This window comes from Cricetulus griseus, chromosome 3, assembly GCF_003668045.3.
Source record: "Cricetulus griseus strain 17A/GY chromosome 3, alternate assembly CriGri-PICRH-1.0, whole genome shotgun sequence".
Classification (NCBI taxonomy): Eukaryota; Metazoa; Chordata; class Mammalia; order Rodentia; family Cricetidae; genus Cricetulus; species Cricetulus griseus.
In genome coordinates, this window is record NC_048596.1 from 80433613 (window position 1) to 80988368 (window position 554756).

The 554756-nt window shown below is 41.7% G+C and overlaps 13 protein-coding genes and 1 pseudogene across 31 annotated transcripts; 7 read left to right on the forward strand and 7 right to left on the reverse strand.

The window, feature by feature from the left end:
• Window positions 1–14201: 14201 nt before the first annotated feature.
• Crym (crystallin mu) lies at window positions 14202–26507 on the forward strand. The gene is made up of 8 exons (XM_027410216.2): window positions 14202–14371; window positions 14916–15069; window positions 16759–16821; window positions 18207–18308; window positions 19374–19557; window positions 24485–24606; window positions 25254–25338; window positions 26443–26507. Exons 1-8 carry the CDS (start codon window positions 14202–14204, stop codon window positions 26505–26507), a joined length of 945 nt encoding a protein of 314 aa, XP_027266017.1.
• Window positions 26508–29386: 2879 nt separating this feature from the next.
• Window positions 29387–38935, reverse strand: Anks4b (ankyrin repeat and sterile alpha motif domain containing 4B). The gene is made up of 2 exons (XM_027410214.2): window positions 38772–38935; window positions 29387–30467 (listed from the first exon to the last, which is right to left on the reverse strand). Exons 1-2 carry the CDS (start codon window positions 38933–38935, stop codon window positions 29387–29389), a joined length of 1245 nt encoding a protein of 414 aa, XP_027266015.1.
• Window positions 38936–55635: 16700 nt separating this feature from the next.
• Zp2 (zona pellucida glycoprotein 2) lies at window positions 55636–66951 on the forward strand. Its single transcript, XM_027410349.2, is given in 20 exon segments — window positions 55636–55685; window positions 55777–55865; window positions 56791–56874; window positions 57444–57538; window positions 59117–59260; window positions 59989–60033; window positions 60538–60702; window positions 61924–62020; window positions 62117–62301; window positions 63040–63166; window positions 64054–64241; window positions 64316–64407; window positions 64505–64629; window positions 64767–64930; window positions 64932–64956; window positions 65330–65347; window positions 65350–65465; window positions 65542–65638; window positions 65953–66030; window positions 66806–66951. Coding segments are annotated over 20 exon segments (2130 nt in total).
• A 13056-nt stretch (window positions 66952–80007) lies between these two features.
• Window positions 80008–91583, reverse strand: Tmem159 (transmembrane protein 159). Of its 2 annotated transcripts, XM_027410212.2 has the most exons (6): window positions 91435–91582; window positions 90463–90495; window positions 88880–89078; window positions 85509–85677; window positions 84902–85040; window positions 80008–80764 (listed from the first exon to the last, which is right to left on the reverse strand). In XM_027410212.2, exons 3-6 carry the CDS (start codon window positions 89018–89020, stop codon window positions 80683–80685), a joined length of 531 nt encoding a protein of 176 aa, XP_027266013.1. In that variant the 5' UTR covers window positions 89021–89078; window positions 90463–90495; window positions 91435–91582; the 3' UTR covers window positions 80008–80682. The 2 variants fall into 2 exon arrangements, with proteins under 2 accessions (XP_027266013.1, XP_027266012.1); XM_027410211.2 differs by lacking the exon at window positions 90463–90495 and having other exon boundaries at window positions 91435–91583.
• Window positions 91584–96745: 5162 nt separating this feature from the next.
• Window positions 96746–260690, forward strand: Dnah3 (dynein axonemal heavy chain 3). Its single transcript, XM_035441306.1, has 61 exons — window positions 96746–96775; window positions 101302–101406; window positions 101918–102146; window positions 104406–104481; window positions 104996–105170; window positions 106101–106290; window positions 108472–108667; window positions 113513–113638; window positions 114431–114626; window positions 116031–116210; window positions 117870–118006; window positions 122948–123053; window positions 123236–123414; window positions 123798–123982; window positions 125192–125315; window positions 134414–134567; window positions 135313–135457; window positions 138154–138365; window positions 142971–143062; window positions 145968–146082; window positions 148457–148573; window positions 149837–150016; window positions 151433–151569; window positions 154938–155139; window positions 156141–156233; window positions 157678–157788; window positions 161674–161788; window positions 163908–164106; window positions 166437–166545; window positions 166746–166859; window positions 167556–167732; window positions 170815–170906; window positions 172599–172818; window positions 173956–174090; window positions 178360–178471; window positions 180267–180508; window positions 181934–182034; window positions 184188–184293; window positions 186359–186488; window positions 191122–191367; window positions 202550–202653; window positions 204838–205132; window positions 207312–207491; window positions 210566–210689; window positions 210783–210939; window positions 211182–211325; window positions 213304–213970; window positions 215117–215282; window positions 215865–216081; window positions 218968–219150; window positions 227036–227234; window positions 230236–232377; window positions 238566–238791; window positions 241871–242115; window positions 245024–245140; window positions 250048–250202; window positions 252082–252249; window positions 253786–253928; window positions 256453–256657; window positions 258406–258543; window positions 260296–260690. Exons 1-61 carry the CDS (start codon window positions 96746–96748, stop codon window positions 260647–260649), a joined length of 12219 nt encoding a protein of 4072 aa, XP_035297197.1. The 3' UTR covers window positions 260650–260690.
• Window positions 260691–264541: 3851 nt separating this feature from the next.
• Window positions 264542–285048, reverse strand: Lyrm1 (LYR motif containing 1). 9 transcript variants are annotated; one of them, XM_027410205.2, is made up of 5 exons: window positions 284982–285010; window positions 276533–276658; window positions 272856–273025; window positions 268060–268152; window positions 264542–265680 (listed from the first exon to the last, which is right to left on the reverse strand). In XM_027410205.2, exons 3-5 carry the CDS (start codon window positions 273012–273014, stop codon window positions 265564–265566), a joined length of 369 nt encoding a protein of 122 aa, XP_027266006.1. In that variant the 5' UTR covers window positions 273015–273025; window positions 276533–276658; window positions 284982–285010; the 3' UTR covers window positions 264542–265563. The 9 variants fall into 9 exon arrangements, with proteins under 9 accessions (XP_027266006.1, XP_027266004.1, XP_027266008.1 ...); XM_027410203.2 differs by lacking the exon at window positions 284982–285010 and adding an exon at window positions 284628–284758; XM_027410207.2 differs by lacking the exon at window positions 284982–285010 and adding an exon at window positions 284628–284758 and having other exon boundaries at window positions 276506–276658.
• On the forward strand, window positions 284772–326098 carry Dcun1d3 (defective in cullin neddylation 1 domain containing 3). Of its 3 annotated transcripts, none has more exons than XM_035442261.1 (3): window positions 284772–284789; window positions 319022–319557; window positions 321360–326098. In XM_035442261.1, the coding sequence occupies exons 2-3, from the start codon at window positions 319127–319129 to the stop codon at window positions 321841–321843; spliced, it is 915 nt and encodes a 304-aa protein (XP_035298152.1). In that variant the 5' UTR covers window positions 284772–284789; window positions 319022–319126; the 3' UTR covers window positions 321844–326098. The 3 variants fall into 3 exon arrangements, with proteins under 3 accessions (XP_035298152.1, XP_027265998.1, XP_027265999.1); XM_027410197.2 differs by lacking the exon at window positions 284772–284789 and adding an exon at window positions 285122–285314; XM_027410198.2 differs by lacking the exon at window positions 284772–284789 and adding an exon at window positions 285427–285625.
• A 5015-nt stretch (window positions 326099–331113) lies between these two features.
• Window positions 331114–400343, reverse strand: Rexo5 (RNA exonuclease 5). Of its 7 annotated transcripts, none has more exons than XM_027410187.2 (20): window positions 400183–400343; window positions 399847–400023; window positions 395026–395138; window positions 393106–393232; window positions 391946–392042; window positions 388225–388368; window positions 379168–379256; window positions 371895–372010; window positions 361860–361998; window positions 361616–361710; window positions 360317–360419; window positions 351012–351115; window positions 350168–350282; window positions 341145–341249; window positions 339808–339945; window positions 336743–336835; window positions 336024–336240; window positions 335621–335808; window positions 334646–334764; window positions 331114–331366 (listed from the first exon to the last, which is right to left on the reverse strand). In XM_027410187.2, the coding sequence occupies exons 2-20, from the start codon at window positions 399958–399960 to the stop codon at window positions 331288–331290; spliced, it is 2295 nt and encodes a 764-aa protein (XP_027265988.1). In that variant the 5' UTR covers window positions 399961–400023; window positions 400183–400343; the 3' UTR covers window positions 331114–331287. The 7 variants fall into 7 exon arrangements, with proteins under 7 accessions (XP_027265988.1, XP_027265989.1, XP_027265987.1 ...); XM_027410188.2 differs by having other exon boundaries at window positions 399847–399964; window positions 400183–400339; XM_027410186.2 differs by having other exon boundaries at window positions 399847–400339.
• A 25-nt stretch (window positions 400344–400368) lies between these two features.
• Eri2 (ERI1 exoribonuclease family member 2) lies at window positions 400369–409215 on the forward strand. 2 transcript variants are annotated; one of them, XM_027410192.2, is made up of 9 exons: window positions 400369–400441; window positions 401794–401861; window positions 401939–402022; window positions 402919–403046; window positions 403617–403770; window positions 405033–405133; window positions 405393–405474; window positions 406196–406284; window positions 406467–409215. In XM_027410192.2, exons 1-9 carry the CDS (start codon window positions 400419–400421, stop codon window positions 407799–407801), a joined length of 2064 nt encoding a protein of 687 aa, XP_027265993.1. In that variant the 5' UTR covers window positions 400369–400418; the 3' UTR covers window positions 407802–409215. The 2 variants fall into 2 exon arrangements, with proteins under 2 accessions (XP_027265993.1, XP_027265995.1); XM_027410194.2 differs by lacking the exon at window positions 403617–403770 and having other exon boundaries at window positions 400413–400441; window positions 401944–402022.
• Window positions 408674–428925, reverse strand: Acsm3 (acyl-CoA synthetase medium chain family member 3). The gene is made up of 13 exons (XM_035442263.1): window positions 428725–428925; window positions 427968–428178; window positions 422907–423114; window positions 422193–422336; window positions 421876–422032; window positions 421559–421638; window positions 420066–420189; window positions 418929–419009; window positions 417611–417712; window positions 416515–416642; window positions 416320–416419; window positions 409068–409187; window positions 408674–408760 (listed from the first exon to the last, which is right to left on the reverse strand). The coding sequence occupies exons 1-13, from the start codon at window positions 428923–428925 to the stop codon at window positions 408674–408676; spliced, it is 1743 nt and encodes a 580-aa protein (XP_035298154.1).
• Window positions 428926–444494: 15569 nt separating this feature from the next.
• On the forward strand, window positions 444495–450901 carry Thumpd1 (THUMP domain containing 1). The gene is made up of 4 exons (XM_027410184.2): window positions 444495–444764; window positions 446659–446833; window positions 447766–448014; window positions 448795–450901. Exons 1-4 carry the CDS (start codon window positions 444534–444536, stop codon window positions 449217–449219), a joined length of 1080 nt encoding a protein of 359 aa, XP_027265985.1. The 5' UTR covers window positions 444495–444533; the 3' UTR covers window positions 449220–450901.
• A 672-nt stretch (window positions 450902–451573) lies between these two features.
• On the reverse strand, window positions 451574–474384 carry LOC100755056 (acyl-coenzyme A synthetase ACSM4, mitochondrial). The gene is made up of 13 exons (XM_027410185.2): window positions 474184–474384; window positions 473294–473504; window positions 469159–469366; window positions 463478–463621; window positions 461750–461906; window positions 459791–459870; window positions 457341–457464; window positions 455761–455841; window positions 455526–455627; window positions 454776–454903; window positions 454578–454677; window positions 453044–453163; window positions 451574–451660 (listed from the first exon to the last, which is right to left on the reverse strand). Exons 1-13 carry the CDS (start codon window positions 474382–474384, stop codon window positions 451574–451576), a joined length of 1743 nt encoding a protein of 580 aa, XP_027265986.1.
• Window positions 471316–471742, forward strand: LOC103163064 (annotated as a pseudogene).
• A 33006-nt stretch (window positions 474385–507390) lies between the features above and the next one.
• Window positions 507391–532316, reverse strand: LOC100767739 (acyl-coenzyme A synthetase ACSM1, mitochondrial-like). Its single transcript, XM_035441307.1, is given in 13 exon segments — window positions 507391–507477; window positions 509050–509169; window positions 510421–510520; window positions 511961–512088; window positions 514350–514451; window positions 514932–515012; window positions 517644–517767; window positions 519581–519660; window positions 521009–521189; window positions 522233–522355; window positions 523813–524020; window positions 526613–526823; window positions 532125–532316. Coding segments are annotated over 13 exon segments (1737 nt in total).
• Between the last annotated feature and the right edge of the window lie 22440 nt (window positions 532317–554756).

The window sequence follows — 554756 nt, forward strand, 5'->3', positions numbered from 1 at the left end:
CACTGGATCTGAACAAGGATGACACTAACAGATATGCTGACACAGAGGGGGACATCTCATTGTGCCTCAACCCTAGACAAAGAAAGCTCACAAGGTCTTAACTCTAGACCACAGGTAACTAAAAGAATATTGAGATCAGGAGAAATAGTCTTCCCCAGGGAAAGCCCTTAAATTGGTTTATTCAGGCCTCCCTGACCTCTCCTGAGTCCTACTCCTGCCCAAGGTCCCCTTCACCCCAGGATCTCTCTGGGCCTGAGGCTGCAGAGAGTGGTCCCACCTTCATAGAGTGGACCCTCCCAGACAGGAAGGACCGCCTTGAGTCTACCTTTATATGTTACTTGACCTTTTTCCTTTGCTGCTCTTAATACTTTCTCTTTATTCTGTAAGTTTGGTGTTTTGATTATTATGTGGCAAGGGGGGTTCTTTTTGTGGTCCAGTCTATTTGGTGTTCTGTAAGCTTCTTGTACTTTCATAGGCATATCCTTCTGTAGGTTGGGGAAGTTTTCTTCTATGATTCTGTTGAATATGTTTTCTGTATCTTTGAGCTGTATTTCTTCACCTTCTTCTATACCTATTATTCTTAGATTCTGCCTTTTCACGGTGTTCCATATTTCCTGGATATTTTGTGTTAAAGATTAGTTGGACTTGAGATTTTCCTTGGTCAATGACTGTATATCTTCTAGTGAGTCTTCAACAACTGAAATTCTCTCTTCCATCTCTTGTACTCTATTGGTTGTACTCATGCTTAGATCCTGATCATTTATCCAGCCTTTGTATTTCCAGCATCCCCTCATTCTGTGTTTTCTTTATTGTTTCTATTTCAGCTTTCATGCCTTGAACTGTTTCCAGTGCTTCCTTCACTTGTTTGGTTGTTTTTTCTTTAGATTTTTTAAGAGAATTAATTATTTCTTGAATTTTTTATTTGTTTTTTCTTCTATTTATTTAAGAGATTTTCTTGTTTCCTCTTTAAGGGTCTCGAACATCTTCATGAAGTAGATTTTTAGGTCTATCTCTTCTTCCTCTGTGTTGTGCATTTCAGATCTTGATGGTGTGGAATCCCTAGATTCTGGTGATGACATATTGGTCTTTCTGTTGAGTGTGTTCTTATTCTGCCTTCTTCCCATATCTTCTTCCAGTGGGTGCAGGTGGAGTCTCTCTATCTCTTCTTGTCACCCGGTGGTGTGTGGGGGCCAAGACTTCAATGTCTGCAGATACGGATGGTCTTGCCTCTCCTGGTAGTCTCCTCACTCAGGAGAGTTTAGGGCAGCAAATGGGGAAAGGAGAGTGAGGTATTTCCAGACTCAAGGAGGTCCTTCCTGTGTGGGCCGGTCCACTCTATGCAGGCAGGACCACTCTCTGCAGAGAGAGCACGCTAATTAACAAAATTAGAAACGAAAAGGGGGATATAACAACAGACACTGAGGAAATCCAGAGAACCATCAAGTCATACTTTGAAAACCTGTACTCCACAATTTGAAAATCTAAAGGAAATGGACAATTTTCTGGATAGATATCACTCACCAAAATTAAACCAAGAACAGACAAGCAGTTTAAATCAACCTATAACCCCTAATGAAATAGAAGCAGTCATCAAAAGCCTCCCAACCCAAAAAAGCACAGAGCCAGATGGCTTCACTGCAGAATTCTACCAGAAATTCAAACAAGAGCTAATACCAGTACTCCTCAAATTGTTCCACACAATAGAAGCAGAAGGGACATTGCCAAACTCTTTTTATGAGGCTACAGTCACTTTGATACCCAAGCCACACAAAGACACAACTAAGAAAAAGAACTACAGACCAATATCCCTCATGAACTTCGATGCAAAAATTCTCAATAAAATACTGGCAAATCGAATCCAAGAACACATCAGAGAAATCATTCACCACGATCAAGTAGGCTTCATCCCAGGGATGCAAGGATGGTTCAACATATGAAAATCCATCAGTGTAATCCACCATATAAACAAACTGAAAAAGAAAAACTACATGATCATCTTACAAGATGCTGAAAAAGCCTTTGACAAAATCCAATATCCCTTTATGATACAGATCTTGGAGAGAACCGGAATAACAAGAACATATCTAAACATGATAAAAGCAACATACACCAAACCAACAGCCAACATCAAACTAAATGGAGAGAAATTGAAAGTGATTTCTCTAAAATCAGGAACAAGACAAGGCTGTCCACTCTCTCCATATCTCTTCAATATTGTACTTGAAGTTTTAGCTAGAGCAGTAAGACAACAAAAGGAGATCAAAGGGATACAAATTGGAAAGGAGGAAGTCAAACTTCAACTATTTGCAGATGATATGATCATCTACATAAGTGACCCGAAAAACTCTACCAGGGAACTCCAACAGCTGATAAACACCTTCAGCAAAGTAGCTGGATAAAAAATTAACTCAAAAAAAATTAGTAGCCCTACTATATACAGATGATAAAAGTAATGAGAAAGAAATCAGAGAAACGTCACCCTTCACAATATCCACAAGCAACATAAAATATCTTGGGGTAACACTAACCAAAAAAGTGAAAGACCTATACAGTAAGAACTTTGAGTCTTTGAAGAAAGAAATTAAAGAAGATACCAGAAAGTGGAAAGATCTCCCATGCTCTTGGATAGGTAGAATCAACATAGTAAAAATGGCAATCTTGCCAAAAGTAATGTACAGATTCAATGCAATCCTCATCAAAATCCCAGCACAGTTCTTCACAGACCTTGAAAGAACAATTCTCAACTTTATATGGAGAAACAAAAGACCCAGGATAGACAAAACAACTCTGTACAATAAAGGATCTTCTGGAGGCATCACCATCCCTGACTTCAAGCTCTATTACAGAGCTATAGTCCTGAAAACAGCTTGGTATTGGCACAAAAATAGAGAAATAGACCAATGGAATCCAATTGAAAACCCTGATATTAACCCGCACACCTACGAACACCTTATTTTTGACAAAGATGCTAAATCTATACAATGGAAAAAAGATAGCATCTTCAACAAATGGTGCTGTCTCAACTGGATTCGGACATGCAGATGATTGCAGATAGATCCATATCTGTCACTACGCACAAAACTCAAGTGCAAATGGATCAAAGATCTCAACATAAATCCAGCCACACTGAATCTTCTATAAGAGAAAGTGGGAGATACCCTTGAACGAATTGGCACAGGAAATTGCTTCCTGAACATAACACCAGTAGCACAGACAATGAGATGTGCAATGAATAAATGGGACCTCCTGAAACTGAGAAGCTTCTGTAAGGCAAAGGACACAGTAAGACAAAACGCCAGCCCACAGAATGGGAAAAGATCTTCACCAACTGCACATATGACAGAGGGCTGATTTCCAAAATATACAAGAACACAAGAAGCTAGCCACCAAAACACCAAACAATGAAATTAAAAAGTGGGGTGCAGAACTAAATAGAGAATTCTCAACAGAGGAATCTGAAATGGCTGAAAGACACATAAGAAAGTGCTCAAAATCCTTGGCCATCAGAGAAATGCAACTCAAAACAACTCTGAGATACCATCTTACACTGGCCGGAATGGCTAAAATCAAAAACACCAATGACAATCTATGATGGAGAGGATGTGGAGAAAAAGGAACACTCCTCCATTGCCAGTGGGAGTGCAAACTTTAAGAACACTTTGGAAATCAGTATGGCCATTGCTCAGAAAAATGGGAATCAGTCTACCTCAAGATCCAGCAATTCCTCTCTTGGGCATATACCCAAATAATGCACATTCATACAATAAGGACATATGTTCAACCATGTTCATAGCAGCATTGTTTTTCCCTGGTGTAAGAAGGGACTTTGAGAACCCATGCCACGTGAAGTGATGCACTCTTGGCATAGACACATGGAGGATGCACTCTTGGCATGGACACATGGGGGATGCACTCTTGGCATGGACACATGGGGGAGGACCTAGGCCCCACCTAGGATGATGTGGTGGTCTTTGGGGAGCCCGGTGGAGGGCCCTACCCTGCCTGGGGAGTGGACAGGTGGATGGGGTGGGGGGCAGGTTGGGGGTTGGGGTGGAGGGTTGGGGGAGTGAGGGAGAAAGGATTGACATGTGAAGCAAGCTTGTTCCTAATTTAAACTAAAAAAAATTACAAAAAATAAAAAAATTAAATTAAAAAAAAAAATGGCAGGTTGAAAAACCATAGACACTAAAGAAAAGACAGAGACACAGGATAGAATTGAGTGGGTACTGCAGTGAATACTGAAGAAAACAGTCCTTATATACCCCAATCATAAGTGGGGGAAGGGAAAGAGACTTCCTTAACAAGATACAAAAAACAAGCAGCACAATTAACTTCTCAATACCCCAAACATCTAGTAACCACTCCCTAAACTAAGTATCCTGTTGTCAAAGCAAGATAGACAATAGACATATCTTAGACTAAATATTGTATTGTTAACCTTGAACATCAATAGTGGCTTTAAAGTCTCTGATGTTAAGTCATTATAAAGCACAGCCATCTCTATGACAGAGGAGCAAGGTGGGCAATTGGTTGGTTGGTTGGTTTAGCTTTTTATCAATTAATTTTTGGGGAGGCATACATCAGGGTGAGGGATTAATATGGAGAGACTGGAGATGAATGGAATTGGGGTGCATGATGTGATATTTCCAAAGAATCAATAAAGATATGTTTAAAATAAAAAAATGGTTATTCAATACCAAGTGGTCAGTCCTGAAATCATATACATACAAGAAACATTATTATTATACAAACTGAATAGGTTCTCTCTCTCTCTCTCTCTCTCTCTGTGTGTGTGTGTGTGTGTGTGTGTGTGTGTGTGTGTGTGTGTGTGTGTGTGTGTAATTTAATAGAGAACAAAGATTTCAGGGAGAGTAGAGCAGGGCATGGGAAGGGATGGAAGAAGGAAAGGGAAGGGGGATGATACAATTATATTTTGATTTCAAAAATAATAATAAAGAGAAACTCTTAGGGAAAAAACAGAAGAAAAACATTTTTAAGGAAACAAATATTCAGAAAGTAGGAAAGCAGAAATCAGACAGGCTAGAAGATACAACAATTGTGCATGAATTTGTTTTTTGTTTGTCTTGCTATGCAGCCTGGACTAGCCCAGAACTTGTGATCCTCCTGCCTCTTATTCTCAAGTACTGGTGCTACATGAATGTACCACTACTTCTACTAACATTTCTAACTGCTGGGGGATGAAACTGTTAGTCATTGAAAGACCTCAGAAGAGGTACTTTCGTAGAAGGAGACCCGCACCCAGGAATCAGCGAGACCAGGACTTGGATGTAAAACCGCAAGAGGTTTTATTAGAGACGCGGGTACCCGGGGCGACTTAGCTTCTGTGTGGCTAAGCGCGAGTCCTTATATAGCAAAAAGCACAGTGCAGAAGCGAAAACCATAGTTACAGGGATTCTATTGGACAATTTAATGAGGTACAGAGCATTTTCTCAAGGTTTGATAATTAGGCGAAGTGGCCTTGGCTCTATCTCATCTTGGGTACAACAGACTCGGCAGTTCCTCCCTCCGCGTCCAGATGGCTGACCTTGGGACGGAGCGTTCCCATCCGGCGGGAGCGCGGTGCCAGGCAGGGCGGGCCGGGGGCGCGAGCCCCGCTGGGGTGAAGGCTTGGGAGGGAGCCGGTGGCCGAGCGGGGGTCTTTCAAGGGGTGCCCCCCAACATCTGCAATCGCAGCTGCAGCAGAGACAGTGGGATGAGGGGAAGCAGGGCGGCGGGAGTGCCCCGTTTCCTCCTCGGCCAACTCTCCTCCCGCCCCCACCCGATCCCCATCCCCCATCCTTCCCAGCCCATCCCGCCTGCTCCAGAGAGAACACCCAGCACCGGCGCAGGCGGGGAAGACAGAGAGGCAGCAGCGGGCAGGGGACTTGCAGAAGCACGCCGAGCGGGTCTTTCATCATGAAATAGATATTCTCCAAAGAAATCCTTCAGAAATTAAGGTCTGAAATAAAGACATTCACAGATAAAGGAAAAACTAAGAGACTTCACAGCTAGAAGATTTTATCTGAAAGAATTCGTAAAGGAAGCTCTTCAGAGAAAAAAGAAATGGTATCAGAATATAGAAACCATCAGAGATGAAAAAATACCTGGGAAGGGCAAGGATTCCTAGAGCACCCTGGCTAATCATGTCTGTGAACTCTGAGTTTGATTGTAAGACCCTGCCTCAAAGAATAAGGTGAAAGAGCAATTGAAGAAGATCCACATCAACTTTAGTCCTTAACACACATGCAAATATAAACATGTGCCCACACAAAATCGAACACACTTACATAAATACATGCTACACATGAGCACACACCACACAAACATACATGCAAGGAGAAAATAAAAAGGAAACTCAGCAAAAGTGACAGAACTTTTTCTTGACTGATCAAGATAAGGAGATGACTCAAACTATTAAAATCTGGAAGCAATGAGTGTCAGGTCCAAAGGAAACTCTCTTTCCCCAAATTTTTGCAGTTAGACAAAAGCCAGCGTTCCTCAGGGACTGTGAAGCAGGCTCCCTCTACCAAAAGGGGTCATTTTGCTTTAACACTAACTCAAAGGACAAATGGCTACCTGTGGTGGTTATTAGCATACCAAATGTATGATGGCCTCTAGGCTCCCTCAGTATCACAAAGACCTAGCTCTTCCTATCTCCTCCCCTACCCTTAACTTCTCCATCTCATGGCTTCCCTCCCAAAAGCTACCCATTCTCCTTATAACCCTGCTATTTTTGCTATCCTTGCTCTCTTTGTCTTCATCTCTCTGCTTCCCCCTCTGTTCTGTGCTCTCCCTCTCCCTAACTCTCTACTCTGTTACTGCTTTACTTGTGCTCAGGTCCAGTCTGCTATCCATGTTCAGTCTACTTTTTTTCTCTACTCTGGACTCTACCAAATGCCTCTGGCTGCACTCCCCCTCCTATCTAGAATAAAATCTTCTCCTTAACCATACCATGGAGTAGTCATATCATCAGTTCATACAATGAGAAGACATTACCAACCTTTTAGAAATAAAACCAATTGTAAGAAAATAGTATGAAAAATTACAACCCAATAGATTTGACGACTTAGACAAAATTAAATCCTAGAAATACAATGACACATAAATTTCAAGAACAAGTGGAAGATGTGAATAGACCTTTTATAATAGACAAAATGAACAATGTAAACAACTTTCCAGCACAAGAAAAGACAGGATCAGATAATATCTGGAGTGAGAAAGAATTTATGCTGATTCTTGCTTGATTTCCCAAGCAATGACAAAATTTCCAACTAAGTACCCTACAATGAAGCCCAACTCTGGCACTAAGTATGCAGTACTAGCATAGGCTATCTCCCTACGTTAAGACTCAGGCCCACACAAATGCTCAACTCCAGTTGCAGCTACACAATAGGACCTCTGCTTGGGTACCTTCAAGTGACAAGGGATCTACAGTCCTTCTAGCTTCAAATCTCACTAGTGCAGCTTACAGACTGAGGAACTTGTACCCTTACAATTATAGCATAGTGCTGATGAGCAGCATGTGAAAGAGCATGCAGAGCAAGGTGATGGGGGCACAGTGTTTCATCTCCTTCCCAGGGTGACTCCCTGCACAGCAACCTGTTCACCAAAGGCTCTCTTAGTTCTTGAGGCTTTGATCCAGGTTCATTAGGCAATCATGATAGATGAAGTCAACAGTCCCTGGTGATTCAATCAAGCTCCGGCCTCCTTCTCTCTTAGAGATGATGGCCCCAACCCTCTTATCCGAACAGTCTCCCCATCCCCACCCCCCAAACCCCTGGCAACCAGCTCCCATCCTGAGCTGACCTAGAGCCTGATATCAGTAATCTCCATGTCAGGACAAATTCATGGAAAAGTCAAAAGCAACTTGTAGCATGAATAATAAAAACCCAGAGACAGATATTGGGGTTAAAGCTGAAGATGAGAGAAGCGAAGTGGTCAACTACTAGAGAGTTCTCAACTCTACCAATGCTCAGACCAAAAGAGTGATTGATCCTGTCCTCAGACTGCATCTCCAGACTGCATCTGTCTCCACCAAACCTCAGACTACACTATATTCCTCTCTAGTGCTGGGATTAAAGGTGTTGGATCTCAAATGCTGAGATCACCTTTAGTCTGATCAATTTTGTGTAGCTCAGGGTGGTCTTGAACTAACAGATCTGTCTGTCTCTGTCTCTTAGTGCTGGAATTAAAGGTGGATACCACCACTGCCTGGCCTCTATAGCTAACTAGTGTGGCTTCTGGGATTAAATGTGTGTACCACCATTGCCTGGCCTCTATGGCTAACTAATGTGGCTAGCTTTTCACTCTGATCTTCATGCAAGCTTTATTTGTTAGATCATAAACAAAATATCACTAGAGAAACTAGTTATGAATGACAAAAGATACTCCTGTCATCAGGGGTTCAAAGTGTTTGGAGATCTCTGAACCATGAGCCAGAAGCAATGTATATAAACACAGATATAAACATGCATACGACTCCACCAAACAATGGGAAATGGCACACTCTCCAACTCATTCCATTACTTGTACCCAAAACCAGAGCAAAACATCACAATCCAACTACAGACCAATATCATTTAAGAATATAAATTCAAAACCCTTAACAGTACTAGCTAGCTGAATCCAGAAAAATATTTAAGAATTTTTTTTATCAAGTGATAGTTGGATTTATCTCAGTAATGTAGGGTAAAGCAATAATAAGGTCCCTCAATATAACATAATATATGGCCACGTTGAAGTAGAATAAAGTAGAAAAGACCAATTATTAGATTCTGATTTATTGATTTATTTAGTGAACGCACTGCTTATTACCAGACATCACTTCACCTTGTTACCTGGACAGGGGCTAAAGCAATTAAAAAGTTCCAGCCCCGAAGTGAATGTTGCTCTTAGCAACTTGACCACAGACACGTTCATCTGTCAGCTGTAACATATACATTTGAAAAATAAAAGGATAAATGCTGTCTATGAGTAGGATTCTGAAAAGTCCTGCTTGCTTGCATGCTCACTACCCCCCTTTGTGGGTTTAGAGTATAAAATATATGCAAACTGGACTCAGAGCTGAAGGCTTTCAGGAGTTCTGGCTTCAGTCTATGGCTGAATACATCATCTCTCTTCTACTCTCATTGCTGATCATCTCAACTGAAGCAGAAAAGGCAATAGATATGAACACTTGACAAATAAGGAACAGCAGTGCAGTTCTTCAATGTGACAGACACATCATAATCAATAGTGAAAGGCTGAACGATAACCTTCTTGGACTAGAAATAAGACGAGGCTGTCTGACCTCCTACTCAACATAAGCACGAAAGTGCTAACTAGAGTGACTGGGCAGACAAAAAAAAAATAGGTTAAAGAAGAACAAGGGAAGAAAGGAGACAAAAAAGGGGGGAGAAGAATAGGACACAGAAAAGAAAGGAATGAAATCAAAGTCATTGAAATTGTAAAGGAAAACAACAAGCCTTCCTTCAGGAATGGTACAAACAGTATTCCATATACAAGGGTCCCCAGTGAACTCACAAAGTCCTAGATCAAGCTAATAAGCACAGCCAAGTTGAAGGAACCAAGACCAACAAACAAAAACCCTTGTTTCTATACACTAGTAATAAACAATCTTTAAAAATCAATTCCATTCACAAGAATACCAGGAAGTAAAAGCTTAAGAATAAATTAAGCTAACGAAGTATACTTATACATAAAAATTATAAAACATGGCTTAAAAAAAAAGGAAAGAAGGGAAGGAAAGAGAAGAAAGCTAAGGCCTAAGAAACAAAAGAATGCCCTGTATTCGAAGACTGAAAGATCCATGACAGAAACCCCTCCCAAGTTGATTTTCAGCTCAAAACTCAACCACCTTGAACAGGCTGGTCCTAAAGTTCATATGGAATTCTAAGGACTACTGAATACACAAACCATTTTGGGAAGGAATCAAGTTAAAAGTCCCACACTTCATGTTATCAACATTTCTGCAGAATGTCAATCATCAGAACAGAACAGAATTGAGAAAAGCACGAACACAGAAGAGAGAAACACTCCATGCACCATGGCTGACAGACATCATGCTGGGAAAGGCACCATTTTCAACAAATGTGCTTAACTAATGGTCCCAGTGCAAAGCAATGAAACTGGATTTGAATCTCGTGCCATACACAAAATGGTCAGTGACATAATGGTGGTGGCAAAAACAAATGCTTAGAATAAGCAGAAGTCTCAAATCATGATTTAACAATGATGCACTCTGGGGCAAAGAGTGGAGGGAAGCATTGCTAAGTCATATCCTGAACACGCAGAGTAACCCTTACAACAAAACACAACCTAACTAAATAATGCGCAACAAGTCCTAGACATTTCTACAAAGAAACCCTACAGATAGCCAATGAATGTATTAAAATATCCTCACATTATTACTCACAGAAAATGAAAATCACAAGCTCAATGGGTTGCCTCTTCACATACCATGCACTATAGAATGTGTGCCAATAAGGTAGAAGCTGGAACCTTTACTCACTGGTGGGGAACCGGGCAGCCCATACTGGAAAACAAATTGGCAGCTTGATTCTCAAAAATCCAAATGTCCAATTTCTACAGAAGCCCCCAATTTCACCCCTAGCAAACAAACTTATGTCCATACCCTGCCTCCCCCCACCCCCCACCCGTACAGGACCAGTGAGATGGCTTAGCAGGTGAGATGGCTTGCTGTCAAGGTTGGTGATCTGAGTTTGAGCACTGGAACCCACATGGTGGAAGGAGAGAATTTACCCCCACAAGTTGTTCTCTGACCTCGACACAGGTGCACACACACTTAAGTAAACAAATGTAAAAAAAAAAAAAAAGACATGTATACAAATGCTCACAATGTCATCATAACCTCAAAGTTCATTTTGCTAATGAACAAATACATACAGTGTAGTAATTCTCCATAATGGAATATCATTTGCCCATAAAAGGTGAGGAATGGCATATGGTTCCTGTTAAAACAGGCAGGAACCTTGAAAACAGTATGCTAAGCAAAACATACCCAATTCCATTCATATGAAATGTCCAGACTCCACTAACTCAGACAGAAAAAAAGAACAGCAGTTGCCAGGGGCAGCAGGAAATAGGCAATGGAGAGTGACGGCTTAATAAGTGCAGGATTTATTTTGGGAGTGATGAAATATTCTGAAATTATCGAAGACATCATGAGCGTGGTAAAGGGCACTCAAAAGTATGGTTAAGCTTATGTTGTGTTACTGTTATATTTTAAATAAACAAAACCATGTAATTAATTAAACAAAAGAGAAGTCAAGTGACTTGCCTCAAATCAGGTTAAGACTAAAGCTGATCCTGGGTTCCAAATCATTCCCTCTAGCCCCTAAACTGTGAAAACTTCCATGTCAAAAGGGAGTCATGCTAGGTGGATGGTGCATGCTATTAATCACAGCTATGTAGGCTGAGGCAAGAGAACTGCCATGAACCTGAGGTCATCTTCAGCTACATATTGAGTACAAGGCCAGGCAGGTCTAAAGGTCAGCAAGACTCTGAATAATAATAAATAATAATAATAATAATAATAATAATAATAATAATAATAATAATAATAATAATATAATACAGGGAGGGGAAGGGGAGTCGTAAACAAACCAGCAAACTGAGTCAGGGGGTTCAAAGGGAAAGGGTGCTGCATACAATGCACATGAGCCTATATCGTAAAATCTTTTCCCAAGAATGTTTAAGGGCCCTTTTCTTCTGTTTGCTTTTTTGAGACAGGTCTCACTATGTAGCCCTGTTTGTCCTCAAACTTGCTATTCTCCTGCCTCAGCCTCCAGAATGGGTGGATTACTTACTCACTGCTGCTTGCTAGGGAAGTCACCAGGACATCTTGCCCGACAGTCTCCTCTATGAACCGCAGTCAACACCTGAAAATAACCCCTGTCAGCCCAGGCTGTTTCAAAAACCAGCACAACGGACTTCTGCCTTTACAAGTGCCCTGTCTCACTCTCCTTGGAGATGGATGTGCGTTGTGTCCAGAGCATGCACAGCCCAGACTCTCTTTAGACACTCGCTCCTCTCTTTTAGGTTGGCAACACACATACACAGTAAAATTCGTCCCTAAGTCCCTACGGGTGTGTGTGGACCGGCCCAGGTTGGACTCCTGGGGCATCTAAGGGCAGCATCACAACAGGTCCATGACACACACCTCTCAGACCGCAAAACAGCCACCTCCACGGCCACGAGGGGACGCGCGTTGCCCGGGCACCTCTCCTCCTCTCAACGCTCTAACCAACCGCCTGGTGGCGCAGACCGGTAGGAACGACGGGGACGCGCAAAGGGAACGGGGGCGCGCGTCGGAAGAAGCCGCCCGGGTGTCGCCCACGCATGCGTCCTGGAGTCTTTTCCTCTAAGCGAGTTCCGCTCCGGAGCCGGCTCCTCCGCAGCCAGACTCCTAGTAAAGCTAGCAAGATAGTTGAGGCGACGGTAGAACTCAGAAGATCAGATAAATAGTTTCATGCAATATTTTCAATCTTTTTTGAAGTAAAAATAAATATTTAAGGGGCTGTCCTCGAGTCCAAAGCAAAAGATAAACTCCGTTGTTTTGACGTCTATTTAACTTTGATATTTTGTCAATAGTTATTATTTTTTATTTTATTGTTTTATTTAATATTCCTGTTAAGTATTGACTTATTTACTGAGTGTGTCCAATAAATTTTGTTGAGTTAGCATTGCTGCACCCTAGGGACCACTCTGCCCTGCTGTCACTTTTAGCATGTTGGCAGCGGTCTAGGGAGGATCAAGTGACCCACTTCTTTCTAGGTCTGTAGGTGGTCAGCAGAGCGTCTCCCCAGGCAGAGATGAAGCCTCAGGAGAGGGCAGGGGAGAGACATAGCAGCGTCCCCTACGTTACTAGTGAGTTTATTAATAGCCTTTCTCTCAAGTCATTACTACACTCAATAATAGTTGTATTGTTTTAATAGTAATAAAGATGAAAGCTGGCTATGGTGCTGTGCACTTGCTGTCCTAGCTCCTGGGACGTTGAGACAAGAGCATCAAGAGTTCAAAGTCAACCTTGGCTACGCAGGGATTTTGAAGCCAGTCTGGCCTAGGAGAGATGCTGTTTCAGAGCAAAGCAAAATAAACCAAGGAGTAGGAGAGATGACTGCTGTTAAGGGCTCTTGCTGCTCTTTCAGAGGATCTGGGTTCAGTTCTTAGCACCCATGTATGGCGGTGGCTTTCAGCACATATAACCTCCTCTCCCTGATCTGTTGCTCTTTTGTCCTTGGAACCCTGTACACACACACACACACACACACACACACACACACACACACACACACACACACACTCTAAAATATTAAGGCTAACAACAGCACCTCCATAACTCAGCCACTGCTAGTGTAGTCAAATGAGATATGCTGTTGTTGCTATTATTCTTTGGAACCCTTCCTGACACCTTACCTCACGCTCTGGGTTAAAATGGTCCCTTTTCTTTGAATTCCCCGAAGCAGTTTCTCTACCTCTGGTCGAGGGTTAGGCATCACCATCAATGGTGGAAGGTTAGCTGTCACTTCGTGGCTGATTTCCTACCATTTCATCTATATTGTCTGTTCTTCAAATACAACATGAACTTGAAAAAAACGAACTACATTTGACTCTTTATGTGGCCGAATTCATTACCCTTGTCTGAGACTTCAAGGTGAAGGTTGTTTCGTTTAACCTGTGCACTTAAAACAACGGCTAGTGTCTAGGGGTGGTTGTGGGAGAGACATTGTGAATAGAAGAAACTCCAGAAGAAGGCGGACTTAAAAGTATGACATAACCCTCCAATCCCTTTTTCACCTGAGCAAGCACTAAGTGCCCTGTCATCTCTCCTGTCTTTCTTACAATGCCAGACCCAGTGGAGCTGCTGTGCAGGGAAGAAGGTGGAACCCCAGCGTGCCCAGGGATGTGGCGATGGTTAATTACAGGAATGAGAACAGTAGATTCAAGAATTATCACTCCAGCCTGCTGCCTTGATTCCAATCTGGGAGGAAGCCTCTGGGAACCCTAGGAGTTGCAGTGGGCGGTGGGGGCGGGGGCGGGGCCGGGTCTTAGGGGCGGGGCGACGATGCTCCGCCCCGGGAAACCCGCCCAGCGCTACTGCGCTGGAGGTGCACTCATTTAGGGTTGTGATCCGAGAAGGTGGAGTGAGTGACAGCCAGCGTTCGAAGGCAGGTGGCGAGATGAGGCGGGCGCCAGCGTTCCTGAGTGCGGCTGAGGTGCAGGAGCACCTCCGCAGCTCCAGCCTCCTGATCCCGCCTTTGGAGACCGCTCTGGCCAACTTCTCCAGGGGTCCGGATGGAGGGGTCATGCAACCGGTGCGCACCGTGGTGCCGGTGGCCAAGCACCGAGGGTGAGTGAAGAGGGGACCAGAAGGGGATGGGAGAAATGATTTCAAAAGAAAGACGAGGAGGAACACCGAGGGAAGCGGTGGGAGAAGTGAGGTGAAGTCTTGCTTGATCTCTGCTAATGACAGCTGCAGCTAAAGGGGCACTACCCACCGGCACTGTGCCAAGAGGTCGATTTACACGTGCCACCTGCTGTAATTCAACGTGCTGTCCTTACTCAGCAACAGAAGAGTACTGAGGTAGTCACTCTACTAGTTGAAAACTGAGACTTCGGAGAGGTAAAGCGATTTACTGAAGCTTACACAGCTGAGAAGTCACAGGGCTGTGATGGCTTTCTGGTCTAGAGCCGGGTTGTGAGTCCTGTTCCAGAGAAGGACAGAAGGGCAGAGGAATGCGGGCACAGGGAGCAGCGTGCCAGCAGAGCAGTGATGGAGAAAGATGAATGGGCTTCATAGAACACTTAGCACCGACTGGAAGGAGTTTCTCTCTCTCTCTCTCTCTCTCTCTCTCTCTCTCTCTCTCTCTCTCTCTCTCTCTCTCAGCTCTCAGCTTCCTGGGAGTCATGCCAGCCTACAGTGCAGCTGAAGATGCACTCACCACCAAGTTAGTCACCTTCTATGAGGGCCACAGCAACACATCCACCATCCCCTCCCACCAGGCTTCAGTGCTTCTCTTTGAACCCAGCAATGGCTCCCTGCTGGCGGTGAGCAACTTTTTTTTTTCTTGGGGCAGATCGGGTAGAGCAAGTCCCTCCCCCAGTAGAGAGTGTCCTTTAGGCCCCGAATTAAGCCTAGAAGCTAGTTCTCCTTGAGAAGTAACATATGATTGCGAGTGACCAGACATGAGACAGCAAAGATGATCTGTGACAGCGTGTTTCTAGGACCGATTTGAGCCCACAGTGGCTGCAAGCCTGTGGCTGTGGAATAACAGTCCTGTTATTCATGCTTATGTTCTTGCCACACACTCAGATACACCAAATGCACGGCTTGAACTAAAACTGAGCAAACATTTATTCATGGACATCCCACCGCCACCATGGAGCAGAAGACTATGCCCCAGCCTGTGGGTGTCCTTCTGGCATCTGTTTTTAGTATCTAGTAAGGTGTGAAAGGAGCAGTAGCTCACATTTACTGAGTGATTTGTGTGTGAGAGAGAAGGGGGAGCAGTTGTGCTCAATTTAACACCCCCCCACACACTAATCAAGACTGGACTTCAAACCTCTTCAGTCTAAGACAAGGGTGTATCCAGTTCCAGACTATGTTCTACTGCCTTGTCTGTCTGTCTGTATGTTTGCTATGTGTCTCAGGCCAGCCTCACACCCATGATCTTCCTGTCTCAGCCTGCTGAGTGCTGAGTGTGAACAGGGTGCTTCCCCTTTCATTTTTGTGGAGGTCCCTGAGGCTCAGGTTAGTCCACATCCTTGTCTTGAGGTCACACAGCTGGTAAGTGAAGATCACTCCTAGATCATCTGACTAACACTGGTGCTGATACTCTTAGCTCTTAGAGGGCTGCAAGCAGATTCTCAGAACCCACCCGCCTTCTTCTCCTCTGACCATCTGAGAGTCTGGATGGATTCCTACTAAGAATGAACGAGAATCTAGCTCTTCCTAGCCTGTGCTCACCGGTGGCAAAAGCATCTATGCTGCCTACGACAATGGAGTCCCACTTTTGGAGCCTCTGCCTTCACACTGGATGCCGGGGCTTTGGGGTTTTGCTGAATGTTCTGTAGCTATAGGATTCAGCTTCTTGTCTATAAAATGAGAATAGAAAATGATAGCACTTGCCTTTTGAGAGTCAGCTGAGATAAGTGAAAGGGAGGCAGCTATCATTAGCTAGGCAAAATGCTTAGCCCTCCTTGGGCAACAGAACCTCCTGGGGAGCCTTGGAAACCAAGGATAGCTTGATCCCACCCCTTATGCCAGGAATGGGTCCCAAGACCTTGACCACTGAGCTGCATATCCCATGCTAGCCAGTCAGCCTGAGTCATTCTGAAGGTGGCCTCCGGGAATAGTGTCTTTCCTAAGCTCCTGAGATGTGAAATGACAATCATATCCCTGAAGTTTCACCTCAGCTTGGAGATCTGAGAATCCCAGGGCAAGAAAAGAAAATGGGTGATGCTGGAATACTTAGTGTACACAGCAGCTTCACCATATGAAGATGTAGTCAGTGCTCTCAGTGCCCTCTGCACTGTTGGCATCATCTTTGCTTTTACAGGTAAAGGGTCCAGTGTGTAGAGATTAGTCCTCAAAGCCACAAAGCTCAGATCGGAGTGCGACCCTAAGCCCCACATTCGCTGTTGTTCTACAGAGCTGCCTGTAGCTGCCTTCAGAGCTACTCCTCTGGGTTTCAGTCCTATGAGGGCACCTTCTTCACTGTCTTTCCTTCCTCCAAGGTCATGGATGGAAATGTCATAACTGCAAAGAGAACAGCAGCCGTGTCTGCCATTGCCACCAAGGTAAGTCCAGCAGCTATGCTGTGCTAGGCAGGTTAGATCTGGAGAAGCGAGAAATGCGGAACATACTGTCTGCCTTTATTCATAGCTGGAACTCCATGTACCAAACATGAGTTATTAAGTGAACACAGTAACTCACACAGTTGTTGAATGTGTGCCACATGATTCCAAATAGTTCAGAGGCACAATTCCCTGTCTTCCTGTCTCAAAAACTAAAATGGAAAGTGATTGACATTTTTAAAAAATCAAATGGCTCTTTAATGGATTATATACTAATTATTAATAAATGTCACTACATGTTTAACTATTTCATAATTTTTATTAATTAGTAAATAATCTGTAGTATGTTTAGAATTTGCTGAAAAAAATAATACCCTCCCAAACCCACATTGTATGTTAGAAATGTGAAATGAAACAAAATTAAAAACATTGGAAGTGACTTTTTATTTTTTTTAAATGAGGCCTCACTATGTTGCCCATGCTGGACATGAATATTTAGGCTCGGATGGCTCACTTGCCTCAGCCTCCCACAAAGCTAGGTCTACAGGCACACACCCCTATTTGTGACTAAAGAGATGAGATTTCACATGATTCAGAAATGACCTCCCTGATAGGGTGACATTTGAGAGAGGACTGACATCAGTGAGTGGAGCACTGCAGGACCATGCAAAGTAGGAGGCCAGGCAAGTGTTGCTGGTAATGTCCTCAACAGTGCAGAGGCACCCCATGAGAAAGATGGAGAGTTTGTAGAGGATATAGTTAAGGAAAAGAAGTTTAGAATAGGGTATTAACCTGGGATAGCTACAATTCCAGCAGTTGGGAGTAAGGCAGGAGGATCACCGTGAGTTATAAGATAGCCTGTACTATATAATGAGACCATGTCTCAAAAGACATAGTAGAGGAAAACAGGATTCTGTGGGAAAGATTGGAATCTGTTTTTTTTTTTCAGTAATTTAAGTAGGACAAGGACTTGGGATGCTGGTTTTCCTATACATAGCAGAAGTTCCATGGCTCAGGGGAGGGTTGGCATGGCAGATCAGGTGTTTAGATTATTTAGATGGTGGATGGCTCTTGAAAAACAACACGTAAGGTTGACCTCTGTCCTCTACAGGCATGTCCACATGTATACACACACACACACACACACACACACACACACACACACACACACACACAAAGGGTCCACATAAGAATTGAGTACTGGCATATAGTAGGTACTCAAGGAAGGCTCCTTCCTTCTTGCCCCTTTCTACAGAGGGCAAATGGAAACAAAGTGACATCTCCGTGGTACCCACCAGCTCTTAAGGGTAGCTGAAGCCTCCTGGCCACCTGATATTCCACTGTTTTTGTTTTCACCCACTGACTTTTATCACCCTGTTTCCTCTCAGTTTTTGAAACCCCCAGATAGTGACGTGCTGTGCATCCTTGGGGCTGGGGTCCAGGCGTATAGTCATTATGAGATCTTCACAGAACAGTTCTCCTTCAAGGAGGTGAGTGAGGGCGGGGTCTGGGGAGGGGGAGATGGGACAGGGGTCTCCAGGTCCCACCCAACACAGACAAACAGTGGGGTGAGTCCAGTGTAGATCACCCTTACCTTTATGACTTGCCCATGGAGACAAGAACTGAGAGGCCTAACCACCTCTTTTCAGACTCATGGCTCACAGGGCACACACTTGGGGATGCCACCAGCCACCCAAGTGATCCTGTGACAATCCTTGGGTATCAGCTGCACATCTGCCCCTCCCTGTGCTTCCCTTAAAAGACTCTGGGAGGCTTTAAGAATTTAGGGCTTTGGATCCAGAATCAGGGTGAGACCTGGTGAGCAGAATATGTTGAGTCATTTGTCCTTATTGATCAGCTAGGATATAAAACTTATTTTTCTATCTCCCATATTTCGTGATGAGAGTCTTTGCACCTTATTTCTAGGTCAAGGGTGGGAGCGTCAGACCCATTGAATCTTATTAGTAAATTCACAAGAGCTCAACTCACGATGCTGCCAGCACCTTCCGGGATTCTGTGGCTTTCACATTGGTCTTTTATAAGCTATACTATTCACTTGAAAAATATTTGCTTTTTAATCCTTCCTTACACTTCATTGAGCAATCTCTCCCATGACAAAGAACTCTTTTTATGAATCTTGTATTTGCTGAAACTCCAGTATAGGACTTCAAACGTAGACTAAGTTCCACACTGTCTTTGCCCAGTTATATTTCCATTTCACAGATGTGGAAACTGAGACTGAATGAGGGAAATCATTGCAGAAATAATATAAGTAAAGGAAAAGTTTGTGCCAGGCCTGCATGACTCCAGACCCTTCTCTGTAACCATTAAACCATCAAGGCATGTCCTGGCCTAAGACTGGAAAGTGTCCACTTTTTTTAAAAGAGAGGCCATTTTCATTTGTCTGAGCAAATATCCCGTCACCTTAATGCTAAGTCCTTGATCAAATGCCCATTCTTTAAAGACATGGTTGTCACCATCTCAGAGCAGTGTGGATTGGTGTGGCATAAGCAGTGAAGAAATGCATTAATGTCCCTTTTGCTACCCACTATAAGGTGAGAATATGGAACCGCACTAGGGAAAATGCAGAGAAGTTTGCAAGCACAGTGCAAGGAGATGTTCGGGTCTGTTCATCGGTGCAGGAGGCTGTGACAGGTGCTGATGTCATCATCACAGTCACCATGGCAACAGAGCCCATTTTATTTGGTGACTGGGTGAAGCCAGGGGCTCACATCAATGGTAAGTAGAGAGGCTTCAGGCTCGAGCACTGGATCCAGACTCTGTAAAAGTACTTTCTCCATCATACAGAATGCCAATTTTTTTTTTATTTTTCTTTGAGTTAGGGTCTTGCTATGCATCTCGACTAGCTTTAAACTTGCTATCCTCCTGCCTCAGCCTCCTGAGTGCTTAGATTATAGGTGTCTATCCACACTCCTGTCTGTGCGTGCTTTCTTAAGGGTATCAGAAATGTGTGAGCCTGAAGTGCAAGGCAGGAAGATGGAGAATTGAAGGATAGCCTGGGCTACTTACAGAGAACCTGTTTCAAAAAAAAAAAAAAAACCAAAGACAAGGACAGTAAAACTGTCTCAAAATGTGAAAAGAAAAATTAAACATAAATTAAACATGAATATTTTACTAATTAATGCCCTGTGGAATGGAACATTGCCACAAATGGTCAGCCACTGCTTCATTCTTAAATGTGACAACATTCAAATCCTAATGGGAAAACATATAGTGTTTCATTTTGGTTTGTTTGGATTGATTTCTTGAGACAAAGTTGCTCTGTGTGGCCATTGAACTTGTAACCTTCCCTCCTGTGCTTCCCTAGACTTGCATGTCAGACCTGATCCACTGCTCTGGTCTGAATAGTTTGTTCTTAGCATATAAAACTACAAACAATTTCCAAAAATAATGACAGCACAAAGAGGATTTAACATTTAATGTGTGGACTAAGAGGTGGGGTGGGGGGGTATTCTAAACATAAGGACACTTGGGGCCTCTGAAGATCTTCAAATAACTATAGAGAATATGGCAAGAAATGGGCTATATAAAATACTTAACTATTGTAGATACTGTCCTGAATTCTGTACATGTGTGCACGAGTGTGCATGTATACCCATCAGTGTTTGTGGTGTATGCATGTGTGTGTGTCGATGTCAGATGTTTTCCACAATTACTCTCCATCTTGCTTTTGATACATCTCTCACAGCATCCAACACTCACTAATTAGCTAGAGAACTAACTCCAGGGATTGCCTGTTTCTGTCTACTGCCCACCTACCCCACAATGTCACAGATATGAGTACCCATGACAACAGTTTTTACATGCGTTCTAGGTACATAATTCCACAGCAAGTATTTTACTGTTTGATCTATGTTCCCAACCCTTTCAATTATGATATATTAATATTATATATGTACATCTAATGTATATATGCATATTATATGTGTGTATATGTGTTATATATAGTCACTTAATTCTTCTAGCAACCTTTTAAGATAAGAAGCAATAATTATTATATCCCTTAGTTTATTGGTGGGTAACCAAGGTAAGGAGACATTAAGTAACTTTCAAAAGTCAGAGACTCTTGGGGCCAAAGTTGGGTTTGAACTGAGGAAGTCTGTCCTCAGAACCCCGGCTCTGTGCTCTTGAACATGGCAATAAGAAGTCTGGCTTTGATTGCCAGCCAGCCAGGCAATCAGCTAGGCAGCCAGCCCGCCAAGGATTGAGGATAGAAGCAGTGCTCCACCATGTTATGACAAGAACATGGTGTCATCTCAGAAGCTGAGCGCTCTGCCCACATAGGCAGATGAGCAGGCAGGAGTCAAGTCAAGAGATGTGTGTTCATTCATAAATGTTTACTTACTCTGTTCCATGTGTCAGCCATTGTCCTCGCTGCAGGGTGATGCCACAGTAAACAGAGCATCCGAGGTCATGGCTTTTCTCTTGGCTTTATTCTGCTTGTGAGGAGCCTGTGCAGCCAACAGGACACTGAAAGAGCCTGGCAGTGGAAGCAGAAGGGGAAAGTTGAAGTAGATCCTTTTGATCCACTTACCGGAAAAGCTGCCTGGGGAGGTGACTTGGGGCTGTGACCCAAATAACAAGGAAGAGCAAGTCATGTCAAGGACTGAAAAGAGGATGTTCCAGGCAGACAGAAGATTACAAGCAAAGGGGAGTGAACACAACAATTTGAGGACTAAGCCAAAGTGAAGTCAAGGTCTCAGTCTGCAGGGAACTGATGCCATGAAACAGGCCCAGGAAGAAACCAAAAGGTGGCTTAGTTGGCCCGTAAAAGGTAGATCCAGGTGTGCATCTTGGAATCAAAACTGTCTAAAATGACTTGAGAGATCCAGAGGGACAGTTCTTGGTGAAATGTGTTCCCTGGGGCAGAACTGAAGTTGCAGCTGACTGATTTGGTTTTTGTGTTGTTTTTCAAATTTGATACAACACAATGAGAATCCACTCAAGGTTAGGCTGGTCCTCTGCTTAAAGTCTCACAAGCATGAAATCTGTGTTCACTAGACTATAACCTCATATAGTATCAAAGGTCCTCTTCCAGGCTTGTGGGGTGGCAGGGTTCAGCCCCATATGCTATAGACAGAGGGCCTATTTCTGGGGGTTACTCTCATTTCCTAAGGATTTCCCACCACCCCAAAGCCAGCTACAGTGAGTCCTTTACATTCATTCTCTATATCCATCTATCTATCTATCTATCTATCTATCTATCTATCTACCTACCTACTACTTACCTACCTACCTACTTGCCTACCTACCTACTTGCCTACCTACATATCTATTTCTATAGCTATATATTTCTAGAAGGGGATGGCTTGATATGGAGTCAAAATATTTCTTTTTGTGTTCCCTTGACCTAGCCTAGGAACAAAGTTTCTTTACGTGATCACAGAGCCTCAAATATGCTTTGTTAAAGTGTGTTCCAGAGATAACAGTAAAACACTAAGGACAGATTTTAGTTGTTTATTAGGCCTGCTAAAGGGCAGGCAAGTTCTGATCTGTGTCAGACTGCTGACTTGCTGTTTGGTCCACTTGCATCTGCCTGAGTGGCCTCACACAGCCCTTTGAGAATTCATCCTGCTGGAGGCAGTGGCTGTCTGTAAAAAAACAGGGAAGGGGGGTAGCCCCAGAAACTGGAAGCTTTTCCCACCACCTTCTGATTTATTTACAAGCTTCATTAGTAAGTACTTTGTTCTCTAGAATCCCCCAGCAACAGCCTTCAAGATGAGCATTGTTATATGGCTCTCTGGAAATGAGAGCTCAGACAGGAAAGAGAGAACACACAAGGAAATGGACAGCAGCACCGCAAGAAAGCATGTAAATGCTGCCTTGGATTTGGATAAAACATTAATATTTTCAAAGACTAGCCAGCAGACTGCTTTGTTTGGACCACATAGAAATCAAGAAATAACTTATGCAAATAGATTTCCTGCTCCTCTTCATAAACAGTGGGAATGGAGGGCAGTCTGGTAACAGTGAATAAGCACTCATACATAGTAGCCATTAGCTGGGGCTGGATAATGACTATCCTCTGAGGAAGTACATACTCACTTCTGTGTAACCAGGACAGCAACATTTCCAGTCCCTTTGCTGGCTTTGCTCCTGTTCATTTCTTCCTGGCTCTGCAGGCATTTGGTTGCAGCCTGGGCACTATCCTGTGTCCTTGTAAAAGGAGGTGTGATACATTGAATTCATTGCTCCAGTCTCTGAAGAGGGACAAGGCCAATGATCAAGGCCTAATAGCCCATTTGTATTTTGTGGGGTGTTTAGTTTGTATGTTTTTTTTTTTTTGCTTCCTCCACCCCACTCCTCCTTTTCATCCTCCTTATCATCCTCTCTCTGTTCTTTTAAAAATGTGTGTGCATACGCGCATGCCACCACACACATATGGAAGTCAGAGGACAAACTCAGCTATTGGGTCTGGCTCTCATTTAGTTTGAGACAGCATCTCTTGCTGTTCACCTATGTGTTCTCCAAGCTATCTGGCCCAAGAGGTTCCAGACACTCTACTGTTTCTGCCTCCCATTTTATACAGGCCGACTGGGATTATAGATGTGCACTATGGCATTCAGCTTTCTATAGATTCTGGAGATTTCAATTCACATGGTCACATTTGCATATGTACTTTACCCACTAGGTCATTTCCCCATCATCAGGTTTCTTTTGTTAGGGCAATATCAAGTCCAGGCTTCCTTTTTTCTCCCACTTCTGGCAGTACTGGGGATTGAGCTTAAGGGCTCACACATACTGGGCAGGTGCTGTGCCACTGAGCTACAGTTACAGCCTCCCAATTGTCTTTTATTTTGGCTTCTTCGTGGCCTTAACACTGGCTCTTTGTCAAGACTACAGAAAAAACAGTTTCAGGTGAGAAACAGGAATGACTAAGGAGCACACCAACTGAAGATTAAGGAGCAGAGGTTCTCTGTTGTATGGTTTCTGCAATTAACGGTCACTCCTGGCAAGAGGAGACCCTTCAGTGCAAGACTGGGGCTCTCTCTGACCCAGATGACTTGAGTAGCAGGCCCCTTCACTCTGCATAGCTCCAGTGCATGCATCTATAAATGGAACTGGACACTAGATGTGAGGTCCTTAAACTGCATATAAGGAAAATACAACATGGACAGTATTTTCCTTATTAAGTGAATGTTGTGCTTGAGAGATGGCTCAGCAGTTAGGAGTGTATACTGCTCTTGCAGAGGACCTGAGTTCAACTCCTTCCATCCGTGTTGGGTGGCTCACAACTGCCACTGTAGATCCAGTTCTAAGGAGCATCTGGCCTCCTCAGGCACCTGTACTCGAACACACACACCCACATCACACCCACACCCACACCCACATCCACACACACACCCACAAACACACAAACACACACACACACACACACACACACAAACACACACACACACACACACACACACACACACACACACACGAACGCACGCACGCACGCACAAATAATTTTTAAAAGAATAAGAAAAAATGGTAGGCGTTCTTTTTAACAAGTATTCTATCGTACTGATTGGGAAGCGATTGATCTAGGAGATGAGAAGGCATTCTGGTCTAAATATCCTGACTGGTCCCCTGCTCAACTTTTTCTGTTAATGTACCCTAGAATTTTCCTGGGCTCAAAGTCTGTTTTGTTATCTCGTAGCTGTTGGAGCCAGCAGACCTGACTGGCGAGAACTGGATGATGAGCTCATGAAGCAAGCAGTGCTGTATGTGGACTCCCGGGAGGCTGCCCTGAAGGAGTCAGGAGATGTTCTGTTGTCAGGGGTGAGCCTCCCATGGGCAGAACCATTGGCTGTCCCTGGCCTGGTTCCCAGGGCTTCACTGTCTTCCCCCCTGGACCTTGGTCACCTCACCTTCTGGTGAGGGAGACATTCCTAAATATCTTGTAATCTTTTTAATTCCATTCTAGAAAAACATAGCCATATGGCTGTGACATGTGTCTTCTTGTCCTTCTGCTTGGAGGGAGAGTTGATTTTTTTTTTCTGGTTTCCTGTGCAATGAGGCAGTAGGGTGGGAAGTCTGTTGCAGCCTGGAAACCTTTCTGAAATGACAGCACAATTAGACTATGTATCCCCTGGCTGCCTATCCCCACTTACTATCTGGACATGGAGCAAGAAGAGGCTGCCAAAGTGCATGGTCAGATAATAGCACACCAGTTTCTTCCCAGACAGGGACCTGGCAGGCAGACACCCAGACACAATGATCTTGGTGTCCATGGAATCAAAAACACAGGTGCTGCCCCAAAAGGGTATCCGATGGCAGATGTTTCCTAATACCATCCAGTTCGCAAGCGGTCTTTTTAAAAATCACTTATATTCTCGCCTATTTAGGAATGTCCTATACTGGCTTTAGAAGCCAGCCCTGCATGAGATAGCAGCTTTAAGCCTAGTTAGCATGCTTCTGTTTCACAGGCTGACATCTTTGCTGAGCTTGGAGAAGTGGTGTCAGGAGTGAAGCCTGCACACTGTGAGAAGACCACAGTGTTCAAGTCTTTGGGTAAGACCCACAGATTGCTCCCTGGGCACAAATCCAAACAGAGCACAAAGCAGGTGAAAGGGTGAACTGTTGGGAAATCATTGCCGAGTCCATCATTCGAATCAATCATTTACATGTTTGGGTGGAGTAATTATGCCTATGAACTCTGGAGTTGGGCAGTCCTGAGTCAGATTCCTTCTATATCATGCACTGGATATGTGACCTTAGACAAGTGACCCGATGTTTCAGAGCCATAGTTTATTCACCATCTGTTACCTTGAGTTCTTGTGATATCAGTGAGATATACAAGAAAAATTTGCACATAGCCAGTGTTGTACTAAATTGCTTAGGTTAGACATAAATAAATTCAGAAGAACAATTGAGTTGAGGAGCTCACATCAACCTATGTCCATCAACTGTGGTGATATCTTGTTTATACTTGCCTGAAGTTAGCTAGGGCTAGCCACTAGCTAACTGTAGAGGTCTGGAGGTCTGTACAGACAGACAGGAAGTGAGATGGCTGGGCATAGAGAGGAATATAGGCAGGAAGAGTCAGAAATTCCATCTCTCTTCAGTCTGATGATTTCATAGAGGTAAGAGTTCTAGTGGCTATTCTACTTCTCTGGTCCTTCAGCTTTCACCCCCTGACTCTGGGTTTTTATTATTAAGACTATTAGAGCTTTTCTACAGTCAACCACACAGACAGAAGAAAGGGATGGAAGTGGGGTGAATTCAAGTTGTAGTGTCCACAAATAAAATTGTATCAAAACACAGACAGACTCATTTGCTTACCTGTGACCTATGGGCACTTTCCCACTATAAGGGCAGAACTGAATCATTGTAGCAGAGACCATATGACTTAGAGATTAAACTATTAACTGAGCCTCTACTGAAATGTTGCTGACCTCTGAACTAGACCTTGGAGGCTATAAAATGTGGGTATTTTTTGCTTAGTATCATTTTTTTTCTTGACCTGCCCTTTGTATACTGAGTTTGATTGTACCTCTGGGTAGCAGTTACTGTTAGGCCTATGGTTTCAGTAGTATCCCCACTCCGAGTATCAGAAGACAGCCAGGACAAAGTTGTTCTGGAAAAAAATGTGAATCAAATTTCTGTCCATTACAGGGATGGCAGTGGAAGACCTGGTGGCAGCCAAACTAGTGTATGATTCTTGGTCATCTGGCAAGTGAGATGAAGGAGCTGTGCACTGAACTGGACATTACAGCTCAAAGGCCTCATAATGTCCAGAGTAAATGAGGGAGCCAGTCCCTGTGAACTGTAGCGATTTTCATTTTTAAGTGCTGACATCTCTACTCATGTTTGTAGTTGGATAGCTAAACCAGGTAACTGTTTCTTCTGTTACACAGGTGATGTCATCATTACCTACCCTTGATCTCACTAGCTTTGTATGTCTCTGAAATAAAGCATTTCCAGTTCTTCAGTGTGTCCTTTGATAACTTCCTGTGGAGAGGAAATAGGGGTATCAAATGTCCACTCAATACTTAGAGGAGGTGGAATAGTATTTTCTTCATTTTAATTTAGTAGAACTTAGCATAAAACGTGTGTGTGTGTGTGTGTGTGTGTGTGTGTGTGTGTGTGTGTGTGTGTGTGTGTTACCAGACCCAGATACTCACACATGCTAGGAAAACAGACTTCCACTAAGCTACATCTCTAACACAGCTTATGATTTTAAGGTATACAGTTCAATGGGTTTGGGTGAGGTTTGTACAACCAAGCCCAGAATGATCCTATCCCCTGAAGAAACCTGTTTCTCACAGTATCATCACCTGCTTCTTCCCAGCCTCTGGTTTCTATTGCCATAGATTTGCAGTAGAAGAAATGTCACTTACATCCAATCACATGTTATGTAGCTTTGTGTGTCTATTTTAAATGTTTAAAGAAACACAGATAAGGAGGATCCTTTGGTCATGGGTAGTAGAAACCACAAGTTTAGTTCACTTGAATCTAATTGAATACATGGTAAAAAAGCAAACCATTGGCTCTTTAACAAAGAAGCCACAAGGCCCCAAAAGGGGAACATGTCTCATGACCAATATACCGAAAAGAAAAAAAAAAAAAGCATCAGGAGTCTCATAGTTTCATTCCCCCCAGTCTGACTGGTGACCTCTTCTTACTGTGTAAATTGGGGTAGGATATGGAGACAGTGTCTTGGGAAGTTTCTAGGGAACTAGAGGGGATCGAGGCATCTACAATAATGATGTGTGACAGAAGCAGGCTCAGACCACAAAGCCTCTGAATTCCTTCTAACTGCTTTTGTGCACATTATTGAAGCCAAGTACAACTTTAGCTTATTCAACAACAAAGCACAATATATGTAAACAACTATCCCCTCATGTAACATATCCAATAATCCATATGCTTCCTGAATCTACTCACTGGGGAGGAATGTGGGAGTTCAACACCTTTGAGCATCTGTATCCTGCATGGAGCCTTCTGCAGTAACTCAGATGTGAAGGGGAAATCAGCTGGGCACAAATAACTTTTCTAATATTACATGCACAGTCAATGGTAAATTTTACTGGGTGGTAGTTTAGCTATAATATTCTAGTAAAACTTAGCTCTTGGTTAAGGGGTGGTTTCAATTTGAGATTGTCTTTTAAAAACTATGCACATTTTAAAAATGCAAGTTTGAGCCGGGTGTCAGTGGTGCATGCCTTTAATCCCAGCGCTTGGGAGGCAGAGGTAGATGGATCACTGTAAGTTCGAGGCCAGCCTGGTCTACAGAGCAAGTGCCAGGACAGGTTCCAAAACAATACAGAGAAACCCTGTCTCGGAAAAAAAAAATGCAAGAGTTTGGAGATAGGAACTGTGTACATTGCTGGTGGGAAGGTAAACTATGGAAACCAGTGTGGTAGCACTCCAAAACCTGAAAGTAGAGCTATCATGTGACCCAGCTATCCCATTCAACATATCACACAGACCTACACACCCACCAATAGCTCTACAGGCAGATGACCAAGCCATTAGCATATGGGTCTTTGGGCTATATCTAAGATCTAGATTATAACATGCAGTTACCCAGACAGCAGCACCGCTGATTCACACTAACAAAGCGAAGGCACAACTGGTAAGCAGCATGAATGTGTAAAATTTACTTTTGTCATCAATCTTCCTAAAAACTAGACCTTTCCTCTCCCTTTTTAAATCTCAGAAGGCACTTAACCCTCAGAAAGACTGTGAAATGGGACAGGCATTGTTTTCCTGAGTCCTTCTTGCTTTCCCTTCACTATCCTCTTGTTTACACACCACACTTGCCAGCCAAGGCTGCCATAACAAAACACTGCAGACAGAGTGCTCAAACAACAGAAATTTATTTTTCACATCTCAGGAGGCTGAATGACCAAACTATTGTTAAGTTTGATTTTCCCCAGAGGTGGGGGGGGGGCGCAGAGCAGAGGGGGTAGCTCTCATTGGCTGATTAACAGCTGCCTTCCTACTCTTCCTGTGTGAGTACACCCTTGATGTAACTTCCTTTTCTTTTAAGTCACGTGGAGCTATGGAATTAAGAGCCCACCCTTATAACCTCATGTAACCTTAACCACCTCTTTAAAGTACTGTCTCTAAAAACACTCACTTAGGGGTTAGGGCTTCCAGACTTGAACTTTAAAAATTCATCCCACAACAGGCACCCCACATTTTCCTTCTGCCATCCCCCTACCCACTACACTGCCCTGATTCTTAGACGGGAACATTATAAACCCAACCCTGTTGCTTGAAAATATCTGTTAAAAGATTAGATCCATGTAGGTTAGGCTTTGCACTTTAGGCCAATGAGAGCCTTGGTCTCCACAGAATGCAGTCATGAAGAGAAACGCCGTTTTCTTGTTCCAAGGTCTCCTAGCATTTTTTTAAACTGATGGTTTACCTGAATACAGAGTACGTCTCAGAGTCTGGGCCTCTGTTTTGGGTGTCCTCTCTAAAACCCTAACACCTAAACCCAGAGTTCTGTCATTGAACAGAGATCAGGTACAGGGTGCTTCCTGGCATGCTCCCAAGGGAACTCAGCATAACCTCCCATGCTGTTAACCCTGTTAACAAATGGCCTCCATCAGAGGCTGGTGTCCACCAGCTGCCCAGGCTGCCGGAGCACCTGCTTCCTTTTGTCTATGGCATTAAGAACTTTCTTTCTGGGGCCCAGCTGCAAGTGGATATTCTGAAGGTCCTCATCAGAGCAAAGCAGCAGAGCTTCTAGATCCATCTGCTCTCTCATGAAAATGGGAAGGAATTCCTCTAGGTGCTGAGAGCGCAAGAACACTTCCAGCGGGGTGGCATCAGCCATATCCTCCTCCCATTCTACTTCGTCTTCGTCCCAAGGAAGATCACTCGCAGTACCATTGCTTGCCTCTCCCTCTTCATCTTCCTCTTCATCAGTTGCGCCTTGTCTTTGGAACAACTCACTGGGTATTTTAAAGCCCAACTCCCTCTTGCTGTCTGAGATGTCCTGAAGGTCCAGTACTCGGTTCCTTCTAAAAACAATACTCCCTAGCCCTGGACGGTTGAGAATAGACTCGTGCTGTACGTCACTGGCTTTCTCTGCGGAGAAACGGAGCTTCTCTCTGAAGTCCTCTGGGAATGTGTCTTCCTCCTCCTCTCTGAACACTTCCATTACATGCCTCTGCCCGTTTCTGTCTTCCTTCCCCACCTGCTCTGCTGTGTCTTTGTTCTTCTTAAATTTTATCTTAAAGGTATCTTTAATGCCTTTAGACAGTGACCCAAATCCACCAGCAGAAGCATTGGAAAGGGACGACCTGGAGAACGTGCCATGGGAAGAAGAAAGGGTCCCAGAGTCTTCCTTGCTATAGGTGCGGGCCATCCTGTTTTGGTGCTTCTCCTGAAGTCGTTCGCACTCTTTCATCTGCCTCCTGGCATTCCTCAGAGCCTGCTCCTTCAGTCGGGCGACCTTCTTGGGGTTCATGGTGTTCTGTACGGTGGCAGCCTTATCCAGAAGAGCAACACATTCTTTCTGCTCCCTGCTGGCAGCAGCATCCAGTGGAGACTTTAAGTCATTATCTAGGGCAAAGATGTTGGCACCAAAGTTGACCAGGAATGAGATGCAGTGGGTGTGGCCATTGGAGGCTGCATAATGTAGAGGAGTATTTCCCCAGATGTCACATTTATCAGGGTCTCCACTACAGAAGAAAATATGAAAGACGCATGTTAAATCATGTTTTCCACTGAACATGAGGTCTATAAAGAAAAACAAAAACAACCAACAAAATGCATGTTTATCCTGCCTTGGCATATGATAGCTGCCGAGTTTAGCTATGTCAGAGCCAGTTACCAGATGGCCAGAAATAGAGCCATCTCCATGCTATGCCTCCCTTTTAGAAGAAAAAGAAGAAGAAGAAGAAAAAAAAAAAACCTTCCTAACAGAGTTGGGTCACATGACTCAGAGAAAGGAAATAGAGTACTATGCCTAATTCTAATTGAGCTCCATTAGAAGTTTCCCTGAAGCCAAGAATCATATCTTCCAATGGTATACTTGTAAATGATTAACAATGGCCTCATTCATGGAAGAAAAAGACTCAGAGCCCTGATTTATAGCATGTATGATAGTATAAATCTACCCACCATGAAAATTTTCATGTTGCCACATCACTTTACTGGATACAGAGATTGGAAGAGACAAGCAATAGTATGCTTATAGTATGAATATAACCCAGCTTGTCCACTTAACCAGCCACAAGTCTTCTATCCTGAGAATAATAATAATACCTCTGATAGTGTTTTTGTGTAAATTTAAACATATATATATATATATATATATATCATAGAACAGTGCTTGGTAAACTATGCATATATACATTCAATATACATTATTATCATTTCTCTTTTATCCATACTCATATATTTATCTTTTCTCATGGTAAATTTCTACCACTACAACACTCTTGTGGGATTTTTAATTTTTAAATATTTTCAAATATTAAATGTGTTTGTTTTCTGTGTGTCTATGTGTGGGCATGAGAGTCCCACATATGCATATGGAGACCAGAGGGAAACTTACAGTAGTCAGCTCTCTCCTTTCACCATGTGGGACCCGGGGGTCAATCTCAGGTCATCAGGCTCACCTGCAAATGCCAGTACCCATTGAACCGTCTCACCAGCCATTTGTTTGTTTGTTTTTGAGGCAGCATCGTACTCTGTCCCTCAGACAAGCTGGAACTCACTGTCCAAGTTTGCCTCAAACTTGTGGTGATCCTCTTGCAGCAGTTTCCCAAGTACCAGAATTACAAGTGTAAACCACCATCCTGGCCTAGTTCTTGTAGTTACGTATTTATAGGGTTATTTTATTTTTCAAGTAGTTATGCTCTGTTTGCCCAATTAATTTTCCCAAGAGGGAAAAAGCCTGCATTTTTTCTCCTTTTGTCACCTGTAATTTTTAGCAGAAGTTTCAAAATCTGCCCATAGAAGACACACAACTAGTTTCCTCAGCAAAGGCCAAGATATGCTCAAGCTCCTACAAACTGCAATATTATGGCGGCTCTGGCTGAAGAGAAACAGTGTTACCACATCCACTTTTCAAATGAAGGCTGAAATCCAGAATTTCATGGAACTTATTTTAAATGTTGGCTCAATTTTAAAAGAAAAACACAGTGAAATCCAAGAAAAGCCCATTTGTAGACTAGCTTCAGCCATAGGTTGGCCTCCTGTTTCACACAGAGAACAGCATGGGCACAGACAAGGATGGGTGATATCACATGGCATATTTGGGGACCCCAGAGTGTACATCAGTGTGGCAGATAGCATGGAGTTATGGGTAAAGTAATGGGAAAAGAAAGGAAAGAAAATGAAATTGAATCTAAGGAAAGCAAATGTTAAAGAATGCTGTTTTGTTGGGCAGCCTCTGTTAAGAGGGCCATAGCCAGTTAGCCCAATTTAATTATTTTGGATCAAAGGAGACCCCCTTCTAGCCTTGGCACAGTCAAATCTTCAGGGAGCAAAGTTCCTCATCCCCAAACACGTGGTTTCATTTTTTATTTTCTTAACTGAACACCATATTCAAAGAGCCCCTTAAATACCCTAGACATCAAAGCAGGGCTGGAAGACAGCCAAGATGTAACTATGGCATAAACAAAAACACACTGATTAAATTTGCCTGAATTATCCTTGGGTTGGATAAACTAAAGAAGGAAGTACTGGGCAGGGTGAGTTGTAGCAGGAAGTAACCGAGTATTAAGAGTTTGGGTTAGTCCCATATACCTCAGTCAGAATGGAGTGTATTTTCCCATCTCAGTGGGTCTTCAGTGAGAGGATGAACATGAGAAAAGCCTGAGATGGGGCAGAAGTGGGTCTTCTTTAGAGATAATTTCAAGTGCAAAATTCCAAATTTACAAATGAAACTGTCAGGAAGATGAGCCATGGGTTTTCCTAGAGCATCTAAGCCCTAAGGACAGCTTTCCAATTGATATAAAAAAATATTGTCAAGCTTCATGAAGTCTTTCTAAATCTAGTCCTACTCTCCCCAACCTCTGTCTGTCTGTAAGGAGGCTTTATATGTAACTAAGGCTGGCCTCCATCTCCTGATTTCTGGGATTACAGGCATGCATCACCATGCCTGACTCACGTTTCTCTTTGTGTGTGTGTGTGTGTGTGTGTGTGTGTGTGTGTGTGTGTGTACACATGTATGCATGCTCTAGCACATGCACATAGAAGGCAGAGGTTAACATGATTGTCTTTCTCAATTGTTTTTCCATTTTTATTGTTTTTGAAACAGAGTCTCTCACTGAAAGTAGAGCTCACCAATTAGCTAGGCTGACTGGCTGGCAAGCCCCAGAGATGCTCCTGTCCCTGCCTCTCCATCACTGGGACTACAGTGCATGTTGCTAAACCAAATTTTCTGCCTCATAATTGTTAGTAGAGCCAGGCATATACCTGTCCAGCCATCTACAAACCAGCACCTTTTTTTGATGGACTGAATCTAATGCCAATATCCTATGGATTCTTTGGGATAGATTCAATCCAGTGTTGATATTTTTCCCCCAAAGAGAAACTCTCTGAGAAGCAATTTAACATAAGCCATAGTTTGCCCTTAATTTTTAGTAAGCAATAATTTTAATCAAATAATTTTTAAAACAGCTTGTTATTGTTGCTAAGTGGATAATTTGCTTAAATTATAACACTCCACACATCTGCTCCACTCCAATTTCTTTTTTTGAAGTTAATTTTGAATATGTATAAAGCTGTTCTCAGAAAACAGTATTTCTATCAAAAATGTTTTTCCTACATAAGAGGGGATTATTTGGACTTATAATGAAGAAAATGCAAATTAAAATCATACACTGCCAGTATTTGCCTATCCAACAGAAAATGATTGAAAACTATCAGTTGTTTGGTTTTAGAGGGATCACGAGGAGAGGACCATTCTGGGGAAAGCATTATCTGGCTCAGATTGCTTGGCAGGACATACATCAAAAGACTGACACCAGAGCATCTCCAAAATCCACTGTTCTACTTTGAAGAATTTATCCCAAGGAAATGTGAGGCCTTGGACAAAGCTGAATGAACAAGGTTGTTCCTTTCAATTCTACTTATAATAGCCAACAAGACAAAAGGCCAACCTTCTTCACTGGCAAAACAAGAATTGAGAAGGAATTAAGTGTTATGAATGGGCAACTAAATGAATATATTACAGAACCAATTTGCCTCCACCAGTGAATGAAAAAAGTATCTATATAGTGCATATAAATGCATATATATGTATATATGCACAATGGAATATTACTTTGTCTTAAAGAAAAAGACAACCCTGCATTTGGAAACATGGATGAATATGGAAGACATTATGTTCAGTGAAATGAGCTAGGCACAAATTCACTTAAATGTGGAATATAAACTATATGGGACCTATAGAATTCTCTTGAGGAGACAGTTCTTGGAAGTAGGAAGATAAGTGTGGTGATATAGGTTTAAAGATGCAAAATGCCCATTAAGAAGGAAAAGTTCAAGCAATTTACAATGTGGTGATGACATTAAAACAACAATGATTTATATACTTGAACATTGTTAAGAGGATATATTTTAAATATCCTCACCAAAAAATGATGTGTGCAAGGTATCATATAATTAGCATGATCTAGTCATTCCATAATGCAAATATGTTTAAAATACCATATTGTATATCATAAATATATGTATGGTCTTGGAGACAGGGACTTGCTATAAAGTCCAGGCTGGTATCAGTCTCATAATCTTCATGACTCAGGGTGATGGGAATATAGGTGTGTACTACCATTGTGCCTGCCTATGCAATTTTTGATAATTTAAAAAAATGGTAAAACCATACAATAGAATATTATGTAGTCATGAAAAGCAGTGGTATGCATATCAACTTTTAAGTGCAAATTGTTAAAATACATTGGTAATTTATCATTATGTGTGGTGATTTATTAAAGCTTGCCTGAGGATTCAGAAAGCAAAGTCAGCCACAAGCTATAGAGATCAGGCAGTGGTGGCACACACCTATAATCCCAGGACTCAGGAGGCAAACACAGATGGATCTTTCAGAGTTCGAAGGCACCCAGGCTTACACAAGATTGAATTAGTATAAAAAAGTAATAGAGGAGCTCATGCCTTTAATCCCAGTACTCATGAGAGATATTTAAGACAGGGACAGGGTCTCAGGATAAGGGATTCATTCTGCAGCTGCATTGAGGATAGGAAGACACTGAAGTCTCAGGATTCTCCAGCCACGCTGAGGAAAGTTTACAGTCTGAGGTTTGGTGGACCCAGGATTGCCTTTCAGTCTGAGGTAGAGTAAGAGCTAGTGACCAGCTGCTTTGCTTTTCTGATCTTCAGCTTGAAGCTTGAACCCCAATATCTGTCTCTGGGTCTTTTATTTATCATGTTGCAATTATGCTTTAGATGATTGCCTTTTAAAAGAAAACAATACACTTGTGCGTGTGGACAAAAGAAAACATTTGGAAGATCATATTTATCAGCTAATATTTTAGAATGAATGACCTTAAAGTTAAAATTATATTGCAGTGGTTGACCGATTTATGCACTTAAAATATATATTATATATCCATGTATTTAATAAGTATATATAACATATTATATATGCATATATTCATATTTTATTTTTTATTAGAAAAATTATTTTGCATGTCAATCCCAGGTCCCTTTCCATTCCCTCCTCCCTTGCCTCCCTCCAACTAACACCCTACCTATTCCATACCCTTTCTGCTCCCCAGGGATAGTGAGACCTTCCACGGGGGGCTTCAAAGTCTATCATATTCTTTGGGATAGGGCCTAGGCCAATCCCCTTGTGTCTAGGCTCAGAGAGTATCCCTCCATGTGGGATGGGCTCCCAAAGTCCATTCCTTTGCTAGAGATAAGTACTGATCCACTACAAGAGGCCCCATAGATTTCCAAGGTCTCCTCACTGACATCCACATTCAGGGGATCTGGATAAGTCCCATGCTGGTTTCCCAGCTATCAGTCTGAGGACCAAGAGCTCCCCCTTGTTCAGGTCAACTGTTTCTGTGGGTTTCACCAGCCTGCTATGGACCCCTTTGCTCATCAGTCCTTCTCTGCAACTGGATTTCGAGTTCAGTTCAAGTTTTAGCTGTGGGTGTCTGCTTCTACTTCCACCAGCTGCTGGATGAAGACTATAGTATGGCATATGAATTAGTCATCAATCTCATTATCAGGGGAGGGCATTTAAAGTAGCCTGTCCTCTGTTGCTTAGATTGTTAGTTGGTGTCATCTTTGTAGCTCTCCAGACATTTCCCTGGTGCCTGATTTCTCTTTAAGCCTATAATGTCTCCCTCTACTATATTATCTCTAATCTTGCTCTCTTATTTATAAAGTATCAATTGTTAAAATATGAATTATAAATATATGAATGATATGTATTACAAATATTTGATACTATTAACTTTAAAAGCATTTTGAAGGCTGTGGAGATGGGTCAGTGGGTAAATTGCTTGCTACACAAGCATAATGCCCTAGGTTCAGATCCCCAAAATTCACATAAAGCCAGATGCAGAGGCGTCTCTAATGCCAGTGCTCCTCTGGCAAGATGGAAGGCAGGGACAGGAGCCCTTGGAGGCTCATGGGCAGCAAGCCTGTGAGTAACAAGAGACTCACTCTCAAACATGGTGGAAATCGAGGACTGACACAGGAAACTGCCCTCTGACCTCCACATGTGCACTGTGGCATGCTGACACATCACTCATCCTTTACACACACACACACACACACACACACACACACACACACACACACACACACAGTCTTTGAAAATCAATTTTATACATCAATGTTGAAGATCCCATTATAAAAGTAGGTGGGACTACAGATGCACAGTTTACAAAGGTAGAAATACAATGGCTGCTCAGTGTTGGCCTTTTCATTCTTACTAGGAACCCCACCTTTCACTGTGTGAAAGGGATTCATTATCAAGGAAGGGAATTTGCTTTTTCATATTTGTTTGTTTGTGTACTCCTCCTTCTACTATGTGAGGACTCCACCTTTCTCCCCTCCAGAGACTACAGCCATAGGAGCCATCTTAGAAGCGAGACCAGGTCTCTCTAGGCACTGAACTTGGAAACAGAGACAAGGTCTCTCTAGGCACTAAACTTCTTGCCAACTTGATCTTGGACTTGTGTGCTGCCCTTAGAGCTCTAAGTTGTATCCTCTAGAAATTACCTTGCCTGAGGTATTCTGTTATCACAGCACAAGTGGGCTAAGATGTATGCCAGCTAATTCAAAAACCTCAGTTCTGAGAATTCATACTAAAAAAATAATGGACAAAGATTTATGTAAAAAAAATAATCATCAGAACACTGCAAATCACCACACTCTCCCCAACAGGGGAAGAACCCAAGAAATAATTCACTGATTTCTTTATAAATTAAATTAAGGAAGTGGGTTAGATCATTGCTATAACAAAGTAATTGAGGCATTGACTCAAAGGAAGAAAGATTTCACTTGTTTTCAGAAGATTTTGTTAGACTGTGGGCATGCTCTTTCTGACACGTCCCTCAATTCAATGAGGTGTCCATGTCGACAATCTGTTTAATCCAAACATGGGTGTTGACCCTCTTCCCTTTATCTGTCCACATCTAATCACCAGCTCTTCTACATCCAAACTGTCACTCAAAGCTCCCTGTGTCTATCCATACCCACGGTCACTATGTTAGTTCAGTGCACCTTGAATGTCCTTAAACATCCTCTGTGACTATTTTACAACCACCAGAACAATATTTGTAAGCATAAATCTATCATATGGCTTCCTTTGTAACTCCAGGGTGTGGTTTCCTGGCCCTTGGGATGAGATTCAAACCCTTAACAGAACGTTCAAGGCTTTTGTTGTCTGGTTTTATCACTTAGGCTTGCCCTGTCCCTGTACAAGTCATATCCAGCCAGACTCAACATCTTCCATCCCTGAAGTACACAGTGCTGTCTTGGGGGAAAGATGCTTCCTTCAGTCCTTGATCATCTCCTTATCTCTCTAATGTAAGCTTAATTTCCCCCTCTCTGGAACAGGCTTTGTAATGTCTACTGTGAGCCACTTGCTTGTCTTTCCTCTCACATCTGATCGCCGCAACAGAAACCAGGACATTTTGTTGATCAGCATCTTCTAGACAGCGCCAAAATGCAGGAGAAGCAGAATCAGAGGAGGGGGAAGAGGAAAAAAGAGGAAGAGGGGAAGGAGGGGGAGGAGGGGAAGGAGGAAGGGAGGAGTATCTCCTACCAGATGCTAACTATGCACTGTACTGAATATTCACTGGGCTCCCTTACTCCTTCCCTCCCCTCCTCTCCTCTTCCCCGACTCAGTCCCTCAGATTTCTTTCTTGCTCCATGTCTCCCTTTCTTAAGTCACAGCTGCCAACCCTGGCTAGCCCTCTGATAATGAACAGGACAAGCAGAATAAAAAAGTCAGCAATGACTTGAATTAACATTTAAGGGGTGCTCTGTGTGTGTGTGTGTGTGTGTGTGTGTGTGTGTGTGTGTGTGTGTGTGTATGTGTGTGTTGGCCAGAAAGAAAACTAATAAAGTAAAGGTTGGCTGGAGTTCCCTTTTATAACTTGTAAGGCTAGAAATTTCATTCAAGAATCAGGGACTTACACCAAAACTGGGGGCTCATAAAAGGTAGATTTTAATGACACAATTGAAAAAATAAAATAAAAAACATGTCCTAACCGAGGAGGATGACTGAATTGGGGAGAATGGTGACCTCTTTTTAAAGGGTCAACCACTTAAATTGCATGGAAATGATTTCCAATTACAAATACAATACCCACCCACCCCTCTGGCTGAGTGACTGTTCTCACAGGGAAAGAATCCATACCTAGCTTAGTCTTGTCTTTCTCTGAAAGCCAACTACTTAGAGAGCCTAGAAAGAGGCAAAATATCTACTTAGACTTCCCTGACTCTTGCCACCACTGTGGAGCCCTCCAGGTTCCCTGACAGAGATCACTCACCCTCTGCTGCATATTATTTCTAGGGCCTCGAGGTTGCCATGGTAGGCTGCCAGGAGGGTGGGTGTCATGCCATCGTCATCCGAGAGATTCAGATCACGCTTGGTGGCCTCCTTCAGAAGTTCCAGGTAGCTGTCACTCGCTGCTTGGTGATAGCGGGTAGACATTTTTTTTTTCTGACTACCAGGGCTTGACCAGGTGTCTTTGTCTTGCAAGTGCTGGTGGTGCAGCCTTCCAACAGGGCTGGTTAATCAGTAACAGAGAACATCACCCAGGCCAAAGATCATTCCAGCCTCACTCCTTGGAAGGCAGCCAGGAAGGCCTGCAGCCCTGGATTTGGACTTTTCCTTTCAGAACTAGTCATGACAATAAACACAGAGGCCTGTCTTGTCTGTCAGGAATGTGGTGAAGTACATTTAATCTTTACTGTGTCCATTAACAAGTGTCACATGTGATGCTGGCCACCAAGGCACAGAATGCAGAAAATAATCTCAATAAACTCAAAACTGATTACGTTCACTGGTGTGGGAGGAGGGGTGCTTCCACAGACATTTAGAGGTAGACTTTGTACAACTTGAAACTTAGCTATTTGAAGAATAAGCAGAATGATTTCAGTAAATTTACAGCTGTGAAACCTTTACCATAGTCTGCAGAGAGGACAGACCAGAAAATAAACAGGTCACCATCCAGGAACTGCCACAACACAAGCCTGGCTTAGAAAATATCACAAAAAGGAAACAGCACTTTCTGCCTGCAGAATGTTGTAACTGAGTGAAGCCAATCTTAACCAAGTGCAACCTTAACCACAGGTTATAACATGTAAACCCAGTGGCCCTGGAAATAAAAAAAAAAGCCAATCAGGACTGCCCTCATTTGCATGATGGAGATTGCTGTGGGTCACCCTAACCATAGTGGACAGTTTCAACATAGCCCACTCCCATACACCACTATTTTATGTAGGTAATCTTTTTGTTGATGCTGCTATTGTCTGTTGGGTACTTGCAGCACATTTAATAAATTCACTTTCTCTAGTCTTGGCAGGCTTGTAAATTCAAATACTAGCCAATTGCCCTATTACCACTCAAATTTTATAACATTTTCTTCATATTGAGCCTATAATCCTGGAACCATACCACTCAGACTCTCACATTCTTAACAATTAAATGTAAAAACAAAACCTTTAAGAGCTATCTTTTGTGTTTATTAGCAATGAATTCCTACTCCTAACTCTAGGAAGCTGTGGATTGAGTTGCTCTATATGAAATTTCATATCAATGAAATCCTGAACTACATAGTTTTGGGGCCTTTATTTAAAAGGAATATGTTTTGAAGTTCATCCTTTTTATTGCTGAACAATATTCCACTATACTAGCATTTTAACTATCCTTTATCTATTTAATATTTGTACTTGTTGGACATTTAAGTTGCTTCCATTTGGTAATGATAAAAATCATTAGTGAGATTGATGACTAGGTATATGCCATCCTACTGCCTTCATCCAGTAGCTAATGGAAGCAGAGGGAGACACCCACAGCTAAACCCTGAACTGAACTCCTGGAATCCAGTTGCAAAGAGGGAGGAGTGATGAGCAAAGGGGTCAAGACTGAGTTGGTGAAACCCACAGAAACAGCTGACCTGAACAAGGGGGAACTCATGGACTCCAGTCTAATGGCTTGGAGGCCAGCATGGGACTGATCCAGTGCCCCTGAAAATGGATGTCAGTGGGGAGGCCTTGGCAATCTATGGAACCTCTGGTAGTAGACCAGTATTTATCCCTGGCATATGAATGGACTTTGGGAGCCCATTCCATATAGAGGGATGCTTTCTCAGCCTGGACACATGGTGGGGGGCTAGCCCCTGTCCTGGATGATATGACAGACTTTGGCAATCCCTCATGGAGGGCCTCACCCTCCCTGGGTAGCAGAGGGGGTATAGGATGGAGAGTTGGTGGGAGGCAGGGGGAGGAGGGGAGGGAGAGGGAGTTGGGATTGGCATGTGAAGCAGGCTTGTTTCTAATTTAAACAAAAATAAAAAGAACAGTCACATACATATCTCTATGTAAACATATATTTTATGTCTCTTGGGTATATAGAAAGGCATGATATTTCTGAGCTTTATAGAAATTTGTATTTAGATTTAAGGAATTGTCAAATAGAATTTGTAAGAACAGTAAGACAACTATGGTTGATTGATGGGTTCTATATTTCAGAATAGCCAGTGGAGAGGGTTCCACAGAGAAATGATAAATGTCTTAGGTGATAGATATATGATTTGATCATTGTACACATGCAATGCACCATGTTAGAATATGTGTGTGTGTGTGTGTGTGTGTGTGTGTTTGTTGAGACAGGGATTTGGCTTAGCAGGTAAAGTACTTGCCTCACAAACACAAGGATCTGAGTTTGAAACCCCAGAATAAAAGCACATGAAACCCCACATAAAGCACCTGTTTGTAATCCCAGCTCCTACTCCAAGATGGTGGTAGAAACAGGAGAATTCCTGGAAGCTCATAGGCTAGCCTGGAGTATGCAGAAGTGAACACGAGACTCTGCCTCAAGCAAGAAACAAAGACTGACATCTGAGGTTGTTCACTAACTCGATAAATGTGCCCTGACACTTGCATGCTTACACACACACACACACACACACACACACACACACACACACACACACACACACAGTTGCCATTTTCCAAAGTGGCTGGACCTTTTCACATTGCAGGATGGTATTACATAATGGTTCCAATTTCTCCACATCCTTGCCAGCTCTTGCTATAGCTGGTTTTTTCTCATGGCCATCTAGGTGGGTGTGAAGTGACATTATTATGGCTTTAATTTGCATTTTCCAACAAGCACCTTCCATGTGCCTTTTAGCCATTCTTACATCTGGTATTCAAATATTTATCCCATGTTTTAATTCTGTTGTTCTATTGCCAATTGATTGTGAAAATCCTTTACATGTTCTGTATATAAGTTCTCTGTTAACTATTTGGAACAGAATAAAAGGGGAGACAGATCACAAATGTATAAGATGGTAGTTGGAGCAGAGTTTAGGAGAACATTTGTGGGTTTTATAACACCCAAATTGCAAATTTGTCTGTAATCAACCTAAAGCTAAATGAGTCAAATTCTTCAGTTTCAAGACTCAACCATGCTGTATATTAATAGACAAAGCTAAGATATAAAATTATCGAAAGAATGGAAGGAAAAGTTATATCAAGTAAACACCAGTTTTAAAAATGCTATAGATAAACTTGTATCAGACAAAAATGAAGCCACAAAGTTTGTACAGATAGTGAGAGGTAATATTAATGATGGAAAATTAATTTAAAATAATATTTTGGAGCTTTTATACACATAAAGTGATGTTTTGAATGAGATGTCCCTCACGACCTTACAAGTCTCAGGCATTGGAATACTTGGTCCCCATCGGTTGCTCTCTGGGAAGGGTCAGAAGGTATGGACTTGTTGAAGACTGGGATTTCAAAAGACTCATGCCATTTCAAATTAGACTCCTGTTTGTGGTTCAAGATGTGAATTTCTTTCAGAAATTGTCTTGGTGATGGTGTTTTATCACAAAAATAATAAAGTAAGACACTCAGTAACAAAGACCATGGACTTGGGTCAGCAGGGAAAGGCTCTTGCTGCCAAGCCTGAAGACCTAAATTTGATTCCTGGGATCCACAGAATGGAAGGAACTGACTCCTACAAGTTGTCCTCTGATTTCCACACACACAGCATGGCAATACACAAATAAATAAACAAATGTAATAGACATACCTAATAACACAGCCTCCAAATAGCAAGGGGAAATTAAGCAGAATGTAAAGGGAAAAAACAATTATATTACCATAATGAAATTTCTAATGTACTCTAACATGGCAATAAATATTAGTGGTGATATAAAAGAGTTGAATGCAATTATCAAGCTTTATCAAATAATTACATATAGAATCCTATACCCAAAAAGTTTATGAATACACGATCTCTGAAGACACAAGTAGCAACCTAGGCATATATAGTCCCTTGTATATTTTTATAGCATTTTTATTTTAAAATGTATTATTTATCATTTCCTCCTCTTTCACACACTGTATTTTCCCACATTGTTAAAAAAAATAGTCTTCACTAAACTGATGTGAAGAGGCTCTGTTTTTTAAATCAATAATTGTGCATTCTGTTTAACTCTTTGTTCAAGCCTTTTTTTCCAAAAGAATGTGCTTCTTTGCCTATTCTGCAAAAGTGCACAGCTTCCATCTACAAGTTCTTCACAGTAATAATTGCTTGAACGGTCACTAGCATTTGTTCTCTTCTCCAATTTCTTTGTGAACAGCAGTGAAAGGTGTACAAGCTACCTGCAGGGTAGTACTATTCAGCTATAAGAAACAAGCTTTGTTTTAATCACAGAGAGCAAGACAGAGAGGGGTAGGGGGGTGAGGGGAGAACTGGATATTTCAGGGGGAAAAAAAGAAAAGGTCATATTGTTTTTCATAGAGCCTCTTTAATTTAGTCACAATTACATTCATTAGTGCAGTGTAACATAAAAAAAAAATACAACCGGAGAAAAATCTTCTCAAAAATGAATTATTTATGATACAATCTTAAGTGTCAATTTTCTAAGAGTTGGCTGTCACAAGATGATGCTGATGACAATGAAGAGGAAAATAAGAGGATGCAGGTGAGAATGAAGGCAGAGGATGAAGAAGACAGAATGAGGGCTGGTGAAATGGGAAAGGTGCTTGCTACCAAGCCTGATGATCTGGGTTCAAATCCCAGGACCCCAGTGGTGGAAGAAAAGAACTGACTCCCTCAAGTTATCCCCTGACCTCAACAAATACACCACATTATATGCATGCACACACACACAATAAATAATTATCATCAAAAGAGGAGCATGAAGAGAAAGAGGAGAAGGAGAAGGAGGAAGACAAGAGAGTGAGGATGAAGAGTGAGAGGTGGAGGAAAAAGTAGTTATAGAGAAGAGAGGTCAAAAGGTGAGGAGAAGTAGGAGAGATGCTTGGCTTTAGACACCCTTACAACTTGAACTTAAACTCACCTGTGAATGGTAAAACATCTGAACTCATTTTTTAAAAATATTTATTTATTTATTTTTACGTGTGTTAGTGTTTTTACCTGCCTGTATGTATGTCTGGGCAAGGGTGCTAGATCCCCTGGAAATGGAGTTACAGACAGTTGTGAGTCACCATGTAGGTGCTGGGAATTGACCCAAGGTCTTCTGGAAGAGCAGCCAGTTCTCCTAACCACTGAGCCATCTCTCCAGGCCCTGAACTCTTGTTTTAAATGATCAAGATCCTGGTACCCTCTGACATTTCCTTGTCTTTGTGAGGTTGGGTGGGGAAGAAAAAGAACCAGAAACACATGCTGCTGAAGGCAAAGCTGCATCTCATTCCCTTTCCCCAAGGTGAGGCTGAGAAGGAAGACTGAACTCAGTTGGAAGACCTGCTGCTTTAAGATCTGTGGAGCCAGCTCAGTCTCCATTTCCTTGGGAATGAAATTGGAGGCTGCCACTAATAATCATACCACTAGCAAACAACTTCACAGTAGTAAAGACAGAATGAGAATGAACAATCCCTTACAAAATATAAAGTATGGTTTTACATATCATGAGCAGACAAAACTAAGAGAACTATAGTCTAGTGATTAGTGCATTTTCTTATTCCCTGGAGGAAATAAAATAAATGGGAAATAGAAAGTTTTGTAACAAAATTAAGTGGGAAGAAATTAATTTAAATCAACAACAAAAACAAAACAAAAAGCATAGACTTCAGTATCATGAACACATAAGCTCTTGGGAGGCTTTGCAACAGTGAGCAACTGTGGATTCTGGGCACTTTTGACTGTCCTGATCTTGTGGAAATGCAAATCTTTCCTGCCCCAACAGTGAACCTGGGGCTCTGGGAATGTTGAAGAAGAATATTGCTGATACACACAGTAGAGAGATGTGAGGGTCAGATGTGAGTGGCAGTAACTTCAGACACAGCCCTCTTCAACTTTCCCATTGGAGCCACACCCTGCCATACCCCTTTGTACTCTGTTGACACCAGAACGGCTCACCTCAGGGAAGTGTCCTGCCTGCCAGAGTCTTGTGCTACATCACTGCCCTTTATCTCCTTAACACTCTAGGAAAGCAGCCTGTTATCCAGAAGTGAGTAATTTATTTGAAAGACTTTCTACTCAGACACCATTTCATTTTACCAACAACCAGAAGAAACAGGGCTAATACACACCCTGACAGGCAACACCTGAAGAAGTTCTTCTATGTTAAGCACCTGCCCTCACCCTCCTCCCAGAGCAACCATTGGCCACTGGCCACTGCCTTTGTGCTTATGCTTTAGTAGCCTTGCCCAATGCACCAGCAGCTGCCTGACTGTGACAGTGGGTTGTGATGATTGGGTATGCCATCTCCCATGGAGTTCAATACTAGCCAAGAGGAACCAGTACACAGATGGAGAACTTACCTAGCCTTCTGTCCATGAAACAAAGTCCCAGTGTCCTGTGCATGGGAGACAAAAAAAGCGAAGACAAGTGGTACTTCCAATGTATTCATAAGATAAAGCAATGCAAGCAAATGTAAATCAAACATCTTTGTTATTTTAAAAGCCTATTCATGGCTAATTGGGAAAGAAATTAAATGGGCTGTGTGGCCCAGAAACACATATTTTTTCAGTAACAAGTTTGGCCTCTGTATCTAAGAGATCTGGTTTCCAAAGCAGAGTTTGTTCTTTGAGGCTATTCATGATTAATTACTATTCATGACTAATTATTACAGAAGAAATGGGCTTTGGTGGGAAGCACATTCGTGTGAAATAAAGAGGAAGGAAGATGGGAGGAGCATATAGCTTTTAATAAGATTATCCCACCTAATGAGAATCCTATGAATTTTAATGAAAATGAAAACAGTAACAAAAAAAAGGTGATTAGAAGAGATAACAAACCCACTGTTGTTACATGGAAAACCCACAGGAACCCACAAGGGCAAAAGAAGACATCGCCGACAGCTTTGTACACGAACTTGGCTTCTGAGAAATCTTGGGGGAAAGACAGCCTATGCCTTGCCCAGAAAATGGATGGTTTTCTCTACAGGATAGTAATAAAACTGTTTGAACTATTTGGTGTGGGATTCCCTATTCAAAAGAGATTTCAACATCTCTGCCTGGTGTCTAAACACATACATCCCATGCAGTGAAGGGCACTGGTGATGTTTTTCTTATAAACATTGCCTTCAAAAACACAGACATGAGCAACCAAGAGGAAACATTGTCTGTACTTTTGTTCTTTCTTCTCCAAATAAAAACACTGATGAAAATATTTAGGTGGGTAAGTTGCCTATTGAAATTATAATGTCCCTGAAGTATTGATTGGGCTTAATTTAGTCACATAAGTTTCAAGCTACTGAGGCCCCATTTTTCTGCCACAAAAAATAAAGACAGAATTGTTATTGTACCATCTGGTTTACATGAGGAATCTCTTGGCATTTCTTAACAGCACATTTTATAAATGCCAAATCCCAGATGGCATACATTGTAACAGTGGGGAGTTTTATAAAGGCTTCAAAAAACAAATTCTTTAAAATTTGAATACTGGCTAGTCTAAGCAAGGCTTATGAATTTAAATTTTAATGAATGAGCCAGCTTTGTTAGCAGGGCATATTTCCCCCTTTCCCTTCATACTTTTCTCCTTCCCCATTTTGTCACTGGCCCTATGACCTGGAGAATTCTTCCATGAGGGGTCACCTGTATAAATCAGTGACCTGAGTCCCCACTCAAAACCCAAACTCTAAATAAACTGCAAGAATGGTTAAGAAAAACCTATAATAACAGCCAAATTAGTTCAAGATGGCAGAATTTACCACAGCAGAGCTATTCCTACACCCTTTAGCAGACCACCAAATGATATCCAAACCATTGAGCACTCTCACAGCTGTGCTGGGAAAGGCAGGCAAGCTTATGTTGAGCACTGTGCTGAAATAAAGCCAGGCTGGAGCAATGGTCAGGAATGTAGACTCTAAAGTCAGAATCTGATAGACACTGAGGCCCCAGATTGGATTTTACCATGAACTTGAGCATATTCTCTGGGAGCCTCAGTTTCCTTCTTGGTAATGAGAAGAACTTTCCAGCTGTTGTTCACAAGTTTACTGCAAGTAATTACTGAATTAACTTTTTTAAATGATGAGCACTGTGCAGGGTGTGTAGTGAATGCTCATTGGGTATAAATTAGCAAAAGACGTACTTCTCCCCCATTAAGCCAATCACAATCCATAGCATTTGCTACAGCATTTTCTTTCCTCTTCGGTTTTCCTCTCAATAACTAAATACTTCATAAGATATAAATAAATAAATATCTTACAGTTGTAGAGTTAGATTCTCATTTGGGATTTTGTATTCATTTTGCTAGGGCTCACGTAATAAAGTACCAGAGACTGGGGCTGTTTTAACAATAGAAAATAATTTTCTCACAATTCTGGAGGCTCAGATCAACATCAACAGAGTTGGATCCTTCTGAAACAGAGAGGGAGCTGTTCTGTGTCCCTCCCTTTGATTCATAGATTCCCATTCTGTGTTCTATGTACATACCTGGGTCCAAATGCCTTTGTCTCCCAAGGCCACCAGTCATTGGATTTGGGGCTCACTGTAGACTTTGGTTTAATATAGTCACTCCTTTAAAGACTGTATCTCCAAACACAGTAGCATCCAAGATGCTGGAGATAATGACTCTGTCATGAACTTCACAAGGGGAGGCACATTCAGCCCCTACTGGCTTTCTGTGAGCCACCTACCAAACCGGGGGTTTCATCTCAAGGAGCCTTCGGCTCCTATTCTGTTTCCTACCTTGATCATTTGGGTATCAGTGTTGGCACAAGACCCATACATATGTTGTAGGCCTTCAGAAAAAGGCTTGCCTCTCCCTACATTCACAAGCTTTTGTGTTTTCTGAGAATTGTTTACTCCTCTCCAACCCATTGTGTAAGATGGTAGACTCAAATATGGCTCACAAAACTTGCTGGAGACCAGAAGAGAAAGGGCTGGATCATAGAGCTGCTGAAAGGGTCTTCCACAGAGCTCTGATGTTATTTAAAAATCAGAGTAAGTGTGTGTGTGTGTGTGTGTGTGTGTGTGTGTGTGTGTGTGTGTGTGTGTGTAGTTTTAAGAGGGAGGAAAGTAAGAAGCATTGAGATGGAGAGACTGTGTTTCTAAGTGTCTTCAGGTTCTTCCCCCCCCACCCTCCCCGTGTTATAGGGCTTGCAAGCAGTCACAGCATCATGAGCACAGAAACGGAGCTGTTCTGGGTGAAAACAGATCGTCAGGGATTTATTCTCGGGATTAGTTTTACACAATTGCAGCAGTTGCCACTAAAACTGTTTTTTCTTCATCTGGTATTAGACCTGACTGAAGTCAGCCATTAGGAAGGGAAAAGGAACATGAAGCAATGAAAAGAGTGGAGAGCCCCAAACCTAAAACAGCTAGAACCTGAGAGACAATGAAGCCATGCCTGGGTCTCACCTGCGATGCTGGCATGGGATAAGCCTCTGCCTTTTGTGACCCAGCCTTAAGTTTTGAGGCACCTGACTCAAAACTTAGCAAAGCTGAAAGGACCTGGAGGGGCTGCAGCTGCTAACTAGATGAGCTAGTGGCTCAGACAATACACGTGGTCTCCATAGTGCTGGAAATCAAATGCCTTTGGTTGGCGGTATAAATATGGCCCGTAGGTGTGTTTGGCCTGAAGAGTGCAGGATTTTAAAGCTATTATGCAAGTAAAACACTAATCCTTAAATTCAAGAAATTTAATAGACTCTGGGTGTTCGGCTTTAAGATGAAAGGCTGAAGGTCATAGTGATGACCTTTGCTTGAGTGGAGCTTTAAGAACAAACACCTGGGCCTCCCAGCCCCTTCCAGCCTCTACTGCCATGGGCTGTAATCCCGCTCCAGTCATTTCTCAGCACATGGAAGCTGTTGCCTTACACCAAGCCGGCTTCGTATACAGATTCTAGCTGGCATCAGGAAGCATAGTCAGATGCCTTTTTAAAAAGTTATCTTATTTAGGGGATGGAAAGATGGCTCAGTGTTAAAGAGCACTGGGTACTCTCCTAGAGGGCCTGGATTTAATTCCTAACAACCACATGGTAGCTACAACTGTAGGTATTTCCAATTGCAGGGGATTTGACATCCTCCTCTAGCTTCTAAGTGCATCAGGCAAGCCCATGGTGCAGACACACATGCAGGCAAAACACTATCCACATAAAAATAAGTAAGCAAAAATGTAAAGCATTTTAAAATTACTTTGTTATTTGTCGTTATTATGCACGTGTGAGTGCATGCTGGAGTTCAGAGAACACCTTGTAGTAGTCCGTTCTCTCCTTCCACAGTCCCAAGGACTGAACTCAGGTAGCCAGGCCTTCGTGGCAAGCACTTTTGCCCATTTAGTCATCTTGCAACAACATAGTTAGTTGCTTTTGTTTTTCTGGTGGTGCTGAGGTTTGAACCAAGGCCCTGGTGGATGCCAGACAAGTGCTCTGCCATGGTGATACCTCCTAGGACCAGATGACTTGTGCTATTGTTTTGTCTTGGATACTGGCAGCAGGGTGTGTGGGGGGGGTGTCGGGCACATGTTAGTGTGTATACGGAGGCCAAAGATCAACCTTGAGTGTCCTTTCTGAAGAGCCAGCTACCTCATTTTTTTTTTTTTTTGAGACAGGATCTCTCACTGAGACCTGAAAATTGAACTCAGGTCCTTGTGCTTGCAAGGCAAGCACTTTTCTAACTGAGCCATCTCCCCAGCAGCCCCAGATGACTTTTGAATGCTACCCTTCAATACCTCTAACACCAATCACATCCTACCTGGTCTGCATTTCCCTAGGTGCTGGTCTGTCAGTAAATACATGTATATTATGCATTCGAGTGAAAATTCCTGTAGTTATCATTGGCTGCTTTCCCACTCAACTCACAGGCACAATGCTTGTCCTCCAGGGGACAAGATAGTGTTGATACACACAAGACTGGGAGACTTGCATATCCTATAACTGCAGGTAAGTCACTGCATAAGGTGCTGAGCTTGAACTGAAGATTTTTATATCCTTGGGAACATACAAAGCATTAAGCAGGAGGCCCTTGAGCTAATCGCTCACAGACACCCCGGGAAAAGTTTATTTTATAGTCTGTAAACTAAAAGAAAGATGCTGCATTGCTAAGCAAACCTTCCCTCTATTGTTTTGTTAACCATCACTCTAACTACTAACAACAGTGTAGTCAAGGTTAATGTTAATTATATAAGTGATTTTAGTTAACCTTTGTTTATAAATGAGGGTTTTTTTTATGTTAGGGGGTATGCATCCGAACACATACGTGTATGCCAGGGTGTTTCAAGGCACAAGTGTGGTGGTGGGAGAACAATTTGCAGAATTCATTCTCTATCAGATCCAGGGATTGGACTCAGATTTTCAGGCTTGGCTGAAAGTACCTTTATACACCAAGCTCTCTCATTGGCTCTATAATTGAGCTTTTGTAAAGAACAATTAAGCCTTCTCTGGCATCTACTTATAAAAGCTACCCTCCAGTTAATTTAGAGTGTGATCAACCTTTGTCCTGTCTGTTTCTGAATTCACATGGTCAGAAGGTTGATTCAACTTAGACCTACTTAAGGTCCCACATGAACCCTGAATTAACATCCCATTCTAGGCTGCTGGGGGAGCTGCTATAGGATGTGAGAGAACATTCTCACTGACTTTGGCTTATTTTCCAAGTTAAATTCATATTTGATATTTGAAAGCTATTTTAGTCTGTATTAGCATAACTATATTTTTAATTTATCTTTTGCTGCTAAATTTTAATTAATGTCATCTTGTACTTTTAAAACTACATGAACTATAAGAAAAGCACAGAGTTTTAAAACACCCCTCATGTGGAGAGAGAAAGGGAGACAGGGAGAGGGAAAGAGAGGTGGGGAAGACAGACAGACTGAAACTAAAAATGAATGAGAAGGAACCAGGCTTCTCCTGGAGCTCCTTCTGATGCCAGCATGGGTAAATGACCATAGGTAAACCACCAGACTTCTTCAGACTCATTACCTTCATTTTGTGGTAGGCAGCTAGACCTGTTTGAAAGCCTCAAGTCTACAGCCACTCTTGGGCATTAAACCATCTCACTATTGATTAGATAGAAATCAGATTTTAAAGTAAGGATAGCAACAGCGGCAAATGAGTCCATCTGAAAAGAAAAAAAAGTGTGGCGGGCACCACTCTTCAGCAGGCCTCTTCTTATCCCTGGGGGGGGGAAATTTACATATATTTAAAACCTGAAGAGGGCCAGGTGTGGTGGCCATGCATCTGTGAACATCACTTGGAGGCTAAGAGAAGAGGATTGAGAGTTCAAGGAGAGTCTGAGCTACCCAGTGGCCTCCTGCCAACCTGATGCATGCAGCAAGCAAGACCCTGTCTCAAGACAACAACAAAACAAATAAAAATAGTACCATCTCTAAAACCTAGAAAGTGGAGAACACAAAACAAATCAGAGCTGACTGTAGTTGCAAATGCCCCATGAAGCCACACAAGCTGCCTAACCTAACTCCAGTGCTCTTGCTGTCTTCTCCCCGGGTGACACTGTTCACTCTGGCAGACCCTTCTATACTTTTCTGCAAGTACACAGTTGTGTGCCCACAGAGACTCATAGAGAGAGAAACACAGGTCTCCTATTTCCCTTTCATAAAAGCAAATCAGAGAAATGCAGCAAATATGTACCCCCAAAACTCTACTTTGCACATCATTTTTCATGATCCTGATAAATTCATAGAATAACCCTTAGTATCCCCTTCAGGCTGTCTTCAATTAATAATTGATTTCAATTAATAACTCAGTGATTGTAGGTCCGAGGAGAGATTGTAGGCACTGGGGAGATTTCCGGAGATCTACAAGGATGACAATCTAGGCAATGGTGGAGAGGATACCCTAAATTCCCTTCCCCTATAATGACATTGATGACTACTTTTTATGCCATCCTAGAGCCCTCATCCAGTGACTGATGGAAGCAGAGGCAGACACCCACAGATATACACTGAACTGAACTCTGGAACCCAGTTGTAGAGAGGGAGGAATGAAGATCAAAGGGGTTGGGACCAGGCTGGTGAAGCCCACAGAGACAGCTGGCCTAAACAAGGAGGAGCAAATGAACCCCAGATGCTGTCTGGGAGGCTAGCACAGGACTGATCCAGACCCCTGAACATGGATGTCAATGAGGAGGCCTCTGTACTCTATGGGGCCCCTGGTAGTGGATCAGTATTTTGCCCTGGTGTAAGAAGGGACTTTGTGAGCCCATCCCACGTGAAGGGATGCACTCTTGGCATGGACACATGAGGGAGGGCCTAGGCCCGGCCCAGGATGATGTGGTGGACTTTGGGGAGCCCCCGTGGAGGGCCCTACCCTGCCTGGGGACTGGAGGTTGGATAGGGTGAGGGGCAGGTGAGGGATTGGGGGGGGAGGACTGGGGAAGGGGAGGGAGAGGGAGAGGGAGAAGTGATTGACATGTGAAGCAAGCTTGTTCCTAATTTGAACTAATAAAAAAAAATAAAAAAAAAAAGTGTGAAGGAAGAGTCAATACTTAAGAGTTAGAAACTATCACTTATACAAACTATAACAAGGAAGGCTCAGATATGGGAACAATAGAACTAAAGACATCCCACTTGCACAGGACCAACTTAAAACTCCCTCAGGAAAAAATGCCTTGTGACTAAAGAGATGGAGGGTTTGTTATACTCAGATGGAAGCCAAGGCATTCAGAGAAAACTTCATGGGCACGAATAGCAATTTTTAAAAGGCTCGTCTAAAGGAATGGAAAATCCACACTTGAAAGAGACCTCCCTGTTTTGTGAACTATGAGGAACTGGTTTTATAACGACTAGATTGTCTGACCTACAGGAGCATGTACTTACAGTGCTACAGCTATCTCCTCACTCCCAGAGCTGGCTGCACTGAACACGCATGCTCCCTTGTGCACACATGCAAGGCTTTTCCAGAACAAAATCCTGGGCATTGATTCTTGAGCCCCCCCCCCCGGGGGGGGGGGGGAGTGCAGTGTCTTTCACAGGTTGACATAGCATCTGTCTGGGCCAAGTGAGGCAAATGAATTTACTCTCAGTACACTCAGAAGCTTCACAGTAGGCCCTTTCTCAGATCCTCTATACAACCTCTCTCGGAATAGCTCCTATAGCTCCCAGGTGCAGCCTCTTTCTAAGGCAAACCCGCCCCCCCAAGGCTGGAGAAAAACTGCAGTCTTGGGGAAAAGCCCTGGGGTGGTAGAGGAAGCATACTGCCCCTTCACCTCCCTGATTGGCTTCTCCACAGAGCTAAGTCTCAGGTACAGGTTCCTTTCATATGGTTGTCTCAATCACAGTCTTAGCTTTCATGGGACCCAGTCACATTTGTGGGAAAACACGCTCAGAACAGGTTGCTATTGCTATCTGGCGTCTGCTCTTAATCAAAACCCTTTCCCCGTCTCTGCCAGCCTAACCTGATTGTTCTCCACCTAACCTCCTCCACCAGCACATAATCTACTCAATTCATTCCCACACACAGATTAACCACAGCAACTATTCATTTCCATGCTTACCTCCCTCCAGGTATGTTCCTGATTTTTCTAATTATAACGAGTACCTGTGGCATTTGTTGAGATACACCACCCAGCCTCCACCCACCAGGATCTGATTCAGTGACTGTTGGGTGGGCCCCAAGAGTGATGTTAATGAGAAACCTATTTTTTTCTTTCTATCAAAGGCACTGTGATTATAACCTACACTGACACGTCAGATGGACTAGTAGATATTACCCTTAAAGTCACACTGGGAAAGAAACATACACCAGTAATTTCAAATGCCACCCTATCTATGCTTGCCCAGAGTTTGCCCACTATAGTCACCTGATAGGGAACATAAGCTGATTTAGATGTCTCAAAGAACAGTGAGAGATGCCAAAAAGACCCATCAACCAGGTCTCTGGAAATCTGAATTCTCCACTGACATTAAATTATCAAAGCTTGGGCAGGTTGTTTGGCCTGTAAATGCTTAAGTGTTGCAAGATATTCTGTTCTTAGATTACTATACTGTTTGACCCAGGAGATATACTTTTAGGAATTATGCTAAGGATTAGCCAGGCAAATGTAGACAAATAGCCATCATGTTAAACAGTATGGCAGCACACACCTATAATCATGCCATGTGGGAGGTAGGGGGTTGGGCAGGAAGATCACTAGTTCTAAACTAGCCTGGGCTACATAGCAAGGCACTGTCTCAAAAAATGTATTTATCATGTTGTTTAAAACGATGAAAACTGGAAACACATTTAACATCTATCAATAAGGAAGTTAAATAAGTATTTGCTTATCTAGACACTAACTTTATAACCCTTAAAAAATGACTATACTGTGATATGGGAATGAGTATATGTGACACAACCATATAAAAGAGTATATGTTATACATGACTATACAACCCTAAATGGCTATATGAGATACAAGAATGTTGTAAGTGGTAACAGGAGGCTGCAAAACAGTGTTTAAACTTTATCTCTGGGTCTTGTTTTTGTTTAAATTACATATTATGGAGTTTGTGGCCCTTGGGGAAAGACCATAGATGCATTCCAATTATAATGAAAAGGTTTATTGATTAGCTGCCAGTGGGGTAACAGTCTTAAAGCCAAATCTCAGCCATTATGAAGGAGGAAAATTTGAAACGTTTTTTTGGGGGTTTTTTGTTTTTTTTTTTTTAAGAAGAAATCTTCAATTACTACACAAGCAAGCAAAAACTGGCCTATTATGCCAAGTTAAGTGTGTCTGTGTAAGTTTACAGAAGCCCAAAAAGCAATTAGTCATTCATAACAAGTAGATGGTCATAGCTGCACATTTCAGGAGGTGGGGACTGGGGGGGGGTGTCATTGTGTCAGGGTAACTGAGAACTTATCTTCCAGGGACTGGAGTCAGAGACAAATGGCTGGTAGGTTCCAAGATGGATGCCTAACATAAAATGGAGTTTCTTTGGCTACCACATGTGATACTTACAGAAAACGCCTGTGGCATTTCATGATATGTGAACATTATAGGGAGCAAGTTTAAAAGTCACTGTCTCTCTTCTCTCTTTTTGGGAAGGATTGTTTCCAGAGTAGGACCTCGTGGCATAGTTGACCTTCAGCTTGTGGTATAACTGACCTTTAGCTTGTGGCCTTCCGGGATCAGCCTGAGTGCTGGAATTACAGAAGAATTACTCCAGGCTTCTGCACTCTTACATGTCTTTTTCTTTTCAGCAAGCTTAAACTTTTGTGTGGACGTGAGTCCACATCCCTGTTTCTTTAAATCCATTTTTTTAAAGTACTTCATGAGCATTACCCGAGTGACCTCCGGCTTCCACAAGAGTCAGGAAATGGGGCATCTGGGAGCAAAGGTAGGGGTGTAATGGCCTTATTTACTTAAATTTATTCTTTTGTAACTGTCTCTTTCTCCCATGCAGCACCCACAGCAAAGCTTTAGTGGTATGAAAAAAGTGCCACTCTTTTGAACCCAAACATCCTTCACTATACTGGAACTGTAAATATCTTGCTGATAATTCTGAATTCCCCTCACCCAAAATCCTGGGATGGGCCACCAATTTACTCACCTAGGGCCAATTTCAGGGAACCCTGGTTTTACTTCTGTCCTGCAAAAGCTGCTGGAGGCAAGTATAAGGGAGGGCAGGTGGTGCTTTTTTCCCCAAATACCTCCTTCTCAGCTGGGCTGGGTGATCCAGGTGCCCCCAATGGTGAGAGGGTGGGATCACATCCTATCTTCAGCTATAACAGTGAAAGCTGCGCACACAGCCTCGGTGTGGCTTCCAACATGGTTTGGAGGTGGAGGAGAGAGTCTGTAAGTCTTCCATGCTTCAGGAGGTGAGTCATTCTGGGAGTGAGGGTGGAGAATGCAATGGCTTTATTTGTTGAAGTTCACTTTTCCTTAACCCATTCCCTCTCTCTCATCTAGCACCTACAGGTCAATTTTTCTTTTATTTGCCCTTGGGTCTTCAGTAAACTCATTAAGTCTTCCTCAGTGGAAGGATCCTGACTTCCCAGGTATGTCTCTTGGGTGAGAGAACCCTCCTACTGAAGAGAACAGGCTGCAAATGGAATAGTTCATCACCTTGTCCCAACTTTCTTCCCTCTTTTTCTCTCTCCCCATCCTTCTATAACAGGGACTTGCTGTGTAGCCTAGTGTGGCCTCAGTCCAATGTCTCAATCCATCTGCCCAACCTTCTTGATGCTGGCTTTTCTGGTGTGTGCCTAGCTTAATGACTTATCACTCCCTTCTTACGTTAGTTAAGTCACTAAAGAATTTCTCCTTCATATCTGTGGGCTTGCTATGTCAGCTAGATGCAAGAGTTCAAAACAACTTCTGTGCTACTTCCCAACCCCTTGCTGTTTTGCATTTTCTGGTACCTAGCTTAAGCTATATGCTTCATAATCTTCTTCTATGCTCTAAGCTTAAAGCATCAGCATCAGACACAAGGACTCTTCTGAAAAAGTTTAAGACTCTCCCCTGAGTCAGAGGCTTCAGAAAGGCAGGTCTTGGCCAGAGTTTGGTCTTGGGGGGAGAGGGGGAGAATCCTGGGGCTTACCCAGGATTTTCTTCTTAAAGCTTTAATTTGGAAGAGTGTAGGGCAAGTTTCTCCTTCTGAGACCTACTATGCCTGCAGCCGGCAGCTCCCTGTCTAGGTTTCTGGCCTTGACTTATTAACACTAAGCTGGGGTTCTCCTTGGGGAGCCCTGAGTGAATAGGAACATCTTACAGCTCTGACATCTTGCGTTGCATTTGTAAGTATTGATCTGTGAGCTCCCTAAGGGTAAGAATGTCCTTCCTCCCTTTCTTCAACCAGCAGTCATTCTTCCATGCTGTCGAGGAAGACGGTGTTTCCACACTTAGCTGTAGGAATAGTGTCTCCTGTAAGGAATAGTTTCTCCTGTAACTCTAAAGTCTTCCAATACTTCATCTGTTCTCCAGTCACTGTCACTTGCGATGAAAACGAAGTGAGACTTAAGTTTCCAAGCAGTTTTGACATGGAAAAATGGCAACCTTCTGTGGTGGGTATGTAATATGTACTATTTAATCTTTTAAAAAATATTTTAATGATTTTTCCTTTTTTAAATTTTTTATGTGCATTGGTGTTTTGCCTGCATGTATGTCTGTGTGAGAGTATCTTATCCCCTGGAACTGGAGTTACAGTTATGAGTTGCTACATGGGTTCTGGACATTGAACCAGGGTCCTCTAGGAAGCACAGGCCCTGCATTTAACCTCTAAGCATCTTTCCAGCCCCTGTACTATTGAAACTTATTTCCACTTTGTAGAAAGCAGGACCACCTATTTGGGTACACAAGAGTCCAACCCCTATGGCAACTGGCATGTCTCCCCTGGTGTTATGGGTATCCCGATGCCACCTAGAGGGGAACACCCGTCTTTCCTGGGTAGAATGACTTATCTGGGATCCTCTGGGAAACTTCCCCATGTAAGTCACAGCACACAAAGTTGAAATCACATCACCAAACTGGGTCATAAGTGATAGAAGTGCCTTAAGATGTGGATATGAAGTCCTGGCTCAGAACCTTCAGTTGGTTCTGACACTGGAATATATTTCTTGGTTATCTGTATTCTCTAGATACCTCTGGTGATAAAATTTTGAACTGCACTTATGCCCTGGACTCAGAAAAGCTCATCATGAAGTTTCCTTATGAACCCTGTGCTACAAGCGTAGTAAGTGCTTTTGAGGAGTGATTTGGGGAGTAGGAACCTAATCATTTACTGGTATTAAACTTGATGGCTAAGTCTAGTTTGAAATAGAACAGTAGACTCCAATCAGAATGACTTGTTCAATTGGGTTAGTAACATACCCAATACATTGATCACACCTAGAAACATTTTAGAGATAGGATGGACTCTGCTACTGGCATCAGGGTGGGAAAAAGTCAAGGATATTGTCACGTAGCTTATAGTGCCCAGTCGAGGTGAAAGGGTCTGAAATACAGTGTCGAATAAGCCCAGTGCTTGTGCTAGTCCCAGGTTTGACTTCAAGTAAGCTACCTAACCTTGCTAAGACTCTATTTGCTTATTGGAAAATTGGAAAGGCACTGCCATCTCCACAGGGTATAAAGACGAATGATACTATAGAGGTGAAAGCAGGGCACACCACTTAGATAAAGCAAATGTTTGGGCATGGTGCTATTTTAATATAACCCCTGTGTGAGATGGAAGGCTATTTTTGGTGCTAGCAGATAGAGGACTAGCTTAGGAACAGGTGTTAAAAAGCAAACAGTTGCTAAGCAATAAGGGTTTCTCTATTGCCAAGCAACAGGATTGCCCAATTAGGGTCATTAGAAGTAATAAAAACTGCCACATGGCGGAAGTTCTCAAGCTTTCAGTGCAAAGAAACACCTAGGGGTTCTGGGTGTGTTGAAGGGTTCCAGCTAATGTGGGCGTGGGGTGAGTCCTGGGAACCAAATGTCACATCATCTGGCCCTACAGTGTAAGCTTTGTGTATATCCATAGACCCTGATTTCTGAGCAGTCATCTAGTCCACTAAGACCTTCTGTGGTGGCTCAGGAAAGTAATCGCAGATCTTTTATGAAAATCTGTACTGATTTAAACTTCCTGTTCTTATTCTTTGACGTTTCATACATGTATACAGTGTGTGTTTATCACATCCACCCCTCACTCACCCCTTCTAACTTCTCCCAGGACTCCCTATCACATATCCCTTCCAACTGGATGTCCTCCTATGAATACAGGCCTTCCAACTGCAAGAAGCTTAGAATTGCATTCCCCTGGGCCCAGTGTCTAACTGCAAGCTGTGAATGCCAAATCTAATCTCCTAGCCTTAATGTGGTTTGAATTAAGAACGGATTTTAAAGTTAAAATGATACAAATTCCAAGAGTTACTATTCTAACATCTAACAGAAAATTAATAGCAATTCTCTTGCCTTATAAAGTTCCCTGAGGTCAGAGGTAACAGATGGCTTCACCTAGCACAAGGGCTTCTACTTAGTTACAAAGTAGGTATATTTGAATAACCTGTATAAATGTCTGGGACTAGACAATGATTCCCAACGTAAGACAACAGAACATAATAAAAATGTAACAGAAAAGCAGGCTCTATCCCTGATGCTTGAACTCTCTCTCTCAAACTGTGAGTCTTACAAGGATATCTCAAAGAGCTATCTATATAGTCTCCTGGCAAAGGAATAAAGCACCTTCTATGTTCTTCTATATAATGGTCAGACTGATAGTCTTCTAGAATTGCCAATTTCCTCACTTGTGCTATGTTTGTACACACAGTTTGGTGGGTACCAGGTGACCATCAGGGTCCAGGACAACAGTACTGACATAAAATCAGGCATGCATCATTTCTCCTGTCCGTTTATGAAAACGGAGATCCACGAGGTTTCAGAAGTCGTAGTCTGCACAAAGGACTTTGTATCTGTAAGTGAAGTGGGATGACTGCCTCTCCTCCGGCTATAGCAGGGGAAATGGAATGGTGTTGTGGACATAGCTGGGCTTAGTAGCTGGGTGGACCTCGGTTTGATTCTTACTATATTTGCTGTGTGATGGATTTTCTCAACTACGCTGAGACTTTGTTTCTAAGGCTAAAGTGGAAGAACAACAGTCACCTGGCAGGGCAGCTCTAAGAGCTGAGTACACACACAGCATTGAGCATAGCATGCCTAGCAATAGAAAAGGCTCAAGTCTGCAGTCACTGATACTCGTACTATTGCCTGATACCACATGCCAGGCCCTGTCTTCAAACTAAAACATAGTAAATAGACAAACCAGCCTCTTTGCATTTGTGTTTGTACTCAATAGGCTCATGTTGACAATGGACCACTAAGTAGTAATAGTTGTACTTTTGTCATGGCAGCAATGGCTTGATGCTGTACTTGGTTCTGTGCAGATAATAAAGGTTGTGTGTTTCAGAACCTAGCATTTCAACTTGTAATTCAAGTCTACCTTTTGCAATGCCTTTTGATACTGGACACCCAAAGGGGTAAATCCAAGGGCAGGATTGGAAGACACATCTGGCCATGTGCTCTTCCTACTGCATGGCAGCAGCCAGGCTTCTTGGAAGAATGGCATTGATTAATTTTTATGTTAAAATCTGTGTTTTCTGAAAAATAGATGGCAGAGCTTCAGAAACTTTTTTTTCTTTCCAGTTTTCCTTCCCATATGTTTTCTCTAAGCTTGCTGATGATGATCAGGTAAGAGTACAGTGTTGTTTTGTTTGTTTGTTTGTTTTTGTGTGTGTGTGTGTGTGTGTGTGTGTGTGTGTGTGTGTGTGTGTGTGCACCGTGTGTGGGGGGGGGGAGGGTGACTGCCGGGGATAGAAGAGGGGTCAGATCCCTGTAACTGGAGTTAAAGGCAATTGTGAATCATGTAATATGGATTCTGAGAACTGAATTGGATCCTCTGGAGGAGCAGGAAGTATCCACTGAGTCACCTTCCAACCCCAAGAATTCAATTCCTCACTTATAAACTATATAACATTTAAACTCATGTTAAAGCTCATTGTCACTTTAATCGGATAAAATATTAGATTCTGGTTAAGTACCAGTCTTTTTAAATTCTTTGTGTGTGTGTGTGTGTGTGTGTGTGTGTGTGTGTGTGTGTGTGTGTGCACATGCACAGTCATGAGGTGCGCTGTTGGCATGCACATGTAGGTCAAAGGACTACTTGAAATTATCTCCATGTCTTTGGACCTTTAGAAGAATGCATCTGAGACAGGATGGATTGTTAAGCTTGGCAATGGTACAAGAGTCCACACTTTGCCCCTGAAGGATGCCTTAATACAAGGATTTAGTCTTCTGATTGACACCCGGAAGATAACCCTTGATGTGCCAATCAATGCTACTGGAGTCGCTCACTATGTGGTAGGTGATATAAAAGGGTTTTCACACCAAGTAACTGGCCAATGTTCTTAAGCCTCAGCTTGATTTCAACCATGTCTTCAAAAATGGGCTATATTGCCAATTAGAGACATATATTTAGATGGATAGATTGGTATATACTTGTAGTTCTAATACATGGGATGTTAATGCAGGAGGCTTGTGATTTTGAGGACAGCATTGACTACACAGTGAGAATCTGTCACAATCCGTAAGTTCTAATACCAAGTACTCCATTGGATGATAGGAATGCAATGTTGAAGAGACACTGGTCTTAGTATGTGTTCTTCCCTCATTTTTTTTTTTTTTTGAGACAGGGTTTCTCTGTAGCTTTGGAGCCTATCCTGGAGACCAGTCTGGCCTCGAACTCAGAGGTCTGCCTGCCTCTGCCTCCCAAGTACTTGGATTAAAAGCATGCGCCACCAATGCCCAGCTCAGGCTCATTTTATAGACTTACATTCCAAGTATAATGTAGAGAAAGGGGTATTGTGAGTCTTAAGAGTTAAGGTATTCTGTTTGGGTGAAACTGTTTACTTCGTCTTCCAGGTCATCTATGACATGTTAAATTGACATGTTATAATTATGTTCTGCATAATGTTTAGGTCAGTTATGGACCATATGACAGTAGTCATATAATACTGTAGTGGAGCAGAATTAGCCTGTTTATGATAGCTGTAGTAACATAGTACAGTGCCTTGCCCATGTTTATAGCGGTGCTGTATGATACTCTTCTGCCCACTGGATAAAGGTTTCACACATACAATCTCATGTTAGGTGGATAATGGTAAAAGGTTTTGTGTGACTATGCTCTACTGTGCAAGGACAATTGTCTGATGGCGCACTTCTTAGGATCTATCCCACTAAGTCGTGCATGACTGTGCTTAAGACCGGTCCTGGCTAGTACTCGAACATTGGCTACTTTAATAAAGACAGTTTTCATTTCACCTTGAATATAACAGGATTTCTGGGTTCTGTAAGCACCCTGACCAGCATGGTAAGATGATCATTGACCTATGGTCAACTATAGGTCTTCCCCACAGATAGTACTAGACTTCCAAGCAAAGATTAAGAGCAGAGCACTTTGGCAGAAATTGGATAAAATGCCTACATATCTTTTGTGCCAAAGTAATGTCCAATGCTTGAACATATTGGCTCTTATTGGTTACTCAAACTAATGTCTTTAATTCCTGACCCTCTTCCCCCCAGCAAGGGAGCAGTCGTCTCTCTACTGTGGAGCTGCAGCTTTTGTTCTCAATTCCTGGGCAGAAGGTCACCTTCTTCTCACAAGCTGTCTGTGCATCAGGTGAGGCCCAAGAGATCACAGCTGCAGCAGTGAGAAACTGTTCTTGGGGCCTAACCAAGACTGATAATGGGTATTCCGTCAATCATTTGCTTGCAGATCTTTCTGTGGCTTGCAATGCTACACACATGACTCTCACCATACCAGAATTTCCTGGGAAGCTAAAGTCTGTGGACTTTGGAAAAAGCAGCATCCCCGAGATGCAATGGCATGCCAATGGGATTGACAAAGAAGCAACAAATGGCTTGAGACTACATTTCAGAAAAACTCTCCTGAAAACAAAAGTATGTTATTTCCTGAATGTCACAAGAGCCTTCTGAAGTACTCTTGGGATAATATGATATGACTCATGATTTTCCCATAGAGCCTATTTGCTATAATGAATTTAAATGGTGCCAGGCCTCCCTTGATCACTATATGAAAAATTTTAAGGAAAGTTCTCTCTAATACCATTTAACTTCTGCACATGGGTACTTTCCTACACTTTCTCGGTTCATTTGACAAGTACAAACTACCTATCAAACATCCAATGATGAACCTTGCTATGCTGTTATATAATGGGCAACTTGATCTTTTGTTGCTTGAACCTTTTGCTTAAGGGGCTATTATCCCAGGGCTAGTCTTGATGCAGTTGCCAGGGAGAGAGAGAGAGAGAGAGAGAGTGTGTGTGTGTGTGTGTGTGTGTGTGTGTGTGTGTGTGTGTCAATAGCATTTTGTAATATCTGGAGTCCTTTTGAGCCCTTCTTGGGCTTGGTGAGGAACGCCACTACTTTTGGTTTGATTTGTTAATTCAAGCTTTAGTGACCAATAGTAAAAAGAGCATGAATGAAGTACTGGGCACTTTCTGGTGTGAGTTTAAAGCAATGAACTTCCTACCTAGAGAAGCAGCCTGACCTGAGGAAGTGACTGCTCTTTTGTTTTGGCTTAGAAGGAAACTAGATCAGTCTGAAGTGTGTTCTTTAAGTGTTTGAAGACTAATTCCTGCTTCTGGAGATGGCTAGTTGACATTCTCTTATTTTCAGCCCTCTGAAAAATGTCCACCCTATCAGTTCTACTTCTCTTCACTCAAGCTGAATTTTTACCTCCAATCAGACATGGTATCCTTGGTGATTGATCCTGAGTGCCACTGTGAGTCACCAGTCTCTATAGGTAAAGATTTTTTTTAAAATCAAAATTACCGGGGTTTTTTCCTCAATGCATGTGGGAAGATGTAACAGACCAAGATTCTGATTCATGCTTGTGGGTTAAAGAGACTGAAGATGAGCCATGTCAGAAATGGCTATATAAATTCTAGGATGGGGGCCCAAGTGTGCTACCATTCTCAAACATTCATGCAGGGAGGTAAATCATTGTGGAACTGTTGGATTTAACCTGGGTATGCTGGGCTAGATATGAGAGTCTCACCACACCACTATCCAGGGACAAAGGCTTCAAGCTTCTAGTCTAAAAGTGTTTCCTGAGACTCCGTGAACTCTGAAAAGGAATCCTGAGTAGGAGCCTTCTCTAGTGAGCCTCAATTTTCCTTACTCCTCACCTAGACCAGGTCAGGCCAGTAATAAAAGTTCCCTTCCCAGTTCTCAAATTGTCCGGGACTTGTGAGTCCAGGCTGAGTATTCCCTACCAAAGAGCTCAGAACCCCCAGTTTTGGGTCTTGGAGTTCTGTCAGATTGTTTAAATACTGTATAGCTTCCTATATGGGCTTCCCTAGTTTAAAAAAAATCCAAATTCTGAGAAAGGGACACAATGAAGCCTAGCACTTCATAGTCAACCCAGATTGAATCCTTAAGGCACTTGAATCATCTATCAGGGTGTGGCCTCATCCCCTATGGATCCTTCTTCCCATGTCTCCTGGTCTGTATGGTGACAACACTGGTCATGGTAACTTACATTCTTCTTGTAATCCAAGGTCTTTTCAGTGTTGCTCAAAGAGACTTAAGATGACTCAAGCTTAGTTTCTGGATTGCTCTAAGACTTCAAGGCTAACAGGTAATGTCACAGGATAGGCTTATTTTCTCTAACCCTTTAATGCTGTCCAGTTGCAGATGAACTGTGTACACAGGATGGCTTTATGGACTTTGAGGTCTACAGCCACCAAACAAAACCTGCTCTGAACCTGGAGACCCTCCTGGTGGGAAACTCCTCCTGTCAGCCTAACTTCAAATCTCAGTCACAGGGCCTTGTACGGTTCCATATACCTCTGAATGGATGTGGAACGGGACAGAAAGTGAGTAATAGCCAGTGGTAAGAAGTGAAGACTTTTGAAGTAAGTACTTTGTTGACCCACTTTTAACTTTTAAGTTTGAAGGTGATAAAGTCATCTATGAGAATGAAATACATGCTCTCTGGAAAAATCTACCACCAAGCATCATATTCAGGGATAGTGAGTTCAGGTATGATTTAATTTCTACTTGAAGTATTTTAAGCTTTTGTTTAAATTGCAGGGATTTTGTTAACCTAATTCTTCTCTCCCTACCCACAATTTTCCAGAATGACAGTGAGGTGTTATTACACCAAGGGCAGTGTGCCACTAAATGCCAATATCAAAAGTCTTCTTTCTCCAGTGGCCTCTGTAAAGCCAGGTCCACTGATGTTGGTCCTGCAAACCTACCCAGGTGAGGTGTTGCAACTTGAGCTAATGATTAAACACTTAGTGCATTTTAGGGGAAAATCCCTTATCCAATGCTGCCAGCATAATGTATGTTGCAGCCACCCTATAACTCGGTCCTGAAGAGGTTTTCATTAATTGCAGACAAATCCTACCAACAACCTTATAGGAAGGATGAGTATCCTCTAGTGAGATACCTCCGCCAGCCAATCTACATGGAAGTGACTGTCTTGAACAGGAATGATCCCAGTATCAAACTGGTCTTAGATGACTGCTGGGCAACATCTTCTAGGGACCCAGCCTCTGTCCCCCAGTGGCACATTGTCGTGGATGGGTATGTATTCCCTGCACCACAGGGTTGCCCAGATAAAGCATCAAAATTTACTAGTGATTAAAACTAATCCTCCGCCGCTGGGCAGTGGTGGCGCATGCCTTTAATCCCAGCACTGGCAGATCTGAGTTTGAGACCAGCCTGGTCTATAAGAGCTAATTCCAGTAACTCTTATATAGTATAATATAGGTGTTATACATAGGACTTCATGAATATTGATGGCTAGGTCCAGTCAGAAAGATGTAAGTAAAACAAAGGTACTGGTCGGATGTAGACATAGCTGTAGCATGGAGTTGTTACATTTGGCTCACCTTGTCCAAATGTGCATGTGTGGGTTCCTATGACTGATGCCTCCATCCTGGTGCCCGTTTCCTAGCTGTGAATATGAACTGGACAACTACCGCACTACCTTCCATCCAGCTGGCTCCTCTGTGGTCCATCCTACTCACTACCAGAGGTTTGACGTGAAGACCTTTGCCTTTGTATCAGAGGCACAGGGGCTCTCTAGCCTGGTATGTGATCAAAAAGTCACCTGGGGCAGGTTGACCGTGAGTGCATTGGTTCCACCTGACTCTCTCCCTCTTCTAGATCTACTTCCACTGCAGTGCCTTGATCTGCAACCGAGGGTCCCTTGACTCCCCTCTGTGCTCTGTGACTTGCCCTGCACCATTGAGGAGCAAACGAGGTAAAAATCCAATCCTTTCTTGTTGCTCAAAGCAAGCCTCAATTTTCTAGAATTGAGTAAGTTTTAGGATAATAACTTCTCCACCTAGTCCCAAGAAACATCTTCACCCAGTCTTTACCAATGTGGTGAGCCCGAGGTGCACAGGTTCTCATTTAGCCCAATGAATCCATCCTCCGGGAATCTATCCATGACAAAACAGATGGAATTCATACCACTGGATACTCCAGGAACATCTTCTAGGGACTCCATTGATGCCTCTGGCACACTACTCCCAAGGTCAAAATACACCCTTGACTATCTGTCTCCCACCACAGAGGCCATCAAAGAAGATACAATGACAGTTAGCCTTCCAGGACCCATTCTCTTGTTGTCAGATGACTCTTCACTTAAAGGTACAGATTTAAAGTCTGGGGTACTTAGATTTTTTTCCTGTCAACTTTAATATGCTTAAAGTTCCTTTCCAGCAGAGCCTTTAACTGCTTGTATGCTCTCCTGAAAATCTTGACACTAGCCAGATCATGTTTGGTACCTACTGATAGAATTGTGTTTTAGTCTCTGATAGAACCATGTAGGATGCATGGGGGCTCTTAGACATGGTCTTGTTCATGACCCATTGTGTGTGTTCTCACAATTCTACTCTTGTGCTGGATGTCATAATGGGTTCTTAATGCCACACTTGATCTCTAGGAGGATTGCTGCCTACCATACTAAGAAATTTGGCATATATTGCTAGCAGATTGGTAGGTTGGAAAGCATGAATATTGCTTTAACTTCTGCCAAACTGAAATCATAAGGGATTATGATCCTATAATCCTCCCATAGTCTCTCCCAGAGGGCCTCAACTCCAGACCTAAAATATAAAATTAAGCTATCTTAAATTATGGTATTCTGTGATACCATACATCCAGGGATAGCTAATTATTGGGACATTTCATTAAGTCAGGCTGAGAGGCTGAGGTGCTCTCCAGCTATCAGCCCATCTGGCTTGAGATGGGAGAGGGCATGGTAATAACAGAGGGGAGAGTAGATGTGGAGCGTGGGAGAATGAAGGTAGCAATAAAGGTGAGGTTATCCTACTGTAAACGTCCAAGAGCAAGTGATTGAAGCTTAACATCTGTAGAAGGCCTCAGCACAGCTATATGACTTGAATACCTGCTTTCTTTGTAGATGATATGGTCCCTAACAGGCATGAGATTGCCAAGGATACTGCTTCTAAAACAGTAACTATTGTGGCTGCATTAGTGGGTTCAGTGGTGATTGTTGGCTTCATCTATTACCTGCATAAGGAAAGAACTATGAGGTTGAATCACTGATTGGACTTGCAAATAAAGAGGCTGAGTATAACTCCTGTCTTATATGTTCATGTGTATACACACAGGTGAGGCCAGAGGACAACCTTGAGTCAGTCCTCTGGCACCTCCTTTGGGAAGAGGAAGAGAAGTGGTCTCATGGACTTGGGACATGCCAAGTAGGCTCTAATGGTTGTCCAGTGAGTGAGCCTCAGGAATCTGCCTATCTCTGACTCCCTGGTACCAGTAATACAGTGTGTGCCACTGTGCCTGGCCTTTAAAAGCAAAACAAACCATGTGGAGCTCAAACTCGGGTCCTCATGCTTGCAAGACAAGCATTTACCTGGCTGAACCATCTCCATCTTTCCAGCCCTTTGCCTTATGTTTCAAGTCTAGAAACTATTTAAAAATAGTTTCCTTTAGTCATTACTCAGTAGATCTGAGACCTGTTCACAATCCTATGTAGGCATTTATCAACTTGGACAGGAATAGGTAAATTTACAACTTGTTTCCTATTTGGGATTTTGTGACTCCCTTAGTCTATCATGACATGTTATGTTCAACAGGGCTTGGCTGCAGCCCACTTGAAGGTGTAGTCTTACATGAGTCCTCTTTGAGGCCCTCAAAGACACAGGATTGGGGTAAGAGGTAGGAAGCAGCTTGTGTCTAACTATCACAATAATATAACAAATATGAAATACTTAAGAGGCTTTGGGGATTGTGTTTCCACCTCCTAGTTGTGGAAGCTCAAGTCCAAGGCTGGATGGTTCCATGGTGTAGGGTGGATGGTAGGGAGTATGTGCCAGCAAATGAGTGTATCAGGTCCTGTGGTGTAGGGTGATGGCGTTTGTGCCAATAGGTGATCACATCTGGAGCCAGAAAGACATACCTCACAGCCCCTTTGAGGAGTACACCCTCTGTGGCCTAATGAACTCAATGTCGACAGCACTGCTCAGTGACATTTAATCAAAATATACCATCGTTAATCATTAGACCAAAAATATTCCTTTCATGAAAGGAATTGTTCACAAGAGTGCTTCCTAACTCAACTCCCTCAAATAAGACTTCTGACACTTTGAAGTGATGGAGTCACATCTCTGTAGCGATAGTCACATCTCTGTAGCCCCAGTTTAAAGATTGGTCGGTCTCCTTGAAGGAAAAGGAATGCTGTGAGGTCCACAATGTCCCTGATATCCAGGCTTTAGGTTGGACCTGAGCATAGCTGACCATCTCTACTTGTGCTCAGTCCTGGGGGCACCCTGGTTTTTCCCTAGACTGTTTGGAAAAACTGATCACATGACCAGTCTTTAATGCTCAGATACCTTTTTTAATATGAAAGTTCATTTGTATCCTTTGACTAAAAACATGTTTTAAAAAAAATAGAATCTCCATTATAGGGGTAAGGTTCAAATAGAAATACAATTATTTGGAGGGGGTGGCTTACATTTACTAATCAAAGTCCATCATTGAGGAAAGCCAGGACAAGAACTGAAGCAGAGACGATGGAGGAACCCTGCTTAATGGATTGCTTCCCATGGCTTGCTTGGCTGGCCTTCTTATAGTATGTAAGATCACCAGCCTAGGGGTGGCACTGTCTGTAGTAGGCTGGGCCTTTACACATCAATAAAATGATTCCACAGACTTGCTTATAGGCCAGTCTGACAGAAGCAACCTCTCTAGTCAGATTATCTCTTCCTAGATGGCTCTAACCTTGTGTCAAGTTGATGGGGGGGGGAGGGGAACTAACCAATACAATGAAATAAAGCATGATATACTTGTTACTAGCCAGGAAGTTCAATTTTTTTTTTTTACTCTTTGACTATCAGTTGTTAAAATTTTCAAAACCTAACCTGGAGGTCAAAGTACATACTGCTGTCTGTAGTACATAGTAGGTCTCTAGCTTTATTCTGAATTGATCTTTTTTAGTTTTTTAAACTTTTATTTAAATTAAAAACAATATTTTACATACCAATCCCAATTCCCTCTCCCTCCTGTCCTCCCATTTCCTCCCACCATCCCCCATCCCACTCCCCCCCCATCCACTCCCCAGGGTGCCCCATCATTTGGGGCAGGACCTAGACCCTCCCCCATGTATCTAGGTTGAGAGTATCCCTCCATAAGGAATGGGCTTCCAAAGCTCATTAGTGCACTAGGGATAAACACTGGTTCCACTGCTAGAGGCCCCATAGACTGCCCAAGACCCCCAACTGACACCCATTTTCAGAAGGCCAGGTTTAGTCTTGGGCTGGTTCTCCAGCTGTCAGATTGGGGTCTGTGAACTCCCACTTGCTCAGGTCAGCTGTTTCTGTGGGTTTCCCCCAGCATGGTCTTGACCCCTTTGCTCATCACTCCTCCCCTCTACAACTGGATTCTAGTAGTCCAGATCAATGCTTAGCTGTGGATCTGTGCTTCTGCTTCCATCAAGTACTGGATGAAGGTTCTATGATGGCATTTAAGGTAATCATCAATTTCCTTATAGGAGAAGGGCATGTAAGATAGCCTCTCCACTATTACTTAGCTGGAGTCATTGTTGATTCCTGGAGAGTTCCCTAGCTCCAGGTTTCTCGTTAAGCCCATAACAGCTCCCAGTAGCACAGACACGGAGATTGACAATAAATGAGAAGCTTCTGTAAGGCAAAGGACCCAGCCAACAAGACAAACGTCAGCGTACAGAATGGGAAAAGATCTTCAACCCCAAATCTGATAGAGGGATGATCTCCAAAATATACAAAGAACTCAAGAAGCTAGTCACCAAAACACCAAATAATCCAATTAAAAAATGGTACAGATCTAAATAGAGAATTCTCAATAGAGGAATCTCAAATGGCTGAAAAACATCTAAAGTGTTCAACATCCTTAGCCCTCAGAAATGCAAATCAAAACCACTCAGATACCATCTTATACCTATTAGAATGGCTAAAATAAACAAGTTTGTGCTGGAGAGGATGTGAAGAAGGGAGAACACTCCATTGTTGGTGGGAGTGCAAACTTGTACAACCACTTTGGAAATCAGGATGGTGGTTTCTCAGGAAAATGGGAATCCATCTCCCTCAAGATCCAGCAATTCTGCTCTTAGACATGTACCCAAAGGATGCACAACTATATTCATAGCAGTATTTATAATAGCCAGACCCTGGAAACAACCTAGATGCCCCTCACCCAAAGAATGGATAAAGAAAATGTGGTACATTTACACAACGGAGTACTACTTGGCAACCAAAAGCAAAGACATCTTGAAATTCGCAGGTACATGGATGGAACTAGAAGAAACCATCCTGAGTGAGGTAACCCAGTCACAGAAAGACAAACATGCTATGTACTCGTAAGTGGATATTAGACATAGAGCAAAGGACAACCAGCCACAATCCACAACCCCAGAGAATATAGGAAACAAGGAGGAACCTGAGAGAGACATACATGGACTACCCCCCACCAAGGGAAAAGGAACAAGATCTCCTGAGTAAATTGGGAGCGGGGAGGGAGATAGAAAGAGGGAAGAAGGGGTGGGGAGGAGAACATGAGGGATCAGGAAGATCTAGTTGGGGGAAGGAAAGAGATACCTGAATTGTTCTTTTATTTTTTTAACATAACTCTGTGTTAGACTTTGCATAGCTGTGACAACACTCGGACTTATTCTGGCTCAGTTTCCAAAGTTAAAGTTAGTGTTTGGGCAGGATGTCGAAGCAGTAGGGTCATATCTCAGAGGAAGAGCTGGCCTCACTGAGGACAGCAAAGGAACCCAGGACCAAGTATAGCCTTTGAAGGCATGCTCCTTGCAGCCCTACTCTTCTCAGCAAGGCCTCGCATCCTAAAGTGTTTACAAACTACAATTACAGTGTCACCAGTGAGGGACCAGATATTCTCAGGAGCCTGTAAGCTTTTCAGACCACACCATAGCCTTTCTCCTCAAGCCATTTTGTTAAGAGTTTGGCAGGGTAGAAATCCTGACCTGAGGAATGACTGATCTTACACTATGTGGAAGGCCTGGTGTGCCCAGAGTGAGAGGGGTTAAAAGCTCAAGTCATCAAAGCCACTTTTTTGACCTGGGTTTGTAAGGGTATAAGGAATTATTTTACTGATAAAAGAATCTACCTTGAGTTCAAACTTTTCTGTGTGGAATTTCATATCTCTATGCTGCCACACATTTCAACCAGAAATAAAACTTTTATGTGCTGTGCCCTTTGAATGACATTAAAACACACACTGATTTAATAACAGCCTGCACCGCAAATGCAAAAATAAGTTGGTTACTTAAATGGCTCCAACACCTCATGTCCACATCCTCGTCCTAAAAGCAAATCTGTATGTTTCAGTATTGGTGGCTTGCCAATACTGAAACAGATTGATTGGAGGCATGGACTTCATGGATGTGATAGATGGTCTTGATTAGATGATACAGGTGGGCCAATCACAAGGGTTCTAATAAAGCAGACACAGGAGACTTGCACTCCAAAAGATGTGACACTGGTAGCCAAAATCTGAGTGGTGCTTGGTCACAAGCCAAGGAGCCCAGGAAGCCATTAAGAGAGGAACAGGTGAGGAAACACTAATAGAACCTCCCGAGGTGCACAGCTCTACTGCCCCGTTTTGGACTTCTGACCTCCTTCAGACTTGTAACTACAGACCTGTTTTATGGTGCTAAGTTTGTGTTCGGTTGTTGAAGCAGCTAAGGGAAACCAACCCACCCTCTAATGACTCATGGCCAGCAAGCTGGAAAACACATCACTGAAAATGCTCATGTTATCCATGAGTTACTGGAGTTACTATAGCTCAGGATGTCCCAGTCGCCCTCATGTGCAAGTTGGCGCATGTGTGTGGGAATAGAGATTGCCTGGAGAGATTTCTAGACTTCTCTACAACACAACTCCCTTCTGAAGTGTGTGCCACAAGTACCAAAGCAGAACTTGGAGGGTAAAAAGTGGAACTTGCCTGGAGCTGCTGCCGGGATGAACACTTGTTGCCATGGTAGCATGGAACAAGTACAACGAGCAATAGATTCAAGTTGGGTTCTCAACTTCTGAAAGTACACATCCTACGGTGTGTGGGGGAGGCAGCCTATTCAGAGAGGAACTGTGTGGGCAAGGAATCGAGCTCAAACCCTGAGAGGCTGCTCCCTCATTCACACTGGGTTTGCAACCTTCCGTAGTGGGTACTGATGGGTTGCAATTGTGACACAGGTGTCACAAGATAAAGGCTCTTTGGTGGTTCTGATGGTGAAGGGTGCAGGGGCTTGGAATGAGCTTGATTTATATACCGTGAAAAGAGACCTCTAATTTGGCTTTTCTTCCCTGACCTGCTCTGTGGCTAGCATAATTTACTTGGGCACATAGGTTCTGGATGTATATCCCACTAGCTGTGTGGGCTTGAACAGACAGAGCAATCTCTACCTGTTTCCACACCCCAGTCTGTGTCAAGCCCCTAAACTCTTGGTATGGAAGCAGGCATGAGGTCAATGAAATAATCAGTGCGTTGATACAAAGCTGAGGTCAAATCCCAAAGCATCTAAACAGGACTAAAACACTCTAAAGCCAAGTGCTACATCAGAGGTCCTTAGATGCATATTTTACAAAGTACACATGCTCACCCTCTAAATGAATCTTGAAAAAGTGGGTCTGAGCATGTTTCAGCCACATGGAAGGATAAATGATGGCCCCAGTGATATTCATTTGCTAATCCCTGGGACCTGTGAATGTTTCCTATATGACAAGAAAGGCTTTACTATCATGATAAACTTAAGACAGTTGAGATGGGGAAAATATCTGGATTATTGAAGCAGGACTTGAATATAAGAGGGAAACCTGGCTAAGGGAAATGGCAGGCTGAGGGGAGCAGAAATTGGAGTGGTCCATTTTGAAGATGGAGGAAGAGGATACCTTAAGGTCTTGGGTTGCCTCAGCTTGTCCTTTTAGGTAAGAAATTTACTAGAATATTAATTTGTACCACAAACATTCGGGTAGTGTGATGAAATAACCAAAGAGACAAATCAGGGGTCCTCTCTTATGGGTTCAGAATATGGGGAGGGGGTGAAGGGCCGGGGCCATGTCTTAATGAGTAGCTCATAGCACCTAAGTACGCTCAGTTTTCTCTGATTGAGGGATAGCTGGCAAAGGGGAAAGGCTATGGTCCTTTTGACTGCAAGGTCACAGCATTGGGCTTGTTATTTCCTGGGGCCTAGTTAGCTGAGGAGCATTCCTGGAAGTAAGGATTAAAGATAGTTCCAATACCAATAGGATGGCTGTTGTTCTCCTTTTACAGAAGCTGTGATGGAGATGGGGTTAGAAGTGGGGAAGGGAGGTCTGCAGGTAAAAATGGCCTGAACCCCTAAACCCCAAACCGGATACTAGAGTAGCTAGAGACCAGAAGTAGACACTATAAGATGAAAGGGGCAAAGGGATAGATGCTCCTGGAGGCCCTGAAGAGGGGATAGACCCAATGTCTAAGCCTTAGGCCTTTCAATCACACAGCACTTAAAGGTCCTCTCTTTGTGAACAAACATAAGCAAACACAAGAGCCCTGGGCAGACAACATAGTGTTTAATCAAAACAGATCTTGCCTTTTCTTTCCCTTTTCCTCCCTGCCAGACTCTTCTCTAAAAGAACCTTCCTTTCTTCTGGCACAGCATCCCTCAGAGGACATTTCCTGACTAGCCTAAGACAACTAAGATAAAGCCCCCTTCCCCCTGCCTGAGATTTAGAGGTTTGGAGGTGGGTGAGGACTACAGTTTCATGTAATGAGATTTAAGGGGAAAGTGGTAAGGCAGTCTCTGTCTTTCCCCCATGTCTTTTACAGCTAGCCCCCCCTTTTTTTCTGTCTGCTTTTTAATGTGATTATGGGACACTGTGATCCCTGGAACTGTAGCAGCCCTCTGTGCCCAAGAGGAAATAAACCTAGGGACACTCTGGGAATGAGAGCAGAAACACAAGAGCTTAGATCCTTAAGGAGTTGTGTGGCCCGAATCAACCCCAGAAGCACTCACCTCTGGATTTCAGATTTAGTGGCAGATTAAGTGGTCATAATTTTTGAAGGAAGCATAGTGTATTTTGCAAGTAATGGCATTTACACTGAGTCAGAGTTAGAGAGCTCCTGGATAAAGAAAGATTAATTACTCCTTTTGCTTCTCTTGTCTTTTTCTTTCAAATGCTGGCCAGAACCTAACTGTGCTTTTCCTGGTACTTTGGGCTTTCTCACTCTTTTCTAAACCTTCCTCCCTCCCAAATGGCTGCTGGTCCACCATATGGCTGACCTCCATTCTGGCTTAACTCAAGCAGACAGCCTCCCCCCTCCACCTTCTTCCCAGTCTCCACTACTAGGAAGCTGCTGAGATTTACAGCTAGCCCACCTTGTTGCTTTTTTTTTTTAAACTGTAACAAGATTGTCCTCAGGCTTGAACAAAGAACTTCTGTTTTTACAATACATATATAGCACATCTTTAAAAATACATTAGTGCATAAATAACATGATTTTTGTGTTTCTTTTGATTAGTAAGCAAACTTTTATAGACCAAAAATAAGAGTAGCTTTTGCTTTTGGTCCAGCCCTTTTAAAACCTTAGAGGACCAGATCTAGCTGTGTTCGTCTTTTTATTCCCAGGGACATTTTTGCAGGGAAGTTGTTCGATGGCAAATATAGCACAGTTGTCCCTTCTTAGAGGAAGCTAAAGGAAACTCAGAGAGTTCCAATCACACAAAGCACCTTTTCAAGGCTGTATGATTCATAACAATTGCCAGGGGGAAAAGAGACACTCTTATGAAGATGACAGTTTGGGCAGGGAGATCCAGGGGCACAGCTTTTGTGAATCATCACCCACACTGGGACAGGCTTTTCAGTGATGAGGTTGCCTGTGAGTTCCCCATGCTCCTTTAAATAAATGCTCACCCTGCTCCTGTAGGCAACCCCAGTAAACTCAGGGGTTCACCAAGTGAGACTATTTTAATCATTGTTCTTGGGCTATCATTGTCAGAACTAGGAGTTAGACAGATGGGAGGGATCACAGATAACAATAAAGATGGCAAACTTCTGGCTTCTTCCTTAACCTCTTGACCTGAGGAAATGACCTGTGTGGCCTGAGACAAAGGCCTCGAGAGCTTTTTCTCTGGCCGGTAACCCCCTTCCCCCCCCCCCACCAGCAGACCAGTCCAGCTTAGAAAGAGTTACAGGCCTATCAGCATTCCCTTTTTTTTGTTTAAACCCACCAACCCTAAGTCGAGGAAAGAATACCCCCCATTTCAGCTAACCAAAGACCCTTAGAGCCTTCAGCCCTCCGGGATAAACAAGACTTTAGCATCTGAGTCCATCCTCTGCTTTGCAAAGGGGCTCTCTGTGTGTGTGTGCTGTGTGCATGCATGTGTATGTGTGTGTGCATGCGTGTTTTCTCACCTTTAGTAAAATTCTTTCTTCATTAGCTGATTCTGCCTGCTGTGTCTGAGATTCCTTCTGCTGCCAACTATTGAGCTCAAGATTATTTTTCCTGCCTTTTAATTCTTTAACTGGCAGAGAAAATGAACCTAATCCAGACCCCTAGAATGTAACAGTTGTGTCCTAGCTGGAGGAACAGACATTTACTCATCTCTCTCCAGAAAGTCACACAGCAACCTTCTAATACCCTTAAATAATAAGTCGTGTTAGTATAAAACTTACACATACCTCCCTACCCTGCTTTACCTGTGAGTGCTATGTAACGGCTTCTTGTATTGACTAGGAAATAATAAAAAGCCTGGGCATATTCAGCACAGACATGTTTGTTTTTTTCAAATATTCTCCATTTGTGGATGGTTGACTCCAAGGACAAGCTATGAAAAGAAACTTGGTTCAGAGCCGACAGTATTGTAGTTTCTTACTTCTTGCCTGCACTCAGCACTCAGGGTTCCATCTTCCCTGAATTCAGGAGATGGGAAACATGCCACCAAGTCAATGCTGGATACAGGAGTCCTAGGTTTGAGCCTGGCTATTGCAGACTCACAGTGTGGCTCTGGGTAAGCTGTTGTCCTCTCTGGGCCTCAGGTTTGCCATCGACAATAGTGATTTTGGAGAAGACACCTATTACCTGGCTGCTCAGCGTGTGTTTGGTGGAAAGCTTTATCTGGAAGCTGAAGGCAGTGTCAAAGGTCAAGTCCTGTCTGCCTGCTGGAAGAATCCAAGTTCTGGCACTTTCTGCACTGGTTAGTCTCTTTCCCCAGGCTTCAGTTGGCCTGGATGTTGGCTCCCTCTGCTGGCTCAAAACTTTCTATTTTTATTTTTTTGTAGAGGATGGTTAGGGGAGAGGCACTACTGGACTTCATTCTCTTCTGTTTTATTTGTTTTTTGTTTTTGTTTTTGTTTTTTTTACATTTCCAGGTGTGGCTGGAAGCTCTAGTACCCAATTGTCACAAAGCTATTACAGGCACTACTCCATCAGAAGCTGAACATTTGCATTATAACACCAGTGACTCTGGAAGTCATTCTACACAACAGAGGTCATGAGTACTTTGCTGCCTGGGAACCTCACTTACCTGTAAGTGGGGCTAACCCCAGAAGGCCTCAAAGGCAGGTAGATAGAGGCACCTATACGCAACAACATACTGGTTACAGGGGGGGAGTTTTTCAAACAGGCAAACTGGGTTTGAGTCCTACTTCCCACACTGCCCTTGGGCAGTTTAAGCTCTCAAATCTTTCTGCTTCCTCACCTTTAAAATGGACAAGAGTTTGGACTGGCTGGAAGCACAGATGGAAGACAGAACCCAGCCCAGAAGCAAATAAAACAAAGTTTTCTGGACAGAAAGGGAATTGAAATGTATCAAAGCATAAAGCTACAGTTTTCATGGTGTGGGCACCAGTTACCTTTTTATGAGGTAGGTATCCTTTGGACTGTATGCAAAAGCCCAGTTGCTTCTGTGGCATGAGGCTAAAACTAAATTAACCTAGCCTTGATTTTGATGTCATGCTTTCTGGCTGAATTCAGCAGATCATTTAATCTCTGTACTTTGGCTTCCTTTCTGTGATCTAGAAGCTGGTGCTTTGAGAAGAAAAACAGGTAGGGAAACTAATTGGTCTACTGGTGAATAGAAGGACCTAGTGCTCCTAAGTGCTGTGGGAAAACACTTAGCACTTGGCTGAGTTTGAAGCAAGAGTGTTTATGTAACCAGAAATATGTTTTGAAAAACTCTTGCCTAGTAGCTGAAGAGCCTCCCTAGAAGGGTTGCGCAAAGCACTGCAAATAACCCCAGATCTTGTGTCCCAGCTGAGACCCTGCTTCAGGCCAGCTATCTACTTGACACATCCTCTTGGTGTCAAATGGCACAGCCGGATTCATAGCAATACAGGATGTGGATTTCTCCACACAGTTCCCGTCTCTGGAAATGGCATCACTGGCCACCCACTGGTTGAAGCCAAATATTTTGTGTTCCCCTTTCCTTCTCTACCTACACCAACCTACCAACAAATGCCTCTAGATGTCCACACAAGGTCTTCATCCCCTCCAACCTACTCAAAGCCACAGCCATCCTGTGTTCCCAGCCTCTGAGACCTCTTAAGTGGCCTAACTGCCCCCAACTCTTTGGCTGTGAGCCAAAAAAAAAACTTCAATCTGATCTGGGAATAGTTTACATACCTATAATCCAAACCCTTGGGAGGCTAGGGCAGAAGGAGCTAGAGTTTGAAGTCTGATTTGACTACACAGAGTTCTGAGTTCATCATAGCAGTACCCTTATCAGGAAGAAGGATGGGAGGGAGGGAGGGAGGAGGGAAGAAAGTAAGGAAGGGATAAATGAGGAAGACATGGGGAAGGGAGGGAAAGTAGAGAATGAAAAGGGAGGAGAGAGAAGGGAGGGAGGAGGCAGGCAAATAGAAAATATAGAAATGAAAAACCCAAAGTCTGACCATGACTTTTTGCCATGTAAGTTCCTGCATTACTCCCATCCCTGTATTTTGGTGTAAGCCTCTGTCCCTTCTCCACGTGCTCTCTTACCAGGCCCAGTCACAATGAGTTGCTTCTGGTTTTCAAAACTTTGGGCCATTGTGCCCTCCTCCCGGAATACCTTCCTCCACAGTCACAGTGTGTCATTCTTTTGATCATAGAGCAGTCGAATCCCTGTGGCTGCAGTGGCCCTCATATATTTATCACTCTTCCACTTTTCTTCTGTCCACTTATCACAGTTTATGATTTTACAGACTGTAGGGGAGTCCATGATTCATCTGTGGTTCCCATGCTCTTGTGTGACCCCTTCTCCCTAGTGTGGGACATTCCCAAGACTTACTTCCAAAGAACAGGAACCGTGACAAGATAGATGTGACTGTGCATACATAGCTGTTATGTCTCTTCCTTGGTGGCTTTGAAGACAGAGACTGCCACTTTGTTATCTGTCATAAGAAAAGGAACATGAAGCAAGGAACTAGGGCCTCTGTCTGTAGCCCTCAAGGAGCTGGGTGTGACCCGTGACCATGTGTGCATGGATGCAGACCCTTTCCCAGGCATACCTCAGCGAAGAATCCCCACCCAACCCTCTTAATATTGCTATGTCCTTTTATGCCAGTATTTTCTGCTGATTATTGATCAGTAATAAATAAACCACAAATACAACTATTATTCCATTTCTATTAGATAGTAAATCTTGGGAGTAAGGCAGGGGTCCTCTGTGTTCCCAGACTGAAGTCTCAGAACCCAGCTAGCTAGACAGCAGGATACACAGGTCAGACCCTTGCATGAAGTAAAGAGCTGTTCAATAACAAGAAACTGCTACTACTAATACTTCATGGTGTTGATGGCCTTGGACAATTCTTGTTCTCTAATGGATGGGTCCCCTTCAGGGTCAAGTAAAGCTGGATATCATAGGATGCAGGAAAGTTGAGGACTTTATGTCCCACTGGGGTCAGTGGCATCATTTTTTTTTCTTCCAGGAAACTTCCTTTTCTTCTGGTATTCCTATGGGGGCACCTTCCTTCTCTCCCACCCAACCCAACTATGGGGCCAAAGTGGCTGATCTAGGCCTGCTCCCAGTTCTTGCATGCAAACACAAGCCATTTGAGCAAATGCTATCATACTGGTCACTGTGATTGGTTCAAGGGTGGTCAATGACCCACATCTATCCAATCTGAGCCAAGCCTGGAATTTGCGTGTCCTATGGATGTAGAGCAGCTTTCTAGTCAAGCACAGGTGCACCAAAGAGCTGTAGAAACCTCCGTGTAGGATAGACCTGTTGAGAAAGCAGCTCACAGTAAGGACAGTGGGTGAAATCTCATGAGCTCCAGATCTTCACAATGCACGAGCCTGCACTGCTGTGAGGTCCTGTCTCAAACACAATACTAATCTCACCACTGGGTTCTGGTTGAATGAAATGATTACCTCTCCAAATCACTCTGATCCTTTTGAAAACAGCTTTGATTTGGGTGCTTTCTCTAGCAACTTAATAAGCTGTGTATTGTGGTTTGAATGTGAGAAGTTCCCCATAGACTCATGTTTTCAGCTCCTGGTACCCACCATGGGCAGGCCCTGAGGTTCTCAGCTGGGCTCCATTTCCAGTCCTCTAAATGCTTCTTGACTACAAGTGCAATGTGACTTTCTGTGACTCCATCCCCACCATGATAGACTGCAACCCCATTAACTGTAAACCAGATGAATTTTCCAACCCTAAAGTTGCTACTTGTTAGGTATTTGGTCACAAGAAAAGTAACTAATGCCCCAGATTATATAGGATGGGCTATGAAATAGAGAGAAATTGCTATGGTTTTTGTGTGTTCCCCAAGGTCCATGTGTTAAAGCCCTAGTCACCAGACAATGATGCTAATGGGATAGAAGGAACCTTTAGAGGATGGGGCCTAATGGGAAGAAGTTAGGTCATTGGGGGCTGCCTTTAAAGGGGCTATTGGAACCCCAGGTTCTTTCTGCTCCCTAGCCACCATGAGGTGAGCAGGCCTCTGTCAGGAACTCCAGCCACATACTGTGCCATCACAGGCACAGATCAGCAGGACTAATGTACTGAAACCTCTAGAACCACGAGCCATAGTTTTTTGGTTTTTTTTATAAAGATAATTATCTCTGTGTTTTGTCATTTTTAGTGAACATCTGATTTATGCATCTGACATATGGGAATGGGTAGGAGAGACAGCATAGCAAGAACCAAATAAATATTTAATAGAATACCATAGTAAATGAAGAGGAAATCACACAGGTGCTTTTTTTCCCACCTTTGTAGTCTTCAGTATGTGTTTGCTTTGTTAAGAAATGGCTTGACATGGCAAGATCTTTTAAAAACAGTATAAACAAAATGCTAACATGTCAAAGATCAAGGCACTCAACAACTGGACCCTGAGAATTTTTTTTTAAAGGACTCCTGGCTGCAAGGTTAAGACTGCTTTTTGGATTTTTAAGGCCATACTTCCCAATGTTGCTGCTCTTGCTGGTAAGAAAAGTGATGAAGGCAGAAGAGCTGGCTCTCTTTGGGTTATCTCTTTCCACCTCTTATCTCAAATGACTGGGGAAAAAAACCCTTTTCTTCAAGCCCCTACCCCCAATAAAATGAAACTAAATTTCAAAAACATCTACCTTACTCCCAGTTGGGGCCTGGGACTCGACCCAGAGGCCTTAGTGGTTAAGCTTCCCCATTCTAGAGGCCTAGGACTCTGCTAAGGTCAAGACTGCCTGTTCGGGAGTGGACTTTAGACACAGTGAGCAGCAGCGAAGCAGAGCAAGCATCCAGCCCTTTCTCCGAGCTATGATCTAAGCAGGGAGGGGAAGAGCTTTTCCGGGATGCTTAGAAAGCAACCGCTGGTTCCATTCTGCCCTTCATTCCTGGTAGAGCCTCTTGAAGTCCGTGGACTTCATAGCCAGCTGACAGTCAGTGTTGGCATTTTGCTGTGTCAGGGGCCTGTTGTGTGAAAAGACAAAATGGTTAGGTTAGGAGCAACACCAAGAATGGCCCAGCCACATGTGCATCACTCTTGACTGGTGTGTTCTGTGAGCTCTTGTCATAGAAGGTAGGAAAGCTGGACCTCTGTTCAAGCTGATTGACATCTGACGAAGTGTCTTGGGGGAAAATGGGGAAGAGCTCTAGGGAGAGACTTCACTTGGCAGAAAGGGTTTCTTGTGCTCACTTGCACGCTCATGGGCTCTCACAGGTGCCCCCACCCACCCCATCCCCATCCTTGAACATTCATTTATACCTGGAGCTATAGCAGTTACAACCATGAGGAGGCAAATCTATGGGCTAAGGATGGCAGTGCAGAAAGGCGGAAGGCACTCGGTATATTGGTGACACTATACCGTGGTTGTACCAGCCCTGGCTATCTCCATCTCTTGGTTATGCAATAAAAACAAAATCCTATTTGAGTTAGTATCTACCTCTGGTTATTTTGTTTTTAATTACTTGCCAGCAAAAACATTTCTACCTGGTAACAAAAAACCAAGAAACCTTTGCTCTTCTTGCTCTTTGTAAGCAAGTATGCGAGGACGCACTGGGCAGTTGACAGGCTCTGCGGTCCCAGCTGCTTGGAAGTTCCAGGCAAGAAGGAGATTGCAGTTTGAAGGTCAGACTGGGCTACCCAGTGAGTTCAAGGCCAGCCTGACCAACTTAGTGAGAGCTTGTCTCAAATTTTAATAATAATATTTTTTTGTTTGCTTTTTGAGACAGGGTTCTCTGTGTAGCCCTGGCTGTCCTGGAACTCACTTTGTAGACTAGGCTGGCCTCAAACTCACAGAGATTGACCTGCCTCTGCCATTCAAGTACTAGGATCAAAGGTATGCACCAACACTGCCTGGCTCAATAATAATAATTGTAAATGCTTAGAGAGTGCTTGCTTCAGAAGTCTGAATCTTAAATTCAGTCTGTAGAACTTGGGTGTAGTGGGCTATGAGGAAACCAGACATACTCTGGCTATTTGGGGAGACCCAAGTGTGATGTTGGGTGAGTGATTTGGGAATGAGTAAGCCAAGCACACTGGCTATTTGGAGAGAGCCAGTGTGATGTGGGGTGAATGATTTGGGTGGCTCTACAAAGACACAAGCTGCCCTGGCCCCTCACTTCCCCCTAGCCCAGCCTGCAGACCCTAGGAACTCTCTCCAGCACCTTAGACATTAAGATTATCTACAGAGAAGATCATAAAGTGTGGCTTAGAAACTGTCTAGTGCATTTTCCCAAGTAAGGTCATCTTAGAATTTGTTTCCTTCTTCTTAAAAAAAATAGTTGTGTCATCTTTTGTATTTTAGAGTCAAACCCATTAAACCATGGATGAACTCGTAGCTCTTGTGCTTTCAGTCAGTCAACGAGGGACTATCTTTATCTTGAGTGTTAAAGATTTTCCTAATACAGGAGTTCTCTGAAGGCAGCTAATTTATCATAACACCTTCTGTGTTCCTTCCATTCTTGTTATCTCACAGAGGAACAGTGGAGTTTTCATATAACATGTAGAAGATCTACATGCTTCAGTGAACTGACATAATACATGGTACAGATCTATTCGGAGTATATTATTAAAATAGTGAAAAAAGTCACATTTTCACTAAATTTGAAGCAAGCATCATTACAGGGTTCAGGTATACCATCGGACAACTCCACAGTCCTCTGGAGAAGGTTCCCTTTGACCTGCTGCACTGTGAGGCTTGGACCTCTTCAAAGATTTCCTCCAGACCACATGAACAGTGGTACAAATTCAGGGTACAAGGGCTAGCCTTGCTACTTCCATCAGAACACACAGTTAAGAGATTTATAATAGCCAGGGATGGAACTGTGCACCTGTAGTTCCAGTACTTTGGGAGGGAGCTGAGGCAGGAAGATTGAGAGACTGAGGCTAAACTATATAATGAGTTCCAGGCCAGCCCTGGCCATATAGATGGAGGTGGAAAAGATAGAGAAAGCTATTGATAAAATGTAAGACAATGTGACCTGGCTAAATTAATTTTGTTTATAAAATATAACCATTTTCATTAATAAATGCTTTTTGTTTAGATGGGTAATATTTTTCCTTTTAAGTGAACAGTTTTGCAGTTGCTGGTAGAATTTGCAGTTGGACTGTTATCAAAGCGCTGCACCCATTCCTTAGATGCTCCAATAGCCTTTGAGAAGGTGAAGTGAGTTCTGAGAACAGGAAGTTGAGAATCTCTTCCCAAATGGGAACAGAATGTCTGATGTCCTGGTTGGGAACAGGGAGAACCAAGTTGAGGTGTTCAACTAACAAACACCATTCTGATTTTGCTTTTCTCTTTAAGTGTGTGTGTGTGTGTGTGTGTGTGTGTGTGTGTGTGTGTGTGTGTACATACACATGTGTGAGGATGCACATATGTGTGTGGGCACATTTTCATCCTCAAGTGTCATCCTCAAGAACACTTGTCTACCTCCTTTGAGACATGGTCTTCCATTGGCCTAGAACTCATTGAACAGGCTGGGCTAGCTTGCCAGTAAGCCTCAGAAACCCAACTATCTCTGCCTCCACAGGACTGAGATTACAGGTAAATACCATGCCTGGCATTTTCTTATTGGTTCTGGGATTTCAAACTCAGATTCTCACTCTTGCAGCTTCCTCCTGAGCTGTCTCATTAAGTCCCTCATTACACTACTTTCTACAGTATAATTTTTAAGCATGTAGCCTAATTAAAACAGAGTTCAAGGACAGGGAGGGATTTTAGCTCCAAAGCGTTGCCCTCAATAAGCCAAATAGGGCACTGTGTGTCCTTTAAAACTGATAGTGATCAAAGCAACTTATGAGAAGGTGGCTATGATTCCAGGATTATCAATTAAGCAATCTTGTGAGAACAATCTCTGAGCAATTTAAGATCACAAACACATCGACAAAAAATAATGACAGGATAAACTTTTTGAGGGGCAGGAGGATGCTGGGGATCAAGCCTAGGACCTTGACCATGCTAGACAAGCAATAAGACAGCTTTTGTTAAGATGTTCAAGGGCTATTCTGTAAGAAGACCAAAGTTCAGGGTCCTAGTGGATTTTTAGAGCATGGACTGGCAAATCAATCGTGACCATAGGAACTTTGGCAAGCCATTGGAACACAGCCATACCAGCATATTTGCTTATTATCTGTTCTCATAGTACAGCCACAGAGCTGAGAGGCCTGCCATGTTCTAAATGCCTGAGAATATTTACTATCTGTCCAGAGATTGTTGACTGCTTTATAGCCACTTTATATTTTGGCTGAGAGTTTTACCAGACTCAACTGATCTAGATTTAAGTCCTTTCTCTGCTAGTCTCAGCTTGTGGACTTGGCTTTCCTTTCCCTATCACAGAATGAGGCTCCCCCTGGGTTAAATGAGATGAGACTGGAAAGTGCTCAGCAGAGAATCTGGCACTGGGCAAATACCTTTTCCACAGTCATCAAATTAGCGAAAGCTTAAGTGAAGTACAAGAGAGACTCAGCACTTGGGAACTTAATCTAAAATCTACACACAGCACAAAAAACAAGTGTCAAAAAAGCCTTTGTAAGCCCCTTGAGTAGCAGGAGATAGTTGTGAAAGATTGTCTCCCAAGCATGTCAGCCTGCTGGGTTTCCCTCAAGCATCTACAAAGACCACTAGGAGCTACACTATGGGGGAAAAAAACTCTACATAGTAAACATGAGCCATGTTCACCCTGCTGAGAAGCTCACACTGTTACAAGCAGAGGAAACCAAGGTAGGCTTGAAGATGGCAGCTTCCAAGCTCCTGTGCCACCCTGGGAAGTAATCATGGCAATGGGCGAGCCTCCAGTTGTTAACCTCCCTCCACACAACCTCCTAAACTCTACCCGATGGCCTTTGAACATTATATATCTTTTTAGAAGAATTAGTAACTGCCTCATGAAGCTACTACAGCTGTGAGATAAGCTCTGTGAGTGATGGACGAGGGAGAAATGTTTGTATGTATATATGTATGAAACTGACATTTAACATCCATGGAACTGTAAGGCATATCTGTCTCTTAAAATTTAACTGCTAGACACCAAGTTGGATTAGAGAGTTATCTGTGTGAATCCCCCAAATGGCCAAAATTAAGTTGTTTCATTGACATGTATATTTACCTGGGAGAAAACCAATAGCTCATGAGGCATGACACCACCACATAGGACATCATGGCTATTCCTGACATGGCAAGTGATACGAAGCCCAAGCCACAGAGGATGCAGAGCAGTGAGAGGCCGCACACAGAGATGACCAGTCCTAGGAGGAGAGCATGGTTAGGAGGTGCCTTCATCTGAAATGAACTGCAAATGAGAAGAGCCTGGGCCAGGGTATTTGTAATAATGGCAGCTAACTTGGATTTTTGAAGTCAGGAGTTTTCCCATTAAAATTCACATTTCTGACATCATTTATAATGGCAGTAAGTTCAATACCTGGGTGAGCCTCAGCTTCTAGCATCAACCGGCTGGGCCTCTGGTTGGCCTCTATGCCCTACTGTTCACAAACTGTATAACACTTTGGGGTCCCTGCTCATTTTTGTTGCCTGTCCAATTTAAGGCTTAGAAGGAGTAATGGTAATGGGTGGCTGATGGAACACAAGAGCTTGTGTTTTAACTACTCTAACAAGCTGCGTTGGACCAGAAAGAGGAGTCTTTGATAAGAATGGCAGATATTCAATAAATACGATCCACCCTATTGAGTTTTTCCCAATAACCTTGGGCAAGGTACCTTCCAGCAATATGGCCCCCATAAGAGCACCCAGAGAGGTGAGCACCACGATGAGCAGGAAGAAGCCAACAGGGATGGCTGACATGCTAACAAATATCAGCATGGTGAGAGCCAGGAAAGGATGCCTGTCCAGGTACCGACCCACCGGGGACTTCATGAAGGAAACCACCTGCAGGCAAAGGACAAAGAGCCAAGGTTAAGCGCTATGTCCAAATCTCAGACTGAGCTGATCTGCCCCAGCTCAGTACAGCCAGAGTCAGACGCCTCTGGCAAGTCAGAGGCTCACAGACATCAGTATGAAACATCTCCCAAGGCAATGAGGCACCTGGAAGGAGCTGTGGGAAGGCTGGCAAGTGTGACGTTCCCACCCAGTGTCAAGTCCTGTGAGAGGAGGAAAGGTCATGTCACCGCTCTCTTGCCTAACACATGCCCTCTCAGAAAGACACCCTCTTACATGTGCAATGTGCCTACTGCTCTGCAGCCAAGGTTCTCATGACTAATGTCACCAGGATCAGAGGAGTTAAGTCCTAGCTACTCGGCATTACTCAAGGGCTTTATGGAGATGAGGAGCATTAGGCTCCACCTGACACCTGTTGCATCCAAATCTGCTTTTCAACAAGAGCCTAGGTCTAGGTGCTTTGGGTAAAAGTCTGAGGTGCAATGGACTAAATGGCTTATTTGGAGTCACCCAGTTTCCAAGCTAGATATTCAAAGCTAAGATCTTTGACTCCAAATTGCAAATGCATACAATGGCTTAAGACCTCATCAATGCTTTTATGGTACCAACCTGGAAGCTATAGTTGGCCACAAACTGATAATGGTAACCATATGCTACCTTAATAAACAGGTTGCCCTCATTCACCAGGCTAAGAGATCGGAGACCACACCCCATGGAGAAGGCTGCTTTAGTGCAGAGCTGGTCTTAGACAACCCCACAAGGACAAGCATCCCCCTCACTTTTCAGGTCTCAGGGTTTCACTCCCCTCATTACTGTCAGTGAAGCCCATTCCCTGAAAGATCCCATCATTCAAAAACCTTCCTCTAGAAAAGTAACCACCAACCCAGCTACAGATTCTGCAATCTACAACAGTGACTTGCCTGTATGTGCAATAGTGGCACCAATGCTGTGGGAGTAACCATACTATGATTGGATTTAAAGCCCACTCCACAGGATAGAACCCATGCTTGACACTGCTCCTGTGGCCAAGAATCTAGATTAGAGAGGCCTAGGGGAAAAACAAATAGTATTGCTCTGCTAAAGAAACAGCAATAAAATTACTAACTACATTCTGCTATACTCATAGATAAGCGTCTCTCTCATCCATCAGCAGAGACACTTCTTCCTGCAGTAGATGGGAACTAATACAGAGACACATAACTGGAAAATTGTTCCGAGAATGAGAGATTTTTTTGGGGGGGGAATATTCCGTCCTAAATGGGATCTCTTCATCAAACTCTTACCCTCATGGTTCAGGGAGCTATGCAAAAGAGAAGGCAGAAAGATCTAAGAGCCAGAGGGAAAGGAAGATTAAAAAAAAAACAAAAAAAAAAAAACAGTATCTTCCAGACACAAAAGGACTAATGCACATATGCAACTCACAGACTGTGGTAGCATGCACAGGGCCTGCACAATTCAAGGTGGCCAGTATCCCAGCACCAAGAGGGTCAAATCACATGAGCTTCCATCCCTAACCAAGAAGCTATCCACTTGCGAAGGAAAATGGAGTCTCACTGGCTTATGGGCAGGCTCCAAGCCCAGCAATAGATGGATGACAGAAAATGAACTCAATGGTATTTTTGTAGACTTTTTGTCTCTCAGTGCTTTGTTTGGGCATTTTTTATCTTACTAACCTTTTGCCTGTATATAATGATTTCCAATTTTGTGTTTTTATGGATTGTGTATATGTGTGTTTCTTGTGTTGTTTTCTTTTTGTTTATTATGCTTTGTTTTTTGCTTGCCAGTTTGTTTTATGGTTGGGATTTTTGTTTATTTGTTTGTTTTTTGAGACAGAGTTTATCTGTGTAGCCCTGGAACTCCCTCTGTAGACCAGGCTGGACTGGAACTCAGAGAGCTGCCTGCCTCTGCCTCCTAAGTGCTGGGATTAAAGGTGTGGACCACCCCCGCCCAGCATGCCTGTTTGTTTTAAAGAGAGAGAAAGAAAGGGCATGGAGTTGGGTGGGTGCTGATTCTCTGAGAGAAGTAGGAAACCAGGATGCAATATATTATATAAAAAATATCCCCCCCCAAAAAACAACAGTGAAATAAAAAGAAAAGAAAACTGGGGGTGGTGGTGGTAGAGTGCACCTCCTCCATCAAAAACTGGTCTTTCCTGTGTCTCATTCCTCAGGGCCTTGGAGGCCAGTGGCTGAAATGAAGTGCCATTATCAGAAGGGCCTCTTTCTAAATCACATACTTCTCCTATATTTTAAGGGTGGGAATCTGGAGCGTCTATAAGTTAGAAACATTTCCAGCTTGTTATGGTTCAAACCTGAAATTCAATGAAGTCTTGCCTCTGAAGATTCCACCACATGTGGATCTGGGAATTCAAACTCACATCCTCATGATAGCTGGACAAGAGCTTCACCCACTGAACCATTGTTGAAAGGCATACAGAAAAAAAAAAGATACAAATGCAAAGTATCTCAAATCCCACTGCACTGAGTGGTGGTGACTGAACATGATAAACTTGGCTAATTTGTATCATAATAGTCCTGTAAATTCAAAGAAGCCTAGGATTCTGAGTCAGTACAAAAAAAAGAATGTGAAACATTTCCTTTTCCATGACTATATACTAAAATGACACTATTTTTGATTTATTAACTTAGATACATTCTTAAAATTAAGCCATTGCTTCTTTGTACGTAGGGTTAAGTAATAAGATATTTTAGTGCACATGTGGCTAAAGTAACATTTCTGTTGGATGATGGATTTCTAATGAAACAAAACTCAGATCTTAAACTAGTTATTAGCTGGCCCCCTTTCTTATGGGAGCAGATGAGCCAAACTTTTCAAAGAAAAGAGTAGTGTCTGCTAAAAGTAGCCTCTTTAGATTCAGCTGAAGAGTGGCCATTATATGGGATGTAAATGGGAGTGTTCTGCAATTCTCTGTGACTTCCAGGAATCTTCCTTAATTTGGAGGTGGCTTCAAAACAATCGTTCTTCCCACTCCCCTATTGTCCTGTTACCTTGAATGTCAATATTATGACTGATGCTCTAGCAGCCACAACGAACATGGCACAACTCAGACATATCAAGGTGCAATGAGAAAGATTCCTGACTTTCTTGTAAATTTGCATTTGAGAAAGAAGCAACACTCTGTCTTGTTCAGACCAGTGTTCATTTCTCATTATACATAGCATTGGAGACTAACCTTTGAGTTACTCTGGAAGGAGTCTAACAGCAAACACAGCTTCCTTTGCAGCTCCTGCAAGTCTCTGGAGACACTTGGGGGCTCTTCTTTAGCCATCTTGAAATGTCTTTCAGTCTCACTATAAATTATATCTTCTACCATTAAGTTCACTGATGTAGCATGTAGCCCAGCCTCTCATGTCGCCTGTCTCTTGCTATCACTGAAGGAAACAGAAAGTTTCTTGAAACATTAGTAATCCCTGAGGAGCCTGTACCATCCCACACACTGATGGCAGGCATGCAGATGGATACAACTTGACAATATTTATCAAATTTATAAGCTGCACAGACATTGATCCAGCAATTTATTTTTCATGAACCTAAATGAGTTAAATAGATATATGAAAATATTTCCAAAGGGTGTGTATCTCATTCCTGTTTGTAATATATAATGACCAGCAAGCAAGCTAGAAGGAAGAAGCTAAATCTGTTTATTATAAACACGTCGATGGCTGGGTGTTGGTGGCACACGCCTTTAATCCCAGTACTCAGTACTCGGGAGGAAGAACCAGGCGGATCTCTGTGAGTTCAAAGCCAGCCTGGTCTACAGAGTGAGTTCCAGGACAGGCTCCAAAGCAATACAGAGAAACCCTGTTTCAAAAAACCAATAAATAAACACTTCACTGTTTTATACCACACACAAACACACAGTATAAAAAAAGCTAGAAAGACATAATCTCTGAGTGTGTATGCCTTTTAGCCTGAATGTTGAAAAGAACATATGACAAACAAGAAAACTATATGTACTATTCAAGTTTCCTCACCCCTTCTCTCTACCCCTACCCCTCCCAGTCTTTTTTTTTTTTTTTTTCTCCTTCAACAGGGACTTGGGACACTTTCTCTTCTTCATTTGGCTCCCAAGCACCTTGAACAATGCCACCTTTTATTTATGTGTGGTAAGGTCCTCACTAACAATACCTGTCCCCAAAGCCTTGGCATAATTATTTTCTGTCGATAGAAAACCTGGAATTTACAAGACTATTCATTTCACATCATTTATGCGTTTTTTTTCATGAAGGCAATTCGCCAAATTAGATACACTTTTAGCCCTCGTTTGGTTTTCAAATAAAATATTATTCTTATTTTATGTATCCCAGAACATCTGTCTGGGTGGGACAGAATAGGATCTCTGCATATATCCTATCAGCCAACCCTCTGACCTCACATAACTTGAGCTATGTAGATTCTGTCACGGTGTCAAAAACAACTCAGAGATCCTCACGTTTATTTACCACATTGAATATCCCACTTGCCTATTATGTGTTACAGTGAGGAAACATACTTTACCACTGTCTACACTATAGAGTGTGGTATGTATAGTTTCATAACGCCGGCTACAAAGAGAGTCTCTTCTCAGCCAGGGGAGAACCAACTCCTACACCAACTCCCATATTTATGTCGTTAATGCAGCAGCTGGCAATGTTGTTGAATTTAGGATGGTCCCAGCCTTCAGTTCACCTAATTTCATCTCTGCAGCTGGCTAAAACAAGCCAACCTGCCCCCCTTACAAGTCGTCTTCTGGCTGGAAAACATGTAAGAGCCTACCGGACCGGTCTGGGGAGTCTGATGAAGGCAAACCTGGGAAGAATGCGGATGACCACAGTCAGCACACGCGTCTACCTAGCCACCAACCAATTTCCAGACCTCAACTTCTTCTAGGGTCCTCTGCAGACACTAAGCAGCATCATAAGGAAGGACCGAAGGAGCCACCCCAACTAGCCTAGGGCGCCCCGCCTACTCTGAGCTTGGGGGCCTAACCAGGTTCCCCCAGAACAGGCCCCGCCCCAAGGCTCCAAATAAAGCCTTGCCTCCCTACTGCCTCGTCCCATGAGCAAACCGCCACCGTGAACGTTCCAGCCGCGGGTCGGGTCGAATCCCAGAGCTGGGGGCAGGGCTTTGGGGCGCCTAAAGACCTATCCCGGTTCCCTTTTCCGATGAGTATTGAGACTTTCAATTTAAGGCCGGGAATCCAGAGAGAAGAAAAGGGTGTGACGTGCAGATGTAGATCTGACACCCGACCACGGACAACTCAGGATATTTGGGCACCCTTCACTGATCTTCTGGGGCAAACCCACCTTTGACACCTGCAGCTCACTCCTGCTGTGGCGCATGACACCCCTGTTGATCAATCCTAAGGAGGTGGTGTGGATGCCTGGGCGACTCTAAATTTTCCAATGCAGATTTCCCCCAAATGAAGCAGGGCCTCGCTCGTGGATTGGCACTGGTGCTCACCCCCACCCCCTATTTTTTAACCAAATCTAGCTACCGATGTGTAAGCGCGGGGATGGCTGGAAAGGGTGGGTGGGCTCGCCCCGTGAGCTCCCACCCGCGTCTAGCCAGCGACACGAGGCTTCAGATACCTTCAAGACCAACCCAAGAGACCAACAGCTACTGGCGAAAGAAGCTAGTGCACTTCTCCTGGCCGCCGCCGAACTCCTCCACTTCCCAGGACGAGCTTGGAGGGTTCAGCCAGTCGGGGGCCCCTAAACTCTACATCCCATAGCTTTGCTCTCTCACCTGGTGCTAGCTGCCGCGACACCCAGCTCAGCCGCCACCAGGGGCGGAAAGCAGAGTAGGAGGAAGAGAAGGGAAGCAGCCCTGATTGAGGACGGGAGCTGGAGCTCCCCACCGGCAGGCGCTCTTCCTTCAACTAGGAAGAAGCCCCGCTCTTCTGCCACGCCCCTCCCCTAGGCCCCCGCCCCCTCACCGAGGATCAACACTGATTCTCCGCCCAGGCCCAGGTTCCTGCCCCGCCTTCCCGCCGCAGCGGGAAGGATCCGGTATCCTGGCACCAGCCGCGCGGCTGCCAGCTTTGCTAGGAGTATTTGCTTCTTACCACACACTCTAGGAACAACCCCTACAAACTTTTAGACTCTAAAGGATGACTAACGAGGAAATGAGGGCTTGGAGACAGTCCCTACAACGGTGGCTTGGAGTGAAAGTTCTGGGGCCACGTCTCAGGTGGACTGGCCTCAGAAGATGGGTTTTTAGAAGAACTTTTCGATACAGATCCAGTTCTAGATTCGCCTCCGGAGTTCGAGTCGGAGAAGTACCTCCTAGACTGGAAAGTCTAGCCATTACGAAAGTGCAAATGTTGGCAGTCAGGGAATCTTAGAGATGGGTTATCTCCATTTTGCAGATTAAAAACAAAAACAAACGGAGAGCTAAAGGGATAAGGTTTATAAATAAACTCAGATCCTCTTCTCAAGGATCCATGGTAGAGAAACCCACGTTTCCTGATTCCAAATCCAGGCCTGAAGAGTGCAATTACTCAATAGTAGTTGGCATTTGAGATGGGATGAGTCTGTTTCCTACATGCCCTGTGCGCACTGTGGGGTGCTTGGAAGCATTCCTGGGTTCTACCCACGAAATAAATAAATATATGGTAACAGCTCCTCCCAGCTGTGATGGCTGAAAATGTTTCCGAGGGATTGGGGGATGGGGCGCAGCCATCGGGTATTCAGAAGCACTGCCTCTGAGCTTACAGTGGAAAACTAAGGGCTGGAGCTCTGGAGTCTCCATCTCAGGGCCCAAGTCTAGCTGTGGCTGTGTGATATTAGTAATATTAACTCTCATGGGGAGCATGGTAAGATAAGGGTGTGTCACTGAAGTTTTTTTTATTTCAGGCACTCTTGTCTGGCTGCATACACTTCCTGTAGCTGCAGTATAACACATTCCCACCCAGGGGAAAAGAAAAATGGGTTTGTTTTCCTTAGACCATCAGACCCTGGTGGACATTGCTTTGGAAAATCGGGGCTTCTCTGGGACTTCAGCGTAAGGGTGCCATCTAGGGGCACCTCTTTGAATTCTCTAATTCTTCCCACCTCCCGCATCCGTTTTTTAAATCAGTAGGTTTTGCTTTTCCTGGAGTGACACTGCCTTTCCTACAATACCTTGTATTTCTCCTTTGGGGGTCAGCATCTCTGTAGCATTGAGAACTTGGCTCTTTATGAACATTCAAAGGATTGATAAAATAAACCCATGTGAAGCCTCTCCTAGGCTTTCCCACCATTTTCTATAGCAATGAACTGAATAATTTTATCTCTTCGTCCCCCAGTGTGATGATATTAGGAGGTGGGGGCCTTTGGGAAGCTATTAAGCAAGAAGATGAAGCCCTTAATTAATATAATGCCTTATAAAGGGGGGAGATGGAAGAGCAGCATACAAAGCTGGCAGTCTAGAATCCTCCCTGTAATCTCACCATGCTGACATTCAGACTTAAGACTTCCATCCTTTAGAACTATGAGAAATGGTGTTTCTTGTTTTTCTTGTTTATTTTGTTTTGCTGTTGTTTTTTTTTAATAAGCCGCTCAGACTGTGGCACTTTGTGATAGTAACCCCTATGAGCTAACACACTTGTTCTAGTTAAGCAATTCTTTTTCAGCCCTCTAAGGTCTAACCTGAGCACTGGCTCTGAAGAATAAGAAATGGAGACAATTCTTCAGCAATGCATTAATCCTAACTGTTACTGAAAGACCCCAACTCAAAACCCAGCCTGATACCCACAAGCATGTATTTGAAAATCACTCTGGACACACACACACACACACACACACACACACACACACACACACACACACAGCTCTGGGAAAAAGAACACATGAAATGGTTGGTTCATGAAGACCAGTCTCTGGAAATTGTTATTATTACTAGTTTCCAAGGAATGCTATTATCCTCAACAACTGTCTGGTTTCTAAAAATTGTTATGGGTTACCCTGCTCCAGAGCACCCACGTATTGAAAATAAGTATAAGTCACTCAGTTCCTGGAAAAATCACTAGCTGTTCCATGGCCTTACAAGTGTAAAAACCAAAATAACATTCCAAACCCCTCGTGGGCAAAATTGTAAGTTCAGTTCCCAACCAATCAGTAAATGACTCATGTATGTTATAGTGAATCAATATGTTGTCACACTCCTGCTTAGTGACCAAAAAGATATAAAAACTGCTTGCTTTGGAAACTCAGATTTATCTCTTCTTAGGAAAAGACCCCAATGCATTGGAATAAAATCATTTTGCTTTTGCATTGAACTTGCATCCTGTGAGTGACTCTGTGGGATTGGTCTCCCCGAAGTTGGACCCCCTTTTGGGCCCAACATTACCAGCCAGAGCCATAATATGACCTAAATACAGCTGGCCTCTCCCCCTAGATTACCAGATTTAGCAACTGAAACTGTAGGACTCTCAGGTAAATTTCTTTTTGAGGTTAACAACCTATAACTTTTTGGTATATGCATGTCTCATATGTATTTGGAACACATTTATTTAAAAAGGTGTTTTGCCTGAAAAAATGCTTCCCTGAAATTCTGAGCTTCCTGGTTATCCTGAGTTTTATATGTCAACCCTAGGGATTTGAAGCTGAAGACAATGAGGGTCTTAAGCTGACATCATTTCTTAAGAATAAACAGAAAAGTGTCCTAAAGGATTAGTTCTCTTTCCCCCTATTTCTTCCCCTTCTTCTCTCTCTCTCTCTCTCTCTCTCTCTCTCTCTCTCTCTCTCTCTTCTCTCTCTGTCCCCCCCCCTTTCCCCATCTCTCTTTCCTCTCTTTGGAGACAGGGTCTCACTTTTAGCCTAGCCTGGCTCTTGTCATTCCTCAGTCTACACATAGGTTTTTAACTAAAGCCATGAGCAGTTCCCATAACCACATTCAAGTCCCAATTTTGCTGTTTACCCATTGGAGCAACTCTAGTCAGGTTGCTTAGTTAGTTAGCTAGTTAGTTAATTTTGTGTCTATATTCCCAAACATAAAAATTGGGAAAATAAGACTTTCTCTTGAATTGTTGAGAAGATAACCTTTATGTGTTGGGCATGAATACCAGCATATCACTTATCAGTAAACACAAAGTCCTCTTGTTTTAATGCCTTTGACCATAACTAGTTTTTAAAGAACATTAAATGTCAGATGAAGACTATCTTGCTACACAAGAGGCCATAAACTCATTAGTAACATGCTCATCTTTTTCTACTCCTCACATACATGGATGAGAGTCTCTCAGATGTACAATTCATCAATACAAAGGGCTGATTATACACTTTATGTTTGTGTGTGTGCTGGGCATCAAATCCAGACCTTGTATGTGATAGTCAAGTGCTTTACTACATTTGAGCCACAACCCAGACTCTCTATTATATTTTATGATAAGAAACATTAGCATAAGGGAGGAGGATGGTCAGGTTATTCTGAAGTGTAAAGAGCCAAATCTTGAACATAAAGTGTGAAAAAAAGGAAACATACTTGGTGCTTTTAAAAGGGATGGAAAATGTTTGTGCCCTGAGCAGGTCTGCGAAAAAACAGTGAAAATGTTTCATACTGTAGCCACTCTGTTAAGACAAGCTAAGGTTGGAAAACTATGTATCTCTGTTTCAGTTTCCAAATAGGAGCATCATGAAGTTAAGGGGGAAACTGGATGAAGAAACAGACAGGCACTGAAGCATCCTGAAAGAGCTTGATAAGTCTAACTTGGTTCTAAGGGAATATTGAAAGCAGCCATGTGATGAGTGCTTTGAGTGTTGGGGCAGTGTTGAATCTTGGGTACTTATATGTAAGTATATGTCCTTGTGCACCTGTAACTATAGTAATGCGCTAGCCACAACATTCATAGCCTGCCCTGGACAGAGAAAATTCTCAAGATGCAAGATTCCTGTGAGAAAGTAGGGAAAGAATGGGGCTGCAGCCCAATTGGAAGAGTTTTCCTAGCATGCATTGCAGCTGATCTTTAGCCTGCATAATAAGCATGGGGATTCACACTTGTAAATACTACCACTAAGGAGGTGGAAACAGATGGTCAGAAGTTCAAGGTTAACTTCAGACCCTGTCTCAAAGTGTGTGTGTGTGTGTGTGTGTGTGTGTGTGTGTGTGTGTGTGTGTGTGTGTGTGTAAGTTACAAGCAAATTAGGATAAATTTATAGTGTGCAAACTGTTTTAGCTGTATTTTCTCATTAAACTCGAAAACAACTCTAATGAGGTGGGTACTCACAATATTACCAGAAAATGGTATAGGATTTGAAAATGAAAGTTGACACTTTCACTTGATACAAGCGTCACATTATTTAATTGCAAAGTATAGAATCTGAGTTAGATCACTCCAACTCTAAACTTGAAGGACTCAACCACCAGCCTGTGTGCCTTTAGACCTCTCCAAGACAATGATCTCTTATTGCTACATACCTGAACCATTCTTCTCAATTTCCCTTCTGACATTAATGCTTCCTGCTGCTCAGCTCAGCCTCCTACAAAGGGAGCCAGCAGGTCAAGTCCAGTCTTGTGTGTAAGCACAGAGGAGGCCCCTCCTCTTAGCAACAGACGCTAAAGCCTAGTTACCCACTACAGGGCCTGGGTACAAACTCTATTACTGTTAAAACTGCTCCAGGAAGAGAGGAAAGAGTCTAGGCTCCCAGGGGTGTTATTTGGGATAGCAAGCTCCCTCTTCTATATATTAATATGTAACAGTGCTTCAATTTTGTCCTCTGCAGAGACATCAGACTGTTCTAGGAAATCCCAAGAATCCTACTGAAAAGAAATGAAGAAAATACTGCAAGGAGTGGGGACTGGAGGAGGACTTCCGGCAGAACACCATGCTACCTCTTCATTCTGTCTTTCTTTCTCTTCCTTTCTGCTGGGGAACTCCCTGGGATACCAAAGTTTATGACCTCAGAGAAACAGCTCTGTGTCAGAGCTTTAGTGTGTCTGAACATTCCACTGCTGGTGTCATCCCTATTCTGCTCTAAAGGATCACAGATTTCAAAGCAGCTGGATGGGAGAGACTGATCCTCAGAGAAACTGAGAACTCCTTATTCCTTCTTTAGTAGGTACAATTAGAGCAGGCACCATGAGCTCCACTGATTGCTCATCTCAGAAGGTAGGTGTGAAGTTTAAGGTATGTTTTTCTGTACTTGTGTCTTCAACATGTGGAGAATTGAGAATGTGGGGGAGGAAGGACATTTCACCCAGAGAGATTGCCATGTTAGATTCCTTTGACATAGAAAGTGTGTTGATCACTTCTTCTTTTTTTTTCAATTTTACTCTGAAATTTTAGGGATAGAGCCTATTGTTCCTTTCCCTTCCCTTCCAACTAAAAGACCACAAACTCCAGCAGGCATGCCCCACCTTTCTGCACATCAGAGGATTCTATTTCGACACAGTCTTGGGGCTGGGGAGATGATGGCTCAGTGGATAAGAGCACAGAATACACAAGCTGGGAGATGATGGCTCAGTGGATAAGAGCATAGACTACACAAGCATGAGAACTTAAATTCATGCCCCAGTACCTATGTTTAAATAGATATGGACACATATAAGCTGTAACCCCTGCACTGGATGGGGGTGAGAGTCAAAGACAGGAGTCACTGGGGCTTACTGGTTTCTGGTTCAGTGAAAAACCCTGTCTCAAAGGAATAAGATGAAAAGTGACAGAGCAGGACATTTGACACCTGCTCTGGCTTCTGCCCATACGTAGGCATGCACACCCACACATACATTAATAATTTGAAAACCAGCCTCAGAAAGGCATAGAGGTGCCTTGTAATTTACCACTTGGGAGGCTGAGGCAAAAGGATTGTGTATCACAAGGCATCTGGTCTACATGGTCTCAAAACAAGAACAACCTTATCAGAAACCAGAGTCTTGGCCCTCACCCTCAAAGACTCAGATCCAGATTTGGAGTGTCAAGGTGGAGCGCCAAGATCTCTATTTTTAACTCAGGGTGGAACGGTTCTGGTATAACAGATCCACACAAGGCATTATGTGCAGTCCGAAATAAACTGTCTAACTGGGTGTGCTGCTTTATGCTAGTAGTCTCCTCACTTGAGAAGCCAAGAAGCTGAGACCAGCCTGAGATGCATAGTAGACTCTACCTTAAAAACAAACTGCCCCAGAGTAATACTTGTGCCAATCCACAAGCAAGAATCTTAGATGAAAAAGCCAAGATGTCAAGACTCAAAGTACCCGCAGGAGCATTTAAAGTAGGAACTTTGTAAAATTAGATCTGTTACATATCCAAGCCCATGCTCTGAAATGAAGACTCCCCAAAATTTACCAAAGATTTAGACATTCATGTTGTTAGCCCACTGTTTTTGCAGAGATAGGATGCTGTTACAGCACTCCCCATGTCCTCCCATCAGGAATTCTCCCTCAGAGAATTCGCCAGAAACAGACAAGAAAACTCTGTTGTGTTTCGGAATTGATTCCTGCCTACATTGCTGTCTTGTACATCATGTTCCTGTGTTCCTGTCCCACAGGCTTCTCTGGATATCTTAGTCTGAGCCCACGAACTAGCTTAAAGATGAATGTGTTTCTGTAGAAGTTCCCATGTTCTGCAAACTGCCTCATGGTTTTTTGTTTTGTTTTGTTTTGTTTTTGTTTTTCATAAACCCAAGAATCGCTTCTTTGTCTGCTTCTGAGATATGGTGTCTTTCTTCTCTGCCCTGTACTTTATTAGTCAGCTGTCTTCACATCCATCACTAGTCCGACCCTTTCTGGGGGTGGGAAGATAGAAGTGTATGTAATTGAGTGTGCCTCACACCTCAGAGGATCTCTAGGTTCAGGCAGCCAGGAAGCCAAGGTAGACACAGTGTTTCCACTGATGGAGATGCTTCTCTTTCTGGTGACTTTGCTGGCTTCTAATTTGCTTTATTTTAAGGCACGTGTTTCCCATGTGAGACAGAGATGAGTGTTGGGAGCTCTAGGCATAAGATGCCTCTCAATTAATGACACTAATGAAAGAGGAGCTCCGGCAAAAGTCTGAGGAAATACTCTTGTCAAACCCTTGGCTCACATGCCATCCTCTAGCCAATCACCATGGCTCGGAAGATGGAGTCATCTGATTGGTCTCATGCCCAGAGCTGGAGGCTAGGATAAGTCATATTATGCCACATGGATCGAAATTGGAATAGACCAGGTTTTCCTACCAGACTGTGTTCTACTTCTGGTGGGAGGATTAACTTCCCAGGTACTGTTGGCAATGAAATCATGTTTAGCCCACAGTAAACAGAAACACAATTACCAAAACTCCTTCCTGATAATGTTAATATCCTCCCTGACTCCACAAGGTCGGGGCTTTTGGGTTTTATTGCTCCTTCCTGCTCTTGTAACTTACTCAAGATGTTCTTCATGGTGGTTTTTGTTTCTCTTTGAATGAAGATTTTTATTTAAAACATATTTTAAAATCTAGGCCAAAGAAGAAATCGCCACTGATCACAAACTCCTCTTGTTTGCAAAGACATGATGCAGACAGCACTAACCTAATCATCAATACATGTCTTATAGCTGGGACCTTGAGGAAAATAATGGATGCTTTCATATCTTTGAAAGCACCCTTGCCATATTGTTATTCTTTGATTGTTATTGTGCCTGCTTTGGATGACCAGATCCATTTCCAGTTGGTTCTGGGGTTATTCCTGTTCTGTTCCCCCATTGATGCAAATCTGGCATGAATTTCAGTCATAAAAGAGGGAAGTCTTAAAGATAATGGGTTAACTCTCAGGTCCTTGAGGTTGAGGTTGAAAACAAAGAGGCTACAAGTGATTTATTCCAGCATATTAAAGCTGGGTATGATGGTTCATGACTTTGGAGGCTGAGATAGGAAGATTCCGAGTTTGTGGCCAGGCTGAGTTATGAGTCCCTATCTCAAAAAAATCAATAATTCAACAATAAAAAAAATAAGTCAGTATACCAAGTTCTGTAAGTTGAAAAAAAAACAAGGTGATTAGTTCTCAAGAGCATCAGTCTTGAGGTGGGGACCAAGCAGCTCTACTCTGAATAAAAAATATCCATTGGCCACCATCAGTAGCAGTACCCGAGAAACACTGAATTGGGCTGTGAGATCAGAGAACCCAGTCCATGTTTTCAAAGATCTCAAGCTTAAAGTACATCTACAATCATGACTTTACATGTTCTCTTTATTTTGTGGTCCCATGACCTTCCTGGAGTAATTTGCCATGTAAAGGGTTCTTGCCATTCCTGACATTTCTGGAGTGAAAGGTAATACACATTTAAAAGCTACTGCCCTAGAAGATAAGTTTGCCTCTTGTGTGTCTGAGACGTGTTACATACCATTCTGGTTCTTGGTTTGATCAGCTAGAATGGAGCTACCACCCACCCCACCCCACCTCCCCAAAAAAGTTCTTTAAGGTTTTGTATGCCTGACATACAATCATTTGGAGTTTGGGTAGACAGCATTGCATATTTAATGATACAGGATCTCCAGGGGAGTTAATGGAGGTCAGGGTTTATCAGTGAGGGGTTAGTTAGATTTGGTGATTCTTGGATAATAGGGAATCCTATGCTACTCTTCCCACCCCAGCCTGCACCAGCAATCTTGCATGCCATAATTTGCAGACCCATGTAAATAAAATCTCTATCACAAAGTCCAAAGACAGAACCAACAATGGCCTTTTGAAAATCCTTCAAATGATTTTGAAAGAGCAGCAGAACCTTCCATCAATACAGCATGTCTCTACCACAGCCTCAGATAAAATGCTTGTCTTCCACTAAGGGGATGAGTCTTCAGACAAAAACCTCATGCAATACTGTTCAGCCTACAGATACTTTCAGCTCTGTTCAGGAGAGGCACATGGGAACTGAGAGTGACTGTGGAATATAAAAGTTCATCTCCATCTGATGCTCACACCCAAATGTATACTCACTGATGAAAGGTGACTTTCACACCCATGTTTTTAAAGGGAAATCACAGAGAGTTGCTTATATGCTTAAGTTAAACATACATGAGATGCCAAGCCATTGCCTGACTTTCTGTATGTTTCTTAAGCAAAATTTTGTATATGTGAAATGCACGGATCAATTTTTAGAAGCTATCCACTTTGCGGGCCCAACAAGATTGCTCAGCAGGTGAAGGCGCTTGTCCTGCAAGCTTGGTGATATGGGTTCAATCCCTAAAATTCACATAAAAATGAAAGTAGAGAATCAATTCTACAAAATTGTTCACTGATCTCCAACACACAACATGCCCCGTGGTACACACACCCACATTATGCACACACACACATACACACACACACACACACACACACACACACACACACACACACACAAATACTAATACTGCTAATAATAATGAATGAATAAAAATAAAAGAAGTTCACTTTTAATCCTATCCAGGATTGGGTAGGAAACACACTCAAAACTTGGCTTTTCCTGAAGGGCAGGAAAATAAGCAGATTGTCTGTTAAGGAAAAGCCAAAGAGGAGGTGCTGCAGACCAGACAGACTGATGATTTAAAAATGGAAACATTCAGGTATAATGGATAGAGGGGCCTGAGCAGCACTGTGTGCATAAGACTCCAGAGAACCTCTGCAGTTCTCACCTTCTCTACAGGCCCAGAAATCTCTCCCAATTCCTAAAGAGAGGCTTTGTTCCCATTTCCCATAGATTGACAAAAAGGACTCCATCCATCACATGAGTCACTCCCAGATGAGGCCAGAGCTGCCTCCCCTGCCTGTGTCTGCAAATGAGGAGCCATCTGACCTCTATCAGGTTAGTACCTATGGCTGCGGAGAAGACCTGTGGAACATACGTGTAGGTATTCATTTGGCTTCTAGTGAATGCAAACAGTCTTGGCAAGGGAAACAAATAGCTCTCGTCATTTTGTCATCAGAAAACAGTACTGCTATATGAGAACAGAGGTTCGTGTTAGATAAAGGTATGTTTGCATCTGGCCTTGCCATTTGCCCACTGTGTTATAGAACTCCACTTCAGCATCTTCACTTGTAAAATGAGAGTAGTTACATGTCTCTCACCACTATGTCTATAAAGAATAAACGTTTATTTCCCCCTAACTCTTGGGTGTTGAATGACAGCTCTTTTCCTTGGCTTCATAAATCTTCCACTGGGCAGAGAAGTGTCCATGCACAAAGTATTTCCCCAGGTGTGTGGAATATAGACACACAGCTTACAAGCATGCGAGAAACTTCATCTCGGTGGGAGCAGAGTTCAGGCTCACAGAGATATCTCTGACCATGTCTCCTTTACATTATTCTCCTTGCAGACTGTCATGTCTCATAGCTTTTATCCCCCCTTGATGCAACGTACATCCTGGACCCTGGCTGTGCCCTTCAAAGAACAGGACTGCCACCGTGGACCCAGTGACGCCATTGGCAACAACTATTCCTTGAAGGCCCGAGACATGAAGCTGAAAGACCTGCTGAGGGTCTATCAACCCGTCACCATCAATGTCCCTAGGGACAAGACCAGTCTGGGACAACCATTAGGTACTTGTGATAATATGCCATATTTTGTGCAGAACAGGGCTTTGAAGTGAAGCTTCTACTCCTGGGTTTTCATCTTGGTTCTGCCTTTCGTTGAACCTAATGGCTTCATAGAGCCTCACTCAATCCGCCTATGAAGTGAAAATTACTGTAATGGCTAAAGTTTATGCATCATTTGAAAACACCTCACATATTACCCCAAAATGCCATGACTTAAGTCAAATCCTATTCATCTTCCCTCTGTTTCTACTGGAGAGATTTCTGTATTTGATTTAGTTGGGTAGTTCAAGCTCAAGATCTCTCATAATCATGCAATCAAGGTGCAACCAAGACCATAGTCATTTAAATACACAGGAAACGATCCTCTTCTAGTCTTGTACACAATCTGGAGTTCTTGTTGGCTGTTGGTCATGACAGTGCCTTGCCACATGGCCTCTCCATAGGGTAGCTTAAACCATGGCTTCCAAATTCTACTGGAGTCAACAAAAGAAGAAGCAAGACAAAGCCTCGGGAACCCCAGAAGATTTTTAAAAATTAACCTTAGAACTGACATCACTTTTACCATAGTCTGTTTGCTAAAAATGAATCACCAGGTTCAGCTTCACATCAAACTCCTATCAAGGAGTAGGGATCATGGGAGGGGGTCCATTTTGGAGGCTGTTTACCACAGTATCTTACAGACATTAACTGTTTTTCATCCCACCAAATATACATATATTTGCTTACAGAACCCTTTTGTGATTTTTGTTAGACCCACTTTGGGGCCACTTTGTTCTCTATCTCAAACCCCTCCCTATTTTGCACTCTCCCCTCTGTGACATAAGTGAATTCCTCAGCTGTTATTTTCCAATTCACTAATTTTTCTCTTCAATTCTGTTCAGTATTGGATACATCATGTCTAAAGAAGTGCTGGGTTTGTTGCTGTTTGGTTGGTTGGTGTGTGTGTGTTTGTATCCTAGTTTTATTTTTGTTGCTGTGATTAAAACACCCTAAACAAAAGAATTTGGAAGAAGAAAAGGCTTGTAATTCCAGATTACAGTCCACTATGATGGGGAAGTCAAGGCAATAACTAAGAGCATTACATTCACAGTCAGAACAAAGAGAATAAAACATGGATCCTTGCCTGATACACACTCGGCTAACTTTCTCTACTCTGATACAGGTTTGGACCAGCCTTTGAAATGGTACTATCCATCTTCAGGGCCGGTCTTCCCACTCCTGTTAACAATCAAGACAACCTCCACAGACAAGTCCACAGGCCAGCCTGATCTAGATAATTCCCCATTAAGACTGTACTCCAGGTGATTCTAGGCAGTTTCATCTTGACAGTTAAAACTAACCAGCAGAGGTTGCAGCATCTTTCCATTTTCAGAATTCTAATAGTGTCTATTGTGATCCTCCCCCATTTCTTATTCTGTTTTTATGGTGCTAGCCCTAAGAATATCATTTGGAGGATTCCTTGAAGTAGCCCTCATTGGTGTTGCTTGTTGGTTAAATACACATGCATGTCTCTAGGATGTTATATTTGCATATTACTGTTTCAAGGACACAGAGCAAACATTAAATAACCAGTGTACCATATCTCACCTAGAAACTTATGCTTGATGTCCTAATTGCTAATACCATGATTCTTGCTTAAGCCTGTTTGAATTTCTGTAACAGAGTGCATAATTTTGGTAGCTTATAAACAATAGAAATATCTTAATCACATTCTGGAAATTGGAAAGTCTAAGGCCAAAAAAAGCAACAAATTCAGTATGTGAAGAGGTCTTATCCTGGTTTAGAAATTCTGTATCCTTTTATTTTTCTTTTAATTAAATTTTTTTCTTACAATACATTTTGACCATTCCCCTCCCTCATCCTCCCAGATCCTCCTTACCTCCCTACCCATCCAACTCTTCATATTTTCTATCTCTCAAAACAAACCGGGCGGTGGTGGTGCACACCTTTAATCCCAGCACTCAGGAGGCAGAGGCAGGTGGATCTCTGTGAGTTCAAGGCCAGTTTGTTCTACAGAGTGTGTGCCAGGACAGGCTCCAAGGCTACACAGAAAAGCCCTGTCTTGAAAAACCAAAACAAACAGAGAATCAAAACAAAGAAAAAACCAATAACACAAAAATAACAAGACAAAACACACCCAACACCCTGCCCTGCCATGTCCATTCCCCTTAACATTCTCCCAGACCATCCCCAAGGGTCATATCCTAGCAGTCAGAGAATTGCTCAAGACTTCCCATCCCTGACGTCTTTCTTTCTTCACTCTCACAGTACCGAAATCCTCATCAGAGCCCAGTAAGAAGAAAATGAAGTTCTCCTTGAAAGTCAAGGAGGATAGTACCACCGGGTAAGGTGTCACTATGGCGTCATGGAATAGAGAAGACTGAACTGAGCCAAGTCATATTCTGAAAAGCTGGGAGGTGGTGCATGCCTTTAATCCCAGTACTCAGGAGGCAGAGGCAGGCAGATCTCCGTGAGTTCAAGGCCAGCTTGGTCTACATAGTGAGTTTCAGGACAGCCAGATACATGGAGAAACCCTGTCTCCAATAATTTAAAAAAAAAAAAAAGCAAGTCATATTCTGCTTCTTGGTTTCAACACATTGTTAAACACCTGGTAGTTCATTTTCTCCCCACCAATCTTTCAAGGCTCTACATGAAAGGAAGTTAATGAGCTGAGTAAAGCCAGTGTTCACATCATGTGAAGTATTACGCATGTGGGTAATCTAAGGTGCATAAATTAGATGTCACTAGATGTCAAAATAGAGAAGGGATTCCCTTGCAATCCTCAGATTAGGAAAAGTAGATCTGACAAAATATGCCTCTGTGGGACCCCTACGAGTGAAACTGTACCAACCTTTCAGGATACCAGGGGCCTGCAAACACGCGTCCTCTTTGCCCATGAAGTGTGACATGGACTTGTGGTTGGCCCACCCAGGAAGCAGACCAATGAGTCCAGAACAACAAATGGATGTGATGTTGCAAGAGGAGATGGAAATAGAAAGTAAAGAGAAAAAGCCATCTGAGTTAGACTTGGAGGTACTTTCTTATTGTGGCCCCCAGCTTGGTAGATTTCCCCTGTCTGTAAACCCCAGAGCATGGTGGGTAAGAGTATACATTTTGAATCACTTGCTGTCTGAGTGATTTAAAGCAACGAGTGATAGAGTTACCTGGGGTGTTAAAAGAGCACTAAAGTGGCTGGGCATTGGCGGCGCACGCCTTTAATCCCAGCACTCAGGAGGCAGAGGCAGGCGGATCTCTGTGAGTTCGAGGCCAGCCTGGTCTCCAAAGCGAGTGCCAGGATAGGCTCCAAAGAGAAACCCTGTCTCGAAAAAGAATACTAAAGCCCAGACTATCCACAGACCACTGACTGAGGAGTCCCATGTGTCTGTGTGATTGTTTGCTCTATTTGAGGGGAAGGGGCATGTGGAGGTGCAGAGCTTAGACACTGGTACTTGTGAAGTCCCTGGTACACAGTCTACCACGTGGCAGCCCATGGTGGGGGGATGGGGTAAGGGTAGGAGGGAGAGAGTGGCCAAAATTTGCAAAACAAGAAAGCCACCCAATTAAATCTGAATTTCAGATAAATAATGAAGATGACTTTTGTATGTGAGTAAACAATTGTGTTCTGTAGTTTTTCTGGCAACCCTATCAATCATAAGCAGAATGCAGCCTGTGGTGTGTTCTGAAAATGGGGGAAATCCCTAAGGAGGAAGATCTTCAACTCCCCTTAGGAAAACTAAAATACTCAGACCTGAGCAGCTGTCTTCTCCATCATTGTGTAGAACCTGCCTGTGACTGTGTCACGGGCAATGTGTGTGAAGTGACTGTCCTTGAAAGCATGGTGGCAAGGGACAAAAGCATGGATAGCTGCTGTGTGAAATGGGGCCCTCTGCTGCTTGGCTGGTGGGTGGAACAGGTGGGCAGAGCCACTCGGTGGTGACCTTTTTCTTGCTTTGTTTATGGAAGAGATATTATTACTACTTGACCAACGGCATCCGAAAAGACATGATTGCCCCCGAGGACGAGGAGGTGATGGTGCGAATTTACAAGCTGATTCCTAAGGTGCTGCTGGCAACCCCAGGCCTGGAACCCCTGCAGGTCTCGCTTAGGTCTGAGAAGGAAAACGACTATTACTTTAGCCTCATGAAAAGCATCGGTAAGGCTGGGCTGAAGTGGGCACGGAGCTTCTATGCAGGTCACTGTCTTTCCTTAGTGTCTCAGTCGCTCCATTGTTGCTGTTGATGAGACAGCCAGAGAAATCAGCTCAAAGGAGGAATGGTTCATTTTGTCTCTCGGTTTCCCAGGTCTGGGGACTTGAGCAGCTACCTCCATTGCTTTGGGGTTTCGATGGAGCAGAATATCACAGCAGGGGGATGTGGTGTCATCTGTGCTGTTTACCCCATCCAGTCGCCTCTGGAAACATCCCCAAAGACACACCCAGGAGTGTACCATACTAATCTCTCAGGCATCGTTCAATCCAATCAAACTGACACTCAAGATGAACCATGACATGGCCATTTATCATTCACCACCCTGGCTACACTGAACTCACCCCAAAATACCATGTAACTTTTAGTTCAAATGTCTCCCCATCCTCTATTTCATCACTACTGTTTCCCTTTGAACTAACCACCTTTGCACAGGCACACTGGTACAGAGCTTGTTAAGAAGCAGATTCTGGTTTAGTGGGTGTGCAGCTTGGGTAAAGCCCAAGATTCAGCATGAATGGCAAGCTTCAGGTGACTCAGATATGGTAGACATACATTCCACTGTGGGTACCCACACTTCAAAATGTAGCTCAAGTCCTGCCCCTTCTCCTAAGAGGTTTTCCTCTGCTCCCCTGTGCAGTCCTAGCCCCTCAGCTTTCAGCTCCTCCTGGCTTACAAGCCCTGCTGTGCCTCTGTTTCTCTGCTGTTGTCCACTCACATGTGTGGCTTTTGACTCCTTATTTTAGACCAGTAGCTTTTGGATAGTGGTGGGTGTACCACTGCTCCTTTGTCCCCCTCTGTCCTAAGCCCAGTGTCTTGTATATACAGTAGATCACACTGGGAAGCATTTAATGGTAGGTGAAATGAGAGAGAAAGAAGAAGGGTGATCCTGTTATTTTTCTGCCTGTTATCCCAACCTTTACCAAAATGTCTAGCTATTTCTGTTTTCCTAACTTTCTAATGAGGTCAGTGTAATATTTTTGTCTGTTGTCACACAGAACCCATCTCTTATACTTTTGGTTATGAGCCTAGCCTTTAACAGCTGAGCCATCTCTCCAGCCCCAGAACCCATCTCTAAGAATAAAAATGTAAAGTCTTTTGCTTCTAGCTCCACCTTGCTTTCCAGCCATAGACCTTCAGTGTCACCATTTGTACCAGAGCATAGCTCACAGTTCCTTGAGCAGACTGACACTTTACTCCCACACACAACATTTCATCTGTCCCCAGTGTTCTTCTAATAAACTCACATTCATTCTTCATGGTGCACCATAAGAATGTGGGGACCCTACAAAGATTTTATCAATCTTGCTTTCCTAATAAAACAAAAACAAAAACAAAACCACATTTGCTGTCTAAGTTTCCATTTATAAGCATCTGGTGCTGCTTACTGTATTGATTTATGTTTGTATAATTACCTTGGCGAGAGAAGTCAATTAATCACAAATGAAGTACCATATCAGCAAATGTGGTATCTTGTTCATGGTCTAACAAATAAAGCTTGCCTGAAGATCAGAGTGCAAAGTTAGCCACACTAGTCAGCCATAGAGGCCAGTCAATGGTGGCACACACCTTTAATCTAAACAGCCACTCTAGTTAGCCATAGAAACTGGGCAGTGGTGGTGCACGTTTCTAATCCCAGAACTAGAGAGGAATATGAGGCAGGTTGAGACAGGAGTGCCGTGTGTTCAGTCTGCAGTCATGCTGAGGACAGGATTGCCCCTTTCGGTCTGAGCCTTGGTAGAAGTGCGGACTCTAATGGATGGCTGCTTTGCTTCTCTGATCTTTCAGCTTTTCCCCCTTAATATCTGTCTCTGAGTTTTTATTATTTGTATTACAAGCAGATGCTGATGCACTGTTACAGGAAAAGTAAGACTAACCCTCAGAATCCAAGTACTCTATACTGCTAAATCACACTCCTTCCTTCAAGTGAAGTATCTTCAGAAAGAAAACAACTTATACCAACAAAGTACTTCCCTAATTAAGTCACACCCAGTGGATTACCCCTGACCTGGCCAATGAGGAGGCATTTCCAAGTGTAAATGGACAGAGACTCATTTCCATTCTAAGTGTACAGGAGCTAGGATGTTTAAAGACCCTGCCTAATCAGGTGTCCCCTCTCTTCATTCTAGTTGATTACATCCTCATGGACCCAATGGAGAAGAAAAGGCTGTTCATCGAGAGCATCCCTCGATTGTTTCCTCACAGAGTGATCCGGGCCCCTGTGCCCTGGCACAATGTCTACCAGAGCGCCAAGAAGTGGAATGAGGAGCATTTGCACACAGTGAACCCCATGATGTACAACCTCAAGGAACTTTGGTTTGCAGAGTAAGACCTGGCCCCTGACCTTTGGGTTCCTTTCTTTATTGTTCAACACATAAATGACTCTCTTTAGTATGGTGCAATGACAGTAGTTCTTGTTCTGCAGCAGAGTGGGCCCATCAAAGATCCGAGACAAAAAGTGTGTGGGTTGTAAATGTGAACCTACCTATAGGTATAAGGAGCTCTCCTTTGCATTCCCCAAATAGATTTCCACTGTCTGTAAACCCCAGAGCATGGTGGGTAAGAGTATACATTTTGAGTCATTAAGTTCCTGTCCAAATCTCAGCTCTGCTTTGTAAGTAGATGGGTGTGCTGCCTCCTATCTCTGGGCCTTGCTTTCTTGGTCTCCCAGGTTGAAATAATAACAGTTCCTACTTCAGAGGGATATTAAGGGGAATTAGTAGCTCAGCACAAAGTACATGGTACCTGATAAAACTTAAGTACCCAGAAGGAATTAATTCACCATTACCTGCATTGTAGCACCTGAAATTACAATTCTGTGCTTACTTATCTGTCCCTACTTTTGACATGTATGAAGATTTGGGTCTTCTTTTAAAATGGAATTCATTTGGCAAGCTATGGTCTCTCAGTTGTATTTACCAATAGTACTAGTCCTGGAATTACAGGAATCCAGATGAGATGGAAGCAGACCCTCTTTTCCTTTCAAATTTCAAAACTTGAGATATGCAGTTGATTCTTGTTATACATAGAGATTGCTTCTGGGGCCCCACATACTATGGTCCATGAACTCTCAAGGCCCTTATTAAAATACTCTAGTATTTCATACAGTGTCACATGTTCCCACATACTAAAACCATTTCTAGACCAACCATACTGTCTAGGACAATGGAAATGCTATGTGAGTAGTTGCCATAAGGGATTGCTTAGGAAATAATTTCAAGAATTAAATATTTACCTGCTTAGTACAAAAGCAGCTTTTCTTTTCAGGATATTTCCTACAAGTTGTTGGTTGAATTCAAGCAGGCAGAACCCAGAGATGGAAGAGCAACTGTAAAACTCACTGTATTAGTTACTTTTCTGTTGCTGTGGTAGATGCCATGACTAAAAGCAACTTAAGGAAGAAAGGATTTCTTCTGACTTGTGGTTCCAGAAGGATAAAGTTTATTATGGCAGTGAAGCCATGGCAACTGTCAAAGAAAGCATGGCAGCCGGATCAGGCAGCTGCCTGGTCACATTTCATCCCCATACAAGGGAACAGAGAGAAGAGTAAGTGGAGGGAGGATAGAAACTTTCTAAGTAGATCCATAGCGACTGTCTTAGTCAGGGTTTCTATTGCTACAGTGAAACACCATGACCAAAAAGCAAGTTGGGAAGGAAAAGGTTTATTTGGCTTATATTTCCCTATTACTGTTCATCACTGAAGAAGCCAGGGCAGGAACTCACTGTTCATCACTGAAGAAGCCAGGGCAGGAACTCACTGTTCATCACTGAAGAAGCCAGGGCAGGAACTCACTGTTCATCACTGAAGAAGCCAGGGCAGGAACCTGGAGGCAACAGCTGATGCAAAGACCATGGATGGGTGCTGCATATTGGTTTGCTTCTCACGGCTTGCTCAACCTGCTTTCTTATAGAACCCAAGACCACCAGCGCAGAAATGGCACCACCCACAATGGGCAGGGCCCTCCACCCATCAACCACTAATTAAGAAAATGCTCCATAATTAGATATGATGGAGTCATTTTCTTAATTGAGGTCCCCGCTTCTCAGATAACTTTAGCTTGTGTCAAGTTGACAAAAAACTATCCAGCACATTGATGAACTTCCTCTAGCAATTCTCCACCTCTTCAGTATAGCACATCATTCCCAAACAGTGGTACCACCTGGGGACCAAGTGTTCAAATACATGAGCCTATAGAGGAAAAGCTCATTCAAACCACCCTACTTACCCCTTTAAAGTGCATATGAGGTAGTTTTTGGATTCTTTACAAGTTTGTGTCACTCACACCACTCTCTGATTCAAGGATACGCTAATTCAAATTCACTTTTGTCATTCACATTCGATCTACAGCTTCAGCCTCTGGCACCACTCCTATGCCTTAGTACATCTGAAGATTCTGGTTGTGCAATATACACCGAATCATATGTGGTCCTTTGTGTCTGGTGTCTGCATTACATACAATGTTCTCATACAGAGAAGCAAGTATAAGTTACAATATTTCTTTTTGTAACTGAATAATATTCCATTGTTTGGCTATACCATATTTTGTTTAAACATTCTATTAGTTATTTGGGGGGAGAGGAGAGTGTGTGACTTTTTTAATGGGATATTCAAGAAAGGATATGAATCAGAAAGGAAAGTTCACTGGAAGGTCAGGCCAATGACTCCCTTCAACTCATTAGAAAAGTCGGGGGCACAGAGTCAGCAAGAGAAAGATTTGATAAGGAAACTATATCATGGTTTTCTTGTATGACCCAAACTATTTAACTTGAAAAATTCTAAGAGGACAGAAATAACCTAAGATGTCTTTGTGACTGGTTAAGTTTGTGGATTTGGGTGCTTTAATGAGATTGGTCTGAGGGAAAAAGTAGAAAATCTGGTCCCACCAAGAGAGAAGTTTGTTAGGATTCAATTAAAGATGGAGACATGAGCTATACCAGTGGTGGATGTCTATGTGGTGAATAAGGCTCGCAGGTCCACTCTTCCCTAGAGGTGCTTTGTGTTTATATACACAGTCTGACTAAATTAATTACCTCCACCTAAAAGGACCATAGGTGGTGGCGTTTTGGAAGGAATCATATCTGGTGGATCATGAAAACAGATTATGACATCTAGAGACAAGTGCTGGGATGAGCATAGGAAACTTGGCAAAGATCTAGTTTGAGAAGTAATGATGGTGACTTAAAGGACCAATCTATGGAAAAGGGGATGCTGGAAGAAGAAATAATAGACCTTTCGTGGTTGGGAAGTGGCAGAGCTTCTCCCTGGATTCAGATCAGTGGAAGGGAAAAATGGGATGAATGTAGGAAGGATGATGAGTTATCATTCATTCAACAAATATTCATAGTGTCTACATGGTATAAGCACAGAAATATAAGGGGTGCATGGCAAATCTGCTCACAGGGTTAGTGGTGTGGCTTAAGAGTGAAGTACGTTTGACCTAACTCATCATCATAGGAATTCCAGGCAGCAAGGCTGGGGAGATGGCTTAGTCAGCAAAGTGCATACACAGCATGAGGGCCTGAGTTCATCCTCCAGCACTCATGGAAAAAGACAACATGAAGGCACATACTTGCAATCCAAGGAATGGGGTAGGTGGTGAGGGTAGTGGGGGAAGAAGTTCTCTGGTGCTTGCTGGCCAGGCAGTCTAGCCTACTGGGTGAGTTCTAGGTCAACGAAAGACTTTGTCTTAAAATCAAGATGTCACCCAAGGAAAGACACCCAAGGTGGACCTCTGGCTTAGAAACAGAAGCTCGCGCGCGCACGCGCGCATGCGCGCGCACACACACACACACACACACACACACACACACACACACACACACACACACACACACACACGGAGAAATAGAGAGAAGAAAGGAGAAAGACAGGAAAAAGAGGAGTAAAAAGAATTCCAAAGAACTTTACCAAATTGGTCATGCAGCTTTGGGTTTCTAACTGCCTGCTGATGGTAGCAGAGAAGGATCAGAAGTGGCCCATGAACATGGCAGGGTCTGCTTCTCACATGTTGTTCAACTCCAGGACACACTATCACATAGAACAGAATGTGAATGGTTCCATGAAGCAACACTGGACAGCAGTGCTCTTAGTTAACCAGCACCAATGTTTTATTTTGGAGGGCTGTAGGGGCTCTTCATTCCTTTCTGCTCTTCTCTACCCACCCCTACTGTCCTCTCCATCCCCCGAAATTTCCCAGCATCACTGCTTTTAGAAGGTGCTATTCTTTTTTTTTAAATTTTTTTCCTTTTTAAAATTTAAATTAGAAACAACGTCTTTTACATGTCAGTCTCAGTTCCCTCTCCCTCCCCTCCTCCCCTGTGCCCCCACTGGCCCCCTATCCCAACCCCTTTGTGCTCCCCAAAGCACAAAGTCTGTCATATCATTTGGAGTAGGACCTAGACCCTCCCCAGTGTGTCTAGGCTGAGAGAGTGTCCCTCTATGAGGAGAGGGCTCCCAAAGTCCATTTGTGTACTGGGAGTAAATACTGATCCACTACCAGTGGCCCATAGATTGTCCAGACATCCAAACTGACTCAAGATCTCCTAAGCTAATGAGGAGCATGGGGGGAAGGGGAGGGGGAGTTAGAAGAAAGAGAAGGGGAGAAGAGGGGGGAGAAGAGGGCATGAGAGAACAGGAAGATCTAGTCAGGGGAAGAATAGGGGAGAACAAGAAAAGAGAGACCATCATAGAAGGAGCCATTATAGGTTTAAAGAGAATTCTGGCACTAGGGAAATATCCAGAGATCTACAAGGTTGACCCCAACTAGCAATCTAAGCAACAGTGGAGAGGCTACCTTAAATGCCCTTCCCCGATAATGAGATTGATGACTCCTTTCTAGGCCATCCTAGTGCCTCCATCCAGTAGCTGATGGAAGCAGAAGCAGACACCCACAGCTAAACACTGAGCTGAACTCTGGAATCCAGTTGCAGAGAGGGAAGAGTGATGAGCAAAGGGGTCAAGACCAGGCTGGAGAAACCCACAGAAACAGCTGACCTGAACAAGGGTTTGCTCATGGACCCCAGGCTGATAGCTGGGAAACCAGCATAGGACTGTTCTAGAAGGTGCTATTCTAACTTAAAAGTTCGAATAATGAGAACACGTATCCTTTGAACTTGCCCCACAGGATGGATTAGTCCTCCACTCTGACATTTCTCCCTCCCTTTTGGCAGATTTAAAGACCTCAGGTTTGTTCGAACTGCCGACTTACTGGCTGGAAAACTGCCCCTGCTGCCTAATGAATACCAGGAGGTGATCGAGAAACACTGCCAGGATGCTCGTCAGATTCTTCTTAACAAGTCAGTGTCTTCTGCAGAACTGGGCTGCAGCCCAGCACTGTAAAGATTGAAAACTCCCCCAAAATGAGAGCCGAGTTTCCCCTGGCAGTGACATGAAGTTTGTTGACTTCCTGTGATACCTTCTTGTCCTGTCCCTGTCATGTGCCTATCCTCTAGCAACCTCATCTCCAATTGCTCTCTCTACCTCTTCCTCCCACACTCCCTCTACCTTTTCAGAACCATGCTTAGTCATGATGTCACTCTCATTTGTTTCTTCCTTGTGGTCCTTTCAGTCTGTGAGTGCTATGACACAATGTACTCGAATGACTTGTGTTGAAATGACCCTAAAATGAGTGGCCTCAAGGTCCAAAGTTAGGGGTTTTCCAGACGTTAGGCAATTTCCTTTTTTTTTTTTTCAAATACATACAGGACTATATCCAGTACCAAGAAATTACCTAGTGGCAGGTTTATTAATCAGACTGACTTTTGCTGTAACAAATTCCAGAGAAAATCGACTTAGGAAGAAAAGGTTTCAACTCACGCTTTCAGAGGTTTCTGTCCATCATGATGGGGTGGGTGTGTTGCAGCCCAGTGGCTCACAGCATGGTGGCCAGGTAGCAGACAGAGAGAATGTTCGAGCAGGCTTCTTCCTTTTTGCTGTTAACTGAGCCTCCAGCTTGTGGGACTGTGCAGCCCTCTTTCCCCTCAGTTATTTCTCTCTGGAAACAGTCATGGCAGGAAGTGTGCTTTAGTAGTCCTCTAGGCTCAAGGAGCTCAGGGTGCCACTTAACAGGTGTTCTCCCTTCTCTGTAGGTGGATCCCCATGTGTGCCCAGCTTTTTGTCTCACAGAAGGAACACTGGGTCCGTTTTGCTCCCAAGAGCGACTACGATTCCTCTCGAAACATTGAGGAATATTTTGCTTCTGTTGCCTCCTTCATGTCACTCCAGCTCAGGGAGTTGGTATTTAAATCCCTCAAGGACCTCGTTTCCTTCTTCATGATACACAAGGTATGTAGGGGAGTCTGTACCCAGCCCTCTTAAGGGAAGACAGCCTAGTTAGAGCCTATGTATGTTCTCAGCAGGGAGTCAGGCCAGACGGTGACATTCTGAATTGAACACACACTGGTGACAATTACTTTGTCTTTTTTAATTGCACAGCAAACTTTTGTCATATAACCCAATACTGAATTTATGGGAAAAAAAAAGTCTCTGGAAGCAAATTTCAGAGAATTTTCTTACGAAGATTAAAGATTACACAAGATGGAATATGCACCTCTTTTAGGGTGTGGAAAGGTTGCTTGTTTTCATCTTCCTTGATACAAAGATGGAGTTGAGACTATTTTCTTTCCACCCTTGGCTTAACATATAAATGCTGTTATATGCATTGGTTGCTAGTAGGGATTTGTTGTAAGGTCTTTGAGAGGGAACTTCCAAGAATGAAAGGCTAGTTAATAGCCTCATGAAAGAGCTTCAGTAAAGTAGAAATAAAAACATAAAGCATGAAGCCCTGGTTTTCAAAGCATTAAATGCTCCCCTATATTTACACAGCCCAGAGATCAAAGGAGAGTGTCTGAAATTCCAGGTTGTGTACAAATTTCACCTTCAAAAGTATAATGATGGGACTGGAGAGATGGCTCAGTGTTTAAGAGCACTGGCTGCTCTTCCAGAGAACCCAGGTTCAATTCCCAGCACCCACATGGCAGCTCACAGCTGTCTGTAATTCCAGTCCCAGGGTACCTGACATCCTCATGCAGACAAAACACCAATGCAAATAAATAAAAGATAACAATAAAGTATATTGAATTTTTTTAATCCTCTGATTATAAAATGGTCAAATTCTAATTGTTTTTCCTATCATTCTGTTGTAGGGAGGTTGATGTTTTGACTGAAATACACCATGTGCTCAAAGACATTGTCATTTAAAGTATACAAATATTCATTCTTTTAGATTCAGTCAATTTTTTATTAAGCACCTACTGGGCATTAATGGCTGTCCTAGATATTTTGAAACAAAGAGATGAATACGACATAGATCCTTGCCCTTGAGATTAGAATAGATGAGCTGGGGGGGGTACAAATTCTTTTAAGTGAAAGATAAAATAACATGGCAGAAGTAGAAATGTGGAAATTCAGAAGTGAAGGAAGCAAGGAGACTTCTGAGGGGAGACGTCTTGTGTTTAGAGATAGTTTTGAAGGGCAGAAAGGATTTAGAAGTTGGAGTACAGGTGGCACTGATTAAAGTGAACTCTTCTGTGGAAAGGCCTTGGGAACTAGAGAAAGCATAAGCTCCCAACAGGGTAGACTCAATTGTAAGCATCCTTGGTGCTCATGTCGCTTTGAGTGGATTACAGTACCTTGTGTTCTCCAAAAGCTGAGTTGTGTGAGGTCTGATATATATTCTGTCTCCTAAAGGATGGAAATGATTTTGAGGAACCTTACCAAGAGATGGAGTTCTTTATACCTCAGCTAATCACGATTAAACTTGAAGTACAAGAACCTAATATTGCCTTCAACCCAAGTTTTGATGACTGCTGGCAATTAATAAGGAACTCTTTCTTGGAAATCATTAAGAATTCTGATGGGATACCCAAGGTACAGTATTTGCCTAATCATTCATTTATATTTTTGATCTGTTCTAAATAAATAATCAAGTGGCTGGTTGCACAATTGCAGTCCATGTGTGGTATTCAGTTAGGCAGTTTCACTTTAGGATGAGTCTTCAACACACCCTCTTGTCCTCAGGAAGATTATCTAGGTCTTTCCTATGTCCCGTCTAACTCCCTGCATCTGTGTGCTGCTTCATAAGCGACAGAGAGTTCCCAAGGCATCCAATGTGGGTTAATAATTCATTGCAGATAAGCTGGCATGAATCTGCTAAAGATTTTTGAAAAAAACAAAAAAAATCATGCTGTTTTGAGGTTCATTGGGTTTATTCACTGCTATAGGGCTCTAGGGAGAGAAAAACAAAACACACACACACACACACACACACACACACACACACACACACACACACACACACACACACACACACACACACACCTTGCTTTCCAGGCTGAACCTCCTCACAGTTTCTTTTCCAGGTGGAATTACTTATTAAAATAGATACATAAAAGTAAACTTTGTTTACTAGGCAGGATAGCCACATGACCTAACATCTTTTGGGTAGGTGATGTGACAAGAGGGCTCATGTCTAGTTCCACATAGGGAATGGCCCTCTGAGATGCACTCTGTCGCTGTCTCTGTCTCTGTCTGTCTCTTTGTCTCTGTGTCTCCGTCTCTCTCTCTCTCTCTCTCTCTCTCTCTCTCTCTCTCTCTCTCTCTCTCTCTCTCTCACACACACACACACACACACACATACACACACACCTTAAGTTTGTAGAAGTCTGTGATGACACAAAGGCTCCAGTTTCAGCAGTAATCTCTGTGCCTGGAGTTTCGATGTCAGCCAAGCTTGGTTTAACATGAAAATGAGTGTGTAGAAGGGGAAGGAAGTGGGCACCTCTCCCACAAGCAGGATCCCTAGGAAGGAAATGAAAGAGAAGACTGCAATTTGAAGAGATAAGTGTGGGGCTAGGGACACATGAAGTACATACCCTTTGAGTCGGTTTCTCTGCTGTTGATTGGCAGCGTTGACAAGCAGCTGGGGCTGGAGAGTCAGCTCCTGGGCTGCCAGCACTGCAAACAGCCCAGCAGGAACTGTTACCAGAGTGAGTGGATTATAATATCAAGATGACACACTCACAGGTCACAGTTTATACCAGGTTGGAAAGCTAACCCTGTTTACATATAGTGTTACTAGACTTTGGGAAGAAACCACAGGTGCTGAGTTCTCATCTAGGGATGCCAGAAGCAGTACCTTCCTCCCCCAAAACCTCAGGCTTTTCTCTCTGAACTGAGTTGTGAAAACTTAATGAAGATATCAAATAAAAACGGCCACTTGGGTTAGGGAGAGAGCATAATTTGTAAAGTGTTTATTGCACAAGTATAAGGACCACAAGGATTCTCTTAAGATTTTGAGACTAGAAAAGAGTAGAGGCTGAAAGAACAACAATCTAGGAGAGATGGGAGAGAGAGGGAGGATGTAGAGGGGATAGCAGTGTTATTCTACCACTAGCCAAGAAAAAATAAAGTAAAAATATAAGTGATCCCTGAAAATGAGTCCACTGTGAGAGGCTGTGTTTGATGTCTCTTTGCCTTCTTGTTTCTGTGTGTGTCTTACAATATCCAAGACTTACTTCTACTCCTTAGGTGGAATCTATACTATTCCCAGAGTTGAAAGGCTATAACCTGATCCTTGGAACTGTTCACCCTGAAGAAAACCTTGTTTCTGATTTTGTGAATGAGACTTTTGAGGTATTTAAGAAAAACCAAGTTGGGCCTCACAAGTAAGTTGGTATACTTCTAGCTTTATAACCTAATTGGGCTTTTAGCGTTGGTCCTTAGTGTTATTGTTTTGTTTAAAAAGAAGAAAAGAGAAATTGCTGAGACATAAGATATTGACTATAAGTTTATTATAAGGGCCGGCAGAATGGGGAGACTAAGAAGAGGAACAGGGTAAATGGCTGACTGCCATGGCCGGTCGCCATAGAGAGACAGAGCAGGGAAACAGAGCGATGGGAGAGCACACAGAGAGCGGGACAGAGGAACAGAGAGACAGAGAGACAGAGAAACAGAGACAGAGAACAGGAACAGACAGAGAGAGAGAGCGTAAAGGGGCAGGGACTTATCTTTTAAAGGGGTCCTCTGCACCTGCGTGCAGACTTCTTTCCCATGGAACCTTGGGCTGACCAGGGTACTGCCTGAGTGGATTCCACCAGGTAACAGGGGCAGGCCAGCATAATGCCTGAACCTTTCACTTAGCTATCCCTGTCCCCACACACCTGGAACACACATACAATAGCAATGGCCGGTGCTTGCCTGCATATAACTATCCCGTTTTACAGATGAAAGGGGATAACTTTCCCATGCTAGGCTGCAATAAATATGAAAGCCATGGCTCAAATTCAGAGCACTTGCTCTGTTCTCTGAAAGCCACATTTCTGGAATTTAGAAAAACAATATTCAGCAAGATCTGGTCAACAAAGTCATATTTCTGCTGTGAACCTTGTAATGTATTTCAGGGATTTTTTGTTTTTGAATCATGTTCTCACTATGTAGCTCAACCTGGCCCCCAAATCATGATCTTCCTGCCCCAGCCTCCCAAGTAGCAGGACTTCAGGCGTGTACCACCACACAGAGAGAAACCTGTGAATTATCTCAATCAACAGTCTCATGTCCATGTGAGACAGCTTTCAACATGAATTGTTTCCCCTCTAAAAGCATCTTTAGTTTTGCACTCACACTGTGAGATCACCCTTAACTAGTGATCACTCACAGTCTGCCACCAAATGAATTTGATGCAAATGTGTTTACCTCACATTTTCAGTCAGACTAATTCTATATTGTGGGGATTATGCCTATCCTGTGTATGGTGGGATGTGTAGCAGAATCCTTAGCTGTACCCATGATATGCCAGCAGGAACTGCCCCACTGTGACAACTGTAAAGTGTTTCCAGATGTGGCCAAAACCCTCCTGCAGGGCAAATCACTTCAGTTGAGAATATCAATTAATCCAGTGGTTGGAAGCCCACATTGGTGCATTTTGTTTGGGGGCTTCCCTGCTCATGAGTCTTATATATGCACTTCCTTATAGACTGACCATGCTCTGGCTTCTCAGAGTGTCTGTGGGGTTCCTGTGTACCTTGGGGCTCCCCCATGTCTCTCTGCATACTTACTCAGTACCACCTTAATGTTAACTCAAACTTATTTTTTTTTTAGTACAAATGCTATTTGGCCAATGACTAGGATTCTCATCTGTTAGCTCAGTTTTAATTATCATAAATCTATATATTTTATGATACTTATCTTATCGGACACCTTCCATTGGTGTCCTCCCTTGCTAGTGGATCACATGGCAAATCTGGAGGAAGAGAGAGCCCATTTCCTTCTTTCCTTGTTATGTATGAGTTTCCCTGCTATGTCATTTCCTGCCTGGATCATCACTTCTTTACTACATTTTCCCAGAATCCTCTTTGACTCCCAGTCCCGTCTAACTTGCTGCCTCATTGGCCAAACAGTACTTTATCCAACAATCAATAAGATGAACATACACAGAAGTACATTCCCCATCATCTCCTCTTTTCTGTCTAAATAAAAAGGATAACTTATCTTTTATAATAACTGAAGAAAACTATAGCCATTACTATCTGTCTTAACTCTATCAAAAACCACAGAAGGATAATATATAAACTCTAGAATTGACAGAGACATCTTGCTACCTGGACAGTCATCCAAAGTTCCTCTGTAATGTTGGGGCATCCATCTTCAGCCCATAGGCCATAGTGTGTCTGGCACACTTCTCCATTTCAACAGGAACCCTTCAGCACTGTCTTGTTTTGTAAGTTCAGAAGTCACTTTCTTGTGGGTCCTGTATGTCCAGTTTATACGCAACAAACAGTCCAGGCAAATGGCTAATGCCCAAATGGGTAATCTTGCCATGTTGAAGGCAAACTCCATAAAGAGTTTCTTCCATGCCCATCCTCCTTTCTGACGTAATTGGTGTGCCAGGAGCAATTGTGTCTCACTGCCAAGAAAGACCCTAAACCATTTAAATTCGATATATTCTGTAGGTCTTTGAAAGATTTGAAGAATATCTATCCATCTCAAATACATCTCTGTATATCTAGAAAACCTAACTAACCTAATTATAAGTTTTGACTATTATAGGTAACTATATAACCTGTATTTAATTATGTATATCATTTTAAAAGATCTGTATAATCACAATACCTAAATGAGAGGAGACATATACATATCATAAAATTGACCTTAAAGTTGTATAAATAAATGAAAATCCATAGTAATTCAAAGTATTCATTCCTATATCCTATTTTCCTATTCCCTTTTTTCTTTTAAAAAAAGATTGATTATGCTCATTATCATTTATAACCAACCCCATTTAAATGAAAACAAACATTTATAAACAATATTTGGGAACTTGGGCATCATTTATTTCAAATTACTTCCTGCTGATTGGGGGTGATGTCCATACCATCAGAATCATGATAAAACACAGAAATCTGACCAAGTCCTTGTTTTTGTAATCGGTAAGTCTGTATCATCTCAGCTGTTTTGGATGTAGGATCAGTTGGGTCACTGCTTCAGGGGGTCTTGCTTGATCAAATCATATTAGTCTGGAAGGAATCCATAGCTTTTCATTTTCTGTGGAAACACAAGCAAAAACTTTTTTCCCAAGTAGCCTGTCCTTAGACTTAAATTTTGAAGTAAAAGCATTTTTAAAATGTAAAGTTGGATTAATTTAGCAGCATTTATAATCAAATGTATTTTAGTAGCAGTAACTCTTTCCTCAGCAATCAAACAATTTAAAGACATTATAGCATATAGTATCCAGATTCTCTGTGTATTTTTCACCTTTAGGTGGCTTTTCTATTATTTTATTTTTACTTTTTTTTTTCTTCTTTTTTTCTGAGACAGGGTTTCTCTGTGGAAATCCGCCTGCCTCTGCTTTTGGAGTGCTGGGATTAAAGGCGTGTGCCACCACACCCAGCTGCTTTATTTCCTCCTGTTACTTTTTCTCTCACAGCCTACATATATTTTTAAACACAGTGTAAACCTTTAGAGGTTTTTCTTTATCTGGATCTGTCTTAATTGTAAATTTTTACCTTTTTCTGGCCACCAGTCTTTTAACTATTAATCAACACCTCCAAAATTAAAGTGGCAGCTTTCTTAGCCACTGTCATTCAAGGAGCATGGCGCCAGCTCGGAGATGTGGTCACTGCCACTGCCAGCTGCATAGGGCACGAACCCACATCAAAAGTCTCATGCTCTGCCTACTAAGCTAGCAGGGCCTCTTAAAAAGATTCCTTTGGCCTTTTTCTTTTATTGTTTTTTCTTTTGCTGAGTCAGGAAATCTCTCTTAAAGCAATCACTCTCTGCTTGTCTTTAGCAAAACAGAGACCATCCAAGAAAATGCTGCAAACAAGAAGTCGTGCTTGTCTCTGATCTTTTGTTGCTAAAATCCCTTTTTAAGCTTTTGTGAAGATTACATGGAAGTTCGTAACACTACCTCCAGCTGCCCGGGTTCTGCTGTTTGACTAGTCACGGGAAGGCAGCTTGCGGCGATGAGAGCTCAGAATCCTAACCGTAGAAGAGAGGGCTGCAGGCCTTCTCAGGAGTGCTGAGTCCAACCCCCAAGAGCATAGGGATGGTGGGACCATATGGAAGCTGCTCCGATGCCTCTCAGAGGCCCGACAGAGCAGGCTGTGGCGGCAGGTTTCCCTCTTCCTCTGGGAACCTTGGGACATGGGGTCATCCCATTTCTGACACCATTCTGTTATGATAAATCTTTCCGCCAAAAGCCGCCCAAGCCCTACCGCCACTTGGGAGGTCTCTGCCAGCCGCCTGAGTTCTGCCCGCTGAGTTAGGACCCTAATTAATGCACAGAGACTTATATTAGGTACAATTGCTGCTTGGCCAATGGTTAGGATTCTCATCTGTTAGCTCAGTCTTAATTATCATAAATCTATATATTTTATAAGACTTATCGGATGCCTTCCATTGGTGTCCTCACATGGCGAATCTGGAGGAAGAGAGCAACTCAAACTTATTTTAAGTCAAACCATCCTAGATGCATCCTCCAGTTGGAAGAAAATTATCCAACCATTCCTACATGATCTGAAAACAGATGGAGCTAATTTCATATGCCACAGGTTACTTAATTCCAAATTTTCATTTTAAAACTAGGCATAAAATCTGGGGGTTGGAAGGAAGGCTGGGTGTTGCTGCTCATTTCAAATTTACTGTAAGTCAGCATAGTAATAATTGTGTACATATTTCACTACAGCTAAGGTTTATGATAATCTTCTAAAATTTGGTTTATTGTAGCCACTTAAAAACACAACACTGGCTAACAAATAAAAATAAGCCCACCAGGCAGGGGGGTGCACGCCTTTAATCCCAACACTAGGCAGGCAGATCTCTGTGAGTTCGAGGCCAGTGTGGACTACAAAAATGAGCTCTAGGACATCCGGGGCTACACAGAGAAACCCTTTCTCAAAAAACCAACTAAGTATCTTCTCTAAGTTTGTGCTACAAGGAAGTCATGCAATTGGAAGCCAAAATCCCAAATTTCCAGTTCTATTTCTATTACATTTCTCTTTCTTTGAGTTAATGTTTTAAATGCTATTACCTGTTTTAGCTGTGCCCTTACCCATCCAACTCACCGACTTATGTTTGTGTGCTTTGTTTTATGTTCTTCAACATGAAAGATATTTAAATGTATACAAAAAGTACGATGACTTGCTGGACAACACGGCAGAACAAGGCATCACCGAATTCCTGGGGCAAACTCATGAGATTGAGGACTTTGTGATGGTAGGAGATGCCACTTAGAGTTTCGTGCCCTAGTAACATGTGCTATGGCTAACCCCTTGAGCAAACAGTGGGTTTCTATCAGCACCAAGCTCAGTACTGGTCCCCTATGACCAAGGGGAAGGCTAGGAGCAATGGGCAGAGCTCAAATACTGATTGAACTATGAATGTGCTTCTTTCTACAGAATATCAATAGAATAAAAAAGAGGAGAAATGAAATTGCCTCCATGCACATCACTGTGCCTTTGGCCATGTTCTGTCTTGATGCCCTGTTCCTAAATTATGACCTCTGTGAGCGAGCCCAAAATCTTAAAGACCGTTTGATTCAGTATCAAGTGGATGTAAACCGGGAAACCAATAGCAGGTATACAAATTCTGGGGAAATATTTAGGCTGTGGAGATGGCTTATTTGTTAAGCTCTTGCCACACAAGTGTAATGACTAGAGTTTGGATCCCTGGAACCCACATAAATGCCAACTGGGTGTGGTATCCCACCTGCATTTTTAGCCTGGGGAGGCAGAAAAGCAACAGAGGATGATTCCCCCACATCAGCCTCAGACCTCCATGTTGACTCAAATCCAGATGTGCATGTGATGGTGGTGGTGATGGTGGTGGTGACGGTGGTGGTGACGGTGGTGGTGGTGGTGCTGCTGCTGCGGATGGTGGTGGTGATGATGATGGTGGTGGTGGTGGTGGTAATGGTGGTGATGGTGGTGGTGGTGGTTGTGACCATTTCTTTCTCCACAGCATTTGCAATCAGTACAACAGCATTGCTGACAAAGTCAGTGAGATCCCTGCCAACACCGCGGAACTAGTGGCCCTTATTGAATTCCTAAGGAAATCCAGTGATGTAACTGTGTTCAAACTTAGGAGGCAACTTAGAGATGCGAGTGAGAGGCTCGAGTTCCTGATGGATTATGCAGACTTGCCCTGTAAGTCTGCACCGTGTGTGTGCAAATACATGCTTGTGTTCCTATATAAATATTAAAATGTGTTGGGTTTTTATATTTTAGGAATAAAAACTTGGGAGAAAGTAGGTTCATAGCACCCCACCACTCAGTATTGGAATGCTCCTTTCCAAATGCCCCATGCACAAGAAGCACTAATTCACACTCATACATAAGAATTTGAATCACACAAAGGGAATCTAATTGTTAGGCAAAGAGAGTGCACATTGAGAGGCTTGGCCTCTGGTTCCTAACACCCTATCTAAGGCCTGATCTTCATGAACAGTTATTTCCAAATGTAGCATTTCCTGATATATGGGTAGGTTTTACTTGTCTATAATCTTAATACAGTCCCACCTTTGATAGGATAAAACCTGTTTCCGTATCCTTTAGAAGGAAAAAAAAAAGTGTTCCAGATCCATTAGGCCCCTTAAAGGCTTCCTGGATCAAGTTGGAGTTTTGAAGTAAGAACTAGATTATAAGGGGAAAATTCCTCTGTTCTTCACAAATCATTTCCCAACTGAAAACACTTATGAACCACATGGGCCAAACTATGTTATGTTGGGGAATGTTGGCAGAGACTGGGAATGCAAACTGATTACCTAAGCAGTCACCCATACTGTGCCCTTGACTACATGGAGACATGCTAGGCTCCCAGTTGGTTTCTGCATCTTCACTAACCAGAGCTATAATGGACAGGGTGTATGGATGGCATTGAAACTATTACTGTCATTATTGGAGATGAGATGAAGTGATGAGAGATAGAGAAAGGGAACTCCATCCCATGTTTCTGACTCTTCTTAGAAGTCCATAAGGCAGGGTTGGTTGGACTTGGAACTGAAATCTGAACTCCAGCAATGCAACCTTGACCATGTAGCTTCACTGTGTTTCCCATTTGTGAAAATAAGGATGATAATGCTGTCTGCATACTAACATGGTCTCCAATAAGTGCCCAGTGAACACTAGCTTTCATTCATCTATATGAATCCATTCATTGACTGCCACCCCCTGCCGTCTACTTACTAGCACTGCCTCTAGTAAGTGCCCAGTGGGCACTGGCTTTAATTCATCCATATGGATTCCATGTATTTACTACCTCCCTACAGAGGTGGGACTTCCGATGACTCTTTACCTGCTGAATTGATTCCCCACATCCTGAACAGTGACCAGCAGCAGAAATTGTATGTTTTGCAGATGAGGATATCAAACTTAACAGCAACCTGTTCCTCTGGCCTGACCAGATAGAAGACGTCTTTGAAAACAGTCGAAATCTGCTCCTTAGCAAGAGGGATCAGGCAGAGATGGACCTAATAAAAAGGTACAGGGGGAGTCTGGAGTTACTTTGGGAATGAGGACAGGATTCTGAACAACCACTGTTACGATAAATCTTTCTGCCAAAACTGCCCAAGCTCTGCCACCATATGGGCACTTTCCGTCAAGCTGCCTGAGTTCTGCCTGCTGCGTTAGGACCCCAAATAAGACACAGAGACTTATATTAGATTACAATGATGCTGGCCAATGATTAGGATTTCTTATGTGCTAGCTCAGTCTTATCATAAATCTATATATTTTATAAGACTTATGTTTTTATATAATCTATTTTTTAGAAGGAAAATTGTATTTGTCTTTTTTTCTGCAGATTTTTTTATTTGAATTAGAAACAAGATTGTTTTACATGACAATCCCAATTCTCTCTCCCTTCCCTTCTTCCCTTCCACCCTCCCCCCAACTAAAACCCTACCTATCACATATCCTTTCTGCTCCCACTGGATGGTGAGGCCTTCCATAGGGTGTCATCAGAGTCTATTGTATCCTTTGGCATAGGGCCTAGGACCACCCCCGTGTGTCTTGGCTCAGGAAGTATTCCTCTATGTGGAATGGGCTCCCAAAGTCCATACCTATGTAGGGATAAGTTCTGAACTACTACAGGAGGTCCCGTAGATTTCCGAGGTTTCCTCACTGAAACCCATGTTCCTGGTGTCTGGATCAGTCCCATGCTGGTATCCCAGCTATCAGTCTGGGGACTTTATAAGACTTATCTTATTGAGGACACCTTCCGCTGGTGTCCTCTTCCCAGGATCACATGGTGGCTCCAGAGCAGAGAGCAGGTGGAAGAGGAAGAGCAAGAGAGCAAGTTCCTGCTTATATTTTGAGTCTGCCTGCTATGTCACTTCCTGCCTGGATCTCTACTACATTTCCCATAATCCTCCTTGACTCCTAGTCCCACCTATCTTGCTTTCCTATTGGCCTACAATATTTTATTCAACAACCAATAAGATAAACATACACAAAGGACCTCTCCTATCATCTCCTCTTTTCTGTCTAAATAAGAAGGGTAACTTATCTTTTATAATAACTAAAGAAAATTATAACCATAACTATCTGCCTTCAACTCCATCAAAGACCACAGAAGGATAATATATAAATTCTAGAATTGACAGAGACATGTCACTGCCTGGATCATCACCTGAAGTTCCTCTGTAACATTGGGGCATCCATCTTTAGCCCATAGGCCACAGTGTGTCTGGCACACTTCTCCATTTCAACAGGAACCCTTCAGGACTATTCATCATGTTTTCTAAGTTCAGCAGTCACTTTCTTGTGGGTCCTGCATGTCCAATTTATGCAGCAACAAACAATCCAGGCAAGAGCAGTTTCTTGCCCAAATGGCTAATCTTGCCATGTTGAAGGCAAACTCCATAACAAGTTTCTTCGATGATCATCCTCCTTTCTATGTAATTGGTGTGCCAGGAGCAGTTGTGTCTCCCTGTCAAGAAAAACCCCAAACCATTTAAATGTCATATATTCTGTAGGTCTTTGAAAGGTTTGAAGAACAGCTATCCATCTCAAATACATCTCTGTATATCTAGAAAACCTAACTAACCTAACTGTAGGTTGTGACTATTATAGGTGACTATATAATCTGTATTTAATTATGCATATCACAAAAATTGACCTTAAAGTTGTATCAATAAATGAAAATCCATACCAATGTAAAGTATTCATCTCCATATCCTATTCCCTATTTTACTTTAAAAAGAGACTCTGCACATCTCTGGTTCTGACTAGAGCCTGCCACAGCAGTGTGTGGGTGATGGTTGAAGTCACTGGTGGAGAAAGAACTTCCTTTGTTTCCCATGGAGGGTTTCTCTCTCTGAGCTGTGTCACTATAGTGAACTGCCCCACAACCCCCATTTGAATAGTAAGAATGTGATGGCACAGAGAGAAAATGGCAAAAACAGTGGCTTATGATAACAACCTCCAGGGTAATGATAGCAGAGGTGCCAGCCTTACACTGGAGAGCAGACCCCATAGGACACCAGGACAGGGAGAGTAACGGCATGGCAGGGGTCGAGCCACTGCCTATTCTGCAGCTGTTCCTACTCTGTGCTAATGCACTGTAAAGCGTGTGTTCCTTCATTGTGTGTCAGAGACACTCATTATGAACTTTTATTATGTGCTGTGCCCTGCTCTAGACATGAATGTGTATTTGTCTCAGTAATCAATCCTTCAACCCAGTGACAGAGAAATACAGAAAACTAAGAATAGGCATATTTTTCTACTTAACTAGATACTGTCTTTCAGATCTTAAAACCTAACCAGCTGGGAGGACTGATTTCTTTTTAAGTTATGTTCAATGCAGTTTAGATTTTCAGAAAAATTGAGCAATAAATACGAGGAATTTTCCAGTATATCCTCACATGTATACATAAGTAGCTTCTCAGGCCTGGACAGTTAAGGCTAAGCAGAAAGCAAATCCAGTTTTGATAGTCAGATGAAAAGCCCAAGCCTATTTTGACATTTCTTTGAGCATCACATTTGTCATCTGGAAAACAGGACCCATTAGAGTCTACGTGACCATGCTGAAGGGATGAAATGAGACATTTTGATTGTGCCCACACCACAGCCGGTGCCTAGGGTGGGCATTCCAACACTACATGCTTCCTCCTCCTTTAACAGAGTCCTCTTTGGGCTGAGAAATGCTCTCTAATTCCAAGCATTGTGGGTGTGCTGTTAGACTATCACCGTACTAGCTGGGCATGGTGGCACAGCACTCAGCAGGCAGAAGCAGGCAGGATCTCTAAGAGTTTGTGGCCAGCCTGCTCTACATAGTGAGTCTTAGGACAGTCAGAGCTACATAGGGAGACCCTTTCCTTAAAAAGTAAAGGGTTATTGCTGTAAGTATAAGTATGAATGGAGGCAGTGCCTGTACAGGGACCAGCCCTGGGAGAAACCATAGTTGCCACTTGCAATGTGGGAAGAGTGCAGGGTTTCTCCTCCAAGGTAGTGAACCTCATTTCTCCAATTGACAGTAGTTCTGGGGCTTGGTGTCAAGCATTTTCCATGAGCTTCCTTCCCCACTTCGAGCTTCTGTCCATCCTCCTCCCACAGTGTCTGAGAGGCTTACTTCCCACCTATAGCCCTAGTTCCATGGTCTGTTGGATTGAGGCTGGGCTCTGGCAGTGGGGAGTCCTGCAGGAGGCTGGAGCATGATTGAACTCCCTTTCTTCCTCCCTTGCCACGTTTGGCCCCCGGGCAGCTGTACCAGCCAGCATCCCTCTGAATGGGCCCATTTCACACTGTCCCCTCAGCCACAGGGGTCCTGAGGGCTTCCCTCCAGCTCTAGTGTCTATTTACATCACTAGTTTTGTTTGTTGTTGGTTACTTTTGCATTTTGACCACAACATCTGGCAGAAAAAAATGTAAGGGAAGAAAGATTTATTTCAGCGGTTTCAATCGTGGCGGGCAAGGTGTGGCAGAGCGGCTCAGGTCCCACGGAGGCAGGGGTGTGTGCTGGGAGCTGTCCATGCCATGATGGGCAAGGAAGCAGAGACAACAAAGCAGGAGCCAGGGGCTGAATTCAAAAGCTACCTCAGGTACCCTACTTCTATCAGCTGGGCTCGAATTCCCAAAGTTGCTCTGCATGCCAAAACAGTGTCACCAAGTGGAGAAACAGCATTTAACATCTTTGCTGGACTTCGTAGACCCAACAATAAATTCCTTCAACCCTACCTGTATCTACTCCTGTTAGGAGTCCTTAATTGAAGTTTCTTACTTTGTCCTTCAGAGTGAAATGTATTTCCTGCCGGAATCATGGCCGTCACTCACTTTAAATCCCTCTATTATCCTCACTTGGATTCCAGTGGTCCCAAAGACAGTTCTGTTACTCAAACTAGTTTTCTGAATGCATTATCATATGAAATGCATTTATATGTGGTTTTATATATATGCTATAGCATACCTTAGACATTATAATGTGCTCAGCAGTTATGTAAAATCACAAAGGATGACACTGGTAATATTCTAATGCGGTCACCAAGTCTGTGTATTGACCTCTAGGAAAATTTGTAACTACTTTAAGCAGATTTTTCACTTTTATCTGGATATGGTGTTTAGAGATTTGGTAATGTTAAAAGACATGCCACACTGTAGCTGTGTAGACAACTGCACAGTCAGCTTTGCTCCCACTCCCCCCAATTTTGTTCAACTCTGTTGTAGATTTTGTGGTCAGTACAAAAGACAGGCAATATATGAGTGTGAGCTGCTGTCTTCCACAGAGTGTAATGGAAGATCCTTGGGCATCTTGGCAAAAGAAGGGAAGATGGTTCAGGGAATGGGTTTGCACACATTCTTAAGGATTTAGGCACAGCACTATGCTTTCCCAGTGGCAGGTGCTTGAGGTTTTGATGAGTGTATGAATGAAGTTTGTTAACAATTAAGATACTTTAAATGCCTTCCAGAGACTAAAATAACAGCTTATTACAAAACAAAACTAAACAAAGACTTCGAAGAGGAATCAAACCGAGAGAAACAAAAGCAGGATGCTTCTCCCAGTAGCTCAATCAATCAGTCAAAGAAACAGAGTGGCAAAGGCCCCCTGCCCTTCTTCCCTGTCGTGGTCCCATTGCCATTGCTCTTCTCAGAGACCCTGTTCTGTTGTAATGTTAGGCAGGAGGGAAATGGAAGACAGAGTGGGAACATGTAGAAGCTCTCTGAAGAAAATGAGCAGGAACCAGAATAGTGGTTGTGCCTGATGCAAGTCAGAGGGAGGTTCATTTCAGAAGACAGTTGATGACAAATAGCTGGGTGAGCGAAGATGTGGAAGACAGAGCAGCTGGGTACAACAGCATCAAATGGCTCCCTGGTGGGAAGACTTGTACAAGGAGGATGGCTATTCAGCTGACATCATAAAATCAGAGGATTGGATGCTTAAGGTCACAGTAATAAGTGTACATTTTATTTTATGACCAAGGTAGGAGGTTATTGAAAACTCCTCATCTGGGACCAGTAAGGGGCTAATGTTTTTTGGGGTTTTTTGTTTGTTTGTTTGTTTTTTTGTTCCACTTAGTTGAATGAGAACCCAAATAATGAATGGCTATAACATTGCATTCCATTATTTCTCTTCAATTTCATTTATTCTGTAAGTCTCTTGGCCCCCTTCAACTCCTACTTTTTTTCCCTTTCCATTTATTTTTTTTTAAAGAAACTGTTGTTTGGCACAACTCTAGAGTTTTCTGGTTGTACCTTTAAAATTTTTACCATGTCTTTCCACTCTCTTTTGTTTCACATAAATTCTTAAAATTTGATTTAATCTTGCTATTAATATAGTTTCTGTTCTTATTGATATCAGGGAAACTTAAGCTCTCTGTAGCTAAGACTATCACATGCCATGCAAAGAAAAATGGACTGGCAAAATGGGTCAGTAGGTAAGAGCGCTTACCACACAAAACCAATGACCTGAGTTCTATCCCCAGAACACATGGTTGAAAGAGAGAACCAATTCCTGAAAGTTGTCCTCTGATGCACCTGCAGTTCTCTCTCTTTCTCTCTCCGTCTCTCTCTGTCTCTGTCTGTCTGCTGTCTCTCTCTCTCTCTCTCTCTCTCTCTCTCTCTCTCTCTCTCTCTCTCTCTCTTTTCCAAATGCAGTATACAGTGGTTAAAATGCTTGCTGACCTTTGGATCCCCAGAAGCCATATGAAATGTCAGGTGGGCAGCAACCACCTTTAATTCCGGCCTCAGGGGGTCTCGAGAGCAAGCTGGCTATATTGTCAAGCTCCAGATTTGACTTTAAAAACCCAGTTTCAATAAATAATGTGAAAGAGCAATCAAGATGATTCCTCACGTCAACTTTGGCTTCCGTATGCATGAGATACATGAGCACACATACACACACGTGTGCATGCAGATGTATGCCAACACACATGCATACCATACACAGAGGAAGATGGAAAATAAAAATAATAAAAAAAGCTGGGCAGTGTGGCACACGCCTTTAATCCCAGCATTTGGGAAGCAGAGACAGGCAAAGCTCTGTAAGTTCAAGGTCAGCCTGGTCTACGGAGTAAGTTCCAGGACAGCCAGGGCTACACAGACAAACCCTGTCTTGAAAAACCATAATAATAATAATACAAAGAAAAAATAACTGTTAATAAGTTAGAGCAGTTATTTCTCAACCTATGCCTGTGACCCCTTTGGGGTAGAATGACCCTTTCACAGGGGTTGCATATCAGATATCCTGAATATCAGATATTTACATTATGATTCATAACAGTAGCAAAATTACAATTATAAAGTACCAACAAAAATAATTTTATGGTTGGGGGTCACCACAACATGAAGAAGTGTATTAAAGGATCATAGTATTAGAAAGATTGAGAACCAATGAGTTAGAGAAAAAGTATTAGTGAGAACCAACACTATAGTTTTATCATAAAACCCATGCGACCCCATGGAGACCCTTTGAGAAATTGCATCTCAATCAGAAACTGAAGCTGACAGGCAAATATGGGCTCTGGAACAAGCATGAGGTCTAGAGGGGCAAATTTACCTTGGCTAAGATCCACAAAGCCACCCAGAAGCTGCTGACACTGGACTAATTAACAGGGCCCACGGCATCTTCCTGAAGGCAATGTCCTGCTTCAGCAACTCATTAGCACTGGGGTGCTTGGTGAGGAAAGATTAAATTGGATTATATGTGGGCGTGCAGATTGGGGATTTCTTGGAGAGGCAGCTTCAGGTCCAGGTCTTTAAGATGGGCTGATCTTTAAGATAAGCCTATTCACTATACCTGAGTTCATCCACCAGGGTCTACAATAGGTGGTGACATACTGGGGTGGTTTGAAAGAAAATGGCCCCCAAAGGGAGTGGCACTATCAGGAAGTATGGTCTGTGAGGATGGGCTTTGAGGTCTCTTTTGCTCAAGCTTCCCTCAGTGTGACTGTCAGTTGACTTCCGGTCGCCTGCAAGATGTAGCACTCTCAGCTGTTCCTCCAGCACCATGTCTGCCTGCACATGCATGCTCCTGTCACAATGATAATGGACTGAACCTCTGAACTATAACGTTTTTTACAGTAACAGAACTAAGTTATAAATGAAGGCCCTTTTCAGAGAGAGGTGGAAATATCAGGTGGTGGAGGTACAGCAGAAGTAGAGAAATCTGTGTGTCAGCCCAGAGGCTGACAATGTTCTCAGCACTTTGGATGGTGGAAGGTAATGATCTGCTAATCTAATGCATCACAAGGATGTCAGGTCAGGCACAGAGGTGAGCAGAGAGCTAAAGATAGCCCAGGAGAAATTATAATTAGACTTTGGACCTGTAACATCTCAACCCCTGCACCATCACTGAAATTTCAGTCATTTAATCAGCTTTTCAGAGAAGGTTCCGTGAGAGGTGAGGCTCTTTTCAGGGGCTTCCATTCATAATAGCACATCAAACACTTTGCCCTGCAATATAAAATATCTATCCTTAAATGCCCATAGATATTCATTAAAAACTGGCCAACTTTCAGGACTCAAAAATTATAAGGAATAGAAATCATATAATTACATATATCAGATATCTACTGTGACATAGAAACTGCCCTTCCTGGGAAGCTTCTTGGAGGGGCAGCCCATCCTTTACAATGTTGTATTTATAAGAAATGAATTATCACATCTATCCCAAACTTGAGGGAGTCAGTTATACAGGGTACAAACCAGGAGGTAGAGATCATATCAGAGACTGCCTCGCACGTGGTGCATTTAGATATGAAATCCAAACCAAATTGCTTGAAAAGTAACTCTCTTAAAGTACTACTAAGAGGAACAGGAAAGAACATTTAAAATTCTTATAGTAGAATTAAGAATCTAGGAAGATAAGGGCAAAATTTATGGGCTGTCACTAACATTGTACTTGGTGACAAGCTTTCTTGTTCATTCGATGAATATTGATTGTTGTCTATACACAAGACAGCCTGTAACTACTGGAAACATGTGGAATTAATGAAGACAATGTATAGATTTGCATCAATGAGAGCAAATTCTTGTACAGTGATTGTGATAGTTTAACTCAGCTCAATTCTGGACAATGTTATATTCACTTCTATTTAGTTACTTAGCTATTAACTGTGTGTGTGTGTGTGTGTGTGTGTGTGTGTGTGTGTGTGTGTGTGTGTGTATTTTGAAGTATAGAGAATTTAAGTGACTTGCCCAAAGACCACATAGCTAATAAATATCAAATTAGACATTTGGTCCAAGCATTCCTGGCTCTAGATCCTGTCTACTAAACAATAGATCATCTGCCTAAATTGGGTAAAGGAAGAAATAAATGAAGACCAGATTTGTTGATCATATGAATGAAGTAGACAGATCACTCCAGATAGAGTGGATAACATGAGGGAGTCTATTCACCTTGCTCTGTTTTGTTTTCCTTAGGGCATTTGTTACTCTCAGAAATATCTTAGTGGATTTATTCATCCATGTATAATCTGGGGATTTAACCAACCATCTGCCCATTTACTTATGCATGTTTACTGTCTAGATCCCTCCCAATTAAAATACATGCTCCAAAAGGGCATAGAAATTAGATACACAGGGGAGGGCCTAGGCCCTGCCCCCAAATGATGTGACAGACTTTGATGATCCCCCATGGAAGGCCTCACCCTCCCTTGGGAGTGGATGGGGTGTGGGATGGGGGGGTTGATGGGGGCATTGGAGGATGAGAGGGAGAGGGAACTGGGATTGACATGTAAAATAAGATTGTTTCTAATTTAAATAAAAGTTTATAAACAATAAAAAAATGAATAGCATATTTCACAGATCCTTTTCTGATGCCTAGTTCTGGGATGTATCAGGCCTCAATAATAAATATCCAATGGTGGAATGAATAAACATTGCATAAAATACATACTTGAGCATGCACTTACCTGGACAGAAAACATTTCTAGGCATGTTCAGTCACCAAAAGGCTCGTAGAAGCCCATCTCCTGTAGATGTATGGTACGTTCTTTAACTTTTTTTAAAAATTTCTCCTTCTTCATTTGCTCTTAGATAGATGCAGTTAGGGAGGTGTCAGAAGAACAAATCCTTCTCAGGCTGATAACCTGGGAAGGACAGACAATGGAGATTCAGATGTGATGGGGCTATCTTCGCTTTCAGGTGCTCGGAATTTGAGGCGAAACTCGAAGGCTATGGCAAAGAACTGGAAACTTTTAGGAAGCGTGAAGTGATGACTACAGAAGAAATGAAGAACAACGTGGAAAAGCTTAGTGAACTCTCCAAGAACCTAGATCTTGCACTGACGGAATTTGAGGTTTGGAACTTTGTGATGGGGACTTAGGACTCTAAAGTCTGGTCATTCTGGTTCTTAGTTTATGAATATGACACGTGTCAGGTGCACAGAATTTTTTGCCTGGCCCATCCTTTCATGAGTATGTTCAATTACCTTTTCTACATGGTGTTTACATTTTATCAGGTGTTTGTAAGCCATGAAGTACCCAAAGAAGTTACAGCAAGGTACCTACTTATGCGTGTTGTGTTCCCATTACGTGCTGAGTAATATGCAAAGGGTTTCATGTAGCTGTCTTGATGCCTGGAACAAACCTTTGCAGCTTATTCTTCCTATGGATGCTCACTTTAGTGGAATAAAAAAGACCTGGAGCCATTTAGCTACTTTCTCCAAAAGTCAATTAGCAAGGTGTTTTGTTTTAAAAAAAAATATTGAAACTCTTCCTTTTGAGACAAGTTAATGTAGGAAGGCTGGTAAACAGTCATATGAACAAGTAAATTTCATGTAGAAATTATGAAAATGAAGAAGTCTACAGTCTGTTAGAAACAAAGGTAAAACAGCAAGCATCAAATTATCAGTTTCCAGCAGCTAGATCTCAGATACCATGGCCCTCAAAGGCAGCAGAAGGACCTTTCTGCTAAGTCTGCCCCATTGAATAAGTGTCTGCCTCTTCCACTTGGCTTTGTCAATGCTGAGAAAGTTGTCATGGAGGTTTCAGGCATTCAAGAGAACAACCTACCCAGCAGACAGCCTCTTCTTTCTCTTACAGTTGATCAACAAGGAAGAAGAACTGTTGGAGAAGGAGAAGAGTTCCTTCCCTCTCCTGCAAACCCTGATGATCAACAAAGTGCCCTATGAGCAGCTGTGGGTAACAGCCTATGAGTTCAGCACCAAGTCGGAGGAGTGGATGAATGGTATGGCAAGTTCTAACCCTGCCCTTGGGGGTGTGGGGGTGAGGGGGTGAAGGGAGTGGAAGTGGGGATTCGGGTCCACCCAGCCATCTATGAAATCACATTTGATCTTTGGATTCCAACACTCGGGGTTAAGACAGCCACACTTTATGTTTTCTGATGTAATAACATAGGGAGACAAGGAACCAAAGAGTAAGAGACCTATATTCAGGTTTAAATCCCATCAGCACCCAGAGCCTTTGTCCTGGTGATGATTCCAAGGAGAGAGATTGAGAACAGATCGTCTGAGTTTCTCCGTCATCTAGAAACTACCCTTCACTCTAGGCTTTGGAGTATAGGGAAGCAATGTGTGTGGATAGACTCAACAGAAAATAGTAGACAAGCAAGGCAAAGAGAATCAAGGAAAAACCCTGAGTGGCTTTCAGATTTTTGGTTCCAGAAGTTCGGTAGGTCTTGTCTTTTTGAACAGAGAGCCAACAAATTTTCTAGAAGAAAAACTCCTTCAACTTGAATACACTATAGCCACCCACATAGGAATATTAGTTATTCACTATGGATTATATTATATTACAATATAATATATTGTATACATTATATATACAATTAAAATATATTAAACTATTTTAGTTATTTACATATAATTTATATTAGATTATATGATAACTAATATGTAGTAAATATGTAATTTACATATTATTGTATTAGGCTGTACTACAATATATTATTATATCAGTATGAATTTTAGGAGATTGGCTTGGAAAGGGTGATTTATTGGGAAACAGTTGATTTTTATTAAGGCCCTGGAGGCCATCTCTACTCAGGGTATTAGAAGGACAAAACCAGAGATCTAGACACTCATTCTAGGGCTTCATTACGGTAAACTCAGTGGTATGAACATCTTTACTGGGGCTCTCTGGACAATTATGATTGTTCTCTTTTTGAAAACATCTTTTATCATTCTTTGACAGTTTCATATATGTGTGTAGTGTGTTTTGGTCGGAATCACTCTTATTCTCCTCTACTACTGTTTTCTTAAGGTGGATTCCTAAGTAGAAAATGTCTAAGATCCAAGAGGCATGTTGTGAAAATTAATAAGGTTTTAAAAATGACTCTTGTGGTGGAAAACCTGACTTTCATTATTTTCTTTCAGAACAGTGATGTTTTAATTCCTTCTTCTAGCAGCTTTTGAGTGTCCATTTCTTACTCTCTACAAACCTAAAGATGACAACTTTGAAAGCTGTGTTTGATGATTAGATGTTTAAAGTATTACCTCACTTTCATCTTTAAAAAAATAACAGAAAAACATTTTTTCCTGTTTGTCATTGAAGTTGAGTGTGTACTGAGAAGCAGACTTCCTTGTGCTATGGTCACTGGAAGCTCTCCTGGATGAAGTCATCCTCTGGACCACACACTGTACCCCTTGGTCTGAGTCACTGCCTAAGAGAAGAGGCTCACTTGTGTGGTTGAGAGAGAACAGTGACTTTGTATCTAAGCCTAAAATTCATCCTGCTGATAAAGTCACCATTAATTCCATCAACCTGCCAGGCAGGAGCCTCTTCTCATCCCGGAAGCGGCTCCTGTTCTAACTGTTCTGCCAGCCCCTGTATTTTCTTTTAAGATTTAATTTTTAGTGATTTGACAAAAACACTGAGTTGTTGAGACATGTTCAATGAGTGGAGTTGCATTTGGTCTAGGTAGCCCTGGGGAGTTGGAAGGTGTTTATGAGTCAGTTAGCTATAGCATAATGCAGGAAGCAATGCTAATCTAGAATGTTCCAACAGGAAGTAAAGCATTACCATGGGGACATGGGGATATTTGGGCTGAATGTGAAAGCCAATACAGAGAGAGAGAGAGAGAGAGAGAGAGAGAGAGAGGAGAGAGGAGGAGAGTGGAGGAGAGGAGAGGAGGAGGAGAGAGGAAAGAAACTAATGTTTTTAAATACTTTAAAAACTGAAGTGTCATTCATTTAAAATGTGGGGGAGGAGCATCTCACTGAGCCCGGAGTTACCCCATCTTGACTAGACTGGCTGTCCAGAGAGCCCCCACAATCTACCTGTCTCCCCCATCTCACTGTTGAGGTTAGTCACACAACATTTCCCCCAGCTTGGTTGGTTGGTTGGTTTGTTTGTTTGTTTTAACATGGTGCTGGAGATCCAAACTCGGGCCCTTACTTTTTTAGTCTCTGAGCTTGTACTCTTTGTATTTCTTTTTCTTTCTTTCTTTCTTTTTTTCTTTCTTTCTTCCTTTCTCTTTCCTTCCTTGTTTAATAATTTCAAACTTCTATTAATTATAATATTATATTCTCAGAACTCTAGAGGGCTCCCATTCCTGAACTGTTATTTTACAACACATTGAAATCCTTTTAATACTACTAATATGGCTCTTAAAACTAATTGGAATGACTAAGTCCCTGAGTGTGCAAACATTATAGGCCCAGCGTGAAATTTGCAGTTCTGTTTATACTGTCTCACATTGATTCCAGTCACCCTTCCAGGAGTCTGTTCTTACCGTGAATGGTGCTAGGTGATAGTGTGGAGGCCTGGACAAGGCTCTACTAGCCAAGCAGAGACTTCAATTCAGATCCAGACCCAACCTCAGAGTCTTAAGTTCATTTCATCACAACTGGCACCGTTCTCAAGTCCAAGGACTTAACACATGACAAAAATCTCCATCATAGTCTGAACTGCTCTTTGTTCCAGGCCCCCTGTTTTTATTGAATGCTGAGGAAATTGCAGAGGAAATTGCGAATATGTGGAGGACAACGTACAAGTTGACCAAGACCTTGATTGATGTGCCTGCTCCCAGGCGCTTAGCAGAGAACGTCAAGTTGAAGATTGAAAAGTTCAAGCAACACATACCCATCCTCAACATCGCGTGCAACCCCGGCATGAAGGATCGGCACTGGCAGCAGGTTCTTGTAACCCCTGGTGTGGTCCAGCCTGCCCCATCCTGGGTGTTATGATAAAGCTTGTGGGGGTCCTTGTGTGGGGGTCCTTCGCGGATTCCATGGCAGGCGAGGATGACTGAGGTGGGGGGACAAGTATGTCAGGCAGACAGAGCTTAAGTGAGAAGTTTTATTAGAAGGGGAAGGGAGGGGGAAGGAAAGAGAAAAGAGGTAAAGAGACACAGAGAGAGGACAGAAGACAAGAAGGAGACTGGTAAAATCCTGACTGCCCAGGGGAACAGCAGGAAGGAGCGCGGGAAAGAGAGGAGCAGGGAAAGAGAGGGTAAGTGGGTGGGATCTTTCTTTTAAAGGGCTCCTTTGCACCTACCTATAGACTATGCAACCTTGAAACTCTGGGCTGACCAGGGTACGCCGGAGTGCATTCTGCCAGGGGCAGGCCAGCATAATGCCTGAATCCTTAGACTGGGGACCCTGGAAAAGCAAGAAAAGAAAATCTACTTTAGGCCAAGGAGGCATGCTAGTCTTCTGGAAGGGGATTGGTAGGGTTATGGGATGAACTTCCTGTCTCACTATCAGGTTGATCCTTTTTGCTGGGGCCCCACTGCTGGTGGGTAAATATTCTAGAGAGAGGTTACAGTCACAATGAGGAAGCTTTGATCTGCTCCTCCACGCACAAAAAGAAAGCCCCCCCTTTCTCTGGGGCCTTGCAAATGATCCCAGATGATTCCTGTGCAGGCTATTTTTGGTGTAGAGTTTCCTGGCCAAACAGGCTAGGTTTAGAAAGAGTTTGGCACATTGGATGTGGTGGCACCTTCTCATAGTCCCAGCATTTGAGAAGCTGAGACAGGCTACATGGTAGATTCCAGGCTAGCCTGGGCTACAGAATGTCTCAAACAAATAGACAAAGAAGTGAGTTGCACTCTTTAAGTTCTTTAAGCCTGTAAACTAGAGCAATAATTATTCTTCCTAAAAATAGTTAGGGTTTTTATAAGCAGCAAAGTGTGAGGGTGATAAGTGTGGTGTGATCACTAGGCACAAAAAGGAAGGCTTCCTGTGTTTCTAAAGTAAACGTCACATTCAAATGGCCTTAAAATGCCCTCTACTCAGCAGCTGCTATGTGGAGTGGCAAGGTGGTCAGCTTGACATGGGAAGATTCCTCTCTAAGAACTATGCATGAGATTGAGGTCATGAATCTCTGGAAGGAGCCAGTCTCTCAACACACATCACATTAAGTGAACCCCTGAGCCCGTTATGAAGAGCATATTAATCTCCACAGAAAGATGGGGGTCTTAATACATGAGTGGTTCAAGGTCTTTCTGCAGGGAGGAGCAATCTTCAGTTTTATGGTCAAGCAGGAGACTCAGGACCCCAGCAAGGGTTGGGATGCTGTGCAGGATGGCAGGCGATAGGTCATCACATGGGTGTCTACCTTAAAGGGAATCTGCAAAGGGTTTCTGGCCTTAGGGATGCTCGTGGGGCTTCTATCCCGATGGATGTAGATGACCTAGGCCTTTGACCTATGTGGGGAGCTAAGAATATTGTATGAACAGGTGACTTGTTATAGTGCCAGATTTCTCCTCGAGATGGCACTATTCAAAGTGTTCTCATCAACATTTAAAGAATGTTGGTGTATTGAAGAATGTTGGGCCAAGGGTGTAACTTAGTTGTAGAGTTTAGCTTGCCTAATATGCACAAACTTCTAAATTTGAGCTCCAGCTCAATTTCCAACATTTTTAAAATGCACTCCAGGGTGCACTTCTCTCTGGTGCTTCCTCTGTCAGCATGCTGTCCTCATGTGTAAGCACTAGTCCCCGTCCCTAGGCATTCTTAGTTCCCATCATCCTTAAGCCTTTCCAGAGGCCACTTAGACAAATATTCCCTAGACTTACAACCCAGAAGTGAGCTCAGCTCACTGCTGGAAGTGTAAGCTCCCAGACATTGTGTTGCACATTTTATTTGAATTCTCCCATTTCATCTTCACCAACTCTTTGAAACAGGGACTGTTATTGTCTCTAGTTCACTGGTAGAAAAACTGAGAATTGAAAATATTGAGTCTTCATATAGCTAGTTAGTGGATCAGGAGGGAGTTGGAATCCAGGTCTGTTTGGCTTAAGTAAAATAGTACCAAGAGGGCACTGAAGGGTGAGGATAGAAACAGGCAGAAGGGACAGTGGATCAAAACTAACAGTGAGATGTAGCCCTAGAAAAGAAGGAATGAGTCTCTAAAATGGGTATCCAATAGGATGAGCAGGTAAGAAAGGATATGGGTCACCAGGTATATGAGGGGCTGTCCCCACTTAGGGGCCCACACCTGTGACAGCCCCATGCCTGTCAAAACTACAATCTGCTCTAATGTCTCCCCTCAGAAGACCCATTTACAAAGATTCTGGTTCTGGCAAAAAGGCTCTAGCAAGTAAGCCACCTTGAGGACAGTATAAGCCACCTGTTATCTCTCAAGGCCTGAGGACACGTCTTCTGGGGTTCTCAGACAGCTGGGATGTGGTTTCTGGCCATTTGAACTTAACACAGCAAAAACTACTGCCTTGTGTTTGGGTCATAGACTTTACAGATACCAATAAGGTATTGCTGTTTGGGTCTTTGAAATCAGTAGTGTGAAGTATTTAATACAATATTCAGAACACATCTCAATTCAGATGAGCCATGTTTGAGAAGCTTAGAGACCATAAGGGACTAGTGTCTATATAGAAAGCACTGTCCCAGGATCTTAAGATTAGAGAACAAATGCCTTGTCAATATTTATGTTTAAAAAATAATGAAAACATCCTGCCAATCTCCAAGTCCTCACTGTGAGCCGATCACTATGCTGAATGCTTATGTAAGTGTACTTTATTCCCAGAGGTAGTCCATGTGCTGCTGCATTTAATGTATAAAAGAACAAATGGGGCCAACAAGATGGGTCAGCAGGTAAAGGAGCTTGTCACCAAGCCTGAAAGCCTAAGTTTGATCCTCAGGACCCATATGTCAGAAGGAGAGAGCCAATTCCTGCAAACTGTCCTTTGACCTCCACATGTGTGCTATGATATCCAAGTGCATGTAACACACACACACACACACACACACACACACACACACACACACACACACACACACAAATAAGTAGATAGTAGGTATTTTTTCAATAAGTGAAAGGTCAAGGCTACCAGGAACACTTGTGCGAATTGTGCACTGTAAAATTCTACCCAATGCTACCTTTGTCCAGAGCTGTTCAGTGTATGGCACAGACAATTGTATATACGGGATCTGTAGAAACATTAGAGTTTGGTGAATAGCATTTATTGGAATCAGAATTGGATCCAAATCCCAATCTGCTATTTAACTGGATGATCTTAGACAAGATAATTTTTCCAGCTCAGATTCTTTACATGTAAAGTGGGAATAACACATTAGCACTCTTTTCATGGTGCTAGGAGACTAAAACAAGTCTGTGAAACTCTTGAAACAATACTGTTCACTGAACAATAAATGTTCATTATTTTTAGTTTATTACCATACTGGTCCTCCAGAGGTCCCCAGAACCCAGATTGGAAACCATTCGAGTTCTCTGATTTAATAAGGCTTTTCCTCCATCAATACTGGTGTCTACCAAATGTTAGGTGCCAAGGACACAGGGTAAGACAGAGTGTGACACGGCATCCATACTCCTTTCTGCTCTGCTGTTTTCTAGTCCTCTGGCAGCCAAACAGAGGTAACACCTAGCAACAGATTTTTTTTTTCCATTCAGACACTCATTCCTGCTTCAGTCCTCATCTCTTCTTTAGCAAGGGGGACCCTAGTGCTACCCAGCTCTTCCAGGAGCTTCACTGGGAGCTTCCGTAGGGGTGTGTACTGAAGAGGTGAGCCTGAGGGAGTATCACACCAATGGGGTGGGCATCCTGACAAGTAGCCCCCCCTAGAGTGGATGGAGGGGTTTCATTATCCTGTTGTGTTTTGAGCAGCACAGGTATGTGCTGTGCCATCAATCACCTTTCACTTTTAATTTTGAGATGGGGTCTCACTAAGCTGACCAAGCTAGTCTTGAACTCACTCTGTAGCCTAGGTGGGGCTAGAAATTATGATTCTCCTTCCTCAGACTGCTGAGTAGCCAGGATCACAAGCCAGTATGAGGGCTCTTTTAAAGGGGAATCCTTACTATTCCTCAGCTCAGAGTACTGGGGAGTGGCTAACAGATCCTCCAGCCTCACTCAGCAAATACTCACTACAGCTTGACAGGGACCCAGCTTTCCATGGTCCCCCAAAGCACAACCGCGTCTCGGTTCTGGTCTTTGGGTGCTCACAAATTGATGGGAGACAAACTTGGGAGCACCAGACACAGTGTGACTCTGTAATGACCTCTAGAACCCACAATGTCAGACTCAACAACCACCAGTCCCAGGAGGTCATTTAATTGAGTATGAGTTAGTTAAAACTAATCGAACACACAAATTCAGTTCATTACTCACATTAGCCCTAGTTTTAGTGCTCAACAGCCTCCTGGAACTAGTGTCTGCAATACTGGGCAGGGCAGATAACGAAATTTTCCATCCTTATAGAGGTTCTTCTGGATGGTGCTACCTTCCACAACCAGCCCTTATCTCCATCCTTCCTTTGCAGATCAGTGATATTGTTGGCTATGAGATAAAGCCCACGGAGACAACGTGCCTGGCAAACATGATCGAGTTTGGATTTGGCAAATTTGTTGATAAGTAAGGTCATCCCTTGTTCTATATCTTGGTTCAGGGGTCACTGTGAGCTCCTAAGTCATGATGAATTAAGACGATTAATGACCCCACTCGGGGCTGACTTACCCAAGTGGCTATCTCTTTTTGTGCTGTAGAGTTGGGACTAGAAAGAGTGAGGGGTTTTATTTCAAGGAGAAACTAAAAACAAATGTTTTTGTGAACCTGAGACTCTACTCAACTCTTAGAACTAGGAGCAACCCACTCAGGCTTTATGGGCCTGTTTCCTCTTAAAATAAAAAGCAAACTAGGAGTGACCCTCCAACTGCTAAAACCCATAAAGCACGCACGCACTGTGATGATGATCTTTGTTTCCTCCCTCCCCGAGTGCCCTGGAATTGTAGGGTAGGAAGTAGTATTATCTGAATGGCTATGTTTATTTCTACTTGTTGGGAGGGGTGAGCATATTTGTAGGTGTGTTTATGAGTTGTTGGGATACAGATGTGAGGGGGGATGTGGATGCATGTGTCTATGTGCAAGTAGAGGCCAGATGTCAACTTTTGTTGTCATTCCTTAGGAGCCAAGTAGGTTAACCAGTCAGGCCAATGAGCCTAAGGGATCTTCTAGTCTCTGCATCTTCAGTGCTGGGATTATAAGAGTGTGCCTCCTCTCATCACAAGATTTTTTACCTGGGTGTTGGGGATCTAACTAAGGTCTCCATGCTTGGTTGGCAAGCACATCACTACTGAGCCATCTTTTACCCCCTCAAATACTGTTTTTAAGATCAGTGATATTCAGAATTCTATTTGTTTTACATACTTCCTTTAAAACAAAAGATGGAGAGATTTTTATATTACTTCAACTTAAGTCTGTTAGACAACTTGGATGGAACTACAAGGATACTCATGGTTCTTGGGGTTTGGCAACTAGAGCTACTGCATCTCCATTATAGGGGATCTAGTTAGAAAACCATGTTCTCAGGCCCCACCCAAACTGATGGTCAAATTGTGGGGACAGGCCTGGCTATCTGTTTTTTGTTTGTTTGTTTTGTTTTGTTTTGTTTTGTTTTATGTAATCCTCTAGGTTAGTGCTGCCCAAGGCAGGAACCAAGCTAAATGCCACTACTGAGCCCTTGGCATGTAGCTAGTCTAGATCCAGTGTACTGGAGCTTGCACATGCAGGTTGGATTTCAAAAACTTCTCAAGAAAATAATGCTGACAATTTTGTTTTGAGACAATCTCACTTTTTAGTTGTGACTGGCATTGAACTTGTTGTGTAGACCAGGCTGACTGCCAACTCATAAAAATCTGCCTGCCTCTGCCTTCTAAGTGCTAGGATTAATGGTGTGCAAAAGCACACCCAGCAAGATGACTATTTTAACACTCATTTTTCAAGATGATTATATTTTGAGTGGAGTAAGTTATTACCAATGATTTCATCTCTTGCTTTTTTTTTTCTTTTCTTTTTTTTTTTTTTTTTTTTTTTTTGGTTTTTCGAGACAGGGTTTCTCTGTGGCTTTGGAGGCTGTCCTGGAACTAGCTCTTGTAGACCAGGCTGGTCTTGAACTCACAGAGATCTGCCTGCCTCTGCCTCCCAAGTGCTGGGATTAAAGGCATGCGCCACCAACGCCCAGCCTTCTTGCTTTTCTTCTAATGTAACTAACAAACTTTTAAATCATATATGTGGTTCACATTCTAACTGGCAATGAGATGATGAAGTCAAGGACGGTGCTGAACATTCTCCCACACATAAAGCAGCAGCCTCCTGTGGCAAAGAAGTATCTAACGTTAGATGGTTCCCTTCCTTACCTACCAGAAGGGTCACATTCCATAACTGGATAGGTTAACAAAAGAAAAGCATAATAAACGTATTTAACCAAAGTTCCATATCATGGGAACCTTCTTAAATGAAGACCCACATTCCAAGAGAAAAACCAGTTTTATGCTTAAAGTGCTTAAAAATAGATGGCTATATAGAGATATGATTGGACAAAGGGATCTTGAGCTAATGGAAACAGACTAGGAGAGGGAAAGCCTTCATGCTTAAATGCTTAAATTCTCCATGCCTTCTCTGAGGCAGCGTTAATTTCTTCATCCTGGATATAGAGCAGGAACTTTCTGGAAGGAGAGTATTATGAGCTGCTCTTAGACAGGTCATCACATTTTTTTCTGTACACCTCCTGTTCAGGGAGGTAAAGGAAGGTTCCTTGAGAAGGAAGAAGTTGGAGTTCTATGACTTGTTTTAGGGAAGGAAGATGGAGAATGGGAGGAGTTCAGAGAAAGCCTGAATTTCAGAATCTTTGGGTACCTTCTGTTCACCATTTTTTCAATGTCCTTGGCATGACAAAGCACCATGCTTTGGGATACTGCTTTCTAAGGCTTATCAGCCTGTGCTAATTTGTTAGAGCTACTATTACAAAGCACCACAGGCTGGGTGACTTAAGCAATAGAAATTTATTTTTCATAATCTTGGAGTCTTGAAGTTCACAACTATGAGCTAGTCTCCTCAAAGGCCTCTCTCATTGGCATATAGATGGCCATCTTTTCCTTGTGTCTTCACATGGTCTTCTATTTCTATGTGACTGCCATCAACTCTTCTTATAAGGACACCAGTCATGCTGGATTAGGCTCAGCCTTCATGGCCTCATTTTAGTATAATCACCTCATTAAAAACTTAAAATATAGTTACATTTTGAGTGATTTGGATTAGAACTTCAATGTGAATTTTGGAGAAAAGCTCAACTTATAACAGCCCCAAAAGACAACAGTATTCAGAACAGGAAACACATTGGGAAAAGTTGGCAAACCTTAGAGAAAACATTTTGTTGGAATTAAAGCTTTTGGAAATCTCTTAAGACTGAGCTGGAATTCCTCCTTGGGTGTTTCCTCTGCTGTCTTCTGTTGATGTTGCTGCTTACATGTTCTCTCCTCAGGCTGGAGCCCATTGGTGCAGCTGCCAGCAAGGAATATTCTCTGGAGAAAAACTTGGAGAAGATGAAGTCAGACTGGGTCAACATGACTTTCAGTTTTGTGAAATACAGGGACACTGTGAGTCAATCCAATGGGAACTCCCCGAAAGCAGCCCTGTGTGTTATGTAGTTGATACAGATATAATTCACCCAGCATTGCAACAGACCTCACAGAAGAATAACCCTCTGTATGTGCACTGCCTCTGTCTACCTGTGCCCCATCATCCTTGCTCTCAGACTGCACTGGAGCTGTGCATCTTGAAATCAAAAGGTTTTTAGACCCAGTGCAAAGGAATGGAGCAAGTCTCCTGAATTAGCATGTCTTAAGAAGAACACAGGCCTGTATAACTGTGTGTATGTGTGTGTGTGCGCGCACACACACACACACACACACACACACACCAAGTCCTTCAGAAGCATATCTGAGGTTGACAACAACACATCTTACTTCCTAAATGCTAACATGTACAGGAAATTCCACAATCTCTTTAAACTGATTCGTGGAGACTAGACTGGTTCTGCAGGACTAACAAGTTCCCAGACACATCAGTTTATATTTATAAAAATATAAATGTCCTTATTTTCATGGATACGTACAGATCGCATATGAGTTTATGCAACAAATGTGGAGGTACATTTGCTTCCATAACCCCAGGGTCTAGTTTGCTCCTGTGGTGAAGCATAGTGTAGATATGGGGGCTGCTGCCCAGTACATTGTGGAGGGCGCATATTCACATATTGCTTCCCATTGGCACCTAGAACAACATCTCAAATGCTAACTGCACAGTAGAATCATTTAGGATACTTAAAGAAGATAATCACAATTGATTCATTTTCCTGTTCTTCTACCTTTAGACGCCTGAGCATCTACATTTACCCTCCTAGTTTTCTTTTCCGTAGTGCTGGAGATTGAAATTGGAACCTTATTCTTGTTGGGAAAGCACTCTACCACACAACCACACCTTCCATACTCCATTTTTCAATTATTCAACATAGACCAAAACCCTGGAGATCTGAGCACTTCCCTTCTCTCTGATCAACATATCATCCTGTGACTTCATTCTCCCTTTGATTTTGATGGTCACAATGCTTTGGTTTCTTCCTTGGATAAGAACCTTCTATGAGACAATTGGAGACAGGAGAACTGGAGGCAAATGAATTCATTACTGGGTCTCTCCCAACAAGGCCAGGTCTCATGGGCTCCTTAAGTTTGGAGCTGCATGTTCTGATTGAGTGAGACACTGCTCTAGAGGCTGCTGGGCTGTAAGGAAGAGGCCAGCCATGGACCTATGAGCAGGTTCATTATTCCTGATCCATCTTCAAAGGTTATTAACCAAAGTAGCTATCAACAAAATGACAGTGAAGATGCCAGTCTGTGAATAGCTAGACATGCTTTCCAGACACACTGAGAAAAGATAGAAGAATATATCCTAAGCCAGATTTAGTTCATATCTACAATTACATCATCCATATCTGCATCTACATCTATGTCTACAGGCTTGAAGGAAGTGAAATCAAATCAAGCAAAACCAGACTTGCTGTAGGTGGCAGACTCTTAGCAGTCTATCTGCCACAATGGCCCAGGGGAAATGGTGCGGTCCTTAGAAACTGAATCTGAAGACACAATACCCTTAGATGATAGCAAAATAGAACTCACTAAATGTATGAGATAGAAGTTTCCAGGTTGGGATTACATGTCTATGTACTTTTATCACGGGACCACTATACTCAAAACAAACAAGCAAAGCTTTATTTATAAGGGGATTAAATGTAATTAACTTAATAAGTGGAACCTATCTGTTAGCAGACATTTAAAAAGAACTCATGAAATAAAAAGTAATCTTTGAAGTTCATTTTTAAATTACTATAAGAACCCCTATGATTGGCTGCAGTACATGAATCTAGGTATTACCCAGTGATTGGAAGCTGATGCTCCCTGAGGGAACCAGGAAAGCAAATGGCCATTGAGGCAGACAATTGGGGAAGAAGACTGTCTTTTCCCCAACTGTAGGTGCAGGTCTGAGTTAGGTTGATTCCTGAAAATGAGTCAAACAGTAAATGTTTCTTTGGTTTTGTTTCATTTTGTTTGTTGAGACAGGATTTTATAAAGTAGTCCAGGCTTGCCTCCAATTCATTGTGTACCTTCAGCTTCAGCCTTCAGAGTTCTGGGATAACAGGCATTGTCCTCTGCTCCTGCCTGACAATAAGTATTTTTAATAATCAATGAGATTCAGGTGTACTTTGTGCTTCGGGGGCTGAAGTAGGAACATCTGTATTGAGAACCTGTCTCAAATATTTTATGGTGAGAAAATCTTGTGAGATGTAGATGCCTATCTCTGTGGGGTGGGACTATATACTGTGAGGCCTTCTGGAATCAGCATGGATAATGGGATAGATGAAGTAAGTTGGTCTAATGATTTTGACTTTGACTGGGTGGACATCTTTATTGGCAGGATACAAGCATCTTGTGTTCGGTTGATGACATTCAACTGCTACTCGATGATCATGTAATAAAGACCCAGACAATGTGTGGTTCTGTGTTCATCAAGCCAATAGAAGCAGAGTGTCGGGTAAGAAAATAGCCATTGTGAATCTTGTTATGGCCAATTAGATCTCAGTTTCTCAGAGGAGGGGTGGGGTTTCAAGTTCAGTGTAAAAACAAGCTTCCCTTTCCCTGAATGGAAAAATCAAAAGGCGTAATGAACACAAGACTGAGAGCAGTAATGGCATAAGTAAACTCATGACCTGTGGAGCCATTGGAGCAGTCTGCTGAAAGAGTAGATGAGGCTTGAATATGCCAAACAAAAATATACTTGTCAAGTATTTTATGGTATATAGTAATCTAGAATATGAGCCACATGACTCTAGGAGTTTAGCCTCACTTGATCATTGTCTATAGAAGTGGATAGGTTATCGGGTAGGGTATGTCTTAGGGGTAGCACTCAAGGGAAAAAGAAAAAGTGGCATAGACCTCCTGGATCCAAACCTCTGGGTCTGAATTCTGCTTCTGCCTTTACTGTTAGCTGTGTGACCTCAGGAAGCTATTTGAACTATTGGGTTCAGAATCTACATATTTTTATTTTATTTTATTTTATTATTATTAATTTTGTGTGTGTGTGTGTGTGTGTGTGTGTAAGAGAGAGAGAGAGAGAGAGAGAGAGAGAGAGAGAGAGAGAGAGAGAGAGAGAGATGTGGAAACTAGAGGACAGTCTTGGGCAGCAATCATATTGTTTTTGTTTTTGAGACAAGAGCTCTCACCAGTCTGGAGCTTGTCAAGTAGGCTGAGCTGAATGGCCAGCCAATCCCAGATATCTGCCTGTCTCTACCTTGCCCGCACTGGGATGACAAGCATATGTCACTACACCCAGTTTTGTTGTTGCTGTTTGTTTTAACCTGAATTCTGGTATAAAGGAAAGAATTCATATCAATTTAGCTATTTCTCCAACCCATATAGATTTATTAATATCTCATAAGGTGGTTGAATTAAATTGCTTTCATATATGCATATATATGTACACACACACACACACACACACACACACACACACACACACACACACACACATGCCTCCCTGACATCACTCATCAAAGAATAAGCTTTACTATTATTAGCTAACTAAAATATGACCCCACAAGGTGAATGACTCTTTGTCTCATTATATCCATGTTCTCTGAAACAATAACCATATGAGATACATTTCAATAAATATTTGCTAAACAAGTGAATGAGTGAGTCGATGAATCAATGAATCCATCCATCTGTGTGCCCATTCACTGGATGTGTGCTACAGAGTGGCAGATTAATGATTTGATGTGGAATTCTAAATTAACAGAAATGGGAAGAAAAGCTAGTTCGGGTACAGGAAAATTTGGATGCCTGGTTAAAATGCCAAGTCACTTGGCTGTACCTGGAACCAATTTTCAGCTCAGAGGACATCATAGCCCAGATGCCAGAAGAGGGCAGGAAATTTGGCATTGTTGATAATTACTGGAAAACACTCATGGCTCAGGCGGTGAGTTTTATCTCTTACATCTCATCAGCAGGAAATATTATCATGGTGTCTGTGTCCCTTGAAACTACCAAGTAAAATTTAAATTTGACATTTTATATCACTGTTATAATTTATTAAAACTTAAAACATGGAAATATGGAATATGGAAAGGAGAAATTTTGTGAAATCTTACCTTCCTGGAGGTAACTCTTAGCAGTTTACATTATTTGCCTACCATGTCTAATGAGATAGAAGATTTTGTTATAGAGAAATGCAGTAACATTTTCATAGGTTGGGAATCCCTTTAGATTTCAAACAGTGGTGCATACTGATACTCAGTTATTTAATGATATTCTGGCAAATGTGATGACTCAGACATGATCTTAGAAGTCAGAAAATACTTGAGAAGAGCATGATTTCCACTTTCTTTCAACTCTGTTATGAGATGCACAGGCTTGCATGAACTTGAGCTGTGATAATGCAAACGGGATAGATGATAGCGAGCAATACAGTCACCTGGGAGTGTCAAGGAGACCTCCAAAACAGGTGACATTAGAACCAAGCCTTGAGGGATGAGTTACACATGTGTAAGGTATATCTCCTGAGAGGACCTATTTTTCCCTTTTTTGAAAAAAAAAATTTAAAAAAAACCTCAAATTGTGACACACGATCAGAGAATTTATTGCAATGGAGAATATCAGCTTGGATTACTTGTAGTCTGGATTTTAGGGGTAAGGGATGGGGGAGGAAGTTATATGACCCCGCCAGTAGAGCTGATTGATTTTATGTTAGTTATCCTTCTTTGGTTGCATGTTATAGAAACCCACTAAGTGTAGACCAAGAAAAATTATTAGGTGACTCATAGAACACAAGGACAGCAGAGTATCCAGCCTTCCAAAGGGTCAGTAGAAAGCCAAGGAAATCCTCTGGAGCTCACAAGCACTCTATGTATACTATACCCCTTGCCCATACTCCTCTTTCCACTTTGCCCACTTGGGGTTCGCTCAGCAGACTGGCCTGCTCTGCCACAGAGTAGCTGGTAGGAGGTGATCCTTACATGGCCCCAAAGCTCCTTGATCAAGGGTTCATTACAGGCTAGAACAGAATGTCATGGTCTATGTTTTAGATCCCCAAAATGCTCAGATGAAATTGATTTGGTTAGTTTGTGATGCCCAAGATCTACCCAACTAACCATGATTTAAGCAATGCAGTCATGCTGGGTGAGCAGTCACCCCAGGGGACTAGAAATATCAGGAACTGGTTACTTGGGTGGGAACATCACTAGTTGGTGGGTTGGCCATTAATTGATTACCATGACCAATCTCGAAACTTTGAGTACCCATAATGATTCTCTCTCTCACACACACACACTCTCTCTCCCTCCCCTCTCCCCCTCCCTCTCCCCTCTCTCTCTTCCTGTGCATGTGTATGACCCAGGTGAAAGATACCAGGGTTCTGGCGGCAGCTGATCAGCCAAGAATGACTGAGAAGCTTCAGGAAGCCAACCTTCTGTTGGAAGACATCCAACGGGGGCTGAATAACTACCTGGAGAAGAAGAGGCTTTTTTTCCCCAGGTATCCAGGATTGTTTTTCATTTGGACCTACCCTCTGAGACCATACATAGGTGGAGTTAAATTTTTCATGTTAGATTTGGATTCTATTCCATTCCTGATTGCCTGTTCCCCAAGAGATGGCATCTAGGAATTGACATGCCTCCATGGCCATCATCTAGACTGAAGCAAAATGGACTCTGTGGGAGTTACATCTTCATGTAGGCCACTATATTATTTCATTACATTATTTCTGTCCATTAAAGGGCATAGAGGTCATGATTAAGACCTGGTATTTAGAGCTAAAGAGACCTCTCTTGGGATCCCAGCTTCTTTATTTATTTACTTGAAGATCTTTAGCAAATCTGAGACTCAGGTTCTCCACTATGAAACTGAGATATAATAATACTAATGGCTCTTAGTTCATGGATTTTCTGTGCAGATCAGTGAACAACATGTAAAACAGAAGTGTTTGAGTAATGTTGACTAATTTTTGAGCACTAACTTTTATAGTTCTTGGTACAGTCATTTTTCCCACAAAAGATAATGCTTTGCCTAAGAGTCAATGTGGACTACTTGTGAGGGATCTCATTCCTGAACATCCATCCATGTCAAGTTCACCGTGGCTGGTCACTCAATGCTATTCAACTCAATTAGGACATAAGTTTTCGTGCCTGTAATCTCAGCACTTGGTAGGTGGAGGCAGGACTACAAAGAGTTCAAGGTCATTTTCAGCTACAAAATTGGAGGCCAACTAGGGCTTCATGAGACTCTGCCTTGAAAGACAACAACAAAAAACTATAATGTGGCCTTATATGAAGTTTAGTTCTCTACTCTCTACCAAGAAAAGAAGGTATAGGGTTTTATAGTTAGAATGGTGATGATTTGAGGTCTGTAGCAGAAATTCCTTTGGTATCTATTCAGCACACTGTTCTCCGATGAATGTTTTCCCATTGACCAAAATATTCTTTATTTGTTCTGTCTTGTAAAGTAGCCATTAGCCACTTATGGCCATTATATACTATTTTAAATTTATTTTTATTTTATATGTATGTAGTCCTTGCATGCCTGGTGCCCAAGGAGTCCAGGATTGGGTATCAGATCCCCTAGTACAGTTGTGAGTTTCCATGTGGGTACTGGAAATTGGATTGAATTTGGAAGAGCAGCAAATGCTCTTAACTGCTGGCCGTCTCTCCAGACCACCACTATACATTTTAAAGTGTCTCAGAAAGTGAAGTTTTAATTTATTTAATACTAATTTTTAACATAAAGAGCTACTTGTGGCCCATGGCCCCTGCATTAAACAACACAAATAAGCACGCACCATTGAGAAGAGATTAAACTCTGGAAAACTTCTGAGGTTTGGACTTTTATATAAATACTTTTAAATGTTTGTTTTATTTATGTGTGTCATGTGAGGGAGCATACACATGAGTGCAGGTGCCCACAGAATCAAGAAGAGGGCACTGGATTCCCTAGAGCTGAAGCTACAGGCAGTTGTGAGCAGCTAGGTCTCTGCAAGAGCAGAGTACACTCTTAATTACTGAGCCATCTCTTCAGCTCAAGGCCTTTAGTTCTAGCCTTTGGTTGCTATTCCTTGTAAGAATAGTGATAGACAACACTAATACAGCACCTATATCTTGTGCCAGGACACCATACTAAATACTTTATAACTAGGTGATCATTAGAATAATCCTACAACATTGGAATCATTATCTTGACTTTATAAGTGAGAAAGCAATGATGTCCCCCCAGGAAAGACAAAACTGATAGAGTCCAAGCTGCAAATCAAACCCAAGGAGTCTTGATGTGATACTCAAATATTTAATCTCTTTGAGCTACATTTCTACCTAAGTTAAACACACAAATATCTCAAGAGTTTATGCACTGTTGTAAAACAAAATCAACCACTTACTATTTTGAACTGCTGGTGATAATCACATAAATTAATCTTACCTTAAAAGTACAGAATACTAAATGATTTTACATTATTACTCTGTCTTTGGGCCTTACACATAACAGAGATAACATAAATTTATAGAGATCACCCATCTGAATATTACTTAGAAATGGCAGAAACTGGCATCTCGTTAGGGACTGATTATTCAGTCAGCCTAAAAGTAGTTACTGAACTCTTCCTGCTTTCTCAAAACTGCAGATAGTGTATCAGTTTGTTTTGCTATGAAACAAAACTCCAAAACTTAGAGGTATAAAACAATAGCCATTTATTTAGCTCACAACTGTATGGTATGGCACAGTGGGCTGGGCTTAACTGAATGGTGCTTCTATTTGGAACTCACTCAATGTGACTACTGTCACCTGGCAGTAGGTCCTAATCTTTTGCCTGGTAGTTGGATTCCTGTTGCTGTGACAGTAGGAAAATTAGCCTAGACTTGTTCACATGGTCACAGGAGCATCAGGAGTGTCAATGATAAGGTCTCCTAGTGTCTACGGCCTGGAACTTGGCCTGGAACTTGAACACACCTATTCACTAGATTCTGCTAGCCAAAGTAAGAGAGAGAAATGGCCTAGGATCAAGAGATGACAAAATCAATTGTTCCCCTTAGCTTGGGTTGGCTTTATGGTCTTCACTAAACACTATGGGCAAATTGTAATCCATTGTATTAAGTAAAACCATAATGCCACAGACCCCTTCTTCATAGAATTTTCAGTGTCAGGTTCATAAAAGAGATTGATACCTTGAACATTTTCTGAAGGTTTGATTTTGTGTCTTTAGAGCCTGAACAAGTGGGGAAGTGGCTTCTACCTCCACTTAAAAGACTGAAGGTGTCTCTACCTGCATATAGGTTCATTGCAAACACACTACTTTTGTTTGCTGTACTGGATTACATATGGACATTTTCATGAATGTTTATAATGTCCTTCATATATGTTTTCATTTCTACCTTTAACATTTTCTGGCATATCTAGAGACAAAGAAAAGCAATCTCTCTCTTATCTAGATGTTCTTGACACTGACTGAATATTAGGGTCATTTGGGATTTAAGACATTAAAGATTTTCCCAGACCTTATCAGACATGAGACAAATGGGACTCTCTGGATGTTTGGACCCTGGCATTAAAATTCTCAGGCACTCCCCAGGCAATCCTGAAGTACAAGCAGTACTGAGACCCAAGCTATCATTCCACTTCCCACAGTGCTGAGCTCATACATGCCTGCTCCTATTCCTTCTCTTGCTCTCTAAGTCAAAACCATCTTCACTGTTTGTACACCAGATGGGTGATGGAGGAGAGGAGCCAGGGCTAGGAAAGACCTTGGGATACAGCTAGTAATCACTTGATAGTATCCACCTACCAGGAGCATCCCCTTGTTGGAAATATGAGTACCCAAAAGAGCTCCCTGTGACAATATTCTCTTAACTTTGAAACAGGTTCTTCTTCCTATCAAATGATGAACTTCTGGAGATCTTGTCAGAGACAAAGGACCCACTTCGTGTGCAGCCACACTTGAAGAAGTGCTTCGAAGGAATTGCCAAGCTGGAGTTCACAGACAATCTGGAAATCTTGGGCATGATCAGCTCAGAAAAAGAAACTGTTCCATTCATACAGACAATCTACCCAGCGAAAGCCAAAGTAATTTCCCTATGTGTTTGAGGGGGAGCTTTTTTCTCCACAGCAGAGAAAACTGGAGGGGGATTCCCTGGGCTAAGTTTTTGGGCTCTAGTTTGGGGTATGGAACATTTGGGTTCCATAACTTAGTAACTAAATCATTATGAAAAGTTACTCCATCTTTCTGGGCGGCAGTTTACCCATCTCCATTATACTGGAGGCCAAGGGATGAAAAAACTGTGGAAAGTTGATGCAGTAACAGGAATCACATTCAGGTGACCTGGTGATGCTTTCAGAGTCCAATCAGACAAAACATAGAATCTGTGAGAAACCTCACACCACCTAACCTGGCTTTTCATATGCACAGCCCTTGGAGAGGGGGATGCAAGATCTCACTTATTTAGCCCTGGCTGGCCTTAAACTTGAGAGCCTCTTATTTCAACTTCCTGGGTGATGAGATTACAGAGGGTGCTGCCACTCTGAGCCATATGTCCTTCCACAATGAGTAAAATTTAAGTGATTTCCAAGCCTGTGGAAAAGAGCAGCACTCGAAGAGGGCATACTGTTCTTGCAGAGAACCCAATTTCAGTGCCTAGCACCCGTCAGTTGACTCACAACTGCCTGAAACTCCAGTTCCAAGGCATGCCATGCTCCTGGTGCCCTCAGGCACCTACACTCACATGTACATATCCACTCACAGACACACGTGCATACAACAAAATAAATGAAATACAAAACTAAAATATAAAAAAGACAAACTTGTTTTATTAAAATAAGGATTTCATTTGCCTCCTAAGGAGCTATTGGCTTGAGAAAAATGACATGAAGGAAATGCGTGTTAAATATCCCCTAGAGGAGACACACTTACTAGACAACTGTTAATAAGCATAAAGCAACCAGTTAAAGAATATTGTCTTGATGGGGCAGCAACTTCCCAGTCCTAAGAGCGATCTGGGCTCCTGCCATGGTCTCTGTCCAGCTTTGATTGACAGTTGCTGCCTCCTACCATTTGTATTTCCCTACAGGGCATGGTGGAAAAGTGGCTGCAGCAGGTGGAGCAGGTGATGCTGGCCAGCATGCGGCAAGTTATTGAAAATGGAATTGAAGCTTATGCCCAGGTAACAGGAATTAGGGTACATGTGCCAGGGCATTGGGGCTGTAAAGCAAACTTTGAGGAGTTGTTTGGATGGATCAGTTTACCTGGACCCTTAGTGTGCTACTGAAATCCACCTCTGAGCCTCTGGCTTCTTTTACCTGTGAATCCTAGGGCAGTGAGCATGTCCTGGGAGAGTTACCTGGTAGAAGCAGGTGATGAAAGAGAAGGGTTACCTAGAGCCCTCTGAGAATGGGGGTGGGATGGCAGTAGAGGCTTTGCTTCCTGTCAAATGGAGCTGATGGCTCCATTTAACTCCTCTTCTGGGTAGTCATTCACTTGGATCACCTGTGAGTGGCATTCTAAGCCCCCAAAGCCTTAATGGAAATAAGTATGTCACAAAAGCTAAAAGAAAATAACCTGTTGTGACAGATCTTAAGCAGCCAGCCTCCAGCCAGGCTCGTGTTGGCAATGTCTGAGTTTTGTCCCCTCTTTACGTGTGTGTCTTACTTCCAGCCCCTACCCCCATGGTAAGACTCCATTTATCAAACAAACATGAGAAACTAATGCCTTTATACAAAAGTTCTCAAGAACAACTTTGCTGTCCCACATGGTAGATTTTGAAATCCAAATAAATCCCATTTTCCATGACAAATTCTGAATCACAGAGCAAGAGTTTGAAGTTAACTCTTGGGAGTTCACGCTTTTTCTATAAAAGGCCAAGTGAACACCCGACCTCCGTGGGCCACACTCTGGCTGTGGTCTCTAACGCTACCTTTACAGTACAAAAGCATCATAGACATATATGTGTATGTGTTGTGATAAAACTGTTTACACCCTCAAGCAGACTTGATCCACAAGGTCTCATGGAGCCCAGACTAGCCTCAAACTCACTGTGCAGCCAAGGACACCCTTGAACTTCTGATCTCTCTGCCTCCAATTCCCATGTGCTGGGGTTATGGGTTTGTACCACCATGCCTGGTTTATGTGGTGCTGGGGATACACCCTGATCTTGAGTTGAGGAGACAAAAGCTAGGGGAAGAGGACTTGGCTAAGAAGGCATGCCACAGCACCACAATACAACAAAGCCACTAAAAAGAGAGGTGTGAGCACATGATCTTGATTATATTTTTTAAAAATTCAGTCTTGAAGCAATGGAATCATGCAGAGTTGAGACTATTTTGTTTTGTTTTTCTTTTGCATGAACTTGAGGGGACAAAGACATGAATCAGTAATCCCAAGCCTGGCATGGTGGCACATTCCTTTAACCGCAGTATTCTGGCAGCAGAGGTAGGCAGAGCTCTGTTAATCTGAGGCCAGCTTTGTCTACACAGTGAGTTCTAGGGCAGTGGGAGAGGATTTTAGTTTTACTATCAGGATAAGGTGTCTGGAGGGGTTATAGAAAGTCAGTTTAAAGCACACATGAAGAACTGATTGATTCTAGAGTAAACCTCACTGCTCCTTCCCAGGTCCCTCGTAAAGCCTGGGTCTTGCAGTGGCCTGGCCAGGTAGTTATCTGTGTCTCCTCCATATTTTGGACCAAGGAGGTGTCTGAAGCCCTAGTTGAAGACACCATGCTGGTAAGTGAGCACACCTTAAAGTTTGCAGAGGAAAGCCAACATGAACTAGGATAGAGTAGCCATTTGGGGTTATTTAGAACAGGAATTGCAGAAGCCAGACTTGCTGGGGAGACAGTGAAGTGGGAAATCTGGATTTGGGGCTCTCTTCAGAGCATACACCTAGCCTCACAGTTTCTCTTACATAGAAATTTTGAGCTGCACGATGCTAAGTGTAACTAGCTCTTGGTTGCAGGGGTTACCCAAGAGACTTTCCGACAGTTTGCCCTGGGCCAGGAGACCATGTTTTCCCCTCTCCTTCTGCTACTGCCCCCCCCTTCTTTCCAACCCCAATCCAAACTAAGTCCATCACTAGCTCTCCCCTCTTCTTTCTCTGGGAAACCTGGAAACTTCCATCCCTGCATGTCCTCAGTTCCAAACATGCATTTCCGAGTTGATAGCAATGCTTTAGAATTCAAGACCTGGTGGATATGACATCTAATCCCAATGCATTTACTTATTGATTGTGTGACCAGGAGCAACTTACTAACCCAAGTGTCAGTCACCTTATCTGTAAAATGCAAGGAACTATAATACCGAATCATGGTGTGATAGAAGGATTAAATAGATTTGAGTGAACCAGTCCAATGCTTATAAATTAAGCTGTGAATCCAATAGGGAAGAGGCCATGTTTGTTCTGTTCACAGTTATGTGGTTTAATGCAATGCTGAACATGTAGTAGGTGCTCAATAAATATATGCTCAATGAATGAATAGCAACTCCACCCATAACCATAGATAATTTCCCATGATTACCTCACCAGACTCCTGATATTTGCCTATGGAATCTGGCTATGAACCAAAACATATTTTAAACTTGCTTAGATATCAAAATTAAAAGATTAGTACCTACCCAAAGTTAAAATTTATGGAAATCAATGTGACTAATGCCAAATACATGAATGTTAAGCTTCACTCATCATCATTCCAAACTTCAGAAATAGAAAATGTTGGGCCTGGAGAGATGACTCAGAGATTAAGAACACTAACTGTTCTTCCAGAGCTCCTGAGTTCAATTCCCAGCAACCACATGGTGGCTCACAACCACCTGTAATGAGATCTTGTGCCCTCTTCTGGGCTGCAGGGATACATGCAGGGAGAATACTGGATACATAATAAATAAATAAATAAATAAATCTTTAAAAAAAGAACTAGAAAATGTCTGACTTTCATAGCTGCATGTCTGTGCTCCAATTGGTTTGTTTGTTTGTTTGTTTGTTTGTTTTTTAACCTGTAGACATGAGAAAGTTTTTCATCACAAACACACACACACACACACACACACACACACACACACAGGAATCAGGTGCTGTCACAAAATAATCATCGATCTGACTACCCATGTAAGTACCCATTTATCCACTTCTTCATTCATTCACTCATCTTTCATCTATTCATCCCTCTACCTATCCATCTGTGCACCATCCATCCATTTATCTATCCATCCATTCATCCTTCTATTTCATCCTTTCCTCTTTCCCTCCATCTATCCACTATCCACCCACTTAGCTATCTATTCATCCATTCCTCTATCCATTCACTCATCCATATATCTACCCACATAATATCCATTACTTAGTTGTCTATTCCTCAGTCTCTCTACCCATCCACTCATGTATCCACTCATTATTCATTTAATAAATACTGATTTGGCATTTGCTTTGTGCTGAGACTGCTACTAGGCAAAAGTAAGTAAAGGTAAATAAGGTCATCAAACTGTAACTGTTTCCATGGGCTTATGATGAGTCTAGTAAGGGGGATAAATGGCACTGGCTTAGAATGAGAGTAAAGAAGGAGCAGAGATAGAAGAGGTGTGGGAAGAAACAGAGAATCTGAGACGGACTAAGATTGGGGATTATTTCCCATAAAATCATTGTCTAAGAGAGACCTAAACTATGAGTGACAACTGGCCTAGTAGAAAATACAAGACAGATTGTTCCAGAGAGGAAATAAAATGTACAAAGCTTCAAAGATGAAAAGCACAGTAGAACTAGGCTGTAGCTCAGTAGTAGAGCATTTGCCTGAGGTGCACAAGGTCCTGGTTCCATCCCCAGGCCTCGAAAGAGGAAGGAAAGGTGTGGTGCATTGCAGCAATTCTTTTCAACATTTCTTTAATATTTGCACTTTCATTCCACACAAAAGCAGTAGAAATCCAAGTTTTGACAGGTTTATCTGGACAGGACATCTACATCCATCATAAATTTACAACAATATTGCATGATAAATGAACTGGTTAGCTTTGTCTTCTTTTCCAAACCCTTCCACTGCCTCAACTCTGAGTATAGATTGCAATCCTGCCTTGTGCTAAGTACAAACACCAAATTAAAACTAAATAATTGGCATAAAATCCATTAATATTACAATTCAGCTTAACATGTAGGAACATAATTACTTAACATATTGATAAAAGACCAGAAAACAATGGCATTGTTACAATGCCATTGGCACTGTGTAAGCCTGAGGATGCTCTATAGCCTATCTGTAAAAAAGACTGACTCTGTCTTAAATCCATAACTAACCCATCAAACTAGCAGTAAGGAGTCTCAGATTCTTGAAGTGTGTCTGTTGTCTGGCTTGGAAGACAACAGCTGAGTGGTGGGCAGGGGAGTCCCAGAGCACTGTGGGGGCATCTCTGTCAACAAGGGCTTTTCAGACAGTGGCTCATGAGCAATAAAAGCATTAGGAGCTCTTTATTTTGACATGTTGGGCACATTATTACTAACAATAGCACCATTATTTGCAGGGTGCCTTATTCATAACAGACATTGTGCCCATGCTTTTCGAACTCTATCTCAACCCTCGGGAGAGCTTTCTGGCTTAGTTGCATCCGTACAGATTTCACACACCTGGAGACTCTGACAGGTTCCAAAGTACACTGCTAGAAAATTGAAATGGTGGAAGCTGAACTCAAGTGGGCTCCCTTTTTCTATTTCTTTCTAAAATCTATTTTTACTTTTTAACCTTTTCATTTTGAAATGTCAGGCTTGTGTACAATGTCACAAAAAAAAAAAAACAATACAAAGAATTCTCGTATACCCTTTGTCTAGATTCCCTCAGATATCAACATCAGGTGTAACCAAAATCCAAGGATCCAAATCAGGAAATCGACAATGATCTATTACTGTACAGACCTCTTCACTTTGACAGTTTAATCATTGCCTTATTAAATGTCTAGCCTTTTCCTAGGCCAAGACTCTGCCCAGGGTTACGTGCTGTGTTTTGTTTTACTTTCCCCCCTTCATCTTTTTGTAAGTGAGATATGTCTTCCTATGTAGCTCAGGCTATCCCCTTCTGCCTCAGCTACCCAGGTGCTATGATTCATAGGTAAAGATCAATATCGTGTTCATCTGTTCAGCATGTCCTGTTCCCAGTGTCTCCTTTGATCTGAGAAAGTTTTTTTTTCTCTTTTGCTGATTCAGATTTACTGTACAATTCACATACAGTAAAACTCACCCATTTTAGCACACAGTTCTGTGTTTTGACAAGTGCATGCAAGCAGGTCAACACAGTCATGTGTAAGATGAGGAACAGCTCTTCATCACCCCAAATGCCTTCACCCCTCACAGTCAAGATTCTCTTTACTCGAAGCATCTGCAATTGCACATTTCTGCTCCTAAGGTTTTGTCTTTCCCACGGTGTTACCAAAATAAAACAGGGTAGTGTGGCCTCTTTTTAATTAGCACAAGATTCATCTTGAGGTTGATGTATGGCGTGAGGGAAAGGATGGTTTGAGAGATGGCATCCAGGTCTGGCATGGAGCTTTGGATGTCAGGTGATGTCAACCTTCAAGGTGGGAATTTCTGGAGGAGAATCCACTTAGACTAAATGTTTCTTCCTCTGCCCTGTCCAGGACTTTCTGAAAAAGAGCAATGAGCAGATCTCAGATATTGTCGAGCTGGTGCGGGGGAAGCTGAGCAGTGGGGCGAGGCTCACTCTCGGGGCCCTCACTGTCATCGATGTCCATGGTAAGAATACAGACTCTTGGTGTTGCTCAGTCCAGGAACAGTGGCTAGCTGAGCATGACTTTTGAGTCTCCTGAGTAGGATGCCTCAGGGCATCTCAGTTCAGTTGAGAGTAAGAAGAGCTCTGAGAACACAGTGCCAAAGCCCCTCCCATCACAGCCACTCTCAAAGCAGGGCTCTCATTTCTGAGAGGCACCAGTTTGGTGAATGATTGCCTCATAAGGCATGGCTGATGATGCTGAATATTCAACGGGTGCTTAGCTCGGTACTAAGTGTTTACATTTTCTCATTTCCACAATCATTTCCCAGGTTAAGAACCAGTTGTTAGAGAGGAAAATAACTTGCTGGGAGACACCACATTTGGAAGTGGCAAAGAATCCTCTGCTTCCAAACCCAACGGGCTGGAAATTGGCAGGAGTGCAGGGAGAGGTGGTGTGAGACAATGCCTTTTTGCTCTTCTTTAAACAAAAGAAAACAGAGGAGGAAGATAAGGAGGAAGAAATGGGATCTTTATGTAAAACAAACCACCTCCACATCCTTACTCCATCATCACCAAGGAAACTGGGGCTGGACCAGGCTGGTTGCCTGGGAACAAGATCTTTCTTGCTCACATACCAGCTAACTAGTGTGTCACAGCATCTATTCCCTTAGGACTGGTGCTCATTTCAGTCTGATTTCAAGCAGAGAGATGCCTATAAAATCAGGGAGAGAGGAGGAGGGATGATCTATTCCTCACATGGCCACATACCCACCAGGTAGAGGTGATGAACACAGGCATGATTATGGCCTAGTGTCTTCTTGCATGGCTAGGTTCACAAATACATACATGCATACATACACATACATGCATTTGCACACACACTGCATAGTGAAGACAACTCCAAGCTAGCCCTTCATGCACACCTATAACAGTCCACTCAGAGATCTCAACAGCTTTCATCCGATGAGCACCTAAAAGCCCATTAATGATTTCAACAAGCCTATATTTACTCTGACTTCATGGATCATCACTATAAGTAACTTAGCTTCGAAATCCTATGAGAGGAAGAAGGAAACCAGTAAATGTATTACCCAGCTGGTTCCTGAAGCCAGAAAGAAGGAGACCCCTAACCATAAATTCAGGGGTGCTTTCCCATGCAGTCCTGGGTCCAGATGATGCTAATGTCCTAAGGTATCCTAGAAACCTGGAATGAGGTCCAAAAGGTCATACTGAAGATGTGTGATCATTCAGGGTGACTATATGGCAAAACTTGTGGGTCAGTCCCCCCCTCACCCTCATGAGTTTCAAAATAGTCACATGATGTAATATTTCTATAATATTTTATATGTTAGACAGTTCTCTCTGGTGCTGGCCCTCTCTCACTTTCACTGTGTGTCTGTACACACAGTGTATTTACATTGAGTAATACAGATTGTCCAACCAAGAGACAGAGAAGTTGAGTAACTTTCCCCAAGTCACAAAGCTAATTCATGGTGGAACCAGAATTTGAACCCAATTGTATCGGTTATTTCCCTTGCTGTTAGAACAAAATATCTAGCCAAAGCAACTGAAGAAGGAAGTGTTTATTCTGGCTCACAGTTTGAGGGTTCAGACCAATGTGGCGGGAAAAGTACAGCAGCAGGAATGTGGGGCAGATAGTTACACTACATCCACAGCCAAGAAGCAGAGAGCAGCAAACACTGGCGCTCAGCGAGCAGTTTCCCTTTTGGTGCAGTCCAGGATAAGTGCACCCAGGGAATGATGCCACTCATGTTAGAGTGGGTCCTCTCACTTCAGTTAACCTAACTTAGATAATCCTGTTAGGCATGCCCAGAAGCTTGTCTCTTTAGTGACTCTAGACTCAGTCAAATTACTGGTCAGTATTAAACACTACACCTGATTTCAGAGGGCACATTCAGTGCCTCTACTTCTTGACAGAAGGCATCACAGCCTTCCTTGCCCCTCGGAAAAAGCAAAATCCAGCTCGTGAATGCTACTGCTGCCCTGCAGACCAGAAGTAGGCCAAGAAGATGTTAGAACCTGAAATAGAGTATAGAGACTGAGGACCTGTCTAAGGAGTCTGTGAGGATAGGTAATTCTAATGACACCATCTGTGTATGTCTCTACATGGTGTCCCATTAGCCCGTGATGTGGTGGCCAAGCTGGCGAAGGATCAGGTCAACAGTCTAAATGATTTCCAGTGGATTTCACAGCTGCGGTACTACTGGGAGGGAAAGCACGTTCATGTGCAGATGATAACCACAGAAGCCTTGTATGGCTACGAGTACCTGGGCAACTCCCCTAGGCTGGTGATCACTCCTCTCACAGACCGCTGCTACAGGTAAGCTCTGGAGCCCGGAGCTGAGAGGATGGGAGAGAATTTAGAAGGGAAAGGCACTGGGCAGGTCATGATGTGTCTTGGGTTTGTTGCCTCTGTGTTTCACTCTTACATTGCAGAAGTTTGCCCTTAGTTGTTAACACCAACCACAAATGGAACTGGCTGGGAATGGGAACCCAGTGGGAATCCCAGTATGGACAAGTATATTGGAACTGATTAGCAGAATACTGGTATATGAGTGAGATAGTCAGTGATGCTTAATTAGAAAGCTCACCAACAGCAAAACCTAGTGTGGTACCTGGAGAGCCCACAATCATTGGATAGACTGTGAAGGTCAAGACACAGACAAGCAGGGCTGGGGATGTGGCTCTGAGAGAAAACATTTGACTAGCAAACAGGCAAGGCCCTAAGTTCCATTCCCAGCACTGCAAAAATTAAAACCAATAAGACCCCAGGCAGGGCATCTCAAGGCTCTGCATCCAGTCCAACAGAGAGAAGGAGTTTCTCTTTACTTAGCACAGTGCCTGACCACTTTCCTTACAAATCCTGACATTAGGTCCCTGCATTTTATTAACTTTCCAATGTTGTTATACTCAGATTTTCTGTGTTGTTGCATTTTTTCCTTATATACAAATCTAGATTGTACAAATACTTCAAAGTATTATTCTCTAAGAGTCTTCAAAATTTTCCCATCATGCATTTTCTTTTTATTAGCATATATTAATTATAGAGTACAATGGATTTTGTTAATTTTCAAGCAAGAATATGCTGTATTTACAAGCACTCTGTCTTGTCTCTCCACTGACCCCTCTCCTCTTCCTAAGTAGTCACCTTTTTTTTGTCTTTTTTTCTCCTAAATTCCACACATGGGAGAAAACATGGTTTTGTTTTTCTGAATCTGGCTTATTTTGCTTAACATGATAATCTCCATCTCCATTCATTTTCCTACAATTGAGAAACTTTCTCTCTTATCTAGGACTAAATAAAATTTTATTTTGTTATATATACTGCATTTCTTTATCTATTCGTCTATTGATGAACACCTCTGCTGATTTCTAACTTTGTTCTATAAATAGTATCACAATAAACATGGATGTACAAATATCTCTGAGGTTCACTGGCTTCAATTCCTTCAGGTATACCTAGCAGTGCTATAGCTCAATGATACAGTAGTACTTTTTCCAGTTTTTTTGAGGATCCTTTCTTCTTATTTCCAGAGTGCTGCACAGATTTAGCATTTCCTACCAATAGTGTACAAATGTTAAATCCCCCACTCTTCCACACTTGTCCTTGCCAGCATGTGTTATTGTTTGGTTTCTTGAAGACAGCCATTCTGACTTGAGTGAGTTTGGGCTTCCTTAATGACTAAAGGCTCTGATCCCATCCCCCTTTTATTTGACATTTGTACCTCTTTTCAGAACTGTCCAGTCTATTCAGTTGCCTATTTATTAGCAAGTCATTGTTTTCTGATTTTAATTCATCATTCATTTGTTCTGTTCATTATCCAGCAATTTCCTTTTAGAAATACAATCTATTGCACAGTCTTCAGATCTTCAGCATGATATTATAAATGACACACAGAGCAGAGTGATTATGACAGTAGAACAAATGTCCGTCATCTGACATAACCATCCATGCTCCCCTGTGCTGGGAGCAGTTATAATCTACTTATTCATCAAAAGTCCTGACTGCCATACACTATTATTAACTATGGCCATGAAGAACAGTCATGTCCTGAATGTGCCTGTGCAGCATGAATGACATCAGCCAACCCTAAATCTAATTAGAGCTGTGGAGACAAGTTCAGAAAATAACAAGTTATTATGTCTCTGAAGTTACACTTATCTCAAGGACTTTGGGACCAGTATGCACATCATTCATTTGTAACATCTGCCTTGCACCTGCCAGTGTTCTTTCACTGAGGGTATGAATTAAATTAAGATGTGGTTCCTAAGCTCAGGTCATACTCCAATGGGATACATGTGTTTGTTGTCTCCATTCCATCAGTGTTGGTGAGCTTTGGAATGTAGGATTGGAGCAGTTTTCATCTCTATTTGGTTCATTTAGATCCACCCAAGCATCCCACTATCCATTCACTATCCATTCAGTCATTCTTTCAGGCAACTGCGAATAAGTGGCCTCTGCCATGCACCAAGTGCTATACTAGGCTCTGAAATTACAATGCCGAGTAAGACTGATTTTCTACAATGATGATTTATTGATCATATAATTGAAGGGGACATCTATTTGCAGAATTCAAAATAAACAAAACCCAGGATTGTATCTCAGGATTTGCACACCGAGTTTCTGTCTTGTTTTGTTTTTCCTTTTAGGACTCTAATGGGAGCATTGAAGTTGAACCTTGGAGGTGCTCCAGAGGGTCCAGCAGGGACAGGCAAGACAGAGACTACCAAAGATCTGGCTAAAGCTTTGGCCAAACAGGTATGGGAGTGCCACCAATCTCTACCCTCTCTTTCTACCTCTCTGGATCCCAGGAACAAAGAAGTTCAAGACAATTTAGCCTAATGGGCAAAGTGGGACCCCAGTGCATTTGGTAGAATGAGTGAGGAGCCTTGCTCCTGGCTTATGTTTCTGATTACTCAGCTATGAGGAAATTTATCCGGAATCCTCCCTCTTTGTAGTGTGTGGTCTTCAACTGCTCTGACGGTTTGGATTACAAAGCCATGGGGAAGTTCTTCAAGGGGCTGGCCCAAGCTGGAGCATGGGCCTGTTTTGATGAATTCAATAGGATTGAGGTAACTCTCCTTCTAGGGGATATAACTAAGCGGTCGGACATGGAGGGGCTTTTTTTCTGAGTTCTCAACTCTTAGAGTGTGTTTTCTCTAAGGCCCTTGCATGGAGTAGGTACTTATATACTAAACATAAATAGTTGCACAGAGAAAGCATGTGTACTTTAAACACACCCAATCTCCCTATCATATTCATCCATTCATTGATTCCTTCAGAAGTTAATTTAGGGCAGCTAGTATGTGTCAGTAACTGCATAAGTTCATGGGGCAAAGATTCATAAGAGATGATCTCTTAAATGGTTGCAACTCAAATAAAAATTAAACAAGCAGAATGTGATAGAAGTCTACAGTAGAGATAAAATATTTAAAAAGACACATAACCAAAAAGCATGTGATTGATTCTATTTAGATAGAGTTGAAATCAGAAATAAAAGCATGCGATTTGAACTGGTGGACAGTGAATGCCTCTTAGGTGTCAAGCTAAGATAAAGTGCTGTGGAAATATCTTGCCCACATACACCACACCACACATACACATGACCATACACAAGCACATATTGCTTTCCTTTTCTTTGCCAAAGCCCCAAATCATGCTCCCCATTTTGAGCATAAAGGCCTAGTTCTCAAGTAGCTGAGGTCCTTCCTTGCTGAGTGAGAGGGGATGCTGGCTGAGCACATCTCAGCTGGGCATTATCTCTGCAGGTGGAAGTACTGTCAGTGGTAGCCCAGCAGATTCTCAGCATCCAACAAGCCATTATCCGGAAACTGAAGATGTTCATCTTTGAAGGCACTGAGCTTTCACTGAACCCAACCTGTGCCGTCTTCATCACCATGAACCCTGGATATGCTGGCAGGGCTGAGCTGCCAGATAACCTCAAGGTAAGTGTTGATATTGATCTATGTAGCATAGATGTATTTATAGTGTAGAAGCTTCTAGAAGTATACTCCTAAATACTCATTGATAGCCCGATAGTAGAAATAGCTAATATTTCCAGTGATAAGATATTTGGTCCAGGAACATCTCCCCATCAAGGTCTTACAGTAAGGAAGGACAGATAAATAAAGCTAAATGACAATGAATAGCAGTGAAGGTAGAATAAGAGTCAAATGTTTCAGTTATCTATAGAGATCAGACAGCTGATATAAACAGAAGTCAGCTAGGCATGGTAGAGAGTGGTGAATGCTAAGGCAACATAAATCTCTTATATCCAACCTAATATTGCCAAGAAGGAGTTGTTGCATTTCATTGTTTTCTTCCAGGGGAGGATAGAAAATTTAGTACCCTTACATGAAGTAATCTAATTTTTACATCTTGGCTTATGGCAAAAAGACAATTACTAAGGGTCATACAAAGATCATCTACTTATGAAAGAACACCAAATTTCAGTGTAGAGAACTCTTTGTCAAACCTAAAAAGAACCATATTGATCAACCTCCTTTATTATTAACCTGGTAAGGCCCAAGTCATTTCCTTTCTAAAACATACTGTTTTGTCCCACTAGAGAAAAAGCAAGAGTATGTGTCCTCAGCAGCTCTTGTTGATCTGGCCTGAGCTACAACCACTGTAACATCCACAGGCCCTACTGCTAGTGGAAGGAAAGTGACTCAGAAATGGAAGAAAGACAAATAGGCTCTCTTCAGTGAAAGGCGACCCTACATGACCTTGAGATGCTGTTTTCATGGAAGCACAAATCCAAAGGATATAAGATGTTTAGGTCTTCTATGGAAAGAACGTCTGCCACTCAGTTGCTTAAAAAGAGTGACCAGAGGGCTATATTGATGGCTCAGCCATTAAAGGCTAGACTCACAACCAAAAAGCATGACCAGAGAGACTTCTAAACCTGCTTCTTTATGGATTTCTCCACCCCCTTAGGGAAAAATGATAATAGAGAGATGGCCACACCCTCATCACCGACTTTAGTACCTGTTGCTCTACCGGCTAGAAATACACTGTGATTAGTATCCAGGCAATCTTGTTCAGATAGACCACTTTTCTCTCAGGGTAGAAAATGGGCAAGAAGATCTTTCAAGTGCTCCTCCTCTGTAGGTTGATGTCCTTTTGCTTTCTTTTTGCTGCAATAAAACATTGACCAAAGCAACTTGGAGGAGTATGGTGGTTTGGAAGAAAATGGCCTCCAAAGGGTGTGGCACTATGAGGAGGTCTAGCCTTACTGAAGTAGGTGTGGCCTTGTTGGAGGAAATGTGTTGCTGTGGAGGCAGGCTTTAAGGTTTCGTATATACTCAAGCCACGCCCAGTGAGACAGACCACTTCCTGTTGCAAGTCAAGATGTAAGAACTCTCATCTCCTTCTCTAGCACCATGTCTGCCTGCATACTGCCTTGCTTCCTGCCATAATGATGATGGATTATACCTCTGAACTGTAAGTTAGCCACTATAATTAAATGTTTTTCCTTTGTAAGAGTTGCCATGGCCATGGTGTCTCTTCACAGTGATTGAAGCCCTAACTAAGATAGATAGGAAAGGACTTATTTACCTTATACATAAAAATCATGGTCTTTATTTGAGGGAAGTCAGGGCAAAATTTTAAGCTAGAACCTAGGGGCAGAAACCATATGAGGAATCCTACTTACTGGCCTTCCTGACTTACTCAGATACCTTTCTTTTATATGTCAGGCTAAAGAAGGTACTCTCATTGTGAGCTGGGCCCTTCCATATCAATCAGAAATCAAGAAAATGCCTTCAGACACATGCCCATAGGCCAATTTTTAAATATAGGCAATTTTTAAATTGAGATCCCCTCTACAAAGAGCTGTCTAGGTTAATTGACATAGGCTAGTGAGTGTCAAACTTGAATTTGGACTCCCACGTCACTTTTTTATAACCCAGTTGTTGTAACCACTCTTTGAACTCGCCCTAGCCAATAGTCATGTTAAAGCTGTACTCGAGGCTCTCATGAGACAGACATTACAGGAAGTAGGAAGCAATGGTGTGAGGAAACCCATGTTAGTCTTGGCTCTCCAGCTAGCTAACTGTAAAAGTGAGGCAAGTCCCTTCTCCTCTAAATTCTAATTCTGTTGCTCATTGATTACTAACTATGGGTGTCTTAGTTAGGGTTTCTATCCTTGTGAAGAGACACCATGACCATGGCAACTCTTATAGAAGGAAACATTTAATTGTGGTGGCTCACTTACAGTAGATTCAAGGTTTCATCAGTTATCAACATGGCAGGAAGCAAAGTGGCATGCAGGCAGACATGGTGCTGGAGAAGGAACTAAGAGTTCTTACATCTTGATCAGCAGGTAACAGGAAGTAAACTGAGATACTGGGCATGGCTTGAGCTATGTAGGAGACCTTAAATGCTGCTTCCACAGTAACACACTTCCTAGAACAGGACTACATCTACTCCAACAAGACCACACCTCCTAATAATGCCACTCCCTTTGGAGACCATTTTCTTTCAAACCATCACAATGGGCCACATTTGTTTGTGAACATTTCACTAATATTGGATCATTTGTTCTCAGGGTATTTCTACAAAGGGCTAAAGCTACTAGTTCATTTTGATGAAAAAGTACTGAAGTTTCAGATTATGTAACTTTCCCATGCAGGCAGACATGGTGCTAGAGAACCAGGAATCAGATCTGCTCTTGCCTGATTTCAGAATTCTCATGTTGCATACTGGTCTTGCATTCCTAAATGGCATCTGCTGTCCTACTGAATCCTGGAAAGTTGAGTGATGCTATAAGATGTCCTCATTTGACACAGAGTGAAGTATTGTAAAACCAGCTTCTAGAACCTTCCATGCAGCTCTGAGCGACCCAATGTGATAGCATGTAACTTAGGCAAAGTCAGTCTGCACTAACTTGTCCTCTGGCCCTCCTTCCCTTGGTTGTCAGTGGGTTGACTGGATGATCACATGACTTTTCTTTGTCTCTTAGATGTGCCTCCTCTAAGTATTCATTTTGTGTGCTTGGGCTCTAATTTGTTATTTCTTTTCCAGGCCTTGTTCCGAACAGTGGCCATGATGGTACCAGATTACGCTCTCATTGGAGAAATCTCCCTCTATTCTATGGGCTTTCTGGACTCCAGGAGGTATGTTACATTTGTTTTCCAGTGTGTCCTAGATGCCTTTAAAGAGAAACTTCTTTGTGAAGTAGATTCAAGGTAGATCATTGGGAAGAAAGAATAAAAACTCAAGAAACTTTATTTTAGCTGATTTGAGAACATGTAGCCCTGACTTTGGTCCTGGCCCCATTCCTGACTGAGATACGGCCCAGATACCCCTGAAAGGAGCTCTTCTCTGCTCTATACATCCAGACACTGTAAAAACTGTAGCCACTCATATCCTTCCCACCCCTCACAGTTACACATCTAACCCCATATTACTAATGGCTTAAAACAATATAACACATGAAATGATTCCAAAGATGCCAAGAAAAATATAGTGTCACTTAATGAATTTGACAATTTAGTTAAATTGTTAGCAATATGACATTTATTTACTCCAATTAATGGTGTTATTTGTGATTCAAGCATATCCCAGTTTTCCAAAAACACACAATGATTGATGTCTTTATGTATGATAGCATATACTCACAGCAGCACACACACAAAGAATTGGGAATCATCATTGCAAAATGTCTTATATTGACCCAGTCCAAATTTTACATTTTTTGTTTTTGTGTTTTTTGTTGTTTTGTTTTGTTGTTGTCATTCCTGTAATCAATAGATTTCGTTGTTGCAATAAATATCTCTTCAGGGGAGTGTATATGTGTTCCTTATTTGTAACCTAAGAGAAAATTTCATAAAACTTATATCACCCTTCCTTGGCAAGAGGCTTCCTCTGAACTACAGAGTTATTTTTTCCCTAACTGTAAACCTGGATCACATTGGTTTGACTACTCAGTTCACCATCTGCCTAATGCTAAGCCTTGTGCTAAAGTGTGAACAACATGAGTCTCTGTTTTTAAGACTGAATCCATTTTCTAACGGGAATCATTACAAGAGCAATGTGCCTAATTGTATTAGTTAGGGCAACCCTGATGCTCTAATCCCAATGGTACAGCATGACAAATGTTTTCTTTACACTCACTCAAAATGCCAAATGGATAGTTCTAGTCAGGAGATTGTCCCTTAGTGGATGGGTCAGGAAACTGGAATACTTACACATGGCTACAACATATGGCATGGGATATCTCATGGAGGAGGGTTTTATGGGCCAGCCTGGATCTGACATATATCATGACTTATATCACTTGTTCACCCAGCACTCTAGCTATATGCAGTCTAAGAAATGTGGGTCTCAGCCTTGTGTCCAGAAAGACTAAGAAATAGACATGCATGCACGTTTGTGCATAATATGATGTGTATATTACACTTTTGAATTAGCTTTCTTGAATTAAAAATCAAACCAGGTATCACACAATATTGTAATGTCACAGAAGTGGAAAAGGTAATTTTCCCCCAGTAAACCTTACTTTTACTCTTCAGGGAGTGACACTGTTAATAGTTTAATGCATTATTTCAAACTTGTGTGTGCCTGCATGAGTACACATGCATTCATACACACACGAAGCATATAATGTGACTTCACTTAGAGTGTATGTTGGATATATCTGCTTGCTTGCTTTCATCCTATCTTTGAAAGAGAGTTGTAGAGAGTTGTGTTTCCTTAGTTAGCTATGCTGGCTTTGGTAAGAAGACTTGCTCACTAAGCCCACGGGCAAGCCTAGTTTCTGAAGGGGCTGCAATGAGGACTGAAGACATGTCTTTGCCCTTGTACAGTCTTGCCCAGAAGATTGTCGCCACCTACCGCCTGTGCTCTGAGCAACTCTCATCCCAGCATCACTATGACTATGGCATGCGGGCTGTCAAGTCTGTGCTCACAGCTGCAGGCAATCTGAAACTTAAGTACCCTGAGGAAAATGAAAGTGTTTTGCTGCTCCGGGCCTTGCTGGATGTCAACCTGGCCAAGTTCTTGGCTCAAGATGTCCCCCTGTTTCAGGTACTCAAGCTCAACTTCGAATGAAATATTTTCATCTGCATCTTCCCACATCTGCCACCTCTTGCAACCTTTCTCTTTCCAGCCATCCTACTTGAGAGAGAGAGAGAGAGAGAGAGAGAGAGAGAGAGAGAGAGAGAGAGAGAGGAGAGGAGAGAGAGAGAGAGAGGAGAGGAGAGGAGAGAGAGGAGAGGAGAGGAGAGGAGAGGAGAGGAGAGGAGAGGAGAGGAGAGGAGAGGAGAGGAGAGGAGAGGAGAGGAGAGAGAGAAAGAATGTCAGTGCATGTAGACTAGAGTTTCATTTCTGGTGCCATTGTCTATTGCTCTCCATCTTTTTTAAGACCCGTTCTCACTGTGTAGCTCTAGCTGGCCTGGAACTCACTGTATAGACCATCCTAGCCTCAGTGTCACAGAGATCTGCCTGCCTCTGCCTCCCATTCTGAGATTCAAGGTCTGAACAGCCATGAGGGGCCTTCCACCTTATTTTTGAAGAGAAGATTTCTCATTGAACCTGGAGCTTACCAAATCAGCTAGATTGTCTGGCCAGTGAGCTCCAAGACCCCACCAGTCTCTGCCTTCTCAGAGCTTGGATTACTGGCACCTGTCCCCACACCTAGCTTTTTACATGAGTGTTCAGGATCCAAACCAGGCCCTAATGCTTTCACAGCAAGCACTTCGGTGACTGAGACTGGTGCCCACCCCATCACACCCTTTGCCCAACCTCTCCATGTTATTAATAGTAAAAAAGCAAAAATCCCTATTTAGTTCTAAAATTTAATAAAAATGTCTTCACAATTTGCTTTAGGTCTAGGCCATGGCTTTTATCTAATGGAATTAGTTTCTTTTATAACTAATTTAAGGCCTCTCTTCCTTATCAGGCTGTGAGCACCATAAAGGCATAAATCAACTTGTTAGTCTGTGTCTTGACTAGAAAAACAGTAGTATGGGCCTACTAAATCTTTTCTGGCTTCTAAAATTATTCAGGAGGGAAATCCTGATACAAAGACTTGGCATTTTAAGTCCAGGAAAAAACAAGCTTAGCAAATTCTCTAATATTTCTTCTGTTTGTAGATCTCCTTTTAGGAAAGGTGAGCTAACCTATCGGATCCCCCTCCCCTTCTTTTGAATCCTCCTATGACAGGGAATTATCTCAGATCTGTTTCCTGGAGTTGTTCTTCCAACGCCAGACTATGAAGTTTTCCTGGAAGTGCTGGAAAGCAACATCAGAAAGATGAAGCTGCAGCCAGTGCCTTGGTTTATTGGGAAGATCATCCAGGTTAGTTTCTTGCGCCCAAGTGGAACTGTACCACTGTCCACTGGAGTCAGGAATGAGAAAGTCCTCGGGCAGATGTGAGATGGACTAACAACCATAAAGGCCTAAGTAGCAAAGGAGCTAAAAGACCCATTTGACAATCTATCATACCATTAGCTTTTTGTTCCTATAAGATAAAATTTACAATCCACTGTTTTACCTAGGCATGTGATGGTGTGCATGTGTAATCCCCAGGAGGCCAGCCTGGGCTACAAGAGTGAGACTGTCTCTGTCTCAAAACAATAACAACAACAAAACAAAATAAAATAAATGCCAGCACTTGTCCTATGGCCATCTTCTTGGGAAATGCCTGTGGAAACACTGAGGTTTTCATCACTCTGGATACACAATTCCAACTCAGACTTCCTTGGCCTTCAAAGTGGGATTTACTCACCTAACCTGAAAAGCACAGGAATGTGTTAGCCTTAGGCACAGTGGATCCAGGTTTCTGGGTAACTGCACTGGGAATATTGCTCTTGGTCTGTGAGCCCAGCCTCCCTCCCTGTATTTAATCTTCATTTTTAGTTGTCACCTTCTACCCCAATAGTCTCAGAATTTATTTTGTCACAGAGGAGAAAGAGTTCTGCTCTCCAAATGGCTCCATAAATGTTTGAAGTTGGGACTGAGGAGGCAATTCTGTGGGTGAAGTGCTGCTGCACAAGCCTAAGGAGCAGAGTTCTGTTCCCCAGCACCCCTGTAAAAACCAGACCCAGCAGCAAACATCCGTAACATCAGCAGTGGTGGTGAGCTGCTAGAGATGAGTGGACCTTGGAGCCACTAGCAGCTGTCTGTCTCAATAAGGGAACTTCTGTTTCCAAAAGATACCCCAAAATAATGGAGGGCACTAGAATACATACAATGTCAGTCTCTGGCCTCCACTTACTTGTCCACACAGGTGAACAAATACATAACACCATACACACACCAAAGTCTCAACATTTGGATTGCTCTCTTCCAATTCAGAAGCAATGACAGAGATAAAACCTAGACCAAATGGAGACAAAGTAAGCCCCACCCTTCACATCACATCATCATTAGCTAGGAGTGTACTATCAGTAGGCCACAGAAATCATAGACTCTCCTTGGCCCAGACCTTGAGGAGCCTCCATGAAGCTTCATGCTAGTCCTGATGTTCCCTTCTGGGACCAATCTCTAAGTAAATCTGACTTATAACTTGTAATAATAAATTCAATGGAACATGCCCCAAATGTTCTTTCTTTGCAGACTCACAGATTAGAGTCACAGAGACCACAAATACCATCTAATCTAGACCTCGAAAGAGCACTGAGGTCCAGAGAGGAACTGCATTTGGTATTATATGGACTCAGGTTCAAATCTCATTCCCATGGGATCTGAGGTAAATTATTTCACCTCTCTGGGTCTCAGTTTTCTCATCTGTGAAATGGAAGGAGAAGAAGCTTCCCTAAAGAAGTTTGAGAGAGTATGTATGCAAAGCACTGGACAGTGCATGGAACTCTATTTGTATCATCTCCTCAGTCATCATCAGCTTCATCAGTTTTGTCATTTCTCAAGTGACATTAGATGAAGCAAAGGTCAAAGTAGGACCCAATTCTATAGACTCTGAGACCAGATTGACTTCTTGTAACAATTTTTCTCCTCAGTTTACCACCACTTGAGCTCATTTTTTAAAGATTTCATTTAATCTGATGTTGAATCTGAATTCATTTTGGTGGACTATCCTTTTCACTAGGCCTGGGCCTTTATTTCCAATATTTTATTATGAAATATTCTAAACTTCAAAAAATGAAAAGAATTACTAATAAAATACCCCCACCCATCTAGATTTTACAATGAACCTTTTATAATACTTATTTTATTCTCATCCATTATCATCCATCCATCTACCCAAGCATGTATCCATTCATCCATACATCCACCCAGCCATTCATTATTCAACCATACATATATCCATTCATCCATCCATCTAACTCTCCATCTGTCCATCCATCCAATCATATACCCACTTATCCAGCCACCCACATTATCATCCATCTGTTTATCCATCCATTCAGCTGTATATCCACTCATACATCTATCCATCCATCCATCCATCCATCCATCCATCCATCCATCCATCTTACTCTTAAAGTATTCCAAAATAATTTGCAGACATATGGATAAACTTTTATGTAGTTTAATGCTGATTTTCAAAACTAAAGTTATATCTTCTAAAACAAAGTATGTAGAATTACTTGTCTTTGTGTATCTTGATAACTTCATAGTAATTTCCGGGAAGGCAAGAGGCTATTGAGTCATTAATGCCTTCTGTTCTGTTTTCACCTCTATTCACTTAAATGTCTCTCAAATCTACCTACCCTTAAAGCTTTCTTGATGGCTGAGAATTTGTTGTTTCATTCTTTCTCTGTCTACAGCACCTAGAGCCATGCCCGTCATCCAGTAGATGCTCAATAAATATTTGCTGGTGTACATTTTCCTCTTCTACCACTCTCACTATTATTGCCTTCTTTGATTCTCCTTGTTGCTCACCTCCAAGGTGAAAAATAATGAGAACTTGATCTTTAAGATAAAAAGCTTCCCGTGTCTCTTTTCTCTGATGGGCTCACTATCTAAAGAGGACATTTTTTCACATAAATAAAAAATGACTGGAGTGTTTGTAGTTCAGATATATGAGCTACTTGTCACAGGCAGAAAGGGAGGATCAGGAAATGTAAAAAAAAAAAAATGGCCTTCTATGAAAACTGCTGTTGATACTTGAATTAATTACTTTTCTGTTGCTGTGATAAAGTAACTGGTAGAAGAAGGAATTTTGTGGGCTTAACAATTCTGGAGGGATGAGAGTCCATCATGGTGGGGAGATGTAGCAGACGGCAGCAGGCCTGGCAGCAGGACAAAGGAGCAGACAGAGATTTTACTTGTCAACCACGAGCACTAAGCAAAGAGGTTGAACTATCAAAGCCACCTCCAGTGACATACCCCCCCACACCCCAATCAGCTTCATCAACTGGGGACCAAGTGTTTAAATGCCATAGTCTATAGAGGACATTCTCATTCAAACCACTATTGTACGAAAGGGGAGGGGTTAGATTCACATGGAATGTAATTGGTATGTTGGAGCCTAGCTCAGAAAATACAGTTTTATCAACTGAGAGCCCCAGTCAGGTCAGAACAGTACATAGACCTTCTGATTGAAAAATTTCCAATAGAAAATGCAGTTGCACCTGGAAAAGCTGTTGCTGCTATTGATGCATAACATACTGCTATTATTGGTCTTTTTTATATAAATATAAATATATATATATATATATATATATATATATAAAGATAATGCAGTTGCTAAAAGATCCCCATTTCCTTTTCCTCTTTAAAAGTAAATGCCATATCCAATAAATTATTAATATGGGTGTACGTGTACATATATTCATCAGAAATAAAATATTGTGAATCATAATTGCCCTGTTCTACTATAAAACACTATAGCTAATTCTTCCAGCCTAATTTTTTGGGCATCAGTAATCTAACCTCTCTACATCCCCACACTCTCCACTCCCCTTCCTACCTCTAGTGGCCACCATCTAGTTCTTAATTCTAATGAGCTCATAAAAATAATTAATCTATGTCTTGGGAAATAGGAATGTAATCACCTGATTTGGTCAATACAAATTCTGTATTAAATTATTATAGTATGCCCAAATATGAGTCTATTATTTTTGTTTGTAAATTGGCATGCCAGTATTGAAGTCAGAGGACAATTTTCTTTTTTCACATTTCTTTCCTTTTATTGAATTTTTTTAAATTGAGCTATACATTTTCCCTCTGCTCCTCTTCCCTCCGCCCTCCCCTCCCCCCTCCCCCCCCCGCCCCTACACTCCCAATTTACTCAGGAGATCCTGTCTTTTTCCCCTTCCTAGGCAGACTGGTATATGTCTCTCTTGGGGTCCCAGAGGATAATTTTCAAAAGTTGGTTCTCTCCTTCCACCAGGGGCTGGATGTATTCAGGGGACTCATCTGAGCAATCAAGTGATAATTAGCATATAAACAGGTGAAGGACAAATAGCACCTCCAATCTAGTAGGCAATCTAAGGAACATCTATATTTAACTAAGACATATTTAAACAATAGACCACTAAAAGGGCTGCAGCTCATAAGAGTTAATGTGATCTTGAAGATCTGCTATCTGCCTCTCATTGGTCTCTCAGTTGTAGTGCAGGGCAGTGTGCCAGAATTAACACCCTGTATTATTTCTCTTCTCAGATCTATGAGATGATGCTGGTAAGACATGGCTACATGATTGTTGGAGATCCTATGGGTGGCAAGACATCAGCTTATAAAGTTCTGGCTGCAGCTCTGGGTGAACTACATGAAGGTAAAGCTTGCCCCCTTGGCTTGCAGGGAGGTCAGGACTTCCTGGACAGTTGTCTGACTCTATGGACACAATGCCAGGCAATGAGCTTTGCCAGCTTGGGTGTTGATATATGAGTTAAAAGCAGAGCACAGGTTGAGAAGCACTAATGTGGGTAAATATACGTAACAAGCAGAGGTTATGTTTTATCACCAAACTGTGGGTTTCTTTTCTTCCATTTGTTTGTTTCTGTAGAATATGCAAACATGTAATTTTGAAAAGCATGTCTATGTTGCACATAGTTTATATAAGAAATTGAACTAAAATGGTTTTCTTTGGGACTGGAGAGATGGCTCAGTGGTTAATAGTGATTTTCACTCTTCCAGAGGACCTAGATTCCATTTAAAAATATTTTCTTGCCAGGCATGGTGGCTCATGCTTTTAATACCAGCACTCAGCAGGCAGGGACAGGCAATCTCTGAGTTGGAAGCCAGCCAGGTCTACATAGTGAGTTCCAGGACAGTGAGATATACAAAATAGACCTTGTGTCAAAAATAAATAAATAAATAAATAAATAAATAAATGTTTTCTTTTCCTTATTATTTATTTGGGAGTTTTAATTTTTTATGTCATTTTTTGAGGCTGTATCTCACCATTATAGCCCAGGCTTGTCTTAAAACTCATGATTCTCCTGCCTCAGTCTCCCAAGTGCTGAGATTGTAGGTATGTACCACCCCACCTAGGTAAAACTGTTCTCTAATAAACTATAATGAGCTTTTGCTTTGAGGATTGACCATTTCTCCAGTCCCAATAAATAACTTGGGCATTTCAAATTTAAACACAGTGCTAGTTTTGGTATTTGAATGAATCTAAAGAGGAGCTAAGGAGAAGTCTCAGAGGTTAAGAGTGTTTGTGGCCTTTCCAGAGGACCTCAACTGGGTTCCTAACACCCATGTCTGGCTGCTCTCAACCCTCTTGTAACTTCAGCTCTGTGGGACATGATGCCCTCTTCTGGCTTCTAGGGGGTACTTGCACTCATGGGGCATACACACACACTAAATAAATAAATAAATAAATAAATAAATAAATAAATAAATAGATTTTCTAAAAAGAAAGGGAACTAAGGAGAGAGGAGCCTGCATCATTTGTCTTTGGTTCTTTATTGGCCTATGGGCTTCAACTTTTCCTTGAAAGATTATGTACATGCTCCAAGTGGTGATGAAGGAATGTCTCATTTTACCACAGCCAAAATTTAATAAGTAAAATAAGTTTAAATTTTAAAAATGTCACTTTCTGTCATTAAATAGATGGTGCTATGCCATCTGCCAGCCACTTGGCTCCTGGTACCAGTAGTGCTTGTTTCTCGGGGACAAATGTCAGTTAAGAGCAGTTGAGAGGCTTGCAGGGCTTAACCAGTCCTTTGGATGGAGAAACACAGTGATGGTTCCTCAGAATCATTTCACCTGTCAAGGTTTCATCATCCCAGGCCAGGGCCAAGGGCGGCTGACACCAGGCACAAAAGGAAAGCTAGTGGAATATTGGTTTTTTTTTTTTTCTTTAATGTTTGAGTTCTTCTCAGTCAAGTCAGATGCCTTTAGTCACGAATCTCACATTTGTCCAGTTTTGAAATAAGACTCAGAAGAAAGTATGGTTACAAGTTAATGGTTCTGATAACCCACAGTATGAGGCCTAATCTATTTAGATATCCCAGTCTTTATAAAGGCTGAGCATCATTTTATAGACTCACCAATCTGGTGGTCTTCTGTCTAATGTCTGGTCTCACCAAAGCCTTTGTAATGGGCCGGACTTTCTCACCCAGCCAACCAGATGGAGGAGTTTGCTGTAGAGTTCAAGATCATCAACCCCAAGGCCATCACAATGGGGCAGCTGTATGGCTGTTTTGATGCAGTGAGCCACGAGTGGACAGATGGTGTCCTAGCCAATGCTTTCAGAGAACAAGCATCTTCTATAACTGATGACCGCAAATGGATTATATTTGATGGGCCAGTGGATGCTGTTTGGATTGAAAATATGAACACTGTCCTGGATGACAATAAAAAGGTAGCTATCATGTCATTCACTTATTCATGGATAATTAAAACTGTACAAAACATGGATTTGTTACCCTAGGATAAATGCCCCCCCAATAGTTATCATCAGTTCATTAATTATGCTTCCATTTATACTTGTAGTCAGTAAGCTTTTTGAGATTTAAAATATAAACAGAAAGGCTTGGGGTGTAGCTCAGTGACAGAGCCTTACCTCACAGAGCTTGGGTTCCATCCCCAACACCACAAAGAAAGAAATAGTATGAAAACAGCCACAGTCACAGAGATTCTAAACAAGTAAGTCCAGCTGCAGTCACAGATGTGAGTCTATTTTATTAGTTATTTAGAGATGCCATAAACTGGCTGGTCATAAGTTCTACCATAGCTGTGACCTCTCTGGTGACATATACAGTGGCATGGACTGAGGAACACACAGAATTTTTTTAACAAAATTGGATGAACCACAGGAATGGCTGCCATTTGCTCTTCTTCCATGAGTCACCAGGGCTCAGGTTTTGTCTCCTGATTTAAATGTCTCACTTGAGTCTGTGTTGCCGAGTGGCAAGTTATGCCCTGAGTGGATGTTCTGAGGCTCACCTGTCAGTCTTCACTACATGCTACCAGGATGTGCCTGCCAACCACGAGGGTCCTCTGATAGTCTCTCTTTCCATCCTAAAAGGGATTTAAGGAGCAATTCTTGTCATCCCAGTCATGGGCTAGACCATGTGGCAGGTTCAAAAACAGTGGTTTGTCAGAGATATGAGCAAACAAAACAGGCTAAAGGTATGCAGGTAAATTCCATGTTCACTTGTGCCTAATGGCACTGACCTGTGATCCCAACTACTCAGGAGGCTGAAACAGGAGGATGACTAGTTCAAGGTCTGCCTGAGCTAAAGAGTGAGTTCAAAGCCAGCATGGGCAACATAGTGAGAGCTGTCTTCAGGTGAAATTTAAAATAATAATAACACAAAGAGACCAAGACACTTCATAAGCACTAATAACACCTCACTGTTTACCTCAGGCTGCAATCCAGTGTGTCTTCCTTGCCTAGAATTACAAGTCTTTCAACCATGACAACACTCCCCAGCACATCTGCCCATGTCTCACCAGAGGGCTTTCGTCACTCTGTATTTGCTTATCAACCCCAAGAGGACAGGAATTATTGTCTGCCTTATCCTGTGCACTTAGAATGATACCCGGTACATAGTAGGTTCTTAACACCTACTATGAGTAGGTGTTACAAAATTGAGTCAATTTTGTCTCCACTGGGACCCTTCATTTGCAGATGAAATTTAAGCCTGCCCTCTGCCCTCACCCTCCATCTGTGTTTAATGAGTGGGGCATCTATCCCTGTGGACCCCCGCTTTGCACTTTCAGTCATGTGTGATGAGTGGGACATCTAACCCTGTGCACCACCCCCAAACCTGTGCATTTTCAGCTGTGTTTAATGAGTGGCGAGATCATACAGATGAGCCCCAAGATGAGTCTGATATTTGAGCCAGCAGACCTGGAGCAGGCCTCCCCTGCCACCGTGAGCAGGTGAGCTGGTGCTCTGGCACCTGGGTGGAGGTGGGGGTCCACTCACCTTAAGTGGGGAGGGAGAGTGCTAAAAGTCCACAGGTGTGATCACCCATTCGATGTGTTGTTCATTTTGACTGTTACATAATTGGTCCTAAGCACACATGCATCATGGAAGTCTAATATCAAACCAGAATTCTGAAAAGAGTTTGATGTGTCCTGAAGTAGAACTTTGATTTGCCTGGAACCCAGCAAATTCTTCCCATCAGTTCCCTTCCCTGTCCTTCCTTTCTCTTCCATTTCCTTCCCCTCCCCTCTCCATCCCTGCACAAGACATCAAACCCAGGCTTTGAGAATCCTGGCTGAGCACAGTACCCTTACTACAGGTCAAGGTAGGAAAACTGAAAGAGCAACAGCGACCATTCATAAAGCTCCTGCGAAGGGTTGAAAAGCCAGTCACTACATTCATGTTAATTACAATCACCCTTTGATGACTGTTATCACCCCTACTTTATACACAGGGAAACAGAAGCACAACTGCTAGTAATACACCTTGCTTGTCTCATTTTGAATCTCATAGTTCTTTGAGCAGGACTGTGCATACATGTGTGTGCATGCACCCATGTGGGCCCCCATGTGAAGATGCAGAGAGGGCCACAGGAAGGTGGAATAGTCTGGCCTTGTTCACTAGACAGCACACGTCCCCTGAGTATATGCCCCCAAGAAGCTTTCATGGATGAAGAGGAGACCTGCTAGCAAACATTCATAGCAGCTCAGCTCCCAGCACCAAACAGCCCAATGAGACAGCCCAAATGTCCATCGAGAGGAATGAATTAATAAGGCATATCTGAAATACATTTATATGTATGTCACAAAATAAATGAGTTGCATTGACATGCAACTATACAAACAAATCTTAATAACTGGATTAAGGATTAAATCTTAAAAACACTAAATACAAAAGTAAACTACAGACCAATAAGATGTCTTGGCAGGTGAAGGGTTTGCTACCCATGCTTGATGATCTGAGTTGATTCCCAAACCCATGTAAAGGTGAAGGAGAGAACTGACTCCACAGAGTTGTCCGCTGATCTCCACATGTTCCCAGTGCCATGTGTGCCCTCATACACATCATATACACATATACAATAGTAGGTAAACAAATTTTAAAGGGAAACCACAAATTGATGATAATATAGTACCCCTGTTAAATGGTTTAAGAACTCAAGCACTCTGTACATTGTATGTGTGTGTGTGTGTGTGTGTGTGTGTGTGTGTTATTGTATCAACATACAAAAGACGTGACAGAAACAACATAAGAAATTGGACATGAGAGGAAAATTAAATAAAGTGAAATTAAACAGGAGGAGGAGGAAGAGAGGCAAAGGAAGGGCTGGCCTGGGGCACTGGCTCAGTGGTTCAGAGCCCTTGCTCCTCTTCCAGATGACCTGAGTTCAGTTCCTAGCACTCATGTCAAGAGTCAAACAACTGCCTGTATCTAGGGGACAGAGCACACTCCTGGCCTCTTTGGGCCCCTGCACACATATGGCACACTGCCACATAAACACATACACATACATAGAAATAAAAGTATATTTTTAAACAAAACAGAGAAAGAGGGAAGAAGAGGAAGGAGAGATCATTTTGTCCCACAATTTGCTAGGGTTTTAGTCCTTCATGACTGGAAGGGAATGGTGGAGCAGTTCATATCATAGTGACAGAAATACATGGCTGGGGCTGTTCACATCAGGAAGTAGACTAAGGCAGGAACCAGAAACGGGTCTATAACCTTCAAAGGCTCTTCCCTAGTCACCTGTTTCCTTCATATAGCATCACCAGCCTGGGAACAACATTCAAAATATGATGCCATGGGGAAGTTCATATTTAAACTACATGTCCATGTGTGTGTATATATGTGCACAGATGTGCACTTTATGAGCCTTTAGAATACTGCATGACTAAGGAGGAAAGAGGTCAAATTGATGACGCTCTATTCTTTCCATGGGAAGGTGACTAACCTAGGGAAATAAGGTGAGAGAGGGCATAAGCTGGATGAAGTTTACTGTCAAAGCCCAATAAAGCCTAGAATACTGTGTGAGTGTGTTGATGTCGATAAACGTCAGCAGTGTTAGTAATGAACAGGCATACACCAGACCCATTTGTCTGTGCCACAGGTGTGGGATGATCTACATGGAGGCCCACCAGCTGGGCTGGAAGCCCTTGAAGGACTCGTACATGGACACTTTGCCCCCCTGTCTCACCAAGGAGCACCTAGAACTGGTGAGAGTCTGGGACACTCCTTCTCTACAATCATTCCCTACGCATCTCATGGACCTTGTAGGCATACCTTCACCTTCATCGTCCCTCCCTTTCCTGCCAGTCCCTTTATATTGTTCCCGGGCTGCCTGTCATTTTTTTTTACTTTCTTCTTCATGGTAGGGATGGAATGGTACAGTCTATTTTTAGTTCCTATTCCACCTTCTTCCCAGTGGGGAATACCAGAGCCAAGCAATGTTCCTGAGGGTGACCAAGGTGTCAGTCTTTTCTTCTACCATTCCACTAGCAAAAATGTCTATAGCTACAGTCCTAGAGACAGCACCTTAGAAGAGCCACGTCCCTCTGTGCTGCCACTTTACACTCTGTGTCCCGCTCTCCAAACCTCCAACTAGGAGGGAGACAGTTAGAAATGTTCTCCTTATGGGTATGACAAGTGGGAGTCGCCTTTCCCTTCCTCCCAGCATAAAAGAAGTAGGAGAACTAGGAAGATGGCTCAGTTGGTAAAGCCCTTGCTGTGAAGCTCTAACACCCATCTTAAAACAGAAGTGAATGAACAGTGCATGCTGTGGCATATAACAATAATCCCAGTGCCAGAGAAAGCGTTTTGGAACTTTCCAGTCAGCCAATCTAGTCAGACTGGTGAATTTCAGGTTCAGGGAGACCCTGTCTCCAAAAAGAAAGTGGAATATGATTGAAGAAGACTCAAACTGACCTCTGGCCTCCACATGCCTAAACACATATGTGAGCATGTCTCTGCACACAGGTACCCACACCATACACATACAAATAAAGAGAAATAGGAAAGTTCAGGCTATGTAGGTAGCTGACCACATTGTCAGAATAGGGAAGCCAGAAGGGAGAGCCTGTATTTCCGGTGCCTCTTGTCCTTCTTTGCTTAGGAAAATCTCCCATGAAGGAAGCCAAAAAGGGTTGGATTCCATCCTACTATGGAAATACTCAGGAGGGTTATGTAGGACAATCCTATGCCCATCATCATGCATATTCACATATAATATATATGACCACATGCATTTATAGAAGTACATGTTCACATACATACCCAGGGACCAACACACACACACACACACACACACACACACACACACACACACACACACACACACCGCTGCCAAGACCTTATACCCATCAAGTCCATTGGAGACTCCACCATGTCCTCAGACCCCTCATCAGAGGCTGTGGCCCTGCTTTGCCTGCCTCAGCAGCCTGTCAGCTCCCTCTCCAGTCCTGTCTCATTCCTGGGCTATCCTGTCTTGTTTCCATTCCTAGGAAACTCAGAGCACCTATGTCTTGTATTCCTCATACAGACATCTTGCCCAATCTAGACCTTTGTCATCCAGGTCACAGTATGTAATCTCCTTGCTGGGCATGTAGCTCAATGACTGAGTGCTTGCCCAGCATGTGAGGTCTCCTGGGTTCAAATCCCACTGCCACAGGGAGGAAAAAGCTACACAAGTTTCCTCCTCCAAGAAGCCTTCCCTAAACCATCCTGTTATTCCTGTTATTCACCACATAACACTTTTGTTTCCTGCTGAGACTTCCCATGACCTGTAATATATTTGGTTCTTTGCTTATTGTCTGTCTCCTCCTCCTCCTAGCAGGGGCTGGGTCTATCTTCGCTACTATTCATCCCCAGCACTATTTACCACAATGCAATCAGTAAGTGCTCAATAATATTTGTTCACTAAATAAATACAGATGCTTTTTTATTTAGTGAAAAAGCACATTTAAAATACCATAGCTTTAAATTTTCATTTAGTCTATCTAAAGTATCAAATATCATAGGTTAGCATCACAGTGCACCCTAAAGAGTGAGTTACTTGCCCTGGTGATCATGTGGCAGTCTAGGAGCCACCACTCACTGCTGCAGCTTTGCATCCTGAGAGAATACCATTTGGCTAGCCCAGAAAAAAGATCAAGACACCAAATTTGAAGGATGTAAATTTTGAAACAGCACTCAAAAGCAGCCAGCAATTGCACAAGCATCTTCAGCCTCCCTGGTAGGTCAAGCTCTTTGTCTCCACATTCTCAAGAAGCTTTCTCCTCTCAGGTTGAGGACATGTTCACGTGGCTTGTCCAGCCCTGCCTGGACTTTAATCGTATGCATGGCAAATTTGTGGTGCAAACATCTCCTATCCACCTTGCCTTCTCGATGATGCGGCTATACTCCTCTCTGCTTGGTAAGTGTCCCACATGGGGCTGGGTGTGTCTTGGCTCATGCTTTTGCTCTCAACCCTCTTTTCCTCCTCTTGAGTTACAATGGGACCAGATGTTTATCAAGAACAAGAGCACTTTGAATTGTAGATGGTGGAGTTTATGGAAAGAACCTTGTGCTTTGTCTCCTATTGATTTGTTGCTAGCACACAAAGTTGATCCCTTCCTTTCTTCTCCCACCTAAGGGTCCTCTTCCACACAGGAGGAGCTTCTCCTCCACACAGGGATTTTGTTGACACATTTGAATGTTTCCCTGAAAAAAAAAAGTTGGAAAAATAGAGAAGTTTTCATTTGTTAAGAAAAAATATGGGGTCTGGGGAGATAGCTCAACCAATGCTTACTCAAAAATGCTTACCACAACATCGTGAAGATCTTAGTTTGATCCCCAGAAACTACATAAAAAGGGCAGGCATGGTGGTGCACACTTGTAATTCCAGCACTGGGAAGGTTTAGACAGATGGATCCTCGAGTCTCACTGGCCAGCCCAACTAGCAAATTCAGAAACTTGCAGGCCAATGAGAGACTCTACTTCAAAAACAAAGTGGAATACTTTGAGGAATAACACCCAAGGTTAACCTCTGTCCTTCGTGCACAAGCGCGCGCACACACACACATACACACACATACACACACACACACACACACACACACACACACACACACACACGTACTCACACAAAAAGGAACACACACATAATCACACAAAAGAAAGAAAATTTACAAATACATACATTTGCAACACAAATGCATTAGATGAGAACTAGCCATATCAATTTCAAAACCAGGAAACTTCTTTAGGGGACAGTAGTTCTGTGATTTATGTACCTCTGAGGTGTGATCACACATTTCCATAACTTCTGGCACACAAATCAGATGTCACTGACATCTGCTGCCGATGACAAAAGACGTGTATATTTGGAGAACTCTTACAGGATGCCACTTCTTTTTCAAGATAGCACATAACTCAAACCCAGACGGATTTTCTTTACAACTTTTGATACTTAAACCTATGTTCTCAGCCTATTTTTTCAAAAAAGCATTGTAAGTACAAACTAAAAATATAACATAGTTGACAGTGGAATGAGGACTTTCTAAATATTGCTTGATTTTTATAAATTAAACTCTGGGTACTCAAGAGATGGCTCAGTGGGTAAAGAGCTTGCTGCATATATTTATGAAGACCTGAGTTCAAATCCCCAGAACCCACATAAAGCCAGACATATAGCCCATCTGTAATCCCAGTGCTCTTGCATACACCGGGGTGAGCAACAAGAGACTGTGTCGAAGTAGAAGGTGAGAGCTAAGGTTGTCCCCGAACCTCCACAGGTACCCTGGGGCACATACACACCTGCACTCACACACATGAACATGCACATATATACATACATCCCACGTAGATTTTTTTAAACATAAGTTTGGGACTCTCTTTAGAAACATACCAGTTGTATTCAGTGACATATATTTACAATACCTTTGTAAATGCTATGTATTTTCCCAAGTTCTGTCTGCTGTCCTTATATAGTTTCTCTTAAGTGAAGAAGCACCAGCATGAGAAATAGACTCATTGTTTCCAGATCCAAGTGATCTCATCATTTGCCTTCCCAAATCTGCCACCATGAAACTTCCCTCAAATACTCAACTACTGAAAACTAGAGACAGGGCTTGAACATGCATGTAGCTCACTCCAGAACTCTAAACTTCTGTTCTACCAATTAAAAGACAAGAACCTAGTAGCTGCAATGTTCGAGGCCTTAAGATGAGGAACCGAAAATGCTTCCAGACCAGGCAGGGCTATATGATAAGACACTGACTCAAAAATTAAAAATCACAAAAGAATTAGTATCAAGGACTGGGGAGATGCCTCAGTCAGTAAACTACTTGCCATACAAACAAGAAGAGCTGAGTTCAGTCTTCAGAAATGATGAGAAAACAGAGTGCAGTGGCACAAGCTTGTAATCCCAGCACTGGAGAGGTGGAGACACTGAATATGCAGGGCTCACTGACTGGCCAGGCCAGCTTCAGCATCAAACCCAGACCAATAAGAGACCTTGCCTCAAAAAGCAAGGTGGTAGGCCCTGAGGAGGGACAACCATGATTGGCCTCCATCATGCATGTGCACAAACATCAGAACATGTAAGTGTCCTCACAGCCACAAGAACACATGCATGCACACACAAAGAATTAATATAGAGGATATAGAAAGAAATAACAAAACATAGGTAAAGGAATTGATGGACAGTTCTCCAAGAAGCTACACATGGTCAGGAATTACACGGAAAGGCTTGTCATCTCTAACCACTGGGCATATGTAAATCAATGCCACAGTGATGGAGACATCTCTTCATGCCTGTGAATGGCTGCAAATGGCTGTGATGGCTGCAAATAAAAATAAATAAATAACAAGTGTCTGAGAAGATGAAGAAATTCGGAGTCCTGTGGACTTAACAGACTGTCGCTGGGACTATAAAATGAAGCAGCTTGTCTGTCAAAATGTGTTGGTGGATTCTTTGAAAAAGAACCGTAGACTTGCCATATGTGATCAATATCCTGGCTTCAATGTATACACTCAATATAACTGAAAGCAGGGATTTGATCAGATATTTATAGGGCCATACCCATTCAGGTTGTCATCAACAGATGAATGGCTAAACAAGGGTATAATCACACAATGAAACATAATTTAGCATTTTGAAAAGGAAATATTGGGGATTGTCTTAGTTAGGGTTTCTATTGCTGTAAAGAGACACCATGACCACGTTGACTCTTATGAGGAAAAACATTTAATTGGGGTAGCTTACATTTTCAGAGGTTTAGTCCATTATTATCATCATGAGACATGGTGGCATGGAGGCAGACATGGTGCTGGAAAAAGAGCTGAGAGTCCTACAGGCAACAGGAAGTGGTCTGACACTGGGCCTAGCTTGAGCAAAGGAGACTTCAAAGCCCACCCCCACAGTGACACACTTCCTCCAACAAGGCCACTCCTCCTAATACTGCCACTCCCTATGAGCTTATAGGGGCCAATAACATTCAAACTACCGCAAAGGTTGGAAAGAAGGGCCAGCAGTTAAGAACACTTGTTGCTCTTGCAGAGGACCTGAGTTCAGTTTCTAGCACCCATACAGCAGCTCACAACAATCTATAACTTTTATACAGGGAATCCAAAACTCTCTTCTGACCTCTGAGGGCACCAGGCATATATATTGTGCACATACATACATGTAGGGAAAAATATCCATGTAGCAGAGTTTCTTGGACTGCCAGCCCCAAAATCATGACATGGAGACTTATTGTTAGTTATGAATGCTTGGCCTTAATTTAGGCTTGTCTCACTGGCTCTTATGATTTATTTTAACCTGTTTATCTTTATCCACTTTTGCCTCAGGAATTTTTCCTTTCTTTTATTCTGTAAGTCCAGTTTTCTGGCTTCTTCTATGTCTGGCTGGCTGGTGGCTGCCTGGCTGCCTGGCTGGCTGGCCCTGGGGGGGTCTCCCTCTCTTTCTTCCTTGTTCTCTCTCCCAGAGCCTAGATTCCTCCTACTACTTATTATCTCTTCCCACCAGCCCTTCCTGTCCCTCTACTGCCTAGCTATTGACCATTCACTTATTAGACCAATTAGGTGCCTTAGGCAGGCAAGGTGAAACAAATGTAACACATCTTTACATAGTTAAACAAATGCAGCATAAAAAGTAACACATCTTAACATAGTTAAACAAATGTACACATTTTACATAGTTAAACAATTCTGCAGCACATCTTTACTTAGTCTATTCCACAACATATCCATGCACAAAAAATCAAATTATAATTTAATAAAAATAAATTAAGAAATCAATGACAAGTACAAAATTGGTAAAGCCTGAACATATTATGCTAAGTGAAATAAGCCAGTCACAAAAATAACTGACTTCTGTAATGTGCTTAGGGTAGTCAAAAATGGAGACAGAAAGTAGGATGCTGGCTATGTAAGCAGTGGAGAATGAGTTATTGGTAGTGGTACCAAATTCCAGTTCTAGATAAGGGAGCACCAGATGCGAATGGTAATGATGGCTGCCCATGTGAATATACTGAATACCTCTGAAATGTGTACTTTAATAGTTAATATGGCAAACTTTATGTTATGTTTAACCACAATGAAAGAATATATATGCAAGTATGAGGACCTGAGTTCAGATCCCCTGAACCCAGGTAAAAAGCTAAGAATGGTAGCTATTGCCTATAATTCCAGTACTCAGGAGGTAGAGACAAGAGCATCCCTGGAGTCCACTGGGCAACTAGTCCCACCAAATTAGCAAGCTCTGGGTTCAGCGAGAGGCCCTGTCTCAAAAATGCTCTCAAAAAGAGCAATTGAGGCAGACACCTAGCATCAACCTCTGACCTCTACCTGTGTCCTCAGACATATGAACACACGTGGATCTGTACAGAGACATAACACCCAAATGAGCATGTAGTCACTTTGTGAATACATATGTGATAAAGGCTCTGATATGGGATGGATGCTCAGCCAGCATCAGTCGTCTTCCCGGGCCCTTCAGCCAGCTCATCTCATACATGCTGAGCATCCTTGTTAACCTAAGCCTCCCTTTCTTTCACTTTCAGATGAGATCAGGAATGTAGAGGAGGAGGAAAGTGACATGTATGAAGGTCTGTCAAGTCAGCAGATCTTCCTCTGGCTACAAGGGCTGTTTCTCTTCTCCTTGGTGTGGACTGTGGCAGGTACCATCAATGCTGAGAGCAGAAAGAAATTTGATGTGTTTTTCCGCACCCTGATTATGGGCATGGATGATTATCACCCAAGGCCCAAAAGTGTGAAACTCACCAAAAACAACACATTTCCAGAAAGAGGTACGTATGCCCTGTTTTATGAGTTTAAATCATGTGTCACAAACCCAACTTAATGTGTGGGCCATGTAAGTCAAAAACTAAGGGAGTGGGGGGCCGCTTCTTCAGAGCTAACCCACATAAGACAGGAGTGGTCCTAAAATACAGTCTTAGGGACATTTAATTACTTTTAAATATAAAACCACAATTACAGTTTATTTTGGGAGGTGTTTGGGGATGTCATTGTTTTATTTTTGTAAGAACTATCATCACTTGACCACTCAGTAAAAATAAGAACTACCTCCATTTTGGTTTTGCCATTTTGTAGCCCTGTTCTATATGTTCACATGTTTCTTGTTTAGGGACCTTGTCATTAATGCTTCTTCCAACTTTGTGTTATGATGTAACATACTGAGGTATTTACAATTTTACTGTTATCTTCAAAATAGCTACAAATATTCTCTGATGTGAATAGTTACTAAAAGAGTAGTAGTTAATATTGACTTGATTTGGGGTTAGTAAGATGGTTCAGTGGGTAAAGTGCTGTGACTTTTACTTTATTTTAAATGTTCACTTCTGATAGACAAGAAAGCAGCCATCTTTGTACCTGAAAACATTGTCATATTACTAATAAGTTTCAGATGAATTTTCTTTGGGGGTCTCTCCCATGTCACCCTTTTATCGTGTCATATGGCTTCATTTCTTCCTCCCTAATTTTTTATCTCCATATCCCATTCCATTATTTAGAATCTCTAGTATGTTTTTGAACAGAAGTGATGAAAGGGGATCTTTGAGTCCTAAAAGGAAAAAAAACCCAACTTAGGATGATGGTGTCTGTGCTTGGCTGGAGCACATTCCATCTATTCCTAATTGGCTGAGATGTTTTTATCATGAGTGGGTGTCTCAGTTACTTTTCTACAGCTGTGATGATACACCATGACCAAAAGCAACTTGGGGAGGAAAGGGTTTATTTGGTTTAAATATCCTGAATCACAGTCTGTCTTGGGGTTTACTATTGCTGTGAAGAGACACCATGACCATGGCAACTATAAGAAAACATTTAATTGAGTATGGCTCGTTTACAGTTTCAGAGGTTCTGTCCATTATGATAGTGGTGGGAAGCATGCAGGCAGATGTGGTGCTATAGCTGAGAGTGTTACATCTTGCAGACAACAAGAAGTCTACTGGCCGACACCCTGAGGGAGACTTGAGAAAGAGACCACAAAGCCCACCCCCACAGTGACAAACTTCTTCCAACAAGGTCACAACTCCTTATAGTGCCACTCCCTTTGGGAGTCATTTTCCTTCAAACCACAATAGTCCATTGAGGGAAGCCAAGGCAGGAACTTAAGCAGGGAAGGAACCTAGAGGGAGGAGATGATGCACAGGCCATGGAGTGTTGCTTAATGGCCTCTTATGGCTCACCCAGATTCTAGCTTGGGTCAAGTTGACATAAATCGAATCAGAACAATTGATGCCTTGTCAACTTGACACACAAACACATCTCTGTTAAGCCATAACCTTTCCTTTCTTGTTTATCCCCAAGATCACACATTAATGTCAACATTATAAGACGTTTTACATAAAAATCCCACAGCCTTACAAATTCAAATACTTTAAAAGTTCAGTCTCTTTAAAAATCCAAAGTCACTTTTAAAATCAAAAATCTCAGTAAAACTCAAAAAATCTCTTTAAAAGTTCAAAGTCACAGCCAGGCATTGGTGGCTCACGCCTTTTATCCCAGTACTTGGGAGGCAGAGGCAGGTAGATCTCTGTGAGTTTGAGGCCAGCCTGGTCTCCAGAGCAAGTGCCAGGACAGGCTCCAAAGCTACACAGAGAAACCCTGTCTCAAAAAAAAAAAAAAAGAAAAAGAAAAAAAGAAAGAAAAAAGTTCAAAGTCACAACTGTGAGCTCCAGTAAAATCAAAAATATTAAATGCTTTATTGAATGAGGGAAGAATGAGGGCACAATCACAATCTAGACAAAGCAAAACCAAATTCCAACAGTGTAAATAACACAATGCTCGATGTCTGTGATTGTGAACATACAATCTTTTGAACTCCTCCGAAGGCACTTTTCTGCCTCTGCTGTCAGTAGCACATACAGCTTGCACCTTCTCTACTCCATGGCTGCTCCTGTTCTTGGAGGTCTTCCCATGGTACTTGCATCTCCAAAATACTTCGTCTTTTATTACAACTGGGCTGCACTTTCATCAATAGCCTCTTTTAGGCTATCTTCAGGATGCCAAACCTCCAATGACCCTTTCATGTAAAAGTGAATACCTCCTGGAAGAATCTTACACATTACCAAATTTGGCTGCCAGCACATGGTGGAACCTAGGCAACCTCTAGAACACAGTTTCTGTGCATTGACCCTGAGCAAACCCTGAGCAGAACATTCCACCTCAATGGTGCTGGTCTCTTCTTAATCACTGCTAATTTCTCAGCTCCAGAAGACCAGAATCAATTGTCTCAACAAAGCAAAGGTTTCACTTCATGGGGCTTCTTGTTAATCACAACTGATTCTTCAGCCCCAGCTGACCAGATGCCACAGATTCTTTATTCAAAATAACAATGGCCTAAGAACGTTTTTTTTTTTTCTTATAAAGAAAAACATTTAATGGGGTGGCTTACAGTTTTTAAACTTCCTCCTGAACTTCACAGGTCAGGCCTTCATCATCTACATTTCCATCAACATTCTTATTATTGTCTAAGCTCTTACAGAACAGCCCACTGAACTCTCACTACTCAATGGATTTTCTGGTCCAAAGTTCCAAAGTCCTTCCACAGTCCTCTGCAAAACAACATGGTTAGGTCTGTCACAGCAATATCCAACTCTCCTAATGCCAATTTCTCTCGGTTACTTTTCTACTGTGTGATGAAGTATCATGACCAAAGCCATTTGAAGAGTAAAGGGTTTTTTTTTTTTTTTTCACTCTCACTCCCATATAACATTTCATTATCCAAAGTATTTGGGGCAGGAATTCAAGCAGGGCAGGAACCTAAAGATAGGAGCTAATGCAGAGGCCATAGAGGGTGCTACTTAATGACTTGCTCCTTATGGCTTGCCAAACCTAGCTTTCTAATAGAACCCAGGACTACAAGCCCAGGGGTAGCCCTTTCCACAACAGTCTTGACACTCCCACATCAGTCACTAATTAAGAAAATGACCCACAGGCTTGTCTACAGACCAATATTGTGGGGACATTTTCTCAACAGGGGTTCGTTCCTTTCAGATGACTCTAGTTTGTGTTGGATTTTATCAAATACTCACAAAAATCATATGATGTATTATTTTTCTTCTTTTCCATGTTAATAATGTGGATTATAGTCTATTTCCAAATGTTGAGCCAGCTTTACATGCCTGTAGTCAGTCCCACTTTGTCAATTTGCTGATGTTTTGTTGGGGCCTGTGTATGTGGATGAAAAATAGTTACCCTTTGTAAGATCTTTGGTTTTAGCATTTGGGTATTGACCTCACAGGAAAATGTGTGTTTCCTAGAAGAGATGATGGACACTTAGCATCATTTCTGAAATCTTAGATATCTTAGATATCTTAGATCAATGAACCCATCCTAGCCTGATGCTTGTGTTGCTTTTTTGTTTGTTTAGTTGGTTGGTTTTGGTTTTGGAGGCATTAACTGTGGATTCAGTTTCTTTAATAAATAAGGACATACACAAATTATCAACTTTTCTTTATGTTAATTTGGACAGAGTGTCTCTCAAAGAATTGAGCCTATCATATTTAAAGTATCAAATTTATGGGGTATCCTTGTTTATGCATCCCTTCGATATCCTTTTCATCTCCATGGGAATTAGCAACAATAACCCCTCTTTCCTTCCTGATATTAACAATCTTTCTTTTTCCTTTTTTCCTGGTAACATTGGCCTGAAAGTGTATCAATTTTAATACTTTCTCAAAGATTAACTGCTTCAGGTTTTGTGGATTTTTCTCAAGTAATTTTCTGTTGCCAATTTTATTGTTTTCTGTTACAGTTTTACTATTTATTTTGGATTAAACTTACCCTTATTTTTCTAGCTCCCTAAAATGTACTTACATTGTTGACTTTTAGATATTTCTCTCTTTCTGATATATGTAATTATTGCTAAAAGTCCCCAGTATAAATTGCTTTCACCCAATTCCATAGGTATTGAGACACATTTTAATTTGTATTTAGGTCATATTATTTTTAAATTTCTCTTGATACTTTTTTCCTTGTGTGTCTGTGGTGTGTGCTTGTATGTATACATGTTTGCATGTCTGTGGATGTGTATATGGATGTGTATATGGAAACACAGCTGATGTTGGTTGTCTTCTTTAGCTGCTCTCCACCTTATCCACTGAGGTAGAGTCTCTCACTTGAACACAGAGCTTGCCAGTATAGCTAGTTTGTTTAACCAGCTTGCTGTAGGGATCCCACCTCCACCTTCTGAGTGCTGAGATTACAGGCAGGCCACCACGTCAAACCTGGTGTGCTGGGGATCCGAACTCTGGTCTCCACCATTGCTGGTTGTGCATCTGAGACATCTCCTTAGCCCTGGGAACTTTTTTGATTCATGTGTCAGTTTCATTTAATCTTGAAAGGACCTCAAGATTTTTTAGGTATCTTTCTCTTGTCAGTTTCAATTCTAATTCTGTTGTGTTCTTGAAGTATATACTATATGATATCTATTTTTTAAATGTTTTAAAAGTGTTTTATAGCCAAGAATGTGGCCTGTCTTGAACATTCCATGTAAGTTTGAGAAGAATGCATTGTCTACTGTTTCCAGATGAAGTGATTTATAAGTATTATTTACATTCAGTTGGTTTAGGATGGTCGTGTTCATTTTAACTATCCCTGACTCATTTTCTCACTGTTAATGACCTATAGATGTTATCAAGTGGTCTCAATTATAATATGGATTTGCTTATTTCTAAACACTCTCCATTTTCCTTGTGTGTTTTGTCATTCTAGTCACATTTGAAATGTGGAAACAGAATGTAATTAAAATTTCTTCTCTTTTTAGTTAGAAGTGAGGCTGAATTTTATATAGTGGTTGCTTGTTTTTCATGTGTTCTTTATTTACTGTTCTATTGTAGGTTGTGTTTTGTTTTTGTTTTGACAGACTGTCTAGACATGGGTCTCCTTTTACTTATTCTGCCTGGAATCTGATGCGTCTGTTTAGTCAGCATGGAAGAACTGTGTTCTCTGACTTCTGTATCTATTATATCATATTTCCCTATTTTTGATTTTTGTCCTTTTAAGTGTGGTTTTTATTTTAATATCAGTCACCCACAACTTCAATTAGTCTCCTGTCCATCTTGAATAATATTAATCAAACCTCTGCATATTTTTCTTCTTGCCATTTTTTTAATGTGACAGTTAAAAGCATGGAGTCCAGAATAAAGCAGTCAAGGCTAGAATTCTGGCTCCCACACTTAGCAGCTGGCGGACTTGAAGCAAATTCCTTAGTCCCTTTCAGTTTCCACAGTCTGAAATATGTACAACAATAATAGAGCATGTCTGTGGTTTTCCTGGAAGAATTAAATGAGCAAATACATATAAAATACTTAAACTTTATAGTATAATGATGCTATATAGTATATCATAATTGTGTTTGTTTTATATAGATATCATATAATAGTGTTAACCAAGTGCCATCAATTGTTATGCATCATTGTCACCATTGTCATTGTTTCTATTAGACTGGACATCTCGCTTATGATCCCACCTTTCCATTTCCGCTCAGCTTACTTTTTTCTCCTGGTGATTTTCTGTTCCTGTTTCATTTTTTTTAACTGATGCCTTTTGCACCTTGCTGAGGATGCCAAGCCATTTCTTGAAGCCAGCCAGTCCCACACTGAACACATTTCAGAGATACACTCCTCAGGTTGGCCTCCACACTGCTCTTTACACTGCATTTTCACATATTGTTTTCTGCTTTCCTCAGCCCTCCAGGCCAGTCTGTTTATTCTTAGTGTCTGCAGACCTGGTTCATGAGTTGCCTTAGACCCCAATCTTGGCCTGCTCTGAAATGACATGTTTCCTTCCTCTTTGCATCAAGCGGGCCAGTGACATAAAGGGTTTCCATCCTTTTTCCAAGATCTTCCTTCATTATGTCCATGAGCACTCTAGTAACCTCATCTCCTCTTTCTTTTGTGCTATCAACTGATGTAACACACAAGAAACCAGCACACATTGTAAGCTGGCTTCTGCATATACTCCATGGTTGTAGCCACCTAGGAGCTTTGATTCAGACAGGGCTTTAGTGGGCTGGGGATATGGCTCAGGGCTTCAAGTATTTGCCACACAAGCACAGGGGGGTGAAGCTTGGATCCTCAGAATCGATATAAAATTCCCAGTGGATGTGGCAGGTCATCTATAATTCCATCCTCAGAGGGTGGAAGCTGCAGATCCCCAGAGCAAGCTGGCTAGCAAGACAAATCCTAGTGGAAATGTCTGGCTTGATTGAAAGAGCTTTCATCAAAACCAATAAGAAGGGATCAAGTATGATTTCCAGCAGTAACTTTAGGCCAAGGGCACACATGTACCTGTCTATATGCATGTGAAAACACACACACACACACACACACACACACACACACAAACACACATATGCCTATATACCACAAACTCAGATACATAAAAGAAATAAGCAATAAAAAATCTGTTGGCAAAACTAAAATGACTGACATCAAGAAACCAATATGAACTAATGTGTAGAAAGTCTAACTTTACTTTTGTCCCCATGATAAAGATCTACTCCCTTTCTAGTAGTTTTCAAACTGATCATTTTTTAAATTATGATCAAAATAAATGCTATCACAAGATATCTTTTAAATGATTCCAAAGAACTGTATACTCTAGATTAAGGAAATTGATTGGCCAAGACCCAGTGACATTTGATCAACTAATACTATCTGTTAGAAGCAGCCTTTTCTATTTGTTTAACCAGTGCATAAGGGTTCTGTGGCTCCTTGCTTGGAATGCCACCTCTGAATCTAAAGTGCCATTTGTTAGGACTTTCTCCATGCCCTTTCTCATTGTGCTTCATGGCCCTCTTGACCTCTCAGCTGTGGGAAAATGGCTAAGTGAAGGGAAAAGAACGGGTCGATTTCCCCATCCTCCCAGAATAATAGCTAACAAGCAGGTGAACAGCTGCCTACTTTTCAGTGCCTTCTTTGAGCAGCCGCTAGGAAGAGACCAGACTTCTTTTCTTTCTTTCTGAGATCACTCAATTCATCTCTGCGCTAGTCAGCTTCCCATTACCAACAGCACAAGCACCTGAGACGGTCAACTTAGAGGGAGGCTCACCACTTTGGATATCTCAGCCCATGGTCATTTTGATTTGGGGCCTGAGATGAGGCAGCACATCATAGCAGCAGCATATGGCACAGAAAGTGGCTCACCTCATGGTGACCAGGAAACCAGGGGGAGGAAGAAGAGCTGGTGCCAGAAGGAACATGTCTCCAAATGCCTAGCTTCCTTCTACTGAACCCTGACTCCTAGAGACTCCACCCACTTCCAATAGGGTTCAACACACAGGCCTTTGGGAAATGTTATCCAAATTGGTGCATTTTTTCATCCAGTTCATCTGCTTTCTACTTGGAAGAGATTCTACCAGGATTCTTTCAATGTTCTCTTATAGTGACACCATTTTTTACTCTCCTGTGTCATCCTAAATAGTAGCAAATTCAGACACTCCTAACCAGACCTCACTTAACCCCCAAAGAGGGATGCCTCTCAGGGCTGGGTGCACTTTTTTATGTAAAAACTCTATTGAGTCATAATTTACATGCTGAGATTCACCCATTTAATTATAAAAATCAGTGACTTAGTAAACTTACCCAGTGCAGCTGTCACCACAATCCTGTTTTAGACTGTTTGTATCACCCCTGTAAGTTCCTTCATGAATGTTTTGAACTAATCTCTCTTCTCCTCACTCACAGGCAGCCATTCACCTACTCTCTGAGGATGTAATATTTCATGTATGTGCAATTATGTAACATATAGTCTCTGGATTTGGTCTCACTTTCTTATAATCACTTGAAGCTACTTCAAAAGCCTTTGTAGCCCTTTCACAAGCATCCAGGGCTAAATTTCCACATGTAAACTCTGACGTCATGGAATGCTGTTTTCTTGGTTTTTCATCATCTGGGAACCATGAGGGTGAATGGCTATTACAAGTGCTAAAGCAACTACATGGAGGAGTATTCTTAAAGGAAAGCAAACAGACATCTGGGCTTCTCTGTCAAGGTTGGGTTTGCATCATCTGTGAAATCCTTGTTTGTCAGCCAGGGATTTTTCTGTCCAGCTAATGTTGCATTTTCCTCTGTTCAACTATCATTTCATGACCTTTGAAAAGTCACTTCGCAGTTGAAAAGTTTGCTTTATTCTTCAAGTAGGAAAGAAAACATAGGTGGGCAAGGCGTTCAGAGGTAACAGCATTTATTCTCTTCAATTTCTCCTCTGTTCTCCTTCTTTCCCTCACTACTGGACTGGAGTTTGAATGGCAGCCATGATGCAAAGAAAACAAAAGTGATTCTAATGAAAAGCATCTATTACAGGTATTTTAGTTTTCAAAATGTACTTTTTTCCAATGGATCTGTCTGCGTTTATCATCCTTTTAAATAGTGTTATATGTCCATTTTGAAAATCTATTTTTTTGACAGTGTGGAGGATCAACCCCAGTGTGTTGGGTATGCTAGGCCAATGTTCTGCCCCTGATCTACAGTCTGAACTCTTGTTTTGGTTTTGGTTTTGTCTTGTTTTTGAGATAGGTTCTTACTATTCAGTCCAGGCTAGCCAAGAACTTTTTACCCTCCCACCTCTACATATCTCCTGCCCAGGATAATAAATGAGCCACTACATCTGGCTATTATCTGTGATTGTTTCTTTAAAAAAAACTTTCTGTGTTAATACATAGATTTTAGAAATACCACTATAATGACTGGAAATGTCCTATCTATCTGGTTTCCTGACACAGGCCTTCTCAGCTATTTCTTTGCTATGATAGATGGTGTTGCATGCTCATATATATGGACTCTTGCTGTGGTGATATATTTTTTATGATCTAATAAAGCTTGCCTGAAGATCAGCATGTAAAGCTAGCCACAGCCATAGAGGCCAGGCAGTGGTGGTACACACCTTTAATCCCAGTAGCCACACTAGTTAGCCATAGAGGCTGGATAGTGTGGTAAATGCCTTTTATCCCAGCAGTAGAGAGGTATATAAGACAGAAGCTCAGGGTCTCATTTGGCATTCAGTTTCAGTGAAACTAAATAGCAGCTCAGTAGAGATGCAATCTGAGACCAGCATCAACCATTTCAGTCTGAGGTAGAGGTAAGAGCCAGTGACTGGCTGCTTTGCTTTTCTAATCTTCAGCTTGAACCCCAATATCTGTCTCTGGGTTTTTTATTATTCATGCTACACTTTACCATAAATTATTTCCTTATAACAAATTCCCAGAAATGATATTTTTATTATAATTTTAGTAATTTATCTTTTACATTCCAATCCCAGTTCCCCCTCTTCTGCTCCCACTCCCCCCACCCCACCCCCTCCTCCCATCTGCTCCTCAGAGAGGGTAAGGCCTCCCCTAGGAAGTCTACTGAGTCTGTCCTATTATCTTGTTGAGGCAGGACCAAGGCAACTCTCCACCCCCACACCCCTGTGTCTAGGCTGGGCATGATATTTCTTAAATACCATTTTTTTTAGCTCTGTGAACATAATGCCAGATTGCTTTCTAAAAATGTCCCACCGTGGCCAGGAGATGGTGGTGCATTCCTTTAATCCCAGCACTCAAGAGACAGAGGCAGGAGGATCTCCATGTTCAAGGCCAGCATGGCCTACAGAGCAAGTTCCAGGACAGCCAAGGTTACATAGAGAAACCCTATATCTTAAAAAAAAAAAAAAAAAACCCAAAAATATAAAAACTGTGCACTGTTCTGCAAGGGAGAAGCCTGATCAGAGTGAGCAGATACAGGGGAATACAGTCTCCAGGCAAGGGGCCTGCATTCATAGCTGGACCCCTGAAGGGTCAGCCAGTATTATGAGCAGTATCTGTGACCTACTCTGTGACAGATTGACCAGGGGTGTAACAGGCATCTAGGATCCTGAAAAGTCCGGACTGGAACCAGCAAACATACAGTATTCTACTCTCAGGGAGTGCTGACAATTGATACCTGTGCTCTTAACCCAAGTATGAAGAAAAATGCTACTTCAACTCTACTATAACTTAGTCTCTCTTAAATATTGCATACTTCTACTGAATGAATAAGGGTGATTTAAAAAAAATCTAACAAATGACGTAACCCCAGATATTCAGGTTCCAATACACACACAGGGGGTGGGGGGAGGAGAGGAGAGAGAGAACATGAAAAACGACAATGTTTCTCCTCCAAAATTTACTAAACCTATAATAATGATCTTCTATTAGAGTAGATGAGACCCCAATCAAAGGATTCAGAAAAATGATTATAAATATGTTCAAAGAACTCAGGGAGGATACAAATAAAGTTCTGAATGAATACAGGAAGCCAACACAGGTTATAAAATTAAAATTCAATAAGATAGGTCAGGCTGGAAGACAAGGTAGATGAATTGTATAACATTTGATGGCAAAGATAAGTTATTAAGAAAGTACTAACAGAACATATGAGGTCTATGAGACACTACAAGAAGACCAGCAAAATGATACATGCCTGTAACCCCACTGCTGAAAGGCACAAAAACAAGCTTAAAGCTAGGGAGCTGGCCAGATTATGACAACCTGAGTTTGACCCCTGAGATCTACATGGTAGAAAGAGACAACTGACTTTCATAATTTGTCCTCCAACCTTCACACTCATGCTGTGACATGCCCCATACCACAAGTAATTAAACAGGTGCTTGTTCTTTTAAAAACAAGTTGTAAGCTAGCTTTGGCTACACAATGAGTCCAAGTTCAATGCAATTGAACATTACTACAGAAAGGATCCCTGTCTCAAATAATAAAAACAAGAAAATTTTATATAATCTTCACTCATCATTTTATATGGTTAATAAAGACACTAGTCTTTTAATCTTTTTGCTTCAATTTGTAGTTACCAGTGATAGGTGTCACCACAATTATTCTGGGACTGGTAGTTAGGCATTTTAGATGCCTATAGCTGGAGTAGTCAAATTCTTCAAATATGAAAGTTAACCTTGTCGTGCTAATGACATGTTCTGTTTATTTGGGAGCAGGAAGCATCTATGATTTTTACTTCCTCAAACAAGGTGGTGGACACTGGAATGCATGGACAGAATATATCACCAAAGAGGAGGAGACTATCCCTGCAAATGCAAAGGTAAAAGAAATGTTATGGTTTCTGGATTTTCCCAAGTACCCTTCCAGATAGAAGAACTACCAGCTCCCTGAGAGCATTTCCAGGAAGTGTTTTGCAAAGATCAAACCCTCAAAGCATAGTATCCAAGAGATCTAGATTCCTTATGTAGGCTTCCAGCTCCTTGCCTCAGTTTACCCAACCATAAGATGGAAGAAAAAAATAAAGGATGACCAACAAGATTGAAGGTTGTATACACCCCATGTGTCTGTCAGATAGTAAGAGTTAGGTAGGTGATTGTCACTATTCTAATTATTGTCCTTATCCACAACATCATAATTACTTCTTAGTCATCTAAGACTTAAAAATCCACTTTATATCCTCAGAGAAAGATTTGCTCCAGCAGAACTCTCAGAAAAATGGGTTCTAATCAATGGATTTTCTGGGTAGTGGCTAATTCACATATACTTTAGTCCTACAGAGAATATGCAAAATGTGCACTCTTGTGCTGTGGCAGGACCACAGCAACTCTCATAAAAAATGCTCTAGACAGGGTGATGCTGTGCTTCTCTCAGGACACACACCCTAGGGACTGGTACTGAAAGAAACCCCAGCACTGAGACCCTTGGCTCTAAATGTCAAGAAGAACATGTTCAACTTCCATATTGAAAGTACTTCTGAAGGGACCAGCCCCCCATTTCGGCAGCTGTGACAGTAACACGTGCTCGCTATGACCTTGCCTTGGTCACTAAGAGGTTAGGTGCCTGCCTCGTGGCAAGGAACCAATCAGAAGTTAGTTATGGTGCTATGCTTTATGGCTCTGGGTGTGCTTTACGGACAAGTGCACAGCAATGACGCGTAAAGCATAGCAACCACCCTGGGAGGGCCTATGGGCCATAACAACCAATTGGCCAATCAACACAGGGCAAGCCCTCCAAGCCTGGAGGCATACCAATCCTGAGCCTGGACACTCCCCTAACACTGCCCTACAAGATTTCTTGGCAGCCCGTTCGAGGTGTCTTTTCTAGCCATCCGCCATGGCAGGTGGGTGAAAGACCGAGCTAACATGGGGGTAGCTCGTTAAAAAACAATAAAGCCTCATGCAGTTTGCATCAAGCTCTCGAATCTGCCTGGTGATTGGGGTGACCGAGGTTGTGGCCTGGGACCCTGGATACCTGAGTTTTCCGGGGGTCTAACACTTCCATATGAAAACATGAGGGATTCAGTGAGCATAGGCTTCGGGACCCAGAATCTCAATGTTGGGAAAAGTGGGTCAGGAACAAGAGAAGTTCCAGGCTCATGTTGCATTAGCTTTGTATCACTGTGGTAGAATGTCTGGAGAGTCAGCTCAGAGAAGAAAATGCCTACTCTGGATGATGGCTTTATGTCATACTCTCTTGACCCCATCATCACACAGCTGATGGTTAGGTATGACATTACTGCAGAAGAGCTCAGCAGAGAAAACCTACTCACATCATGACACCTAGGCAGCAGAGAGAGAAAGACAGGATACAGCCCTGAAAATGTGCTCCAAAGACCCCCCTTACCCTCTTCAATGAGTCTACCAACTACCAATAAGCCAATGAGTCATGAACCAATCAAGGGATTAATCTACTGCTGGAGTCAGAGCCCTCAGGATCAAGTTACTTTACAAAAAACCCACTTCTGAACATTTCTACGTGGGAAACCAAGCTTTCATTCATCACATTAGTCTTTTGGAGATATTCCAGGCCTAAACCATAACACACCTAAACCTTCTGAGTCAGAATTGGAGGCACATGGAAGGTGGATCTTGGTTGAAAGGAAGTCTCAGAGATAGAAGTCAAGGACTGGCCCTTATTATTATTGGTTTTTATAACAGTTTAGTATTATGAAGGTAGACTTTAGAATCATACAAGCTGGAATTCAAATCTCTGCCTTTCCACTTACTTCCTATGTTGCTTGAGCAAGTTGAAAAAGACTTCTGTACCTCTGCTTCCTCAGGGACAATAGCACTCACCTTTGTGTGTTTGGTCCCATTTGATCTCTGACAACTGTGTACTGAATGCCATGATTATCCCCATTTCAGAATTGAAACAAAGGACCCTTGAAAGGTTAAATGGTTGTTCAAGGTCATAAAGATAGTAAAACATAGAACTACAGTTCAAATCCAGATCCCTTGAATCCTAAGACTCCAGGACCAAAATGTCTTGTATCTTTGTGAAACAGGTATCAGACCTCATCATCCCCACGATGGAGACTGCCCGGCAGTCCTTCTTCTTAAAAACTTTCCTGGACCATGAGATTCCGATACTGTTTGTGGGTCCTACAGGCACTGGCAAATCAGCCATCGTCAACAACTATCTTCTCCATCTTCCCAAAAGTATTTACTTGCCCAACTTCATCAATTTCTCTGCCAGAACTTCAGCCAACCAGACCCAGGATATCATCATGTCCAAGCTGGACCGTCGGCGGAAAGGCCTTTTCGGGCCTCCTATAGGGAAGAAAGCAGTGGTGTTTGTAGGTAAGGGATTGGCTTGGGTCTGGGTAGACTGAGTTCTTGTATCTAGAACTTTCCCCACTCTCTCCAGCAGATGATTTAGCAATCCTTCCATCACCTTCTCACCTCCTTCTGCCTTCCCTCCCTCCTTTCTTCCTTCCTTCCTTTCTTCCCTCCCTTCCTCCCTCCCTTCCTTTCCTCTCTGCTTTCCCTTTTCCTTCTTTGAAGTGAACAATATTCCTAGGAGACTGTGGTGGTAGCAGCTAAACTCTGACACCTCCAGAAGTAACATTTGTGTCCATCTGCATCAGATAAGTGAGCTATCACTAAGTGACAGCAGATAAGTAGTCTGTCCCTAAGTGAAGTAATCCAATAGTTGCTAAGAAAATGTTTGTGAAGTAGGAACATAGACTTTCTCTCAATGCTCGCCATTGTAAAAAGCACTTCCTTCTTCTTTTTTTTTTTTTTTTTTTCCATTTGGGCCTCAGACCCAAATGATTAATCATCATGATTGTACTAGCTTGGCTGCTGACTCAGGAGGTACTCATAATGCCCCTGCTGTCTTGGGTCATCTTGTGTCCTCTACTTTAAACTCACGTATTAATAATACACATTTCATGGTTATATTTATATCCTTATGGACGCACATCATCTCCTGAAAGTCAGGAATCTTATCTGTTTTATTTTTCCTTCTTTTTCTGTCTTTCCTTTTTTCCCTCCATCCAGGTCTCCCACCCTATTTTTATGATGTATGCAAAGTCAGTTTAAGCCTTGCAGCTAAACCAAACTAGGTTCCTATATCAATTTTCAACCCTAAGTATAGTTTGACTTAGCCTCCCTGATCTGAGGGTCAGGGTTTTTTCCTCAAACACACAGGTAATGCCATGTCCTTTAATGTCATATTTGCATTAAATGAGTTAATTTGTCTAAAGTTCCTAAAATGTTGAGTTGCACAAACTGATCATTCTACCAATAATTGTTGAGGAAAAATGAAGAGAGCCTTCACTGGATTTGGTGTCTCCTATATTCCAAGACTGAGCAATGTGTTCCAGGAGGAAAATGTTCTTGCACTTAAGAGAACCTGTAATCCATTTTGAGCCTTACGAAAGGGCCTAGTTCAAAGCCTTGCTCTGACCAGAGCTCAGCTATTGCATGTTGTCTTAATGCCCAATCAAGGGAAAAGGTTTTTACTCAGTTAGTACAGAATTTGCTTAGCATGTAGAGAGGTCCTGGGTTCAATGCCCATCACACTGAAAATTACATGTTAGCTGGCAGACAGCATGTCTATAGAATTTGAGATGAGCCTGGGCAGTACAATGAGACTCCTACCCAAGATAGAAAACACAACAAAAGGAAACTTTCAGCAGATCCCTTATTCTCACATACTTAACAATTAACAAAGTGCCTGTAGTGTAGTAGACAGTGTATTTTGGCTAAGGAAAATGAGGGAAAGTTAAATCTTTATTTGTTGATGCCAGCTCAAGTATCCTATAGTCATATGGACAAGGACTTCAATAAGATAGCAAAGTCTAAACCCAAGAAAATCCTTTCCCATCTGGGCTTCTGACTGGGTTGTCGTGACCCAGCATGTTTCAGCCTTAGTCCATGAGGTTTGGCCTGAGTGGGGGTATGTGGACCTGGAAGCTCCTAGCAACCCAGCGACAATAAAGACCAAACACAGGCATCTTGTCATCTTTAGAGAGCTCTCAGTTCCATGTTGTAGAACTAGAGTCATTTCTTTATTAGCCATCTTTTCTGCTAATCCTGTCATGACCACGAGGGAACCGTCTCTCTTTGTTCTCCTCTCTCCTCTGGTCTCCTCCTAACTCTCTTCTTCCCTGGTCATCCACATACCATGCACCTCCACCCAGGTGAGGGCCTATTCAGATGCTTAGGCTGCTTAGGCACATAGAAATGCAAATAGGAGGCATATTACCCTGAGGCCATGGTAAACAATAGTAGCCCTACTGGCAATTAACAATACAATGGTGAGCCGGAGCTTTCCGGTGCTCCATGTTTACAGGAGCTGGAGGCTGGGCCCCAAAATATTCCATAACAGAATTATTTGGTCCCCCACACTGGGTCTGGAATGGGGATGGGGGTCACTGGACACAGACATTCTCATAAAGGGAACAGTCATTGGTTACCCCTGTAGGACCAGAGGATCCTATGTACTCACAGTGTGTGTGGCTTCCTTCTACAGATGATCTGAACATGCCAGCCAAAGAGATATATGGAGCTCAGCCTCCCATTGAACTTTTGAGACAATGGATTGACCATGGCTACTGGTTTGACAAGAAAGACACAAACAGGCTAGACATTGTAGATGTTCTGCTTGTGACTGCCATGGGCCCCCCTGGAGGAGGGAGGAATGATATCACTGGTATGTCTCGGAAGAGGGTTTACTTCTCATTCCACTCCCCTGCAGAGCTGGCCATCATGGAGGAATTAGTTCAGGGCCTTCTGACAGGACAGAATGTGGAGTGTGCCTTTGCGCACAGCTGGGAAGGTTTCAGTTAGCTCCAGACTTAAAGTTGGAATGTGCAGTGGGATGGGAAGATGACAAGAGTCTGTTAGGAACTCTTTGTCTATTCACCAAAAAGGGGTGTCCCATCAGAAGAGAGAGCTACAGGGCTGCATTTGCCTTGGATCTGAGCACAGCAAAGTCTAGGGAACCTTGAATCCATAGGGAGGTTTTTATATTACTATTTTCTATAGCTTGTTCAAACAGGAATGTGTGTCCAGAACATATAGCAACGGGCAGTTTTCAAGTTCAGTCTTAAATAAGACCTCTGAAAAGTGTCTGTCATAAAAGATAGTACTCAACTCCTGCCAGGAACATGTGTGTAATCACATGAGATCAAGCACAGGCTGCTCCCAGTGAGAGCATCCATGGGAGCTCAGGAGTGCCAGGTGGAGGGAGCTAAGTGGGTTTGTGGGGTGATTTATGGGGAGTAAGGAAACAGTGTCCTGCTCTGAACTGGGTCCTCTCAGGAAGTTAGGATGATCTGATGAGTTCATTTTTATCCAGAATCTGGAAAGATGAAGAGAACCCAGTGTTGTCACTTGGTAAAGAAGCTGAATCACTCATATTAGCTGTGAGGGAGGATACTGGGTCACTTTCATTGTTGGCAACACAATCTTGTTTCTATTGTAATCTGTCACTGTCAAGGAATGATTACATTTGATGCTGATGTTTTTAGAACGGTATATATATATATATATATATATATATGCATCACTTCATGTATGCCTGGTGCCTTTGGAGGCTGGAAGAGAGCACCAGATCCCCAGGAACTGAAGTTATAGACAATTGTAAGCCTCCATCTGGGTGCTGGGGACCAAACCTGAGTCCTCCCCAAAAGCATCAAGTCCTCTTAACCACTGAGCCATCTCTCTAGCCCCTAATGCTGATATTTAGTGAAATTGTATTCAGTAGGGAACTGAATTGAACCCAGGACCTCTGAGCCGCCTCTTCAGCCTCACAATATTATTTTTAAAAACTAATTTTTAAAACTCCATTAGTATTCAGATGGGGAAACTGAAGTTCAAGGCAGTGTATTGTGGTTATTGACAGTGCAGTGATTGAGAACACAGCAACAAATAACCCATTTTTGGCAAACACAGAGAAAGCACAAATTTATGTTAAGTATTATTTTTCATCAAAATACTAAATGTCATAAAATTCACATATCTACCAATAAGCAACATAGAAAATATCAATCTATCTCCACATGTATGTACATACACATATACATGCACCAACATGCACATGTATACACACCTCTATGTACAAATGCATAACACACACACACACACATACACACACACACACACAATGGTAGAAAGATATTTTAAAAAGAAGACACCCAACCAACATTAAACTCTGGTTTACACACATATACCACATATACATACCCACATATGAACACATGAATACCAAGCACACACACACACATACACATACATGCAAGAGTGCATTCATACCAGATACAGACACATACACACAAATCTATGCATGAATACATATATATCAAACAGACATACACACATTCATACCAAGCATACACAGACATATAAAAATCAGTCTACTGTTACTTTTTTAACAAGAAAAAATGTACATATGTGTACTTTACATTTATTTACTTATTCTTATATGTGTGGGTGTTTTGCCTGCATGTATGCCTATATACCATGTGCATGCAGTGCCCAGGAACTCCAGAAGAGGATGTTAGATGCCCTAGGCCTGGAGTTACAGAGAGTTGTGAGCTCCATGTTGGTGCTGAGAATTGAACCTGGATCCACTGGAAGAATAGCCAATGCTCTTACCCACTGAGTCATCTCTCCAGCCCCTATATATGCCTGTTTATATGCATGTGTTTATAAAACACAGAAACTACATAATATATATGCATATATACACATATATACAGATATATAATATCTTTTGGTTCTTCCCAAATCTATAAATAAATGCAGACAACTTACAGAGCCCCAGTTCCCAAAATGCTGATGATTAGGAACAAACCCCAGACAACTACAGGACCTGCAAGCTCTGCACATGTGCAAGAGAAAGCAGGAGGAAGCAATGGGACTCCAGAGGCCTGGGATTGGTGAATCAGGAAATGGTGGCTAACTTGGGAACAGAGAGCAAAGTTAGGGAAACTCTTTCTACATAACAATGTTTTAGTTATTTGGCTATTCTACAGTAATCAGATATTTCCTTTAGTTTTTAAAAATAACATTGTGAGGCTGAAGAAATGGGTCAGCAGTTAAGAGCAGATATCATTCTCGCAGAGGACCTGGGTTCAATTCCCAGGACAGTTCACAACTGTCTGTGACTGTAGCTCCAGGGGAACCAATAGCCTCTTCTGGGTTCCTCAGACACCAGCATTCACACATGCACAGACACACACAGAGACACACGTGGAGACACATGAGAGGAGAGGCCCTGGAGCAGTGAAGAACACTAGCTGCTCTTACAGAGGATCTGGCTTTGATCCCAGCACCCAAGTGATTGCTCACAACTCTCTGTAACTCTGGTTTCTAGGGACCCTGTGCCTTTGGTCTTCAGGGCACAAGGTAATACACAGGGTGCACAGACTTACACAGAAAGCAAAACAAATTTTAAAGTAAGTGAATGAAAGTAAAATCTTAAAAATAAAAACAACCTTGTGTTCCAGAGGAGGCACTGTTAGCATCACTTCTGCAAATCATGGAGGCAGTTTGTTCCCCAGCCACTCATGGCTACTGAGCACACGTCATGTAACCAGTGAAACCGAGGAAGTCTATTCTTGATGCTATACCTTATATTAAATATAAATAACAGCAGGTGGCTAGAGGCTGACACATTGGATGGCAGGGCTACAGGACATGAGGGGACACTGACTCTGCTCTTTCCCAGAGTCACTAGGTCTGGGAAGTGTTCAGGTAAACTCAATGTCCATATGTTTCCAGGACGGTTCACTCGCCATCTTAACATTGTTTCCATCAATGCCTTTGAAGATGAAATCTTAACCAAGATTTTCGGTTCTATCGCTGACTGGCACTTTTCGAAAGGATTTGATGTCATATTTTTGAGGTAAGAAGTTCCTGTGGCTTCCTGCTTATTGTCCTGGGGGGTCCTCATTTCTGCTTGGCTATGTGACTAGTCTGCCTCCCTCTTCCTCCCAAGGTATGGGAAGATGCTGGTCCATGCTACTCTGACAATCTATAGAGCTGCAGTCGAGAACTTCTTGCCAACTCCCTCCAAATCACATTATGTCTTTAATCTTCGGGATTTCTCACGGGTGATCCAGGGGGTACTGCTATGTCCCCACACCAACCTGCAGGTCAGCTGCTACTGTTTCTGTCTTGCAAATCTTTTGTCAATATTCTTGGGTGTATACTAATAGCATGCCTAGTAAGATGGGCTTTTATCAATCACAAACTCTATTCTCCAATGTGTTCATGGCATAGTACTTTTTATCTGTTGTCTTATTTATGCCTCACATAAACCCCAAGATTTAGAGACCTTTTGAGAACCATCACCCCAAGCACCATCTTTAATTCATTCAAATGACTAACTCTTTAGGATTTGGAAAAATTTATCCGGCTTTGGATCCATGAGGTTTACCGAGTCTTCTATGACCGTCTGATTGATAACGAGGACAGACAGACTTTCTTCAACCTGGTAAAGGAAACTACCTCCAATTGCTTCAAGCAGACAATGGAGAAGGTGAATCTTTTTTTATTTATTTTGTTTTGTTTTTCTGACACAGGGTTTCTCTGTATAACAGTCCTGGCTATCCTGGAACTCACTCTGTAGATCAGGCTGGCCTAAAACTCACAGAGATTCGCCTGCCTCTGCCTCCCAAGTGCTGTGATTAAAGGCGTGCGCCATCACTGCCTGGCTGGAAAATCTTATTCTACAATCATCTGGCCTCAGAAACAGGCCCACATTAGTCTCAAGCTCTAGATTCTATTCCCAGTAAAGACCACTCTTCTCCCTGAACCATGGAAAATAGCACATACATAAGTTAGTCATTTAATTTGTTGTTATTTTACTTGGCCCAATTTTGCTTCATTTCTATGATAACATATAAGTTTCAGTACACTCAAAATGGCTCATAAATGATGCTATTTATTTTAAATCAGTTTAAGGGGCTAGAGAAATGGCTCAGTGGTTAAGAGCAGGCCTTCTCTTTCAGAGGACTACTTTTGGTTCCCAGCACTCACATGGAGCAGCTCACAATTACCTCTGACAAAGGCTCCAGGGGATCCAATGTCCCCCACAAGCACTTGCACACACATGCACATACCCACACATAAACACACAGGAGTGCACATAATTAAAAACAAAAGTAAGTCGCCGGGCGTTGGTGGCACATGCCTTTAATCCCAGCACTCGGGAGGCAGAGACAGGTGGATCTCTGTGAGTTCGAGGCCAGCCTGGTCTCCAGAGAAAGTGCCAGGATAGGCTCCAAAGCTACACAGAGAAACCCTGTCTCGAAAACAAACAAACAAACAAACAAAAAAAGTAAGTCTTTAAAAATAAAATTAATTCAACTTAAAATACATTCTAAGACCAATTCATTTGGCTTTGGGGAGAAAAACACAGATTTTTATAATTTGGCCAAGACCCTGGTAAAATTCAGCCAAAAGATTCAGCATCACAGAGTTGTGAACACTTTCTTCCTATATTTGCATCTTAATTTGCTTTACCAAGCAGGGAAAACATAGGAGTGTCTTATGCTGCGTCCAGAAGCCAAGAGCAGAGGAACTGACAGACCCTCATATCATGGGGAGGAAACATCTAAAGCCCTCTACTCTAGGCAGCATAAAGAGTAGGGATATCACCCACACTGCTGTTTGGTAAAGGACCAAACATAGGAAAGTGATGCCATCCTTCCCCTGCCTTCTGTGGGACCTTACAAGCTAACAACCAATATTTAGCAACTTGGGGAGTAGTATATGTGCATATGGAACACAGATGTGTATGTGAGGCTGAGTTTAGTGGCAGACTCTTTTAATTCCAAGAGGATCTCTGTGAGTTCATGGACAACCTAATCTACATAGCTAGTTCCAGGCTTTCCTGGGCTACCCAGCAAGACCATGCCTAAAAACAAACAAGCAAAAATGGAGTCAGGGCTGGGGAGTTGGCTCAGTTATTAAAAGCACTTGCTGCTCTTCCAGTTTGCCTCTCAGCACCCACATCAGGCAATTCACAACCACCTGTAACCGCAACTCCAAGAGACCCAACTCCCTCTCTGGCCTCTAAAAGTACCCCCATAACATGTGTGACATACACACACAAATAAAATTTTTTTTAAAAATTTATGTGTACATGTACCTGTGTGAGGGTATATACATATGAGTATGGTACCCTCAGGGGTCAAAAGAGAGTGTTGGCTACCCTACAACTGAAGTTACAGGCGGTTGTGAGCTGTCTGATATTGGTGCTGGGACCTGAACTTGGGTCCTCTATTGAGCCACACATGCTCTTAACCACTTTGCTAGCCCCACCCACACCTCTACTGTTCTTTTATCCAACCATCACATCCACATATTGTGTTTAAAATATTTATATTGATGAGCCATGGTTTGGAAGATGTGCTCAGGAAAAATAAGCAGGTCTCCTTTTTGCTCCCTCCCACTACCCACAGCCAGCCTGGGTCACAGGCTAAGGGCCCAGCTGACACTTAGCTTTCCCACAGGTGCTCATCCACTTGTCACCCACTGGGAAGATAGTCGATGATAACATCCGTAGCCTCTTCTTCGGGGATTTTTTGATTCCAGAAAGTGACAAAAAAATCTATGATGAGATCACTGACCTGAAACTACTCACCGGGGTTATGGAGTATTATCTAGATGAGTTCAACAGCATCAGCAAGGCCCCCATGTCTTTGGTCATGTTCAAGTTTGCCATTGAACACATCTCCAGGATCTGTAGAGTCTTGAAGCAGAACAAAGGCCACTTGCTCCTGGTGGGCATTGGGGGCAGTGGGAGGCAGAGTGCCACCAAACTATCCACATTCATGAACTCATATGAGCTATACCAGATTGAAATCACAAAGAATTACACAGGCAATGATTGGCGAGAGGACCTGAAAAAGATAATGCTGCAGTCTGGAGTGGCCACCAAGTGTACCGTATTCCTCTTCTCGGATAACCAGATCAAGGATGAGTCATTTGTTGAAGACATCAACATGCTACTGAACACAGGCGATGTGCCCAATATCTTCCCAGCCGATGAGAAGGCTGAACTTGTGGAAAAGATGCAGACAGCAGTCAGGACAGAAGGAGAAAAGATTGAAGTCACTCCTGTGTCTATGTACAACTTCTTCATTGACAGAGTGAAGAAGAACCTTCACATTGTCCTTGGTAAGAAATGGCAAAGTCTGCATGCCTTTGGTCTCTGGTGTCTTGAGGGTCTTCCCAATATCTCTAATCCAGTCTCCTTTACTGACCCCAAAATTGTCTAACCAAGGCACCAACCAATGGTCACAATCTAGGCTTCTTTTGGCAATTTATCTCAACAACTGTGCTGAGCCTATTCCAGTCTCTTCAGTTCTTGGAATTCTTTGAGAAGGATCACAGCTTAGCATTATTACCTGGCACAGAACACCAGTGCTGTCCATGAATTACCAGACAAACTATCCATAAACCCATGGGATGTGCTTAACTGTTCTCTCCTGTTCACCTTTCTCTGTTCCTGTACCCTTCATGTAGCCAAGCCACTATTGTCTCTTGAAGATCTCACCTTTGTACTGTCCTTTCCTGTCTCTGTTTTTGTTCATTTTAGACTTGTCTGATCCATTAATCCAGAGTGAGTTTTTTTTTTCTGTGTTGCAGATAGGATAAGTGTGTGTGTGTGTGTGTGTGTGTGTGTGTGTGTGTGTGTGTGTGTGTGTATGCACATGAACACACAAGTTAAAATAATCACTTCCTGTTAGGATGGGGATTAAAGGACAAAACTTTCTCACCTATGTCTTATAAGGTCACCCATCAAACTACCCCACTGTACTTCTCTACCCTCGTCTGAAGCCAGATTCCTTTCATGGCCCTCCAGCCACACTGACCTCTCACTACTTCCACCTATGCCTCATGCTTCCCCCAAACACTAAATAAGCAGTGAATGGAATTTGAGGTGCAGAACTAGGAGTCTTTGGCTGGATGAAGTTGGGGTCAGAAATAAACCATTAGCAACTTCTGTGGGTATCTAAACATGAGTACCTTATATTAAAGCATAGAACAAATAGGACAAAGGGCTCTATCCCCACTAAGGGACCCTAAGGCACAATAGTGCATACAGGAGATTATTTAAAAGGACTACCATAATATATGGAGACTCTATCATAAAAATATCCCATGATTCCACTGTTTCCCAGGCTCTCATCATGGCTATTTATAACTACATCACCATAGGACTAACAAGGAGCATTACTGGCCCCTTGGAAACTTCTCTCTTCCCTTTGCTTCTCCAAGCCTTGGTAGAAGGGAAATAATGAAACCTGTTTTTTTAATTAGCCATGAGTCCAATCGGGGATGCCTTCAGAACACGCCTGAGAATGTTCCCTTCACTAATCAACTGCTGCACAATTGACTGGTTCCAGGCCTGGCCAACCGATGCCCTAGAGTTGGTGGCTAATAAATTCCTAGAAGACGTGGAGCTTGATGACAGCATTCGGACAGAGTAAGCTTCAGTTTCATTCCAGTACCCCAGGTATTCCAAGCTGAAATTCGGCTGGCTGTTTATGTTGTTTTAAAGATTTCTCAATATATGGCTAGAAAATATCTTACAACATTTTTGTTAGCTGTTTAATACAGCACCTTTGCTGAAAGAGAAAAGAAGTGAGGGCCTGTGAGACAGCTCAGAAGGTAAAGGCCCCTGACAACCTGAGTTCAATCCCCAGAGCCCACATGGTGGAAGGAGAAAATTGACTCCTGCACGCTGTCCTCTGACCTCCACATGCACATGCACATTTAGACACATGGAAAATAAAAATGTAACTGAAAAGTTCTCTGCACCCTGGAAGCTGCTTCAGACTGCCAAAGATCAGAAAGTCCTGCAGAAGCCCTGGTGGTTCATAAAAGGGCCAGGGTCATCCCAGTAGACTATTCCCCTCCCTCCTCTTCTCTCCTTGGCTCTGTTCACCTGTTGGATTCTAGCAGGCCAGTGTGGCCCCTCTGGTGCCCTGGTGTCCATTACTAAGCGATGCTAGATGACCTCTGTAGGAAGTTGGGCCCCAGTTAACCTCTTTGATTTCCTTGGCAGGGTCATCTCCATGTGCAAATACTTTCAGGAGAGCGTGAAGAAGCTTTCTCTTGATTATTACGACACACTTCTCAGGCACAACTATGTGACCCCCACCTCTTACCTTGAATTGATCCTAACCTTCAAAACTCTCCTGAATAGCAAGAGACAAGAGGTGGACACCATGAGGAACCGCTACTTGGCAGGCTTGCAGAAACTGGAATTTGCATCTTCTCAAGTGAGCGTTTTCATAGAACAGGGGGAAAGGGGCCTGGATATGCTGGGGGTGTCAAGATACAGAATGTAAGAGGGCATCAGATAAAGACAGGACCCAACCTGCACTTGCACTGCTCACCTCGATTAATTCATTTAATCTCAGATTTGTGTGATCCTGATTTAGTTAAGATTTTACTCTCTTGTTCATTTTGGATTTTTTTTTTTTTTTTGGTATTAATTTGGTCTCTTGAAGTACCACAGTAAGGAGGGCATGGTTGCACATAGATTTAATCCTAGTGTTCAGAAAGCAGAGGTGAATCTCTGTGAGTTCAAGGGCAGCTTAATAATAATAATAATGATAATGATAATAATAATAATAATAATAATAATAATAATAATAATAATAATAATAATAAAAGTAAGTTCTAGCCCCTGGCTAGTCTGGGACTATTTTTGACCTTTTCTCAAGGGGAGGGGGGTAGAATAAAGTATCGTTCATACTGAGTACAGGCACTCCCGTGGAGTTAGGACCTCAGCTGTGGCTTCTTTGTGAGCCTTGGCAGGAGAAGGTGGGCTTTGTAAGGGTAGACCTGAACTCAAATTATTGCTGTCTGACCTGGCAGTGTGACACTATGACACGGGGACAAGTAACAATGTCAGAAGTATACTCCACTGATCTGGTACTAGGGGTGCTGGGTCTAATGTTGAAAGCTAGAGTCTATCTAGATAAGAAATGAGAAAGCCATGTTGTAGGAGAAGCAGAAAAGGGGCCTCAAATAGTCTAGACCTGAAAGGGAAAGAGCACCAGTTAGCATGCTCTGAACCTTGTATGTCACATGTCTGGTGCTGTGTACCAGAAAGCACTGCCATCTTCTCCTATTACAAAGAAACCACGACACAAGAGAGGCCAGGTGACATGCCCGTGGTCATTCAGCCTGGTGAGCAGTCACACCAGAGCCAGAACTCAAACAATCTTGATCCTAGGGTTGATTCCCAACCAGGCGAGCCTGCCACGCCCTGGTTTCCTCATAGGCTCCTGGGGGTGAAAGTGCATGGAGAGAGATTCTGACTCTTCATTGGGGAAATCTAATGAGTTTCGCTTTCTGAATGATTACAATCCCCTGAAAAGTGCTGAGGCCCCATCACAGAAGGTGCTCAAACAGCCCCAAAGGCACTTGGTAGGAATATTCCCAAGAGCATTGACTGGATAAGAAGATGGCTGTCTGGAGGCTTGGAAACAACAACAACCAAAAAAAAAAAAAAAAAATTACAGTGCTAGGGGACTGGAAGTCAAGTTCAAAGTGATGGCAGATCCAGTGTTTGGTGAGGACTCTCCTCCCAGTTAGACAGTAACATTTTTATTTAATTTTTAGGGTTTTATTGTTTTGTTTTGGTGTGTGTGTGTGTGTGTGTGTGTGTGTGTGTGTGTGTGTGTGTGTGTTGACATTCACACACCACAGGATGCATGTGGAGGTCAGATGACAAATTACTGGAATAGAATAGGGTTTTCTTCTTAACATATAAATTGTTCATTGTTACATTTGTGTGGGAGCAGGGAGAAGGCTGTGTGTGCCACAGCATGCATATATAGGAATCATGTCTTCCCTTGCTTCATGTTGATTCTGGTTTGGAACTCAGGTTGTCAGACTTGGTGGAAAGTGAGTTCACCCAATATGGGGCTTTTGCCATCCCTTTCTTTCTGCCTTTACATGGATTCTGGAGACTCTAACTCAGGTTGTCAAGCTGTAGAGCAAGGGCCCAGCCCAGACAGTAATCTTGTTGTGTCTTCACGTGGTAGACAGGACAGATCTCTTGTGTCTTCCTCTTACTAAGGGTATTTATCCCATCATGAGGTTCCCTCTCTCAGGACCTCATCTAACTCTAATGACCTCCAAAGGTCCCATTGCCAAATATCATTATCTCTGAATTAAGCTTCAACAATTACATTTAAAGGATACAAGCATTCAGTCTGCAGTACTAGAAAAAGGAGCCTTGCAGGTTCCTTCTAGCTTGGTCTGCTGGAATCCTCCTGTAATCCCAGGACTCTTAGAGACTGAGGCTTGAGAGCTCAAGAATCTGACTATGCTATAAATTGAAGGCCAGCTGGTATAAAGATTGAGTGAGTGTGTGTGTGTGTGTGTGTGTGTGTGTGTGTGTGTGTGTGTGTGTGTGTGTTAACATTGTATCAAAAGTAGCTTTAGGACCCAGGAGCTGTGGGAATGGATCCAGGATAAAACACTTGCCATGCAAACATGAGGACCAAAGTTCAGATTCTCAGAGCTCACATAAATGCCATGTTGATATAACAGCCCACCTATAATCTCAGAGGATAGATCTCTGCAACAAGTGGATCTTTTCAACAAGATGACTAGTTACACTAGTCAGATAGGCAGCTCCAGGTTCAATTATGAGACCTCTCCTCAATGTGCCTGTCAAGAAAGACACCTAACATCAGCTTCTGGCCTCCACATGTGCAGGTGCACACCACACACACACACACACACACACACACACACACACACACACACACACACACACACACACACACACGATGGCTTTACATAGTTTTATGACTTTGTCTCTCTCTTCCTGTACACAATAGTAGAATAAAAACTCAATAGGGGAAGAAACCATATCTTTAATATTTTATGATTGCCATTATATGTCGGTGCTTTGCACAGCTCTTGATAACTGCAACATTGAATATGGACTCAGTAACTAAGTATTGAAAGATTAAGGACATAAATACCAGCCAACAAGAATATGCCCAGGACCAAGTCAACAATCAGCCATCCTTCCTTTCTGTATCTGCCCTATGTTACAGAACCATGTCTGCTTATATAAGCTTTCCATTTCTAGCATTGCCACTACTGGCCCTATATCTTTTCTTTCCCTTCTTCCTTGCTAGGTGTCTGTCATGCAAGTAGAACTCACTGCCCTCCAACCTCAGCTCATCCAAACCTCTGAGGAGACTGATAAGATGATGGTGAAAATTGAAGCAGAGACCAAAGAAGCAGATGCCAAGAAACTTCTGGTACAGGCAGATGAAAAGGAAGCTAATGCTGCTGCTGCCATCTCTCAAGCCATCAAGGTATGACCAAGCGGGAGGCATGGAGGGAATGAACATTGTCAAATGTGTGTGGTTGTGTCCACCTTGCAGATGAGACAGAGGAGGGCAGTGAGTTTTCCAAATCCCTAGTTAGGAATGAATGGAGGAGGATTTAGGGCCAAATATGCTCCATCCCACTCTGATTCAAAAGCAAGGCTCAACATGATCTGGATCTCATCTGTTAACTTTCCCCCCATTCACTCTGCTACAATGGCCCTCTGACTGTTCCTTCCCCAGGGCCATTGCACTGCCTGTTCTCTGCCTTTAGCTATCCCCATGCTGTCTTCTTCACCTCTGTCACATTTTTGTTCAGGTGTGCCTAATGTGAGTATAGATATAGAGTGAAAATCTTTTAGATGGCAGAATATTGAACCTAAAGGGCCCCATTTGAAGGTGTTTCTGATCCTGGAGAACAAGTTCTGAGAAGGGATCAGCACACATTCAGACAGCAGAAGACAGCCTCCTTATCACTGATGTGACATTACATGGATCTCAGAGCACCCTTGGTAAATGATTCCATTTGGGGATCACAGCCACCTTATGAATGGCTGGTGTCAGGATCTGAGAGTTGCTAGCGTTGGGGTCAGTGGTGAAATGGTCTCACAGAGCAATGTAGATCACTAACAGGACTGTACACCAAGGCTTGGGGCACTTAGGCTACAGCATTTGTCCCTGTGCCTTAAGGAATTAGGGAATTCCTTCAGCCATTTTCAAGCATGAGTTTGAGCAAGACGCAGTCTGTCTGGCATCTGTCCTAAATAGGTCAGGGGTCATTTTCTTGAAAAGTTCAGGCTTTCCAGTTGGCATTTCTCCAATGAATCCTGAAACCTGACCTCTGGTAGATGTTTTTCAGAGTCTGATCCCTCCCTGTTCTCAGAATTCACAATGAACACCAAGTCCTGATTGTGAAAGTTGGTTCACTTACAGTCTTGGTAACTTAGACAGAGGACACAATGGAAACCATAAAAGATAGCCACTTCCAGATGCCAGGAACCAGATTCTAGTGGGCTGTTTGTCATTCAGTGGTAAAAATGGCTATACTAGACACAAATATTTATTAAACAAGTATTTTTTTTAATGGAAGAATGGTTTATTCCATGTCATACTAGAAGGTTATGGTCCCTATGTTTGTAAGGGGCATGACACATGTTGGCACTGTCCATGGTGGTGGGGAACCTTATAGCACAGTTTGTTCATATTTTAGCACACAAGGAAAGAGACAGATTGGCCTAGAAATAGTCTCCCCACAACTTAAAAGGCCATGCTAGGTATGTTCCATACTTAAATGGTTCTACTACCTTCCCAGACAGTACCACCAACCAGGGACCAAATGTTCAACATGTGAGCCTGTGAGGGATATTTTGCATTCAAACCATAATAATTTAGCTAAATATTTGTCAATTGTATTGCCTTTCTAAGAGTCAGTTTTGATTTCATTGATTGTCTCCATTGCTTTGTGTGTTTTCGGTTCATTTATTTCCAATATAACTTTTACCATTTTCTTTCTTATGCTTATTTTGGGTTCACAGTGCTCTGTTTTTAGTTTCATAACACCAAAGTTTAAGTGATTACCCTGAGGTCTTTTGGAGCAGGCTGTCTTCTGTGATTATTGCCTTATCTGTTCTCACCAATGCTGCTCTACTGTGTTCCCATTTCTATTATTTCAAGGAATTTTAAATTCTACTTTTGAATTTTTTTTCCCTCCCCTCACCCCCAAACTTCCTCCCCCACCCCCAGCCCACCCCCCACCCCATCCACCCACCACTCCCCAGGCAGGGTAGGGCCCTCAACGGGGGCTCGGCAAAGTCCACCAAGTCTTCCTATGCTGATCCTGGGCCCTTCCCCATGTGTCCAGGGCCAGAGTGTAACGCTTCTTAAACAAGTATTTTAACAAAAATTTATTAAACACCTATTATGCACTGGCACTTTTTTAGTTGTGGAAAATAGGAATGAATGGGATAAACAAAATCCTTTCCCTCCTGGAGATTATATTCTCTGATACTCATTGACTTGACCCTTCTAACGGCTCCTCAATATACTACAACACACAGAGTCATTCCCAGTTGACATAAGAGGAAATCATGACACAAGAATTTTTCCAAAGTTACAAGGCCACCAAATGACCTGATCAGCATTCAAACCTAAAGCTCTTTGACCCTCAAACCCTGGCATTTGACTGTGATCCCAGAAGTTGCAAACTGGCAGCTAGGGACCATGTGTATCATGGGATGCACAGAATATTATATCAATTCATTTTGCAATAGGACCTTGGTATGTATCCCAATCTGACCTTGAGCTCATGATCTTCTTGCCTCAGCCTCTTGAGTGCTAGGATTACAAGTATTCGAGTTACAACCACACTCAGTGATATATCAAGTCAGAAATGGTTAACATTTAAAATGCAGGTAATTTGCAGGCATTGGTGGCACATGCCTTTAATCCCAGCACTCGGGAGGCAGAGGCAGAGGATCTCTGTGAGTTCGAGACCACCCTGGTCTACAAGAGCTAGTTCCAGGACAGCCTCCAAAGACACAGAGAAACCCTGTCTCGAAAAAAAACAAAAAAAAGTAGGTAATTTTAAAAAAATCTGAAAGTTTTGCTTTTCCTTAGAAAATAAAATCAGGACTTTAGCAACATTGGCTCTGCTTTCTTGGGTTGTACACATACACAAACATAAGAACATGCTGTCCTTCTGTGTTCTGGCTCATCAAGCCCCATCCAGTTCAGTTTCTACTCTCATCTCAATGGCCTGGCCCCTGAAAGCATATGACTTTATATCTTCTATGATTCTGTATCATAACCAGGCAGCCAGAGCTCAGTGCTATGCCCCTGCCTCAGTCTCTACATCAACAGCTTGGAGGTACAAAGGAAGCAAACACAAATTTGTACACTGGAGAGATTTCTCCATGGCTAAAAGTTCTAGATGAATTAGATCCTCAGGACCTACATGGTGGCATACAGCTATTTGTAACTTCACTTCCAGGGGTCCAACACCTTTTTCTGGCCTCCACCAGGCATGCATATAATGCACACACCATACATGCACCCAAAATACTAATACAAATAAATAAATAAATTAGTAAGTGTGTAAAGTGTCAGCATGTGCCAAAGATCCACATAAGTTGTTCTCTGAAACAGCTGTTCTTTGCCCTCTGCCCACTGTGGTAGTCTGGCTTCTCACCAAGTGTCAGAACCATCTGGCAGGGAATGTCCCAGCCAGAATTATGATCTGGAATGTAAGGGGAAACAGCAAACCTGCTTGGGAGGGAGGGAGATGAACCATGACTTGGGGCTTATCAAGAGCTGAAAGGGACTGCTCACCACACCCTGGACAATAAACTGCCACCTTGGGATTCAGTGGGAAGGGCAAGGACTGATACTATGCCATCTGAGCTCCAATCCTGCAGGTCCTGGAGATGATGAGTCAGATGAGGAAACCATCCAGGGAGGAGAAGAAAGAAACCCAAGATTGTGCCACAGTTTCCCTGAGGCTTTTCTATGGACAGTCTCTTCCTAAGGTCTCCAGGGCTGTGGTCCTTCTCTGTGTGAGGACTGCTAAGTTTCTCCATTCTTCTAGACCTCTAAAGATGACATAGTGTGGGTGAGTGTGGAACACTGGACCTAACACATACCAGAGGCCCCACAGAGGAAGAATTCATGCAGAGGAGATTTGGAAACTGAAAGAGGTGAAGATGGGCTTCCAACACTTGATTCATAAGTACAGTAGTTTCTTGAACTGACAGGATCTTGTTTGTCATGGTGCATGCCTGTCCTCCCAGCATTTGGGAGGCAGAGGTAGGCTAGCCTGCACTGCTGTGTACACTCATTAAACAAAGAAATAAGGACAGAAACAGGTCAATTCTCCTTAGACTTCTAAATCACTTTTTCCCCTTCAGTGAGGATCACCTTCCAAAATCATGGTAGCACGAATTTCATTTCATCAAAATACATGGGCTCCACATCCGACAGCTTTCATATGCTCAACATTGCTGACACTCAAGGCCATTTTTCTGATAAGGTTTTAATCATATAAACATGTGTCATAACAGCACATGAATTTTTTTAAGAATTTAATTTCAGCTGGGTAGTGGTGGTGCATGCCTTTAATTTCAGCACTCAGGAGGCAGAGACAGGCAGATCTCTGTGAATTCAAGGCCAGCCTGGTCTACAGGGTGAATTCCAGGACAGCTAGGGCTCTTAAACAGAGAAATTCTGTCTCAAAAAAGAAATAAAATTAATTTAGCAACCTTTTCAAGTCTCAGCTCTAATTTGAAATTTCCTCCTCATCAATGTCCACATGTCACATGACACAATACAGCAAGACTGTGATTTTCACAGTACTTTGTTTTATCATATTATCCTACCATGAATGTTTTCCCAAGATACCCAAGATATCATTTAGACATTGTATGTGGCGATATGTGTGATATATGTACTTGTTATGGTGGGTATGTGTACATCTGTGTATATGCATGGTGTATATGCTTCTTTTGTGTGTGTGCACATGTGTACATGTGTGCTTGTTACTATGTGTGTGTGTGGTGGATGTACATGTTATTATGGGTGCATGCACATCTGTGTGTGAGTGTGTGGAGGTCAAAGGTTGACAACAGATGTCTTTGTTCAGTCTCCACCTTTCTTTTTGAGACAAGATCTCTCACTCAACTTGGAGGTTCCTGATTCAGCCAGGCCTGCTCGCAATGAGTTTTACCCCACTATGCCCAGCTTTTCATGTGGGTGCTGGGACATAGACTTAGCTCTTTATACTTTCACAACAAGCACTTTAGCAACCAAGCTGTCATCCCAGCCCCTTAGAGAGACATCTTAGTGACCATGGAGAGTAGGTATGTTATACATCAGGTGACCACTTCTCTGTTGGTCATTGAAGTCTTTTCCTTCCTGCTCTTTGATTTCAGTGTTTCTATAATGTCGGGTGGTATTTTCGACAAAGCCACTGACAGAGTGAAGAATGAAGATGGCCAGACCCCTCCTAGACCGAGTGACTCAATCTCGGTCCTGCAGGATTGGAGCTCAGATGGCATAGTATCAGTCCTTGCCCTTCCCACTGAAACCCAAGGTGGAGATGCTCTTGGTGATGCTAGATGACTGATGTATAACCAGTACTGAGAATCCCCATTGCAGGCTTTGTCCCTTAGGAAGAGGAGAGGTGCCAGGCTCTGTGAAGGTGTGAAGTGTGGAGATGCCATTAGCTGTGAGGAAGTAAAACAACTTTTATTTTGTTTACTTAACCACAATAAACAAAGACTTCAACACACTTAACTTGCCTAGGGATTGACCTTCTCAGCTTTTAATATAAGCACTCAGGCAGCAGAGGCAGGAAGTTCATGAGTTCAAGGCCAGCCTGGGCTACACAGCATATTTGAGGATATTAGGGGATATAGAGAGACCATACCACAAACAATTGGGATTCTCTGGTGGGGTTCTACTTCAGTCATAACTGTATGATCACCCTCGGATTCAGTAACTCATAAATAATTCACTAAACTAGGAGATAGGAGCCCAGCTCTGTGACTCAACAACTGTATGACCTTGACTAACTCATTTTCATGTCTTGGCAATTTTTTCTTTCCTTGATAGAATTTGAGTTCCTAACTAACCCAAAAGAGCCTCCTTGTTATGAAGTTCTATCTCAGCAGGTTTCTTCTTTATTTCTTTTTTTCTTTCTTTTTTTCTTTCTTTCTTTCTTTCTTTTTTTTTTATTTTTCGAGACAGGGTTTCTCTGTGTAGCTTTGGAGCCTATCCTGGCACTTGCTCTGGAGACCAGGCTGGCCTCGAACTCACAGAGATCCGCCTGCCTCTGCCTCCCAAGTGCTGGGATTAAAGGTGTGCGCCACCAACGCCCGGCGATTTCTTTCTTTTTTAAAGACTTGAGATATAATGCACTTGCCTTTAATGCTCTCCCTTTAAAGTTGTGCAATTCAGTACAATTTTGTACATTCACAGAGTTGTGCAAACATTAACACTATGTAATTCTAGAAAATTTTTATCACCCCAGAAAGAACTTGATTCCCTTTAGCAGTCATTCCCCCTCTCTTCAACTTCAGGTAACTACTAACCTGCCTCTGTGGATTTGCCCATTCTGAACACTTCATAGAAATGGAGCCATGTAACAACAGATAGTTGTGTGTCTGCTTCTTTCACTTAGCATGGTGTTTATACATTCCATCCATGTTGTAGCAAGAAGGGGCTTCATTTTATTTAATAGATGCATGGTGTTACATTGATTTTATGTTTAAATTAACAAATGGAGACTGGTGAGATGACTCAGCAGGTAAAGGTACTTCTGTCAAGCCTGACAATCTAAGTTCAACCCCAGGGATCCACATGGAGATTGATTCCTGTAAGTTGTCCTCCAACATTTCTATGAGCTATGTGGTGCACACACACACACACACACACACACACACACACAGAGAGAGAGAGAGAGAGAGAGAGAGAGAGAGAGAGAGACAGAGACAGAGACAGAGACAGGCAGAGAGAGGCAGAGAGAGACAGAGAGAGACAGAGAGGAATGCAAAACAAAATTAACAAATAGTAAAAGCCAGATAGGGTTAATGAATAGATAAAATTTATCAATCAATGACTAAAGCATACACTGTCCCATTTTCCTGACCCAACCCTGTCTCCAGCTCTGTTGTAGCTGTAACTGCCATCTCCATTTTCCATCCTTAGCTTGCCTAGCAGTCTATCCTGTCTCCAGGCTTTACTCTATCCCTGACTCCACCATAGCCTATCTGAGGATCTGCAGCACATTCCAGACCCTCATGCCTGACCTCCTACCCCTCCTACCTCATTTCTTCCCTTTGTTTACCCTAAGTCTGTTCCCTGTTTCTCAGCCCATCCTGACCAGTAGATCGGAAGACACCTCCTATCTCTGGAGAATTTGTTCAAAACCACTGATTAATTTTTTGCAGAGACAAATTGTAGGTTTAAAATGAATGTGATGGATGCAGATTGGGAGTGCTAACGAGGTAGTAGCCATTGACAAAATAATCAATGTGTCAGGGGGTAGCGTGGTGGCAGACTGATTATTTGAACTCAGTCCCCAACACTGGAAAACATAAAAATCAAACTAAATAACAAGACCCATAAACATTCTAGGTATGTTCAATTTGAATACTTAGGAAGGAGTCTTTTTGTCTTTTTTTGCAAACAAAACAACAAGAAGAATAAAATCTCCCAAGGCTGCAGTAAAGTCGGATGCAGGAGCACTCCTGGCATTCTAGTGGCATAAGGGAAATCAGAGACAGGAGGATCCCCAGAAGTTCAGGGGCAGATGAACTATAGGAGACCTTGCTCAAACAAGGTGGAAAATGATAACTGACCCCAGAGGTTGTCATTGACCTCCACATGCATCCCGTGGTAAGTATGTATACCCACAAATGTGAGTGTGCAAAAAAAAAAAAAATCCTTTTTTAACAAATTAGATCCTTGGTACTAAATAGAGTCCAATAGGAAGAATTTATTCTAATGCTATACAGTATAGAAAGGTAACCATAGTTTAAAATAATTTGTATACATTTCACAATGTCTAGAAGTTAAACATATGGCATCACATGGAAATATAATATTTGTAAAGATCTGAAATAACTACTTATTGCCCCGATTTGAGCAATGCCTCATTTTTTTAGGGTCACAAGCAAAGTAGGTTCTTAAATGTCCAGGACATCCACATTGCAGCAAAGAAAAGCCAGACTCCAACTCCTGTTGCTGCTGAATATCAGGTCTTCCAGAACCGAACCCCCAGGGGGAAGCCCTGACCCTTAAGGGCATCTGGTCACAGAGGACCCGTCTGCCCTGTGTACCAGGCACTGAACACCATTCTTTTTGTCCCTGTTCTCTACAGAATGAATGTGAGGGGGACCTGGCTGAGGCCATGCCAGCACTGGAGGCTGCGCTCGCTGCCCTTGACACCCTGAACCCGACTGACATCACTCTGGTGAAGTCCATGCAGAATCCACCAGGCCCTGTCAAACTGGTGATGGAGAGCATTTGCGTCATGAAGGGGCTGAAGCCAGAGAGGAAGCCAGACCCTAGTGGCTCCGGTAACCACTCCCACTCCAAGCCATATTGTTCTGGACTCCTTGGGTTTTAGAGGAATTTGGAAGTATCAGCACGAGAATATATGTTTAAAGAGCTTAGTGATGCTTCATGTGTGTACGTGTGTGTGTGTGTGTGTGTGTGTGTGTGTGTGTGTGTGTAAGACACTGGGTGTCTTTGATCCATTCTCCATCTTATTTTTTGAGACAGGATCTCACTGAGCCTAGAGCTTGCCACCTCAGATAGACTGGCAGGCCAGAAAGCTCCAGGAATCCTCCTGTCCATATGTGCTTCCTCGGCTGAATGTAGTACTACAGGGTGTACTGCCACCCTTGCTTGTGCAGCAAGCATTTTGCTGAGTGAGCCACCTCTCTGGCTCACTTATGAATGTTTCTTGACCAGTCTTTAGCCACTTAGTCAGTTGAGAAAATTCAGATATCTGTATGTGCTAATGAACATCATCGAGGCCTCAGATTGCAGGTCACGACAAAAATGGAGGTCAGGTGGCTCATGAGCACATACAAGAAGAAAGTAGGAAACTGAGAGAATGAAACAGAACACACACAGAATGGAAGGAGGGAAGAGAGAAGAGATACAGACCCAGACATTTACGTTTAAGACATGCTCACTCATGAACATACATACATATTTGAATTGTCAAACTTGTGACCACAGGGGGATGAGGACAGAGGCAGGAAAACAGGCAGGGAAGGGAAAGGGAGAGGAAGAAGGAAAGGGGGGTATGCAGAAAGGTAGGAGGTGTCCTGGGGGAAAAAAGAAACAGAAAAATTGAGGCAAAAGTACTGAAGGTAGAGAGAAATGGAGATCAAGAAATAGAGCCATACATGTGGCCACAGAGACACAGAAAGGGTGAGTGGGGAGAAAGAAGGGAGATAGACAGAAGAACACACACACACACACACACACACACACACACACACACACACACACACACTGGTTAAGGTAGGGAAGAAACGTTAATTAGAAAGTTAGAGAAGGGCTCAGAGATAGAGAAATTGAGTGAAAACAATAACAAAAGGGTGGAAGAAAGAAACTGAGAGGCAGACGTGAGGGCCAGGCTTACGTCTATAATCCCAGCACTGCACTGAGGAGGACTGGGTGTTTGAGGCCAGCCTGGGCTACATAATGAGACTTTCTCAAAAGAGAGCAAGGAGTTTCCAATGTAGGATTGTATGTTACAAGTAGTGCCTTAAAACTGTACATGAACTTTCAAAACTGCCTGCACTTTGAGCTGTCCTGTCCTGGAGGAACCCTGCTAACCTTCATTCCTTCTGAATGCTAGAAATCCCTAGCCCTTCCTTGGACAACTTTTGGGCCCAGCTTCCCTTTGCTTAGCATCCCTTCTTGTCTGGCTGGCTTCAGGGCAATATTTGCTTGAAGAAGATATAAATTATAAGAAACAGCAAAGCAGGAGTGGACTTTGTGTGTGTGTGTGTGTGTGTGTGTGTGTGTGTGTGTGTGTGTCTGTGCTCACAGCATGCAAATGGACTCTCTTTTGTATGCACTTGTGAAAGCCAGAGCCAACTTAAGGTATTTCCCTCTGCTGTTTTTTCTCCATCTTATTTGAGACCAGGTCTCTCACTGAACCTGGGGCTTGCTGACTAGGCTGGACTGGGTGGTCGCTGAGTTCCCAGAATCTTCCTGTCTCCATACTTTCAGCATTAGGATTACTGGCACCTGCTGCCATGCCCACATTTTGCATGAGGGCAACGATCTGAACTCATCTTTCTGTTTATTTAGCAAGCACTCTATCCACTGGGCAGTCTCCCCAGCATCAGAAGTTGACTCTGGAGAAGCCTTTAGAGCTGCTTCTGAGGTACAGAGTCACAAGGAGAGCTTAATGCATGCTAAAACCATATCCCACTTCTAAAGACATTTGTCTTATTAGTCTTGGGTGTAACCTGGACCCAAGCACTTTTTAAAGTTCTCCAGGTGCTTCTAAGGTATAGGCTGGGTTGAAACCCAATGAGATAGAACATGTCCTGGTTATAAATGCCAGTGCTTACCAGGGGTCTCCAATTATCATCTCAGAACCCATCATTAAAATGTGTGGATTATTCGCCAAGCCCTTGGAACAATAGAGCAGTTGAGTTGGCTTTGAGTACCTTGAATTTAAATGGAGCAGATAATTTTCCCAAATGCAAACCAAGTCCTCCACAGGAAATATTTGCTATGTTTGTACTTAGGGATAGTTACATTATACTCCAGATTATGTCTCAAATATGGCTCTTGTCAAGAGTCCCAGCTTAGTATATGTTATAAATCAAAGAAGCTCTCAACTTTTTTCCCAACATGTCAGCCAATGGAGCATGGTCTCAGGGTAGGATTGAAAAACACTTGGTTAGCTGTTGGCTGGAAGGGTGTTTAGGATTCCTGTTCTGATGTAAAGCCAGCAAGCTCCTTCTCCAAGACTACTTCCTTACTTACTCACACTGTCCATTGCAGGAGAACTATGTTTTACCCAACCTGCCTCCCCAACTTGGAAATAAACATAGGCCCATGGGTGTGGCTTCTCTGATCCTCTCCAGTGATGAAGGAATCAGAAGTCACATTCGTCCAGCTCATATCCCAGCACCCAGTAGGCTGAGGCAGGAAGATTACAAACAAATTCAAGACCAGCCTGGGCTCACGTATTGACTCTTTGGATGGATGGATGGATGGATGGATGGATGGATGGATGGATGGATGGATGATCAGTCAACAGGGCATGAAGACGTCTGGTCTGGTCTCAACTAGTTGTCACTTATAGCATAGGCAAAGGGATCATGGGAAAGAACTTGAGATTATGAAGGAACTGAAGGAAAAATCCTTCAAGACCCAAATCCAGGGAACTAAGTACAGATGAGAAAGATATTTCCTGGGTTTCCCTGACAAGGAGCTTAGAATCCCCACCCTATCCTCACCCCCTGGATTTAATGAGCAGCTACTGTAGAATTTTACATCTCAACCAAAATGTCTCAATACGTTGTTTCCTATGATGAACAGGTAAGATGATAGAAGATTACTGGGGAGTGTCAAGAAAGGTCCTTGGAGATCTAAAGTTCTTGGAAAGTCTTAAGACATACGACAAAGACAACATCCCCTCGGTGATCATGAAGCGAATCCGGGAAAGGTTCATTGATCACCCTGATTTCCAGCCATCTGTCATTAAAAACGTATCATCTGCCTGTGAGGGCCTGTGCAAGTGGGTGAGGGCCATGGAAGTGTATGAACGAGTGGCCAAGGTGGTGGCTCCCAAAAGGGAGCGACTGAGGGAGGCTGAAGGGAAGCTGGAAATACAGATGCACAAGCTGAACCTTAAACGGGCAGAACTGAAGCTGGTGGAGGACAGACTCCAGGCTCTGAATGATGAGTTTGAAGAGATGAATGTCAAGAAAAAGATGCTGGAGGGAAATATTGATGTCTGCTCCCAGAAGCTGGTCAGGGCAGAGAAGCTCATCAGTGGTCTTGGTGGAGAGAGGGACAGATGGACAGAAGCTGCCCGGCAGCTGGGAATCCGATATAATTACCTGACAGGGGATGTGTTGTTGTCCTCTGGGACTGTGGCTTACCTGGGTGCCTTCACAGTGGATTATCGGGCCCAATGCCAGAATGAATGGTTGGAAACCTGTAAAGAGAAGGTCATTCCAGGCTCTGCTGACTTCAGCCTGAGCCACACCTTAGGGGATCCCATAAAAATCCGTGCTTGGCAGATAGCTGGGCTTCCTGTTGACTCCTTCTCTGTTGACAATGGCATCATTGTGTCCAACTCCAGACGTTGGCCTTTAATGATTGACCCTCAGGGACAGGCCAATAAGTGGGTGAAGAACATGGAAAAAACAAACAAGCTGTCTGTCATCAAGTTCTCTGATACCAACTACGTGAGGACTCTGGAAAACGCCTTGCAGTTCGGCACCCCTGTTTTACTGGAAAACGTTGGAGAAGAGCTGGATGCCTTCATTGAACCCATCTTGCTCAAGGCAACATTCAGACAGCAAGGTGTTGAGTATATGAGATTAGGTGAAAACATCATTGAATACTCAAGGGATTTTAAGTTCTACATAACCACGCGCCTGAGGAATCCACATTATCTCCCTGAAGTTGCTGTGAAAGTCTGTCTCCTCAACTTCATGATCACCCCCTTGGGTCTCCAAGATCAGCTCCTTGGTATTGTGGCTGCCAAGGAGAAGCCAGAACTAGAAGAGAAAAAGAACGAGTTGATTTTAGAAAGTGCTGAGAATAAGAAGCAGCTAAAGGAAATTGAAGATAAGATTCTAGAGGTCCTCTCCCTGTCCGAGGGCAACATCCTAGAAGATGAGACTGCCATCAAGGTTTTGTCCTCTTCTAAAGTGCTGTCTGAGGAAATCTCTGAGAAGCAGAAAATAGCCTCCGTGACAGAAACACAAATTGATCAGACCCGGTTGGGCTACAAGCCTGTGGCTATTCACTCTGCCACCATCTTCTTCTGTATCTCTGACCTGGCCCATATCGAGCCTATGTACCAGTACTCTCTGACATGGTTCATCAACCTCTACGTGCTTTCCCTAGCCAACAGCAGCAAGAGTGACGAGCTGGATCTACGCATCGAGTACATCATTGAACATTTTACCCTGAGCATCTACAACAACGTGTGCCGTTCCCTGTTTGAGAAGGACAAGCTACTTTTCTCCCTCCTCCTGACCATTGGCCTCTTGAAGGAAAAAAAGGCCATCAACGAGGAGGTTTGGTACTTCCTTCTAACTGGAGGTGTGGCCCTGGATAACCCCTTCCCCAACCCAGCTCCTGAATGGTTATCAGAGAAGTCATGGGGTGAAGTTGTTCGAGCCTCTTACTTACCTAAACTGAAAGGTTTGATGGAAGATATGGTAGAAAATATTACCGAATGGAAGAAAATCTATGACTCAGCCTGGCCCCAAGAGGAGGTACTCCCTTCACCTTGGAAGTACCTTCAAACACTGGAAAGGATGGTGATCCTACGGTGTTTGCGGCCTGACAAGATGGTCCCAGCTATTCAGGACTTCATTATTGAAAACATGGGAAAGACATTCATCGAAGCCCCGACCTTTGATCTCCAGGGATCCTACAATGATTCCAGTAGTTGTGCACCACTGATTTTCATACTGTCTCCAGGTGCAGACCCAATGGCAGGTAAGGGTAGTACATGTATGAAAAATACTGGATGCCCAAACTGTGGTGGTTGACAGCAGGTGTCTCAAACTTAGCTGGCCTTGAGTTGAAAAACAACTAACTGTGGTATCCCACCCTTCTTTTCTTCCTTCTTTCCTTCCTCCCTATACACAGTCCCTTTTTTGTCTTAATATTTAGCCCAGGCTGGCCTTGAACTAATAATCCTCCTGCCTTAGACTTGAAAGTACTGGGATTACAGACATCTGTCACAAGGCCTGGCTCAAGCAAAGCATTAGACTGAATAAGGCAAGTGAAAACTTCATTTCCCTCTTAAGGGAAATAGCCACTCCTCAGCACCCAGGAATCATGACATCTGGGAATATGAACCCAGGACAAGGAAAAGATCATCTGATTCTTTAAAGAATCCAGGGATGGAAAACTTAACCAGTCTTAAATGTTAATAACTCTTAAATTTTCCTTAAAATGCAATGAAGGGTGGGTTGTGGAAATATCTCAGTGGCTAGAGCACTTGCCAGGCATGCATGAGGAATTGAACCTGTTGTAAAGCTGGACAGTACATTGTGTGTCTGTAATTCAGTGCTCCAATGAAGAAATGGGAGAATGCTCAGAGGCTTACTAGACTAGAATAAACTGGTGAACAACACAGTCTGAAACAGGGCGGAGTGTGAACCTCTGGTTGTCCTCTGACCTCTGTGTACACACACACACACACACACACACACACACACACACACACACCAGGGTAAGGGGGGGTGACGACAGAGAGGCAGACAATTTTATTTTTAATGTAATTTAGGGTCAAACTCAGGATTACATTAGCTCTGAATTCATCATCTTTATCTTGAACTATTTTCTCTATTGCATCTTTAATTTAAAAAATGAATAGTAACACTGTAAATAGTTTTTAAAAATCAGCAAGATATAAGATTGTGATTCAACAGGGATAGGATTTCACTTCCCCCAGGCACATTTGACAAGGTATGGTGACATTTTTCTGCTATGTCTAGAAAGAGCTAAGATGCAGGATGTTGTATCAAGAGACCAAGGATGCTGTTCAACTCCCTACAGTGCATGCATGGGTCATTCCTTACAACAGAAGGTGTCATGGCCTAGGATGTCAGTCATGCTGAGGTTCCAGAAGCCTGGTGTGGAGTCTAAGGCCCATCTTCCCACTTTAGCTCCTCAGAGTGAACTCCTGTTAGCAATTTGTTGTAAGTGGGTCGGTTCGGGCTGCTGACAGGAACTAAGCTGCTTTCTCTCCTGTCAGATTTTCACACTCCTGTTTTCTCTGTTACCGAATGAAGAAATAGTACAAAGGATGCAAGTGACAAAATAGATGTTTGCTGGGGAGTTTTGCATGTGCCCTTGAAAAGGAAAAGCTTAGCACACCCGACCCTGGAAGGAATACAGAGGAGGGAAGTGAGTTGGTTTCAGGTTCCTATGGAGACCAAACATTCACATCAAGGAACAACACAATCCCTTTCTAACATCTTTGCCTTCATCACTTAAGTCTTTCTTCTTTTCTTTCCTTTTTTTGGGGAATTTCATGCTATGTGTTTTGATAATATTTATTCCTCTCAGAACCTACTCACCCAACTTTGTGCCTTATCTTTCTTTTTAAATAAACCTATCAAGTCCAACTTGAGCCCTCCATATACTCTTGGATGTGTGGCCTTTCATTAAAGAGGGATTGACTTATTACTGGCTACACTCATAAAGAAAACTGACTCTTTCTCTCCCAGAAACTACCAGTTAGTTGTCAATGGCTCCCTAGTTATGGGTGAGACTTCATGCCTACCTCTACTCTCCATGCTGAGATTTTATCTGGCTTGAGCTTGCAGAGTTCTTGTACATGCCATAACAACTGTTTTTGAGTTCGTGTGTGCCACTGCCCTGCTATGTCTAGAAAGCACTATTTCCTTGTAGTCGTCTACCACCTCTGGCTCTTACAATCGTTTCTGACATTGCTTCCAAAATGGTCCCTGACCCTGGAACGGAGGGGATGTGATGTAGATCTCCATTTAGGGGTGAGTACTCTACAGTCTTTTATTCTCTGCTCTTTGACTGGTTGTCTCTGTGTCAATCACCATCTACTTCAAAAGGAAGTTTCTCTGATGAGAGTTGAGAAATGCACTCATCTATGGGTGTAATGATAAATCATTAAGAGTCAGTTTAATACTGTGTCTATTTAGCAAAAATAATAGTAATGGGTTCTCCCTTAGAATCCATGATCTTTTCATAGCCTGATAACGATGCAAGGTATGGGTTTTATTTGTGGAGTGGAACTTAAATCCCGTTTTTTAAGTTCCCATTTTTTAAGTTAGTTACTCCCATAATATTTGTGTCACTTGTGACCCGATAGGCCTGCCTTGTCAGTCCAGTCTGTATTGACCCTTGCAAAGTTTACAGCTGGGTAAGATTATTGTTACTAACCACCACCACCCCAGGGATCACAAATACCACTGTCCAGCACTACTAAAGCTAGCCAGCAAGAAAGAAGCTTCCAGGTAAGTACTAGCTTGATTTTCCCATGTTTTGTGACTCAAGTGGGTGATGATTTGAGAAATAGGGTTCTTTTTTAAAAGATTTTATTTATTTATTATGTATGCAACATTCTGCTTCCATGTATATCTGCACACCAGAAGAGGGCACCAGATCTCATAATGGATGGTTGTGAGCCACCATGTGGCTGCTGGGAATTGAACTCAGGACCTCTGGAAGACCAGCCAGTGCTCTTAACCTCTGAGCCATCCCTCCAGCCCGAGTAAATAGGGTTCTTGATGTCGAATTCTGGAGGGTACACAGTAGCATTGGCAGCCTGTAGTGTTTGGGGGTCTGTGGGACCTCACTGACCAATAACTCCCAAAGAGGTAATCCATTACTGGTACTAGGCTGTTTATGTGTTAGCCTGTGGTGTAGATCCATTATAGGATGACTCCAATTATCTCAAAAGTCCTTTATGTGTCAATTTTTATAAAGAGAACTAGTACAGCCAAGAAAAATAAAACAGAAAAATAGGACAGAGGTCTAAGGATGATCTGATGATGACAGTGGTGCTGAATGAGTCTGGTGGGTGATGTTTTGCAGGTAGAGGACAGGCTGGTACCTGCTGTCTGGTTGTCTTCCCTTTCCTCATTGAAATTATTGGTAGTGGCGGTAAAGAGATGACTCCACCATTAAGAGCATTTACTCTTCTTGCAGAGGACATGGGTTTGGTTCTCAGAACTGACATGGTGGTTGATAACCATCTGTACTCCAGTTCCATGGGATCTGATGTCTTCTAACTTCTTTAGATATCAGGCACACGTGTGCTACACATACATACATGCAGGCAAGACACTCATGTGTATCATATATCCAAATATATGTATTTGGAGGGCCTGGCATGATTACACAAGCTATTTGTGAGCCAGGCATGACCATAGGAGCCAGCTGTCCAAACCATCACCTCCTCCCTTATAAAGTTTGCTATCATCCTTTCATCTCATGAAATGGCTCTCAATTTTGGTTGCCCTTGAGTTATATGAAGAGCTTTAAAAATAATCTTGGTGTGACCTAGACTAATTTGATTAGAATATTTAGGGTAAAATCCAGGCATCCTATCCTGTTTTATAAAGCATTTGGGATAATTCTACGGTGGGAAGCACTGACTTGAATGGCATTGGCAGACTTTAAAAATCATTTCCAGCATGTGTTATTGCATTAGGGGCTGCAACACAGTGACATTTTAATTCTTTCCTTCCCTCTGCATCCATTAGCTGAGACTCTTCCTTAGAGAAGAATTTCCCTCTGCCAACTCTTAGGTTTACTCTGAATATAGTTCAACGAGGCAAGTGAAACAGATGCACCATTCTTTCTGTTCTTTTACCAGCAGTCTGGACATTGAGTCGCTGCCCTGACAACCTCCAATGAGATCAGTGGAAGAATTGTTTGTTTGTTTGTTTTTTGGTGCCATTGTGAATATATAGAATGTAACTACGCATTTCAGATGTGGTAGTGTTCAATGTTACTGCTGCCATGGTTCTTTTTCTAAGTTGTTCTGTGTGTCTGATGCTCAAATTCGCTCTGCGACTTATGGGAGTTCCTTCATGCCTGCCTACTTTTCCAATAAGGCAAATAGATCATGATTCTTCTTGCCTTCTGGAACTCCCATACATTCTAGACACATATGTAACATTTTCTGTCCCAGACCTGGAAACATTTTTTTAAGATGGAGTCTCTGTGGCCCAGGCTGACCTCAAGCTCACTATGCAGCCCAGGCTGACACTTGTTCTATCTCAGCTGTCCCAGTGCTGGGATTACATGCATACACCACCATGCCTGGCTTGGGGAGTAATTCTTGAAGGAAGCCCAGATCTTTCAGCAGGCAACTGTATGCAGAGACCAACAGTCTGGGTGCTAGACATACTCATGACTCCTGAGAGAACCACTGCCCATACACCTTACTGTCCACTTCTTCTTTTGTTGGCTGTACCTAGTGTGAGAAACAATGCTTCATACTATAAGTACTGGAGGTACAGGGTAGCAAAATAAAAATATTTTCTATTGTTTCTGGAGAAACTAAGCATAAACAAACAAACAAACAAACAAAACCACAAAATGGTGGGCTTTTCTAGTCCTAATCATATTCCCCCGACCCCTCAGTTCCCCATTGGCTGAGAAACTGAGATTGGCACTTCAGTGTATGGGATGAGGGAGCATCATCTGGCCCACTTCAGAGACCATACCTAATCCTTGGAGTATTAATTCTGATGGTTCTATGTGCTGACTGTCTCTTATCATGATAAGCAATAGACTTCCTAGTGTGGCTTATACTTTTATAGTAACTTCTCCATAACCAAATTTATGTCACTTTGTGGAAAGTTCATTGAGTTTTTAAGAGTGTCCCCAAAAGAGATGGCCCCACCCTTTACCACAGGTTTGGGAGACTTGGCCCCAATGGCATGGGTCTAAGAGAGCTGGCTCTGCACCTCGCCTGAGAGGGTGGTCCCAGGGGCCAACACCAACCAGTCCAGCTACCACCCAGACCCACATCCTGATCCTTGGGTTGGCCCACCCTAACATTTGTCCCATCTATGACCTGCATGCAAAGGAACTGTACTTCGAAACAATAATCACAGGATCTCTATGACTCAGGGCAGCAACAGAATATCCGAGAGGGGGTTTGGTAATGACGGTGTGCCAGAGGCCTTGAACCAGACCCACATGACTCATTGCAATGAAAATTTTGTGGGTGGGGCTGATAGGACAAAAGGGTATACTGCATGACAAACTGTAGCTTCTGATGCCACTATGATGAATGAAGAGGTGTTGGAAAGATGGCAGAACAGGGTGGGTTTTTGTTTGTTTCATTTTTAAATTAATTTGCGGGGGACATACTGCAGGGGTGAGGGGTGGAGATGGAGGGACTGGCAGGTGAGTGGGATTGGAGTTCATGATGTGAAACTTTTAAAGAATCAATAAAGAATGATGTTTTTAAAACAGTGTCCCAAAATAGAAGAAGTTTGCACATGTAGATACTGGTGCTCCAGGGATTTGGTTTCATTCGAAATTTCTCAGCTAGGAACTCTGCAGCTAAAGACTACTGTGAATTCATGTTCCTTGTCCTTATGCAGAATGAACTTGGTGTTTTGATTTCTCTCACTGAAGATCTATTCACTTTTCCACTCCAGCTTCAGTTCAATAGCTCCTATGAGTTAGGAACCAGATTTTTGCCTTTTTTAATCTGAAATCACAGCCCATTGAGGATGTTAACTTTATACATAAGTCTCAGTTCCAGCTTCCTGTCCCTTAAGAGTGCAAAGCTAGAGCCAGGCTTCATGGGGCATATTTGTAATCTCAGAACTTAGGAGGCTGAGGGAGAAGGATCACAGGTTTGAGTTAGCCTGGACTACATAGCATGAAACACTGAATGATAATAATAGTAGTAACAACAACAACAACAACAACAATAATAATAACAAATAGTCTATGAGTTTAGAGAAAATGCCAAACAGTTGCCAGTCAGTTGCCGCTCCATTTGCAAGCCTCTGAGATATAAAGAAAGATACTGATTTAGCAATTAACAGAGGCTAATAAGTTTATTTCTAAATCTAAAATGTCAATGTGTCCCTCCTTTTGCATCCTAACTATTAATCTGGTCTTATCTGGCTCTTCTTTCAAAAACTTCTCTTTCTTCCTGGTCTCAGGTCTGCTAAAGTTTGCAGATGATGTTGGCATGGGAGGTACCAAAATACAGACCATCTCCCTTGGCCAAGGCCAAGGCCCTATTGCTACCAAAATGATCCATAGAGCCATCCAAGATGGGAGCTGGGTGGTTCTACAGAACTGCCACCTGGCTACAAGTTGGATGCCTGCACTGGAGAAGATCTGTGAGGAGGTTATTGTCCCGGAGAACACCAACCCAGTGTTCAGGTGAGATGCTGCCCCATCTGGGCAAGGCCCTGGGACCCAGCTCAAGCTCTAGACAGCATTCTGGTAGCTGACAGTAAAAAGGGGGGAGGGATAGTCCTGCTTTGAGAAACTTCTGAGCTAGCGAAGACAGCTCATAGGAGACTGGTCTTGATGGCAAGTATTCTTTGCTTTTCTGTTGCTGTCATAAACACCATGAACAAACGCAACTTGGACAGGAAAGTTTTATTTCAGCTGACATTTTTGGGTAACCATCCACCATGGAGAAAAGCCAGGGCAGGAACTCTAGGAAGACATCAAGACAAGAACTGAAGCAGAGAATGTGGAGGACCATTGCTTACTGGCTTGTTCTCTCTGGCATATGCTCAGTCAGCTTTTCTATATATCCTAGCTTCCAGCTCCCCTGGGAGTAGCCCACAGTGGAAAGGGGTGCTCCCATATCAATCATCAATCAAGACAATTTCTTACAGACATAGCACAGGCCAGTCTGATTGACTCTTATCCTCTCCTGTTCTATGTGTGGCCCAAATTCACCTACAGTGGCTTCTCCCAGGGGAGCACATGAAATGCCTGGGCCATGGAGATTGCAAAACAAAGACCACTGAGCAGGCTATGGGGATGTTGCAGCTTAAGAATCACATGGTGTGCCTGGCATGGTGGCACAGGTCTTTAATCCCAGCACTGGAGAGAAAGAGGCAGGTGTATCTGTGGGAGTTTCAGGACAGCCTGGTCTACATAGTGAATTCCAGGTCAGCCAGAGCTATATAGTGAGACTCCATCTCAAAACAAACAAAAAAGAATTACATGATGTGGTATTCACCAAGGTATTTCCTCATGTTGGGTATAATGGCACAATACTTTGTACCCTGAAGACCCTACCCTTTATGGAGCTCAGTTGGGGTCCCTGCATTTGAAATCACAGGCCAGAAAGAGTTAAAGGAGTGCTGCCAGTTTGGGAGAGGAGAGGCCACAGTTACCAGAGAATTTCCTGCTTAATTTTGGTGAAAATGAGAAGCTCTGAGCAAGCTCCAGCCAGCTGGCCTGTCTCCCTCCAACAATAACTAAAGGGGTGGGGATAGTGAAAAGGTCACAGAGGAGCATCCCACAACACTCCTTCCCTGGGATCCTGAAGATGGTGAACATGTCTTCACTCCAACCAGTTATCTCTAGAATGCTTAACTAGGAACTCTTCAGGCCAGGCAAAATCCTGGAGCTGTGTGGTGTAGAGGCCAACCATCCATTAGAGTTGACACCTGGAAGGTAATCCTAGGAAGCCTCCAGCAATCCCACAGGGTCTAGAATGAGAGAACAGAACAGCATGATCATTGGAGATCGAAAGAAGAGACCAGAATGAGTCCAACCACCACTAGACTACGCTGAGAGGACAGTGCAGGCTTATTTTCTGGGGGGAAACTTGTGGTTCAGACATCAACACATAAGAGCCTTGCAGTCAGCATTATTCAGTTGAGGAGATGGTTTTATATACATAGGCAGAAATTCCTATGAGGAGCTTCACCACCAACGGCTGCAGAGGAATGGTTCTGGACAACAAGAAAAGGAGGCCTGGCATCTGGCCAGTGACCACCTGCAGGTCCCGAATGCATGCTATGTGTAGCCTCAGACTCACTGGCACAGAGCCCCTTACACAGTCCTCAGTGCCCAGCAGCAGACAGACTAAACCAGGTGTCCCGACAAGCTCATATACCAGTGGTTCTCAACCTTCGCAATGCTGTGACCTTTTAATACAGTTCCTCATGTTGTGGTGACCCCAACCATAAAAATATTTCGTGGCTACTTCATAACTGTAATTTTATTACTGTTATGAATCATAATGTAAATATCTTATATGCAAGATATGTGACCCTCAAAGGGGTCGAAACCTACAGGTTGAGAGCCACTGTCATATACAGAGGGCCCAGTCAGGCTTAGCCATGGAACACCCAGGAAGACCTGTCCTCAGTGATGAGCTCAGCACAGAGGCACAATGCTGGGAGTAGTGACTCAGATGGGCTTGCCTATAGATTCAAGCTTGGCAGAACTGACACAGGCCTTGAGGCAGAAGTTTTACACTCAGCTTGAACAGTTTTCAGTCATGTTTACAATGTCGCTGGCTTTCTCTACCTCACATACCAGCAGATTCTCTGTGCATGCCCTTGCTCTCCAGCCCACCTAGAGAGCAGAGGGCTTCCTGTAGGAGTGTGAGATCCAACCCAGGACTGCAGGAACTGGAGTGAAGGTACAGAGCCTGGGTGCCCTTCTGTAGCCAACCCAGGCTCAGGGTCACCTCTTAGAATGCCCACTATTACCTCCTGGCACAGACACCTTAGTTCTGCACTGCAGTCCTGAGGGTCCATAGCTGTGGACACAGATGCAGTGTTCTGTCATGGGACCAACTCCTCCAGCAATCACATTGGCCTATAAGCCTCCACTCACAGGGAACTGCCCAGAACATGTAGCCTGCATAGCATTAGGGAAGTCACTCCTATGCCTGGGCACTTGGGCCCATGCTCAATCACTAGATAAGACATAGCGAGATGTTTTAAAATAATTATTGTTGTAAATACCGCTTGCTATCTAGCACCATTGCTTACTCCTCTAATCTGTATTTCTGGACTTCATGGAGTTTTCATCAACTGGAAATAGCAGTTGCATTCATAGATTGAATATTAGAACCAGACAGGCTTTAAACTCATTTTCCGCTCCATTGTCAGGTTTGTCTTATTCTAAGCCAGGTCATAAGACTGACTTGTGAGCTAAATCCAACCTGTTGCAGTTCTAATATGGCTTGCCATCTAATTTTTAAATATCTGAAAAAAACCTAAAAAATAAAATTTTAATGACACGTGAAAATCAAATTTCACTGTCTATACATTAAGTTTTACTTAAAACACCCATGATTATTTATATACTATCTATGTCTAGTTCATTTGAGCAGGCACTATATGAGCCCACCAAGTCTAAAATATTTATCATTCTGTCATTTGTGATAATGGTTAATAATGGTAGCTATTATTTTTGTTATTATTTACCAATGTAACCTATTGCATTACTCTGAACAGCTGGGTTATTTTTGTATTTCCAGACTCTGGCTAACTAGCTATCCATCAGAGAAGTTTCCTGTTAGCATTCTCCAGAATGGGATCAAAATGACCAACGAGCCCCCAAAAGGGCTCAGGGCCAACCTCCTGCGTTCCTACCTCAATGACCCCGTCTCAGACCCTGTGTTCTTCCACAGCTGTTCAAAGCCAATTATGTGGCAAAAACTGTTGTTTGGACTTTGCTTCTTCCACGCCATTGTCCAAGAGAGGAGGAACTATGGAGCCCTAGGTGAGAAATGACAGCATATCCAAGTGACCTGGGGATGGACCACAGGTAGAATCTACAGGTTTGCACTGAGATGATGTGGCCAGAAAGATAATTCACATGCTCTAGGAATGACTTAGCTGAGATGGTGTGGCCAGAAAGATAATTCACATGCTCTAGGAATGACTTAGCAAATATTTATGCTAAGTATGAATTGTTATTTTACTGGGCTATCACTTGATACCCTTTTTTTTTTCTTCTCTAAATATGGCAACCTGATAACCAAGTCGATGCAAAAAAGAAATAAACAAACAAAAATGAGTGATGCTTGGAGATGGCAGCACAAGGACTTGAATTCTATCCCAGCGTCTACATAAACAGCTAGCAATGTGCCATGCATCTGTTTTCTCTGTGCTGGGGAGGTGGACTGCATGATCTGAGCCTGCTGGACAGCCAACCTAGGGGGCTCCAGGTTCTAGTAAGAGACCCTATCTCAAAAAAGTAAGATGGATGCTGGCATCTGAGGACTAGCATCCAAGGTTGACCTCTTGGCTCCACACTCGTGCACACACATGAACACACACAAAATTGATATTCCAAAATTAGGGGACCTCCACATAGTGAAGTAGATAATGAGTGGAACATACTTCCTTTAGGCATAATAACCATTCCCCAGAGAGTTGTCACCAGGGAACCTACAACATACAAGTTAACTGTCTTTACATGTGCATAATTATGAAAGAAATACACCTGGGCACTTGCTTGTACTTTTTTAAAAAATCATAATGCATTTATCTATCAATGGAAACTAACTAATGAGTAACTAAACAACCCTGTTAAGAAACTATCAAACCGCTGTCATCCTGTCTTCCATGGTGGATGACCTGTCTTGCCTATGGGCTGCTTTTGATCTTGCTGAACAGCTTTGGAAGGACCCACTGTGGGGTCGATCCAGAGGGAAACTGTCCTCATGGTGGTTCTTTCTGGCTATTGCATTCCTTTCCTTCTTTTTTAAAAAAAGTAATTTCTAAAGTTAGTATACACAGAAAATAATGGGTCTCATTATGACATCTCCATGCACATGCCTCGTGCTTTGTTCTTGTTAGTTCCCTTCCCCTACTGTCCTGTCCCACCCACTCCTCTGGATTCTCTGGGTGATTCCCTTCCTCCAACCCTGGTAGCCCCACAGGCCCTGTGACTGTGCATTGAGAGTGGAAGGGAGGGAACAGCCTGGGCCCGCCTTTCATGCAGCATCTCTTCACACCCCTTTCCTCCCCCTCCTACCCTACAATCCCTCTTCCCCTCCAACCCATATCCCCCCTTTCCACTCCCCTCCTACCCCATCATCCCCCTCGCCCTCCAGCCCCTATCCTCCCTTTTCCACTCCTCCCCCTCCTACCCCGACTATCTGCCTCACCCCATCCTCCTCCCACCCCATCAACCCCTCCTACTACCTCCCCCTCCTACTCCTCCCCCTACCCTTCTCCTCCCCCTCTTTTTTTTTGAGTCAAATATCTTTTATTTACAAGCCTGCTTCACATGTCAATTCCTTCTCCCTTCTCCCTCCCCTCTCCACCAACCCCCATCAGCCCCCCACCTCATGCCCCCTCTGCTCCCCAGGAAGGGTAAGGCCCTCCATGGGGGGTTCCCCAAAGTCTGTTATATCTTCCTGGGCAGGGCCTAGGCCCTCCCCCATGTGTCCAGGCTGAGAGAGCATCCTCCATGTGGGATGGGCTCCCAGTCCCTTCTTACACCAGGGATAAATACTGATCCACTATCAGGGGCCCCATAGAGTGCCGAGGCCTCCTCGTTGACATCCACATTCAGGGGTCTGGATGAGTCCTATGCTGGCCTCCCAGACAGCAGTCTGGGGTCCATGAGCTCCCCCTTGTTCAGGTCAGCTGTTTCTGTGGGTTTCACCAGCCTGGTCCCAATCTCTTTGCTCTTCATCCCTCCCTCCCTCTCCTCCCACTCTTATCCTCCCCTCCTACCCCATCCTCTCCCTCACAGCCCTATCCTCCTCTTCCCACTCCTATTCTCCCTCTCCTACCCCACCCTCCCTCTTCCACCCCTACTTCCCCCTTCAAACCCATCCTCCTCCTTACACCAGAACTCCAGAAATCTATGCAACGATTTGTCTCAAAACCAGCTATCCCATCATGCTTTTTCCAGTATATGAGTTAAGTTACATTTTTAATTTGAATATGATTGTTTAGCAGGAAATTAAATTTCTTTGCAAGGGGCTGGAGACATGGTTCAATGTTTCATAGCATTTGTTCCTCTTGCACAGGACCCAAATTCAATTCCTAGCATCCTCACGATGGCTCACAAATCTGTAACTCCAGTTCCAGGGGATCCAATACCTCTAGAATCCTGTACTCTGCAAACACACACATGGTGCACATACATACAGGCAAAACACGCATAAACATGAAATAAAAACTTTTAAAAATTGAAAAAAGATTCCTCTGTGAAATCATTAACCCCAGAAGTTCAGTGACAATTTCTGTAAGACTGGCCATGCAGTTCTCCCATGAGTGCAGGAAGAAGTCTACAGACCAGCTCCACTGGCCGCCCAGCCATAGCTCCTGCTCTCAGCTATGCTATCCATGTTGTTTTTGGAAGCCTGTGCTTTACCACAGTCTTCCAGGCAGGCTGAATAAATCCTGTCTCACAGATCCCAGGATGTTAACATTTCCTTCACAAACGGGGAGATCCATAAAGAAACCGATTCTAGAATGGATGCTTTCTCGGGCAGAATGGCTGCCATGTTGGCAATAAATCAAGGCAAATAGTTGGCTGGGTGCTGGTTACTCACAGGGCTGAAAGAGGTCCTTGATCCACAATGATGCTTACCTTAGGTGCTCAGTCTCTGAGTGGAAATTAAGAACTCTCAGCTCCAAAGCCTGTAATTCTTCTCTGCCTCTTGCAGGTTGGAACATCCCCTATGAATTCAATGAGTCTGACCTGAGGATTAGCATGCGGCAGATCCAGATGTTTCTCAATGATTACAAGGAGGTGCCCTTTGAAGCTCTGACCTACCTGACAGGTATTTATGGACAGAGCTTTGCTGCCCTAATCTTCTGGTACCCTCCCTCATTCATTCAAAAAATACTGATCTTTTGCTAATGTTTGTTGTCTTGTTGGGTACAATAAAAAACAAAACCAGAATTAAGATATAGGCTTCCATGGTCAGGTGGCTCAGTCTGAGAGGGTAGAGAATGTAAATGAACAAATGACAATGCAGTGTTAAATACACTAACAGAAACGTTTGGGGGCTGAAGACATAGCCTGATCCATCAAGTGCCTGCTACACAAGAAGACCTGAGTTTGCACATAAAAAGACCCAGAACACACATTAAAAAGTTTGGTGCTTTGGCATGTGCTTATAATCCCAATGCCAGAGAGGCAGAGACAGACAGATGGTTAGAGTTTGCTAGCCAGCAGCCTAGTGGAAATGGCAAGTGCCAGACCAGTGAGAGACATCACCTCATAAAACAAGGTGGACAGTGCCTGAGCAGGCATGATACCTGAGGTTGGCCTCTGGCCTTCACACATATGTGCACATACACGCACATGTAAAAGAGGGGCTGTTTTTCCACAGTACTGTGAAGGGCACCAGTGCTCAAAGATAAGCACTGGGGGAAACCAGGAATGTTAATCAAGCTGGTTTGTCTCCTCAATGGAGGAAATGTATACCTGTTTTTCACCCAGAAAGCTAGGAGTGGATACTGTTAATGACCTGGTGACCTTTGCCATCTGTAGAGCAAGGCCTCAGCCAGATCCCCCAGTATGTATCCCAGACTCTCCCTCCCCAGACCTTTATCTTTAGATTTGTTTCTCAGGCAGTAGGGGAGATAACACATGTATTTTATAGCCTGGTGACCTCTATACTATCTCAGGGACCATACCAGACCTTAGGCCCTTAAGCTATAGAACCCATCTTCATGGTAGAGGTCACATGTACTTTTCAAGAATTTTCATGCATAAAGCTTTATTGTGCACATAGGATTTGGATAATTCTTACCAGGAAATTTTGTCCAAAACTGTCCTGGATTTAAATATGTCTAAAAAAAACTGACTTTGGTGTCAGACTCCAGAAGTTTAAACCAGCACTGGCTAACTTCTTTCTTACCTCACATGGATCATTTGATGCTTCCAGGGACCCTTGCCACCACAGAACCAGGGTTTGATTCCCAGCACCCACATGGTGGCTAACACCTGTCTGTAATACAGTTCCAGGGATCTAATGCCCTCTTCTTCTGGCCTCCTCAGGCACTGCATACAAATGGTGCATAGACATCCATGCAGGCAGAACATTCATGCACTTAAAGAAAGAATTCGTAAAAATTTTAAGAAAGATAAACATTTCTAAAACAGAAAGGCAATACCATGATTACATCTTGAGGGGGGCGTTGATCCTGGAAAACTTCTAGAAGCTTTAAGAAGAGTTGGATGTGAGGACTCAGTAGGGGATTTACAAATGAAAAGAGGAGAGGAGGGGAGGGAGGGAGACAAGTATTTCCAACATAGGGTCTTGAACCGAATAAGCTGTTTGGATCAAAACAATTCTTCAGTAATTTGTACCCTGTTCACCCTGTATATACTAGTCCGAAATATGGAAGAAATCAGAAGTATAAAATTTGCTTGATGTCCTCAAAGAATATAATCCCATGGCCAGGAGGGAAGCTAGAATAAGCTGTATTAACTGATGTAACATGGCCAAAGGTCCACACATAGCTCACTAGAAAGTCTGTGGCATCTTCAAGATCACACATGCCTAGATCCTCACACCAAGTACTAACTCACCCTTGATGCTTATGCTCCAACTACACCAACTGAAATCTCCATGTCAGTAACCACATCCTGCAGTGAAGGAGACCAAGGCTTAGAGAAGTAACACTGCGCTCTGGGCATTTTTGCCATACCTCTTTGGCTATTTGGCAAAATCTAGAGGTGTTTTTGGTTTTTTCACAATGAAGGGGAAATATTACTCATATCCAGTAAGTAGAGGCCAGAGATGCTGCTAAACATTCTATAATGTCCATAGGACAGTCTCCATCACAGAACTGTCCAGTCTGACATGACAGTGCAAAGCTTGAGAACCCTTCATTAGAGTGGTTCAGTAATACAGTGCTACCTTGACTTTAACTCAGTGCCCCTAAGACAAAACAGTGGATCTTAGTTTGGTTAAAAGAACTTTTTCAGAGAAGTGGGCTTTGCAGGGAAGGCTATCCCAGGGCTCCTCACCCGTAGAATTGATGTAGAATTGTCCTGGAAGATGGTTTTGGTAGAACACTGCCCAGAGGTCATAAATTAACTTGCCTTCACTGCTTCAGCCAGCTTGGGGGACAGCCCCTTTCCAACTGTGCTCTTAAGCATAAGCAACCTAGCTAATCTGGGGAAACAGTCCCCAAATCTCAAGGGTGAATTCCATCAAAGGTCTACTTCTTGCTCACTCCTACGTACATCTACAGAAGTCTCTGCTGTTAGTCTTTTGTATAGGGCACCCAGTAAAAGCTTTACCAGCATTTTTGCTATCATCTTGATAAATATGCTTGTGTTGTCACACTAGCAATTAAGGCTCAAGAACTTGTCATCTGACTCTACCCAATTCCAAGGAGCCCAGAAGAAGGTAGCCTTCCTATGGGCCTGTATGAAAAAAAAGAAGAGTAATCTCCAGGCACCAGATATGAGTGAGCATTGGAATTTGCTAGCCATATTCGCTAAATACACAGGTTTCATTAACAAAACAGTTAAGAGAAATGGGTTGAAGACGTCTGCTCTTAATTTGGTAAGTTCGGTCAAAAGAACAATAAAGAATTTAGAGGAGAACTGAGGTACATCCTAACCCTTCTAGGAGCCTGTGTACTTACTAAAAAAAAAAAAAAAAAAAAAAAAAAAGTAGCTATAAAGAGCTGGACATGCATTAATCAACATAAAACCCAGAGCCTATAAGTGTATCTCATGCAAGAAAATTCACGGATGAAGATGTCTGATGGCACCTGGTGCCATGATTACAGATACATCCAGCACTGAACATGGGACCAGGAGGATGCTATTCTTGTTTGTTTGCTGGAGAAGAATGGGGTGTTTGTAATGAGACTGGATCTTGCTATGCAGTATAGGCTGACATTGAACATGTGATCTTCCTGCCTTAGCCTCCAAAGTGAAAAAACCTATGTCACCTTACCTGGCTCAAAGACCACTCTCCCTTTCTTTTTCTTGCTGTATCTAGTTTCAGGGTTGATATAGGCCTCCTTATGGCTGAAACTGCCTGTGGTGTGTTCCAGCTGAACTTTGATGAAGGCCTAGGGACATTAGTAGAGCGCAGAAAAGATCCAGATGGTCTGGCTCACAGTGCAGCTGCTCTTGTAGGACTCACCTTACTCAGTATGAGCATCTAGTCCCCTCACTACCTGTCTGGGACCACCTCCTAGGCACTGAGGCTCTTCTAACTTGGGCAACTTACCTTCCCCTTCAACTTGATTCTAACTTCTCTTTCCTGAAATGGTTGAACTTGGAAATAAGCCCACCTATCTGGGTTCCCTTATATGTGAATGTTTATTTTTTTGAGACACGGTCTCTCTGTATACCCCTGACTATCTTGGAATTCATAATGTAGACCAGGCTGGCCTTGAACTCAGAAATGCTCCTGCTTCTGCCTCCCAAGTTCTGGGATCAAAGGCCTGTGCCACCACCCCTGGTGAATTATCTAATTCATTTTTATAGAAATCTGAGTACAGAAATCCAGGTCCCATAGAATGATGTTGAGGAGGAGGAGGTGCTTAGAATTGAGAATGTGTAGAAGATACCATCTTTCTAAATTATCCATTTGTAAGGGCCATCTCATCTTATCCACAGCTTTATAAACCGAGTCCTGCAGTTATCACTGCTTCTTATTTAGAAAAGCTATGGTGGTATTTTGTTTATGATCTAACAAATAAAGCTTTCCTGAAGATCAGAATGCAGAGTTAAACCACTAGTTAGCCACACACACACACACACCTAAGCCACTAGTTAGCCATAGAGGACAGGCAGTGGTAGCCACACCTTTAATCCCAGTACTCAGGAGACAGAGGCAGATGGATCTCCCTGGGCTACATGAGAGTGAATCAGTCTAAAAGAGAAACAGAGCTCACACCTTTGATCCCAGTGCTTGGGATGACATGTCTTTAATACCAGCACTAGAAGGAAAATAAGGAATATAAGCTCAGTGTGGTCTGAGATTTGGTGGAGAGCATTGCAGTCTGCAGTCATGCAGAGGACAGGATCACCCCCCCCCCCCCCCGCTTTGCTCTTAGCCTTTGTAGACTTGGATGCTTTGCTTTTCTGATCTTCAGGCAAGCTTTATTTGTTAAATTAGAAACAAAATATTACCACAGGAAAGTGTCAGGATGGAATTAGAACTCATGACTATCTCATTTCAAAGTCTTAAGTTTAAATTACATTTCATAATATACATATTTAAATACTCAAGAAAAAACCTGTCTGGAAGATTCCTTAACATGAATAGTTCTTTGGTAGAATTTTTGATGGTTATATAAATTTCTTCCAGATAAACTCTTTTCCAAATTCTTTTTTTGTTTGTTTGTTTTTGTTTTTTGTTTTTTGTTTTTCGAGACAGGGTTTCTCTGTGGCTTTGGAGGCTGTCCTGGGACTGGCTCTTGTAGACCAGGCTGGTCTCAAACTCACAGAGATCCACCTGCCTCTGCCTCTGCCTCCTGAGTGCTGGGCTTTTCCTAATTCTTGATATGGGGAATATGTGTCTTATTTTTGATAACCACCGTAATACATGAAAGGCTTTTCCAACCATGCTGAGTACAGTGTCAGCAACCCCATGTCCTTGGACCACCTGTGCTCCCATAGGGCTTCCTGACTAGAAGAAACTGCTGCTCAAAGCTAACGCATAAGTTCATGACAACCTAACTTCCTTCTGCTGTCTGTTATTTGCAGGGGAATGTAATTATGGAGGCAGAGTGACTGATGACAAAGACAGGCGTCTCCTGCTGTCCCTTCTGTCCACATTTTACTGTAAGGAAATTGAAAAAGATATCTATTTCATTGCTCCTGGAGAGGCTTACTACATCCCTCCCCATGGCACCTACCAGGTAAAGGGTGCCCTATATTTCCTCTCAGATTGAAGTTTGGGGCTACATGGTATTCAAGGAAAGCCCAGCTATTCAGCCTCGGGCTTCCTCATTTGGGTCCATAATCTGTTCCTATTTCTCCATGGACACTTCAAGAGATATGATGTTGTTTAATAAATACTGAGTCTTTAAGATATGGATTCTATCTAGAGTAGTGGGATAGTTAAGATGAAGGCTTGTGGGGATTGGGAGATGCTCAGTGGATAAAAGTGCTTGGCATGCAAGTGTAAGGATCAGTGTTTGGATCACCCAGAATCTACATACCAAGTGTGGCAGTATACAACTACAATCCCAGCATACATATGGACAGAATGGAGGCAGAGATAGGAGCATCCTTGGAAGCCTGTGGACCAGCTAGCCTGATGAACACAGGGATGAAGAACAAAAGAATGTGACTCAAAGAAGGTGGAAGATGAGGACCAACACCTAAGGTTGTCATCTGACTTCCACATGCACTCCATGGCACATACATGACTGCACTCACACACAGACATGCACATGTGCCACACACACACACACACACACACACACACACACACACACACGCGCGCGCGCACACACACACACACACACACACACACACACACACACACACGTACATACATATGTAAAGGCTTAGTAGTGAAATAAGGTTTCAAAAGGCAATAAGAGCTGTTGAGAAGATGATACATGGAGGGCTTCTGTGACAACCCCTACCCCACCCCTGAGGAAGGATAGCGGCCTGGACCGGAAGCCATCAAGGAGAACTCTTGAAAATTGTAATAAGGATGCTCTCCACAATTAATGGCTACTGGCAGGGGTGCAGGTAGGGAGAGACTCACTTTTCTTTGTGGTGCTGGCCACTGGGAGTTTGACCATGCTCCAATGACTATGTGGACAATACAAATTGAATGTTTTAAAAATCTTTTTGGGGGGGAGACCAAAAGGGTGGGGGCAGGCTAGACTGGGAGGTGAGAGTGATCAGGGTACATTATGTGAGGTTTCCAAATAATCAGTAAAAAAAAAAAATGTTAAATCAGTAAAAAGAAGAAAATAAGAGAAAGCACAATGGCCCCCAAAGGTGACAATGGGAAAGCTGGGCATGGTGGCACAAAGCTATAATCCCAGCACTCCATAAACTTAAGCAGGATTGTAGATATGAGGTCAACTTGCTCTACATATTAAGACCTTATCTTGAAAAAAACATGGCTAAAGAGAAAGGACAGAACAACTAGATAAAGAAATAAGAGGGGCTGGAGGGATGGCTTCGCAGTTAAGAGCATCAGAGGACCTGGGTTCGATTCCCAGCACCCACATGGCAGCTTACAGCTGTCTGTAACTCGAGTTCCAGGGGATCTGATACCTTCACCCCAATGCAAATAAAATAAAGGTTAAATAAATTATTAAAAAAGAAAAGAAATAAGAGGAACTATGAAAACAAGAAGCATAGAGGAAGGATGGAAAGACCCCCACTCTTCCTGCTATGAACCTTCTTCTTTATGGGCTTGTCTGTTTCCCCACTTAGAGATAAAGGAAATGGGATTTCAGGTGACTGACTCCAGGTTACAGTTAGTTTGCAATGAACTAGGATCCAAACTCAGATCTATGTAACTCTAAAGTCAGTTACTTAGGAACAGAGAGAAGGCCATCGGTGGGAAGAAAAATGCTCAAGTCTACCTGCTCTCACACTCACCAGAAAACAGTATGAAGAATAGCCTGGGGTTTATGTACCTGTCCTGGATAGGAAGTGGAGGCAATGTTACTGATACAATGTGATTTCTTTTTGAGATGGGCTTAGGCAAGCTGAGTCACCTTTGGACCCCAGGGTCCCTACATTGATAACAATTGATTTCCTTTCTAGTCCTACATTGATTATCTCAGGACCCTCCCCATCACAGCACACCCTGGAGTATTTGGCCTCCATGAGAATGCTGACATCACCAAGGACAACCAAGAAACCAATCAGCTCTTCCAAGGAGTGCTATTGACCCTCCCAAGACAGTCGGGAGGGAGTGGAAAATCCCCACAGGTAAGCAGGCTTCCATCAGGTAGGCCTTTGAGACTGTGGGTAATAATCAGAAAGGCAGAACATGGAGGTCTGGCATATATCTCTGGCATAAGGCACTTTGGCCCTACTGCCAGGTCCTCAAACACAGAACATAAAGAAAGCAGTTTCCAAAATGCCAGTTATTTCTTTAAAAAAAAAAAAACAACAAAAAATTTCATGAACTTTTCTATATCATAAAGCCCCTATAGCTAAATGTACTTTTGCTTAGAAATATTTAACAATTGCAATTTAAAACCGTAAGTGGAGACCCAATGTAATTTTCATTAAGTTGTGATTGGGTCAGAAGAAGGAAGGAAGAAAAGAAGACAAACTGTGTTTTAAGTTCTTCCTGAGTGATATTGCTAGCCAAAGTCCTAGAGCTGAGGCCTTGCTGGCTTCTTGTTAAAAGGAAGGAGGGATCTGTGAGGGTTAGAGAATTGTCAAAGTAGCACCAGTTTGAGACCTTCTGTTTGAAAGGAATGGAAAGAGAAAGACATCAAAACCTGAAAAGATAATTTTTCCCACCATGTAACTGAACATTTTTTATTCTGTGTTCTGGAGACAACCACAGAACTTCTAGCAGTCACAGTGCACACTTAGTGAAGCACTGGCCAAGACTACATTATTCAGTATACAAGTGACAAAAACCAAAACAAATCACCTTTCTCAAATGAACCTTGTAAAGAAGTGGCCAGCCAGCTTCATGTTCTTCATAAAATCAATGGGAGAGCCAGACTCAGAACTGTGTCTCCTGTCTGACTCTGTGTCTGTCTGTCTGTCTGTCTGTCTGTCTGTCTGTCTGTCTGTCTGTCTGTCTGCCTGCCTGCCTGCCTGCCTGCCTGTCTGTCTTCCCCTTCTCCTCTTTCTGAGCTGCCTCACATCCAACAGTTGTCAGGTTTGAACCTTCCTGACCAGCTCATTTACTCTGAGTGGTATAATTGGTATGGTCACACTAGTCTGGTTGGTGTCTTGATATAGAGTAGGAAAGGAAATTGATTTTCAGTTAAGCAGCCCCACTGGGTAGGGAAGCTTTGTGGCTCTGCCATATTCACAGTCTGTCCTCTTTGGTCCACTAGATTTGTCCCCTTCCCTACTTGACTAATCCCAGTGCCACAAGCTTGTCTTGCTCAATATTAAAGATTGACCTATTACCTTCCCAAGTGTCACTAGCATTGAGAAAGAGCTCCCAACTATGACAGCTGTGGGGGATTCTCACTGGGGGTGACCTTGAAGATAAGGCCAGTGTTCTGTACTTCCCTGAGGCTACCTGGCTGATCAAGGGTGCCCTGTCTGGTCACAGCTACAACGACAGGGCTGTCATTGCTCATTATTTTCACATTCTGGACAAAGGAGTGATGTCCTCGCCAAGGATGGTGAGTTAATGAGTGCCTTCCTTCCCCCCAAAGGCAGAATTGGCTTCTGTGAAAAAATTCCCAGGAAGGACCAATGCATCCCCAAATAGAGCCCCCTGTCTGTTGGCGTTACTTCTCATTCCCTCTCTCTTGTCTATACTTAAAGGAAGTGGTTGAAGAGCTGGCCCATGATGTACTGTCCAAGCTTCCCATGGACTTTGATCTGGAAGAGGTAATGAGGTTGTACCCCGTGATCTATAACGAGTCTATGAATACTGTCCTAAGGCAGGAACTCATCAGATTCAACAGGTGGGCCTAATGATCTTGCTTGGATCTTGAAAGTTGGAACCTGTGTAGTAGTAACTAAAAGGGACACTTGATAAGCTATTGCTTTGCAGAGAAAGCTGTCCTGCCTGAGGGGAGAGATGTAAAATACAATGACCCCAGCATATGTTGGCCACATATTAAATCACTCCTGCTTTTTCTCTCCTTCATTCGCATGACTCGAATTCAAATCAATACCAAGCATAACTAAAGCAGAAGTCATCTGAGTTATTTTGAATGAACCTCTAGTGTCAGGTATGGCTCCAAATGCTATTCATAGATCGCATTAGAACCATACACAATTAGTGTGATATGGCATTATTCATTTCTACCACCACTTTACAGTCAAGAAAACTCAGCAAGATGAGCTAAGTCCTCATTGATCCAGACACCAGCTCTAGCGCCTTCCCTTTTATGTTTTGGTCTCGCCTCAGACAACCAGGGCCATTCCTTGATGGCTGCCAGGATCTTCACTGGCCTTTATCAATGCTGTTCTTATAGCAGAGAACAGGGCAATAATAAACCCCCATTTTCAGTAGTATTCTAGCATACTTTCACTTTACCTGTTTCCATGCATCCAGTGACAAGGGAAGTCCAAAATGGTTAGGTGACTGTTTGGCTTCTGATTCAGGGGTCTGTGACTGTGTCTTCTGGGGCAAGTATTCCTTGAGTACTAAAAACTTGAACCTAACAATGGTTATAGTTTCAAGAACAGAATAGCATAGGACAATTGAAAAACTGTAATTATGTCTTTTAGGTGTACTAGAGATCTGTGATACAGTCCCTCAGGCAATAGTTTTGCCTCTTGACTCCTCAGCAAGCTCATGCATCTGAGTCTTGAATTCATCCTGATACAAAATTCTTTATTTGCTCATACTCTTGTCCATTGGGTTGAGATTCTACAAGCTCTTTCTGGTGGAAGGTTTTTGCTTTTTGTTTTTTGTTTGTTTGTTTTTCATACTCAGCTGAACTCCTCTGGGCTGAACTAGGCCTCAGAATGGAGAAGTCAGAAAGAGGCAGGCTTGCCTACTTGCAGACTGCCCTTCAGTTGCCCTTTCTCAGGTATACACCTGGTTATAAAAAGAACAACTTTGAGACTTAGAAATTAAAAAAAAGAACAACTTTGGCAATGTGGATTAAAAGATCTAAATCATAGGTACTCTTATCAAATTTGAATAGGTACTAGGTACTTTTAACTATTACTAAGAAAGCAATTAGAAATTCACACAAAAGCATATATAAATGGATTTTTCTAGTAATGTTTATAAATGGCAACAACCTACAAATAATTTTCTTTTCTTTCTTTTTCTCTCTTTCTCTTTTTCTTTCAACGGGATCCCACTATATAGCCCTGGTTGCCTAGAACTCACTATGTAGACCAGGCTGACCTTGAGCTCTCAGAGATCCACCTGCCTCTGCCTCCTGTATCCTGGGATTAAAGGTGTGTGGCACCATGCCCAGCTTAAAAATATTTCAATGGTAGGGGAACAGTTGAATAAAATAGAATGTTGTAAGGCATTAAAAAGGACAATTTAGCTGGGCATGGTGGCTCATGACTTTAATCCCAGCAGTTGGGAGGCAGAGGCAGGCAGATGGATCTCTGTAAATTCAAGGCTGGCCTGGTCTACAAAGTGAGTTCTAGGACAGCCAGGGCAGTTACAGAAAAATATGAGGTGGAGGCCAGGCGTTGGTAGCGCAGCCCTTTAATCCCAGCACTAGGGAGGCAGAGGCAGGCGGATCTCTGTGAGTTCGAGGCCAGCCTGGTCTCCAGAGTGAGTGCCAGGATAGGCTCCAAAGCTACACAGAGAAACCCTGTCTCGAAAAACCAAAAAAAAAAAAAAAAAAAAGTGAGGTGGAGAGTGATAGAGGAAGACACCCAAAATCAGCCTCTAGCTTCTACGCATGTGCACACACTCATATTCACAACATGCATGCAGCAATACACACAAAACAGCAACAGGACAACTTAGAAACTGTGTTGTAGTGGTCCATACTTACAATTCCAGCACTTGGGAGACTGAGGCAGGACTCACTGAATTGGAAAGATTTCACTGTGTGCTAAGAAAGAAAGACAGATTCCAAGCTGGGCAGTGGTGGCTCACACCTTTAATCCAGCACTTGGGAGGCAGAGGCGGGTGGATCTCTATGAGTTTGAGTCCAGCCTGGTCTACAAGAGCTAGTTCCAGGACAGGCTCCAAAGCCATACAGAGAAACTCTGTCTCGAAAAACAAAAACAAAAAACCAAAAAAAAAAAAAAAAAGGGGAAGAAAAAGAAAAGACAGATTCCAGAAAGGTAATACAGAAGTCATTAAAAACATGATTTGTGTATCTAAAGAAACAAGAAAGATCTACATTGAAGTTATTTTTAGGTGCCAGTGTTATGGTGATTAAATCTGCCTCTTATATCATTGACCTTTGAACCAGGAGAAAGATAAAAGAAACACATTTAGTGTACTTGGGTAGAAGGACTCTGAAAAGCCAGGCTCAGCCTGCTCCTTTATCCTTGCAGGCTGACCAAAGTGGTTCGAAGAAGCCTTATTGATATTGGCCGTGCCATCAAAGGGCAAGTCCTAATGTCCTCAGAGCTGGAGGATGTCTTCAATAGTATGCTTGTGGGTAAAGTGCCAGCCATGTGGGCCGCCAAGTCCTACCCATCACTGAAGCCCCTGGGAGGCTATGTGGCTGACCTGTTGGCCCGCCTGACCTTTTTCCAGGTACCTGGGAGTCTGGGTAATTGGATACCTGGTGTGCTCTCTCAGGTGGAGATGACATTCTGAGATAGCAGAATACAAGTTGGCAGGAGGGCTGGCAGCAGTGTAGCATCCTGGCTTGGGTATTTGGGAATGGCCTTTCCAGACTTGGGTCAGTGGGGAGGGAGAGACTTTTCAAAGTCCTTGGAGATATTAATCTACAGTAGTAGGAGTAGTAACTAGAAAAAAAAATGTCACAAGCTGGAGGCCTATGGGGCATAACTGGCCAATGGATATATTTATTAAGACTGTCTAGTGTTGTGAAACGTTTTGAGCTGATATATAGACACTGGAATTTTACACATAGGGGCTGGGCTATAGCTCTATGGTAGAGTACTTGCTTCGCATTTTTGAGGTCTAAATTCAACCTCTAGTGCGAGAAAAATAAAGAAAAACAAACAAAAAAATCCCACATTGGGGGTGAGGGTGGGGCAGGTATAAAGCTAAACGTTTGTCCGACAAAATGCAGAAGACCTGAAGTAATGTCCCAGCATCAATACCTGAAATAATGTCCCAGCATCAGTACATGGCCTCTCTTGCTGAGAATGGTAGCTGTTGTTCAGTACAGAGAGGACATATATTTCCCTGCTGTAGTCTTTACCACTCCCTACTGTGTTCCCAGTATCAACTTTGCACCCATGCTTAAAGTAGAAATACATTTTTTGTACCTTTGTTTCAAAAGTAAGAAAGTACGAGTTAAACCAAGAGGACTCTTTGCTTCAAGAAAATGAAAAAGCAAAGAATATTTTTGTGAGGCTTATTTCCATACTCCTCTTAGTTCTTTTAAGATGTATTTCATGGGACTGGAGAGATGGCTCAGAGGTTAAGAGCACTGACTGCTCTTTCTAGAGGTCCCGAGTTCAATTCCCAGCAACCACATGGTGGCTCACAACCATCTGTTATAAGATCTGGTGCCCTCTTCTGGTGTGCAAGATATACATGGAAGCAGAATGTTGTATACATAATAAAGTCTTTTTTTTTTTTAAAAAAAAGAAGTATTTCATTGGGCTGGAGAGATGGCTCAGAGGTTAAGAACACCAGTTGCTCTTCCAGGGGATCCAGATTCTTAGCACTCACATAGTGGCTCACAACTATCTGTTACTCCAGTGCCAGGGAATCTGACACCTCTGGCCTCTTCAAGTACCAGTCATATATATTGGGGGCACAGACAGGCAAAACCCCACACACATAAAATTTTGCCAGGTGGTGGTGGCACATGTCTTTAACTACCATATTCAGGAGGCAGAGGCAGGTAGATCTCTGAGTTCGAGGCCAGGCTGATCTACATAGTAAATTCCAGAACAGCCAGAGCTACACAAAGAAACTCTATCTTAAAGGAAAGAAAGGAAAAGGTTTATTACGTGTGTGTGTGTGTGTGTGTGTGTGTGTGTGTGTGTGTGTGTGTCTGTCTGTCTGTCTGTCTGTCTGTCTGTCTGTCTGTCTGTTGGTCTGTCTTTTCTGGTCTGTTATGCATTACTGTCTGTCTGTTTATTGTACACATGTGTGTGCAGGTGCTAGAAGATGGAACTGGATCCCTGGAGATGGTTATGAGCTGCCTGACATGGGTGTTAGCAATTAAACTCTGGTGCTGTGCAAGGGCATCAAGTGCTCTTAATCACCGAGCCATCTCTCCAGTCCCATGCTCACCTTGATTTAATCTATTATTGATGTTTCACTGTGGATTCTCAATTTTGATTTCTATGGCTTTATAGGACTGGATCACTAATGGGCCTCCTGTGGTCTTTTGGATCTCTGGATTCTACTTTACACAGTCTTTTTTGACGGGAGTTTCTCAGAATTATGCCAGAAAATACACCATCCCCATTGACCACATTGGATTTGAATTTGAGGTAAGGATCTCTTGGGTTGGGACAGCTCAGGGAATCAACCTAAGAAAATAGTATTGCTCACGTCCTTGTACCTGCAAATACTTAGCTCCAGAAGCTATGTTTGATATGATCACAGCACTCTCAAGCCTTTGTTCTTGTGTATAGAAAAAGGAATTTGGTGCTAGTGAGATGGCAGACAAAGGGGCCTGCATGCAAACCTGGTAGCCTGTGTTTGATCCCTGGAACCTAAATGAATGTGAGAGGAGAGAACTGACTCTGCAAAGTTCGCCTTTGATATCCACATTCACACACACACAATTAAATATTATTTAAAGAATTCATCTTTCCAAAGGGAAGCATCCTCCTCCCCCTGTCTGTTTGACATCCTCACTTGGAAGAAGGTCTTTGAATAGTCCTTAGAAATAGAAAAATCATTCCATTCACAACTACAATGAGGATAAATGGAGCTTGCAACCCTCTGGTCCATCATGATAGCCATCATTCCCTACTATCCTTAGACCATTTTCTGTTTTAAAGGGAGGAACCCAAGGAATCACCTCTTTATCACTGGTGTTGCTGTGACAAAACACCCTGAGAAAAAGCAGCTTTGTGCAGAAAGGGTTGATTGGCTCACAATTCCAAGTTATACTCCATCATAGAAGGAAGTCAAGGCAGGAACTTAAGGCAGTGGTTCTCAACCTTCCTAATGCTGTGATGCTTTAATACAGTTCCTCGTGTGTGGTGACCCCCCAACCATAAAATTATTGTTGTTGCTACTTTATAACTGCAATTTTGCCACTGTTATGAATCACAATACAAATATCTGTGTTTTCTGATGGTTTTAGGTGACCACTGTGTAAAGGCTGTTTGACACTGTGCCCCCACCCCCAACAGACCCACAGGTTGAGCACCTCTGACTTAAGGCATCACATTCGCAGTTTCACGTGCAGAGAGAAACACATGGATGCTTCCCTGCTTGCTAGTACTCAGTTCCTGCTCTATTGCCCCTCCCCACCCCCACCACTTTTCCCTCAAGACAGGGTTTTTCTGCTTAGCCCTGGCTATCCTGGAAGTCACTCTATAGACCAGGCTGTCCTCAAACATCCCAGCATCTGGGAGGCAGAGGCAGGTAGATCTCTGAGTTCGAGGCCTTCTCTTTCTTATACAGTCCAGGGCCCAACCCATGAAAATGATGCTACATATGTTCAGAGGCCTTCCCACCTCAATTAAGACAGTCCCTCACAGACATGCTCACAGGCCAGCCCAATGGAGCAACCCTCACCGAGGCATGGTTGACATTGAAAACCTACCAGCACACCAGCTCCTCAGAACCAGTCCTTTGCATTTTCAGGTATTCTATGACCTGGTTCTTAGTTGGAGCAAGTCTTTAAACCACAGAAACTGTTTTTCTTTTTTAAGTACATAAAAAATTTTAAGTACTTCACCTCTCACCCCAGAACTGTTTAATCAGCTAGCCTCTGATTTTGAATCCAATCCTTTATATCCTAGATCAAGGTCCTCAAAGGGAGAAGCAATTATGTAAGGTCACTAAGCTACAGTGTGGCCTCCTGACTCCCACTTTATGCATTCTCTGTCCCCACCATATATAACAGCAGGAAGCTGCCTAGGAAGCAGACTTGACTCACATCTGATAAGACTCATCACAGAAGCCCAGTTCTTGGTAGAGGCAGACCTGGCAGCCAGGTGGTTCTATTATCAGCAAATGTAAGAAATCTATCAGATTATGAAACTCACAGCTTTCCATTCTTTCAGGTAACCACACAAGAAACAACTATGGAGAATAACCCAGAAGATGGGGCCTACATCAAAGGGCTTTTCCTTGAAGGTGCACGTTGGGACAGGAAAATGATGCAGATTGGAGAATCTCTTCCCAAAATCCTCTATGACCCATTGCCCATCATTTGGCTGAAACCTGGGGATAGTGCATTATTCCAGCATCAGGACATTTACGTGTGTCCAGTATATAAGACAAGTGCCCGCAGAGGCACCCTCTCTACTACTGGCCACTCTACTAACTACGTCCTGTCCATTGAACTTCCAACAAACATGCCCCAGAAGCACTGGATAAACCGAGGCGTGGCCTCATTGTGCCAGCTGGATAACTGATGGCAGGTGTCTCAAAACAGAGTAAATGGCATTCTCCATTACAACTAGCCTTTCTTTCCTGAATTGTTTGAAGGTGATGATGATATAATAATCAATAGAGCCAGCCGGGTGGTGGTGGCACACGCCTTTAATCCCAGCACTCGGGAGGCAGAGGCAGGTGGATCTCTGTGAGTTCGAGACCAGCCTGGTTTACAAGAGCTAGTTCCAGGACAGCCTCCAAAGCCACAGAGAAACCCTGTCTCAAAAAAAGATTAATAATCAATAGATCCTGACATGTCACAGCAGTCCTATAAAGTAGGTTATGATCATTATTATTGTCACCATTTTATGGCAGCAGAAACCATGAGAAGGTAATATCTCCCAAATCAGATAGCTGCCTAGACTTGTGGCCACTTGACTTAAGCTTGCTTGGGGTCATTTTCTTCACCTTGAGTTTTGCTATAACAGTCCCAGAATTTCAGTCACCATTTTCCCTGACTGACACACGTGTATAGTCATCAAGGTTCCATCAAAGGTTTAGAAGGGCTTGAATTCTTTTTTTAAGGTTCCTGGTGTATTTTATTAAGACTTTGTGTGTGTGTGTGTGTCTGACTGTGGCTATGTGTATGTGAGTACAAGTGTCCAAGGAGGTCCAAAGATAGAATTTGACCCCTGGAAATGGAGTTACAAAGAGTTGTGAGGTGCCATGTGGGTTCTGAGAACTGAACTCAGGACCTCTGCAGGAGCAGCAAGTGCTCTAATCCACTGAGCCACTCCAGCCTCCACTGAATATATTTTAACCACACATCTTACACAACCTTAGGAGGTAAGGATTATCATTACTTCTACTTTACTGGTGCTAATTAGGTTCCAGTCAGTCAATGAGTTCAGCTACTGCTTGATGCCAAGGATTGAACTCATGACCTTAAGCACTCTAGGCAAGCACTCCACTAAACTACAGTTCCCAGCTAAGCTTCAATTGCTTTTCTATCAGTTACATGAATGGGCTAACTTCTGAGATGAGAGTAGCCTAATTGTTGTTTGCATATTGTACGAAGGTTTTGTGCCCAAGCCTGTGGCTAACTTGCTCACTCCTGTGCCTGGAAATAGTTGTCCCCACCATCTAGATGCTCAGGGAGAGGAAAGAACCTGCCTAAGAGTATCACACAGCTTGTTTACATTGCACAGGCAGGTGGAGGTTCTCCAGCTCTTGAATCCATGTATGCTACCTCCTAGCCAAGGACTTGGCTGTTCTGATGTAGACTCTTGGAAGAGACTATAGTTCCAGCCACATGACTCTGTCCAAGGAATTTCCATCCTTGTTTCTCTCCAGAAAATCCAGAGAGAGACAAAAACACCAAATTCCTGAGGTATTCTTCCCTGACTCTCTCATGTAGCTTTAGGTTCTAAGTGGCTTTACTTGGGATATTCAGAGTGGTGCAGACACAGGTTGCTTGAGTCTTAATGTGTATGGTCTGGCTTTTCTGCCTCTTTGCTAGAAACAAATGCCTCAATTCAAGACCTGAGACTTTTCCTAAGTGTGGCAAGCCTCAGCAAATGAAATAAAGGTATTCCAAAAAACCTTAGTTTCAATTTCTTCATGGTGCCAAGCAAATTCTGAGATGAGCAAGCTGTCCAAGTGTCCAGAAAGAGTAAGTGTATGGTAATAGAGACAGTAAGAAAGTACACTCCTACTCAAAGTTGTCACTAAAGGTATTTTTCAAGAAAGAAATATAACCCTTTTCAATATGTAGATAAATCAGAATGATAGGACTATATCATTCCAAATAAGTCGATCAGTCACACGGCATAGAATGATGGTGAGGATCCAAATCCTAACTCTTGGGATGGTAGGTAAGTCATATTGCAGGCTGTAAAAGAACTGGTATGAGGAGGCTGCTAAGAGAACAAATGAATTTTAATTATAGTTATCTACTCCAACTTCATTCAGCACTGAAAAGCTGAGAGGCAAGAACTGTCTCATTCTTCAAGGGTCAAGGGACAGAATGTTTTTGTATGATGGATTACATTTTTGAAATTTAAAATATTTCCTCTACTTTGAAAACCAAGATTGCCCTAAATTTGAGGTCGCTTTCAGTTGGGGTCAATGTGGTAATAATCTACCCTGCTCTGTCTCCCAAGTGCTAAGATTAAAGGTATTGGCCACCACATCTAGCTGAGGGATTTTTCTTAATTAAATCATTTTAATTATTGAATATGAAGTGGAAATATATACCTTTTGAGGTGGGAAGATACTCCTTTAATCTGGGCCACACTTTCTGATGACAGCCTATATCAGGGACACAGAAGACAGACACTTTTGCTCTTTGCCTGCTTATTCTCACTCTTGATTTACTGGAATTATAGCCTACTTCTTTGGGATTCCAGTGTATACTGAAGACCATCTAAGACATCCATCTAGTTGGACTGAACAACTACTGGATTCTCAGACTTTCCATTGGTAGACAACCATTGTTGGACTAGCTGGCTCACAGCCTGTAAGCCACTCTCTCTCTCTCTCTCTCTCTCATATATATATATATGAGAGAGAGAGAGAGAGAGAGAGAGAGAGAGAGAGAGAGAGAGAACTCCCTTACAGGTACCAGACTGACACCAAGAATGGCCATCAGACCTATCGACAAGCTAGTCCTTGGTTTTAATTTTTTTTGTTTGTTTTTTGAGACAGGGTTTCTCTGTGTAGCTGTTCCTAGCTGTCCTGGAACTCAGTTTTGTAGATCAGGCTGGCCTTGAACTCACAGAGATCCACTTGCCTCTGCCTCCCAAGTGCTAGGATTAAAGAAGTGCACCACCACCCCTGGCTGACTTGAATTTTTTTTATAATTTATTTTATTTGTACTGGTGTTTTGCCTGCATGTATGTCTGTGTGAGGGTGTCAGATCTTAGAGTTACAGACAGTTGTTAGTTGCTATGTGGGTTCCTAGAATTGAGCCCACGTCCTCTGGAAGAACAGTCATGCTCTTAACCACTTAGCCAACTCTCCAGCCCCTGACCTTAAAAATTTTTTTTAGCTATTGAGAAGTTAGTTATGTCCAGTTCTTGTTAGTGACAGAAAATAATTTCATTGAGGGAAGGTAGTTTTTGCCTTTAGGAGACAGAATACAAGAATTTAATGTACTTGGAGAGAAAGTAGGGGAAATGATATTAAGAGTAAGACATAGCTAGGCATGGTAGTACACACCTATAATCCATCAATCCATCCAAACATGTTATATAGTTTGACATCAAACTGATGTTTTATGTAATAGTATGTATATATCTTGGAAAAGGAAACTAGACATAGAAAATTCACATTAAAGCTTCCTGTCATGTAGAAGGTTCTCAAAGGTTGGCATAGTAATTAAGCAGTCTTCCATTGAGAAAAAGGCAGTGGGAAAGGTAATTCCTAATGGTTGGTAGAGTAAGGCAAAACTGCACATAGTCAAAAATCACTGTCTCCTTGAGCCACTTAGAAAGGGAGCCTGATGGAGATGGGCAAGTTGTGTCTAACTTGGTTCAGCACACCCAGCTTTCTTCTGATGTCCCACTGGCTGATTACCACATGAAGTTGAGTTGCTTGAGTTCACATATCCCATCAACATAGCTAAACATCAACTCATCCTCAATCAGGGAGAAGAACCAAAGAGATGGCAGATTGCTTTCTTTTAATTCAAGCTAGCCTGGGGTATGTGCTCACAGAATAGCCAATATGCATTCTAACACACTGATGTTTCTTTCCTCACCAAGGCCTATCACTGCATTTGTATTGAATATGCATACACTATTTATTACTTCACTGTATACAATTTGTTCCCCCTACTATTGCCAATCCCTGACGTACTTTCCCTGAACATGAGAAGGGTGCTTCTCCTAAGGGTCAAAGCCTATTATGGTAAAGAACACAAGGAGGCCCAAATAAATAGAGATTTATCTTTATTAGTGAGTCCACACTCTGCTGATGTGCAAACAGCTTGCTGTGAACTCCCACCTGACTCCACACATGCTCTCTTTGTCCCATTTCTGTTTGTCTGTAACTTGGAAATCAGCTTAGACCTTGTGATTTTAAATTAGGTTAAAGAAGAATAAAATGAATGCAGTATAAATGCAGTCAAGGAAGTTGTTTAGATCCTAAGTGCATCCTAAGCAATCACATTTAGGATAAGGCAAACATATAACTAAGGCATGTGCTTCCATTTATCAACGGGGAGAAGGATGTCATGCCACATTTCCATTAAAAAGATCACATGATCAGCTGGGTGTAGTGGCTCAGGTCTTTAATTCCAGCACTTGAGAAGCTGATGCAGAAGGATCAATACAAGTACAAGGCCAGTCTGGTCTCCACAGAGAATTCTAGGCCAGCAAGTATTACATAAGAAAACCCTGTCTCAAGAAAACATCCCCTGCTCAAACCCAACAAAACAAAACAAAGTATGATCAATCCAAATCTTCTCTTTATAAAGGAGTATATCTGGAAATTACAAGAGTCAAGAGACCACAAAAAGACTATACAGAAAGCACTTCTAAGCAAATAAATAACTTGTGGATAAACCTCTATTAAATATTTTGGGAGCAACATAATTTGGTGGCCATGTGGACTTGCAGCAATCAGCTAACCCCTTTGCATCAAGTTGATATGTGATGAATGGCAGTGCCAAGAACTGCTTCGGCCTTCCTCCACAAGCCTTAGACTTGCTCCCAAGGATGACTTTAGTTAAGATGTTAAGGTCCATGACCTCTAGGGCCAATGTCATCCATTCAGGCAGGAGCAAGACCCTGAAAAACCCTAGGAATGCTTGCAGCCACATGTCATAGGTGAGGACCAACTCTGGAGGTCTAAAGGAAGTGTTGGTTTTGCTTCTAATCAAGAAGGTCATGTTGCCTGATTTACATTCAAAACCGAGTCGGCTCACCATTCTCAAAAATCAACTGTCTTCTCCGTTAGGAAACTTCATCATGAGACTGCAGATACACTGGTTTGGAAAGTTTTCTCATTTTCTCCTGGGTTTGAAGTCTCCGACCTCGTAGTGGAGTAAGACCCATTGGAGGCAGATGGATCTGAGTAGAATAATGACATGAAGAATCATAATCATTAGTGTGGCTTTCATTCATTGAGGATTTACTGTTTCTAAGTGCTAAATCTACCACAGACTCAATGTTTATATTTCTGCATTCACTAATCCATCCTTATGATAACTTCTTATGGATATGTATGTATGTATGTATGTATGTATGTATGTATGTATGTATGTATGTTTTGAGACAGGGTTTCTCTGTACAGCCCCACTGTCCTGGAACTCACTCTGTATACCAGGCTGGCCTAGAACGCACAAAGATCCTCCTGTCTCTGCCTTGTGAGTGTTGAGATGAAAGGCAGGTGCCACCACTGCCTGGCTAGGAATTATAATTTTTATAGTTGGAAAAAAATGAAGACTCAGAGAAATTTAATAATGACTTGCTCAACATTACACATTAAGTGGTGAAACTGGTGAAACTGCACCTAAAGCCAGAATCTGGACCCATCTATGCCATTGTGCCTGACACAGGAAAAGAACTAGAGTCTGTAGGGGACAGTAAGCCACACCTGTTAGAGGCTGGCTACAGGTATGCCTGACCATGCCTGTCAAGATGTGGTCAAGGTGAGGTCAGGATGACTGGTGATGGGCTCTTAAGGGATGGCGAGGACATGGGAGACCCCTTCTTTCTGGCCTCACTGCTTTGCTGCCCTGGGCACGCTCTAGCTTGTGTTTGGCTGGTATTTATCTGAATAAAGATATCTTAAACCTACAGGCTCTCGCTCTGGCACCCAACCTGAAATCCACGACCCACCACCCAAAATGGGCATCCAAAAAAAGAAAAGATGCTCAGTGGATGACAGGCATTGGTGGCAACTCAGATGCCTACTGAGGTAGAAAGCTGCTTACATTATGGCTGTGACAGCTAACTCCATGAGTAAATTTGATTGACCCCCATTAAGAATCATTTCTGGGTGTATATGTGAGGGTATTTCCAAATAAAATTAGTATATGAATTATTGGATTCAATAGACGTCCCTCCCCGAAGTGGAGGGACATCCTCTATTCTTGTAGGGCTTGAGAAAATGCAAAGGATGAATTTATTTCTTTTGCTTCTTACTCACCTCATTTGAGTGACACATCTCATCTTCCCCTGCCTCTATCCTAAATTTCTATCATCAGCCCCCTTGGTTCTCAGGTTTTCAGGCTCAGACTGAATTGTGCCACTGACTTTCTCCTGGGTCTTAATCTTCTATAACTGTATGAGCCAATTCCTTACAAGAAACATCCTTTACATATCCAGATTTGTCTATCTCTATTCACCCACCCATCCATCCACCTGGCATGCATGCATCCCTCCATCCATCCATCCATATTTTCTGATCTCCTCCCTACTGGTTCTATTTCTCTGAGGAACCCTGATTTGCACAATGATGGCACATCCTTACAATAGCATGCAATGCAAACATTTAGGAATGATGTAGAGTTGTATACAAAGATGCTCAGAAGAGATGAAATAAGTAGATAATAAAAACAATATGCCTAGATATTGCCTTCATATTCTAGAATATGAAGGAATGTGTGTGTAAAACTAATAATGTATTACCAGATAATTAGCTTGAACTGATAAAGTATCAAATCACTGCTTTTCTAAGTCAAAGAGTTGAATAACTGGTAATTTAAAAATTACAGTGGCTCGAAAGGCAGAGGCAGGCAGATCTCTGTGAGTTCGGAGGCCAGCCTGGTCTCCAGAGCGAGTGCCAGGATATGCTCCAAGGCTACACAGAGAAACACTGTCTCAAAAAAGAAAAAAACAAAAAACAAAACAAAAAAGTAGCCTTTTCCATGAGGTAGACTTTTTGACAATTTTTACTTTCTACTTTCTGTAATCTTTAAATATTTTAACATTTTTAGTATTTAAAAAGCTTGCCTTTTGCTGGACGTTGGTGGCGCACACCTTTAATCCCAGCACTCGGGAGGCAGAGGCAGGCAGATCTCTGTGAGTTCAAGGCCAGCCTGGTCTCCAGAGCGAGTGCCAGGATAGGCTCCAAAGCTACACAGAGAAACCCTGTCTCGAAAAAACAAACAAACAAACAAACAAACAAACAAACAAAAAGCTTGCCTTTTATAATAAGGAAAATAGAAGCACTTCATAAAAATGGGCAAAGGCCCAAATTAAAGCTTTATAAACATGAGCTGGTTTTCCCTTCCAGCTAGTGGGAAGCTACACAAGAGGGGCCAGGTGTCACTGACAGTGATTTATTGTGGTGGGTTGATGGCATAAAAGGATAACTTACTTCCAACATGCTTCCTACAATGGCTCTCAGCTCCTCAGCAAATATCCTTCATTGTATCCACTCTTAGAGATAACTGGGTTGACAAGGATAAGTGCCCAATACCTGTTCATTGCAGTCATACTTACTGGCCTTGGATAAGGAATCTGGTAATGCAGTCCAATCTCAATCCTGGCTGTGCATTCATCTATACACTGTTTAATCAGGTCTGAGTCTGTGAGCTATTTAAGGGGAAAATAAATGAGGCAGTTAGTATCTTTATAATAGTATATAAAATACAGTACAGATTTTCTTAAAGTTTTCAGTTCACTACCCAGGAACCTCAATATAAGTAAATAAAAGGCTCTCCTCTTACCTTCCAGTTAACCCTCTTATGTGTCCCTCCAAAGTCTATGAATATATTGTCAAATTCAAATAATTAGCCGTTTAAAATTATTTCTCATTTTATTTATTATATAGCCATCTCACTGGGCCTAGCTTTTTCTTATACAGATATCTTACCTATAAGTTTTGCTTTTTCATTAACATAATTTGAAGCTCTTTTGGTATTCAGACATCAAGAGTCACTCTTCCTGAAGACTATCAAAACTTCAACATAAAGCTTTATTATAATTTAACCACTTTGCTATTGATGGGCATTCTGGCTATTTCCAGCCTTTTGCCATCATAAACAATTTTACTACAGATCTTTATGCAATTTTTTTTGCTCATATGCCAAAGTATCTAAGATGAATTCTCAGAGTGAGAATGCTAAGACAAAGAGGCTATTTCATACATGTTTCATTTTCACAATATCCCCAAGTTACTTCCTATAGTTTACACCAATTTATATCCCTACCAACAATCTACAAACTTACATCTCCACTGATACTGAATGAGAGAGATACTCATATCCTGCCTATACTGACTCTAAAGCAGTGGTTTCCAAATTATAGGTTGCAACCCCTTGGGGGGTCACATATCAGATATTTATAATATTTATATTATGATTGATAATAGTAGTAAAATTATAGTTATGAAATAATAACAAAATAATTTTATGGTTGGGGTCACCACAACATGAACTGTATTAAAGGGTCACAGCATTAGAAAGATTGAGAACCACTGCTCTAAAGGAACCTGGTTTTTCAGTACAAGTAAGACACTGGAGAATGAGCTACCTAATATTTTAAACGGTAAATGGTTTTGGTCATTATTAAAGGGAAATAAAAGGACTTTTGAAATCCTAAATTAGTCAAATTGTGAGAATGTATTTTCAAGTAAAAGAATAAGATGTTTATTTGGGAAGCCAAATAAGGAGAGAGGAGAAACTTTCATTCAGAGGATGTAAAAAACCAGCACATGGATCTTCTATGTGAGAGTGCTTCAAGGTATCGCCAGAAATTGCATCAGCCTCAGATGACACCCAGGGTGGAGTCTGGGCCCATGTGGCTTGGAAACTCCAAGGGAGTTCTTGTCCCCTAGTGCTTCTTGGAGTTCTAGGAACAGTATAGCACAGAGAATTCAGCTGATTCCCTTCGGGCTCAGGCCCCCAGGATCTCAGCCCAGGACCATGGCAACCCCAAATCACCAGGTGGAGTTGAAAGCTTGATGCAAACAGCAAGAGGTTTTATTGCAGTAGTTTAACAAGCTAACCCCATGTTAGCTCGGGCCTTTCATCCATCCACCATAGTGGATGGCTGGAAAAGATGCCCAGAAGCCACGGCATAGAGATCTTATAGGGCAGCGTAAGGGGAATGTCTAAGGGTATGCACAGGCTCAGGATTGGTGTGCCTCCAGGCTTGCCCTGTGTTGATTGGTCAACTGGTTGTTATGGCCCATAGGCCCTTGCAGGGCGATTGCTATGCTCTGCGAGTCATTGCTGTGCACTTGTCCATAAAGCACACCCAGAGCCGTAAAGCACAGAACCACCAGCTAACTTCTGATTGGTTCCTTGTCACGAGGCCAGCATCTGACCTCCTAGTGACCAAGGCAAGGTCAGGCAAGCACATTTTAGACTGTCATGGCTACTGAAATGGGGAGCTGGTCCCTTCAGCTCAACTCCCTGACCTCTGTGGCCTCAGAAGCTATTGCCCTGCTGTTCACACTGGGACTAGATCTTCATGTTGCCATTGGCTGGCTGGGATTCAGAGCAAGTAATAAGATAGCTTTAGATTATTAAACTCTTAGTGAAACCAGGGTTATAATAAATTGCTTTTATGTCTACATGAGGAACTGGGGGAAGAAGGTGAGGAAGCCCTCTAACAAAGATGTGGCTAAAGGAGCTGGGCTTCTAGAACTCCAGCTATCATCTAATGAGTTTGGGCTAGAGTTCTTCAAATTCAGCCATTCACAGGCTGCTGCATGATTTTGTGACATGCATGTACCACCCTCTGTCTCATCCTTGGCCAATCTAGGTTGAAGATAAAGAATGATATTGAAATAAATGAAATTCTAGTCTTCAGTAGTCCTCAGTCAAGTGTGCCTGCATAGGTTTACTGGGTACATGACACAGTATCCACAGCACTAGACCATATCCATGGAGTCATGATCTTTGCCTTCAGCTATCAATATTATCTGAGCAGATACATGATACATGAAGATACAAAAAAGGCACAGTGGAAGCTAGATGGGTGGCACATGCCTGTGATTTCAGCACTCAGAGGAAGAGGCAAGAGGATGTTCACTTAAAAGCATGTCTTCTGGATATTACAGGCCTGTTGCATTCATGAATTCACTACAGCTGCCGTTGCCTGTATAAGACCTACACCAAATCAGGCCACTCAACATTCCAGCATAGATGGGAGAGACCCTCACAAGGCTCCACTCCTAGCTGAGGAGCTACTGGCAGCTGATGGCTGCTAGGGGAATGAGAGTCTGTTTTCTTTAAGGGTGTGGCCCTGTAGGTCAAACATGCTCAGGATGACAGCTCCACACCTATGAGTACATGGGCAGCAAAAACCAAAAAAAACAACAAACAAACAAAAAAAAACCCAAAACAAAAAACCCATGAAGTTTGGTGGGTAGGGTAAATCCAGGAAAAGTTTAGGGGTGAATATTGTCAAAATACATTGTATACATGTATGGACTTTTAAAGGTCAGGTGTGGTATCACACACACCTTCCTTTAATTCTATCACTGGGAGAAGAGGCTGGCTGGATCTCTGAGTCGAAGGACAGCTGTGGCTACACAGACAGTCCATATATATATATATATATATATATATATATATATATATATATATAAACAATAACATATGGAGGCTTCAGGCATTCCTAGAAGAGAAGGTACTTCAGGTTATGACAGTTTCTTTGATAGCATTTGCCCTGATTTTTTAATTCTATTTCTTTCCATCTAAATGAAATCTCTCTGAGGGTCCTTATTTAGATGATGATGATGATGATGATATATCCCAAATGTCTAGTGTTCCAGACTTGGTGGTATACTTCAATGAAGACTAAGAACAAAAAGTTTCAGGGTGGCAGCAGGTGACAGAAATTACAAGAAAAAAAAAGGTGGGGGTAGATAAGTAGGGGACAGGGCTTATAAATGTATGATTAGGCCAAGGTGAGATCCATCAGGTTGGGTCAGAAATAAAGGCTGGGCCAAGCCTGCTGGTTCATGCGTTTAATCCCAGTACTAGGAAGGCAGAGACAGGGAAATCTCTGTGAGTTAGTGGCCAGCCTGAACTACATAATGAGTTCCAGGATAGTCAGTGCTAAATAGACCCTGTTTCTAAAAGACAAAAGAAAAATAAAATACAAAAAGCAGTAAACAAAACAAACAAAAATTAAACTGGGCAGTGGTGGTACACACCTTTAATCCCAGAATTTGGGAGGCAAAGGCAGGTGGATCTCTGTGAGCTGGACACCAGCCTGGTCTACAAGAGCTAGTTCCACGACAGGCTCCAAAGCTACACAGAGAAATCCTGTCTCAAACAAGCAAACAAACAAACAACGCCCCTAACACCACTACCACCACCACCACAACAACAAAATAACCAGCTGGGCTGTGATGGTCCACGCCTTTAATCCCAGCTCTTGGGAGGCAGAGGCAGGTGGATTTCTGTGAGTTCAAGGCCAGCCTAGTCTATAGAGTGAGTTCCAGGACAACCTCCAAAGCTACAGAGAAACCCTGTCTCAAAAACAAACAAACAAACAAACAAAAAAACAAAACAAAACAGAAAAGAAAAGAAAAGAAAAGAACCAAGCCTGGGCATTCAAAAGTAGCTTCAGCATAGAGGCTGCCCTTTAGTTAGCATGAAGGTGGTAGAAGGTGGTGTAGGGAAAACAAGGCTAGAAAGACATAGGATATAGGAGAGTAAGGCAAACACAAGTGGGCAAACAAGAAAAGGTACCGACAGTCACCCTCCTTCGTGCCAGGCAGTTTTTCCAAGGGAATGGCAGCCAGTGCTGGATGGTTTGTGAGGATGAATTGAAACTGGCGGACAGGTGTCTGGATGTTTGGTTCGGTTAAGTAGGTAGTAGAAGCCCTATTTTCTGTGGTACCACTCTGTTGGCCAAAGAGTTCATAGCTAAGTTGGGGAAGAAGCCCTGTGTCTTTTTCCATATTACAAATGGGTTTATAATCAGAAGGCTTTGATTGGTTTATGAATTGAGAAAAAACATTTTACTGCATACCACCTCTGGGAGTGGCTGGTCATCGGTATGTGAGGAACAGCTCTCACTGGCATGACTTCTGTCACCTGGCACACTGGGTCTTCTGAGGATGCTAAGCCATTTACTGGCTGGACTGAGACCTTGTTGATCCAAAAGAGAAAAACAAGCTGCACTTCACTTTCTAGTAGTTAGCTGAACTGGCAAGCCTACCCAAGCTTTATGATGGACCCTTCCATAGGTCTTCTTCAGTCAAGGTAAGAAAGAAATGAACAAATACCAGAAGAAGATTCTCTGCTTCTTACCATCTCCAGATGGGGCCTACTTACATTTTTGTTTTTCTGGAACAGTGTTCTGGCTTCATTTATTATGTACTGTTTTTCTTTGATGGTGTCTTCCATCTGCCCTGATGCTGCCTGCCATTTCCGTGCAAGCTTGAAAATGCTTCGGTAGAGGCTAAGGACTTCTTGTCGTGTTGCAGTTGTCATCTTCAGACTCACTAGAATAGAAGAAGGAAAATCTACATACAAATGCAGTTTGATAGTAGGCAGCCAGGCTGATGTACAGTTTTTGAATCAAGAATTTTTCTTCTGAGACAGGGTTTCTCTGTATTGTTTTGAAAGCTGTCCTGGAACTCGATCTGCAGATCAGGCCGGCCTCAAACTCACAGAGATCCGTCTGCCTTTGCCTCCCCAGTGCTGGGATTAAAGGCGTGTGCCACCAACACCTGGCTTGAATCAAGATTTGTAATTAGCCTAGATATAACTGCTCCTTCTTGTCAGGTCTGTGGGTAGCATTACAGAATGACAGAGTAGAAGCATTTCTGAGATATCTCTTTTGTTCTCTCCTCCCATCTTTTTGATTTTTGACAGTCTCACAAGATAGTCCTGTTTGGCCTGGAATGCCATATGTAACCCAGCTTGGCGTCAAACCATCCTGCCTCAGTCTCCTGAGTCCAAGGTTACACATCTGTACCTGCAGAGGAGGGTGGAGGGCTGCCTAATTTGCTGTCTGCTACCAGCCCACTTTTACAAGCATGGCAAGACCAAATTCACCAGACTGACCAGTATACCTCAGAAATGATGATTTTAGTTTCTGTTCTGGTAAATTTATATGGCTAGCCTGAATACCTAGAAGGCATATTTTGTTTTGTTTTGTTTTGTTGAGACAGGATCTCACTATGTCACCCTGGATGGCCCAGAACCTGTTCTGTTTGTTTGTAGAGATGGAGTCTAATGTAAACCAGACTGGCTTTTAACTCCAGAGCCTCCCTTCTTTACCAACCAACTAAAGCTAGTATTTGTTACTTAGCTCTGAGCAGCAGCAGCCATCTAAAAAGGAGGGCCTAGAGATGCCAGCTTTTCTGTAGTTTAGGTAGCAGGACCAAGCATGGTAGCACAGGTCTGAACTGGAATCTCAGCACTCAAAAGACTGAGGAAGATTATAAGCTAGTTTGGCATACATCTTTTAAAATAGTGGCATTTCATGCTTTTATAACATGAAATCCTAAAATGACAATTATTTTTAAAACTGTGTTACCAAATAAGTCAAACAGGGTCAGTCCCAAGTCTCAGGTGTACCCTGAGGCTGTATGTCTGCAATTTCTCTTAGTTTAGAAGGCACTTCTCAAAACCACCTTCTTAACCAAGAAGACTAACTACATTGTCACAGTGAAATCTAGTTCTGACATCATTGCTGCAGGTCACTCCACTCTAGAAAGAGATCCCAATGCACATGTCTATTCTGTTGATGGGCAATTTTTTGAGACAGAATTTCTCTGTTTAGCCTTGGCTGTCCTGGACCTCTCTCTGTAGTCCATGCTGGACTGAAACTCAAAATTTTGACTGCCCCTGTGCCTCCCAGGTGTTGGCATTAAAGGTGTGTGCCACCACTACCTGGCTTGATGGGCATTTTTATCTTATGCAAAATTTCAGCCTACTTTATATTTATATATGTAAAAATTGAGAGAAGATACCAAGAAAAAAAAGAGGAGTCCTTGGAGTTCTTAGTATGATTCAGCATGATGACTACTACACTGTCTTAGACAAGAGGACAGGCTGGGAAGACAGATCTGGTGAGTAAGCAGCAGAGCCAGGTACTTGGACACATTCATGAGTCCAGAGACTTTTCAAACAGGCTTAGCAGGATTGGGGAGGAGGCTGAATGCTGCCATTCAGGAACATAATCCATTTCCAACTCCCTACCTAGGGCTGAAATGCTTTAGGATGGTCCTTAGCTGCTAGAGAATGATGGGAGCAGGATTGGGTATGTTTATCTAGAAATTCCAAGTACCTTCAAGGAATCCACCTTATAGAGAACTTCTTCTTTGAAGATTACTGCCCTTCCAATTTACTGGACCCTGGGGGCTTTTCTTGAGAAACAAGGAGTGAGCCAATGCTTACCCATTTGATGAAAAGTTTGAAAAAACCACTTCCCAATCCAGAAGTTTAAAGAATCAAAGTTATACACATCACTATCAATGATGCTTCACAGAAAAAAAATGCTTAAAAGGAATTCATAAAAGCTAAGTGAGAACGTCGTGGGTAATAAAAACCCAGATGAGATGATGCCATTTTTCCTGGTAAGGAAACATGTTTCTGAGTTTCTGGTTCTCCTTAAAACTCCACAGTCTCATCTGAAAATCCTTGAGTCAGTTCCTGTGAGGGGCAGTAGCATCAACTAATGATTGCTTCACTTCCCTGTCATTAACAGATGAAACTTCCTTGACTTTCAGATAGTGGCAGAGGAAATCGAAGGTCAAACGTATTAAAACCCTAGCGAACTTCTCAAAGCCTGACTTTAATTGGTTCTCTTTTACTACTCTAAGAATTCTGATCATAAGCTATGGCACACAAGGCCTGCAATTAGGTTACTCAAGGTAATGAGTGCTAACATATGACACTTAATAAGACTATTTTGAAAATACTTTAATTAGTGTGTGTTTTGAAAACTAATCCAGAAAGGAAATAGGTGATGATTCTCCAACATCAGGTGACCCAGAAAACCTAAGTCACAAAGACTGCCAGAGAAAAAAGTCAAAAGCTATCTTTACTACCTAGTATGTGAACAGGTCCAGCCTATCATTCAAGAAAAGAGAAAAATGCATCTTCTACAGTTTTATTACTGAGTTTTTTGTTTGTTTTTTTGTTTTTTTGTTTTTGGTTTTTCGAGACAGGGTTTCCCTGTGGTTTTGGAGGCTGTCCTGGAACTAGCTCTTGTAGACCAGGCTGGACTCGAACTCACAGAGATCCGCCTGCCTCTGCCTCCCGAGTGCTGGGATTAAAGGCGTGCACCACCACCTCCAGGCCTTACTGAGTTTTTATCAGTTCTATTTGAGTGTGTGGGGCAGGTGGAGAGGGGCTGGCTATGATCTTCTTGACTTTGGGGTGCACGCCCATATTGCTCCCTCTTCACTAACTTTTTTTTTTTTTTTTTTAATTAAAGACAAGGTCTCACTATACAGCTTTTGAGAGAAAATACCAAGAAAAAATGTCTTAGGTATGGCAGGCTGACATGAGATTCACTGGGATCTACCTACCTCTGCTTCCTAAGTGATGAGATTAAAGGTGTGTGCCACAACACCTGACCTGATTTTTTTACTTGACCAATTTCTGTTCATCTTTTAGCCCCTCGTCTCTCCTTAACCACACACACTGGGTTAGGAATCAATTGAATCTTGACAGTTATTCTTTATAAGACTCATCATTCAAGTTCTGGTTTGTTAAACTCTATTTTCCTCCAACAGGCTCTAATCTTTATGGGGACAGTTATTACATCTATCTTATTTGCTGCTGAATTCTCTGTACCTAGAAAGGTTATAAACTAGGAATTCAACAAATGTTTCCTGAAAACATGAAATATCTCATGCTACAGAAAGCTTTAGATTCTAAAACTGAATCAATCATGTCTAAAAAATTTAAAAAGTGCTTTTCTTTTTGTTTTTTTCTCTTTGGTCTTAGAAAGCAACTCATTCACAAACCTTGCCATTTCCAGAAGATTTCCTTACCCAAGGATTTAATGGCTTGAGACCAACAGTCTTCTCAGGATTAATGCAATACAGGCAGCCTTTATCCTTATTTACGGTTGGTCAAGGGTTGATCTGATACAGTAGTGAGGTCTGCTGGGAGTTCCCCTTAGGCAACACAAGGAATATTCAGTTTAGAAGCCAAAACTTTATCTAAAATGATTATGAAGCCCATTCTTAAGAATTATTTCTTCAAAGTTCTATGACATTTATTCTTTACATTACTTGAAGTATTTGTTCCTTTTCATTTCTTTAACTTCCAGATCCCAGGATGAAAGAAGAAAATATATGTGTGATGGAAGTAATTGTGACTGGAAGGTGGCTTCTCTTTTTAAAGTCGCACTGCCTACATAGGCAGAGTACTAAGATGAAATTTGTTATTGAGTGCATATTTTATAGAAGTCTGGCACACTTTGCTGCTAGTGTGTTTTGGCCTCTGGTGCTCAGCTGAGAGAGGTCCCTAATGCACATCTCATTGTAGAGGTGATTTTAGATACATAGTATCTTTAATATATACTGGAATGACCCATCATATCCATGATATAGATTTTTAGGATGTAGGTAGGCTATGCATAAATATATTCAGAAATTTTCTAACCAGAGCATTGTGCTCATACCTGTAATCCCGACATTCAGAAGGCTATGAAGTAGGACAGCCACAAGACTGGGGCCAGCCTGGGCTACAAGGTACACATAGTACATAGTACATAGTACATAGTACAAAGGTACATAGTAAGACTGTCTCACTGTCAAGCCTATGCTTGTCTTGGCTCACCCTTCCACTCAGAGTGCCTCTTTTTTTGCTAGTCTTCTCTCCTCACAGAGGTACCTATTCACTAACAAATATTTCCAGAGCACCCTCTCCCTAGGCCTAGCATAAACCACCTATTGCTCTTCTGCAGTTATTTTGTGTCTTTCTTCCTAGATTTTTCTGCTAACTCCTGGAGAGCAGGAACTTTGTCCTATTCATTACAATAAAAATAGCTACATTTGCTTTGCATTTACCATGGGCTTCACACTCTACAAGGTACTTTATGTATAACTTTGTAAACATCACAATTCTGTAGGCAGGTGCTACTTCTATCCTCATTCTACAAAGGTAGACTTTGATAAAAAGAGAAATTAAGAAGTGTGTCTGGGAATATCTTATCTTCTAGTGGTAGACGCAGATGATATACAAGAAAACCAGAAAACACATAGTAATGTGTTCTGAATGGAATGAACAAAAATGAAAGATGTTTTGGGGGTCAATATATTTGATCAGAGCTCTGAATGGCATGAAGGAGACTAATAATGGAAAATTAAGGGGAGGGTGGTACAGGGAAGGGGAAGTAGGAGCAAAGCTCTGGGGTAGGCCAAAAGCAAAGTTAAAGTGAATGCAAGTGAAGACTTGCCAGGGAGGCCACAGGTCAACACAATCCAGCACTGATGGGAGAGTAGGCCTGGGAAGAAGTTTGTATTCAAAGAGAAAAGGCAGACATTGACATATGTGAAGCAAGTGGGAGCAACATGGTCTGCTTTACATTGTTAAAAATGTGCTAGAGCCAAACTGTATCATAACTATTATGATTCCATCCCTCTTATAGAGGATGGAATGTGAGATTTGCCTAATGTCACCTAGTCGACAGGTGTGTCAAGATGAAAAGGCTCATAAGTTGAGTGATTATTTCCTTGTCTGACCACAAGCTTTTGTGTTTTAATTTTTGAGTCAGTAATGGGGGCTTATAATGGGCAGTGATCAATCAAGAAACAAAGATAAAACAAAAACCCTGGAAACATGCACTCATCTCGCTATTGGCTGTAAGGCATGTTAGCATGGTGAAAGGGTCTATGGAGGCTCCAAAAACATACTCTATTAGGCATGCCTAGGCCCTTGGTAAATCCTAACCTAGTTTTACAGGACAGATATAATGGACAGATTTGCTACCACTAGGAGCCTCATCTACCTAACTGTTTTCCTCATCTCTGGAGTACTTTCAAAAGCTCACTGCAGCATGAACATCTAAGAGTTTAAAAAAAAAGAGTATGTGTGTGTGCGCATGCATGTGCAACTGAGTGTGTATGTATATGCATAGTGTGAGTGCAGGAGATCAAGTTCTGAAGAGGAATTGATCCTCTGGAACTAGATGTAAAGGTGGTTGTGAGTCAAGTGTGGGTGCTGGTAATCAAACCTGGGTCCTCTGCAAGAGCAATGTTTTTAACCCTTGAGTCATCTCTCCAGTCCCTGTTTAGGAGTTTAGAAGACAATTCCCTCTTCTGCAGATGAATTTTATAGAAGCATGACTTTGGTCTTAAGAATGTCAAAATTCCAGTATGAGGCTTTGCTTTCTCCTGAAATAAAACGGTTGCAGCACAAACAGAAGGGACAAAAAGGGAAAGGGGAAAGGACAAATCAACCTGACTTTTAAGTCTTAGGAGGCAAAGGGGGAACATACATTCAATTACTTTTAAGAAAGACCTGACTCTAGGATATCTTTTTGTCCTAGAAAATTTCCCTCTCAAGTACTCCAGGATTTGGGGTGGGGATGGGGAAGGCTACGAAATTCACCCAGACAAAATCAGTCCTGCTGCTCTGCCTCTTTAAATATGGCACCCTAGGCTTGATACACAATTGGGACATGAAAAACACTTGTTATTAGAGTATTTAAACACACAGAATGGTCATCAGCAATACTCATTCTCATCCTTAGATATACACCATAGCTTCTGGAAGAGTTCCCAATTAAGACCCCAGAGCTTGGGCCAGATAGATGGCTCAGCAGGTAAAACACTTGCTGTACAAGTCTGACAACCCAAGACTGACCCTGGAACTCAAATCAAGGTGAGAGAGAACTGACTCAACAAATTGTCTTCCTCCGTCCATACATGTACTATGGCATGCATGCACCCCAACCCCTATTGCATACTAGTAAGTGAATTTAACAAAGGTTCCTAGGACACCGAAAACAATTCAGAGCTGTTTGGAGGGAGGCTTATGGCTCTAAAAAATTTAAACCTTAGGGTGTCTCCCTACACACACCTATGAATGCTACAACCCTCACTTCTTTTCTTTGTCCCAGGACTAGGTTTCTCTGTGTAGCTCTGGATGTCTTGGAACTTACTCTTTAGATTAGGCTGGCTTTAAACTCAGAGATCTGCCTACCTCTGCCTCCTGAGTGCTGGGATTAAAGGCATGTATCAGCCTGGCTACAACCCTCACTTCTTTTGAGGTCAGTCATGGTTTGTCACTAGCCAGAAAGGCCTTATTTCCAGGAAGCTTAATGAAATGGAAAAGTTTTTTTTTTCCCTCAAAAACTAATCATTTTGGGGACTAAGATATATTGCTTCCAGTGACCTAATTTTAAAACCAACCCAGAAAAGAATATTTTAAAGCACTTGTCATTTGGGGAACTGAAATGCTGTTTTTTGTTTTGAGACAAGGTCTCGTTATTATGCAGTTCTGGCTGTCTTGGAACTTGCTATGTAGACCAGACTGGCCTCAAACTCAGAACTCTCCTACCACTGCCTGCCTCTTGAGTGCTGGGATCAAAGGTGTACATCACCACTCACAGCCTTGAAATGCTTTTGATAATGCCCAAATGACTACTTTCAATGAGCTCAGCCTGTGCCTCAGTTTCTCAGAGTGTAGAAGAGTTTCTTCTTTGGCAGGACTGGGGATTGCACAATGCCAGCACATGCAGGGCACACACTTCAATACTGAACTATATCCCTCAATGTCCTTTTACTTTTCATTTTAGATAGAGTCTCACCAAGTTGCCCAAACTGATCTTGAACTTGCTCTATAACCCAAGAGGAGGCTTGAACTTTTGCTCCTCAAGAGCAGCTGGGATTATAAATTTGTACCACCACGCTTTACTGGTACCTTCATTTCTTAAAATGTAATATGTAACCACAGAACATTTTTCAGAGTTGTAAGGATTATTTATGAGCTACTCCATTAAAATACTTAGCACTAGGAAGTAAATGCACAAGTTACCTGAATAGGAGGAAATTAGAACAGTGAGGCCTTTTATCTATGGTTAGCTTTGTCTGCAGAGAATGGAAAAGTATGTAGCCTGTTGGTGAATTTGCTGCTTTATGGTAATAATGGATTTTCCTAAAGCTGTTTCCCTCTGATCATTAATAATCCCTGTACAGTAAAGGGCTATTGTTCTTCAGTATGAGTAAATAACCCTGCTGGAGACACCGCTTATCTTCAGACCACAATGCATGCTTCTTACTGGAAATATAATGCAGGTGCCAATACTAGGCTTTCCTTCCTATGTCTCTTCCTTTATCTCTTTCTAACTCTTTACAGTCGCTGCTCTTTTCTCCTAGAGCTTTTCTAGTCCCTGCTTTTTTTGTCAGACACTGGCTGGTACACTGAATGATTTTATTGTCACAACTGAACAATCTTCAAGTCAAACTGTGCCCCACAGGTCTCTGGTTCCCTAGTTTCCATCTCACACACACACACACACACACACACACACACACACACACACACACACACTGGACTATTTCCTGTTCTGATTTAGTTTTTGGTTATTAGACTCTGAAGAGGGAAGTGATACCATACTGTTGTGCAATTCTCAGGATATGTTCATTTGGTGTACTTCATACCACAACAATTCTCTGAAACAGCATTTTTTATACAAAAAACTACAAGAATATGGTGTATAAGAGGTGAACCCACGGACAGAGGTAGACAATACATATATCAAAGGGAAAATGAAATTAGGTTAGATCCTGAAATATGGGAACCCACCAAACAAAGGGGAAATTCGAAATACCTATATCAGAAGGATTTCTAAAATAACTATCCCAAACAAAGCAATAGGAGGCAAACATGCATCCTAAAAGCAGATGTTCTTTGACTTGCAGATTAGGTCCTGACTGAGAAAGGGCCTGGAAGCTGCTGACCAACATTGGGGCTATTTCCAGCTCAGGAAAAGATTAAAATTCAAAGTGTAGTTTTTAGTGAATGTATCATTTTTCACATCATTGAAAAGTTGAAATTATTTTTATGTTGGGAACCATCAGTGTATCATGACAGCACTGGAACACACATCCAGATGGTATACATACATGAGAGTGACCCAAAATTGCAAGATATATCAATCAACCAGTCAACTTATACTTTCCTATTCAAGGCAAAAAATTATAAGTAGAAATCAATTTATAGTTCCTCAATTCAAAATAAATGGGCATTTACCCCTCACTAGAATGTTACACCCTGAATGCTGAGATTATAGGCATGTGCCAGCATATTTTAAGACAAAGATTAGCTAGAGGTATTCAAAACCAGTGAGAAATACATGGGAGGACTGGGAACAAGCCAATTTGAGAGACTCGTTCATAATTCTCCAGCCAGTATTTTCAATCCTTCATAGCAAGTAGGGAGGTCAGATAGCCCAAACACAAACTTAAATTTCTGTTCTGTGACATTCTTCTAAGAAACTGAATTAGAAAATTGCAAAAAAGCTTTGGTGGATGCAGGGCGTGGTGCTCCACACCTTTAATCCCAGCACTCAGGAGTTCTTCCACAGAGCAAACTGTAGGTCAGCCAAGGCTATAGAGAGAAATCCTGTCTTGAAACAAAACAAACAAAAAAGGGCTTCAGTGACAACACTGGGCACAGCTGGAGATCTCTTGCACCTGATTCTATGTCCAACAGACAACAGAATTATACATTGGGGACCATGTTTTCAGAACACTCTCCAAGGTCTCTCCAGTTGTCAAATGAGCAACTTTATTTGTAGGGTCCAAGAGCTTCTTACCAGACTGTCCAGAGAGCAGGGCAATGGCTGTCTGGCTTTACTTGTGAGGAATAATTGGCACCCCAAATCCTTAAATTCTTTCAGTGCTTCAATCCAACACTGAACAAAAGAACTATGATAAAACTCTTCTATTTTATCCACCAGTGCAGAGACTAGCCACATGCAGCTCCTGGACATCTGGAATATGTGTCTAAGGCACTGTTATTTAAATTTAGTTACATGTGACTAGTAGCTACAAATGGATAGCACAGTTCTCAAGTCAACTGCAAATCAAATGTTAGTTTGGGAGCGGGAGTAAAGAGAGATACTTCTGGCTGACTTGGGACATAAGACACACACAAAGGGTAAGCAACTCTTCAGCTTTGGCTGCTACTGTGCAGGGATCTCTAGGAACTTCAGACTGTCCAACTTTCCAAATGAAGCCAAAAATCTGGATTCTGATGTTCAAGTTTTAAAAACTGGCAAGCAGATTAAAAAAAATTTTAAATCACACTGTGGACTGAACAATATGCTTGCAGACATTATCTGTTTTGCCAGCTTGCAACTTTTAATCTAGGCCAACCCTATCATCTCGAAGAGACCGACCTTTTCCAAGGCCACCCTATTAGATGCAGATCCAAGAATGAAATCCTGGCCTTAGCTGGGCGTTGGTGGCTCACACCTTTAATCCCAGCACTCGGGAGGCAGAGACAGGTGATCTCTGTGAGCTCGAGGCCAGCCTGTCTACAGAGCGAGTGCCAGGAAAGGCTCCAAACCCTGTCTTGAAAAACCAAAAACCAAAAAAAAAAAAAAAAAAAAAAGAAAGAAAAGCTGAGCAGAGTTGTGTGTGGTAGCCCACACTTTTAATACCAGCACTTGGGAGGCAGAGGCAGGTAGATCTCAATGAATTGGAGGCTAGCCTGGTCTACAAATCGAGGTCCAGGACAGCTAGGACTGTTACACAGAGAAATGGGGGGGGGGGGATTCCAAGGCTGGCACATCTCTGTATTAGGAAAGAACAGTGTTTTGGGAAGACAAACGTGTAAACCAGTATTTACTAAGAAACCAGGTAATGCATACAGATTACTTGTATACTACAAGTCCAAAAGCACTGACAGCTGACAGAGCAGGAAGACTTGAGTCAGGCCTTCAAGGGATGACTCGCTGATGGTGAGGGTTGATCCTGTTGTTCAAGGATATTAAGGGAGTCTCTTCATCTTTGAGGTGTTACTCTTGTTGAGCTTCCTATTGGCTTCAACCCCCTCTGGGTGGTCTTTAAATGTGAGGAGACCCAAGGAATTTGTGAGCTTTCCCATCTACTTCTTATTCCTAACTCTAGGAATAAAACCCACATTTACTATGTCCACCAATGACTTTTCTTAATGCTTGTCTACCTCATTTCTGGACATCTTTTGGGGGCTGCAAAATGACTTTTGACATATGTTCAAGAGAACTTAGGCTATTCCCTTTCAAAATGTTTTCTCTAGGTAGACTTCTCTGGCACCACCCTCTCCTATACACTTCATATCCAATTCAGCAGTCAGTCCGGCATGCTCAAGCTCCCAAATACATTCTAAATCAATTTTCTTCAACACCATTGTCCCATCTCCCATGGCATCGGCAATAGTCTCTTAATAGATTTAACTACTTTCTCTATCCAGCAGCAATTTTCAAAAATGTAAATAAGGTCTGATCAATCACTACCCTTCAGGAAGTAATAATACAAAGGCCAAACCCTTGCTATTTCTGCAACTGCAAGAAAGCTTTCAATCTCTTCTGCCTTTTGTTTTCAACGTTATCCCTTTGACACTTTTCTCAACCTAGCCAATTCCTTCCTTCTCCCATTCTCTCTCCCTCCTAAACACCAACGAGACGTTCTCTCCACTCCATCCAGCCTTTGGGGCAGTTGTATCTTCTGCACTCATATACTTATTAATGAAAAGTTCAGAAACGAGGCTTCCTTCTTTTTCTCCTTTGCTCATGTTGGTAAAGAAGCTAGCCTTAATTGTCACCTGAAGTCTGATTCCTACATCCGGGTTCATTTGCGTGGCCCTTCTCCAGGCAGAAACCTCTCCAGCCTCCCAGAACTGCCCTGTCGCCTTCCATTTACATTCGAAAAGTCTGAAGGGTCCCATGCCAGGACTCGCCCACGTGCCACTACCCTTAGGCAGGTCTCCCGAGGCCAGCAGCGATGACACCAAGCCGCCCTCGCGAGGCTGGGGTCACACAAGCGCGTCTCCTAGCAACCCCACACGTTCACCTCCTCCCTGCCCCAAGGGAGCCAACCCCTTTCCCCAGTCCCCCGCGACTGGAGCCGGCGTCTCCATCCTTACACTCACTCTGCGTCAGTCCTGCCTTCCCCCACCCACAGGAGCCGGCTGGGAGGAGGCGGTGCCAGGAGCTCTGCCCAGCCTTGGCCACACCGAGCTCCATCCAGCAGGTCGGGTAGACCAGGCCGGGCCAAACCACCGGGCGGACCGCTGTGGGAGCATGAGGCCCAGGTCAGAGGTCGTCTGAAACCTCCTCAAACTTCCAGCCCTAGCCCACTCCCCGCCGCACTCAACAACAGCCAACCTCCCACTCCTCCTGCTTTCTCTTCATCCTTTCGTTATCTCCTTCCCCCATTTCGTTAGAAAATGGCCCGGCCCAGCTCCTCCTAGCCCACCCTCCGCCGCTCCCCTCCTTGCCCTTACTTGGAGACGGCTTCGGACGTCCTCGTGTACGTCATGACGTCACCCTCCTCGTCCCCGCCCCCGCCCCTCTCCCATTCTCTCCCTCCTGGAGCCAGCGGCCGGCGGGGTTACCGGAAGTGATGATGCAGGAGGCGATGGAGGGGGCGGGGCTTCGGGGCGGCCGCCGCCGGTGGGCCGCAGATGAGGAGGAGGCGGCGGCCGCGGTGGCAGAAAAGGCGGCGGCGGCGGGGGTAAGGAGCCTGGAAACGCAAGCGGCGATGGTAGGTGGTTTGGACCCGCCGGGCCGCCGTCGTTTCCAGAAAGGGTTTGACTGGAGGAACCTCTGGAGCAGCTGTGAGTTTGGCGTGGGGGGAGGGAGTTGAGGAAAATGGGGGAGCACTGAGAGATGAAGGGGCGGGGGTTCGGTTCTTTCGAGAAACGGGGTGGTGGTGGAAGGGGAGGAGTGCAAATCAGCGCCTTGTCTGGACTGGTCCCTCTGGAAGAAGAGGCTGTGAGGGGAGCCCGTGGCGTGTCAAGCGCAAGACTCAGAAAACTTACCTACTCTCCCTGCCTGCCCATCGCCAGCACCCCTCAATCCCGGGCCTGGGGACCTGGGGCCGTAGATGGTCGGGGAGGGGCTGCAGACTCTGAACTGAAAGTCCAGGGTAAGAACCGTGAGGTAGGAGCCCAAGGGGGAGGTGGTGGGTGAATCTTACAGCTCCCTCCCTGATTTTCCTCCCCACCCCCATCCTTCTCTGTAATCGTTAGCAGCCCTGGAATTAAGGGGCTCAGACCTGAAGGCCTTTCTGTGCACCTTTGCTACAAACGATAACCATCTGTGCCTGAGGTAATCGGGCTGGAGGCATTGCCTATATCCTGTTTAGGAAGTGGGACGGGGTGACAAATGTATTGTTTTTTCCATCCCCACCTTTTATCCTCCCCCATACACACCCCTGTTTCTACTTTAATTCTCCGTGGTTGAGTGGCAGTCGTGGTCACCCTCTCCCCTTTGTGGCACTTAGTACCTTGGTTACCTCTTTTGAATTTTTTATTCAGCCTCTATCCCAGCTCCTAACTGCAAGCTTTGTAGTACTTCAGTTATGGTCTGTGTCACATTGGGGAGTACCTCACAACGCCGCCTGGCTCCCGATGGTAATGAGCATTTTCTTTTATGAATACTGGAATTCCAGAGCTTCTGCAAGGAATCATAAATGGCATCATAGCCCAGGAATCAAGGTCTCTTGCTCTAAATACTTTATGTGTGAGGAATTTACATGTTGTCAACTCTTTCCAAAAATGATTTGATGTTAGGCTAATTCTGGATATCTGTGTTTCTCTCCACCCACACTTCATGATGCACTTCTGAGAACAGAAAACCCCATATTACTTTTTTTGTTTCTACAATTGGACAATAGCTCTTTTATCTTTCTCGATCTGTGTGTCTGGCATACTTAAGTGACAATCAACTTGTTCTGATTTTTATCTTATTTAGCGAATCCTTTGTGTATAGGTGGTCTTATGGGAGACAATGTGATGTGTAGTTTTGTTTTTAGCAGAATGCAAGTCCATAATGGTATGGGAATGTTTGAAGAAAGAATAATTGAGAAGATCTCCTTCGCGTTGTTTAAAAAACAAACAAAAACCCACCACGGAATAAGTAGTGCCTCTTCTAGCCTGCCTTAGGGATTTCAGAGTGAAGTGTTAATGATTCTTGTTTTGCAGTTGATACATTTTAAAAGAGAAACCCTCTGTTGATTGTGGAACTATGCTTTAAGAAACTATGCTTTAAGAAATAGTGCTAAATTTTAGGGGTCCTTTGACTAGAAAGGGCATACATTTTGCTCTGTCACTGAATTTGATGCGTAGTGTCTTTAGGATTATCTTAACAGATGGCCTTCTGATGCTGGGAAGAGAGTCCCATCATACTACTGCCTTCAAGCCTGATAGAACACAATTCTTAATGCCTTATTGTATAAGTTATGGTGTTTAGATGACTTAGAGAAATAAAAGAATTACCTCTACACTTTAATTCATTTGGAACCTAGTTTGCCATTGAATGAAAAGTCCAAAATTCATCCACTTAAGACTGGCTATTAGCAGGGCGTTGGTGGCCTTTAATCCCAGCACCCTGGAGGCAGAGGCAGGCAGATCTCTGTTAGTTCAAGGCCAGTCTGGTATACAGAGTGAGTGCCAGGACAGGCTCCAAAGTCACACATAGAAACCCTGTCTCGAAAAACAAAAACAACAAACAAACAAACAAAAAGAGATTGGCTATTAAGTACTAGCCAGTGTTTCAAACACTGGGTGTATAAAGGTAAACCCAAGCAAAAGGTCCATCAGAATGGGAGGTGGGAACAGAGATAATAAAATCTGATTTTGATTAAATGCTGAAGAAAATGAATGATGGGATAGGAAGTGTGACTGGGATGCAGTGAAGGGAGAACTTCTTGAAGTAACACTTAAAACAGAACTTTAAATGAAAAGGAGCCAGCCATGCAAAGATGAAGGGAGGACGCTTAGAGGTTTAGGGAACACCTCATGCAGAAACTTGCTGAAATGAACTTGGCAAGTTCTAGAGACTGGGGAGAAAAAGTGGGGGTGAGGTGTTAAGTTTAGTGAGTAAAAGGTTGAATTAAATGGGGTCAGAGAAGGGGAGTTAGACCCAGGTAGACGAATATGATAAGGAGGGGGAAGAAATAGAAAAACTCTTTTTTGGTTAATTCTATTGCCTTTCTTGGAATTTTTATTGTTATTTTTGCAGGTTCTACTGGACTATCATAATTAAAAACACAAGCAGCTCACCCAGCTGAGGGTAGTAGAGAGGTGCAGCAGTGGTCACTTGGGCTATGTGTTTAGGAATAAGCAGGATGTTCAATTGAGTGCACATCTGTTCCCATAAAATATTTTGCCATATATACAGCTATTTAAAATTTCATAGTAAGTACTCTGAAAGTGTGCTAGTACTGACATCTTCCATCTCTGTTCAAACTTAAGATTGAAGGATTAGGCTTGTGTTAATAATATGTTCGTCTACAAATGGCCATCCAGATCTAAATTTCAGATTTTTTTTTCTTTTTTTTTTTTTTTTTTTTTTTTTTTTTTTTTTTTGTGGGGAGGCAGCATTTGTGTTGCAATAGTTCCCCTCTTGCCTGGGCCTCCTGGTGAGTAATAATATTCCGAGAGGTAGGTTGGTGCTAACAGTTCACTCTGGATCATATTAGATAAAGACCATTGTGGGGCCCATTTCTACTATGTCACCATCTTTGGGTTGGCATGTAACTCAGGGACGTAACCTACTTTTGCCTTCAGTTGGGGGCACTCATCTCTATTTCAATCTTGGATAGATTGTCCACTTGAGAGACTTAATCGAGACCTCGCCTTTGATTTGGCCTTCTTGAGCTGTATCACAGTACGCTAAAATGAAAGAGTTTTTTTTTTTCTTCGCAAAAGTGAAGAAAAAAAAATGAGTGAATTAGGCTTTTGAGTCAGGCAGTTGCGAGGCATAAAAGTTGCTTAGACTGTTTGTATAGTAAACTCAGTCTTTTTTTTTTCCAAGACAGGGTTTCTCTGTGGCTTTGGAGGCTGTCCTGGAACTAGCTCTTGTAGACCAGGCTGGTCTTGAACTCACATAGATCCGCCTACCTCTGCCTCCCGAATGCTGGGATTAAAGGCGTGTGCCACCACCGCCTGGATATAAACTCAGTCTTATTTATTGTTATTTTGTTGTTGTTGTTGTGATTGTTGCTTTGTTTTTTCTGAGACAGGGTTTCTCTGTGTAACAACCCTGACTGTCCTGGAATTCACTCTGTAGACCAGGCTAGCCTTGAACTCATAGAGATCCACCTGCCACTGCTTCCTGAGTGCTGAGATTAAAGACATGTGCCATTACTGCTGGTTCAGTTTTAAAAATGTTAAATGAAACCTTTTGGTGTTTTGTAAAAACAAGTCAGAAATGGTGGATTTGGTTTAGGTTCTAGTATTATAATACTACCTGCAGGTGGCTCCTCAGAACTAACTTTGGTAGAGCATTCTGTGTTATCCTGGGGTAATGAAGGGACCCAGCTTGTTACTGGAATGCCAACAGCAAATAAATGCATTTAGGACCTGGCAAATAAGCGACTGATACAGGCACATACATATCTATGGCTTAGGCACAGGTTAAAGACCTTGTCCCTTGACAAAGACTTGATATGCAACTGCTGGGCATGCAGTATTCATTTGGTATTTAGCAGTCTACTGTTTCTCTTCATTTCAGTGGTTTATTACAAATCAAGCATGAAAATAATGTCTAGGCTGACATTTCATCAGCCAGTTTGGAGTCTACTTTTTGAAAGGGGATAGAGATGGGTAGGAGGGGATTTGAACATGGGGAGAAACCCTTACTTAACTCCTACATTGACCAGTAATTATGTTTAGAAAATGAATCTAAATCTGAGTGAATTTGGAACCTTGGAACTGAGTTGGCCTTTTGACCTATGGTCCAATCAGTTTGTTTCTTAAGGTTTGAGGATTTTGGACACATTCCAGTGAAAGGTGAAAACCTAAAAACCAGCTGATGCCACTTGCCTTTGACATTGTGGGTAAGTTGTTTTGCATTGCGTTAGATGGCTTAAAGTTAATCTGATTTTACTACTGTCTTGATATGTGTTCTGTAGTGGGGAGAGTTAATTGTACACTGGCTGCCAGTTGTTTTGAGGTGAAGAAGTAGTAGCTCAGATTGAAACAATGGTAATTATGTGGTGACTACCATTTCCCTAACTCTTGATAACTTATAATTAGTCTTTGTGTCTGTTTACAGATGTTCATACCAGTGTACCAGGATCAGTTCTTCCTAATGTTGGAACAGTGTTCTTAGCTCTTTCCACAACAGACCAGGTCGATTTAGTGTCCTTTAGTTCAAATCTAATGTCACTAGTTCTTGTATCTGTTTTCCTAGGCAATGAAAGTTTTTATTTCTTTGGGGGCCAGAAAGGAGAGTTGAGTGAGAATAATACCAAAAAGTGATACAAACTGATTCTTTGGAGTTATGCTATGATAAAAGGGGAAAATGCCCAGTCTTTAAGATATATGCAAATGTGACCTTATTTAAACACCATAGGTTGGAACATGTGGATGATAACTTCTGCTTCCTTGAGAGTTTGGCCTCGTCCATGTCTTTGAGCTGTGAATTGAATTGTTGGCTTTGGGGATGAGATATAGCATAGGAGCCTACATTGTATAGCAGTGTAAGCATCCTCATGTTCCCTTTCTGTCCTGCTGCACATTGCTGAAGCATTCAACCTCAGGACCCAATGATTGGAAATAATACTGTCACTGAGACTATTAGATCTAGACCAGCTCTGATGACTGGCAGATCTCTGATAAGCACTCTGTAGAGGGCGGGACTTCATTTTCAGGGGTATTTAGCAACTTGTAGCCATTGTTCTTTTTGCCTGTCAGTCCAGGAGACTGTTGGAGAGATCTGCCCCTTGTTTTAGTAGTCAGAGGGTTTACTGTATTGAATGCAGTTCATTTTACTTCACCTAGTCTTGGAAGACCAGGAAAAAGTCAGACCCTGCAAAACCTTAGAATATCTGGTGTACCTCTGGCTTGGATTGCAACTCTGCAGACCAGGCTGTCCGGGAACTTACAAGAATCTATCTGCTGCCTCTGCCTCCTGAGCACTGGTGATAAAACAAACAAACAAACCAGGCTACCACAATGCCCCCTCCTTTTTTTTTTTTCCTTAGCTAAGGTTTGAGGAAGCCCCCTGAAGAAGTATACTTGTGACAAATATGAGGGTATTTTGCTCTTTTTTTCTTATCCCAAAGCTTCATTTTACAAAAAGTTCCTATAAGACTGTTGGATTTCCATATTTGATTTCATGGTCTGAGGACAAAATAAGGTGAAAACCAAGGATTTTAGTGGGAAAACAGAAATCAAATAAGAGCAAAGTATGTGATAGGAAGGAGGATTCACTTACCCTGTCTTAGTTGGCTTCACAGTCTTTCTAGGCACTTAGTAGAATTTGAGTCTAATTAAATTCTTGGTACTTGGTCTTGTGTATTCCTTAGTTCTAAGCATTTTGTTACCAGCTCTTAAGTCTTTTTTGGCTTTTTGAGACAGGGTTTCTCTGTGTAGCTTGGGAGCCTATCCTGGCACTCGCTCTAGAGACCAGGCTGGCCTCAAACTCATAGAGATCCACTTGCCTCTGCCTCCCCAGTGCTGGGATTAAAGGCGTGCACCACCAACGCCTGGCCAGCTCTTAATTCTTTAAGAATCCCTTATAATGTGGCATATGTGAAGCAGGGTTCAGTAATGAAATGAGAGTGCCCTACTGTAGTAGAAGTTTTGGATGTTTAAATGGAAAGTTGGAGTTTCCCCCAGAGTGTTTCTAAAGGGACCAAATTATATTCAAGTAGGAGTGGAGATTCAGCACCCTCAGTTCTTTCAGTTTACTGAGATAGGGTCTTTATATGTAGCCCAGGCTGGCCTCAAACTCAAGGATCTCTTCTCTTGCCCTCCTAAGTGATATTGGGATTGTATGGTATCACCATGCCTGGCTTCTAAGCACTTAGATAACTAGTGGGTGTGGTTTAATAATGGCTGTGCAAAATGCTGAATTGTATATAGTTGTATTCCTAAAGACCTGCTGAAGCATCTGAACAGGATGTATCCCCATTAACAGCAGTTTAAAGAGTGGTGGTGTAAAGAGCCACAGTATTTACATAGGTCATCATTGTTTATGTTAAGAAGTGTTTGACTTTCAGCTAGACATTTGCTTTAGCCAGGCATAGTGTTACACACTTGTGATCCCTTACTCGGGGAGCTGAGGCAGGATTGTTGCAAGCTTCAGTCCAGCTTGTATACATATAGCATGACTGTTTCATACAAAACAAAAACATTTGCACCTGGCTTCATGTCCCATACTTGTTCTGTACTCTTCAGTATTCAGGTGGAGGCAGGAGGACCAGAAGTTCAGGGTCATCCTCAGCTACATACAGCTTTTGAGGCCAGCCTGGGATATGTGAAATCTTATCACAAAAAACAAACACCCGACTACTCCCTTCACATTTGCTGTATATTTACTGGGTGCTGTTTAAACAAGAGGAGAAAGTCAGGATACCTCAGAGAAGATGCTGAGACTAGCAGCATGGGTCCTAGGAGGCAGGATCAGGGATATGATAACACTCTTAGGCCCTTAAAAGAGACAATTTTTCCTAATTGTGGTGGTGTTTTCAGGAGTAGTGAGTTATATAGTGAATGCTCTATTAATTTTTAAGAATATTTTCATGGTTCTTGTGTCTCAATAAATCAATTTTTATTTGAAATAACTAGTCACTTTCCTAGTCATTTACTCAAAACTGTCACTGAAAAGCTCATGCTCATAGGAAGAATTCTACTTTGGGCTTCCTAACTTTATGAGGTCTACCAGTTTTTCTAGAGGCACTGAGTAGTTTAGTTGAGGTGGGTGAAATAGCAAGCCTTTATTTATGTGTCCGAGTTGTAAGTGGGGGTATCATGGAAAAGGTACATTGGGGAAGAGAATTGCTAACTCAAGGGAGCATCACTCTGCAGGAGGGCTGGGAACCTGCTCTCCATGAGAACGTGTGTTTCTGATGTGGACAAAAGTGTAGGGATGCAGTGGATGGTGTGACTATACTAGTCTTTACAGTTGACTGAGCATTCTTGATGGGGTGTTTAAGGCTGTTGAAATCATTTCTTTCCATTAATTTAGGTGTTGATATATTTTTTAGGATTTTTATTATTTAAAACTTGAGTTCACAAATCAGACGCTGGTGAGATGAGAAATATAATGTGCTTGGGCTCCTTAGTCTGAATAGAATACACAATGAAGAAGACACTAGGTAGTGGTGGTGGTTGTTTAGCAACTTTCCTCTGGGGGCTGCAACAGTTACTTGTGAATGCTTGAGATAGTTCCTGACTGACCAACTGACTACAAATGTGAAATAACAGCCAAAGCTATTGAAGAAAATCATTTTAAACTTTGTATTTCTGCAACATCTGTGTTTTCTTTGGCAGGTCCAAATAGTTCTTTAGTGTTTTCCCCTCTATGGTTTATTTTCGTTTATATATGTGTGTCTGTATAATTATACGTTTGTGTGCATGCACTCATCCCTGGATGTCAAAAGAGAGCACCCTTGGAGCTAGAGTTATAGGTAGTTGTGAGTAGCCCAGTGTGGATGTCAGAAATGAACTCAGGTCCTGTGGAAGAACAGTACATGCACTTAAACTACTGAGCCCTATCTCCAGATCTAGTTTTTCGTCTAAAATTTTTATTCTGCTGGGTATTTGTAGATCTGTCTGAAGGACTTGATTTCCTAGTGTTGGAAATGGCAAACAGTACTCTTGAGCTGGTGACAGTCATAGATTGTGTGATTACATCAAGCAGTAAAGTGTCTTGTGAGCATTGGTGAAGTTGGTTTTAGTGTGTGCATCTATTTCATAGGTTATTAATTACATTGTTCCAACAGTTTTCTGGCAGTAACTGAGTGTCCAGCAGCTCAGCTCTGATACTGTCTTGAATTAGCACAGACCCCACATGCCAATGACTCAGTTTTACAAGATTGCGCCACTGAGATGCTAGCTGTGGGTATTCACAAGTTATCCTAACTTCTTGTAGACTACAAGTTCAGGGGTTCCCACAGCCACTCCCTCGTCAGGTTTGACATGATGCTAGCACAATTTGTAGAACTCAAGTGGTGTGTGATAGTAGTATATAAAAGCCAGTGGCAGCAGGAGAGGTAGCTATAGCCCTGTGTTAGCTCCTATACTATCCAGAGGGGTTCTTTCCAGAAGTCTCTGGTCAGGTGAAACCAAGTGCAATAGAAAAGAGTTTCAGGACAAGTTTGTATGAAGCAGATCTAGGTTATTAACAAAGTTTAATATAGACTCAATAATTGGTATCTAAGAGGGAGCGGTGTTTAGAAAAAAGATAGTATACACATAGGTGTGGCCATGGACTTGTAGAGAGTCTCCCCAAAGTGTCAGTAGTAGCTGTATATATGATTTTGGTGGTTTTGAAATTGCATTGTTTGAAAAATTTAAAACTTAAAATGTTTGGGTATTCTTATTCCTAGTCAAGCTTGCAATTAAGTGCACTTGTTGCTCTTCTGGAGGACCCAGGTTTGATTTCTAGCACTTAACAACTATTTGTAACTCCATTTCTAGGTGATCTGATCCCCTCTTTCAGCCTCTTTAGGTACTAGGCACACATGTGCTCATACATGCATACAGGCAAAACACCTATATACACTTAAACAAATTTAAAAAACAAAACAAAACAGGTTAAGACCAGTCAGTGCTGGAGAATTGGCTCAGTGGTTCAGAGCACTTGTTGCTTTTACAGAGGGCCAGGGTTCAGTTCCCAGCACCCATATGGCAACTCACAATTGTTTCAATTCCGGGGATCCTATCTTCTGACCTCTACTGGCACACAGGTGGTAATACAATACTTGTAATAAGACATGTTTTTACTTTAATGTGATTTCTAATCTAGTTTGTGAGATATTTATTATTATTTTGTTTTATTTTGTTTTATTGAGACAGGGTCTCTCTCTATAGTGCTGGGTGTCCTTGGAACTCACTATGTGGACCAGGCTGGCCTCAGATTCACAGAGATACTCCTACCTCTGCCTTTGCCTATGGAGTATTAGGATTCCAGGCAAGTACCACTGAGCCCAGCTACTTATTTGTTTTTGGTTTTCAATCCAGGAGCTTGGGCTCTTTTTCTTTCCACATTCCTTTAACTTTTATTGTCTTTCTATTCTGCCTTAATTTGGGCTGGGAATGTAGCTTGTATATGCTTACTCAACAAGGTAAAGCCTTGAATTGAACTCATGCTTCCCTCAACCCTCCAAAGAAAGAGATGCTTTGGTCTATGGATGTAGTTCTCTTAGGAGTCTGAGGCAGAACGATGACTTGAGCCCAGTTGTTCCAGACCAGCCACAATGATGAAGAAGCAATAGATGACTTGAAAAGTATAGTATCTATTGCTCTCTCTAGATCTGTGCTGCCTTTACTGAATTTAACCATATCCTGTGTCCTAACAAGCTAATACACTAGTTAAACAATCAAAATTAATAGTGAAAAGCAAAACAAAAATAAGCAAACAAACAAACAAAGGCGATTTATTCAGTGTAACCACATTTGGGAGAGGGACAAAGAGATACAGCAACCTTACCCCTTCTAACCCTCATTCAATTGGTGCTGATTTGAGGGTAAATTTTAATTAAATTGAAGGCCAGAGATATACATAACTAAACAATCTGGCTAAGTTGGGGCCCTTCCTCATTATTTTCACACTCCAGTCAAATGAAGGGCTGTAAATCTTCCTAGACAAGTTTCTTTTCTTCCTGAATTTTTCCCCTCTGACTGCCTTTGGAGCTTCAGACCTTACCCACTTTAGATTCCTGGGGGAATTTGAATTCCAGGCAGGCCAGTCACATAACCCTCCCAGCAAGTCTTTGTGCTCACCAACTTGGAAATTCTCAGGCATCATTGATTTATTGTGTGTCATTGTTGCTGCTGTGGTAGTGGTGTGTGTGTGTATGTATGTGTCTTTCCTAGTTGGGCATGATCAAAGACATCAGTCTGGACTTTGAGAATTCATTTTATAGGCATGGTTATTGGCTTTTGGTGGTTTAACTCTTACCTCCCATTGCCCATCTCTGAGAAAATAGGACCTAACATAGAATTCCATGCTTAAGTTTTCCTGGCTTGACTAGCCTCTCCCTTGAAACCTCTGAGAGCCCACCCTGAAATCACCCTGTAAACTCAGGTGTGGTCCAAGGGGGCCTTTTTCCTCTGTAATGAAAGATGTCAGGAAATTTCAAGGATTTGAAAAACTGGAAGGAACCAAAGGCCGAGAGCCACTATATTTTACTATTTTACAAATTTTTCCACTTTAATTATCCAGTTGTTTGTTTTTGTTTCTGAAACAGAATTTCAGAGTCTAGAGTGCTAACCATTACACCATGGAACCAACTCTGAAACCAAATTTCAAACTGTATCTCAGGCTAGCCTGAGGCACTCTATGTAGTACAGGCTGTCCCACCTCAAATACAGAACAATCTTTCTGCCTCATCCTCCCCAATGTTGGGATTACAGATTATGAACCATCATACCTGGCTTTGTTCTCCCATTTTGTAATTCTGGAGTAACATTAGCTATTCTTTGTTTTGGGTTGTAAGAAGCAGACTCTGGCCTTTAATCCCAGCACTTGGGAGGCAGAAGTAGCAGATCTCTGTGAGTTTGAGGCCAGCCTGATCTATAGAGTGAGTTCCAGGACAGGGTCCAAGGCTACAGAGAAACCCTGTCTCAAAAAAACCAAAACAGGAAAAAAAAAAAAAAGAAGAAGAAGAAGCAGCAGTAGTAGATTGGTACAGTATGAAAAGCATTCCTAGAGTGTGCTGTAATCCTGAACTCACAGATGTACTCAAATGCTAGACTTCCCTAATTTCAGAAACAAGGTAACTTGCTAGTACAGTCTTCATGTTACTCTCATTACATTTGATTGTTTGTTTGTTTGAGACAAGGTCTCACTATGTAGTCCTGGGTTGCCTGAAACTTGCTATTTAGACTACGCAAACCTTGGACTCCCAGATCCTCCTGCTTCTGCTTCCCAAGTGATAGGATTAAAGGCATGTGTTCCATGTTACTTTTTAATAAGGAAAAACGTTTGGATTTGCAAAATCATTGGTTAAAAGCACAGATCTAGAATTAGCACTCTGGTTTTAAGTCTGAAGTGCACTTGCCACTTGGAACTTGGATGAGCCACATCTAAGACTCAAGTCTATCATGTGTCAAATGAAATTAATCACAGTAAATAGTTGTAATGATTATTAGTGCATTTGAATAGCCTTATTTAGTATGTGTCATATAAAAAGCATTATTATTTATTATTAGCTACATGGCCTATATGGTTAAGCTTACCTGGATTGTAGTTCCGTAAAAAGGGGCTATATCATTCTACCTCCTATAGAGTTTGTAAAACATTGCTAGGTACACAGTTATCTATCACTTGAAAATAAAACCTGCCCTTTGTGTCTGGGAAATAAATACATAAGTGACTCTAATGGAAACTTCCAACTTGTTTCCAAAGCTGTCCTAAAAATTAGATATGGAAAATCTTTCCCCTGAAACCCCATAGAGCAGTGGTTCTCAAACTCTCTAATGCTTCGACCATTTAAATACAGTTCCTCATGTTGTGGTGATCATAACCATAAAATTGTTTTTGTTACTACTTCACAACTCTAATTTTGCTACTGTTATGAATCATAATATAAATATTTGATATGCAGGATGGTTTTATGTGACCCCTGTGAAAAGGTTGTTTGACCCCCAAAGGGGTCTCAACCCACAGGTTGAGAACCGTTGATAAATAGAGCCTATGTGAGTCTAGCAATGGGGACAAAGAGCTAAGATATTGTTTGGTCTAAAATTGGAATGCTGATCCAGGAGACATTTTTGGCTTTGGCTGTATGCCTTGAAGTTCAGTGAGTTGGACAAGCCTTCTTGAGACTTTGGATGGAAACAGATTTGTTTCAGCCAATCCAGGTTATCCAAGAAGATCAGCTGCTAAGTACCATGTTGTACCTGTTGTTTGAAGGGGAATGCGAAAAGCCCAGACCTGCTTCAGATTCACTTGCTGGTGAACTGAGGCCAAGTCCCTAAGACTCCTGGAAGAGTCTGTTCTAGGGGACCACTGGTGTACATAGTGTCCTTTGCTCTAGTCTGTACTCTGCTACTAGTTGCTGTGTCTTTATGCAGGTCACATCCCCTCTGTGCTTTCTTTAACTGGGATGCAAAGGATTGGGATTAATTTACTGTTTTTCAAAGTGTGGCTTTGGCTATAGTGTGTGTGTGTGTGTGTGTGTGTGTGTGTGTGTGTGTGTGTGTGTGTGTGTGTTCGTTCAGAAGGACAACTTGCGTGAAGGCCAGAGGACAACTTGAGGACACTAGTTGTCTCTTTCTACCATGAGAGTTGCAGGAATTGATCCCTGGTCATCTGGCTTGGAGGCAGGCCCCCTCCCCTGCTGAGTCATCTTCAGGGCCGTGGTTATATGTACGTGTGTTGCTGAAATGCACTAGAATATTTTTTTGCACTAGTGATGATTCTGGGGAGTACATGGTGAATGCTTTTCATTTGTCAGTTCAACTTTTCAATGTGTAGTATGAAAATGTGTAACTATCATGTCACACCTGTAACTACATGGATAATGGTGCTAAGAATGGTTGAAATGTTTTCTTCCTTCCTTCCTTCCTTCCTTCCTTCCTTCCTTCCTTCCTTCCTCCCTCCTTCCCTCCCTCCCTCCCTTCCCTCCCCTCCCCTTCCCTTTCCTGACATATGCTATGCCACAACCCCAATAAAGCTCCCATTTCTGTGGCATAATACAAGACATATTTTGGCTTGTTTGGAGTTCACTATGTAGGTAGACCAGCCTGGCTTCAGATTCACAGATATCCACTTGCTCTGTCTCTCAAGTGCACTATTATGCCAAGCAGGTCTAATTTGACAGAAATACCCATAGATAGATTGTGCAGAATTTAAAATAAAGACATTGCCCAAATCCCATGGATGCATTGTGTAGAATTTTAAGTATCACAGATGTTAGTAAGTGGTACCTTTATTTTTGAACAGTGAAAAAATGTATATTGTCATTTTCTCCTCACTTTTAGCAGGTCCCCCACTGTCTGTATTGATCATTAGTCTTTCACTCTTTGATATTGGGACTCCTTAAGGTGTGAGTTTAAGAACTGGAGCAAGGAGAAAAAGCCAGACAATGGATCTGGCACCCAGATTTAAGGTTTTGGAAGTGTAGGCTCAGCCTCTTCTAAGAGGTGACCTATACATTACTTGTTGATAAAGGGATACTGTAACTTGTGTCCTAAAATAAAGTTAAGCACCAAAACAGTGTTAAAAATCCTACCTTACTCATTCTCATAATTCCATAAAGATCTTGAGAGGCAATAGTTGTGAAAGAAGTCATAGCCTCTTATGGGAGTTGCTATCCCTTACCCCAGCAAAACTGCCATACAGAGCTCAATTTCTGTGGAAATAGAAAGAGAAGCTAAGAAAGCTTCAGATGTAGTCTGTGTTTCTTGTGTTTTGTTTGTTTCATGTTTTAACACTATAAACTTTTATTATCTTTCTTTGGTGGTTAGTTGGTATTTTGCGAACGAGCGTGTGTGTGTGTGGTGTATTCATGTGCCAAGGTGAGTATGTTAAAGTCAGGACAAATTGTGGGAGTCAGTTGTCTCTTTCTACCATATGATTTCTGGAGACCAAACTCAGGCTTGGCAGCAAGTGCATGGTCTGGTTTGCTTTTTGTTGCTGTAATAGCATTGACCAAAACCAACTGGAGGAGGAAAGGGCTTATTTAATCTTACACTTTATTAATCTAACATCCAGGGAAGCCAAGGCAGGAACCCCTGGAGAAACAATGTTCACTTTACTCAGTTACCTTTCTTGTACAGACCAAGCCAACTTGCTCAGGAGTGGCACCACCCGGAGTGAGCTGGGCCCTCCCACATCAACTAGTACTCGAAAAAATGCCACAGGTCAGTTTGATAGAGGCAATTCCTCAATTGAGATTCCTTCTTCCAGGTATGTCAAGTTGATATGCAAGATTAGCTATCACATGCATTTAATAGCCAAGCTGTCACGCAAGATCCTAAGCTGTCCCCAGCCCTCTTCGTGATTTCATAATAAGAAAATCAGGTGTTTCCCAACTGAGATGAGGTCAGTGCTCTGTGTCCATTTTCATACCATTTTAATTTTGTCTCCTGAAAGGTTGTGACTTCTTGTGTTAAGGCAGGATAGGAAAGGGAAAAGGCCTTTGATCCAGGCTCTAATTTTGGAGATTGAAAAAAATCTCCATTTGTACTAAGATCTACTCTAAGCAAGTGTCCTTTGAACAGACTTTAATTTATTTGGATTCTAAGTTAGTGTGCCCTTTTCCTTGGATGTAAAAATCACAAGACCACCTTTTGAGGGTAGAGGTTGAATGTCTAAAATAGCCTATATTCCCTAGTGGAGAAGTCAGTCATTATATATAGGTGCTAATTGGTGAATCTGAATAAATCTGAAAGAGGATGGAAGGGAGTCGTAATAATTGTCTTTGTGCTACAGCAAGCCTTTGCAAGACTAGAGTCAGTTGTTCATTTTCTTCTGTTCTTGGGAAATTGCCATTGGATCAATATGTGTTGGTTTCTAGCACCATTTACTATGGTCTTCTTAGTTCATCCAGAATCTTTTCATTCGGAGAGAAAGCTTGGGGCTTACTGAGATGGCCAAGTGGATAAAGGCACTTGCCAGCTTGTGGTAGAAGGAGAGAAGCAAAAGTCTTTTCAAGAGTTTGGAAACTTGAATTTCCATGACAGTTTCGATCAGACAAAAACATTAATTGGAGACTTAATTATCACTTTGAATTCTTCCTTAGCCAAGAAACAGGAGTTGCTTAATTTATCAGAGCATTTGTTTTCTAAGTATCCACTCTCAGTCATTGCCTGACCCAGCAGAAAGAGCTAATAAAGTTATGCAACAGGTGAAAACCTTTCCAGTTGCCTTTTCCCCATTTGTAAGGAAATGTTTTTTCCTCCTCTAAGCCCCTCCCCTTCCTATTTGCATATTTCCTATTTGAATACAATACTTGGCTCCATACAAATTTAGAAGATCCCTGCATTTAGTACTTGTCTGTGTAAATCCAAGAGCTTTTGATGGCACAGCAGCTTAAAGCAAGACTCTTTAACAGTGGTTAAGGTTTCCAAACAGATACAAGATAATTTCTCCTTAAGAAGAAACAGATTTTGTAGTTTTCCAGTTACAGATATATGAGCAAGGGATTGACTTTCCCAGATGGAATGTGTATCATTCTTAGGGGACTTCTGAAACTCAAAACCATTCTTGTAAGCTAGAAAATCCTGGCCTCAAAAATGTTTTTCTCTCACCATTGTATTCAATGGATTTATATGTAGCTCACTGTTCTGGTGGACAGGCCCTATAGTGGTTGAATATTTGGTGTTTCAGGAAGAGAATGGGGCTTATGATGCCAGATATTCTTTCTAACAGATTGAGTAGACACAATTAGACAGTTTGTAAAAATCAATGCTCTAAGATGCAGTGATATCAAAGCAGGTGCCAGCAGGTCAGCAGAAAGGAGTCCTGTGAGAAGAAAATCTGAGCTAGAGCTGAAGAAACAAAACCAGACAATCAGGAAGGGGGGAGAAATTCCCAGCAATGCTAATGGTAAAGTAAAGCTATAGAGACAGGTAATGCCATGGTATCTTGGGGAATACTTTAGTATATTAATATGCCCAAGCAGCTGAAATGGAAAGGCAGAAGCTGAGGTCAGGTCCAGAAGAATGTGCACCTTGGTGAATTTAGATGTGAGTCTGTAGTGAAAAGGATCTGTAATTTGGGGAGGGGAGTACTAGGGATTGTGCCCAATGGCCTGCACATGCAAGGTGAGAGCTATACACCATTGAGCCACATCCCCAGCCCTAGTAAATGATTTTAAGTAGGTACATAGAATGCCTACACTGTGTTTGTGCCTGATCACTCCCATGCAGTGGGAGATTGGAAGTAGGTAAAGTCCTTGTGAGGGCACTGCACTCAAGAAGCCTGAACTGAGTCACTGTAGCATTACTGAGGAAGTTTGGTATAATCTGACAATTTATTGTTTGTGTGTCCCACAATAGCAGATGAAGCCCTATAGACACCAGGGGATGCAGATTCCACTGTCTCATACTCTGTTGTCTTGGTTATTACCTTGATTCATCCTAGCAGATGATAAGATGGCAGCCATGACACTTACAATCCATTGTTTAGATCTCAAGAATCCCATCTGCCTGAACCTCCTTGCATCATTTCTGCCTATAGGCTACTGGCCAGAAGTAGACACCTTTCCCTACCTACATGAAAGGAAGCTGGGAACTAGGAGAAAAAAAAAGGAATGTACGGTTATTGTCTCTGTTCAAGACTTATCTTATTGGATGCCTTATTGGCGTCCCTCCTTGCCAGTCGATCACATCATGCTGCTGGAGCAGGAGCGGAGGGGAAAAGAGAGCCCTTCCTGTTTCTCCTTCGCGTAAATATGAGTCTCCTTGCTATGTAACTTCCTGCCTGGATCAGCACTTCTCTACTACATTTACCAGAATCCTCTTTGACTCCTAGTCCCGTCTACTTGCTGTCTCATTAGCCAAACAGTATTTTATTTAACAATCAATAAGATAAACATACACAGTACCTTCCCCATCACTTGTATGAGGTAGCTATCTGCTTTTCTCCTCCCTCCCTCCCTCCCTTCCTCCCCTCCCTCCCTCTCCTCTCCTCTCCTCTCCTCTCCTCTCCTCTCTCTCCTCTCCTCTCCTTCCTCCTCTCCCCATTTCTCCTCCCTCCCTCCCTCCCTCTCTCCCTCCTCTCCCCATTTCTCCTCCCTCCTTCCCTCTCCCTCTCCTCTCCTCTCCTCTTCTCTCCTCTCCTCTCCTCTCCCAATTTCCCCTCCCTCCCTCTCCTCTCCTCCTCTTTCTCTCTTTCTTTCGTAGCTTGGAACTTGAAATCCTGCCTTAGTCTCCCAAATGGTAGGATTACAAGAGTGTGCCACCATACCTGGCAAAATGCTTATAGGTCAGTTTCTTTCCTCACCTATAAGATAGAGATAGCAGAAACATCCCTCTTCCTGGGTATCTGTGAAGATTAAATGGTATGACAACTGGAAAAATACTTAACATGCCTTAATACATAGGGAAATTTCAAGCCTGGTCTTGAGAGTTTGTAAACTGTAGGTCATTTCTTCTTGGAGGGTCATAGCCAACAGTTGAAAACAGACTAGAAAAGGAAATAATCAGAGTACATCACAGATGGAAGAATTAGTCAGTTTTGTGTCATGAAAAGCATCCTTGTGCTACGTGTATTTTATGTGTGCATTAGGTCAGGATATAGAATCTTCTTTTTTTTTTTTAATGTATGTGTATGAGTGCTTGTCTGGATGGTGCTCCTGGTACCCAAGGAGGCTAGAAGAGGGCTGTAGGGGGGATCTCTGGAACTAGAGGTTGTGAGCCACCATGTGGGTGCTGAGAATCAAACCTGGGTCCTCTGGAAGAGAGCAGCCAGTGCTCTTTACCCCTGAGCCATCTCTCCAGCCCCAGAATCCATTTCTTGCTGCAATTTGCAGTTGAAGTTTGAAAGTTGCTACCCCTTTCAAGCTCTCCTCAGAGGCTTAGGGACTTTATTGCCCTAAATAAAACACCACTTTTGAAAGAGTTTTGTTTAAAGATAGAGTCTCACATACCCTGTAACTTGCAATTATAGTCTGCTGGTCCTGAATGCACAAAGGTCACCTCTCTGCCCTGAATGCACAAAGGTCCACCTCTCTGCTAGGGTTAAAGGCAAGTACCACCATACCCACCTTGTTACTCTTATTTTTTGAGAAACAGTAAAACACAGGTCCTTTGGCCAGTTGCTTAGAACTCATGCCTCAGTCTTCTCATCTGTGAAGCGGTGAGAATAATACCCAAGGTACTAGTGTTAGTGTTACATCATTGTTTAGTTGTGTGTAAAATGTTTTACAAACAGTGTTTGGTACATAGTGAACTTTAGGGAAGTATTTGTGGACAGTTTGGGAGAGTATCTAGAGTCACATGCATGAAGACAGATTGTGCAGTGCACTAAATACATAGTAGGTATTTTTTTTCTGTAGTTGCTATCATTTTTAATTTTGAGTTAGCATGTGAAGTAATGGGTCATTATGGCATTTTCATACATATATGTCATTTTATGCTATGTTCTGATTTATCTCCTCCTTCACTGCCCTCTTTCCCTCACCCCCTTCCTTCTCTTGTTGATCCTCTGACTCCTTCCAAATAGTCCTCCTTTGGCTTTTATGTCACATGTGTGAATACATTTCCAATGAAGATATTCTCCCCACACATAACACACACTCCTTCACCTCTCCAGCTCCCTCAGAGCCTCTGTTGGATTCTTTAGGAACCTATCCTTGGGTATCAGCTGATGCTGTTCATGTACTACACACACTTCTTTCCTTCTTGGGGCTTGCAGTCAAGTCTAAGACACTGTCACCAAGACAGTAGCATCCTTTTTTCTTCTACTTACTGGGTATGGCAAATTTTTTTTTTTTCTTTTTCTTTTTTGACAGGATCTCTCCACATAGTCCTGGCTGTCCTGGAACTTGCCACTTAGACTAGTCTGGCCTCAAACTCATAGAGATCTTCCTGCCTCTGCCTCTTAAGTGCTGGACTGTTTATGTTTGACTGTTATAAGCCATGAATTCCATGGAAATAAATCATATAAATTGCATTTATCCCTGCATATGTAATAGACATAATTATGCATCTGTTAGTAAGATGTCATTATTACAACCTTAAAAATTCAGGAAAATCTTACTTAGGGTGGGAGGGGTGTGATGACTTTTTTTTTAAGTTGTAAGGTTGATTTTTCTTGCTGAATAGTTAATGTCAGCAAGCTGATACACAGTGAGACCAATCATTGTGCCTTTGCTCAGCTGTGGTAGATAATGAGCCTTCCTTTTGAGAAGCCCATTGGCAATACTGAGTCACCTGGGATGAATAGAAGTTAATCCTGCTGCTTCACAGAATGGATTTGTTATGTAATTTATGGTACCCACAAACCCTTTGGGAGGTCTTTATTATCATGATGGTGTCTTTCTGGGCCTTCTCCACCAGTTCTGCCAGAGTGATTCTCATACCTGAAGGGCTAGCAGCTTGATGTAAAAAGCAGGCATTTGGCTTTTGTTTTGACATAAAGTATGTTGATGAAGAATGGGTGTTAAAACCCGAAATAAAAAAGTTGGTGATTGAAGATACCCCCTCATTATACTGACTTAATTTCTGAAAAATGAGTCATATTCAGAGTTTGAAATGTTTCTTTTTTGGCTAGCCTCAAAAAAGGTTTTATTAACGTTTTTGTCTTGTAAGTTGCTGCCCAGATTTCTTTGTGTCAGTCCTGCCAACCAAAGGAGTGTAAGTTTGGGTTTCCATCACCCCACATGGTAGATTAATTCTGTCATTGGTCAATAGGCACTGTCAAATAAGCCTTACTGTTTGCCTACTCACTGAGGAGCCCTGTGGTGGTGTGACCTCCTCCTCAGCTACCAGCACTTAACTTGTAATACTTGGAATTTTCAATGTATTGTGTTAAAACAAACTTCTAATTCAGGCTATTTTTCTTTTCAACTTTAGGCCTAAAATTGGAAGCTCTATTTTTATACAACATCTCCTAGAAAAGTCACCAGTGTTGCTATTCTCTTGCTACCCCAAATATCCTAAGTGGGCCTGGGGGTGGGGAGAGTAAGAGCCGGCTGTTTCACATGGCTAAGCAGAATGTGTGGGCCTGCCTGCCAGCCAGTGGAGGTGGAATCTGCTCTTTGCTTCTTGGCAAGTATGTCTGGCTTTGGAAGCTTTGTTTAGGACTTTTAGTTCGTGGTCTTTTCTTGCTGCCATATGCAGCATAGCTCATTGTTTTCTAGGAGAGCCAAAGAGGTAGAACTTCATCTCTTATTGTCTTTGACAAGGTACATGTGTTAGTAAGATAAGTCAAAAGCCACTCTGATCAGGCTAAAAAAAAAGTTATTATTTGTTTATTTAATTAAATTTATTTATTTATTTGAGACAAGGCATCTCTCTGTAGTCCTTGTCCTGGAACTCACTGAGATCTGCCTGCCTCTCTGTACAACACTACACCCAGCATCAAGAAGTTTTTGTGAATAGCATAGTGGCACTGTAAAAGTCCTTCATGTTTTAAATAGTTGAATCCCCCCCCCCTGTTTTTTTTTGGACTTTTGAGGCAGGGTTTCTCTGTAGTTTTGGAGCTTGTCCTGGAACTCTCTCTCTCTGTAGACCAGGCTGGAACTCATAGAGATCCTCCTGCCTCTGCCTCCCGAGTGCTGGAACTAAAGGCGTGCGCCACCAACACCCAACACTCCTATTAAAATAAGTATATGCAGTATTCAAAACAAAGCTCTTGGTCTCAAACTTCTGTAAATAAGATATTTTCACATATTATCTGGGGAGGCTGAAAGTTCCTGGAATATTGTGAGATTGTGACTTCAGTTGACCTTTGGGCTTGCATCTTTGTAAAGAAGAGGTGGGAATAATTTCTGTGAATAATGTGACACCCTTCCCTCCTCCAGGGGAGTGAGGTATGGATCAAAAGAGACATGTACAACTCTGTTTTCAGTCTCAAATTCTGTATTTTACTATAAGAGGTGAAAATTAGCTCATGAAGTGAAGAGTGATGGGGCCATATTACTACTGGTTAAGAAGCTATTTGTATCACATTATTTGAGAAACTGAAGAGGTTGGGAATAATTGGAACAATAAGACAACTCCCCTTTTTTTCTAAGTGCTATGCGTGGAGAAGGGGTCTCAAAGAAATCTGACCTTAAGAACAAGTCCTTGAGAAGTGAAATTGAGTTTTCTGTGCACAGGATTCAGTTTCCTTTGGTACTTAACACCATTTTATCGGAATTGTTATATATATATATATATATATATATATATATATATATATATATATATATATGGTTTGTTGGGCATAATTGTGCTAGGGCAAAAGCTAAGCATGCCTGCCTGATTCATGAGTTCATGCAGTAAAATGACTGACTTGTGCATCGTGAACACTATTTGTCTTAGTTGCTATTCTATTGCTGAGAGTAGACACCATGATCAAGGCAACTTAAGAAAGCATTTAATTGGGGGCTTGCTTACAATTTCAGAGGGTTAGTTCCTGACCATGGCCAGGGAGCATAGTGGCAGGCAGGTATGTTGCTGGAGCAATAGCTAAGAGCTCACATCTGATATGTAAATTATAGACACAGATAGAGACTGGGCCTGGTGTAGGTTTTTGAAGCCACAAAAGCCCACTCCCAGTGACACACCTTTTTCAACAAGGTCACACTTCCTAATCCTTCCTAAATAACTCACCAACTGGAGATCGAGTATTCAAATATATAAGTCTTTGGGGGAACATTCTTATTCAAACCACCACATTATCAGTGGTTATCAGTAGGTACATAGCAAACAAATGCTGTGTACTTAAGAATTGAGGAACACAGATAAAATTTGTGCTGTTTGGAGGATCAAACAAATCAACAAATGAGACCAGGCTGGTGTTGCAGTCCTGTATGTAATCCTAGCATTTGGGAAAGCTGAGGCAGGAGGATCATGAATTCAAGGTCAGCCTGAACTCTTAATCATGTATGAAATCAAACCCAAAAACCAAAGCAGCTGAGCATTGTGGCATATGCTTTTAATTCCAGCAATTGGGAGCAGAGAAAGGCTAGGCAGAGTTTCAGGCTAGCCAAGGCTACATCATAATACCTTGTCTCAAAAAGAAAACAAAACAAAAACAAGGCAAAACAAATGAAAATCCACACTATCAAAATGAAGAAAACCAAACCAAGACAAAACAAAAGTGTTGTCCTGGATTAGAGTACAATGACACATATATTGGTTGAATCCATCTCAGTATTTGAATTAAGTATCCATTTATGCATGTTAATGTATCCATATGCCATATAAGCATTTGTGAAAATAAAAAGCTGTTAATAAAGCAAAACATTTTTAACCTGTGTGTATATACATGTATGTGTATATGTGTATGTTTGTATATGTATACATACACACATGACTATATATAACACACACATACATCTCCTGAATTCTTCCTAAATTGGCTCTTGGCACTTAAATTGTTTGGGTGATAGTAATTGAAACCAAGAATTCTGGTCATGTCTGGTTTTTCAGTTTCATAGGATGTGGTTTAGATTGAGCTGGAAGAAGATTGGCTCTGTCATTATTGTACAAAGACTTCCAGGAGAGTTTGCTTTACATCCCATCACATGATGCTTGGATGTTAGGAGGGGTTCTCCCTTGGGAACATGAAGATGAGAGAAATGTTTCTTCAATAGATGGCAGGGGTAAATACTCTGTAACTGTGTATTTGGAGCAGAGCTAAGATAGTTCTTTTAGCTTGTTAGTCATACCATCTTATATAAATAGTACCCTAATGGCTCACCTAGTTGTAATGGAATTTGTCAGCTTTCATGGGCCAGGGATCATTGCTCCTGTTGTTCAGCTGAGATTTCCCATGACATATTAGGTTGAAATTGTGGCCCTGTAAGCTGGTCCAGGAACACAAATCAGGAAGTCTAAGCATTGGATCTTACTTTCTGTGCTGCTTAAGTAGGATATCTGAGAAGCATTAACTGTCTTTGTAAGAACTCTTTCAGTTCTGACATCTAGAGAATGTAAAAGGGAATTTACTGACAGGCGTATTCATGAAGGGTAGGCTTTGATCTCCATTCTTGAAGCTAATGGATTCTGGGTGTAAGTGATGTCTTCAAAACCCAGTTTGTAATCTCTCAGTATTGCTTTCCACCTAAGAATCTTATTCTTGAATTCTATATGCATTAGATTTGAAACTCACCTGGTAAAGAGAGTCTGTTTACTCTTCACATCTACACCTTCTTCAAAAGACATTTTACTTTTCTTATGGCTGTGGTATGGTGGCCATTTTGGCTTAGGTGCCTGTGTACCTCTGGTAACAGTTATTGAAGCCAGAAATGTGTATAAGGTAGTGGTGGGCCTAAGTCACATGTTCCATTATGAATCCCACATACACACAGTCTTAAACCAGGAGTTGGGTCAGGGAACTACTTGGTGAAGCTTGGGCATTTATCTGATAAAGAGACTGGATGGTGGGGAATCATACAGGGTTCTGTTACATTCTGTAATGTCCTTCGATTCATTCTATAGCTCACAAGCCCGTATGACAGGTTTGTGGGGTAAATGCAGCTCTTCGGCTGCTTTCAAGGCTCCACAGCCCCATGTGCAGATGAGTCACTCTGGCTCTGGTTAGTCTAAGAGCCAGATTCTCAGCCCAGTGCTAAGAGGATGAGGACATATTAGACTTTCAGATGGAGGGTGAAAAGGGTAAGGCTTGTCTGACACTTAAAAAATACATTGAAGAAACTCAGATGAAATTAAAAGATGATCATTTGATGAACTTCCTGTTTCTTGTTCCATCCTTTAACAACTCTCTTAAGTCCTTGTGCTCACAGAAAAACTGACGCTTCTTTACTTGCTACCTGGATATTTTTCTTTCATCTTCCATGCTTTTGGCAAAGTTTTTTTCCCCCCCTTTTTAAGGGAAATTGAATTAGTTGGCAAATACAGTATGATGAAAGTATGTGTCCATTGCTAAAATAAATTTTATATAAAATGTTCTTGCATATTCTTTGATCTATTAATTTCCCATCTTAGGATTTATTCTCATGAAACAATTATTAATATTCTGATTTTTAACTTCATTTTCTATTTATTACACTAGTATGTCTAGAATAGTGAATTATGGAGAGCAAGTTAGCATCTGAGTAAGATGTTAAGACAACAAATCATGGTGCCGGTTCATTGAGATACTAAGCTTTTTAAAGTGTTTCAGCACAGGGAGTCTCAGTCTCTTTGCTCCCACTGGAATACAATACAAAAAAAAAAAAAAAAGACACACTGAATAGTAGGATATAAATAAGCATCATGAGTTATGTGCAGTCTGGAGCATTTGTGGTGATAACAATATTTAAAATTTTTGTTTAAGGTTTAATGTAACTTAGTTACTGAAGTACTTGCTTTGCAAGTTTGTGGACCGGAGTTCAATAACCCTAGAACCCATGTGAAATTCATTGACCCCCCCCCCCCAGACTTGTCTGCATTTTCTAGACTTTCTAGAATATGTATATAGTACTTTTGATTTGGCAATAGTCATGGACATTTCTGACAGAGTTACTCATGTGGTTGAAAGGAAGAATTCTTTTGCTGTGCAGGTCTTTTTTGTCCCTCCTTCTTCCTGTCTGCTGCACATTAGCAGTCAGCCTCCATTGTGGGCTTCTAGGAAGAAGTTGGTATGTGTGGTCTTATAATGGATTTAGATTTTCTTTATAAAGAGTGAGCTAGCATTGAGAAATTGATCAGAACCATGTGATGGACTTGAGGCTTACTTAGAAACCACATGACTCTAAACCATAGATGTATATTTGTGATCATTCAAGTATTCCTTTAAGGCATTTGCAGGTAGTCATTTGTCATTTTTTTGTATCAGGTTCTTTCCTCATCTTTTGACTCATTTCACAATTTCCTTTCTTTCCTTTTACTAAATGCAAAAATCTAATCTCATCTTCAGTTAACTACTTTTCAGCTAAACTCCTTAGAAGGTGACCAGAAAGTGAACAGTTTGTGTGGTAACTGGATATTTGAGGACTAATTAGCTATGATATGCTAACCTCCTGGGTGGCGAGGAATTAATGTCTAATGAGCAGTCCACCTTCAGGGAGGTACTGAAGTTCCACTATAAGCAAGGAAGCAAACTGCATACATAGAGCCAGCGTGTAACAGGCATGCCATGCTCATTACAGTACCAGGGAGTACAAACCCAAGACAGCCTTCTGCCTTGAAACAAGGAATGTCATTGGGAAAGCAGAGGCATGGGGTAGAGGGACTGATGATAAAGGAGTGACTGTTACAGTTGTCCCCATAGGCTCATCCATTTGAATATTTGGTCCCCAGCAGGTGGCACTGACTAGGGAGGTTCTGTAACCTTTGGGTCTGTGACCTCTCCAGCAGAAGGTGGTCCCTGGGGCCAAGGCTTGAAGGTAATATGTGCTCTGGATTCCAGTCTAACCTGGTACCTCATCTGCCAACATGTGAGGACTGTGGCCTCACGCTCCTGCTGCAGTGGTGGACCATATCTTCTGGAACAGCCAAAATAAATCTTTTATCCCATTAAGTTCCCTCTTTAGGTATTTGGTAGCACCAACTAGAAAAGTAACTTAATACAGTGGCCAACCTAGAATAGAAATAACATGGCCTCCCTAATCATGCCTCCTTTGCACATATGGGGGTAGTTAGACCTGCTTTAGAAGAGTTGTGATGGGGAAAGAAACAAAAAACCCAGTTGTGACATGAGAAGGCCCAGTTTTGGTTATTTTGGGTAAATATGCAGCTCAGTTCTAAAGCGAAGAGAGCTTCATTATTTCCTTTTGGGAAGTTTATGCGGTGTGTGTCTGTGTTGGCTTGCTAGTATTTGGCAAGTAGCCCTCAGACTAGCCAGAAATAGTGGTTTTAGTCCTCAGGCCTTAAATAGATAAATAGTCTCAGTAGTATCTAGTCATGGACTGCTTAACTAAGGGATGGATTCTGAGTGAGTTTGTCATTGTGTGGATGCCACTGAGTGTCCTTACACATAGGTCATTCACTTCATGTGATATCTTGATGCAGTCAGGGGAGATGGTACATGTAACATGTATGAGCTTACTGCCAGCCACACAGCATGCTGTTTTACAGTAACCTTTTAACAATAAAAAGGTAGCATTGTAAATATGTAGCCCAGTAATGTAACCTTTTTATTGAATGTCACATACTATACATAATTGTATGTGTTGTGCTAAGCAATGGTGGTACACACCTTTGATCCCAGCTGGCACTTGGGAGGCAGAGATAGGCAGATCTCTGTGAGTTTGAAGTCAGCCAGGTCTACAGAGGAAGTTCAAGGCCACAGAGAAACCCTGTCTTGGAACCCCCCCCCCCCAAAAAAAAAAAAGTATGTGCTATACTTTTATACACCTGACAGTATAGGGTACTTCTCTGTGACAACATCATCATGAATAAGTGAACACTTTCTTCACTGCCCTGGGTGGCCATGGTTGCCTAAAAACTGTACTTTGATTTTATGGGACCACCGCTGTGACCACTGTCCATTACTGATGAAAACATCATTTTACAGTATGTGATTGTATTTCAAGTATGACACCTTGATAAACTAATAAAAACAGATGACTTTGTGTCAAGCTGGATGGTGTTAGTCATGTGACCCAAGGTTACTTCCTAGAAATATAACTAGTATGTATATTTCCTTTTAAAAATATTCTTTCTTTCCTCCCTTCTTATCTCTTTTGCACTTTTGAGATTGGTTGATGTAGCAAGTCCTACCCAACCCTAACCAGAGTTACATAGTTTGCTAGTATAGGGCATTTTAGAACAAAAGCATCTTTAAAAGCATAAACATAGATGCAAACAGGGTTTTGTTTGTTTTTATGTAGGAAACTGCTTTCCCCACTAAGTAGCTCTGGTAAGACCTAATTTTTGAAGGTGATCTTCCTTCAAGCCCCAGTTCTAGATGAGCAGTCCCCTCAGTCTGTCCTCATTGTCTCTTCAAGTTTCTAGAAGTCATTTACAATTGGAATTGCCAACTTGCCAATCTTTTTTGAAAAGGTCACTCAGAACCTGTAGCTGCCAAGTGGGACTAGGAGTCTGTCCCTTGTAGCCTCTGGCTGCTGTAGAAAAACTGAAGATTCCATGAACTCATGTTCTGTTCTTCAGTGTCTGACATAGTCAGTGAGAAGTAAGACCATGGAGCCAGCTAGTTCCACAAACTATTTAGATAGAAGTTGGTAACATGAATTTCATATTGCTATTATGTGGGAATGCCTGTGTGTGTTGATAGCTTCTTGCTGCAGAATAGACTGACTCTAGATGGGAACAAAATGGAGAAGAGCATTGGGTGCAGATCTGACACATCTTGCTGATACTGTTTTTTTGGTATATATTCACCTCCTGTATTTTAGCACATCATTTCATAGGCACCCTATCAGCAGCCAACACTTCCTCTGAGCAGGCTTTCTGACCCAGTCAGCTACATCAGAGAGACAATTTGCCCTGGCCTGCTTACCCGAAGAGTTCAAACCAACATGAAGAAAGGGAAGGCTGCAAACTCCATGGTGTCTATCACCCATTGTTCAGATTGGAGTCTTTTGGGCTTGGCTGTGAGACTATGTGCAAGAAGCAAGGGAGCCATTCATTAAGGAGAAAAGTTCTTGTCTTAAGAATGTTCCAGATCTTCACTTTCATTCTCTTTTAAATGTCAAAAAGACAAAGGTAGCCCCAGAATATTTATACATTGAAAAGACAATTCTAGACCCCTTGTTTTAATGTTGGAGTCACAGAAAAGTGATTTGTTTAAGGGACACACTGCTTACAGCAGTCCCAGATGAAACTTCAGTGTCCTCAGAATTTATTCTGCATATAGACTCAACCTCTGGAATACACTTAAGTGTTGATAACATTTTCTTCTTGGGGCATCATCATCTTAGTCTGGCATGCCTTGACACACATCATATCAGAAAAGTAAGCAAGGCCAGCAAGCCAGAGATCAGGATAGCGACCCAAGAGTGTGGAGTCAGACTGGTTATCTCAAGTTGAATCCATGAATTTTATTTACTTCCTTTTATAACACGAAGAAAACTAACTTACAGAGATGTAATGAGTTAAGTGTAATAGTTCACATCATTCTCATTGAATACATGCAGTGTTTTTTTGTAAGTGTGAGTGCTGTATATGTGCATGTGTAAAGGTCAGAGGTCAGTGTCAGGTGTCATTCTCCACCATATTTTCTGAGATAAGATCTATCACTGAACCTGGAGCTTATTGATTCACTTAGGCGGGCTGGCCTGGAAGCCCCAGGAAGCTTCTGTCTTTATCCCCCAGCACTGTACTACCATGGACTATCACTGAATATGGACTACCATGCCGAGCTTTTATGAGGGTGCTGGGGATCCAAACTAAACTCCTTATGTTTTTGTGGCTGGCAATTTACCGATGGGCCAGTCTCCCCAGCTCTCTGTAATGATTTTTAAAATATTGGTCTTCTCTTTCCGTTTCCTGCCTATTGCCCTTTATGAACCCAAACAAGACCTACCTTTCTGTGAAGTACTCTAGGTGAAGTTTGGTAGATTAGTTTTATTTTGTGTAGCAATTAAGAAACCTTAGTTTCCTAATAGAAAAGCTAAAGCAATTTACTGCTTAGTTGTGTTATAAAAGTGCAACTGTAGGCTCAGGCCCATATATGAGTCCCTCTCAAGTTTTCTTTACAGTTCTCTTATTTTCTCCTTTTTCCTGTCTCCATTTGTGCCAAGTCTCAGTGTGGGTTGGTCCTCCACTGTGAGCGGCTCAACAGTCAAGAGTAAGTCACTTGAAGACAGGCTTGCCTGGTTGTTACCTCATGGAACTACTAAAGAGATAGGCTCTGCTAGAGCTAGAGCACCTCCAGGGACCCCAGGCCTCTTAAGGACTGCCCTTGGGGCCTAGCAGTGTCTGCTTCAGGCCTGAGGCTGGACTGAGCTGGGCAGGCAGCCAAACTTCTCAGGAACAGCAGCCAGGGCTGGCACAGAGGAAGGAGGATTCTGGAGGCTGATGTGCAGAGAAGGGAGGGAAGGAGTCAGAAACAGCTGGAGCTAAGGTTGAAGGAGAAAATCTAGGGACTGATCCTGATCCAGTATAAACTGAATCAGGTTCCTGTCTGGTAAATAAATACTCAAAGGAGTATAAAGGCTTAGAATAGGTTTCCCAGGTAGTGTATGTGTGAATAGTTCCACTTCCCCCACTTTTTCCCACCAGTCCCTCTACTTCTCCTTGTCCTTGGCTCCATTTGACCCATTTGTGCCGTAAAGCAGCAAAGTGATCACTTATGGGACATATTTGACTTACTATGGTAGAGCTAGGCTAGCTACTGAAGAACTCTTCCTGTGGTAAAGGAAGTTTGAGTCTGCCAGTGACTTTGTGATAGCAGTAATAATAATTACACAGAGAAGGCAAACACTTCATTGAATGCTTCTATGCAACAAATACATGGATTAGCTCATTTCCTCTTCTCAACAATCCTCTGAGGTGCAGTGGGATGAGCTGTTGACAAGTTTGGTTAATAGATGCCATCACTGTGATTCACTCAATCTCAATTACTGTACGTTCTCCCTTGATAGGCACCTTGACCTCAGTGTGCTGCCATTCAATTTCCTGGAACTCAGGGTTTATTTTACAGAGCTACGTTTCTATATAGCTGTTACAATGTACTAGCAAATAGAAAGTGATATTCATTACTAATAATTGTGTTGTTTTTGGAAATGTGGCACTGGAGTGTCTAGATTGTGCAGAAGCTGTCTGCAGGTGGCAATGGGAGAGAGGAGAGCCACCTGGGAAGATCCCTCCATTAACAGTGTAATTGCCTTAAAAGCTAGAGATCCTGTCTTTGCAGACCTGCCAAAGTGGATAAAAGAGGAAAGGGAAAGCCTGCCTCAGGTTAGGAACAGGGTATGCCTAACAATTTCAAGCACTCACACAGGCACAGCTTGATTTTATTGAGGATCAATCCCAAGGAAATCACTTCCTGTAGAGAACCTGATTCCCCATGTGTTGGAGTGATGTGGTATTAGCCTGTTTTTGTTTTTTGAGACTGGGTCTCACTATGTAGATCAGGCTGGCTTTGAACTCACAGAGATGATCTACCTGTCTGTGCTTTTCAAGTGTTGGGATTAAACACATGCATTATTGTGCCTAACTTTTTATTATTACTATTGTTAATAATATTTTAATATTATTTGTATTTTTGCTCATGTGCCATGGCTTGTGTGTGGCTGTCTGGAACAACTTACAGGGTCTGTTCCTTCCCTTCTACCATATAGGCACTGGGGATTGATCTCAGATTCTCCCTAACCTGGTGACAGGCACCTTTAACACTGAGCTGTTTCAACAGCACTTGTGAGACTGTTTCTTTAGAAGGACTTGAGCTAATGACTTTAGGGTAGGGCTGGCTGTGTGTACCAAGTATTATTATTTATGTTTCTTGACTGACTACATACAGTAACCATGTGGGTAGATTTGGGAAATTCAGTTAGTCACAGAGCTAGGCTTCAGTTTCATGGCTGCAGCTTTCACCACACTGATGTGGTGGAGCAGGTCTAGGGCAAGTGGACCAGTTATAGCATATCTCCTCCCTTCCTGGGATGGGGAGCTGTGAGCCCAAGGACATTATACTTCTTGGAATCATGGCAGCTTGGCTGGTCTTGCCCTGGGAGGGCAGTGTTAAGGATGTCTTTGATCATGCATGCAGACAGTATGGTGTTCTTTCTGGTGGCTGATGGTTAAGATCTGCTGTTCTGTGGTTGCTGTATTGCTGCTCCTGAATATTACTCAGAGTACTGTCCCATGATCCTTTGCCAGATGTGGGCTGGGTTGTACAGGTCATGGTTTCTTGAACTAAACATTCCAGGCCCCTGTTTGTTCTGTGATGTTGGATAAATTTACTGTATGTATGCAGAGCCTCATTTCCCTGTTTTTAAATGAGGCTGTGGTGAGGATGGCACATGAGCTAATAATGTTCTTAAAGTGCTTAGATAGTATAGAGCTTGGCTCTATCAAATGCTTAATAATTGGCTGCTGTTAGTCAACAGTGAGTGAGACCTTCAGCTTTGAAAGACTGAAGAAGGTTCTGCTACCCTCTGGAATACAGGGCTGGTTGCTGTGACTGGGTCTGGAGAAGCTCAGGTCCAAGAGAAATCAAAGTGGTCCAGGAGCAGTATCCACCAGCAGACAAGAAAATACGGACTCTAACTTGACACCATTACTCCATCCCACTATAATGGGAACCTTTCAAAGAAAGGAACTATGATGGAAGAAAGCTGACCTTCTGTCACTGGATGATTGATCATCTGTTGACATTGATTTCCCCCTCTTTTTCTCATTTGCTGAGCATGTTAAAAGCCTTCAGGTTTCAACTGGTTCTGCTGTATCAGGCCATCAAAAGATGCTTTTACATGGAGAACCAGCAGAGTAAATGGGATTTAGGCCTCTATGGGAGCCCCATCTGTTCTGTCCTTACCTTTAGGCCTCAGTGCCAGGCTTTGGAGGGAGCTGCTGTATTGGAGCATCTGTCCAGTGGGGGTGGAGTGAGTGGCTTGGGTAGGTGGGTCAGATGGAGGGCAGGAAATCCTCTTATCGCTCCTGGTGCTGGGCCTCCTGCAGCAGGAGCTGAGCAGCAAACACTGGTGAGTCAGCTAGCCTGGGAATTAGAGTTGCCAGTCTGTGAGCATGTGGGGTTTGTGTAAGTTTGGGCCTTTTGTTTCTTTCAGCAATCCAGTCTTTAGAAATACAAATCTGGAAACCAGACCCTCCACATGCTACAGTCCTTCTTGTTTGGAGAGAATTCTGCTGGAACAGTTGCTTCTCTTATATGATGGTCTTCCAAGAATTAACCCCATGCCTTTTGAAATTTGAATAGGTTTCACTTACGGCTTACTACATGCCCAAAGTATGAACAGCCTGTGAGAAACCATGCCTGAATCTGTCACTTTTCACAGTCAAAGCACTTTTAAGGGTCTCTCTCTCTCTCTCTCTCTCTCTCTCTCTCTCTCTCTCTCTCTCTCTCTCTCTCTCTCTCTCTGTGTGTGTGTGTGTGTGTGTGTGTGTGTGTGTGTGTGTGTGTTTTAAAGCACATTGAAACTGCAGTTCTTTAGAGGGCATGTGTAGACATGTCTTTTGTCTTCAAGGGTGGAGAATAGGACACACCCTGATAGGAGTCTACCTTAACTACAGGAATGGCTGTGGTTCCTTTTTGGTGACTACACTCACTGCTTCCTTTTAGAGAGAATTCCTCTTGAAAGTAACTCCCAGTTTATCTAAGCACTGTTTGGTAGAAGCTGTTTTGTTTTTATTTTTTCAGCTTTTCTGAACAACTGTCCTTTGCCCCATTACCAGACTCTTAAGACCTCTGAATTTGTACCATGAAGGTCCATGGAAGCTCCTTAGAAGTAGGAGGCCCATGCTGGACTGACATTGATTTTTGTCTGGTGTCTGCTTTTCTTGGTACGCTTTTGGCTTCTGATCCATGTACTAACAGTGCATTGTCAGTTGCTGCCATTGTTCTAGCAGCTGGCAGAATTTTGCAAGTACTACATTGTAAATGGATTTTCTGTTATAGCAAACTATTTGAAGGGTAAGGACAAATCCTGAGTAGATTGTATTAGAGAAGTAGCTTCTGCTTTTGCCACAAATTTCTAGCAGTTCTATAAAAATTAAGTTACAACAAATAGTACGCAGTGAAGAATTTTCTCAGCGTCAATGTAGCCATTTGATTTGGCAGTTTTATGTCTTCGAGATTGTATTGGGCGTGGAGACTTACCTAGGTTGGGAAAGTACCTGGAGTACAGACTCTATAGGTGGGCGGAGCAGGGTGGAGCTAGGACAGTTACACCTGTGTGAATCCAAAGAGATCAGACATTTGTAGTTTTGACACTGTATCTTTACCTCACCATTAGATGATTATGAGATTACAGGTGCTTGGATATGGCCTCTTCTCCCTATTCCACCAGAATCCAGCCTAACAAACCAAACAATGTATTTACTGGGTTTACTTAAAGAGCACAGATGAGGGCTTATTTCAGGAGCATGAGTGACCTAAAGTAGCTTCAGCACCTTAGGTTTGAGGACTTCATGGAAGTTTCACCATGGAATTTTGCTTTCAGTTAATTCTCTACTTATGTACGCTAGCATCTGAGGGAGAGCAAGAAGGAATGGCTGTTTGTGAGGTGAGGCTCCTTTAACTCTCCTGACTCCTACTGAAGAGTGTCACCAGCTCCATCCATTACCATTATCATAGACTTAGCTACTTCTGTATTGTTCTGCTCAATTGGTTGCCATGGCTGCCAGACCAAGGTAATTTATAATCTAAGGTGTTGCTGTGTTATGCTTGGAGGAAAAGACCTACTGTAACAATCTTTGTTAAAATCTGAATATGTAGGTTATTAGATGTAGAGTCAGGTGGTGAACTTCTGGCTTCACCAGGATCTAGATAACTTTCTTAGTGAAGGCAAAAGTTGCCAAGACATATTTCCCCTGGAACACTTTGTCAGACTGTAGTCTCTGATGTGTTCTGCAAATGATTGGCCTCTTGTAAGTGCTACTATAATGATTCTAGGAATTTCCTATGCTGATTTCCCAAATATCCATTTCCAGGGGTAAGCCAGAGATGACTTACAGGAGAGAGAATGGTGACCTTTATCTCACCATTAGAAGGGGGTGTCTTTCCCTTGGCTCAGTTTTAGCTCAGTGAAGTAGAGTAGTCACTGGTGGAAAGTTCTGGAGTGTAGTATCTATGCCCTACTCCTCTGCTTAGAGGTGACTACTTTGTAATTTCCTTCCAGGTTGGCTGGCTCCTCTAACTGATGGCATGTTGAAGTACATGGGCCAGAAGCAGCGAGGGCATCTGATCCAGAGGGGGCCACTCTAGAGGCCAGGCCACCACCACCATGGGCCAGTGTGTCACCAAGTGCAAGAATCCTTCATCAACCTTGGGCAGCAAGAATGGAGACCGGGACCCTAGCAGCAAGTCACACAGCAGGCGGGGAGCTGGCCACCGGGAGGAACAGGTGCCACCTTGTGGCAAACCAGCTGGGGATATCCTTGTCAATGGGACCAAGAAAACAGAGGCTGCCACTGAGGCCTGCCAGCTGCCAACATCTTCTGGAGATGCTGGGAGGGAGTCCAAGATCAATGCTGAGGAGTCTTCCTTGCAGAGGTTGGAAGAACTGTTCAGGCGCTACAAGGACGAGCGGGAGGATGCAATCTTGGAGGAAGGCATGGAGCGCTTTTGCAATGACCTATGTGTTGATCCTACAGAATTTCGAGTGCTGCTCTTGGCCTGGAAGTTCCAGGCTGCTACCATGTGCAAATTCACCAGGTTAGTCACAGATGCTTTCGTGTCAGGTGAACAGAAGAGGAAAGAAAGTGACATTGGGTAGTGGTACCAGCTAGAACAGAACTGGGCTAGCTTCACGGGTTTGGGGCAAGTGGTCTCTCCCCCCTTTTCTGGCCATTTTCTCTACAGCTTAAGTCTGGCGTTGTTGTTTTGATCCAGATAACTCCCTAGATTCTTCTAAGGAATTAATTTTTTTACCATGTTCCTGGTACTGTAGCAGAATTGCGGAGTAGATTTCTCAGTAGGTAAGACTCAGAGATTTGTGTCTCCATAAAGCTTCTTTGTCTGATATGTGCTATCCTGTTTTCCTCACAGAATAAAGTGCTGTCTGATTGATAGGTCACAGTTGAATTTATCACAGCACTAAGAGGCAGTCTAACTGGGTACTGACCCTCTGCCTAAAGTTAAATAAGGACTAAGCAGTGTGAACCCTGTTGCTAAGTTGCTGCTCAACCCCACTGACAGCTGCTCAAAACTTGTCCCTTAGTCAGTTGACTCATTCGGTATTTATCTGTAGTCTGCCAGGCACTTAAGTTTCCATAGAGTAAGTTTCTCTGAGGCTATACCTCTACAGCTAGGCCTGTGTGCAGCAAGGACAGCTGGCTCTAGTTATCAAGCATGAATTGTACAAATTGTCATAGTAATGCATCCATATTGGGGTTGATTGTATAAAAGGATATGGCAGGTTCATGGCAGACTATAGCTTCAAGAGTACAGGGTTACGAATAATAACTGACTTTATTTTTTGTGCTATTGTTGTTACTATAACTTTTTAAAGACGGGGGATCTGGAACTGGATATGTAGACCAAGATCAAACTCCAAGATCTGCCTACCTCTTGAGTGCTGGGATTAAAGGTGTGAGCCACCATACCTGCACTGGCAGAACAGACTTCAAAACCCAGCTGTCTGGGCTGCTCAGTAGGTCAGATGCCTCACAGTTCAGCAGCTTGTACAGTCTCTGGGATGATTAAGTGTGAAACCCTGTTGTAAACTGCAAAGTGCTGTATACATGTTAAAGATACATATGTAGCAGTGTGGTGGTACATGCCTATAAACCTATCCCCCAAGAGGCTGAGGCACAAGGGTAGAGAATTCAAGACTAGTTTGGGCTACATAGTGAGAACCCATCTCATAAAACAATGCAAAAAACAAAAATATTTAAAAAAAACACTATTTTTCAATGTGAGTGTGTACATGCACATGTGCCATGCTTTGAGTGTGATGGGGGTCAAAGGACAACTTGAGGGAGTTGATTTTCTCTACTTTGTGGGTTCTTGGGATCAAACTCAGGTTATCAGTCTTAGTGGCAAGTATGTATACCTGCTGAGCCATCTTACTAGGCCCTCAAAGCCACATTTATTTGTTTGCTTTTTCCTCTCTATTTTATCTGTATGGGTGTCTTGCCTAAATTATATGTGTCTGTATTCTGTGCATATCTGGTACTCTTAGAGGCTAGATGTCAGATCCCCTGAAACTGAGTTACAGGTAGTTGTGAGCTGCCAATGTGGGCTAGAGGAATTGAATTATCTTTCTGTCTTCCTTCCTTCCTTCCTTCCTTCCTTCCTTCCTTCCTTCCATCCATCCATCCATCTTTGAGGCAAAGTCTGATTATACAGCCTTAGCTGTAGAACACTGTGTAAACCAGGCTGACTTAGAACTCAGGGATCCTCCTGTCTCTGCTTTCCAAGGGCTGGGGGGTTAGCTGTTGTTACTGTGCTGTCTTGCCTCATCATACACGGCATCCTTTTTATTTATTAATCGTACTTTTTCCTACCTGTCGCAGGAAGGAGTTTTTTGATGGCTGTAAAGCAATAAGTGCAGACAGCATTGATGGGATTTGTGCACGGTTCCCTAGCCTCTTAATAGAAGCCAAACAAGAAGATAAATTCAAGGATCTCTACCGGTTTACATTTCAGTTTGGCCTGGACTCTGAAGAAGGGCAGCGGTCACTGCATCGTGAAATAGCCATTGCCCTGTGGAAACTAGTATTTACCCAGAACAATCCTCCTGTATTGGACCAATGGCTAAATTTCCTAACAGAGAACCCTTCGGGAATCAAGGGCATCTCCCGGGACACTTGGAACATGTTTCTTAACTTCACTCAGGTGATTGGCCCCGACCTCAGCAACTACAGTGAAGATGAGGCCTGGCCGAGTCTCTTTGATACCTTTGTGGAGTGGGAAATGGAAAGAAGGAAAAGAGAAGCAGAAGGGAGAGGTGCACTCAGCTCAGGGCCCGAGGGCTTGTGTCCAGAGGAGCAGCACTGAGGATCTGCCTGCTGCCCTGCAGCCAAGTGAGGAATTGGACCTTTCTGGAAATTACTGAAGATCCGGATATTTTCTACTTTACACCTTTCTCTGCCTTGTATTTGAAAGGGCTCTAAAATGCTGTATCATGTTTTAGGCACTTTCTTCATTTTTTTGGTTATTTTGGTTATTTCTTTTTTTTTTTCTTTTTTTTGGGGTGGGAAATCCCCCAAAATATTTGAACCTGGCTACATGTTGTGTACCTTTTTTTTTGAAGCCTTCAGATAGAATAAGCCTGCCATTTCTTGCACAAATTTATTAAATTTGTTTTGTTTTTGTGGGGGAGGGTGTAGGCCCAGGTGGGGAAATGGGACTGTTAGGTTGAATTAACATTACAAAATGATACAGTGCCAGATCTCAGTTTTGCATATTATTTTTCAGGGCAGGTCTGTACTGTGTGTAGTGCTGTTTACATGGTTGAATTTAGGTTGTAATAATTATTTTAAAAAATTTACACAGATATGAATAGCAGTGTTAACTGTTAGCCACATTGCATTAATTTCCAGACAGTTTGGAGCTCTTGGAGAGCCAGGGCCAAGGCCAGTCAAGAGCATTTGCAGTCTGACACACCACCCCATCCCTTTAAGCTAATTTATCCAAAGCCCTTACCTCCCTTACTTCTTGCTCATTCCTTCTTTGACCCATTGCATTTCATGTTTAATTTATCCATCACCATGCCATACCTGTCGGTCAAGTGAGCAGTTTTATTTTGTTTTGTTAGAACACATTGTACTGAAAACCACTTAAGCGTTGAATGCAGAGAAAGCAGTGCTACCTCAGTTTTGCTGGAAGTAGACTTCTTTGATAGTTTTCTTTAATGTTTTTGTATTTTCATGTCATAAGTGGAAATACTTTGTTTTTTTTTTTTTTTCTTTTTCATTTGCCTTGGAGCCAAAGTTTCTGTTCCAGATGGTAAGAAAAGTGTGCCTGCCGGCCAGCTGACCTAAAAAAAAGCTATGGCATGGAACTCTGCTTCAAACTGTTTTTTTCTTTAATTTTTTTTTGAGTATCATCAGCTTACTTGTCTGGCAAGTGCAGAAGCCTGAGGCTGGCCTGAACTCTGCCAAACAAATTATCCAAGTATATTGAATCATTAAATGTGTGCCCCTCCCTCTTTGCTGCGCCCATGTTGTCACTTAACCCCTAGGAGTTATTTATTATCTTTTTGTTAATGTCAAGCTCATTTGGGGTAATGTGATGACTGTTTAGGTTTACATGACCCTCTTCTCCTTACCTTATCCCCAGATATGTATATATACATATATAAGATATGTATATATTTTACCTTTATAAAATATATATATACACATATATGTATCTATATTCCTTTATTTGTCTGCTAAAACTGGCCATAAAAGAGGGAGCTGCCTTTGATCTGTAGTTTAAGAAGATGCCAGGGAGTGTCATAAATGGAGGCTATTGTATTATGAATTTGGACATTTTGACTAAAGCGAACTTGAATGAATTTGCTTGCAGGAAGGAGAAACCAGTTCTCTAGACTCCACATGTTCACTCTGCAAGGCCAGCTTTGGTCAAGGTGCCACCAGGGCCTGAGGAGCTGACTCTGTCCTACCTAGTTTCACTAGAGGACCCTCTTGGTAATTTCCCATTAAAAAATATCCTCTAAAAGTTGTACTGGAAGGTGGGTGGCAGGAGCTTGTACAGTTCAGCTTCCAACACTTCGGAACAGATTTAAAAGGGAATCTTTTAATAAAAGTTACAAAAATATTTATACTCTTGATACAATGAAAAGTGTCTATTAAATACTTGGAATTTTCTCCCTTGATTAGTCTACCCCAAATCCTGGGTATATGTTTCTCACCATGGGCAAGAGTTGCATGCTTTGAGTTTTTTATGAGTCTTACAGCTCTGGGCTCCTATCTTTATAAAAGATGGTATTTAAGGAGATGACAGTCCTATTTCCTAAAATTGGTATTGACACAGGGAACATTTTTTGTAGGCCTGACAATTGTCCTTTCTTGAGAGACAGATGAGAAACCTGAAATGAACCACAGACTTAAGATAGTGCTGGCAGGCTAAAGAGCAGGCTGTTAGGCCAGATGTGCCCCTTTCTTCTAGCCATAGTAAGACTGTTCTTGAGTGAGTATCCAGGGACCCAGCAGTTTCTGAGGGCACAGCTACACAGCAGCCTTTGGAGAAGACCTCATCCATCCAGTCCAATGAGGGAAGAAGTGGTGGTGTTCTAGGTAAGACTTTCTGTTGCAGATAAGAAAGGGTATATGTGGCAGGGAAGTGCCAAGAAAGGGAGGCCATTGAGGGTTTCATGGACTTGGAGGAACTAGATTTTAACCAATTGCTCAGTTTTTCCAACCCCAGTCATTTAGAAATTATTTGTGATTGTATTTTTAATGGTCTGTTGTTGAGAAACCAGAGAAAGGAACAGTTAGAGAGGAACCTGGGGTTCTCTTTGCAGTAGTTTTTGTTTATTTTACCAAGAGATTTACAGTGAGATTAAGTTTTGTAGTTAACACTTCTGAGAAACAAAAGCCTCTGCTTCACTCAGCCTTAGATAGGCCTAATGTTTGCCCCTTGGGTAAGCCAACTTTGTGACACTGGGGTGATGTGGGGAGGGGCAATTTATGCGTGCCATTTTGGAATTCTGCAACATCTAAGCATTGTTATACAGACAGAATCTGTTGGAAAATTGCTTACTTTTGGCAAGTGTCTTTTTGAGTTTCCATTTATTTTATTTTAGTAATTTATTAGCGAGCTGGTATAAGATAAAGGGTTGCTCTATTGAATTCTTTCCCCTAGCCTCGCCAAACTTGAATGTATCATTCTTACACTTTGCTGTACTACTAGGGATTGCCTCAGCAGCTCATTTGACTGTGGCAGATGTGCCCATGTGTGTGTTGGGTCCAAAAGTCTGTATGTACCCATCTGATAAAGAAAAAAAAAATCTTCAGAGCTAGCTGAAAATTCCAATTTCAGGCAAAGCTTTGGGCTAAGGGAAAGATAACAGAAATTGTACAAAAGCAGTATTGTTCATATTGGATGGACAAAGTGAAGAGTTAAGCTGCACATAGTATTAGCTTGAAACAGTACTGTCTCTTAGGGCCTGATCTTTAGGCCAGATCAGGCTATGGGACCCCCCAGATTATGTACTCGGACCATTGGTAGGAAGTTGCTGAGAGCTATATATTGGAATGTATGGTTTGCTATATTTCAAGTGGGGTCTTCAGTGCAGCAGGTAGACCCAGTTATACAATTACATAAGGGACAGAAAGAAAGCTACTGCTAAGAATTTACCTGCCCCCTCTTTAGACTTCTTATTCTAGCATGTATGTTAGGATGACTAGTGATGACCTGAACATCTTGGTTAACTGACCAGGGTCAAGGACTCAAGCAGTATTTAACTTAAATACTTGAAATGACAAAATTAACAAAATATGTCAATTACGGCTTTTTAAGGACATGTGACATTGATCCTCCCTTCTGGGTCATGTAGAGGAAGTTCTTGCCACTCCTCTTCAAAGTACATTCCTATGTTAAGCTGTAATAGCAGCCCATACCAGTTGGCCCAGGACTACATGCTGGGGATGCTTACCAGCTCCCTCTCTCCCTTAAGCATTGGGTGCAGATGCTGAGATGGTTTGGTTAGCTGAATAATCAAGTTTGATTCTAGTGTTGGGGTGTTATGTTCTGTTTCTCTTAGAAACCCAGCCTGCTCTCATAGATACCTACTTCTATTACATATCTTGAACATTGCCAAAAGAAGCCATTCAGCAGCTGCTTTTTTTTTCTCAGTACAAATATATTTGCTATGGAAGAAGTATCTTCCCTCTAATGCTGCAGTCCTCAGAATCTGGTTAACTGCTCTTCCCTGCTGCACTGAGTATGGTTCTAGGTTTTGAAGAGGGAATTTGAAGCAATAGGTAAACAGGGCTTGGTTGAATTGGTCTCACATATATCCTGTCTTAAGCCGCTGAGGTGATGAGTCCACTGCTCATGTGACCCTACACCTTTGTGGATCCCTCTTGGTTTGTGACCAGCATATGTTTCTTGAGGTTGTACAAACTTGACAAAAGTTAATACTTTTGTATTCTCTGCACTGTTGCACTCTTCAAATAGCCCCTTGAATATTAACTTGATATATACATTTTTGTCTTTGATGTCTACAGTATTTTTTTTTGTTTTTGTTGTTTTTTAATTTGAAGGTTATCTGCTGTTGGATTCAATAAATTTGTTTACCTGACTATTGATATTTCTGCAGAAAACAAATAACATGAATTTATTCTGAGGCATAAGTTATCCACTTTTCCAATGATGCTATGTTATATTAACAGCTTGGGAAAATGACCTATGTAGGATAGAAGCCCAGCTCCAAACACAAATGACCTCCATGCACTGTGAATGTTTATATGCCCACTACTGGAATCATCTTTCTTAAGTAACTCATGAGTAAAGTCAATCTGGAGCCCTGTGTTAAATGTATGACCCTATAGGTCTGATCAGGCTTGAAGTGATTGAGTTTACCTTTTATTCTGCAAAATAAAGTCATCTCCATCTGTATTAGAATTTAAGAAAAAGTTGTGAGATACCCAAGATTCTCCAAAAAGATATTAAGTACTTTGGGGGATGGTGGCAGAGTTTTTTGGCATGACATTTGATCTTTCATCACTCATTGCTCCCTAAAAGGGCTCCACTTTCTATTGTGCCAAACTGAAAGAGGAATGTAATACAAATAAATAAATGACCCAGAGACTGATACTGGGGTTTAGACTTCAAGCTGAAGTTTAGAAAAGCAAAGTAGCTGGCTATTAGCTATTACCTCAGGCTGAATGGGCTGATCCTGTCTCCATGAGCTCTCACCAAGCCTCAGACTGTAACCTCTCCTTATCATGGCTGGAGAATGAATGCCTCCTACTCAGTGCTGAAGACCCTGCTTCTTTCTTTTCTATCCCTCTAGTGCTGGGATTAAAGGTGTGTGTTCTGTTACTCTTTTAGACTGATTCAATCTCATATATCCCTGGGTGGCCTTGAACTCAGAGAGATCCATCTACCTTTTAATCCTGAGTCCTAGGATTAAAGATGTGTGCCTGGCTTCTGTGGCTTGTGGCTGACTTGGCTTTCTGAATCTTCAGGCAAGCTTTCATAAATCATAAATAACAAATCACCATAGAGGAAAAATTTAACAGGAACTCGCAAGTAGCCATTTACTTCTTAAGTTCTAGACTTAAGACCTTTAGTTTCTTTCTTGTATTTTCTGGTTATTGTCTGTTTAAGAATAGCACTGACCAACCAACCATCTTGCTCATTTCTCTGGTGGAAGTGCTGAGGGTTCCTCAAAAGTTCCTAGCCTCTTGGTGTCTCCTAAGATCTATTAAGTGCAGAATAGGGATCAGAGAAACATTTTCAGTTGGAAAGGGCTTAAGTAAGCTTGATATTTCCTAAAATACGTGTAGTTTTACCCTTGTTCCACATTCCTCCCATTGACTCCTGGGTTTGTTACTTCTGTGCTTTGTCTCCTTTATTAAGCACAGATTAGAGAGTAGCAGAATAGAATGGAAGATAGCCAGTTTGGGTGCTGTTAAGAGTGCTGAACTGATTATAAGCAGATAAAAATCCTATTTTCAATTAAATGATTGGCAAGTAGTTCTTATACAATTATCAGATGAGTATAATTGCAAGTTACAGCTTACCAAGGAAGTATACTAAAAAGTAGTTCAGAGAGATAAGATTGTCTCTTCAATTCTTGTCTCTCCTATGAAGTTCTCAAAGCAGATTGCTGAGTTGGCTCTGGAAGTTATCTCTCTACATATGACAGAAAGGTACTATATACCAAGGTAAGTGCCAGGAAGTATAGAGGCCAAATCATTAGAAATATATAGGCCTTGCCATTGGTTGTTTACATTGATTGTTGAATCAATCCGGACTTTAAATTACAAGATTCCCATGCCTTAACAAGCAAACTAGAGCCGGACGTTGGTGGCACATGCCTTTAGTCCCAGCACTCAGGAGGCAGAAGCTGGCAGATCTCTGTGGGTTTGAGGCCAGCCTGGTCTACAGAACGAGTTCCAGGACAACCTCCAAAATAATACAGAGAAACCCCATCTCGGAAAAACCAAAACAAACAAAAAAGGCAAATTAGAAAGCAATTTTAAGACTGACAGATGGAAGGATACCATATTTAATCCACAAGAAGCTCTTAAGTCAACATGCAAAAGTAGTTGGCTTCCCAACAGAACAGGTAGCAGATATACACAACTCACCGAAGAAAATCTGGCTGAGTAAGTTGGATGCCAGTCTAAGTGGTACTCAGGAAAATAGCAATTAAACATGAAAACTGTTCCTTAATGTAGCAACTTGGCAAAGATTTGAGATAAATTATGCTAGTAAATAGTAAAATCTTTCTGTAGTTAAAAGTATCAATATGCATTAATACAGTAACTTTTTCATACCGGTCAAGTATATATGTGCAAGAATGTAACCTGCAGCTTCAGAGTCAACAAAGTAGTGTTCTAGAAATTATGAGTTATGATACTACAATGTTATGCAGCTATTGAAAAAATCTGAATGATAACAAAAAATCTAATATTGTAAAATATTGGCAGTCATTACTTCTGGGTGGTTAGATATAACCTTAATATTTCAAACTTTTACTGACTTCCCATATATTTTCAGAGGTTCAAGGAAATAGAAACAAATGTGGCTTAGTGTTCTGAGCATTCAACCCCAATATAGGCACAAGTTTAAAACCCAAACCAAGAGTTCTGTAAAAACCTTCAGTTCCCTTTTCCCTTGGGGTTGACTTTTCCCTAAGACTGCTCCTCAGGCAGCTGCCTTGGCAGCTCAGCATTGGCTGCCTAGAGGGTGTGGGAGGAACAATGCACAAACACACTTATGAATGGAATGTGTGTTTTGCAAGAGGCCAAGTTGGCAGCTTTGGTTTCCAAAAGGTGGGAGCATCAGCTGGAAGAACACAGTGTGCAAGAAAGTCTCGGAGGCTTGAAAGCTAGGTCCATTTCTGCAGTTTGGGCCCAGGGAGAATCCTTTGTCTATGCTGAAGGAAATAGCCTTGCCCAATTCAGAGAGCCTCAATATCTTCTTGTAACACTTTGCATAGGCCCCTAATGCTTGTCACTTACTGAGCACTATTCATGCTGGACTTTTGCTAATTTAATCTTCCTAACAACACAGTCTCAGGAAAAATGGTTCACAGTCTACTATTCTTGACATTTTCCATAAGCAAGTCTCATAATTCTTAGAAGTAGGTATTTCCTCATCTTATACAGCTGTGAAAACAGACTCAGAATGATCCAAAACCCAGCAACACAGCTGAAGTTCTAACCCAGGCCTGTGCATGTCCACTAGAGGCACTGTCTTTCAGGACAGGAGCCTTAAAAAGATAGGTATCAGTTGAACCCCACTGCTTTAGAGCTCAGCTAGAAAGGAAGCTCAAGTTGGCAGAACACAAGTTTGCTCCTGGCAGAGGGACTTTCATGAAGCAGTGTGTTAATCTAAAATCAAACCCTGGTTCCACTTATGGTCCAGTCTTACAGAAGCTTCATTTAAGGGTTAAACTGTGCCCTAAGTGCCCAACCCTAAATTTTCAGAATTATTTCTTAGCTAACTACAACAGTAATGATGCTGGACTTTTTTTTTTTTTTTTTTTTCTCAAGACAGGGTTTCTCTGTAGCTTTGGAGCCTATCCTGGCACTCAGTCTGGAGACCAGGATGGCCTCGAACTCAGAGATCTGCCTGCCTCTGCCTCCCGAGTGCTGGGATTAAAGGCATACAGCACCAATGCCCAGCGATGCTGGACTTTTTATCTATTTTTTTGAAAGAGGGTCTCATTACAGCTACAGCCTTGGGTGGCCTGGAAGTCACTATGTAGACTGACCAGGCTTTCAAACTCTTATGTACCTGGCTCTGCCTCCAGAGTGGGTGTAACACCAAGCCTGCCTGGTTTGTTTGTTGTTGTTGCTGTTGTTTTTTTTAAAAAACAGATCCTTACATAAAAGCATTTTGTAAAACATGATTTGCCAGTCCTACTAGTCAGAAATACTGTTAACATTTTGGCACACAGCATTCCCAGGCTTAGTTCCAGTCCCATGTATAGCTTTGTACATTTCCCCTACACAACAGGAATCAAAACGATAATAGTAGCCAGGCAGTGGTGGCGCATGCCTTTAATCCCAGAACTCGGGAGGCAGAGGCAGGTGGATCTCTGTGAGTTCGAGGCCAGCCTGTGGTCTACAAAGCTGCACAGAGAAACCCTGTCTCTGAAAAACAAAACAAAAAAAAACTATAATACTGTTTCATAACCTTACAGACACATGCATGCACATGCATGACTCTCAACTCAAGTTCATTTATCTTCAGTGATAATTCTTAGAGCCAGGTGCGGTGGCAAATGGCTTTGATACGGAAGACAGAGGCAGGTGGATCTCAAGTTTGGGGACAGTATAGTCTACACAGTGTTCAGGACAGCTAGGACTACATAGTGAGGCCCTGTCTCAAAAAGCCAAATAATAATTTCATGAGATACTAGTATCTCTGCCTGGACTGGACTAACAGTATTTAACTTAAGTTGAGCAATCCAGTACTTTTAAAAAGCTGGGATTAGAAGAGGTGCATGTACACAGCACACTTCTTTGTAATAACACCATGGCAACTACTTTGCACATTTTTGTACAAGCATCTTACTATTTTCAATTCTTATGGTGTAGCTGTAGGATCTGAGTATTAGAAGCAAGGTTTTAGGTGTGACTGACAGATTAGTTCACTTTGTCTGGAGCATTTCATATTTACCAGATTTGCAATTGTAAACCTGTGTCCCATCTTTCCAACAGTGTTACTAGTTAGTCACCTTAAAACTTAGCATTGTTTCTCTGAGTTTTGAAGTTTCCATTTTCCAAGTGGTGCCCCGGTGTGATGGGGCCACCTGCTGGCGAAGGGTGATGCTGCAGCTGTATCCCAAGAAGGAGGGATTCCCAAACATGGAAGTATGTTTTAACTATCATCTTTGTTCTTGCCAGATGTTTAGTTCAGTGTATCAACTGCCACTTTGACTTTATAACAGATGCCAAAGAGTAAACAGGTTAGCCAGTTACTTACAGAAATTTGATGCACTGGCTGGATTTTCTTCTCTTGGTCTTTGCAGTATATGCCATTTAATAATGGTAGTGCTACAGCAACCAGTACCTGTGTAAATAAACTCCAACACAAAACACTCACCCCCCTCCCATGTCTTAAGAGGAGGAAATGTTTTGAGTTTTAGGCATTTATTGAAATTTTGAACATGACAATATACTTTAGCTGGTATCCTAACTTTTTACCAAAGCTGTCTGCTAGATGGAAAGGTTTGTCATCCTCTCGCAGGGGCTGTAGCTTAGCCACATTCTCTATATGTAAAGTGGCACTTGGAAAGTATGGGGAGACTTACACTCCCAGGCCTGGGGTGTCATTTTCCTCTTCTTTTATTTTCATCAGTCCTAGGCCTGGGTGTGATCCAAAAGTGCTGCAATAAAAAATGAAAACATGCTTTTATCTATAGGACTAAATGAATGGCTATATGCTCCTAGGATAGAGGAGTAGGTGTATACAACACACCAAGAGGCAGATTCATGGAAAGCTACCTGCTGGAGTGGGCTTAGTGAAGAAGCCTACTTCATACCCTAGCTTTGCTGCTAAAGAGATACATTTTAAATGCCTCATTTTTTTTTTCTTTCAACCACAAAACTCTAAAATATTTAAGTTACTATGCCACTAAGGCTTAAAGAAGCATAGCAATAACCAGCATTCACTGAACACTTATTACAAATCAAGTACGGACAGTTTTAGACACCTGTCTCTAATCTTGAATAACAGCTCAGTGATACAAGTATTCAATCCATTTCAAAGCAAAGAGACTGATACATAACTTGTTTAAGTCTTACTGGCAGGTTTCAGTAATGAAAATCTGTCTTCAGAGTCCTTAGAAACTGGGGTTAGTCTTTTCATTTTCCTTAAAGACTTTGTTAGTGCCATCTGAAAAACTTTATAATATTACTTATTTAATGATGCATGCCATTAGAACAGTGCTTACAACTGAGGAGTCATCTGATACCTACCTGTTCACTGCCACCTTTTGTGAATATTCATGGGACTGGATTTAGAGAGCTAAAGGAGCTCTTTGATACAAGGAAGGCAGAAAATGAGCAAAACACAAACTGCTAACCTGTTGTCTAGCAAGTATTAGCCTTTTACGATTCAAAGCATGAGTAGTTGCACTTACTAGTTGTGTGACCTTGGTAAATTGCTTAAACAGAGGCATTACATTTGTGCTTAATAAGGATTCTAGTAATTCTGACCCAAAGTATGTAGCACAATACTTGCTGTGGGTATGTCTGACATTCCCATATGCTAAGGGAGTCTAGTGAGTCTCCTGGATCCTTGCCCACCTGCACCATACCAGACCTCTGGACCTAGAATAGATAAAACATCTTGTGCACTGGCTCAGTCTGCTGAGTCCCAGGACTCTTGCCTGTTTATGCCATCCCCAACCTCATTACCTAGTCATCCCACATCCTGGCCAAGTCCTGTGAGTATCCTGAACCCTCACCTGCCTGCCATGTTCCTAATCCTAAAACCCTGCTTTAGTCACACAACTTTTACCCTGGCTTAGCCTGGAGAGTATCCAAGATGCTGGCTTACCCAGCGAACCCAGCTTGCACAATAGCCATCCATCCCATCTAGCTGTATTTCTTGAATTGGAATCACCTGTTTGTCCAATCAACACTGAGTATCTGAAGGACTGACTACCAATTCTTGATACCTGATCTGAAAGCAACCAAGCTTGGGCAATAACAAAACCAAAACAAAAGTTCTAATCAACAGAGGCAGCCTAGAATCAGACATACAACCAATACAGTCTACATGATCCACATTGCAAAACACAAATACGAAATGCCAAGACATTATGTCCCCTTCACAATTCACCAGCCCTATAGAAATATTCTCTAATAAAAACTACCTAGATGATGAATCCCAGTATACAATTTAAAAGAACAATCATAAACACCATCAATGAATCCAAAAGTTTAAAGAAGACTACTGTAAACAACTCACTGAACTTAGGAGAATAAGAATAAATCCAAGAATGAATAAATCCATAGCTGAATGAAATGACAAGACAGTTCAAGATCTGAAAACTGAATTTAGTAAAGAGGTAGACATAATGAGATCTGTCAATAACCCAATTAGAAAACCTGGGAAAGCCTTAACAGAATATTTGGACAGAATATTTGGACTTGAAGATAAAGTAGAGGAATTAGGGATGGAGAGTGAGTTTAGGCAGTTACAAGCACTCACTGCTCTTGCAGAGGAACCAAGTTCAGTTTTGGTTTCCAGTACTCATATCAGGTAGCTTATAACTCCAGCTCCAATGGATCTTCTGCCCTCTTTTGAGCTCTAATGCACTCAAACTCTTGTATATACACATAAAAATAAGAATTGGAACACACTAGCAAAGAATATGAAAAATTAACAAAACACATGAAAGGCATATAAAAAACAGTGGGACACCATGAAAAGACAATAATCTAGTCATGTGTGGTGTCCATATGCCTTTAATCCCAGCAGCCAGGGATTTTTTTTTTTTTTTTTTTTTTTTTTTGGTCTCAAAAGAAAAAGAAAAAAGAAAAAAAAAAAAAAGCAGCCAATTTATAGGCACAGACGGACAGGAATGTCAAGTCAATGGCACAGGCCAGATTCTCATCAACAAGATCATACAAGAAAATTCCCCCAAATTAAAGAGATATTAAACATTTGTAGCACAGCATCTCCTAGAATATCAAAATCTTAAGATATTTTTTAATTTTTGACATAGGATTTTATGTCTACAGTGTCCCAAACTCCTTATGTAGCTTAGGCTGGCCTTGAATTCCTTATTCTTGTGACTCCACCTTCCAAGTGCTGAGATTAAGAAACAACACAGTTTGAGCTGGCAAGATGGCTCGAAGGGTAAAGGCGCTTGGCAGTGAGCCTGCTGATCTAAGCACATGTATGTATAACCATACACACAAGATAAGTGAATAAATATAACAAAGAAAAACTTAGAGTAGTTCTGTAAGTTTCTAACTATTCCAAAAAGGCTCTTCATATACCCACCCCAAACCCCACACATTACACTATATGTTTTAGGATTTAACATTAATTTTTCTTTAAATAAAGTATTTATCATACTTTATGTTTTGGAAAATCCCTCAAAAGAGAATTTTGTTTTCGTTTTGAACTCATAATCCTGCTTCAGTCTTCCAAATGCTGGGATTATAGGTGTGTACCACCTTTCCAGCTTAGACCTACGAGGTGTAAGTAGCTTGGCCACTTGTTAAAGATTTATATAATAGGGGCTAGAACCAGACCCACATAGCCTATTTCAGTATTTGCTAAGGTTAAAATTAGAATTGAGGGATAGAATTGCTGTCCCTCAAAAGCAGAAACGGCAAGGGGGGGGGGGGAAGAAAAGGGAAAACATACTTCTGATATGTAAGGAGGGTAGGCCCAGTGTTAGGACATCTTATCCTTCTGTTGTCACATTAGGTAGCTCTTCTTACCTCATGTAAGAGAGGACCTAAACCTCTGATTTTAAGGTGGGATTAGCATACAAGTAAAATAGGAATGTAATGTCTACCTTTTAGAACTGTGATAAGAACTCATGGAAATCCTCATTATGTGCCTGAACATCACTTAAGGCCTTTCCTTAAGAACAGCTGAATTCCAGGGGTCAGAATCCCAAGGACAACACATCAAGTCTTACTTTTTGGTTCCTGGTAGCAGGATGAGGCAGAGGGTGCCCGGGCTCAGGCTGTGGTAGAGCCTTTCAATCCTTTGGTTACAGCGCCAAGCTACTATCTTTGCATGGTTCTCCTTCAGAGTCTAGGACCAAAGTGATATGTCAACATTTATCCACCTGTTCACCTTTAGAAGAGTTAAAGCACTTTCTTGGGTTCTAACACCACAGGAAGCTCTTGAGGAAAAAAAATCGCCTGAAACTGCAGTCGTCTACACACCTCAAGTAACTTAGAACCTTTGTGGCAGAGGAAAGCTGCTGTTGATCCTTCAAGTGTATCTTCCAAAAGGGCCCTAAGCTAGGGAGCCATATTACTGATGAGGTTCCCTGCCTGTCTTTGCCATTAAGGGTATCTGTGACCTTGGATGAATCACTGACCAGCTCTAATCTCTACCCCTCATCTGCTAAGTATGAGACTACAGCAAGTTTCTCAAGCTTTAAGCAGCCTTCTATCTCAACTCTTATACATGTGACTTCTTTATAAAGGCATTGCCTTTAAAATGAGTCAACCTCTGCCTTAGTCTTGCCCAATCTCAGGTCTGATGTTGTTTTATAGTTTAATGTAAGTCCTAAACTACAGAAGTGGGAACAACAAACGTCTACCTATGACAGCCAAAATTTACCTTGTATATGTTTCATACTTTGGGAAGCCCTGAACCAGTTCACTTAAGAGTTACCCAGCTCTCCAGTCTCCCACCCTGGTCCCTCAAAGCTCCTTACAGAACCCCCTTGAAGAATAAGAATGGGATTTTGGGCAAAAGTATTTGAAATCCGAGAGAACATATATGGCCAGGGCAGGAAAAACAAACCAACAAAAAGCCTGAAGGATGTAGTACCAATGACCAAAGTCTTTCCTGACTGTGTTCCAGAAACAGAAGGCCAGAGTCCAGAGCCAGAAACCCCAGCAGGTACCTTCCCCACTCACCAAGACACACTCATTACCTGGAAGACATGCTTCTCCAAGAGAGGTGGTACTATTTGAAGTCCTGAAGGTGTTGCCGGTTCAGGATGTATGTCCTTAAGCCATGCCTGGAGGTGCCTGGGGGTTAGGGCATGTCTGCCTTTCAACTTCCAGTCCTTGCCTTTGAAAATTTCAAGAGCTACTTGGGCATTGTCACGAGTTTTGAACTCTGAAAGTAGGAATAATCCCAACATTTGTTATTGAGGACCAAGAAAGCAGACCAACAGATAAACTAAGGCCTGGCTAAAGTATGGGAATAGGGTAAAATTAGGAGCTCCACCCTGGTCTACTCTAGGAGAGCTTGTTTGGTGAGTCCCTTCTTTGACCTCATGTTACTACTACCTCCAATTTCCTACAAAGCTACATTTAATGGTGTAAACTTACTCAAGAAACAGTAGTTTTTTTGCTTTCTGCTTTTAACATCTTTAGGCAGGATCACAGCTTCTAGGCCAGGAAAGAGGCTGGACTGATCCAGTAGGTGTTCTTTAAAAGTTTCACCTAATCCAGCAACATATATAATTCCTTGGTTCTCAGAATCTTGCTCTAGCTCATGCACAAGGATGTCACACTCAAGGGTGAATTCTGTCACAGGCCTGTGCACCTAACCAAGGAAAGATGATATATTAGTGGCACAAAGTCACCATTTTAACTAATTCTCTGTCATGCTATATATCAGTAAGTCAATATGCAGCTTCTTAATCTATAAGGAGGCCAATAACTGCTTCTCAGAACTGATTGTAGATTTAATCAATAAATACATAAAAATACACATTTTCATATAAATCTATATTCTCCAGTTCCCTGCCTGCTGCCTCCATTGAAATCTTGTTTACTTGTACAAAAAGAACTTCACAATACCACTATCTCACCCCCTTGAAAGCTAAAGGAATGGGAAGACTCAGAATAGCCACTCAGAACAACTATCCAAGGATAAGGATACTTAATAAGGAATCAATGAAGACCCTAGTCTAGTCCAGACTAGATTTTTATAAAACTGAAAATTACTGAGTCTTGACTAAAGGTATTTATTACAATGTCTCATGCCTGGGCGTCTCCAGGATGTCCCTACATATGGGGGCTGCTTTCAGCTTTGGCCACCTTACCCTGATGTAGGAATCTTCTACCAAAATGCCATTCATGGTCTCTATAGCCAGCTGAGCAGCTTCCAGGACTTCATACTGTATACAGAAGTGAGGCTGCAGAAAGACCAAGTTACCATCGTTACTTTCCAATTCAAACTGCTAGAGGGAGGGACTGATGAGAAAGGGACCCAAACCACAATGTCCCAGGCTAGACAGGCAGTGGATTGTATTTGTCAGTCAACTTTAAGTAAAATCACCAAAGTTCAGGAATTGATTTTAAGACAGTAACTTTCACTTTTTCATTTAAAATCCAAGACCATTGTGATGGTAATACAAGGAAAACTAACAAATTCATCACTACCTAACTTGCTCTTCATGTTTATTAAAGGCACTAAGGCCATTCATGTATGTCAGAAGCAGGCATTCCCAGATGTCCAGTTAGCTTGATTTTTAGACAGTTTTCCAGTGCACTTGGGAAGCTAAGTTCTTCCACTGGCTAGGACACATCTTAGATACAAAGTAGCTAAATCACTGTAATCACCTGAGCCATGTATCATCATAGAGAAAAGCCCTTCTATAGAAAAGTTTTATGACATTGTTTTGGGCAATATTTTGAAAATGACCCAAAGGCAAGTAACAAAGGAAAAAACAGAGACAAACTAGTTTCCTCACAATTAAAAGCCATTAAGACTACCGAATTATAAAAGGCAGTCTACAAAATAGGAAAAAGTCCTACAAGCCACATACCTATTAAAAGGCTGAAACTTAAAAATTACAGGGAGTTTCAGTTTGGAATGATGCAAAGTTATAGAGAAGCATGATCATGATGACTGTATAATATCTGTACTTAATGTGAACAGGGTTAGAAAATTCAATGTTAGGTGTATGATACAAAAACAAAAACCAACAACAACAAAAAGCCATCAGGAAGACATAAGTGGTTACAGTCTTGCAAACAACTTCCTAATACCAAGTCTATTCTCAGAGATAATATCTAATTTTTTACCTATAGAAACAAAAAAGAGTAACTTTGGAAGTCCTTATGTTTTTACTTCATGTTCATGTTATTACTGTACCAGGTTATGAGTTGCCTCAGTTCCACATTCTAAAGGTAGAAAAAAAAAGTACTGACATTTTCTCCTACTCCTTCCTTCAGCTGATTTAGTCCTCCCTCTGGAGGCCTCCATCATTACTAATCCTTCATTCTAGGAGAAACAGTCTCACTCCTGGCTGACCTGGAACTAGATCAGAGTGGCCTTGACTGAGCAGTAGTTGTGCTGCCTCTTCCTCCATGTGTCATCATGCCCAGCATCTATAGATATTATCATGATGTTTCTAGTTGTAATTTTTGTCATATCTTCTTTCATGCTTATGCTATTGCTTTAGATGTCAACTTTAGCCATTTATCTATGTATGATATAATGATGGTATAACCATAAAGATGGAGATTTATTAAGTCCTTTGAATTACATGAATTCTAAGATTATATGTATTTAAATAATTAAAAATATTTTTCCTTTTATTGAAATAGTTTTAAAATCATTAAAGTCATTAAGAGTATTTTTATAAATAAAAATCCAATATACAAATTTACTTCACTAGACTAGAGAATTAAAAAAGAAAAGCAGGCCAGCAGAACTTCTTACATTGCTCAATGCCCCTTACAATACACTAAATAAATTTCTCTTCAAAAACAGAAAATGAAAATTAAAGCGGAGTATAATGCATGGTGGCATACACATGTAATGCCAGCTACTCAAGAGCTGAGTTAGGAAGATGGCATATCTTAGAAACAACACAGGCTACACAATGAGATCCTCTCTAAAATTAAAATAAAAAGGGTTCGAAATGTAGTTCAATGGTAGAGTACTTGTCTAACATGCCTAAGGCTCTAAGTTTAATTCCTAGACACACACACACACACACACACACACACACACACACACACACACACACACACACCCCACACACACACACCCCTCTCACCTTCAAAACAATTTATAAATCTATAATCCTTAATTGTATCCTAGCTATTAGCCTAGTCTGTAGTTAAAACCTATACAAGTTCTTCAAGACCAACCTAGTCTACAAATTGAGTTCCAGGGCAGCCAGGGCTACACAGAGAAATCCTGTTTACAAAGCAAAACAAAACAAAACAAACACCTATATAACTTCTAAGATAGGGAAGTTACAGTTCTGTAATTTCAGTGTGTCTGTGTTTGTGTGTATGTCATGATTGGCATGTAGAAATCAGTGGACACCTTGTAAAAACTGGTTCTCTTCTCCACCAATGTTAGTCCCAGAAATTAAATTTAGATCAAATTTGGTAGCAAGTGCCTTTATCTGCTGAACCATTTTGCCAGGTAGTTTTACTACTTTTTTTTTTAAGAGTATCATTTTCTTTATTTTTCAAATGTATTATTTTTAGTTATGTGTATGTATGTTTGTGTGTGGGTATGTGCATATGCTCACAGAGGCCAGAGAGGTCTGACTCCCCTGGGGCTAGTTGTGAGCTGCCTGATGTGAACTCAGGTCCTCCAGAGGAGCAGTATATGCTCTTAACCACTGTGCCATTCCTCCAGCCCACCCTCCATCATCCCCCATCCAACTATTCTTTTTTAAAGCGTATTTTTATCACTTAAAGGTGAGGTTAGCACAAAGGCTACATTTAACTAGTAGAGATTTTGTTATTTTTGTTTTTTGAGACAGGGTCTCTCTCTATGTAACCGTGGCTGCCCTGGAACTCTCTATGGAGACCACACTGGTCTCAAACTCAGAGAGATCCTTCTGCCTCTGCTTCCTGGAGTTCTGAGATTAAAGGTGTACTATGACACATGTCTTCAGCAGACATATTTTTGTCTGGCCTACATGGTATATTTGTCTTTAAGCAAAACAAAATAAAAATTGTAAGTACACAAAAACATAAGTTCTGGAAAAAATGATTATACACGGGTCAGCTACTGCCCCCTTCAGACAGAGCTGGAGAAAATCAAGCCCATTTCATTAATCTGTTAGCTGCACAGTTCCCATAATCATCTAATTTTTCTAAGAAATAAAGTAAAAAAATCTTAATTTCCTCATCTTACCATATAAGTTTCAAGAACAAGAGTTATTGATTCGACTGGGCCCAAGCTGTTAAACATCTTCTTCACAGCCTCAATGTTACAATTTTTGATAAATGGCCCAGCATAGACAGTTGACATCTCTGTCCATTTCGTCTTCATCTGTAGGAAAAACAAAAGTATGAAGAGGTGGATGTGAAAATTAACTGAAACCATAAAGCAAAGCATGGCTTACCTTTTCAAATGTCTAAAGTCCAGAGTTGATACAGGGCTGAAGAGATGGCTCAATGCCTGAGAGTACTTGTTGCTCTTGCAGAAGAGCTGGGTTTGATTCCCAACACCCACAGTAGTGGCCTACAACTATCCATAACTCCAGCTTCAGGGAACCCTCTTCTGACCTCCAAGGGTACCAAACCAAGCATGTATGTGGCACACACAAATACTTGCAGAGAAAATATTTGACCATAAAATATAAAATGAATAAATCTTTAAAAAAACATCATAGAGGTAACAAGAATCTGTATTCAAGCCAGACATGGTGGTGCATGCCTTTAATCCCAGGACTCTGAGAGGCAGAGGCAGAGGCAGAGGCAGAGGCAGAGGCAGGAGTATCTCTGTGATTTTGAGGCTAGCCTGGTATCCAGAGAGTTCCAGGACTAGATAAAGACCCTGTTTCAAAAAACAAAATAACAAAATAAAACAAAGAGTTTGTATTCAAGGATGTCCACTGCAACATTATTTATAATAGGAAAAAATTAAAAACACAAATGCTCTCAATAATAGGCATACCACACAGTGGATACCTTGCATATCCTTAAAAATAAGAAAAATAAACTATATACTGACACAGAAGATACATTTTAAATTAAATAAAAAACATAGTTGCAACAAGGGGCTGAGGCAATGGCTCCAACCAGAGTTCAGATCCCTAGCACCCACATGAAAACATGAGTGCAAGTGGCACATGTCTCTGGTCCCAGAACTGACAGTAGAGACAAGATGACCAAATCAGTGAGCTCCAGATTCAACGAGATATCCTGTCTCAAAAAATAGGCTAAAAAAACCATAAGATATTTAATGATGGCCTCTGACCTTGTCATTGCCTATGCATGCATGGGCATATGCACACACACACCCACACACCTGAACACATATACACATACACTAAACACATCATAAAATAAAGTTGTAAAACCATATACTCAGACTTATTCCTATTTTTCTAAAACATGTTTTTCAAATGTTAACATGTACTGAAATAATTTGGAGAAATGGGTGTGACTTTAATCAAGAGTGCATTACTTTCCTAATGAAGAGACATTTTAAGTTATCCAACAGTTCAGCACAACACATCTACTTACTCTTTTCTTCATCTCTTCAGCAAGGATAGGTGAAAAGGGCTTAAAAGAGAACTGCACGATGTTGAAGGGAAACAAAGGGACTTCCACTCTAGCTTGCTCAAGCACCTGAAGAGAACAGATAGCACAGGCAGAATGAGTTAGAACCCTGTACTCACTCAACTCCATCCAGGAGCCACAATAATATAAACAGTTGCCTTCTACTTATACCCCAAAGTAGTACACAGCTGACTTCCAGGTCTAGAGAAAAATGGTAACAGTATACACTCTCCTGGAAAAGCTACTAAATCACTACTTCTTTGCCTTTAGGCTAAGACCCAGCACAGTATTTGTCCTTTTTAGTTGAATATACTATGTCCCCTGTCCAAGAATAACATGCAATGAATTTCTGAAGCAGGGAGATAGAAGGGGAGCTTGTTATATCCACTTCATACATCAACCTGGTACTGTAGAACTCAGGAACAATACACGTAGGAATGTAAGACTTTCTTTCTAAAAGCAGCTTGCAACAGGGCCTGGAGGCACAGGCTTATAATCCCAACTACACAGAAGCTGAGGGTAGCAAATTTAAGACCAGGCTATGGGTCGAATTCAAGGGCAACTTAGTGAGAACCCTGTTTCAAAATAAAAAGGGCTGGGAATATAGCATAGTGGAACAGCTCTTACCATACACAAGAACTTGGGTTTGACCCTCTAATATCACATAAAAGCCATAAAGGTAATACATAACACACATAACCCATACTTTAAATATTAGTAGGAGAGCGGTTACCACACTCAAATCATCCGTGCAAAATAAATTCCAACAGAGGCCCTCATTGTTACACATTGCTGCAAGTCAGTAAATAAAATAAAAAAGGAGGCTTAAGAGAGTCATTGGTAGTGGGGGTATGTAGTGGGGAGGAAAATCAATGTGCCTGAAAGAATTAAATGAAGTATAAGCAGAAGTGCCCCTAGAAAGAAGTCCAACTAAATGCAAATAACAAGCCTGGCAGCCAGAAAGCAGCATGAAATGCATAGAAAAAAGGTGGTGCCCTTTGTAGATGTGGCAAAGATGAAAATAAAAAGGTAAATTAAAACTGCCGCAGAGGAAGATGGCAAATGCCAACTTTTCTTAACAATATTATAAATACCTCTCTTCTCCCTAAAACCATAAAATTAGTCTCAAACAAACCCCCAGCTCTTGGGAGGTAAGACATGCCAGTGAAGGGGAAATGGCACTGCAATATTTTGTGTGCCCATCTCTCTCCCTCTGAATTAACAGGAGCTTAATGGGAGCATAACTTCCCTACTCCAGAGTGTTTCTCTTGCAATGCAGAGTGGACTGTGTGCCCAATACTCCGGAAAACCTGGGAGGTGTCTGAGAAGCTGTTTCTTCTCATCTGATTTTAAGAGCTGACAGGACTAGAGGACTGTAGGGGAACACTCTAACCATGCCTTCAAGGGTGTGGTCAGGGTGACATGAGGAAGGGTTAAGAATGACGGGCATGCACATGGTAGCCCCTTCTTCCCTTTCATCATCACCTTGCTCTACTAACCTTGGACCCTGCCAGCTGGCTAGGTTGCTCTGAGTAAGGCATCTCCCTAATAAATCCCCTAATATCTTTACCCGACTCCATATTGGTAATTCACCCTTTATTTGGTGTCGAAACTGGGTGTGCCCCGTTCGGGAATACATATGGGGACAGCCTGCCCATTCAAGCAGCAAGCCAGTACCTTGCCTGGCCGGGAGAGTCGTCCTTTCCCACAGGCGCTGCTGCTGCCCCCTGTCCAACCAAGCACATCTGCCCATGCCACTTCAGCCTGCCCATGCCACTTCAGCCCGCCCGTGCAAACTGCCAAACCACAATACCAGCAGCCGCCACGATAGAGCATGGTTCCTGCCCAGTACTTTTCGTAGGTTTTCTCACAAACCCTGCTCCCAAAAGCCCACCCCTCTTCCACCCGATCCTAACTTGGTCCCCAGAGCTCCTACTGTTTTTCAGATTCAACTAACTGAACACCTGTGCCACCTGCTGGTCAAAACCAGTTACTGCAACTGGAGTAGAAGCCACCAGATAAATCATGGCAGAATATTTATCATTTGCTTCAATTGGTAATATCTTTGCTTCTTATGTGAATTCAATGTTAGAGGAGGTACCTGATTTGCCAATTAGTATCTGATTTGCCAATTACCTGCCTATTTGCCGTATTAGCAGCCTGCATTATGATAGAACTGATCTCTCTAGCCAGAAGCCTCAGAAACAGGGACAGAGACAATTTCACCACTTGCTTACAGTAAATAAAAGCCAGTCAACAAAATTTGGTATCTCAGTTCCAAGAGGTGAAACGTTTACGTAAAGAGGTAAAGGATACTCAGTCTGGCCATGCCACACTGTTAAAGAAGGTGGAACAGATCCATGGAAAAATAGATACTAAGCATTGTTCTATGTCCGATACACTAGATACAATCTTGTCTGTTACCCAGGACGAGGTACATCAGATTTATGGTAAAATAAACACAAAGATATGCTCCATGTCCAAGGTTTCATGTCTAAGAACCATGAGAAACTGAAGCATATATAGAAATAAGAATATGCTTTGTGTCTGAGGCTTTAGATGCAAAGGTAGCAGATAACCAGAACAAGACTGACGACTTGGCTAAGACCATTCGCTCTATTTCTGATGTATCTATCTACTGTGACAGGTCACAAGCTCGAGTCTAGGATTGGTTATCTGGAAGGCAATTTGCATGCCATTCAGATGCTATCTAAGGAGGAGCATATTAAAGGTTTAGAAGCACATGAAGAGAAAGAAATAGGGAAAATTAAGAATTCTATGACATGTTTGTAATCTCACATGATTCAGAAAATTGAAGCTATTCATGAGACTATGGTAGCTAGGCTAAAAGTTCAGTGGGATGACTCGGAAGCAGAATCACTCCAATCCGATCCACCTACTCCACTCAAACATCAGGAAAACTAGATACAATCTAAGATACAAAAAACTAAGGTTACTACGTGTACAGCACTGATGTTCCCAGAAACCATGATAGAAAAACCACCCTCTAAAAAGCATCCTCTTGGGCAGATGGCGTATCAATGGCAGCCCATACAGTTAAAAGATCTCAAGAGTATTAAGGAATCAGTTGTCTCATATGGTCTCCATAGTCTGTACATAAAGCAATTATTACATTTGTGGGCAACTTTTAACAGGGTGACACCCACAGACTGGGAAAGCCTAGTAGCAGCTGTACTTGAAAATTTGTCCCAGATACAATGGAGGGCTCAGTGGAGGGAGGAAGGAAAGACCTCAAGCTTCAAGGCATAAGGAACGGTTATGAAGCTCCACAAGATAAGATCCTGGATGAGGGTATTTATGCTAACCCACAGATTCAGGCTGAATATGATGACCATATATTGTCCTTGTGCAAGACAGACGCCTTAAATGCCTGGGACAAGGTTCCTGAGCCAGGAGAAAGAGTGAAGACTTATACCAAGATAGAACAGGGACCAACAGAACAGTTCCCTGGCTTTTTACAAAGACTACCTAGGGAGTAGAATTGCAGGTAACAGATCTAGAAACAAGAAAATATATACACTATAGCTTATGAAAATACAAACCCAATATGCAAAAGAATACTTTTGCCTTTAAAGCTCAGACCAGTGCCACTGGAAGAATGGGTTTTGCATACAGATAACCTCGACTATAATGTACAAGATACAGGAGCTTGTGTAGGAGAGGCAATTTGAAAGGTTTATAAAGGCAACAGGAGATTAAAGGTTCTAAAGGTAATGACTCAGAGGCTAGAGAGGAGAAGCACCTTGAGGTCAACATAGGTACCAAGAAGCCAGATGCTATCACTACTATGAACCAGGAACTTGGGTATAAAGAGCCTTCCCCTGGGGGCCAAGAAGGTACCAGGAACCTAGATGTTTCATCTGTGGCAGAATAGGACATAGTCAGAGAAATTGTAGGCAAGGGAATTCTAACAATGTCTCATATGGAAGGCCTCCACCTTCTGGATTGTGTAAAAGATGTGGTAAGGGCAGACACTTGACCAATGAATGAAGATCGACCAAAGATATACAAGGAAACCCATTATGGTCAGGAAACTCCATGGGGGGGACCTCAAGAAGGCCCCCACATCTAGGAAGATCTGGTCATTCCTAGTTGCTGTGGGGGAAAATCTCTCACAGGAGGAATAGATAATATATTGCCTATTGTAAAAAATGTGCTACTCTGGATGGTAGTTTGGCTAATGATGAGAAATCAAACATGATTGGAGGAGACGAGAAACCCATATTTTGGCAAACTTCTATTAATGATAAGAGACCTTACTTAAAAGTAAGAATTAATAATAAAGTTTTTACCAGGATCTTGGACACTGGTGATGATGTGACTATTATTACCCAAAAGTCCTAGCCTCAGAGATGGCCACTTAGAGAGGTGAATGTACAATTTTTAGAAATTGGAACTTTATCTAGATTTTGGCAGAGTGTTAATTGGTTGGTCTGCATTGGACTGGAAGGACAGAAAGGAAGGCTGAAACCATATGTCAAAGACATAGCTATACATCTCTGGAGTCATGATCTTTTATAGCAATGGAATACCCAGATTAACATTCCTCCAGTATCAGATGCAAAGTAGGTATAATCTTTAGATGGTAGACAAAATTTAGTAAGGCACTATGGAAAACAGTTGCCAACCATCCAAGCTGTACAGAAACTAAGTACAAATGATAGACCCTCAGAGGAGCCTAAGGCCCTACCATTAAAGTGGCTTACAGATGAACCTGTCTGGGTAGGACAATGGCCTATGACCTCTGAGAAACTAGAGGCTTTAGTTCAGGAACAGCTAGATGCTGGAGATATAGAAGAATCTACCAGCCCTTGGAATTCTCCTGTATTTGTTATTAAAAAGAAGTCAGATAAATGGAGAATGCTCACAGACCTGAGAGCCATCAATAAAGTGATTAAGCCTATGGGCTCTCTGAAGCCTGGTATGCCTTTGCATTCCTTGATACCTAAAGGATGGCCTATCATAGTCATTGATCTCAAAGATTGTTTCTTCACTATACTGTTACAAGAAAATGGTAAGAAAAAATTTGCGTTTACTGTACCAACTCTTAATAATTCACAGCCAGTTAAGAGATTCCAGTACAAGGTTTTGCCACAAGGAATGCTAAATAGTCCTACCTTGTGCCAGCACTTTGTACAACAACTTTTGGAAATAATTCATAAGAAATTTCCACAATACCTTCTTAACCATTACATGGATGATATTTTATTATCACATTGTAATAAAGAAACATTAGAACGGATGTTTGAAACAGTGAAGGAAGTTCTGCATCACTGGGGATTACAAACTGCCCCAGAAAAGATGCAAAGAGGAGATTCTATTATTTAGGTTATAAGATAGACTTATGAAGAATCAGGCCTCAAAAAGTACAAATTAGAAGAGATCATTATCATACCCTTAATAGTCTTCAGAAACTACTAGGGGAAATTTCATTTCTCAACTACAGACAATAATTGGTGTGGAAGGACATGATTTAAAGCATTTAAAAATGGCCCTTAAAGGGGACAAGGACTTAAACAGTCCATGAATATTATCCACTGAAGCAGAAAAAGAATTATAATGGGTAGAAAGCAGAATACTGGATGCATATGTAGATCATGTAGACCCTAATTTAGACTGTTCTGGTCATCTTACCATCCAGAGAATACCCTTCTGGGATTCTGATGCAGTGAGAAGATATATTGGAATGGATATTTCTGCCACATAAACAGAATAAAAACCTAAAGACAAATATAGAAAAGATTTCTGATTTGATTCTAAAAGGCAAATTAAGACTCCACCAACTAACTGGAAAAGATCCAGCAGAAATTACAGTACCTTTGACTAATGAAGAAATTTCCTCCTTATGAAGGACAATGAATATTGGCAGACAGCTCTTACTTTTTGGGAAAAATCAGCAACAAATTAAATTAATTAATTGACAGAATTAAATTCATAAAAGACAATCTGGATCCTTCCACGCACTGTAAGATGAACTCCTATTTCTAGAGTTCTTAATTTCTACACTGATGCCAACAAATCAGGTAAGGCAGGTTATAAAGCAGGAGAGGTAAGTAAAGTAGTTCAAAGTCTGTATACAGAAGGCAGAATTATATGCAATTCTTATGATACTTATGGATTTTACAGAGCCTCTTAATATAGTTATGGATTCTCAATATACAGAGAGAGTCGTGTTACACATTGAGACTGCAGAGATTTGTTCCTGATAATACAGAATTAACTTCACTGTTTATACAATTACAGGACACAATAAAAAAGAGAACTAATCCTTTATATATGACAAATATCAGATACCATATGGGTTTGCTAGGCCCACTAGCACAAGGCAATTTATTAATAGGAAATGTGCTAGAAGCCTCAGAATTTCATAAAAAAAACACCATGTAAATTGCAAAGGTTTGACAAATGACTTCTCCATCACTTGGCAACAAGCCAACGAGATAGTGAGAAACTGTCCTACCTGTTCTTTTTATAATCAAGCTCCATTGCCAGCAGGCTATAACCCTAAAGGCATTCAGAGAAATGAGGTTTGGCAGATGGATGTCTTTCAGTTTGCAGAATTTGGAAATCTAAAATATGTGCATCATAATATAGACACATTTTCAATGTTTCAATGGGCTACTGCTCATAGTTCTGAAAAGGCAGATTCTGTTATTACATACCTGCTAGAGGTGATGGCTATTATGGGTATACCTACACAAATAAAAATTGACAGTGCTCCAGCATTTGTCTCCAAAAAATTGGAACAGTTTTTCAAATATTATAACATAAAGCATGTTACTGGAATACCACATAATCCCACAGGATAAGCAGTGGTGGAGAGATCTAATAGAACACTGAAAGAAATGCTCTATAAACAGGCTGGTGGTACGAAAACTCCCAAACATAGGCTACATAATGCATTACTAACTATAAACTTTCTTAATGCTAATGAGAAAGGACAAACAGCTGCAGAAAGGCACTACGGGAAAAAAACTGAATCTGCCGGTATACTTCAAAGATGTATTGACCTCTGTCTGGAAACCAAGACATGTGTTGGGGAAGGGGTTTCACATTTGTTTCCACAGGAGAAGACAAACTTTGGATACCATCAAAGTTGATCAAGATTCAAGTTGAAAAAAAAAAACCCTCTCAACGAGGAGAAATGACAGGTATTCTACCAAGGTATATCCCATAAACTGGATGGAAACCTCACAAAGGAAAGGAAAGTGTTTTGTTTTTATTTCCACAGGAAAACTCATCTCCAGAAGTCAAAGAACACTACATGGGTAGAAGATATGGTAGCTATAACCATCGAACAACAGAAAACTGCCATATGTTAAAATACTGTAGATGCATCTACACCTGTTTCTCTTTGTTTCCTAGTCCCCATTTAATTAAATCAATGCTGGCTTTAGAGTTGGATTTGGCTTTCCTCCTCTAAATCCAAGCACGTTGTTAAAATAAACTTCAGGGTTTCTGTATTATGTCAAGAAGCCAACTGATGTAATACAGAATAAGAAAAAACTGGGACTGTCATTTGTCTTTTCTTTCTCTCAAGGTATATTATATACTCTCTCATAATTGTTATTTTCCCATGGTTGCCTTTCCCGGTATGCATACAAGCAAACATTTCTCTGCTAACATTTATGTTTGAGTCCCATACAGCCAATGAAGATCTGCCTGACAGCAACCCCTGGACGCTCCAAAAAGAAAATGGACTACACCTCCTCCAGTAAACTGGATCCAACTTGCTTCGTTTCAACTGACACTCTGGCCAGAGCTTTGAGTACTGACTTCAATCAACCCAAGGACTTCAAACAAGTTAAGGACTTCAACCTGGATCTTCAATCAAGCAAATCCATCAAAAACGGACTGGATACAATCTACTCAAGACTTTCACTATACTAACATTTTCTTCCTACAGGACCCCATGAGGCTATCACCATCCCATTTCAGCAGGAAGTAAGTAGGAGAATACTACGTCCCCTTTTCCCCATTGTTGTCACTAAGGATAATGTACACCTAGTTAGGGATAGTTTCCTATTGTTTAGGGTTGGGATTGGAAGGAGTTGTTCAGGCTTGGACACCTCTTTCAGATGACTTTAGGGTTTAGTTAGAATAGACATAGTTAGGATATGTGTGTGTGTGTGTGTGTGTGAATAATATTAAATAAGTTTTAATTTGATGGGAGAGTTGGAGGAGGTAGAGGGAAGAATGAAAATACAGTATTCACACATGTAATTCTCTTAAAGAATTTTAAATTAACAAAATCAATTGTTGGGCTAAAATGGTGGCTTAGTTGTTAAGAGCACTGGCTGTTCCTCCGGAGGCCCTAGGTTCAATTCCCATCCCCCACATGGGAACCCAAACTGCCTGTAACTTGGGATCTGATACCTTTTTCTGGGCTCCATAGGCACTTGGCATGGACAGATATACACACAATACCCATGCACATAACACCAAAAAAATAAATTACACCTAATAAATTATTAAATAAGAGAACATTTCAGGAGCTCAGAAGGGTAAACAGCGTGCCGAACAAGCACAAGGGCGTGAGTTTGGCCCCACATAAATAAAAGCCAGAAATGGCAGCATCCTTAAAATCCCAATGATGGGTGGGTAGGGAAGACAAATTAGTACTGGGCTCATATTACATACATAGAACAATGATAGATAAAATATAAAAAGGTATACTCAAGCTGCAAAACAAACATCTCCATACACCAGAAACAGAAGTTCTAAGTGACTGTGCAAGATCAAACCTGCTGCTGGTCTCTGAAAGCAGACACTGACAGCTGGCAGCTCTGCTCCTATGAAGTAACAGACTTAACAGAGTTCCATGAAAGATTTGAGATAGAAGCCAGACTTGCTCATTTTAGTCAGTGTTACTGGTGCAAAATTCTTGGCACTTCTATGGATTATACAAAGGGTTACATCTTCCTCTTTTGTGAATACATACTACAAAGGTACAATAGGTCATTCACCTCTTTATTTGAAGAGCACCTAATAGTTTGACAGTTTCTAGAAGAAGAAAGTTCATCTATATCCCGGGTCAGGAAAAGGAGTTTCTGACCCACTGAGTCCAGGCATTCTAAAACACTGTAAAGAAGTGAAAGACAGTAAAATAAGAATGGTCATTTTTAGGTTATGACTTCCTAGTTAAATTTTGTGCTTATAATGCTGTCCGATGTAGTAGTCACTAGCAACATTTAGCTATATAAATTTAATTAAAATTCAATTAAAATCCCAGTTAATCAACTGCATTAGTCCTATGTGATTAGTGGTTTCCACACTCTCCAGCATATTTTCATCACTGCAGAAAATCAAACTAGATGGTGTTATACTAACAGAAGGGAAAATAAACAAGAAATAACCCTAAAGCTATCAAGATTTAAGCCACAGTTTAAGCATTTGACACACTCATTATGGTCTGAAATCAAACTCTTTCTGAGTGTGTGTGTGTGTTTCTCCAATTTGCATTAAAGGATACAAGCTGAGTTTTCTAACATAAAAATACCAACAACTCTAACATTCTCTTCTTTTCTCCCTCCTCCCCCAAGACAGGGTCTCTCAGCATAGCCCTGGCTCTCTTGGAACTTGATCTGTGCAGCAGGCTAGCTTTGAACATGGAGAGTCCCATCTCCCTCTGCTTCCCTAATTCTGGGATTAAAGGCTCTATCATGTCTTCTAATAATTCTCAGTTCAATTACTTCTGTGTTCTTTCTTTTTGTAAACAAAAAATATCATTTTAGACATTGGTCATAGTCAGAAAACTAGGAAGCACATTCTTTATTTTCCTTTGCTCTTACTTGAAATGGAAAACATTACCTCATATTTGGGCACTCAGTAGGTCCTCCCTTGTTTCCTGGTTCTTGACTGGCTGCTTTCAGTTCTTCATGACTAGCTAGTGCCTCCAGATTGAGCTCTGCAATCTATAAGAAAATAAAGTGGTAACAATCATTTTAAGTTTTTATACTGAATTTGAGGGAAAAAATCCACTAAGTGATATTCTCTGCTTCTTTAGAACTATGGTTGTACCAGTGCCTTAGGCACAAGCTGGCTTCAGTACTATCAGATGGTTTAAAACTGCTTAGCCAAGAACAGCAATCTGTCACTACCTACTAATGTTACATGAGCATGGTTTAAAAAAGCCAAGAGAGGCTGAGTGAAAAGTGATGGCAATCTTGGCTCATCATTCCTTAGTCAGTCCCTTAAAATGTATTTCTCTGAAAATATGTAAGTTTTAGAAATGAAAAAAAAAAAAGACTTTTACTACAACATCAAAATAGTCAGTACATTAATACAAAATTGTCAAAAGTCTAATTGATATTTTTTCTTCTTCATGAAGTGGGAGTCTACTTGGGAAGTGAGATACAATTTTTTAAAAATAACCTATTTGGGGGTTCGATGGATGGTTCAGTGGTTAAGGGCACTTGTTGCTCTTAAAGAGAATTTGGGTTCAATTCCTTGCACCCACATGGTGGCTCATAACCATCTTTAACACCATTTCCAGGGAATTCAATCTCCTCTTCAGGCCTACACCAGCACCAGGCATGCACATAGTGAACAGACATCCACACAGGCAAAAACATTAATACACATAAAATAAATAATCTAAATGACAAAACAAAACAAACCACCAACCTCTTTGTGTCTCCCTGTGTCCTACCATTCCCAGAGAAGATGCTGCTTAGCTCCTCTATGGGAACATGCGTAATAGTAACGTCTGTTAAAAAATTATAACCACCTACCAGGAGAGGAAGAGACTCCTGCTTATCCACCAGAAGAAAGGATGAGAAGAGGACAATGTAATAGCACATTCAACAACAGAAAAAAACAATATGACACCACTGAAGACTAGGGACCATACACCAGCAAGACCTGAACATCACAATGCAGATGAAGCAGAGGAGAATGACCTTAAAATCAACTTCATGAAAATGATAGATGACCTCAAAGAAGACATGAGAAAATCCCTTAAAGAAATGGAAGAAAAAACAAACCAAAAAATACAAGATATCAACAAATCTCTCTCAAGGAAACAGTTCAAGACCTAAAAACTGAAATAGAGACAATAAAAAAAGCACAGTTTGAGGGAATGCTGGAAATAGAAAACCTGGGTGAACAATCAGAAACTACAGATGAAAGCATAACCAACAGATTATAAGAGATGGAAGAGAGAATCTCAGGAGTTGAAGATGCACTAAGAGAAATAGACTCATCAACCGAAGAAAATCTTAAGTCCAACAAATCCATAACACAAAATATCCAAGAAATATGGGACACCATGAAAAGACCACACCTAAGAATAATAGGTATAGAAAAAGGTGAAGAAATCCACCTCAAAGGCAAAGAAAACATATTCAACAAAATCATAGAAGAAAACTTTCCTAAACTAAAGAAAGACGTGCCGATGAAAAAAACAAGAAGCCTACAGAACACCAAATAGACTGAACCAAAAAAAGTTTTCCTCATCACATAATAATCAAAACCCCAAACATACAGAATAAAGAGAAAATATTAAGAGCAGCAAAGGAAAAAGGTCAAGTAACATATAAAGGCAAACCTGTCAGAATTACACCTACTTTTCCATGGAAACTCTGAAAGCCAGAAGGTCCTGGATAGATATTCTACCTACACTAAAAGACCATGGATGCCAGCCCAGACTACTATAACCAGCAAAGCTTTCAATCATTATAGATGGAGAAAACAAGATATTCCATGACAAAACAAGATTCAAAAAATACATAGTCAGCAGTCCAGCCCTACAGAAAGTTCTGGAAGGAAAACTGCAACCCAAGCAAGTTAACTACAATCAGAAAAATATAGGCAATATATAGTCCCACTTTACCAACAGCCAAAAGGAAAAAGGGATAGAATCCCTCACACAATTTCACCACCATCACCAAATCAAAAACAAACAAGAATGAACAATCAATGGTCATTAATATCCATCAACATTAATGGTCTTAACTCTCCTATAAAAAGACACAGATTAGCAGAATAGATGAGAAGACAGAATTTATCCTTCTGCTGCATACAAGAAACACACCTCAACTTCAAAGACAGACGATAACTAAGAATTAAAGGCTAGGAAAAGATTTTCCAATCAAATGGACCCAAGAAACAAGGAGGGTTAGCAATGCTAATATCCAACAAATTGGACTTTAAACTAAAATCAATCAAAAGAGATGAAGGAGGTCACTTCCTACTCATCACAGGAGAAATCCATCATGATGAAGCCTCAATTCTGAACATTTATGCCCCAAATACAAAGGCATCCACGTTTGTAAAAGAAACAAAACTAAAACACAAATCACACAAAAAACCACACACTTATAGTGGGAGACTTCAACACTCCACTCTCACCACTGGACAGGAACACCAGACAGAAACTTAACAAAGAACAAAAGAACTAATAGAAGTTATGGTGCAACTGGACTTAACAGATATCTATAGAACATTCCTTCCAAATACAAAACTATATACCTTCTTCTCAGCGCCACATGGAACCTTCTCTAAAATCAACCACATACTTGGCAACATAGAAAACCTCAAAAGGTACAAAAAAATTAAAATAACCCTCTGTATCTTATCAGACCACCATACTTTAATGTTAGAATTCAACAAAAACATCAATTGTAGAAAACCTACAAACTCATGGAAATTAAGTAACACCCAATTACACAAATCCAGGGTCGAAGAAGAAATAAAAAAAATAAATAAAAGATTTCCTAGACTGGGCTAGAGAGATGGCTCAGTGGTGAAGAGCACTGACTGTTTTACCAGACGACCCGGGTTCAATTCCCAGCACCCACATGGCAGCTCACAGCTGTCTATGACTCTAGTTCCAGGGGATCTGATACCTTCAGATACCAACGTATATAAAAAGGTTAAATAAATTATTTTTTAAAAAAAGATTTCCTAGAATTCAATGAGAATGCGGACACAACATACCCAAACTTATGGGACACTCTGAAAGCAGTGCTAAGAGGAAAGTTCATAGCGCTAAGTGCCCACATGAAGAAACAAGAGAATAATCACACTAGAAAATTAACAGCACAACTGAAAACTTTAGAACACAAAGAAGCCAATACACCCCAGAAATAGCAAATGCCAGGATATAATCAAATCAAGGGCTGAAATCAATAAAGTGGAAACTAGGAGAACAATAGAAACAGTTGGTTCTTTGAGAAAATCAATAAGATAGACAAACCTTTATCAAACCTTAGTAAACAGCAGAGAATGAATATGCAAATCAATAAAATCAGGAATGAAAAGGGGGACATAACAACAGACACAGAGGAAATCCAGAGAATCATCAGGTCATACTTTGAAAACCTTATTCCTCAAAATTCAAAAATCTAAAGGAAAAGGACAATTTTCTGGATAAATATCACTTACCAAAATTAAACCAAGAACAGACAAGTAACTTAAATAGACCTATAACCCCTAATGAAATAGAAGCAGTCATCATAAGTCTCCCAACCAAAAAAAGCAGAGGGCCAGATGGCTTCACTGCAGAATTCCACCAGAAATTCAAGGAACAGCTAATACCAATTCTCCTTAAAGTATTCCACACAACAGAATCAGAAGGATCATTGCCAAACTCTTTTATGAGGCTTCAATAACCTTGATACCCAAGCCACACAAAGACACAACTAAGAAAGACAACTACAGATCAATATCCCTCATGAACATTGATGCAAAAATATTCCAAAAATACTGCCAAATCGAATCCAAGAACACATCAGAGAAATCATCCACTATGATCAAGTAGGCTTCATCCCAGGGATGCAAGAATGGCTCAACATACAAAAACCCATCAATGTAATCCACCATATAAAGAAACTGAGGGGAAAAAAAACCACATGATCGTCTCACTAGATGCCGAAAAAGCCTTTGACAAAATCTAACACCCCTTCATGATAAAGGTCTTGGAGAAATCAGGGATAACAGGAACATACCTTAACATAATAAAAGCAATATACACCAAGCAGACAGCCAATATAAAATTAAATGGAGAGAAACTCAACGCAATTCCTCTAAAATTGGGGACAAGACAAGGCTGTTCACTCTCTCCATACCTCTTCAATATTGTCCTAGAGTTTCTAGCTAGAGCAATAAGACAACAAAAGGAGACCAAGGGAATACAAATCAGAAAGGAAGAAGTCAAACTTTCACTATTTGCAGATGATATGATAGTCTACATAAGTGACCCGAAAAACTCTACCAGGGAACTCCTACAGCTGATAAACACCTTCAGCAAAGTGGCAGGATACAAGATTAACTCAAACAAATCTGTAGCCCTACTATATACAGATGCCACATCCATGGAGAAAGAAATCAGAGAAACATCACCCTTTACAATTGCCACAAACAGCATAAAATACCTTGGGGTAACACTAACCAAAAAGGTGAAAGACATGTACCATAAGAATTCTGAGTCTCTAAAGAAAGAAATTAAAGAAGATACCAGGAAATAGAAAGATCTCCCATGCTCTTGGATAGGTAGGATCAACATAGTAAAAATGGCAATCTTGTCAAAAGTAATCTACAGATTCAATGCAATCCCTATCAAAACCCCCACACAATTCTTCACAGACCTTGAAAGAACAATTCTCAACTTTATATGGAGAAACAAAAGACCCAAGATAGCCAAAACAACCCTGTATAATAAAGGAACTTCTGGAGGCATCACCATCCCTGACTTCAAGCTCCATTACAGAGCTATAGTCCTGAAAACAGCTTGGTTTTGGCACAAAAGTAGACAGGTAAACCAATGGAATAGAGTTGAAAACCCTGATATTAACCCACACACTATGAACACCTGATATTTGACCAACAAGCTAAATTTGTACGATGGAATAAAGAGAGCATCTTCAACAAATGGTGCTGGCATAACTGGATACTGGCACGTAGAAGACTACAGATAAATCTAAGTCTATCACCATCACAAAACTTCAGTCCCCATGGATCAAAGACCTCAACATAAATCCAGCCACACTGAACCTATTAGAAGACAAGGGGGAAATACCCTTGAATTAATTGGTACGGGAGACAGCTTCCTGAACATTACACCAGTAGCACAGACACTGAGATCAACAATTGATAAATGGAACCTCCTGAAACTAAGAAGATTCTGTAAGACAAAGGACACAGTCAGCAAGACAAAATGGCAGCCCACAGAATGGGAAAAGATATTCACCAACCCCACATCTGACAGAGGGCTGATCTCCAAAATATACAAAGAACTCAAGAAGCCAGTCTTCAAAACACCACACAACCCAATTAAAAAGTGGGGTATAGAACTAAATAGACAATTCTCAATAGAGGAATCTAAAATGGCTGAAAGACATATAAGAAAGTGTTCAATATCCTTAGCCATCAGGGAAATGCAAATCAAAACAACTCTGAGATACCATCTTAGTCCTGTCAGAATGGCTAAAATCAAAAACACCAATGACAGTTTATGCTGGAGAGGATGTGGAGAAAGGGGAACACTCCTCCACTGCTGGTGGGAGTGCCAACTTGTACAGCCACTTTGGAAATCAGTATGGCGACTCCTCAAGAAAATGGGAATCAGTCTACCACAAGATCCAGCAATTCCACTCCTAGGCATATACCCAAAAGAAGCACACTTCATACAACAAGGACATATGTTCAATGATGTTCATAGCAGCATTATTTGTAATAGCCAGAACTGGAAGCAGCCTAGATGCCCCTCAACCAAAGAATGGATAGAGAAAATGTGGTACATTTACACAATGGAGTACTACTCAGCAGAAAAAAACAATGGAATCTTGAAATTTGCAGGAAAATGGGTAAAACTAGAAGAAACCATTCTGAGCGAGGTAACCCAATCACAAAAAGACAAACATGGTATGTACTCAGGTGGATTTTAGACATAGAGTAAAGGATTACCAGTCTACAATCTATACCGCTAGAGAAGCTAGTAAACAAGTAGGACCCCAAGAGATTCATACATGGTCTCCTGGAGAAGGGGAAAGGGACAAGATCTCCTGAGCAAATTGGGAGCCCAGGAAGAGGGGGGAGGGAACTAGAAGAGTGAGAAGGGGAGAAGAGGAGGGGTGAGGAGGACATGAGGGAGCAGAAAGGTTGAGTCGGGCAAGAATAGAAGAAACAAGAATGGAGAAACCCTAAATGAGGGAGACATTTTAGGTTTACAGAAAAATCAGGCACTAGGGAAATGTCTGGAGCTCTACAAAGATGACACCAGCTAACAATCTAAGCAACAGAGGAGCGGCTACCTTAAATGCCCTCCCCTGATGAGATTGATGACTAACTTATATTCCACCTGATAGCCCTCATCCAGTAGTTGGTGGAAGTAGAAGCAGACACCCACAACTGATCACTGAACTGAACTGGAATCCAGTTGCAGAGAAGGACAAGTGATGAGTAAAGGGGTCCAGACCAGGCTGGTGAAACCCACAGAACATCGTGGAGTTCTTGGTCCCCAGACTGATAGCTGGGATACCAGCATGGGACTGATTCAGACCCAGGAACATGGGTTTCAGTGAGGAAACCTCGGAAATCTATGGGACCTCCTGTAGTAGTTCAGTACTTATCCCCAGCATAGGTGTGGACTTTGGGAGCCCATCTCACAGAGAGGGATACTCCCTGAGCCAAGACACATGGGGATGGGCCTAGGCCCTATCCCAAAGGATATGATAGATCCTGAGGAAACCCTATGGAAGGCCTCACCCTCCAGGGGGAGCAGAAAGGATATGTGATAGATAGGGTTTTAGTCAGGGGGGAGTGGTAGGGAAGGATGGGAGGGAGAGGGAACTGGGATTGACATGTAAAACAATCTTGTTTCTAATTCAAATAAAAAAAAATCTGCAAAAAAATAGAGAGATAAACATTCAAGAGTAAAGGAGGTAAAATTCAGTAAGGTACTCCAGGAGAACCTGGCACATTGAGAGGCAGAGGCAGCTTCGCCATGACAAGTAGGCAGGTCATGAATGATGGCTCCAGGAAGGACTTATCCTGATTGCAATTATAGAAGCAAGTGATGATAATACTGGGAAGCAGGGAAGAGCTGCAAAGACTGAACCTAGTTTCTCTTAAGCCATCAGCATAGGTCAGTGCTTCAGCAACCCAGACAGCTCCAATGGAGGTAAGGGGACTAGAACTCAAGAACTCTACAACACTCATCACTCCCCTACCACTGCTATTGTCCCTTAGATCAAGGGACCCATCAAGACCTTAGGAAGAGCACAGGGCAGAACTTGGAACATGATGAAGCAACTGGGTCAGAGCAGCAGACCCCAGGCTGCAGACTGTGGAGATAGCAGCAGTAGTACAATGAGGCTGAGCTGAGAGACTCTCAGTAACCTCCACCTTGGGCACAGCATTAAGGAACCTCATACAGTCTCCTCATAGACAACTAAGACTCCAAGCAGCCCACTGGACATTGGACGGATTATATAGGGGTGGGATCATAACTCACAACCCCAAAGTTGAAAGAACACAAAGATATTACTAGTATTTGCAATTGAACTTGTGAAGTACTACATATAGACAGAACCAGCACCTGCAATTCAATTATCTAAAGAAAGATTCAGAGGGGAGAACAGAAGAACTACCAAAGGTGGCATGGGTTTCTAAGAGACAAATATGAGAGAACTCAAAACTGAACCCCAGTCATTAGTTTTCATATTCTATATCCCCATCCAACTCTCTACTTCATGTTGATTCCATCCTTACTTAATACTCAATATCAATTTGGCATGGTAGCTGGGTCCTGATTAGTTTTACCTTATACTGCTTATTTCCCCCTTCTTTACTCTTTCCCCTTTTATTTTCCTCTCCTAAAGAGTGTAGCTGGTCTGTCTGGCTCAACCTTCAAAGACATGGGGCTTTACTTGTTTTAGCCATCTGTAGTAGCCCCACTTTGAGGTGCCAGTCTGTAATAACCCGTGTTTGTGCCTGAGAGGGAGTGTGGACTAAGAAATGTCAGGAAAAGATACTAAGGAAGAGAGAGATACAGGATAGAGTCAGGAGGGCAATCCAGTGAATACTGAACATCCCAAGTTTATTCTTCAACATTCTTAAATACCCCAACCAAAATAGGGGAAAATGGCAAAAGACTTCTTTATCAAGATACAAGGAAGAAACAGACCTTCTTCCTTAATTCTCCAAACATTTGGTAACCATGCCTTAGACTAAATTTCTCCTTATCTGGTCTTGAGGGTTAAGGGTAACCACACCTCAGAGCAAGTCTCTTGTTATTTAGATAAGACATCCACACCCAAGACCAAACATCATACAGTAGTCATGCCTCAGACCTTTAGGTCTTATGACTTTAACCTTGGAAGAGTAAGGATAGCTTGAACTCTCTGACCTGAAGCCAAGATGAAGTGAAGCCATTTTTATGGGCCCTGACATTTATTGTTACCTGATTACATATCTTTACCCTTCTTTTTTCAGTTTACTTTCAACCAAAATTCTGTCTCCCACATTTTTGTCCCTACAGGTCCTTTTATCCTAGCACTTGGAAGGAAAAGATAGGAGAATCAATATAAATTTGAAGCCAGTTTGGGCTATAATTACATAGTAAGTTACTGGCCAGCGAGATACATAGCAAGACAGTGCCTCAAGAAAACCATCAACAAAAATAATTTTACAAAGTCTTTCAGAAACTGTCCTTTTCAAATCTATATCTACTAAACTGCTGCTCAAACAATGAAATGTGCACTTAGCCCAAGAAGGCACAATAATTACAATAAACAGCATCAGTTCATTGATCATCATCACCAGCATGGTGCTCAATATATACAATGCACTGTATTAAGAGCTTTATGTAGTTATCTGCCCTCAATACTATTCCAGAAAACGACATTATTTCCATTTTACAGATTTAGAAACAGTTATTCAAAGCAACTGCCAGTTAATATTGTTAAATCTGTAGAGCCTACACTTAAAAATAGATAAGCCCAACTTCAGAGGCTGTATATACTTAGTATAACATATTAGTGATATGAGTCTTAATTCTAACCTTACATTGCTAGTTTTGTATAGAAATGTAAGAACAGAAATAATGATCTATGAATGCCTGATCTTGTCTCATAATATTAATAAAGCCCAAGATACTGCTCAATGATACTAACCTTCTTTGGCCCATTCTTAAGAAAATAACGAGTTAATTCAAGAGTTGTTCTAGCATCTTCTATGGTATCATGACCAACCTTGTCTGGACACTGCATATCTTTCCTAGAAAGTAAAGATGAAATGTATGTGCCTGGGACTATTTTTAACGATTATTTCTTTTAATAACAGTATATAAAGTTTCAACATTGTAATAATCAGATTTATATTCTAACCATCAAGATTTCTTTTCTCTGCTCAACTGCCAGGCCTCAAGAGAGGTGCTACATATCCAGAACAACATGGAATGGCTTTGACCCCAGCAAGTATACCAGAGGAATCAAAGATTAGCCAATGAAGTCTCTAGCCCATTTATAGATGTATCAACAGTTTCCTTTCAGAAGATTTTTACTCATATGCAAGTAATTTAAATATCTTCTTGGTTGTTTATGAAAAATCTTAAATTCTCATATATTTATGTCATTATACCTAATAGATCTAATCTACTATATCAGTATCTACATATAGATCCTACTCAGCAACTCTATTTTATTCTAAGAAATATCTTGGGGTTTTCCACATTAACATACACAGATCCTTTAAATAATAACACAACCATAATTTAATCAGTCCTATACAATTTTTCTTCTTTTCATTTTGAACCATGTCATAATGAACATGTATTTATGTGCGTCAAAACTACAAGATATATTCAATGTAAATATGCTACATTTTGAAATTCCTTGGTACTAGGGACTAAACCTAGGGCCTTACACATGATAGGCAAATGTTATATCACTAACTTCCTTTAAAAATTAAAAAAAATTGTAATTCAAATATATAAAAAAATAAATTTTAAAAATTACATTTGTTTGTTTATGTGTGTGGGTATGGACAATGTATATGTGTTTGGTTGGGGGACAGGCAAAGCACAACTTATGGAAGTCAGTTCTCCCAGGGATTGGAACACAGGTCATAGGGCTCGCAACAAATCCCTTTACCTATTGAGTTATCATGCTATCCTAACACATTAGTTTTCATATTTACACAGGGTCTCACTAAGTTCCTCAAGATGGCCTTAAACTCACTCTATAAACCAGGAGAACCTTGAACTTGAGAATCTCCTACTTCTGCTTTCAAAATAGCTGGGATTACATGCCTACACTGTAAAGTCCAATTGCATCCCCTTAATTTCTTCAATTCATAAGAACTGGAGTGAGTAATGTTTACAAAGTAAGAAAGACAACAGAGACTGAAGTGGATAATGCATATTAATTTATGTACAATATATAAGCAAAACATTATAACATGTATAAACCTACCCCAAAATAACTTTGGCTAAGAATCTTAGCTTAAATCTTCTGCCCTGCTTCCCGGCATAAAGCAATGAGGTATCAATAACATATGGATGTATCATCTGAGGAGGAAAAAAATGAATAAATAGCATCTTATGCTAAAGGGAAAAACAGGAAAGAAGTTTGGGAGTAAAGAGCCTAAGTCTTTACATCTTATATAAATGGAACATGTTTATGTATTAGAGAATAAAGTCTTAAAGCTGATACACACTTGTAATACTCTGAGATCCGAGTCTAGGGAATGGCCCACTAACACAGCATCAGGAGGAAGTAGTTTTCTTAACAGCTTCTGTACATCTTTGAGTTTGGTTGTCACTGGGTTAAGAATCTTCTTTGTAATTCCTGAAAAACTTTTAATAAAGAGAGAGAGACAGACGAAAATATCAGCTTTTCTCCAAGAAAACACTTTAAAAAATTATCCTTAATATACACCTATTATAGAAAAAGCTGAAGATTCAAATAAGCAGAGAAGTTCAAAGAAATCAATCATGAACTGCTAGAGGAAAACATGGGCAGTATGCTACATGATGTAGATGTAGGAAAGGACTTCTTGACTAGGGCTCCATTTGCCCAAGAATTAAGGCCAAAAGCTGACAAACAGGACTTCATAAAGCTAAAAGGCTTCTGCAGAGCCAAAGAAACAATCAGCTGGGTAAAGAGGAAGCCCATAGAATAAAAGAGAATCTTTGCCAGCTATATATCTGGCAAATGTTTAAAATCCTGACTATACATAGAACTCAAAAAAAAAAGAGAGAGAGAGAGAGAGAGAGAGTGAAGAAACAAAACAACAAACTATGACCTATTTAAAAAAAAAAAAGGCCTGGGATCTGAATAGAAAGTTCTCAAAAGAAGTAAAACCAATGGCAAAGAGCATCTTAAAGAATGTTTATCCACCCTAGCAATTAGGAAAATATGAATCAAAGTAAGTTTGAGATTTCATCTTACCCCAGTCAGAATAACAAATATCAACAATGGACAACAAATACTGGGGGCAATGTGGACAAAGGGAACCCTCATTCATCGTTGATGGAATGGCAAACTACTACAGCCACTATTGGAAACCAGTGTAGAGAATTCTCAAAAAGCTAAAAATAAATCTACCATATGTCCCAGCTATACCACACCTTGGAATAGAGAACTTAACATCCTACCCTACAGATACTTACTCAGTCATGTCCACTGCTGCTATATTCACAATAGTTAGAAAATGGAAACAACCTAAATGCCCTACTACTGACATTTGATAACAAAAATGTGGTACACATACACTACGGAATATTGAGCTGTAAAGGAAAACAAAATTATGAATTCTGCAGCTAAATGGATGGGCCATGTCATAGTCATGGTGTCTCTTCACAGCAATAGAAATCCTAAGTAAGACACAAGGTTACATAGTGAGACCCTGTCTTTTTTTTTGTTTTTGTTTTTTTTTTTTTTGTTTTTCGAGACAGGGTTTCTCTGTGTAGCTTTGAAGCCTATCCTGGCATTCGCTCTGGAGACCAGGCTGGCCTCAAACTCACAGAGATCCGCCCGCCCCTGCCTCCGAGTGCTGGGATTAAAGGCGAGCGCCACCAACGCCTGGCTTCAGATGCTGTCTTAAGAAAGGGGTCTAGGTCCTGTGGCGGGCACCCGAGCCTCAGGTGAGTCTGAGTGCTGCTCTGCCCCCCCCCACCTCCTCCATCAACCCCTGCTGGCTTCTGCCTGAGCCCATACAGGCAAGAGTGGACCTGCCCAGACAGGGAAGGACCACCGTGAGTCCAAAGACACCCCACCATTGTCTACCCACCACCCTCTGCCATCTGGCTACTGCCAGAGGCTGAGCCCTCCACCTGCCACCAGAGAGAGGTAGAGGCCCTACCTGCACTCACTGGAAGAAGGGATGGGAAGAAGACAGAGTAATAACACACTCAACAACAGAAAAACTAATGTGACACCACCAGAATCTAGGGACTCCACACCCTAGATATGAAAAGCCCAACACAGAGCATGAAGAAGAGATAGACCTCAAAAAATATCTTAGGAAGATGATAGGGACCTTTAAAGAGGAAACAAGAAAATCACTTAAAGAAATAGAAGAAAGAACAAGCAAAAAATTACATGAAATGGAGGAAAAGACAAACCAAAAAATTCAAGAAACAAATCTCTTAAAGAATCTAAAGAAATCCAAGAAAAAACAACCAAACAAGTGAAGGAAGAACTCTAAACAGTTCAAGGCATGAAAGCTGAAATAGACACAATAAAGAAAATGAGGGGATGCTGGAAATAGAAAGGCTGGATAAATAATCAGCAACTAAAGATGTGAGTATAACCAACAGAATTCAAGAGATGGAAGAGAGAATCTCAGTTGTTGAAGACTTGCTAGAGGATAAACAGTCATCGACCAAAGAAAATCTCAGGTGCAACAAATCCCTAACACAAAATATCCAGGAAATATGGGACACCGTGAAAGGCCTAACCTAAGAATAATAGGTATAGAAGAAGGTGAAGGAATACAGCTCAAAGGTACAGAAAACATATTCAACAAAATCATAGAAGAAAACTTCCCCAACCCAAAGAAGGATATCCATATGAAAGTACAAGAAGCTTACAGAACACCAAACAGACTGGACCACCAAAAAAAAGTCCCCTTGCCACATAATAATCAAAACACCAAACCTACAGAAAAAGAGAAAATATTAAGAGCAGCAAAGGAAAACGGCCAAGTAACATATAAAGGCAGACCTATCAGAATCACACCCGACTACTCAATGGAAACTTTGAAAGCCAGAAGGTCCTGGATAGATATCCTATAAACACTAAGGGAGCATGGATGTCAACCCAGACTACTGTACCCAGCAAAACTTTCAATCACTATAGATGGGGAAAACAAGATATTCCATGACAAAACCAGACTTGAACAATACATATCCACAAATCCAGCACTACAGAAAGTTCTGGAAGGAAAACTCCAACCCAACAAAGATAACTACACTCACAAAAACATAGGCAATAGATAATCCAATTTTACCAAACATGAAAAGAAACAGGAGGGCAAAATACACACACAATGACACCATCAACAATAAATCCAAAACAAGCAAGAACCAACAATCAATGGATATTAATATCCCTCAATGTCAATGGTCTTAACCTGCCCATAAAAAGATACAGGCTAACAGAATGGATATGAAGACAGAATTCATCCTTCTGTTGTATACAAGAAACACACCTCAACTTCAAAGACAGGTGTTACCTCAGAATAAAGGGTTGGGAAAAGATTCTCCAATCAAATGGGCCCAAGAAACAAGCTGGTTTAGCAATCCTAATATCTAGCAAATTAGACTTAAAACTAAAATCAATCAAAAGAGACGAAGAAGGGCATTTCATACTCATCACAGGAAAAGTCCATCAAGATGAAGTCTCAATCCTGAACATCTATGCCCCAAATATGAAGGTACCCACATTTGTAAAAGAAACATTACTAAAGCTCAAACCACACATAAAATCACACACATTTACAGTAGGAGACTTCAACACCCCCCTTTAACTACTAGGCAGGACCACCAGACAGAAACTTAACAAAGAAACGAAGAATCTAACAGAAGTTATGACCCAACTGGGTTTAACAGATATCTACAGAACATTCCATCCAAACACAAAAGAATATACCTTCTTCTCAGCGCCACATGGCACCTTCTCTGAAATTGACCACATAGTTGGCAACAAAGCAAACCTCCAAAGACACAAAAGAATTGAAATAACCCCTGTATCTTATCAGACCACCATGCATTAAAGCTAGAATTCAACAGCAATACAAATAGCAGAAAACCTACACACTCATGGAAATTGAATAACACCCAATTGCACCATTCCTGGGTTGAGGAAGAAATAAAAAGAAATTAAAGACTTCCTAGAATTTAATAAGAATGTGGACACAACATACCCAAACTTATGGGACACCCTGAAAGAAGTGCTAAGAGGAAAGTTCATAGCACTAAGTGCCCCATGAAGAAACTGGAGAAAAGTCACATTAGAGAATTGACAGAACAACAGAAAGCTTTAGAGTAAAAGGAAGCAAATTCACCACAGAGGAGTAGATGCCAGGAAATAATCAAACTGAGGGCTGAAATCAATAAAGTAGAAATTTGGAAAACATTACAAAGAATCAATGAAACAAAGAGTTGGTTCTTTGAGAAAATCAACAAGATAGACAAACCTCTATCCAAACGAACCAAAAGGCAGAGAGAGAGCATGTTAATTAACAAAATCAGAAACGAAAAGGGGGATATAACAACAGACATTGAGGAAATCCAGAGAATCATCAGGTCATGTTTTGAAAAACTATACTCCACAAAATTCAAAAATCTAAAGGAAATGGACAATTTTCTGGATAGATATCACTTACCAAAATTAAACCAAGAAGAGATAAACAGTTTAAATCCAACCTATAACCCCTAATGAAATAGAAGCAGTAATCAAAAGCCTCCCAACCAAAAAAGCCCAGGGCCATATGGCTTCACTGCAGAATTCTACCAGAAATTCAAGGAACAGCTAATACCAATTCTCCTTAAAGTATTCCACACAATAGAATCAGAAGGATCACTGCCAAACTCTTTTATGAGGCTTCAATCACTTTGAAACCCTAGCCACAGAGATACAATTAGAAAAGAGAACTACAGACGGATATCCCTCATGAACACTGATGCAAAAATACTCCACAAAATACTGGCAAACCGAATCAAGAACACATCAGAGAAATCATCCACTATGATCAAGTAGACTTCATCCCAGGGATGCAAGAATGGTTCAACATACAAAAATCCATCAATGTAATCCACCATATAAAGAAACTGAGGGGAAAAAAAACCACATGATCATCTCACTAGATGCCGAAAAAGCCTTTGACAAAATCTAACACCCCTTCATGATAAAGGTCTTGGAGAAATCAGGGATAACAGGAACATACCTTAACATAATAAAAGCAATATACACCAAGCAGACAGCCAATATAAAATTAAATGGAGAGAAACTCAACGCAATTCCTCTAAAATTGGGGACAAGACAAGGCTGTTCACTCTCTCCATACCTCTTCAATATTGTCCTAGAGTTTCTAGCTAGAGCAATAAGACAACAAAAGGAGACCAAGGGAATACAAATCAGAAAGGAAGAAGTCAAACTTTCACTATTTGCAGATGATATGATAGTCTACATAAGTGACCCGAAAAACTCTACCAGGGAACTCCTACAGCTGATAAACACCTTCAGCAAAGTGGCAGGATACAAGATTAACTCAAAATAAATCTGTAGCCATACTATATACAGAAGCCACATCCATGGAGAAAGAAATCAGAGAAACATCACCCTTTACAATTGCCACAAACAGCATAAAATACCTTGGGGTAACACTAACCAAAAAGGTGAAAGACATGTACCATAAGAATTCTGAGTCTCTAAAGAAAGAAATTAAAGAAGATACCAGGAAATAGAAAGATCTCCCATGCTCTTGGATAGGTAGGATCAACATAGTAAAAATGGCAATCTTGTCAAAAGTAATCTACAGATTCAATGCAATCCCTATCAAAACCCCCACACAATTCTTCACAGACCTTGAAAGAACAATTCTCAACTTTATATGGAGAAACAAAAGACCCAAGATAGCCAAAACAACCCTGTATAATAAAGGAACTTCTGGAGGCATCACCATCCCTGACTTCAAGCTCCATTACAGAGCTATAGTCCTGAAAACAGCTTGGTTTTGGCACAAAAGTAGACAGGTAAACCAATGGAATAGAGTTGAAAACCCTGATATTAACCCACACACTATGAACACCTGATATTTGACCAACAAGCTAAATTTGTACGATGGAATAAAGAGAGCATCTTCAACAAATGGTGCTGGCATAACTGGATACTGGCACGTAGAAGACTACAGATAAATCTAAGTCTATCACCATCACAAAACTTCAGTCCCCATGGATCAAAGACCTCAACATAAATCCAGCCACACTGAACCTATTAGAAGACAAGGGGGAAATACCCTTGAATTAATTGGTACGGGAGACAGCTTCCTGAACATTACACCAGTAGCACAGACACTGAGATCAACAATTGATAAATGGGACCTCCTGAAACTAAGAAGATTCTGTAAGACAAAGGACACAGTCAGCAAGACAAAATGGCAGCCCACAGAATGGGAAAAGATATTCACCAACCCCACATCTGACAGAGGGCTGATCTCCAAAATATACAAAGAACTCAAGAAGCCAGTCTTCAAAACACCACACAACCCAATTAAAAAGTGGGGTATAGAACTAAATAGACAATTCTCAATAGAGGAATCTAAAATGGCTGAAAGACATATAAGAAAGTGTTCAATATCCTTAGCCATCAGGGAAATGCAAATCAAAACAACTCTGAGATACCATCTTAGTCCTGTCAGAATGGCTAAAATCAAAAACACCAATGACAGTTTATGCTGGAGAGGATGTGGAGAAAGGGGAACACTCCTCCACTGCTGTTGGGAGTGCCAACTTGTACAGCCACTTTGGAAATCAGTATGGTGACTCCTCAAGAAAATGGGAATCAGTTTACCACAAAGATCCAGCATTTCCACTCCTAGGCATATACCAAAAATAAGCACATTCATACAAGGACATCTGTTCAACGATGTTCATAGCAGTATTATTTGTAATAGCCAGAAACTGGAAGCAGCCTAGGTGCCCTTCAACTGAAGAATGGACAGAGAAAATGTGGTACATTTACACAATGGAGTACTACTCACCAGAAAAAAACAATGGAACTTGAAATTTGCAGGAAAATGGATAGAACTAGAAGAAACCATCCTGAGTGAGGTAACCAAGTCACAAAAGACAAACATGATATGAACTCACTCATATGTGGATTTTAGACATTGAGTAAAGGATTACCAGCCTACAATCCACACTGCTAGGGAAACTAGTAAACAAGGAGGACCCTAAAAGAAACAAACATTGTCCCCTGGAGAAGGGGAAAGGTTCATGATCCCCTGATCAAATTGAGAGCATGAGAAGAAGGGGGAGGGAGCTACGAGAATGAGAAGGGAAGAAGAGGAAGGATGCAGAGGTCATGAGGAGCAGAAAGGTTGAGTCAGATGAAGAATAGAAGAAAGGGTATGTGATAGGTAGGGTTTTAGTTGGAGGGGCTGGTAGGGGAGGAAGGGAGGGAGAAGGGAAATGGGATTGTCATGTAAATCAATCTTGTTTCAAATTATAAAAAAAATATAAAAAAACAGACTGAAAAAGAAAAACCACATGATCATCCCGATAGATGCTGAAAAAGCCTTTGACAAAATCCAACATTCCTTCATGATAAAGATCTTGGAGACAACAGGAAGAACAGGAACATATCTAAACATGATAAAAGCAATATACACCAATCCAACAGCCAACATCAAACTAAATGGAGAGAAACTTAAAGCAATTCCTCTAAAATCAGGAACAAGACAAGGCTGTCAACTCTCTCCATATCTCTTCAATACTGGCTATAGCAATAAGACAAGAAAAGGAGATCAAAGGGATACAAATTGGAATGAAAGAAGTCAAACTTTCACTATTTGCAGATGTATGATAGTCTACATAAGAGACCCGAAAAACTCTACCAGGGAACTCCTACAGCTGATAAACACCTTCAGCAAAGTAGCAGGATACAATATTAACTCAAAAAAAATCAGTAGCTCTACTATATACAGATGATAAATCTAATGAGAAAGAAATCAGAGAAACATCACCCTTCACAATATCCACAAGCAACATGAAATATCTTGGGGTAACACTATCCAAAAAAGTGAAGGAACTGTACAGTAAGAACTTTGAGTCTTTAAAGAGAGAAATTAAAGAAGATACCAAAAATGGAAAGATGTCCCATGCTCATGGATAGGTAGAATCAACATAGTAAAAATGGAAATCTTGTCAAAAGTATTCTACAGATTCAACGCAATCCCCATCAAAATCCCAACACAGTTCTTCACAGACCTTGAAAGAACAATACTCAACTTTATGTGGAAAAATAAAAACCCAGGATAGACAAAACAACTCTGTACAATACAGGATCTTCTGGAGGCATCACCATTCCTGACTTCAAGCTCTATTATGGAGCCATAGTTCTGAAAACAGGTAATGGCACAAAAATAGACAGACAGATCAATGGAAGTGAATTAAAAACCCTGATATTAACCCACACAACTATGAACACCTTATTTTTGACAAAGATGCTAAATCTATACAATGGAAGAAGGATAGCATCTTCAACAAATGGTGCTGTCACAACTGGATTCGGACATGCAGAAGATTGCAGATAGATCCATATCTGTCACCATGCACAAAACTTAAGTGCAAATGGATCAAATATCTCAACATTAATCCAGTCACACTGAATCTTCTAGAAGAGAAAAAGGAAGATACTTTTGAACGAATTGGCACAGGAGACTGCTTCCTGAACATTACGCCAGTAGCACAGACATTGAGATCTGCAATTAATAAATGGGACCTCCTGAAACTGAGAAGTTTCTGTAAGGCAAATGACACAGTCAGTAAGACAAAATGACAGCCCACAGAATGGGAAAAGATATTCACCAACCCCACATCTGACAGAAGGCTGATTTCCAAAATATACAAGGAACTCAAGAAGCTAGCCACCAAAACACCAAACAGTGAAATTAAAAAGTGGGGTGCAGAACTAAATAGAGAATTCTCAATAGAGGAATCTGAAATGGCTGAAAGACACTTAAGAAAGTGCTCAAAATTCTTGGCCATCAAAGAAATGCAACTCAAAACAACTCTGAGATACCACATCTGTCAGAATGGCTAAAATCAAAAACACCAATGACAATCTATGCTGGAGAGGATGTGGAGAAAAAGGAACTCTCCTCCATTGCTGGTGGGAGTGCAAACTTGTAAGACCACTTTGGAAATCAGTATGGTGTTTGCTCATGAAAATGGGAATCAGTCTACCCCAAGATCCAGCAAATTCTCTCTTGTGCATATACCCAAATAATGCATGTTCATGCAACAAGGACATTATGTTCAACCATGTTCATAGCAGCATTATTTGTAATAGCCAAAACCTGGAAGCAACCTAAATGACCCTCAACTGAAGAATGGATAGAGAAAATGTGGATCATTTATACAATGGAGTACTACTCAGCAGAAAAAAGCAATGGAATCTTGAAATTCGCAGGCAAATGGATGTAACTAGAAGAAACCATCCTGAGCGAGGTAACCCAGTCACAGAAAGATAAACATGGTATGTATTTACTCATATATGAATTTTAGACATAGAGCAAAGGATTACCAGCCTACAATCCTCTTTGCCAAAGAAACTAGGAAACAAAAAGGAATCTAAGCGAAAAATGCATGAACCCCAGGAATGGAAAGTGGCAGGAACTCCTGAGCTAATTGGGAGCATGAGTAGGGAGAGGGAGATGTCAGAATGAGAGGAGAAGAGGAGAGGAGAGGAGGAAATGGAGGAGCAGAAATGTTGAGTTGGGGGAAGAATAGAAGAGAGCAGGATGAGAGATACCATATCACAGGGAGCCATTATAGGTCCAAGGAGAGATCTGGTACTGGGGAGATTTCCAGAGACCTATAAGAATGACATGAACTGACAATCTAGGAAATGGTGGAGAGGATAACCTAAATGCCCTTCCCCTATAATGAGACTGATGACTACTTTTTATGCCATCCTAGAGCCCTCATCCAGTGGCTGATGGAAGCAGAGGTAAACACCCACAGATATACACTGAACTGAATTCTGGAACTTAGTTGCAGAGAGGGAGGAATGAAGATCAAAGGGGTCGGGACCAGGCTGGTGAAACCCACAGAAACAGCTGGCCTGTACAAGGGGGAGCACATGGACCTCAGACTGCTGTCTGGGAGGCCAGTACAGGCTGATCCAGACACCTGAACACAGATGTCAATTAGGAGGCTCTGCACTCTAGGGGGCCCCTGGTAGTGGATTAGTATTTTTCCCTGGTGTAAGAAGGGACTTTGAGAGCCCATCCCACATGAAGGGATGCACTCTTGGCCTGGACACATGGGGGAGGGCCTAGGTCTGGCCCGGGATGATATGGTGGACTTTGGGGTGGTAACAACACATACCTTTAATCCCAAGTACTTGGGAAGCAGAGGCAGGTGAATCTCTGTGAGTTCCAAGCCAGCCTGGTCTACAGAGTTCCAGGACAGCCAGAACTACATAGAGAAATCCTGTCTTGAAAAACAAACAAACAAAATACCTAGTAAGGTAGTTCAGAATCTTGAAGTCAGGTTTGACCAGCTCATCCATAATACAATGGCCTCCTTCAGCAACCAGTGAGATGTGTGTTAGTTCTCTCCCCTTGGATGTAAGGCACTAAAAGACAAAATAGTCAGGCTGTTGAACTGCAGGAGTTATTGCTTCCCCTTAATATGTACACTGTATCAATTACCACCTTCCCTCACCACCACCTGCAATGTTTGCTTACTAAAGTATCCAGTATAAATTAGACTAAAGCTGGGGTATTTGCTGAACATTACGTTTAATGGCAGCAATGCAATACAATTGCTCTGGAAAAAAAATTTTTTCCCACCCCCCCTACCCCCGCTTGTGCCTTCGGGCTTGGGCCAGACACGCCCAGGCAGGGAGGACCTCCCTGCGCACCCAATCTGCTAGCACCCCACTCTTCCATTCCGCCGAACGACTGAGGAACTAGGAACTAGTGAGGAGACTACCAGGAGCGTCAAGATCATCCAGAGTTGTGGACATTGAATTCCTGGCCCCCACACACCACTGGGTCACAAGAGGAGATAGAGAGACCTCACCTGCACCCACTAAAAGAAGATATGGGGAGAAGACAGAATAAGATTTCACTCAACAACAGAAAGACCAATATGACACCACCAGAATCTAGGGACTCCACTCCAGCAAGATCTGAAAAGCCCAACACAGAGCATGAAGATGAGATGGACCTCAAAAATTATCTCAGCAAGTTGATAGAGACCTTTAAAGAGGAAACAAGAAAATCCCTTAAAGAAATAGAAGAAAAAGCAAACAAAAAATTAAACGAATTGGAGGAAAAGACAAACCAAAAAATTCAAGAAATAAATCTCTTAAAGAATCTAAAGAAAGCCAAGAAAAAACATCCAAGCAAGTGAAGGAAGCTCTTGAAACAGCTCAAAGCATGAAAGCTGAAATAGACACAATAAAGAAAACACAGAATGAGACCATGCTGGAAATGGAAAGGTAGGATAAACAATCAGGAACTAAAGATGTAAGTATATCCAACAGGATTCAAGAAATGGAAGAGAGAATCTCAGCTACTGAAGACTCGCTAGAGAATATACATTCATCAACCAAAGAGAACTTCAAGTCCAACAAAACCCTAACATAAAATATCCAGAAAATATGGGACACTGTAAAAAGGCCAAACCTAAGAATAATAGGTGTAGAAGAAGGTGAAGAAACACTGCTCAAAGGTACAGAAAACATATTCAACAAAATCATAGAAGAAAACTTCCCCAACCTACAGAAGGATATACCTATGAAAGTACAAGAAGCTTATAGGACACCAAACAGACTGGACCACAAAAAGAAGTCCCCCCGACACATAATAATCAAAACACCAAATCTACAGAATAAAGAGAAAATATTAAGAGCAGCAAAGGAAAAAGGCCAAGTAACATATAAAGGCAAACCAATTAGAATCACACCCGACTTCTCAATGGAAACTCTGAAAGCCAGAAGGTCTTGGATAGATACCATACAAGCACTAAGGGAGCATGGATGTCAACCCAGACTACTGTACCCAGCAAAACTTTCAATCACTATAGATGGAGAAAACAAGATATTCCACAACAAAAACAGATTTAAACAATACATATCCACAAATCCAGCACTACAGAAGGCTCTGGAAGGAAAACTCCAACCCAACGAACATAACTACACTCACAAAAACACTGGCAATAGATAATCTAATTTTACCAAACACAAAAAGAAACAGGAGGGCAAAATCCACACGCAATGATACCACCAACAATAAATCCAAAACAAAGAAGAACCAATGAACAATGGACATTAATATCCCTAAATGTCAATGGTCTTAACTTACCCATAAAAAGATATAGGCTAACAGAATGGATACAAAGACAGAATCCATCCTTCTGCTGTTTACAAGAAACACACCTCAACTTCAAAGACAGGCGATACCTCAGAGTAAAAGGATGGGAAAAAATTTTCCAATCAAATGGGCTCAAGAAACAAGCTGGGGTAGCAATCCTAATATCTAACAAATTAGACTTTAAACTGAAAGCAATCAAAAGAGATGAAGAAGGGCATTTCATACTCATCACAGGAAAAATCCATCAAGATGAAGTCTCAATCCTGAACATCTATGCCCCTAATACGAAAGCACCCACATTTGTAAAAGAAACATTACTAAAGCTCAAACCACACATAAAACCACACACACTTATAGTAGGAGACTTCAACACCCCCCTTACACCATTGGACAGAACCACTAGACAGAAACTTAACAAAGAAACAAAGGATCTGACAGAAGTTATGACACAACTGGGTTTAACAGATATCTACAGAACATTCCATCCAAACACAAAAGAATATACCTTCTTCTCAGCGCCACATGGAACCTTCTCAAAAATTGACCACATAGTTGGCAGCAAAGCAAACCTCCACAGTTACAAAAATATTGAAATAACCCCCTGTATCTTATCAGACCACCATGCATTAAAGCTAGAATTCAACAGCAATACGAATTGCAGAAAACCTACATTTGCGTGGAAAATGAATAACTCCCAATTGCACCATTCCTGGGTTGAGGAAGAAATAAAAAAAGAAATTAAAGACTTCCTAGAATTTAATGAGAATGTAGACACAACATACCCGAACTTATGGGACACCCTGAAAGCAGTGCTAAGAGGGAAGTTCATAGCACTAAGTGCTCACATGAAGAAACTGGAGGAAAGTCACATTAGAGAATTGACAGAACAACTGAAAGCTTTAGAGCAAAAAGAAGCAAACACACCAAGGAGGAGTAGACGCCAGGAAATAATCAACCTGAGAGCCGAAATCAACAAAGTAGAAACTAGGAAAACAGTACAAAGAATCAATGAAACAAAGAGTTGGTTCTTTGAGAAGATCAATAAGATAGACAAACCTCTAGCCAAACTAACCAAAAGGCAGAGAGAGAGCATGCTAATTAACAAAATCAGAAATGAAAAGGGGGATATAACAACGGACACTGAGGAAATCCAGAGAATCTTTAGGTCATACTTTGAAAACCTGTATTCCACAAAATTGGAAAATCTAAAGGAAATGGACAGCTTTCTGGATAAATATCACTTACCAAAATTAAATCAAGATCAGATAAACAGTTTAAATCGACCTATAACCCCTAATGAGATAGAAGCAGTAATCAAAAGCCTCCCAACCAAAAAAAGCCCAGGGCCAGATGGCTTCACTGCAGAATTCTACCAGAAATTCAAACAAGAGCTAATTCCAGTACTCCTCAAACTGTTCCGCACAATAGAAGCAGATGGGATATTGCCAAACTCTTTCTACGAGGCTACAATCACTTTGATACCCAAGCCACACAAAGATATGACTAAGAAAGAGAACTACAGACCGATATCCCTCATGAACATCGATGCTAAAATACTCAATAAAATATTGGCCAACCGAATCCAAGAACATATCAGAAAAATCATCCACCATGATCAAGTAGGCTTCATCCCAGGGATGCAAGGATGGTTCAACATACGAAAATCCATCAATGTAATCCACTATATAAACAAACTGAAAAAGAAAAACCACATGATCATCTCACTAGATGCTGAAAAAGCCTTTGACAAAATCCAACATCCCTTCATGATAAAGATCTTGGAGAGAACAGGAATAACAGGAACATATCTAAACATGATCAATGCAATATACACCAAACCAATAGCCAACATCAAAGTAAATGGAGAGAAACTCAAAGCGTTTCCTCTAAAATCAGGAACAAGACAAGGCTGTCAACTCTCTCCATATCTTTTCAATAGTGTACTTGAAGTTCTGGCTATAGCAATAAGACAAGACAAGGGGATCAAAGGGATACAAATTGGAAAGGATGAAGTAAAACTTTCACTATTTGCAGACGACATGATAGTCTACATTAGTGACCGAAAAACTCTACCAGGGAACTCCTACGGCTGATAAACACCTTCAGCAAGGTAGCAGGATACAAAATTAACTCAAAAAAATCAGTAGCCCTACTATATACAGATGATAAATCCAATGAGAAAGAAATCAGGGAAACATCACCTTTCACAATATCCACAAGCAACATAAAATATCTTGGGGTAACACTAACCAAAAAAGTGAAAGATCTGTACAATAAGAACTTTGAGACTTTAAAGAAAGAAATTAAAGAAGATACCAGAAAATGGAAAGATCTCCCATGCTCTTGGATAGGTAGAATTAACATAGTAAAAATGGCAATCCTGCCAAAAGCAATCTACAGATTCAATGCAATCCCCATCAAAATCCCAACACAGTTTTTCACAGACATTGAAAGAACAATACTCAACTTTATATGGAAAAATAAAAAGCCCAGGATAGCCAAAGCAACTCAAAGGGTCTTCTGGAGGCATCACCATGCCCAACTTCAAGCTCTACTACAGAGCCATAGTTCTGAAAACAGCTTGGTAATGGCACAAAAATAGACTGATAGACCAATGGAATCGAATTGAAAACCCTGATATTGACCCACGCACCTATGGATACTTTATTTTTGACAAAGGTGCTAAATCTATACAATGGAATAAAGATAGCATCTTCAACAAATGGTGCTGGTACAATTGGATTCGGACATGCAGAAGATTGCAGATAGATCCATACCTGTCACCATGCACAAAACTTAAGTGCAAATGGATCAAAGATCTCAGCATAAATCCAGCCATACTGAATCTTTAGAAGAGAAAGTGGGAACTACCCTTGAACAAATTGGCACAGGAGACTACTTCCTGAACATTATGCCAGTAGCACAGACACTGAGGTCTGCAATTAATAAATGGGACCTCCTGAAACTGAGAAGCTTCTGCAAGGCAAAGGAAACAGTCAGTAGGATAAAACGACCACCCACAGAATGGGAAAAGATCTTCACCGATCCCACATCTGACAGAGGACTGATTTCCAAAATATATAAGGAGCTCAAGAAGCTAGCCACCAAAACACCAAACAATGAAATTAAAAAGTGGGGTGCAGAACTAAATAGGGAATTCTCAACAGAGGAATCTGAAATGGCTGAAAGACACTTAAGAAAGTGCTCAAAATCCTTGGCCATCAGGAGAAATGCAACTCAAAACAACTCTGAGATACCACCTCACGCCTGTCAGAATGGCTAAAATAAAAAATACCAATGACAATCTATGCTGGAGAGCATGTGGAGAAAAAGGAACACTGGTGGGAGTGCGAACTTGTAAGACCACTCTGGAAATCAGTATGGCGGTTGCTCAGAAAAATGGGAATCAGTCTACCTCAAGATCCAGCCATTCCTCTCTTGGGTATATACCCAAATAGGGCATGTACATACAAGGACATATGTTCAACCATGTTCATAGCAGCATTGTTTGTAATAGCCAGAACCTGGAAGCAACCTAGATGACCCTCTACTGAAGAATGGTTGAGAAAATGTGGCACATCTATACAATGGAGTACTACTCAGCAGAAAAAAGCAATGGAATCTTGAAATTTGCAGGCAAATGGATGGAACTAGAGGAAACCATTCTGAGTGAGGTAACCCAGTCACAAAAAGACAAAAACGGTATGTACTCACTGATATATGAATTTTAGACATAGAGCAAAGGATTACCAGTCTATAATGCTCTTCACCAAGAAACTAGGAAACATGAAAGACTCTAAGGGATAAATGGTCCCCAGGAATGGAAGTGGCATGAACTCCCGAACTAATTGGGGGCATGAGGGTAGGGGGGGAAGGAGCTGCTACAATAAGAGCAAGAGAAGAGGAGAAGAGGAGAGGAAATGGAGGGGCAGAAACATTGAGTTGGGGGAAGAATAGAGGAAAGAGAGCAGGTTGAGAGATACCATATCAGCGGGAGCCACTATAGGTCCCAGAAGAGATCTGGAACTAGGGAGATCTCCAGAGACCTACAAGGATGACATGATCTGACAATCCAGGCAATGGTGGAAAGGATAACCCAAAAGCCCTTCCCCTAAAATGAGATTGATGACTTCTCTTTATGCCATCCTAGAGCCCTCACCCAGTGGCTGAAGGAAGCAGAGACAGACATCCACAGATATACACTGAGCCGAAATCGGGAATTTAGTTGAAGAGAGGGAGGAATGAAGAACGAAGGGGTCTGTACCAGGTTGGAGAAACCCACAGGAACAGTTGACCTGAACAAGGGAGAGCACATCGACCCCAGATGCTGTCCGGGAGGCCAGTACAAGACTGATCCAGACCCCTGAACATGGATGTCAATAAGGAGGCCTCTGCACTCCAGGGAGCCTCTGGTGGTGGATTAGTATTTTTCCCTGGTGCAAGAAGGGACTTTGAGAGCCCATCCTATGTGAAGGGTTACACTCTGCCTTGGACACATGGGGAAGAGCCCAGGACCAGCATAGGAAGACTTGGTGGACTTTGCAGAGCCCCAGTTGAGGGCCCTACCCTGCCTGGGGAGTGGTGGGTGGATGGGGGGGGGTTGACTGGGGGTGGGGGAGGAGGGTTGGGGGTGAGGGGAGGGAGAGGGAGAAGGGACTTGAAATAAACTTGTTCCCTAACTAGAACTAATAAAATAAAAAAAAAAAATTTCTTTCTGAGGAAGTTGAATGGCTAGGGAGGCTAAGGCAAGATCAAAAGTTCAATGTCAACTTGAGCTCTCCAGGGAAATCTTATTTTATTTATTTTTTAAATGAAGATAATAGCAATCATAATTCTATTTATCATTGATAGACTATGTATTACCCACCATTATGGCTAAGAACCATCACTTTTACTAAGCAACTCTAAATTTATAGCATAGCCTTAATTATTATACACTTTGTAGGAGGAGAAACTAAGGCAGAGAAGGGTTAGGGGACTCAAAGTGACAGTCATTAACAGGCCAATATACAAACAAGATTCAAAACTATTTGCCAGTACTACAAGAAAAGGATGTACTTGTCTTTGGAAGAATTATTAAATTAGCAGGGAAATCCCAATTTCTAATCTTCAATATGCAAAATCTAAGCCCAAAGTAATTAAGACAGAGTCACAGAATAGACTATCTATTCAAAAAAACCAATCTTTCCTGGTAATGGGTTAAAAATATGATTAAACAGAGAAATTACTTAGAAATCTTAAGGCTAAGTTTTCATTTGGAATATAGATTCAAGTTTTTAAAAGGGGGCCTACTTTTAGCTATTTAAACTGAAAGCTGGAACTGAAGGACATGGGTTCACTGGTGCACTGAACTCAAGAAATTATCTTACACTATAGTTTACAACACACTCTGAAAAATCAAAGCATTACTTACCATTTCACAGTCAAGTCCAAAGAGGGGACTACTATCTGTTATGGAACCATCACACTTGGTAAGGATAAAGTTTTCACAGTTAGGGGAACCTAGGAAGAAGAAGAAGTAAGTATTTACTGGAGCTATTTTGTTGTTGTTGTTTTTGGATTTTGAGACAGGGTTTCTTTGTGTAACAGCCCTAGCTGTCCTGGAACTCATTTTGTAGACCAGGCTAAAACTTGAACTCACAGAGTTCTGCCTACCTCTGCCTCCTGAGTGCTAAGACTAAAGTTATGTACCAACACACCAGCTTATTGGAGCTATTTACTGGACATAATAAACACCATTCTGAAGATCCAGGGAAACTCAAATAACATATTTACTGGGAATTTTCTCTGTGTTACTTTATAAAGACTAAACAAAAAACAACCTCTAAGTTAATTTTTTCTCCATTCATTCTGAATGGAGAAATTGTTACATTCTGAATGAATATTGTAGACTGCTCTTTCAGGGGCCTGGGGCCTGGACTGTTACCAAGCAAAACTTTCTTCTTATGAGAAAGAATTAAACCCAGTTATCATTATAGACACTTCTCATGCATGTACTAGTGGAGAAAGAATGACATAGGCAAATGACTCTATGTGGCATTTTTTTTTTCTAAATATAACAAGTGAAAATAGGAAAGAGATTTATTCACCATAGTGAACATCTAAAAAGTCTGTATAACTGGCAGAAAGCTGGAGAAACTTTCACTATGTGCATTTACACCCAACTCTATCTCTAAGATTCTCCTGAAGTCACTATTCAGAAATGTTCTTCAATTTCTTGGAATCATAACCTGGAAATTTCCTCTAGAGGTTCAATATAGATTCAGAGAACTCTTTCCATTATACACACTAAGTTAATAACCAGGTGCACACCACTCAGGGATCCAAAACATTTGAGTCAGTAAAGATTTCTACCTTCTCAGTTACTGAAGCAGCTAAAGTAGTATGCAGATTTTATTTGACAAGAATTAAAGAAGAGTATGAAACCTTTGAAACAGTTTTTGCCTCCTAGTATCCAGAAATTTCCAATTGATTGAAATTGGAAGTATTAAAATGTATCCTCCCCGAAGACCTACAGGTAGTTAATAGTTGCTAGGGGAGGGAGAGACATTTTCTTCAGTGGTGTAGTCACTAGTAATATCCTTTTTAAAAAAAGGATATATGCATATATCCAGAGGATCTGGTGTAGGCCCTGTGCTTGCTGCTTAAGTCACTGTGAGATCAGAGACTCACAGAGTCTTGCTTAGTTGATTTAGCAGAAAGCCTTGTTCTTCTGGTGTCCTTTATCTCCTGTGTATCTTACAATCTTTCTGCCTCCTCCCCTGTAGGATTCCCTGAGCTCTGAGGGGAGGGATTTGTTGGAGACCTCCAATGTAGACTCTGTCTCAACATAATATCTGACTGTAGGTTTCTGCATCTGTTCTCATCTGCTGCTGGAGGAAGCCTCTCTGATGATGACTGGATTAGGCACTGATCTATGAGTATAGTAGAATATCATTAGGAATCATCTTATTGATTTTTTTTTTTTCAGTCTGGCAGTATTTGGTTTTACCCTAGGTCTCTGGGCTATCTAGTCTCTGGTGCTTAGTTACTCAAATAGTGTCAGGGATGAGTTCCCTCTCATGAGGTGATCAAATCAGACATTGGTTGGCTACTCCTTCAAGTTCTGTGCTAACAGGAAATCTGGGACACCACAAAAAAAAAAAAAAAAAAAAAAAAAAAAAAAACAACAACAACAACAACAAAAAAAAACAGAGCTACAAATAATAAAGGAAGAAGAAACCAGACCAAAGAAATAGAAAATATTTTTGAACAAAATCATAGAAGAAAATTTTCCCAACCTAAAAAAGGACATGCCTATCATGATACAAGAAGCTTACAGAATACCAAATAGACAGGACCAGAAAAAAATTCCCCACAACACATAACAATCAAAACACTAAATGTACAAAGTAATAATATTATAAGCTACAAGGGAAAAGGACTGAATAACATACAAAGGCAGATACCTTACTTCTCAATAAAGACTACAAAATGAAAGACTACTCATGGCAGCCCAGACTGCTATACCCAGAAAAACTATCAATTACAATAGAGAAAGAAAAACATAAAAATAGGGTAAAACCAAATTTAAGCATTATCTATGAATCCAGCTCTTCAGAAGGCATAGAAGGAAAATTTCAGTTTGAAGAGGTTAGCCACACCCAAGAAACCATGAGGAATAAAAATTTCAGCTAATAAATTCACCTAGTAAATCAAAAGAGGAAAAAGTCCACACCATAACAACATAGTCAATAAACACAGCTCATTGATGACTCTCAATATTAATGGTCTCAATTCTCCAAAAGAGACACAACAGAGTGGATATGAAAACAGGATCCTTCTCTCTGCTGCATCCAAGAAACACCTTGCCGGGCATTGGTGGCGCATGCCTTTAATCCCAGCACTTGGCAGGTGATCTCTGTGAGTTCGAGACCAGCCTGGTCTACAAGAACTAGTTCCAGGACAGCCTCCAAAGCCACAGAGAAACCCTGTCTCGAAAAACCAAAAAAAGAAACACACACCCCTTAACAACAAGGATAAACAGCCTCAGGATGGAAAAGGGATTCTAAGTAAATGGACTCAGGAAGCAAGCAGGTATAGCTATTTTAATAACTGACAAAATAGACTTCAAACCAAAACTAATCAGAAGAGCTTTGGAAGGACACTGCATACTCATCAAAAGAAAGATCAAACAAGACATTTTAATCTTAAACGTTTATGTACCAAACACAAGGGCACCCAAGTTCAAAAAAGAAACACTTCTGTAGCTAAAATCACATATTGATCCTCACACAGTGATAGTGGGTGACTTCAATAATTCACTCCCACCAATAGATAGGTCATCCAGACAAAAAATAAACAGAGAAAATTCTGGAGTTAAATAATGTCATCAGTCAAATGGACCTACCAGATATGTAGAACATTTCACCCAAACATAAAAGAAACTCATGAAATTTTCTTCAAAATTGATCACATAATCAAATCTCAACAGAGAGAAGAAAACTGAAATAATCAACTGCATCCTATCTGGCCACCATGAGTTACAGCTGGATATCAACAACAGAAAGTGTACACACTCATGAAAACTGGACAACTCACTTACTGTAAAGAAGGAAATTAAAAAACATTTTAGAATTGAATGAAAATGAATATACAACATACCCAAACCTATGGGACACAAAGAAGGCAGTTCTAAGAGGCAAATTCATACAGCACGAAGTGCCTACATAAAAAGTTTGGAGAGATCAACTTGGCAGCACACTGGAAAGCTCCAGAACAAAAAAAGAATAATGCCCAAAAGAAGTAGAGGAGTAGACAGGAAAAAATAATCAAACTCAGAGCTGCAAACAATACCTTTCACAACAAACAAAATACAAAACAAAACAAAAAACTTAAGATAACTCTTAAGCAAGCAAGTGAAAGAATTGTATAATAACAACTTTTAGGGGTTGGAGAGGTGGATCAATGGTTAAAAGAACTGGCTGCTCTACTAGAGGTCCTGAGTAATTATTCCTGGCACAACACTGCAGTTCAGGATCTGATAACCTCTTCTGGTATTCAGATGTACATGCAGACAAAGCACCCATATACATAAATAAATCTCACTCCAAAACTACACAGAGAAGCCTTGTCTGAAAAACCAAAATCAATCAATCAATCAATCAATATTAAACAATAAAAATAAATCTTAAAAAAACTTTCAGAAATTGAAGAAATGGAAGATATCAGAAGATGTAAAAAAAAAACTATATGTTCATGATTAGGATTAACATAATAAAAAATAACCATTGTAACAAAAGCAATCTACAGATTCAATGCAATCCCCATCAAAATTCCAACACATTTTTACACAGAAATTGAAAAAATAATTTGGGGGGGGAGGTAGGAGAAAGAGGAGGGGAAAAAGGGAAGAGGGGGAAAAAGAGAGGAGGTGGAGAACAGGAGCGATCAGGAAGGTTGAGTTGGGGGAAGGAGAGCAAGGAAAGAAATGCCTTAATAGAGGGAACCATTATGGGCTTAACAAGAAACCTGGCACTAGGGAAATCTCCAGGAATCCACAAGGATGACTGATCCCAACTAAGAATCTAAGGAACAGTGGAGAGGCTACCTTAAATGCCCTTCCCCTAAGATTGATGACTATCTTAAATGCCATCATAGAGCCTTCATTCAGTAGCTGACGGAAGCAGAAGCAGAGATTCACAGCTAAGCACTGAGTCAAACTCCTGGAATCCAGTTATAGAGAGGGAGGAGTGACGAACAAAAGGGTCAAGACCATTCCTGGGAAACCCACAGAAACAGCTGACCTGAGCAAGTGGAGCTCATGGGCCCCAGTATGACAGCTGAGGAACTGCCATAAGATCGAATGTGGGTGTCAGTTGGGGGTCTCTGGCAGTAGAACTAGTATTTATTCCTAGTGCACAAATGGGTTTTGGGAGCCCATTCATGATGGATACTCTCTCAACCTGGATACACGGGGGAGGCCCTAGGTACTGCCCCAAATGATGTGATAGACTTTGATGACCCCCCCCCCATGGAAGGCCTCATCCTCCCTGAGGAGTGGGATGGGGAGATGGTGGTGGAATGGGAGGGAGACGGAACTGGGATTGGTATGTAAAATAAGATTGTTTTTCATTTAAGTAAACATTAATTTAAAAAAGAAAAGCAAAAAAAAGAATAATTTTCAGCTTCATATCAAAACACTCACACCCACACACACACAAAAAAAAAACAGGATAGCTAAAATAATCCTAAATAATAAAAGAACTTCTGGAAGTATCACCATTCCAGATTTCAAGTTGCACTACAGAGATATAGTAATTAAAACACCAAGGTACTGTCATAAAAACAGACAAGGTTGGGCGTTGGTAGTGTACAGCACTCAGGAAGCAGGCAGGCGGATCTCTGTGAGTCTGAGGCCAGCCTGGTCTACAAAGCAAGTTCCAGGACAGGCTCCAAAACAATACAGAGAAACCGTGTCTCTGAAAAACAAAACAAAAGAAAGAAAAAAAACCAGACAAGTTAAACTATGGAATTGAAGACTCAAACCTAAGTCCACACACCTATGAACACCTGATTTTTGACAAGAAGCCAAATTTGCACACTGGAAAAAGACACCATCTTCAACAAAGGGTAATTGTCAAACTGGATGGTTGCATATAGAAGAATGCAAATAGATCCATATTTATCACTCTGCACAAAACTCAACTCCAAATGAGTCAAGAACTTTGACATAAGTTCAGATAAGAGAACCTGGGAAATAGTCTTGACACATGAAAGTACTTTCTGAACAGGACATCAGTAACACAGGCACTAAGACAAACTAAATTGGACCTCATGGAAGAAACTGAAAAGTTTCTGTACAGAAAAAGACACCATCATTAAGACAACACAGAAAGCTACAGAATGGGAAAGATCTTTACCAATTACACATCTGACAGAGTTATTAATATCTAAAATATATAAAGAACTAAAAAAAAAGAAATCAAGAAAACAAATAGGCCAAATAAAAATGGGTTAAAAAATACAAAACTAGGGGCTGGAGAGATGGCTCAGTGGCTAAGGCACTGGCTGCTCTTCCAGAGGACCTGGGTTCAATTCCCAGCACTAATGTCTGTAATTCCTGTTCCAGGGGATCTGGCACCCTAACACATACATACATGTGGCCAAAATACCAATGTACACAAAGTACAAATAAATAATTTTCCTAAAAAATACAAAACTAGGGCTGGAAAGATGGCTCAGTGGTTAAGAGCACTGACTATTCTTCCAGAGGTCCTGAGTTAAATTCCCAGCAACCACATGGTGGCTCACAACCACCTTAAATGAGATCTGGTGCTCTCTGCTGGCATGCAATGGCACAAGACTGTACACATAATAAATAAATAAAATCTTTAAAAAAATACAAAACTAAACAGAGAGTTCTCAAAAGAGGAATGAGAAACACTTAAGTGCTCAACATCCTCAATCATCAGGAAAATGCAAATCAAACTACTTTGAGATTTCATTTTATATCAGTCAGACTAGCCAAGATCACTAAAACAAACAACAGCTCATTTTGGCAAGGATGTGGGGTAAGGGGAATAGGCATCCATTGCTGGTAGAAGTACAAACTTGTATAGCCACTGTGGAAATCAGTGTGGCAGTGTGAAAGCTGAGAACAGATCTACCTCAAGATCAGCTGTACCATTCTTGGGCATATACTGAAAGGACTCTATATCCTACTACAGAGGTATCTGCTCATCTATGTTCACTCATTCATAATAGCCAGAAATTGGAAACAGCCTAGATAGCAACCAATGACTGACTGCATAATGATAATATGGTACATTTACACAATGGAATATTATTCAGCAGTTAAAAATGTAACTTATGAAACATGCAGATAAATAGAGCTAGGAAAGAAATCATGAATGAGGTAACCCAGACCCTAAAAGACAAATATTATATATTTTCTCTTATATGTGAATGTTAGCTTTTAAGCATTCCATAATGTGCTACAATCTGTATAACCACAGAGGTTAGGTATGAAGTAAGTGACTAGCTGGAGGGGAGGATTTCCCAAGGAAGGGGAAATAGAGTATATAGTTATGGAGAGATAGTAGGGGATTGGAACAGGAGGATTAAATGGGGACAGAGATAGAAGAGAAGGACAAAGGAGAAAATACAGGGAGGGACAGCTAATATTAAGGGCCATTTGAAGGGTCATATGGAAACCTACCACCATAAAAACATCTTAAAATATGTATGTATATGAAAGGAATCTAAATAGAGTTACCAAATAATCAGGAAGACAATGACCCAACTAGACACCTTTTGCCATTATGTATAATCTCCACTGCCAGGAATGAGTTACATCTAGTTGAGTTATTGGCCAAAGGAGCCCCATAGAAATGCCCAAACAATTCACGTTATTGCCAAGGCTATTGATAAGACATTGTTGCTGAAAACAACAATTATATATCTCATTAAACACAGAGAAGCCCAGATGGTGCCTAACTAGAGCCTTCACCTCTACTGACTGGTGTTCACAGAAATGGAAGGCACTCTTCATGCTACCAAAGGAGGATGGTAGCCACCAATCCAGCTACAAAGTCTGTGATCTACAAAAGTGACCTGCCTGCATGATACACTGGTACAATAGTGGCACAAATGTTCTAGAATAGCCAACCATTCTGTGATTGGATAGGCCATGAGCCTAAAGGAAAATCAAAAGCTACTGTTCTGCTAAGGGAACACAGCAATAAAATGATGCCTGCTATACCACTACCTCACTCAGCCATCATCAGAGATACTTCCTCATATAGTAAATGGGAGCTAACACAAAGACACACAACTGGACAGTGTCTAGAGAGTGAGAGACTTTGCAACACTTAGTCATAAATAGGATGTCTTCATCAAACCTCTCCCTTTAGGACACAGGGAGCTATGCAGAAGAGGAGATGGAAAGATTGTTACAGCCAGAAAGGATGGATGACATCAAGGAAACAGTGTCTTCCAGACACAACAGACTGACACAAATACGAACTCACAGAGACTGTGAAAGCAAGCACAGGGCCTATACAGGTTCAAACCAGATGGGGTCCCAGAGTTGACTGGAGAAGTGGACAAGGACTCCTATCCACAAGAAGCTATTCTCAAGTGACATCTGCTTGCAAAGGAAAAAGTTCTCTCAAATGGAATGTCACTGGCTATATGAACCACATTTAAGGGTAGGCCCCATGCCCAGAAGTACATGGCCAACAAAAAAACTCAATGGTATTTTTGCAGATGTTTTGCCTCTTAGTGTTTTGTTTGTATATTTTTGTCTTACTGGCCTTTTGCTTATATATTATAGTTTCTGATTTTGTGCTTTTACAGATTTTTTTGTGTGTAGATGTGTAAATGTCTGTTTCTTGAATTTTTATTTGATTTTATTATTATCATTATTATTATTGTTGTTGTTGTTGTTGCAAGTTTGTCTTGTTTTCCTGTTTGTTTTCTAAAGAAAGAGAACAAAAGGGCATAAAGTTGTGTGTGTGGGAAGGTGGGGAGGATCTGAGAGGAGTTGGAGGAGGAGAAACCATGATCAGAATATACTACATAGAACAATTTTTTTCAATACGAAACTAAAAAATGAAATAGAAACAACAAGGAAGGACTAATGTAATGAAGAAGTTTTTTGGTTTACTATGTACAAGTGTATGTTGTGTCTGTGTTTATTCATGTTTCCATTTTTGTGGGCACATGAGCCTGGAGTCCAGAGTTTAACATCTGTTGTTCTCTTTGATTGCCTTCTATCTTATATCCTGAAATTGGGTTTCTCATTTGAACTAAGCTTGACAATTTGGCTACTCTGACTAGCCAGCCTGCTGCAGGGATCTCTTGTATCCATCTCCATAGTACTGAATTATAAGCAAGGGGCATATCCAGCATGGGTATAAGGGAGCTGGACTGCAACATCTCCTCAGCTTGGAAAAGTCTTAAAATATTAAAGAAATATTGATCATTTCTAGAGAGAAAATGAAAAAAAAAATGAAAGAGAAATGAAAAAAAAGAAACAAAAGGACCATTCTCATTAAACATTTTACTGATAATTACAACCTTTATGTACAACCTAAAATCATCACTTATTTACATTTTACACTAAAATATTTCCACATTATAAGATAGAATAAATAAGCTATCCCAAAAGCATCCAAAAAATAATTTTCGACAAAAGTATTTGAATGAAGCTAGTGTGTAGGGAGAGACCCTGGATACCCGCACTGCTGACCACGCCCGTAGAAGGCATGTGGAATAAAGGGCTGAGAGAGAGGGCACAGACTCTCTTGGTTCCTTTCAGGTAAGAGAGAGCAGCTGAGCTTGATCTCCGGAGCTGGAATTTGGAGTTATTGGTTTCTTGTGTAAGTGACCTCTCCCCGAATAAAATTAACCTGTATTATCCTAGTCCCGTGTAACTTAATCTGTTCATCCACACTAGTGATATTAGATTAAGTAAGTTTAAGCAAACCTTCTAGTGGGAAATGAAATGTTTTCATTTCTTCTTTTGTCAGAAGGCATCTAGTCAAGCCCACTTTCTCACAGCCATACTTCTGAATGATGGGGTCATTCTGCAGGTTGGTGCTGGATTTTAGAACGGCAGACATTAAAGGTCCTGAAACAATAAAGGTAATGCAATGTGTATTAGAATGTGTAAAATCTCAAGGAAGGCCAGCAGGATGGTTCAGTGGATTTAAAGGGTTTGCTGCACAAACCTGGTGATCTGAATTCTATCTAGGAACCAACTGTAAAAGGAAGTAACTATTTCTGGAAGTGGTCTTTTGACTTTGGTGCATGCTTTAGCACAAATGTGCCTGTACTTAGAATACACACACACACACACACACACACACACACACACACACACACACACAATAGTAATAAAAACCTTAGAGTGTATGCTTCTTATAAAGGTTAAGCACAATGAAGACAAAAAGATATTATGACTCTATTTCAACTTGTAAAGAGGTGTGTGTATGATTTCATTCAGTTATAACATCATGAGAAATGCTGGGCATGCCAAGGCACATGTATGATCCCAGCATTTGGGAGTGAGGCAAAAGAATTCAAGTTCAAAGCAAACTTGGGCTACACTGTAAGACCCACTCTCAAAAAAATAAAACAAGAAAAAACCAATAACAGAGACAATTAATTTCAAGTATGTTATAACAATAAGGATTTTTGTTTTTGTTTTTTTGTTTGTTTGTTTTGTTTTGTTTTTTCAAGACAGGGTTTCTTTGTGTTGCTTTGGAGCCTGTCCTGGAACTTGCTCTGTAGACCAGGCTGGCCTCGAACTTACAGAGATATGCCTGCCTCTGCCTCCTGAGTGTTGGGATGAAAGGCGTGCTCCACCACTGCCCAGCAACAATAAGGCTTTTTATAAAAGTTAAAGAAAAGCCGGGCATTGGTGGCGCATGCCTTTAATCCCAGCACTCGGAAGGCAGAGGCAGGTGAATCTCTGTGAGTTCGAGGCCAGCCTGGTCTCCAGAGCAAGTGCCAGGATAGGCTCCAAAGCTACACAGAGAAACCCTGTCTCGAAAAACCAAAAAGTTAAAGAATGTGTTTGAGGGCTAAAGTGGTCAAAGAACACTTCAAGACAGGAAGCAACCTACCAAATCTTGAGAAAGCAGAATTAGTTGGTATGTTAGACCTCTGTTATAGTGCTACCCATTTCAATCAGCCTGTTTTATCTTCATCTACCCAAATCTCCTGTCATCTCCTCAAACAACACCAGCCTGTTCCTTAGCCAGTCAAGATCAGTGAGTAGGTTAAGTGTGTGGACCTTGCTTAAGTGGGACTGCATTCTGAAATGAGACAATCGTAATTATACTGATGACATTAGCTTGTGCCGAGAATTTTAACTAAAATATAAATAGAACCAACCACTTTGAAAACTTCCTCTGTCTGATGCTATGGAAAGAGACAGACAGTTCTTCACTGGAGGCACTTAGCTTCCAGATGTCTTTCTGATCAACATGTATCCTCCAAACACTATCCTCTTTGATCAAGACAGACATTTGGTCCTTGCATCCCAAAAAGCCAAAATATTACAGTAGAAGAGGGCACACCAAGTTAGACAGGAATATAAAGACCTTGGCTTGCCAATGACAGTTTAGGAAGAAACAGATCTATGAGTCAAGTTAAGAGTGGAGATAAAATAAATGATGCACCATTTGCGTGCCAGGGTCAAGAGTTTGAGTTTTGACTCATCATTCAGTACATAATGGAGAATAATAGAAGCTCCTAAGAAGGAAAACAACAAAATATAAAGAGTATCTTAAAAAATTAACCTCAAATACTTGTGAAAAATAGAGCAGAGCAAAACTAGGAAGGCTTCACAGTAATACTGGCATAAATATTTTAACTAAAGCCTATGTAGTAAGAGGGCCAAAGGGATAGGAAGGTATACAAAAAAAAAAAAAAAAGCTAAACATAAACTAATTCCATCAAGAAAATATTTGAGTGCTTACTGGCATTATTCTAGCCAATGTACACAATAAAATTTGCTATGGAATTTAACTTCAAGTTGAGAAGATAGACAATGAATAATGAAATAAATGTTTATTTATAAACACATAAACAAAAATGAATAAATATTTAATATATCAAGTAGGGATAAGAACCACAGATAAAAGAAGAGGAGGGATAGGGATTGGTAGTCAAGTAAAAAGCCATTGTCATGTTTATAAGTCAGGATGGCCTCTCTGATAAAGTGGTATCTGAGTAGAGATATATAAGAGTAAAGGGAATGAGTCATGCAGATTGGAGACAGGGAACCAGATAAAATTCAAGACTGGTGACTAAAGAGAAAAAAAAAATATATTAACATGGAAATTGAATATAGAAGCCTATTATTTATGGATGAGATAATATGTTTTTAGCTGATATAACTGAGAAGAAAGTTGAATATCCAAGAAACAATTTCCAGGAGGCAACCACTGCAATGAAAGACTGTAATCTGGGACATCAAATCTAGAGATGAAGACACAGGAGTTATCTATAGAAAACAGAGAGGTAAACTTGAAAAATAGATAAAAACGCCAAAGAAAAGACTAAAGAAAGATGAGAGAGCTATGGACTATGCCTTGGGGACTTGGATATACTTAGGATGGAAAAATGAAATAAAATCTTAAGAGAACACAACCCCTCTGGCTCCTTAATGCCTATAGAATAAAATCATCACTCAAACTCAAAGCCTGCAAAACACAGTCTTAAGTGTCATCCCTGGCTGCTTCTTTCCCTACCACCTCCTTTTCCCCTCAGCATCCACAATAAGCTGTATCTTTAAGCCTTGTCAACTCAAGATCTTTGTTTGAACCTCAAATCTTAAATGATACTCTGATTTACTCAGAGATACTTAAATGACAGTGCATGCTAAATCAAACACAGCTACAGACATGATACAGGCACCTACTGAAAGGAAAGCAAATGAAATGTGGCAAAATTAGAAGATACCACCAAGACAAAGGAAACTAGAAAACAGTTCTAAAGCAGGGAGGAGGGAATAGCCTGATTAGTCCTGCCTTTTTATGTCTCCTCAGTGCAATGAGACAGTTGTTTAACTATTATTTTTGAACACAAAGAAATACCATTGGACAATATTTACCATTACTGTGTCTGAATTTTGATAATTCCTATTCTACAACCCACATATTTTATAAAAGAAAGTTAATTGTAACTTAGTGACAGGATGTAACTCATTCTGAGCAACTCTGCTATCATGGATATGTATATTTAAAGTCTAACTACTGTACCTGTAGGTCACAGCTATAGTACTAAAAGTAGGAACAGCTAAATTTCCCATGTGTTCTTCACATGAATAACATCCATGTCCTTTTCACTAGTCAAAGGTAAATTCTTCCTTCCCACCTATATCCTAGTATGTATAAAGACCTAGTGACTGCAGAGAGCAATTGTTCACAGTAATTATGAGTTTCAATATTAGTAACATCCAAATATACTTAGCTACCCAACTTAACCAGTTTCAGAAACATGAACCAATGGTTTCTGGTGTCTAACCTCTCTGGGTACTTGCCCACTTTAAAAATCTTCCTTTAAAAAAAAAGAAAATGACACTTTTTTGTCTAAGTTAATTAGAATTGGGGATTTTGTTGTTGTTGTCACAAGAAGAGTAAACATTACCACATCCATGAAATCTTTTTACAAACATCAAACAAAAATTGAAGTCATACCTTCAATAGTCCTAGGAAAACCTCTAGTTGATTTCTTCTTTTGCAGCCCAATGATATCAAATAGAAAATCAGATGTTGGAGGAGGCAAGCTGAATTTCTGAAAAATATATTAATAAGTCTTTTAAAAATTGCTTCAAAACAGACATCATTCCCTTAATGGTCTAGACTTTCATTGTTGGTTCAGATCTTCATAAAAGTCTAGGCTTTATTTGCACTATAAATGAGATCTGTTTCCTTAACATGGAAGAGTGTAAGGAAGTAAAAGAAGCCACATTTACCATAAAATCACCACCTGAAAATTTTTCCTCTCACTTTATACTGTAAAAAGGTCAACATTAGAGGAGTTTATAATTGTTTTCAGGAACGTCTAATTCTTTATTTCACCAGACAGCATAACAAGTAGTTAGGACAGATGATATAGAGGGTAAATAGGTTGAAAGCTCTAGCAGCAGGCTCATATGGGCTAATATTCAAATTCTACAATTTATTGGTTGTTAATTCTGGTGAGTTACTCACTTTCTTAAAAATAAAATTCCTCTTATAGGACAACATTGTCATTAAAGATGAAAATAATAACATGATTAATACATGACTGGAGTCAGGTGGTAGTGGCTTGCGCCTTTAATCCCAGCACTCGGGAGGCAGAGGCAGGCGGAGCTATGTGAGTTCAAGACCAGCCTGGTCTACAAGAGCTAGTTCCAGGACGGCCTATAAAGCCACAGAGAAACCCTGTCTCAAAAAACAAAAAACAAAACAAAACAAAAAAAAAAAAAAATACATGACTGGGCATATAAAAAGAAATATATAGACAAATAGGTCAGGGGGAAATAGAGCAGACTATGAGGCAAAAGAGCACATGCCTTTTTTTTTCTAGATGGCAGATGCTATTGAGCTCCAATTAGTATTCAAATGGCACCCAATTTGAAAATTTTTTCTTTGGTTGGTTTTCTTTTAGTTTGTTTGTTTGTAAGCAAGGTATTGCTATATAGTAGATGCTGCATTCAAATTCAAACAGGATCTTGTGCCCAGGTTGGATTAAATCCTTCCTCCTTAGCCAATTAAGTGTTACAATTAGTTACTGAGAAACAGTCTTAGACTGATGCCCCAGCCTCACAGTAGGAGCTCTAATTTAGCCCCAGTACAAAATATTCTTATCTTACATGTTTGAATGTCTTTCGGAGAAATCTGAATTCCAAATAAAACTTGTAGAAGTGCAGCTGACTCATTCCCTTCAGAATAAAAATCACCACACTGCTTAGGTGGTTTGGGTGTAAAAGCTGGCACCAGCTGTTGAAAAACATCAAATCAACACAGCTAAGATGATACTCTTAGACAGTTACAGGAAAAAAAACAAACAGGACACAGAGTGACTAACAACTAAAAGACCTTTTCACCAACTACTGACTCTATAACTGTATAACTGGAAGATACTCCTAACTTCAAAGAATTCAAATAAAAATGTTTGTGATAAAGCCAGGCAGTGATGGTGCACGCCTTTAATCCCAGCACTCGGGACGCAGAGGCAGGCGGATCTCTGTGAGTTTGAGACCAGCCTGATCTACAAGAGCTAGTTCCAGGATAGCCCCCAAAGCCACAGGGAAACCCTGTCTCGAAAAACAAAAACAAAAAAACAAAACAAAACAAAGAAAACCCAAAAATCTTTGTGATAAATATTTGTTATAATCAAATAAAACCTCAAGTGAAATGCAATGCATTTATTAATAAATGCATGTCCTATTACTGCTTAAAACTTTAATTACATTTACTTTGTGTGTGTGACAGAGTGGAAGTTAAAGGATAACTTAGGGCAGCTGGTTCTTTCCTTCCACCTGAACATTATTTTAAATCAGAACTCCAAGCTCATTTTACAAAGTTCTGTCTCCAACATATTCTGAAACCCCTCCTAAGCCAGCTGCTGACTTCAGACTAATCCTCCTTCCTTCCTTCCTTCCTTCCTCCCTTCCTTCCTTCCTTCTTTCCTCCCTCCCTCCCTCCCTCCCTCCCTCTCTCTCTCTCTCTCTCTGTCTGTCTCTCCTTTTTTTTTTCTTTTTGAAACATGGTCTCTCTACATAGCCCCAGTTGTCCTAGAACTCACTATGTAGTCCAGGCTGGCCTCAAACTCACAGAAATCTGCCCGCCTCAGCTTCCTGAATGCTGGGATGCTCCACTAGGCCCTGCCAGATGGCAGTATTTACTGACAAAGAAGATGATTCTAAAAATATAGACAATTTATAACAACCTGTCTCAGGGAAATGTGTGCATCTACTAATCTCTCAATTGTGCTGGATAGATTTCTGTCAACTTGACACAAGCTAGAATCATCTGAAAGGAGGGAACCTCATTGAGAAAATACCTCCATAAGATCCTCCACAAGCATTTTCTTAATTAGTGATTAATAGAGGAGGGCCCAGCCCATTGTAGGTAGTACCATCCCTGAGCTTGGTGGTCTTGGATTCTATAAGAAAGCAGGCTGAGCAAGCCATAATGAGCAAGCCAATAAGCAGCATCACTCTATGGCCTCTGCATCAGCTCCTGCCCTGTTTGAGTTCCCATCCTGACTTCCTTCAGTGATGTATTATGATGTGGAATAGAAATCCTAACTAAAAGAGGCATAATAAAATATAATTTTCATAAGTGCTTAATATCACTGACAGCATTCAAATAATATTGTCTTTGTTCTTTACCTGTAAGAGAAGTAAAAGACTACCCAGAATTATTAAGATAGCATTAATTTATATTAAGAAAACAATAGTTAATTTCTATTGAGTCCACATCAGAAGAAGCAAACTACAGTATCTATAGTAGCCAGACAGACATAATGAGTAAAGTAAGTATACCAGGTAGGAGTAGACACACCATTATCTAAAGACTGACACTCAGCTTTGAGAAATATGTTGACTGGTAGGAAAACAGGCATAGTTTAATTTTTTTGAAGAAATCACCAATCTGGATTTTTATATAGAAATTCCCACATAATTGACAGCTGTTACTTAATTTAAAAAAATTGGATATGTTGCATTGCTAACAAATGTCAAAATGCTACAAACCAGTTTGAAACCTCTGGTCCATATATCTCATACCTGGGTTTAGGAACAGTGGATTTACCCAGGACTGCATACTTCAGCAACTCACACAGCTGTCTATGGGTTACTTCACAAGTTTCAGGAAATAAAATGGTAGATAAGCGAGCTTTCTGCAATGACAAATTAAAATACAGGACACCATAATGCTCATTAATGGCAAAAAGGCAATTATTCAAGTTTCTGATTATTTTAACACACAAATAAACACAAGGATTGTTCTAATTAATTAAAAATAAAGGTCTAAAGGAGCCACTTATGGTATGATGTCATTAGTAGAGTATCTTATAAACATTGGTACAATTTGTGTATTATGCATGGTTGTATGCTAAAAATAGTAGGATAATTAAAATACAATTCATGCTTTCAAGAACTCTATTCCATTAGGGAGAAATATGATGAGTAATTCTAACACTGCAGGGGTCAATGCTATTTGAAAATAATAGGAGCAAAAGTATATTTGCCCTATGGTTTAGGACAGTGGTTCTCAACCTTTCTAATGCTTCGACCCTTTAATACAGTTCCTAATGTTGTGGTGACCCCCCCCATCATAAAATTATTTTCATTGCTATTTCATAAATGTAATTTTGCTATTGTTATGAATCGTAACATAAATATGTGGCAGGCAGATGGTCTTAGCCTTGAAAACGTCCTTCAACTCCCAGGTTGAAAACCACCGGTTTAGAATTTTAGTGATGGCTTCTTTAAACTCTGGCTTGACCGGAGCCAAAATTGCATATTGCAAGCTGTGGCAGTGTTACAATGGGGTCAAGGTAAACAAATCACAAATCAGTGACATCTAACCTATGAGAATCAGAATTACCCTATGGCAACAAAAACAAGGAAGCTCCTTGTTTCCTTTAAAAAGGCTTTGTCAAGGGCCAGGCATTGGTGGCCCACACCTTTAATCCCAGCACTCGGGAGACAGAGGCAGGCAGATCTCTGTGAGTTCGAGGCCAGCCTGGTCTCCAGAGCGAGTGCCAGGATAGGCTCCAAAGCTGTCTCGAAAAACCAAAAAAAAAAAAAAAAAAGGCTTTGTCAAGAACTTATTTTATAAGGCTATGATGAATTGATGATGTTTTTCCAAAGGGGTACATCTAACTAAAAGCAAAGCTTTAGTTAATTTTGACAATTTATTAGTATTATTTAACTAATAGGCCAAATTTTATAAATAGATTTAAATATTTGTCAATTAAAATTTAAAAGGTTCTGAACTTATGCCTGATTGTTAAGGTGTTTTTTGCTTGTTACAAAAGACTCAGATAATAAAAAATGGTGAAATAAATAATAAACACCTATACAACTCAGAGATAATTATTTTCATTTTTTCCTAGGAAACAGCAGAATATTATGGTTAGGAGTTCAAGCATCATACTACCCGACTTCTAATATCTTGGACAAATTCCTTAACCATTCTAAGATGCAGTTTCCTTACAACTATAATTCTATCTCATGAGATTATTGAAAGGATCAATGACAGACTGATGGTGCAATATATCAGTGCTTGCCACCAACACACCTTAAGTACTTAATAAATATCAGATATTACTGCTAAGTTATTCATGGTTATACTGGCACAAGCTCATCATCTGAGAGGAGGAATCTTAACTGAGAAAATGTCTTCATAGGACTGGCCTGTAGGCAAGCCTGTGAATATTTTCTCAACTGAAGATCAGTGTAGGAGGCCCAGCTCATTGTGGGTGATGCACCGCCTCCTGCAGGTGGTCCTTGAAGGTCTAAAAAAGCAGGCAGGCTGAGCAAGTACTGGGGAGCAAGCCAGTGTGCAGCACTCTTCCCTGGTGTCTGCATCAGTTCCTGCCTCCTGGTTCTTGCCCTGAGTTCCTGCCAGGACTTCCCTTAGCAAAGGAAGGACTATGATCTGGACATGCAACTGAAATAAACCCTTTCCTCCCCAAGCTGCTTTTGGTCGTGGAATCATGGTGTTTTATCACAACAGTGGAAACCCTAACTTATACAATAACTTTAAACTGATGATGACAGTTTCTATTAACCACATTTTAAAGTGGCTGTACTAGAGATTGGAGTCAGGGTACATGCAAAGCAAGTAAGTGCTCTACTATTGATCCACATTGCTAGCCCCTAGCCAAAGTTTTAAGAAATTTATTTGTTTCAAATTATTTTATTCTTACAACCTTTTTTTTTTTTTTTTTTTTTTTTCCTCTGTAGCTTTGGAGCCTGTTCTGGAACTTGCTCTGTAGACCAGGCAGGCCTCAAACTCACAGAGATCCTCCTGTTTGTGCATCCCTAGTGCTGGGATTAAAGCTGTGCAACACAGCCACCACCACCCAGCTCCAAACCTGTTTTTGTTCATTGAAAGTTCGTTGTTGTTAGAGGCATTGAGGATTGAACCCAGTACCTTGTCCTTGCTAGGCAAGGACCCACTGAGTCAGGCCCACATCCCTAATTCTTACAACTTTTAAGTGGGGACTACCATTATTTCCAATTTACAACAAAGAGATGAAGTAATAGGTTTTAGAACCACAACTGGAATGCAAACTCTAAAGACCAAGCTCTTTTCATCTCTGTACTACACTTAGGGGCTTCACAAACATCCATTTTTCTTTGTAACATCCCTACCCCTAATCTATATTTTTCCCCAGTTATATACACCAATTTTAACATGTGAAAATGGTTTAGGATAAATACATTAAAAATATATAATAAAATTTTTATATTAAAAACTCTCTTTTAGTGAAACATTTTTTAAAATACAAATATTAGGATGAATATTCTTATTATTGACATTATTATTTCGCCAAGATAAATTTCCCAACAAAATTACCATACATATTTTACTTCTTCATAAACATTACTAATTCTGCCTTATTTTTGAAGCCAAACTGTATGAAACTGATAAAGATTAAGCAAGATAGAGGTCTATATGGTAATAAATAATCATTGTTCCTAGGCATTGGATACTAAGATCCTGAGTAGGGTAAGAAGGATGTCTTGTGAGGAAGACAGATCAGAACTATGAACAGAAGCCTAGTACACCTCACAGAACCATACTTGAACGGCCCGAAGCAATCCACATGTTGTGAAGGGTAATACACTTTGACCTGGCGAAACAACAATAGACACAAATAATTTTGAAAATAATAATTAAAAGAATAAATAGTAAAGTCTGGTAGTATAGGACTGTAATCTCAGTTTTTGAGGATACAGGAGAATCACAAGTTCAAGACCTACGGGGCCACAGAGAAAACTGAAGGTCAAGTTTGGCAACTTGGTGAAACAGCGTCAAAAAAAAGAGGCAGGTGTAGGTGTGTTTGTGTGTGTGTGTGTGTGTGTGTGTGTGTGTAGTTCAGGTGTAGAGTACTATGGTACTCAAGGTTCTACATTCAATACACAGCACCAAAAAGAAAAAAGAAAAAAAGAAAAATTAACAGATGATAGCTTAATGAACAAAATATTACCTGTGAGTTCATATAGATATATTGGAGTGATGAAAAAGAATCCTCTACAAAATTACAAAGAGTTTTAGACAGCTTGGCAGACACCATCTTACTATCTTACTCAATCAAGGTTAGTATCACCATCTTACTATCTTAAGTAATCAAGGTTAGTAACACCAACAACGGGACTAATCAAAAAATCATATACAGACTCCAAGACAAGACTATCATGTCTGTGATATTCCTGCAAAGATGTGTAACCTCAATCCAATCAAAAAAGAAACAAACTAGGTTGAAGAACATTCTACAAAATAACTGATCCAGAATTCCTCAAAAGAAAATAAAGTCACGAATGTCAAAAGACTATTAGAGTTGAAGAAGACAGACATTAATAAGTAAATATAACTCTACACTAGACCACATGCTTAAAAGATTAATCAAATAAGAAATTTGGATGAGCTCTGAGAATTAGGTGGCAGCAATATATGTTCATTTCCTTATTAATTTACACTTTGTTAATTTCCTTATTGTGATGGTTGTGTTGTGAGTATGTAGGGCATTGAAGGAAATAAAAACATATATAGCATTTCACTGGGTCTGCAACTATTTTCCATTGTTGGCTAGGGGCAGTTTTTTGCATTGCTTTGCAACTTTTCTATAAAGACAAATTATTTTTAATTTTCAAGTGAAATTGTCAATATCCTCATATTTCTTCTTTATTGCTAATCTGATAAGCCATAAATATTCCATTTTAATAAAAAAATCGTGACACTAATCCCTTTCTAAAATATCATACAATGTATGTTTTGGCTCCTTATTAGAATGCAAAGTGTACTAGGGCAGTATTGTTTATTTATTCATTAATACACCTCAAGTGCCTAGGTCACTGCTGTGGGCACACGACAATGAAAAACACTTGACGAATGACCTATATTTATTCAGCTCTTACTAAATATTAGGAGCGTCAATCGGCTTTATTTTTGCCCAATAGAATACAAATTGTATGGACGAAGAGAATTCTGTTTAGGTGTACAAGGATATTCCTGGAACATTTCCTGTTGCACAGATATTTTGTGTATCAGACATTAAGTCAGTTTTGTGGGGTTTTGTTGATTTGGGGTTTCTCTTTTACTTTTCTTTTTCTTTTTGAGACAGGGTTTCTGTGAATAACTGCCCTGGCTGTAGTACTGGAAGTCGCTGTGCAGATCAAGCTGGCTTTGAACTCGCAGAGATCCGTGCCTGTCTCTACCTCCCAAGCGCTGGGGCTATTGAATTATCCCTATTTTACAGATCAGAGAACTGGGTTCAATGAAGTCAGTGGGTGAGCCCTAATCCTTTTGCACAGGAAGGGGACTTGGACCCACAGACGACTTCGGGCCGCCCGCTGGGGCTCTCTTTTGCTCACCTTGGCTTTAGGCTGCTTGTCCTCAAGATCCCACGGAGGCCTACCCAGCTCTGTCGCCAAGGCCGAGTCCGCCTCCTTCCTCTTCCTGGGGACTGCCTCAGTCTCTTGCTCCATCCCGCTGCAGGGAAATATCGGCCGGCGCTGAAGACCCCGCAGGGACCAGGAAACCGTTCTCTCCTGCGGGGCGCCGGAGAGGAGGGGTGACGGTTTACAACTTTTCCCCTCGCAGCAGCTCAAGCCAGTTTTCCGCGCTTTGCCCTCAGACACATTTCCCTCAGTGAGGACTAAACATCCAACTCGCCCCACCCGAGGGCGTCCCGGCGTTCTACAGACTACCTGAAGCGCGGCGGCGGTGGCGGAGAGAAGCCGCTGGCACTTCTCAAGCCTCTGTCCACGCCCTCCAGGTCCCGCACGGCCCCAAACACACCCCACAGACCGCTGACGACCGCTGACGACCGCTGACGACCGCCCCCGCCGCTCTAAACGCTCGGAGGCGCGCCGGCGTTTAAACGCACCGGAAGCGAGGGCAGCCGACTTCCGGCCGTTGGACTCTGAGGAACGGAGCGTCAGGAATGGCTACCAAGAGGCTGGCCCGGTACGCTAGGGGTTTCCCCGCAGGGTTGGCGGCGGTCGTCCGCAGCAGACGTTTTGTCTGGGTCTGAAAAGGGCCCTTGATCCAACCTCGGACTCGGGCCCCACGCTGCCATCCACGCCAGGTTGGAGGCGCCCGAGGAAGCGGGTTCTTTCTCCCTGAGTGGCGTGTTCTTGCTCGGCGGCGGGAAACGCTTGCAGTGTGACAGTGCTGTGCAGATTGTTCTCAGGCAGATGCCACTGCACCCATTGCGTCCAATTTTAGTGTGAGAATTAACCGCGGACTCTCGAGTTTTGGACACGCTGTGTACATTTGAGGTTTGTCCACACAGTGTAACAATGCCAGGCACAGTGGAGCGTTCCTGCAATACGAACGAAGCAAGTTCGAGGCCAGCCTGGTCTACATAGCCAGACAACAACAAAACCAAATCCAAATCAGAGGAAAAAAAAAAAAAAAGCTATGTGATAGATTAGTGAATAGCATGGATTTCAGGGATGGAGAGCCCTACCAAAGATTAGCATACTATATATAGCAAATTACCTAGTGTTCTCATGTATAAAATAAGGGTTACTGACATATTTATTACCTGAAATTGTTTACCACCTTAGTTTAATATTTGCTGATGAAGTAGCCGATAACTTTTAACCCCAGATCCCTATACTGGAATGACTGCTTGTCTTTTTTTTTTTTTTTTTTTTTTTTTAAGCCAAAATAACTACTCCTGGTATCTGCTAGTTAAAGCTGTACTCATCAGATTTTTGTCTCACCTGCATATGAGACCGTGGTTAACCCTTTTCCTTCCTTGAACTCCAACATCTTGCTTTGGGGGTGTCTTTTTTTTTAATCATAAATTGCCTTCTAGTACTACTCTGTTTATCTTACTTCCTCCCCTAGGTTTTTAACAATGTGGGAACAGGCGTCATCTCCTTAAAAAATAGCAAGAGCTTGAAAAGTGCAGTAGCTAAAGGGTTTTTAGTCATCTTTAGAGTCATCTGAGTTCCTCAGTGCTGCTATAAAAGGAAATCAGTGTTTGCAAATAGTCGCTTGAAGCCCACGCAGGTAAAATGAACACCCGAGAGAGGATGGCAATTAGCACAAGACCCCAATCTTGTAAAGTCTAGCTCTAGTTTACTTCAGTCAGTACACAGCTGTTGTTTGAGACTGGGCCTTCCTATGTTCTCAAGTCTGCCCTGGCTTGCTGAGCCCTGAGCTTGCAGGTGTGTGTCCCCATACCCAACTCCAATTATAGTACATAAATGGGGATTTTTACCAGTTGTTCAGGGCTTAGTTTGATAGCTTATTCTAACTGGAGTATAAATGAGTTTATTGATTTTATTGGATCTTTGCATTTTTAGGCGGCTTGGATTAATTAGGAGAAAGTCAGTTGCACCAGCAAGTGGGAATCCAGGAGGAAGCCGGTTCAGTAAGTCCCCTGTTTTCACTTTGAAGCCTTGGACTGGGGACATTGACAAAGCCTAAGAACCCTCTGGTCTTTTGCAGGACAGGTGTATGACTACTTAATTGTCATTGATTTTGAGTCTACATGCTGGAAAGATGGGAAACACCACAATAGCCCTGAAATAAGTAAGTTTTGACTTGGAGTGGCAGAAGCTAGTGCTCATTGAGTCTTCTTAAAGTTTCTAGATGTGAGCCAGCCAATAAGAAAACAGGATGCTATAAGCTGGTAGTTTAATATAAAAACTGTCTTGTCTTTTAAAAAAAAAAAAAAGGATAAAATGCCAAATACCTGTATGTGATTATGCAATGTAGCTAGTTGTTTTAAGATTATATTTAAAACTTTGAGTGGATAAAAACTTGGAAAAAAGGCTTTATGATAATAGACTGCATTTTAACTCTCATATAGTCTTTATCTTTAATTGTGAAACTAAATAGAGACATAACTTTGGTATTTTGACTTATTCTTTAATATAGTTTTATTAAAACTTTATCTCACAGCTTTGGTTATTCTAATAAGCTTTTACTGCCATTGATTTGATTGTTTAATAATGCTACTATGAAAGCAGTATGTGCTTAGGATGATTTGTGTATTCAGGCTGGGTATGGTGGTACACATCCTTAATTCCAGCACTCAGGAGGCAGAGACAGGTGGATCTCTATGAGTTTGAAGCTTGGTCTGTATCAGTGGTTTTCAACCTTCCTAGTGCTGTGACCATTTAATACAGTTCCTCATGTTGTGACTCCCAAACTTAAAATTATTTTTGTTCCTACTTCATAATTAATTTTGCTACTGTTATGATTTGTAATATAAATATTTGATATTCAGGATATCTGGTATTTGACCCCTGTGAAAGAGTTACTTGACCCCCTGCCAGGGGTTTCTACCCACAGGTTGAGAACCGCTAATCTATATAGATTCCAAACCAGCCAGGACTACTTACTGAGACCCTGCCTCAAAATAAATAATAAGCAACAAGTAAATAAAATATATTTGAGTGTTAATCCATGATTCTTTTATTTAGTTGAATTTCCAGCAGTTTTGTTGAGTACAGCAACTGGAGAGATTGAATCTGAGTTTCATGCTTATGTTCAGCCTCAAGAACATCCAGTTCTTTCTGAATTTTGCACAGAACTGACGGGAATAAAGCAGGTATGATGCAAATTTTAAAAGTTTAGAAGTCAGTTTCAAAAAGAAAAGTAAAAACTATATGCCACTTGGAATTAAATTTATTCGGTGTAAAGAGAAATAATGTCCCCTCCAAAAGTCCACTGGAATCATGAAAAAAAATCAAAATAATGCTATAAATATACAAGTCAAGGGTTATAGCTCAGAGTGAGGGTGCTTATCTAGGATTCATGAAACCCAGGGTTTGTGCTCCAGAGACAGTTTATTTTACAGAAATAATGTATCTCAGTATCTTTTATTTCTGTGAGACTCAACTTACGTGTGAAACTTCAGTATTACCAGGCTAGTTTCTGGTATGTTGCTGAATTCAAGTCACTGCTGTGTTTCTTACCTATATGTCTTAACATCTTTCTACTAGATAGACTCTTTGTCAGTCAGAAACTGTTTTTGTTCTGTCCCGTCCCTTGTCCCGTCCGTATGTTGTCCCACCCCCCCTCACCCACACCCCACCCCCCACCCCCGCCACCTCGTAGTGCAAAATTCTAATAAATGCAGTCTATTTGTTGAATTCAGATTTTGTGACTCTCTAATCAGGTTCAAGTTGATGAAGGAGTTCCTCTGAAGATTTGCTTATCTCAGTTCTGTAAATGGATTCATAAGATTCAGCAGCAGAAGAAAATCATTTTGGCTACTGGGGATTTAGAGCCTTCTACTGAAGTAAAATTGTGTGCTTTTGTTACTTGGTCAGGTAAAAACATGAGTTATGACTATAAGTCACAATGGGTAGCACTGAGACTGAGGAGCTGGCTCAGCAGATACAGTGCTTGTTACACAATCATGAGGACCAGAGTTAGGATCCTCAGAACCCATGTGAAAGCCACATGGGCACAGTGGTCTATCTGTAATCCAAATATGTAGGTGGAAACAAGGAATCCCCAGAGCAAGCTGACTAGCAGACAGCTAGCTAAAACAGCAAGTCTGAGGCTCAGTGAGGAACCATGCCTCAATAGACAAGGTGGAAAGCAATCGATTCCTGATGTCAGTCTTATACACCTCCGCATATATGTACATATATGTAAGCATGCATGTACACACACACACACCTACATCCCAACACTTGTGAACATGTGGCATATACATACCACATATACATATGCCCCACTTACCAAAAAAGGAGTAGCATTACTACTATGTAGTTCTTTATTTCTGGTTTTATTCTTGTTAACCTAGAATTATGCTTGTTGACCTTATTGACCTGGGAAAGAAAACCAAGGGCCACACAGATACTAACCAAGAGAAACAAATTACCTTTAGGTTTTTTTGTTTGTTTCTTTTTTTGGTTTTTCGAGACAGGGATTCTCTGTGGCTTTAGAGGCTGTCCTGGAACTAGCTCTTGTAGACCAGGCTGGTCTGGAACTCACAGAGATCCACCTGCCTCTGCCTCCTGAGTGCTGGGATTAAAAGCGTGCGCCACCACCGCCCGGCATGTTTGTTTTGTTTTTTGAGACAGAGTTTCTCTGTGTAACAGCTCTGGCTGTTCAGGAATTCTCTTTGTAGACCATACTGACCTCAAACTCACAGAGATCTGCCTGCCTCTGCCTTCCAAATGCTAGGATTAAAGGCATGCACCACCACCCCCAGGCTTCACTCATACTTTTAAAATTATAATTCTCCAGGCCATTGAGACGCTCTGTCTCAAAATAAGATGGGTGGCACCTGAGTGATCACCTGAGGCTGTCCTCTGATGTGCACACCCTGTCACTTGCACCAGCACATGTACATACCCACACACATGCACCTGCATAAACACAGAGAATAATATGTTGAAACAGTCGTCAACTTAATTTCTTAGTGGAGAGTATATAAGGTATAAAATATAGAACATATGAGCATTAGTTATTAGCAAAGCAATTAAATCTTACTACTCTACTGTGTCCTGTTTTATACATTCTGTTTGTAAATAGAAGAGCACTGACATCACAGACTTTGATTTTAATATCCTCAATGCAGACTGGGACTTGGGTGTTTGCTTAGAGTATGAGTGTAGAAGAAAGCAGCTGTTAAAACCTGTGTTCCTAAATTCTTGGATTGATCTCAGAGCAACTTACAAGGTAAGGATCAAAGATGGGAGCATGTTCACTTCGTCTCTGTTGAAAAGTGGTTGCATTTTATCTTACTAGTGTGAATTTCTACAAATAAGATATTTTTCTCTTGGAATGTTTACATAAATGTATATCTTCAAATATATAAGACAGCACAGCAATAATAAATTCTAAATCTGATAGAACTAAAAGTTTAGAGAAATAACTTCATAGCCTCTATAATAGTCATTATATTTTTTAAAAATATATCTTTTTTTCTTTTGATTAGCTTTTTTATAAGAGAAAACCCAAAGGACTAAGTGGTGCATTGCAGGAAGTGGGAATAGAATTTTCAGGACGAGAACATTCTGGTTCGTATAAACTGATAATCATTTCATTATGTAGATTATTTGAGTTTTGTAAAATCTTTCATATTAGTTTCATTTAGGGGGTAGTGCCATTAATACCTTTCATACTTAAAAGTATTCTTAACTGAAATTATTTCTGATTTGTGAATTACCAGTTTCTTCCCTCCCCCACCCCCCCCCACCCCGTTTTGTAACAATCCTGGCTGTCCTGCAACTCAGCTTATAGACCAGGTTGGCCTTGAAGTAACAGAAATCTGCCTGCCTCTGCCTCCCAAATGCTGAGATTAAAGGTGTGCACCATCACTACCCAGCTAAATTACCACACTTTCTTGAATTTAGATAAAGATCACCATGTAGTGGTTCTAGTTGGCTTAAAAGTAAAATAATGAGCACATCGAATGGAAACACAAGTGCCCAGATAATATGGTGGACTATTGAAAAAACTAAACATGACTATTTTTTTAATAAATGATGGTCTTTACAGAATGCTGGTCACATTTTTGAAAGCTGTCTAACAAAGTCTCACCTGTGTAAATACAAGCCATCTTGTATTGGTAATGCTGTCACAACTTCCCACAGACCAATTTATGATTTTTTTTTTTAAGTCAGTAGGTGGTCATAAAACTAACAATATCCCCCAATTTCTGTTTAAATCTGATTTGTTTTCTGTTATTTCTTTATGTTAGTACCATGGCATTCAATGTTTGATACTTTATTTCCTCAGGCTTAGATGATTCCAGGAACACTGCTCTTCTTGCTTGGAAAATGATCAGAGATGGTTGCCTAATGAAAATTACTAGGTCCTTGAACAAGGTTAGTGTGTCTTGCCTCTTTATTCTGTCATTTTGAGCTCTAGCATAGTAGTCATAGGTTTATTACAATATTGATTTCAAACCAGTGGCATGTTCCCTCTTTTTTTTTTTTTGGTCATATATAATGTCTACTGAAGAAATTATACAGTTTCTAAAGCAATGGATTTGTCTGTGGAATCATAGGTTCTTACTAAGAAGAATCCCAAGATTTTGGTCAAAAATTTGAGTACGGATCAAGTTAAAGAAACATCTGCCTGCAACATTAGCATCCAGGGTCCCAGCATATATCAGAAGGAGCCTAAAAGTACAGTAAATACTGAAGAAAATGCTCAAATGAATTTAATTTCTGTGAATTCCTCTATAAAGGGCCAATTACAACTAAAGACCAATACTAAAGCAGATCGTCACAACATTAAACATTGTTTTCCTCTTTTCACTGCTAAGCCCTCAACCTCCATGGAACAATTATCTTCTCCCACCGTAAATCCACCTCTCTCTATGCAGAAACAAAGAAAAAGTGAGCAGTTTGCACTGAATGACAAATCAAAGTCCTCAGCACTTAACTCCAACTTGGTACTTGTATCTACAACCATCCCATCTGTTAATGTTGTTCCTGATGGAGGAGTGGGTTGTAGTTTTGACTGTTTGCCTATGTTGGCTGAGTGGGAAGATGTAGTTTTACTGCCAGCATCTCAGGCTGAAAAAGATAAAGATTCTGTGCCTTCTATTAGTGATACAAATGTAGACACTTCATTTAATTCTGGGGAGAGAGTGATGGCTTCAAAAGAACCAGAAATCATTAGTTATGAAAACTTTGAAGACCTCAAGGAAACTCCCCAAAACTTTGAGACATCCAAGTCTATTGTGTATAAGAGTCCTCACAGTACTATCTATAATGTAAAAGGAGCCAAACATCCAGGCTCAGATGCTTCTGCTTTTAAATTACCTGAATGCAAACCATTTACCTCCAACAGTCTTAATGCCAATGCCTCGCCGAATCCTTCAGTTCTGAGGAAACAACCTCTTCTTTTAGGTGGTACCAAAAGGTATTCATGTAGTCCCCCAGCTTTCCCACCAGCAAAAAAGCAGACCTTCACTGTTCATGAAGAAAAATCTACTTCATCTACTTGCTCCCCAGGAACTTCTTCCCTGAAAGTTCTTCCCTCCATTTTAACATCCACCGTTAATCTACAAGCGCCTTGGGAGAGTGGGAAGATGACACCTCCCTTGTGCAAGTGTGGCAGAAGATCTAAGCGACTTACTGTTTCTAATAATGGGCCAAACCATGGGAAAGCCTTCTACTGTTGCCCTGTTGGGAAACACCAAGAAGACAGAAAATGCTGTGGTTATTTTAAATGGGAACAAACACTTCAAAAGGAAAGAGCCAATAGCAAAGCTCTATCTCGTTCCTCAGAAGGACTCACTTTCAGCTCTCCAGAAACAAGCCATATTCATGACAGAAAATCAAGTTTTCCTATTAAAAATTCTTTACGACTCAGGCCTTCAATGAGAAATTGATATGCTCTCTTCTAAATTGTCTTTTACTTCAATGTAAGCTTGATGTGACTTTTACACAGGAACTATGAGATTATCAGGTTCAAGCTCTTAGGTGTCAACATTCCTGGGACTATAGCTACACTGGAGCAGTTGACACAAACAGAAGGGAAATAGATTGCATGATTTTTACTCTTGCCCAGTAGTTGCCTATCAACTGTTCATTGTCTGTTCCTGTAGGAATCCTCGATCCTTAAATTCCCTAGCATGCATATTTGGATAATGTCATACAAGTATATTTCATATATTAGCATCTGCTGAATTTATCAAACTATCATGAACCACAAGGAAAAAATACTTTTATAAACCATATTTATTAGGTTAAATTTACTAAATAACCACATCATATGATATCTGTCTCTTATAGATAGACCTTGAAACAAATTTCAAACTATTCTTAAATTACTTGAATAAAAATATGACTAATAAAATTTTTACTCAACTTTTAGGTAAATATTCCAAAAATTAGGACAATTTTCTAAAAACAAGTTACTTAGTTTTTCAAAGCTTCAGGATTTGTTCTGATTTGTATACTAACATTAGAACTATTCAGTTAGGTTTTGAAAACCAGTAGGGTAGAAATTTGGTTTAAAAACTGCTTCTAAAATAGATTTTAAAACATCTCAACAACTGATGACATTTGTTTTATGTTGCCAAATTACAGGAACATTGACATGAAAGCAGAATTCACTATTTGACTTCAGAATTCAGCCTCTGATGTCATTACTACAAAATACTTTAAATCCAATTCAGAAGCAGTCTGCCCATATAATCTGTGGTTTCTGCAGACTTGTACACACTGCCTTGTTTAGATATTTGGGTGGTTAATGGATAAGTTAAATAGTTTGCCATTCTTTTTTCCTCAGTTCTCCTCTTTTGACCTTTCCACTGACAGTCTTTGGCAGCTCTTCGATAAATTCAACCTGTTGGCATAAGGGGAGCAGGGAGTTAGTTCAGCACTTGAATTCATGCCACGTATGTAATGGCTCTTTTAACTTTTAGGTGAAAGGATGGTTGAAGTTTTTTCTTTACATTTAATATTATGAACTAATTGACTGAATTATGTTAGAGGTTTCAGTTTAACCTCAAAAAATTTGACTATTATCATCAGTTTGTTTGCAACCTTTTGTGTAGCATATTTAAGGAGAAAGGTCATTTAACAGGAAAAAAAACCAAATAGCCAAAAATTTTCCAAAGCACTGAACAAATGCCTGTAACAAGTATGCCTACCTTTCTGGGATATTTGTAAGGTGCTGTAGTCCTTTTCACATGCTCCTGAATCTCCTTTTTCAGTTGTTCTTGGTCATGTGACTTGTACTCAGCATTCAGAACAATAAAAGCCTTTACTACCTAAGTAAATATGTAAAACATCAAATGAGCTATGTGTTTGGTGCCTTGATATGTCTTGTCTGCTTTCGCTTACTATGAATCTGCCTAGGGGAGTGAATTTTTGGGGGAGGACATGGTGTAGTTTAGTCCCCACTGTGCTCATGCTCCTAAGCTACCTAGGAAGTCCTTATCTCAGCCTTCTCAGTATCACGGACTTAGATCACCTTTGAACCCACTGACTACATTTTGTAATGTGTGTTCTTATCTGAGTCTGATTACCCATGTTCTTGGCTTCCTGTTAGAAACACATGGCAGTTCACTGAGTACAACCTCTTGTGAACTCTAGGACCTACTCAGCCCAGCCTTCATTGAAGGGAGCAGCTCACTCAGACCAGGTACTCTTTTTGAGACAGTCTTGTCATGTAGATGAGGCTGGCCTTAAACTCACAGTGGTTCTTCTGTCTCAGCTTCCCAAGTACTGGATTACATTTACTCCACTTGGCTTATTTTTTTCCTCCTCAGTAAAGTTCAAACCCAGAGACTTGTACATACTCAACAAGTATTCTACCTCTATGCACTGAGCTACATGCACACCCAGCCCTTTCCATGTATCTTTAAAAAAGGCTGTAATGATACCATTAGCCATTTTGCTTTTGTTCTGACCCACTTACATGCCTGAGAAGCAGAAGTAAAAATGATGACTGTTGCTATACCCACAAATCCTGTTCCCAGCAGCCTGTTCTCAGACTGTTTTGGGAGATCTACCTAGAGTTTTAGGACCTTTAATGGAGATGGGGGAGAAGTTTGAGTGGGATTCTGTCTAATTGTTTTATTTTTTCCTGGGCACTTCCAGCACTGCTTCTTCCCCTAGATGCATAACTCTACCTAAGGCAGTCAGTATTTACCACCAAATCCAGAGTCCCAACATGGGCTAGAGTCCAGAGGGGCCATTACAACTCTTTTATGATTAAGTACCCTGTACTTAAGAAACTGGAAAAAAAAAAGTTTGTTTGTTTTTTTTGAGACGGGGTTTCTCTGTGAAGCCCTTGCTGTCCTGGAACTCACTCTGTAGACCAGGCTGCCCTCTGATTCACAAAGATCCACCTGCTTCTGCCTCCCGAGTGCTGGGATTAAAGGTGTCTATTACCACTACCTGGCTAGGAAACTGAAATCTTATTACATTTATTATCTGTATTCCTTAATCTGAGAGGGAAAGCTTAATCAAAAACTATTTGAAACAGTCACTTAGAAAAGTCACTTGGTGAGAATTGACAACTTGTAACTAAAATTTTTCCAAATTGAAAATTGTTTACCAGGGGAAAGTTTTTTAAAAAATAATTTCACCAGTTATCTTTTTTGTCTTTATCAAAAAAAAACCTTGAATATTCCTAATTAACTTGTTGAAGTTATAAGTAAATTATGCAGCTGTGCATGTGTTTGTTGTGGGTAGAATTTTATCCTATTATTTTTTGTTATTTAATTTTTTCAACTTTTGGTTCGCATGTTAACTTTTTATAGCTTTGATAACATGTGCTTTATCTTCCTAAGTTTTTATAAACCATTACAGAAAATACTAACCTTATAAAAAACATCGTAACATTATGGTTAAGAGTATGAACCCTGAGCTGGGCAGTGGTGGCAGAGGCTTTTAATCCCAACACAGATCTCTGAGATCCAGACCAGCCAGATCTACAGATTGACTTCCAGGATAGCCAGGCTACACAGAGAAACCCTGTCTTGAAAAACCAAAGACCAAAATAACAAAACAAAAGATTATGAACCCTGAAGTTAGACAACCTGGACCCAAAGGAGTTTGTTGTGTGATCTTGATAAACTAAGATTGTTTCTGTTTCTTGGTTTCTTACTTTATAAAAGAAAGGAGGATTTGAAAATAAATGAATGTGGTTTTGAAACACATATGTTATATAAGCTTATAACTTGCTCTGAAATTTCATGGGGAAGAGGTTATGCTTTTGTTTCCACAGAAAATGAAAGGCTGTGGATTCAGTCAAGGTTGATAGAGATGAGATTTGCTTGGGGGAGACCCCTGAAAATCTTGGCTACAGATATAAAGAAAACTTCAAGACAGGTAATGTATAAAACAAAGAATCATCTTTGGCTGGTGTATATACAGTGCATAGTACATACATATGTTAATGCAGATATGTATGTTACCTTTGAAAGTTTATGAAAGTTCAGAGCAAAGGGACCAGACCGATGAAATAGGATGGCCCAGGTGACCCAGCCTCTCAGAGTACATTTGTTTTAGTTTTCTCGGAGTTCTACACCCAGAACAACTTCAAGGATGCTTGCTGAGATGGGTCAGCCTCATAGACTACTCCAGCCAGACTTCCAGATAAGCCCCACATTTTCCCATCACATTGACACTAGACAACAGCTAGTTCTCCCAAGACTTAAACATTATCCCAATTTTCTCAGGGTCTTCCAAAGATACCAGTGCCCCCAGACAATAGGAAGCATTCTAGTGAACACAACACCCACATTCCCAAGAGGTGGGTTGGGTAGTTTTGGGTCATTTGGTGGGTTATGGATGTTTGCCATCACTTAGGGGAGTTAGTTACTATTGTGTGATTTTTTTACTCTTTTGTCTTTTTTGATTGCACAAGCAAACTTTAAACTGTTAAGCTACTACACCTGGATCCTCCACATGCTCTATAGGCTGGCCCTACCTACTCTTGGATCGGGTTATGAAAGCCAAGCCCAAAGCTTGCAGGCTGGTCAGAGGTACTTGACCAGGAACTGCATTCAACTACCCAGAGCTCTGGAACACTGATGCTTGCCTGTAGCAGGTGGGGTTTTTTTAGGGTTTTGTTTGTTTGTTTGTTTGTTTCTGTTTAGCGTGAAAAATGCTGCTTGAGTGTGCTGCTATACATCAGGGTTTCTTAAAGGAGCCCTATTTTTTTCTTCAGCTTTCCCAGACTCTAGACAGATATTTGAGCCCACTTTAGATGCCAAAATGTTGTCTATTTACTCCTGGGGGCCCACAATCCAGCTCCCAAATAAATCACACATGAAGGCTTATTCTTAGTTATGAATGCCCAATCTTAGCTTGGCTTGTTTCTTGCCAGCTTTTCTTAAATTATCCCAGCTACCTTTTGCCTCTAGTCTTTTTCCTTTCTCTACTTCTGTATACCTTTCTTTATTTCTTTCTCCATGGCTTGCTGTGTAGCTGGGTGGCTGGCCCCTGATATCCACCCCTCCTTGTTCTCTTGCTCCTCCTCTTCCTTGTTTCTCCTTCTATTTTTACTCTCTGCCTGCCATCCCTGCCTTATTCTCTCTCCTATTGGCCATTCAGTTCTTTATTAGACTATTCGGTGTTTTAGACAGGCACAGTAACACAGCTTCACAGAGTTAAACAAATACAATATAAACAACAGTAATACACCTTAAAATAATATTCTACAACAGGTTACAAATTGTTATTCATCATGGTCAGAAAAAAAGCAACAATGGAGATTAAATTCAGGGATTCTCTTTCTGAATGATGGGATAAAATGATTGTTAAGTCTACTTTTGGACAACCATTATTAGTCTCAAATATTTTACATTGGTATCAGTTTTTGTATGATCCAAATTTAAGGTTATTTTTATTAGAACATACTATACATACATTTCTACTCTTGTTTAAGGTATTGTACCTACGTAGCTCATTTAACAATGTAATGAAAATTTCTAGTCCTTAAAGTTATTATTATTACAAACTATTTAGAATAATAAAGAAATTCAGGGTAGTAGTTAGTCACCTATTACAGTCAAACTTGTAGTCATGTTAGGTATGTTTTCAAGGTCAAACAGATATATTTTAGATAGATGGCCTTCAAACACTTCAAAGACCTACAGGATATGATATTTAAAGCATTTTGTTAATATAGGGCTTTTCATGACAATGAGACATGTCTACTCCTGGCAGCACCAATTTACTTCAAAGAAGATGATGGGCATCTGAAGAAACTGCATAAGGAGTTTTCTTTCAGTGTGACAAAACTAGCCATTTGGGCAAGAAATTACTCTTGTCTTGACTGCTGATGGTATGCTGGAAAAACTGGACAAGCAGGGCACAAAGGAAAAAGACTGCTGAACTTTGCCAAGATAAAGTGGGACAGTCCTTTTAAATTCCTGCTTCATAGAAAGTCTGCCAGATGTTCTAGGTATAGGCTGAAGATGGATGCCCAAATGTTGCAGAGAAACCCTGGGTGACTGCCCAGGCAGCCAGATATCTGTTTTTTTGGAAGTGACTTGCACTGCATTTTCTGTTTACTCAGTAATAGTATATCCTTCTGGGGTCTTTAATGGAATTGAAGATGAGATAGTTATAGTTTTCCTTAATAGGAAGTAAATTCCAAAACTTTGGACTCATCAAGAGAGGAATATTGTCTCTAAAGTTGTCAAACACTAATGGACTGAACATTGTAAATACATTTCTTCCTTGGTAATTGTTCTTATTGTATATAGTTTTGTATTGTGCCCCCCGACCCTGACCCCGAGACAGGATTTCTCTGTGGCTTTGGAGGTTGTCCTGGAACTAGCTCTTGTAGACCAGGCTGGTCTCGAACTCACAGAGATCCGCCTGCCTCTGCCTCCCAAGGGCTGGGATTTAAGGCGTGTGCCACCAATGCCTGGCTTAGTTTTGTATTGTTAAAGTTAAAACTTTTCCATTTTGGGCTGGAGAGATGGCTCAGAGGTTAAGAGCACTGACTGTTCTTCCAGAGGTCCTGAGTTCAATTCCCAGCAACTACATGGTGGCTCACAGCCACCTTGAATGAGATCTGGTGCCCTCTTCTGGTGTCCAGATATACATGGAAGCAGAATGTTGTATACATAATAAATAAATTAAAAAAAAAACTTTTCCTTTTTATTTAGACAAAAGAGAGAAATATTACAGGAGAATTGTCCATACAGCCTATCTACTGTGCCAATAAAGCAACCTAGAATCTAGGACAGAGTCAGCAATTGGCTGACTGGCATTAGTCACAAAGTTCTTGGAGGGCTTTGCAGGGTGGCTAGAGAGGACAGGAAGAGACTTGGGAGGAGTTCGGGAGAATTTTCAGTGCTGGAGAAAGGGTCAGCCAATGGCTCTACTTTCCTTAGATTTTTCAGCTCTTTATCTCAATTTCTGACTCCCAAGTTTTTATTGTACTTGAACAAATTAGTTAATCATTTCATCCGGCAGCTACATTAACACCCCAGACTTTCACTTTCTTTTGTGACATTGGTATTCCTTAGTTCACATTGTATTTTTATTACATGATTATATGTATTTTACACAAATTTGTTTTACTCTTAACATATGTTTGTCTTGTGGCAGAATGTGAACATAAGCACCTTCTTTGTCAATACTTGAAGTTAGGGACCAGGAGTAGGGGTGTGCCAGATGGTAGAGCACTTGCCTACCATAGGCAAGGCCATTCTCCACACTTTCGAAGCAGAGATAGGATCTTTTTTGAACTATATCACATAACCTTTTCTCAAGCAAGCAAGCAGGTAAATAAAATAGCTTATAAAATGCATACATTTCACACATTTTAATTTTTTTTGAAAATGTAATTAGGGGCTGGAGAGATGGCTCAGCAATTAAGAGCACTGACTATTCTTCCAGAGGCCCCAGATTCAATTCCCTGCATCCACATGGCACCTCACAACTGTCTCTAACTCCAGTTCCAAGGGATCTGATATCCTCACACAGACATATATGCAGACAAAACACCAATGCACATAAAATACAAATAAATCGTTTTAAAAAGGAAAATGTAATTAAACATAAACCACTGGGGAAAAGATTGAGAGGGAGGAAGAGAGAGAGGAAGGGAGAGATAGAGAAGGGGGAGTGGTGCCTGGGAATCAAATCTTAGACCTTGAGCTTTCCACTGTTGAGTTACATCTTTCTTGAAAATAAAAACTTCAAAGCAAAGCAGCCTGTGAAATTCCTTAAAAATGTAAAGGATGAAAATCATTTGAAATCTTATTTGCTTTTAAATAATTTACCTGAGAATAAGCTAAATATTCGTGAAGATTGTAGTTAAGTAGTTTTACTTAACTGTATTAGGAATCCTTAAAATAGGCAACAGTAGACAGTAAGCTGCAAGACTGTCATAAGCAAATAAAAACCAATATTTGGAATCATATCTCTAAGTCTTCATTTTATTTGATTTTGATCAGTTCTTCTGGAACTTACTACCCAAACAAAGATCTGGTTAGTCCTTTCCTAGAGAAGGGCCCAAACAGGCTAGGACAGACCTGTCATGGAAAGTAAAAGAATGTCTGTGGCATGCAGCACATTGCTGTTTTGTGCATGGATGCCTTGAGGTATTGCAGGTATTCTGCCATGAGGTATTGCAGCCCACCAGGGTTGAGTAGGCCAAACTTTTTCCCTCACTCTGGCTAGTGTCAACACTACCCCAAGACTCTAGAACTATAGAGGAACTATAACCCACTTACAGATTTTGGCTGTTATCATATTCTGGGATACCTGGTGCCTTCCAAACCAACCCTGGTCTTAAAAACTCCACAACCACCCTGTCCCAGATAAGCATTTGTCTAAGTAGACAGTACTGATGATGACAGTAAGGTGTGGGAAGAGCTAATACCCTGTGGGTACAATTGATTATCCTTAAAGACACCAGATTATCCTCTGGCATCAAAACCTCTTAGGAGAAATAATCTCCAAAGGAGAACCACCCTTGTTTTATGACAACATTAATAAGTAAAGTAATTCATTTTAAGTGAAATACTGTTTAAAAGTTTGTGCTATGGGGCTTGTGAGTACAGTGCTTGTTGCTTAGGCATAAGAACTTAGATTTGCATCCCAGACCCATTGGGGGGAAAGCCATGCATGGCAGTGCAAATCTGTTACCCCAGTACTGGGGGAAAGAGATGGGTAGTGGGCAGGAGCTTACTGACCCACCAACCAGCCTAGTCTAACCAGTGAGCTCCAGTTCAGGGAGAGAGTAGGATGAAGTGATTGAGGAATGCGTCTCAATAGCCACATATGCCTACACAGGGAAATCACACCCACATATGTGTTTGTAACACACACACACACACACACACACACACACACACACACACACACACAAATAAGTATGTGTTTAGATAATCAACAAAATTGAAAGTCTAGATGAATTGGTTCTTTTACCTCTCCTCTGATGGGGTCTGGGCTGCTGACAACAGCTGACTCTGCAATGGAAGGATGCTCTATCAGGGCACTTTCTACCTCAAATGGTCCAATTCTGTAGCTAGGAAAACACATGACAGGAACTCATAAGGGTGAGTTATAGATTCATCCCAGAATGCTTGATAATAGACATGCATACATGGAAAGGAAAGTTACCCAGAGGATAATATAATATCGTCTGATCTCGCAACAAACCAGAAATAGCCATCTTCGTCCATATATCCTCTGTCCCCAGTGATATAGAAATTCCCTCGTAGAGTTGAGGCTGTTTTGGAAGGATTATCCTACAAAACAAATAGCATTCTGTTATTATTATGAATGTGACTCTTTTGTCCAGTCATTTTTAAATGTTCAAAGAAAAAGAAAGCCCTGCCCCCTTGAGAACCCTCAGAATGAAGAGGAGCCAGAATGAAGTAGGAATGAATTCCAGAATGGATCTAGCCCAAAATAAAAGAAATTGCAGTTACAAAGACTTGATGCAACTCTTGAGAATATTTCATGTAGATCATAAGATAAATGTTGCAGCAGCCCAAAGCTCTGGAGAATAGGCAAAATTAAACGTTTTTCTAAATAATACCCAGCACTGGCAGGAAAAAAGAGACAAGAGTTAAAGGAAAGCACAATGCTTAATTCAGAACAGATGTGTTATTTGCTTGGTTTGTTTTACATAAGACAAACAAAAAATTTCTACCTTCCATAAAGTTCACTGGCAGGTATGATCTGGACCTCTTAGTACATTAACATAAACTTTGCTCTTATCTCTATCATGATTAAAGATAAGAAATCTTCTATTGAAATGAATTTACTTAATTCCCTGGCCCTGTTCCGTGTTCCATTGGAGTGAGTAGAGAGCTAATGAGATGTCAGGAAAGTGTGTTCTATTTGTTAGTTGAAAGGATCTACAGATGTTAAGAAAGCATAGCTAAGAGCTCCCTTTTCTGGTTCCCTTTCAAAGAGAGGGCACTAATATGTGATTTGGCAAGAACATTATTTTTTAATTGCCTGTATGTGGGGTTATTATTCAGGACAGTGAACCTCTCAAGGAAAGACAAAGTTCATAGGCTTGTTTTGTAAAAATAGGAAAGTTACCAAATACTTTGTTTGGAACAGGGTCTCGGCTATTCTAGACTGGCCTCAAAGCTGCTTTGTAGTAACTGAGGATGATTTTGAATTTGTAGCCTTCCTGCTTCTGTGTCCCAAATGTTGGGATTAAGAATACATAGAAAACAGATTTTAAAAATACAGTTCTTACTACATAATGAGTAAAAAGGCCAAATGGTCGATCAGGAAGAACTTGAATACCAATATCTCCTTCTTGTCCAGGAGGAAGAATAGCACCATTTTCATCTAAAATCTAGAATAAAACAGGACAGCTTATTTAAGGGAATTTTAATTTAACACCACACTGAAATTTTACCTTTGAATCATTTTTGGCCAGAATATACACTTAAAAACATTTTAAATATACTTTAAATTGTTAAATGTATTGTTTATCTAAGTTATCATTGCATAAAATATTATAAAAATGCAAAATCAAAATGAGAAAGGATAGTAAAAAGTTCCTCACTTCTACCACCCGCCTTTTTTTTTTTTTTTTTTTTTTTGTAATGTCCTTTGGGACAATTATAGACAGAAAAAAACTAGGACCTCCTAAGAAGTTTTGCAGCCTGCTTTTGTCATTTAGAAATATGTCTTTGTTAAGCATGGATTCCAGAGTTCTGTGTCACATTATGAAATGAGATGTACCCAGGAAGAGAAATATGAATGGGTATTTCAAACAAATAACCTTGTGATTTGCCCGATGTACTTGACAACTACTGATCTAGCTATGCTTGAATTAAGTGTAGGTCTGAGCCCTGTTCTCTAGAAATTGTTCCATTTTTGCCTTTTTTGCCACCGCTGCCTTTCCCCTTTTTTCTGTATGAATGTTAGTGCAAATCCTCTGTCTACACCCAGCTGTGAAGCTGGGATTAGCTGAGAAAACTTTAACCCTGTGCAAAGTTGCAGACGGGAAAATAAAATGCTTTCCAAACCCAGGCATCGGATGGTGATAGGGGTTGTAGTTAAAGAAAGCCTGGAAACAGATGGGCAGACAGAAGTATGTGCTACAGCCACTTTGAACTTGTGCCACCTTGGGCCTGGTTGATCCTCTCAGAAGGTCCAGTCCCCCATTACCACATACTGTGGCCAAGAGTGTGAATGCTGGAGCCAGATTGTTTGAGATTGTGTTCCCACTCTGGGGCTCTGGCTGCATGAGCTTGGGTGAGTTCTTTGTCTACACTCACCTGCAAAGTTCCTATTAGTATATCTTCAGGATATTTCTGGAAATTAAATGGTCAGTTAAATGCCCAGAATTCATTGTGGTGATATCTTGCTTGAACAACTCCATTTACAATTCATGGCACAATATAGGTGTTTGCAACAATAGTAAGAGGGTATTAAGCCAACATTTCCCATCCAGTTCTCTTTTGGTATAGTAAAGGTATAGAAGTAGCATGGAATTTTCCCATCTAAAAAGACTGTGGGTGGGTATAGTGAGGAAACATTCTCCTGGAAGAGGACATGCAAACCTTCACATTAAAAGCAGGAGAAGGCTTTCCCATGGAACCAGGCTTAATTTTCATGCCCTTGAAATTTCCACAGATCAGCACCTGGTTAAGGAGAAGAAAGTAAGATAACTTCATAAGTAATTAAAAATGCTGCTTCATCTATAGTGCATTCATTCAACAGAACTTAGCTGTGAAGCAGGGTTAACATAAAACCCATACAATCTCTGCTCTCATGGAATATAGATATTGACAGTTTACCACCATACACAATAAAGATGTAAGAAATAATTTATATGAATGTATTAGCATTTGTACTTAGACTAGCACAATGGATGCTAAGTTAGGTGTGTTTAAATAATTTGTCAATTTCTATTGTTGTTTAATTTTGGACTTTCAATGTTTCCAGGTAATAATTCACAGAGTTTAGAAGTTCAAACCTTGTAAATAAGACACACCCAATGAAAATGCCAACTTTTCCATTTCTCTGATGGTCCTATCACCCCTTCTACTACAAAATAAGCACTTTGTTCTAACTTTATTAGTTTTCTCTAGAGGTCTTTGGTGGTGCTGAGGTTTGAACTGAGATCTCACATATGCTAGGAAAGTGGTCTACTACTAAGCTAAAACCCTCTACAATTTTTTAATATGCGTGAGTTCTTTAAAGGACCTATTCTATTTTATATTACCTTTTATGCACTTGCTTGTTCACATAGCCCAGGTTAGTCTTGAACTCACTATGTAACTGAGGACGATCTTGAACTTGATCCTCTTCCCTCTACCTTTAGAGTGCTGGTGTCACAGAGTACTTTAGCATGCATCTGCTTTCTAAGGAGTCTCCCAGTAGACTCAATACTTCAGAGACCTAGAAACTCACTCACAGTTTTCTATTATGTGAGTCTTTAGAAAGTTCTGTGTCACATAGAGCCAATACTTTTCTCATTTAAAATACTGTGACATTCTCACCCTAACCAGTTAATCATTTTTCTCAAAAATGTGATGAGTTTTTTTGCAATTAGTTTTTCTCAAACATTGCATTTTAAAAAATGTTTCCTAAACACAACTTTCCTTATTCCTCCAGCAATCATAGGACACATTAGATACGTGGCATTTATTTTTCTGACTAATCACACCCAATCCTGTCTTCAATGGGGCAGGTACCGTTTCCGTCTGTCCATATCCTTCGTAGATGTCTAGGCCTGTCTTCCTTCTCCATTGTTCCATCACTTCAGGGTTGATTGGTTCCCCAGCACTCACACAGTGCTGCAAACTTTTGAACTTATAGCTTCTCCAAAAACATGGAGTGAGTTAGGTTGAGAAATAAAAATGGCAAGACATGGGAATTAGGACTGTTGCTAAAACAAAATAAGCAGATCTCTCTGATATAAAGTAGCACCCTGATGCCAGAAGCAGATTGCTCTAATGCCAGTCTCTCTCTCTCTCTCTCTCTCTCTCTCTCTCTCTCTCTCTCTCTCTCTCTGGCATCTTTAGGGAAGGCACTCCCATAGTTACACACACAAACACACATGTGCACACATGCACACGAATGAGAAATGTAGCCCTGGAACTTGCAATGTACACCATGTTGGCTTTGAACTTGGCCTCTGTCTCCCAGGCACTAGGATTAAGTGCACCACTACACCCAGCTCTGTAATGATATTTTAAATCATCAATTAAAAATCACCTCATAGTGGTGAACTGAAGTTCTCTGAATATGCCACATCTGTGTGAAAGATCTCACAGGCTGAGTGGCAGCACTTCATGATTGTGGTAAGATGGAATTTCCAGGATTGAGGGCCAAAATTATCCTTGGCACTCTTAATAATCATTTATTACCAACTTGTATATCTAATCTTATCATCAGTTTATTAGATAAAATGTTTGAAATATATTTTGTTAAACTTGGAAGACCACTGGTTTCCACAAACTCTCAAACTGAGACTATTATAACATCAGAAATCCACAGAAGAGGTCCCCCTTTGGCTCCCCTGTAGGCTGCCTACCTGATGCTAGCACGAATGTGTTGAGCAAAGGCATTGATTCATGCCTTCCTTTGTTCTGTGACTATGAATGTTCATGTAATTGCTTCCACAGTGGAACATGTCATTCAAGGTCATCTGAATTCATGTCCCTGACCCATAGTCGGTTATACTTGACTCACAGCAAACTGTGTCTTGCTCTTTTTAGAGAAAGAGTGCTGAGCCATGAGCACAGTGACTATCTTCTTTTCAGAGCAACAATCAAGCACTTCAAAAAGAATCACAGTAGATTTAAAACATACACTCTCACTTCTGTTTTCTGGGTGAATTTGCAAAAATGAGCAACCTGTCTACTATCTCAGCTCAGAAAATAGCTGCCACCACAAAGCTTGAATATCTTCCCCATTTTTATTATAACCACTGCATTCAGAGTTCTAGGCATGGTCTTATCTTCCCGTTCCTCTCCATGTTAATGGGCGCCTTCTCTGAACATAGTAACCATCTTTGAAATGTCAACAATCAATCAAAGGAGGAAGGGAAAATAAAAACAAACAAACCACCAAATCCTGTACCAACTAATTGGATCTGTGGTTTGAACAGAAAAGTGTTTCATTTTCTAGCTTCCCTTTTCTCCTTTCTCCCCTGACTGAGTGTCCATTTACCTACATGTCTTACCTGGTTGTATCACTCTGAACAAGCATGCGGTAGGCAGTTGGCGCAGAACAGAAGACAGTGATGGGGAACTTGGAGAGGGTCTGCAGTTTAGAAAGAGCAAACTATCTCAACTGAAATGTTTCAATCTGCCGGAGGCACAGCACAACATAAAACTGTTTAATGTTAACATACTCCGTTCTTTTCTCATCCTTGTGGTCTTTGCAGATGCAGATGTCTTAAAACTCTGATCTCTGCATTTACTTTAGCTGCCAATCCCATCAGTGATACTACTAAAGCTAGCGCATCTCTAACCATGAACCTCCTCTAGTCTGCCTTACTTGCAAGATGGAAGTTGACTCAAAACGGGGCAAATGGTGTACAAACACACATGCTCCTTGAGTCCATGGAGAAAAAACACTACTCCATGAAGACTTTGCCCAGCCTGTGTCTGAAGTATTCCACATCACATCCGAGTCTGTCAAATCCAGCCAGAACCTGGAACACAAATAGCCCTGTTGTATAAATCTGTTAGGTTGGTGAGAATTACATGCACATAAATGTATGTAGAAATTTAAATATATAAATTTACAAAAATGTGTAATTTCTTGGGAAACAAATTTAAAAGGCTAGTCCACAAATCACTCTGTGGGAGTACCTTCCGTTGACAGATAATCCTAAACCAAAACTGCTGTGGGTGTGTCCGATCATTTTAGGAGGCCCAGTTGTCCCACTGGTGAAGTAAATGGCCATCATCTCATTGTGCTTTGTGTTCACACAGATATGGTTGTCACTGGCATATCTGCAAAAGACAATCTACAGTGTTTCTATGCCTGACTGTGACCTCCAAGGAGGATTTGAAAACCCACATTATGAATCAGTAACTTGGATTCAGTCCTGAGGTAAAGCTAACTCTACCTCCACCCTTTTACTTGGGTAATGTGAGCAGCCACCTTCATGATCCCAAGTCTGCTAGGGACAGCCCCCATCCGAAAACTGATGATCACTGTGGGTGTGTAGGAACAGGGTTGCCTACTGTAGATTCTCACAGCCCTAAGGATTCATTCAAAGTCCAGTGTGTTAGCTGAGAGCTTCAGGGGAATACATAGGAAATGAATTTCTTCCTCTTCCCTTCTTTCACAGGAGAATTCCCTAATAAGCCTTTTTGTACACCATTCTCAGTCTCAGGAACTGCTTTTTCACAATCTCAACCAGACTCTTTCTTACTTCAAAGCTTGACACTGTTAGTTCTGTACTAATCACAGATTATTCTTGTTAATCATTTGCATTTACCTCACCACTACTGAATGGGATCCTGTTTTCATTATTGCCTTCCTTTGTGGGTCACTCTTTAAAAATTGAGACTACTCACTTCATCATCTCCTTGAGATTCCCCCACCCTTCTCTGGAGTGCTGGGACACAATTAGTTTGGAGCTGAGATTTTCACATTTAGCTGCCACAGTGTCTACTGCTGGGGCTAAAGCATCATCGGTAATAATGCACTTCGCTTTTGAAGATTGTAGTCGGTAGAGGATGTCTTTCTGGGTCAGCTGAGTTGTTCCTGGAATTAAAACTGTCCCTAAAGGAACAGAAAAGAAATAATATTTAAAAGTGAGATTAACCTCTATTATGGTAGGTAGGATACTGTAGCTAGTACATTCACATTTTGTGTGTCTCAGAGTTAGTGAATTAACTAGAGAAGATATCTATTTTTCTTCCATTGTTCTGATATTTTGCCTTCCAAGAGGTCTCCAAGTCTATGTCATTTTGCCCTAACAAAAGAGCATTAAATGCTGAGTAACTGTCTTGTGTTTGAAGATTACCTAAAACATTGAGATTTAAGGAATTTTAATTGAAAAATAACATTCAGCATTGGTTGAGTACTTGAGTGCCAGGTATTATTCTATTTTGCATATTTTAACTCATTTAATCCCTGTCCAAACATCTCCATTGTAAACAGCTATTCATAGCATGCTTCATAGCTCATGAATGAGTGAAAATGCAGGAATCAAAATCTTCAGCTGGCTTCCATCACTGGGCATATAACTACTCAGTCCAATACCTTCACAATGTACTGATTGCTTATTTTTCTTGAGGTATATATCTTTTCTGTGGTCCTCATCTTGCCTATAGTCAATTACAACATAAGATTTAGTGTGTTTGTGTCTAGGAGCAGACACCCATAAACTTCATCCCCCAATAAGCCCTTCACTTCTGTGAGCCCCACTTTCTGCAACTCTAAAATTGGGATTATAAAAATATATCTCTGATGGGATTATGTCTAGATTAAATGAGTTAAAGCATGTAATGAGTTTAGAATAAAATTTAATACATATTAGTTCTTAGCTTTTGGTTCTTTTTTTCAAAGAATGAATAGATATTTTGCCTAAACAATAGACACACTAATGTGGAAAGGGGGGAAATCTCATGAAGTTCTACCCTAGACAAAGAACTACAAGTAGCTAATGACTGCAGAGAGTGGAAGAATTAGCTCCTCCTAGGAGTGAGCACCCAAACTATTATCCAATATAGTCACAAACAAAAACAAAGGATTCAGCAGGATGCATTATATATTTGTGCATTTATCTATGCATATATGTAATAATAAAGAGACCATCAACTTACGAGTCGAGGAGGGGTGTGAGAAACATCAGAAGGAGGGGACATGGGAGGGGCTGAAGGGAGGAAAAGAAGGGGGAAAGTAATGCAATTATGTTTTAATTAGAATGTATGTGATGGCTCTTCTAGGTTGTTAACTTGACTACATCTGGAATTAACCAAAACCCAAGTGTCTGGGTATACCTATGAGGGATTTTTCTTGACTAATTCATTTGAAGAAGGAGGATCCACCCTAAATCTGGATCTTTTGAGGTGAGAAGTTCCACCTTTAATCTGGGCCACACCTTCTGGTGGCAGTCTATATAAAGGATGTGGAAGAAGGAAGCTTGTACTTTGCCTGATTGCCCTCACTTTCCCTGTCAAGTCCATTCTTTTACTAGCATTAGAGTTTACTTCTTCAGGATATATATATATATATATATATATATATATATATATATATATATGCGGAGGCATCCAGCCTCGTGGACTGAACAACTACTGGATTTTGTACTTTCCACTGGGAGACAGCTACGGTTGGAATAGTCAGACCACAATCTGTAAGCTACTCTAATAAACACCATATATATGAATATATGTGAACATATATGTTCATCCTAATAATTCTGTTTCTCTAGAGAACCCTGACTAATACAATGTATTAAAAACAAATTAAGCTAGGCAGTGGCATTGCACACCTTTAATCCCAGCACTCGAGAGGCAGAGGCAGAGGCAGGCAGATCTCCATGAGTTCCAGGTCAGCCTGGTCTACAAAGTGAGTTCCATGACTACACAGAGAAACCCTGTTTTTATGGACTGCAGTATTATGCAGTGAGAGTTCAGCACATACTTCAGGGGTCTACCCCTCATTTAGCAAGGCTAAATCTTGTCACCAGAAATGCACATATGATAGAGCTACCTTATTTATCGGGGGATAAGGTATATTGCCTTCTGAATGTGTCAGCTGTCCGGGCTGCTTGCCGGAGTTTTAATTTCAGATGTTCCGTGGGGCTAGAGAATTTGTTTCTGACAAATGCCCAGTGATACATATGCCACTGAGTCAACACCACACTTTTAAAACTGCAGGTGAGCATTGTTCTTTGTTACTAAGTGCCTTCCTTGTTTTTAAAATCACATTAAAATTCATTGGACTACTCTGCCATTTAATAGTATCTTCTTAAACACTTTATAAAATTCCTTCATGGGCCAGAGAGATAGTTCATTGGGTAAAAGTGCTTGCCATTCAAGCATGCCAACCTGAGTTCAACCCCTGCATCCCATGGTGGAAAGAAAGGGCAGTCTCCTGAAAGCTGTCTGACTTCCACATAGCACATGGCACCTATACACCTGAATGCGCACGTGCGTGCATGTGTATGTATGTGTGTGTCTGTCGAGTCTTGGAACTCACTTTCTAGACCAGGCTGGCCTTAAACTCACAGAGATCTGTCCACCTCTGCCTCCCAAGTGGGACTAAAGGTGTGTGCCACCACAGCTGACTTTTAGGGTTTGTCTAATGTGCATGTGTGTATGTGTCTGTCTTTATGAGTATATGTACACATGCATGTTTAGGTGCCTGCAGAGACCAAAAGGCATTACATCATTTGGAGCTGGAGTTCCAGGCATTTGTGAACTGCCTGAGCTAGGTACTGGTATCCAAAACTCTGGTCTTCACAACTAAGCAGCAAGCATTCTTAACCCGAGTCATTCTCTAGTTGTTTATTTATTAAGTGGGAAAAATGACCAGGAAAAAGAAATGACTATGTGCCACAACACTAACATTCTTAAGACTATTGGGTTTATGCTTCATTGTCTCACTCCTAACCATCTAAGACAATTTGCCTTCCTTCCTATCAAGAGCCCCAGGAATCATGTTGGAATCAGGAAAACTTGCCTCTGACCTGTTCTGACTTGCTTATCCTAAAGTTGTACCTATCAGATTCTGCTCTGATACTTAAGCTACTGAGTTGGGTACCAGATGGGTCGCACAGGGTCCAGACCCTGAAGCATCTGAATAGTAATCAAAGGTGCACAGAGCCCAATTGGTGAGGAATGTTCGTACAGAGGAATAAAGAGGCAGCTCATAGGAAAGATGCAGACAAGAGGAGCAGTGACTTCAGGACAAACAGAGGAAGAGGTTGATGACTAGAGTCTGCTTGCTTACAAAACCCCTTTGCTCCTTCTGTACTGTTTTTCCCTTTTCCAGCAACCATCCATTTGCCTGCCTATTATTGTATTGATATGATCTTGCCAGTTAAACAGTACTTTACTGCTGGGCGTTGGTGGCCCACGCCTTTAATCCCAGCACTTGGGAGGCAGAGACAGGCAGATCTCTATGAGTTCGAAGCCAGCCTAGTCTCCAGAGCGAGTGCCAGGATAGGCTCCAAAGCTACATAGAGAAACCCTGTCTTGAAAAACAAAAACAAAAAACAAACAAACAAACAAAACAGTACCTACTAAGAAAGTGAGCTTCAGCAATGTTCATGGGTGTACTAATTTTTAAAATACTAATTGAAAATAGGCTCTGCTTTTTCATATGTGTATATGAAATAGAATATGTTAGCTGTCCTCTAATGAAAGACTGGACACTTAATACAGGGATATATTGTGACAACCAGTACTTTAATCCAAAAAATATTTTACTGAACATTTACTATATGCTAATCACTGAAGGTTTGAGATAAGCTATATTAATGGCCTGTTAGGAGCATTCCTGACCCTCATGGTAATTTCAGATTATATGTAGACAACTACTAAGCCCAAAAGTTTAAATAGTAATATATATTACTTTAGGGTGCTGTGGTGGTTTGAATGAAAATGGCCCCCACAGTCCCATGAATATTTGATTCCCAGTTGGTGGACTATTCAGGAAGAATTGGGGGTGTGGCCTTGTTAGAAGAGTGTGGCCTTGTTGGAGGCTGTATTTCAGTGGGGGTGAACTCTGGGATTCAAACATGCCAGGTCCAGTTGTGCCTTCTCTCTGCTTTCTGCTTGTGGATCAGATGTAAGCTCTCAGCTACTGCTTCAGTACCATGCCTGTTTCCCACCATAATGGAAATGGACTAACCCCCTAGAACTGTAAGCAATCCACCAATTAAAAGCTTTTCTTTTATAAATTGTCTTGGTCATGGTGTCTCTTCCAGCAATAGAAAAATAACTATAACAGATGCATTAGGAAGAGTGTCCATGTTGAGACATGAGGGTATGGTTGTCTGAGAAGGTAACATTAAACTGAAGACTGAGAGATCTAGAGGGATGACCTAGATAGCTAGGAGCACTGGCTGCTCTTGCAGAGGACCCAGGTACTATTCCCAGCATCCAATTAGTGGTTCACAGCTATCCTTAACTTCAGTTCCCCAGGGATCTGATGACATCCTCATCTAGCCTCTGCAGGCACTAGGCATGCACATAGCACACAGACACACATGCAGGGAAAACACTCATACACATTAAATAATTACATCTTTAAAAACAAACAAACAAAAAACCAAACTGACACTTGAAAGTTGAGTAAGAGTTGGCAGTGTACTTAGTTTTGAGGGAAAGAGGTTCCAAGCATAGCAAACAGTATGGAGGAAAGTCAGGAGAAAGGAATGACCAAAACATCAACAGACAACGTTACCCATGGTATGATCATGAAGCCTAATAGTGGAGAGATTAAAAGAAGGTGGAGGAAATAGCTGTAGCCTTCTAAGATGCACTTGGGACCCTTGGAGCCTATCTTGCAAGCAGTTACTAAATGATGCAGTACACGAAATCCAAATAAAAGTCTCATGGCTACTTACATGTGTGGATAAACCTTGTTGGAATGTGATCAGGAGTGTGGACATTACTAACCTGTTCGCAGACAGGCCACATTCGCAAGCCACCACTCTGGGATCTTGGGCAGAATCAACATTACTCTGTCTCCCCTTTGCAAGGAACAGGCTTCTGTGAGTATGTTGGCAAATTTCCTAGATAAATATCCGAGTTCTTCAAAACCCCATCTCACTTCTCCTCCATTTCCATCTACCCACCAGAAGGCTGGGTTGGAAAGTCTCTGTCCAGCCTGAGGAAAGTGCAGCCATCATGGACTTAGAGGTTGTTATACAGCTAAATTATATCTCAGCTGACTTAGAACATATTCTCTGCAGAAACTCACAAGTCAGTTATTAGTCAGGACGTAAGTACAAATCACTCAGAGGTTATTTCTACATGCTTATTTTCCCCACAAAGTTAGAATTCTTACATCCTTTCATTCCCCCCCCCAGTGATGTATCTATACTTCATTTCTTTCCATGTGACTCTTGAAATCACTTTTTACTCCTTTTTGTTTAAAAGTGGGGGTAAAACACAAAAAGGATCCATTAATATAACCTAGGCTTTCTCAAGCAGCCATGATGGCCTGGTGGGTCAAGTAAGTCCTTGTTCTGGAGCTGTTTCGAACATCATGGGACCTCAGCAGTGTCCTTCAATCCTTAGATGTCAGTAGCAACTACTGACTTCCACTGATTAACCCTTCATTGCAATGAAACTCTCTCCAGTCATTGCTAACTATCCCTGGGGGCTATGATCTTTTGCAGTTGAGTCCTGTAGTCTGACATTTGCTCCATACCTTTTCCACATTGCTCCATTGGTCCAGGACGTCTTTTGCAAAATTGAAATACTCTGGAATCTCTAATTTGAAGTCCCGTTTCATAGACTCATAGTTGGAAAAGTTCTGAGGGGTTGCTGTTCCATAATCTTTATACAAGACTCTCAAAGGACCAGGAATTGCTAGTCGCTGAAAATACTTAGCACAAAGTAACATCACCATGGTGACAAAAGTTAACTATCATCGGTGTTGTTGGGTGTTTTAGCACTTGAGAGTTCCATGCAGACTAATCCAGCTAAAAGACAAGCAAAATTGGCATGAATTTAGTTTTGTTTTCAAAGTAGTAAGACCCCCCCCCCAAAGCACCTAAGTTTTATCATAATTATCCATCATGACATACTCAGCATCATTTTCTGGGCATCTCTATGTGCCAAACACTGTGCTTTGATGCTTTTTGTATTCTTTGTCATTAAATCCTTAGAGAAACCCTGTAAAGTATGTACTGTTATTATCTATTTCTACAGATAGAGAAGATAGTAAGAGCCAGGGGCTAGATTCAAACCCAGAACTATTTGGACCCAGCCCATTCTCCTGACTACCCCACACTCTTGATTTCTACATGTATTTCTCAACTTTTTGTGACCACATGGAGGTTTATGATCTAATGTCATATCAAAAGTCACATAAAAACACTACATATTATGAGGAAACGAAGAGTAGCCTAGAAGCAGTTGGGCCTGAAAGCACTGTCTATGTTTAGAGTCTGTCTGGTTTACAGGCTACAGTTCCCATGCTCCCAATAGGAGCTCACACTACTACCATCGAGTCCAGGCTTGGAGATATAATAACAGGGCTTCTGTGAGGGAGGTCCTTCTCAGCCACCTACTCCTCCTTGCTTCTGTGGGAAGTCATTTAATCACAATGTCATTTACTTGGCTGAGGCTATTAAAAAATACAGTTTTAATGTTCCAGGGATTGTGACTGAGTTTCTCCTCCTTATGATTCCCACAATTTTCCTGCAATAAAATAGGTGCTACTCTCATAATCATTAAAGCATAATTTTAACTGTGATTCTAGCTATGTGGTAGGGCAGCCTGGCTATGTGGAATCATTTCTATAATGATAAAGTGTCCAAACAGGACAAGATACCAGATAATACCTTGGATGCATTTGAAACCTAGGAACCCCTGATTTCTCACCACTTTGTGTGAGAAACTGACAAGTCCATGATCTTGAGCCTTCCAAGATCATCCAGCTCAGGCTTCCTTGTTTTTCATCTTCAAAGAAAATGAACCTCAAACAGAGGAAGCATCAGGTTTTACCCTGCTGTGTCAAGGGCTCAAACCTGGGTCTTTGGATTCCCATTTGAACAGTTTTACTTTGGGCCAACAGGATTCTAGCAGAGTAGTAACTTGATATCTTGTCTATGCACTGAATCACTAGGAAAGCTTTTTATAAAAGTTTGAATGCCTGGATCATTGGCCAATTAAATCAGCATTTCATGGAGTGGACCTATGCTATTTTTTAAAAATTTCCTCAGAGTTATGATGTATAACCCAGATTGAGAGTCACTCATTCAGACCCTGGGATCTGTGAACTGCCAGGCCAGCACCACTTGGAAGCTTGTCAGAAATCATAGTCTTGGGGTCCCACTGAAAATCTGTTGAATTAGTGTATTTCAATCTTTTGACAAGATTTTCCAGGCAGCAAATTTCTATGTTCAGGTAAGAGAAATAATGGTCAATAGGGTGTTGGCTAAGTCCATTGCCTACTGAGTCGTACAATCATGGAATAGGTCTATTTACCACTTAGTAACTGTGACTCTATTTAAATAGTGAACCACTATGAATCTCAGTTTTACATTTTACTAGTGAAGACACTGATAGAACCTGACAGTGAGGTATGCTTACCAAAGATTTAATTCAACAATGTAAAATGTTCCTCATGTCTCTGAGCCTACTGCTCTTCAATAGAACAAGGGTTGATAAATGTTGGGCTTTATGGACTATATTGTTTCATTTTGATACTTGACTCTGCTATAGATGTTGGTAATACATAATAAACATGGCCAAATTCTTCCAAACACCTTATCGATGAACACTAGAACTTGAATATCATGCAGTTTTCATGTGTTGTGAAGTATTGTTCCCCAACTATTTAAAAATGTGAAACCCACTGTTAACTCACAAAATTGTTAAAATGGGCTGGATAAGCTCATAGGCTATAGTCGGCTGATGGTCCTAGATCATAATTTTGTGAGGACCAGAGCTTTGACTGTCATACTCATGCTTCTATCATTGGGAGTTATAACCACATTTGATTCATAGTATATGTATTTCTGATCCAGTTTTTTATCCAATTGAAATTAAAGACAATTAAAAATAATTTGTTAGTCTTTAGCCCCACAACTTGCTAAACAGAGGGAAGCATATTTCTGTGAGTTCAAAGCCAGCCTGGTTTATACAGTGAGATCATGTTTCCAAAAGTATATATGAAAATAAAAAATAAAGGAAATATTTGTTGACTGAATAAATGTCTTTTTTCAGAAGGGAGAAGTTTTAACTTCAGGGTTATAGTTGACCTAAGAGGTGCCTCTACTGCTTTAACCAGAGATATGTGACTCCCTGCATCATCTACATGAGGCAGTTTATTTTAATATAAATACAATTATTTTTGAGCTTGAGCTGATCTTGTGCATGCTGTTACAAATCGCTGTGAGTTCTTATGTGTACCTGTTCTGCTGTGTCCAGAAAACAGTTTCTTGGTAGATCTGGGAGGAGAGGCTTCTGATGGTAAAAGTAATCAAAACACATTGTATGAAATTCTCAAAACACAAAACGAAAAAAAAAAAAAAAAGACGAGGAAGTAAAACAAGAGAAAAATTAGTTCATTGGTTACAGCAGTTGTATTTCAAGGATAGGCAAGTGTGGCTTGGGTCACCATGCACTGGTCAGAACCTTTCTGTTATTGCACAATATGCTGACAATCTGTCTGGTTAATAGCTCAGAACTGAATTCACATAAAGCATTAAAATACAGGAAAATTGAGGAGGAAATTTCCCAAGGTAAGACTTTTCTACAGATTTAGGGTTGGGAAAACCCTGCCCAGAACATCCTCTGACCTAATAGTTGTGAAGAAAAACAATGGTAGAAATTTGAGACGGAAAGAACAGCCTTCTCCTTAGAACAGAGTCACTCTGAGGCTGGTTCCCCAGGGCTAAGACCTCAAGATCTCAAACATCATTCTGTTTGACATCAGGGCCAGGTAGCAAGACAGCTGCTGGGCTCTGCTGGTGCTGGCAAGTGATTACCTGCCCTCTTGGCTGTACTCCAGTTTCTCAACAGAATTAGGATCACGTTCTTTCAACTTTGACCACCCCACAACCCCTCCAGTGCTGAAGACTGAAAGTTTCAACTAATGGAGGCATTCTAAGTTCTTAGACGCAAACTCATCTTGTTTTTTTACTTTTTGTATAATATCTTCTAGTGGCACAAGAGCCATAAAAGATACAATTGAAAAAGTTCCCTTCTTGTCTTGAAGGTTTTGTATTTAATCCCAGTTCTACCTCCCAGGAGACACTGTGCTTCTTGGCATCTCAAATTTGATTGCAGACTCTCACTTCTCCGCCAGCCATACACAACAGGTAGCCTAAGTTCTCACCATTCCACCCACCCAATCCATTTGCACTTATGTGGTTTTAGAGGCCTCTTCATATCAGTACATAGAGTTCTTTATTCAGTCTTAAAAAAAAAAAAGCTGCATTGCATTGTATTGAGCAGCTGCTAGTTCCCAACTGATGATCACCTAAGTTGTTCCTATTATTTTGCAATTTAAATGAAAAACGAAACCGTTTATTCAAAAGGAATATGCTGATTCTTTCTCCCAATACACATGTTATTTTAAAATAGTTAAGAAGTATAATAAACATTTCCTGGTCCAATTGAAACAAAGGACAAGAATTTGGTCTGGTTCAGACACAATCTTTGTAGGCTAGTACGGTTCATTTATTTACTCAATAAATACTGACTGAAAGTTTGAAATGTAGCAACTATAGACAATGTATTGGGGGTTGAAAGAGACAAGGTCTTCCCTACTGGCATGGACTGGCACATGTAAATGAAGTAACAAATAAACGTGTTGTTACATGTAAAGGAAATTAGGTAACAGGAGAGAAGAAAGGCTATTTTGGAGGGTCTCTTTAGAATGTGCCATTTTTGCTGAGATCTGACAAGTGAGTGGCTACACTGTGCTAAGCATTTTGTCTTATTTTATTAGTCTACATTTCAGAGAAACACACCACCCTCAAACATACACTTACACAACTAAACAGTACATCCATTCATACACCAGATACCTGAGACAAGCTTATATCATATGCTGAGAATATGTCCGTGAACATGACAAGGCCAGGTCTGCCCCCTCCCCACACAAGTTTACAGACCATTCAACAACTATGCAAATGTTCACAAGGGAGATAAACACAGTATACTAACTGTGCTAATACCAAGCCAAATCAGAGTTCAATATGATTTCTCCACATCCCCGTATAAAGTTTTCCTTCATTCAGAATCTTTCACACATACATTGATGTAGCCAAGGATAAATTCCTCATGTTTCAGCAAACAGCCACCCACCCATACTCATGCCAGAACTCTACCTCATTAAACTCACTGGGTACAAAATAGATTCGAAACAGGGAGGGAGCTTGTTGGGGAGAAGCAGGGGCTCACCAGGAGCAGGAGGGGGATGGTGGCCATAATAGAGGGTAAATATGATCAAAATACATTATGCACGTATGAAATTCTCAACAAATATATTTTCAAAAAGAACTTATTTCAAGTGAACATTTAAAAAAATTCACATAAAAAACTGGAAAATTGACCAGTCAGGTGGAACTTAAACATTTCCTGAAATCAAAAAGAAGTCTCAACCCCACCCTACCCCCCACCCCGCCAAATCAAAGCCGTAATATTCTTTCTTCCTAACAAGACTTGGTTAGTTCCTGTCTTTTCAACGATCTTAGCATCTTACAAAGCCCACTTCCCAGGTTTGTAAAAACCCATTAAAGAAGAAAGGAAAGACCTCTTCTGCATAGTAAACCTGGATTTTACACCAAGCCACAGAAATGTTACTAAGAAAAATTCCAAAAAAAAGCACCACTAGCTGGCCAGATGGGCTTGTGAAAAGTATTTAAAGTCTCATCTGAAGTACAAGTTTTGGGTCCATGTAAATGGCAGGGCAAAGGGTTCTTCCATCTCACCACATCTCCATAACATCCTTCTCCCTGGCTGGCCCAAATAATGACAGCAGTTTGGCAGATACTCAGCCTCAAAGCAAAGTAGAACTCCATAGTTCTTAACCTCAATAAGGACCCTGCCTTGACAGCCCTCCCTCAACATACAACTTTAGAGTATCCCTTGTCCTAGAGAGAAGAATGTATTGTCATAGATTTCCTATGTCTATGCTTCCCAAACATAACTTCTAAGAGGTAATTTGTATACTTTTGGATATGCAGGAGATGGATTTCCATATGTCATTGAGCAGGGTGTGGCCAAACAGAAGAGAACAGAGAACAGTTGGCCCCTACTCACTTAATATTTTTCTCAAAACATTTTATCATGTAAGCACATGTACACAATATTAAAAACCCAAACCTCACCAGAAAGCCTAAGCTGAAACTCAGCAGCTCTGCCTACAGCCTCCTGGGAGTGCTCACTCCCCACCACTTCCTCAACAGTGTTCACATGGCAGCTGAGAAATTCTAAGAGAAAGACCTTTGCCATCCATGGCTTCACAGAGCATTTTTCAGATTTGCTGGTTTTGTTTGCTGAACATATATTGTAGAGCAAGCCTGCATCATTGCAGAAAAGTCTTTCACAGGAGAAAAAATGGGATACTCACTAAAGATATAGCTCCCCACACAGCTGTAGTTATAGTAGACCTGCTTCATGGAAGAGAAACTTGGTTTCTCCTCTCTGATTTAATGTGGGTAGTAGATCAAGGTGGAAGGAGTGTGACAATCAGAGCCAGCTGGCCTAGAGTGCCTTCCCTTACATGATTGGTGGACACACTGGAGGGTGGAGCATGAATATTTACATAACCCCGACCAGTTACATAACCATGACCTTCTTAACAGGTAATGATTTGTATACACAGCAAGCTTTTAGTAGGGAAAGCTGTGTGCACAGGAGGGAAACGTGATCACGGAGTTGCTGAAAGGCAGCTGGAATTGGAAGCCCACACCTGTGGTTCCAGCCCTTCAGAGATGGAGATGGGACGTTCTGGAGTTGAAGGTCGTTCTCAGCAATATTGTTGAGTTTGAGGCCAGCCTGAGCAAGTTATTGTCAGGGTTAGTGCCGTGAATGGCAGAAGTTCTCAGACAGTGGAAAGAACAACTGAGAGACACAGAGGTGGTTTGAAATGAATAAACAAAGACCGTGAGACTTGAGTAGGATTGATAAGAGCATTCAGGAACTGGGAAGAACTAAGAGTCAACACTGTCATGCACTTCTCTGCTCAAAGCCTTCGGTGTTTCTCAGCTTGCTGGGACTGTAAGAAGCTATGGGGTCTCCTCGGCCTCCCCGCCCTTCAGCCACAGTAGCTGCCGCCCTCCCCCCGCCCCCCGCCACTTGCCTCAGCCCCAGCAATGTTCCAGCCTTGAGACCCTTTCACTTCCACTGCCTGTACCTCTTCCCTCAGAGAGTCCCACGGTCAAATCCTCCTTTGGTGAGATTATCCTATCAGAGGCACTTTCTTCACCACCTTTCCTAAAGGAGCACCCACTTTTCCCTCTTTTAACTTTTTGCCTATCTTATTTGCTGATGGCTCATCATTGTATACACCAGCTACTGGCAAAAGTTTGATAAATGTTTGATTTGGTATGTGAATGTCTCATTCAATTGTGTGTGATAGAAACCCAACTCAAATTTAGTTAAAGACAGGAAGTTATAAGCTGAATGTGGTGGCACATACTTTTAGTCCCAGCACTTGAAATACAAAGGTAGGTGAGTTTGGGTTCAGCCTAATCTACACAGTGAGTTCTAGGACAGCCCTGGCTTACATGATACACCCTGTCTCAAAACAAACAAACAAAAACAAAAAAGAGAAGAATTTATTGGTCTTTTTAAAAACAAATCGATTCCTGGGAATTTACCATATAAATAGTAATACTATGTGCAAATAGTGAGTTTTATAGTTTTATTTCATCCTTTCAGCTCTTTGGCTCTTGTTTTTTTTTTTTTTTTTTTTTTTTTTTTTTTTTTTTTTTTTTTTTTTTTTTGCTTTCTCAGACTTATTTCACTGGCTAGCATCTGTATTGAAGTGGGGAAGTGGAAACCCTTCCTAATGTAGGAAGAATTGAGTTCCAGAGCAAGCTATAGGCTTTGTTATGCACAGTCTTTATAGATGAAATCCAGGAAGTTCAGTTTTTCATTTGTTTTTTATTTGTCAAAATAGCTTTATTTCCTACCAGGCATCCTAATTATTCAGCCTTGTCTCTTTTTCTGATATGTTGGTTTCAAAGTAACCCTTAATGATTGTTTTTTCTTATCTATCTACCATCTATTTTTTACTTATATTTTGTTTTCAATACATCCCAACTGCAATTTCCCTTCTTTACTCCTCCCAGTCCCTATATTCCCACTCCCAACCCCAGATCCACTCCTCCATTTTCCTTCAGAAAAGAGCAGGCCTCCCAGGGATATCAATTGAGCACAGCATAATAAGATACAGTAAGACCAGGTACAAACCCTCATATCAAAGCTATGTGAGGCAACCCAGTAGGGAAAAAAGGGTCCCAAGAACAGGCAAAAGAGTCAGAGTCACTCCCACTTCCACTGTTAGGAGTCTGACAAAAAACACTAAGCTATTAGCCATAATATATATTCGGAGGACCTAGCACAGACACATGCAGGCTTCATGATTGCTGCTTCAGTCTCTGTGAGCCCCTATGAGCCCTGCTTAGTTGATTCTGTGTTCCATGTTCTCTTGGTGTCCTCAACACCTCAGGCTTCTGTAATTCTTCCTCCCCCTTTTCTGAAGGGTTCCTCGAGCTCCAAGGGGAGGGACCTGATGGAGATCTCTGATTTGGTCTTTAATTATGCCTAATGTTTGGCTGTGGGTCTCTGCATCTGCTCCCGTACGCTGCTGGCAGAAGCCTCTTTGTTGAAGACTGGGCTAGGCACCAGTCTATGAGTATAGCAGAATATCATTTGGAATCATTTTATTGATTTTTTTTCTATCCCAGGTCTCTGGTCTGTCCAGCCTCTGGTTTCTAATCATCCAGTCAGTGTCAGGTATGGGCATCCTCTCATGGTGTGGGAATCAAACTAGACCAGTAATTGGTTGGCCACTCCCATAAGTTCTGTGACTCCATTGCCCTAGAACTTTTAGTAGGCAGGATAGATTATAGGTTGAAAGTTTTATGACTGAGTTGGTGTCCCAGTCCCACCACTGGAAACCTTGCCTAGTTACAGAAGTTGGACAGTTTTTATTACTATAGCTCTGAAGTACACCTAGACATCAGGGATGGTGATTCCTCCAGAAGTTCTTTTATTGTTCAAGATTGTTTTAGTTACCCTGGGTCTTTTGTTTTCCTATATGAAATTAAATATTGTCCTTCCAAGGTCTGTAAGATGTTGTAATTTTGATAGGGATTGTGTTGAATCTGTAGATTGCTTTTGGTAGGATGGTCATTTTTACTATGTTAATTCTACCTCTCATGAGCATGGGAGATCTTTTTAACTTCTGATATCTTCTCCAATTTCTTTCTTCAAAGACTTCAAGTTTTTATCATACAAGTCTTTCACTTGCTTGGCTAGAGTTACCCCAAGGTAGTTTATATTGTTTCTGGATATTATGAAGGATGTTGTTTCCCTGATTTCATTCTTAGTATGTTTGTCATTTGTATATAGGAGGGCTACTGAATTTTTTTAGAATCTTGTATCCAGTCACATTGCTGAAAGTGTTTATCATCTGTAGGAGTTCCCTGATAGAATTGTAGGAGTTGCTTATGTATATTACAAATAAAATATACAAAATGGGATACAGTAGAGTATAAATATAATTGCTATGCTAATAACTAATGCTCATAAGTTTTATATAATTTTAAACCTTAGATAACTTGCCATTAAAAATTATGTTGATGACTTGTTCCTGATTTTAGTGGAATTGCTTTGTGTTTCCATTTAAGTTAGCATTGGCTATAGGCTTGTTTTATATTGCCTTTATTATATTTAGGTATTTCCCTTATATCCCTACTCTGTCCTATACTTTATCATGAAGGGATGTTGGATTTTATCAAAGACTTTTCTGGCATCTAATGAGATGACTTTTTTTTAGTTTGTTTATATGGAGGATTACATTGACTGATTTTTTATATGTTGAACCATTCCTGAATCATCTCTGGGATGAATCCTACTTGGTCATGGTGGATGATCTTTTTGATGTGTTCTTGGATTTTGTTTGTATTTTACTGAGTATTTTTGCATCTATGTTCATAAAAGAAATTGGTCTGTAATTCTTGTTCTTTGTTGAATCTTTGTGTCATTTGGGTATCAGGCTTCATCTCAAAGGTGGTCATTTGCCAAGTGGAAGGGTATGATTAGAAGTTGAATAGCAATAAGGAGGGATATAAGTATCTCTAAGGTATAAGCAATGTGAGAGAGGAATGTTGTATAAAATAATGCCGTTATGCTATTGTATAAAATGAGGAGATGACCACTCCAAGGTGCGGTTGAAGATAAGGTCTTTACTGTAGGGCACAGCCAGAGGCATCTGGAAAAGCCCAGAGAAGGGAGAGAAAGTAATACCTTGAACATGGCCAATAGACTGAACCAGACCATGAGAGGAAGAGAGAGAGAGGAAGAGAAGAGAGAGAGAACAAAGGAGACCAAGAGACAGGGCAAAAGAACAAAAAGCCAAGATAGCAAAGAGGATGTGTGGCTGAATGGCAGGATTATATAGGAATGAGAAGCTGAGGGAGGGAAGCTGATGGGCTGAAGAAGTTTAGGGTAGGGGGCAGGGTGAGAAGAGCTGAGGAAGGGATGCCAGCGTGGGCAGTATAACAGGTACTTTCCATACTGAGTATAGCAGACTTTCTTTTGGGCCACCAACCACCTAGCTCCCAAATCATGACATGGAGACTTATTATTAATTATGAATGCCTGGCCTTAACTTATGCTTGTCCCACTAGCTCTTGCAACTTAAATTAACCTGTTTCTCTTCATCTACATTTTGCCTTGGGGTTTTTTACCTTTTTTTCATTCTATATGTCCTACTCTGTGTCTGGCTGACTGGTGGCTGCCAGACTTGTTAGTGCTGGGTGTTTCACTTTCTTTCCTGAGCCTAGATTCCTCTTCCTATTTAGTCTCTCTGCCCACAAGCTCCACCTGTTCCTCTACTGCCTACCTATTGGCCATTCATCATTTTATTAGGTCAATCAGGTGCCTTAGTCAGGCAAGGTAAAATAAATGCAACAGGTCTTTACATAGTTAAACAAATGCAACACATCTTTACATAGTTAAAGTAATATTCCACTGCAACTGAGAGAGCCTGGAGGTCAGCATGCGCTTTGGTATGCTAGGCTTTGGTATGCTAGTAGGCACCAAAGTTAGCAATTTGTCCCATTTCTTTTGCACCTGACAACTGTGTAAAATAATGCTTTTAATAGAGGATAGGCTTTCACGAGCCTCTAACTTCCTCCCTTGCCAGAGTCTGATCATTTATCAGGCCAAGGGCAAGCATAAAACAAAAAAAGAAAAACAAACAAAACCTACTTAATTAACAATTGTTACTAACTTTTAAGCTTAAATTTTAAAATTTAACAAGAGTGGAATTCAAGTTACATACACAGAATGCTGTAGTATATTAGAGTATATAGAATATAAACTCTGTATCCCTTTGAAGAGTCACCTGTAAAAGCACTAAAAACAATAGGAATTTTAGATATAACTTTAGGCAATACTCATAGGACATCTTCAAAACAATCTTAAAGGGGGATCTTTTGGATAGCAGTTATCTATGAAAACTGAGTAACATGCTAATATAATCTGCCAATTATTATCAGTGTGGCGCAAATAATCAACCTGCTTTTATTTAGTGGCACAATAATTTCTATAGGCTCTTTACCAGTAAGTTAAAACATGTTTCCCCCCTAATTTTAAGTCTATAGTTTCTTGTAAATAAGGAGTCATAGATCATTGACATGCATAAATTTTTGTAATACCATCATCTCATTAACATATAATTCTAGTGGGAGAGGAAGAAGAAGTAAGGATAAGTAACTGATAAAAGAAGTAAGGGATTCATTTCACATAGAGGGATACTCCCTCAGCCTAGACACACGAGGGAGGGCCTTGGCCCTATCCCATAGGATATGACAGACTCTGAAGACCCCCCCCCATGGAAGACCTCACTCTCTCTGGGGAGCAGAAATGGAATGGGATAGGTAGGCTGTTAGTGGGGGGCAGGGGAGGAGGGAAGGGAGAGGGAATTGGAATTGACATGTGAAACAATTTTGTTTCTAATTTAAATTTAAAAATGGAGGGAAAAAGTGATGGGGGAAGTCCTTCTGTGTATATATTTGTCTTATTGGTTTATAAATAAAGCACTGTTGGCCAATAGGGGAGCAAGACAGGTGGGACTAGGAGTCGAGGAGAATTCTGGAAAATGTAGAAGAGGGCTTTGGATGCCCTAGAGCAGCTGGGAACTACCTGACATGGACTCTGGGAACCAGTCTAAGAACCTCTTCAAGAGCAGTGTGTTTTCTTCATTGTACCACTGAACCATCTTTCCAACCCCCCAAAGGAATTTAAAATATTCCTTACACTTTTAGTTTTGCCTGTCTGTACACCAGGTGCATGCCTCTTGCCTGTGGGTATCAGAAGATGGGGTCCGGTCTCTTGAATCTAGAGTTATGGATGGTTGTGAGCTACCATGTGGGTGCTTGGAACTGAATCCAGGTCCTCTTTAAGATCAACATGTGTTCTTAACTGCAGATCTGTCTCCCCAAACCTCAAAAAACAAATACTTTAACAAAATGATTTGAGGTTAGTATCCTAAACCAATAAGCCATGCCTTGCTGACCCTTAGAAGCATTTTTCTCTTAATGAGTAAGGGCAGAGCTAGTGGACTACTGAAGGATATTTGAGCAAACTGTGGGAAGATGTGTCACTCTTTTACCTTGCCAGCCTATGGCACCTGATCTGTTTAATAAAGAGCCAACTGGTCAATAGTCAGGAGAGGTTAGGAGGGCAGATGCAGGAACTCAGGATGAATCTACATGCAGGAGATGCTAGTAAGTATTAAGGAATCAGACATATAGAATGAAAGAGAGATAAAAAGACACTTGGCAGAATATAGATTAGTAGAAACAGCCGGGTGTTGGTGGCGCACGCCTTTAATCCCAGCACTCGGGAGGCAGAGGCAGGCGGATCTCTATGAGTTCAAGACCAGCCTTGTCTACAAGAGCTAGTTCCAGGACAGCCTCCAAAGCCACAGAGAAATCCTGTCTCAAAAAACCAACCAACCAACCAAACAAACAAAAAAGAGTAGTAGAAACAGGTTAAATTATAAGGGCTAGTTGGGAACAAGCCTAAGCTGAAGGCCAAGCTTTCATAATAAGTCTCCTGTCGTTATTTATGGGCTGGGTGTCCAAAGAAAGTTCAGTGAGAAAGCTAACTACAGCAGGCTGCTGTCCAAAGTTAAATGAGTGAATCAGATGAATGATTTCATTAAACAGACAGCTGAGGATGGACCTTAAACCCCGTGTTACTTGGCTCTGTGCCAGACTGCTCATCAAGACTTTAAAAATTATTAACGGCACAACATGACAATGTGTACAGAAATTCTGTGAACACTTTGAGAGATTTGAGAAATGTTTTAAACAATACTTCACTATAGAAGATGGAAATTTTCAAGACACCACTTTTCTTTATATTACCTGTCTGAAGAAGAGCTCTTGTGCCTGTCAAGTGGCACCAATCTAGCAAGGGCACTTTCCAAACCAACTTCCCAAAATGTTTAAAAAGAATGCATTAAAAATCAAGCCACTTGATTCATGAATTCATAACTCCAGTAATTTATCAGCCAGATGAGAGCTCCATAGCCTTTAATGGAGTCTACAAAATTAAAAGGGCTTTGTTTTCATTGTTGAAAAAAATCTTGAGAATTTTAAAAGAATTTCTATAGATGAAAGAGATAACTAGAGCAAATATGAGACCCCTCTGTTAAACTTCATCAAGACAATCCAATTAACTTCCCATAGAAGTACTCAGAGGGTTGTCGGGAAATCTCCCCTTTTCTCCTCACTGACACCTGAGGATAGACTAAAGTGGCTTGAATGGTCAATAGACCCAGGCTCTGTGTAATACTGGAGTCACTGCTTCTGTCCTCAAGTCACTACTTTAAATTGTTCCCATCCTCAGAGCCCAGAAAAGGTTTGAATGGACGGTGGGAGTTTCTAATTGTGCTGTCACCATTTATACATCCCAGCCCATAATGTTACAAGTGAAGCCCCTTCTGGGTTCTTGCGCCTTTCTGTTGGTCTCATCTGCACTAGTATTCCCCACCTCTCTCTCTCTCTCTCTCTCTCTCTCTCTCTCTCTCTCTCTGTGTGTGTGTGTGTGTGTGTGTGTGTGTGTGAGAGAGAGAGAGAGAGAGAGAGAGAGAGAGAGAGAGAGACTGAGAGAGAGATACACACACAGAGAGACACAGAGACAGAGACAGAGACAGAGTTTACCTGCATATGTGTATGCATGCATGTGAGGCAAGAGGTTATCCTGAGGTATGGTCCTCAGGAGCTATTCACCTTGCTTTCTTGAGACTTGGTTTTCACTAGCACCTGGGGCTCACTGATTTGTCTAGGCTGACTGGCCAGTAAACTCCAGGGATCTGTGTCTTAGTTAGGGTTGCTATTGCTGTGAAAACACACCACAGCAACTCTTATAAGTGAAAGCATTTAATTGATGTGGCAGCTTACAGTTTCAGAGGTTTAGTTCATTATCATCATGATGGGGGGTTTGTGTGGTGGCATGCAGGCAGGCATGGTACTGGAGAAGAAGCGGCTGCATGTTGATATGCAGGCAACAGGAAGTGGTCTATCTTCTCTGGGTGTGGGTTGAGCGTATATGAACCCTCAAAGCCCATCTCCATATTGACACACTTCCTCCAACAAGACCACACCTACTTCAACAAAGCCACACCTCCTAATAATACCACTCCCTTTAGGGGCCATACTTTTCCAAACTACCACATTCCAGTCCCTACCCCTCAAAGTGTTGTAACCATATCATAATGCAAAATACATTTAGTCCAGCTTCAAAGTCCCCATAGTCTATCACAGTCTCAACAACATTTTAAAGTCCAAAGTTCAAAGCCTCTTCTGAGATTCATGTAATCTCATCATTGTAATCCCCTATAAAATCAAAATAAAAAAAAACAGATCACATACTTCCAACATATAATGGCACAGGACATTCATAGGGAAGGGAGCATACTGAGGGAATATTGAACCAAAGCAAAAATAAAAACCAGCTGTGCAAACTCCAAACTCTGCATCTTCATGTTTGATGTCAAAATGCTCTTCAGATCTCCAACTCTGTTAAGCTCTGTTGACTGTAACATACTACTGTCTCTTCGTCTGGTTCCACTCCCTGGTAGCAGCTCTCCTCAGAAGGTATCCTACAATTCTGGCATCTCCAACATCTTAAGGTCTCCAAGGCAATCCATGCTTCAACTTCACTGCTTCATGCAATGGCCTCGCTAGGCCTCCATTCACGGACAACCCTGACACATGCCTGGCTTCAGCAGCTTTCCTTATTCATGGGAGGCAAATTCCACAGCTTCTTTTTTTCTATCCTTAACTTTAAAGCCAGAACCATGTGGCCAAAGCTGCCAAGTTCTGCTGTTCTCTGGGGCTCAAACATGGTCCCCTCGTTCCATTATATCTTTACTGGCTTTCTGATTTTGATTGTTACCTTTACTGCCTAAGTTTGACTGTCCTTGAATTTACTCTGTAGACCAGGATGGCTTCAAACTCGGAGATCCATCAGCCTCTGCCTTCTAAGTGCTTGGATTAAAGGCTGTACTACCACATCCCCTCTAAGCTTTTCTTTAGTTCCTTTTCACAAGTTGCAAACTTAGCTGGGTAGGATCCTGCCCTGAGGTTACCGCTCCCTTTATTCAGTTTCTTCATCCATTTATCTCTTTGAACACAGGATTTATCTCTATTCTATTTCCTGGTGCTCTTCTCAATCTGTATGTTTCATACTTCTATTTGCACAGCTTGTCCATTTTCATTATAAATCTTCATTAGAGTTACCACTAGTAACCACACAACATAGTCTATACTAGGCTGTTTTGAGATTTCCTCTGCTAGTGGAATTAATCCAGAACTCTTCACTTTAGCCTTAGGCAGACTATTCAGACAAGGGCAAAAAACAGCTGCATTCTTTACCAAAACATCGCAACATCCTAAGAAACTTTGGCTTATTGTTAGGGCAATAAATTTCATGTTCCGATGATGGCCCAACGTCTGCACTTGAGACAGTGACTAGCATGAAACATTAATTTTTAAAAAGTCAGTAAACTTTAATAAACTTTAAATAAACCAGTTCTTTCTGAGCACGTTTTAGGTCCAGCTAGAGTCCAAATTCTACGTTAATACGCTGGTTCCCTCTTGGAGCGCCAGTCACTCTGCGCGAGGGGTGGGGCAGCCCGGAGCCACCGAAGGCGACGGGCGGGACCTCTAGAGCAGACTGTCGCGCACGTGTGACGCAACGACCCCGCGTCTGCGCAGACGTAGTCGCCAAAGAACGTGGAGCAGAGGCAGCATGGCGGCCCCCGTCCAGCAGTCCTCTCAGCCGGTCGGCGGAAAGCGCAAAGGCAAGGCCCAGTTCCTGCCGGCCAAGCGGGCCCGGCGCTGCGATGCAGGCGGGCCGCGGCAGCTGGAGCCTGGCCTGCAGGGCATCCTCATCACCTGCAACATGAACGAGCGCAAGTGCGTGGAGGAGGCCTACAGCCTGCTAAACGAGTATGGCGACGACATGTACGGACCCGAAAAGGTACCGGCCTCGGGGGGGGGAACGAGCCACCTGCAGGCCTCTTCCGGGGGAGCGGAAGCGGCAGTTGCTTCGATGCGCCTGTACTGTGCTTGCATGTCCTCGCCTACCTTCCCACTCCCGGTGTGGCTGCTATTGAGCCCCCCCTGCCTGGTGGGTGTGTACTTATGGGCTGGCCCTTTGGGCATTTCTTAATAGCACTAATGACGGTGGCTCCCACGTATTGATTGCCTCCTATGGACCAGGTAGTGTGCTGAAGAACTTTCAGAAGCGTACATGCGAAGTTGGTACTGAGGGACCAAAAATTCAAATTAATGAAAGTTTAAAAACTTAGGCCCTGAAAAGGGAATCTCTAATGATAAAGGAAAATTTAATTCCGTAAATCAGGAGTGCCATGACTGGCGCCTAATCCACTGCTCTCAGAGAAGGAGAGGTAACTGTCACCACTCCTGTTAACATTCCCTTGGTAATTGCTGGTCATGAAGATCCCTGAGCCCAGGGGATAACTGACAGACCCTGTGACTCTGTAACCCTGCAAGCCCCATGCCTTGTCTTATCTCTGTCAAATGTATCTCCCTTAAAAATGTATAATTACTGTTAACTCTGTGCTTTGTATGATCTTAAGTAAGCATAGAAACTCTGTAATTTGTGGCCTTCAACCTTATGGTCTGCCCCATTAAAAGCTTCTCTTTTCAAAAGCCAGGTGTTGGTGGCACATGCCTTTAATCCCAGCAGGTGGATCTCTGTGAGTTCGAGGCCAGCCTGGTCTCCAGAGTGAGTGGCAGGATAGGCTCCAAAGCTACACAGAGAAACCCTGTCTCGAAAAACTAAAAAAAAAAAAAAAAAAAAAAAAGCTTCTCCTTTTGGCTGGCTGGCATTTCATTTGCCCGCCATGCAGTGAGATCCTAGCTGGCCAGCTTGAAAAAAAAAAAGAAGCCTTTTGCTTATGCATCAGAGTGTCGACTCCTTGGGTTAGTCTCTGGGCTCCTCGAACCTGGCACAACAGGTACAAGCTAAAATTTCTCTGAGGCAGTGGAAGTTTGATAGGGATGCTAGTTTCCAAGTGTACTTGAAAACACATTGAGGTAACAAAAATTTGGGAATCCCAAAGCTCATTCATTCTATGGCAGTCTGCAAGCCGTGATATTATTCGCTTAGACTCCGAACACACTTGCACACCCTGAAGTGTGGAGAAAGATAGTGCAACAGGTTCCATTATTTGAGAAGAGGGGAAGAATATGAGTTTGCAAAGACTTCTTCAATGTGCACAGCTATTTTTATTACCTGATTGAAGTGAAAACCCCCTTGGTAGGACAGAGAGCTGGGCAGCAGGCACATGTCTTGTCTGTGCTGGTGTCTTGTGCAAACTTCTTTTTGTTGTTGTTGTGTTCCTTTTGTTTTTGAGGGAAGACTTTGCTGGCTAACTCAGGCTGGCCTCAATGTCCCACGTGTAGGGATGACAAGTATCGTCCACTGTTCCTGGCTTAAGCAAGTTATTGACCTCCTTCTGTGCCCTGTTTCTTAGTAGAACAGGAGTAATAGTTTTAGTTCTCTTATACATATGATTCTAATCTTACCAAAAGAGAGTATCCTGTCAGCCACGATGGTATATAATGATGGTGTTAAAAGTCCACTGTGACACGCTTCATCTGATGAGCACATCACCTGCCTGCCTCTGTAGAGGTATTTCTGAAACCATTTTCAGATGACACATGCCACATTCACAATTCATTTTGCAATCTATATTTTGGAGGTAGTGTTATTTTAATCTTCTAATAAAAAACATTTATAGTCAACATTGAGACCTTTGCCCTTGGGGGTTTCACATAAATAGTTAATTACAGTGTTTGAACATGAGTTGTTGTGTCATTTTTGTTTATTGGTTTTGTGTAAACAGTTTATAGACAAGGACCAGCAGCACTCTGGAAGTGAGGGAGAAGATGATGATGTGGAGGCTGCCTTGAAGAAAGAAGTTGGTGACATTAAGGCTTCTACAGAGATGAGGCTGAGAAGATTCCAGTCAATGGAGAGTGGAGCAAATAATGTTGTCTTCATCCGGACCCTTGGGATAGGTGTGTCTAAATAATACCCCTAAGATCATTGATTCCATAGTATCTGGGCATGTCTTTCTTAGCAGATACTGCCTAGACAATGGCTTCATGGTATGGCTGTCAGTCACTCCGTGATAACATTCCCCCCTGTTCCATCAGTTGTAGTTCAGTGCCCATATGTTTCTGAAACCATTTTCAGATGACATATATTACTCTTGGGTAATTTGGCTTTTTTTTTCTCCACATTTTGGAAGTGTGTTATTTTAGTCTTCTAATAATGTAGAGAGATGGAAGGTGGTGAGGATATCATTGGCTTGAGTGGGGACCTGGCTGTGCTCCGTCCTTCCTTTGTATGTAACTTAAGGTAGAATGAAAGTGTCTATTCTGTCTCAAAAGAGCAGCTGCTAGTTTCCACTTAGGAATGGAGAGCCTGATCCAATTAGTTAAAGACCTGGAAATAGAATTCCTTTGACTCTCAAATGTGATCACTAATTCAAAAATATTAACACTGATGTCTCAGGCAGATGCGTGTAGTTGGGAAGTAGCCTGTGATTCACTGTGTTGTGTTGTGCTATACTGTGTTGTGTGCTGCACGGTGCTGGGATTCTTTCCCAGCTGAAAGCTGGGCTTCTGTATAAAGTAACTGGTGGATTGAGTAAGTATTCAAGTGATGTACAGATTTTGTTTTTGTAAAAATGTACCGCATAATGCTTGTTACTCTAATTTATATTACAGGAAAACAAAAGTAAGGTATTGTGGGTCATTTAAATTAGAACATCCCCAAAGCATTGATTCTGGAGACTGTACTAACATTTATTTATAGCAAAAGCAGTAAAAATAATGAAAAGTTAAAATACTAGATGTATGATAGGCACTAGAAAAATATTAGTTGGTACAAAACCTTTTTTTTTCTTTTTAACCTGTGTCACTTCATTTTTTTCTTTTTCTCTTAGAACCTGAGAAATTAGTGCATCATATTCTTCAGGATATGTATAAAACCAAGAAAAAGAAGACCCGAGTTATTTTGCGAATGTTGCCCATCTCGGGCACATGCAAAGCTTTTTTAGAAGATATGAAAAAATATGCAGAAACATTTTTGGAGCCCTGGTTCAAAGCCCCAAACAAAGGGACATTTCAGATTGTCTACAAATCTCGAAATAACAGCCATATGAATAGAGAAGAAGTTATTAAAGAGCTGGCAGGTGGGTTCTCTTAGTGATTTTATAGATGGGAGGCAGAGGCTCTGGTAAAAAGCCTTTGCAAGTCAAAATTGGGTATTTGGCAAAGTACCATTGTCCCATCTGCCCATACCCATGGGAGATTGGTCATTAGATCCCCTAGGAGTACCAAAACCTGAGAGTGCCCAGGTAAGTCTTCTAAAAACTGGCTGTTTTGGTGTAGTATTTGCATATAACCTGCACATACTCTCTTGTATACTTTATATCGTCTTTGCATCACTTAGAATACTAAGTCTGATGGAATGTCTATGAAAACAGTTAAACTGTCTTGCTTAGGGATAATGACAACTGAAAACAGTCTGTTCATGTTAAGTGCAGATGTTATTTTCTTCCCTAAGTATTTTGATTCACACTTAATTGGGTTTGTGCACATGAATGCAGTGTCCACAGAGGCCAAAGAGGCTGTAATAGCCTTTTGAGCTGGAGTTAACAGGTGATTGTCTAGCCTTCCAGCGTAAGTACTGGGAACTGATGGGTCTTCTGCAAGAGCAGTGCATGCACATAGCCACTGAGTCTTTGCTCCACTCCAACTGTTCTTTTATTAAATGTCTCAAGGTTCCATTTGTATTTGTTTATTAAAAACAAAAGTATTAATGGAATTTGATTGATGGCCACGTAGAACAGCGCATTTTTGTAAACCTGTTTTTTAACAAATCCCAGATAGTAAGGGATGAAAGTCTGTTTGACTTCATCAGGCTTAATGATATCCTTCCATCTTAGCCCATTTTCCTGTTTTTGTTACAGGAATAGTGGGCAGCCTCAATTCAGAAAATAAAGTGGATCTCACTAATCCAGAGTACACCGTGGTGGTAGAAATCATCAAAGCTGTGTGTTGCCTGAGTGTTGTGAAAGATTATGTGCTATTCAGAAAATACAACCTCCAAGAGGTAGTGAAGAGCCAAGAGGTAGTGAAGAGTGCAAAAGACTCACAGCCACACCCAAAGCTGGGAAATGGCAAAGAAGCAAAATTGGAACCTGACTTGGAGTTGAATCAAAATGATCCTTCAGATGGGAAGAATAACCAGCAGGGGGCACCAGAGAGCAGCGAGGAGCCTGAGCAGAGAAAACCAAGGTCTGAAACCCAGGCAGGGAGTGAGGAAGAAGTTAAACCTGAACTTGAAAGTCAAGTCTCAGAAGGATCCAAGCCAAAGGAAAGTGAGCTCTCATAGGTCATTCTGTGGAGGAGGTGGGTCTCAGCTGGGGTTCCATGTAAAATTGTGATAATATATTTTGACTTTTGTGTGCTGCTTAATGCTGATCTCACATTTCCTGTTGACAGTCTTGTTAGAGCCTTTCCAGACCTTTATGTCAGTGTATACAGACCAATGTACTGTTACCTAGGGGAGGGTGGGAGGAAGATGGCATTGGCTTCTACCTCCTGATTACTTTCTCTAGTTTCCCTTTAAGCACTGCCAACTGATGTGGAACTGAACAGTATCTTAGTGGGAGATCAGCAGGACATTCTCATTCTGAGGATGTTATGTGCTACCTAAGCTCAGCTGTCCCTGTCAGTTTCATTGTACACACAGAGAAGTGTCACTGTGGACTATATGGGGATCATCTTCTGATGGCTTTGTACTTTTTTCTGTTTTTCTTTATGTTTGTTTTAATGTTAACAGCAAATCTGCTGGCCCATGGCTGCAGTTTCTGTAGAGAAGATGTGAGATAGAAGAGGACTGTTCTAAGTGTAGACCCATGGGTGTTTCTGGTAAGGTTAGGAATGAGGAATCACTCTGCCGAGTCACTTCATATACTAGTACAAAACAGTGAAAAGCTACAGCACCAGGGTTTCACTGGACTTCTGTGCAAGCTGTCCTTTCAGTTTGTCAAGCTTTCAAGAGTCCCTCACAGGTAGAGAATGTAAAGGGTGAAAGAGACCTATGAGTACTGCAAAACAAAGTCCAGGTAGGGACTGCGAAGTGGCTGTAACATTAGGTTTGTGCTTAAATCTTAAAACAAGTTAGGAAGTATTATAAATGCTGTGGTTCCTGGCATAAGAGGCTAAGTAAAGAGCTAGTGATATGAGAATATATTTATTCTCAGATAGCTAGAGGCTTGCTTGGTAAGTCAGACCATGAGGCTGTGGGAGACGAAGAGAAGGCAGCACCTTGCTAATGCAGATGGGGCTGGAGTATCCTCAGGGGTTTCGACATGTTAACTCAGGTTTGAGATCGAAACCATCTTGAAAGGATGTGTGTTAGTGTCACGTAGGGGAAAGGGAGGAGAGAATCCTTGTGCCTTTTTGAGGCTTACGCTGAGATAAAGGGACTTTTCTTTTAATAGTGTAGGACAAAGAGCCTAGGGATAAATTACTGTTTGCTCAGACACAATGTTCTGGAGCTTGGTAAAGTTGCTACACTTAGATTTTGATTTATACTTTGGTTTTCATTGCCTTTTTATTTATTTGTGTTTAGTAAAACCTGAGTGTGACTTGTTTGCCAGTTATACAATGCTGTGTGTCTTGGAATCTAAGTTCACCTACTCATTTTGCTTTGCTTTCAGATTTGACGACTACATTTTCACTGACATTTCAGTGAGTTAGTTTACAGATGATCCCAGGGTAGAAACTGAGTGGGTTTTTTTTGTTTGTTTGTTTTTGTTGTTGTTTTAACCTAGAGCAGTTAAAACAGCAAATAAAGAAGCAGAAACCAAATCCCAGTGCTATGGGCCAGTGCACCTGTCCTGCTCTGTAGACAAAGGAGTTAAGCTTGGTACTGAAAGACATGTTTCTCCAAAGCTGAACACAATTGTCAAATGTTTTTACTTGTATTTGTTTTTGGTACAGCTGAATGTTCAGGTTCTTTTCAAAGTTCTGATATTTTAAAAAATAAAAATGAATTCATTCTATGAAGTTTGACATTCTGTACTTTATTTTCTACCCCATATTAAATGGCTTTCTATGTGTACAACATGTCATGAAATGCTTATATTTATGATTATATGTCAAAAACCCAGTTTCATAGTCCTAAAAAGTAAAGATATTAAAATTTATTTATGAATAATTAATTCTTAAGAAAAACAAATTTAAAGTATTTTGTAGGATTTACTTCAAACAAACATCAATCCCATACTGAATTTCACTAAACTCACTAACTGGCCTTTGAGTCATTTATACTCCTGATTTGAACAGTTTTCATCTGCTTGAGCAGGTGATTTCATAAAGACTAGTTATGCAGACATCTTAAACATTTCTCTTGGGACATCTTTATTTTGGATTAATCAGGACAAGGTGAATAAAGCATAGACTCATGGCATGCTGCCCTTTCTCTGGAGTTATTTGACCCTGGCCAGTTTAAACACTTGGTTCTCTGTTAGTTTGAGCACCATAACAGCATCCGTCTCAAATATGTTTAGATTTTGCTTTTTTGTTTTCTTTATTGTTCAACTAGGTACAAAACAAAAGCTGTTTTCAAACAGGAAAAAAACATAAGGCATTTTAAGAATGTATGTAATCACTGAATTTTCAGGAAGCAAGTACTAAAACAACTGCATCACTCCATAGTTCTCCCTCGTTCTCATCCTGCTACGCTCGGCCCCACTCCTGGTCTCTTAGCACATTGCGTTTGATTTTCCCAGTGATTGTCTTTGGGAGTTCTTGAACAAATTCCACCTAATTGATAGAAAAACACATCGTCAGGCTCTTGGTTCCATTTGCCCCAGCTGTCAGTGCAGCAGGCAGACGATGGCTAAGGGTTACGTTTTGGAGACGCCCACCTTTGTGTGTCCTGCCAAAAGCAAATAATCTCTTAACCCTTTCTTTTGGCTTTCCTCTGTGAGACCTAAGACTCAATTGCTTTCTACTACATCTGATTCAGAGAAAAGGTCTTTTTCTTAAAACATTGGGTTTTTAAGTGTTTAGATCCAAAAAATCTGAGGAAAATCTTGGTGATTTATAGTGTGTAGTCTTCACCTTACACACTAACTTGTGTGTTTATGGAAACTTCTATCTTTGATTGCTTCTCGCAAGATAATATTGTATCTTAAAATGTCTTTGCCTCTTTTTCTGAAAGAGTTAGCAATTTAGTTGTTTTAATTGAGAAAGTGTGAGCATGGTTGGATCAGATCACATGAACTACATATTGGCCCAAATGATGCCAACGGAGATGAGATGGTCATATAATCATCCAGTGGCAGCCGAGATACTCCAGTGCTGGGACATAGCACAGCATCTTTGTCTTTATGTGTGCTTGTTCTGTTCTTTCAGTCTCCACCCCCTCTCCCTCCCTCCTCCCTCCCTCCCTCCCTCCCTCCCCCCCCCCCCGTGTGTGTACATACAAATGAGGCCACTTGGACATCTTGGGCTTATAGGGCTTACATAATAGCTTGGTTACCTTCTAGATCTAAAAATTAGGGACTTGGTGATTCTTCCATTCATTTTCCCCTTATAAAATGGGCCTTATTGGTCCTGAAGACATTCTTAGTATTGTAGCCAATTTTTTTTCTTTTTTCATTTGTATGCATATGTGCTTTCTTTGTATGCATATGTGTCTGAGCACACCTTTGTGTGGGTACATGTGCACATATGTGCTGTACCTGTGGAGGCCTGGTATTGGGGTCAGGGATCATCTTCAGGTACTTTTTTACCTTTTATGGAGGCTGGGTCTCTTAATCAAACCCAGAGTTTTCAGATATGGCTATTCTTGCTAGCCAGCTAGCTCTGGTGTTCTCCTACCTCTGTCTTGGCCAGCTTACTCTAGTGTTCTATCTCTGCCTTCCAAGGCTAGAATTATAGGCAGGTGGACCAGCATACCCACCCTGCATTTGTATGGGTTCTGGGGACCTCACAGCAAGGAATCATAATCCTAGCCCCTGAAGTTTTGATTTTAATTTTAAAAAGTTCTTTTTAAAGATATCATTTGTAGTATCCTAAATAAAAAAAAAAAGCACTTAAACAAAAACTTTCATAGTAAACAAACTCAAAAGATCTCTGCTAAGGTTCATAGTAAGTGTAAAGTCAAAATCCGACACAGTAACAAAGGTAACTTGCACCTGCCTTTCTTGGGTATTTGTAAGGTGCTGTTGAGTTTTTCACATGATCCTGAAGTTCAGCAATTAACTTCTCACGGTTCGAGGACTTGAATGGCGCAGCTAATACTATAAACGCTTTCACCACCTGCAGCAGAAAAGCCATTGGCTTGTAAGACACATCAAGGGTTTGGAAACATTGCTGAACACAGACATCTACTGTTCTTAGCAGTGCAAAACCCAGAGACACTAAATGAAGCTTGGGTACAGATTATAGAGTACATCTGAGGATCTCCTTCTGGAGGAATGGACTGTGAATGTGGGGGAGTGCTGAGTTCTGTTTATATCACATGGTCTTAACCTTTCTTTATTTTTGGCTTTTTGAGACAGGGTTTCTCTGTGGCTTTGGAGGCTGTCCTGGAACTAGCTCTTGTAGACCAGTTTGGTCTCAAACTCACAGAGATCCGCCTGCCTCTGCCTCCCGAGTGTTGGGACGAAAGGCGTGCACCACCACTGCCCAGCTTGTACTTAACATTTCTGCTCAGTTAATGGTATACACAGCCCTTGATTTGGAGGTGAACATTTATGCCATGACACTTCTACAATTAGAGTCATGTTGGGCAGGACAAATGGAGAGTCTAGAGAATATGGTTTGAAGGAGATCTGACAGAAAGTACAGAATGAGGAAGGAGCTTCTGTAAGAGGTGGTTGCTTTCTTTTTTTTTTTTCCTTGTGCAAGAGGATGTTGTTCAGAATACCCCTGGTATGTGAGAGGGAGGCACAGAAAAAGATGTGGGCGGGTACTGATAGCCACACTAATACAACACTTTTCTGCTTGCTGAGTCTTCGGAAAACTTCCAGGAGCAAAGGGAGATGGGCCTCCTAAATAGACCCATGGGAATTTTGGGGGGTACTTAGGGTATAATTTTCTGTTCTCATTTTTTTAAGAAATCTATTCTGAGCTGTAACAGTTGCATGGGAGTTGAAACCTGATGCTCTTGCTTATGCAGTGTCTGTTCCCCGCAGAACAGCAGTACCTGAGTTGTCTAAGCAATATTCCCCTCTCTTCGTTCTGGCAGGACTATCAGCACTTACCTCCCTTGATATTCTTTGAACATCATCTATGTTCTAGCCAGTTGGCTATACCAATTGCTGAACCAAACTGGCTAGAATGTGGAATTTACTAGAAGCAGTTGCAAAAAGAACTTACTCCTTCCTGGTAGGGTGTGCATGAGTTATACTTACTTGTGTCTGGAGCTGATTGCTATGTGATGATAGGAACCAGCATGAAGGATCTCAGGCAGACAAGGAACACTGAGACTCCATAACATCACAGGAGTGCTTAAATGAAGCTCAACCCCCTGAATTGAGGGGTGTTTCTGTCATGGGCCACCCAAAAAGTCCCAGACCTCTGGTACACAGCTCATTTGTAAAGCCCATTACCTGTATACATGTACCCTATGATGAGAATTAAACGAATACCCCTGAGTTGGCCTTTGCCATAGGCACATGGACAGAACATGAAAATGAAATTGCTGCTTTCATCCTGGCATCCACTCTACCTCTCCTCGGATGGGATCTGGACTGCTGACAACAGCTGACTCAACTACTGCTGGATGCTCTATCAGTGCGCTCTCCACTTCAAATGGCCCAATCCGGTACCTGTGGAGGAGAGGAAGCCTCTGATCATCACATTCTCCAAGTAGGAGATCTCCCACCCTGCCATGTCATCAGTTTCTAAGAACAGCAAATATACAAACCCAGAGGATATAATGACATCATCAGCTCTGCCAACAAACCAGAAATACCCGTCATTGTCCATTACTCCTCTGTCTCCAGTAACATAAAAATTTCTTCTGATTGTGGCAGCAGTCTTTTCTGGATTATCCTACCAATGAAAGATGGCATTTGGGAGTTAGACTGGGCAGAACAGACTGGAGTGTGACATCTACTGAGTGACTTTCACATCGTCATAGTTCTAAAAGAAGTCAGGGTTTTTAAAAAGGGCAGTTCCTATCATAGAACACAAAGGATCGAAGATCTAAGAACAAAACCTCTCCTGTGAACTCCAGGGTTTGCAAGCAGCTCCTCCCTCGGCTGGTCCACCTTTCCTTTCTGAGGATAGCCACTACACCTGACTTCTTTTTTGTTTGTTTGTATTTTGTTTTTTGTTTTTCGAGACAGGGTTTCTCTGTGGCTTTGGAGCCTGTCCTGGAACTAGCTCTTGTAGACCAGGCTGGTCTTGAACTCACAGAGATCCACCTGCCTCTGCCTCCCGAGTGCTGGGATTAAAGGCGTGTGCCACCAACACCCGGCTTACAACTGACTTCTTACATGTAGAATTCATCTTAATGTTACTCCCACGGAATGAATGTCATTCTCTCCATTTTACAGCTAATAAAATAGATCTGTATTTAACACTTGCCCAAGACATAGCAAGATATGGTGGGTATGAAATTTGGGTTCTCTTCTGTATTGAGGCATGGCTAGCATGTTCTTCATGTTCATACCACATATTCAGAGAAGAAGCAGAAGGGCCGAGTAGACTCCAGTCTGAGGGCAATTTCCCCTTCTTTGCCAGGTGGTAGGACATTTCCACTTTCATCTATAATCTGGAATAAAATAAATAATTTGAGTCTTTACTCCCCTTTTGTTTTCATAAGATGAAAACAGGTCATGAATAGTAGTTCAAAGAGGAGAAAACTAAAGCATTCTTTCTTCTTTCCTTATATTTTCTCAACCCACCTGGACGTCGTAGGGCACTACTCCTTTTCCCATGGAGCCTGGTTTAATTTCTTGTCCTTTGCAATTGGCACAAATTATTCCCTATGAAGAGAGCATGTTTTATATAGGTATATATATTCTGACAATGAAACAAAATTCAGTCTTAGGAACTGGGGAGATGGCTAAATTAATAAAGTGCTTGCCATCAAACATGAGGACCTGAGTTTTTATCCCCAGCATTCACTTTAAAAGCCATGTGTGGTGGTTGAGAACCTGTAAGCACAATGCTGGTGGAGACAGGCAGATCCCTTGAGATCACTGGCCAACCAGGTTAACCTAATTGGTGAGTGCTAGGTTCAGTGAGAGAACCTATCTCAAAAACAAACAAGCAAACAAAAAACATGGGGGTTGTGAGAGCTGATCCAGTGTTTAACAATGCATAGTGCTCTTCCAGAAGACCCAAGTTCAGCCAGGCGTTGGTGGTGCACACCTTTAATCCCAGCACTCAGAGGGCAGAGGCAGGTGGATCTCTGTGAGTTCAAGGCCAGTCTGGTCTCCAGAGCGAGTGCCAGGATAGGCTCCAAAGCTACACAGAGAAACCCTGTCTCGAAAAAACAACAACAACAAAAACAGAAGACCCAAGTTCAGGTCCTAGCATCCATACCTGGCAGGTCACAACCACCTGTAAGTCTAGCTGAGGCTAGCCTTGAATGTGAGGCTAGCCTCTCACTTCAGTTGTTGGTGTACTGGAATTACAGGCATAACCTGCCACATCTAGCCTAGATAGCTGCAAACCGTGCCTTCTAAGCTCTATTGTTTGCACATTGGAATAAATTCTTTCTCATTGCAATGGAAACTCCCATCAGTCCCTAAATTCCCTGAGACATCTCCTGTGCATGAAGGAGGCAGAAAGGCTAATAGCAGTTTCCCTTTAGCCATACCTAGCTGAGCAATTCACAAATTATAGCTATTTGCAGCAAGGTATTCTGAGAAATTCCATAAAGATTTGGAGCATGAGTGGGGCACCTCAAGGACTCAGCGGTCAATCCTGGGGCTGAGTTAAGTCTCATCATACAGACAGGTCTTCATATATAGAGTCTCTATCATTGGAATCAACTAATCAAGGTTTTGAAGTATGTGATTTTAAAAATTGCACCTACTGGAAGGTGTTGGCACATGCCTTTAATCCTAGTACCCTGGAGGCAGAGGCAGATGGATCTCTGAGTTTGCAGCCAGCCTAGTCTACAGAGGGAGTTCTAGGACAGCCAGGGCTACAAACTCTGTCTTGAAAATCCAAAACAAACAAATATTGCAACTGTATTGAATATATACAAGTATTACTGTCCTATTATTTCCCAGTTAATACAGCACAACAGCTAGTAGTTTCAAATAGTAATTTTGCATTGTTTTTGGTACCATAGGTAATCTAGCAATTTAAAACATAAAGGAAGATGTGTCACAAGTTCTGTGCAAATCCTGACCCATTTTATATAAGGAATATGAACATTTGAGGATTTGGTTATCTCCTATGGCCTTAGACCTAATCTTCCATAGCCACTGAGGAAAAACTTCTAAACTTAAAGTTTGTCCTTCAAATATACCACTTCAGTCTGTCCGTAGCCTTCGTACAGCTCCAGCCCAGTTTGCACCTTCCACTGTTCCAGCACCTCTGGGTTGAGTGGCTCCCCTCCTGTCAAGCAGTGCCGCAACCTCTTGAATTGATATCTGGAGAGAGAGAGTTGCATGGTCTTTGGGGGGGGGTATTTCATCAAAGTTCAGATGCTCAAGCAACAGAAGAGCTAGGAGAAATGGGTCCTAGAAATGCCCATGACCTAAATATTTTCTGAAAACCTCCTATATTGCTGGATACCTTCTAGTTGTATGAGGCACATGAGTGATGACAAGAAGGTTCCCGGAGAAATGTTATGTTTGCCAAGTAGGGAATGTAAAGAGGAGAAGGGTAGATAAAAATGCTAATAATAATGATACACTATTATAATTATGAGAAAAATTATGTAACATAGATTAGGTGGTGGCTGTGTGATAATAGCTCTAGAAACACTCTTAGATTTCTCACAGGCCCTATTTTACAGGTGTGGAGACTAAGGTGCCTAGAGAGATTAAAGAAATTGTAAAAGCCTCCCAAGTAATAAACACAGCATCAAGTAGGATGCTCTGCACTGTGACCCTGTGCAGGCGGATTGCCCAAGCATGTCATCCACATTGAATCCTTAGCAAAGAGTCATAAATGAAATTAATGGGGGCTTACCAAGGTCAAGTAAGCAAGTAGCAAAACCCTGGCTGCTTGACTTTTGATCTTTTGTTTTTAACTAGTGGCCTATCGGATCCAGACAAGAAAGCCTGTGACAGTCTGACTCACACACACAGTGGGGCCCCAAACCTGCAGGAGGCTATGTGGGCAAAATGTACCCTGTGTCTTCAAGTAACCCCTATGTAGCTTTGGATTATGCTTAAAATGTGAGACAAGATGTCACGTCGATAGCCATAAGATGACACCGACAAGAAAAGAAGGGTTGCCTATCCATGTCATTCTGTCTCTCACAGAACTCCTCCCCTGGGCATCCAACCCTTAGGAAGGAAGATGGCCAAGCCTACAGGACTCAAATATTCTTCTCTTCTTTCTCTTTCCATGTGTTGTGTAACTGTTTCCTCCAAGATTGAAACATTGCATCCTGCAGGGAAGCTTCTTAAAACAGTAGGGAAACAACTTCAAATAGCTCCAGGAAGTCCTTGAAACTGACCAGGTTCACTCCACCTCACCCCCCAGCCCCCGCCAGAGTAAGCAGTAAAAGCTGAAGACTCAGACAACCAACTCTGCAAAGAAGACTGACACCAAACCAGCTGCCCGGAAGAAGCAGAAAATATCTGAGCTGCCTCAAAAGGTTTAAACAACCCAGTTACTTGGAAAGGACACTTTCCAACCAGTTGATCTGCCTTCAGGCTGTGAGTGAGTTCCAGGTTCCCAGCCTTTGTGAGCTGTCACTGGTGCTGGAATAGGCTTTGGTGATGCGGCTATTTTTAGTCAGTTCTGTTCCTGTAAGTAACCCTCACCCACACTCAAGTAAGTAACCCCAATAAAACTCATTGGTTCACCAAGTTAGATTTTGGTGGTATCTGTACTTTGGTCTGTGTTGGTTGCCTATCTGGGGTGAGTAGATGTGTGTGTTGTGTCTCCCCAGGGAAAGTTTTGGTATACAACACCATGTACTAAATTTTATTAATTAGTTATCTAAAAATACATTGCAACTCTTCCTGACAGGCAGATGGTTTGGCTAACACATTTATAATCCCGAAGTCATAAGTTTCATTAGCTTTTCTTCAAGAATGCAAAGGTGTGCTTTTTTTTTTTTTTTTCTTGTCTTGCTTTGAAGTAAAGGGTCTTTCTAAAGACTCCGTGTGTGTGTGTGTGTGTGTGTGTGTGTGTGTGTGTGTGTGTGCTCTTGTAGGTGTGGGTGTATGTGTGTGTTCAGGTGCCCATGTCTGTATGTCTGTAGGTCAGAAGGCACCCTCAGGTGTTATTCCACAAGTACCATCACATTGCTTTTTTGAGATAGGTTCTCTTCCTGGCCTCAGATTCCTCAAGCAGACTATCTGGCTTGCCAGTGAGCCTCAGGGATCTGTTTGTCTCTGTCTTTCCAGTGTTAGATTACAAGTGCACACTACCACACCTGAATGTTCAGTGGGTTCTGGGGATCAAACTCAGGTCCTCACGAGTGGCAAGCATGTGACTGAACTATCTCCCCAGCCCTTCTCCTGGATCCTGAGCTGCCATATGATTTTGTCCCCATAAGATACTAGGTAGTATCTTGGGACATTTTGGTCATCATGAATGAAGAAAAGGAGGGAACGATGCTACTGGCTGCTACTCAGTATCAAACAGTGCACAGAATAGCTCCAGAACACAATATTAATTGGTCCAGATGTCCACATGGTAAGATTCAGACTCTTAGGCACCCTGAGTGGTAAAGGAAGCTGTGTAATGTTGGGTGACAGCTTCTGCTTGTGCTTCAAATGGAGTTCTACCCAGTACCTCTTAAGATCCTTTTGTACGAGCATCCGGTACACAGTAGGAGCACTGCAGAGGGTCGTGATGGGATAAGTGGTAAGCGTCTGGATGACAGAAAGACAGACATGTCAGGAGTGATCAGTTAGAGGCCATGGCTAGAGATGATATATACAACCTCTCTTTTCCATTGCTGCCTGCTAATCACATGGAATAGGAAAGTAAATATTGACCAGATGTCATTAGCTGACATGTTGGGGGTTTCTAGTTAATAGAAAGAGAAGTGTACACGTACTAGAAAAAGACATATGCTGTCAGATTCAATCGGTGAATTGATGAGTTTGAAAACAACCCAAAGTATGAACTGGTTTACTCAACTCCATAACTTCACATGGTGAGCTCCTATAATGGCATACCCATATTTACCCATGTGCCTGTGTTGCACTGAGAGTGGACTAACCTACCAGGACATTTCAGCACCATTCCTGTGAAGGACAGCTGGCCTTCCGAGAACGAGTGCAGAAACAGGCACTCTTTAGAGGGGCTTAAATTTTGCTGGGCTTACTACACCTCTAGTTCTGTAGGTCAAACCTTTAAGTCTAGTGAAACTATTAATGAAGCAACAGGCTCCACTGAATCAAGCCATGTGTTCACAGTTGGCATTAAACATAAGCATTCTGAACAATGCTGTGCTCATGTGTGCAGGCCAGCTAAACAGTCATAATGTCAAGAATACCTCTTAATTCATAAAGTAGCCTTTCTCTCTGCTTCAGAGGCTTTAATATTTTAGTAAGTGTAATGTACACATCTCAGAATGACACACAGGTCTTCTAGAGATTTTTACAACGACATTATCTTTGTAAAATAAAAAAAATGCTCTTATTGTGCAAAAGAAAGTCTTGAAACTGTGGAGTGGACAGTTATTTTTCAGAACACTTGCTAAACTTGATGCAAAGAGCTCCGCTATTTTACCTCACTATATTTCTCTTAAGGCCTTCAATATATCTGGTTAGACCAGTTAGCAAAAGAAAAAAATCACAGATTGAACACAGCTTTTACTCACACACAGGCATGGTGCTTTGTGAATACTACAGAATTCAGAAAAATTAACTGATTTTTATTATTGAAAATAATTGGCTTTAACCATGTTTTCATCAAGTCAAAGCTGTCAAATATTTTATTAGTATGTAAATTATCTTTGCTTTTAATGAATTATGAAGTTACATACATATCAGGGAATTATTTTAAATAAATTGTGATTTATTGTCAGTAATTTTGGATTTGTATAACTGGAGGGTTATCAAAAAATTTCTTGGGTGAAAGAAGATCAGAGTGGTAATATTTAAGAAGCCCTGATTTATGGAGTATAACAACATAAATATATATGTTGCATGCAATCAAATAAAGGCAACTAGCATGTGAATATCCTCAAATATAATCACTTCTGTGTGTTGAGAATATTCTAATCTCTGGTTATTTTGAAATGTGTTGTAGACTACAGGTAGCTTGATGTGCTATTAGACGTCTTAGTGTAACTATCTCTGGTGGAAGATATACATATCTGGTTTGCATGAGTATTGGGGTCTATAAATTACAATGAGGAGCACAGGATGGGAAAAAGAGAGGCGATTGGAAAGGACAGCTGTAAGAGGAAGGCTAATCCTGATATTAGCTATTGTTCTTTTCCATTATATCAGAAACAAAATATGTATTTAAATTTTGGTATTCCGTTATTTAGAAATATGCTCCTAAGTGGCCATGTTTTATTTACACTCGAGAACTTGGAGTAATTTACAGCTGCACCCTGGCTTTCCCTCTAAGAGTGTGATTCTCCTCCACTCACAAGCATTCCTAAGTCAGCTTCCTGATACTTTGCTTAAAACAAACAAACAAACAAACAAATAAAACACTCTGACTTCCTGAACCTTGGGAAGTCCTGGAGTTTGAAGAATCCTTTCTTTATGCTTTTGTGGGGTCAAGACTTACATCTAGGAAGGTATCAGTGTCAAACTGAGCCATCCGGTGCACAAAAACACAGGCACCTTGAAGCCACGTAGAAAACACACTGCCAATGGCAGCCTTGATCCAGCCAGTGTCTGACATGTTCCACATGATATCTGAGGGTGTCAAGTCCAGCCAATACCTACATACAGAAAAGCAACAAAACAGAGCAAAAACAAATAAAAGTTAAAACAAACAAAAAATTGGAAAGCAAACCACTAGTGTTCTTGAGGAGTAGCCTTGTCCTACACCACTGTGGAAGCAAGCATCAGAGCAAGTGCACGGTTCTACTTCCCTTCTCCTTAATAGGACTTTTCTGAATCTATGTCATCTAGAAGTAGACTGGGGAGCTGGGTTTGGGTGTGCTTTTATGGGCTTTCCATTCTCATAACAAATATTTAATGAGCAAATATTATGTAGAAGGCACTGTTATCATGAAACACAAGACAGATCTTTACTTTTATTTTAGGGAAACAGAGTAAGAACAAGCAGACAATACTGTGAACTAAGAATGTAAATATTATAGGAAAAGAAGATAAGATGTTAATTTTTAAAGTATTGTGATAAAATACACTGACAAAAGGAGGAAGGGCTTAATTTTGCTCACAGTTCCAGGGTAGACTCCACCATGCTGGGGAAATCCTGGCAGCAGGAGCCTGAGGGAGCTGATAACACTTTGGCTGTAGGAAACAGATCCTGATAGATGCTTATGCTCAGCTCACTTTCTGTTTATTATATAGTTCAGGATTCCAGCCCAGGGAATGGTTCCACCCATGGTGGGCAGGTCTTATAACCTCAGTGAACCTAATCAAGATAGGAAACTCCTAGGCATACCCAGAAGACAATCCCTTAGGTATTCTAGATCTTATGGGTGGATGATTGAGACTAACCACTGAATGATTTAACTCTAAGTGTAAAGAAAATTAAACAGAGCAATGTGACAGTTTTAGGTGGACATGGTTTTTTTTTTTAATTTTTTTTATTAGTTCAAGTTAGGAACAAGCTTGCTTCACATGTCAATCCCTTCTCCCTCTCCCACCCCCACCCCATCCACCCTCCACTCCCCAGGCAGGGTAGGGCCCTCAACAGGGGTTCCCCAAAGAGGTGGACATGTTTCTAAAGACACTTCTGGGTAGGTAAATTCACCTGGCAAGGCAATGAGGAGAAGAAAATAGATATGCATGAATCAAGCTCCTATCCTAAATTCTTGCTTGATCAGTTAATTAGATGCCACCATTTAGCTTGGATGGGGTAGAGGCATTGAAAGTTCTGTTAGAGATATCTTTTTTTTTTTTTTTTTTGGTTTTTCGAGACAGGGTTTCTCTGTGTAGCTTTGGAGCCTATCCTGGCACTCGCTCTGGAGACCAGGCTGGCCTCGAACTCGCAGAGATCCGCCTGCCTCTGCCTCCCAAGTGCTGGGGCTAAAGGCGTGCACCACCAATGCCCAGCATAGAGATATCTTAATAGCCATTCAAGAAGAGGTGTTACATTGGCAGTTGGACACCCACATTGGCAGCATGGGAAACTGCATACAAAACAAAGAAGTGGATGTGGTGGTGCACTCCTGCAAAATCAAATGTGGGGGAGAGCAAGAGGATTGCTATAAATTTGAGGTCAGTTTAGGCTACACAATGATTTACAGTCCAGAGCCAGCTACAGTGTGAGACCTAGCTACAAACGAACTAAGAACAAAACCATAGTTTTCTTTCTTACCTTCCACAAAGGGCATATCCAATGCCAAGGCTGCTCTGTGAGTGCTGAGCCATCTTGGGGGAGCCTGTGGTCCCACTGGTGAAGTAAATGGCCATTGGTTCTTGACTTCCTGTCTCCACACAGCTGTGCTCTTCAGAAGCCAATCTACAGATGAACCCCAAGATAGAGGCTGAAGACAGAGCAGTCGACTCCACATCATTGTTCTGTTCTTGCTTCCCTCTTACCACAGTGGAGTCATGGACTAGACCTACCACAAAGCTTCCCTGAGCAGAAACTCCCAGGAAATCTTAGAGGAACTCTAAAGATCAGGGCAAAGATTCAATGGCATAAGTGCTTGTTTTTAAGCTCATTTCTCTGTAGGCCAAATAGACAACCAAAATAACTTGCAAAGTCTATAGCAAAAGTGCACACACTTTATTTCAATGTCTTTGTAATTTATAAAAATTTTTTAAATAGATTTGAATCTTTGTAATTTGAAACCATTTCAAGAACTGGGCCTTGGGAGACCTTTAGAAACAAAAACCAAATGCACTGAGATCAAACTTAAAAAAATAATTATTGTTCAGTATCTTCAATATCTCTGCCAGAAACATCCAGTAGTTGACCAAATAGCCACCTACCCTTTCCCTGAACTAATAAAAGTCTGGTTTTGTTCGGGTACTAGGTAACCACATGCTTCGGGGGACACTGCCTCGATTAGTCAGAATTAAGCCAATCAGGATCATTCTTTCCCCTTTCAGTGGTTGGTTTAGGAATGGACTTGGGAGAATTATAGCCAATAGGTATAAAACTCTACTTATAGGAGACACTTGCTTGTCTTAAAAAAGAGTAATGAAGGCTGGGAAGATGGCTCATGAAGACCAGAGTTTGGATCCCAGCACCCATGTAAAATGCCAGGCATGTGTGGTGGCCCATCTGTGATTCCATTGCTTGGAAGGTGGAGACAGTAGCCTTTGAGCAAACTAGCTACCTAGACTAGTGGCATTGGTGGGCTCTGGGTTCAATGAGAGACCCTGCCTTAATGAGTAAGGTAATAAGAACTGATATCAGTCTTACACCTTTACATGCAAGCATGTACATGTGGACTCTCACATATATATGTGCCCACATACATGAGAACACACACACACACACACACACACACACACACACACACACACACACCATGCGTACATATTCATAAGAAAACAAAAAGAGAGTAATGGAGACAGGATCCCACTGTCCATCCCATTCATCCTGTCTCACAGCCCATGAATACTATGCATGTATATTATGTGCATGTCTAGAACTCTCCTAGTCATGCTGGCATCATGCCAAAGATAGGACAATGAAAGACAGCTAAATTGGGATCTGTGCTAGCTTCATTGAGCTGATTAGGCAGCCCTCACTACTGTTTGTGTTATCAGTACTTGGATTACTAAAGTGGAAAACATTCATCTTAGGTGACAGCAGTCTGTGTAGACAGGTCTCCAGATCCTCCCATTCCTGGAAAAACATGCCATTCCCCAACTGAAAGATGGAGCAGATATCCTCCACCTATAAATCTGGGTGAAACTTATGATTTAATCTGCCACAAGCAGTGTACCAGGGATTCTGAGACTTCTTGGTCACTTTGCAAAAGGCTTTGTAGTTTTTTTTACCCTGTCCTTGGGGACAGGAAGACTCAGTTACAGATGATGTCCAGATTGTCTTTCTTGACAGAGGGGCCATGTGAATGGAACTCGGGTGCTTTGCCAGTCAGTTGGCACCAATAGCTTATGAATAAACCTCTCTCCGATATGCCGACCCCGCCAAGATGATGTGACACAGAGACCAGTTGCTGTTGGGATTATGTATGAACTTCTGACTCACAGTATGTAAGCAAATAAAATGTTACTTTTGTCTTTACATCAGTAAGCATTGGGTAGGTGGTAGGTGTTAGCCAGTGATGGAAAACTGATACAATATTTCAGAATTTTTCACACACACACACACACACACACACACACACACACACACACACACACACACACGTCTTACTATGTAGCTCCAACTGGCCTGGAACTCATTATGTAGACCCAGTCCAGCCTCAAACTCATAGGTATCTGCTTGCCTCTGCTACCTGAATGCTAGGATTAAAGGCATACACCATCATGCCCTGCCACGTGCATTATATTTTTAATTTCCCTTTTGGAAAAATTCCAAGTAAAAGGTTATATTTCAGTGAATTTTATTTGATGTTATCATTTTGTGTTGAGGCATTGTCTATAGAGCCCAGGCTGGCTTGAAAACTGTGCATTTGAGAATGATGTTAAATTTCCTTCTGCCTCCACTTTGAATGCTGAGATCACACATATATGCCACCCCATCCAGATTGCAAGGCACTGGAGAAGTTCAGGGCTTCACACACATTAGGCAAACTCATCATCTGAGTTACATGTCTAACCCTCAACTAATTTTAATGCTGAATGACGCCATTGAAACTGTAGAATAGAGACTACTGTGTAATGAACATACTCACTCCATAATGCCAAAAAATAGTTTCACAGACTATTGAGATAGTTTTGGTAACTCTCTTTCTTCAAAACAGAAAATAGATCATTGAATTTTTTCTTTAAGTTCAAAGGTGTCTCTTCACAGCAATGGAAACCCTTACTAAGACAATTTCATGTTACTTTATCTGATTTATCTTTTCTGCAACCCCATACTGTCATTATCTTGCTTTCAAAGATTAAGATGCATTTCATAGATTAAGAAATGTCAGAAAGATCAAGTTGGGGCAAGAATAGAGAAGGAGAACAAGAAAAGAGTTATCTTAATAGAAGGAGCCATTATAAGTTGAAAGAGAAATCTAGCACTAGGGAAATGTCTAGCCATCCACAAGGATGACCCCAACTAAGGATCTAAGCAATAGTGGAGAGGCTACCTTAAATTCCCTTCCCCTATGATGAGATTGATGACTACCTTAAATGCTATCATAGAGCCTTCACCCTGTAGTTGTTGGAAGCAGAAGCAGAGATTCACAGCTAAGCACTGAGCCAAACTCTTGGAATCCAGTTATATATAGAGAGAGGAGTGATTAGCAAAGGGGTCAAGACCATGCTGAGGAAACCCACAGAAACAGCTGACCTGAGCAAGTGGAAGCTCATGGACCCCAGTCTGACAGCTGGGGAACCAGCATAGGACTGAACCAGGCCCTCTGAATGTGCATGTCAGTTGGGGGGCCTGGGCAGTCTATGGGGCCTCTGGCAGTGTAACCAGTATCTATCCCTACTGCATGAATGAGCTTTGGGAGCCCATTCCACATAGAGGGATACTCTCTCAGCCTAGATACACAGGGAGGACCTAGGACCTGCCCCAAATGATGTGACAGACTTTGATGATCCCCATGAGAGGCCTCACCCTCTTTCTGGGGGTGGGGGGCTGGGATGAGGGAATTGGTGTGGAGCCTGGGAGGATGGGAGGGACGGGGAACTGGGATTGATATGTAAAATAACATTGTTTTTAATTTAAATAAAAATTAAAAAAAGAAATGTCATTTAGAGGTTGGAGATTTAACACAGTGGTAGAGTGCTTGCTTAGCAAGCGCAATGCCCTGAGTTCAGTCCTTAGCTCCAGAAACAACAACAACAATAATAACAACAAAAACCCCCCAAAACATGTCATTTAACTTACCTGGGTTCCCAACTTACAAAAAATACAAACTGGATTTTTTTTAAATTTGTATGAAATATCAACTACTTAAATAAGTGTAATGCTGTCAGTGAACATTTTTCTCATTTTTTAAAAACTTAGGATATGCTTTCTCAATGTTAGCTTATTTTATCCTCAAATATCATTAGACGTTTGCAGTATAATTATCCCATTTTACATATGAAGAAAATCAAGGCTAAGCAATCTGTTTGTTCAACTGCTCATTTAATATTCCTTCAGCACCCAGCTATGTGTTGTTAGGTATTGAAGAAAAAGGTATCAACTAAATATGCAAGCAAAGCCTTTAAGCATGTAATTTAGGATAGGAACTGTAATGTTTTCTGCAAAGGGCCATATGGCAGACATTTTAGACTCTGTGTGCAATAACGTCTCTATTTCAACTGGCCAAATTTGCTATCATTACATGAAAGCAGCCACAGACAATATAAAAATAAATTAGCAACCCTGTGTGCCAATAAAACTTTATTTATAAAACAAAATGGTGGGCCAGATAAAAATAAATCTATGAGAACAAAAGGCCAGTCTGATCACTCAGAGGGACCAGTTATGTGAAGGGAAAAGAGCTTTATAGCTCTCATCAAGTTGGCCAGTGGCAGTAACACTAATGATAAAACATTTGAACTGAAACCTTTCAAGAAGGAACTGAAAGGCCCGCTGCCTCTCTGTCTCCCCTGCCGGTGCTGGGTGTTCTCTCTGGAGCAGCCGGGATGAGCTGGGAAGGATGGGGGCGAGAGGAGCAGTTGACCAAGGGCAGCGAGGCGGGGACTGAGCAGGGCAGGGCCAGGGTGCAGCCAGGGGCTGGAGAGTGCAGCGCGGGCGATGCTGCTTGTCAGGGAGCTGTGCGCTGCGAGCAGGGAACCACCTCCAAGGCCAAGGACACCGGGGCCGCGGAGCTACCGGGGCCTCCCAAGCCTTCACCCCAGCAGGGCTCGCGCCCCCGGCCCGCCCCGCCTGGCACCGCGCCTCGGGGCTGGGGCCGAGCAACGAGCACCAGGTGGGCCGGCCCGAGGGCGAGCACCAGGTGCGTTGGCCTGAGGGCGAGAGCACCAGTTAGACCGGCCCGGGGCCCCGCCCCCACACCCCCACCGATGAGAAACATTCCGTCCCAAGGCCCTCGCCCCCAAGGTCAGCCATCTGGACGCGGAGCGGAGGGAATTGAGTCTGTTGTACCAGACACCAGACCTTGAGAATATGCTGATCTGGAATGGCTCTGTGCCTCATTTGAACCATCCAATAGAATCCCTGTTCCTCGCTTGCGTTTTTTCTATAAAAAGGCACCTCTCCCTTGGCTCGGCGCGCTTGGCCTCAGAAAAGCCAAGTCTCCCGGGTACCCGCATCCTCAATAAAGCCTCTTGCAAATTGTATCCAAGTTCGTGGTCTCGCTGGTTCCTGAGTACGGGGGTCTCCTCCTACGAAAGTACCTCTTTGGGGGCCTTTCAGAACAATTATGAAAAGGACTAGGAGAGAACATTCCAGGCAGGAGAAATGGCCGGTGCAAAGGCCCTGCACTTGAGCATGTTCAAGGAATAAAAGGAACACTGGTAATAGTTGTGGCCCAGGAGCTAGACAAGGACCAGTCACTACACAGTACACTCATCACTGACCACAGAGGAAATAGAAAAGTCAGAACAGAGCTGTATTTCTTCCTTCTCTTGGTAAATCATTTAATTGAATGATTATTTTTGGTCTGGAGAGATGGTTTAGTGTTTAAGAGCACTTTTTGTTATTGCATGTTCAATTCCTGGCACCCACATGGCAGCTCACAACTGTCTGTAACTCCAGAAGATCAAAAGCCCTCTTCTGGCCTCTGTGGGGCCTGCACGCATGTGATGCACAGACAACAGCCCCTTACCCCCTACACTTAAAAATACTTTTTTGGGGAAGGAACCTAGATCAGTTCAGGATACTGCTGAATCATTGGACAAACAGATTCAGAGAGGTAGCTATGATTTGTGCTGTTGCTAGTGCCCCCCACCCCAAATACTCACGGAAGTAACTCCTGAAAGTTGAGCCAGCCGTCCCAGCGGTCTGGAGACACCAGGAGTTTAGTCTTCAGGTTGGGACACTCTGACACAATGGAGTCCACTGCGGGGGCCACTTCCTCACTGGCCACAATGCATTTGGCCTTAGATGCTTGTAGTCGGTAGAGGATGTCTTTTCTGGTCAGTTGTGTCGTTCCTGGCATGAAGACTAGCCCTGAAACATAAAGCAATTCCTGAGCTAACAACTCTGGAGACTATGGGGAAATGTGGGCCTAGCACTGGGGTGGAGAAGAACTTCAGATCTCAACCCTCAACCAACCATGCCTTGGTTCCCTGGGACATCCCTGAGGATCCTGGCATGCGGGATCATTAGAGCTCTAGCTTTGGGGTCTGTCAGGCCTTGGGTCTAGTCCTGGCCTTGCAACTTAACTAGCCTTGAGACTTTGGTCTCTCTGGCTTTCCCTTCTTTACCTGTAACATGGGGATAATAACAGCACCTGGTTCATAATGATGGGCTCATATTAAGAACCATTTTAATGTCATGTCTGAATGTGATTATACAATGATTATGTAATACTTAATCCTCATGCTACATTTTATGACATTTTCCATGAACATTATCTTATTCAACCTTTTTAACCAAGGAAGGATTTGTGAGACAATCTACTGTGAATGAGAGGAGAAGATAACAGAAATGTAATAGATGCAGAGACACTAGAATTCTTTTCATGTGCCATCTCCTTTTTTTGCAAATGTTTTATAATATACATACTATATATACTACATCAGTGCAACATAACAGAGTGAAAAACTATATGCAGATGCAAAAAAAGTCTGCCCATTATTCTTTTGATAGATTGTACAGCCCAAGATGCTTAGAGACTGCCCTTCAAAAACTTAAAAAGATATATTTATTTATTGATTATTTGTGTGTGTACACACATATGCATGTGTGTGTTTTGCATGGAGGTCAGATGATACCTTTGTGGACTCAGTTCTTTCCTTCTACCTTTTTGTAGGTCCTGGGGATTGAACTCATGTAGCTAGGTTTGTATAGTAAGCACCTTTACTAACTGAGCCATATCAATAACCAGTGACCACTGTTCAAAGCCCCTGTTCAAAGCCCCTGCATGGGGCATGCAGCCTTTGGTGATAGCTGATGAGTGGCTGAGCCAGCCTGCAAATCTCTGAGGCAATGGTCTGGTACCGCTAAGATTTGCCTAGATGGCTTAATTTACCCCCACTTCATCTTACACACTAGCCAGAGATGGGTTTTCAAAGCTCCTCAGGAGAAGAACACACAGGGCAGGATTAAATGTAAGACAGGGAGAAGGTGGTTTGACTCTAAAGTGAATCCATGGGAAAACAGTGGCATGCAGAACATGACAGTAGCCACCATCTCACTGAGCACATATTACACTCCAGTGGATGATAACTCACCCAAGGGTCACAGAGTCAGATAAGTGGCAAAGACAGTAAGACATTTCTATGATTCCTGAGACCTGTGCTGTATAGCTATGTAGTCCTTGTTGAGTATTCTGAAATAAGCTAAATAGGAAGGTGTGTGTGTGTGTGTGTGTGTGTGTGTGTGTGTGTGTGTGTGTGTGGCGGGTGCAGGTGCAGGTGCAGGTAAGGTGGCTCTCTTGCTATAGTGTGCATGTGGACAGAGGACAACTTTTGTGAAGTCAGTACTCTCCTTCCACCTTTAGGTAGGCCCCATGGATTAAACTCTGGTTACTGGGCTTGTATAACAAGCACCTTTACATGCAGAGCCATCTTGCCACCCCAAGGCTATTTTACTGATATATTTTAACTGATTAAGCTGTTATTCTTATAAGAAAACACATTAAAGGATCTCAGAATGATCAACCAATATAAAAATATAAAATGATTTCTCTTATAAATCATTTGCTTTTAATGATTCACAAGTATAATTTCCTTAGTGGGTTTGTGAATGTGTTCAATAGTTAGATTGCCACCTTGGGAGTGGCAGGTTCTTCTAATGGATTTTAGACAGAAAATATTTGCTGGATGGTAAGTATCTTAGGCTTTACTGTGTATGCCTCAAAGCAAAATCAAAATAGTTTGCTATGTGGTGAATGAAAGCAGTTTAAAAAATTCACACAGCATTTTCCTCTCTTGTTTTCTCTTTGCTGCCAGGCCATGCAGCATCCTGGGAAGGGCCTGTTCCAGTTGGCACTGCCCTACTACTGTAGCGTCCCCATATGGCTGAAGCTGACGTCTGGAGAAGTGAAGGAACAGATTTACAAACTGGCCAAGAAAGGCCTGACTCCCTCCCAAATATATGAGATCCCGAGGGACTCAACATGGTGTGCCTCAAATCTTTTATTGTGACTGGTAATAAAATCTTGAGAATCCTAAAGTCCAAAGGCCTTGCTCCTGATCTCCCTGAGGATCTCTACCATTTTATTTAGATACTTGTTGCTGTCCAAAAGCATCTTGAGAGGAGGAACAGAAAGGATAACTAGAGAGCAGAATTCACCAGCTGGCTTGTTACTATAAGACTAAGTGGGTCCTCCCAGCCAGTTGGAAGTATGAATCATCCACAGCCTCTGCTCGAGTGGCATAAATTCTCTTGTGTACCCAAGCAAAAAAAAAAATCACTTTGAATAAAAAAATCACATAAAGAATTTGACATTCTGGGGAGAAAACAGGTTTGCAGTTGCTTTTCTTCTTTTAATGAACGTCTTAAAAAAGACACTAGCTTGTGTGCTTGTGTTCACGAATTTGATAATTTAAATAAGTTGCTATATTGAGTAATATTAAGCACATATTTTATGACAGATAAACCATTCTTAGTCTTCTTGTAAACATGATTGATTTCCCATTCATGTCTCCTTTTTATATTGTGAATGCAAACATTTTTATATTCCTACTTTCATCTATTCTATTAGCAGTGAGAGCATCTTAAATTCTATGAAAATTTCCTGATTATATGAATATTATTGTGTTATTGTTAGTATAAATTGTCTTTTAAGAGCTACCCAATCAGGAGCCAGACGTTCAATCAGCAATGAACACTTCAACTAAACTCACATCTTAGCTAGGCTATAAATTATTTAATAATTTTTATTTAAGTTTTTTCCCATTTTTGTATGCTTTTAAATAACATTGCACAAACATCTTTCTGTTTTCTGTAGTAGTCTATCCTTAGGTATTCTCGGTTTTTAAATTGATGTCTGAAAATTTGTGGGGTTTTTCTTGGGGCCAGAAACTAGAGAATTCTTTAGTAAAGGAGCTGGTGAGTTTATCAGACTCTGTGGACAGTAGGATTGATTTTGGCCTCAGTGAGCATGTTTGCTACTGAGAGAAAAATTCTATTTACCAAAACATAGACCTGCAGTCTATGACTAACAAACCCCTATCAGAAAGTACAAGTTTTTACTTGGGGTGTATCATATTACTACTTTGGGAAAATATGTAATTGGATGTCTCAATTCTTTTGACTAGATGTTTTTCCAACTTGGGTCCAGAGTGCTTTATATTCTTACAAATTTTTGCATCCCCAAATACTTGATCTTCTGTTGCAGAGAATCCAGACACACACTCAAAAGAGAACTCTGGCTTGTGGGGTGAGCATAGCACTCTGCACTGTGAAGAAATGTTGACATTCACATTTGATTCTATAGAGTTTGCTGTGTAACTCTGAATACTGTAACTCTCGCTTTCATTTTTAATCTGTATGTGGGGAGGTGTATGTGTGTGAGCCTGGAACTTTCTGTTTTGACTAGATGTGGCTATCGAGCCTTGGGGATGTGCCTGCCTCTGCCCGAGAGTGCACCTGTCTCTCTATGCCAAGCTTTTATGTGGGAATGTAGGTCCTTTTGTTTGCACAACAAGCACTTTACCTGCTGTGCAGTCTCCCCAGATCCCTAATTGTTTTAACTTTCAAGTGGCATGACTTTTGGCAAATGTCTTAACATCACTGTGCCTTACAAAATGCTTATTATAATAATACCACTATTTTCTTAAAGTTGTTACTATTATTACATCACGATTGTTCATAATTCTAACTTTTCTCTTACTTTCTTTAAGGATAGCTTTAGTCAAAGCTGGAATTTCAGAAAATTTTCCAGTTTTGGTCTCTGTGTTTTACAACTGTGACATTTGTAATACTGACCTGTTCTTATGCAAGCCACATTGATGAGCCACCATTCAGGGATGCGGGGCAGAATCACAGCCACCCGGTCTCCTCTTTGCAGGCCGCAGGGCTTGGTGAGCACATTAGCAGCCTTTCGGGACAAGGAACCCAGTTCTTGGAAGCTCCATTTCACTTCATCTCCTTTGCCATTCACCCACCACAGGGCAGGATTGGCTGGCCTCTCTCCAGACTGGCCAAGAACACATGGGAAAGAGAAGTTAATGTGCTATGGTTTGGATGTGTCACCCAAAGACCCATACATTAAAAGGAGTGGCTCCTATCCTGTGGCTCTAGAGCTTAGTGGAAAGAAGAGAATAATCAAACCCCAGGCCCCTAACTGTCCCTAGCTGCCCTGGAGTGAGCAGTGACATTCTGGGCTGCTGTAGGGCTAATTGGGAATGTGTTGAAAGTTCTGCACTCATGAACCAAAATAAATCTTTCTTTACTTTAAGTTGTGCATCTTAGGTAGTTTGTCACAGTAACAGAAAGCTTACTAGCACAGAAGGCAGATGAGAATATTTGCCACTACTCCTTCTCCACACCCGCTCCCCCAGTGTGGCTGGGGAAGAAACTTTCCTCTCCAGTTCAATAGTCTTGGAAACACAACCCTTTGGGAGTTTGATGTTTTTCAACAGGGAAGAAGCATGCTTCTAAGGTTGAGTTAATATGATCCCATCTTTGAGAGGAACAAAAAGATAAAAACTGATCGGAATGAAGCATGTGTATGGCCTTTTGGTACTTATAAGTTCCTATGGAGCCATCCAGGTTCCTGCTCTTACTGAGATTGAAGAATCCATTTGAACTTAATACAGTGAGAGGACATGGGAGACAGAACGACAGGATCAGAGTGGAGACCTGCTGTCTTATACCTTCTCCTTTTGGGACCACTGGTCCAGTACATCTGCAGCAAAGTTAAAGTTCTTGGGTAATGGCTTCTCACAGCGATTTATGGCTTCAAAGTCAGCAAGTGTCAGAGGTGTCTGGAGCTGAGGGTGTTTGTGGAAGTGCCGGCCGGCTGGCTTGGCAAGCCAAATGAATCTAAATCTCTGATAGTGAAGGAGAATCTTCATGATCACCAAGGACTTTGTCTTCTGATAGGAAGTGGGAAATGCCTGTGGGGAAGATGAGTGGGGAATGTCAGGTGGAGATTGGGAAGTGGATTCCTGAACGCTCCATCTTCCCATAGACCTGTCACTACTAGCCACTCCTTGGTGTCCCCCCCCACCCCGCCCTCACCTCACTGAATGCTTCTTCATTCAGCCTATGACCAGCTTAGTCCTAAAAACCCGCACAACTATAAAATTGTCAAACTCTCAACTTTTGCTGTCTTCTCCCCAAGGAAACCACAAAGGGAATATTTGTAGTTTGGATTGGCATGCACCCCCTCCCTCCAATCACCTCACACTCTTATTGTATCTGCTCACTCCTCTGCTTAAGGTTCTTCTTCCAGTAAAATCAGTCTGCTCACTTTTGAGAACATCCACTTCCTTTACCATGAAGAGACAGCAGGCCAACCCCCTTGGTTCTAGCTAGCCTGCTCTCCTTTGCCCATTATCCCTCCCCTAAAAACTTTCATTGATGCCCTGAACCATTATTTATGGCCATACAACTTGGGGAAAATCATTCATCTTCACATATCTCAATGTTCTCATTGATATAGGGGAGAGATAAAATCCCTTACTCCTAGGTTTATCATGAAGATTTAATAAGATAATGCATGTAAAATGTGCAACTTGTCAAAAAGGACTTCCCAGTTGTGAATTACTACAGTTTGGGTAGTGTCATGACACAGTTTTATGGAACACTATTAGCATGTGAGTCAGGATACCTGGATTATATTCCCAATCCTTTCAAATTATCTTGTGATATCAGCAAAATTGTCCACCTTTTCTTCCATTTGTATTTTTCATCTAGATCTATAGGTGCATCTTCCTTTGATCTTCTGTAACTCTCACTCTGTGTTATTCAGGTGACAGCAGTCTACCATGTGCTATCATTTTCATCCCTGAGCCGTGGTTGTCTAACCTAGCTGTTGTGGACAGAAGTTACATAGCTGTGCATTCCATTCTAAGCACCAAGGGTGACAGAGCTAATAAAAAGAGCTGCTGTTTATGAAGCTCTTGCTCTAGAGAGGCCAACACTTCCTGTCTCTGCTGTTTTTATTGCACATGTGCAATAAAAGCTTGTGAGGCTGGAGCTGCTGCTGTTCCCATTTTACAGGTGAAAACATGGAGGCTGGTGAAGACTGAAGTAGTTTGCCTGAGATGGTCTTGCTCATGGTGCCAGAGCCAAGGCTAGGGGCTCCTGTGGTATGGGACCTTGTGGACAATGTCCTTTGTGTTTCCTTCTCAATAGGCATTCTTGTCTATGGTGAGCACCCCCACCCTTCTGCCTTTTAGTTCCAGAAAGTTAATTTGCATAGAGTAGAAAAATATGCAGGTGCAAAGGGAACCTGGGTCTGAAGCATGATGACAACAAACAACAGAACACAGTGCTCGAGGTGCTGCTCCTGTTCCTTGCTGTTTTCATGCCCCTTTGCCCCAGAGTGAGGTCTAGACTTATGGAGAAAAAATCAAGTTTGCCACAGCCCTTGAAGAGCTATGTCTGCTAGTACTGTTGGTATTAAACTCCCTTGTGTCAATGTGGAAAGAGGGATCATGCATGGAAACACTATAATTATTAACTAATATAATTAACATGTATTGCTAATTATCAGTGTGATTTAAAAAGAGAAGAAACAACAACAAAGAGAGAGTTTGTGCCTTCCCCAGTCAATTTTCTGGAAATGTAGTGGAGATATTACAGCCAAGAAGAGAAGAAAGGAAAAGCATAATGAACCATGCTTACAATTTAACATGTTGTCAAATTTCACTCTCCTAGCATACATGCACACGTGCACACACACACACACACGCATACAGATGTGCAAACACACAATTTATACCATATACCATGTTCCATATATACCACACACAGTTGCATCCACAATTTTATAACACACACACACACACACACACACACACACACACACACACACACACACGATTTTTTTCTGAGTGACTTTTCCCAGTTACTTAGTCTATTCACTTCTCACCCTCAGCTGTGCAACACAGTAGTGATAATATTGTCTTTACTGGCAAGTAGGGCTTCTGTAAGTTCCTGCCTTCTGCTTGGTACACAGCTAAGACTCAAAAGTGCTGTGTGAGAACAACCAAACATCATGCAGGCATGGTGGCCCATGCTTTGATCCTAGCACTGGCTATGATAGGAGGATTTTCATGAATTTGATATCAGCTGGAACTACTTGAGACCCTGTCTCAACAAAACCAAAACCATAATAAAATAAAATTTGAACCTCAAAACCATTTATCCTGTAAGACTTTAGTAAAATAAAAAAATCCACAAACACAAAAGCTAATGGATTGGAGCCACTACTATTCATCCGACTTTTCTAGTGCTATGCCCCGAATCTCTGGGACCGACTCCAGCTCTATTACTCGGGCATCCTCACTTTCACATACATTCATTTCACCTTTTCTTGACTTCGGTTTAATGAGCTGGAAAGAGTTTCAAGATATGGACACCCAGAACACTTTTCTGTCTACGAATAGTATCGATCTTAAAGGAAAAATTCCTCATCTTCATTCTTTCCTCCAAATTAAAAGAATGGTTTCTCAGGGAGCATTATTTCTCATATCACCATGGACAAATTTCCCACCTTACAGATAATCATTAAGTTAATATGCAAACAAATCTAAAATTACATGCTGTAAATAGATTTGAATTGACTACATCTTGGTGTCTTCTGCATTCGGAGCACAGATAAAGAAGAGTGACTACTACAAATGAACACATGACTGAGGAGGTTTCTCCATTGACCTTGGGATATCTTTTGCCAATAACATTTCTTCGTTCCCATCTTTTTGGTCTATGTCTGATTTTGGAGTTGACTTTGGTACAGATGGGCTTTTAAAGACAACACAGAAATCTGGAGAGTCGCCATTTTGCTTTGAACAGAGCCATTTTCGGACATAGGATTCTGCAGGGAAGTGTATGCGGTTCCAGGGTCTAATCTGAAGGCTGCCGAGTGTTTTAAATTAAAACACCTTTGAAGAAATCGGTACATAAACATGCTTTTAAAATGTCTCCAGAAAAATATCCGTGAAATTGAGATAGTTTAGCCAAATAATTTCTAAATACTTTGTGATCTCCAGGGTTTAAAAAGAAAACTTAATATTGGAAAAATTATTGAGCAACAGTTGGCCACTCAGTGAATAATTCTGTTATATGTCTCTGAATTTTGCTTTTACTAAGTAGAACTAACAAAGATGGTTGTTCGACCTTGGGTCTGTAGGGATCATGGTAACATATCATGATGGCATAGTCTGCTTCATTTTTGTTGTTGGGATAGATAGAGTCCCCTCCATGTTGCCAGATGCATCTACCTTACCAGCAAATGGTACTGCTGATCCAGAAGGTCTCCCGTTCCTTCTCAAAGGCTGTTTCTGCCACAAAGTTGCTTCCTTCCTGCCTTCTCTTTTGATGGTGTCTATGCCACTGTGGCCTTGAGCCTCTGGAGTACAGTTGGGAGGATCATAATCCCTTGGGAGGAGAGTTTTTGTTTCTCTGGACAACCCATGGTTAAAGGGACAGACACCTATAAGACACAGCTACGAGACAGAAAGAAAACACATGGCACTCTCCTCCCCTGGCTCAGTGCCAAACAAAGAATAAACCTGCTCATTAGCGGATTATTCTCATTTCCAGAGCTGATATTGATATCTCCAACGCCCGTTCTGAGTGTTCCAGGATGTTGGCATAGCTGGATCTGACTGCAAACCTGTCAGCTTAAAATTAGCTCAAAGAGATTATAAGAACTGCTTCAAATCCTTGTCTTTTATTGAGCACCTACTGCGTATTAACCCCTACTAAATGTCCTGATATTGTCTCGCTGGGAAACCACCTTGAAACAATGTCACTCACTGGTGTTTTATATTTTCCAAAATGGTGCATATTTTCTATCACAAGTACAAATTGCTAATTTTTTAAAATCAAAATTATAAATTATTCCTACTGTGCATGAAATATATAGTTAATAGTAAACATCTATGAAAAATTCAATCTTTCTTCTCTACAATTGTGCTGTTAACTTTCACTCTTAAACCCCCATTTTGCTTCAGAATAGAAGACGATGTAGCCACTGCTGGGGAGAGTCCCTCACATTAAATTTTAAAAGTTTAATCCCAGTGTTTTTTTTAACCTTTTCTTCTTTTCATATCCTTGAATATAAAACATTTCGCAGGGTTGATGTGTTGTCCTGGGATCATGGAATAGAATCTGATTATAAACAATCACAGTCTATAGTTACTAAGATCTATCTATGGCGACTTCCACTGAAATGTCTTACCTTTGATGACTTTTAGACCCTGCACCCTCCAGCCATATTCACAGTGAGACCTTTGCATAATGACCTACTCCATGGCCTCCATGGCCATCATGGCCACTGTGGTCAATGGCCTTCTTCAGAGCAGCTCCTGAACTAAACTACTTTCAAATCCTCTTGGTGCATTTCGAGACACTTTCCTGAGTCAGGCTGCAGAGTAGAGGTGTTGTAGGCACTTTTCTATGCCATAATGTAGTGACTGAATAGTGGTGTTTTTCTTTTTTGTCTTCATCCCAGAAGTGAGGTACAAAGCTTTATACTCCATATTCAGTTTTCATTTTTCATTGGGAGTGTCTGACACTGGAGTATCTAGAGACAGAGTCCTTTCTTGGACAGCCTTCTTCAAATAAACTCTATATTCAGATGATTGGAGAGATGGTTTCCTGGTTAAGATCATTGGCTGCTCTTCCAGAGGACCAGAGTTCAATTTCTAGTACCCACAAGGTGGCTCACAATGTCTGTAACTCCAGTTCCAGGGGATCCAACACTCTCCTATGGCCTTTATGGATACTTCATGCATGTGTTACACAGATATATATTCTGACAAACATTCATAGATGTAAAATAAAAATAAATAAAATCTTACTCCCTGCCCCCCCCAAACCTTAAAGCATTAGAGATCATCAGAAACAGGGAAAGTCACAGACCAAATGAAATATAGTCTTTAGACTTGATGAATGTCATGTGGTCTCCTGGAAGATATTCAGGAGAAACTAGGGAAATAGGAACAAAGTACAGAGTTTGCTTAGTAAGGGTGTTCTACCTTTGTCATCTTGGCCATGAGCAATGTATGATCATGAAATAAGATGCTGACAATGGGTGAGGAGTGTAATTGAACTTTTTTCCTGTTTTCGCAACTTTCCTCTCAGTCTAAAACTAAAATAAAAATTATGACTTAAATTGTATCTGTGGATGTAGGGTGAAGAATAGATTGTGTGCGTGCATGTGTGTGCAAGCATGAACATGTGTGTGCTCATGCACAAGCATGCATATGTGTGTGTGCACATGTGTGCAAGCAGGTTCAGGCCAGAGGCTGAAGTCTGGTGTCTTCCTCTATCACTCTCCACTTTATTGTTTGAGAAGAAATCTCTCATTAAACCTTGATTCAGTGCAGTTGGCTGGCCAACAAACTGCAGACCTTTATCTGTCCCCCACCTCTCAGAACTGGGATGACAGGTGCATGTCACTAAGCCTGGCTTTTTATGTAGGTAGAAGGAATCCAAATTTAGGTTCTCATGCTTGCCAGGCAGGTGCTTTACCAATTGCACCATCTCTCCAGTCCCAGGAATAAGTTTCTTTAATTTCTGTACCTAAGCCATTAGAAATTCTGCAATGTAGTATCTTGGTAAACTCATATTCTATGGAGGTCTAGGAACAGAGATGTGGGTGGATGACATCTCTTCAGTTCAAATGCTCTGCTGAGGTGGGGAATCCATTCTCCTTAGAAAGCCAAGGTAAGTCTGGCAAAGACTATAGCAACTACATACTGATTATTTGCCAGGGAAGTGAATACTCTGGACAACTGCAGTATTTCAGGAATTCCCTAGGAACTGGGGTGTTACAGATGACTGAGTCATAGCAACTGACCTGGAGAGTGTTACATTTTGGCTGGAGAGAGATTTGAGAAGAGGTTAGTGGATGCAGGGTGACATGTGATGTGATAGCCAGGAAAACAGGTTTATGGGAAGATACTGTAGAGGCAGCAGGGAAGGACATATGGGTGGGGAACAGGACGTGTCTTTCAAAGAAGAGGCATTTAGACATGATCAGGTGCATTCGGGGTGGCATGGCCACAGACAAGGAAAGACATTTATTCTGGTATGACATGAAGGTTGCATAGCAAATGAAGAGTCCAGAGAGAGAAGGGAATTAGGAATTGTTGCAAAGGTGAAGTAGAAAAGTTAGTTGGCTACTGAGTTCCATTTCTGTCCCACAAATGATATTTGTAATCAGTTAATTACAAGTAATATATTATTTAAGGGGGAAGAGAAATGTCCAGTGGTTAAAGATACTTGCTACTCTTGCAGAGGACCTAGGTTTGGTGCCCAGTACCCGCATGACAGTTTTAACTCTAGTTCCTAGGTACCTGCATCCTATTTTGGCCCGTGTGAGCAACAGGGTTTCACATAGTCCACATCCATAAATGCAGGCTAAATATCATCCACATAGGAGAAAATCAACATATCAATCATATATATGTATTAATTACATTTGATGGTTATAAGTGATAGAAACCCAGCCTACATGGTTTAGAGGAGAAAAAAAACCTTACAGCATGCCAGCTCAAGAATGTACTGGTTAGTTACACTATAGGATGATCAAGGTACAGGTGGACCTTGGGAGGTGCCAGGCTCAAATATCATCTGGAGTCCTTTGGGGTCTCTTTTCCCCCTCAATATAACTTGATTGAATTTGTTTCCCCTGAGCATTGGTTTTCTTTACATAGCAGAAAACATGGGCTCTTGTTACAATTCCTGTATTTTTTTTCTTTAAGATCCCTATCCCTAAAGAGGTTGGCTATTCAGTCTGTAATTGGAAAGACCCGTGAATGAAGTTAAGTGCCACCATAAGACTAGTCAAGAGAATGAGGGATAAGAAGGTAGTCAGCAGGAGACAAGGGTGGGGATTAGGACAGAGCACTGATGCTATCATGGTGATTATATGGTTGACAACAGACTACTCCACGAACTTGGTGGCTGGGCAGATAAACCAAGGCACATGGCTTAGTTAGTAAATGATGGACGCATGCCAAATTCAGGTGCAAGAGATGGGCATGTGAGATAGTGTCCAGTTTTCTCTCTCAGAGTCGTCACCCATAACTTTTGGGTGACTTGCTCCTAAATATCTAACTCCTTGTGTATTTTTCGGTGTCATCACTTTCATACAGCCCTGATGCTGAGGTTTGTTGGCATCTTTTAGCCTCTTTGACTGTGACTCTTATCTCTGAATGACTCCTCTCCATTTTAGACTTGTTCCTCTCTCCTTACAAAGGACAGGTTGGATTATGTTCCTTGGTTGCACAGTTGTCATGGTTGGATTAAGGCCAGCACTCAAGGTAGCATCTGTAAGGGTGGAGATTTCTCCCAGTGATGATAAACCACAGGGACCTCATTAAGCAACAATGCCTAGGGGATGTACAGGACATGATGTTTAGATTATTCACTGAGCTTTTGGGAGTTTCCTCCATTCCTGTCAAGGTGCAACTCCGGTGTCTATAAGGCAGCTTAGTTTCCAAGGGAAGATGACAAGTTATAGCAGGATAGAGAATATCCACTTAACCCCCTTTGGTGAGTCATCTCCCTGACAAGATACTGTGGGATCTGAGTCACCCCTAGTTCCACAGCATTTACCAATTTTTAGATATCTGTTTCACTTAGAAAATAACTATACAGTAAAAGCAGTTATCCTGTACATGTATATACTATTTTCTAATTGTCTGTGATCTCTTATTACTCTATTTTAATGCTCATGAAGTTCTTGTAGAGCCTGCATGAGTAGTGCTACTATAGTATACAAAGAAGTAGATTCAGAGAGGTTCATACGTCGCCTGGGGTCACATCTTATCTTAACACTTGGTTCTTTCTCTTTGCTGTCTCCATCAATCTTCAGCTTGGTTGATACCTCTGAGACCTGTAATAATAACAAGTGATTTGGGGAGATTTGTCTGTCTTATGTGTTTGTGTGTTTTGTCTGAATGTTTGTTTGTGCACCACACATGTGGCTGGTGTCCAGGAAGTCAGAAGAAGGCATCGAATCTCCCGAGGGCCTGGAGTTACAGATGATTGTGAGCCACCATGTGGGTGCTGGAAATTGAAACTAGGTCCTTGCAAGAGCAAGAAATGCTTTTAGCCACAGAGCCGTCTCTCTAACCCTGATTAGTGAATTTTTAAAGTATGATTCTGAGCTCAACAATATGATAATTTACTTATATACATACACAGCATTTAACTCCATTACATTCATTTTTAAAAAATGTTCAAGTTGTTCAAATGCCTTCTCAGTGTCTCTTCATGTCCTTTTCACACAATCTTATGGACCTTTGAAGATTTCTTTTCTCTCATGAAAAGATGCTCCAGATTCATCTTGTACATTTCCACCCCAGAACTAAAATAGGTCTTTTCTTCAAGGAACACCTTTTCAAGGTGGTGGTGGGAGTTGAGGCAGCCTCGACTGCCTGCTACACACAGCCTTGGTTTCTTGGAGAGAGAAATGGTATTTGGTAGTCAGTTAATCAACTATTATTTGCTATAGTGCTTTTCTGTATAAGAATGACTAGCAGGGCATGGCAACTCATGCCTACAAATCCTAGCATCTGGGAGACAGGGCAGAATTGTAAATTCAAGGCCAGCTTCATAATAAACCTGGTCCATGTAATGACACCTGGTCTCAAAAACAAACAAACAAAAAGAACAGCTAACCATGTTTGGTCTTATAGTATTTAGGAAAGTGACTTTCTTTTTGAGAGACTCTATGTTTCTGGGTGGCCTGAAACTCACTGCATAGATCAGGCTGGCCTCAAACTCACAGTGATTTACCCACCTCTGCCTCCTGAATGCTTCAATTAAAGGCCTGCGATCCCATCCATATCTAGCTCACAGTGTAGAAATGATCCATACAGCAGGACAGTGAGTCAAGTGGGCTGGCTTGTCATTATCTGGCTACAATCTGTATCTGTCCACCTAGATTGATTTTTCTTACTTAGGATTCAATTGTGCCTCAAATATTTACAAATTAATATACATTGAACCAGAATGTGTGTAGAGTCCTGGAGATACACAGAGACAGATGCAAAAGCTCATGGTGATTGGAATAATGGGGAGAGCTGTGAAGTATTATCTTTGTCTCTTCTGGGACCAAATAAATAATGACACATTGAAGTCAAGTATGAGTTGCATTTTTTATTCAGATAAGAGCTCAAGGCTGTGTACCACAGACTTTAGGCTCTGTCTGGTGAGCCTCCTTGGCATTAGTGACCCATTGCCCAGGAAAGAATTCCCAGATCACTATTCTTGTATCTTCAGGGACATCCAACGAAGGAGAGAATTCTGGGATGTTAGATTAAATCATCAACACACCAAGTCCACTTTTTTTTTCAGGCCTGTGGGCAGTATTCCAGGTGCCACCAGAAGAAGAAAGAGCTGTTGTTTCTTATGAATGGAAATAAAAAACCAGTATTTAAGTATTTAAGGAAAATCAAAAGCTCTGCATTCCAGGACACCAGGTGCTGTAGATTGGATTACCACATTTATTGCTTTGGGTATTACCCTAAATATTGCCGAGAGGGTGGCTGTTGGCTTGACACATTTCTCGATTATTCAGGTGGATGCTCAGCTCATAAAAAGTGGTCAGAGCCTCTACTGGCACCATAATTACGCTTAGAGCCATGTTATCATGTTTCCTTTCTCCATAGAACACAAGCTAGAAAGGAGGAACTTTCGTCTGTTCCATTTATTATTCTTTTTTTATCCCAATGGGCAATGCTCAGTCCTCAAACAATATTTACTAATTGCTAATTGGATTAATGTATTTGTCCCACAGCAACATTGATGTATGTAGGTTCTTGGGGCACCTTCTTTTTCTCTTGCCTGGCTCACATATGGGAAGTGTCTATGGCTGTAATATATCAGTTAGAATAAATCTTGCTATGATGCAAAAATAAGTCCCTGGCTGTCCGTGATCTATAAAATACAATTTTGTTTCTTGCTCTCACTACTTTACAGCCCAGATCAGGTGACCTGGATGATGGGACAACTGTTGTTTGAAGGACTGAAGGGAAGTGTAGAGGAGAGCAGTAAGTGAGTGCATGCGCTCGTGTGTGTGTGTGTGTGTGTGTGTGTGTGTGTGTGTGTGTGTGTGTGTGTGTGTGTGTTTTGTAGGCCAGAAATAACATGCACCACTCTGAGGCAGGTTAGACTGGCATGAAAAATGATGGAGACTTAGGAAGGAAAAGGAACCATTTACTCCAGTGTCTGGCTGGAACCTGAGCTGAGATGTAAGAATTGCAGCTCAATTAACAACATTGCAGACATACAAGTGGCATTCCACTCATATGTAGATATTTTTGTTTGGAGATTTTTGCTGATTTGTACAGATCGAAGCCTCCCCATCACTTGTCAGCTTATCTCAATAGCTTGGCAGTTCTCCCTTCAGCAGAACTTCCTTCCTTTACCTGCCCTTATTTGGAGAATGTCCCGGGCCTTGAGGACTGACCTTATCTGAGAGCTGTTTCTAAACCAGGTGCCTGATTCATCTTTAGCTTGATCCTTGGCACAGTTCCCTGCTAAGAAGACTTGTGCTAGGGTCTCTGCTATAGGAACCTACTGCCACATACAAAGTCTTGTGATAGGAGCTTAATGCAAATTAGGGTTTGTCCCCAGGCTCCCCAGTCCTGTATATTCTTTATACCCTGGAATAGAATTGAACTGATTCACCAAAATCTGTCTCCTGGAGGGCCATCTCCATTCATGCTCATGGGCCATGTACAAAGCTTTCTGTTGCCCCTTCTGACTCTTCCTCCTCTCTGATGGATGGCCAGCAGGTGAGAGGGAAAGAGGACCCCTGCATATTTTATGTTAAAATAGCAGTGAACAAAGCTAATGGCCTGAATGTGTATGATTAAGACTGTATTCTTCTTTTAAACATTGCTTGGGACTCTCAAGTCTGTTCACTGTAGCAATACTCTGCCTTGCTGCATCCCCTGGGTCTAGCCCAGTGATTCTCAACCATCCTAATGCTGTGACCCTTTAATATAGTTCCTCATGGTGACCCCCAACCATAGAATTATTTTGTTGCTACTTCATAAATGTAATTTGCTACTCTTATGAATCATAATGTAAATATGATGTAATCTAAAGTGTGACTTTCTAAAAGGGTAGCAACCCATAGGTTGAGAACCATGGGAATCCTGTCAAGTGCCTCCTTAGAAACACCCTGTAATCTCATCCTGGTTCTTTTTTTTTTTTTTTTTTGAGACAGGGTTTCTCTGTGGCTTTGGAGCCTGTCCTGGAACTAGCTCTTGTAGACCAGGCTGGTCTTGAACTCACAGAGATCCACCTGCCTCTGCCTCTGCCTCCTGAGTTCTGGGATTAAAGGCGTGCACCACCACTGCCCGGCCTCCTTGGAACTCTTTAAAGCATCAGGGCCTAGCAAGGTGGCTAAATGGGCAAGGGCATTTGCCACCACTGACAACCTGAGTTCTATCCCTTGCACCATAATAGAAGGAGAAAATTGACTCACTTAAGGTGTCCTCCGACCTCCACACTCATGCCCTAGCACAATGCCCCCAAATAAATAAATAGATAAACTAATAAGATAAAAAGAATGGCTCCAGACTCACCTAAAGGGTGTGTGGGGCTTTTGTAAGATGCTGGAGTGGGGTTCCCTGTGTGAGAAGCCCACACCCATGTTCTCAGGAGTGCCTTGTTTTCTTCCCAAATACCACATTTCCCTTAACTTTCATGCTTAATGTACATATTAAAAATGCCTTTTAGGGCCTGGGAAGATATCTCAGTCAGGGAAGTGTGTGCATTCATGTGACCCGAACAAATAAATAAGCTGAGTATGGTGGTGTGTATTTATTCCTGGCACTGGGGAGGCAGAGACAGATGGATCCTGTCAGCCAGCCTAGCCTACTTGGTGAGCTTCAGGAACAAGCAAAAAAACAAGGTGGATGGCACCTGAGGAATGACACCGGAGGTTGTCCTCTGCCAAACATGCACACATACACACACACACACACACACACACACACACACACACACACACACACAGACATACAAATACACATACACACACAGTCTTTTAATGCCTTCCAACTCTGCTTCATACTGGTTTGTCATGGATTCTTATTGATATTGACTCTAAGAATACAATTTAATGACTAAGAGAATGCCTCAGGCTGCTATAAGTGACAATTTCTAGCCTTGCTGTGCACCTCACAAGCACCAGGTAACAGCAGCTCATTAGGTAAAACTCCCTGTATAGCCCGAGAGCAACTTCCACCCCTTGGTGGAAAGGTGTTTTACCAAAATGTTCTAGGTTCATTCAATTTCTAGAAGTTTTTCGTAGTAGAATCTAAGAGTGTCTGCCTACAGAGGCAGCATAAAAAACAAACAAACCAACTGTACTGTGGAGCCAAGGGTGTAGCTCAGTGATTGAGCACAACATTAGGATTAGGACCTATTGTTTCCTGATGAAACAGGAAAAATAAAAATAAAACAAAACCTAAACTGGCCATTTGTAACCTCAGCAACCTTGGTCTCACATAGAGTTCATTAGCAATGATTGCAGGGTTTTTTTTGTTTTTGTTTTTTGTTTTTTTTGTCAGGAACCCAAGTTTAAATCCCACCTGTGCAGCCTAGAGGCTGTGTAGCACAATGATGCTGCAGTTCAGGGTTTGAATTCTTGCCTAGGCTCTGAGTTTTATCCCTAAAACTTCAGAGGAACAAAGTGGTGTGGCCTAAGTGAAGACATCCATCACTCCAGGGGATAGATAGCATTACCGCTAAGTTGGGTCTGTGGTACTATGGGATGAAATTGGAGGGAAGAGAAGATGAAAAAAAAAAAGCACACAATGCCAGGCATATCCTTCAGGTCTAGCATGCTTGCTAGCTTGGAAGATGGAAAGATTAATATTTTATTAGTTGGAATCTCTTGGGTCAAGTTTTCTTGGCAAGCAAAGCTTTTGTGTCCTCAGGAGGTCTGGCAATTAAGATTGCTCAAATTTCTCTGCAGGAGAATGCTATTTGGTATTATTTCACTCTTAGGGATTCTGAATCCACATATGGTTTTTCTCATATGTCCGTACCACATACATTCTGCAAGACTCCATGTAGGAGAGTATCAACCTGTGACAGCTGAAGAATCCCCAGGGATTTCAGTTACACTTGAGCCTGAGTCCTACCTCAGAATGATCTAGTTACCCACCATTTCTGTGCTGGGTGGTACCTGGAGGGTTCTGTACTATAGATATGTGGGAGAGTATAGCCAGGGTCAGGGACATCTGGGAGAGTCTAGGATGGACATGACCAGACTGAGCTGTGCCAAGTGAGGAGGGGGGAGGGAGAGGAGAGAGAGATGGACCAGGTGCAACATCTAGGAGGTCCAAAGGTGCAAAGAGAAGGGACAACCATATGGTTGGATTATATAGGGAAGGAGCAACCCAGCATCCTGGCTGGAGAGTTCAGGGCAGAGGGCGGGATATGCCACCCAGGCAGGAGGACCCTGTAACACGTAGGTACTGAGGAATGCAGGGAGAACCTGGCAGCCAGTGTCCACTTCGATATGTTCAATAGGCACTTCAGCCTTTGTCTCGAGTTTGAAACCTCACATATACATAAAGACAACATGATCAGTCTGTGTAATGTTACTTGCATGTAGGTTTGCAGAGCTGACAGTTTGGTATAGGTGTGCTTTTCCCTGGAGAAAACTGTCTCTCCCTCAGCACTCCTTAGTTACCTGTAGTTCTTTGTGTAGGGTTGTGGGCTTTCCCTGTCCACGTTAGCGTGTCTATTGTTGTTGTCCTCGTTCAGCTCATGGTTAGGCAGTCATGCTGGTGAGACTTCTGACATTACTAGCAGCAGACAGTCTCACAACAAATGCCAGGCATCCAACCAAGAAGACTACTAGGACAAGGGGTTAGGCCAATAGCAAGTCTTTATTGGCCAGCCAGCATCAACACTAGGTGTTTGGGATTCCAGTGTAGCCCTGAGCCTTTTACGGAGTGAATTTTTAAGCACAAAAACTTTATCCTGGGTTGACATACTTCAGTTAACAAGAACGGTTAGCCAGAAGTGGAACCACTGAAGCCAAAAAGCAAGGTTAGTACAGTTAGAGACTTTCCCAGAACTATAGACTTGGATGGGTTAGGGTTTTATTTTCATTTTTGGCAGGAGATGCTGTCTAGGTGTTGAATTTTATAGCTTGAATAATACTTCTATCATGGAGTCAGTTGTGCTAAGGTCTGGGGGCCTGCTACACAAACTTCTTGATCCTCTGGCTCTTCAAATCTTTCTGTCTCCTCTTCCACCATGACCCTTAGACCTCAGGTTTGGGGAGCTGTATGGTAAAAGTGTCCTTGAACTGACTTTAAAAATTTTTTTATTTGAATTAGAAACAAGATTGTTTTACATGTCACTCTCAGTTCCCAATCCCTCCCCTCCTCCCCTACCCCCCTAACTAAAACCCTACCTATCACATATCCTTTCTGCTCCCCAGGGAGGGTGAGGCCTTCCATTGGGGTCATCAGAGTCTATTGTATCCTTTGGGATAGGGCCTAGGCCCACCCCCATGTGTCTTGGCTCAGGGAGTATTCCTCCATGTGGATTGGGCTCCCAAAGTCCACACCTATGTTGGGGATAAGTACTGAACTACTACAGGAGGTCCCGTAGATTTTGGAGGTCTTCACATTGAAACCAAGGTTCCTGGGGTCTGGATCAGTCCCATGCTGGTATCCCAGCTATCAATCTGGGGACCAAGAGCTCCCTGTTTGAACTGACTTTTTACAACATCTGTTTTCTGACCCAGATTCAGGAGAAGAGGCAAGATGCTGGTATTCTGACTTCTGCTTTTCTGTCTCCACAGATGGTTCTTGCATTTAAAAATCTCTTTTATCTCCTACCTCTCCCTCAGTGACTCCTTCCCATGAACACATAAGCACGTAGAATTGTTCCTGATTTTTAAAGTGACATATCACCCTCTGGATATCTTCTTGCTTCTATTTCTTTGCATTAAGTTTGAAACAGAAAAGTTGAGTGGAGTCTTTTCTTCTAGTTAGTCCTTGATGCCCATCCCCCACTCTTGGCGTTCTGGCCCAGAACTCTCTGGAGACTATCATAGAGACTGTCTTTGTGCCAAACTCAATACTTTCTCATCCATCTTCATATCAGCACTATTCGATGCTATTGACCTGTTCTCGCAACTCTCCTCTTTCCTGTTACATTTCTCATGTCAGATTGACTGACAGAAAAACTTATGGGAGAAAGCATTTAACTTAGGGTTTCAGAAGGTTTAGCCCATGTTTTTTGGTATTATGGTGGCAGGTGTATGGTAGAGTGTAATGATATATTATTTATGATTTATTAAAGCTTGACTAAAGATTCAGAAAAGCAAAGTCAGCCTCAAGCTATGGAGAACAGTCAGTGGTGATACACACCTTTAATCTCAGCAGCCAGAAGCTAGGAGGTGGTGGTACACACTTTAATCATAGGACTCAGGATTAAGAGGTAGACAGACTTCTATGAGTCCAAAGCCACCCAGATCTACACAAGATTAAATCTACACAAGATTTATTTCCAGCATCAGAGGGGTTTAAAAGATGGAGCAAGGATGAGGCATTCATTCTCCAGCCACACTAAGGAGAGGTTACAGTCTGAGCTTGGTTAGAGCTTTTGAGACAGTCCATTCAGCCTGAGTTAGAGGTAAGAAGCTAATGGCCAGCTGCCTTGCTTTGTCTGATATTCAGTTTGAAGTTTGAACCCCAATATTAGTCTCTGGGTCATTTATTTTTGTGTAACAGTAAAGAAGGTTCTCTACTTCCTAACAGAAAGAGAGAAAAGAAAGTGGAAGGGACTGACATTCCTATTACCCCAAATGCATGGCCCTCATGACCTATTTCCTTCAGTGAGATGTTGTGGGATATTTTGACTGTACTCTGACACCCCTGGGACTGCCAATAAAGTTTACTTTGAATCAAAGGGTAGAGTTAGCTACTAGTTGGCCAGAATTAGCCATAGAGGTTTTGGAGGACCCAGGACATATAGAGAGACACAGTAAGTAATAGGGAGGGGCTTAGAAAGATTTGCAGGCCTTTTGAATCGAGAAGGTAGTGGGAGGAGGTCACTGGTCACTTCTCTGCTGCTTCTCTGATGAATTGGATTTTTACCTTGATATCTGACTCCTGAGTTTTGTTTAATAATAGGACAATATAAATAATCACTTCAGTGAGGCACAACTTACTAAAGCAATCCCACACACTACCATTATCTGTAGACCAAATGCTGAGTCATGAGCCCTGGGGACATTTCACATTCAAACTGCAACATTTCTGTGTAGGTTTTCTCTTACTTGTCTGACTTTTCCTACTTCTCTTAAATGTTGCTGTTTCCTGGGGCTTCACTTTCAGCTTGTTCTTTTGACATAATATTCTGTACATGGATATTCAGCAATCTAATCTCTTTTTATATACAGAAGTTTGCCAAGGTCTGTCTAACATCCATATTATGCCTGGAATTTAAACCCAATGAGCATGTTGAAAGCTCATCTGAATGTTTCTTGGATTTCTTTATTATCCAGTTCTTAGAATGACCACTCAAGAAGAGAAGAGTTTTTTAGTCTTTATTATTTTATTTTTTATATTATAATTCAAATACAACATTTTCCATTTCCTCCCTCACAACTCTCGGATATACCCCTTCCCACAAGAGAGGGATTCTTGCTGCTATTGTTTATTGCTGTGTCTCCAAAGTCCACAACATTTTCAGGTGCATATGTGATTGGTAATATTGGTTAAATGAATGAATACATTCTGCTTCCCTCACAAATCTTTTGTGAATGGGGGCTCTCATTCATATCAACCAGGGTTTCATATCACCTTTCTATTCTTTAATATACATACCATGTTGGTGTCCTATGTTGTCTGTATTCACCCGTCTGTACAGTAAATTCCATCCTCTACATTCTCACTAACATTTTCAAGCCTCTATAATTTCCCTCATTTGCATCCTCATTTCCCCTATTTATGTATGGGGATCATAATATGACCCATCTTAGAAGGCTGTTGTAAGGGAAAGAGAGATTATTCAACCAATTAATGATGTTACATTTTCTTACTTGGTGATAATGATATCATACACATTTTTTTGGGGGGGTTACTTTTTTGTAGGAATTGTAGCATCCAGGTGTGTAGCAGTTTCCTTTGAAGCAATATATCTCATCCTCATTAGTACTCAGGAAGCCAACAATATTTACAAGGTCCCTTTCTCCTTAGGGGCTGCTAAGGGGAGACTGTGACCTATGGAGCTGCCTGCATGTCAGAGTGTTCCAGGGCTCCAGCTCTCACGAGTGTCACCCACCACAGGGGGTGACTGTGACGCAGATGTCTTTGGATTTCTACCCTCATCTAAGTGACCCCATAAACTCATTGGTTCACTATGTTGGACTTTAATCATTATTTTTGTCTGTCATAAGTTTTCTGTCTGGCATGAGTAGGTGTTTGTTCTCCCCAGCAGTAATGTCACACAATGCCTTACAATGTCAATTTCCATAGTGTATTATTCCTATAAATTTACCATTGAAAATTAACTTTTTTCTTTGCTTTCCCTGACTCCACCCTGAGTATCACTATAGGTTCATGGAATTGTTCAATTGGAGTATTTCAATGCATATTTTCTTTTGATATGTAGCTGATTTCAGGTTCACCCTCTGCTTCTAATGGTATTTAAACCTGTAGTTAAGGGGTTAGATACAGAACACAGAGCTAGGAAATAGATATGTTTTTGAGAACTTTGAATTCATGTGGGTATTTTACAATCAACATTTTTGATATTTTTCATGCTTAGGGGTATTTCTTTAGTATTCTGTGTGTCTTGGGCCCCGCCTCCTGCTATCGTTTTGCCCACTTTCTCCCAGTTTAGCCTTTCCCTCTTTAAGAACTTACATAACCAGGCTATTAGCTTTCAGTGTGTTGTGTAAGTTGCAAACACTTCTTAGCCAGTCTTTCATTCACAATATCTGGCTTCAGCTCACCTATCTGGGGACTTCTGAGAAGTACTCCTTGATCACCTAGGTGAAAACACGTGCATGGGGTAAAGAAGACAGACCACTGGGTGTCAGGGTGCTTTGTGAGCCTTTTCCTGCTTGCACCTTTGGCATATCTTCAAAACTTATTATTATTTAAAATCTAAAATCTGTATGACTAAAATGTTTCAGAGGTCAGACTCATGCAGCATATAGAACTAAGTTACTCCTCTGGCAAGGGAGCATCCTGAAATCAGGCACACAAGGGATTTTGTAATGAAATATACAGATGTCCTCATTAAGAGGGTCCTTATAAAGGCTGTAGTTTCATATCCTATCACACTAGGTTTCTGCCAAATGAAATGCGAAAAACAATTGGTTTTCAGATTTTGAAACTATAGATAAGAGACAGTGGACTTCTATAATTTTTTATAAGAAAGACAAAGGAAAACAATTAAACTAAGAATACATATTTGGAGGAGGGAGGAGGATGGGTAGGACTGGGAGGCATGAGGTGCAAGACACAAAGAATAAATAAAAAGAAAGTTAAAGGAAGACTATGTACCTGATTCTCATCTTCTTTTTTTGGAAAGGGAGGAGGGAGAAGCAAGAGGATGGACATGAGTCCTGTGGACACTGTGCTGTCTCTCACTTCTCTTCCTGCCCCCTCCCTACAGCCAGGAGGAGGCTGAAATAGGGAGTCCCTCTGTTCACCCTTCAGCCAATATCCTTACACTTGTTGAGAACTTATTTGGAGTTAGGAGTTGTTTATTATCCCTGTGAAAGATAGAGGGGAAATCACAAATTATACTAACCTCTTCCACCACTCACAGAAATTTGGGTAGGTAATGTGTGTACGGAAATATCTACTTCTTCAATATTTCCCCAAATTGCATATAAGTTTCCTTATCGTTACTTATTTTGGCTAATTTGGCTGCTAGTTATGCTTGTTTATCTTTTCTTTTAATTTTTCAAATATACATTTTAAAATTTATTTTGTGTGTGTCCACACACACATGCCACTGTGTGAAAGGGGGGGGGTTGAGAGGACAACTTATGGGGGTTGGGTTGGGTTTCTCTTTCCACCATGTGGGTTCTGGGCATTGAACTCAGGTTTCAGGCTTGGTGGCAAGTGCCTTTACCCACAGAGCCTCTTACTCTCCTCTGTGCATCTTTTCAGAGAACCAATTCTTTGTTTCATCGGTCATTTGTTTGAAAGTATACCCACTGCACAGCTTTTCATAAGGATGAAATAAGGTAACATGGGTAAGGCCCCAGGCCCTACTTAGAACTAAGTAGTGAGAAACTAGCCCCTAAGAAAAGCCTTTGGAGCCAGAACATTTAACTGTTCATCCAATGCTTAGGAAAATTAGAACAGGAAAGTCCAGAACAACAAAGACCCTGAGGTTTTATAATGGTGTGGGGGGGTGAGATTTTTTCTGTTAAGGAATAGAGGGAAGATCTAAATAAATGAAATATGGGTTAAAATATTGAATGTGATCTGGAAAAATGGCTCAGCAGTTAAGATCACTGGCTGCTCTTCCAGAGATCCTGAGTTCAATTCCCAGCACTTACATGGCAGTTACAACTGTCTATAACCCCAGTTCCAGGGGATCCAACACCGTCTTCTGGCTTCTATGGATTCCAGGCATTCATGGTGCAAGACATACATGCAGGAAAATACCCATACATACAAACTAAATCTTTAAAATACTGAGTCATTTTAGTTGAGAAGTTTAATAATTTATACACAATCAAGTCTGAGCTCTAGAAAGTTATAGGACTGTGTCACCTTCTAATAGCATGGGGCAAACACATTTAAAGTTTATTGTTCTGGGTGATTGCTTTTTACCTACTATAAAGGCACGGTCTGATCTATGGTATTTAGTGGTGGTGAATCTTCAAATTGTGAATACAAACTTTTTTTTTTGATAAGAAAACAGACAAGCATTACCAAATCTAACAAACTGAGTAGGTTATCTGGAGGAGGCATTTTGATGATATTTTAAAAATTAATTCTAGTATGATGGAAATTTTTAAATTTCACTTGGTTGATTTTTTATTAATGATGTACAGAAATATAATTGATTTCATGCATTCATTATGTACTGCATCGTTGGTGAACTTCCTGACTGGCTCTAAAACTGGTGTGTGTTTTATAGGAATACACAACATCATATCTGGGACTGGAGAAAATTTTACTTCTCCCTTTCCAACTTAAGTTTTCTTTACTTGGTGAACTCCTTGTCAGTTTTCATCTAAGGAAGGACACTTTCTTTTCTTTTTTCCCTCTCCCTCCCCTCCCCCTAACCCCTCTTCCCCTACCCGGGATCTACCCCCCACCCCATCCACCCTCCACTCCCCAGGCTGGGTAGGGCCCTCAACGGAGGGCTCTGCAAAGTCCACCACATCATCCTGGGCTGGGCCTAGGCCCTCCCCCATGTGTCCAGGGCAAGAGTGCATCCCTTCACATGGGATGGGCTCTCAAAGTCCCTTCTTACACCAGGGAAAAATACTAATCCATTACCAGAGGCCCCCTAGAGTGCAGAGGCCTCCTCATTGACATCCATGTTCTGAATCAGTCCTGTACTGGCCTCCCAGACAGCATCTGGGGTCGATGTGCTCCCCCTTGTACAGGCCTGCTGCTTCTGTGGGTTTCACCAGCCTGGTATCGACCCCTTCAATCTTCATTCCTCCCTCTCTACAACTAAGTTCCAGAGTTCAGTTCAGTGTATATCTGTGGATGTCTGCCTCTGCTTCCATCAGCCACTGGATGAGGGCTCTAGGATGGCATAAAAAGTAGTCATCAATCTCATTTTAGGGGAAGGGCGTTTATGTTATCCTCTCCACCATTGCCTGGATTATGAGTTCGTGTCATCCTTTTAGGTCTCTGAAAATCTCCCTAGTGCCAGATATCTCCTTGGACCTATAATGGCTCCCTCTAATATGGAAACATCCTCTCCTCTATTCTTCCCCCAACTCAATATTTCTGCTGGAAGGACACTTTCTTTCAATCCTCTGCTGCTGAGGACATTTCAGAATATGTGGTCAGACTCTGTGGTCAGAATGTCAGTTGTGTTAGAAACTGATGAAGGACTTATAAACAGAACTTTCCTGAGTTAGGAAAGGTTGTGATGCCCTTTTAAATGAAAAGCTAATGGAATGCACTTTCTTCTGGCTTGGGGATTCCACCTTGGGTTGAAAAGATGTAGTTTTCAGATCATACATTGATAACGTCTTAAACAGCTGTACACTGTCCCCTCAGTATGTCATTGCAAGCTTCGGTTTTAGGCACAGGATTATGTCTGGGTTTCTGCACTTGAAGCTCCACACTGCCCTCTTGTGACTCACTGTGGAGCTGCGGCTCTGGCTGCATCGCGCTGCCCTTGTAATGGGACCCTGAGATTCCATCCCGAGAGTCATCAAACCCTATCAAAGAAATACCATGAATTATGCCAGTTACATGCCATGAGCATGGGCCTATACTGTGAGCATGTGTTAGGAGATTTTTACTGTGATGGCAAGATACAGATGAAATGAAAAGAATGGAGCCACTTTCTTGATCCCTCCCAGGCTTTTGAGTTCCCTTTTGCATGAGCCCTGCCCACATTGCCTAACCCATCCCAAATCAACTGGATTTACAAAAGCAGTAGTTGTAAGAGGGGGAGGGCATGGCCCGCAGCATCATTAGCACGTAGACGCATCTGATTTCCAACTTCAAGGAGGGATTCTATGTGACAAGGAACAGCAGAATCTTTGTGGCAAGGTCACCTTTGGTAAGGTGAGTCGCTCTAAGCTAGTCATTCACCAGGTCACATAGTAGTGAGTTAATGGCATTTGTTGCACAAGTAATTATGGAGTTGCTGGAGGGATAATGATAATTTTAATGTGACATTGTCTTATGACACCAAGTTTTCCTATTTGACTAGGAAATTGATTTTGCTTTTTCTTTTGTTTTAAAATGTGCTGATGAAGTAGGGAATAGAATGCAGAATGTGTATGAATGCTTATGACTAAGTTGAGAGCTTCAGGTACCTCAACTATTGAGGAAAACTGCCTGGGTCAACCACACAGGGCTCCTGGAGGTCATGCTACCCACAACTGCTTTGGTTGAGAACATCGAATTCCTGTAGCATTAGGACAGAGGGAAATGGTTTACTGTGGCATTTTCATGATCTTGTCATTCAATTCAAGATGCAGTCTTCTTTTGTGTTTTTTCTTACCTTCCTGTTTTACACAGAAGAGTACTTTCTGAATCCCTAATCATTACTTAGTTGTTTATCACTGATCTCCAGCACAATTACTTCCTTAGAAGCATGTTTAGTAACTTCATTCCTCTGAAATGTATTGACATTTGCTTTGTGCCCAAAGCAAGTAGGATTCATTTTTTTTTTAAATTTTAAGCATTCTGCAAAACTTCAAGGAAGCTTTACTCAAAAGCAATGGTACAGGTCAGAAGTGTGCTATAGAGAGTGACTGTGGACCACATGCGTGAGTGTGTACCTCGTATGTTTAGAACTTCATGTTTTTCACAGTTGTTATGCAGATAGAGACATAAAAGATGGATATCACACAGTTTGCTTTTACAATCTACACTTTACTGATGTTTTATCTGCTTTGAATGTCCTTTGCTGGGATCCATGTGAATTCACGTTTGTATATTGGATTCTTCTTGCGGTTCAACCATGATTTGCTTTGTTTCTTTCATAATAAGACAAACTTTCTCCTGTGGTGCCTAGGTACCCAACGTTGCATACCATTCACAAGGGCAGGAACTGGTGAAGAGATAACACAAAGCATCCAAGTTGCTAAGGCAACAAGAGAAAGTAGAGACAGCAGGAGGAAAACAGAGGTGCTTACTTTCTGCCAATTCCGAGGGCTTGATCTTGCTGATCCATTGGCCATCTCACCACTGGCTCACACCAGATGTATCCCTGACCACTCTGGATTTGGTTTGACATTGAAAATTTCCTTCACTCCCCACTCCTCCCAGAAGTCTAGCTGTCATACCACTGCCTTTGCTTGTCCTTCCCTAACTCATCTCTGACTGTATTTGCAATCACATCCTTGTATCAAGTCACAAAGATCTCCACTCAAGCCCCAGCTTCAATTCTGTCTGATGCTTTAGGGTATCTTGAAATAGCTCAGGAGAGGGAGCTGTGGAGGAGGCTGGTACTCTGGCTCCTGCCGCTGTGGTCTATAGGCTGTTTAGCTGTCAATGTGAATAAACACTGAACACAACCCATGATCTCTTCCCTTTAGTTCAGCTGTGTCACATCAGAGTTTCACACAACAAAAACTTTCAGGGGATCTCTGACGGGCACCTAGTCCTCCCTGCAGATGACAACTTAGAAAATATATCTTGAGCAGCCTTCCAGGGCTCTGGCTACATTTTGTTTTCACTTTAAGTCCTCCTTGTTCAATATATCTAAGGTGGCAGAGTTCAAACCTGAAAATACTGTTTGTAGAACACCAGAAGGAGGTGGATTTACATTTATACTAAACCAAAGACTTGTAAACTTCAGTGGTGAAGATTGTATGGTAAGTGATTGTATTTCAGGTAAAGTTAAAAATACATATATTGTTCTTATTTAAAAGAAATCTCAGGGAATATACTCAGGTTGGAAGCACCTTGTAACACACCCCCCAATGCTGCAAGTTTGTGCTGTACCTGATGAACCATTGTTTATTGTATTATTGAGAATAGTGAACAGTTTGTAATTTGTAAGTGACCCTTGCTGCAAATTCTGGCCTGTTGAATATGATCACTTCATTCTGTACTTTCCACTTTGCTGACTTTACCAGATTGTAAGTCATCTCTTTGGTTATGAGTGTGCTACCCTTAGGGACTCTACACCTGCAGGTTTGACAGGAGCCTGGAGAAGCTCTTCAAATACAGGGAAGCAGAAAAAAATGAGAGAGACACCATCTCAACAAGGTAGAAAGAGAACAGACTCCCAAAAGTTGTCCTCTGACCTACACACATGCACCAAGACATGAATCCCTCAAGATATAAACACAAAATGAATAACTACTTTTAAATATGAGGAGTATATCATAAAGAAAAGGGCTAATATATGCAGGAAGACAGTTGCCGAAAGGGCTAGAAGTGCTTTTCTACCTGGGCTGCATTTAAAAGGCAGAGCATGTTCCCCAAAGCTTATGATATACCAAACAGATGTTTTGTAAATGATCTAAAAAGGGTCATGAGCCTCACCACCCAGCACTCTTGAGCACACCTTTTCTTCAGCTCCAGTTCTAGTTCTATTAGTCCATTCCAGTTCTTAGAAGTGCTTTGCCTTTCTTAATTAATCTTAATCTCTATTTCTATGTCCCTTGTTTAATTCTTTGTTCTGGAAGATGAGAACCTGTATATTTCAGGTCCCTTAGGACACAGATCCTCAAATGCAAGAAGTGGAAGTTTCTGTAGGAAGAGCTTTCCTATCCCGGCAGCTGCTTCCTGTATAACTACAAGAGAGTCTTGTTATTAATTATAAATGCTCAGTTTATAGCTCAGGCTTGTTATTAGCTAACTCTTAAATTTAAATTAACCCATACTTCTTATCTATGCTTTGCCACACGGCTTGGTACCTTTTGTCCATACACCATGTTCATTTTGCTTCTCCCTGCAATTGCTTGCCACTCCTCTGACTCTGTCTTTCGTCCTCCCAGCATTCTCTCTATGCCAGGCTGTCTCGCCCAATCTCTTCCTGCCCAGCTATCAGCCAGTCAGATTTTTATTAACAATGAAAGCAAATACATATTTACAGTATACAATTATTGTTCCATAGCAGGTTTCTGTAGGGGCTGTGCCAGGAGAGACTTGATTAGAAAGTGAGTTTTTGTTCTTTGTCTTGTAAAATCTGTCTTGTGTAGAGTTTTGATATAGCCAAAGTAGAAACGGTCATAGGGATGTTGGGAATAAGCAGAGGTTCATTTCTTACTGTGAGGTTATTCACTTTACTACTGAAATGTCATACACCCCCTCCAGTATAGAGACACACAGGTGTGTATATATTATATATTTATGTGTGCATATATATATATGTATATATGATGGTATTGTTTCTAGAGAAGCTAGAGAAAGGGAGAGAAGGGAAAAGAAAAAGAGAGGGGTAGGAAAGAGTGGAGAGAGAAGAGACCACAGAGATAGTTATATTTATTTTAACTGACCTGCACTAGATTACTGGACAAGGGCTCCAGAAAGGTCCAGTGGTCAGGATGAACCCTTGCATGAAGGTAACATTACCACCCCTTAAACACTTCCAATCAAGTAAAATCTATTCTCTTTTTCTAACACCCATAAGGAGGGATGTCATGATGAACCTTGTTGGAACATTTTTTCCCCACTTTGTCTGGCGAAATTTACATAAGTCAGTCAAACTTTCTATCCTCTGAGCAATTAAGTGTTCTGTCTGTCTTGTTTGTTCTAGACATCAGCTCTCAAAGCTTGGCTTTCAGAGAGTGGTTCTATTGGGTTTCTGTAATCAGATGTTCCTCTCCTGCCTACCAGTTCCCAAATAACCACTCTGCAGCTTAATTTTAATTACAAACTGTTTGGCCAATTAGCTCAGGCTTCTTATTAACTAGCTCTTATAACTAAATTAATCCATTTCTATTAATTTATATTCTACCACGAGGCTCATGGCTTGTTACCTCACATCTTGCCTCCCCTATGGCTGCTGGCATCTCCCTGATTCTGCCTTCTTCTTACCTATATCTTTGCTTGGATTTCCTGTCTGGCTCTATTCTGCCTGTCTATTGGCCAAATCGGCCTCTTTATTGACCAATGGTAATAAAACATATGCACAGCATACAGAAGGGCAACCGACATCATCTACCCTTTTCTGTCTAATTAAAAAGGAAAGTTTTAACTTTAACATTGTAAAATTACATTTAACAAAACAGGTTTTAATTAAGAATTATAGTTACAATATTTAGTCTATTTGATTTCACAAAATTAAAGAAAATACTTTATCATCTATCTTATCTTTATGAATCTAAAGTTTTTCATCTAAGTTATATTTTATCATAACTAAGGAAAGCTATAACTATCTAGTCTTCAGCTCCATCAAAGATCCCAGAAGGATATAATATTACCTAAGTAAACAGGAAGTGCATTGTAAGCAACTTCCAAAACTCTAGAAATGACAAAGGCATCTAGATGCCTGGACAGTCACCCAAAGTCCTTCTGTAGTGTTGGGGCATCCATCTTCAGCCTTTAGGCATAGAGCATAGACAGATTTCTCAATGAAGGAGGGACTTTGAAGGGACTTTGCCTATTTTGGCAAAATTCATTAGTCATTTTCCTCTGTGTCCTTCAGAATGTCTGGCAGACTCTTTCATGAAGCATGAATCCTGAAGGATCATCCCATCTTGTTTTGGCAAATTCAGCAATCATTTTCCTATGGGTCCTACATGTCCAGTTTATACAGCATGCCATCAAGCAGTACAGGCAAAAACAGTTTCTTGCCACTTTGAAAGCAAGCTCCATAAGGAGCTTCTTTGATGCCCATCATCTTCTTTAAGTAATTGGTGCTACCAGGAGCAGATGTGTTTCACTGTTGATAAAAGTGTCAGTTGTTAAAACATTTTAAATGCCATATTATGTACTTCTTTGAAGTGTTTGAAGATTACCTATTGATCTGAAATATATCTCTGTATGTCTAGAAAACCTAACTAACATGACTCTAAGTTTGACTATTATAGATGACTATTAATTTGTATTTCTTAACTATATGCTACATTTAAAAATGAGCTGCATAAACATAATACCTTAAACAAGAGAAATATATAGCATAACAAAATTGACCTTAAATTTGTATCAATATACAAAAATCCTTTAAGCAAGAATAAACATATATACAGTGTAACAATATTAACTTTAAATTTGTACCACTATAACCAAAATCGATGCTGATGAAAAATATCCAAGATTAACAGTTGTTTTTTGGATTAAAGCAGATTCAATAATCTACTCCTTTTCATAATCACAATATTCTGACATTTCCCCATTATTTATATATCATATCCCACTTTTTTCTTTAGAAAGAGATTGACTGTGACCAATAACCATTGTTAACCAACCCTCTTTAAATGAAAACAAACATTTATAACAATATTTTTGGAATTTTGGCATAGTTTTCTATACTACTTCCTGCTGATTTGGGAGTGCTGGTAATCTTATGGGGTTCCTGGGAAAATTTAGAATTATGGTTAGATCTTGCATGTAGTAGTCTGTGAGGTTTCATTGTCTCAGTCAGTTGCCTTGAAGCTGTTTTGGATGTTGGATCACCTGGGCCATATCTTTCATTGGAGGCCTCTCAGGGGGTCTCACTTGATCAATTATTATTAGCCTGGAAGGAACTCACAGTTTCTCATCTGTGGAAACAAAAGCATAACCTCTTTTTCCAAAGCAACATATTCTTAGACCCAAATTTTGAAGTCAATATACCTTTAAAATATATATGTTGGTTTAATTTAGCAGCTCCCATGACCAAATGTCTCTCTGTAGTTAGTTCATTAATAGTCAAAAAAATTCAAACTAAACACACAGTATGCATAAACCAGACACTCTGTATTTTCCATCTTATATGGCACAATATAATTTTTGACTCTATGTCTCTTTTAAGTACCTTAGTTTATTATCCTTAAATTATTCTTTTTATCTATGGATGGCCCTGTCTATCCTCTATTCTTTCTCTCCCAAGTACATGCACATTAATGAAACACATTGCAACCCATTTAGAGGTTTCCCCCCCTTTTTGTGTCTGAGTCTGTCCTTATTGTGTATGTGTAATATTTTCTTTTTTTAACCAGAAGAGTTCTTAAAATGTTAAGCGGATATGGCTAGGACCAAAGGCAGCAGCTTTGGCTGCTGGCTCTGCCATGCTGGCTTTCCAATATGGCTGAGGTACTTTCACCACCAGCTCTGGGAGCCATGCTCACCTCCCCAACTCTGGGAAGCAGCGGGTCCACACAGCCACCAAATAACTTGCAGCTCACTGCCCACAAATCCCATTTAAGTGTTCTGTAGCAGGATCTCCCAAAAGAGCCATCTGTGCTTCCAGCACGAACCAGGAAGCTGTCTCTTAAAGGAGCCATGCATCTGCTCTCTACCAGCAAACAGAGCCTATCTGAAAAAAATGAGGCTACCAAGAAACCATTTCTGACTTTGTTTTTGTATGTCTGGAATCCTTTTTTCCCTCTTTTCTTTTTCTTTTTTTAACTTTCTCAGGCTTTATGTGGATGTATATGCCCCAGTTGGTGTTATATGTAACTGGAGGTTTCTCTCCTGCTTACCAGTTACCAAATAACCACTCTGAAGCTTAATTTTAATTACAGACTGTTTGGCCTGTTAGCTCAGGCTTATTATTAACTAGCTCTTATAAATAAATCAACCATTTCTATTAGTATATATTTTACCATGAGGCTCATGTCTTGTTACCTCACATCTTGCTTCCCCTGTGGCTGCTGGCATCTCCCTGATTCTGCCTTCTTCTTCCCTGTATCTTTGCTTGGATTTTCTGTCTGATTCTATTCTGCCTTGCCATTGGCCAAATCAGCTTCTTTATTGACCAATGGCAATAAAACAGATTCACAGCATACAGAAGGGCATTCCACATCGGGTTTCATCTGACTACATAACCACTATTGATGTCCTGCCAGCTACCAAGTAGAACAGGAGTGCCCGTGACTCAGGATATTTTATCAGTCAGTGCCATGAAAGACTTTGTTTTCATGCCTATTTGACCTGTGTCTTTGACCCTTGCAGTTGAGGTTACTGCTCCCTGTCAGATAATGGTGCTTCGAAGAGCCACATTGTACTTGTTCCACTTTTGAGGGTCAAGGAAAACATTCCAGAATTCAGAGATTGCTATTTCGTTGGTTTGTTTTGCACAAAACTAAGGTTAGGTGTTTGTGTTAGTTGGAATTATATTTTATTTCATTTTCTCTTATAATAGTCATAAATACCAATTTTGTAAAATGATGATTGCATTTGTTGTGGTGACCCTCTCCCTCTCTTTCTTTCTGTCTCCCTTCTTCCCTGTCTCTATTTCTCTCTGCTCTCCCATACTTCCCAACCCCCCCCCTACTCCTGCTTCTTTCATGGGTAGGTCCAGTCTGCTGGAAATGTTCAGTCCACTTCTTTCTCTCTCTGCTCTGGACTATTCCCAATGCCTCTAACTATTCTCTCTCTCTCTCTCTCTCTCTCTCTCTCTCTCTCTCTCTCTATCTCTCTCTCTCTCTTATATGTACAATAAAAGTCTTCTCCTTCACCATCCCATGAGTGGTCATGTTGCCAGTTTATACACTACCTCTTACACATCTCTGAATCTTGTGAGGGTGGGTCATTTTGTGCCCAGAAGTCAGTGTCATAATTTTGAGATTGATCCATATTGTTTGTGTATCAAAAGTTTGGCCCTCCTTATTGCAGATGGAGCCACCTGTTTGAATACTACACCCTTTCTCCTCCATCTTATAAAGACACTGGGGCTGCTTTCCTCCATCACTCTTTATCTGCAAAACAAAAGCTGGTACACTAACACCCCTGAAAAATATCCCAGCAGATCTCTGTATCTGAATTGACTTGGAAAAAACATCCAATTGAAGTGCAGCTATATGTACTCAAATGTTAGGAAACTAGTGGCTATTATTAGGATTCTTGTTAAAGAGAAAGTTCACTGCATGAGGCATTTTGGTTATTTTTCACTATTTGTGACTGACATCATTAACTCATTCAGGCTTTATTCAATGACGTTGTTCTTCTTTACTATTGCTGTGGCAAATACTCTGATGAGAACAACTTTATTGTTCATTGTGGCAAGGAAGACACAATAGCCATAGGCAAGAGAGGCTTGGTGTCAGAACCATGAGGCCCTCCCTCCCTCCCTCCCTCCCTCCCTCCCTCCCTCCCTCCCTATCCCTTCCTCTCTCCCTCCTTCCCTCCTTCCCTCCTTCCATCCCTCCCTCCATGCATCAAGTATCATAATTTGGGAATATCTCAAATTGAATTCCAAGTATATGTCTTCTTAAATAGTTAGTGATGCCTGTCATTATCTTTAAGTTTTACAGTTCCTTTTTCATATAAAAAAATCACACAGAACAAAATTTACACAGCTTTATGTTGGAGAAATTCATATTACCAGCAGAACTCAAGACCATTCAGCATCTACCCTAGCAGAGTACCACACAAGTGGCATGGTGTGCCCTCTTCCTGTCATCATGGGATGATCTTTCTCATCATGACCTGCACTGCATGTGCCCTGGAGTCTGCCTTATTCTGTTCTGCACTGTGGTTATGCAGTCACATTTCCTAGCGGAACAGTGGCCATTCTTTTCCACTTCTTGCCCAGTGAATGAGCATCCCTGCTGAGTCTGCAGTCTTGAAAATCATTTAGAGTCAATGTGCTGAGTTTGAGGGTTCATGCAGACAAGTCAAGAGCAACCAGTGAAGGGTTTGTCTGAGTCACTGGGAACTTATGCAGGGGAATTGTCTTCATTTATCACTTCAGAGTCTCAAAAATTGACATTATGAAGCTTAGAAAACCCATACTGATCACCTTTTTATCTCTCCTTCAGCCTTCTTTAAGGGCTAAGATGTGAGGATGTCATTATTTTGGAACAAGGTAAACCCTTGTGTGTATTTTGAATGTTTACTGATATTTAAAATGACTAAAATCACCAAGTCTAGAAGAAAAAATGTGACTCAGAGCAATTGTTACACAGTGTTGGATCCAAGAGCAGGTAAGCAGGTAGGCCATGGTGAGCTTGGAATTGCACTTCACTCAGGCACCTCCACAAACAAGGCTAATAATGCCCTAGCCATTTGAGAAACAAGAGACTGAAGGTGTCTCTTTCTTGGAGCACAGGCATTCATTGGAGCTGCCCAAGGGGTGGCTTCCTCTCAGAGGCTGATGCAGATCTGTGAAAGATGACTTTTTTTTGTAGCTGATATGTTCTAAGTATCTTAAGGCTTCTTATTATTTGGAATAATGTCATACTGGTGATCCATATTTTCTTTAACTTTTTTAACCTGGATCTGATTTTGTTGGTGTTCCTAAGAAGTCTGTCATTGTTGCCCTGTTGAAAATTTCTATCTTGTCCATTTTCTTAGGAATAATTCTTGCTGGGACCATACTTTAGCATGTTATAATTCTAAATTTAAAATGTATGCAGAGCTTGTTTTTTTTTTTTTTTTGACCCATTTGCAAGCACTGTTTCCTGGCTTAGTACCCTCTCTATCATCTTCATTCCCATGGCATAGAAGAAGAAGCAGGCTCAGGGACAGGAATTGTAGCTATGCAGAAAATGGCTCAGAGACACTTATGCCTATGGTGTGGGGGAGTCTTGTAAGGAAGAGGACTAGGAAAGACGCTCTGCTTATAGCCAAGATTCAATGGCTGGACACTGACCTGAATGCAAGGCTAAGCCAGTGTCCTTGTTTGCAGCCCAGTCCCTCTGTTTGTCACTTGTGTGGTTAGTCATTACTATAATGACAATTATATCATCTAATAATTCTGACAGGTTATAGGTAATAGAGAGCACCATTATATTCCTAAGTAGGGCCCTGGGGGCACATTTTTATCTTGGCTTATAAATCTGAACCAAAAACTACACCTCTCACTGTACTCCTACCACATGTCCCTGCCCACAAGGCCACCCTAATTAGACACTCTATCGGGATCCAGCTGTAACCCTACAGAATACCTTGCAAAAGGGTCAATGTCCAGCACTGTATTTAGAATCCAGATGACACCACTTTTAGTAAGAGTCTAAAGGCACCATGTCACACAAGAAATCATGGGGCTGTGGAGGTGTCCCCAAGTAAGGCTGGGGTTGCTGTGTGTTCTGCTTGGCTCTGTGCTTGCTGAATTGTTCATTCCTGTGAGTGTGTGTATCTACCCAAGAATCAGGCAGATGTTGAAGGGAATCTCTCAATATTGACTCCCCTTTAAGGTAAGATAAAAGAAGAAAATATATTCTTTCCCGAAACCTCCCCTGACTAAGGACATTTCTGCTTATGCTCTTCTTAACCTGTAGTTATACCAGATGGTTCTACCACAGACCTCAAGGTCTTAAGTGACAGAGAATTCACAGAACTCAAAACCAGTGGGGAAACCGGCTTTGGGTCCCTAGAGGACTGATAGTGAGAAAAGAGGGACTATCTGTAGAGGGATCTTGACTGGAGTCCTGGGTCATGGCAGTGAGTGGGATGCCTGGGGGATCGTGTTCTTGTTCTTGGGGGAAGGGATACATATGGTTCTCTGAGATGAAAGCTTGGGATTAAGGCTCTGAGGTCCCTGGGCAGGGGTAGAGAATACCTACATGATTCCTGGGTTCCTGGAAGCTGGGCTTCTCACTCACTCATAGTAAATTTAAGTTAGGAAACAGCAGCAGAAGCAGCATTGCTTGGGACTAGAGCAAAAAAGATACTGGACTCATCCAAAGTAGGAGGGACAGGATGGTTTGGCTGGTAAGTGTTGCCACCAAGCTGAAGCTGAGCTCAGTGGACTTCCTTCTGGCCTGGGTCTCCTCTCTGTACCTCCATGTTCTGGCTGTTGAATGCATGTTCAGGCTCCTGTAGAAGCTGCTGTCAAAAGGGAAAGTCTAACCTTGGGGTGTCTCAGATTGACAAGTAGGGAAGACTATGGAGGGAAGGTATCCATCCATAGAATGAGTGACCACACAGGGTGCTCTTCAGGTTAGTATTTTAATGCCCACAAAACCAGTTTGAGAGTTCATTGTGGCCATCTAAAGGACAAACGACTTCGAGGAAGGGTGGCAACTGAATTTGAAAACATAAGCTTTCCTCTTCCAAACTTACCCTTGCTACTCCCACCCCCAAAAGCCAAAGATTTGTGTCAGGTCACAGGGATGATGATCTTGGGTTGGTTGCTCATCTCTGACTGAACTCCTTCATTCGAAGTTCCTTCCTTCTGATTTTGCCTGTGACGGTTTTGGGCAGTTCTGTAACAAACTCCACCTGGTAGAGAAGAAAGTCATCTTAACTAAGGGCTGCTATGGTTTCCTTCCAGTTCCCACGCCCTGCTTCCCTCCACAGGCTGACACCTGAGGTGACCTTCATGGGCTCCACTGATTCCTGAAGGAGGGTATAGTCATGTAACTTGTTTTGCCCCATGAATTGTGAGTGAAACTGGAACATGTCCTCTCCAGGCAGAGGAGTTTGGAGCCAGCCACTAATATCTTTTGTCTTTTATGGGATAAGACAGGAGCCTCTGTGGCCTCCCCATTCCAGGATGAGGGATGTGGGGCAGAGGTTATAGAAGAGCCATGACAGACGTGAACAAGAGACCTTCAGCGCTATCAACCTCCATAGCATGGGGGCAGTGTGCTATAGTTAGATGTAACCCTCTCTAGTAGGAAGTAAGGTCTTCTGACCCCTGTAAGAGAGCCTTGACTAATGAAGAAGGCTGGTTTTGCTATCACACATACTTTTGAGTTTCAGCACTCTTACTGAGTGCAACCTCAGGCAACTTGAACCTCAGCTTCGTCTCTATAAAACATGAGTACATGCTCTTGGACTGTGGAAAGGCTTGACTAACAGTGCACTGGGGCCAGAGCCAGGCACACACAGTAAGCATTCTGGTACATGATACATGTTAGCCCTGCAGCTGCCTGACATGTATGCCTTTATGAACATGAGATGGTGCAGGCATGCATGACAGCAGAAGAAAACAATGACTTTCTGACAGGCAAGTCTCTTATTTTAAACCAGTAGGGCAATACTAAGCATTTCCTTTCATACTCTGCCTTTTCTCTCAATATACAAGCAAGGCATTTTGTGCCAAAAGGAAAATAATCTGAAACTGGACATGATGGTAAATGCCTGTGATCCTGACACTCAGAAAGCTGAGGCAGGAGGGTTGTGAGATTGAGGCCATTCTGGCTATGTAATGAGTTTTAGACCAGCGTGGGTTACACAAAGAGACACTGTCTCTAAAAATAATTAAAAAAGACAAAAACATAATATAGCAGAATGTGATATGAAACAAAATAAAAAAAACTTTACCACCTGCTTAAATTACAGGACAATTTTCAATTTTGTGACTAAATCATTTCAGTATTATTGGATATATTTTGCATGCTGCACATGGCCCTTGAAACAAATGTAACAAAATAATATTATATGTTCTAAGAATAAATATTTTGTTTCTTTTTGATATATATATATATATATATATATATATATATATTATATATATATTTATTGGTGTTGAAATATAGGGTTTATTTCTTACTATGAATCACATTAAAAACCCTGAAAAGTATCAAGTTTGATTTCTTCTTAAATTTTACAGGATAATAAGTAACATTAAAAATACATTTTTGGGTACTTTCCTGGTCTTTTTCTTTTGGTTAATGTGCATCAGTGAGTTCATTACTGGCACAGGGTAGAGATTCCCCAAGAAACAAAACCTCTTGGCTGACTGAACTGTCCCCCACCCTACCATGGCTGCCCTTTGAGAGGTGAAGTAGCCAGCTGGAGCTGAGAAACTGTTGAAGTCACTGGCTGGGTCCATCCAGCTGGGCTCACCTTCCTGGGGTACTTGTATGGTGCTGTCACTGACTTCACATGCTGCTGTAGCTCTTTGGTAAGCTGTTCCTGATCGTGTGACAGGAACTCTGGGGTCAGGACAATAAACGCCTTCACCACCTGCAGAATGGGAGTGGAGGTTCAGATGCTTGCCAACTCACAGAGCTTGCTAAACAATGTTTATTGAATGGACAAATTCATGTTAGGCTTGAGTTGATGTTTGAGACTAGGTTACGTGGAAATGGAGAGGGCCAGGTTCAAATCTGTGTCCTTCCTATTTCCACTGCATGCCTTGGAAAAAAAAAATACCTGGCCTCTCCTCACCTTAACTTCCTTCTCTGTGAGTAGGTACAATAGGAGTTCATTCCTCTAAGGGTTTTGTAAAAATTCCATGAGAACACAGAGTATGTATGAAACACATGACCTGTATGAATTTGTTATTACTACCATCACCATTATTAATATCAAATATGTATTTACTGTGTACACCCTCCTTTGTCTGGAACTCAATGGGCAATAATAATTATAATAATAAATCAAAACAGCAATGATTGTTATTAACAATGTTTGATAATTTATTTTACACTATTAGTTATATCCCCACTTACTTGCACAAGTCCTGGTACACAGAAGTGTCCAATAGACATTGTTGAGCTAATGAACACATGCTCTGGAGCTTGCATTTGCACACACACACACACATACACACACACACACATACACACACACACACCTGTGTGTGTGTGTGTGTGTTATTGTAACTTCTCTGCAGTGATGGACTGTTACAAGTAACTGTAAGCTAAAATAAACCCTTTCTTCCCTTGGATTTTTGGTCAGGTTATTTTACCACAGCAACAAAAAGGAAACTGAATTACTGATGGAGCTATCCTGAGGTGGGGAACCTGCATTTAAATGCACTGCACTGTTTTCTGACTTACTTTATTCACTGCAGGACTTAGGCAAGCTACCTAAACTCCCTGTGCCTTTCTTGTAACGAAAATGTGAGATGAGTCCTTGGGGTACTGGGTTTTGATTTACTCATATTATTATTATTATTATTATTATTATTATTATTATTATTATTATTATTATTATTATTATTATTATTATTATTATTATTATTTTGCCACATCTCAAGCTTCAGGCTATTGGGTTTCCTGAGAGTGAAATGATTTGGCACAGGGCAGGTTGCGCAATAGCAACTTTTTTCAGTGGCCGAGGACACAGTGCCCTCTGGTGCCCATACTGTGTAAGTGCACAAGCACGTCATCTTTCCCTCCTAGATTCCCAATTTATGCTAAGGTCTTGGAAGTTCCCCCACCCTTATCTCTTCAGTCCCTGTATGCAACGCAGCTTCTGTGTTCTCCTTACCTCTCCTCGATTTGGGTCCGGGCTGCTCACTACTGCTGACTCCGCCACAGCCGGGTGTTCTGCCAAGGCGTTCTCCACCTCTGTAGGCCCGATGCGGTACCTGGAGAAGCAACTGTTCTGAGCAGACACCAGGGCTACAGAGAACTAAGTCTTACACCTTGTACTTCGAGGGTCACATGGCCACTTGACACCGAGGGTGGAGGTCATAGACAGTCAGACAGTCAAGACTAGTATTTTGGAACCCCCAAATGGAGTTTCTAATATTAAAACTATCTGGCTCAGGTGTTCCTGGGGATGGTCTACTTTGTGCTTCTGATGAGGGAGGTAGAAGAGTGATGGCTCTTTGCAGAGCTCTCGGCGTTTATTCCAAGCAGCTTCCCTCAGCATCAGAGCCATCGAGATCCTCAAATCGTGTCCTAGCAAATGCTGTGTTCTCTTCCCTCATCTCAGTGTGCTATTTTATCTTTTAGATCCCCTTACCTCTTTCCTTCCTTCCTTCCTTCCTTCCTTCCTTCCTTCCTTCCTTCCTTCCTCCCTCCCTCTTTCCCTCCCTCCTTCCCTCTCTTTCTTTCTTGATGGGGAATGTACTGTGTATGTTTATCTTATTGATTGTTAAATAAAATACTGTTTGGCCAATGAGACAGCAAGTTAGGACTAGCAGTCAAAGAGGATTCTGGGAAATGTAGTAGAGAAGTGCTGACCCAGGCAGGAAGTGACATAGCAAGGAGACTCATATTTAAGCGAAGGAGAAACAGGAAGGGTCCTCTTTTCCCCTCTGCTCCTGCTCCAGCAGCACAATGTGATCCACCGGCAAGGAGGGACGCCAATAAGGCGTCTGATAAGTCTTATAAAATATATAGGTTTATGATAGTTAAGACTGAGCTAACAGATGAGAATCCTAGTCATTGGCCAAGCAGCATTGCACCTAATACAAGTTTCTGTGTATTCATTTGGGCCCTAACTTGGGCGGGCGGCTGGCATAAAGCTAACGTGGCGGTGGGGCTCAGGCGGCTGCTCAGGCGGCTTTTGGCAGAAAGATTTATCTTTCTTCCTTCCTTTCTTTCTTTCTTTCTTTCTTTCTTTCTTTCTTTCTTTCTTTCTTTCTTTCTGTCCTGGTTCTAGGAATTGAACCTAGGCCCTCACACATGGAAGCCAATGCCTTTATCACTAAAGGGTATCCCCAGGTCCCCTTTACAGTTTTGAGATAGATAGGGTTTTAGTAAGTTGTTTAGGCTGGCCTTGGACTTAGGATTCTTTTGCCGAAGCCTTCTGAATATCTGGGATTATAGGCCTGTGTCACTACACTCTTGGCTCCTCCTCGTAACTATATGTTTTACTCTACCCCTTGAACTTCACTGCAATTAAATCTTTTGTCTACAAGGATGGTGGAAGTGACCAGGCATCCAGGTATTAGCATATCCCAAACATGGCTCTGTTCAGGCTGAGGGTCCCATCACCAAGGCATGAGGAATGTCAGGCAGGCAAGGTGCCATGAAGCTTTGAGGGTGTAGAGAGCTAGCCCAGGCCCCACATCACCTACCCAGAAGCATTGATGATTTCGTCACCCCTGCCCAAGAACCAGATGTAGCCATCATCATCAACAGTTGCTTTGTCCCCACTGTTGTAAAAGTCCCCACATTCCACTTCGGCTGTCATCTGCGGGTCATTCTGCAAAGAGAATGAAGTGCCTTTGTTGAAGGTAGTGAAATCAGAGTTGAGCTTGGGGTCACGTCTGGGTTTGAATTCTGCACCTGGAACCTGGACAGGTTCACACACTGGGCTATATCCACCCATGGGTACCATTAGGCTCATATTTAAAACACAGCATCTTGTGTGGAACTCTCTCCCAGATTAAAGTTCCCATTCTAGTGAGAACACTGGCTTTATTCAGCTCAACATGTGCAATGCTGGGGCAGCCGAGGAGGGGCAGCAGCCACGAGTGAGGGGATTCCCTTCGCCAAGTGCTACCTAATCTGATCCTCATGTGAGTCCCATGAAGCAGGTTCTTCATAACATAAGCTTTCCTATGATAACACAGAACAATGCAAAGTAGGAAGAATAATAAGAATATGAAACAATACAAAGAAATCCCATATGTCCTTTAGTTTCCTCCAGTGCTAATGTCTTACAAAGCCATTGTTCAGTTGTTCAATATTCCAATCAGGATACAGGCATTGATCCAACCTCTAATCTCTCTTAGATTTCCTGAGGTTTAATCGTGTGTGTGTGTGTGTGTGTGTGTGTGTGTGTGTGTGTGTGTGTGGGTACGTGCGTGTGTGTGCACGTGCACTATGTAGTTTGCTCACAGGCATGGATTCCTCACCCTACCATAGCAGTGCCATTGCCAGGAGGTGCTTCACAAGGCTTTTGTAAGTACTCTCACCCTCCTCTGCTCCACCTTTCTCCCTTTACTAGCTCTAACCCCTTAACAACAGCTCATCTCTAGTTTTTTTTTTTTTCTGGCACATAATAATTGAGTGTATGTGTGGGCAACAAGGTGATAACTCAACACATATATAATGGGTAAAGATCCAATATGGAAAAACAACTAAGTTAAAAAATTCACCAGAAGGTTTAAAAACATATTAAAATGGACAGAAAGAACCAGGGAACTGAAAAATATAGCAGTTGAAAAAAAATAAATTCCCAAGAGAAAAGAAATAAGGTAGCAAAGTGAGCAGAGCCTAAAGCACTTGTAGGACATACCAAATCCACCAAAGATGCACTGTCAGAGCCCCAGAAGGAGGGGAGGGGTTGGGACGATGTTCAAATACAGAAAGGCAGAAAAAGCTTCCAAACTTGAGATAAGTGAAACAAGATGTGTCACATGATCTCATGAATATGAATTTTCTGAAATAGGCAAATACAAAAAGTCGGAAAGGGGCTGAGAGGTAAGCAGACCCTGAGGGTGAGGGGTAGGCTGTGGGTGTTACTGTGCAACGAGTACAGAAGTTCTGTCTAGTGTATATTTTCTAGAGACAGATGATGTGAGGGTTTCACTCTGTCATGAATTCTTTAAATGCCACTAACGTGCACTTTTGAAAATGGAGGAGTGAATTTTATATTCTATTTTACATCAAAACAAACAAACAAACAACAAAAAACCAGGTCTCATTGGAAGAGTCCTTATAGTATGGCCTCCAGGGGGCACTGCTTTATGTGATAGTTACCAAAACAAGTTCATGGCTCTTGGTCTTAATTCTCAGAAACAAAACTCTAAGAGGTAGAAAAGGAAAATTAAAGCACACACATATTATATGATATATATATGATACCTAGGTTTGGGAATCACGGATGTGCATGTATGTGTGATTCTTAGAACTGCCTATTGGAATAACTTGGGATTTATAAAAAAAAACATCCACAGGAATGGCCCTTGAGGCCATGGGGTGAAGACAACCATCGAATCAGGTGAAGAATGTTTGCAGAAAGGAGATGGGGTCTGAGGAGAGTGGCAGTCTGGTCACCCCTCCATGGTCTGTCTTGGGGATCACTTCTAACCAGGATGGCCAGAGTGTGTTTGATAGGGAGCTTCAGCAGGTTTGCTTATAGCTCAACCCAGCTTTTTGCAGTCCTCAATTTCTCACTTAGGTTATGACACCTAAAAGATGCAGACTCTAGACCTGCTGTGCACATTTGGCATGGGCAGGACATGCATCACTTCCAGGTTCCCCTCAGCAAAGGGACGATTGGGCTTATCGGAGGCCCAGTCTGGTGATTCTGAGGTCCATCTTCCTCTTCCCCAATCATTTAGCTCTTAAATCCCAAGTGGGCTAGGTCAGAAGGGCTTTGACAATGTACCGAGAGCCTAGTGTGTAGTTAAAATAGGCTTCTTCGGGATGGAGTGAAGAGAAGATGACTTGAAGAAGTCTTGGGGTGCAAAACAACCTCTATACATTCTTGAGGTAGGATGGGTGAGATGCCATTACCTCATACTCCACAAAGAGACCTAGAGGTCTGGTAGGCTTGATCCTGATGCCAAGGTATCCTTCAGTGTTGGGTGGGAGGATGTTGCCCTTTTCATCGATGATCTGGAACAAGAAGTCTTTGAATCCCACATTGAATGAATTGCTCAGCCCTATGTGCCACTGACTGGCTCACCACAAGAAATTATAGAATAAATGGAAATCAATCATGAAGAAACTGTCAGAAAAGAGAATAAAACTGTCAAATTATTTGAAATCAGTAAATATGGAGCCCAAGACCTGGGGCTCTTTGTTTCATGGGAATGTAGATGTTACTGCTGTGTCTTCAAACTGGAAGGTTACCTGCGGGTATTATTTATTCTTCTTTCCCACACACCATGTGAGCTGCATCTCTCTTCCAGGTGAGCTACATTAGTACCCACAGTAATGCTCTTCCCACCTGAAGCTCCCACAGGAAACCAGGGGAGAACAGGAGGCAGGGAGCAGGGAGACAAGGGGGTGGCTGGTTCTACTATCTGCTGTCACACATGGGTCCAAACCCACCTGAGCTATAAAGCCTTCCCCATCAACACCCTAAGACCAGACCTGGACGTTGAAGGGTAATACAGGCTTTCCCATGGAGCCTATCTTGATCTTCATTTCCCGGAAGACAGCACAGCTTATTCCCTGTTCACAAAAGAAGACCAAGGTTGTATAAAGCAGGGTCACACACATGAACTCTGATAGAGGCCATTTGATTGAGAATAGGATTCAGGCTCAAGGCATTGACTCAACTCTATTCAGTGGACACTTGTTATTCCCAGCATGGCTTGGATCTGTATTACATGTAGGGATGATAGATTCTAGTGACTGAGGAGAAGGTAGACACAAAAGGAGGCTGTGACACATCAGGTGGAGTGTGGAATGCCTACCAGGGATGTGTTGGTTTGCCCACAGGAAGGCTGTGACCATACATATTGTATAGACCATATATATCCACTAAGTTATTGGATAGTGATAGGAATCCTGCTTCAGCAACTTGGGAATAGGTTGAGATGGTTTAGATTTTTATGCCATTTCCTCTGCCAATACCCATTGACCCCACCTGTCTTCCCAGTGAATTTGATTCTTCTATGTAGTTCTTTGTCATTCTATTTTGAGCACTCTGTATTAAATATGCCTGTCTCCTTCTTTGCCAAAAAGAGACAATGGACACACTTATTTCTAGTTGTTCTTGAACATGTATGGGAACCACTACCCCCTTTTTTCTTGGTGTTTTTTCATTAGTAAATTCTTTTCTTTTCTTAGTTCAAATTAGGAACAAGCTTGCTTCACATGTCAATCCCTTCTCCCTCTCCCTCTCCCTCCCCTCCCCCCAACATCTCACCTGCCACTAGCCATCCCCTCTCCACTCCCCAGGCAGGGTAAGGCCCTCAAAATGGGCTCCCCAAAGTCTACCACATCATCCTGGGCCAGGCCTAGGCCCTTCCCCATGTGTTCAGGTTTCTTGGTGTTTTGAGATAAGGTCTTTTTTATTGTACCTATAGTGAGTTCCAACTGGCCTTGAACTTGTGATTTGCTGCTTAGTCTCTTAAGTGACAGGCTATGGGCACACACAATACACATGACTCTGTGGGGGAACTTTTTACACAGTGTGCGGCACATACCAAACACCCAGTGAAAGACTATTAATAAGTATTATTATTCAGAACCCAAGAAGAGTCCATGGAACATTCTTTTCCTGTGGTATTTTCTCCACACAGTACTTTTGTGCAGTTCAAGTTCACAAGCATTATGACTATTATTTGGTTGTTTGTTTCCCTTTGTGGATAGCAAGAATCCCCAAAGTAGAGACTGTCCATTCACTTATGTACACCTAGAATCTGGCACAATACCTACCTAAAATACACAATGACCATAGTAACTTTGGTGGGAACTATGGGTTTAGTATTGTGGCCAGAACTTAATGTATGTTGAATTATCAATAGTGGCATTATAATAATATCTGCTTCAGAAAGGAGGATTTTAACACTCAGAAAGATTGATCCATAGGCCTATGGTCTTGGTGTTTATAATGGACAGAGCAAAGCTCCTGGGTGAGGAAGTTCTTCACATCTGGTGTCCCATTGTTCTCACTGTAGGTCAGTGAGGCCATCACTGTCACTGTAGGTGAGGGATGGAGGACATTTTGCTCTCACTGTAGGTCAATGAGGCCATCGCTGTCAGTGTAGGTGGGGAAGGGAAGCTGTTGCTTTCATTGTAGGTAAGGGAGAGAGAGGACATCACTCTCACTGTAGGTAAGGGAGGCCATTGCTCTCACTGTAGGTCAGTGAGGGGGGCATGAGTGAGTGGAGAATGTGGCGTACTTGGAGGAAGAAAGCACCATCTGTGCAGAGGGACTGGAGCCACCAGTGAGGCATGTTGCTCTCACCCACCCTTCTCCTTGTCTCTGTGTAAACTGGGAGCCATTCAACTATAGGTCCAGAGTCAGAACAATTTTTCAGGTTGGAAGCAAATCAACTCACTGACTTGTTGGTTTGTCTTGGTAAAAACAGCAGATAAGCACATGAAAAACATCTAAATAGTCAATGTATTATAGGGCATGAAGTGGCAGATGTACCTGCATTAGTTCAAGGGATACTGGGCAGTGGCTCTATCCAGCCATTAGACACTAATGAAAAAGTATTGGAATGGAAGACTGACGAAGTCCTTGAGATTCAGGAGGTGCATGATACCTGACCATCTGCTAGCTCAGTGATACTCTAAGATATCATTAAGTGTGTGCCTGTGTATGTGTGCAGGAGTGTGAATGAGTGCATGTGGCATATACAGAAAGACTTTGCTTCCTCATCTACTACCACTACAGTCTCATAATTTAACCTGGATTGTTCTCCTCAGCATCCAGACATGAACTTTGAAAGTCAGCTCCCAATCACCTCTTCATGCAGCTACTCTAGAATGTGATGGTGGAATTGGCAGGATATGTGGCAGGAGAGATGATTCTTTCCACACTCCACCCCCCCCCCCACCACACGAATGTGGTTCCCCTGGGCTAATAATCCCAGGCACAGTGTGAAAGTGTCTTTTTAAGTTTTGCCCAACAGCTTTCAGTTCATTGGTTTCTCAATGAGTTGATAAGCTGTACATTTTCCCCCTGCAAATTTGGGATAAATTATCCCTGAACCTTAAAGCCCTTTATTGGTTTTGAGCGGTGCTGTACACAGAAGACCTTAGCACACACTGGGTCATGGGCGACCCATTGACTGTGCTCTGTAGCTGAGTCCATCAAGATGATGCAGAAGGGGCCTGTTTACCTACCGTTTCTGACTGTCCGTAGACCTCATGAATGAGAAGGCCTGTCCTTTGCTTCCATTGCTTGTATTCCTCAGGCAGTAGGCTCTCCCCACCAGTGCTGCAATGCTCCACAGTGGGGAACCTGAGACTTAGGGGAAGACAAATATGTCAGCCTTGGATGCCTTGCTGGGAATATAAAGCATCAAGAGCTTATGGTTTGTCATTTCAGATCACTCATCTGTCTGCGTGCTCACTTTTAAATCCACCTTCTGTCGTTTTACTGATGGTCCCAGCCAGATGGATGCCGCACTGTTTCCACAAGTCCCCGTTAATATTTCTGACAGGGAGTGAGTGGGTGATGCTGAAGATGTTGGGTCCTATCAATGATGTTTTGGTTATGTTCGGATGTAACAAGGAAACAAGAATACTCATAAGAACTCACACTAGAAAATCTTCCTATGGGTCTAAGAGGGACAACTTTATAGACCATAAGTGGTGAGGGATGAGACCCCAAGGGACACTTGGGTGTAGCAGAGATATACTGCCTTTTGTGAGGGAAGGGCTGTGCTATCTGAGGACATTTTCTATTTCTGTGTGGAGGCTGAAAGTTAGGGTTGGAAAAGGCTTGAGTAGGACATCAAGGCAGGGCCATTTGTAGGAAAATACAGAAAGGTAACAGGAAACAGAATTCGACAGAGACCAGAAATCGAGAGAGGGGGAATTTCAGGGCAGAGCTTTAGGGGAACACTTACATGAGATACAATCTCTATCTCATTTCTCTCTAGAATGCCCCTAGAGGGACTCCACAAAATAATAATTGAATTCTCTGAAGAAAATGGGAGGGAAATGACTGACGTTTTGTTCAGCTGGCTCAGTTTGGAGCCTAGCCTTCTGTTGGGGTTAGGAGAGGTAGTGGAATTGGAGTTTCTAGAATATATGCACATGCCCACAGTTTTCAAAGAAAAGATTTCAAGTTAGCTAAAGACCAACCCCCAAATACCAGGAAGTGAAAAGTAAAACTCCAATAAGACAACACCACACACACACTGGGTTGACAAATATTAACCGACAGGAGAAAATGGTGAAAATGATATGAAATAATGGGAATTCTTCAGTCTTGACAAAGAGCAAAATATGGTTTAATACTTTGGAAAATATTGAAACTGTCTATTGTGACCTAGGTGCCTGTGCCCTAGAAAAACATCAGAAAGCCTATTTTATCTTCATCTGGGTTGTGGTGCCACAGTTAAGTGCAACACTGGTCGCCAATAGCTCCAGGCAAAGGCTACCCACATCTTCATTAGGGTAGGATGATCAAAGAAATTGAGATACTTTCATAAAGCAGGGTATTACGTAGCAATGAAGATAAACTAACCATAAAAATGCACAGCATGAATATATCACACGTACATGATCTTGGAAAAGGAAGCCAGAGGCCACAGGATTGTATTGTATAAATAAAAGTTAAAAAGCATGAAAAGCAGACCCATTTTCTCAGGAATATTTCCTTAGTTGCTATCAAGGAAAACAGAGGACTGATCACCAAGAAAACAGACAGTGGTTTTATTTAGGGGACACAGGAGGCACATTGATGTATCTGAGGCATTGACAAAGTTCTATTTTTCTGACTCAGGCATGTGATTGCATAGGTATTTTCAATTGTTCATTAACCTGTACATTTTCAAAATAGGCAGTTTTGTATTTTTGTTTTTGTTTTGTCACAAATAATATACCTACACATGTGAAGTGAACAAACCTATACAGGGCTGGGTCTTGAACTAACCAATTAGACTGATAATTATTACTAAATACACACACACACACACACACACACACACACACACACACACACACACACACACACACTAAAAAATAAATAGAGGAAAACCAAACCATGGCACATCAGATTTTTTAAAATCCTAACCAAAGATTTCTATTATCAGTCAATGAATGCTACATACTTGGCAATTTTCTGCTGAAGAATCATTCAATACACGGCTGGTGCTGCAAGGCATTGAGTGATGGGGTATTTGAACAGTACCTGGAAATGAAGAGATTGGGAATTTTATTTTTGAAGCTAAGGTTAAAAACATCAGCCCATTATCATCCATTAGGTTATGACCTCTCTTCCATGAAAGTCTACTTATTTTTGTGTGAATTCCTTTACTACATGCACACTAGGCATGGATTTCATACATGACATGTGTCAGGTACTTTTGGGAGCAAATGCAAAAAAGAGTGAAGTAACATGCTAGACAATAGAAATGGTATATCCTAACAGAGGAGATGAAAAAAAACATGCGTGATAAGGTTTTTGGTAGATGTCATTAGGGAAATATAGAGTTCTGTCAAGTACATAGCGGAGGGCAATAGATTGGGTGGGTACTCCAAGGAACTCATGGAGGAGATGGCATTTAGTAGGGCATTTATGAAATGAACACGGTGTCTACAGAGAGGTGGAGTTGCTCATGAAATGAGGACAGAGAATTCATAGGATAAAGTCTCAGGAGCTGAACAAACAATTCTCTCTCTTTCTTTCTCTCTCTCTCTCTCTCTCTCTCTCTCTCTCTCTGTGTGTGTGTGTGTGTGTGTGTGTGTGTGTGTGTGTGTGTGTGTGTGTTATAGATATTCTATTTGGACTGATTGGAAAGTCACAGTATTTCATTCTTTGTACTTTTACCAATTGTGAGTGTCTGTATTGATGGCCCCTACAGTCATGCATACATCGGCTGTACTAATTGGACTGGATGGGTTAAAAAAAAAAAAAGAGTACACATGGTTGGGAGACAGAAGTGGTGAAAGACATTGAAGGAATTGGAAGGTAGGCAGCAGGAGCTGGATTTGACCAAACTACATTATGTACATGTATGATGTTATCAAACAACAAATAAAAGTATATTTCAAAGCTTTCTTAAAAAGGAAGCTAAGGTTACGACTGGTGACTAACATGCCAATTGCTATCAAAGGTGGAGTAAGAAGCTGGTCTTGTCATATTATAAGGGCTTAATTTTGACACTTTGTTGTAAGAAGTAACATCCCTACCCCATTCCCCACACCTGCTAGTTGGCCCTAGCAGGGCCGGAGCCAGAGATTTGGGCTTATCTTTCTTGCTTTAGTTTCTCAACATGCATATTATGGGGTTCCTACCCACAATATCTGATCTATAGATCCATGGAATAGCTAAAAAGATGTGTTTTATTCTAGCTCACATTGTGATCCTGATACTGTGACTCTGATTCAGTGTCCCACTTGGTGAGATGCTCAAGACCAGGATTGCTTTAATTACTCAGCCTTCTTGGGTTTACCTGAGTCTTTCTCAGATGGGCCCAGCTTTGGGGAACATGCATATCCTCTGAGAGGTTTCAATTCTGGGAAGTTGGTCTTCTTACCTCTACAATGACATTAGGGTCGAACTGAGGAAGGTGGTGGATGAATACTGTAGATCCTGATGCCCATGGTTCTATCAGGCACCCCACGGTAGCCAAAATCCATCCTGGGTCAGACATACACCACAAGATGTCAGATGTCTTCAGGCCAAACACTTTCCTGCTAACTCCAAAAGACAATGGTCTCAGCTGTGCCACCAAGGAGGCATGTTGGGGGCTTGGAGCAATCCAGGTGAGGAACCACCACTCTCCCTCATTTCACATGATTTGTGTTGGGGCTCCAGAGCACCACAGATGCCCCTCCATGTCATGCTTCCAGGACACCGAGACTAATTCTCTGCTAATGAATGACCCATCAGACCTTCACTAGAAAAGTTGGGGCAGAGTCTTCTGCTGCCTTGCTGGGTCTGAACCAGTCACTGATATAACACTTGGTGATTCTGGAAGCATCTATATGGCACAGTGACAGTGGTGGTATGGCACAATGAAAACCTAATGTAAACAGAACAGTTTGAAGCCTAACCCTGGACTACTCTAGCTATTACTCTTTGGCTTAGTGCTTGGTTTGGGCTTTCCATCCTTTGCAACGAGGAGGCAATTAGTCAAAGGGCAATGACAAGGAGATGAAGAGGAGGGGTTCTCGTTTGTCTGCCTGCTCTTGCTTCTGTTCCAGCTAATAAGTCAAAGAGCAGTGCTCAGTCTGTTCTAAATACTATGAGGAAGCAGGAAGGGGTGGAGACAGTCGGTTTAAGACTTTTGAAATGATTCACCAAAGCTTAGTTTGAGCCTCCATGTATTTTTGTTCAAAGTCAGAGCTGGTGACCTATTGGAGCTAGGTTCCAGGCATTCCATTAGTGAGAAATGCCATGTCTGTTTTTCCCATACTAGTGAAAGGAGTGGACTCACAAGACAAGCATCTGTTACCCACTGTCAGAGACACAATGTTTTGTTACTTGCATAGCTTACAGAATACCCACCCCCGATGAGAGTGCTCAACAAAAATCCAAAGGAGTCCCTTGTGTCACCCTGGGTCTATGTCAGCTAGCATTCAAAATCCCAGACTTTCATCTCCCAGACCCTCTGAGGTCGAACCAGAGAACAAGATGGGGACACTTCCATTCAGAATGCCATCTCCTCAACATGCCCATGTGCACACACCCCTTGCTTTATAGCTGGACCCAAGCTTCTAAATAGGTGCTCTTTCCCTACCATGAAGGGATACAGGACCGGAAGGCAAGTCCCTGGTCATGCTTTGCCATCTTGGGGAAACCTGTGGTCCCACTGGTGAAGAAGATGGCCAAGGGATCCTTCATCTTTGACTTAATACAGGTGTGGTTTGGGGATACTGATCTGCAAAGAGAGTTAAGGCAAAAGAAGAAAAATCACACTTTTGTTTTCCCATCTTCTGATGGAGCAACATGAAGCATTGAGTGGGGAACCTGGAAATCTGCAAGGCTGGAGGACAAACTGGTGTTACCACTGGCAGGCATCAGCCTGACTGTGGGATGACTTGGACAACTGGGCTGGTGTGTTTTTAGTTGAAAAATGAGAAGAATGTACGGACTAAGAAGTTACAGAACACTTAGCTAGCACTGTCTATACTGCAGCTCATTCTAAGTGAGTCAGGAATGGGAACTCATTCAGTGCTCCCAACAGGGAACTGTGTCCCTTCTGTCTCTTGGTTCTTGGGGCATCTTCCTAATGGATCTTCCTTCTCTGATTGTAAAGCCAATCTGTCTATTTTATTTGTTTTAATCCGAAAATAACCTTAATGTTGAGGAAACACCAGCACTGCTGTCTGTGCTAATTAAGACAGGGGACCACATTGACTCTGGGTAATCTGAATGATTTCCCAAACATTTTCTTGGTTTTAAACTGTTTTCAGTAATGTCTCTGGTTTTGTGAGAGGTCATTTCCTTTTACTATTGAAACAAATGGCTTTTAAACATGGAAGTGTTACTCCCAAGAAGCAAGCCTCACATGGTTCCTGCTGTGCTGTGAGTATTGTGGAATACATCTGAATGCTCCCAGGAGGTTTTCCTGGGATGAAAGGAGTCTTTCTCTAGTCCTACCTAAAGGCTTGCTGGTAAGGTGTCCCTAGTGGTACCCAGGAGAGGGAGAGTCTTTGCCCCTAAAGCTGCTGTCCCACTGTTCCATTGCAATTAGAAATTCAGTTTATTATTCTTATTCTTGTTTTTGAGAAATGATTTCACTGTGTAACCCTGGCTGTCCTGGAACATGCTATGTAGATCAGTCTGATTGAACCCACAGAGATCCACCTGCCCCAGACTGCTAAACACTCAAAGTCGTGCAATACCCACCAAGTTCAAGTTGTTTTGAAGCTTCACATTTTACCTCAGAAATTTATTTTCATTGAACTCCTTCATATATGTGTTAATACACACATATGTATGTACGTGTGTATGTATGTATGTATGTATGTATGTATGTATGTATGTATGTATGTATGTATAAGGGTTACCTATCTACACAGAATATGCAACACACTTGTCCCTGACTTTATAATCCTCCTTTGCTTGGCCTCATGGATGAGTGTACATTAATGACAAAACATGTAAGTTCAATATCCTGATTTTACAAAGCACCAAGGGCCAAGAAAACCAAGGGAAGAGAAGCAAGAAGCCCAGGGTTTCATAGCAGGTGGATGGCATGGCTAGGAAGAGAGTTTCTAGTATCCAGTCCTTTGGGCTTCCTGTACTAGTTACTTGTCTCCCAGTGTTTGGGCATAGATGGTCTCCTTCCTTAGTCTATATTCAGAAACTGAGATTATCAGACCAGAAACTCACTTAATTAGTGACTGGAAGTTGAGCCACCCTTCATGGCTATGATCAGACACCACCAGCTTGGTTTTCAGGGCAGGACACTCAGAAGCCACAGAGTCCACCTCTGGGACAAGACTTCCTGTGGTCACAATGGCTTTGGCTTGAGACCTTTGTAGTCGATAGAGGATATCCTTGGCTTTCAGCTGGATAGTCCCAGGCATGAAGACAATCCCTGGGGGTGAGAAAGGATGGTTTGCTATCACATCCACAGACTTAGGCCTGGCTCATCAGCTGAAAATTCCCACAATACCATGAAAACTATGATCCACAGACCACCAGTCTCCACACCATGGGGAATACAGAATCTTACATCCTGTGCCAAATCTGCTCAGTTAGAATCTGAACCTTAATAAGATCTCCAACTAATTTCTCTGAACATAAAGATTATAGGCTCTTCCTTATTCCTTTCTAGAGGAGTCCAAACAGAGGATAGATGGATCCTGGTTTGCACACACTTAGGACATATCAGGTAATAGTACCTGTGAGGACTATTATTGATGCTTAGGACTGGCTGCTGCATCTCAGTACTCCCTGCCCCATTTCCTCTTCCTCCCCATTAGTCTCTTGAAGTCATCTTGAATGTCTTTTGTTCCTTTTACTTCAAATTTAGCCACATTGTCCAGTGAACATTCCTATGTTCTCTTTATCAATACCAACACAGCCACTTCCAGTGAGTTCAAACCTGGTTGTTCTACTGAAATCACATCCTCCTTAGACACCCTTCTGCACCTCAAATCCACAAAGCACAGGCCATTTCCCTCCACATTTCTTCTCTGCATGAACATCTGTGCCTTCTCTTTCTATGGAGGTACCCTACTCCCTATTCTGACATTGAAGTCCATTCTTTATCTTCCCTTCTTTCTCTTTATTTTCCTCTTTCAAAATGGCTGTGTGCGTACATGCATGTGTGTGTACATGTGTGTGTACATGTGGAAGTATATGTGTGCATAAATGTGTGTGCATGTATGCATATGTTCATGTGGGGTTGGGGGTGGGCCTGCATGTGTGTGTGTGCACATTTTCCTGCATGTGTATGTTTGCACAAGCACACTAGCCCTGACTAGTGAGTAGTCTTTGCATGAGGGGAACCCATTATTGGACCACCTTTCTTTGCTTCTAACCTTTTTAATTCTCACATCAGAGGACTCAGCTATAGTTTTGGGCTTCTCACTAGCCATGTCTTAGTTCTATTGATGCATAGTTTTTCTTTTCTATATTATCTCTGCCTTTGATATTAATTCTTGATCCTGTATTACATTCTGCTAGATAATGAAAGAGACAGAAGAATAGGGAAAGGAAAAAGGGGAGAAAGAAAACATTTTACAGGAATATACATGAGGAGATGAGAAAGGTGATTGCAAGAAGAGCATCCGTGTGTCCTGCCAGTCTGCATATGGAGTATCCCCCTAAAGGCTCATATGTTGTAGGCTTCATCCTCAGCTGGTAGAGCCAGTGTTAAAAGGCATTTGGATCACAAGGGCTGTGAGCTAATCAATGATTAATGTATAGATGGACCATAATAAAATGAACTGTTGGGAGGTGGTGGTGGGGGTGGGTCTTTGTTGAAATAAGTCATTGAAGGTTATCTTGTTCCTGGTTTCTTCCAGACTCTGTGTTTTGCTTCCTGGATACATGAGGTGGAATACTTTGTTCCAGCACATTAGCCCATAATTATTTGCCTCACCTTGGGCAGCAATGGAACCAGGCAGCCATGAGTGAAATCATGAGACAAGGACATTTCTACCTTTAACTTGATGTTTCCGCAACTATTGGTAACAACAATGAAAGTCTAAAATACAAAGCCCCATGTGGATTCTGAATTATACATAAATATGGATAAGTAATTTAAAAGGAAGGGAAATCTTTACATGAAATTTTAATTAATAACTTGTAGATGATATGATACAAATGAAAACTCTGCCCATAAGCCTACCATAGTAGTATTCAGTACAGTTAAGAGCTATGGATGCAGAGCCAAACCATATAAAAGCCTCCTGGGGAAAGATTCACATCATCATCATCATGCAAAAGGGACCAGGTAAATAGTGCCTGGCTTGATGATGAAATATTCATCACAGATGCTGGAGGATGTCCACTCCACAGGTACTCTAACCTAGTTTTGTAGGATTGCCGTTAAATGCAGTTAAGCTGAAGAGAACTACAAAGAAAGAATCTTCACTCCAAAAAGTGAGCTGCATTCTGCCAAATAACTGGCTTGGATGCTTCAAAAATGTTGCCATGCAGAAAAGTCTGAAACATTGTAGATTAAAGGGGGTGGAGGAGATCTGAGAACTACATAAAATGCACAATTCAGTACTGGATTTAAAGAGAAGTTGGCTCTGAAAGATATTATTGTTTGGATAATAGAAGAATGTTGGCTACAAATGTGCATGGGTAACTGTAGTGCACTGATGTTAGCCTCTGGGTTGTAACTCCCCTTTGAGTTTGTGAAGAGAACTTCTTTGGTTTTAGTAGATTTTTATGCTCCTGTGCTCATGGGTACTTACCTGGTGCTTGTAGGTCTCATAATATCTACAACAGATTCCTGAAAGAGGAAGGGTGGGGTGCATAATATTAAGTTTAGAGCATATTAACGCCAGTGTGTCAGGTAAAGAGAAAGTGTGAGAGTATATGCGAGTGGGAGAAAGAGATAGACCTAAGGAAATGTTTTGTCTCCAACTGAGGTGTCCATCCTCAGAGGGAGGCAAGGAGTCTTCCTCTATCCCAGCCCTCAGGTCCAATGAGTTCCACATGAATCACTGACCTGTTCGAAAGCAGCCCACTGTCACCAGCCACCACTCGGGCACTCGAGGCAGAATCAAGGCCAGGCGATCTCCCTGCTGCAGGCCACAAGTCTGCTCAAAGACATTGGCAGCACGGCGGGTTAAGTCCCTCAGTTCTTGGAAGCTCCACTTTATTTCATCTCCTTGGCCATTCACCCACCATAGGGCTGGACCTGGGCCTCTCTTGCCCTCCTAGTTAAGATTACATACCAAGTGTCACTTCCTGCTTCCAAGGAAAAGGACAATCTACTTCCATAGCCATTTTCCAGTGTGAGCCTAGCACAGTGAGATCTTATCTTAAGACATTAACAGACTCCAGAGAAGTAAGAAATTAGACTGGGTACTACCCTGAATCACTTATGACCCTGAATACCCTTCAAGCTTCCCACTGAAGACGAACAAATCCCCTTCTTCATATGTCTGTTCTAGGTTCATATAGACCAGTGGTTCTCAACCTGTGGGTCATGAGCATTGGAAAATACATATTTTTGGTGGTCTTAGGAACTGAGACACTGTTCAGTAGCAAAATTACAGTTATGAAGTAGCAACAAGAATAAATTTATGGTTGGGGGTTCCTAAGATCATTGGAAATATAAGCTTTCTGATGGTTGCTACCCACAGGCTGAGAACTGATATAGACAGGGTTCTTCTCTTCATTACAGTTTTCCCATCTATGAAATGGGGACAACAATATTTTCTAAATAACTTTAGATAAGTAAACCATATTAACCATGTTTAGCACAAAGTAGTTTCCCAACAAAACAGTATTGTAACAAAAGAAAAGAGGCTAAAGTAGTTGCTAAATGTTTAGGTAATCTTTTAAAATTAAGGTATTACTAGAGGTTAGGGAGGGAGCATGTCCTTGTTTGCTCACAGAAACATCAAATAAATAATAAAAAATTGATCAAAGTAGCTTTGTGAGAACTCTAGAACCCAGTGAAGAGTCTGTAACAATTTAGCAGCTGCCCACAGTTAAAGCCACACACCGGATGTGGGGCATTTTGTGGCATTCTTTCTTGCTCTTGCTCCTGAGCCTGTGGTGTGCTGTGGCACAATCAAGGGGAAACCATCCCATCCTGGCTCATGGAAAAGATTGGAACTTGTTTGCAGTGTCCTAGCCAGTGTCAAGAGACACTGGGCAAACTGCTTTGTCTCCTGCCTGATCTGAAGGTCACAGGGGAACAGCATCATAGTTTGACTCTTCAGTTGACTATCTCTGTACCACCAGCACAGTCTATGGTGTGTAAAAACTTGTGGGCACCAAGGGCCAAAAAGTTATGGAGGAAGGAACTCAACAGAATTGTCAAGGCCCTGAGAAGAAGCACAGGTAAATTCCTAAAAGGAAGTGGGGTTAGGAACATTGGCCACATAAATGTGAAAATTGGCACAGTGTAGGGGACACACAAATAGGACCAGGGAAGACAAATTCAGAAAGGCTTGAGATGAAATTAAGCCCCAACCTGACCACATTTGTGACGGTCTTCACCTACATGAGTTAGTGTATATGACTGGAAAAAAATGGGTTTCCCCCAACTTGCCAAAGTTTCAACCAACAACACAGCATACAAAAGAATAGAGATGCTGCCTAGTCAAAGGGACAAAATAGATCCCCAAAAACAGAAGCCCAGGCTGAATGGACTTTAGTTATTAGACAAAGATATTTTTAACATCTGTGCCAAATTTTCTCAAACAGTTAAAGAAAAACCCAAAGATGAAAAGAAGAACAGAAACACTCCATATGAATCAAACGCCAGTATCAATAGAGGAGTAACCTTCTAAAAGAGAGATAAGTTAAATTCTAGGACCAAAAACATAGTTATTGAATGGGCATGTGCTAGGGCTTCAACAGGAGATGCAAACAGGTAGAAGAAAGAATGAAAAGATAAATATAGGTCATTTGAAATTGAAGAGAAAAAATGAAGAAAACTGTAGTTTCCAGACCCATATACATATTCTGGGAATTTCAGTGGGAGACAGCCATTCAGCTTGTTGGAAGAGACAATAGCCCCAAACTGCTGGGTATGAGAAAAGATGAGTGTCATCTAATACAAACAGCTCAACAACTCCAGGAGAAGCCCAAAGAGACCTGTGTGAATTGTAATTCAAATGCTAAGGCCAGAATCATGGAAGTGATCTTGAGTGCCCAAAAGCAAAGTAACTCATTGTGTTCAAGAAACCTTCAAGGAGACTGCCAGTCAAGTTCTCAGTAGACCTTTTGCAAGGTGGGAGGAGATGAGATCATATATTTGAAGTGCTGAGAGAGAGAAAATAACAGCAATAACCACCAATTACTTAACATTTCTTTTCAAATGTGAGGGAGAAATTAAGATATTCACAGACAATTCAAACTGGAGGGAATTTATCACCACCAGACTTGCCTTACAAAAATTGAGGCTGGCTTTCATGGCATACACCTTTAATCCCAGCAGATGCAGACAGCTCTCTGTGAGTTTGAGGCCAGTCTGGTCTACAGAGCTAGTTCCAGGACAGCTAGGACTGTTACACAGAAAAACCCTGTCTCAAAAAATAAACAAAAAACCAAAACAAAAAAAGAAATTACCTTGAAATGAGAGGAACTGGAAATTAACAAACATGAAAACACAATGTTTTCTTATAAATATGGTGACATGTATGAATATGATACCATTATTGTTATACTTTTGGCTTGTAACTCCACTATTATTTAAAATAACTTAATACAATTATTTAGTCATTTGTGGGTGCATCTGTGTGTGTGTGCATGAGTGTGTGCACATGTGTGTGTGCCTGCAGGTGTATGCTTATGGACATCCATGCCACAGCATGCGTGCAAATACCAGAGGACAACTTTTGGAGTTGATGCTCTCCTTCTGCCAGGTGGCCCCTGAGGAGTGTTGTCAGGCCTGGCAGCAGCAAGTACCCTTACCTGCTGAACCATCTCACTGGCCTCTACTTTTATTCTCTAGTTATATTTAAAAGACAATGATAAGCCCACATTAAAGTGTACATTGTGAGAAGATAGAAGTTGTGACATCGGGATTGTAAAGTTGGGGTTGAATGGAATAGGGCTGTAGAGGAGTAGGCTTTCTTTCTTAGGTGACTGAGGATAAACTGTTGAAGTTAAAAATAGACTCTTGTTGCTACAGAATATTATATGCAATCCTCATGGTAAGCACAAGGAAAATATCTCTAGAATACATGCAAGGGGAAATGAAAAAAGAAAATCACACATGTTGCCATGGAAACTCAATATAAAGTAATGGGATAGATTGAAGAAAGAAACAGAAAATGGCAGGAAAAATGAAGTGTTATCTATCTCATTTACTGTCTTATCGCCTCGTTGGGCACTCATCACATCTTATTTCTATGAATAAACTAATCAGTGAAGTGTATAAGAGACAGAATGGAAACAAGTTGATGTGAGTGTGATCTCAGAAATATATTTGGGGACTGTTTCAGGACTTATTAATATATATATATATATATAATATGTATATATACATATACTAACTATATATATATATATATTACCTGAGGATTCGATAGTAATATACCTTTTATTTCCAAGAACAACCAGGCTTACACATTGGTAGTCTTAGTGAGTAACTGTATCGCACTGTAATCTATCTAGCTTACTGCTTAATTTTGTTTTTTTTCCTAATGAATTATTTGCCAAAATCCCAGATGATTTCACATGAGTACATTATATTTCCATCTTATATCTTACAAATTAAATGTGCTGAAAATGAGTGAAGTAAACAGTGGCATTCAGGCAGTACTGCTGATTGAACCAGGGGCCCGTTTCTGAGTGACGCTTGCTGGTGAGTCATAAGAGGTGGCACAGAAAGCAGAGACCTTCACAGGAGCACCAGTCAGGAAGGACCCAAAGCTAACCCATCCTCAAGTTTTTACTGAGTGACTACTATGTATGAAGCACCACATGTCACTACAGGCTAACAGTGAATGGGTCTGGGCTCCTAATCATGAGTGAGACAGTTGTAAACATTGAAGCAGACAGATCCCAGATATTGGAAATGAATATTATCAAAATGGGGTGCTTTTAAATGGGGTTGTGGGTATTGGAGATACAGATGAAGTGGCAATGGCTGACTATGGTGTTATGAAATCCAGTCATCCTGGACTTTTCTACAGGAAGATTTACTTGTTTTTTTTTTTAATCCTATAAGCTGGTTATGAACTCACTAACCAGAACTTTATGGAGTGCATGTGGAATAAGCTAATACTGCTGTCTCCTCGTTACCACTTTCTTTTTTTTTCCCCAACCTATCTCATGCTCTCAATGTTCTTAGCTAGACTTATGGTCTCAGCAATGAAGAACCCCATCTATTTCTGAAGCAGAGATGCTCTGGCCTCTCAGAGAGGGAGACTAGGCTAAAGGTTGGATTGTGGAATCAGTCAGCCTGGATCCAAATCTTGCTCCCCTGTTTGTTAGATAGGGAGGAGGTTCCAGCAGGTCACTTAAATTCTCAGGTCTCCAGTTTCCTGATCTGGAAAAACGGGAAGAGCAGAAGATCAAAGGTAGAATGGCTGACATAGAACATAAGCATGTTCTCCACGACAGAGGACTGTATTTTTCTTGGTACTGTCATGAAAGTTCTGAGAGAAGATGGCAGAGGACGCATGTTGACCTTGAATAGTAACCTTTGAGTGCATGCTCATGGGGAACTTAACATTTATAGCTACTCCCCAACTTCATCTCAGGTGAATTGTCTCTGTACAAAGATCGGGTGCTGCAGGGCTTGTCAACTAGGGCTGGGTGGCTCAAAACTTCACATCTGTTTACAGCAGGTCCCAGTCCCACTCCTACTTCTCTATCCACCTGTGTCTTTGCAAAAGACAAGCCAAGGGGGATTTTCTGTAGAGGGACGTGATGCTGCTGCAGGCCACTGAAACTGCCTCTCTGGAAAACCCTAAAGCCATTCTCAAGAATGTAGGTGACATGAGGGATCTCAGGGAGACTTGCCGCATTCATAGGATGACAGGTGATTCGATTTAGATAAATCCAGTAGCCGCTCCTGTGCACATTCTGAAAGCCTGTCCCCTCTCTAGGCATGGCTTCCAGACCAGTCCAAGTGTGATGAACTGAACAGTTCTACTCTCTCACTAACTGAAGGTGAGAACTCAGACCTCCGCAAACCTGCCAATTAGAACTTTGCACTAGATTGTAGTTATGGAAGAATAAACATTCACCAGATAATTTTACCCATGGTACAAGTGAGTTTTAAAAATAAATCACCCCAATTTCACAGGAAAACAAACAAGCAAGCAAACAAACAAGTCCACTGAAGCTCAGAGAAGTGGGAAAATACCCAGACTAGGAATCAAGCCCTCAGATGTAAGCTTTTCCAACCACACAGCTGTCTTGAAGAAGCCATGGGATCCTCTGTATCTCTGGATAATCCATATATCTCTCCATCTCTCTTTACCTAGTTAGAGCAAGATAAAGCCAAGATGACACTGCTGTTTCCATGCTCCATCACCATGCCCTCTTACCTCCTCCATTTGAGCCCAGTAGTCCAGCACATCGCTTGCAAAGTTAAATTCCTCAGGTGAGTCATAGTCATTCCATCTTTGAGTTTCAACTCTTGATGTAGATATGCTGCACTGATGAGAAGGTTTGGGGAAGAAGCTGTGGAAGAATTTGTAGATGCCCCATGGGATCTGGAACTTCTTCAGGCACTGCATATTGAGGTGGTTCTCTGGTATGAAACATAGAACCTTCAAGTCACTGTCTGCCTTGAGAAGAGATGGGTTACACACCAATCACCCCGCAGGAGCTTTCTCCATATAGTGTTGATATGTGGTTCTGATCCATTGCTAGAATTACCTCTTGCTCATGATGGGGATTTCTCTACCCAGCTGAATGACAAAATTCCAGCGAATGGCTGTAGCTGGTAGTATGCTTGATTGGGACACATTCTGGGAGTTCTCTTGCAACTCTCTCTGATTTGATTCCAGGGTGGTAGCTATGTGGCCATCCTGTTTGCAAATCCTGTTCCATGGGACAAGTTAACTTTACTCTGGAGACCTTTCTTTTTGTGTAGGCTAATCTTGTAGTTTCTATGGAAACTGTCATATCTTCATCTAAATCCCACCCCCAAAAGCTGATGATGGGTCAAAATCTCAATAGTCATCGATGTGATTTTTTAAACACAAGCTAGGGCAATCACAGTCCCTCTCAAAATTTTGTGTGTGTGTGTGTGTGTGTGTGTGTGTGTGTGTGTGTGTGTGTGTGTGTGTGTGTATGCGCGCGCGCGCGCGCGCGCGCGCGCTCGGGCACGTGCATGTGTGCCTGCCTGCCTGCCTGTCTGTCTAACAGTATGTTTGGTACCAAAGAGTAGCTCAGACTGTCTCCTATTGGAATAGTCATAAAGTGAAAAGTTAGGAGAAATTCCTGAGGTTATGATTACTACATGTGAAATAAATGAAGCTGATACCCAGAGATATGGAAATGAGGGTAGCTCCCTCATCTCCTCCTGCCCTTCTGCCTTTCTGCCATTCTGAGCTTCCCCTGGGTTTTGTGGGTTTCCCTAGGGATTCCTACAGCCACACACCCATCCTCAGAGCAAACAATGCTAGTGTCTTAGCACCTTCCTGCTGACACTGCGAAGCTCTAAGATCCTCCTAGGACAAAGTCCTGGGTAGCAGCTCCAAGGCATGGATCACCACTGATATTTCAGTGAGATCATGAGTTCAAGGACAGCCTAGATAATAAAACCAATCCAAGGATAGCCTGTGCTACATGGCGAGATTACCCTCTCCAAATCAAAAAGGAAAAACAACAAAATTGAATCCTGTATTTGAAAGATCACATAATAGGAGGCTGAGAGTAGATGCCAAAGACTGGGTGGAGTGGTCTTAACTGATGATAACAAAAAATTGTTGGATTTTTAGGAACTGCAGCATCCTTTAGTTGCACTGTGAAAGGGCGTGTGCTACAGGGGCAGATGTTGGATGCAGGCTCCCACTGGCTCTTCTTTTCTACAATAAGTATATTTCTCATAGATGTCTGAATGACTTCAGGGTCTTCCTTAAATAGTATTTCCCCAAAGGCAGGGCAAACAGCCACTTCATAAATAGCCAGAAGGACTAGACACACAGCTCAGTGTTAGAACACTTATCTGTGGGCATGGGTCCAGTCTTTAGCACTGCAAAAGAAATAGTCAAATACACAAATAGTGGCTACTGACTTAAACAAAAGGGTGAGCTAGAATGAGGAAATATACTAACACTTTATCATGGGCTGATTCTGTGCCTTCTCCTGAAGTATATTTGGGAGTACTAGTCCCAATACTTTATAATGTGACTGTAATTGGAGGCAGGTACTTTCAAAAAGTAATTGAGTTAAATATGAGGCCATTGGATTACATTATGGTTGGTCTCTTTTTTAAAAAAGGAAGCAGGCATTGGTAGTGCACACCTTTAATACAAGAACTTGGGAAGTAGATAGATTTTTCTGTGAGTTTGAGGCCAGCCAGGGATACAGAGGGAGGCAATGTCAAAAAAATGAAGATTAACATTCAGACACAAAGTGGAGGCAAATGCTATGTGAACATGAAAACAGTCATTAGAAGCCAAGAAAAGAGGCCTCAAGTGTTGATCTTAGACTTTCAATATTCAAAACTTTGAGAAACAAATTTCTGTCAAGTTACTGTCTGTGTTAATTTTTCATGGCGACCTTCTTGTTCAAATAGAGAAGAAATAACGACAGTCTTTTACAAATAGTTTGCAGTTCTGATTTCATGTTTGTCATGTGAGTTTGCAAACACAGGAGTACCTAGATGAGGACAACTGAGGGTAGCCAAGAGAGGAGCCTTTAGCAATCAAACAGCATAGGTTCAAATTCCAGTCCTGCCATTTACCATCTATGTAACTCAGAGCAATTTACTTAACCCTGCTCTCAAATGCAGGTGAACGAACAGCACCTATTGATCTAAGCAAGAGTGGTAATGGACAGCTGACATTCAGCAAGGTGTAGCACAGGTAAGTACTCTGGTTGTAGGAGCTATTGCTGGCTAAATCTCTCTCCAGGGGAAATGGAGTTAATGAAGCCTGACTTAAAGAAATGGCATCATAAGCTCTGCAACAGGGTAGAGGGACGAAGTGAGAATTGACACCTGAAATAGATGGTGCAGGGCAGCTTTTACACTGAAATATGTAGATGCAGCACCCACCACAGGGCACATTACAGCTTTAAGAGACATCCATGTTTATGTATTTCTGTCTGTCCTCCTGAGGTGTGCAGATCTCTCTTTCTCTCTCCCTAATAGCTGTGTCAATTTCTGTAACTGTGTATCAATATCTAAAATTGCATCTCTATATATCTATGGCTATATATCTACATAAGCAATAATTACATTAATACTATTTTATACATAGATGAATTTCTATCTATTCACCATAGTGTTTGTGGATGGACACTAACTATCCAATGCAATGTTAGATTCTTCCCTTGTCACATTTCAAAAAAGCTGGGAAATGGAAACTGTAAAGAGAAAAATATATTGTGTCTATAGAATGTCTGGACCATAGAACGCTTTCTCTTTCATTTATGAGACACTTATTATCAGGGTTCCACATGAGGTTTTAGATCCTATCAACTGGAGGAAGTTTGACCCTCTTGGAGGATATACTCTGAAGACTCTATGAAATGATTTTTAAAGTCCCATGTTTTGAAATGTTTTAAAGTGTATTCTGGAAGCAATTTGGCCATGTGGACTTGAGGAGGGCTGTACCCAGGATTCTAGATTAATGGATGGAGTACCTTGAGAAGTTTCTGGAATCAAATGTGTTCAATAAACCTTTGCAAACAAAATATCCCTTAACAGATTAGCACGTTTAATGTGTTATAGGGGAACTCAGTCACAGAGACAGCATTTGACTTTTGGCTCTGGCTTTACCACTTATTAGTTCTGTGGTTTTGGTCCCTGTAATTTGTGGAATAAAGGTGATACCTACCACACTGATTTCCATGATTACTAGTGACATAAACACTTTGCCAGCACTGAGCCTGGAACATACTAAGAATTTAAAAATGTTGAGGTTGAGGTGTCTTATAAATACCAACAGTTCTGAATCTCTCTCTCTCTCTCTCTCTCTCTCTCTCTCTCTCTCTGTGTGTGTGTGTGTGTGTGTGTGTGTGGTGTTAACATGCACACACATATGGAGGTCAGAGGTCAATGTCAAGTATTTTCCTCAATACCTCTCCACTTTATTTTTTGAGACAAGGTCTCTTACTGAACCTGGTGCTGACTGACTTGGCTAGATAAGTTGGTTGACAAGCCCCAGGGGTCCTTCTGTCTCTGAGTCCCCAAGCCTCAGAGATCCTTTGGTCTCTGATTCCTGGCACTGGGATTATAGAGATGACAGTTTGATTTCTGTTGGTGTGATGAACACCATGACCAAAAGTAGCTTGGAGAGGAGATAGTTTATTTAGCTTACATGTCCTGATCATGCTTATTGAGGGAAGCCAGAGCAGGAGCACAAACGGGAGCAGGAACCATGGAGGAATGCTGCTTGCTGGCTTGTTCTTCATGGCTTTCTCAGTCCATTTTTAGTACCAGGCAAGATGCCCAGGGGCGGCACCACCCACAGTGAGTTGAGACCTCTTATATCAATCATTAATCATGAAAATGCCCCACAGACTTGCTTACTAGTCAATCTGATGGAAGCATTTTCTCAGTTGAGGTTCCTTCCTTCTTTATAGATGACCTAGCTTGTGTCCAATTGACAAAAAAAGCTAACAAACACAAGGACACCTTACCTGGACTTGTATATTGGTACTGGAGATTAAATTCAGGTCCTCATGCTCGCTCAGCACAAGCTTTACCAGGTTAAAGGCATTCACTTTAAAGAAAGTGAAGCAGTTTTCCTTCAGTGACCCCTCCTCTGTCTTCTCTACTCATTTCCTAACACATCAGTCCCTTTCTGTGAGCCAGCCACTGTGCTAAACACAGCTCATATATGTTTCCAGGTATTCCTCTCACCAACATTCCCATCATGATATTGTAATTAAAGAAAGGAAATGTTAAAGAAGTTAAGTGATTTGATCAAGGCCACATAATTTGAAGGTGGCATTCCCAGAACTTAAAACTGGATTCTCATGTTTAAGGCTTTTGTGGAATATATAATTGTACAAGGACAGACAGACAGAGAGACAGACAGACAGAGAGACAGACAGACACACAGAGTGAGGGAGAGCGAGAGCGAGCAAGCGAGAGAGAGAGAGAGAGAGAGAGAGAGAGAGAGAGAGAGAGAGAGAGAGAGAGAGAGAGAGACTTGGAGAGGCTTTGTCTTACCTGCTACTATGAAGAACACGGTTGTCTAGGTCTACATAGGAAAGGAGACTTGTAGAGTCTGCCCTCTGTGACAGTCCTTCTCAGTACTCAGCACACAGCAGTTGAACTTGGCCCCTGGCTGGGAAGAATGTTGAGCAGATAATTCCAGGAGTTGGATGATGCTGTGGGGGGAGGAGATGTTCAGTGGAGAGGGCAGAAAGCAGTGCAGGTTTCCAGAAGGGGCAGCCAGCTAGGGAAAGCCTTGTGTAGAATCGTCCCAGTGTTTGTGGGCTACTCCAGGTGGGACAGGAGAAGAGATGTGGGGTCTCCATAAGTTCTCTGCAGCTAACCTGCTACCCCTTTCCCAGTCTGCACTCTTCATTTTCATCTATACAACAGCTGAAGGACCACACAGTTTCATAGCTAAGACTTTTGCCCCAGAGCCATAGAGATCTCATCGGTGTGTACCTCAGCTCTGCCTGCAACACTTGTTTCTTTGTGGATGGTCCCCTTGCTCCATCCCTCACTTTATTTGTAAAATGAAAATGATAAGTTCTAAGGCTTTTGTTTGCCGGCTAGTGTTACAGGAGATAATTCTTGAGAGGCTCAACACACAAAGATAGACTCTGTTGGTTGTTTCATTTGAGATTCTAATGAAGAGATACAATTTTATGTATAGGCATAAGGCAGGGTCTTTGTAGTTCTAAATGTTTGGGCTTAAATACTGGATCTTCCACTTGCAAGAAGAAACCCTGGGCCAGCCATTACATATTTGAATTGGGCCATCTCATCAATAAATGATGTTGGGGCAGTTATTGTAAGGTTAGTTCTGTGAGATCATTAACAGGATTATGTAACTAAGTCTGTAGAGAACCTGACCCAGGAACTGACATACAGGCTGGATATTGATTGCATTGATTGTTTAATGAAGGTGATCATACATAGTGCCCGTAGAAGTCCTTTTCTATTGCTCCAGTGTGGGGAGTATTAGAGGAGAATGGAGGGCCTCCAGGGTTCTGGCCTGGCTTTCCCAGTGCTCTTACCCTCCTAATCCTTGTTGAATCTGGGATAAAAATGTCTTGGCTTAAAGTTACCACTAAAGAAGACAGAGCAGAGGGCAAGCTTAGCAGGCTTTATACTTTCTGGGTGATTGATTTATGATGAAATTTTTAGCACAAGGTAGGCCTTACATTGGGGGAGAATGATAGATAAGAAGGCAGAGTGAGGTGACTGGCCACAGTAAATTATACATTGAATACTCAAAATACCAAAGTGCGAAACCACTGGGAGTGAAGTGGGAGGGCCAGCAGTAGAATCTGTGAGATGCATTCTGGACCAAGCAGGTGTCTGCTGAGTGACTGTACTAATATGTGGCCAAGAGGATGGGCCCTTGGACCAGACAGACTGAACATTAGTCTAGCTTTTACCAGTTAGAAGCTTAGTGGCACTGTGAAGGTTTTTATCCCTCTGCACCCACAGCACATGGGTCTGCAGTAGAGAAATCACATTTCTGAAGATTCGTGTATACTCCTCTTTACTTCACCCCTGACTGCAGTTAGCCTAACACCACTGAACTAAAGTTATAGATAGTGAACTCTACAGTAAACACATATCATTTCTGATCTTGGACATTTAAGGGGATGTTAACTAATCTGTACTTTCTTATGATTCAGCTCTGCATAGACATGACAACATAAAGTGGCAGAGACACTATCAGTTATCCTTTCTAGATGACCTTGCTTAGTGGGATCTCCATCCTGGACCTTTATACAGACTAACTCCCATAACCCTGTAAAGAACCACTGATTCACTCATCACAGACACTTCCTGAGCATCTTTTAGGTATAGGCATGGCTTTGAATATGCCAGATAAGATTATTGCTCTTCAGAAGTTTTTATGCTGTATGATAGACAGGCAAAAGACAACAAACAAAAATCTCAAGCTTTGTCCTCTGCAATGACATGTGCAGCAGTTTGTGATTTACACAAAGACACAGAAGTTGAAGCTGTTCTAGAACATTTCTAGAGTCACAGAGGACGTTATACAATGCAGGACAGGACCTGAATGCTATCTTCTCTAAGCTAATTTTCTCCACTCAATTCTCTCAATAATTTTCTGCTTCTGCTACTCTGATGTGCCTCCATTTCTGATTTTATCTTTTTCACCTAGGGAATATATGTGAAGAACTGAAGCTGTTCTTCCGAGGAACTGGGTCTTGGTTGTGTGGAAAGAACTTTCATTGTCTTTCTGTTACCTGGTCAATCTTATCAACAAGATCTGGGAAAAATTGTCTCCAGAATGATACAAAATCTTCCTGTAGTTTGGTCTTTGTTTTGCCCATAAGAAAGCACCAATGGCTTCCTCATTCAACTCAGATTTGGTGTGGAATAAGGTTTGGAAGACATTTCCCAACACCTAGCACACAGCAAGCACTTTTCAAATGGAAGCTCTCTTTTTACAAAGATACTTCAGATGAGAAGCCCACAGCTGGGGTCAGTGCTTCATATGGATCCTTTGTACTTACTATACCAACTGTTTCTATTTCCTCATCTGAAGATGAGAACAACAGAATTGATTCTGCATGATTGTTGTGATAATTAAAAATTATATATACATTACTTAGAGGAGTGCCTGTCATATGTCTTAATTATTAGGGGAGAGGAATAGGAAGAGAGAAGAAATGATCAGCTTTTTTTTTTAAATTTAGGTGTATTCATAAAACACAGCCAGACAGTTGGCATAAAATTCAACAAGCATTATTCACATCAACACCTTTGGAATTAGGGACCTAGAAACTTTAAGATTTTCATTATTTAAATTTTAAAATTTATTTTCTCCCCCCGCCATGTGTGTATATGTGTGTATGAAATGTGTGAATTAGGGTGTGTGCATGCCAGAAGACATCAGGAGTTAGTTCTCCCCTTCCATTGTGTTGAGACAGTTTCTTGTTTTCCTGTGAGCCTGTGTACTTCAGGGTAACTGGCTCCCAAGCTTCCTGTTAATTCTCTTGTCTTTGTCTTCTATCTTGACTTAAGAGTGTGGAATTACGGATGTGTGACACCAGATCTTGAATTTTAATGTGGGTTCCAGGAATCAAACTCAGATTAATAAGGAATCAAACTCAACTTAATTAAGCTTGCATAACAAGCAACCTTACCCACTGAGTCATCTTAATGGCTCTGCATGATTTCTGCATGATTTTAACATTTTTTCTTTTTATTCTGCTTCCTTCCTTCCTTCCTTCCTTCCTTCCTTCCTTCCTTCCTTCCTTCCTTCATCTATTCCTTCCTTCCTTCCTTTGCAGTACTGGAGACTGAACCCAAAGTATTGCACATAGTGGGCAAACACTGCACTACTGAGCTACATCTCTAGCCTTTTTACTTACAAAAAGCCCTTTGCCTCAAAGAAATTGTAAACACAGACTCATTTAAACAAAGTTTCATGACATGTGTTTTTATTTCACTGACTATCTTATTTATTTAAGACACCATTCCAAGTCAACTTACAAAATAAAGCATTTAATTTGGAGCTCATGGTTCCAGAGGGTAGTAGAGTCTATGACTACCATGTGGTGAGTGCGGCAGCAGGTAGACAGGCATGGTCCTGGAAAAGTAGCTAAGAGCTTATATCTTATCCACAAGGAAGAGGCAGAGAGAGGAAATGGGGAGAGATTGGGCCTGGAATGGGCTTTTGAAACCACCCACAGTGACATACTTCTTCCAACAAAACCAGACATTCTAATCCTTCCCAAACAGTTATAGTTGTACCAATTGGGGACCAAACATTCAAATATATGAGTCTAGGAGGGCAATTCTCATTTAAACCATCACATTGACCAGATAGTGGACTTAGCTATATTTCACCCTTTTTATATTGAGTCAAGTCACATCATAAATATCTATGTAGAAGTCACTATTATCATCACCATTTTACTAATGTGAATGTTGACACTAAGAATTCCAGCCAGATGACCAAGCTCAGTACAGACAGGAAATGATAGAAAGAGCATTTGAACCTAGATTTACCTGGATGTAACTCTTAGCTGTTAGTCACTATGCTCACCATCACACATTCATCCTGGAAGTTGCTCCAGTTAAAGGTATACCCAGCTCTTTGCAAATCCTCTGTCTTGATTACTGTGAATGTGTCTGGCTCCAGCCAGCAAGAATGGTCTGAGGCAGAACAAAGCTCAGACTGGAGCTTGTGCATTGACTCAAATAGAAAGTACCCTTTTGGAGGGAGAAGGGAACTGGGATTGTCATGTAATTCAATCTTGTTTGTAATTCAAATAAAAAAAGCAAAAAAGTACCCTTTTGTATTACTTTAGGCACCCCTTATGCATTTTATTATACAATAGCATTTGGAGAGGTTTTTAAAACATAATTAAAATTTATATGTAGATAATGTGTGTTAAAGGCTGGAAGAATATCATCAAATAGTTCATTGCTAGGAACAGAATTATTGTAATGGAGTGATTTTTGTAAGTTCAGTATTCTGGGGCCAGATGTGGTGGTGCATGTCTTCAATTCCAGCACTCAGGAGACAGAGGCAGGGGAATCGCCATGAGTTAAGGATCAGTTGGTCTATATAATGAGCTCTGGATCATCCAGAGCTACATAGTGAGACATTATCTCAAAAACAAACAAGCAAGCAAGCAGATTAATATTACAACAGATATCAATGATTAACCATCTACAATTTAAAAATATCAGAATACTAGTAAGAAATTAAGTAGACAGAAATTAGAGTTATCTTCATGTGTGAGGAAAGAATGACATTAAGGGGATGTCTCACTGTGTGAATAAAACATGGAAAGGGAAATAAAAAGACAAGCCAAATTCTGTGAATAAGTTTTGCACAAATTTCTAGTTGATTGCTGAAGTACAGAATCTATATAGCCTTGAGATAAAAGAACTGAATATAATTTTAAGTTTCTAGACACTGCAGGGAATGAATTGTTTTTCAACTGTGAGTATGGCCAAGTTCACTGTCTGTTTAAATGAGAGAGAGAGAGAGAGAGAGAGAGAGAGAGAGAGAGAGAGAGAGAGAGAGAGATTAATTCAGAAGAACAAAATGAAACATAAAACTTTCACAATAAAAAGGTTCAGCACAAAATTCAGGATTGCTATAGCTGGGTGTGTGGTAGAGTGTTTTCCCAGCATGTGCAAGGACCTGGATTCCATCTTTCACAGCACAGGCACTCAAATGCTATAGATACACAGAAATATAGACACTATATATAAGCCCCTTGATAGTTTAGAGTTGGCCAGAGAAATCAAAGAGCCCCATCAAATAGTGTAGGCTATTGCCATTGACTTTGGTTGCCCACCTCTTCCAGAACTTGAAAGGAAGACCCTATTGATGAAAATACCATGTATTTCAGACACAAAATTTGGAGGAAATGAGTTGGAACGGACCTGAGAGACTCCTTGATGAGGACTAGCTCTCACAGTATCTGAATCTCTGCAAACGGCCAAGGGAGAAAAGCATTCAATAGTCCTATCCAGCTATATAGCCTGTAAACCACAACAATAAACAGCATAGGGAGATGCTCTCAAGTAGGCAATAGTGGCAGTTCTAACTTGGGGGGCAACCAACAGCTTTCTAATTGGATTTAAGGCCTACTCAGTGGGAGTAAATTCATGCCTAGTTCTGTAAACCTAGCTAACTACCTGTGGGTGATAACATCATAGACCTTAGAGGAGAACTTTTCGTCTGCCACTTTCCCAAGCCAGTATAACTTCTAACTGCATTCTAAGTACTTATCTTTAGTACCAAACATAAGTAGTTCTTACCCTTCATCAAACAAATTGTGGTGCTGCTATCTTGCTTCTACAAATAAAGCCTGTCTGAGGGTCAGAGAATGGAGCATGCTACTAGCTAACCATAGAGGTCTGGAGGTCTGTACAGACCGACAGGAAGTGAGGTATCTGGGCAGAAACAGGTTATAAGCAAGGAGAAAGAGGAAATCACTATCTTGTTTGCTGAGATGCTAAGGAGGTGAGGTGTGCTGTGGCTTGCTCCTTCTCTCTGACCTCTCAGCATTTCCCTCTATATCTGACTCCGGCTTTTTAATTATCTAGATCAATTAAGAACTGGGAGAGGGAGAGGGGAATTACATGTGAAACAAGCCTGTTCCCTAACTTGAATTATTATTATTATTAATAATAATAATAATAAAAAGAAAAAAAACTCTGTTTACATTTGGCACCCAATGTGGGGGAATGAACCTACAACCCTGAGATTAAGAGTCTCATGTTCTACTGACTGAGCTAGCCGGGCTATAACAAAAAGACATAGGCTATGAGACCTTGACTTCAGGATGTATTGTCTCACAGCTCTGAAGTTTAGCCATATCCATCAGTATTGGCTTGGGTGGTTCCTTCTGAGGCTGTGAGGCAAGGCTTAGTCCCAGCCCTCCCCCCCATTAGCTGATGGATGGCCATCTTTATTTCCACATGATGTTTCCTTGTGTCTGCCTATATCTGTGTTCAGATTTCTCTTCTTGGTTAAGACAGCATTCATACTGAATAAAAGAATCCCTCTTTTCTGTTGGCCAATATAAACAGGGAATGGAGTCCATTTCTGTGTTTCTCAGTGACCTATCTTAGCATCAGTTGCCTCCTCAGAGAACCCCCTCAAAGGGTAAGAATAGTGGTAGAATTTGTTTTGAGTGTCAGAAACAAGAAACCTGCCAAAAATACATGAAACCAGCTTAAGATGGGAAACTAGGAGCCACTGTTATAAATATTCCCCATGTCATTGCTTGAAACACAGGAAATTGCCAGTGTTTGTTAATTCTTCCTTATTTTCCTATTGTCTGTTACTCCTGGCACCTCTAATGTCTACAGTTTAAATTACATGGGGAAAAGAAACTTTATATAAAATTTTGGATTATTATTAGTGCATTCTCTCCCCACCACCCCATGTTCAGGTGCGTGCCACTATGTGCTTGTGAGTGTGGGCATCAGAGGACGCCTCTCCAGGCCGGGTTCTTGCTTTCCACCTTGTTCAGGCAGAGACTTTCTTGTTTGTGCCAAACAGTGTACTCTAGGCTAGCAGGCTGGTGAGCTTCAGGGCTATCCTCCTGACTCTCTTTCCCATTTTGTAACAGATGTGCTGGGATTACAGATGTGCACCCCAGACATCTTTAATGTGGATTCTGGGGACTGCTATCAGGCTTACTGGCTGAGCCATACCACCAGCCTTATTTGTTGCACTGTACTATCAAAGCACAGAACACTATCCAGGACCCAAACCCACACTAGTTGACAGCTGAATAAATGAAAGCTAGGACTTGAGCGCCTCCTGGTGGTCAGACTAGCTGTTAACCAATGCTTTTGAGCCCCTCTTTCCTTTCTCTGGTCTGTCTGGCTTCAACCTGAGATTCTGGCAACATTGGTAAGGCTGGCCACCTGGACACATTCCTGCCTTGGATAAATGAAATCTGATGAAGGAAGAAACGGAGAACTTGGAAATAAGCAGGCCTATGTAAACTAGACACGTTCTAGAAAATTCTGCTTTCATGCTATTTACTATCACTAATCCCAGGTTGGCACAGAACTAGCTTGTCAGTGCAAGGGGTTTCCTGGGTCCCTGTTCCACCCAGGTTGCCAGGGAATAAAGAAAGAATGAACTCTCTTGAAGGCCAGAGGGAGCTGCAGCAGGGAGCTCATGGGTAGTATGTCCCACGAAGGAGGAAGAAGACCAACTCTGCCTCCCACCAACTGGACCCTTCCAGATTCACCTCCCTGTTGACACTGTCAGAAAGAGGCACTGAATGTTGACATATTAGTGTTATGTAGAGGGATCTGACGACTGGTAACGGCTTAAAATACTATGGTAGCATCTGGAACATTCTTCTGTATGGTATATATGTGCATTGCCCTCTGGAAGTTTTCCCAAGATACAGATTTTAGGTATCACACTCTTAACATCAGTTTCACTGCTCAGCTTGCTGGACGATCTGAACCTGTCAAGTCAACTGTGAGTTAGGCCCTTCTTTGCCCAGCTTACAGACCAGAGGGCCCCACTTATCTTATTTTAGGACATTCCTTTGTCAGCACCCAGCTCTTGAATGGAGTTGTAACATGGAAAGAGTTGGTATGATGTGAACAAAAAGACCAATTCCAATAAAAGGCCAGATCTTAGTGTCTGCAAAACTTTCTCCTGCCCACAGCTCTCATGTCTTCCCCTCCTGCTCCCCGTTTGCAGCAGACAGTCTCTTGTAGCTGGATGAACAAAGGAAGCCAAAATGAAACAGACAGTCAATCTGACCACGGTGCGTGCAACCTATTGGCCGTGCCGGGCCTGACTACCCTTGGATGGGTAAGGGATTCCATGCTTTTCCTTGCCTTGCTCCTGCACATGCATCTCTCACACATTATCTCTCTCCCTCTTGCTTACCTGAACCCACACAGGACTGTATCACTCGCTTTTCGTAGATGAGGAAACTGAGGACCTGATTGTTGGCAGCGTATTCTTCTTGGTAAAAGAACTGGAAGCGGGACACATTACCTTCAGCTCTGAAAGTGAGTGACTTTCCCAGAGGGCCCTGTCTGCTTCCTTTTAGGTAAGGTGACACTGTATGCCCTGCCCATATGGGACTTTTTGGCTTCCTCTTTCCATGATCAATTGCCTTGATGTATTTTGACTCCAATATTTCTCAAACTTTGGCTCAGATGGCTCACCTTTGTTTTACTTCTTGGTGTGAATGTTTTACATTGTTTTTATTTTCTTTTCCAGTGCTACAGATGGGAAGCAGGGCTTGGTACATGGTTGGGGGGTTATATGTGTGGGTGGGTGCTCTAGCACTGACTATTTCTGAAAGCCCTTAACATTTTTAAAAATGAAAGTAATGTTAATCCAACATAAAACCTTCTATCTCAACTCCAGCTTTAAAACAAGTTTTAAGTGCCACAAACAAATGAAACTAAATACTGTGAAAACACAAATTGTTAGCATTGGTAAATCCTGTTAGGCCATAGTTTGCTGCCAAGTATTTGAGACTAGTTTTGCTAAGAGGGAGCTCACGTTTTCACTAGTTATTTGTTGCTATGGTAACATTGCATGAACAGGCAACTTTCAGATCTCAGGAAGTTACACCAACATATATTTTCCTTCCTTGGGTCCGCAGGTCCTGGGCAGGGGGAAGCTCTGGGCTTACTTATGCTTTGTCAAGGCTTTGGATCTGATGACAGTGGTTCTCTAGTTGTGTGCTTTCTCCACCAGTGTGGCAGGTGGCAACACATAAGTGAGAGCAGGTTAAGTATGCTGAAACAGGTTGGCATCATGCCTACTTCCATTTTGGTAGATGGGACAAGTAATAGGGACCATGCTCAACTTCAGGGGAGCAGAATTCTGCAATCTTCCCTTGGGGTGGAGGGGACATTGAGAGTTGCTGAATAACAATAGATTATCATTGATGATCACGAAACCCAGAGATAGCAAAGTGGAGCTTTCTGATGGACTGGAGGAAGAGATTTTGGTCCAGCCATAACTCCTGCCCTAGTCCTGGGCTCACAGTGATTTCTTTTTTTCCCCCTGGAACTCACTGTGCAGACCAGGCTGGCCTTGAACTCAGAGATCCTCCTGTCTTTGCTTACTGAGTGCTGGGATAAAAGGCGTGTGCCACCACTGCCAGGTACTCAGAGCAATTTTAAACAGGTTTGTATAACAGTGGATGGGGGAAGGTAGTTGGAGAGGGTACTGACTGTTGGGTAGAACATATGAGAGTTTGCCGCATTGCTCAAGGCCTCCTTCCTTCATAGGTTACAGCCCTGAATCTTTAACTTTTCTCTCACTCCTTTTCTCATTCATATTTATTGAAAGTGTAGACAGCATTAGCTGCCTCTATCCTTTCATGTGTCGTGGCTCAGCCAACAGCCATCAATCTTCTGATCCATGTGTTCAACTGAATATTGGTGTGACGAGGGAGACAAGTGCCTAAATATTCTACCTCCAAATGTAATGGGCCCTTTTCAGTTCTTGCTGTGGCTGTTCTCGGCAGTGCTGTTAGACTGTGTTAGGATTGTTCCCTTCCCTCTTTCTGATTCTGCATTGTTTTAGGATTCTTTCCTTCCCTCTTTCTAATACTTCGTTGACCTTCTTTCTCCTCTGTGTTCACAGGATCTCCTTCCTCTTTGTAACCCTTAAGCATATTACGTCTCTTCAAGAACCTGCCCTCAGAAACCTGCTGATCCTCTCATTCCTGTGCTCTCTTCACCCACCTCAGCAACTTCCTGGATTGATAATTACCTACACTACATTCAAAGTCTTAATTTCTCTCTGAGCTCAGACTTAAGTTTCTGACTAATTATTCAGTGTTATGTGTTGATATTAAATATGCTAGACATTAATACTTAACAACTAATGCTTTAACCTGAATGAGCATGGCTACTGAGCAAAATGATATTCCCACCTCTAAATCTGCTCTTCTCAGTAAGTGCTGAAACCACAGATCCCGGTTTGTCAGGTTAAAATTCCAGAAGTCATCCTTCGGTGCCTCTTCCTTCCAGTCCTATTTTCCTTACTTAGTCATTGATTTACCAAGTCCCACACAGAAGAGGTGTCTCTAAGCACTCCCTATTTCCTCTTAAACATTTTCCTTTAGCACATTTTCCACTCCGCCAACAAGGTAATAATTTAAAAATGTGTAGTGGACTCAGTATTTGCTCTGCATTAACTACTGTAATGGCATTACTTTTTAGAACAAGTCCAATTTCCTGAACATGTCTCTAATGGGGTGATTTTCCTTCTCTGGGGGATCTGTGTTAGTTCTCTCAACCTGTGCTTGGAGCAAGTCTGTGGACAAAATACTGAGCTTAGTACTGGCTATCCTATGAGTCCCTCATGTTGAAAACTTGGAGAATGCACACTTGAAGGTATGTGGGACCTAGAGGTGGCCTAGTGGGGCATCTTTGGTCATTGGGGACATACTCACAGTGGGGTATGAGGTCCTGACTCTTCCTCATTCTCTTACTTCTGGCTTGTGACTCTTCCTCATTCTCTTTACTTCTCTTACTTCAGACATTCTGCTCCGCAATATATGCTTGCCATGAGGTGGAGATGCTGCCTCACCGCAGGACTTTGAAACTGTATGTCCAAACCAAGCTTTTCTCCTTATAAGTTGATCAATTCAGAATCTTTGTTGTAGTAAAGAAACTGACTGCACCTTTAATCACACTTGTGGGGCTGGGAAACTTCACACCATCAACACACACACACACACACACACACACACACACACACACACACACACACACACACACACAGTGCTTTACACCTGAAGCTCCTCTAGAGCCAAAGGCAGGGCTCGCCAACCATTACTTGTTGACACCAGACATTCCCTGGGAAAAAAGATAGTTTATACTAATTTTAAAAAGATTTATTTGTTCAATGTGCATGAATGTTTTGCCTGCATGAATGTCTGTGCACTATATACACACTTGATACCTGAGGAGATCAGAAGAAGGCATCAAATGAAGGAATTGGAGTTACTACTGGTTATGAGACACCACGTGGGTGCTGAGAAACCAAATCCAGATCCTTTGAAAAGGCAGCAAGTGCTCTCAACTGCTTAGTCATCTCTCCAACCCCAGTAGGAAGGGTTTACTGATGTGAATTTTTCCAGCATCTTGGGGAGTTGTAAGACTATTGCATGCTCTCCCCTACAGTAGAGCTTATTGTCTCTTCTACCCAGAGTTGGATAAGCTATCCTTTGTATGTGGGTGGAGTACAAGAACATATTATCACCCTGAGTGTGAGGACTGCATGTACAGGTGGTTTAATTGTCTGTTTGTTGGTTCTTTTGTCCCTTGCAGTGATATCAGGAGAGAAATATATAGATGGTTGCTAAAATAACATGCTCCAAAGCACAGAAATTCAATAGTGAAGACCAGGTTCTTGGCCCTCCTTTCTCATAGACTCTGTGACTTCTCTTAGCAGTTGTTTGCAACTGTTGCTCTCACAGTCTGTTTTCAGGTCTCCAATCTCATCTTACTAAATTTTACATCACTAACAGAAAAGCAAATTATAGCCTTGGTCTGTGTTGCTATCAAAGTACAAACCTAAAAGTAGACTGAATGATGGTATATCTCAGAAAAATTGGGATAAATCAATCACTGGGCAAAATTAAGGGATGCTGCTTATGTAATTTAGGTAAGGATTTCATAATCAAGAGACTGTAACTCAAAGTTATAATAAACCATAATGAGTTAAGACATTAAGGTCAGCCTTTCTCTCATCTCTCCTCTCTCTCCTTGACACTCCCTCTGTCTATTCTAGCTTTCTGAGTGCCGAATCTTTCCTTAGATGATGTCACTATCTCAGTGAAGTAAGGGCTGTGAATCCCCTGAGACCGTGTTGTTGATGAGTGGAGTAAGGTTCCCTAAGCACAGGATTAGAAATTATTGCCTTAGAACACAGCTATGCTGGGGAAGGATTACTGTTTTATAATGTGCCTTTAAATTCTTTGACTCCCATGAAGAGGTAGAATTTCTGTCTCTCTTCTAGAATCTGGGACACTATCAGTGACTGGCTGCTTATGTGTCCTTTGAAAGTAGATCTTAAAAGGTGATTTAATCTTGTGTAGGTGTGTGTGTGTGTGTGTGTGTGTGTGTGTGTGTGTGTGTGTGTGTGTGTGTGTAGACCAGAAGAGAACCTTTAGTGTTGTTCCTCAGGTGCTGACTACCATTTTAAAGGGAGACAAGGTATCACGGTGGCCAGGAACTTGTCAAGCAAGTTAGGTTGGCTGACCAAACAGTCCTGGGGATCTGTCTGTCTCTGTCTCTTCTAGTGCTAGGATTACTAACATGTCAAGTTTTTACTTTATGACATGTCTGGGATTGAACTAAGGCCCTCATTCTTTTGATTTATCAACTGAGCAACCGATAATCCTATCATGATTTAATCTTAATTATCTATGTAGGCATGAACTTTGAGACTACCATGCCATGAGGAAATTCTGGACACACCTTTTGTTATTCCAGCCCACTCAGGTTCCATGGGAGTGAAGTTCCTCTAGATGACAGGTGACTGGATACAATATTGGACAACTTTGAATACCAGACACTATTTTTCACAGTTCTGGAGTCTACTAAGTCCAAGATGAAGGGACTACTGATCTGCTTTCTCACTGTGTCCTCATAGAGTTGGGAGACAGTGATCTCTTTCTCTCCCCACTTCTCTTATAACGGCGCTAATTCCACCATGAGGGACCCACCTTCATGATCTTCTCTTATCTAGGATAAGAAAGCACAGTAGAAATATAGTCAACATATGAACTGTCAGGCAACATAATGCCATTCCTCAAATTCTTTCAACTCCCAAGTCCTTTAACTAAAGGTCCTAGATAAACCAGAGCACTGACATTAAAAAAAATCATGATTCCCTTTCCTCTTTCAAATTTCTACCCACAGAATTTGTAAGCATAATGAAGTGGTCATTTTAAACTGCACTATTTGAGGCTAATTTGTTATGCCCTAATGTGCAATCATGATACATTGTGTGCTTGTACATGTTAGGGAGTGGTGGCTGATGTACCTGCTTTTGAAAAGGTGCTGTCAGGGTATTACAAGTAGAGAACAAAAAACGAACAGCAGATGTGGTCAAGCTGCATTATATGCTGAAAAAGTGAGAGCTAGTGACTTCTTCACAGTCACTGTACAGTAGCCTCTGTTAAAGGTACAGGCTACTATGAGTATTTTGTCTAAGCATTCATGGGAAGGATGGAGTAGTGTGAAAGGAATCAGAATCTGTACTGAAGGATAGCAAAGATTCCTCTTAAAGGTAAAGGGCTTCCACTACATCCAGGGCAGGGCTTATGAATTGGACGCTGCAATGGAATGTACCAAAAATCATACTCTAGGCAAGATAGCCAGCACAGGAAGTAAAGTAGTGGCATGCAATTGTAACCCTAGTCTAGGGAGGTAGGGACAGGAGGATCATTGGGGCTCACTGGCTAGCTAGTCTACACTGGAGGATCCCTGGGGCTTACTGGCCAGATAGTCTAGCTGAACTAGTGATCTCCAGGCCAGTGAGAAGTTCTTCCTCAAAGGAGATAGGTAGTGTTCCTGAGGGTGACAATCAAGAATTTCCTTTGGTGTTCACATACATGAACACTCAAGTGCATGCACACTTTCATACACACATGTACCTGAACACAATGAACATGTATCCATACACACAATCATTCTCACTATGGGATAATGGTAGTAGGCCACAGGTTAAGAAGGACAAGTCAGGATCAACAGAAAAAGAGTGTGGGACACAGATAACTATTATTTAGATTGGAAAGTGTCACTCAACTAAAACCACCCAGTGCCTTCCACCATGGAAAGCTTTGGCTGGACAAAGATTTTCTATAGCCAGAGTTTTCATTAGATGAAATCCTGAGTATGACCATTTAACATCCAAGCCTTCAATCACAACTTAATATGAAAAATGAACAGAGAACAAATGCATCAAGAAAAGGCTTTAGAGAGAAGAGGGAGAACAGAGACATTGAAGAATGTCCAAATGTACATGCAAGCTTTTCAAGTGCTGGGCAATTTGTGTCTAAATAGGAAGCTAAACTTGGAGGTTGTCTAATGTCATCCTTTAGTTTTTTTATTGTTTTGCTGTATTTATTTATTTATTTAGATTTTTGGGACAGTGTTTCTCTGTAGTTTTGGAGCCTGTTCTGGAACTCACTCTAGACCAGGCTGGCTTCAAACTCACAGAGATCCACCTTTGTCTGTCTCTTGAGTGCTGGGATTAAAGGTGTGCACCACCACCATCTGGTTTGCTGTATTTATTTATGTGGAATATTTTTTTTACACTGTGTGAATGTATGTCACTGTGATTGGCTTAATAAAGAAGCTGACTGGTCAATAGCTGGACAGGATAAGGTTAGGTAGAAGAACTAAACAGGATGCTGGGAAGAAGAAGGGTGGAGTTAGGGGAGTCTTAAGCAGAAGTAGAGAGAAGAAGGACGGGCATGCCATACTAAGGAAAAGAACTAAGCCATGTGGCAAAACATAGATAAGAAATATGGGAGCTGGACGTTGGTGGCGCACACCTTTAATCCCAGCACTCAGGAGGCAGAGGCAGGCAGATCTCTGTGAGTTCAAGGCCAGCCTGGTCTCCAGAGTGAGTGCCAGGACAGGCTCCAAAGCTACACAGAGAAACCCTGTCTTGAAAAACCAAAAAAAAAAAAAAAAGAAATATGGGTTAATTTAAATTTAAGAGTTAGCTAGTAACAAGCCTGAACTATTGGATGAGCATTTATAATTAATATCAAACCTCTGTGTGGTTACTTGGGAACAACTTGTAGGACAGAAACTTCTGCCTGCATATTTATTTATTTATTTATTTATTTATTTATTTATTTATTTATTTATGTGTGTGTGGGTGCTTATGGAGATCAGAGGAGAATGTTCAGGAGTTGGTTCTCTCTTTCAACTATGTGGGTCTTGGAGATTGAACTCAGGACATCAGAACTGGTGACAGGTTCCTTCATCTGCTGGTAGACCTCATAGGTCCCATTTTTCTTTCAGAGTTTTCTTCTAGTGTAACATGTTGGGTATCTGAAGCCATGTTTGTACTACATGATGATCAGACTCCATGTAAACAACTCACATCGGTCAATTAGATTTGTTTTTCTTTTAGAATTAAGTTGGTGACACTGAAGTGGGAAGGTAACAGTGTCAGATGGTAAGGAATGTAGAAAGCTCATGTGTTGACACCATCCTAAATTTTCATAGTGAACAGGATGGATGGGTACGAGAATCAGGGAATGTGATCCTTTGCTCCTATGGAGCTGGGTGGAGTGGCTGCCTGCGTCCTTGACCTTCCTGATGCTGGCTATACCCTCGTGAGTCCTAGTTAGCAGTCCATGAAATGCCTCAGGTCTTGAAACAGAACACCCTTTTAAGTCTAATAGGCTTATAATATGAAACCCAATGAGGTTTGATTAAAATAGTAGTTGTGGACGATTGGACCAGGATTCATTTACTAATCTTACTGGCCAATTCATAGATTTTTATTCTTGCTGACATCATCTTTACAATAACCTTTTTGGATATGCCAACCAGTGTGAAACACACCAAACAGCATGAGCCTATACTGTTTAATATGTACACAATGTGACATGTACAGACCTCAGAGATGAACTCTTTAAAACTTAACAACTTTTCTTTAACACAAATATCTTGAGTTTAATTAAACAACATAGCATTGGGTTTACTTTCTTTAATAGGGAGAGATAGATAGATAGATAGATAGATAGATAGATAGATAGATAGATAGTTATACAGAGACCTTTTTTTAAACCTGGAGAATTATGACTGATACAGACTGTAGAAGTCAAAGTAAACATACTGATAGACCAAGGGAAGATGCAATACACAGACAGAACCTGTCTCTGTAATTTCTCTATTGTGTGATTGGATTTTGTCATTTAGTCTTGCCGAGTGTTAGTTTCCTCCTCTGTAAAACTTAAGTGTCAAACAGTGATAGCTCCTGGAAAATGTTTGGTAAGTAGTGTGCTGTTATTGTCACTGAGTGTCTTTAAGAAGAGTCATGGCTCCTGAGAAACCTTTGCTTTCATTTATTAATTGCCCAGTTCTCTCTCTCTGTTTTTTTTTTACAAAGAAGATATTTTAATATTTTAGAATCTTTTCAGTGATATACTTTAAAAGCACTGTTTATAATTAATGGATTGATTGAATAAATTCTTCTTTTTTCTTTCAGATTTTTTTATTTGAATTAGAAACAAGATTATTTTACATGACAATCCCAGTTCCTTTTTCCCTCCCGTCATCTCCTACCTCTCCCCCAACTAAAACCTTACCTATCACATACCTTTCTGCTCCCCCCTGAATGGTGAGGCCTTCCATAGGGTGTTATCAGAGACTATCGTATCCTTTGGGATAGGGGCTAGGCCCACCCCCCTGTGTCTTGGCTCAGGGAGTATTCCTCTATGTGGAATGGGTTCCCAAAGTCCATAAATTTCTGAGGTTTCCTCAATGAAATCCATGTTCCTGGGGTCTGGATCAGTCCTTCTCTGCATCTGAATTCCAGTTCAGTTGAGTGATAAGTTGTGGGTGTTGGCTTCTACTTCCACCAGCTGCTGGATGAGGGCTATCTCAATAAAATACTGGCAAATTGAATCCAAGAACACATCAGAGAAATCATCCACCATGATAAAGTAGATTTCATCCTAGGGATGCAAGGATGGCTCAACATATGAAAATCCATCAATGTAATCCACCATATAAAATACAGAGGAAAAAAAACCAGGAATATAGGTTTTCGAAGCATGACTTGATGATTCTCTGGATTTCCTCTGTGCCTGTTGTTATGGCCCCCTTTCATTCCTGATTTTATTAATTTGCATGTTCACTCTCTGCTGTTTGGTAAGTTTGGATAAAGGTTTGTCTATCTTGTTGATTTTCTCGAAGAACCAACTCTTCGTTATATTGATTCTTTGTATTGTTCTCCTAGTTTCCATTTTATTGATTTCAGTGCTCAATTTGATTATTTCCTGGCATCTGCTCCTCTGGGAGTATTGGCATCTTTGTGTTCTAAAGCTTTCAGTTGTGCTGTTAATTCTCTAGTGTGATTATTCTTCTGTTTCTTCATGTGGACACTTAGCGCTATGAGCTTTCCTGTTAGCACTGCTTTCCAAGTTTCCCATAGGTTTGTGTATGTTGTGTCCACATTCTCATTGAATTCTAGGAAATGTTTAATTTTTTTAATTTATTTCTTCCTTGACCCAGGAATTGTGCAATTGGGTGTTACTTAATTTCTACGAGTTTGTAGGATTTCTGTAATTTGTGTTGTTGTTGAATTCTAACTCTAAAGCAT

Coding starts and splice junctions, on each gene's coding strand:
- Lyrm1 (XM_027410199.2), bottom strand. CDS start 284,721: ATGGAGCTCGGTGTGGCCAAGGCTGGGCAGAGCTCCTGGCACCGCCTC. Junction 268,153..272,855: donor TGTTCCAGAAAAACAAAAAT/GTAAGTAGGCCC, acceptor CCCCTTAAATAG/CTCACAGACTCAGACCTGAT. Junction 265,681..268,059: donor AGATTCCTTATCCAAGGCCA/GTAAGTATGACT, acceptor TATTCTACTCAG/ATCCATCTGCCTCCAATGGG.
- Rexo5 (XM_027410187.2), bottom strand. CDS start 399,960: ATGGAGCAAGAGACTGAGGCAGTCCCCAGGAAGAGGAAGGAGGCGGAC. Junction 361,711..361,859: donor CGGATCTCAGAGTATTACAA/GTGTGTATCAGC, acceptor TTTCCTCCTCAG/ATGATACATCCATATGTTAT. Junction 331,367..334,645: donor CTGCTACCAGGAACCAAAAA/GTAAGACTTGAT, acceptor TTTTTATTGCAG/CACTTTTGGATCACACCCAG.
- Tmem159 (XM_027410211.2), bottom strand. CDS start 89,020: ATGGTAGAAGATATAATTTATAGTGAGACTGAAAGACATTTCAAGATG. Junction 85,041..85,508: donor GGGGGCCATATTGCTGGAAG/GTACCTTGCCCA, acceptor CTCTCCTCCTAG/GACTGGTCATCTCTGTGTGC. Junction 80,765..84,901: donor AGCTATTGGTTTTCTCCCAG/GTAAATATACAT, acceptor TTCACACAACAG/GCCCCTGACACAGCAAAATG.
- Anks4b (XM_027410214.2), bottom strand. CDS start 38,935: ATGTCTACCCGCTATCACCAAGCAGCGAGTGACAGCTACCTGGAACTT. Junction 30,468..38,771: donor GAAATAATATGCAGCAGAGG/GTGAGTGATCTC, acceptor TTTCTTCTGTAG/TGGAGACCCTGATAAATGTG.
- Acsm3 (XM_035442263.1), bottom strand. CDS start 428,925: ATGGTGATGTTACTTTGTGCTAAGTATTTTCAGCGACTAGCAATTCCT. Junction 419,010..420,065: donor GATATGGACAGACGGAAACG/GTACCTGCCCCA, acceptor CTCCTTAACCAG/GTGCTGATCTGTGGAAATTT. Junction 416,420..416,514: donor GATATTATATTATCCTCTGG/GTAACTTTCCTT, acceptor GTGTTTTCCTAG/CTACAGAATTGGACCATTTG.
- Dnah3 (XM_035441306.1), top strand. CDS start 96,746: ATGAGCTCCACTGATTGCTCATCTCAGAAG. Junction 202,654..204,837: donor CTATCCCTGCAAATGCAAAG/GTAAAAGAAATG, acceptor TTTGTGAAACAG/GTATCAGACCTCATCATCCC. Junction 252,250..253,785: donor GGAGTGGAAAATCCCCACAG/GTAAGCAGGCTT, acceptor CTATACTTAAAG/GAAGTGGTTGAAGAGCTGGC.
- Eri2 (XM_027410192.2), top strand. CDS start 400,419: ATGGCTACCAAGAGGCTGGCCCG. Junction 403,047..403,616: donor AACTGACGGGAATAAAGCAG/GTATGATGCAAA, acceptor CTCTCTAATCAG/GTTCAAGTTGATGAAGGAGT. Junction 406,285..406,466: donor TTACTAGGTCCTTGAACAAG/GTTAGTGTGTCT, acceptor GTGGAATCATAG/GTTCTTACTAAGAAGAATCC.
- Crym (XM_027410216.2), top strand. CDS start 14,202: ATGAGGCGGGCGCCAGCGTTCCTGAGTGCGGCTGAGGTGCAGGAGCAC. Junction 15,070..16,758: donor GCAATGGCTCCCTGCTGGCG/GTGAGCAACTTT, acceptor CCTTCCTCCAAG/GTCATGGATGGAAATGTCAT. Junction 25,339..26,442: donor CACAGTGTTCAAGTCTTTGG/GTAAGACCCACA, acceptor TGTCCATTACAG/GGATGGCAGTGGAAGACCTG.
- Thumpd1 (XM_027410184.2), top strand. CDS start 444,534: ATGGCGGCCCCCGTCCAGCAGTCCTCTCAGCCGGTCGGCGGAAAGCGC. Junction 444,765..446,658: donor ACATGTACGGACCCGAAAAG/GTACCGGCCTCG, acceptor TTGTGTAAACAG/TTTATAGACAAGGACCAGCA. Junction 448,015..448,794: donor AGTTATTAAAGAGCTGGCAG/GTGGGTTCTCTT, acceptor TTTTTGTTACAG/GAATAGTGGGCAGCCTCAAT.
- LOC100755056 (XM_027410185.2), bottom strand. CDS start 474,384: ATGAAGATTCTCCTTCACTATCAGAGATTTAGATTCATTTGGCTTGCC. Junction 459,871..461,749: donor ACACTGATACCTTCCTAGAT/GTAAGTCTTGAC, acceptor TCTGTCATCCAG/ACGCTTACCACTTATCCCAT. Junction 453,164..454,577: donor CAGATCCCATCCGAGGAGAG/GTAGAGTGGATG, acceptor TTTCTGCTGCAG/GTGGTGAAAGCGTTTATAGT.
- Dcun1d3 (XM_035442261.1), top strand. CDS start 319,127: ATGGGCCAGTGTGTCACCAAGTGCAAGAATCCTTCATCAACCTTGGGC. Junction 319,558..321,359: donor ACCATGTGCAAATTCACCAG/GTTAGTCACAGA, acceptor TACCTGTCGCAG/GAAGGAGTTTTTTGATGGCT.